General features: G+C 36.6%; 3 protein-coding genes across 43 annotated transcripts; 1 reads left to right on the top strand and 2 right to left on the bottom strand.

Moving 5' to 3' along the window:
* Nucleotides 1-11,221: 11,221 nt before the first annotated feature.
* On the top strand, nt 11,222-245,607 carry LOC146543612 (uncharacterized). Of its 33 annotated transcripts, none has more exons than XR_014885624.1 (10): nt 92,790-92,961; nt 147,280-147,340; nt 191,021-191,127; nt 193,097-193,191; nt 194,355-194,464; nt 198,994-199,055; nt 206,669-206,756; nt 212,910-214,537; nt 223,112-223,224; nt 227,098-230,522. XR_014885624.1 is itself a non-coding variant. In XM_085233263.1 (9 exons), the coding sequence occupies exons 3-9, from the start codon at nt 59,082-59,084 to the stop codon at nt 231,000-231,002; spliced, it is 855 nt and encodes a 284-aa protein (XP_085089389.1). In that variant the 5' UTR covers nt 11,222-16,618; nt 17,811-17,948; nt 59,018-59,081; the 3' UTR covers nt 231,003-235,702. The 33 variants fall into 33 exon arrangements, 3 of the variants coding, with proteins under 3 accessions (XP_085089389.1, XP_085089390.1, XP_085089392.1); XR_014885635.1 differs by adding an exon at nt 191,606-191,626 and having other exon boundaries at nt 147,280-147,350; nt 193,097-194,464; XR_014885629.1 differs by having other exon boundaries at nt 147,280-147,350; nt 191,606-193,191.
* On the bottom strand, nt 131,745-170,773 carry TRIM42 (tripartite motif containing 42). 8 transcript variants are annotated; one of them, XR_014885616.1, is made up of 7 exons: nt 170,380-170,772; nt 164,458-164,609; nt 147,404-148,104; nt 145,326-146,134; nt 144,442-144,669; nt 136,503-140,344; nt 131,745-132,634 (listed from the first exon to the last, which is right to left on the bottom strand). XR_014885616.1 is itself a non-coding variant. In XM_085233259.1 (6 exons), the coding sequence occupies exons 1-6, from the start codon at nt 170,389-170,391 to the stop codon at nt 140,081-140,083; spliced, it is 2,385 nt and encodes a 794-aa protein (XP_085089385.1). In that variant the 5' UTR covers nt 170,392-170,773; the 3' UTR covers nt 134,965-140,080. The 8 variants fall into 8 exon arrangements, 4 of the variants coding, with proteins under 4 accessions (XP_085089385.1, XP_085089388.1, XP_085089386.1 ...); XR_014885613.1 differs by lacking the exon at nt 164,458-164,609 and adding an exon at nt 148,910-149,280 and having other exon boundaries at nt 131,748-132,634; nt 170,380-170,773; XR_014885614.1 differs by lacking the exons at nt 131,745-132,634; nt 164,458-164,609 and adding exons at nt 142,488-142,705; nt 148,910-149,280 and having other exon boundaries at nt 140,203-141,875; nt 170,380-170,756.
* On the bottom strand, nt 179,585-493,582 carry CLSTN2 (calsyntenin 2). 2 transcript variants are annotated; one of them, XM_085233258.1, is made up of 19 exons: nt 493,321-493,582; nt 359,415-359,537; nt 267,706-267,901; nt 264,456-264,664; nt 258,086-258,235; nt 249,588-249,773; nt 246,651-246,899; nt 246,220-246,341; nt 214,465-214,627; nt 208,502-208,668; nt 205,036-205,184; nt 203,442-203,656; nt 200,642-200,812; nt 199,939-200,084; nt 198,609-198,732; nt 196,937-197,121; nt 182,712-196,311; nt 182,154-182,312; nt 179,585-179,662 (listed from the first exon to the last, which is right to left on the bottom strand). In XM_085233258.1, exons 1-17 carry the CDS (start codon nt 493,418-493,420, stop codon nt 196,108-196,110), a joined length of 2,859 nt encoding a protein of 952 aa, XP_085089384.1. In that variant the 5' UTR covers nt 493,421-493,582; the 3' UTR covers nt 179,585-179,662; nt 182,154-182,312; nt 182,712-196,107. The 2 variants fall into 2 exon arrangements, with proteins under 2 accessions (XP_085089384.1, XP_085089383.1); XM_085233257.1 differs by lacking the exon at nt 182,154-182,312.
* Between the last annotated feature and the right edge of the window lie 1,127 nt (nt 493,583-494,709).

Genomic DNA, 494,709 nt, shown 5'->3' with positions numbered 1-494,709 from the left:
CAATGTCAAAAAGGAAATAAAGATTTGCTTCTCTTGGGTTTAACTATGCAAGTTGATGACTATTTCAGCATTGATTTACATTTGGACTTGCATTCACTTAGGGTGAGAATACATGCTGTATCTCTTTCTTTAACTTTGCTAAGGGGAAGAAATTACAGTTGTGGTCTAGATTGCGTATTTTTCCCATTTGCTTTGCTTATAATTTGAACCTTTTGTCTTACTAGGTAAAAAGGAAGAAGGTAATGTAAATGTATAAGAACTCATCCAAAATGAAAGAGCAATGTCAGGTGATCTTTCATAAGTCAGGTAAGCAGCTGTTCAGGAATAGTGGAGTAGTCACTGTACACCTTGTTTTTCCACCACTAAAATCCATTTTAGGCAAGCATTTCCTAAAATTAACATTTAGTGTCTGTAACTGGGCTTCAGGTTCTTGTGAATAACTACAGTGATGCAATGGTGGAATTGTTCCTATCCTCTGTTCTTAAGCTTGGCCCAAGATAACAGACTTTTAATGGTACAGTAATGTGGGAACTGATACTGTGAGAAAATGAATGGTGCTTTTGTGTGTTAATTAACTGAGTTATTTTATGATAGGATTGAGATTCCAGATGGTACCTCTTTCTCTGTACCAAATATCCTTACCTGAACTTCCAGACACTTTTTTTCTAAACGTGCAACTCTCATCCAAGAGTACTAGCTTGATTCTTTTACTGCTGTTCTTTGTGATGCTGTGGATGGTAGATACACCCCCTCACACTGGGTTAGGGCCCTGTTCTGAGAGGTTCAAAATCTTCTGGGTTTAGTTTTCTTAGTCCACAGAAATGTTATAGAGGAGGATATGCCAGGGAGAACTGCCAGTATTCGTGCTAAACTTACCTTTCCAAATAGACTCTCTTCCAAGAAGGCTGTAGGGAAGCCAGAGCGTCTGTCAATATAGCTAAGATTGAGACAAGCAGTGAGGCTAAATCAGAATTCCTCCTCACAAGAAGTACCAGAACAGAGTCTGCTCTCTGATTTGCTGAATTCCTGCTCCTCACATCAGTTCTCAAGGCTCATGTTACTGGAATGTAAACATTGTCAATTGTCTGTTTCTGGAGTGACTTGAGCAATAATTTATGAGGTGCTGATGCATTGGCTTTCTCCCAAAACAGAGGTCAAATGCTAAATTACAATGCAGCTGAAAGTTTTCAGTCTTTCTATCCTTTAAGCTTGGGTATGGCAAGATACCATACCTACTAAAGAAGTCCACCCTCTGGCAAATCTAACAGAGGATGACTGCTTGTTATAATGCTGTACTATCACATTTGCTTTAAGAGCTCTCTTTCTGTATTTTTAATTTAAACCACTTCAGCTTTCATCACACAAAGAAACTTGGGCAGTAGGTGCAGTGACTTGCAGCTTTTATGTCCTTGCCTCTGTGCAAGAAGAGCATAGCTTTTCTAGTCATGATCTGGAAGTTTTCCTATGGCTGATACACCGAGAGTTGCTTTCAAGATCACGATTCACAGAAGCTGTAACCTCAGTGATCATTTGTAGGATTTAGCTTTTAGACTTAGTAAAGCTAGTAAAGCTGTAATTTCGTAACACCTAAATTTGGAGTCCAGTTTGACAAGCTGTTCACCTTTAGAATAGCAGCTGATGATGCATGTTCCTGCTGGTCTGACAAAGCCAGTACTATGAAGGCTTTATTTCTTCAGATTGAAGCAAGGAAAATATCCTAATATGTCTGCATTCTCATCCAGAGGTAATATAATACAATCTGTAGAGCAACTGCAACACTTAATAGTGTTCTGGTGTTCCATGTTTTTATCTCAACAAATTCACTGAAACTGTTTCTGTTGAAATAGATTCAGACTTCACAGTCGTTTCTCAGTGTTCACGTGAAGCTGGGTAAAACTCTTACAGAAGTAGATTTGCAAGAATCTTTTGAGTGTTTTCTGATAGTCATAAAAAAGCAGCAGGCCTGAGATGCCAAAAAATTTCCTCCTCATCTCCTTTACAGTTGGCATTATTAAATCACAACCTTATGTTCTCGTGTTACTCAGCAGCAATCGCTATGCAGCAAAATTTGTATCAGATCCAGCAGTGCTCGTTCAGGTATAGTTCCCACTGACACCAGTGAGAGATCTGCTTGAGTCAGCACTGCTGACTTTGGTTCCCATGTAAAAACCCCCAAACATTTCCAATACATTGTACTGAGTGATATTTTTTTTAATATGTAAGCACTGTCAAGCAGATGGTTTCTGCAGAAGTTTTTTTAATTTGGAAAAACATGCTGGCAAAGTGCAGTTAGGTGAATATTTTGAGGAAGTTAAACGAAAAAACAGTGTCTAATTGAGATTGGGAGTGATATTCAAAGGGGAAGCTAGACTTTGGCTCTGCAGTGGTGATTTTCAAAAACATGTTAATTTATAAACCTCACAGTGGTTTTAATTAAAAGAATTTAGGGTCTTTATTCATTTCTTTTTACCTCATGAGAGAATGCCTGGTGATCATGAAGTAGAAATCTTTTGTTTGCTTGTTTCAAAAAAAAGTTATTCCTTGGGAAATGTTCTTTGTTGATATAGAGCCATGTGAAATACACAACATGCAGTGGCCAAAATGAATGGCCTCACTCCCCTTTGCTTTATTTAGATTGCAGCGGTTCCTTCAGAGAAGAACTGCGGTGTTTTACAGGCAGTGTTTAAAATAAGTCTTTTGGAAGCATCTGGCACAAAGCAGAACACCACCCAACTGCAGGTAAATGAGAGCAAATAGGAGTGTACTACAGTGGGGGCAAAGCTCTTGAGAACAGCATTTCTATTGCAATTTAACAAATGCAACAGTAAGTAGTGCTATGTTTCCGTTTCTTCTTTAGACTCTCTATGGGGTAAAAGTAAAACTCGAGGAAGGCTGTTAATGCTTCTGTCACCACCAGATATTTACCACTGATGTTTAAAGTTTAAGTGTCCTTTTCCTCCCTGGATATTATTTGCACAGACGTAGCACCCTGAAACCCCTGCACTGACTGCATGTGCCTCAAGACTCTGAAGGATTCTGGATTTTCTGCTGTCATATGAAGTTACACCTTGTTCTACGTACTGGAACGTAAGGAATTAACTTCTAGGCACAGAGCACAGCTGCTCTGTCATTATTGCTAACTACAGAAACATATGTGGATACCCAAACTAGTTTAAATGCAAGGCAAATAAATGCACAGTTTATTCAGCTTCACCTGAAATTGCGGTCTTACAATGAGTACAGTTTTCATATTATATAGAAAAAAAAAATATTCACAGAGACACAAGTAACTGGTTTATGCATACCTGGGAAACTAATGTGTGCTTTTAATTGCAGAATGCTTCTACCTGTTTACTCTTCACAGAGAAAATCAGTTTGGCAAGTTTATTGCTTCTCCTTTAACAAAATGTGAGCAGTTCTAAGACATGTGGCCAGAATTTCGATGTACACTTTTGGAAGTGACTCCTCAATCACAGCAGAGGTACCTGTGACATTATTTTGAGGCATGGAGTTTTGCTTTATTTATACATAAATTTTAAATGCATCTAATTCATGGGAATTAAAAAATATGGATCCTGCTGAGTTAAGTATTCTATCAGGCCTTGTTTAGAGATGGAACAAAACAAACCCAAGCTACCTAAGTAAAGCAAAGCCTGGCATCAGCTGCTGCAGCTATTAAAATGTTTACCAAGTTCTATGATCTATTTGCATAAATAAGCCCTCCAAAAAAACCAGAGATAGTTTTGATTAAATTGGTTTCCAGTACACAGAAGTTGAAATCCAGGTTCTGCCAGAAACTGCCATGTTAATGATCTGCTGATTTTATTTTTCATTGTTTCTTTGTATGAACATCCAAAACAACTGAGAATTTTCTTCTATTTCTTATAGTTCATGTCATCATAGGTTCTTATATCCCTTTGTATTAAAGACCATTGTTTTATATGTAGTGCTCTAATTCCTTCTGAGATGCTGATGTGAAGCAGACATGCATTGTGGACGTCTCCAGTTACACACTCACTGGTACCAACTATGTTACGCTGTGAAATTGTTGATTTATTTGTGGCTGACATAGTAGAAGGAGGATTTCTTTTCATAACAGTTGTTCATAAGAGCAGGTCCATTTCTGATCTCGGCTAACTCACTTCTGACAGTACTGAATTGTGGACAGCGTTGTGTTTGGCTCTTTCAGTAAACACTTATCATAGTATAAGTGGAGTAAACACTTATCATAGTATAAGTGGCTTTGGCTGCAAAAAACATACACTGCCCTTAACACAGCTCAGTTTCCATAAGTCTAATGTGCTGAAACCAGCACATGCATTAACCTGTAGAAATGCTGTAGATAGGTGCTAGTTAATACAGTAGCTGCCTCCTAGTCTGTAATAAGGACTGATGTAAATCCTGAAGTATGACTTTTTTTTTTGTCCCTAGATTTTCATGAATCAATTTATTCTTTTTTTATAATATTATGGTTTTTGACTTTCACTGATATTTGCGAATCAGACTCTGATTTCATTGAATCACAGAATAGCTTAGGTTGGAACATCATGTAGTTGATGAAAAGAAATTGACAAGTCAAGCTTTTCCACATTCCCTGCAGTCTGATTACATCAAGGTTCCAGGTTGAGTTTGTATTTAATCTCTCAAAAGGAAATAGAAGGAGTGGCTCTACCACCAAATTCAGGATTTCCCTGGCTTGCATCAGTAACAGTGTTGGCAGCAGGAGCAGGGAAGTAATTATCCTATACTCAGCACTGGTGAGGCTGTACCTCCAGTACTGTGTCCAGTTTTGGGCCCTTCATTGCAAGAAAGACACTGAGGCACTGGAACGTGTTCAAAGGAGGGCAACAAAGCTGGTGACCACAAGTCTTACAAGGAGTGGCTGAAGGAGCTGGGATTGTTCAGTCTGTAGGAGAGAGGCTCAGGGGAGACCTTATTGCTTTCTATAACTACCTGAAGGGTGGTTGTATTGAGCTGGGGATCAGCTTCTTCTCTTATGGAAGTAGTGATAGAACTAGAGGGAATGGCTTAAAGCTGCACCAGGGGAGATTCAGGCTGGATATTAGGAAATTCTACTTTTCTAAAAGAGTGGTTGGGCACTGGAATGGGCTGCCCATGGAGGTGGTGGAGTCACCAACCCTGGTGGTGTTCAAGGAACGTTTGGACGTTGTGTTGAGGGATATGGTTTAGTGAGAGCTATTGGTAATGGTATTGGTGGATGGTTGGACTGGGTGATCCTGTGGATCTTTTCCAAGCTTGGTGATTCTATGATAATTTAGTGACACTTCCAAGTTTCCTCTCCCACACCTTCTCTTTGATGGGAGGAGCAGTCAGTCCCAGCTCTCTCCTTGTAGGAGAGATGCTTCTATTCTCCTGCTGGTGTTCGCTGGGATCTTTCTAGTGTGCCCAGGTGGGCTCTGTTGTACTGGGGAGCCCAGACCTGGATGCTGGGGCTGAGTGGAGCAGAATGGAGCGATGAGCTCGAGCTGCTTCTAATGCTTCTCCTGATGTGGTCCAGGGAAGCAATGTCCGTAGAACTGAGGTGAAGAACTGTGCTGCCCAGAGCCACATCCAGCCTGGCCTTGAATGCCTCCAGGGATGGGGCATCCACAACCTCCTTGGGCAACCTGTTCCAGTGCATCACCACCCTCTGATTGAAAATAATAATGATTCTGTAGTTGTATCTCAAAAAGCTCTTCCTGTATGTGAAAGCCATGATCTCCAGCTTCCTGCTGAATCTGAGCTGGAAAGCAGAGGTTTGAAGATCCAGGTTTCCTATGTTACTCCTACATTATTTGTTATTTGCTTTCTCCTTTTGGCATTTACTTACAGAAATGTAAAAACACTTATTTGTTGAGAGTTTCCATATTGTACCTGTATGTTGAATCTATAGGACAAAGTAACGTATCTTATGAAACCAACTTGAATTACAAAGGAATAGACAAATTTTCAGACTCAGAAATGCTTCTTACTACTGAAATACAATTGAGAATTTTCAAAGTTAAACGCAGATTAAGGGATGTTAAAACGTGATTAGTATAATCAATAGTTATAATGCAGGAGACAAGGAGATGAAAGAAATGATTCTACTACATTATAGTCTACTTATGGACTCAATAATATATGTACGATAGCTTTTGATCTTCCTGAATCTCCAGCAGTTCCTCTGTTTTCTAACAAAACCACCTTTCCTTTTTCTAGTAGGATCTAATGACTTAGCAAGTTTCTGCTTTTCAGGTTCTTCATCCTTTACAGTTGAGGCTACAAACTTCTTTGATGATGTAATTGATTAATTTGCATAAATTAAACTTGTATCACTAGTTTCAAGTTGTGTTTTGATTTGAGGATCAAAGCTTCAGCATACCTACCCTGAAAGTTTGTATATTTTTTAGGCTATTGCATTACTCTCATTGAAGATACTATCTCTTCTTATAAAGTCACTCCTGCTAGGAACGGTTGGTTTTTTTTTGTTTTTGTTTTTTTTTTTTTTCTTCCAGGTTAAGCTGGAGTGTTTGGGGTGTCTTGACATCTGCATCTTTTATTTCAAATTGTAGAATTTTATTCACTTTTAGTCAGCGTCTTAGCATTTAGTCAGAAACTGCATCTCCTGCCCTCTTAGTTTCTCTCACTTATGCTGCCAGTTCCTGGAATTTAAAAGTTATTTTTTCAATTACTTGTTTTCTTTTGTTCTTGAGAAACTCCCTTTTCCTCTAATCCTCTTCTAAACTAAAGGAGAACAAAACTGATGCCTCCAGGTTCATCTGGAGGTGCTTCTTCTTCCATCAGCAGAACAGTTGAGGAATGGCAGGAAGAAAGCCAGGAGAGTGCAAATAAGCCAGAATTTATAATTTACGTATATGAGTACTTAAAAACTACATGAGTTGGAAGGCTAAGTTGGATCAAATGTCCAATTTCACCCTAATAGGAATTGCTAAGCAATGCTGAGAAACACAGTTCCAGCACACATCTTGGAGTTCTTCTGTCAAAGCAGATTTTCAGCTGTCAGTGTTCCTAACTCAAGAGATTCTAGGCAAATGAATCTCCTCTTGGCCACCTGTGGCTCTCCCAAGGTCTCTGTGCCAAACGCTTGCTGTCTCTGCAACACAAGCAGAGCAAGGAGGTCCCAGAGCATTGTTATCTGCAATACACATTAAGTAATGCAAAGAAAAAATGTGGGTTCTTTTTTTGCAAGCTGTTAAATCTGTGCTGCCTGCAGCTGCTGATGAAGGGAAGGAAGATGGTGTTGGAAGATTTTCTTGAGAACAGGTTTTATTTCCATAGTGCTCACGTGGGACTTAAAAAAAAAACAAAAACAAAATCAGATGTTAAGTCTAGAAAAAAATTGTTTGTTCATCTAGTCTTACAGTTTTTATAGGAAAGGTCATAAAGTCTCACTTGAGCAAGTCAAAACCTTTCTGTTTGACTATGATAACTGGTTGGATGACAATAAATGTGTTTCTTATTCACCATTTTTAATTATATATCTATACCTAAAACTGCCTGCTTTGAGCTGCTATCCACTGCTGATTCTTGTCACTTTTTTCCATGAAACTAAAGAATAAAGCCTTTCCAGGTTGCTGCATGTACGCTGTAAGCAAGCCACAACTTGATTGTATTTTGCTGAGCTAGACGCATAATTAAATATTTTATTAGAAGGAAACAACTCTGACTTTTAATAGAATTGTATCTCCTCCACATGTGCCAGATTCTACCTTCTCTTAAAACTGGTTTTGCTAGTCAGTGGTCTGCAGGCAGGTAAAAATAGTTCTTTTTCTGGCCCTGTTCCACACTTCGTTATTTTTGTGAGGAACACATTATCCTTGCTATTTTCCCTTCTTTGTTTCATTTGCTAAGGCATTGCTTTGAAAATTCATATTTTAGCAGCATGTCTATTTTGACTCTTTATGTTTTTTTAGCTGCTATTTCCTGAAATAGCCTTTCTTCTCGTAATTAAAACTTGATGTCATCTTCTTTGATATGTAACTTTGGCTTTTACGTCAGCACTGTGTTTGAATATGTCTAATTCTTCAAGTGATGTCAATTTTTCTGTGCAACTGCCTGCTTCTCCCTTATTATCTGTCACCCCATCAGACCTTTCCTAATCTGCAAATTTGGTAAACCATGATGTGATAGTTGTAATCAAATCACCAAGGACACTTCAAACAGTACTGAAGTTGATGAAAATATTATTCAATAATGACTAACTGTGGATGTCCTCTTTGGGGACTGTCAGCCAGCCAGGACTTAGCCACTGAATGTGCACATTGCAGAGGATGGTGTCATTTGCTAAAATAAGGCATCACATACTAGATCAAATTTCTTATCAAGGAAAATGTATTGCCTTCATTTAGCAGCTTAAAATAAAGTGCAAAAGAGGAGAGTTATAGGAGAGGTGGGTAAACAAGGAGAGAAGGGAACCAAAAGAGAGAAGGTGATAGAGGGGAAAAAAGAAGATACTTGTTACTTAGCAAAAGTACAGATAACTCTCCTGCTGACTGTGACCCAGTGAGTTAATGGAGTCTTTGTGGTGATCTCTAGAAAATATTAAGCTGCAAACAGTTCTTTGTGCCTAAGTGGCAGGGTTAAATTTTGTGGTTTCCTAGCAGTTTTTCACAAATTTTATTTTAATGACAACCTTTCTGTCACTGTGCACTCTCCAGTGTTGTCTCTCCAGCGTTGCATTGATTTAATTATGTTGGTATTTTCTGTTGTGGTTTTTGTTTTTTTTTTTTTTTTACTAAACCAATGAGATATTATCAATTCACTTCCATTTGGTTATATTTCATGAGTATTTTTACCAGTGCTACACCAGAAAGCTAATGGTGGCACTTTGATTTTTACCATCTTTTTTATGCTGTTTCTCAAATCTGCAGAGGGTCTTGCAACTTGGAAGGATGTTTGTAAAAAGGTGACGTGACAAGTGGTTTCTTCAAAAGAGTCTGTGCTAAACTGAAAGGCAGTTACCACATGCATGTCATACAGAAAACATAATTGCTTGTTAAAAACATGAGTTGAGATCATTCCTTTGTTCTGCCACAGACTCCATGTGCCTGCCTCACTGTACCATTGTCACTTCTGCATTTAGAGATGTTTATAGGCAGTCACTAATTCACAGTAGTTGAAAACGGGCTGCTGGAATGATCTGGTGCCTATCATCTCTTAGTCCCTGCCAGGCCTTGTCTCAGGAAAGCTGTGCCTGGAAACTTGCTAACAAATAGCAAACAACCTTAGAGCTGCTAGCAGGAGGGAAACTCTGTGGTAGCGACCATATCACCGTTAACTTTAACACTGTGATCAGGTGAAAGTAGGTTGTATAGGTTCATGTGGAGATACTCAAATTTTAGGAAGGGAATTTGAAGAATTGTGGGACTTCTTTGTTCCGTTTTCACCAGCTACCTGCAGAAGAGACAACAAATGAGATCACCCACACTCAGATGATACCAAGTTATTTTCAAGTAGCTAAATTCCTCTGGCCCACAGTGACACAGCTAGGATGAAGGGCAGCATAGGAGATTCAGCACAGAGAATCATACAGAAGTGAGTCTGTGCTGAGCTCAGTAAGCTGGGAGGGCATGGGCTGACAGGGCCCTGCGCAGGCAGAGCACCGAGGTGGGCTGGGCTCTGTAGCCCTGTCTGTGCTTGGGGCCTCACCAGAGGAGTGAAAGCCATTCTTGCGCTGCAAGAAGGAAGAAGGTGGGATTTAGCTCAGGTGTGTTTGTGTCTGGAGATGGAGGGGGAGCCCAGAGGATTGGAAAAGAATTTGGGCCTGAATTTTGCAGCACAGATGGTGCTGAGGTGGAAGCTGGCTGGGCTCATCCTGAGTACCTAGGTGGGAGAGGCTGCCTCTCAGCCCAGAAGGCTGCGGTGGGCTATGTGGACATCCTTGTTATGCTGTTGGTGATGTCTTCTCTGCCAGGTTCTCCCTGAGCCACTAGGACTGAGGGAGCAGCTAGTCGAGCAGCATCAACCACCTTCAGGTTCTGGATATAATTTGTCCCCTCTGTGTGGTCATGCCTTTTCCAGGTGAAAATTAAAACCAGAGAAGAAATTCAAAAGCTGCCCTGTGCCCCCTCGCATAGACCAGGCAGATTTTTAAATCTGTTCTTTCTCACAGCTGTATTCAACTTCTCTAATTAGCTCCTCATGGGTTTAATTGCATTATTAATAAGTGAGAAACTGGGCAGTTGCTTTGGTACTTCATATAATTGCTGCATTTTTCTGTCATATCTATGGGATCTAACTCAGACTGTAGCTGGTGGCCTTCTTTGGCTTTTTTGTCCGGAATGAGATTGTGAGTTACTTTTTAACAACCCTAACCTTATTCAAATTGATCCATGTCAGTGTTTAAGACCCGAGGAGATGGGTACTCTGAGGTAGTATGGCAGGAGGCCACACGAGCTCATTGGGTGCTGAGGGCACACAGCGCCATTTTAGGAATGAGGAGCAGCTCCCTCAGGCTGATTGACAAACTTTTGGGTTTTTTTTTCTTATGGCATCCTCTTCTACTTTCCCAGAAGAGACTTTGTTGTGATAATTGTGTTATATTAATTTTTACCTGATTGCATCAATATTCTACTTTAGCTTCATGGCTTTATGATGCTATACATAAACTATTACATTGTGGTTCATTTCTATTATGGCTGTTGTTGCTTTATTAACTCCAAAGAGAAGACATGCAGCATATATTCGGCACTTTTTGCACAGAAAGTTTGTGAATGTACTGAACTGCTAGTCTTGGAAGACTGCCTTCTGGTACTCAGCAGCTTGTGGTGTATTTGATTGCAGCTCCTCTAACGGTGTTTCAGGTTTCTCATAATTCAGATTAATAGGAAAGATTAGAAAAATGTGGTTATTCTATGATCTTACTTTCTCAAGTTTACTATTATAAATCATCCAAAGAGCCTGCAGCTGCTGCTGGAAAGGGCAATCTCATCTTTTCCTCTCATCCCCAGGATTGACTGCGCACTACTCTCTTTATGTTGTTGCTAGCAGTAGTTGTGGACATGCAGGTGGCAGAAGGAAGAAAACAAATTAACTTTCAGCTGTATCAGCAACTTGATCTGACTTGCCATATACCAGCAATTGCTAGTGGTGACATGAAAAAAGGCAGGGCAGGCAGATTTGAGTGTGGGTTCAGATGGGTTTAAGTTTCACTTGAAACCACATCTTAAGAAGCAGCATAAAAGGAAGAAAAAAAATCATCTTTTGTGCAGAAATACTGAATCTTGAAAGAGGCTTCTGTTTTGCTTTAATCTTTCTAGCCTATGGACTTCTGCACTCAGCCATCTGTTGCCACCTTCCTGCAATGCAACCTCTCTTCCTTGCTTTCACATCTCACTTTTTTTTTTTTTTTTCAAATCAGTTGTTTGCAAATGAGAAGTATTTTTGTAGTTTGCATATCAATTTTTTTAAAAAAATTTCTTATTATGCTGCTTTATCTAGTATTCTTTTGTACAGTGGAGTGTACTTAGTGAGCAGAAGGAAGTTGCTGGCTGAAAAACTGAGGTTGTACTTGAAATCCTTTTGGTAATACTAATTTGTCATCCCATTGTATTTTTCTTTTCTTTGTAGCTTCTCTTGATCATAGAAGGTAGGTGAACAGCTGCTGCTAGATTATGAATGCTAGTCTGTAGTGTTTTTTTTTCAGTCTCTTAAGCCTTATTTAAATTGTTTATCTATTAGCTTGACTGAAGCTTTCTTTTCACTTAATACCTGAAGTCTGCTGTATGTTTAAAGTGTTTAATATAGCTAGTTAATAATTTTTAGACAATGATCTCTATTGTAGCTGTATTATTCATAATACATGTAGCTGTGTTCCTCAGTTCCAGAACTTTCCTCTGGAAAGTTTATTTTCTTTTTTATTGTTCTTTAATTTTTAATATTCACTTGATATTGAATGCTGTTTTATTTTTTGTTTTCACAATATCCACTTTACTGATGCATTTTGATTTATAGGCCTTCAGCTTTCAGGACAACGTCCTATATTGTCTAATGGACTGCCACAAACTTTCTCTGAATTTTCTTAAGCCTGCAGGTTTTCTTTTCTTAACCACACCATTTGAGACGCAGATGCAGAATCCTTACTTCATATATGAAATACTGTTATCAGCTAACATGATCAGGGCACAATATGGTACATCAGCGTGTATTCTCTGAGAAAACACACACTTCCTAATGGGGAAAGTCTGTGTAAATGATCAGGCAGTTTCTATGACAGTATGGATTTTCACTTTGGTTTTAGCATTTTTTTCCTTACACTGCCACTCAGCGGTCAGTAGTGGTGTGTCTGGAGATTCCAGCTTCAGGAGTCTGAAAACTTGCTATCCAGAATGTTCGGCAGTTTGTTTTAGGAGGTTTTATTTCACGATAGGATCACGCTAGAACTAAGTTTCAGTGTTCAGAGTAAGTCTTATTGCACTGCCAGATGAAAGCTTATTTGACCACAAAGATTTCAGGCAATGTGATTGAATCCTGTGCCAAGGACTTACTGTTCTGCAATAGGGAAACAAGATTGCATTTAGAGAACTGAGAGTCATGAAAGAGCAAAAAGTTTTGCTTCTTTTTTTAATTCTCTTCTTATGAATGTTACATAGGAATCTTGAGAGGTTGTCTAAATTAGATAATTAGATGATTCATCTGCTCTAAAGGCCAGTGAAGGAATGGGAACATCTAGAGGGCAACTCAACCTAGCCTGATGTCATTCCAGTGAAAGGACAATTCTTCATATCCAGAAATGTAACGCAGTATAGAGTTGTGATATTTTAAAATTCAAAAATATTCCAATTACACTTAGATAATCAAATGCATTTGAATGCAAAATCTTACTTACAGGTAATTGAATTATCTCAATTGTAGTGTTTAAGTGATTGGTTTTATTTTTTTTTTTTATTAAAGATGTTGCAAAATGGTGAAAAGTTTTGGTCAAGTAATCATACAGAATATTTTGGTCCTCTTTGTTTTCCAGAACCATTTTATGTTCCGTATGCTTTTTGATATGTAGTGGAGACTTTCCAAGATGTTGCACATCAGGAATAGCAATTCAGTTTTAAAGGAACAGTTGCAAGTGAGGCACTGTACATCACTTCTTTTGGATGAATGAAGAAATTAGCAAGACCTTCTTGGGGTCTGTTCTTGAGCTGCAGATAACTGTGTATACGCTAGTACTTCCTATGAACGTTCTTCAGGCTTTAAGCTCTTTGAGACAGTTGGTCTTGTTGGAATTGCTTACAGAACTGTCAGTAGAAAGGATGATAAAAAGAAGAAGAGAAGATGATACATTGAATTATACAGACAGAGATGCAGAATAGAGGATAGGGAAGGCAGTGCTTGGAGGTGGTGTGTGCCCATCAGTGCTGCTCTGGGCTGCTGCCCATCAGCAGTTAGAATGAAACCCAGTCCCAAGACATCAAGTTAAAGGAATTTTTAAAAGTGTTTTTTTTTTTTTTTTTTTTTTTTTTTTTTTTTAATCCTCTAATAGATAATAAACTGGAAATTTATGTTTTGGAAGAAGGAGATGAAGCAGGTGCAAGCAGATGGTTTGTGGTGATTACCAATAGAAATGTGAGAGAAGAAATGCAAGAGCCAGAAATAAATAAGAAGCTTGAACTACATACTTCTACACTGAAATAAATGAGCTGAATGAGGCTGCAGTTCAGCAAGAGCTTTTCAAAAGCATCTCCAAATCCTGCCATATTCAGCAACAGTGTAGTTTTTCAAAAATGCCAACCTGCAAGTGAACAACACTTACTAGTCTGCTAAATTATGAGTGCTCTTGAAAATCTTACACCATAATAAGGAAGTTCAGAAAGACATTTCAAGGGAGGATGATCTTTAAGGGTTTATGTCCACTTCTTAATCAAGACTGTAAGTGTTCCTTCCATGACAAATTGATTTTCGCAAAGCTTAGGGACAGAATTTAAAAACTTAATAACAATTAAATGTTCTCTTGAATTAGAGCCCCGTTTAGCAGGAGAAAACAGCTGAAGCAGATAAATTCATTGAGAACATCTAGAAATTGTTCTGGGAGCAACATGAGTGGAAATTGGGAAGACGAGCTTAAAGTGATTGACTTAAAATCTAGAAGAAGTGCACTGATTCAGGTTTTTTCTTTACCTTTTCTTGTGCATCATGAATGACTGTTTTAAACAGAGACAAATATATGTATATAGGAAATATACAGGTCCTGAGGACAGTGAACATTGTGCGTTTGTCCTTGGAAAATAAGTTTCTTGAGGCAGGAATAACTAACAGAGTAAGGGAGTAGTAGTACTCTCTATTTAAAACTTTCTTACTTATTAATCACCCAGATCAGTACAAGCTATCTTCTCTCAAAGTTTCACAGTTCATGAAAATGTGAAGTTAGTCATGCAAAATAATTCTGTCACCACTCTGTAACAAATCTTTAAGGTTTATTGAACATATTTGAAAGTATTCCAGGAGAACAGCTGCATAGGATTAATCATTCTCAGGGTAAAAGCTGAATTTTTCAGACGTTTGCATGCACTTCATAGTCTCTCAGAAAAATAGCCTGTTCCTATTTAAAAGCTGAAACGAATCAGCAGTTATTTTTAACATATTTGTTGTCTTGACTAAGCAATCAACTAACAGAAGCCTTTGGCAATCTTTGAGTTGCAACTGAGCCTTTTTGGATACGGGCTTTCATTGAATTCCAGCCCCAGAGCCGCGCCTGCTGATGGATGTCCAGTACCCATGTGCAGTTAGGTTGGGGTCAGATCCTGCTCTTCATTTGGCAGTTGGTGTCTCAAAGCATCCACAGCTGGCTGCTTTCATGGTGCTTATGACCCCCTCACCTGGGGTGGGTGAGGTCATCACAACTTACCTTACACTGATGGCATGAATTTAACAGATGCCTGCAGTCTCCTGGGTTACTGAGTATGTCCAAGTTCATACACATGCCAAAATTAACAGAAGCTGTAATTTATTTTGTATCTCATCTGGTTTTGTTTTCTTTAAGCAAAGGGAAGCAAATAAATAACTTATGATACAAAGAAATTATCTGTTTGGAGAAATTTCATGGTCCGAATCACCTGCTGGTTTACCACATCCAGCCCAGGATGAGAGTTTTGTTATCTTTTTCCATAGTGATAGTTGTATCAGCCTTAGTTGATAGGAATGCTGAAGTCTATGGGGCAAAAGCTTTGATGAAACAGCAGCCTTTGCTTTGTAGAAGCATTTTTCTGCAAATTAGTGATTCCTCCTGATGTTTTAACATCAGCTAGAATTTCCATTTTAAATCTAGAAAATTAATTACCTTTTTTCCTTATAAGAATGGACCTCCTGATTCTGATCTTGCATGTGTTGCTGTTTTTGTGGGAACAACTCCATGAAAAAAACAGATTGGAATGAGAACTTGGAGTGTTTTGGATAATGGGTCTGGACTCTTTTTGTGGACACTTTTTCAGATTTCTGAAGAAGCACAGAGGTCACCAGCCGTCAGGCTGCTCTACTGAATTTTGCAGCAGTAACAGTGAACAGTGAGTGACCCACCAAGGAGAAGACATGCTCATCAGCTGCTGGTGACATGGTCTGTTATTTTGTATTGTAACTAACTTCAAGGGTATTCAAAATAGAAATGTCTTTTTTTTTTTTTTTTTTTTTTTTTTTTTTTCAATACAGGCCAAAACCCTAGAATTTTGGTCTATATCCTTAATTGTTAATTATTGAATGTGATGTACTTTTCCAGCTTACTTCAAAGTTTAGGCAAAAGAAGAATGCATGAATAAGAAAACAGTGTGTGAGCATTGCTCACGTGAGCCTGCTGGACTTTTCTAAGCAGAAACAGCAAGAGAATGGATTCGAATAATTAAATGTCCTGCATGCCATCCCAGTGACTATGGGATTCAGAAACTGCAATGTACCTCGTGCCAGACAGCATCTGCATTTTCAGAGTATTTATCTGGATAAGAGTGATCCAGCTGTCAAATAATGGGTCTGTAGAACAAAAATTTTTCTGTTCTCAAAAATACCTCTGTAGTTAAGTGAGTAACAAGATAAAAATATGTTGCAGGGTAGTTCCAGTGAGTTTTTAGGTTTGGATCCCATGTTTAGATGTATGCTCTTCACTTACCCTTGAATCATGTATCTAAATATTTGAATGTTGTCTAAGATTGAGCCTTTACAATATTAAGGATTCCTGCTCTGTCATTCAAGTTAATAGGAATTCCTTGCCATCTTGTATGACACCTGTACATAAGTATTTTAGAACAAGAGCACTTAGAAATAAATATGTATGTATTTTGCTTATTGCTGTAAAGTCTTTTGTATGACAAAGCACATTTCTGATACAGATAGCACCAGCTGTATTTTCTTTACATAAGTTGTTGCATGTAGATTTTTTGTGAACAAAATTTGGTGCAAGGAGTTGAGGTAGAAATCTCGTGATCCCATGTTTTTTTTTTTTTTTTTTTTTTTTTTTTTTTTTTTTTTTGTACCTTGGGTTATTATTGGAATCTTTGCTTTGTGGCAGGTTTTATTTTCAGAGAGACGAGTGACTGCTGGAAGACAAAGCTGGTTTCACAACACCCAGCTTCTATTTCTCATTTCACCAAAGGCCTTTAATGTGACTTTGGATGAAATACATCATTTCATATGTCCAAAGGTACTTCTGAGCATGTGACCAAATCAGGATCTGTCGTATTTCTACTTCACTTCCTCATCTTTCTCATTTATTGCAAAGAAAGGTTCTGAAGTTGTACAAAATAAATGAATTAAAGGTTTTGCGGTACTCAGAAATTACTGTAAGGGGAATTACATTAGAAAGCCAACTTATCATTCCTTTCTGGACAGCCCTTGACACAGCCAACAATTCCCCTCACTGAGCCATTGTGTGTAGCTAATGAGTCCCCTGTAATGCAGAGCAGTTTGCTTCATTATTTAAAAAATTTAGGGACAACCTTCAGCTGTGGCAGTGTCTCAAGCTCTGCAAGCTGTTATCAACATTAGCAGAATGCCACATTCTTTGCATCCAAAAAAGACACCCCCAAAACCCAACTTTGCCTTTTGATCTGTCCAGCTCCAATGGATTTAGTAAGTGGGTCTCCCACTCACTGTTTTTCAACGTGATGATAAAACCACTGCAGGAGTGGCGATCCAAGAAAATCTTGTCCTTTGCCAAAGCTGTCAGAAGGAGGCTGGGTATTTGTTACTGAGTGAGAGGTGACGTGCTTGTTTTCATACCACATTCCTGATTAAATTCGATGAATGAATTTGAATGATGCCCCAAATATTACCTCAAGCAAGCGCTGTATTCTGTCTCAAAGAATGTTGTAAATCAAACCAAGTGTAAAAATTCAAGAGCCCTTGAGAACACTGTACAAATAATACGGTCATGGCAGGATAGAGTAGCAGTACAGCAGGCGCTTTTCAATATAATAAATATCTTCTGATACCAGTAATGAAGTGAATACTGAAGTGAACTGGGCAAAATTTTCTCTGTTGAACGTTTCAGTTAACATGTGAAACAGTTATCAGCACCATCCTTTGTAAAAATGTGCATGGAAACACTTATGCAACACAAGGTAAAGAACTGTTTCCTACAGACCTTTTAATTATTATGACAAGGAACAGAGTGTTACAATAAAAAAGGGGGAATCAACAAGAGCTGGAGAAGATAGAAAATACTGATAAACTCTTTTATTTCTGTTTCTTTATCTCTTCCAATTGCTTATCATTACTGTTTCCATCTAATGTGGTAACAATTATCCGAGGGTATCTGAGAGTCATGCTTATGACGGTTTGATAAATTGTTAATTTCCATAGTAATGTGCTTCATTTTTCTTCCTCTGTTACAGAGTTAGCTCTGACGGTCTCTGGAGGAATTTGAGAAGTGTGAAGGTTGGAAATGAATCAGTTATGCATCAGCTACATTTCATACTCTTGTCCTGAGAGTAAAGCGGTTATGGACTGGGCTCCCTGTTCCAGAATGACAGGTAATACATATAGCTAAATCACATCAGTGTAGTAAGCTTGCATGAGAATAAAAGTCAAGCATCATGCCTGAAATCTCTGATATATTTGCTGGAGATGCCAAAAACTTCAGCTGGGCTACGATTTTATTTTTTAACAAAAATAAAAGATTAGTTAAAAATTTATTTCTGTCCCTTTGCTGCATTATATTTTTTCATATTCATAAAAACAGGCAAGCAAAGACTATGAACATTGCTGTTTGACAGTGCTAGGAAGTCAAGTTCTAGCAGCAGTATTGTCTCTTTCCTCATGTCAAACTTTGCTGCTGTCAAAATAACAACCTGCACATTTAAATCATTCTGGATCATACTGATGTTCTGTAGGCTCAAGCCCTTGTGAAACAAAGTGAAGAGTTCTTGTTTGTAATGGGCTAAACTTTCTCTGCCGAGTTCATCTGTCAACTGCCACTTACTCTCACAGCTGTTGTTTGAGGAGACTGAATTGCTTGCTGTCTGATTTGTTTTTACCCTTTTGTGACGCAGATGAGTTCACGGCTGTGTGACTTACCTGTGATTTTCCAAATGGCAAGTGCAACACTTCAGTTTGCAATATGAGGTCTAGTGGGCAAGAAGCTTGGTGAAAATGAGCACAATAGCAGCTGCTATTCAGTAGTAGCATTTAGTTTCAAAAGAATACGCAGATTTTGTGTACACCATTTCTTTCTAGTGATGTGTTCCAAATATACAGTGGAGACATCCTGGGAATACTTTTGAAGAGCTCAGTGCAAACCTCACCCCTCCACACATACCCACAGTTGCACAAGGGAAAAGGTATTGTATTTCTTCACCGTTACAAGAAGAAGGGAGAATAAATATTCTGATGCCATTACATAAGCCAGCCTTATAAAGCTTATATAAGCTTTATTCTCTGTGATCCGATGAATGGTGTAAAGTACATTCATGGTGTAAAGTAAATATATAATTAATTAACAAGTATAATTAATCTTTTTTGAGCCTTGGGAATGAGATTTCCTTCTCTCTACCTCGCTGTTTACGCCTCCTTTTTAGGCATAATGCCGTATCACCCAGGCACTCCTGTGAAGGAGTGGGGCTGTGTGTGTCAAAGAGAGTGCTCAGCCTCAGCAAGAGCCAGAGAATCAGGTTGCTGTGAGTTCACTCCATTTGCAGCCATTTAGTCGCTGTTGAATAAATCTCGAATTATGGAGACAATGAGGAATTCTATGGGAGAAAAAAACTCTTTCAGCTGTGCCTCGATTCCTGCAGAGAGCAGGATTTAATGCTTTCAATGGGAAGGTCACCAACTATATTTCCCTAAGTGCATACATCAGCTGGTTTGGAAGATAGCACTTCACTAATTGTTAGTGATTGTCCTCCTTGCAGGACTAGCTATTACATAGAGCTCAGCTTGTTCTCCAGTTTGATCTAATTAGTTCATGTTCATTCTATGCCCTGCTCACCAGTGTGTTAACTTACAGCACTGATTCATTAAAGTCATAATTGGTCATCATATTTATTTAACTACTAAGTTATTTTCCATAATAAGTGAATATACTTAGCTAGTATTGGCAGAAAATTTGTTAATCTAATTAAAAGTAACACACATTTGAGGCTTACAGGCTTAGTAGGAATGTGTAATGAGTTAAGGAGTAAAGTCTTTTAAAGCATACTATTAACCCTGATCACACTCGTTACTACAGTGTAACCTCCTTTTTATCAAATGAAAATATCAAAAATAAACATACCCACAGTTCAGAATTACTAGTCTAGGCAAACTACAACTAACTTCTTTTAACATAGCTAAGAGAAACTTTTAATATTTTATGTCAGTATTGCCCATAGCCTGCTTATTTCTTTGCTTAGTATATAAGAACAGCATTTTCCCTCTTGTTTCTCATGGAGTGCTGGATTTTACTGTCACTTCCATGAAGAAAGGTTATTTTTATTTATTGATACTGAGTACTTTATATAGAAACAGGATATTTATACTTAGTTAAATAAAAACCTTAGATATCTATATCTGTAGAAATAAAATATGCATGCCATGTATGATTACAGTCACTATTTTGATGTGTGTAATATAAACACTGGAGCTTTATACAATGAAGAAAGAAGAATTAAGATATTTAATTTTATTTTGCAGCTTGCACTTTAATTTGTGTGATGAGTTGCTCTTCTCAGAAGGAAAACATTGGAAATCAGATGGCATGGTTCCTCAAGGCCTGCCATAATTGCAATACCCACTTTATTTTGTTACAGTGCTGCAGCAGGAGCATGTTTTAAAGAAAAATTGTCTTAGACTTTTCTCATCAAAAAGCACCATCTAGTGTTAGTTATTCAAAGTTTAGCTGAAAATACAAAGAAAAATGAAAGTAAAAATTAATAATCAGAATTTGATTTAAAAATAAATAAAAATAATGACAGTGACTGAACTAGTTGCAGTTGGTTCATGGGACTAATGTTGTATAAAGCTATAGATATAAAGTAACAGGTCAACTCCAGAGTTGTCCCAAACTGTTTTTAATGAGGTCTCATCATTTTGTGTTTCTGATGTCCAGACTTTCAATATGGGCAGAAATCTTTCTTTGTGGCCTAGGTTTAGGTAGATGAAAACGAGCACTGGGAATTTGCTATAGAAAGCAAATATATTTATATATAAATGATATATGAGCTATTTCTTATAGCTCATGTGGCTGTGGCTAGGACTGTGCAGGATGGGATATCTGGGATCTCTCCCCTGCTTCAGTGAGCATTTTATACACATCACTGTGAAGCATTTCATGCAGAGTGTAAGAGTTTCAGCAGAGACTACTGAGAAAGAGTTGTCATTGTGTTCCCTGTAACCCCTCTAGCCTGGGGGTTAGAATAGCCTTGGATGTGGGTGAAGGCTCTTTGTAAGGATTTAGCTAGTAGGGAGAACAGGTAACTTTCTGCTGACAGAATCAAAGTTGCAAAGAACCCAGTCCTCTCTTTTATCTCACTAGGAGCTCTGTATGCAATATCTCATGATGAATTGTTAATAAATGACAGGACTGTGTTTGAGTTTTAGCTGGAAGAAGGATGGAACAGTTTTTAACTTGCCTGATGTGTTTTGAATCTATAATGTTTAATATATAGCAGAATTTTGATTTTCAGGCTGTGGGGACCAAACACACATATAGCAATAATGAATAGAATCTAATCTAAGACTCATTGGGAGTCTAGGAAACATTTTCAGCAACTGATGGAGAATTTGGATCTGTCCAAAATTAATCTGTTTGATTAAGTAAACCATGTTCTGAAGAAATCAGAAATGCATAAAGTGCTGGCTAGTAGCCAGGGAAGCCTTAGCAGAATTCCTCAGAGAATTTATATCTTTTCAAGTTGAAATGAAGTCTAAAGTTTTAGAGAACCAGAGTGTTATTTTTCATACATGGCAAGATTTTGGTTCTAGAGAAAAAAGATGGAATAAACTGACAAATGTTCTATAGAATCCCAACAAAATAAAAGAACAAAACAAAAGAGAATTAAAAAGAAATGGCTTGAGAACCAGAGGCAGGAGAAGTGTAAAAAACGTCTGGATCGTGGAGGAAAGTGATTTAATGATAACAGTGAAATTCAAATTTATTGGAGACACCAGTGATGGCTTGCTCATTATTTTTAAGTTGACTGTGATAACTGTTGCTTTTGAATCAGATTAGAGGTGTAACACTTCAGATGCACTGAGCATGTAACAAAGTAGTTGAAAAAACACATGAAAGCATTTTTTATTGTTTTAGACCAAAACAAAATGGAACCATAGCATTAAAATGTGATGTTTCCATCTTGTTTGGTTTATTTGTTTTATAGTGAAATGTTTTCTTTTAGGGAAGAGAAGAAAACAGAGCAATGTTCTTATCCAGAAAAGTTTTGTTCTTTATCCAGATATGGGTATCTGCTGCTAATCCATACTTTATTAAGCTGGAAGATTCATTAACTGCTTCTATTTTTTGGAGCAGTTCCTGAAACATTACACTTGAACAGTACAACCAGACCATGTTTTCAAATTTGGTGAGTTAAGCCTAGATCTCCCAATTACAGAGCAGCTTCCTTAGTTCTCCTGCTTCATAAATCAAGAGGTTGCATCACAATCATAGATGTCTTTAACTTTTAGCTTGTTTCCAACATTGCAAAAAAGACCTTAAAACATATGAGCTTCAAACATGTGAATTCAGAAGATATATGGAATACCTGTCCCAAAACAGGTTTAAGACAATTTCATGATTTTTTTAACTGTATGTGTGTTCTTGGAATATTGAGATTGTTTAATGTGTGCAGGTGGAAGAAAAATTACAGCATGTTTTCTGCTTGCCTGGAAGCTCCATTCTTGTAGTTGAATTTTATATATATATATGCACACATATTACTGATTTACTACATATATACATGGAGTATATGCATATATCACTAGATAAATTCATTATTATCAGTGTTCCTTGATATCTTTATCTATAATTTTTTTCCAAGAAAAATTCAACACTGAATGTAAAATATAAAAATAATGACAGTGACTATAATTTATAGTTAAATTTTTCAGTTCTCATAGAAAGAGTCCATGGACCTGTGGATGCTTGATAGCCCAGGTTGAAAACCTCAGGTTTAAATGTAAATGTTTGTGGTTACATAACATGAACAGCAGGTGGCAGTAGGAGGACGTTGGAAACATTTCCATTCGTACGCTATTCTGCTTTTGGTTCTGTATGCTGGGAAAGTGGAGGCCGATAAAACCGCTTTGTCTCAGTTGTCTAAAAATGTTGATTAGCAGAAATAGATATTCCAGCCAGTGAAGCGTGATCTTCTATTGAGGAGGGCTCAGGATTTCATGGATAGAAGGTTTTAAGAAGTGTTGAATTAGAAATTGTCTCAGTTGTCTGTTCAAACTTGAAGATGCAAAAACAAAATTTGTAATGCATTAATAGCTGTGTTAATGTTAGTGAGAGACTGCAGACCTTGTTAGCCACAGTGTCAGGAAAAAGTGAAACAAATGAAACAACAGTAGTATGTCTGCCCTGTTCATGGGAGTACTGTGAAGAGATGTCTGATCTGGCACTGCCCGGGCTGCACAGAGTAAATGACACAGGCTGTATATGAGTCACTCTGAAAGTAATGCCTCTGATTTATTTCCACTGAAACTACAACAAATATAAAGAGCACAGTAACACTATTCAATAGAGCAAATTCTCAGCTACAAAACAGTATTTTTCAACAGTCACCACCATTAGGCAGTTTGTGTAGATGAGCTGATCAAGAGACACTGATCATTTTGTGGTACGACATCTGTGCATGGTCATCCAGAATGTGGTTTGTCTTTTGCATTGCTGTTGCTACTGCTGAAACGCACCACCCACCACCTCACTGTGCTTACATCCACTGTTTGGTCTCCAGAAATGTTCAGCGAGCATCCATGAATGTCAATGAATGCAATTTTTTTCCACATGAAGGAATTAAATTCCATTCTTTTGCTTCATCCACATTTCCACTCATTTTGTCAGACTGACCCTCTGTTGCCATCTGTTGCACAGTGATAAAATGTAATGGAATATTGGTGGGAGGATTCAACCTCTACTGCCATTTCACCAACATCCACCTGAGAAGTTGTGAGCCAAGATAATAAAATAGGAGGCATTATTTTCGGAGCAGCCCTCACACAATGGCATCTAATTAGTTGTGGAAGCAGCAGATGTTAACCTGCAAGGACTAATGTCACTAGAGCAATTCTGCAGGTTGGCTTCATCTCACAGGGTTCTGGTGCATAGCATGCATGAGATTTGTTGTGTGCTTGTGCCAGGGGTAACTCTAGCAGCTATCTGAAATAATTAGATTCATCTTCAGTCAACAAGATGCTTTCTGTCAGTGAAAGTTTGAAAAATACAAAGTGATACTTGCTTGAGTTATTCTCAACATCCAGTTGAAAAACATTTTCTCATTCACTGCTTTTCTTTCATTTCATCTTGCAAGCGATACTCCCTGCTTGTGTTAAAGAAACGCAGAAGAGGTTGACAACCTCATTTAATTTTTGCTACAGATGAAACAGTTCCACTCCCCAAGTTTTCAATTTTAAGCCAAAAGTGAAAAAATATGGTGTTTTTCTGTGCATCAGAATGCATTGTGGCTGTGGATTTTAATCTGCAGAGTAAACATTAGCCTAAAATTGTATTCAATATTGAAAAAGTAATCAGATAACTCCAAAGATCTAAGAGATTATTATGCTGAATTTTGACCATAAATTAATACAGTAGTTTTTGACAGATGTCATACACTGATATATGTCTGAATGCATAGAAATAAATGTACTAGTAGGCACCTTGATGTGGAGAGTACTGATGTATTAATAGCAAATGTGGAAAGGTCTGCAAGGTGTTCATATAAAACTAGTAGCAATGCATAATTGGCAACATCTTTTCAAAGGAGACATCTGGAGACAGTAGGAAGTTACCTTGACTCTAACACAGCATTTAAGAACAGAAGCAAGAGCAGACAGAAAGCTGTGTGTGTAAACCTGAATTGCAATGCCTAGTAACCCATTTTGTTACATTTGGAAGGCCTTGGTAGAGGTCTGAAAGCCCATTGATGGCAATGAGATGAAGTGAAATATTTGCTAAGGTTTAATAGAGAAGACAATTTTCAACAGCAAGTAACTAGGCCAATTCTGAATTTAGCCACTGGTGTATGGTTCATGTACAACGCTCTCTCCTTTCCAGGAAAATCTTTCTCTAGACTAACCTCAAACTGTAGGGACTTGCATCTCTCTCATAGTTGGTGTACTGCTTCATAACTGCATAGTGAGAAAGTGAAATTATTTTACTTTAATTCCATTGTATTAAATGCCGTATTTGACTAGAGAATGGAAACAGCTGACTTCTGATCTCCAATGAGCCATTCCTTTTTGATGATTTATTTTTCATGCTAAACAGTCACTTTTAGTGCGTAGGAGCCAGAGGAAGCAAGCCCCTTGTCGTCTTCTTCTTCTTTTTTTTTTTAATCAAGTGCTTCTTGACAGTTATGCACAGAAACTTATTACATTCACCATTCTTTATTTTTTCCACTTGGCTGTAATGGAATTGACATTGAGGCACTTAGGGACTGAATAAGGAGAAGAAGGAAAACCAGATTTGCTGCTCAACACTCTATTTCCATTTTGATTTATCGCACTGATTTTACTCTTTCTAGCATAAGCAAAGCTGGGTCTGCTGATTGATTATTGTCAAAAGTTTAATATTTTCTGAACCCACTGTTATTAGATGGGTCTATTATCCTTGTGGCAGAGAAATGCATGCTCTAAATTGTTGGTAATCTTTATTAAATGTGATCAACTGTCTTCAGTTTGAGGAACAGTAGCACTAGTCATGGAATGATCCCATAATAATGGAAAAAAGGAAAATATGGGATGATTCTATGGCTAGCGCTATTGCTTGAACAATTAGAAAAGTTGTATAGCTGTTTAGGAGACTTCATTTAACTTCAAAAATAAGGAGGTAAATCTTCCCTTTTGTACAAAAGTAAAATAAAATAAAGCTAATCTCTCCATGTTCTACTCAACAGCTTCCCAAATTCAAGACTCTCACCTCGGCCTTTTGATATCTTTCCTTATTGTCATTGTATATAGGTAGTCTGAACAGCAAGGGTTATTTTCTGCCTCTTCTTTATTTTTATTCTCTGTTTCTTTTTCTGAGTTCTGCATTAATGTGTCCACAGCTCTGGGCAACGTCATGGATCTGCTGGATGATAAGAAAGGGCATTGGAGTCATAGCAAATGAGACAATTCAGTACAAAACCTAATGAAAAGAAACAGAGATGGACAAATAATAACTTCATGAAACAGTTTTGCGTACAGTGTTTCTTCAGATCAGTGTTCTCTTTGGTCTGCTTTTGAGTTTCTTTGACCTCTGTTGGATCAATAGTCTGATAGAGACATGTACAAGCTAACACATCTACAAAAGCAAGCTAACCAAAATGCTCCAGATCACAACAGACTCAACAACAATATTCTTGCCCTTAACGTTTGAATTTGCAAGGTCCTCTTTTCATTTAAAAGACTGCATTGGCATTATTTTGGCAATGCGAAGATCTGAAAAACTTTTGTAAGCATTTGCTGCTCAAGTCATGGTCATCATCAATAATAGGTACTGCTTCCATTTTATAGATGGTGGTCCAAAAACGTGATTTAAGACATAAAACATTTCTTCAAGCAGCCACCTTGACCAGTGGTTTAGACAGCCTTAATTAGATCAAGGCAGAAGTGTTTGCCTGTGCAGAGGTATTGCCTCTGAATATCAATGGGGGGAAAAAAAAAAAAGGAGAAAAAAAAAAAAAAAAGCCTTTCTGTTGATGACAAGGAAGATGAATTTGGGTGAAAGTTATGAATTTAGGTTACAGTGCTAACATAGAAAATCTAAGTAGAGATGGGTGGGCAGGTGCTTTTCAGTGGAACGTAAGGTGTTCATTAACTCCATGGCGAGGTGGGTATGATAAAACCTGGAACAGAGCCTTATAAGGGATACCCCCTTAAAAAGTACAGGCCAGTGTCTCTCATGCAAGGAGGGAATGATGGAGATGCACTCTGATACTCAGCAGTGCCTGAAGTATCACTATGAAATACAGCTTGATGTTAGCTCTATGTTTCAGACACTCACTTTGAATTTTCTGCTAGAGGGAAAAAGTCATAGCAGATATTCCTTCTGGAACTGTGTGTTTCCCTCTTTATCCTATTTTCATGTCTTAGCACGGCAAGGAGTTCCAATAGTGCAGTTCTTTAAATATCTGCCATTTAATGCTCTTGTTTGTCACGCCCCCAGGGTGTTAGTCATAAGCATGCTGGTTTCCCAATACTAAGTCTGAGTTATGCATTTCTGTGAAACTCAGTTAAAAATGGATGATATTTAGAGCCCTGGACAGGTAAACAGCTATCATTATCAACTGGAATGAATAAAAAATACCTTGAGGGGATGATTTTGCATATGTTGGCATTAAAATCTGAAGACATTAGAATTATTTATGATCTCTGTCATGGAAATACAGGGAGTGTGCATGTTTATCTTTACTGTGTTAGAGTAACATACTTATGACTGAAGCTGAAAGGTCCACTCTAGGTATTGTGACTTGCATGTTTTGAGAACTCAGCCCTCCCAGGAGCTTAGTGTTCTGTTATCTAGCTTGGGAACTATATATATTTTGTAAGGAAATAACAAATTATTTCAGTTCTTAGTGAAACAATTTTTATGAAAAATGTTACATTTCTGATAACTGAATAACATTGCCAGCTGTTAGGTGTTATTAATTAGATGAACATTCTCATTTTCTTATGTATGATCAGCGACATCACACCATACATAACGGTGAAATACATTTGCAGTTTTCAATAATGAAATATTTACTAAGTTAGATGGTTGGTTTGGGGTTTTTTTTTGGGGGGGGAGGGTGGAGTTTTTTTGTTTTGTTTTAAAATAATTGTTTACTTGTTTTTGTTTTGACCAGGACTACTGTGGAGGAGAAAAAATATATATCCTGTAATAAATTCTATATTTTCTGACCAATGACTTTTGTGCGTAGCAGAAGATTAATTGTGCAGTCAGATGAAAAGAAATAGAAAGAAAGAATAAAAAATATATGTTAAGAATAGTCAGGTTAATGTATCCTGGAGCTAAATTTCCAATGTAAAAACAATACTGTACATTGATAGCACCTAAGAGTAATGCAGGTGCCAGAGAAAATTGTATTGCAATATGCTTTGATTGCCATCTGCTTGATTTTAATTAATTTTCTTAATTGGAGAACAACGCATTTTCTAATTACACATGAAAACACCAGTAGCTATTGCAGTCTTTATCTGCTGCACAAACTCTCTCAGTAGACCCACTGCCTGCCTAATTTATACAGACCTCGTTTCAGTGAGCACGGGCTGTTTGGCAGACTCTTGACAATTACTCAAACTAATCACATGTGAAGGAACATTCTAAACTTGTAATTTAGATGCAATAAAATTCTAACTGTGAATAACTCAGCTCATAGATACCAGGGTGAAATGTCCACTAGAAATGTAATTAGAAAGCAATACAATTGAAGCTAGAATCAAATTCCAAGTGAAACGTAACATCTGAATAAATGCTTTGGAGATAATAGCTGTGACCACAAGAATGGAAATTAGTTGCCTTACTTTAGACCAAAAAGGTAGTGTAATATAAAGTTAACACAACAGGTGAATAATCAAATATTTAAGCCTCACAATCAAAACATCAATCCCAGAGGACAAATTTATTCTGCCTGTAGCTCTATTGAGATCTAACTTAGTTACAGCCAAAATAAAATTGGCTCACTGATTTAAACTACACTTTCTTCACATTAATGTCCCTCTTTTCTTCAGCCTAATGGAATGAATCCATCATGGTATGTCTGTCTTGGAGCTTAATCTTTTCTTGGATATTGTCCATCACAGTTCAGTAAGGTACATGCTCATAGATTTCTATTTATCTGGCTGAGGCTTGAGAGTCCCAGATAAGAGCAAGAAGGCTTGGTCCTTATGTGAGTTATCACTTGCTTCCCTTTTGCAAGACTAATTCTCTGCCAGCTATTTGCCTTTTTATAAAATGAGATCCCATTTAGCTTTATTACTTGAACTTGTCTTCAAGGGCAGACTGTAAAAAATGGACAGTTCCCAGGCTGGGAAGAGAAGGCAGTGGTTCAAAGACAAAGAATGGCAAAGATTTTCTCTTTGCCTTGGAGGAAGATACTTTGCAACATTGCAGGAAAATACTCCCCTTATGAATACATGATATCTAGTTATTCTGATGCATTTTCTATATTGTCTTTGAGATCAAATTTGCTAAGAGACATGCTTCTAGAGTTCTGAATTCTATGCTATATTAATGTCTGATTTCAATAGCTGTACCTGATTTTGGCATTTTAAGGGAGATGCAAACGTTTTGCCACATATGTTAGCATTTCCCAATAGAGAAATTTCAGTCAACACAAATATCATACTTGAATATGCAAGCATGAAAATGAGCTACTGATAAACTTTATACTTCTGAAAAGACAGTTGTTTGTTAATTAACATGCAATAACTTTCATTAAGTGTATAATAGTACATCTACTAGCAGTGTTTATTGTACATCATTAAAAGCATATAGATCAGCAGTTATGCTTTTCAGTTTCTTAGCTGCGTAAGAAGATATGAACCTGAAATGGGGTATCCCTAAGGTGTTTTATCAATCATTAAGAATTTTTTTTTTTTAATTCTAATCATCTTGCAAACTTCAGCATAAATCTTTTTTAGAGGCATCAGACTGGCTTTGCTACATGTTTCTGTTGGTTTCTTCACTGAAAGCAATCAAGTTGCCTAGTATCACTTTGACTATTATGCTACAGCTGCACAGAAAAGTATGGTCAGGTTCATCTTTTTTGGCTGCTTGTAAAAAATATACTTTACTAGTGAATAATCACACCTTTTTATGTTTTGAGGTTTTTTGTTTTTTGTTTTTAATTTTTAATTAGTGGCTAGAAATTCCAGATTCCCTTGGCAGCTGTTGCCGATGCTCCTTATTCTCATTCCATGAATGTTCTATTTTAACTCTATTGTTCATATAAATACTGGTGATGTAATTTTCTAAAGAGAGAGACCTGTTTCCAAATCAGAAATATTTCTAACGATCAAACAGCAGAAACTGTTTTATGTAGTAGTTCTGTTTCTGAAGTACAGAAGCAACTCAGGAGGATTTATTGCTCTGGTTCTAATCATGTGCCTCGTGCAGCACCAAGAACTGGAAAGATACTCAAACTCTCTTGTCCTCTACTAACTAAAGATTTCAGTCCAAGTGTTTCACATGCAAGTTAAGGAAGGCTTTACTAGGACTCTGTTTGCTGATTTAAACGTTCGTTAGAAATTATCATGCCTCATTTGACTTCTATTGTTAATATAAATTTCAATTAGTTGATAACATTTAAACAAAAATTTTAAATATACAATTAGTCGACTTCCTTCATTCTTCCAGTATAATCTCAGTCAGTCCAACTCCTCTATATGGAACACAGTTCCACAGACATCTTCCCTGTAGCTCTTTTCTTGCCCTAAGCATGTGCTTTCAGATCCGTAGCTTCTGTACCATTATGCCTCAGCAACTGCTGGCCAAAAGTGGCAGTCCTGCCTCCTGTCTTGCCTGTGCTTTGCCACTTTCTTGGTAGGTAAAGAGTGAATGCAGAGATTTTGCCAGGTCTGTTGTGAGAGAATCTCGAAGCTCTGTTACTCTGACTCCCTTATGTGCTCTGCTGCATTGATGTAATAGACTGTACTTGTAGCAACAGAAGGAGAGTTTTAAACCTATTAAGCCTACTTAGACAACATTCTTAGCAAAATAATTTCTGCTTACTACTGAGGCAATTCTACACTATCAAGAAGTGCCAAGCCTGAATATCCATATCAGGAAAAGAACTTTATCTCAGAAGGTAGGTGAAACACAGGGCGATCAGATTTTTGTTCTGAGACGTTCTTGTTTATCAGTGGTTGCAAAGGCTTATTCATAAAACTTAAAACTTCAAAGCATTCTATACAAAACTATAAATAAAACTGGAGCAGGAGGCAATGCTCTTTGTCCACTTAGACTTTTTAACTACATTTTTTATAGCAATACTCTTCAGAAAGATTGAAATAGTTGAATGTAAGAGAATAGAAGTGTGTTTAAGATGGTCTCAGTTTGAATGCTAGATGTAAGCTGATGTTATCTCTGTTTCCAGTTTACTAATTTTCTTAATTTAGAAATACAGCCAATGATCACATTGTATCTGACAAACTGGTCAAGATCTTGCTATGTGTAAATACACAGACTGACTGGACACTCTTTTGATCTAAAGAACATGGACAACACAATCCATGCAATGTGTATTGTGCTTCAGTTTCTTCTTAGAAAAATGACACAGGTATGCTTGGGATATCAATGCAATGTAACATCAGGGAAATAATTTGTTTAACATCTGTACCAATGATTAAATCTCAGTGAGAACATTTGAGTACTGTTCTTTCCCATAAGATATTTTTGACAAAGTTTGATGGAATATATAATTTACTTACCGTCAGGTAGCTATTGCCCCAATTCATTTTTGACAGGATCCTTCTGCTCTTTTGCTTACAACCTGCAAGAAGACAGCAGTTAAGTGGTACTATGGAAGGAGTAAAATTATAGCTAAATCTCTCTCTCTCTCTCTTTTTTTTTTTTTTTTTTTTTTTTTTTTTTTGTATGTGTGTGTGCATACATTGCCTGCTGGTTATGAGGCAGTAATGCAGACATACCAGTGCATCTGGTATGGAGGACGGATCTCAGGATATTTAAACTGAAGATTATAATTACAGAGTGGCTATATTTGAAATAGAATAATTCTAAATCATTTTCTAGCAGGTTTTCAAGAGTGGTTTTGCAATGTTCAGAACACTGTCTATTCATTTTTTTTCTCTGATAGCGCCTTGGGTTTTGTTTCTAAGGTCAGTGTCTTTCAAAGATTTGCTGCCAAACTATTAAACTTTCTGACTCATTTCTCTCTGAAGGAATAAAAGATAAAATTCAAGGGTAGACTGTAGAAAGGCTAAATTTCCAGAGAGCAAAGAGTAATGATGAATTGCCTGTAAAATGACACTTGTACCTTTCCCTCAGCAATTTCACTCAGCTGTCTGGAGGTTACTTCAGTTCCCTGAGACTATCCAAATATCAAAAAAAAGCCTGGAGGTATATGATATTTCATGTCAACAGTGGAAGAAAGTGGATTGACATGATTAGCTGCATTTTATATCCAGCAAGAGTTTGCCAGGAAGATTCAGAATGTTATTGATGATCAATTAATCTTTTCTTTTTGAAAGCATGGGATGGGAATAATCTGTTTAGGGTTGATTTGCAGGAACATATAGGAAGTAAATCCTTTTTTAGCTACCAGTATTTAGATGTCACTAGCATTCACAAAAATCTCTATTCAGCTCTTGACTGACCATGGAGGCAGCTCTCAGCAGTGAGGCTTTTGCTTGAGAAGGACCTATAAATATTATTCTGCTGAATACGTGTGTAATGAATTGATGACACTGCCGTGGTCCGTACCTCCTGAGACCTGACAGAGTTCAGCAACAGTTACATATGTATCCAAAGGCTTTTCATATTGGTGCTACAATTTCCACATCATATACAGTAACTTCTCTCTCATCTGGAAGACAGATGAGAACAGTCCTGCCTGTGCTTTTGAAATGGTGATTTACATGCAGATCTTCCATTTCTCATGACAATTTCTAAGGTCTGATGCAGACAGCGTTCTAGAAATAATCCCATTTCTCTGCCCTTTCCCTTGTTCTGGTTTATGTAATAATTTAAACATTCTTTACAGCAAGTTTCCAGCTGAAGTAATTACTGTAGAGTTGCTCTCACTTTGCCATTAATCCAACACATGCTTAGGAAAAACAGATAAAATCTGTATAATCAGAGTGGGATAAACCAGTTGCCTCTTTGCTTCTGACAAAGAAATGTAGAAATGCAAATAATGATTTGTTGTCCAACTTCCATTGAAGTTTTGTTCGGACTCGGATTTAAGAGCTTATTTGGTTGATAAGGACAGATTACCTCCTCAAAGCAAAGCTTCATGAAAAAGAGAATAACATTGTAATTACATGGCAAGACTGATATTTCCAATTCATGAGCAAGCTCATTTTTAATAACATTTTCCATAATATTTTTATAGACTTCTATAGCCTTATGAAAATCATTTAATAACTAGTGTTTAGATACTAAACACTTCATAAATTCTTTACAGAAAGTTGTATAATATTGTGGAAAGCATATTAAAACTTTAAAATTTATTCTAGAATTTTAACTTGTGGGAAAAATTGGAATTTGATTTATCAAAACACTTAGCACAATTAGCTCTAAAGAAGTGATATTAACAAAACATGTACCCATGGATTATGAAGGGATATATTTGTGCTTTCAGATTATGGCAAAGATTCAATTGCCTAGGATCTGATTCTCATACCTATAATTCAGTAACTGATCCCTAAAACTTGTATCTGGTATAAGAACTGGGAGTCAAATATTAGAATAGATAGTGGTTTGTGTTGTTTTTTGTTTTTTTTTAATTGGTAATTCTTAGAGAATGTACTATTCGTTCACTGCCTTTGTTATACTTACTGCCTTTTTCTCAACTATAAACTCATTATATTTTTCCGTGTCCTGCACAGCCTCATCATGCTTAGCAAAAATTATACTGCTACTAACTAGTTATGATTGAGTTCCAGATGCAGTAGAAAGTGAAAATGTTTTTGAAACTCCCTTTTTCTATGTTTTTGTAAACAAAATTTCAAGAAAAATCATCTCTGATATATAAAGGATAGTAAAGGAAGAATTTGTATGCTAGCTGCTTTCTGTCTATGCAACTACTCCTAAAGACTTCTCCAAGAGTGTTTTTAACTTCTGGGTATGATTTAGAGTCAAGTAGTTTAATTGTTTAACATTGTCACTGCTTCTAAGGAAGATCCTTCCAAAGGCACTGAATGTGCAGAAGCTGCAATACTGGGAAGGAGAAGGTAAGAACTTGGAACCTGATAGTTAATGCTGTTGGTAAAATATTGTGCGTTAGCACTCCCTGATGTAAATTCAAGGCAAATATTAGGCTTAACATAAATGTCTAACTTTTCATGTTTTCTTATGAAAGAAATGCATTTCCTATATGAGAGGTGCAGATGGCAGTGTTGAATAGATTACTGAATGGTGTCTTTGCAGAAAAACTGTCAATTTAGCTTGCTTGAAGTATATTCTAAAGCTGTGTGACTGTCTCTCTCATTATTTAACCAGGTCATCGACCACCTCATTGTATTACCTTAAATAATTAAGAGGGTAAAGCTTCTGCTAATGCTACAGAACAGCAAGGATTTTGTACCTTGTATAAATTGAGTGTGAGTGGAGTGTTTGCCAGGCTGCATTTTGAATCTAGCTTTTTATTTAAGCTAAAATGGTGTAGTTCTGTGGAATGCATTGAAATTACGCAGATCTCCTCTGCTGGGAATCCATACTTTTAATTTCTTCCTAGAATGGACAATTTGTTTAAACAGAATTATTTCATAATTAGATGTTACTTGATCTTCAAACCCTTAAAGGTACTGGGGAGCTTCTCATGTACTTAAAATAATAGACTGCAGCCGCAGTCCTAGGTGCTATGGCCATGTGCAGTGCCATCGGCTCAGAGGGTGGACTAGACTATGTATTAAGTAATAGTCCATTTTTGTGATGGTCTCGGCTCACGTTTCAGTAGCTGCGGCCACCAAGGGTGCTGCAAAATTATAGGGCAATTCCTACTGCAGGTTATGCTTCAAGTATAAAAGCTGTTGTCAGTGCTGCAGAGGACTTTGATGATTTTTCTGAGGTATGAATAAAGGAGCCTAGTTTCATCTGGATTTGTACATTGTAGCTGATTGCCTGTCATATTAAAGAAACCCTGACTGATGTCTACACCAGATTATAGATATACATTAACAGTTTTATTTTTTGTGAGTGGTGTCTAGCATGGAATATTTATATTCTTCTATGAAGTTGTCGAATTTCAGGGAAGCTGGCCAATGAATTCATAAGCCACAGGCGGACAAGTTTGCATGCATACATTTGGAGGGAGGCTCATTTTTCAAAGAACAAAAAGGTGTATGTACATGAAGAGGAACGTCGTGATTATGAGAGAGATCAGAGCTGAAACATGTCTGGTGCAGTTGCATGGCTTTTGCTTTGGGGTAACTTTCAGAGCTATGTTTGGATAAAGGACAGATGATTTTTAAAACAAGCATCCACATCTTACCTTCAATTAGGTGAGGATTTACATCTCAATCATCACTAGGTACATATTATCATTCTGTTGAAGTTCTTCCTCAAGTATTTTGTCTCCAGGTCACAAACATGTTGATAAGAAGTAAACAGACAATAGGGAATGCCACGGTGTGATAACAACACATATTTTCTGATTTCTAGGTATCTTTTTCAATGTAACTGAAATACCTGCACTTCATTTAAGATTTACAGACCCTAACATTCTCCCTTCTTTACAAACAAAGAGAACTTCAAGCTTTCCTCTTAAGAATACCTGGTGACATGGTGTTCTTTGTCAGCATCTTATTACTTAGTGCAGGAGAGATTGCCAATTTCTGGGATGGCATATTGATTTCAAAGAGAAGTTAGCAAGCAAAGGCAAACATGAGTTTCCTAGGAAGAGGTTAACTAGGGTTTCAGTTAGTTCCAGTGCATTTTCTACATGGCCAACTGACTGGAAATTTTTAAAAAAATGGGATTTTTTTTTGCTTTTGTCCCAAATTGTGTCATAAATCTAGAGCTAATCTCTTCAAGCTTACATAGATTTTGCAACTGTGCAATTATTATACTTACCATCTTTTCAAGTTAAGAATGAAATGGATATTAAACCTATTTTGGAAGCAGATCTATGATAACAAGCCATAATTTCTATGAAAAAATCAGTGTTTGATTTTTCAAGAACCAAAAAGGCATTACCTAGGCCATATATAAAGTATTTTACACAGTATGGCTGCCAAAGGCTGATGTCCTTTTCTGTCTTCTAACCTAGACTGTTTAGGTTTTCTTTCTGGCCCTGTTTTGACTAAAGTAGTTCCCAAAGTCCAATAGAGCTGGAGGCACAAGACTAGTGCTGAGAGTATATGGAATCTATATTTTTTTTCCTATGGAATGTATCTTCAACATATCATCTTCATATTCCTTCAATGTAGGATGTTAAAGTCCAAATCAGTTCTTTTGTGGCATCCTAGAATCTGCACTTGACATAAATTCTGAAGAGTTTTCTTCCCTCCAAAAAAGACTGCATTAATACCCCAGTTATGCAAATGGCAAGTTGATGTCTGAAGACATTAAGATCAAAGGCATGCATTTTTAATGTTAATAAAAAGAACACAGAACTGAAAGTACCAGCTCCTTGACATTGTATGAAACAGATCCCCTTGTTTTCAGTTGCAGCGCTGAGCAGCCAGTTCTGCATCTGATGTTACATGTTCAGAATACTAGAACTGCATCCTTATAGTTATCAATCTAATCCTAGATGCTGTCTTTCTATGCTTCTTTGTCCTTCCCCTGCTGTCTCACCGTATGTCTCAGGGATGCATGGTTTCTGGGAATGGACTGTAGGTCTTTTCTATCACTTCATAAGAAAATAAAAAAGAATTAGTAATTTAGCCTCTTTCACTGTACAATCAGGTTCATTTATGGGCTCAGCCCATTCTTACTGAAATGGCTAAGAGTTTATTTACAGTTCTTCTGGGCATGTTTGAATTCAGACTTCTTTTTTAATTAAAATTTTTTTCTAGTAAAATGGAAGTCATTTTCTGAAAGAAAAATGAGAAACATTTACCTTATACAAAGGTATTACCTCTGTAGTGAGTTTGAATCCCTCTTCCAAAGTCTCATATTATTACAATATAAAACTGAAATAATTTAATAACTTTTCTAACATAAGCAGTACATTTCCTTCATTTTTGTCTTTGAAGTTGGCAGAGCCAATTATACTGAAGTATTCCCGAAGTACTAATTCTGAAATGAAGCCAAAATTTATCTGACAGGCTAATACAGGAAGGTACCATTCAACTTTTAGCATAAACAACATCATTTGCATGTTTGAGAAATGAGTCTAAGCAATTGCTAAGGAAAACTACATCAGTTAAGGGAAAATACGTGTACTTCAAAATCCTAAACTGCCATGGACCAGAAGTTTTTCCCTGTGAAATCCACAGCTAAACTGGAAGTATATTAATGCTAGCAGAGGTACAAAATTAGAGGTTTTGTTCTTCATTTTGCTTATCTCTCTGACTTCTTAGCCTATTATTCTTATCTGGAGCATCTCATGAGTTGTTCTAGAGTGTCTCACAGATGAAGTCAAAGAAGAACACATAATTCTATCTCTTTGTCAGGAGATTGTGCTAAGTTCAGCATAATTATTTTGCCCTTCCAAGTAAAGGACCAGGAAAATGAGAAAAGATAGTAGAGTCATGAAAATAAGTGTTTGGTATTTAGTTCTATTATATGAAAGGTGAGCAGGAAGGACAAAAAAGGGTGAATGTTTTCTGTTTACATGAGGCACTACTGGTAAAACGTAAGATTCCTTATTTGTGTTCTGTGGAGTACCTGATATCTGGGGAGATTTGCACTGCAGATCAAAGTGATGTGATTTCTGCATGCAGTATTTTTCTACATTAAGTTCTTGTTTTCCCTTATAATTGTATTTGTTGGATAACACAGTCATTAATGTGTTGAGACATTTGCAAACAAAATCACTTAATCAATCACAGTTACATAAAAAGCAGAGAGCTTTATTCAAATCTACAGAAAAGCTTCCTTACTCTGATGTTTTAAAGTTGCAGTAAATATTCAAGTTTCTTTACATTGATGGAGTGGAAAAAACAACCCGATTACATATGAGAATCTGACTTACAGAATCCCCTCAAACGGTCACAGCTAGGGAAGTCACCTTGTACAGAACAAGAAAATATAACCTAATAAGGACAATATTTTCTGTTTGTCTAGATACTTCTGATCTTTACTGTCACATATCTAGATGACAAATTTTTCTCTCAACTCCTCAGAGATTTATTTTTTTGGCTGCTTTTTTTTCCCCTAAGGCACAGTAACTGGAAGAAATCTGTAGATTGCCTGTGAAAAATCAGTTAGTTCATAGGTCATTCTCTGTATAAGTGGGAGCTTGGCTGAGGGGAGGATATGCATGTATGGTAAGCTGATAAATGGGCAGATGAAGCTGGCAGCTAAACCTTTAAAAGTATGCGAGAAAAGATGCATATGTTCAAGGAGATGCTCTGGAAACTGTGAGATTGTACTGCTTCATTTATTCTTGGAAATTAAAATGGAGAAGATGTGATGAGCAGCTTGATATGATTATGGTTTGTGGCATGCCAGAGGACAAATCACTTGTGACTGTGACCTTAACTGCTAATGAGTGAATGTTTCCCTTGGTTACACCTGTGCTTTTCCACTGACTCCATGGTTCTGTTGTAGCACAGTGGAGTGCAAGTGAAACAGAGTGTTTAAAATTCATTGCTGTAATTGAAATGCTGGTCACATAGTAGCTGTTTTTAGAGGAAAATTAGAAGAAACAAATACTTATGTTTTGTATTGTTGTTTTGTAGTCTACTTTTCTTCTTCTTTTTAATCTGAAAAGAGTTGATTTAGATTAGATACAGTGAATAAATTATTTACAATAAGGGTGGTGAGGTGCTGGCACAGGCTGCCCAGGGAAGCCCTGTCCCCAGAAATGCTCAGTGCCGGGCTGGTTGGGGCTTTGGGTAACCTGGTCTCTGCACTGGCATACATACAGTGGAACCCACTGAGATCATATTTTTGCTGAGAGTCAAGAGCCTTGGAAGCTCTTGTTACTGAACTTAAATATATGAAGCTGAGGCTATGACAGATTTCTCCATTAATATGGCTTCATGAATTCTAGCTGTACAATGTCCCATTTAATCTTCATTTCTTTCGAGAAGCCCTTATTAACATTCTCACCACTTATAAGAGTAGGAATGAAGAACTTCTATGATTGGCATCTTTTAAATAGAACGTTTCTCCTTGCATCTTTTATGCCTGACACTAGTTTTCCCATCCTCTGTATATCTTCTGTGTATTTTGATTTGTTGAGTCACTGTCCTCACGTGAGGTCAAAGATATTTGTGAGCCTTCTGTCTTAAACTGCTCCAGTGAATTCTCAAAAAATAACCATTGCACTAACTTAACTATGTGACCGATGAGCTATCAGCTGTTTGAGAGGAATAATACTTTGTTTCTGGAACAGCTAAATCAAGGCGTACAGGTAAGAAGTATCTGTTCTAATTGTGCAATAATTCACATAATTATTTTCAGGGAATTGTTACTATGTTCTGGGACTAGACATCCTGAGATACTGATAATGGGATACTAAATTCTTCCATACAGATTACACAGCTGAATTCATCCCATAGACATAGCTGAAGCTGTTTCACATTGCTGTTTCACATTGTTGCTCGGTTTCTGCAGTATGAATAAAATGGTTTCTGGTGCTAACTATCTAAAAATCTTGGTCTATGTTTGTTGTTAGCTGTAACCACTGTAGTAGAAGTAAGGTTATTCTAATAAGTTAGTATGTAACAAGGTAATAATGAGACCATCATATTTAATTAATTATTAATTAGTATTGTGAGTGAAAAGCTATTCCTGTCTCTGGAAGCAGCCGCTCTGGGGCTGAACTGAAGCACAGCAGTACACAGGAGTTGCTGTTCTTCTTTGCTGTTCTTCTAATAAAAGAGGAGCTTGGATCCTAATATTGCCAGTTTGGCACTTCTAACAAAACAAACTTGGCACAAAGAATGTGGCACTCCGAAAGGAGTTTGTTGTATAATGCATTTTACACTGTTGGTGTTGTGGCTGACAAGAGAGTCAATTGTTGAGTTAATGCACAGTGCACCTATCCTGAGTTACCACTCAGTCCATTTGATCTGATACATCCTCTTATCAGGTAATTCCTCACTGAATCAAGTTTATTTTCTGCTCACTTCTGGCTTTATTATAATTAATCAAAGTTACTTGCAGTTAAATTTATCATGATTGAATCAAATGGTTTGTTGGGCAGTGTAATTATATGTAAGATGTATAATTTATAAAGCAAAACACTCCTGTTTGTGACACCCTGGCTGATCCCATTCAGTCTGAATGCCAGCGAGACTCATTTTCCCCAGGCAGCACAAAACTGAGCTGCCCGAGGTTATGGACTCTCATCTACTCTGGGCATCATTATGTTAGTCTTTGATTAATGCTGCAGAATCTGAAGCCATTTATGAAGAAAAAAAGGTGTTAGGAAAGGGAAATTATGCTAGGACTACATTGCTGACAATTGTGTGTTCAAATTGTGATAAAGAAACAACAACATGTTTCCTCACCCTGGAAGCTTCACTACCTTTGCAGCTGTAGCCAAAGCAGTTTTAGTGTGTGTGAATTTAAACACAGATGTCTCTGAGAGGTAGACTACTATAAACAAAATGCCCAGAGATTTATTTCAGTATGGAGTCTGCAGCTGCAGTAGCCTCAAGTGCAGGTGCAGAGCATGTAGCAGCTGGATCCATGTGTGCTGGTGCACAGATGCAGCAAACACATTGTGTGAGTTAGAGTACAAATTGCTTCTCTGAATTTTGAAAGCAGCAGCTACAGTTTCCATTGCAAGATCTTGCTAACAAAGGGATTGTTCAAAAGCAGAAATCTTCCAAAGACATGACAAAAAGTAGGAATACACAAAGGGATAAGTAACTGCCATCTGAACCTCTGATTCTCAGGCACTGGCACAAAGGAGGCTAGACGCAAGTCAGAAGTGAGCTAGACTTTTTACAGGAAAGACAGAATATATCATACTTTTACACATCCCCAAACAGACACCTAAAGGAATTCAGGTAATTTCTCTGAGAAAAGCTCTTACAAATCGTGAAAAGCTAAATGAGTGCCACTCATGAAATCTTTATGGCAATTTGAGTGAGCCCCTTAACTTACTGGTGTGTTCTTCTTGGTAGGGATAGTGTTTCAGCAGTATCATTAGAAACTCTGTGCTCTAAAGGTTCCCAATTAAGCTTTTTATATTTCTGATCTGAACTTGTGCATTTAAAGAAAAAGTTGAAGTTTTTTTTTTCTTGTTACCTCAGAAAATCCTTAAACTATGTCACAGAAGTCAGTCTAGACATCTACATACAGAAAAGTGCCAGTCCCCCAGGTTTTGTCACTAGAACTACAAGGCAGCCGAGAGACTGACATAACTTTGAAAACCTGTGGGAATTCTGAGTCTTAAAATGGCTTGCAGTGGACCGTATGTGACGTACCCATGACCAAAGCTATCAAATTCCCTTTTACATGAGTAGTAACTACAGATTCCAACTTTTTAGTCCTCAATATTTCTAAAAGTTCTTGAAAAATATAGTTAGCATCTGGGATTCTGAAAGCTGCTCTAACAAGCGTGGTGCTCGGTTCTCTTTAGCGAAGACTAGGCTTCCATCTGCAGCCTGCTTTTTATAAGATTGTTTTTCACAACTAGATATTGAAAAAGAATTATTCAGAAAGTATGCTAGAAAGCCAAGAAGACACTCATGGGATTTTACAACACTTGATCAAAGAATAAGATTAGTGACCAGAAATGTTAAGCAGTAAGGTATTAGAACAATATGAACAAGACTGTTTGTGTTTTTGGTAGTAATATTTGTCCATTGACATAGTTAGGAAGGGTAAAATCCAGGACCACCTCATTTCCATGCTTGTGTTTGACATCTGTTTCCCTCTCACTTCGGGAGATGGTGCGCTCCGACTGATTTCATGTTGAATTCTGAAGCAGGAAGGCCTCATCCACAGGCTCCCCTTCCTCAGGCGGCATGTAGAACACCCCAGTCACCAGATGTCCTTTATTGGTCTGGTCCCTGACTTTCACCCAGAAGCACTCAACCTGTTTCTCAAAGGCGGCTCTTTGCATTCTATCCACCTTTTAACATAGAGGACAACTGCCCTGCCCCTCCTTCCCTGCCCATCTCTTCTTGTACCCCTTGATGGTCATCCTTCAGTCACATGAATCACCCCACCACGTTTCTGTAGCTGCAGTTAGGTCACAGCTTGCTAATTGTGTTGTGGCTTCTAACTCTTCCTGCTTATTTCCTAGGCTGCATTACTTTCTCTCTGCTACTGCTCCCTCACACAGTTCCCTCAGGGAATATTCTGCTTCACAGAGAGGTGCTCCCTGCTCATACTGCCGCTTCTCACTCTTTTCCTTACAGACAGGCAGCATTTTCCCTGTGCCAAATCCTTTGTCCAGCTGCGCTGATACCAGCCTCTGATTGGTTGAGCCGTGCCCTGCAGCAGAACCTTCTGGAACTGGTTGGGACCACCTGTTCCTCTCCTCACAGCCCCCGCAGCCAGCACCTGTGCATAGACACCCAGAACAAAAGCACAGAAATGGCTTCTCAGAGTCAGTTTACGCAGTTTAGGGACGGAGGACAACAGCGGGGTTCCTGCAGCACCTGACAGCCCTGCTCTGCCTGCCGGTGACTCGCAGGGGCTGCTCTGCATTGTGCTGTCGACCACTGGGATGTCAGACTGTAGTGCAGAGGTACAGTGCGTTGCACAACATCATCCTGTCAGGAGTTTTGGAAACCAAAATCTTTTACCTCCTATGGGATGCCTTCCTGCGCCTGTGGTTGTTGTCCAAAATGTCCCAGCCAAGCTGAAAATAGACCTTGTCCCCTCAGAAGACCACTGGAGGGGCCAGCCAGCTCCTTACAGCAGCTGCTGCCATAGCAAAGCCGAGGCGTTGCCCTATGGAACTTTCCTTCGCTTGCAGGAGGAGCCTTGGAAGTGTCGGCCCGTGCCTGGAGGGCAGGGGAAGGGCCGGGCTTGCTCAGTGTCTGCTCCGAGGTTTGAAGATCGGTTGAGTCCCGCTTTCTGGGAAGAATAATGCATTATAACTCATGGACGCGTAGCCTATCAATATGACGTGAGGGTGCAGCGCAACCCAAATCCTCTGACTCAGCATATAAAATTCTTTTTTGTCCTGAGTTTTCTGTTTCCTGGACTGCACGTTCACAGGACAGTACAAGGTAAGCAAATTTCTTTCTATAAGCCTCTCATAAAGCCTATGGGCAATCAAGCAGTTATCCATTATATCAGCCTTTACTAGACATTCGCTTTTGAGACTGTGACATTTGGAACATTGGTGCTTGTTTAGGTTATTGAATAGGGAGCTCAAATTCCTTCAAATTTCCTTCAATTTCCTTCAAATTCCATTTTAGCTTTTTATTTTAGGAACAATAATGTAGTGCAATGAGATTTCTTGTATACACTTTTATACTGTTTTAACATGCGATGACCCTCTTTGGATTTTAATTATCTTTGTCTTCAATACAATTAGTCGCAGTGGTGGTTTGTTACAAGAAATGTGGTGGGCCATTTGGTAGAATGTAGAATTCCATTATTGTCTAGGGAAAATACAGAGCAAACCTTTAAATATGTTCCAAAAATCCAGAACTGACAAAATCAAGTGGGAAAGACTGCATTGCAGGAAATACTTAGGAAGAAAGAGTGGAAATATAGTTGTTTTTTAAGCTTACCATGTAAAGATGAACAGAGTATTGCTGTGTTTAGAAACGTAAATACCTTCAGTGTGAGACCACAAGTGTTCCCTTACAGTTTCTAATGCTGTGCTTCCAGTACTTCCTGTTGCACACAAAATACTTGAGAACTGTCTGTACTCCCAGAAAACCTGTTGCATGTCATCAACTTTCCTACAGTGATGAAAATGGTTCTGCTAATAATTGATATGTATGCTTGTGTTTCTAATATGGACAATAAGGAATGATTTAGAGAATTTTAAACAACCTGGAGACTAGTTATCAGCTTTGTTGAGCTGTTAGTGTTGTATGGCCTGTTTATGCTTACATATCCCACTTTTAAAGGAGAGGAATATTGTTGTGTGAGGGTAGTGAACGTGTTTGTTTGAAGCCAGATACTTCATTTAATAAGATGATATATAAATACCAAGACTAGATGTGACATCTTCAGATCATCCTTGTCAGGCTTGTTCTTAAAGGCTGTTATTTGTGAAACCAATATTCCACAACACTTAGAAACACTGACATGCGTACATTCTTAATGAATGTTTAAAAACACCTATCAAAGCAATATTACAGTATGATATAGAGCATGGCACTTGTAACAATAAATTTACAATTTGCTGTGAAGCAAAAAGTCTCCATGAACTAGGCAATATCACTTTCGGTTGCTTGTTTGCATCCTCTTCCATCCAGAGAATTCTTATGTGCATGGGTCAGTTAGACCGCTGTCAAACTTTGTCCCATTGAAGTCAGTGGGGGATATGCATCTGCTCATCTGTGCAGTCTGGAGCTGTTTGGGAGCGAGAACGCTGTTAGTGCAACTCTTGTGGAGCTTTATGTTTCCTCCCCCGGTTTCTTTACATCTAGCAATATTTTTATATGGCATTCACTCCCTATAATGTAGAGAGTATGGTGGCAATACTGTTACTGTTTCAGCTATACGCTCTTCCATGTGATTTGAACAAAGTGATTGTGGGAGAGAACATTCATAGGGTGGAAGAGATGTAGCATGAGCTGGAACTTTTTTATTGGGATTTATTTTCAGAAGTATTTCTCTTTAATGACTGCAGTACTGTAAATGATTTCTGAAGGTGAGCTTAATGTTCTCGCTACTTTTTTCCTTACATTTTAGATGTAATGGTGCTAGTGGGAATGCTTTATCTTGAAGGAGACGAAGTAATACTCTGGCATGTTTCAGCTGAAGTCTTGTAAGAAACCAGTCTTGTAGTCTGAGCTTTGTCTAATAACTGTTGTGTGACAATTCCCTTATTTTGTAGCCTTTCCTTCTAATAAATGCCACAAAGACTTGTTTTCACATATTGCCCTCATCTTTTGCATTTGCACCTCACTGGAACCTCTTTTTAAGACCATGGTCTGGCATTAAAGTCAGCTTCACTGACTTTAAGCCCAGTCCTGAATGTTAATGTCTGTAGCACTTGTCTGCACACTTTGCAAGGAAGCTGGCACTGCAAAGACATAATGTCAAGTGTAAGTTTAATAGTATATCAAGTGTATCAAGTATATGACTTACTACTAAATCTGCTGGGAGAGGTTCTCACCACAGCTGAAAAAACTCCCTAACTTACAACAAGTTATCAGAAATTTATAAACTCTTTTAATGAAGTAAGTCTTTTTGCAGGGTATTAACTGGCTACAGCCCTGAGCTCGTGCTCATCCAGGCAGTAGTAGCTAATTACCTGGAGTTTTGGGACCTTCCCTCAAACTGAAAAAAGGGGATAGTAACATAGGCAGTTCATTTCCTAAGGTAGTTCTGGATGCTGAAAGTGCTTGACCTTAACTTCACGTTGCAGACTGCTGGTGTTATCTTTCCACGATTTTTACTTTGAATCTGTATTTACCCTTCCTTCTACCTATCATCGATTGTGATATCTGGTTCATTTTATATCTATTTTCATGATCTCAAAGAAATTTCAATCTAAACTGAAAACAGGCTAGTTTAAAAAACATAACCAAGTCCTTTGTGTTTCTGTTCATGTTTCAGCAATTTGGGGTGAATTCTGAAGACTGTGTCTGTCTTGGACTTTTAGGTATATGGCAACCTGCAAAGTTGTGGTAAAATTTACTGAGCACATATTGCCAAATTGGTCTCAGCCTTCTGATCAATCTGGTGCTTGCTAAAATTGTTGAGATTTTTATGTGTATAAAAAGCAACACTCCTCCAAGTGCCTGAACTCTCTGCTGATGAGCAGTATAAAGCATATTTCTGTCTGGGAAACTAGAATTATGCAGAACTATCTTTTTTGAGACTCCAGAAAATTCAGTGAGCTTCTGTAGGTAAGTGTGGTTTTGGACAAGTCTGCCTTTCTTTCTTAGAAACTAATCCTATGTCATCTATTTTGATTAAAATTTTTCCTCTGGACTCTGTCTGACCCTTCAAGCTGTTCCCTCGGGATAACTGGAGTTGTTGGATATTCTCAAAAGATAGATAGTAATTGGAGATGGGCAATATCTTACAGGAGGATTAATACTCTGAGAGATCACTGCAGTGGATTAGAGCCATTGCCCTGAGTACAGATGTGAGATAGGACAGCAGTGGTAGGGAATTGATGTCGTAAAGACCTCTTCAGAATGACCACTTCTCATGGTTTCATTTTTAAGTGAATACTGGAGTTCTCTAGGCCAGGCTGGTAGCTGAAGTGTACTAGAAAGAGTGACCTGGAAGAAAGGAAGGAAAGCAAAACCAGGTTGTTTTTAGTTGTCTTGTAAGGCCCCTTTAAAGAGAAGCTCTGAGACTTTCTTCTGCTACACCTTGCTAATTTTGTTGTTTTTGCATTGTAATTCACAGGCATCCCTCACACAGGCTCAGTGTTGCTGTGTTAATTGCAGTTGCAACCAGCCAGCAGATCAGCCATGTGTACATCTTGAAAATTATGTGTTGTGTCTTAACTTCTTATGTCTTCAACTGGAGTAAATTCTGGGCAGTTTGCTGCAGAAAGTTAATCATCTTGGCCTTCTCCAGATTTCTGGGAGCCATGAGGCAACTTAGACTCCTTTATCTGCTCTTGTGACCATCAGTTGCAATGTTGTTGTTGTAATGCGTAATTACTGCTGCTAATTACACATTACATTCTCATGGTATTACCTTTTTGCTTTTGATATTCTGTAACCATTGCAAAATATAGAGCATTAAAATCCATCAAGAACCAAAGCTCCCATATTTTGTAAGAGCCCTTTATCATATTAGCAAATCTTCCCAATTAACATTTCATGAACACAGTTTAATAAAACATTACACAGTTAAATATTTCATATTATCAATTGCAGTTGATTAGCAGGCTCATGGGTAGTGTGAAAAATTATGACTGGTTTAACAGTCTTCCATATTATGTATGATACTGGAAGGGCAAAACTGTTACTTTATTAAGTCATAGTTAATGTGATTTAAATCATATTTATTTTACAAGTTTATTCTTTTAACCAGGCTGATCATAAACAGTTGTGTAATGCTGCTACTTGTCAGTAAGGTTTTAATTAGTTTAGACTTTAACTGATGTGTAGAAAGTTTAATTTTTCAATAAGTTTATTCCTGCATTATTTATTTAGATAATTTGTATTAAATAATTTCCCAAATTGACCTGGTAAGGAATTGCTTTGCAGAAGGCAGCATTTACTACATGTGGAGAGATCTTCTGCGTATATTCTAGCTTCAAAGACCTGAATAGAATAAGGTATTAATTGGTATTCATTTATACCCTCATGCTCCAAAATAAGGCTGCTTTGTAAATGTGTAGCACCGGCTGGTGAGGAGCACTTTCCAGGAGTGGACACAGCGAAGACAGTCTGATGCTGCTAATCTCACTTCCACAACCTCTGGTTCCCTTAGTGCTGGTGATTTTTCTCCCTTAGTATTTTTCCCCCTTCTCTCTGTAAGGGCTGTATTTTGGCACTGAAAAACATCCTGTGGTAAGGAGTGTTACTCATTACAGCAGAAACTCCTCTCAGACACATTTTTCCTTCCATCTTTAACAATGAATAAATTAATCTAGCTCACAGTGTTCTGTTTGCTTTGAGGTTTTGCTACTCAAAAGGTAGGTGTTTTAATGGGTCATGTATCAAAACATATCTACACATATCTATAGATATAATGTATTTATGAATCTGAAAGATTTTGGTCTTCTCTGGCGTGTGCGCTGTAAGGAAGAAATTGTGGTCCTCTTAAAGCTTGGTTGACTTTGCTGTTCATCCACTTCCCTGGCTTTTCATATGGATCCACGTGTATTTGGTGCTCAGTCTTTAAATAGCAATAGATACTGCCTACTCTTTTTTTTTTTTTTTTTTTTCTGAAGCTAGGCTATTTGTCCTGAAATCCTGTTCTGTCCCCTTTGTTGTGGAGTTTTCAGCTTTTCTGAGAAGGGGCTATAAGAAAAGCTCTTCCCAGAAAAGTATTGTTTTGTTGACAGTCCTGCATCAGCACAGGGCACAGCACAGCTGGAATCAGTGTGAGCACTTAGGTGAGGGAAAGCATCTTCAGTGCAATTCCAGGTAACTCAAATTCTGCCATTCCTGCAATCTTCTTGTGTTTCAATAGTGGTGACCAATCCCAGTACAGTTTGTGCAGAGTGCCCTCAAAACAACTTGAGGAATTTTTAAAATAAGGCAAACGAGGGAAAGATGAAATGGAAAGATGTAATTTTTCTTTTTTCTTTTAAACCTTGATAGATACAGATTCTTTTAGAAGAAGTGTTAAGGTAAACAAGATCCATGAAGTAATTTGATTGTTTACAACATCTTTCAGACTGCCTGATGTGCTATTAAACTTTTATCACAATTAAAATCGCCATCCAAATGAGAAATGACACGCTAATGTTAATTTACCTTGTTTACTTAAGACTGTGAAAACTGCACTTAGTGGGTGCTTAAGAAGGAAAATACTGAAGGCATTTATTTCAAAAGCGGTCACTTGAGAATATCTAAATGGAAAGACCTGTTTGGAAGGGAGGATAAGCAATATTGGTATGCAAAGTAATCATAGTCACAAGCAACGGTTTATAAGGGATCTTCTGCATTTAGGAGATTGCAAGAAAGAGAATTTTTTTCAGAGTTGAACTATAGTAAATGTGATTAATGAAAGACAGAATTTAATGAACTCAGGTGACAGGTGGGAGGAAAAATCTAAGCATTTTGGGGTCATGTTATTACAGTCAGGACCCTGAGGTTTTTTTTAGGGAGGGAGGTGCTGACCAGGAAGTAAGAGTGAACTCTCGTAAAAGTACATTCACAGGGGATTTGGTCCATTCCAAAGGCTGAGAACCCTTTCTGAAATGAAAACAGAAAATTTGTTCTAAGAGATTAGGTTAAAGTTCTTGCTTCATGGAAATCGGTGACAAACTTGTTACCAAATTGAAAATGGTCAGAGCTTTCTTACTGCCACAAGTTGGAGTAAGCACTGAGACGTTCTGGATTCCAGACTCTTCAGTGTGTATAATAGGTATGTTGTTAAGATCCCAATCTCACTTTTAAACTGCACGGTTTTCTGACCTGTGGCAGAGAACGTGTAAATGTCTGTGTGTGTGGTAGTCATTAGAGCTGGTTAGAATTTCCTGGTTCTTAAATTCTCTACTACGCTTTTATATTCAAGCATACAGCTTCAACCTTTTTGGTTCCATTCTTATCGGAACTAGGGAAAGGCTTTCATCTAGCTATCAATCATTAATCATTTTTTACACTGGCAGTCTGGTTCATAGTACTGACCTACAGCTGAACAATACCATATCCAGTAAAGCTGGCTAGAGACCTACAAAAATATTAATCATATAAATGATAGATGAATTTTGCTGTTCTTCACTGAATAATTTATTTTCATGACTGGTATTCAATAAACTCAATACCTAGCCTTATATCTGCCTTAATAACTAGATACCATCGATCACCTGCCAATAAACCATGCAGCCCCCCTGCGATTTGGGCCCAATAGTTCTCCATTTGAAGAGGGAAAAACTGGAAAGTATGGCCACCTTTTCTTCTCCTTAAAACCTTTTCTGAATGATGCTTTTGGTAACCCTTCTGACAAATTTGTAGTCTTTGCAATAGAGGTTGTATAGTTCTGTTTCAGTGGAGACATGCAGTACAGAATAGTTTATCCTGAGCTGTCAGTAGATGGTGCTTCTCTGAGACATGGTGTAGCGAGAATGTTTTATTTCACTCCCTATGGAACGTGATCCTCAGCAGCAAGACTCAGTACACTAATATCTTCTTCAGAATGGTATGTCCCAATGTAGATTTTACCATTTACTTTTCTGCTATCTAATCTGCCAGATGCATCAGTGAAAATATTTCCATTAATGCAGAATGCTGCTGCTGCTGTTACTAGCTTGAAAAGCTGAAGTATGTTACAGCGGTTCTGAAATCTTTAGTAACAACATCTGGTTCAATCTTCCCACTTTCAGGAATTTTTCACTTGGCTTACAAGAGATACCTTGCTCGACCTCCAAGTAGCATGTTTACATGCTGTTTCTGTAGCTTTTCAGCCTTGGTCGTGTTTTATTCTCAGTTTTCTTTCCAGTTGTCCACTGGTATGTTGTACTGACTTGAAGTTGTTTCAGATCTGTGTTCAGCTTATTCTGCCAGTTTTATCTTTCATACGGATCAGGCTGGATTGTTATCTCAATTATAGTAGGGCCAATCCAGTGTAGTTTCAATAATTTTTATATTGCGTAGGAATGTTTTTCATTAGCTGTATATAAAATGGGCTATCTAGCAGGGCTTTATCATGTTTATTGGTATTGCATTTGTATATTGGTTTGTATACACAGAGTGATATGTTTGCAATGAAATGTGCAATATCACCCATACTGTGAGAAGTCATATACATTTGTTTTGTTTAGACCAAATATAGCTAACCTTGAGAGTATGTCATCTTCTTGATTAAAAAAAATACAATTTGATTTCCTTCTGTATGACTGAGCTTTGCAAAAGCTGTGAAGTATTAGCAGTACACAGCCTCTTCCTGTTCAATTGGTGAGCAGCTGACTTGCTATTATGGGGCTGCCTCTTTTCAGCAATAGCCTGCTGAAGGAACATGAAAGAACTAAGGGTGTGGGGAACATTTTCATCATGTTATTTTGCTGTGGAAATGTTTGCTTGACTTTGGTTCACAGGTGGGAAAGAAGAGGTAATTCTTGAGACTGCAGAAGCTCCGTAAGGGGTGGTTCTCTCATGATAGCAAAGAACTTGAAATAATATTGCTCAGACTGATGGTGATGCTCATTAAATGGAAAATTGATTTCACATCTCAGGTAAAAAAAAAATAATAAGAAAAAAAACTAACAATATCAGCATGTTCTGAAAAGTCAAATTATTTCTTTCTATAAAATAAAAATCCAGTCTTCATGTATGCATTTAAGTGGTTTTGTTTGATGGTTAGTTTTTCTCAGATATGGACATGAGAAATTTGACAGTCAAATATAAGGATTCTTTGTGGCATAGGCTCCTGAACTAACATGTACATATGGGAACCATTAATTTTTTTTCTACAAATACATTTCTTTCTTCATGTTTTGGACAAAAGTGAATGAAAACCAAATGCAATATTGACTGCTTTTCCATAGACTACTCAAATTTACTTTCCAGGATTGTTGGAAGCAACAAAGGATACTGACCACATTCATCTGCATGCTCTGAGAGCCAATAAGCAGTACTGTACAATTTCATGTTCCTCACAAACCTGATGCTTTGAATATTTATCTTCACTCATAGTCAGAATACCTTTCCTGCTTTCTACTGTTAACATATTACTTTTCTCAAGAATCATATGGTTCATCCCCTTCAAGATGTTTTCAACTCAATGGCCAGTTTCAGTTAGAAAAGGTAAAAGCCTCAAAACTAATTAAGTTTTACAGATGCCACAGGTGCAGTTGAATTGCCAGACATAATAAACAGTTCTGTAACTGCAAGAAAAGTAATAGCGTGGGTATAACCTTTCAAAAAAACCCTACAGAAACAATACTATGTTTTCAACATGTATTCATGCATCAGCTGTTGAGAATACTTCCGTGAGAGCTTACATTTTGTTAGGGAAAAAGAATTGCAACTGGGTATTGGATTGGTGATTGGATTTGCAAAAAGAAGTCTTGGATATTTCTGCCCTTACTTTGTCTTAACATTGGGCAAAATATTATTAGAATAATTTTAGATGGGAGGGATGTCTTAAGGCCATTTGGTCCAACCTCTGAGCAGGGTCAGCTTTGCAGTCTAGTTTGTGATAAAAAGCATAGAAGAGCAATTCTATTGCATGTGTGTATTAACAGGGTTTCTGTAGATTGGACAAGGTGCTTCTCTTTGTAAAATTTTTGTTGTGGATGTTCATGTTGTTTGCTTATCTGTGTGACTGAGGATTATTAGAATCATACAGATGATATTTTGTATTTGCTCATTATAGGAGTTCTGTAAAGCAGGTTAATAGGAAGAGTATTCACTGTTCCTAATTAATCCAGGCCTAGCGGGCAACTGATAAAAAAAGATAAAGGTGAGTTTATAGGCTGCTGGTTCTGTTAAGGTAATCAAAATGCGAGTAAAAAATTTGAAGGACAAAACTATTCTGAATGATTATATTAAGAGAAGGAAAGGCCCCAGTGCCAAATGGCAGTGATTACACAGGCGGTGTCACTTTGGGACATCAACGAAAAATTCCCCACTCAATTACATATACTTTTAACACCTCTTCTGATGATGCCCTAAGCTACAGTCCCAACAAGAGCTGAAGGAGTAGAAGTATCTTTGAAAGTAAACATATCCAAACAATTTCGTTTAAAAGAATCAGCCTATCCTTTGTTTGCTTGGCTGTATCTGCAGTCCTTAACTTCAGCTGGCATTGTACCTGTGTGTACATAGATCTACCAATTCAGTGTATTTTCTTGCAATAAACTTAGTTTGGTATCCACTAACTCCTTATACACCTTTTGTTTTAAATGATGTTTGTAGTTTCTAAATGAGAAGAATGTGTTTGGTAAACGTGCTGGCAATACCTTGTATTCAGGTATCAGATAAAGATCACAACAGATTGCACCAAACATCCTGTTTGGGTCCACAGGTTCTGATCGTCAGTATATACTTTTCCTTGATTTATCTGTTTTTAATGGCTTTATCTGATGGTTTCATACTGTCTAATCATACTACATTCCTAACATCATGTAATGCAATTCACTTTTTTCCCTCTAAGTTAACAAAGAAGAAGAGGTATGGAAAATGCTCTACAGAACAGCTGAGTCACTGTCACCTTCTCTTTTAAAAAACAGAACAAGTAAAAAAAAAAAAAAAAGAAAAAGAACAAGTAAACAGCAGCGGGAAAAAACCCCAACTTCTGCAAGATTACTTTTGGCTTTCCTTATAGCTGAACAGTTCGTTCCCTTGAGCCGTTTTCTCAGGGAGTGTTTTGTCTTTTTGCCATGCCATTTATCATTATTACTTTCTTCATTTGCACAGCTCCTTTTGCAATTTCTTTTTCTGTTCCATTTGTTCTTTATCTCTTTGGTTTAGGGTTTTACTTCTCATTTTCAATTTACTCTTATTTAGAGTTACACTTTGTAGGTTTAATTATCTTTTCCAGACATAGCAATATTTTATGATAATCAACTCTTTTTGTCTTCACGGAGATCATTTCATGTTAATTCCCATAGCTCCACTCTCAAGTGACTTAACTATTATTTTGATCACTTATTCATTAAAAACATTTAATTTTGTATTCATGGTATTATTCTGTTTTGATTTATTTCTCTGTACATCTTTGTTTTGTTTTCAATTACCTCCTCCTGTTTCTCTTAAAAATTCACAGCGTAAAATTACTGACCTGTGGCTTTTAAAAAATATATATTTCCCAGATGGTAACCAATTATAAAGTCTGGAGTTGGCAGCTGTTAACCTGTCTGCAGTGCCTTCTGCTGTTGTCTGCTGTTTGATACCTCTAAGTGCAGACATGTATTGCAAAGAGGTCACTCAGCCACAAAGGCAGGCAAATGCACACACTGAAAATACTGCTTAAAGATAAACACATAAGAACCTTGTGGAGATTTGAAGAGCAAGTATTGAAATGTTTAATAAAACAGTATCTTTTATAAATAACTTTCTAGATGCTAGTCTATTTATTAATAAATTCATATTAACAAGGACTTCGAAATACTTGAGAATCGGTCAATTATTTCTTGAGATTTAATGAGTGTTGTAACCTCTCGAACTGATGCTGCAGTAGCTGTAAGGGCATGAGCAGCTGCACTAAGTAGATTTCAGCTGCTCAGGTACTAACTAGAGTAGCTCTATTTATTTATTTATTTATTTAATTTTGTCATAAAGTGAATAAATTAGAACTGCTTGAGTTAAGTCACCCAATAAGTGATTCGGAAAGAATGGAGATTTTATTCACTTATGGCAGCATAGCTTACATTCCCTTGATTTTGTTGATGGATCTCACAGAAATTGTTCCCTTTTTTCTTTCTAGGTTCTTCACTTCCTCTTAGTTCTTCAAATTACACATAGTCAACTTCATAGTTTTACTTCTAGCCAGTAACACTACAGTCAACATAGTTTTGTCTTTTTTTCCCTTGTCTTTAGCAGAATTTCACTTTTTTTTTTTTTTTTTTCCCTTCAGGGCAAAAAAAGAAGAGTCTGATGAAATAGTCCAGTAGTTTAATTTTCTCTAAGTGAAGGCCAGGTGACAAATCATTTTTATGTGTAACAATATACTGTTACTTTATGTCTCTCAGTCTTGAGTTTTTAGAACTGCATGGCCAGTGATATCAGAAACACTAAAAAGTGAAAACTCTCGTGATTGACATACAGCTCATGTCTTCTGAAGGAGTTACTAACGGTAAAGCAAACTCATTATGCAGTGCCACGACTATTACATCAATGCTTTTAGTAAAAAAGTGTATTGTCAGCATTTTTTGGGGTCCAAACTTAGGTAGCTAAACAGATAGTGTGAAATAATTACAATCTTTTCCACTTGTTTCACTAAGGCAATTAGCATATTTAACATCAAGCATGCACATGCTGTTGAACTCAATTCTCTCCCAAGTCAGTAGGAACTGTTGATACACTTCAGTTTCTTTAACAAGGGCCATATCTTTAGATTCTCAAAAACAGATTTATGTACATATATGGGCGTCTAGACCTCGGACGCCTGACCTATGCCTATGTTTGCTTATCATCATGGATTTATTTCTGTTGATTATACACACTGGAAATAATCTTTTTCAGATTGTCATATAATTTTAAATTGTCCTTCTTAGATTATCTGTTCTGAAGCACAGGTGAGAATGGAGACAGTGATTCAGTCCACGTTACTGGACATACATGCAAGTGTTTGGTGGCACAAAGGCTCTGAAATTGGACAGATATAAAGGTGGACTGTTGATCAGTAGTCTTATTAAATGTGCAGCTTTTGTGATGATTTTTCTCAGTTCCTTAGTGTCTCAGTGTGGAGCTTAGTTACCTGAGCCAAGGAAAAATAATTAATCAATTTCCATTTTCTTTGCTGGTTTCAATTTCTTTTGTAGTGACCTTCCTGCTCTGTCTTGTTATTAAGAAGTAAAGAGATGATGGTTGCAGTACTTGACACCCACCTGCTCTAAATAATCCTGGTTTGTTCTGAGCTCTTTTGTTGTGAAAAAGAAGTCCATGAATCTCTTATATAAAGTAACTGAAAAAATGATTCCTCGCGTTTCCCTTTCTCTGATTGTTACATTTTGTGCAGTGAGGACAAAGTGGGTTCCTTACCCTGCCATCATACCTAAAAGTACCAAAGTAAAAGCACTTTCATAAAGCAACATTTCTGAAGCTTTAGGACATCAGTATGGCCACATGAGGCTAGGGACGGCTTTTTAAAAACTAGATGTCTTCTTTGATCAGAAGAATGTTATTAAAGTCACTTTGAAAAGTAATCTGTTGTTTATGACTCCTCATTTCTCTTCAGAAATTATGGATTATTGCCTACTTTGAATTACTTTAGAGTCATGCACTCTTTGAAATACAACTGCTGAAACGAGCACTTCTAGCTTTGATTTACTGCGGCCTCCAACCTTTGCAGAGAAATTGGTGGTCTTTAAACTTGTCCATGTTGCTCAGCCCTGGCACTGTTCCCGAATTGCAGGCTGCACTCTCATTGTACAGATAAGTTTTCAAGAGGTGTTAAAAGTTATTTGAGGCACTCTTCCTCCTTCTATTGAACTATGGTGGCCATGTTAGGTATCCTAAACATTTTTTAAAAATAAATTTATTCCAGTACTAATTTTTGTAACATTGTTTTCCATCCTTGAGGTTTATTAAGTACATTTCAGAACCTAGGGTTTAATTTTTAGTTCAGAGGCTGACTCTGAAACCGCTGCTCAGCAATAGCTTAAACACTGCTGTGTTATCAGCACTATTTTGGTCACAAGTCCAAAATATAGCACCATAAAACTGTGAATAAAATTAACTCTATTCCAGCCCAAACCACTGTGTTCTGTGAACAAAAATGCTTCTTTCTTCATTAATAATATACTCTTTTCCTTTTGGAACACACATCTATTTTCATGTCTTCTGTTTTAAAGTCTATATTTAAAAGCTGATTCTGCGTGTTGTGACTTTCAGGATTACTTTTTATTTCTTGTTTCAACATTTTTTCCTTTCAATTAAGTATTACTTCTTTAGTATTCTCATGAATATTTCAATGCCTTTCGGGACATTTGCTAATGTGAACATAGAAGTCTTCAAAAGGTGTCCAAGCACATAAATGTCTCACTTTTCCTGTCTTCTAGTAGTTCTGTGTGTGCAGCTGTCAACCTTCACACTGCTGACCTGTTCCACTTTGATCGTGACATGGATTCTGTCGGAGTGACAATATTTAGTCCTGCACATAATTAGTTTAAATTTTTCTGGGCAAACAATGAGTTCTTCAAGATGACAAAAAGATTTAGACCTTAAAAAGAGGAGCTTTAGGAACATAAAAACAAGGAAAAAAGGAATCATGACAGTGAAATTATAATATTATTGAGAAGCATTTAAAGTCATGTTTCTAACAAAATTACTTTTCTGAATTTGAGAACAGAAATAAATTCAGTATGATGGAAACATAAAGAAAAATTAAGTAACATAAACAATCTTTCCAATAATTATTTTCAGTTCAAAATTCAGTAGTGTGCATTGTTGAACCTCACTACCAGAAGCCGTTCATAAAAAGCTGTAGCAAAGCAAATTCTCTGCTTGTGGCAGTTCGGCAAAAGCTTCTCAAATTCAATGGCTCTGGACCTGTTTACATGGCTACATCTGTCCATTACAAAGTATTTGCAGTAAGACTGATGCAGTATGTCTATCCTGGATAGTGTGACACAAACTTTAGCTCTGGGATTTAACACGAGCACACAGCACCAACACTGATGACCAGTTTTTAGCACTGCTCCAGCAAGTGCTGTGTTATACTTATTTTCTTTTTGCTTTTCTTATTAAATACATTGATGAGCAGGCTTATCCTTCAGCTGTCTTCTTTAGAAGCAGAGGGACAAGTGCTTTGATTATTTTACTTATTGCAAAAACTTAAGAGATCATTGCAAATGTAGTTTGAGTAAGTGTTCATTGGTCTTTGTTGTGCAGCTTTTGCTTATCTCTGGCTGTTAAAAGCCTTATATCTGTTCCAACAAGCAGTTCTAGAAGCTTCTTACTTTGCATTTTTTTTAATTGTAGTTTTTAACTTGCTTAGTTACTGAAGTTTTGCTTTTTTTCTTCTTCTTCTTTTTTGAGATAAATGAAATAATCTCTTTTAATTATGCATCCAGATGTTTAACTTTGAACTGGAACAAAAATGCATTGCAATATTTCTTTATGCTCAGAGCTGAGGTCCCTGTGCAAGGTTTGCCCATCTCCAGGCAGGTCAGGGCACAGCAATTAGTGCTGCCCAATGAGGGTCACCTGTGGCATAAGGCACACCTGGCAGCAGAGAGCTGCACCCCCAGCAGAAGGTCAGAGGAAAGGCTCTTTAAAACAGGCAACTGCTTAGAAAGTGTAGGTGGGGAGAGATTCAACAAAGTATAACAAAATGTCTTTTTTGGGGGGTGTTATAGCTGTTTAGAATATTGATATAATTTTCTTAAAAAAAAAAAAAAAAAAAGTGATCATGATGAGTGTAAGAAGACTGATGCTAGCTTTAATGATCTAGAAGTGCCTGGGAGAGGAAGACTTGTGTTTTCTACATGGTAAGGTAGCTCTTATATATTTTTTAATAAGTACTTCATTTGTGTCTAGTATTGGTGAAGTGGTTGTGTTCATTTCCGTGTTTCACTGTTGCTATAGCACGTGAGAAATAAGAGCAGTTTTTCACTCTATTAGCTACAAGAAGTGGAAATAAAAGCAAGGTCCCTGAATAGGAACTGCCTGATTCTGACTCGCTTTCCAAAATGTTCTGTTACAGACTTGATTTTATACTTTATAAATCATGTAGTTGATTTATGAATCAATTGCATTGGTTAGAAAATTGCTGGATAATATATATTTTGTGCATGACTAGGAGTTAATTATCTGGCCAATAAATTACTGTCTTGATTTATATTCACTTGTATATCTTAAAAATAAAAAAATTACATGTTGTAGGTGCTAAAAATCTATGGTTTATAATTCAGCATATGATAAATGGGGGCACATAAAAAGATGAAAACATTGCATGTAAGTCAATCTCTGTCATCGTGTATTTGTTCAGTACTATGCAGAAATGAAAGGCAGTTACTAATTCAGTGAAAATGTTATGCTGAAGATAGAACAAAAAAGGTGGCTTTTGTAAGCAGATTAACGGTACGTTTTTCAATGTTCAGTGGACTGGCTGGGGCAGCCATAGTCTATTGTAACTAATTTGCCAGTCTTACTGGCTCTCGTTTGCCCAAACTTTTTCTGTAGTTATCCTGGATCTGCATTAACTTGTAGGATTTGTCTCCATTCTTTTTGTGATAATGTTCATACCTTGCAATGCCCTATTAACGCCATCATGCTTCTTTCTCTTTCTTCTCAACTTGTTCCAACTGCGTTCTTTTCCACTAAAGAACACTTTACAAGTCTCTCCCAAATAAGAGATTTTGTATTAAAATACTTAATGTTCTTGTGCCCAGGACTCTGGCAGCAGCACATGGCTTCCCAAGTCCCTGGTGCATGCTTAGCTCCATTACACTCAATAGATTCAAATGTCTACATGTAAACTGTAACTGTCACTAGGAAACTTGAGGACATATTGGTTAGTGCCACGGTGATGTAGCAGCAGCACAGTACTGATAAGAAGAAAAGAAATCCTTACGAAAAGGGTTGGAATATGAAACATCTCACCAGTCAGGACATGAATAGCCTATCATGGAGTTTCTGTAGAAGGCACCTGAACTTCATCTAGCCTTAGCCATGCAGTTTCAGGCACAGGTGAGGAAGCTGAGGGTAATTAGAATTACTTTCATCTGAAAAGTTGCCACACTTCTGAATTAGAGTAGTTGTTTGTGCTTGTAGCTTGTACTAAATTGGAAGAGTACATGTGAGTTTAAGGAGCTTTGACTGTGCAAACTTCATTTTGACTTTAAGTATTTCATTTGATAATTATATTCATAAGACAATAATTTATTGGAATTGATAGAAACTAATTTAAAGCATTTACTGATTGTTGTTACAGCTTGTAATTAATATTCAAAATTTTTGAGGGTTTTAAGCTAGTTATCTGTACTCAGTGGTGAAGGATGTTGGGTACCATATCCGCAGATGTTGATATAACCCAGTTTTACTTACAGACTGGTCATTCGCTAAAAGTGCTATTACATGCAGAGTTAGCCGAGGTGAATATCTTTGAATAGATCCTGAATTATAGGTAGCTGAAGTCAGTGAGAAGAGTCCAATACTGGAGAGACAAGCATTGAAGGCATGTCTGAATATGCCAACTGTAAGTAACATTTTTTTTCTTAAATGTCTTTTTTAGCTTATTCTCATGGTGGTACCCAACTAAAAATATCAATCTCCTGGATGAAGCCCACAATTCCTGTATGAACTCCGCAGAAAAAAAAAAACCTGCTCTTGAAGAACAGGTATGTAAAGACATCAAAATCAACTTTTTATAGAAGCTGTGACTGGCTAAATATTGGAAAAACTCAGAAAATGTTCTGAGTCAAGTATAAAACTTACAGAATTGGATTGGAAATGACATTATTTTTATGCTGAAATTGCATATCTGATGCTATATGCAGTATTCTGTAATGTTATCTTCAGCACACTTTCAGGGATATGATGAACTGCAGTAGTTTATTTCAAAATAGTGCTTCAGTGAAGAAGGTAGCATCAATATATCTCATTGGAAAAGCTAGTTAATTTTAGTGTTAATAGGAAGTACAATTGGTCTCTTAAGATTCTAATTGCATATGGAATCCCAGAAAAAAGTTTTATACGAGTTAGTGTTAGGAAATGTATGTTTTATTCTATTCCAGAGGGTCTTCACAATGATTTTGACAGATACAAATATACTTGTTCATGAGTATCAAGATGGATTTCACTTCAAACACGCTTCCAATTACCAATAGCCTTTTAAATAATACAGAATAGCCTCTATGCTAGGGCTTCTATATAATACTGACATCCAATGTATTTCTCCCTACTATGTTAATGAAATACTGTTTGTGAGGACTCTTATGAGGTGAGTGAATTCTGTAGACATAATTTGAAGCAGCTGTGTGTAACATCATACTGAGGCACATTTTAGGCTTTTTGGGTGATTTCTAAGTGGGCAAGTGTCCACAGTTCAGTATTTGCAGTAAATAAAAATGAGGAAAGTCTCATGGAAAGAAGAAGTAATTTCTCTTCCTCTGCAGTAACGTTCAATAACATTCCTCTGCAACATCATGTCCTTGCGTTGCATAACAAGGAAATGTGATCCATTCCTTCCAAAATACGGCTTGCAGGGAATTGCAGTTAACTTTTGTTTAAGTTAAACTTTGCTTGTAATGATAAACTATTACATGCTCTGTTGGTTTAGAAAATGGCATTTTACTTGGAGATGAGTTACTTTTAGAATTATTTTAAAAATTGTATACTTGTACATCCAAATCAATTTCTGATTAGAATAATCCCATGCTTTTGGAATGAAGCTGCCTTGTATAAACATGTTTAGTCCTGATTGAATTTTATTTTCCCATTTAACAAATACTGTTCAATCATGGTGTTCTATCACTTAATTAACATGTCTTTAACTTGGATTGTGTACATGTCAATCAAATTCAAAGGAAAAATACAGCAAAGAATCTGCCTGGCAAACAAAATACTTAAATGAAGTGAAAGTAAATTGAAAAATGAAGCATTTTTATCAACAGTAGACAGGAGCTCTTCTTATCGTTCTTTTTCCTGTGTGTTTCAGTTGAGCGTTTTAAGAAGTCGTGTTTGTCATTTCTTAAATATTATAGGAGCTTTTTAATACTTGATTGTTCCATCAGTCTTTCTGATATTATGTGCATAATTCAATGTCCTCTGCTCTCTCTGATTTCTGTAATAGTAGGCCTGTAGTACTCTGTGTATTGGAAAGTGAGGTAATTCTGAATATCCAGGGATGAGATTTCTTCTTTAATGTTATTATATGATATAATTGTATTAACTTGTTTATGCATCATGGATGGGAAGAGAATTGTCCCAGAAACCTTTTCCCATCAATCCTGATAAATTGCTTAGAGTTTTCAAGTTTTCATCAGACTCTTCTAAATCTTATTTTGCATTTTGCATCTCAGTTAAATTTACTATTTCATCTAATTAATTTTTTCTGCTCTTCTCCTGTCCATACATTAAGGGTGTATTGACAATACAAATATTGTATTGTCCCAGAGACAAAACCAGAATCAATCAAGAAATAAGTCCTTATATGGATGAATTTAAATCCTTTTTTAATACACTGATGTGAATTAATAAATAAGCAATTGGATCATGGCAATCTTTTTGTTTAGATACTTTTTTAGAAACAATTTTTAGAAACTTTTACTCCACAAATAGTTTAGTAGAAGTAAGCAAAACATATTGATGAGAAGGACTTACAAAGCAAGATAAATACAACTAGCTGCAAAATTAATTTTCACTTTAAATTATTTGAATGCCTTTGAAAATTGCTTCACTGCGTTATCATGTGGCTAAGTTAAAGGAAACATCTCAATATAGCAATACAAAACTGTCTCATTTTATTTTTCATAAATACAATGCTGTATTTTAATTTGAAAATTTTGCAGAGGAATCTGTTATTTATCTCTATCAGACTTGCTTACTGCCAGTGTATAGTATTTGTTCATTTATTTTAACTCTTGCATGTTTATTATGAATAACATGAACTGAAGAGACACCAGGAGATCTGAGGAAATGATTATAATACCTCAGAGTGTGAATGAAGTTGTTGAATGACTGACATTCTCAGTTGTGGTGACCTCTTTTCCTTCAATAACACTGTTATGTTTGCAAAACTGCAGTAGAGACATTACAGAGTAAATTAGAATATTTCATAAAATGCTGCACACAGCTTTTATAATGTCATTGGCAAAAACCTATTCCATTTATGCTGCATTCAGTTTAATATCCCATGTCGTCTTAGCAAAGCGTTATACCAGAAAATGCCCTAAAATAAATTAAGATTATGAACTAACTAGATAGAACTTCAAGAAGCAAATGTATGGAGAGCACTCACTATTCAAAAGTCTTTCACAGGGAGACTGCACAAACTTTGCCCTCTCCAGACGGGTGAAATGTATTACATGCCTAGAAAAATCAGAAGTTTGAACTGAACTGCAGTATGTGGTGAAGCTTGGCTAATTAAACTCTTGCTTGGGGCTGATGCTGCCCCATCCGTGAGCTAGACTATTGTCCTACTATTGCAGCTTTCCTGTTGAGTGGTAGCTCTCAGGCTCTCTCTGCATTGTGCATGGAAGGCGTAGACACTGCTGTAGTGTCACCATATGCACAAACTTGTTCTGTGTGGACTTTACATGTGTGTTATGTTTTAAGAAGAATTCAGGTTCAGGATTGTTCTTAACTATATCTCACCTTAACTGTACCTCTCTTAGGCTGGATTGCCTGCTACTCTGAACACTTCTGTTTTATTACTGCAATGTTAGGACCTTTGATTATTCTTTATACACAAAATGGTCAGAATAGGTCTGCAATGAAAATACAATAATCAGTGTTTCGAGTATTTGAATTACTGTACTGTTTGATTTTTGGTATTTAGAAATTCCAACCAGAACTTAGAACAGTTTATGTTATGGAGCCCAAGCTGGAGCCCAAACAATCACACACAAAAGAAGGGGAATATTGCTGTATGTTGGAAAGTCAATTTCTACAGTATTTGGTTTATAGGGGTGTCAAGCATAAGTGGTCTGTTGTAGACTGCCAAACTGGAGCAAATGAAATGGATTGTCTTCCTAAAGGAAGAGCCCATGAAATTTAAATAGGTGATTAGCTAAGGTCTGGATCAGTTGGGAATAGTGTTTGAGATGCTGCTGCTTCTATGAAGATGCCTTTTGTTCTTTATAACTGCATTGAAGCCATTTGGGTGTACAAAGTGTCAAAAATCAGGGGACTTCGTGCTTTCACCAGTTTCAGTCAACTCTGTTATTTCTTTCTTTGCAGTTTGTTAACTGGCAAAGCCTGCTAATTCTTAATATTACAAAAATTCACTTGTAGTTCTTTTGAGCGACTAAGTGTTCTAAAGAAGGGGAGAACTGGAAAGCTCACAAAGACTTTTTCTTGGAAAATAAAATTAGACATTGGGTGTTATGAGAGAAAAGGCTGAAGTTAGGTGTCTGAGAATACATGCAATTTAGTTCTAGGCTGAAGGTGCTTCAGTCACATAAAGAGCCAAGATTTAAACAGACTGCTGTGATGAGGGCTGGCATTTTATTAGAATGCTGTTTGACGTTGTGAATTTAAGCTGTGATATTGAAAATGAGCAGGGATACTTGACTGAAGTATCTCACTCTCAAATATGGTATTCTTGGATCTATGTTGTATCAAAATAATACTTCTGCAACAAAAGAGTATCGGTTGAGCATGAATATAGATTGAATCCAAATATCTTAAGATGAGGGATTTTTCTTTTGAATTGGTGAAGAAACATTTTGAGAAAAATAACTCATTACCACGTATCAATTCATGGCTTTTCCAATAACCAGAAATTAAAAATCATAATGACTTATGTAAGTGAATGAGAGCTAAAATGTTCCATCATCATAGAACAGCATGAGAGCACAACAGTAAGTGCTTTAGCCCTTCTGTTCTTACAGTAGCAGATAATATTAATGAAGTCATATTGAATTCAAGAAAATATCTTCAGTGTTTCTATAGTTCTTCATGTTAATATTCAGCAACTCTGCCTCTCAAGTAACGTAATGATTGGAACAGAAACCTAGGAAAATTATTTACTTCTCTGTGTTTCCCAATTTACTTGAAAATTCACTGGATTGTCACTTCAGAACTGCAAGAATGGGGATGCTTGATGATAATGGCATTTTACTCCCTATTTGTGTTTTTATTCTGTAGTATCTTTCATAACATTCAGGGGTTTAATATATTCTATCAGAGTCAATGCACTACTTTTCTCTGCTGCTGCACCTACCTTTGAGAATTACATTCTAAATAACACCTAATGCTAATTAGATAGATGACTGATATGAGCTTTCAGAGTCTTTCAGCAAAATAATTAAGTATATCACAGGCTTACTTCAGTGAAACTGGAAAAAGATAAAATTGAATGTGTACTTAGAACCTGATAAACAACAATCTAGCCATTATTAGGGAAAATGAAATTGCTGTTGGGATATGAGGAATTGTATTTGCCCTTCTGATGCAGCCTAGAACTGAAGTTCTGTTAGTGTAACAAATGCATTAGATCCTCAGTGTATACATTTTGGGAACATATTCATTTAAAAAGAATGTGATGTGAACGTGTACAGCAAATACACATGACGTACTTATAACACTAAGGATGAAGCAGTAAAAAACAAATCAGATTAATAATTTGCACATTATAAAGTTCTGGACCTGTTATATATTTTGAGCACTTCTACTTAGCACAACACCATTTTGGCAGAGCTAGTCACACTTGAAAACAAGATGGCCTCGGTCATAAAAGCAAAATTCCTGCATTGTCAGGGTATTCCACTGGGGCTGATATTACCTGCTTTTCTTACTGTGCTAAATAGACCTATATTGCATCTGGATTCATATTCAAAGATGAAACTATATTTAAGAAATGGTAGCTGAGATAAGATTTGTCCCACTCAATTACGTATAACAGAACAAATACGGATGTTGTTTGGCTTGAATTTAGGAAGTGTAATAGTACTTATGACTCTTGGTGGCAAGACAGATAATGCAGCAAAGAAGAGATGATGTTCTTCCCGTTTATGCACTTATGAGAGTAAAAGGTTTAGAAGGTTCTAGCAGGTCCAGAAGATAAAGCCATAAAAAGCTGTGCTAATGAACACATAAGAATCCCTTAAGTCTCTACCACCTGCTTTCAAACCTGCAATCTAAAATTGAAAAAGTCTAGGCAGTCCAGCACAGTTTGATCTTGTTGTGCTTGCCTGGTACATTGTGAGGCCACTATCAAGCAAGAATAACTTTTCATAATATTTTAATATTTTAACACTTCCAAATGCCAATATGAAGTAGATGCATTACTATTTTTGTAAAATGCAAAAAATAAAATAAAATAAAAAAATAAAAAAAAAATCATAGCTCTTATTTCATAGAATTGAAGAATAACCTGAGCTAGAAGGACCCTGTGAGGATGACCAGGTCCAACTCCTAGCTCCACACAGGACCTCTCACAAATCAGACCATATGTCTGAGAGCATTGCCCAGACACTGCTTGAACTCCAGAAGATCAGTGCTATGACTGTTGCCCTGAGAAGCCTGTTCCAGTGCTTGACCACCCTCTCAATGAAGAACCTTTTTCTGATATCCAGCCTGAATCTTCCCTGTTGTAGCTCCAAGCTGTTCCCTCGGGTTCTGTTGCTGTCACCAGAAAGAGGAGGTCAGTGCCTGCTTCTTTGTACCTCCCTCATGAGGAAGCTGTAGGCTGCTGTGAAGTATCCTCACAGTCTCCCCTTCTTTAGACTGAACAAACCAAGAGGCACTTTGGCTATTCCTTAGCCGTCTTCCCCTCTACACTCTTCACCATCTTTATAACCCTCCTTTTGACGCTCAGTAATAGTTTTATGTTCTTTTTGTACAGTGGCATTCATAACCGCACAGTTCTTGTGAAGACATTAGGGAGAACAGGCCCTAAAATGGAACCCTGGAGAACTCTGCTGTGATTGGCTGCCAGCCTGATGTAACTTCAGTTTGATAACCCTCTGGGCACAACCCACCAACCAATTGCTCACCCATCACATTATGACTTTGCCCAGAGCAGTATTCTGAGAAACAATAGTAAAAGATAACATCAACTGCCTTCTCTTGGTCAACTAGATGAGTGACTTTGTCTTAATAGGAAATTAATTTAGTTAAGCAGGAACTTCCACTCATGAACTCATGTTGGCTGTGTCCAATGGTCACATTGTTTCTCATGTGGTTTTTCAGTAACTCCCAGCATAATTTTCTCCATAATTTTACCAGGCACTGAAGTGAGAACTGGTGATCCTGAAATGAATAGGGTCTTCTTTCTTACCCTTCTTGAAAATTGGAACGTTTGCCAGTTCACTCAACTGTGACTTCTCCAGATTCTCAAAATCTGGGAAAAAAAAAACTGAAAAAAAAAATTAATAAAAAAATATTTAATATTATTCATGATAGTTGGTTATTACATCTATAACCAGCACTTCCAGATTATGAAGTATCAGAACTTAATATGATGACCTTATGACCACAACATGATAAGAACAAAAGATTGAATCTATGTGAAAGCTTTTTCATATTCTCATTGATATGTTTTTCTTGGCAATTAGCATTTATTCCAACATACTTTTGAAAAGAAATTATATTTACACATCATAGTTGTGTGAACACTGATGTTTTTATCTTCTTTCTTTGTCAGTCCTGCAAAAATAGTGTAATTGACTTGCTTCAGTTGTATCGAATGATTTAAGGTAGTAAACTGTGTTATTTCTTTGTTATATCAAAATTAATACAGGGTCCCTGATATTCCAGAATATGAATCAAGTCTCATTATGTATTGTAGGGATTTCGTCATTTCTCTTCAAAACCCGAAATCTTTATCCATAGTGCTGCTATCAGTTCTTGCCCTCTGAAAATGAGATGAAAATGGTAACAGAATAAAAGGGAATAGAATAAAGAATATTAGAGTGCAAAAGAAAAGTGATTCGATGAATAGAGGGTAAGAAAATATTCATTGTATGTCAGTAAATCTCACATTTATTGGCTTTTGTGCGAAGAAGTCACAAAATAACTTCTCAAGAATGTATAAATCCACTGCTGAAAAGTAACAGATTTCAATCAGCTTCTTTCTAACCTGGGTTACAATTATTTAAAGCACTTGTTGGTTTCTCTAGACAACCAAATAGTATGCGAAAGCCATCAGAAGTAGTTTGCTGATCTCAGTTACTGCAATGAGTGTCACTGAAGATCACTACTCCTTCCCTAAAGGGAACAGAAGGAAGGGTTCAGACACAACCCGGACCCAGGAACATGAATCATGAACCCATGGCAATGCAGAAGCAGTGTTTGTACAGTGCAGAACCTGGACTGAGTCTGTGTCATATGTTCTGCTTTGAGAGACAGGGCTTTTTCAGAGTCTGAGATGGAGAGAGCTGTCTGGAGAGCTAAAGAGATCCTGCACTGCAGTCATTTCATGTAACTGTTCCTGTTAGTATCTCTGTGGAATCAGAACTCTCCTGTTTTATGGAGGTGCTTTCTTCGGATGATGTAGTTAATGAATTTTTCACAGTATCGGGTTAGTCATATTGATCGGGAAGGAAAGGAGAAGGTTTGTTGGGAAGGAAAAATCTCTCCTTTAAAATAGCTGATTCTTAGTGCACTGTATAAAAACAGGGCCTCCTTCAGAGAGTCTTTCTAGAGATGCAGATTCCAAGTACAAAATCTGCGCTTTCAGAAAGCTGTACTTAATTCATTTGCAAATATATTTTTTGTATCCTAGATGGGTCCAAGCCTAACACTGTGTATAGACTTGAATTAATAATTGCTGTATTTTGGGGAATATCGCTTCATGAGTCTGTGGGAGATGACTTCATTAGCAGTGTTTATATTCTTATTTTCTGTGTGCTACTGCTCATCACATTAAACCTCAGCCAGCCAGCTCTGTAAAACCAGGAATAGCCATAAGAAGGATAAATGGAGCTGTATTAACAGTAGAGATAAAATGACACGATTGCATTTTCTTATTTTATGTAGAAAATAGTTTTGAGCTTTAGGCACTCACTTCTGGCTTTGTAATGGAAATGGGCATTGCATTATCCCTTCCTATTATTTTTGGATGACGTTTTGTAAACGTTTTACCCATTGGTAGTCCCTTTGTTCAAGAGGGGACAGGAATGGAGTACATAGGGTTTTAGGTCATGATATGCATATGAAAACCTGTGTGCTGAAACTGTAACAACTTTCATGTGTGACCTGCAATCCTACGAAATAAGAAATACTTTATTTTCCAGCTCTGTTTTACAGGCAAAATGAGAACAATTCTATTGGTAATAGTATTACATCAGCAACTGAATACAAGATGTAAAAGAAGATGATTTAGTTATAAGTTTGCAAAAAAAAAACTTGTTAATCCTGATGGATAGCAATCCTGTTCGAAAAAGGGGACATAAATCAAGCTTTTAAGACCCATTCTTAGCCAGTCTTCTGAAGAATGAGAAAGGGGTACAGAGTTGGAAGTTTATTAGCTGCACCTGTAAGCTTGGTATTTCAACACATAGAAAGTAGTTACTTTTTGTTGGTACAAAAATGTTTATTAGAAGGACACACCCTAGATGTTAGTGGTGGAAATAGTCATGGACTTTTTCTTTCATTTTAATTGTATTATTCATATTAACTGTATTATGGGCTCCCTTGGAGAAGGACTTTTTAAAAATATTTATTGATTTATTTTTCTTATTTGTTGCTATTTCAGTACTGTGCTGAGGAAAAATTCAGATTTAAATATCCATATCTAGTACCTGAATTGCCAGCTATTGTTTTCTTGCTTGTTTGAACACTTACATTCTGCTTCACTTGTTTAATAAGTTATCTTTTATTATCACAACCCATCAGCAACTTGACACTTTTCAGCAATTATAAGTACTTGTCATTCTCTCCAAGCGCGTTCCACTTTCCAGCACCAGTGTTTTTCTCTGATGGCTTTGATTTTCTCTTCATCTGCAGCCATTTGTGGTGTGTTGTCAGAAGTAAGTCCAGTCAAACAGGCAAATCCAAGTTTTACTGGCAGAGCCTCAGTAAGTCTGAACAGTGAACAATGTTGTGCAATAGCTATGTGCCTATTACTAATTTTTAGTTAAAATACTGGGTCCTGAATTCTATCTTCATGATCTTAGAGCATTATTATACCCACTCACATGTCATTATCTTCTAATGAACAAATGTCAAGTTAACAACTGCAGAGAGATTGTAAGAGGTAGAAGGAATAGTTATGTTCCTCTGTCACCTTGGGAACAGGGAACTGATAATTACAGTTAACCAAAGGCATTGTCCATTCCTCTGTAATGATGACCTATTATCAATAGTCCATGTCTTTATCAAACTGAGATTGGACTACTGTAATTTTCTTTCCCAGGTATAAGTGGTTAAAGGCACTCGGATCTAATGCACATTGCTGATGTCAAGGATAGTAGTAAAGAGCTTGCTCCTCATTTTTAGGTTTTTTTTTGTGTGTGTGTGTTTCTAATGTAAGTATTGCACAGATTTTTTTTTTTGCAATTATATCCCTGCAGATAACATTGTTAAATAAGTGTGCATTTAACAATATGAACAGTGTCACATGATTCTTCAAGGTGTTTCATTACCCACTGAAGTGTATACCTTCTGATACAGCAGGAGAGTGTTTCTTTGGATGTTTTGAAGATAAATTCACTCTCTCCATTTGGCTGTTTTGTTTTGTTCTGATGACCGCTAGCTCTCTGAAGCAACTTGTCGTGCTTACCTGCATCACCTGTTTACCGGTGGCAGTGGAAAATGGGCTGCTGTTTTGCTGAGTTCATACAGTTCAAAAATACATAATGTTGCTTTTCAGTTCATTTTTCATGCAGCGTGGTAAATACACTGCTTACCAACCAATGCTTCATTTTCTACTGAAGATTGCTTTAGATGAAAATGTGTCAAGTGTTTCTGAGATACTGCTCTTTGAAACTTGAATTGATAACGTAGGATCTAGAATTGGTGTGGAAAATAAAAATTCATTCTATTCTTTATTATACATTTTTTTCCCCACAGAAATTTCCTGTGTCCATGTTTCTTCGAAGAGAAATTCTGTAGGGCTTTGTCAAGATAATTGTAGTTCTTTGTAAAGAAGCTTCGCCCACAGTTTCCTCTACATCCTTTGAGAGAGGCTTTTCAGTCTTTTTGTTATTAATGTAGAAAGCAGTTCTTTTTTTTAAATCTGTTTTTCCAGTTCAGCAAATCAGTACACTGAACATGCTAACCTCTCACCAGTTTTACACATTAAGTCTTAATGTCTGTACCCAGCTGTTGTGCCACTCACAGTTATACCTGTGAGGGCAGGTGGGGTTGATAGCTTGATAGCCAGCACAATGCAATTAGGATTGTATCCTAGAAGGTAATTTTGTTTGTTATCTGCTTCTGATTTTACTGAGGACAGCAAAGCCTGTCTCTGACAGCTTAATACTGGATAAAGGAGTCTGTTACTCCTCAACTAATAAGAAGCTGAACCTGATTTTCAGAACAGCTGAGCTCTTGCAGTTCAGGTAATTTATGTCTGAGGCATTCAGTGTATCTGAGACGCTTAGTGCATTCTGAGGAATTAGTAGTCAGCTTTTTAACATTGCTTTGAGGAGATCTTTGAAAGTTAGACTAGTTAGATAGGAGCTGAACAGTCAGATCAGTGGTCTTGGTGCAAGCATCAGAACAGCTGGTGGAATGACTCCTGATTTTTGGGGCTGGCCCTCTCAAAGCAGCATCTGATTATTAGAAGAGAAATGAGATAATCTAAAATTATTTGGTCTGGGTGGTGTAACTGGGCAGCGAAGGTGCTTAAGTAGCACAGAGCACAGCAGGTATAAAATTGGATAACATTGTAATTTAAACATATTTTACTTTAGTCTCAGTATAACATTCCAACTGTTCTTCAAAAGATATATTGGTCTCACAGGAGCAACAGAATATTTACCAGAGAATAAACATTCTGAAATTCTAGGCAAAAGATTATTCTATTTTTCACTAGTTTGCATCTGGAGGGAAAAATCCTCAACTGTATGGTTATTTACCTGAGCATTATTCGGGTTAGTGGCTGTAACGTCAGAAAAGTGGTCAGCCATCCCATTGATTTAAAAGGCCTTGGTATCTCTATAGCAAATTAATAGTGGAAAAGTGTCCTTAGGGAAAATGTAAATCCTTATCAAGACCACTTGCAGTCATACTGTGCTGATTACTTGATGGTGAAGTCTAATTCTAGAAAACAAAGTCCTGTTGAAGCAAAAGATTTGCTGGCTCCTTGCAGTCTGGATCCCAACAGAGCCTCTGACCAGTTAACAGCATAAATCAGGAGAAGCTTACATTAGTCTTTTTGCCAATTAATACAGTGGAGTTGAGTGCCTACTGTTTGCAGTCTTTCTGTGGTTTGAGTAATGTGTTTTAATGTGTTACAAGGTGGTATAAAGAGGGTATATACAATCTCTCTTGTGCCAGTTCCCCACTCACCAGCTGAGCTGGCTCCAGTGTTTCATATCCCGAGGGGCAGTTGGAAGCCAGCTTTTAACTGTTCCTTCTCTAAGCTTATTTCTACTTTCATGGATCTTGCTTCCTATTGCTTACTTGTTCCTGCTGTCATTAAACTTTGCTAAGCAAATACATATTTTAAGTGATTCTGCCTTTGTGCTTTTTTCTTTGCCTTCCACAGTTTCAACCTTTGTGGGTTTTTTTTTTTCATTCTCTCCCTATTTTCATCTCACATATCCTGTGAAGTCTCTCATTTTCCTTTCCTCCTATCTCTCTTCCGCTCCACCCTCTCTCTCTCCTCATCCTCCTGTGTAATATAAAAGAAATTTTCATTTTCAATCATTCTTTTGATCTTTGTTGTTCATCTCATTTCTGTCAGACCTTTTCTTTGTTTTTTATCTCTCTTGTACTCCTGACCTCTCTCTCTCCCCCCCCTCTGCTGTGCAATGATGTACATTTATTTAAAATACAGATGAAAGTGTATTTAAAGTTATGTTTATTTGCATCCTTTTCACTTACCTCTTTCATACTGAAAGCATGACCCAACATCAGTTGTATTTATTGTGTCCTTAACAGTGAAACAGATTTTTAGTCTAGTAAAGAAGATTTCTTTGCTAGCAAGTTTGACATCTTTTTTCTTTCCACAAAACTCATATAAGGAGCTGGATCTCAAGGACTGTTAGATTGCTACATGGAAGTAAACATGAAGAGAATTCAACCACCATCACTTTTATTTGTGTTCAGGATAACTCTCAAAGTTGCGTTAGGTGAGGTATAATCTCTTAACAGAAAAGAAGTTTCAGTTAACATTAAATATTGTTTTGAATTATTCACAGAATCATAAAATGGTTTGGGTTGGAAGGATTCCTCAAGATCATCTAGTTCCAGCCCCCCTGCTATTGTCTGGGACACCTCTCACTGACCAGGTTGCTCAAGGTTGCTCACAGCCCCATCCAGCCTGCCCTTGAATGCTTCCAGTGAAGGGGCGTCCACAACTTTGTGGAGCAGTTTCAGTGTTTCACCACCCTCACAGTAACGAATTTCTTCCTAATATCTAGTCTGTCTACCCTCTTCCCTTACCCTCTTTAAAGCCATTTCCCCTCATCCTGTTGTTACATGCTCTTATAAAAAGTCCCTCCCCAGCTTTCCTGTAGACTCCTTCAGGTATTGGAAGACCGCTACAAGGTCCCCCTGGAGCCTTCTCTTCTGCCGCGGATAGTGTCCTAATTAGATTGTTCTCGAGTGGGGAAACACGACAGTACTCAAAATGAGTGATCAAGCTTCACTTTATTGTTGCACACATAGTGTTTATATATGTTTCCAATACACATGTATTCGCTTACTATTGGTGCACAACGTTGGCTGCTAGGTGGACTGCTCAGTCTTAATCAATGCTCAGTCAGCATTCATCCCTGTGCTGCTAAGCTAGTTTCTTTGTCAACCCCCCCACATCCACAGAGCACAGCTGCAGATGTGGGCCTGCTGTTCACATGCTGCCCCAAGGATGTTGTGACTCCTAACTCCTAGTATTTTCTCATGACTATGCACTCTGTGCTGCTGCACCAGCTATGCTCGTACACATTCTCATGCTCTTGCAGCCATTCCCCAACACTCTTCTCTAGGATAAATAGCCCTAGCTCTCTCAGCCTGTCCCAAGGGAGGTTCTCCAGCCCTCTAATCATCTTTGTGGTCCTCCTCTGGACCTGCTCCAACAGCCCAATGTTCTTTTTGTGTTGGGGGCCCCGGAACTGGATGGTACTCCAGTGGGGCCTCATGAGAGTAGACAGAGGGCCAGAATCACCTCCCTTGACCTGCTTGTCAAAATTCTCTTGATGCGCCCCAGGCTGTGATTGGCCTTCTGGGCTGCAAGCACACATTGCTGGCTTATGTTGAATCTTTCATTGATTGACACCCCCAAGTCCTTCTCCTCAGGGCTGCTCTCAAGCCATTTTCTGCCCAACCTGTATCTGTGCTTGGGATTGCCCTCATCCAGTTGCAGGACCTTGCACTTGGACTTGTTGAACTTGTTGAGGTTGGCATAAGCTCACCTCGCAAGTCTGTTCAGATCCTTTTGCATAGCATCCTTTCTTTCTAGCCAGTGAACTGTGCCACTCAGCTTGGTGTTAGTGGAACAAAGTTAAGAGAATCTTTCAAAGATCAATGATATAGTTAATAATATACTTCCAAAGGTAAAATAATTTATTCAATCAGAAAAAAAGGCAAAGCTGATACTAGGAATATTAAAAAAAAAATGCAGTTATAATTTTTTTTTTACATAATAAGGATTTTAATATATCTTTTTTTTCCTTAAGTCACAAAACATAGATCTATACTCTTCAATTTGTTTTATTTTCTCAAATAGATGTAATTAGACAATAGTTATGCCTCTTGTTTTTTCTCCTTTTGAATTACAACAAAGTATCTCTCCTATCCTATTAATGTAAATTCCACTGCTCTGAAAAATAATATCAGTTAATACTATGAACGGATTCAATTTTGAGTCATCTGAAATTAGGAAAGTACCTAAGTCTGAAAAGAGACAAAGTTACGACACTTGCTGATGTCATTTAGGTATTTCGAAGTAGATGATGGCACCATTGAACTATTGTAGCAAAAATGGGTTAGACATGTTTCACATACCATTGTTATTAGGAGTTTTGCCACATGTAGAGATTCACCTGGTCCAAATCTCTGCAGGGATTAAGGATCAGTATTTCAGCATGGGGTTCCTATTGTGAAAGAATAGTGATCACATACACGTATTGTATATAATAGTAATATATACACGTAGAAATCTAATTTAAAACTTTTGTTTGATTTAACAAGTTGGCCGTTGTTTTCTCTTGTACTTTCTGTTTAGATGGACTGAGGCAAAGGAACCTAAATAGGCATGGCAGCAAATGAAATTACAGCATACTGAAAAGGTCAAAGCAGTGCTGCTCACAGTGATAATTTACAAAATACATGAGGCATTCAATTTCAAATACATCACTTTTCTGACAGAAATTGCAAAGAGCACAGAAAATGACAAGTAATGAATCTGTAACTTTTGGAATGAAACTGAGTATAAGTTTAGACTTAGCAAGTCCAAAATTAAAAAAAAAATGCACATATTCAGCAGCTGCACTTGGGTTATAGGGAGGATTAGTTCCCTAGAGCAGATCCATGCATTTGTCCATCCTTCAGCACTAATAGATTTTCCCCCATGTCGTAGTGACATATTTGGGTAACCACAGAATGTGTGTGCAGCAAGGGTATTTCAAAATTGGTGGAAGTTGCTACAGAAACATAAATAGCATTCACACTGAAACTTGATAAGTCAAGGGGAAAAGTGCTAAATTATTTATTGTTATACAAAGAAGAAGCTGAGCTCTAGAGCCAGAGCTCATAGACAGAGGCAGATCTCCTAGACAACGCTGACTGATCCTTTCAGTGGGTCGCCTATCCCAAGTAATCTTTAGTATTCATGCTATTTCCCTTTGCAGCTCATCCTTCCATGACTGGTGAAAATGTATGAGGTGGAAAGTGTTGTTTCCTTTTGGGGATACTTAACTGCTACAAACAGGAAACGATAAGGTCAGGGAAATACCATGAGCCAAATCCTTATAGTGAGTGGAAGAGACAAGAAGCAGTGCTGAGTTATTCTGTCACAAGCCATTATGCTTTTATGGTACTTAGCACCTCCTGAGGCAGTGAACTAAAAGCTATTGGCCAGTAGGGATTGCTAACTTTTAAAATGTGTAGTGAGAGCTATGTGCAAGGAGAACTTTCCTTTCAGCATTGTCCAATGCAGAAGAACAGAGTGTTTCAAGCAGTAATAATTGCCAACCTCTTGTGAAATGGTACCATCAAAGAAAAACACTTTTCCAGGTCATTTCATTTCCTAACAAAAACTTCCTGTTTATCTGTTCTGTAATAAAACTTCAAGACTGGTAGGAAACCAGACACTTTCTGGGTTAATGATAGTCTCTAAACCAGATGTGTGCATTTATAGCTTTTATATCCTGGTGACTTGCGCCTGAATCTCTTTTGTGTTTTGCTGTTTGAGTTCTGCCTCCAAAAAATGTTTGAGTCACAGATAAATGGCATAACTTTCAAAAGTGCATCATGTATAGACTGTATAGTAATCCACCTTGGCTTTGTTCTGCTTTTTTTTTTTTTTTTTTTTTTACTGTTGAAAGTGGTCTGTAGAGATGTCATTTACATGAAGTCTACTTTTGTTTTTGTTGGAAAGCTTCCTGGTCCTTTCTCCAATTACTCAATCACAGAGCATGAATTAGTACTGTATCAAACTGAGCACAAAAGGATCACAACCTAGAATTGTAAAATTTATTTCCTGCATCTATTGTTACTAAAAGTAATGATAATATGTAGATAATGTTGTGTCATCCTCACTGTTTACTTTGAAATTATATATTACTGTCCTCACAGTTGAGGCATCGAAATTTGAAAAGGTTATTCAGATGGTTATTTTACATAAAAATAACTTCAGCTTATCATTTTAAAGAATAAAAGGAATAAAAGGTTGGAATCAATAACTGTAGGTTAACTGTGGTTATTAGCATTTAAAGTAACTTTTCCTAACAAAGGTTAAGACAGTACAGAATGCTGTTGCAGACTTTTCTAAAGAGGAAATGATAAGGAGCTGTGTTTTTATGGTGCTTGAAAACAGATGGAAGTCTCATGGCTGGATATTCTCATAAGTAGAAAAGTCAGTGGGGTTTTCTATTACTGCACCTAAAGAATTCTGGAACTGAAATATTGCACAGTGATTCTGGAAAAAGAATACACTTATCTCTGAGACATTACCTTTCTCATTGTCATGAAAAATGAATAGATCAGCATGTCTACTGTCTGCTTCATCTTACCATCACAGAATTGCATTGCCATGAGTATAAATACAACCTCTGAAACAGTTGAATTTACTGTATCAGAAGGAGCAGTGAATGACTTTAACGGCTTGTCTTAGCCTGTCTTTCTGCCCTGCTGGCAGGAAAACCTATACCCAAAACACCCTCCCAAATGGTGTTTGTCTAACCATTTTACAAAAATCTGTAGCAATGGAGATGTAGCAATCAAGTTCAGTGCTTAAACTAAAAGGCTTTTCTGGTATCTATCTCCATAAACTCATTACGTGTGGTCCCTTCACTATGGATAAAAGACAACCAGTTATTTCCTGTGTTCTTGCAACAGCTTTCACAAATACGAGAACTTTTACCTCCCTCTCTGGTAAACATGTATGTTATTAATACCTGTTCACACCCATTTTTCACAATACATTTTTGAGATTTACTATTGTTTTTTTTTTTCTTTTCTAAAATAAGAATACCTATTTAATGCCGTGAAGGTAATTTAATTTTACAGAGGTGAGGTTTTCCTATTTGATGCAGCATTGCATAATGGGCAGTGCGTGGAATAATTTTAAGAAGAGAATTCAGAAATTCTCTGAGGTAGATATATTTCTAGTGGAGGCTCATTTGTTCAGATAGGAAACAATATAATGTACAACACACTTATCCAGTGTGTCAGCAGGGACACTAAAGATAGAGTTCCAGTTTCACTCAGCGTAATAATCAGTTTTCCATCCATCATTCATGCTATCTAATGAGTTGATGCTAAAGGACTTGGCTTCTTTAGGCTAGCAAATGGAATTGAAAGAGAAAATTACTTCACTCTGTAAATTTGTCTGGAAATCAACACTAGTCAAGAAGATCTGTTGAAGCTAACGTATAAATATATATAAACATTCTGAGAATATACTGAGGCTGGAAAACAGAACTTCCTTTTATAATCATCAGACAAATGAAGTTCTGCAACAGCCTTTTACTTAGGAGCAAAAAATGTAACTAATTTTTAAGAGGAGTTTGACTAATTTATGAAAGAATTTACACAATAGAATTATTTGTGACAATAGAGAGATTTATGGTAAAGCAGTCCCTTTCATATCTTCTCTTCTAGTGTAAATACCTTGTTAAAAATTTCTTCAGCTCTCATGTGGCTGGGGAAGAAAATGATTTCTCTCATTTGCTCTTTTTGTTGTTCTTCATTTGTTTTCTCTGTGACATTTAAAATCTAATCAAGATTTTTAAAAATAATCCTTAAAAAAATAATCTTGATAGTTCTATAATTTTCTCAACTGGTCAAAGCTTTCACTTGCATCAGAGGAGATTGTGCTGAAAGTTTCTGGATGCACTTCTACTTCCTCTATAATAGAACTTCATGCCCTGCTGCGAATGAATTCTCACTGTAAGTGAACATTAGAAACTGGCTTTGAGTGGATGAAAAGAATGTCACATGGCTCAGTAATGTTAAGTAGGATCCACATTGTTAAAGCCTTTAAGTTGGGAAATTTACTCCAACAAAATGGATTTGCTGTTTTATTTTGAGGCCAAATTTTTCAATAGCCACTCAGAATTAAGATGAATATCAGTATGTTCTTTTTTCCATTATGGGAGCATATACGGCTCAGAAAACTTGGACTTCAGATTGTACTGTAGTCTTGGAAATGCAGAAAGTAGAGAAAGGAAGATAGGAAAGATATACTGAGTTTTGAAGAAAATAAAAAGTGGAAGCAAGTTTCTTCTCTGTTCACTTCATTTATGCCCATGCACGTTAACAGGCTCAGAGACTACAGTATTTGTTCATGATTGCCATGTGCATATAGAGTAGCTGAAATGGATATTCGAGTTATTCTTATGTCCAAGAGAGGATTTGTTTCTTGTTGTGTTTAGTACTAACTTTGTAATAACTGTCTGACCAGTTGTCTTTCTCCTCTTTTTAATCTTTGTCGTTTAGGGCACACTGAAATTGTTATAAACTTTTAGGTATCCTTTCAGCTGTGATCATTCAAGGTCTACAGCCAATAACGAGATGTTAACAATCATTAGAGCTGATTGTGTTTTTTACTGGTTGAATGATCCATAAGATCTTTAATCCATTTTCTAGATAAATGAAGCTGTCCATTTTTAGAAGAACACTTCCACATGTTTAGTAATACTTCTGTGTGTGCTTGATATATTATTTTAATATTAAAAAGAAAGCACAAAAATGGTGTCTTGTAAAGTTATATTACACAGGCAGTTACTCAGATGATAACTTCTATGTCTTATAAAAGAGTGATGCTTTTTTGTCACAGAAATCAGTAGATGGATCTTACGGATCAGTGGATGCCACATGTGATATAAGCTAATGCTGTGTTACACGGTGTAGATTATAGAAGGAGTTTATTTTAAGAGCAATCTGAAATATAGAAAGGGAAAATTTAGTTTAGAAGCTCAAGAAGATTGGTTATTTCATTTCTGTAGAGCCGCAGTTTTGATTTTTGTTACCTTTTTATTTTATTCTGGTTTTAATTTGAAGGAGGGAAGATTTAGGCTGTGTATCGGGTGGAAGTTCTTTACCTAGAGAGTGGTGAAGTACTGGAACAGGCTGCCCAAAGAAGTTGTAGATGCCCCATCCCTGGAGGTGTTCAAGGCCAGATTGGATGGGGCCCTGGGCTGCCTGGTCTAGAATTAGATATGGAGGTTGGCAGCCCTGCCTGTGCTGGGGGGGTTGGAGCTTGATGATCCTTGAGGTCCCTTCCAACCCAAGCCATTCTGTGATTCTCAGACAAACTGACTGAACTCAGTAGGAAGGAAGAACCATGTAGCATTTTTTTTTGTTTTGTTTTGTTTTTAATAAAAATGAATGAATTTTCCTGATTCTGATCTTAGTTTTCAATGCAGGAAATCAGAAATAGCCATCATGGAAAACAGCAAGTTTAGTGGTGATGTGCTTAGGAGCAGGGTCAGCCTGTGACCCTGTGTCATCCCTTTCAAAAGTGTAGTTTATTCAACGAATACATGATGGTTGCAAAGCCAGGAATAAGACATTAATTTAACCTCTGCTCAGGTTCTCAACCAGAAATACAGTGTATATTTTACATTCTCCTAAATGCATGAATATAATTGGTGTTTTAGAGGCAATTATTGCCAAGACCTTATTACCTTTATTGAAATATATCACCTTATTCTCTTTTATTAGGAAAAGCAAAATTTAAACAGATAGCTACTGTCTTGCACATTGTGCTTTAAATATTTTTTAAATCCTTGTTGGGAATCGCTTGAGCCTTGAAATAAAAGTGAATCATCCCGGGTTTATATCAGTATCAGAATAGTAAATGGTCGTTTAAAATAAGCCTACTCTAAAGGCTGGAAAGCTTTCTGCAGATAACTTGGGTGGAAGAGATGTTAAAACTGAAAACTGTAGTGACGAAATTTTCAGATCCAAGTCTCCCTCAAGCTCCTATCTCTGTGAGTAGATATTAAACACCGTGAAGTGAAGGGGGCAAATGCAAGCATTGCAGTTTGAGGCTATCTATGGAATAAAAGTAAGGTTGCTTGGTTTCTGAAAAGATTTAGGTTGTATTTACTGCTTCTTCTATATGCATTCATTTGTATGCACAATAGAATTTATTCTAGACTTACTTAGGGGACCTACATTTTGAAATTCATACCAAGCTGTCATATGAGGTAGCACACAATGAAGTTTTATAATACTTTGTATCGCAGTGAATGTAAAGATGAGCAGAGATCATTTCTACATTATGAAAGGTAGGAACATCATTATGGAGTAAAGTCAAACGCAAGTGCAGTAGAATATTGAAAAGTCTTTTATAAATTAAATTCAATGTTATCATTTGTGCAAGACACCTCCTTTTTAGGTGAGCAATCTTATCCCATCATGAAAGTTGTATTTCTGCCATTCTTTAAAAGTTCTCATGATTGAATTAAGACACATCCTCCTGCTCTATATTTACACGTATAATCTCTGCTCAAAAAACTACGGATGAGTTCTTGTAGATTGGGTGATTCTATAAGACCTAAGACTATTTTATTCTTTCAGTCTATAGCCTCATAGGATGCTGCAGGGAGCTGTCATACTTGCTGTTTAAAAGAAACTTCTTGCAAACTTCTGAATGTTTCACTCTTCTCCTTTAGCTCAGTGCTACCTTCAGACCTTGCAGACTTTCTCAATTCAGATATTTCTGAAAGATAAAAAAAGTCACAATGGTTATTTATTTGAATATTGTTAACATTACTACTTAACAATCCCACAATTCAGTGAGGATGTTTTATAGAGAACCTATATAAACCAATGCCATGGGAATTCCTATTCTCAGAAAAAATCACTCAAATGGTCAAGAATTTCTTTATTATACCCATGTCATTTATCTCGACTTGAACAAGGCCTTTGACATGGTCCCCCACCACATCCTTATCTCCAAATTGGAGGGATGTGTATTTGATGGGTGGACTACTTGATGGATAAGAAACTGGTTGAAAGGCCACAGACAGAGGGTGGTCATCAATGGCTCTATGTCCAGGTGGAGGCCGGTAACAAGCGGTGTCTCCCAGGGCTCTGTCTTGGGACTGGTGCTCTTTAACGTCTTTATCAATGACATCGATGATGGAATCAAGTGCACCCTCAGCAAATTTGCTGACGACACCAAGCTGATGTGGTTGACACGGTAAAAGGAAGGGATGCCATTCAGTGGGACCTTGAGAGGCTAAAAACGTGGGCCTGGGTGAACCTGATGAGGTTCAACATGGCAAAGTGCAGAGTTTTGCACTTGGGTCGGAGGAATCCCAGGCATCCATAACGACTGAAAGGAGCGGTCCTTGAGAGCAGCCCTGTGGAGAAGGACCTCGGGGACTTGATAGATGAAAAACTTAACATGAGCCAACAGTGTGCCCTTGTGGCTTGGAAGGCAAATGATATCCTGGGCTCCATCAAAAGAGGGGTGGCCAGCAGGGACAGGGAGGTGATTGTCCCCCTCTACTCTGCTCTTGTGAGGCCCCATCTGGAATACTGCGTGCAAGTGTGGAGCTCCCAGTACAAAAAAGACAGGGAGCTGTTGGAGAGGGTCCAGAGGAGGCCACGAGGATGATCGGATGATCAGGGGACTGGAGCACCTCCCCTATGAGAACAGGCTGAGGGAGCTGCGCTTGTTTAGCCTGGGGAAAAGGCTGTGGGAGCCTACGAAGAGGAGGGGAATCAACTCTTTGAAAGGGTTGATAACTGCAGGACAAGGGGAAATGGTTTTAAGTTGAGGGGAGGGGAGATTTAGGTTGGATATCAGGGGGGAATTCTTTACAGAGGGAGTGGTGAGGTGCTGGAACAGCTGCCCAAAGAGGTTGTGGATGCCCCATCCCTGGAGGTATTCAAGGCCAGGTTAGATGGGGCCCTGGGCAGCCTGGTCTGGTATTAAAGGGGGGTTGTATCCAAATGAGATTCTTTTGGTCTCTTCAGCTTGGCCAGTACAAATAGCACAGTCCTCATTCTGAAAATACCTTTGGAAAATATAGAGAACACCACGTTTCAGTTCAATGTAATCATGTTACATCTGACCTTGAGTAAGGCCTTCAAACACAATTTTTAGGTGTACATTTTAATTGAAGCATCTTTCACTGACATGTTTATTGGTGACTATTTTAGCCTGTCAGTTTTCACATTTTTCTACATAGATTAGTATGAATGTGAATAAAACAATTATTCTGTAACCAATAATATGCTTGCAGATTTTTTTTACTGATATGTTATTGATTCACATATTGCCATGTCTATTTTTAGCAAACAGTTTGTCTATATTTTAGGACTACTTAAATAGTATTAGTGTCAATTAAAGGTAGCATTGAAATGGAATGCACATTTATTGATATTTACGTACATCTAAAACTTTGTTTTGTTATTAACACATTTAGTATTCTTAACTCTGCCTTACATTAAGTTCATATGTGTATAATTCTAGAAATAGTACAATGGATAAGAATAGCAATCAACCTTTATTGATTTTCTCTTGTTTAATAAAAGGGAAAACAGACTCATCTAATGATTTCATTAGAGAGAGACTCAGTGTTAGTAATTCTGTTCTCTTCAGTTAGTACTGCCTGCTCTCCATAAAGGAGAGGACAATTTTCTTTGTAACTCTGCTTGCCAATATCTCATCTGCTAGGGAAAAATATAGTCTGAGCAGTTAATAAGCTGAGGTATATTACATTGCAGTATCAGAAGAAAATAAGGAGTGGAGAGAGTTCAGCTTCATCTGATAAAGTAAAGAAGGGTGAAATTCCCAGTATTTTTTAGCAATCAAGGGAAAGTCTGTGGTTTTCCACATTCCTCCTTAGTATCTCTAACACTAGATCAACTTTGATATTTTGTGTTTATGCTGTGCAGATCTGGGTCCTTTTCTATGAAGTCTTGGCAATCCAGAACTGACACACAAGGAATAGTGGAATTGTATTTCTCATTTGCTTTGCTACTCTTGTCTGAGTTTCAGAAGCTCAGGTTATATTAATTTCTAAGAGTTCAATGAAAATATTTTATCAGTGCTGGCTCAGGTTAATCTGACAAGGCTGCTGTTACTTCAGCTGAATCTTATCCTGCAGTTTTATGTGCAGCGGACAGTCTGAGCTAAAGATATTGCATTACCTTGGGAAGATTACAAAATATTTAATAACCCATGTATACACTATTCCAGGATATATTTCCCTTATGGGAATACTGAGCTTCTTTTTGTAACCATGGAGCGATAGCAGTGGTGATCCTTTGCTTAATTCGTTGATATGGACAAATGAGTGCAAATAGTTCAAGGATGAAGAGGTAACAGTGATATATTTTGTAGCAAGTGTGGCAGTTTAGGAAGCATGCACACCATCCATAGGTCTCTCTGGGGATACTTTGAAGGCAGAATACTCCAAACTCCATGAGGGCCATCGCAGAAATTATATCTATAATGCACATTTTAATAGCTACTTAATTACACATTTATTCAATTCACTGAGTATTTAATCGTCTATTGAGTAATTAACTATTTGCTTGAGAGATCATAATGTTTCCACTAATGGTGGTAAATAGGTGATATGGGAGCTTTTGCAAGTGCATGTTAGAGGTTATGTATATAAATACTTTCCTCACATACATGTATGTTGGGAATTAAGCAGGAAGGAGATGTAGCTGCAGAATGCTCTAGGAAATAGTGCTTGTTTATGATGCTAGGCTCTGACTTGTGACCTGATAAATTAATTTGAATGCAGAAGCGTTGCTAGCAGCCTGCAGGTGCTACGAGTTTGGAAGACTGAGCCCCTGGAGATGGCTGAGGGCCACTGACTTGTGGTCAGTATTCAGAGAAGCTGGGTTTTCTCTTGGCTGACCAATTTCCATGTCTGTCCTGCTCTTTGGACAACACAAATGGATTTGTATCTTGTGGGACTTTTGCCTCTGTTCTTTATCAGTGTTGCTTTGTAGCAACTTAAAAGTTGGAGGCAGGAATGACTGAGACTGAGGTGCTTCTGAGCTACTTTTCTTAGATGATAAATAGGACACACTTTTTTCCTAACATTTGGAATACAAAAACAAGTATTTACATTAAGAAAAAGATACTGGCCTTTGAAGTGGAAAACTATTCAAATGTGATTTGAATACAGTACTTCATTTTGCCTTAGAAAAGTTCCTTTTTCCTTTTTTTGCAGCTTGCTTTGCAGAAACGTCCTCTTTAATATTCAGCAAAAAATCAATTACTTCAGCAGGAAGTTAGTTCTATCTTCTTAACAAAAGCCTGCATCATCCTCCTAAAATTACTTGAATAGCACTGTTGTGACTAAATTACAGCCTAAGAAGCTTCAAAGAAAGAAACAAGCATACGTAAACCAGAGTGTGACCAAATTTATGTGACTGTAATAAAAGGTTTTGTTTAGAACTTATTTTTAATTCCCTATGGTGATCTTCCTAGTGTAGATATTATCACCTGGTGTCATGTTTTCAGTTGAATTTGCACCAATTGGGAGGAGAAAAACAATATTTCTTAATAAATGCTATTTGTTTATGCTTCAGTTGGCCAAACAACCAGCATGAAAGTTGAAGTTGAAAAGATTGTGTTTTTTTTTTTACTTCAGTCTCTGCACGAGTAATAGTTTATCGAAAATGGGAGATCATAAAAGGAAATGAACACAACAGTGTGAAGATCTAGCACAGGAAAAAAAAAATACTGTTAGTAATGTGAGATGTACAAAATTGTTTTCTTATTTTTCTCTGATTCATTAACACATATCTGAAGCAGTAATAGAACAGAACACTTGAGCTATATGACAGCAGTGTAGAACTTGTATTTTGAAGTTCTGACTGATCAAAACAGTGTTCCTTCCATCTTCTTTCCAGAGTGAGAGAGAGAGGTTTTACTGAAAGCACTTCTTGTTTCTGATAATTGTGGTGAGTCCCTATGCAGTGTGGTTTCTGTGATTTATATTCTGATTGTATGTTATTCCCTATTGCTGTGACCTGGTCGGGCAAGGCCTGATATGCTTTTAAACACAACTCATCTAGACTTTGCCAGGAAAGACTATGCTGTTGCCAGAATCATTTTGACACTTGTCGAAGTTGGTCCAGCACCATGGTTTCCTTGAATTTTGCATTTTCATATTAATAGTTAAATATGTTATCCTGTCTCCTAAATCAAAATAGTGAGTGTGTTGGAGAATAACTTCTGCAGAGTAATGGTCATCATTGTGCTGTCTGGAACAATGTTCATTGAGGACATAGCTTAAATGTCCCATTTTCCTCACCTCCATCACCTGTATAATTAGCAGTATCCACTTAAATAATGCCTTCATTTGCTAAAAATTCCCATACATCAAAGAATACAGGAATGTTTCTGTGCTCTATCTTGCTTAATAGCACAGTTGTGCTTGTAGCCTTCACACCAGTGTGGTGTTTTATTTCATTCTAAAAAGAATGTTCATTACTGAAATGCCAAAATTTTCACTGCAGTAACTCCAATGAAAGGCATTTCAAGCTGTTTTAGGGAGAGAAAATGGGAAATCAAGAAATATGATAGGATTGAGCATTATCTTTATTTCACTGACAAGGAAGCCTCTAATATTCAGCTACAGTCATAAAATGGGATGTGAAAGATGCTTCATGAATAAAAGATACAAAAGCATTCACTTGAATTTGAATGTTAAGCTTTTTTTAACATGGCTATGTTTTGCATTTGATGTAACAGCAACTACTACGCAATTATAATGCAGTTCTAGCATCACATAATAAACAAAGTTTATTAGTAAATGTGGAGTGAAAGAAAAATTTTTAATCGTAGGTTAAGGTTCAGGCAGTTGATATTTCTACTTTTTTAACAGGCATTCTTTACCATGAAAAATAGTATGTTTTCTTTGAAGCTGCTCACAGAAAATTCTAAGGTTCATTAAACAGGATGGGAAATTTTCTCAAACAGTAATTGTGAAATAATTAACAAAAATGTTACCAGGTTAATAGGACTGATTTCTGAGATGCATTTTCAAAGCACAGTACAGTGCACTGCATTGTATTTTCAGGGCACAATATAGTGCTATGTAGAGTGATTTACTGGATGCTAACAGTACTTTGTTATGATGCTGCCAAGAATGCTGAAAATTTCTGATGTTTTTTTGCTAATGATATAATTTTATTACTTCTGGTTGCACAACTATGTAGGGATCTTCCTTCCTGTGTTCCAGGAACAGGTATCAGGAAGAGATTACCATTTTGTCCAATAATTTTAAGGAATCCACTGACACAGCAAAGTTCCTGGTAGATTTTCAAAAGAGCTGATGCAATTTATGTAAGCAACAAGACCTTTCCTGCAAAAACTCAGCTTTCAGAAAGACTTACATGAAACAAAACCTCGTGCATCACGTAGAAGTGATAGCACAGAGAGGAACTGGCACATTATTAGAGCTTTTTGAAGGGTCTAGCTTATAGTTAAATGGAGAGACAAATGACCGTGTAGGATAAATACATGCAAATATGCTTCTTAAAGGTACTAATTTTTAATTCCTAGTGATACTAGTATAGAGCACTTTGAGATAGTTTGAGAATAATGGCAAAAAAAATTATAGAAGCTCTGCATGGAACCTGCTTTGGTATATGTAGGAGAAAAGAGACTCTCTCTGAGGAGAAACAGCCTCTGCAACCGAAGCCAGACAAATTTCTGCGGTGATGAAAGGCAGATAGTGTTGCTGAAGGAATATACCTTTTCGATTTGATGCTGAAAAAAATCTGTAATCTGCATTTATAGTGACACTCAACAGGCAGAGTGTTAAAAATCTGAATAAGCCAACTACTGGAAGAACATGGAAACAGAAATTATTAGACAATAAGAAAGTACATGGTTTGATTTATCTGCCAAATCTCATCACTTCTACCTGCACGTGAAAGTCATAGCAATTTCTGTTCTATTTCTCTTCACACTTCTGCTTGCTCTTTGCTTTTAGGTCAACAGTAACATCTTCTGTCAAATCTAAGGTTAAAGATGCACAGTATCATGCAAGTATATTCTATCTGTCTACCAGTATCATACCAGCATATATGTTACACAACATTATATGTATATTCTATTGCATATGTGCAGTATATTTTCCTACTAAAATCACTTACTGTCATCTGTAAGACTTTAGTCTTTTCCGTAGACCTTCTGACAGTGTGTTTTTGCCAAAGACAATTCCAAGAATAAAATTGGACATATGGTAATAATGAATGATCAAGTCATTATCCTTTTGATTTCAGTAAATGCTCAAAAATCTGAGTATTTATCCAAAACAAAATTAGGCAGAAAATACATGGGCTGAAAATTTTCCCCTTGTGAACTGTGTCAGGGGCTTTTAATCTTAACAGTGATCTTTTATTTTGAGCTCTTAAATAATAATCTGTGTGTTGGTTTTCACTTCTTCCTATTGAACCTTGAGCAAATTACTCTTTTCTACACCTCATCTATTTAAAAATAGGGATAATGTATGCTTTGCTTCATGGGATCATTGTTAAAGAGAAATATTCTAAAGCTGAAGAGCAGACGAATAGTACAGTTTTGTAGAAGAAACGGGCATTTAGTTCTGACTTGGTAAGAATTCCTATGGGAAGTTTTTAGTCAAGTGTTACCATGGGTTTTCAAATTCCAGTTTTTCAAAGACTCAGACCTTGTAGAGTGAACTCAGAAAAAAAGTAAGAGAAAATGAATAAAGCAGCTTCTGTTAAATCCTGTAAGAACATCTGGCTTATTCATGACTGACACTTACTTAGCCCAAAATAGCTACTCTATCAAAACTGTTGAGTGAATACCAATCTAGTAGTTGTAAAATGTTCTGCTACCTTCTTGTACCTTATCTGTACTCAATAAGGCTGTATACCCAGGTACTTGTGATATGCACCAGCATCTTTGCAAGTCAGAATTTAAGATCTGATCAAGGATTTTCCCTTTACAATATTCAAAATTACACATATATAGTATGCTACATCTGTGTATATATGATATATATATGTATGAACATATTTGCAAGCATAAGTAAAGAGAGAACACAAACATCAGGTCAATACTATTTTTCATTCTCTATGAAGGGAGTTAATAATAAAGAATAAAACCAAAACATGTTGAAGCAGTTTTATGTAAGCACATCAAAGGAATTGAGTTGAAAATAAAAAGTTATCAACAAACTGAATTTATCAGTTGATCTACTATGTATAGTAAAATGCAGATAAGGAGTGAGATGAAGAAGGCAGGTAAATTTGTATCCCAGTTCTCACTCTGATGTATCTCTAGAAAATAAAATGGTGATATCATTAATAACCACTGTTGCTTCTTTTTGGCTGTAAGGGGTTTAGTTGGTCTGATAGCATCAACAAACCTGCAGTTGGTCACATGGAAAAAATCCATTTGTACTTAGTTCATTGAAAATAGGTGACATTGACACTTTTTGTAGTATAGTTAATTCCCATTGTTTTTCTGTATTTCATATTAATTTGTGGCTCAGAACAGCCCAAATTATTTGAGGGAAAAATGCAAATACAGTTGATGTTCAAAGCAACTATATATGATTTTTATTATGAACTTAAGCTGGCATAAAAGTTAAAATACAAAAATAGCATCTTTCTGGGATAGATAGCATTTCTGGATGATTCATTTGCTGTTATAGGTCAATAAACATCTGATAATATTCTCAGTAGGGTTCTTTTAGCCTTCCTAGAGAAACATAACTGCGGACTTTTGTGCATTACATTAGTACTGAGTCTTCACCATTACAGGTTGTGTTTACCTTTTAACAGATGAGGTTTTGTGCTGTAGCAAGTCTGTCCCTAAACAAATATAATTTGGTTTTAAAATCAAAATTCAATGGTGTAATTCACAATTCTAAATCATAGTGCATAGTCTGTATTGTCAGGTGTATTGGAGGACCTGCTGGAAATTCACATAAATTGTTATGAATAAAGGCAAAAACAGGGAACTTCTCCTCTAGTAAATGATAATGGCATTCTGGATCAGAGATTAATAATTTTATGCAGAGCTATGCAATATCTTGTTATCTTTCTGGAGTAGCAAGTGCACATTTCACATGTGAGGAGAACCAATTTTCTTGCTGGGCAACTGAAGTGCCAGAAGGTTAGGGCTCCTGGGTGAACAGTAGTGTAGACAACCTTCTAGAAGATGGAGACAAAATCCAAGTTGTATGCTTATTATTGTCCATGCCAAACTGCTGGCCCTGACAAAAAAAAAAAAGAGTGTCAGGTAGATCAAACATTCTTACATCTACTAAACACTATTTCTTCTTATTTTCTTCTTCTTCTTTTGTGTGTGTGTGTGTGTCTCATCGTCAGTGAAAATGTGTTGTGGAAAAGTTCCAACAGCCATCAAGACTAACACTTTAGTCTGTGAGGGATAAGTGAAAAATATGATATTTTCAGGGCTGACACTTCGAAATGCTTCTTTCTAAGTAAGCTGCATTAAAACTGACCTTTAAAATCTTTCTTTATGTTAACTGCTGGGGAAAAAAAATGTCAGTTTACATGGGTCTGTTTTAATGAGATACATAGCAAAGACCATTTTGTGTATATGATTAACATATCAATGTTTTTGAAAAAATAATTATTATACTCAATTACTGTCAGCCTGAAAAGGGACAAACAAATGTTTCACATTTCTTTTTGTATCCTTTAATTTTTGCTTGAAATACCTGTTTTTGCTGTCTGACTTAGATCAGTAATTTCATTTTGAGAAATACATATAGAGTAAATATAAGATTTTTTATTTGGTGTGTGATTTTTCTTATGCATGCAGTTTCTATAAATGAAGGAGCACTTTGGTTTTCTTGGGGGGTAGGGTGGGAGTTGAGAGAAATGTTGCTTTTATTTGTCTATAACAAGACAGATGGCCTATTACCAATAAAACACCAAAAAGGTTTAAGAGAAGCTGGATTTTAAGACAACCATGTTAAAATGAAATGGGAAGGGGTTTGCAGGCATAGTTCAGTTACACACCATTAGAGTTACAATTACAAGAATTTCTTGTGTAGTGATAAGCAAGTTGGACAGTGATCAATGAATCATACAATCACAGGGTGACTTAGATTGGAAGGGACCTTTGAAATCATCTCGTTCCAACACCTGCTTTGTGCTGGTTGTCACCCACTTCATCAGACTGCCCAGGGCCCCATCCAACCTGATGCTGAATGCTTCCAGGGATGGGAGCATCCACAACTTCTCTGTGCAATCTCTTCCAGTGCTTCACCACCCTCTGAGTAAAGAGTTTTCCCTTTACATCTAATCTAAATTTCCACTCTTTCAATTGAAAGCTATTTTCCCTTGTCCTATCAATAGCAGACTGTGTAAAATTTGGTCCCCCATTTATATGCTCCCTTTAAGTACTGGAAGGCTGCAAGGAGGTCTCCTCAGAGCCTTCTCTTCCTCAGACCATCAGATTGGTGAGGCATAATCGGTTGTTGCTGGCTTTCTTCGGTTACCTCCTCATCCTGCACGTTTCTTTACACCTCATCAAGGAAGAACTGTTCTGTGATTGTCTCAGGCACAACCACGAGGCTCAGTGGCCTGTAGTTCCCTGATTTTTCCTTTCTCCTTTTCTTAAAAGTGAGAGTGATGTTTCCCTTTTTCCAGTCACCAGGAACTTTGCCTGACAGCCATTATGTTTCAAATATGACAAAGAGTGGCTTGGCACTTGTGAGATATACTATGTAAAGAGAAAATAATTGGAAATGTGTTCACCTCTCATTTCTGAGCTGAGCTAATGTTATTAGTTTATGTAACAACATAAACTCAGTACTCTTCTAAGTATCGATTTACTATTTAAAAATGGAGTTAATTGAATCTAATCAGAATGTAGGAGCCTGAGGTAGGTGAAATTTGGATGTCACTGCATTCAATGGATGCTTTACAATTTCCTTGTGTATGTCACAAATCTGTCTCTCTTCGTAGCTTGAGAATCCACTAGAAAGCACATCATGTACCCAAACAAGCCAGGGCCACTCTTTTGGTACTGAAATGGAAAGGAGCAGATACTTCACTCTTGAGTGTGGTGCAGTATACTTCCCCTGCAGGAGCAGTGTATTTTGACAAGCTATGTGGTTTGTACATGTGCATGACATGTAGAGGGTACTTCAGCATTTCTGGTACTTGTGATATTTGATTATTAAAAAAAAAAGAAAAAAAGAAAAGGAGTGAGAGTGGGATGCATTTGTAAATTTGAATGGAAAGCAATTTAATTAGAACAAGAAAATGCAAGCTTCTTAGGCTAGAAGTATTTTTCAAGCAGTGGAATTTGTATTCCAGCGACAGAATTGTGTTTATGTTCCTGTTCCATTCCAGCAGTTAAAGATTCAGCTTTCGTTTTTTCTTTTTTTTCAATCAGTAGCCATTAAACTAAGATTCCAGTGACTGCACAAGCGTTTTTATTGAGGAAATTACTTTTCTGAAGATTGAGATTCTGAATGATTTCTTTAACAGAGACAATTGAAGTCTCAGTTTCTGTGTGCGAGCAGATCTCTGGTATAAGCCTTTGGATAACAAAATTTGTCACTGTCTCTTTTTCATGATTACATAGATCGAAGTTTGGTTGGGAATAGGTTTGTAAAGAAAAACAAACGTTGTCTTTGTTATGAGCCAATAGGCAGTGCTGCAGCAGAACTCGCTGTTCAGGCTTGCTGGGTGTATACTGGAATGAATGCATGTACCCCTTGGGTCTTCTTTAGAAAAAAAAAAAAAAAAAGAAGTGAGGAGATATGAAGGAAAAGAGTAAGAACTTAAAAGTAAGAACTGGTTTATTATGATTATTTATGATTTAACTGGTTTTTATGATTGCTTTGTTTGCCTTTTTTGTTTGTTTTTTCATTTTCTACTCAGAAAAGCTACATTTTAGAACTCATGACTCGAGGATATGTAATCACAGGGAAGATTATGAATAATTTCTCAGGATGCATTTCAACACTTGTGACTGTCCGTAATTGTTTTCTTCATTTTGTGAAAATTAGTGTCCTATCATCCAACAAATGGCTGTTGTTCTCTTATTTGCAGTCCTGAACTCATGTTTCAAACAGAAGCTATGATAAATTTGTTAAATTAAAAAATATACCTGGTGAATTTAGATATTTTTCTATTGTTTTTTCCTGTTATTGGCTGAAGTGTCTCCTCTGTGGAGATGTTAAAAAACACAGAAGAGATTTCTGTTAAAATATTTCCTTGAATATGTGATAGAATTTCTACAGATAAGGAAGGAGGAGCAAGAGTGGTAAGGATCAATCAGGATGGCTGAGTAGTTCCAAAATTCATCTTCTGGAAATGAAATAATAGAATCATTAAGATTGGAAAAGGCCACTAAGATCACCTAGTCCAAATATCACTCCATCACCACCACACCACTAAACCATGTCACTCAGTGCCACACCTGCCCTTTTCTTGAAAACCTCCGTGATGGTGACTCCACCACCTCCCTGGGCAGGCTGTGCCAATAATTCACCACACTTGCTGAGAAGAAAAATTCCCAAATATCCAACCTGAACCACCCCTGATGCAACTTAAAGCCATTATCTCTTGTCCTGTCAGTAGCTACCTGCAAGAGGAGGCTTTGTCTATTTCAGACCATCTAATAGTTCTTTGGTACAGTTTCAACTCTCATTGGGTCTTTATAAAAAATTACTTTTTAATTGTAAAATTAAATTAGTTTTTAATTGTTGTTAACTGAAGACAGACAACTGTTACTGGTCAGTGGTCACGGCACGAAATTATTAACGGTCTCCTATACATCAGTTTGGGAACTTTTTACAGTCAGGTTTTGGTGGCTGTATCTCCAGTTTAGGAAGTTTTCATATCAATTAGCACTAAGAAAAATGTCAAGTTTTATTATTCCAAATGAAGCTAACACAAAAATCTTATTCCTTTTCATATCTCCCAAATTCCTTTACCAAACACATATTTATTTCTGTTACCCAAAGTATAAACAGCACATATATTGGGATAGAACACAAGATCAGTCACTGGAATAGCAAATACCCTGTGGGGCTTTATTCAGAATCCTGTGTAAGGGATCTTATCCAAATAAAGATTTGGACTCTAAATCAAAATGAGTATCTCTGTTCACAAATATTATGAAATTTGCAGAGGCTCTGGAATTTGGAATAACAGAAAGAATACTTAATTTCCATGTAATCTGTTAAGTAGGCCATAGTAGAACTTGCCAAATGGCGATTTTTGATTTTGTAAAATGTTTTCTAGCTCATGATTTGCAGATCTCTTCCATGTCACACCCTTGCCCCAGGCAGGCTTCACTTTTGCTTGTATTTAAATCAGGAAGTGCTGCTGGCTTTGCTGATGGGCTGAGCTTTGCAGCAGGACCTTCCAGAGCCAGGTGGAACCTTCCAGAGCCAGATGTAAACTTGTAGGCTGCCCTGCCCTCTCCTTACTGAGATTCTGCAGCCCTGCTGCAAAACCAAAACTGCAAATCATTGGGCAAGATCAACCATTTAGCTGTTTCAGTAATACTTGGGAGGCCCTGACATGCAGCCCTTTCACCGTACCGGGTGCCGTGCATGTCAGCCTCAGCTCACAGTCTTACTGCGACTCGGAGTTGTTTGTAAGCCTCTTTACTTTCTTCAGAATTTGTCCAAGGCCTGAGTAGCACATTCTGCTTCAGGATTTATAGCACTCATAGTTGGGAATGAAAGCTTAAGTCTACAAGGAGTATTTGACATACTGGTATGTAATGAAACTCGAGGCTTCTTTTGTCTGTTTTATCTGGTAATTCAGAGCATCATTCTAAGTAGCAGAGAAGAAGTGAGGACTGTGCACCAGAAGGATTGTGCAGCAGTTCAACATCTTTCTTACCACAGGGTGCCACCATTGCTCCAGCAGATCAAAGTTGCTACAGAAAATGGGTCACCTGAAGATTAATGTAAATATAAACTACTTTAATCTAGCTTTCAAGCTGATGTTTATGCATTTATATTATAAACACAATAATCAGAAAGTAATAATTTCCTACCTTTGAGCTCTATAAGATGTGTAATGTATTTAAATTAGTGGAAGCAGTCCTCAGAGAGTTTACCAGTTCTCAGAAGCACGTCTCCGTGCTTCCTAGCTTCTATCACGTTTTTGTGGCACATTGCCATTGAGCTGTGCCTATGTCAACTGTAAGAACTGCGATGATGTTCTCACAAACAAACAGGCAATTAAATGCATATATTCTGTTAAGTGCCTGCAGTGAAGAAATAGGTCTGTCTCTGTGCTTTATAACATCCCCCTTAGGCAGTAATAGGAGTGAGAGGAACTTGTCTGGATGTTGTGTTGCAACTCATCAATGTGGTAAGTTGCAAAGAGGAGAAGAAATATTGCTTTAACAAAAGCAGGTCTTCACTTTACATAGTGGTATTCTGAAATAATAAGTGTCAATTAAGATTTGGAAAAGGCTTGAAAATAGTGTAACGTAGGCATACAGTTGAAAGAGTAATGGAGTGGAGGAAGTTCTTCTGGACTGATGAAACACTTTTCACTTCAAATTCATTGGACTGCATGCTAAAACAGCACAGGGAACTGAAGCTGGAAATTGAAATAGTTCTAGGGAAGTCTCATTCTCACTTGAACGTAGAGTTTGATGTTCTTTACTGTATGGGTGGTGAGACGGTGGAACAGGTTTCCCAGAGAGGTTATGGATGCCCCTTGAGGATTGCCTGGAGGTGATCAAGGCTAGGCTGGTTGGGACTTTGAGCAACCTGGTCTAGTGGGAAGTGTCCCTGCCTATAGCAGGAGGTTGGAACTAGGTGATCTTAAAGCCCAAACCATTCTGCGATTATACAGTTCATTTGCTTTTTGGTCCTTCAGGTTTCCTATTTCCTGGTCTAGATTCACTTACAAAGAATTTACTGGTAAAGATATTTAACATTAATTAAATAAGCAGAAAAATGGGTACTTGTTTTTTGGATGATGTATCTGAGCACAGGGTGAAGAAGTAGAGGTAGTCTAGATGTTGAGATGGTAAAAATGGTGACGACAACCGGAGGTCTGTTGCTTCAGGTTTTACTGCATCTTAATAACAGAGAGGTTATTATACAGCATCACAGCAATTTCAGGTCTGAGTTTCTGGATTTTCTTTAGTTTGTAGTGGGAGATTAAGTGAATTTCGTAGGTGTAAGGCTGGCAAAATTAGCCAACAAAGCACAAAGATGTGGCAGAGTGCTGATAAATTATTACTGGTGAGAAAACCTAGGTGGCCTTTTAGCCAGGAATACTGTACTGCTCTCACCAAGAACCCTGTACTGCCTTTAAATATGCAGTTCAGTGCTTAGCAAAGCTCTGCAGTTGGGTAGATTTAACTCTTAAAATCTTTAACATTGCTGCTATCCTTCAGGAAGAATGTTTATTTTATTTTGCTTGATCTAAATTATTTCCTCTGTTAGTGGCAGGACTACCCTGCAGGCAGCCTGAAGAATGTTAAGTTTCATAGCACTCATTTCCCTCATACTCAGAAAAGACAGTACTGCTGTCAATTAATTTTTTTTTTTTTTTTTTTTTGAAAGAAGACTACCACAGCACTTTTTCTAACACACGTAAGGCCATCCAACATGTATTCTAGTGTGTCCTGGGACAAATTATGTGTAGAAAAAATTGTAGACAAATTATGTGTAGAAAAATTGTATTGAAGAATTACTGTATGTTTTGACTATTTTGTCCTGCAGTTTATCGTAAGAAACTGAATACTCTGTGTGTCTGAAGGAGAAAATGTTCAGTTGTCTCATTTGGTCCCACAAATGGAGAAAAGGTTTCTTTGTGGATGGTCTTGGTTTAAGCATTATGCGTTGAACATGGCTCTGGCTTTAGAATCCTCCAAAAAAGAGCAAACCCCACAACTGAACTGCAGAAAATGTCATCCCAATTTTCTGTTTAATCTGGGGTCCTTTCAGTCTTACTATAAAATTTCAGTTTATTTCAGAAGAAATGCTGAATGTCTGCAGCAGTGTGTTGCGGTCCATCCTGCTGATGTCTACGATTTGGAGGCAGGTCTGGGATCAAGAAAAGATTTATGCTTTTGAAAGTTTTAAAATTTAGTTATTTTTGATTGCAGCATTGCTATATGTGTTTTATAGACTGTAAAATTTGTAGTTTTCTTGAAAACTTTTTTTTTCAACTGTGTGGTTGTGAAAATCAGATAGAGTATCAGGTCTGTAGGCACTGTGTTTTCCCTTTCTGGAGTTATGTTTGCATAATTATATGTGTAAATTTCAGCTAATATGAGAATGATTCTGCAAAATGACACATTAGCAGTTTCATCAGTCCCCTGCCTGCACTAACTTAATCTGTTATTAAATTGCAGTTGAAAAATATTTTTTTCTCTTAAATTTCCAGTAATCTTCTTAATGTCTGAACTGGATATCAGACTTGCAGAGAGAACTTGAGTTTAAGCTAAGTCTCCATAGTAAAAATTCAGCCTGAAGGAGTATTTCATGGCCAAATTATAAAGCTCAGGAAAATAAATTTCATATTGAAAATGTGAACTTAGCCTTCAGTGCCACAGTACTTTGCTTTTCCCTTTAGTAACATAATGTGCAAAATTTCTTAAAGAGTTTCTTGAGGCAAGCTTTTTCTGCTCTGGGTATGATAGGATTTATTATTTTATATATTTGAGTTAGCTCCAGTAAACTTTATTTAAAGACTTTTGTAACAGTAGTTGATGTTCAGGAATAGAGTTGAATAAAACCAAATAGTTCTAAAATTTCATGAATTTAGGCACGTTTAATCAATTAATGTACCCACCTATAAAAACTTCACTCATAATTTGTTTTTGTAATTTTTTTAATGGCTCTAAAAAGAGAGCAAAGTTTTGTATTTTCTCTTGGAAAAAAACATCTAAAATGATGTAAAATGCAAACTCATTTCCTGAGACTTGCAGTGAAGGTGCAAATCACTCTATTATGGGATGCACCCTATGGGAATAGGCCAGGCCAAAACAACAACTGTTTTCACACAGGCCATCATATAAAAATAAAAATTAGTTATTGTCTTCCTAAAGTTGATATGGGCTGCAGGAAGATAAAATGCCCCCATGCTCCTGTGTGCATTCAGTTGCATATTACATAGCACCTTAAGTATGTAACTCTTTGACACGAATGAGAATTTCTTAACTGAATCAACCTATTTATTTCCTTTTAAGACAACTATGAAAGTGTAGAGTGCATTCTGTAAATAGCAGATGATAATGTGTAAGGAGTCCTTGCAGCTAGAGGTTTTTGTCTGCATAGTTAGCTCATCCTGAAAATGATAAATCATATCAAAGTGGAGAAGCCATTTCATTGCTTAAAATTGAAAAGAGAATCTGATTTTAAAATGTCAAGTTTAGAATTTATGAGCAGGATTCCCACAATCACTCATTCAGAATGCATTATTATTTAGGATCTATTTGCAGGCAGGCAAGCTGAAAATATTCTTGTGTACAGTGCCAAGTAAGTTTACACTATCTCTCACATCTAAATTGCTTTTTCACCTTACGCTGATAGAAACACACACAGATTGTTAGTGCTGAGTTCCCTTATGAATTAATTATAAACTATGCCAGAGGAGCAAACTACCAGAAGAGGAGGTAATTGTTTTTTTTTTTTTTTTCCCCCATGGTACCATCAGTGGTTGCAGCCCCACTAAAGATAATGAGACAATAAAAACTATTACAGGATTGCCCTAGATGATGTTTATTAGTGATAAATGCTGTTGGGAATAAGTGCTGACAAATTGTTGTGCGTCGAGTTTCATTATTCAATTATTTTGGAATCTGGGAATTTTTACATTGAATTCTTTGGGAGGGCAGGAAGAGAAGGAACTGGGAAAGACTGAATGGGAGGGTGTATTTATTCAGATACGCTGAAGAAACTTCTGTGGAAGGGATTTTTCTTAGTCCTGTCTGTTGCATGCAGCACTCAGTAGTGACTCACAACAGGGATTCCTATATCCTACTGTACAAGAGTATAACAACTGAAAAAAAAAGAAAGCATGCAATGAAGTAAATGTGTACATAACAACTACGAGTGTTGCAAACTGTGAACAAACATGGATTCACTGAATCTCAGGCTGCTAGAATGTCTAAATCTTTCTAAGCATTCTTATCATTTATTTTTCCCGATCTCTTTATTATTTCTTTTGTCCTGTTAGCATGAGAATTTTCCATGAAGAGTGTCTGCAGCTCTCCCCACTCAGAGATCCACAACGCTGAGGTTTCTGCACTTTAATAGAATAGGAATGAGGACAGGTCAGACAAAGGCGGAAAACGGAACGGCTCCATTGGCTCTTGTCAAAAGTCTGTTTCAGGTTACCTATCTCATAACTGATAATGTGGAGGTTTAGTGATGGACATCATTCTGTGCATGTTCTTTGTGCCAAAGAGTTTCATGTAGAGGTACAGGGCTGAAGGTGATGTGAGGCAGCAGGGTTGTGATGGTGTTGTGGTTTCCCAGAGAAACCTGTGTAGGGACACTTGCACAAATTACTGGCTTACGTACATGGACATTAAATAAATAAGTTCCACATCATGTTAAATATAAGCCCAGGGATGGGAGCATGTGAAACTGGACCTTGGTATAAGACAGGATATAAAAGAATAAGAAAGCAAGGAGGTTTTTTAGTTTTAATGACTCTTCTGTTTAAAGGATTTTACTCACTTCATGTGGAGGAAGTCTGCTATGGTTTGACAAAGTGGTCTATAGCCTCTTGTCTCATTTACAACAATGGTTCTTCTGTCATTCGATTATCCTCATTTCCAAGACTGTGCTTGATCCCTTCACTCTTTCACTGACTGATAGCTGTGATCCTGGAGTAAGGACCTTCTGAAGTCCTCCTTGTTTTTTTGTTTTTTTTTTTTCCTGATCTCAGGGAGACTAAGGATATCACTGTTGAAGTACCAAAAAAGTCTTTGAGTTCTCACTGTTTCCTTCTATGTGAGTGATGCATTGGATTACAGACATTAAGACCTAAGCAGAATGCCTAAAATGATTCTGCTTTAACCTTTACTATTCTGTAGGACTCTGCAGGCAGTGGGGTATCAGGAGGACTCGTTTAGACTTATAATCATTTGAATAACTTAATGAAGCAATAGTCATGCTGTTCCTTAGTAATAAACTGGGCTGATGCACGAGTCCATCTGAGAGCTAGTGAATGAAATGCAAAGGCTCAGATAAGCAAATACTTCAGTAACAGGAATCACTAATCTTGCTACTGATTTGAAGAACACTGTAAAAACAAAACCAAATAAAACTCACAACACAAAGAAAAGTGGGAGGTGGAATCCTAGGGTATCATGGCAAACCTTAAGGTACTATCATAGCCTCCTGTTCACAAGGGAGAGACTTGGAACAAAGAGAAATTTGTTTCCTCAGAAGTGAATGAAGCAGTGCCAAGGATACAGCTATTCTAAGCTCAAGTTATGATTAGATTCATGCAATATTCCCTGTCCTGATGTGGAAAAAAAATCTGGAGTAAATGTTGTCGCTTCCTTCCTGAATTGGGATTTGATAATAGGAAACCTATTTCATTTCACATCCATCAGTGCTGTTCTAGATTGCTCTGCCCATACTCTGTTTCTTCACTTGCAGTCAGTTTTGTTGTTTCAGTTGCTCCCTTTGTTCCTAGTGCATTTCTGTAAGTGGAAAGGCCAACTGAATCTCCTTGCAATAAACCTAGTGATTCTTTCTTTAAGAAATAGTAGGGCACCAGTGCTAAAGTTTTTGACACAGAAACATATCTTGTGGTTGTAAATAAGTGTATCATTTGCTTCAAAAATATACTGCTGATTAGAAAACAGTGATTTTGATTTTTATACAGTTAGGGTCTTGAATACGTGCATAAGCTGCTTTAGAGTAAGTATACTGAGCAGTCCTTAGAATAACTTCCTACTTCAAGTATAAGCTCTTTTAGATTCTCAAGCTTTCATATTAATTATATACTGTTATACCTTTTAAATTGGCCGGTATGTGATTGTATGGAACTTGTAATGGATTAGTAAAATGCTCACGTGCTTCACAGGAAAGCAAAACTGTTATACCAAAGTTTACTGTAAAAGCTGGGCTGTGTTTGAAGCTGACAACCTGGAACTGCAGTCTTGTTGGTTGCTTTCTTTGTGAAGTTCAACAATCAGCAGTCTCTGCATGAGTGATGCTGTCTCAGACAATGTGTGAAGCTGTAGGGTATCTTATGTTTGTTGCCAAGGCTCTGATGTGAGAGAATACAATTGACGAATCAGATGCAGTTTATTCAGGCTTCTGAAGTGTAAGCCCGTGACAGCAGCATGATGTAGAAGCTTAGTTTGGGTTCATTTGTACTAATGAACAAACAGAAGAATTGCAGCACCTTGACAAAACCTTCAGCTGTCTGCAGGAGAGAGGCAGCAATCAGGAATGGAGTGAGGAGAGGAAGAGAATTGCTGGATTTTGAAAGCCTTTTAACCTCTGACTTCAGAGAATAACGTGTGTCAAATCTAATGAAATAAAGAGACAGATCTGGGGGAACCTAATGGTGACACTTTTACAAGACAGTAGACACAGAAGCTGTCTTTGAATGAATGCTGTCAGCAATTTCTCTTTTCACAAAAATGGCAACTTGCTGCAGCAGAAAATAAAAATGGTAATGCATAGATGTGTATATATATGATGTATATACATCCTCCTGACTCCTGGAGCAGAACACTAGGAAATGGTAATACTTTCAGCATTCCATCATTTAGTAAGTCTATTCACACTCGTGGCTTTTTTCCTATTTCTTTTCCCCAGCTTAGTGACCCCTTTTATAGCAGAGTACTTCCCTGTCATAAGCCAATAGAGCTGCTCCTCAGGGCAGTGAAGGTACCATTACAGAATACATTACTTGTTTTAATCCAACAGAAAGTCAATCATTTTGCCTAAGAATGACTGGCATTTTTCTTACCCTTTATCAGTTAGGCATCGTTTTTTTCCTTTTCTTTAGAAACAGTTTTGAAACTATGAGCTTTAATATTCAGTGTAATTATTTTCTTGCCCAGTTGATGTTAAACAGTTGTTGGGTTTTTAATTTTCATTCTGGATTGAAAAAAAATTCTATTATTTAATCTATTAATTTTGGTATCTGAATAAAGGTGGGAGAAATATTTCCCATCTAGTGTGTGTGTGTTTGTTTGTGTTACTGTTCTGCTGATTACTATGTAAAAAGCTTGTTAGATTTTTAAAATTCTTCAAAAGTGTACTGACTGCTTTAAGGATTGTTGCCGTTGTTTTATGTGGAGTTGGAGAGAGATTGCAATGCAAACTCACAGATATGGAGAGTATGGACTCAACAGGCTCTTTCACGTTTTAGTTGTGTGGTTGAAAGGTAATATGTTCAAGGGAAGTATTTTTGGTTGGAATTGGTGAAAAAAAATCTCGAAAAATCAAGGAAGAACAGTTTTCTAAAACCTGAAACATTTTTGCTGAAACATTTCTCAGTGACTTGCTGTCCTCAAATCCAAGGTTGAGTTTTAAGAGAACTCTGCAGTGTAGCTTAGTGATTTCCCTTGGAATTCCCTGCAGGTATCAATAATATTGATTTATCTGAACAACTTCAGGCTCTCAATGGCTTTATGTTTACCTCAACTCTGTTTTTGTTAATAGGCTGTACTAAATTATAGACTAGTAACAACATCTTTAATGAACTCCTTTTTTTTTTTTTTTCCTTCCCTCTTATGGGAAGATGGGTAACACAGTCAAATTTGGAAATTAAGAGGAAATAGTATGTGAACAATTTTAATTCTGATCTCAAAATTCCCCCTCTTTTGTTGAATCCATCCATCATAAGTTACCAACTGTGGAGGTAATGAAAGGGAAAATCCTGTTTTGCCAAATGAGTGATTATCCACTGAGGCAGATAGAAGTGTGGATTTGTCTGTTACTGGATAATATGCCTTGCAGCTTCTAGCCCCAGTAAGAGACAGTTTGAAACCTCATCTCATATGATGTATTCAAATATCCCTTCCAATTTTTTTTTTTTTTTTTTTAACATGAAATAACCTTTCTGACATTCTGTACCAAAGTGTGCTACCAATTCCAGCTGTAAATGCCAGGAAATCCCCACAGTGATAAGTTATTCAATCTAACTATATGTTCTACTGAAAATGGTTTGATCAGATTCCTTTTTCTGTCTTTTATACATATTTATATACTGAATATTTACAAATATATAAACTGAATATTTATATACTCAGTTCTTGGTTTCTGAACAGCATTCTCCAGCATAGCACCTATGCTATGCTTTTCCTGTTTGCTTAAGCTGATGTTGTAGATGACTACTAGTGTTACCAGTGGAATGATTTAATGTTCAAGATGCAATGGGAGCAAGGATATTTTATTTTTCCGCAGCCATTCTATAATAACAGGAGAAAACAGTGAGAAAAGCTGAGCCTGTCTTTCTTGCCATCTAAAATATTAGTATAAATTATACTTTGATTAAAAAAAAATCATTTTTCTGCAAGTTAGTGAAGAACAGAAAACATTAATTGCTACTCTGAGACATTTCTTCATTGCCTTATTTCTAGTTACACAGGGGAGATTTGGCATGCTGACTGCTATTGGTCGTTGTTGCACTGGCACTACAACAGTGAAGGCTGCTATTTAAGAGAAACAAAAATGTTTGCGTGTGTGAACAATCATATCATCTATGAATACTTTATATAAATAACTTGTGAAAAGATAAATTATCTTAATACAGTTATTTTTTCTGTCATAGTAGGAACCCCAACATTCAATTTACCTCTGTTGTGTGTGTTCAGCACTGCAAGGAAGTCTCTTTTCAGCATTATTAGCAGACCTGCTTGTAGTGAAACTGAGCTGAGAAACCAACGTCAAGTTTGGAAACTGGAAAAAATGAGGTTGACTGTGGCCTTATTGTTATTCTCTTGAGTGATACACATCTTACTCCTTCAATCAAGCACTCTTCCAGTAATGAGCTCCATATTCTCTTACCTCAGAGGACCTCACTGGTGCTGTTCTATCTGTTTTATCACCCCATTCTTACTGCAGTTTGTATGTCTTCTTCTTATTTTATCTGTTAATCGAACATTTCCTGGGAGAAAGTAGTTTTGGCTGATAGTTGCAAAATTTCATGTACTTTTCAATTGATACTAGAACCCACTAAAAATACTTTCCCATGCATACTCTAACTTCCTCAGTTGTCCTCCCCATGCCCTTCATTCTCCTGCCCAGCGTTCTCTAGCACATGCTCTAAATCCTGTGCAATACCCTCTTCTTGTCTCCCATATTGTTCTCCAGGCAAGAGGCAGTTATTCTCTGTAAGGGTTATGCACGTGCTGACAGGCCAGCAAGCAGAAGAAACTGAACAGCAGATCTTACATTTCATATTCCTTCCTTTTATCCATCCTGAGCTTTTCATAAAAATCCATCTACCTCACCCTGCCACATAAAAGTACAGAATTCTTTCTGCCTTTGAGATCTCTTTCAGTGTTTGTAATTTGGCCAGTAAACTAAGAATGCATGAGAGTGTGGGAGATGAACAGATGATGTGATTGTGCAAGTCTGCTTTCATTAGAAAAACAGGGCAGAATACTTCTAGTGAAAATGTCTTTGTAGCTGACATGCTGCCTGGCTCCTTTCTTACACTGACTGCCTCAGTCTAACAGATTCTGAAGCTTTCAGCCCTCTGGCTGAAGCCTGTCATCCTTCTATGGAGAACCAGTAAAAGTATTGAATTTTTACTTTAAATAGGTGCAAAACAGTTTTCAAATTTATCTTTGAAACCTTGCTTGTATTCTATATCTTTCCTGTATCTTACCCTGTATCTTTTGTTTAGTGTAAATATTTGAGAGTTGCTCACAGAAAGCAAAGAGATGGAGTAAAATGCAAGTCCGCCAGAGCTTATAATTTTGAGTAAACTAGTTGGTTTCAAGGTACAGCAAGGTACTCAGAATAGCATGTCTGAAATCTGAAAAGAACAACAAAAGCCAACCATTTGGAGAAGCCAAGAACTAGTCAAAATTTTTTCAAGGAAAATCATGGTATGAAAATTGCATATATTTAGAAAGTTATACATGACTGAAATTCTGTTTTTAAAATCATAAATTTGTTTAACAGGTATATAGTTAAGGTTTTTGTTATTAATTTGCGTTTCGGTTCTCTGTTTGCTAGTAAGAACTGAAAGAAGAAAATATCCATTCCTAATCTGATGTAAATTACTTTTTTCATTTCAGTGGGGAATTTAAGAAATGCTTTTCTTCATTATTTTTTCCTTAATTTTTTGTAAGCCTTCTATGCTGGTGATAATTTAAGGTAATTAGAAGAAATCTGAAAGGAATATAATTAGTTCTACTTTCAGGCTTGCAGCAATATTACAGTATTTTAAGGCAGGTACATTGCTTCTAATACCAATGTCCTAAAAATAGTTCACAGAAATTCGGTCTCATCAAACTTGAGCATATCTCTTTTTTGTGAATTGTCTTGCAATGACATCTGGAGGCCTTCATTTAACTCCTTGACCAGATACATTTTTATGGCTCACCTCTTGTGGACCCTTCTCACTGTTGATATGTACGTATTTGATCTTCTGTGGTGTGATCAAATAGGATGCATTGTCTTTAGTCCTTTCCCTCTAATCCAAATTACCATTGAATTTCATTTTTGTACCTCTGAAAGGTCATAGCATGTAAAAGGTGATAAGTACAACCATTTACACTTACCTGATGTTTGTAATGGAAGAAAAGGTGATGATTTTTTTTTTTTATACACATAGACAATGCTACCTTGCCTGAAAATGCTTCATGTAAGTCATCTACCTATCTCACCATGCAGTAGTTAGCTAGCAAAAAAATAAATAAATAAAAAATTCTACTTCAGATGTCTGTGAGTCATATCTTGCATAATTTGTGATATGTATAGAGCATCTCCACAATTCCTCCTGCTGCAAAATATCTCAGCATCTTAAGATACCTTGCAAAGAGGAAAAAATCTTCACCACAGCTGAAAAGCCTTTCATCTCCCTGTAGTTTTTAATAGAATTTTATCTCTTCATTTATTTCTATGTATCAGCAGAAGATCTGAATAACATTAGGAAATAATGTAGACTGATACAGCATTCAATTAGGAATGTAGACCTAAACTGAACAGTAGTGTGTGTATTTGTGCAGGTGTGCATTTGGGTGTGTAGGAGGCAAGTTACTTTTTCCTAATTATTTACGGGCTACTTCCCCTGGCTATACAGGTCAGATTAATTACTTCTGATTCTTGGTGGATGGTTGGTAAAGACAGCTCTGCTGGTTGACCAAAAAAACCCAGGAAATTGAATTTTTGTGGTGTTGAAAATGGCTGGTTTTCTGTGTTAACTTAGATATATCTATCAGATTGCTGTGCTCCAGTAATAATTTTAAGTGTATCATGTCAATAGAAGTGGAGATGATTAAGTGAAAATTGCCATGTTAACTCTGTAAAAGATCCTTTTATTTTATTTTCTGGTATATTTTCTTTCCATTTAAAAGTCTTTGTAAATGGTACCTATGAATTGTCAATGGATGACCCCCATCGATAGATTTAACTTTTCTTATGAGAAAACTCTAAGTTCAGCACCTGAGGAAAACCAAGGAACTTTCAAGTTTTACCCCCCAGTGCTATTATTGCCATCATTTGTAGTCAGGGCATTTGTGTTAACTCTGCTTTTGCAAGGTAACAGTAGCCCATTCAGTGACCAACTCATGAAGCTAGGCTTAGTTGAGTAGATAATGGTAATGACTGTAATTAACCTTTGCAAATAAGAGAAGAATTTAGCCTAGTCTTTGCAAAGCACTTAAAAAGGCACAAAGAGATGGATGCATTATTTCAGTGGCCTCTGCAATTCCTTCTGGTAGTAGTAAGATTTGAGTAATTAAGCTGTGGGGAGGTTTTGGAGAAGAAAGTCAAGCATGTGTTGGTAGCATTTTAATTTCCCTCTTGAACTTCTGAATCTATTGATTAGGTTCTGATTAAATAGCACAGTTCCTTGGTGTGTGATTACATTTCATTATATCTTAACCCCCAATTCTTTGGCATAGACATAGAATCCTTAGATTGTGGAGAAAAAAATAATCATGAAAGCTGTTGGATGTAAGGGTATCTGATCTCAACATTAGACAGTAGTGAAATGCTAATGTTCTTTGGGAATAAAGCATCCCCAGACAGTAAGAAGAATTCCCAAACTATGTAGAAAATTATGGAAAATTTTGGTGTCCAGTATATGCAATGCTTCTTTTCACAAATTACTTGGTGTCAAAAACACTCACTAAGAAGGTAGAGGGGACAGTTGGCACGAACTGCTTACAGTACTAAGCATGCTGATTTATGCTAAAAACAACATGGAAAATTTTTCTATTTTGTTCTTTGATTTTTTTTTGTTTTTCATACTTGCTTTCTATGGGAATTAAACTAGTTGTGTTTCCTTAAGGAGTCTATGATGCTACTCTGGCCACTTGGTGAGTTGAGATGGAGGGGGGTTCTGCTTTTCCCATGAAGATTACTGGAGTGTTTACTATGGACAGTGGAGTTGCTATATCCAAATTGCTCATCAGCAAATCTTGTTTGATCCTCTGTGAAGGAAAGCTAACCTGTGCAGAAAGGACTCTCCAGGAAGGTTAACACAAGTCCAAACTGTGCTTGCTTGCTTTAGTTTTTGCAGTGCTAGGAAGAAGTTTATGTCTCTTTGATGCTCTGTGGCTTTCCCCCTCCTGGGCATGCTGGCCTTCTCATGCAGTAAATTATTGATTTCTTTGGGAAAAATGAGGTGCCAGTGTAGAACAAAGACAGTGTGTGACTAGGTCACTGTATGGATGAGGACATACAGAATAACTGTATTGATGCTCAGTCGCTATTTAGGTTTTTTAAAACTGAGCACATTTACAAATCTAATACTGTAAGTACTAAAACTTGGAGCTTTGGATGTGTGCAAGAAAGGTTTGCACATGGCCAGTGATGTCGCTGGAACTGTAAGGCTGGTGTAAAAAGCTCAAGTTTGGATGCATTACAAAACTCTTTGAAAAGCAGCTATGGATTTTTGTCTGGGTTAGAAAACACACCTGCTATGCTCCTGTTAAGAGATTGGGGAAAAGAAAAAGTCACGGTTCAGAAATATTCTCTAAAATTAATGCTATTATTACTGATCGCAATAGCAGCAGCAAACTGGAGCCAGCACTTTCAAACTCATTATCTAGTGATACTACAGATTAAATACAGGAAATTACCTATATATATACCTATATAATTATATAGCATGTATAGATATTTAGTGAAGGAATGATTTGATAAAAGGGCAAGAAGAAGAAGGTGAAGGGCTGTAGCTGTTTGAAATAAGAACTGTACATTTAAAAGTTCTCTTTGATCGTTTGTCCAGTCACCCTTTGGCTGGAAATCCAGGAGTTTAAAATTCATTATGCTCACTTTTGTTGATGCTTCCCTTTGAAACTTACATTAGGTCTGAGTAGTATACAAAATCTAGTCTTATTTTAAATCAAGATTCACGCAACTGAAGAGAATGCCCCCAGTTATTTCTCTTGATTTTTTTTTTTTCCAGTGGGTCGTCTGGTTTGCTCTCAAAGTACTCTATAAGATGCACTCAAAGAGCTCACCTAATATGTCTCAACCATTAATGCGTGTTCAGTACATGAACTCTGGTTAGAAATATTCCATGAAAATTTTCCTGAAACCCATGTAGTTTGGGTACCGTATTATCAAGAACTGCTTTACCTCTGCAGCCTTTCTGCAGACTAACTGATGTTGGAGAACTGGCAGTGAATTTTAAGTTTGTGAATGTGTTAGTCTGCAAGAGTGCAACATGAAGGAAATGAAGATTATAAAATCTAAATTGTGTGTTTCCTTGCAGAGGGTTTCAGTCTTCTTGGACATAGAATACATATCTATTCCCAACAAATAAAATACTGCTTTTATAGAAGTACTTGAAAATAGAAACAACTTTATTTCTGTTCTTTTGATCAGTTAATATTTGGCTGAATTATGCAGCATAGCTTCTGTGTAATAATCCATAATTGGAGTATGGAAGCTTTTATATTTCTGGGGAATTTATCTCTTTCTTCGCCTTCCTTGCAGGGGGAGTCCAAATGTTCGAGTATTTTTTCTATTTCCTGCCCCACTGAAGCTGCTCAAATATGCCACCTTTAAAAAAAAAAAAAATCCAGGATTTCTAATGTCAATTGTTATTCACCTTAATTACAAATGAAAGCCTTAGGGTCATGTTTTAATAAGGTTGGATTTGACTTTAAGACAAGTGTCAGAGAGTTCACACTTCCTAAAGCGCATAAAGTTTTGAAATAATCTTTAAGTATACCCACACATACTTAAACTTGCCACATATTAATAAAAAGAATGAAAAAACTCTCCATGTTACAGATTTGTTAAGAGGTTTTCTCAAAAGATTTGACAAGACAGGATTTTCATCGTAATGGTCAGAGAAATATTTCCACTAAATGAAGGATGTACCACGAGCAAACAGAAAAGTTTTTTTTTTCTTTTTTTTTTTTTCTTGTATCTCAAAGAAAAGGCCCAAATTTTGAATTCATGTAGGATGGAGGATGCTATCCAAACTGGGGGGAACATTGTGTTGCCACCTGTAGTGCTTCTGTGATTTATATATCCATTTTTGGCTTTTGGATGTTTTGTGAAGAGACTTGGTGATGCAATGGAAATTCTGTTTTCTACACGTATGGTTGACATCAGGCATGACTGTCCTGGTTTTCATGTTACTTTGTTGAGTTTTTACTTATTTTATTATTGAAAATGAAAATACCTAAGTCTTTTCTGAAAGACTGAAAACCGGTGTTCACATTCTGGGATGATGTGCTTGAACTCATTTCTTGGTCTGGAGAGACTTAGTCCAATTTATTAATCCCTGAAACTGTCTTGCCCAGTCTCTTTCTTTAGCTTAGATAATTAAAACAAATACAGAAAAAAGAGAAAGGTGCAGGTTGCTCCTAGAACCAGATGAAAACTCACATGAATGAATCCCAGAACTGTCAAAAAGACAGTCCCTGTGATAGCACGTAAGTAATAAAACTAGTACTAATCAAAAGGTTTTATATGTCTTAGTATGCCATCACCATTATCATCATGGTAATTCCTCTGAAAATATGAATTATGTTTCCAACTGTAATAAAATTTTGTTATTCTGAATGTTTGTTTTCTAAAAGGAGGCAGCATTTGCACAGTGTACCTTTGTTGACTATATTTTATGGTACGTGCAGCTATTACAAAAGCTGTTTTTGGTGTTTAACAACGTTTTCCAAATTAGAAGAAAAATATGCTTGTCAAACATTTTGAAATCCTTCAGAGATAGTAAGAGTGGAAGAAATTTATAAGCTCATAAACTAAAAATGTTTTTTTTTTTTTTTAAGAACAAAAAAGCAACACCTGCTTTGCTGCTTCCTCACAAATCTCTTCAGATTAAGCCTCTTTAGCAAAATGCCAATAGTAAGTTCTCAGAATTGCTGAGTGATTGCTAAGCAAACTATGGACACCAGCAGAAATCCAAATGGATTAAGAAATGAGTCACAGAATATTTGTCCTATTGTGCTTTCTTATTAGAAATTTAGCCTTGAGTTTTGCTGATCTATCTGTAACACTACTGAAAAGATAATGTGCTGCAGATAGAAGTATCGTATTTTCTCATGTCAGCTTGTTACTTTCCCTATGGTGAAGGAGTGTGAGAGGTTCTTCTTGCAGAGTCCATTGCTGGTATGTCCTGAAATGGAGATCACTGCACAGCACATTGAGTTATCTCTCTGTGATTACTGCCATTTAACAAACTAGAAGTCAACACCTGAAGGGTGAACTCTCTAGAGATTTGTCTTAATGGTGATTTCCATGTGCCCATGAAGCAAATATATGAACAAACTTAAGTAGATAGCTGCAAAGATAGGTCTAAAACAGTCTGAGACTTAGCACTCACACGTTGATAGTGACTGTTACTTTTCACATATCCTATCAACGGAGTATTTAAAGAAGTAGAATCTGAAGATAGAGAGCAGCCATATCCCAATAACCAGTTTAAACAGCTTTTTACCACTACTTACAAAATAATCACCTGATCATAATTCCAGTGAAATATTAGGCATCAAGAAATGCTCTTGTTCATCAATAAGAAAATCTCCTCTCTTTCCCTTAATAATTATTTTACATTACCATAACAGCAGACTAATTTTATGAATGATTGCAGAGAGACATCAATACTAATACTGCAAAGCAGATGGAAATGAATCACTGAGATAATTGTGAACTAAGAATTTTTGTGAAGGTCATAACAAAATCACTCAGCCTCTGCTTTTTATTTCCTATTCACTTCAACATGGAATCTGGTCTAGCAAGGAAATGTAAATGTGAAGGAAAACCAAATTTACCTTCTAGGTGCTTCTATTATAAACTAGACAAATCCAAAATATCTGTTCCACTCACTACTGAAAAGAAGGCAGGGTAGCTGAAAACACTCATAAATGATATGGAAAAAACCTGCATTTGGTAACAGAGATACTCTTGAGGCGCTTGAAAACTACTGTAATAAGAGGGGGGGGGGGGAAGAGATTATCAATTTATAGTGAGAACCAAGGTAAGCAGTCACATTTCCCATAAAGATTACAGCAAACAGTCCCAAGGAACAAAAAGTGCAATTCAAACCCTTACCCATATGGTATAGTGGTACCAGAGGTTCTCTTTTCTGTGTTTGTTTTCTGTTCAATGTCAGCAACTCTATTTCACTTTTCATAAAGAGCTATAATGCTTGCTGTCTGTGTTGGTCTAACCCCAGATACATGTGACAGGATGTACCTCCTAAAATTGAGTAAATCATAGAATGGCTTGGGTAGGAAGGGACCTCAAGGATTAAATACATATGCTTGTGCTGTTAAGTAGCACACACCATGGATGTCCAACCTTTTGTCTTGCCTGGGTCACACTGAATGAAGAGGAATTGTCTTGGCCCACATATAACATATAAAATGTGGTTAATGTATGTAACTAACAAAACTTTGTGTTTTAGGTTTTATAATTAAACATTTAACATTGTTACATTCATGTTGAAAAAGAAGTTACCACTAAATACACAATTCATCAAATTTACAAGTTCTGAGTTAAGGGAATAAAAGCAGGCATAACAATTGCCCTTTGTAAACCCATCTTCAGCATTCTGACATTGGCAACTTGGCGCAGGGTTTGATGGTTAGTACTTCTATAAAGCCCGTGGGCTACAGGTTGGACACACCTGGCTTAAATGGGCATTAATACATGAAAGGCTGCTAGATTCCAGGCACTTTTCAAATCATAAAGGTATGGTACAGTGAAAAGGAAGCTACTGCAAAGTTTCATGCCATAAAAATCTCCAGAGGCCAGAACCTTAAACTCCAAGTAAGAAAACAAAGAAGGCAATATAACCACCCTCTTCTTGTTCTCTCTTTTCTAATAGCTCTTGCCCTTTTGCTTTTTGTTGCAAATACTGAAATCCTTCCTTTCTATTGTTTATTTTATCTGTCACTAAGAGAAAAATTGTCCACACAAGGCTGAGACAAGGGAATAAATCCTTTCCAGGGTTGGAAGTCGGGATGCAGCTGTGCTTTTGGTATTTCTTAATGTGAGTTTGAAGCCTAGTGTGATATTAGAGAAATGTTTATTATTACTATGTCCATATGTTGAGTGGCTAAGACCTGAGCACTGTGAGTGGCTGATTCTCATTTTGTTGTCAAGTATTACTTTTAGTTGCTAGTACCTAGGCTAATCCAAAACCAAACATGAACAAAGACTCTGAAGCACTCTACTGTTCTTTAATGTGGATAAGTATGTTGAAGACTAACAGAAAATAGTCATCTACATGTGTAGAAAAGATCAAGTACCGAATCAATTTACTGTGCTTCTTAGCTCACATCAGCTTGCTGTAGTTGAGCAAATATCTCAGTAATTTGCATGAAAGTGCCAAACTGTGGTGACTTAGAATGGTATAAAAAGGATGAGTAATCAGCCACACCTCTATAAAGGAGACAGTATTCAGTGTCTCTCAGTGGGAGTTGAATTATCAACTTTAGAATTGCTTCCACTGTAGTCTAAATCAGATTATCTATTACCTGAAAAATGCTTCAAGGGTACAGTCTGCCAGGCACGCTAAAAATATGTGCTGCTTTTGTATATCATTTAAGGAAGAACCTTCAATCATTCATTGCCTAGAATTCTGCACTAGCATAATATTTTCATCAAGGAAATCTTAAAAGCTAAAGGATGTTATAACTGCAGCACACAAGGGAAAGAACTGAGTGGGATATTTCACCCAAGTGCTCCCTACCTGATCAGGTATTCAGACAATGTCCTGCTCCCAGCTCCTGCCTGAAATCACTTGCCTATTTTCTCACCCTGAGTATTTACTATGTATCCTACTTTCCCAATGTTATCCATTCAACAGGCTGACAAGAAAAATACTCCACCACAGCAGGCGTTAATGCCTTAGGAAATATCCTTTCAATTAATCCATGTCATGGTCTGATTGTGTTTATTCTTGATATAGGTAATCTACTGTTGAAAAAAGGCCTTTACACTATAATTCATGGTAACAAATGACTCGGTGTGGTGTTTGCCTCTATACCTGTATCAAATAAAAGGGACCATCTGTACTAAAAAAAAGAATTTTCTTTTTTCTGCGCTCATCTGTTGATGAGTTTGAGCAATCACACAATCAAAAAAGGAGAGCTTACACAATATGTAGTATAACTGCTCTCTACTACCAAGCACTAGACCTTTTATTTGTGGAATTTTTTTACTTGGAGTATGAAACCACTCTGAATTATAGTGCTTACTGAGAAGGATCTTCCTGTGGCCGTAAAGGCTGTGGGAGCTTAGAGAGTGGGAAGCTAAGGTCAGCTGCTTACAGTTGGTCTTCTGGAGATAGTATGAAATGAAGTTAAGATAAAAATAGCGTTGGATGAATGATTGGCCATATACAGAAAATGACAATAAAAGGAGAACAGTCCCTGGAAGAACTAGGATGCCAAGGGTCCTGATGAGCACTGTAGCTGCTTTGTTCTTCGGTTTTTCATAAATTTCTGGGACTGTTTGCATTTTTGGAGGGGAGGGAAGTAAGAATTGGGAAAATTTTGCCAACTGTTTTCTTGGTCATGGAGTTTTGGGGTCCTTAAATTTTAGTGAAGCTTTCAGAATTTTTAATGGGAAACAGCAGAGTGGTGTCAGTTTCTTTTGCTGTGTGTAGAATACAGTGTAGATTGTTCTTGCCTTAGATTTGCCTTACTAATAATAACCATGATAAACAATTCAGGCTATAAACTAATTAGAGGGACACTTGCTAGAAGTGCTCTCCTGTTCTCACTCCAATTCTTGCAGTGTCTGTAATAAAACACTTCATAGTAACACTGGATTGAAGCAGATATACCAGGTAACCTATGATGCACACTTTTTTTTGGTCTGTTTGTTTTTTTTTAAGTAGAGCTTTATTTCATGTAGTTTAAAGTAGCATATCTTTACTAAGTATGATTTTTTTTTTATGGAGTCCTTCACAACTTGCAGCTGTTCTGTATCTCTTTAGCTGCCCAACTTCTATAGACAGTGCTGCCTGTTATTTAATATAGTCTAGTTAACAAGGGATGTTAAAAAAAATCTAGGTCGTCTTCACTCTTCCTCGTGTAATTCTTGTGGTCTTATACGTTCTCCCTTGCTCAACTGGTCAGCATTTTTTGCCTATTTCTTGCCATAGTTCTTGAAAAATCATTGTATATTTTACAAATTCATTATTTCTATATTTCCTGTGTAAAAAGGATCATAGTGAAATTGAAAACTGTTCCCCATGAGATGTGTTACTTCAGATTGTGGAAATTATTTGAACATAATGAACTGTACATTTACAAAGTAGTTTCTTCTGTCTCTTGCCACACAAATGGTAGAACTGCTTTCACTGATTCACATGTGTAAACATCCTAAGAAAGGTAGTGAAGAGACATCTCTTTTTGAAGATGTAGGCCTGCTTGTGAAGAGGAAATCTTTCTCTCGGTGTTCTACAGTGTATCATGTCAGCAGTAGGCAGTGAGTGTCTTCTACTGTATGCTACTGGAACCCCCCCAAAATCAATGAGCTTTGTGCTTTTCTTTTAAGTAAAAAAATAATAGTTGTAAAAACATTCTATTTTCTTCTCTTTATGCAAAAGTCTTGCTTTTAGCTAACATTTAACAGTGAATTTTCTTTAAGTCATATGATTTTAGAGGTTGATGTCTTAATACTTTTTTGTCTCTAATTGCAAAATGTAACATTTCAGCATTTTGAATGTTCTAGTTGTCTAATATTTCATAACGAATGTAGTATCAACATCCTTCCAAAAAACTTCATAGTGATGTTGATGATTACTTATCTGTAATTCCAACCATAGCTCAGCGAGGATTGTATGGGAGTTTTCTAATAGGAAATGCATCTTTTAAGTCTTTTCTTAATATCCTTCTCCCACACACTACATTTTTATATAGAATCAATTTTAAGAGTTCTTAAGGACAGGAAGTTTTTTACAGAACATATTTATCTAATAGAGTTATGCTGGTGGTAAATTATGAATTCTGTGCCTGATTGATGTGTTCTTTTCACTTCTACAGTGAGTAACTGTGAAGGGTCTTTAATAGTTTTGCTTGATCCAGCCGGAGTGACATTTTATTTTCTGACGGAGGCTGTGTTGTACGTTAGTGGCATACTTAACAGTAGCACATTCAGAGCAGCTGCCTGGTATATTCTGATCACTTCATCATCTGGCAGCTTCTGCAGGAAGTGGAGGAAGCCTTTAAAATATATATGTGTGTATATATGTGTGTATATACAATATAACATATCATAATATTATAATAACTTCATATAATAATACATAATATATAGTATTATAATATTTTATATATATGTTTGCCTAAATATATTAAATGTTTGCCACAGCCCAATCTTAAATAAATATATATATAATAATATATATCCACAGCCCAATCTTAAATATAATATATATATTATTAAATATAAAATATATTTTTAAAAATATATATGTATATTTAAGATTGGGCTGTGAATATCTATATCTATCTGTATATATTCTAAAGATTGGGCTGTGGATTAATATTTAGGCAAACATACTGTGCTTGTTTGATGACCGTGAATATGCTGCACTCAATCTTTGAATTTCCAAAGCTCCAATCATCCTGATATTATCCAGGTGCTGTACAAGAATCAGTACAGCCTCTTCAGAAAAAGAAAGATGAGATTCAAATCTACCAGCATCAAGACAAAAGTAGAATTTTTTTTAAAAAAAGGGTACTTCACTCTTTCTCTGAAGAACCATATAGTGTCCAGAACCTCAGATTTGAAGTCTGTTTATATATTTAAGGAAAAGATGTTCATGTAAGTGCCTTACAGTCCACAAAAAATCTCCTTGATTTACAGGGCTAAATTATTTAAATGCAATTAAAAATAATGATCAATTAAGTAAATACTTATTTTAAATATTTAATAACAAATTTCCATGGAATACTCCATGTGCTATGGGAGACTTTTAGGACCTGGCTCCTCTGTATTATCGTTACGCTTGTGTGAGCTTACTAAAAATGCAGAATTACTTGCTGGCACTTTTAAGGTATCATTTTTCCAGCACATTATGGAAAATAAGTGTTCTTCTCTCTTTCACATGGACTTCATGGTCCTTAAAGGAAAAAAAAAAAACGGTTTTCTCTGTTACCAAACTAATACGACTTTACAAGGGCATTTTGAGTAAATGTTTCTGCCAACCAAGTGACATTTTTCAGCAGTCACTTTATAAGATACAGATGTGATCTAGTTCAGCTTTAACCTTGGAAAACCATCTGAGTGAAAAAAGAGAATTCCTTTGTCTAGAAAATTTGGTGCCATCTGACAATGTTTCTACCATGAATCCTGGAAGTGATAGGTAGCCTTTTTAATTTACCTCAAATTATTCTTGGACAACAGTCCAACCTTTCTGTCACTGAAGAGAGAAGGAAAGAGAAATTATCTTCTTAATGTTCTTTCAGATATGCCATTTCAATGTTCTCTGCTTGTTAGCTGCAGAGCTTCTTGGATGCGTGGATGGAAGACCTTTCCAGAATGAGTATAATACCCATAATAGAAACTGTCCTGTGTTCTCAACAATTGTTACCTCTTCAGTTTAAGGAAAAGCTGGTTTTTACATGTTATATGCTTTTTTTACAAAATTAGTCACGTGCACCAAAATTTATCCTGAGCTGTGATTCAAACAGCATCAACAGCTGGCTGAGTCAGACTGTGGTAGAAGCTCGCTATTGAATTCTAAACTGGTGTTTTAGGTTGAAATGGGCAAACCTCAGCCATGAGTCTTCACGGTACTTAGAACATAGCACAACAATGAGCTATGTACTTAGAATTATGCTTTTTGTAAGAAAAACACAAAATTGTTAGTATCTTCTTATTTGTAAGACTGATGATTTTAAAATCTCTTGTATACCAAGATGTATGTCCTTGGGTCACCTGAACCTTCTATGAAAAATACAAAATTCCTAGCTTTGATTTTTAAAGGACTTGGGAAATTTGAAATAAGAAAACTTTAAATTTAAATTCTGGAACAGAATATCTGTTATCCTTTTGCTTACGCAGATAAGAATAGCTATGATACTTAAATTAGATAAAGAAAAAAGAGTACCCAGTTTTTCTGTTTTTTTTTTTATGGTGGATTTTTCATTTTTCATTTTTTAAAAAAGTTGTTAACAGTTTTAGATTGCTGTTATGTCACTGGGCTTTGGCATGCGTATTTTGTGTGACAGAATCAGCATTCTAAGTATTTCTCTGGATAAAGAAAGCTGCTTTTACGAATAAAACCCACTGTTGTTGGTTGATGGACTTAAGCCTAAATGTGGTTCCTTCTATCCTCTCTCCCACAGTTATTAAATGAAAGATAGGATTTGCCCAATATCTGTTACTGATATCTCACTGAACTAATACTGCCTGTTTGTATACCCACTACTTAAATTATAATACATGAAGCTTAGTTTTAATGTTGTTGTAGGAAACAGACTCCTTATTTTAAAGGGCTCGGTAAATAAAACTGGTCTGTCTTCTAACTCTGCTTCCTTGTTTCTAGTCTACCCCTAGTGAAGCCGTGCTTGATTTTGTTTTCTTGTCTTGTCATTCCACCTCCACCTTCCCTCCCCTTCAAGTTTAATTGCAAAACAGAATCTTACCATCTGGTCCAGTGCAGCAAATCTTCTGTAGCACAGCATGCTGCCACTTGCAGGAACTTTGTATGAGCCAAATTTAGTGGTGTCATAAATAGTGTGAATTACATGCCAGTAAATTGGTGCCAGTCAGCATGAAGTGAATTTGGATTCTGGAGAATGGTATATAATATAATGGAATGTTGTGTAACTTGTAACATTTTAAAGATAAAACTACTGTTTGGAAGGCTGCATCCAAATTTTTCTGTGTAACGGAAAACTTTCCATAGAAAACCACATAAAGCTCCGTAGTAGTGAAAGAGATGATTTTTTAACAGTGACCACAATGACAAGTGCAAAAGAAGGGAATGCAAAGGGAGTGTGCAGTGTAAGAGAAAGTGGGAAAGTATTGCTACACATATTATTTTTAAAATTCAACAAATGATTTGGCAAAGGCAATTTGCTGCTGAATTCCACTTTTCATTTCCGTTTGGGAATGATGTCTCAGGATCTGCTTTGTGCTCTTACCTCACCTGATTAAACTCGTTGTTTTGGTGTATTATATAGAAACTGAAAAATAATAAAGTGTGAGCGTGTGTGTATATATTTGTATACATACACAAAGGTCGAAATGGGCACATAGTATTTTAGGATTTAGATTCTGCAAAAGGTGGATTTATTTCACCTCATCCTGGTCACCTACTCTTTCTCTAGACCCTGGTGGGAAATGCACGCTTCCTGAGGGTGATTTATCCCTTCATACTGTAGCTGCCTGAAGCAGCACTTCTGGTGACTGAACCCAGCATTCTCTCTCTTTCAGAAAAGAAGGTGCAGTTGCTCCTTAAACTATAAACCTGCCTTTTTCATGGTGTCATTTCCAACCTGGAACAGGCTATTCTAATATCATCTATGACAATCTATTTTATGTCAAGTCTTTAAGTACTGGTAGATAACTATGTGTTAGGAAGTTGTTGACTTTGGGTTTACTTCCTTCAGGTGGGGCTCAAAGGATGACAGGCTGTATTTACACTGGTGTGAGCGTGACACAGAGCAGATCTGTGGAAAGAAGCTGCTGGTCATGAGGACCCAGTGATCACAGTGTGTGCCTTTCCTAATCATTTCTCTGGCAGCTCTCATGAACCTCAAACAGAGATGGTGAGGGCAATGTAGATGATAAGGCCAGTGTCATAAGAGGAAAAGGTGCTGTGATTTGGCAGGTTATATTCAAGATCAAGCAGAAGCATCATCAGTGAGTATTGAGTAGGGCTAGAACTAAGACTGTTGCAAATATCTTCTAGTGCAATGAAGGGCTTGTATGCTCCTCTTCATGAAAAATGTTACTCAAATTTCCTTCTTTGGATGGTTCACACTTTGATAAGGTCAGTATTTTAAAGAACAGACCTCCTATTGTTGGTGTTGCCCTTCTAAGTCTGGGTAACAGTTACTACCTCCATTTTGTTCTGTCTCCCTGTTTCTAATGTTTGATTTTTAGAATATATTGACTTGACTTTGCATGTATATGATTTAGCACATAGAAGTAAATAAAAAATTCTGTCTTTTCAGGCAGCTGGCTGGTCAGGGGTTACCATAGACTGTACTTTGGGAACTATTGGCATACAGAAAATGGATTTTTTTTTCCATAGTAAAGTTTCATGTCATTGATTCCTATCACAACTTTATACTAGTGTAACAGCCTAGCTCCAAGATATTACCTTCAGGTTTTAAATATTCAACAAATTTTCAGATCTCTTCTAAGTGGGACCTTGAGCAAATTGCTAGGCAAGTACTCTTTTATGACAAGATGATGGAAAAGGAACATGATCATAGCTAAATGGTAACAGAGGTTCACCTCAGATGTCATTGTAATGTTTCCCAGTTGCCTAGTCAAGAATACCTATTCACGTCTTGGCATTTAGTGCTTCTCTGCGAAAGGTCTGTGTGAGAACTCATGACAAATGTGGCTGAGGTTTAGCAGATATTTATCACAAGGGAGAACACAGCCTTGGGAGTCAGAGCCAGGCAGCAGGTGAAGATGAAGGAGGAAATGTGCTTTATTCTGAGAGCTTTTTGTGAATTGACTCAAAAGCTGCATGGTCTGGGGTGCTTACACTTCATTATCTCTTATGTGTCTTTCCATACTCTGATAGAACTTATTTCTCTGATAGGAGAGAAAAGTGTGGTTATAATACAGTAGACAAAGCAAAACAAAAACGAAAAAAACAACCCCAAACATAAAGATATGGGGAGACAAACGTAGTTTCTGCTGACACCAACTCATTCCGTTGTAGCTGTTTCTTAGATTAAAACATGCTGGATATAGGCAAAAGATTGTTGAAGTATTCTGGACAGATGTAAGAGCAGCTGAGCAGCTGGGGCTAGTGCTACTTTCTTCCTAAGTTTTTGTGTAAAGCAATCTCAAATGATTTTGCCAAAATGGTTCTGTTTTCTTCTAACACACCAATGTTTCATCTGCTTTTGGTATTCTTTTATTACTCTGTTTTCCACATTTTTTTCTTTAACTTGGGATGAAGATCATCAGGAAAACTGTATTAAATTATACTGACAGCTTTATTCTGGGTTATTCAAAATGTATCTTATTGTTTTGTTAATATGAAAAATAAATTGAATTTGTAGTTATGAAAACAAAAAAGATTGAAAATCTAAAATATAAGCAGTGATGTTGAATGAATCAAAATAGACAAATATATTAAAGCAATGCTGCTTTGCTGTTTATACCAGTGAGTGCTGATTCTGATGTCCAGCCACAATTTAAAGTTGGTATAGATGTGACATTCATCATTTCAACAAAGAGTTTTGGGTAGAAAAGGATTATTTCTGCTAAGGAAAGATGTTTTCAGTACAGTCACGGGTAAACAGATGTTTTTATATTTTTGACAACAAAATTGTAACATCTCCTGAAATATGAAATAACAGAACAGAAACTTGGACCACGGTCTTCTTAGACCTGCTAGACTGCTGAATCTATTAAATCTTCTGTTTTGAATGTCTCTCTGTTCCAGTGAAAAGTCTATCAAAACTGATAATACCTCCTAGAAATATGTGAAGTCAAATAAAATAGCATATTTTAATCTTGACAAAAACTGTTCCTCAAAAATGCCACCCATTGATGCAGCAAAATCATGCAAAGATTGTTCACAGTAAATATATGCTTACGTTCACAATCTGCATTTTTTCACAGTTTTAGATGTTGTGTACAGAAAGTTAAGAGATTAGAGGGAGTTGAACTCAATTTCCTTCTATTTTATTTCTGATTTCACCAGTTAAGGATGTAACTGAATTTAAATAAATAGTATTAGCTGAAGGCATTGTGCTACTTTGTAAAACTTCTCTGAATTGCTTCTGATTGATTCCTGAAATCATTTTGAATAGACTGTATGGGCCTTTATCTACCTCACTGTACTGCATCTGTTGAAGAATTTCTACTAATAAAGAACCTATCTTGGTGTTTTCCAAAGGAAGTCATGACAGGAGTCTTTTAAGTGTCATTTTTAGATCTGCCAGTCAGTATTTCAATTGCTGATCAATACTTGCAGGTATGACCTGAACTGAAAAGTATTATAGCCTAATAGAAATTGACTATCTTTAGATGAAATTCTGTTTTTCAGCTGTGTATCAGTTCCTTCTAGTGAGGGTTTCTGAGTGTTACACTCTGTTTATGCAGGGCATAATATCTAAATCCTGTTGCCTGTCTTCTCCCCTTGCTGTAAGAACGTGGGTTACTACTTCTCAGAACTTTTGTGTTCAAATAACTTTATTCCTGCAGGCTACGTAAATGTTGTGAATAATTTGCATTGTTTAAAAGGTCATGGGCCAGAATTACTGTGCTGAATGCTGTGTATTTTGTCACTGTTTAATTTACATTGATTTAAATGGTTTATTATTTATGGTTTATTGAGCACTCTTCGGTCATTTAGCATTTTCTCTTTGGTTTATTATTAATTTTTTGCCACTGTGCTGAAAGTCACTATAATTGGTCAACTCAATTGCTGTCAGTAATAGAAATGAATTAATTACGCAGAAATGTCATGAGAAAACAAGCTTATTGTCTTTAAAACAGAATCAAAATAATGAATTTGCAATGAAAAGCCTTAAGACTTGCTGTTGGTTTTGGTTGGTTGGTTGTTTTGTTTGATTCTCTGATGAAGTCTGCTTAAAATGTAGCTAGAAAATGTGAGTTCTTCAAGCTCAAGTTAAACAGTAAGTTAGGAGTTACATGGACTTCTTAATCCTTTGATGAAAATTGTTAAATAGATGAGCACTGAGGTGATGAGGAATCTGCATACATTTGCTTTGTGTGTTTGCACATAGAGCATTACACCGACACTTTAATATCTCTGAAGGTAATAAGTATTTCCAGAGTCTGAAAAATAAGGCTTATGATCCAGTTCAATTAAGAAATATGGAACTCTTTAACACCCTTGGAAATGAATTTAAAATGAATCTGCTGAGGGAACTAATCTCTTGCTGTTCCTGCCACAAATTCTAAATATGTGTGCAGTGGACACTTTAGATTTTTTTTTTTTTCCTGCTGTTTAAGGAGATGTAGAGATCAACCCAGTGATACACAACATATCAGATGCTACTGCCTTATGTATTTCTAGTCTTATAAGTGGCTTTCTCATTTCTAGATAATTTATCAAAAAAGCAAACATACATCCCTAACAGCTTAAGAATGTATTAGAAAACAAAATTTCCATTAGATGATACTCCCAGACATGCAGAGCAACAAGACAGAGGAAAAAGGTCAGAGTTAGAGAAAAATGTAATCTCCGTTCTCAGATTTATTTCTGCAATTGCCACCCACTGAAGAGAAAATGAGGTTGCTCAGCTCTAACTGTTTGAAATGGGTTTAGCCAGAAATTCTGTACTCTTCAGTCAGTTCTTCCCTATGTATGAATAAGATTCAGCTATTTTTTTTTTTCAACAAGAAATAAAACTACATTATTTTAATCAACTTACTCCTTTAATATGGATACCACTCCCAAGGCTAGATATGTAAATATTTATTCATTAAGGGCTGAGTTGCTAGCTAACTGTATATGGTAATCTCAGAACTCTGAGGCAGTAACAGATGCTGCTTCTGATTTTATCAAGCTCTCCACAGATAGATGGTGGAAACAGTTTTCTACCACAAAAAAAGTCAGAATTTTTGTTGCCTAATTTAAGGGTATCTTTAAGTCAGATGATTTTTCAGTGTATGGGATACCCAGTAAATTCAAAAGTTAGAGCTTTAATTGACTTGATTATTGAATCTGCTGGCTTACATTTTGATATGGAGCTGTTTATTCAGATATAGACGTCATTTAGAAAACATAAAAGCATCATGGATTTCATGTTCTTTACTATGGGTGGTCATTTACCATAGTTTACCCTCTTGCTCTCAGGATGTGGGCAGTTTACCTCTGTTTGCAGTGTGGCATCAGTAACAACAGCTGTTACATTATAGTGCAGAATAACTTCATTAATTATTTTGCTTTTCCCAAGGTCCATTAGAATATAGCTAGGCTGTGTATTTGATATTTCAGTGATGAATACTTTCCCCTGGAAGGATTTTGCAGTAGAACCCATTCCTATGTAAGAAATGATTTAGCTCTGCAAAGATTTGTTGTGGACTATGTCACTGAGGTTAGATACTGAACTCTGGCATCATGGTGAGTGAGAGTAAACAAAAAATCTTGCTCTGTTTCTTAATAAATGAGAACAGTGTGCTATTAAGTGAAATTTTGAAGGTCTAAAATTATTTAAGCTCTGGTGTTGGTACTGGTAATGCATCACTGTGTAAGCATTCCAGAGATACTGGAAATGGTATTCCTGGAAACAACCGTAATATTATGTTAAAGTTCCCTTCTAATGTGGTATTTTGACTCTGTGGATGCCTTTGTATTAGGAGGTTTGGCTGGTTAAATAAAGAAGGAAGTAAAACGTGCTCTGCAGCTTTTTCTTGGAATGATTTTGTTTGAAAGACTTAGCAATGTTCAGATAGAGTTCCTGCATGCAACTGAAATGCACTGCTGTTTGGATACCCGAGTGGGAACACTTACAAGTAATTCTGCCATCTACCACTGGTTTCACAGGGAAGGAGCACCACTGTTGGCAATGGAATTTCTTCTTTTTTGTTCAGTGTGGGTGAGAGAAAAATTTAAAATTCTTGACTACCAGAGGTTGAAATAGCTTGCTAGAAAGTTCTTAGTGGCTTTTGTTTTGAAGGTGACTTCATTATCTAGAGTATAATTTTTAGAATTGGAGTTACAATTGCTATTTGGATAGGTCTTAGAGAAATCCAAAGAAGATCTGTGTTGAAAACCTCCTGTTTCTGCTGAAAGAGCTGCTATCTGCCTGAGCAGCAGAGTAGGAAATGTAATACTGTATTGATGAGGCCTAATGAAGGGGTATTTTGTTCAAGTTCCAGACGAATCAAAATGCAGCAAACAAACAAGTTGTACAGCTCAAATAAGCATATTCTCAAGTGCTGAAAGATTGCTGTTCCCACTGAGCACTGTATTACTTTAGTAAAGTTGTCCTTTTACATCACTCTTTGTAATGCTTCGCTGTCTGAATAGAGTTTACTCCTCACTGTTTTCTCAGCTGTGCCTAATCTTATCTAGATGAGATCTTTTTATGCAGTAGTTCTCACCTTTCTCAGGAAATACACCTCCTAGGTTTTAACTGTTAATTCACACGAAGTCCTGGAACCTGTCTGTGCTCTCACCTCAGTTGTGTGAATTTTTCTGCCAGTCAGTAGCACCAGCAGTGCAGTGTCTGAAGCTGCAGTATTTACTAAATTTACTGTAAGACTGTGTACCAAGCCACTCTAGCATCTCCTAGAAAAATCCTACAGATAAGAGGCTGTGTAACTCTCATCAGCTTTGATGCTACAGTACAGACAGCAGCTTCTTCCTAATGCTGCCAGCCTTAGATGTTTTTGGCAGACGAGTTTTGCATAACAGCCTGAAAATATATTTTTGCCTTATCCTTTTCCATATTAATCTGATATCAATCTTAAAATATACTTAATAAGGAAAGGTAATAAACTTGTGAGCAGACTAATTTATACTGCCAAGAATGAAGTGGAGAAAGGCCATGAATTACCTCTTGAGGACCATGCAAAAACAATTTATGGTTCAATGGACTGGGTCTTATAAATAGTTTCAGCTGTATTAGTTATGAATTTTACAAGATATTCCATGCAGATGTATTATACAGTATGCACAAATATCTTTCCTAAAAACCCAGAAAAGTTTAGCTGAATATATAGTTGGTGTGCACTAATGCACTGCTCTGCCATTGCAAATGAAGCCTCCTTCAAAACATTCAGTCAGTATCTCCTCAGCAAGTTTCATCTCCTGCAGCACTTGAAGAAAGAGTATATTTAGACAATGACAGAACAGCAGTTTCGGGTAGGCAGTTTCATCTAAGGCACCAGATTTGCCAATTTGTTAATAGCCTTTGCCTGTAGCAATTTCATACTTGGGTTGTCAAATGCATTTGTTATGTATGTTTAAGAAAAGACTATTAATGAAAAATACCTTATTCTGCAAGTTCTTCCATTTCTTCAGTTCCACACTCAGAACTGGAGCTTTTGTGTACCATCAGTAAATGATACTTAGCTTGTAGCATTTTTCATCTCTTACAACAGAGGAAAGCAATGTTAATAAAGGAAAGAAGGAGAAACTAAAATGTCTAAGGTTGTGTGTGACAAAGGTTATAGGAAAAGGGTGTTACAGAGAGAAATACAAAGCTAGAAAAGGTGAAAGATGAATATGTTAAGTTGGAGTAAAGGTCATGGAGGTTATGAGTGTCCCAGTATGTTCATAGGAATGCTATATAAAATTAAGTATATATATATGAAAAAATATATTCAGATTTCAATGATAATAGTTAAACTTTTGAAAAATTCTGGATTTGGGATTAAATAGGAAATCTTCATGTGTCTATATTTGTATTTGAAATGAATGGGGCAGACATCCAATGGAAAAGAAGCCATCTTTTGGGCAGTGTAATTAAACTAGATTTCCTATGAAATGATATCTTAAATTAACTGCTTTGAGTGCAATTATATTAAGCCTTTCTGAGCTAAGAAATGGTAAGAAAGAAATCTGTAGAATTGTTTGGATGCATAAACCTAGGAAAGAGTCAGCCCTATCCATTGATTTGGAAAATTTAAGAAATGCATTGAACTGAATTGCTTCAGCATAAAAAGATACCATATTTTCCTAAATCTGGAGTCCAGAAATAGTAACCCAGTACTCAAGACCATGTCTGTGGCACTCAGTTTGATGTTGCAACATATTGGGCTGCTGCTTGGACACAGCAGAGAAACAGCTTTTTCTTAGAAGGGAAGAGACCAATGCTTATTTCCAGGAGTCATTCCGAGAAGCTTGTTTCAGATTTTGTTTTTCATCATCTTTACATCTGGGTATGCTCAGTGTGCTGCCCTTGCAGGATGTGAGAGGCTACTGTGATCTCTGTGAGCTGCAGCTGTGCAAGGAACTCACCTCTATTCCTGTCTCAGTAGTAGACAGACATTCATAGCAACATGCCTTTTTTTTTGTTCCACGTTGGAAGAAAACTTTGTGGAATAGTTTGTTCGCAGTGATTGGATTTTTCTAAAGCTAGGACTATCCTGTCGGATCTGGTTAATACAAACTATGGATATTTTTGGAAGTATTTTGCAGTTCAGTGGGTAAATATGGACCTAGAAAAAAGCTGAAATGAACTAAAGCAAACCTGTTCTGCTTAGTTGTAATTATAGACAGTGAACAGGAAAAAGTTCCTCCAAGAATCTGTTTTGAGACTTTCGAGGTTCTTAGTGTTCCTGGAGGAGTACAAGCTGCACCCTTATTCAACACCTGTGTATTTTTATCTTCCAAAACTGAGTTTCCTGCACGTGAAACATGCTTTCAGCATGCTTTGACAGCAGCTGCTGTTACTGACTGATGCTAGTGGTTGTAAACCTGTAGTCCATGCTTTAAATGACACAGTACTTCTTCTGCAACTATGCAGAGTACAAACACCTTGGGAGTCAGTGAGATCCTACAGTAATTACTTTCTTAATACATTATATTTTGGAGAAGAGGAGCTATTTGAAAAACTGCTGGGCCCAATTCTTACCTGCTATACTTAAGCCCTATTCCATTGTTCTTAAAATTTCAAAAGCAATGGAAGCTTTGAGTTATCAACAATACAGATCATTGTGTGTAAAGAATACTTCAGATGTAACAGGTCTATAAAGGAGCTATATTAAATCTTATGTACAGTGGTTAATGATTTCACTCTCTCTTATGGACCTTCTCACAGTCACTTGATGTGTTCTTTGCTTCTTTTTCTCAAATCACCTAACATTAAAGATAAACTACTTATGATTGCAGTCACAAAGAATGAAGATAATTGCCTGGATCAGTGGTTATGGTCATCATACAAGTAAATAAGAAAGAAAGGTGAAAGCATCAGTCAAGTGATTTAATACTTCACCTTTTTAGAGCTTCCATTTTATAGCTGCTTCAAGTAGCTTTGTCTGCACTGCACCATTTTAGAGCAAACTCTCTGAGGAAGGGGATGGAATGTGCTGAAAATTCTCTCTTGGCCTTTAATCTGTGGGGGAATATTAAAGCATGCCAGAGAAGACAATTTTATAGGTGTCTTTTTTTTTTTATTTCAGTAGTCAGGAGATGAAGAAAAAATCCTTGTTCAGTGTCAGCATCTCTAGCACTGTTCCTGTTGCCACCTATATGCTGTCTTAGAGCACCAGAACAGCAGTAACTGTTGTGTTTTTTGTTTTTTTGTTTTTAATCTCCACCTACTTTGACAGTTAATATTATAAAACATAATCTGTAGTCTAAAAAATTAAGTGTAAAGATGTCTGATGTCTCAGCATGTATTTAACTGAGACCCAAATGCAGCTGCCTGTGCATTCATTGGCATAATCAGCTACCATGTTTCAAAGAAAGTTAGAGTTAGGAAAGTCATTCTTTCAGTATGACTATTCATGTAAATATTCTCATCTACAAATATAAGTGGTAGGAGCTTTAAAAATAACAGCCCAAGCAGTACAATTTCTTAATGGAATATGATATTACTGATATTTTAGAGTATGAGATGAATGTTATATGGATCAATCGATTTGCCAGTCTGCAGCCTCATCATTTTTTGGTGTGATGCTACATTTATTTCTTGGTATAAGACCTACAACGAATACGATTATCACTTAATCAATCTTGAGCGATGTAAAGTGTATAAAGGGCTACTGGATCAATTAGGAAGTTAGATCATTTTATCAATATAACAGTACAAGATTATTTTAAAAATGGATCTCTTTTAAATGGTCAACTTTTTGTGTCTGAGGCAAAGCTGAGATCAGGCTTAAATTATATATTAAACTATTTCATTATCAGAACAGCAGTCCTAAAATTCAACTTATTACTGAGTCATTCAAAAACATAATATAAACAAGTTTCAGTGCAATTCTTTATAGAACATTTACATCAAATGTTTCTTCTAATTCATAAATACATTCTCGACAATTGTCTGATTCCTCAAGTTCTTTTTTTTTTTTTTAGTCTAGAATTTCATCCTTTAATTTGGATAAATGCAGTTTATCAAAGAGGGCTAAGACTGTCCCTTATTGTGAAAATAAAATTTTGATTGTTGGTGATGTGATAAGTTATCTACAATTACAGAACATATTATGAAAATTTTCCAGTGATCCTAATGCTGGGTAGGACAAAAGTAAATCATTCTGGGAAGGGAGAGATTTTAAATTAACATTTTTATTGCCCTTTGAAATTGCTGTAAATAAGTCTTTGTATGGCTTCTGGAATTAATATTGGCAGTATACAGTATGTTTTTATGTGATGTATTAACTGTCATAATTAATCTTACTTAAAAGCCTCCTATAAGTTTTCTGATGGCTCTCACTTTGAAGTGATGCAGTGAAACTTTTGTAATGATAAAACATTTATATAAATGCAGTGAAATGCATAGCATATATAAATGATCACATGTGCAAATAGACCTGAGGTCAAATGTTGCAATGTTCATAGAGTCATAGAATGGTTTGGGTTGGAAGGGACCTTTAAGATCATTTATTTCCACCCCCTCTGCTGTAGGCAGGGTCACCTCTCACTGACCAGGATGCTCAAAGCCCCATCCAGCCTATCCTTGAATAAAATATTATTCTTACCTAAATATAATTACACTTGTAAGAAGCCTAACACATTTTTAGATAACACTGAAAAATCTCACATAACAAAAAATTAAGAAATAAGTATTATGATAATCATTTGAATTTACATTAAAATTTGTGTAAGTTGTAGCAGAAATTTTGCATAGAACTTCTGTAGTCCTTTTGCCATTTGAATGAACAAATAATTTCAAAGTAAAAACACAATCACAGAATGGCCAGAGTTGGAAGGGACCTCAAGAATCATGAATCTCCAACCCCCCTGAGTATGAAAGGACTTCTGTTAACTATACGCTTAAAATCAGAAAGGCTACGCATAAGTTTGCATGATTTATCTCTCATTTTTAATTTGCAGTAATGTTATCTTTCAGGGATGCTGAATCTCAAAGTCATCTCAAAAGCCATTCGCTTGGCTGCAATTCCATGGAAATTTTTTGGAAACAATTATCATTTACCTGCTCAAGCCTGATGACTTACTCCAAATTTCTACCTTTTGATTAGTTTTGAAATTAGATCATGATCTGATTCTTTGAAAACTATTTTCTTTTCCAAAAAGACCTGTCATGGATGAGTCTTTAGTATTCTTTCTTTTCTCCTGACTGCTAGGTAGCAACATAGCTGTTAAATTCTGCAGTAGGAGGGCAGGGAGTTACTCTGAATCTTGGGTTTGCCTGTTTATCTTAATAATATTATATCCCAGCTCTCTGCAGTAAAAACCAGATGTATCTCAGGAGGGCTAAGGAAAGTTGGTCTGGTATGCTATGTCAGTAATAGTGGAAAAGAGATGGCCATTGTGAAAAACTATATGAATATGAGCTGTTCTCAGGATAAGCAAGACAAAGGGAACATGAATTTTAAGGTATGTGCACTCACAGGAGAGTGCAGGGATATTTGATTGTTCCTGTATGTCCTGCGCAAGTAAATTTGAAGTGAACATAAAAGATTGTCTTTCTATATGCAGTTGTAGCATTTAAATGTATTTGTATTAAATATAGATATTTAACAATTTATAAAGAAGTGAAAATGACCAGAAGTTAGGGGATCATTTGAACGACCAGGGGAGTCCAGTCATTCCACCTGGCATAAGGCAGTGCAAAGGGATGTGTGCCTGAGGTACAATTGAAGAAGATAGGAATGAGCCCTGTTGCTGAATGTTAGAAGAGAATGATATTTTTTGTATTTTATAAAACAATCAATTCGCTTTTTCAATTTTATACCTCAAAGCCTAACTTTGAAGGTTGCTAAGAAAATCTTGTCTCTATTTTATGAAAAAAGCAACCCACTGTAGCAAATATGGCACTTAATGTGCCACGTGACCACAGACCGTAATGCAGTCAGTTGTATGTGCTTTTATGTGAATGGAATGATTGAGTGTTAGACACTTCATAAAGAAAAATGACATGACTGATAAGGAAACCTGAAGGAGTGTGTGTAAATACCAGCCACTAATTTTACATTCAAACATGATTTATTCTCATGTGTATGTTATAAAAATATATTTATCCAGCAACATCATGCTTTATAAAAATTGGTATTATTTCTAGGCTGCAGAACAAAGCCATTTGGATTCAAGGTTTAATTAATTTTATATACTGATCTATATAGAAATGATCTAAAAATATACTCACAAAAATGAAAACCCTTTTCTTTTCAGATTGCAGTGAAGTGAAAATGTGACCTGTCAGTTAATTTTTTAGAATTAATGTAGGAGTAGAATCCTGATAGTATTTCAGAATAAAATATTTTTCTGAAGGTTCAGAATGACAGTATCTTCAGTTTTGAGTTCTAATTTCTTCCTGCCAATATGCTCATTCATCTCAGGCTCTCATACAGGCTCAGTATTACAGGTACACTTCAAACAAAGATAAATACTTGGAAGAAAAAGTCTGCATCTCGAAATCAGAAACACTATGTGTAACATTTAGTTTATCAAGAAAATTATGACGGCTGCTCTGAAAGTAATGCTTCCTGTTTTATGATGTCAGCCCACAGTGACGGATGTTGGTGGGATTGCAGTACAGTATTCCCACCAATATTCCATTGCATTTTGTTGCTATGTGACAGATGGCAGCAGAGGGGCAGCCTGACAGAATGGTGTCTGACATGAAAGAGTGCATGAAGCAAAGGTGTGTCACTGAATTCCTCCATGCAGAAAGAATTGCACTTATTGGTATTCACTGATGCTTGCGGAATGTTTATGGAGACCCAACAGTAAATGCAAACACAGCGAGGCAGCGGGTGGTGCATTTCAGCAGTAATGACAGCAACACTGGATCACCTCCACCAAGGTGCAGATGTTTACAAGTGTGGCATGTAGGCTCTTATTCATTGCTGGAGAAAGTGATGCTAGTGATGGTAACTGTGTTGAAAAATAGTGTTTTGTAGCTGATAATTTTTTCTATCGAATAGTGTTATTGTGCTCTTTGTATCGGTTGTAGTTTCCAGGGAAATACATAGGAGATCTTACTTTCAGAGCATTCTACATATAATAAATCATTTTTAGCTTAAAATAGGGAAGGGTGATTAAGTGATCTGAAAAACTAGTGGCAGTATCTATCCTGATTACTTTCCTTTGATTGTGTAGTATCTTTTGAAAGAATAGCTTGGCTCATAGCAAAATGTAAGTGTGATAATCAACATTTTTCAACGCAGGGCTGTGAACGGTCTGTTTCTTAATGGATGCAATAGAGTTTTTTTTTGTGTGTATATATTCTTACAACATATGCTTAGGAAATGTAGGGCTTCTTTTTGTCCTTAGACGAGTTGACTTTGTCCCTAAAGATGTTTTTTGGAAGAGTGTCCTATAGTCACAGACAGGTTTTGAAAAGTGTTTACTTCCTCTTCCTCTCTAGCAGAGCAGTGGAAGAAAGGGAGCTGAACTGTAATGCAATTGTTAGTGTCATGTTTAAAACTGGCCTGTGCTTTGCCAAAAAATAGAGATAGAGAGTTGTTTTTTTTTTTTTTTCTGTAAGAGTTTCGGGGATAAATGCTGTGAAGGTGGAAGAGCTATTTAAGATGATGAACAATACTGGTGGCATACTGAAAAATGAGTATACAGTGTCCATGAATAAATTTATGGTGGAAATTAAGATCTACGTATAGAATGGGATTCTGAAGCATCCATTCCCAGGAGCAAAGGGGACATGAGCCCACTTGGTTTTAAAATGGATTTCATTATACTGTGAAGGAGTTATTTGATGTAGTTGTCTGTGATAAGTGATTGGATGAAAGCTGTGTCTGATGTGCCTTACTCTATCCTTTCAGAGTTTCATTCTACCCGGAGAAAGCAGGTGCCTTGGGGGATTTAAACCAGGAGATGTTGGCAATTTTTTAGCTAGATTGAACTTAATGATCAAAACTATGATGAAGTTTTGAGTTTAATCTAATACACGGTAGGTAAAGGATGACATGATTTAAGCATCAAAGTCATGAATGCCTTTTGTGACAAGTATTTGTTGACAGGTAAGTTAATATATCGGTCTTGGGAAAGATGATGACTTTCATCCTTGTAGATAAAATTCTCAAGATTTTGTAGCTAAGTGTTGGAACCTTATCAAGCTCACTGTCAGTAGTAAATGCAATTAAACCCTGAAAGTCCAGCTACTGAAGGATTCCACTGACATATTAAAAATAAAAACTGCTGCCTGTGATGAGAGAGGTACGTTTATATGAGACTGTATATGGTGAAGGTCAGATGAGACGTTGTAGTAATCATTAGCTCTAAGAAGTCTTTAATGTTGCAGTGTTCGTAAATATATTATTGGTACAATATAATACTAACACAGGTGTCTGATTTGCTTCCTGATTCTACAATTTTATCTGGTACTGAGGTAGTTATATCCCTCATATATAGTTATGAGAAGGTTTTAAGTTTGAAGATTTATTTTTCCTTGAGAATCTTGTTTCTTATTTTTTCACAAAATTCAATAAAAATTTTGTCAGATGCATAGGCATTTTAATATTTTGACCACCTACAGCTGTATTCATGATGTAATTCCATAACTTGTAAAATTATTGTAAAATATCTAAAGCTAATACATATCATTAAATGCAATGATAATCTGTTTTCCTTAAACTTTTACAGCACTGTGCTCTCCATTTGATTCAGAAGTACTGTAGACAGTTCTGGATAGCGTTAAACAGGGAAATAAAGCACCAGTTCAGAAAATAGGACAAATTTCAAAAAAACAATAACAGTGCAGTGCAAAAGCTTTGTCATTTGTGAAGCTGGGATAGTACTATTCTCTGTGATATTTTGATGTCTTTCTATAAACCCAACTTTGAAACAGTTATTCAGAGATCATGTGGATTCTTTATGCTCTTTGTTAGGAACAAGTCTTTCATTGAAGAGTGACCTATAACTATTTCTCTAGGCTTAGCAGATTAATCCAAACTACCTCCATACAACAGCAAATGTCATTTGAATTGTGTGGAAATATTAATCAGTATTTTATGTCAGGATATAATATACTGCTGTGTTTTTTCTAAAATTACTGAGTTTCTTTAACATATGAGTTTATAGTAAATTGAGTAGTTCACTTAAGCTAGAATTTGAGGTAACTTCATATTGTAATCCAGGGAGGTACTCACTGGCAGACCTTTTTCTGTGATTTTAAATGCATCCATTGATTTTCATTCAGTGCCCACACTCATTGTATAGTTAATGCAGCTACCATCTTTTATTATTTTTTCTTCATATTTTCATGGAAGAGTTCTTAAGTACAGATTTCAAACACATGATTAATGGGTCTTTGTTGCCTAGATTGTGTTACAGTTTTATCCATGGCTGGTTCTGAATATCTCATTTCAAGAGAAAATTGTGGATGTTGATTTTTCAGTGAAACTCCCATCTGATACTCTTTGTGGTATTTCACCGTGGTTTTCAATGTCCATTCATGAATTGTCACTAAAGTACTTTTGGCTTCCAGTTTGGTTATCTGGAAGCTGGTCTTAACAGAATTTAGGATCTTCTATGAGATTCTTCTGTGCTTCTGTGAGATCTAACGGGGGTGGTAAGGAAAGCAGGAATATCAGTTTAGAAACTGCCAAAGAACTCAAGCAATATAATTCATTTACAAACTGGAGATAATGGAGTTGGGCTGTGGGAACTTTTTTGGAATTTTTTTGTTACATTTTTATTTGCAGGAATTTGGATTTTTTCTATAATCTATTTAAAATGTGAGACAAGTAAAATAGAACTTAAAGTGGTCACTTTATAGTATGTAAATTGTGTATTTGTGTTGCAGTGCATGAATTTATGTAGATTTTGTCTATAATAAATAAACTTCATTTCAAGGAAGAAAATCTGTCTTAACAGGACTCCTGTTTGAGAAAAGTGTTAGCAGTGTTGTTCCTTTACATATCTGCTCTTTTTCAAAATACTGTTTGTAACATAGTGGCTGTTAAAGTGGACAACCGATATAAAAATAATGCAGCATGTGAGATAAAGTCAGGTGACTTGTAGGTGGTACTTCTGAAGGTTAAGTTACTAGTTGAATTGTGTAATTTTAGTTTAAGACAGAATAAAGGAAGAAGAAATATGAGGCTACATGGCTTTTTATCAAGATCCACCTTGGCAGGAAGTCACGCAGTTTTTTCCTTAAGTAACTTTGTAAGAACTCAGATACTAAGGCATGTGTAGCCTGTAAAATCTGTTCTATGAAATTTAGTGGAGAAAGGCATGAATTCACAGATTAATTTTTCTTTTTTTCTTGAACAATCTTAAAAAAATGAGAAGAGCTAGGCTTTTGTTTTGTTTTTGTTTTTTTGAAGTTAAGTGTTCTAGCTCTTGTTTGGCAGCTGCCCACTGGCAGAACTAAATTAGATATTGTTAGATCTTTATGAACAAGTGAAGTGTTGCTGAGGCATGCACAAGCCTGGAAAAGTCTCAGGGATCCCCTGCTGACAGAAATATTTGAGCGGTACAGCCTGCTCATGTTAATAATTTAACAAAGTACCAAATTACAAAAACATTTGGAGGTTGCATCTTGTTCTGCCTGTATAACAACAAGCCATTTCTCCAATGTATTTGCTACCAACTTGTCATGCAAGAAGACATGTCCTTGCTCAGGTCATGCAACGTATGTGATTCAATGGCTATACACTGACATTTTTGCTATGGATGGAGAGAATTAAACTTTAGTCTAAACAAGAACAGGAATTCAATCTCCAGCTAATCAAGAGGAGGAGGAGCAGGGTGATTGGTTAATCTGTTCATTGATAGTTGGAGTCCTATTACTTTAATGCAGTTATCTCATAAATCCAAGTCCTGGCCCCTTCTGCACTGCTGACTGCTAGGAATTTTTCCTACTCATCTCTGTCCATGTTGATCTTTGTGTCTGGTCCATCGCATCAATGCCATCTGGTAATTGACTGCATAGCAACTCGAATGTCTGTTTCAGTGGCTGCTGCTTCAGCCTTAATTGCTGTTGAGAATGGCTCATTGAGGTGCATGAGAGTGGCAGTAAGTGGAGCTCCAGCTGATTGGTTTCTATTGAACACTTTGAACAGTGCTAATCTGAACTCTGCTGTAAAGAGGACCAGAGCAATTGTAAGATTTATTTGGCAGTAGAACTATTGCCTTCTCCAGGCTGTAGCATTATTAGTCAAGGGGATAAGTTCAAAGTTTAGCTGAGATTTTTGTTTCTATTTTGTTCTTTAAGTTTGAAACACAGATTCTGTCACTGCAATTGGTGAGCCCTTCTCTGCCCTCTCAAAGAGCAGAATTAAAAGCTCTGAATATGATTCTAGGTTGTCTTTTTAAAGCAGTTGGAAAAAAAAAACAAAACAACAACAACCCTAAATGCACAGGATTGTTTTTTTAGACCATCATGAGAGCAGGAGATACCTAAGTATCAGGAGCAAATGGGAAGAAGGTGGATGATCCTACCAGCTGTGCTATGGTGCTGATTAAAAGATTGCAAGTTCGGTTCCTGCCTGATTTAAATAATTTGTGCCTAAGAGTAACTTGGCACCTCAACTCAGAGCTTTTGCAAAGGAAGTCTCATCAGATATGTATCTCTGACAAGTAATCCTTTTTTCCTAATAAACAATAAAATAAGTAATGCAGTTACATTAATTGCATCAGTTTCCAAATATTTTTCTGACTGATCTTAATTTAGAAGTCAATAGAACGATATTCTTGAACTAGAAGACAACCTGCCTTACTTTTGCAAAGTATCTGGTTATAACTGCATGTTTAACATCATACAACATAGGAAATATTTGTATGTGGTAATACAAAGTGTGACTGCCGTACTTTTTGTAGCAGTGTAGTTTCAGCATCTGTAAACTTCTTCACTTGGGATTTAAAACTCTTTTTCAGAAGAAAATGTTATATCAGATTAACACCTGTTATATTTTATCTGTTCTTAATAGGGTCTGTTTCCTGTCTCTGTGGGAAATGACTCATTCTTGAGAGCAAATAAGTAAGAGACATTACTTTTGGAGCAACCTATGTACTTTAATGGGCATCTTCATTCTTAGTAGCTGTGGGAGGAACTTGGGAAAACAGGAGCAGAAACAGTGAAATTCTGGTCCCTGGAAATAGTAAGATTTGTTAGGGAAGCTTTAAGTGCATATAAATTTAGTTTCTTCTGCTTCAGCTCCTTCCTCTGAGTGTCCCTGGTGATGCAAAGTTAATTTGTTTCTAATTTAAGGATAACACTGGGGTTGTAATGTGCCATGAGCTCTCAGAATGATTTTCTTCCTTGAAGTTATGGCCATTTGCTTTCTAGAAAGTTATGGTAGAATTTGATTTCCACTGCATGTCACTCTTAAGTAATGTTGCATAGTAGATTACTGCAGTATGCATTTAACAAAGTTGTCACATATCACACGTCCTGGGAAAGAGGCTACAATGGGAATGTTGTGGTTGGTAGACTAGTAAAACAGTCTTTAGCAAGCCTGGCTAGCCAATGAAACTGTGCCAAGCAGTTCTCTCAGATTTTTTTTTAGTTGAAGTTACTTGCCTTTGAAAGCAATGGGGGCAAGTTGTAGCTGCCTCTGGAAAATAAAACCAAGCAGTGTTTTTTTGTTTTTTTTTTTCCTGTTTTTTTATGTGTGTGATTTTTTGTTTTTTTGTTTTTTTTTTAAACTGGAACTTTCTGTTCCAGAGATAGCTGAATTTATAGTAAATGAACAGCATGTTTTATAGAAGTAATGTAGGAATTGCAACATCTTCTTTTAAAGTATCTTGTGCACAGCAGTGTGTATATTCTCTGGTATACCTATAGGTAGGAATTAGGATCCTGAGGATAAGACGACTGTAATATAGCCAGGAGGAATATGAACATGGAATATTTTATTCAGGTTTTATGATAAAGAAAATGAAGGTCTTTTGGCTTTTTTTTTTTTATTATGAAACATTCAACATGATGTAGTTAATCATCAATTACTGTAAAACTGAATCCATTTCCTTTCCAAATCTCTGCCACTTTCAATTCCTTCAATAAGTGTTGTGCTGACTAATCTCATGTTGGCAGCAGGTGAGAAAAAGGCCTTGGAATAAAATATAATAATGATACTTCTGATGGCCAGAAAGTGTTTTTACCAAGTGGTGAACTTCATGTTATACACATTATTTCCAGCTTCATTCTGCTCTTTGTGTGTTGCAGGTTTTGTATCAGATATGTTGTGCCTAAGGCTGCTCAAGATCTACTCTGAAAATGCTTTTTACTGAAATATTTAGACTTGGCAAGCTCTCCTTAGCTTTTCAGTTGCATTTATGTCTCCCCTGGGATGTAAACTGTAATAATGGAAATGTGACCATACCATGCATAAAAGATTTTTATTTCCTTAGTGTTATGATAGTTTACTAGTAGGTCTGGGTGAAACTTTGTGAATTATAATAGTTATATATACACTTACCTGAGATAATGTAGCTTTTCCATAATTTTACGGGTTTTCTCTGCTGTTTGTACAAATCCTGACAAGGAAGGATGCAGAAATCTTATTCGTCCTCATTAACTGTTTGCACTAAAAAGTCCAGCAACAGTTCTGTCCTTTTGTACTTACTGAAATCTTTAATTGTAAGACTTTCTGGTATGTGTCTCTTTCTGTTATGATGAGAAGTTCTTGGTAGCATTGTATATATTAAAGCACAGTGAAATCATCAGAAGAATTAGTACTGAAGTGCCAGCAATTATCTGACTTCTCTTCGATTTGTTTGTTTTTCTCAGTCCAAGTCTGAGCAATAAGAAATGAATTAACTTCTACGATTTTCCATTATGTATATGTTTGTTGTCTCTGTCCTCAAATATGTAAACAGCTTGAAAGAGCTCTGATCAGAGCAGACTCTTTTTTAATGTGTCAGTAAAATGTTGGATAATTGCTATACTATAATACGGAGCCTAGATGATCCAGTTCAATAGACTGATTTGCTAGACAGATCTCAGTGTTGTATTAACAGTGTGGCTGTGAGGATAGGGAGAATAATTGCACTTCTACCCCAGCTAAATACAGTTAACCAATTCAGTACCTCTACTTAAATAACTCTTGTGTTGTCTTGGAAATGTACTGAGTTTTGGGAAACCCCTAAAATGTGATAGTTGGGATGGTAAGTCTTGTACTATAGTCCTCAGCAGACTGTTTTCAGGTGCTGCCTTAAATATCATGGATGCCTCTGTCAAATACATTTGCCTGTAGAGAATAGAAAGTGATTTGAGTTTTAGAGGGCAAATGTTTCCAGCCTTTAGATATATATTGTATTACCTTGGAGTTTTTAAATCACAGTCTCTTTTACATGGGTAAGTTTCAGAAGAGGGTGAAGGAAAAAAAAGAAAAAAAGAAAAAAAAAAAAAAGCAAAATGAGTGTGTGAATTTTCTCTCTGATTGACTTATTAAAGAAACACCATGCAGAAATATAAAGCAATATGTTCTTCGAGCTGGGCAAAGTTCCTTGCAGATTTCTGAATGATATACAGTAATCTAATGCCTAAAAATGATGATGAATATCATTTACTAAAAGGAAACTTTTAAAGTTAGTGGATAGAGATAACTTGTATTGCAAAGTTCTGAAATACATCACTTGCCTAAAGCATTTTCTTTTCCAGTAATCTAGTTCTGAATAAACCTTGGAAAATGTGAGAAGGTATAATTGAACAAAAGAAACTGTGCACAGGCACATGCTTACATTTTAAAAGATCACTCATGCAGGTGTAAGTGGGCAACAACCTAAGCAAACAATGGAAAATCCTAACTCTTACAAAGAATATTGCTGCTTTTCCTTCAAGTTTCTAAATATTGCCCCTTGTAAGCTTTTAACATGAGCTCCGTGTAGATTTACTTAGCGCTTCCACTAGAAATTCCCTTTGTAAATGTCTTCAGTATTGTGAGACATACTTTACTGAAAATATGGTGGATTTTTCTGTTTAGTTTTTTTTTTTTTTTCTTATTTCCCTTAATTGTGAACTTTTGTAGGCAAGTTAGGCAGTAAAACATGATTTCCATGGTAGGAGGAAATTTTGAACATAGAGCCAAGTTGATGAAGTTTTAAAGTCAAGTTAGATTTTGCTGCTGAAGAAGGTGAAACTACTTACTATACAGGAATGTAATATAGTCAAAATGCTGGAAGAGTCTTAAGATGGGAATGACCAAATTCATAAGCGGAAATATTTGTGAGCTACTGGAGACTATTTTTGGTTGTGTAAATTCTTAAGTCATACCTTATGTCCTGAGAAACATCTTTGTTCTTGTACTTTTCTGGTCATTGCTGGTTAACATACTGCTGGATATCAGTGGATAACACACAAGGCAGAGCTTTTACCTAACCTGAGTATTCTTACATGGATTGTATTGTGAACTGTAATAGGAACAATGCATTCAGCACATCTGCTGTGAAAGGGGTCTCTTTCCAGCTGCTTCTTTAAGAGAAGTGCTTGAAGCATTAAGTACTGCATTTCTATGTATTGTATCACGAATTCAAAGGTTACATCATTTCTGCTCAAAAAGCTTACTGGAGAAAAAGAAAAATACCAGGGCAGTCACTGTGCCTAGATGTCTTTGTGATTGTTCAGCCTAGAGGAGGGAAGGCTTCGGGGAGACCTTACAGCAGCCTTCCAGTCGCTAGTGGAGGAGCTGAGACAAATTTGTATTTGTTAGCATCTACCCTATCTCTTTTTACAAAAATATTTTTGAGTTTTACTGATGTTTTCAAACTCTTATTTTCCAGATGATATCAATTTATGAAGCATTCGGGGTGAATCAAAGTTGTGCATTTGGGGTTATGAGATATGAAAGGGACTTGGTTGAAACCATTCTGATTTTTAGTTATTTTTCACTTTTGTTCCCTCACTTAATTTTGATTGTGCAACCTCCAACCTCTCACAATATACTACTCAAAAGCACTAAAATAAGCTTTACACTCAAAACAGAACTACTATGATACGCTATTTTTATTGACTTACTCTGTTATTTTCTATTTTTTAAAAATCCTGTAACTTAATAACTGTAATTGTGTACTTCAAAATTTTATTCAGCTATTAAGTCACTTCTATGCACTATAAAGAGGGGCAAGGTGAGTCTGCTTGTATGCAAAGAGTAGCTATGACAGAAAACCTTGGAATGTTTTCAGTCAGAAGTTTAAGTGTTGTAGTTAATTTTTAAGGCCTCCAAACGTCACTACACTTCCTGTGCAGCAGTCATATCTGACAGTGGGACCAGTGTTCTCCAGAGACCTGTAGCGATTGTGGAAATATTCTTGAAGACCTCGCAGATCAAAAATGGGATGATTTACATTAATAACTTTCTTATGGTTTACACAGCAAGTGGATGATAAAAGACTGAAGTATCTCGATTTACTAGCTGATATTCTCATATCTAAGGGTCCTATGCAGGATGCGTTGGTAAGTTGGTTTGTGGCAACAGAAGCTAGCCAGCTACATCTCCTCTATCATTCAGGAAGACAGAGATGCCACTGCCAGATCTTTTTATTTTGGACTGAAACTGTTCTTGATTTTGTCACTTCATAAAGTAATAGCCCTCATCCCATAATATTTCCTTTTGAAGTGTCATTATTTGCATCAGCTCCACTGTTTATTTTGGTAAATTTGTGGCACTAATGAAAATGATTTGACAGCCAACTTTTTTTTTTTTTGATGTTTTGTTCAGCAGAGTTACTTAGAAATACTGCAAGAGAGAAATGATTGTGAAATGTAATCATGGCTCATCTAATATTCAATTACATATATGTCTTTCATTTATTCACCTTGGCACCATGCCCAGCGCAAATAAATGCTTATTGTTCCTTAAATAAATTACACTGGCTCTAAACTGCTTTGCAATTTGATACTTACAAGAATTCTGTGTTTATTTGCTGGCACAGGCTGCTCTAAAGACACTCAACCTTCTGTGTTTTGGCTTCTGTTACTCTCATTACCTTGAAAAGTAATTATGCAAATCTCACATTGTATTACATTCAGGCAGGCTTTCATTTATTTATAAACATCTCAAAATTTCAGTTTCAGGATGTGCAACTGAAAAATGTCTGCACAGGATGAGAGATGGTGCTGCCTCACCACCAGTTGCTGCAATTGAGCAACAAGCGATAGATAAGCAGAATTGTCCTCTTCTTTGACTTCCCTGCTTATAGAGAGGAATGCAGTAAATTGGGCTGTAGACATCCAGTCCACATGGGATTTGGCTGTGCGCAGGCAGGCACTGGACTGTATATAAATAATTTTTTTTTTTTCCATGAAAATAAAAAGAGAGCCCTGGAGAGAAAAAAAATGAGCTGAGATAGAGATGTTTGAAAGGTAATTTGTTTGAAAAGAAACATAGATTTCCAGCATCTCCACAATAATTAATAAAAATCTTAAAGCTTGCAGTGTGGGAGTGACACTCATCTCTTAGTGATATTGATAAGGTGTTGCCCTATTCAAGGGATCCGAGTCACTGTTTACTTTAAATGAGAATTGGAACCTTGCTTGGCTTTTGCAGAAAAATGTGTACTGCAAATTGTATCTCATAAGAACTGCTGGGTACAGAAGGCTACTATTACCAGTAGGTAGCCAGAGGCTGCAAAGGAATTTTATATAGTTGAAACAAGCAGCAGTCTCATCCATCTACAGAGAAATATACCTAGAGAAATACCAGATGGGTGAGCTTCAGGGCAACTGTGGACCATCAGCAAAAATTCACATGTCCTTAAAATAGGTGTAAAATCTCACTGTCTGGGGAAGCGTTCTAAAAAGCCAAGAGTATTGAAGGAACAATCAGGCTGACCATCTGGAAACCTCATTTAGATTTCTGCAAAAATCTAGCAGAATTTTGTAGACTGTGCAAGCTATTCAATTTTGAAGATCAGGTTACTTTCAAAGCATTCAAAATTAGCTGCTTAGAATCTAATACTCCTGTAATTGATTAATATTTTTTGAAAATGCAAATCTTATTTGCCATTGATGGCTTTTATTCCTATCTAGTGACCACTGGGGCAGAATAGAGGGGGACAATCACCTCCTGCTCCCTGCTGGCCTCCCCTCTTTTAGTGCAGCCCAGGATACTGTTAGTCTTTTGCAAGAGCACACTGCTGACTTATGTCCAGCTTTTCATCCCTCAGGACCCCAAAGTCTTTCTCAGGAGGGCTGCTCTCAGTGTACTCATAGCTGGGATAACCTTGACCCAAGTGCAACACCTTGTACTTGGCCTTGTTAAACCTTATTATATTCTCATGTACCCATTTTTCAAGCATATCCAGGTCTGTCTGGATGGCATCCCTTCCTTCTGTTATGTCAGCAGCACCACTCAGCTGAGTGTCATCAGCAAACTTGCTGAAGGAACACTCAGTCCCACTGTCTGTGTTGTTGATAAAGATGTTGAAGTGTACTGGTTCCAAGATGGACCACTGGGCAGCACCACTTGTGACTGGCCTCCACCTGGACATAGGGTGATTGATAACAACACTTCAACCATTTCTTTATCCACCTAGTAGTCCAGCCTTCAAATAATCTCTCCCCAGTTTAGAGATAAGAATGTGGTCTGGTGTTAAAGGCTTTGCACATGTCCAGGTAGATGACATTGTTTGCCCTTTGTCCACTGATGCCATCACTCCATTGTAAAAAACCACCATATTGGTCAGGCCTGATCTGCCCTTGGTGGAGCCATCCTGGCTGTCCCAGATCATCTCCCCATCTTGCATGTGCCTTAGCATCTCTTCCAGGAGGTTCTGTTCTATGGTCTTCCCAGGCACAGAGATGAAGCTCACTGGCTTGTAGTTCCTGGGTAGATTCACTGTGGTTGGCATGGCTGAAGTTAAAGAAAGGGTACCCTGAAATATCATTCCTGAGCAGAAGGGAACATTACTTATTACTCTTGATCATTTAAACACAGGAACTTCCTGTGGATCCAGTAACTCCTGCTCTGACTTGTGATTTTATTTGTAGCTACTTTAAATAAATTGATACTCTGCATCTCACACAGGTGACCTTCGTAATAGTCAAGTAAAGCTGACTGTAATTAAGTGCATAAAGTTGTAAAGTTCTGTCTGCCTGCATTTTTGTGTTTGCTGTCCTACCTACTGCTAGCTTTGTTGGATGCAAGCATGCTGAGTGACAAGACAAAAAACATGTACCTACAAAGTAACATTCTGCAGTTTAAAGGTATGAAAAACTTGGTATGGCCTCCTGCAGCTTTCTGAACTGGTACTGAGTGGCCTCAGAGGTAATAACAATTGTAATGTTACCTTACTGTGCAACTATCTCATTATTTTCTTTGAAACTGTGCAATTCCCTCAAGTAGATTGATCGGTTTTATACTATTTTTATGTAAAGCATAGTTTGGTTTTTTTTAAGGCCTTATTGCTACATGTAGAAAAAGAAAACGTAATGAAAAGGGTGTATTTTTATTATTATTATTTACCAGGAAGCAGTAAGTCTGAAGACACCTAGGTTGCAGGTTGGTGACTTTGTTGGAAAAGGGGCATAAGAAGGCATACGTGTATTCTTTTTGTTGCTGTTGAACTAGAAACCCTGCCTTTGTTTGTTGTCTATCTTCTTCAGTGTTTGCTGAGTACCCTGCATACTATTCTCAGTCCTCCATCTGTCTTGGATTATCTTGTGTTCACCTGAAGTAATTATCTGCAAGTAAAATATAAGAATATATTAAATTTCAGAATTTGTGATTTTGGGAATCAGATTTAATTAGTGTCTGTTTTCAAAAGAACTTGCCATTTACAGATGCATTTTCAAAGCTGCCAAGAGCCCATTTAATCTGTGTTGATCTTTGGGAAGTCTAAGTACCTACATTTGAGAAGAAATGGAAATTGAACTCTTCTAAAAATCTTGCATTGAATATGAGCAGACAACGGCAAAAATTTGATAGTGTTTTGTACATTGATTAATTAAAGGGATGGGGTAGCCAGACTGCCAAATAGCTGATTTTGAGGAAGCTGTGATTCATCTGTAGGCCAATAGTCATGACACTGGGCTATGAGGAGAGAAGTACCTCCCACATTTTAGGACTTCCCTCACTCCTAAGATTACAGAGATTACGTTTTTCTGTTTTTGCTTGTGAAGCCTGCATGCCGACTTAGGAAATCTGGTCCTCAAGTTAAATATCAAAATATATTTGAATAACCTGTTTTGTGGAATTCAGTGTTTCAGGGTGCCAGTAGCATGGCATCAGTTTTGTCGGTTTGCTTTTTTTAAAGAAGAAACTAGGATATAAAGCAGACTATATACATGTTTCATTTCCTTTTGCTGAGGAACTCTTCTGTAAATTACAACAAATGTTATGTGACTTTGTGTTTCTCTGGGATATTAATATGATTGTTCTGCCTAAAGAAAGAACAATTTTCAAAAGAAAGAATCAATATAGCATTCCAAATTGTCAGATAAAAACAAAAAAATACTCTGTTTTAAGTGTAGGAATTGTAGCAGTCTAAAAAGGTATCATTTATCATTAGACCATGGCAAGTAAGTAGGATGTCTGAATGCTGTTTTGAAGTCCAAAACTCTTACTCTGTAAATGTGCAAAAAGAGTAAGAGTCTTGGAAGGGAACAACACTTGATGCAGTGGACACAGGGAAAACACTTTAAAATGTGGTTGGAATCCTAGACTGGCACCTACTCTTCTTATGCAACTGCTTTTTTAATGCACTGCAGCTCCTCAATACACCCTTTACTAAAATTTTATCAAGGAAAAGGCATGAAACAAGTAAAGTGGTTTTTTTTTGTTTGTTTGTTTGATTGATTGATTGTTTGTTTTTTTCCTCAGCAAGAAAAAGATGATATCAGCAAGAATTTGGGATGCAAAAAATGTTAAATTGAGTTCAGTGTCTCAAATTTTGATGCCTTTTTGAAAACCTTCTTACTCTTTTTAACTTCTACCTTTTTAACACTTTTCTTTCTCTTCTAAAACCATGGTAAAGGAATCTCATGACCAAAGGCGTCAAAGAATATTCTTAATTTTTGTTTGGTTCCTCTCTCCCTTAATTATTGCCTTCTCTTTCTAGCATGAAAGTTTTTCAAATCTAATTCTTCATACTTTTGTTCTATGTGTTCAGAGAGATCAGTGTAAAGGTTGTTTCAGACATGAAGTAATATTAATATTTATGACTGTGTGGCTGATGTAATCATAACACAATCTCTGTTAGAAAAAAAAACGAGAACATTCTTCATAGGACAAGCAATTATAGCTAGAATGAACGACATATGGAAAAATCTAGTGTAACTATCAGCATTGCTTGCCTAGATAAGTGTATAGATCTTTTATTCAAGTAGTATTCTTTGTAAATAGATGAAAAAACTCCACATGAGTATGGAGATTAGAATGCTACTATAACTCTACAAAATATTGGAAAAATATACAATACCTTACAGCTCTCACTCCATTCTCCTTGACCACTTTTATTGACAGCACGGACTTTGAAAAGATATTCTGTATTTGAATCCAGATTATGTATCTCAAGGTTCTGCTGTTGTATTTTGCTTAGCTTGCCATCCAGTTGTGTGTGGACAGTGTTATCAGGACCAATACCAACAACTTCATAAAATTCTACCTCAAAGAAATCCACATCTTCTATAGGACAAGTCCAGTAAATCTGTGAAGAGAAAAAAATCTGTAGAGCATCATTGTGTACTGTTTTTGCTAATTTTCATTTTTGCCTTTTTTGAAAGGCTCCAGATTAGCAGGTTTTAATTTTAAAATGCTGAAGCAGCTGAAATTCCCTGTTTGTAAGATACATGTTGGGAGATAAGCACCCTCTTGGGAATTTCATAGTACTGTCTTCTAACACACTAAAAGTACTGAAGGCTGGCAGCAGTTGGTTCTTTGCGACATGCTCTTTTGATTTTATGCAACTGGTATCCTGTTCTTGTTAACACCTAATATATCATGAGGAAAATTACATAGACATATGATGTCACATTTGAAGGCCAAGAACAAGGATCAAATGAGTTGGTCTGACATACAGATATTTAGATGCAAACATAGTAGTACATCTATTTCTTGCTGCAGTGGATCATTCCTTGTAAGATATTTATGACATATAAAATAATATAACAACCTTATTTAATATGGTAGGAAAGTGATGCAACTCAATTTATACTTCAGTTTATCTCTAAAGGCAAGTTTAAAATGCACACTCTCCTATGCAAATGAAATATTTGGTATTGTAGTTTTATTTATTCAAACTAAGAGCCTGAAAACATAGTGGTAATAGTATTTGCGTATATTTAGAATTTATTAGTGTCTTACTTTGGCAGACCTTGGATAAACAACAGTCTGGTATATAACAACAGGTCCTGGCACTGGGAATGATTCTTTTTCCATGGGTTCTGAACTTGGAAAGTTAACAAACTGATATTTCCTTTTTTTTCTTGAAGTTTCACAAGCTGCATCACATGTTTTATTACTCTGTGTAGAATGATGGAGAGGTGTAGAGTTCGGTCTCCCAAGAGTGCTTTCAATTGGCATGCCTAATTTAAGCAAGGAATTTAAGGATGCGCTTTGGAGCATTGCTGATTGCTTGGCTTCATGAATGCTTGAAACATGCCTTGGAACCATTATTTCTGGGTTAACAGAACCGGGATGCTTTTCTCTACCTTCTAACTGTTTTGTTTCACTAAGGGTTGGTGAAAATCCCTGTAAAATGGCAAACAATTCATCGAATTTGAATTGCAGTTTCCTTAAGGGATCTTCTCGGATAAGTGGGCTAGGCTGGAAAATGGAAGGAATTGCATCTTCTATTTCTTTCACCAAACAGTGTGCAGATTGCAGAAATACAACCTGACTTTCCTCCTTAAGAGCCTCTTCAGCATACTGGATAAGGCCATCCATATACGAGAGCTGGCTGAATGTATAGTTTACATATTCTGAAATGTCTTTCTGTTTTTTAAGCTCAGTGTTTTCAAGCAACTCCATCATCTCTTTTTCTTGTTCATGTAGCACCGTATGTAGTTTTAAGAATCCATTTCTGATCTCTTTCCTTTGGAGATCCTTGGAGGCCTGGAAATTATTTCTTAACAGGGTAACTTCCATTAGATCATTATCAATTCCTTGGCGTGCTGAAAAAAAACAACAAACAACAAACCTGCGGTTAGTAGTTTCAACTTCATATTAAAATATAGTGGTTACAAGAGACAGAGTGATAGGTTGTAGTTTAAAGAAATTTCAGGTTTGGTAGAACACGGGACAAGTGAGAATTTAGTATTTTTCTCTCATCTCTACTGCTAGGGAGCTCCAAGGGAAGTTGTTTGGGTTAAAATTTTCATATTTGGATGTATGAAAGTCAGGTAGCTGAATTGCTCCTTGATTATTATTCCTTCACTTATTTATCGTTCCCCAAGATGGGCTTGATGATTTTTAGTTAATTACACGGGAAATCCTGAAACTTGATTTATAGTAACTCTGTATTATTTTTGGAAATTCACTGTGTCAGTAGCAAGCTAAAATAATTGTAGCAAATGTGACTGCATAGACCTCATTATGTCTATGGCTGACAGTAGATTCCTCTGATAGCCATTATATGAAGGTATGATTTATTCTTTTGACACTAAAAACTGAGAAATGTGAGAAAACAGAATCAAAAACACCAGAGACTGACAGTAAATTTTGCTGGAGTGCAGCTAACATTTTGAAACAATGTCACATTACGGAATCCTGTACAAATATTTAGTATTTTACTTTTTGAACTTTAAGACTGTTATGAAAATGCAAATTGAATGCTTCCTGTTATTTCTCACTGCATGTGGTTCACTTTTAGCTTTCTAAATTTTATTTTCGATGCAACTTCATTTGTCCCCAGCATTTGTGATGTTATATGCAAAAATCGAAATATTTAGAAGAAATTCATAAAATCCCAGTCTCTGCACAGTCACTCAGTTGCTATGGATGAAGTCTTAGATAAAAGGAGGGACACTGCTGTGGTTCCTCAACGACGAGGCTGTCTTGCCTCTTATTCAGCATGGACATAATCATAATACTGACTCAAGAGAGACAATCCATAATTTGCCTGCAGGGAAAAAGGCGTGTATTTCTGATTAAAAAATGCAGATGTAATTGGTGGCTGTTTCACACTGGGTCTCACAGTACAAAATGGAGTTTCCACTTTTCTGTTCCCGTCTTGCATACAAATCCTTAGTTCTCTAGTGTTTGAGTCTAGTTCATGGTGCTGTGCAATTAAAGGCTTGTTTCCTTTATATTTCTACAGTGGGAACAGTTCACCTCTCCGTCTCTTGTGATGTGCAGAGAATTAACGCGGCTCATCAAGTGTATGTGCAGGTATCTTTCCTAAGAAGGCACAGGGAAGTGTAAGAAGCAGCAGAAATACAAACCTTGTTTAAATTTTACAATTGTATTGGAGAGAGAAGCAGCCTCTCTTGAACATGCAGCTGCCAAGGGAATGGTCTCATGATCATTGTGCAGCGAATTCTTGCAGAAACCACAGATCAGTTTGTGGTCATCCAGACAGTATTCAGAGAGGTGTGAGTTGCAGTGCAGTAAGCATGCCCACTGTTCGTTTTCTTCTTGACACGTGTTGGTGAAAATGTGGTCTTGAGCACCACTCTCAGTATGATATAAATGCAGACATTCACTGCACATGTTAATTCCACATGTTCTGCATCTTTTAGTTGCCACTCTTCTTCTCTCCCTGCAGGTTTCACAATAGACTGGTCTTTGAGTGTGATCAAATCTCCATTTCAGAATGCCGTGTCTGCGCATGTATTTCTTGGCTAGTTTTGCTTTAAGGTAGTTCTTCCTCAGCTGAATTTTGTTTGTGTTAGGGAGACAGTGAGCTTTGTTACACACTGGGCATATGATGATATAATAGTTTTCTGTTGCTTCAGCTTTGGTCTTGGTTTTTATTATACATTTCTCACAAATGCAGTGATTGCATGGCAGCATAAGTGGCTGGAGAAATAACTGTTTGCACAGTGGACAGGCAAGCTGATCACGAAAAGCTTGGTTGGAGCCCTTCCTTTCTGGTACACGTGCATTATTTCTAGTTCTTAATCTTGACGTGACATCTGTTGACCTAAAGAAAATAAAATTGAAAAAGAAAAAAGCAAACAAATGAAAATAAAAGACAGAATATTAGTGTACAATCTAAGAAACAGAATGATAAAATAAGCAGTTGCACCTTGCATGCCAACCATCCTTTTATTCTGACTGGGTATTTTAATAATATCCACATTTACATATGATCATCCTAAATTTTAGTCATTTAAAAAATCACCCATTCATGATTTCTGTTTTTTTAAAACGAATGAAGATTATTCTTAGCAGCAGTCTTATGTCATTAAAATTTAGGCAATTAATATGAAATAATCAAAATTTGGATTTTTTATTAAAATTAGAATAATTATTTTATTTTAGAAATAATTGATTTTGTGTTCTTTTCAAATCTCTATTATCCTAGCTTTCCTCTTAACCTGTGGACATTATTGTATAAAAAAGTGTTACTTTTATAATGATTCTGACTGTTTTATATATCCTTGGCAAAGAGCATCATTATTCAGTATGTACACCTGATTCTGGACACTACAATCTGGCCTTCTGCCATGCTTCAGTTTAGCATCCATGTTGGTATTGCTTTTCTTACCATCTACTCTGCCCAGATGTTCAGCCATGCTATTTTTCTTGTCACTCTAGAGAATGGTAGAGAGGAAAGAAAAAAAAAAGCCTTTTTTCTGCTTCTAAAAAAGAATGATATCCTGTGGTTTGAAATAGCTCCAATGAGCACTGGATTATATGCTCCTAAATGCAAGACATCCATTAAGATGTAATGAAAATTAGAAAAATAGAAACCTAAGAAATTAAAAGCCCTTGATCCCACTTACTGAACAGTCCCTGGTGCTCTTGACTGCTGCTGGTCATAGACAGATTTTCCACAGCATTTGCTTTCATAGTATTGGCACGCTGAGTTCTCACCACCGCAGCAGCAGCATTTGCAGTCTGGGTCATTTGAGCAAGAGCAGCAGCACCACCAGCAATTTGCGTGCTCTGAACATGAGCAGTGGCAGCACTGGTAAGGTTTGTCTTCTTCGTACGGGCATGGGAAACAGCTGCAGTTTTGCTCACTGGTAAATAGAAAGCGCCAACACAGGCAGCATTCTTTCTTTCTTCTGTGGCAAGTCAGATAACAGCAGTTTGAGAAGCATGGGCAGGCTGAAAAGGTACATCCATTTTCATCCATCTCTCCATTATACAGCTGAAAGGAAATTCATTTATCCTTTTAGCTTCTCTGTAAACTATTGCAGTTGGGCTCCTACAAGGCACGAGATCTGACTCGAGGGTCAAGGTCTGTGCTGTGGGCAATGCATGTTGTTCTAAATGGAATGTGATGTCACAGTGATGCATTCAAATAAGGACACAGGCAGAATTTTATCTGCACGTTTATACACGTTTTATACATGCTTAATATGCTGGTTACAACATCTGTATATCACGATACTTATAATTGTTCTTGAATTCCTAGACAGCATTTACCTCTCTCTCCATTAATAGCATGAATAGTTTATGCACTGGGATTAGCTATCCCAAGGCAACCATCTTGTTAGGGCCACATGCTTTACGGTCATTTTGTTAGCTTCAAATATAGCTACCACACAAAACAAACACTTGAAATGCGTCTTCAAGTATATACTTTTATCTGTAATTGTTTTTGTCTGCCAGTGTTGATGCACTTGAACAACGTATGGTATTTGATCCTCTGAGACTTGGGGAAAGGAACTGTGCTTGGAGCACAAGTTCAATGCTCAATCATGGTAGACCTGCATTTTTTCTCTCTGAGTCCAAGTGTGCTTCTTCACCTCTCTTAACCTGACCACTCTTCTATAAACGCAATATCAGGTCTCATTCTTTAGTTACTTCATATTAAGCACCTTTTTCTTCTTTTGTTTAGTTAATTTATTTGATGATTTAAATAGTATTTTTGTCTATTTGCAGAGATTATAATTTTAAATAAAAATGAAAGTGTTGTAAGAATACATGAACTTCTCAGAAGTGTGTACTAGTAGTTTACTGTAATGATTACATCTAATTAAAACAAAATCCCCCCACTAAGTTTTCTGCAGCTGACATCTGAAGGAGCATGTTCTCTTACTGGAAACTTTATAAAGACAGTGATATTTGTGTAATACATACTCAATAATGCTGCCTTTTAAAAGTGGCCACTGTACTTCATGTATCTGAGTTTTTCTGAAATTTAGTAATTCAGCTTGTGATAATGTGTTAATGTATAACTGGGAATTACTAAAATGAGTCTTGACATAGTTTATTGTAAAAGCTCCTTTGATCCTATTTGCTGAAAGTCTGTTCTACTTAAAGAAAATTTATTTCGCTGATCCAGAGCCTTACAGACTACAGTGGCTGTGTCATTATGTGCGGCCATCTACATGGATGGGCCATAATGGGTTCTTAGCAATGGCTATAGTCTATTATGTCAATCAGATTTTCATGCAGAAGTATTAGATGTGTGCTGAATGGTATAGCCTGGACATTCAGTGGATGTTGTTTATGCCACTTGTCTTTCTAGTTTTATCAGCAGCAAGACTTTTTTTGCTGTGCATGTTTAATTTTATCAGATCAAATGGCTTTTGCATTCAATTAGTAGGAATATACCTTGTGATGCTTGTCTGTTTTTCTTTTGCAAGTATGTTCATTATGAAATATGGTTTTCTTGTGTGTGAGAAAGAAAGCTGGCAGGGTAAGAAAAGAAAAAAAGAATATTAGTCATGTGTCCCATATGCTAATATTTAGTCAGTGTTTTCCATTTTGGCATAATACAGAGGCTAATAGCAACTTGTATCATTCTTAGGAACATATACCTATTGATTCATTGGTTCATTGATTCTCTGTGAGTTGTATTTTTCTACTTTGTCTTACATTTCTTTGGCTTCATTGTCTCATTAATTCCTCTAAACCATCTTCAGTGCTCCAGTTTTTTTGCTTACTTACACTACTTGCCTCAGCAACTTGGTTCCTGTGTTGCTCAGTGTACAGGTGACCATCTCTGTAACTCTGTGTAGACATACACCCAGTTCTAAGTTGGTCTCATTTCATTAGTATGTTTATTCTTCTCTAACAAATATTGAAGGATGAAATCAGACTGGCTGACTGCATTAGAGGCAGTAGTCTCAACCATACTGCCAGACTTCTAATAGTGTTTGGAGACATGTTTCTCCCTATTCATGCTTCTCTGTGATTAGTTCTTATGATAGCCAGGCTGTGATGTGTTTGACTTAAACCAGTGAGAGATTTATTTAAAAGCAGGGTACTTTTCCATTTGGCAATTTATCTTGTTCTGTTATGTTTTCCAAGATAAGCCTAACGTTGTTTTTTATGTGAAATAGCATGGACATGTTCTTCACCAGTCACAAATTGGAAATCAAGTGTTTAAATCAAGTTCTTAATTGTGTTTTGCCACTAAAGTGGAAAACTAGATTACCCTGCATTATCTTTATATCCTGAATATAATTTCTTTAGCAAATATTTGTTCCTCTTTTGAGTACAACGAGGCATCTCATTTCTGTGCTCTTACTAAGCACAGTAAGAAGCACTTACTAAGTTCATTGCCTTGCAGTTCTTTGTACTTTCATCAACAGAACGAGTAAGGGAGAAAGCAAAAGACATTTCTTTCCTGTGTGCTTGCTTCACACAAGAATGTAGAGGAAGTGAAGTACTGCCCTAACAAATCTGAAAATCTAACTTCTCCTGCCTTCACGTGCTCCTTTAAGCATAAAATGAGCTTGTAAGTCAGGTTCAGAAGGAAGAGAAACTAAACACCCTTAGGATGTGTAAGGGGTGACCTTTCCTGTAAAACCATATAGACCAGCAGGATTCACTCTAAAGATTATATAGCAATTCTTTCAATAAATTGCAGTGATTTAAGAGATTAATTGACTGCAGTACATGAAAATGACTGGTTAGGGGCTCTGCTGGTGGTGTGTTAGGTTTAAATGAAATGTGAGAAGCATGATGTGATACAATCCAAAACTGATCCGTTACAGTTCCCACAGTTTGCTTTCAGAAGCAACCCACAGTTGAGGGTTGCTTCTGAAAGTATTGTTTCTGGCTAGCTGTAGTTTGCCAACAGCAACCAATTTTTTCATAAGAAAAATCCCTGTTTCTATTTCACTCTTTTCACTATCACTGTAAAATATATTGCAGATCAATTTCTGCATGGGGGGGCTGCCTAGGAAATTGTGCAGTTTGTAGAATTGATGTTTTTACCTTATTTTTCCAGAGCTTCATTGTTCCCTTTCCACTCAACCCTTCATTTGTAGCCAACTGGCAACTCTTCACTGCTAGTGGTTCAACTAGCAGAAATATGCTCATGATTCTATTGAAAAAAGAGTTGAGGAATAGGAATCTCTCCACCCCTTTTATGTTGAAAGTTTGAGATGGTTTAGCTGCTACATAGGCACACTGGAACCAACAGACAGCAGAGTGGCATGGTCATTTGCAATTAAGATTAGCAGCTAATAAAACAAAATAGCAACAAATACACAGTAAACTTAAAGCTTTTTCATTCCTCTAAAGCTGTAGAGGAAATATATCACACTGAGCTCTCCATATACCTTTACTCACAGATGAAGAAATAAACAGTTGATACATCTTTTACTACTTTTCACTTGCATATACAAGAGAGATAATCTTATTTATACATCATCACTCCATAGACTTAGTATTACTAATGTCTGCTTAATAGACATTCAGATCCTCTTTGACCTCAAAAGCATTTCTAAAATGCTGCGCACAACAAAAGACTCACTGTATGGGGCTGCTGAATCATGGCCTGAACCTCTGATTGATCACCTGAGGCGAGCAATGAATCAGCCACGGGAGCACAGGTGAAGGCAATTCACCTGTGCTGCAGGAAGGGGTGGATCTCCTAGAGCCATTTAAGAGCTGACTGCCAGTGGGGAAGGATCTCTTCTGGAGGTCTGCTCCACCGGAGTCTATTTTGCAACCCCAGGATAGGGTGAATGTCTTTCTTTTCCTACTCTACTCCAATATAATAATTACATCAGCAAACTCCTGGATATACCATCTGTATATTCATTGATTGTATACTCACTAATGGCATTTTGTGCATTTCTTCATTGAAAAAGTTAACTGTGATCACATAGTCACACAATTAGTGCCAGCAACATATAGCTAAGAAATATACAGAATACTAAAGAAAAAAGGAAGTTATATTACACTTATAAATTAGGTATTTTCAAAGTATCAAAGCTTAATAAAGTTCACTGAAGGAACACCTGAAATAATCACTGGAGTTTTATAAGGTTTCCTTTGAGAGCTTGTGAAAGATAATGGAAAAGGTGCTGGACAAGGAGAAGTTTAATGCTAGTTAGAAGAAAATCTAAGAAATCTTATTTAGATGAGAAACCTTTCCCTTAAAATGAAGGCTTTCTAGTGACTGCATGCTTAAGAAATCATAGCATTTCGTGCCCTTTTGCACAGATCTCAAAAGGGCTAAGTGAAGGCTAAAAAATGCCTTAGATGATGTATTTGTCATAGATATTAAAAAACTTCAGTGGCATGCAGTTATTGCTGTCTGCATGCAGTCTTTCACAACTTAGTTCTCATTCCTGTTTTGTTCAGCCTTGTTGCTTTCATGTGTCACCGTCACAATGAAAATCTTTTCATTCAGAAGATTCGAAGAAAAGCTTGGGAAAGTTACATAATGACTGAAAACGCTAGATCTGTACTATATCTCTACCCTTTCTTAGCTGATTTGGCTCCAACATTCATGTACTTGTTCTGGTGACTGCTTGTGTCCCCTCAGCCTAATGTATTTGTTGCTGTTCTGAGTCACTTTCAGTTCCCCTCCCACTCCCTGCCTGGGGGCTCCTCCTCATGTTTTGACTTTGTGAGCTGGCTTTTTCCCAAGATACAGGTGTTCATCTCCTTAATGTGAGGGTTTATGTTGCTGTTGCGATGAGAAAGATGATTATCAAGTATTTTTGCTTGAGTACTTCACATGAGTCTTAGCACAAACACTAGTAGTTGCAAACAAATGTATTTAAAGGTTAAGGCATAAAAACTGCTGGACCACATAAAAGTGACTGTGGTTGCAAACCAAACTTATTTGTGTCTTTTCTTTTTACAAATATATAAAATGCTGAGATAACTAAATATAAATTTGTTAAACCATGCCTGGTTAAAAGGAAAAAAAAAAATCAACAAAAATTCACTCTATCACATTGTCTGGGAGAAGAGGGAAAATAACACTGAGGTGAGTGGAGTTGGGAAAAAGAGGCTTCATGGATGTAGGTAGTGGATTACATAGGGAGCTAAAGCTGTTCTAAGCCTAAGGTCCCTACTGTTGTGAGAGGATTCAAGGTTTTCCTTCATCCCTAAGAAACCAGCTGAGGAGGTTTATAATAAATGTTAAAAAAAAAAAAAAAAAAAGTGCTTTTTAAAGAACTCATGATGAGGAAAATAAAGCTCCTGGCATGATGCTTTGCAATTAAGATTAGCAGCTGATAAAACAAAAGAGCAAGTCTTCCATAACTATGAGTGTAAACATTTCATATTTGATTGAAACCTGAAGGAAGTGTTTGCTGCTTGTATGCCCCTGCAGAGAGAATGGGAAATAGGCCTGCCCACATGGACTGCAGAGGTGAAAATGCTTTTTGAGCAAAGCTGCTTGGTGTGTGTCTAGTCCTACACTTGAATTAATGCTTTCAGTCAAAACCGGAACTATTATGACACCGACTGTTAACTTCAATTGTATGTTCAGGTTTGCTGTTGCTTACCTTTTACATTTCTTGAGGACTCCACAGTTAAAACAGGTTTACCTCTTCTATGAGAATATAAAAAAACCATTTGTGCCATGGTATAAGTCTTATCTCTATGCGTTTTCTTAGGAAGACTCAGGATGTACAAGCCCAGTGGAAATCCTACTTCTTATAGGTGTAACAATGTTCCTTAAGTTCTTTATGTTTTGGATATTATTTTGTCTGGTATTTTGAAAATGCATAGCATTCTCTCTAAAAAAAAAAATGTCCTACCATATGTAACACAAAGGAGTTCTCTGTTTAAGGTTCTCACTGTGTCATCGGAAATGAGGGAGAGAGAATTCTGCCAAAATGCTTATGTTGCTATACAAATAATTTTTTTCCCTGAAGGATTTTTTATCATTCTATGAGGGTGTTAAGTGAAAAATGATGTGTCATTTAGTCATTGGGATTAGAGTTTGAGGTGATTATAATTGAATTAACTTAATTTGCTGTCTCATTGTTGGATAGAGAAGATACTGTATAATTGAAGCTGGTGTGCTCTGCATCTGCCACAATAGTTAATCTATAGATGGATTAACTTAACTGGACTTCTTAGTTCGGCGGCTGTTTCTTTTATCTTATATATGTAAGATTACAAAGAGAAAGATGATGTATGTCATGCTATAGCAGGATAGTTTAGAATCGAGAAATAAAAACTTCCATTTGCATCAAATCTGCTGCACATTATAGGGACTATTTTATCAAAGCAAAATGGTACACTAGGGCATAGTATTACTCACCAAGTTCATAAGTAGGGATCTAAAAGCTGAACTTCTATCACTTGGAAAATCATTTTGCTTGGAAGTATACATCAAAGAAGTGAGCATGTTTTTTGAAGTGATTTTTCCTATTTGATTTACATAAATGTAGTACTCTTTTAATTAAGAAAAGTCATAGAAATAATTGTCCTTTTTTTTTTTCCCAATTAATTTTTAAGAATTGACTAAGAGGCTTGTACAGTGAACTTTATATCTACAAGTGATTTACTTTTAGTAGGTGCTGCTTGTGGAAATACGTAATGAGTCATGTAAGCCTTAAGATGAGTTTAGTATTTTAGTTTTGATCATTTTTACAAATATATTTTTACACTTCCTATTCATTAAAATCATTTTGTCACCAGAACAGAATATCAAGTGGTGAGGAGAACTGAAGTTGAATCAAAGCATATCATTTCCTATTTATTTCATGTGAGAATGCTGATGTGCGTAAGAGCTGTGTGTCAGAAATATCAGTGAACTGTGATTTGATGAAAGTGGATCCACTCGACATTAACTGATCACACACAAAAAGGTTTTAATGAAATTACTCTGATCAGACCACAGCTCGGAAGAAAAATTTGGTAGGCAGCCTCTGTCTGCCTACAGACTATTCTACTTTGCCTGCTCCTTGTTTCTCTTAGTAGTAATTGTATAGCACAGTAAGGAGGAATTAGTAGGAGGACATTTTTTTTTAGTGTTTTTTTTTTTCCTTACCTTAGAACTAATAAATAATAGCAATAAATTCTAACAATGAAATGAATGAAAGAAAGTTGGTAACATTTTTTAACATTCTGTAATCTACATATAGCTGCAGCAAAGCCTGGAGGTGAAAATTAGTGTGTCTGCTTTTTAATCTGAACTTTGTCTTGCTTTTGACTTGCCTTTGGTTGCTGATCTTTCAGCAGGAGACTTACATACAGAAGAAAATATAACATTGACCTAACTGGGGCATATTCACAGTGAAAAGAAAGCACAGAGGTCAGCTTGTGGTGACAGCAAGGGGAAATGACAGGTTACGCAGAGATGTGCCTTTTATTCTTGAAAAAAATTGTGTCCCTTTAGCTCTTGCCTTGTATTCCTAACCCTCCTGCCCCATGATGCTCCCATCTTCCCTTACATGCAGCACAACAAGAAGGATTTTATTAACTGTAATGTATTTATGGAGTTGTGTGAACTGGAAAGCAAAACCGATCTTCTAATCTTTTTTCTTTTCTTGCAAATTGAAAACTTACAAGATTTAAATACAAGATTTATAAAAGAAGCTGAAAATGAAGATACCAAAAAATGTGTATGGTCAAATACAACCAAGAATCTCAGGCCATCAGAGTAGAAAATAAAAAATGTTTTGAATTTAGCAGTAACTTTCTAGTATTCTTGACACAGGAGTTCCATGAATTCTATAATTGCTTGGAGGAAGAGAGGAAAAAAAACCAACAGCAACAACAAAAAACAGAAATTAGAATGATTTGTGACAAATTATTTCATGGCTAGTTTGAAGTAAGATGCACAATCTTCACCTCAGAGATGCACTTCTAAAAAAGAATCGATCATACCTATTGATGGATTCTCCCATGCTTTCACTGTAACTTGACTTATAACAGCAAAGCATAGCTTGATTTCTTGCCTATGTTAAAAAGATCAATGTAAAGTCAGTATTACAAAGAGTTACTCATGGCTATACAATAGTTTCTGTCTGCTCAATTAAATATATTGTAGACAAACACAAATTTCAATTGTTGCAAAGTTTATGCACAAACTAGCTGGAAAGTGCTCTTATCTGTAGTACTGTTTAGTTACAGAATCTATCTGTGGCATTCTTAAATGATGAGATTTTGAAAATGCATTCCTGAGACTTCCTTAATATTGACAGTGTCATTTCAGATATCCTTAATAATGTTATTTTTTTTTACTAGTGTTGTTAGCTGATTTTCATCCTTCCCAGCCCTTCTGAAAATCCTTCTGAGGGTTTTCAAAATGATGCAAACCTGGGAAAAGGTCACAGTTTTTTTTCTTTCTCCTGGCTTTGTAGTCTAAAGACAAACTCTGTAAATGAAAAGGGTTTGCCTAAGGAAAATTAGAAGAGATACCAAGTTGCCTTTGTAAAGTTCTAGTTCAATGAAATGAAGATGAAAGCTTTCCGTTTCAAGGATTTATAATCATTTCTTTAAAGATAGTTACTGTGATTATGTGAGTATGCATCTATATAGTGAATCATTCTGTGGGGAAAAAAGATGGCTTAGAAACAGTAGTTGTAATAACTCACTAGAACAAAAATGAAAGAAAAATGTACAAAACATCTTTATTCTTTTTTATTCCTGTGGTATCTATGTTCAGTTGCAATTAAACAAGTTTATGGCTTTGTCGGGTTCAGTCATTTTGTTGAAGGAAGACAAACGTAGGGTAACAGCTGTTTAAAAAGGCATCTATCTAGTTATTTTGTATGACTAAGCTCCCATGGAAAACCCAACTAAGCTCCAACATAACTGAAAGCCAGAATGCACGCTCACTTAATCTTTCTGGATTTTGTTTGCCTCTTTTCTGTCCTTCTCTTTTTTTGTTGTCTATCCTGTCGCAGGTGAATCAGTGCTGGTTAGATGCCAGCCTGTCACCTCTCTGTGGGGAGGTAGTGGAGCTCTTTGTAGCCCCCATCATAGAGCTGGGTTTCTATGATTTCTATAGATTTTGATTTCTATTTATACTACACTAGCATGCCATTGCATTTAACCCTGAGTTTGACTAATTTTAAGTCCAGAATTTCCCAAAGTAGTGAGTCAGTGTGACATCTGTTTTCTTTGGTAATTTGGTTCAGAAGTGCGTTTTCCTCATACTCCCTATGTTAGTCCTAAGTGCTCATTACAGATGTGCATTGAGACCCTATAGTCTAAAGGCCCAGGTGCCAGGAAAGCTGGGGAGGTAGAGCCATATAGGCATTTCAGATTGTTAAGGGGATAATGTAAGGAGAATTTTCAGGTGAGAACAGAGGAGAGCCTGGATGAAAATAGGGCTGATTTTTTTTTTTTTTTTTTTTTGATCTGAAGAGAATATATAAGGAGGCTGAAAAGATGAAACTGATTTGGGAAGTAGGGTCTTGATAAAGTGATAAAAGATGCTTAGAAGAGAGAAATCCATTCAATATTTTTTTTTTTAATGTAAGAAAAATATGATTTAGAAGAGTAAGAAAAATATTTTTAAAAAATACTTAATTTGTTGATGGATACTAAATCACATACTAAAGATGTGCATAATTTGTGCTTCAGGGTAACTGAGACTTTGAGGCATGCAGAGTGAATATTTTTCAAAGCTGTATTTTTTGACTACTCTTGTCCAAAGCCTGAAGAATATTACTATAATTGCTATTCCTATTCTTCAACAGGATCAATATATATCTTCACTTGTTTAATCAATGATTGCGAGTTGAAAGTAAAGCATGATGCTGCAATTGAAGCAGGAGAAAGTTATTGCCATAGTATATGTTGTGTAGTTATATTTATGTATCAAAATCAATACGCTCTCCTGTAAGTGTGTGTTTTATGTATATAAATACATAATTTTTAGGAGTCTTGCAAAACTTGATACATTTCTATCACCTTCTGTATGGTAAAACAAAGCTAATACAAAAGTAACTTCTTTGTAATTCTATATTTTTTTTATAATTGCCTTTATTTCAATCATCTGAGTGAAACAACAAATTACTACAAAAGATGCATAATTTTGACTGATACAAACAGATGTCTAGGTATTTAGATATTGTAGAGGACCAACGGAAGGGCGAGATGTGACAGGTATCCTGCATGTCTATAGAAAATTGGAAGATCTCTGAAAGTAGACCCCACTTGTTTTATTTCATTTATATAATGATATATTAAAGATTCTTCCATTCATTCTCAAAATTGAGTAATTACACTTTCTGTTGCAAGTGTCAAAGGGAGTTCTTGGTTCTGCATTTTCAATTTAGTTGAAGTTAGGTGCTTTCCATGATTGTTGGCTCCCAAATCATGAGAGGAAGATACTTGTACAAAGAAGTTGTACAAACATGCAACTTGGGCCAGCTACAAGGAACTTTTAATTTGAGGAAGAAGTGAAGAAACGATTATTACTAAACAAAACTTAGAGGAAAGACTATGTTAAAGAGCTGTGTAACTTAGAACATTTTTTTAAGGGAGTACAGAATTTGCGGACTATCCTAAAAGTAGTTGTGCTGTTTTCATTCCTTATGTCAGAGGGAACTGGATCTGATCGCAATGTTTTATCTGTGCTACAAATATGTCTTTTGAAATAGTTGCGTTGGCTAAAATATAGACAACTTATCCTTTGCATTTTTATTCTTCAAAAAGGAAATTAAATCTTAATTTGATTTCCTTCCTAGAATGTAGAAAAAATAAAATCCTGATAAGACCATTCCTAGCTAAATATTTGCATAGGAATTCTAGCTATTAAACCTTCCAGACAAGATACTTGCAGGATTTTTTTTCTTCTAAATTCCATATTGTTTTGGACCATGTGCAGTGAACGTGAAGGACTGCACTGTTCCCTACCAGACTAAACTTCCTACAATGAAGACATTTTGGTCTAACTGCATTGAACTGTGGTGTAAAATCAACATTTTACTGTTGTGAAATATTGCTTAGCAATAAATGGTGATTACAGACAACAGCAGCATAGTAGAATATCATGTGTCACTCCTTTGTTTTTCAAGCTAAGCTACCTTGCATCGAGAGCTCAATTGCTCCCCAACTGTGTGTTTTTCTGCTTTATCCTTTGACCTCTACACTCTTTTCTTGCAGTTTAAAGCAAGGACATAATTTTAGAGGTGGACGAAGCACTGCTGTGCATGACAGAAGCTGAGCCTTTGGCAATCTAGAACAGTGATTGTGCAGAGACACAAGATAGTGATTTGTGTACTGTTATTACAGCAGGAGACAGGATAGGATTGCAGTAGCTAAAATGTTGCAGCAGCACTATAGAATCACCTATAGCAGCACTATAGCAGCACAGGTAGAATCACCTGCATGCACTGTAGTGAAACAGGAGCTTCCTACACAGAATCTGAAGTGAGACTGGGGAATGGAGGAGATAATGCATTTTCTTTGAGAGCCAGACAGAATTACTCTATTTTTCTCGCTTCATCTGCAACGTATTAACAGTAGTCTGGAATATAGTTACTGATACAGCAGAGATGTACATTTTAATTTCATTTTTACTTGTCTGTTCATCTCCCTTCTCAAACTGAAATACTTGTTAATTTAAGGAGTGGCACGCTGCTCTATTTTAAATCATCCATTGGAGCTTTGAGACATTAAATAAATTATTACTGTGTTCAGAAATATGCCAAGTTTCAATGCAGGTTGAGGAGAGGATGTATTTTTTAGCATTGAGTAGCTGGCAGTAGGATAAAAATTCATTTATATATGAGTAAAATCCTCTTAGTGACTGTAAGAACTCCTGGTCCTTTCTTAACTGTATCAATTGGGAGCATAGGAACTGCCGTATTGCGTCAAACCAGTCATTTGTCTACTGCAGCACCCTCTTGCCAGCAGTGACTAAATGATTTAAAAGGTGAGAGAAAACCTGTAAAGAGGCCAGAGTGAGAAATGGTGATTTTGAGAAAAGTATTTTTCTTCCTGATTTCTGTTTTGTTTTTGACACAATAGAAAAGGTTGAAAAAAGGCCCCAAAGCATTTGTTTGTGATGAGATTCTAAGTTCTCATTTGAAAATTCATAACATGTCAAAAAAAACCACCTTAAACTGCTTAAGTAAGAAAAAAAGAAAAAAAGTTGGTGTCCAGGTGCATTAAAATTAGTGTTCAATGCCATGTAAGAAGAAGCTATTCTTGTTTACCATAAGAGAATGTATGTATTGCTGCCTCTACCTCTTTCCATCTGGTGCACCCTTGCCAACCGACTTCTTCCACAGCTGGTAAATGTGGCTGCTTCGCTTTGAAGATACACTGAGATATTCTGCTTCTCACCCTTCAAAGGGGAATATCTCCAGGGACACTTGATAATTTGCCATTGTCTACAGCAAGTCTTGGGACTATATGTAGGCTTAAGAACTAAACGTTCAGTGCAGAGCTAGCTGAGTAGGTCAGAATTTTTCCATCAGCAGTGCTGAACTGCTGTCTCTTGGAAGTTGGTAGTAAGAAAATGTTTTTATGGTACCAAGCAAACTATTAATCGGAGATGATTAAAATCTCTTAATACAACCTCAATGACAAAAGTGGAACAGATAGCTCATTACTCATGGAAAAAGTCTCATCAGACTGATTTGTAGATGTGGAAGACAGGAACAAAAAGTGGCTATTAAATCCTTCCGGAAAGGAATAGGGTCTTTGTGGTACTGGTGACTATACTGGATATTGATTCAAATTGAACAGTAGTGCCTTATAGTGAATATCTTGCTTCACGTACTGACATTTATCTATCATTGTATTAAAATTGTTCTGCAGTTGGGGTGAGGTTAATACTCAACCAAGCCCCTTCCTTTCCAAGTTAATATTCTTGGAAGTTGGATTGAGAACTATTTCTGTTTTACAATCCACTACACCTTCACCAAGCTTTTTCTAGTGAATACAAAAGTGGAGCTCCAACAGCACTGAGGCAGACTGCCTCTGTCCAGTCTACTTTTTGGTCATCCCTCAAATGATGTTCTTTGGTCACCTGGAAAATTTTAAATGAAAGCTATTTTTTTAGAATGTTTTTTTCCCCTAGGCGCTAACTGTTTTTAGGTGGCATCTCAGTTTCCCATACATCTACTGTTGTGTTTTATTGTCCTTTGTAAACCAGTCTCTGTATTTCACATTTTCTTGTCTTCATTGTTGTCAGTGAAACACAGTGGACTTTTTATGTATGACTTGAGCAGTGGAGAGGCTGGTTGACTAGATTGCCGGGTAAACGCAAGAGAAGAGGGACATGACTAAAAGAAGAGATTACATGTTCAAAACAACAAGCACCTGCAAAAAAAAAAAAAAAAAAAAAAAGCCCAACCCCTCACAAAATAAACAAGCAAACAAAAAAACCAGAACAGAATATATTTTGGCTAAAGCACTATAATACAGAAAAATACAGTATCAGTAATGACTTGCATTCCAGCAGTATCTTTCATATCTTTCATCTGGAGTTGTTTAGAAACATTACAGAGATCTCATCATTCATCCCTCTAAAGCAGTCACCCTTCAGGTGAAGGTGAGGAAAAAACAGATTAGAAAGATATTGAGAAGAAGGATAGCTAAAATCTAGGAAAAGAGAGGCAGAACAGGCTAACCCAGTTTTCAAGAAAGTTTTACAAATCGTGCTACTCAAAATCAAGTCATGGCTCTGCACTGAAAATGTGGATATTACTTGATAATATATATTGTGCCCAGACATCACCTTGGGACAAACATACTGTAGTTGCAGCTGTGTTTATGCTGGAAGACCTAGTTTACTCTCAGCTGTATTTTGGGGCTGGTACTGTCACTTGCAGGCATCATATCCTGATCATACCCCAGTTTTCTCCAGGGAAAGGCTGTGAAGGAACTCTGATCTCTAGCCCCTTTTTTGGACTGAGAGTATAATACACCACAAAGGAAATTCATGGGTCACTTCAAATTAAAATATTTCAGATATAGTTGAGAATATAAAACGTTCTTTACTCTCTTTTAAAACAGGAAAAACTGTGAAGGCAGAACCATATTCTACCAATTGTATCCAACTTGACAAAAAAATCCGACAGACTTGTGAGTTGAGAGTTAAAGGTGGTTCTTCATATTGCAGGTTCAGGGTCTTTCAGGTTTACTCACAGACTGAAATTGCAGTTGTAATACTCAGTGAGGAAATTGCAGATATAGGCAGTCCTATTTTGAAAATAAAATGTGTTTATCTCATTGCAATTCCTAAACACGGGCAGTAGGACTCTTGTTTATATATTTCACATTCCTAAAGAATGTAAATTTATTTTGCAGTCAGAAAGTGAAAGCTGTCTTAGCCTGTATAAAGGAGAGACTGCTATAGGTCAAGGAATGGGATTTCATTGTGTGTCACTGAGTTCAATAATTTAATTAGGAGCACTGGCAATTTAATACACATTCAACTGGTTAATGTTGTATGCAGCTGTACTCTGCCACATGGTGGCATAAGATGGGACAAACATTTAAGCTTCAGCTGTACTGATTTTTGTATTCATCGCATGCTGGGTGTGTGTGGGTTGCTGGAGAAAATTCTATCCGAGCTGCTGCATAGCTGTGTCTGAATGCTGACTGATTACACCTGCCACATTTCATTTTTAGACAGGTTGATATTAACCTTCTCTACTATAAAGTGTCATTCTCTTTCATGGTGCCTTAGACAGAGTTCCTGAGAGGATTCCTCATGTTACTGCCTTAAAAAAAAAAAAAAAAAAAAAGTAGAAGGGCATACACTTTATAACAAAGTGATGCCAAAGGATTTGAATCTTCTCCACATCTCCTTGCACTTTTATCCTGCCATCATTCTTTCATCATCAAGATATTCTGTCTGGTGTGTAATTCAATTTTAAGTAGAAGCTACAAAGTTGTCATATGTCCCTATCTCTGCTAGTAGATGAAATAAAGATCCATGCACAGCCAGGAGATATGTGCTTGTATTCTGCATCTGAGAAAATCAAAGTAACCAATGCTATGGCAGGAGTCAGGTGAATGGGGCTGGAATCTTTTCAGCGGTGTGCAGCAATAGAATAAGGGGCAACAGACAAGAACTGACACAGGTGGGGGAAGTTCCATACAAACACGAGAAAGAGCTTCTTTACTGTGAGAGTGACAGAGCACTGCAACAGGCTGCCCAGACAGGTTGTGGTCTGCTTCTCTGGAGATATTTAAAACCCACCTGGATGTTTTCCTCTGTGACCTGCTGTAGGGAACCTGATTTTGTAGAGGAGTTGGACTAGCTGATCTCCAGAAGCCCCTTTCAACTGCTGTGAATCTGTGATTTGTAGTCTCCCTTCTTCTTTCTGTTTGTATAACTTGAAACTTGTCTTCCTGGCATATTATGGATGAGAAGAGAGGAAAAAACTTTCACTTTGCCTTCTGATTTTGAGAATTATGCTATTATGTCCGTGCTTTTATTTTGATAATTGATATTCTACATCATCTGAGCTGACACTGTTTCTTTGTAGTGTTATAGGTCTTTCTCACCTGTGTGGTTAAGTGCTTAACTTAGAATTTCTATGATAAGCCATAGCATTTTATTTATATTTAGTTGTTAAAAAAAGAAGAAACCTACCGAAGAAAAGCAACAAACAAAAGAAACCAACCTCAAATGTGAAACTCAATTCATAAGCACCTGAAAGAAGTAATATGTATGATAAGTCTGATGAAAGATGTGGGTTCCTAGGTAGGAACTACAGTAAGGGAAAGGAACTGAAGCTGTTATTCCTTAGTTGTGCTGCTCTTCTGATGCTTCTGTATAACAGCAAGAATCTTGTTTTTCCCATGACATGTGCCAAATCTCTCAGTCAGTTATTTATCTTCTGGTTATTTTTGTCAGTGACAAAATGCCAACCTATTCCAATTGAGAAACCAGTCTGCTATTTTTCTTTTACACAAATGTAAACGTTTTTTTCTATTATATGGGAGTTCTTAAAAGCGCCCATTACTTTAAATGTAAACCCTCTCTATGAAGCAGCAAATATAGCTTTAGCGTTTATGCAGCAGTTCTGCACGAAATGGTGAGTAATTCGTTACCATCATTAGTTCTCCAATCATTGTAACCTTGATTCTTTCTCCTCTTTAAGTATATGTGTTCTCAGGTATATATCTGTGTGTTCCTTTCAACAGTAAAGCTTGATCTTTGTTCTTTTCTTACAAACAATTCAGTTCATTGAAATGCGCATGGAAGACATTTGTAATGAGGTCAAGAATGTGAAGTTCCCAGATGTCAGTGCTGCTATGGTGGGAAAAGAAATAATCTCTCTCTCTCTGTCTACTACTTTTGCTGTGAACAAACAAAAAGTTATGTTTCTATAGGAAGCAAGTTTTTATTATTTGAAAGCAGACCAACTGTATCTAAAAGAGCTCTGTTACTTTTAAGCAAATCTGCTTACTGTGACAGACAACAAACACCTGTAGTAAATATTTAGGGGATGTGGTTTATAACAAACTCAGGGTAGGCGATCTAGCTGTGGCATCAGTCTCCTATATCTTAGCTTGGAAATGAATAAGGTTAATTTATCTGTTAGATATTTAAAACCAGCAGCCTGCTGGACTTCTGTATAGCTTGTGACCTTGGAATGGTATTGGTATGTTTCAAGACAGATATCAAAATTAGTTATTTAATGATAAAGGATGGATCAGAGGTAGTAATTGGCATCAAGTTATCAGCCTTGTCAATGGGTGTAATTTGTTAAAGGCAAATACTTAATCTTTACCAGGGTGGAATGAAAGAGCATAATAAGGAAAATCTAAAAGGATTTTTTCTTGTGTACTTCAGCATGTCAGTGGCATAATGTTGTCTTAAAGTGCTGCAAAAAACTTGGTTTAAAAAAAGAAAATTAGAGGGGAAAGGGTTGTTAGTTTGTTTATTTTGACGTTATAGTCCTCAGTCCACTTACTCTGGGAATAAGAGTTGAGAAGAACCTGATAATGTCATTTATGGAGAGCACCTCCTAAGTGACATTCAAATCTGCCTGACACACAAGAATCAACAAATTGCTCTGGGTCAATACATCAAATCACACGTGAAGAGTAATTTCTTTCAATTCCTGAAAATTAAGCTGCTTTGTTACAGAATTTTTAGAAAACTGCAAAATGATTTCCACCAAGGATTTGCTTCTCTAGCACATGAAGTCTTAGTTATGCCTTTGCTGGCATGATGTCAGTTGTATGTCCCAGCAGAGATCAGTTAACTCCTCATGGAAAGCTGATGTAATGATTTCTTTAAAAACTTGATATGGGACAGAGATGGAAAGCTCGTATTTGGAAAAGACCTTAAAGATCATCAAGTCCAACCACAAGTTGACTGCTTATCTGCAGAACTATATGGGGGATCAGTATTTTGGAACACAAGTAATTCAATTTGAAGTTGCACCACGTTTTACAAGACCTGATGCTTATCATAGGGGAAAATTATTCATGTGGTTTTAATCAAATCAGGATCAAAACATTGGATTTATAAATGAAAATAATCAGCCATCAGTGAACCATATATGCAGGATCAGCAATAAAGCAGCACAGTACTAGATCCTTACATAATGTCCGTAAACACAGATTCCTCAACATCATTCTATATCTAATCTAAGCAATTTGCAGAGGTGGAGTGCCAGCAGAGCAACTTGTGATGGTGCTAGACCAAGATTTGATGGTGCTATCTTCCTCTTTCTCTCTTCCTACTGCTAAAGATTTTTTTTTGTAGTTTTTTACAAGCTGACTCCTCGTTTGTTTCAAAAGTGTCTCCGTTGCTGTTTAATGTGGCTGACAGCTGTCTTTCTCAATATTGTCAGTTTTAGGGTAGATGACCTCAGACTGCTTGGCTCTGTATGCTCACACTCTTGTTTTACCAGGTGTTTTGCCAAAAAGGAGATTCGGTTTTTTTTTTTTTTTTTTCTTCAGTATATTGTCAGGCTGAATGATATCAGCCCTAGATTCAGAATTTGTATCTACTTTCTGGCTCCAGTATAGAAAAGATCCCTAGAGCAGGGCAAACTTATTTATTCTTATCTAGTTATGTGTTTATCAGAAGCCTTGTTGTTTTTTTTTTTTTTAACATAAATACATTTTCACTACCTCATCTAGTTTATTCAGTGTCGAAGTGAAGTATTACATGTTTTACTCTCTTTTTGATATGAGCCTTAAAAATTATAAATGATTCTATTTCCTGGATCTATATTATTGAGGAGTAACAAAACTCAGACTCATCGCTCTCCTGTAAATGTTCTCAGGGATGTGGACATGAATGATGAATTTTGGTTGATGAACTATAAAATTTCCGAAAACTAGGGACTGGAGATTTATAATCTTGTCTTCTGCATATTTTCTAATTCACTTTTGCCAGTAATTCCCCACTACAGTAGTCTTACTTCTTTCCTTGTTTTTAAAAGCATTTTAATTTAATCCTTTTCCTCATGTGATCAGATTAGGAGAAGCGTGTGTGTTCGCAGTGTAGAAAATGTAATGTTCAAGTTCAAGATCTAATTAATTGTTAAATACCTGCAATATATGTCCTTTTCTTTAAATCCGTACTCTCTCTGAAGTTTACCTGTGTTTGTAATAAATTCTGATCAGTTATTGTGTATTTAGTAAAAGAGAATATTTGGAGATTTTTCTGACTCAGATATTATATGTTCCTTGAGATCAGAGGAAAGTGGGATGTTTTTAGCCTAAACACACAAGCCCAAATTTTCATATTTGATTGTCGATTTCACCTACTTAACTATCCAATAAAAATGTGATTTGCTAGGAGTAACGGGCAGTTACACTGTAAAAATCAGTAAAATCAAACTGTCACCATACTCAGTTTCTGAAGTTGGGTATAAACAAAATGAAACAGAAATTAAATATTAAGAATTCTCTCTGGCCTAACTTTTTCAAAAGTGGCATGTAGTGCCACTCATGATGTTTTTCCTGTCTAAGCTGCAGCCTGTGTTTTGAAATGCCAATATGGTAAAGAGATTTTCCATTTCTCTTAAATATGATAGGCAGTTATGGATCTGGATTTTCGATATTGTGCACAATTAAAGATTGCAAATATGCCTCTGCAGTTGTGGGCAATTTGTAGCTGCAGTTAACACAACTATGCATAACATGAAAATCATGCTTTGATTCCCATGCACGTATAAATCACCATCTGTACCCCAAATCACTAAAAATTTGTGCAGTTCTTTTTTTCAATTAGGCAAATGCAAGTTTTGTTTCCTGTGTAACAGCCAACCAGACAGATTGTAACTCGAACTCCACTGCTGTCTCCATCTTCTTTAGCTAGAACGCAGATTTTACAGAAACTTGTATGAAAACGTTTGCAATGTTTCCCTGGCTATTCTATGTATGCTATACCATCATGTTGATGTAATACTTTCTAAACATTTTTTCCTAGTATATAAGTAAAACACAACTCCTTTGATTCTGAAAACTACCAGACTGAAGTGAAGTTCTAGTGATTTATTCACTTGATTTGTTTTTCTTCTGTTCTCTTTTTTTTCCCTCCCCTCTGTTTCTCTTGTCTTCTTTTTATAATTCGAGCACTTGGATGAAAACTGTTCGAAATACTTAATTTTTTTTTCGGTTTGCAAATAGCTTTTTATTTTTCTCCTACTTTGGTAGGAGAGGGCCATGTACAGATCTAAAATCCCCAGGACAGCAGATTCAGAGGAAGTTAGACTTTAAAAGCTATAGCTATACTTGCAAGAATTGTTCATAGAATCCTGGAATACCTGAGTTGCATGGGACTCACAAAGATCCCTGAGTCCAACTCCTGGCTCCACCCAGGACCACCCAAATCCTATTTATGAGAGTGGTGTCCAAACACTCCTTGAACTCCAGCAGCTTGGAGCTGTGCCATGCCCACTACCCTCTGGTACAGAACCTTTTCCTGGCACACAGTGTGACAGGTGAAACTAAGTTTGGATGTATACTGAGTGAGAGAGTTTTAAATCATACAGTTTCTTTCTGTCTGACTCTGGGGTGACTCTGTGGCAGGAAAGCATGATCACTGAACTGAACATATAATTAAGAGTATAATAAATGACTACATTCCTTGAGTCTCCTGGTTGCAAAGAAAGTAGCTGTTGAATGATAGAATCATAGAGTTGCTCAGGTTGGAAAAGGCCTTAAAGATCATTATTGTTAAGCAGTTATGGGAAATCTATCTGCAAAAGGTCACAAAGTGAGAGATGCTCTGATTTCATTTATAGTAGGGAGTGATGTCTTATGCAGTTTACAGTTTTAGCAGGTTATGTAGAAACCTCTTCAAAGATTTGGGTTCTGACTGCACAAGCTGCTGTGCATGCTTGCAACAGAAATGGTTCGTTACCTCTTGGACTACACAATATAAACAAATGAGATTGCAGTCTAGCAGGATGAACTGGGACTTTTTGCATCCTACAGTGTTAGTGATAGTGTAGCACAGAGATTTTGGTTGCTGGTTCTGTTCCCATCTTCTTAGATCAATAGTGTCACCATCACCAGTTGTTTCTGCCTTAGTAGCTGGCTGGCTTTCTGATAGTATAACTGAAATGGAATGCTTGCTGATTTTGCAGTAACTATTGTTTATCTAGATAAGGTAGTTGCTTTTAGCTTAAATCCTTCTAATAATAGATGAGCAATGATATATAAATTTCCTGCTAGAGCATTTGAGAGATACAGTGCTGAAACCTGACCTCAATCCTATTTGTGTAAACCTGTAGAAGTTTACCACTGATATAAGACAGTAATTATGAATTATGGAAAGTCAAAAGGGGAAATATTTTTTCCAAGTTCTGAGAGATGTTTGACTTTTTATTCTTGCACAGAAGTGCACCTTGAAGGAGTTACTGTCTGTTTCTTACTGCTAGAAGTGAAAATGCAGGCAGAAATATGGTTCATAAGGACACCAATTATTAAAGTAAAAACTTAAAAGACTCAAAGCTATTGATGGTTCTTCTTCACGAGTATAAACAAATTTCTGTAAAATGAATGCCTTTCGTTTAAATTGCTGTTTATCATTGTCTAGAAAAACCATTTTCATTATCAAATTCCAGCAGACTGTAGTGTTGGCTCATCATTATGTCTCCTGGGTATCTTTTGGCCGTGTGATCAAACAAGATATTTTCCAACTTACCTCCTTTTTCATCCCATGAGGTTTCAGTTATCAAAGTTGTATTCTAGGTTGAGGTTGAGGGCAGAAGGGTTTCAGCAGATGCAGAGTAAAACAGCTCACCTTCACTTTGCCTTCAAGGATAAGGTATTAACTTGGACCTAATCGCTAAAGAAGCAGTGTTCTCACTGTCTCCTATCACTCTGTTTTGTGTACTGTTTTTGAACAGCATATCTCTCAGCTGAGCAGATAGAAAGTTTGAAAAAAATGTGAGACTGAGTTCACTATCTGCATAGACCCTGATGAAAATTTACCTTATAGTAATCTTACTCATCATATGTTCTTTTTCAATTATATTTGCTTTCTAAGATTTTATACAGATGCCATTGCTGTCCTCATTCATTAAGAAGCGTACACACAAAAAAAAAAACACTGGAAAAGTTTCATAGGGAATAAAAATGTCACAAAAATGTTGACCTGCTTTTGCATTGTATCTATATGCATTCCAATTTGCAACACAAGCAGAAAAGTGGAAATGAAAGAAAGTTGAATTCAACTAAGTTTTCAGATCAGCAAAATCACATGTGCTCAAGGAAATCTATGCTTGATAGTAATGTCAAAATTTGTGTGCTGATGAGGCTGCAGTAGGAAGTTCTTATCCATGCTGCTGTGAACAATTTGTAGTTTAAACCACACTATATGCTCTTGAAATATGGATTGAACTAATTGGGTATTTAGTTTCTGTATAATGACTTATTGTGACTATCTGGAAGAGATTTTCTTGTCCTTTTCATAAAATACAGTCATAAGAATAACGTATGATAAATTATGTGGAACATTTTGACAATAAACCTCTTCATAGAGCACTCAGTCAGCGCACAACGCAAGTAGCAGAGGACCACCTATGTAATATTTGCTAGACATAATAGATTTGTAAGGCTTAAATTCAAAGAAAAGAGGAGATAACTTTCTTCATAGTGCGGTTAGATATACTTCGTCTTAGAAGACCTTTTTATCAGACATATCCTATTCTTGTTTTCTGTGAAGATAGTTTGCTTTTGTCTATGGTGTAATTGGTTTGTTGCTTTGTTGTAGGGGATAACTTGTACATTGTTGAAAGAAGAAAAAAAATCTGTCAAGATTGCTCTTTGGCTTTAATTACAAAATGGCATCTTCAGGAGAGAAGTGTCGAAGAGCTCAAATTGTTGCTCAATTTTATTGCATTTTGTACAAGCAATTACTATTTGAACATGTTCTTTAGCAAACTACTTTGGAAAGCAGGGGAAGAAAGTATACTTTACTTCATAGTATCCTGCTGATATTATTTTAGAATCCAGCAAATAAATGAATTAAAGCTGTTTCTTTATTTGGAGTATTTCTGTCAGAGTTTTGATGAATACAAGCTCTCCAACTGAATTAAAGTAATTCATTTGCTGGTGTACCTACATGATGAATCCTGAGGAGTCACTAGTCTATCATGAGGCCTTCAAGGGCTAACTCTTTTTTTTGTATCTCTAAAGTAGCAGGAAGACCTGACGCCAGAGATGGCTGAGCTCTGTGTTCACTTTCAGAATTACTGTGTATTTTGTTTGCCTAAATGAATGTAGGAAATAGTCTGTTTGCCTGAGTGGAACTACTCATTATGCTACTTTCAAATGTGTCTCTATGAGTGACTTTGAGAGAAACCAACTGGGTTACATTCAGAATATTATTCATTTCAGGATTTCTTAGATGAGATACGGTAAAACAGAAATGCTGTAACTGAACAAATGGAAAAACAGATGTTCAGTTTAGTAAATGTTTTTATATTCATATCCTCGTGAATCTTGCATGTGTGCATAGCTTCCTGCTAACTTTCATGAAAACATGCATGTGTGGAGCTGGGTAACGTGCTTGCTATGATTGTGTTGCTTTTCTTGTTGAAGTATCCTACCTCTGATACTGTCTCTTCCTTGTTGTCATCTGCTCCTCAGATTCTCAGTAAAATGAAACTTGTTTCATGGAGCCTTGATGTTATTGCATAGGCATTTTCTACAAAAGCCCAGAAAGTTTAGCTTGATTGCCATCAACTATCCCTGGTGTGAAATATATCCTGTAGTTAGAAGGCAGCCCTCAGAGATGTGAGGAATTTTATTACAGTTATGAAGGTACTAGGATGGTGTGCTCTTACTATTCAAACAAAACTAAAATATATCTATAAATCTTATTAACTGTAATAAATGTTATATGATGTAAATTGCAGAAGACACCTGCAGATATCCTGGAAATACAGCAGATCCTTAATTGTGTGAGAACTTGCCTCAATCAATACCAAACAAAATATTTGCACGCGCCCTTGGGAATCAGAACTGCCAGATTTTATGCAGACCCAATTAAAATACTATCACACAACAGATGCTCAAGCTCGAAAAAACAAAGTTTCTTTCAGTACTGGTTTAATAGAGTCTTCATCCTTTGGTGCTGACTTACTCATGAATAATGAATATTTTATTTTATTTAGATAATGTGGTGCAGAAGAAACATTGTTTATCCTACTGTTGATGCAGATTGCAAGGTGCTACTTTACATACTGTACAAAGTTAAATGATAATCTGAATTCCCAAGGCCTTTTGGCATCTACAAGAATGAATGGGAAAGCTAATGGAAGGAGAGCTTTTTAGATATGTCTGCTTCCAATCTTTGGGGTTAGCAGCAGATTTGCTATCACATAAGTGTACTCAACACTTTCTCATCTAGAATACAAATATAATTGTAGAGAGAATATTTCCCTCTATTTTCTCCTTGGCTGTGAAGAAAATAGTGCCTACTACCTTCTGTCTTTCTTAAGGTATATGCATATGGTCTTTGTCTACATGCTTTGCAGCTAGAAGTAGCTTGTCAAAATGGATCTTAGAAGTAAGCTTTTCTCATTTCCTCATCAGCTTTTCCATAAAAATATTAGTGAAGTTATGTATGTTGTTATCAAACAACGTATGAACTTGGGAAAACAAAGCAAGGTGACTCTGAAACTTCTTCAACTTTACCAAATTAGAACTATTGCATATGTAGTGTAAGTCTTTACTGCAGCAGCACAGATAAGCCATTTGTTTCTCTACAGTTTAGCAGTGTCTTTATCAACATTTTTAACTGTACAGATGTGAGGACAAGAATTCTTGTGTGTGACAGCAGTTATGTTTAAAGCCCTGCAGTATACAGACTGTGTTTGCCAATACTTGCTGAAATTCTGCTCTGTATCTCCATTGACAGCATCGTGCATTCAGAGTATGGATATGTATTGCTGTGTAGACATGTTTCTGACTGAAAATTTAGGGCTCCTAAGAAGCTGAACTACTTTTTGAATGGAGGATTCTTAGAATTTTGGTCATACAATCCTTTGGGCCTTAGTTCTACGAAACAGGATTAATCATAGCATTTTTTTAACGTAGATTTATTTATTATTTAATCTCTATGGCAAGGACTATCTTTAATAGGGTTGTAGTGTCAGATGCAATGTTTACATAACAGTGAGGTGGCTATAATAAGTAATGATAATACACATAGTGCAAACATGTCTTAAAAAATTTCTCTTGTAATTTTCTTTTCAGTTTAGCAGAGAAGGCATTCTCTCCCACGGGTTTTTTATTTGTTTATTTGTTGTTCGTGGTTGTTTTTTATATATTATTGTTGCTTGCCTGGGCAAAAGTATTTTGTGCTATATGGGCACATAATACTTTTATTTATGTGAATTAGGGATATAATAGCTTCACCACCAGGTTTTTCTGTTACTTTTTTTTTGTTCACACTATTGCTCTGGTACATTCCAAACTTCTTACATGTGTTTTCCTTCATGGAGAAACAATTGACTGGAAAACATCAGTTGCTACAGTAGTTACAAGCAATACTATGTTGTTGCAGCAGCAAAAGGTAAAAAATTATTCACAGTAACTGAAAATTATGTTCCATTATGAACTGCATGAAGTTATGCTTACATATGGCATTCCAAAAATGAGCCAATTATCTTTCTTCAAATGTACACCTGATTTTCAACACATATTTTTGCTAAGATGATAGTAAGTAATGCTTTACATGCTCCTTAAATATGATTTGTTTTCATAAGAAGCTTGAAATTAATTTTAAAGGACATTATTGTTGTTTTTGGTCTGGTGTAAACAGGGTTATTCTAGCTTTATGCTTTTGTTATGCGGAGCAGAATGTGACTGTAACAAACATCCTGTGTTCTAGTGGAATTAAATGGATGTATACAAGAAACTATTATTATTATTTCTTTTTCTCATAGTTGTTATATACAGACATCATTTTTATTTGCTATTCTCTCTGAACATTTTAGCTCTCTGGGGAAATAAGAAATACAGTAAAACAGTACTTTCACTTTTTAGAAGCTTGGGTCTGGGAGAAAAAGGGAAATAGTTGATTCTGCTGGCTTAATCAGCAAATCTATTTTTTCTATAATATTTTCTGACTTTCTGTAGACCTCTGGCCTAATGTACCTTCAGCTTTTTGATACGGAACATGCACAAAACATAGCACTGCAGTACAGAGGGGCCCTTTCTGTATCTATTCCGTCAGTGCAAAAGTAAGAGGATGATGAAAGTTTCAGGGGGCAGGCATCATGCATCCAGTTCCAGACGTCTGGTCCCTTTCAGTGAGAAGGATTAGCTTTCTTGTTCCAAGGGCAAATAAGCAGGTAAGCCAGTGGAAGGATGGCTGTGGTTTACCTTGCTGAACGCAGTGCTGTCAAAGGGTACCTTCAGTCTTGCTTGTTTGGATGAATACATATAGATTTCTAGGGCAAATCTGTGCATGTACAAGTTTTAACTTAGGATTCTCTACATAGTGGAATTCTACACTTTTGCACTAATGAATGGCTAACTGGCAATTCTGTTTATAACAAACACATTTTAAATACTAAATTTCCACTTGCTAGCCATCACATTGCAGTCATAGGAGACCACTTGTAGCTATTTTTTTTTTTTCTCACACGGGGAAAAAAGAATAGAAATATTCCAAGAAACAGAATGCAGGCCAGAGCACGGACTTTTTCCATTTCTGCAATAGGTGAAGGGAAGATAAAAAATAGCTGAATGCCATCCATCTTCCCCTTTTACAGTCCAGAATTAGCACCTTGCAGAATGGTTAGAAACCTTAAAAGCTGCTACTATCTCAACTGAGACATTCCCCTAGTTATGGTTCTCTGGATCCCTTGAGCCAAGAGAAACTCCCATGTGCCTCCTCAATCCAGCTGTCTGAAAGGCTGTTCTGCAGGACAGAAATGACACACAGCAAAGCTGGTCATCAGTGATTTCACTGATAAAACTGTTTGGAATAGCTTATGGTGATTGTAAATAGAAGACTCCTATAGAATGACTATGTAGAACTACTACCTAAAGACCTAGAGGAGGGACAACGGAAAAGATTTTCATTGAAAGCAATTTAAATTCTAAATTTCTTTCTAATATATTGCTTTCTAAAATATAATAAGGCAGCTTGACTTAGTGCATAATATGTAAATAGTGCTAGCGACAAAAGATCTTACAGTTTGCCTGTGATATAATCAGACTCCAAAGTTCCTGATTTTACACTACTTAAATAGCTGGAAGTCAAGGAGGTGCAATATTGTTTGGGAGTTTTCCTCCACCCAGGATGAAATTAAGTAGGTTACTTTGAGAGCTGTTTGAAAATATAACTTTAATTAATTAATAGGTAAGGGCACAAGACTTCTGATTAAGTCAAGTCTGTGAAAAGGGAAAAAAGATTAAAATGATATTTTCTTTTGCAAAGAAAATTAATCAAGTACTGGTTGCTTTTAATTGGTTTTACCCCTGCTGTCTTGCTCACTCTTACCTGATTTGCTAATTAGACTACATGCCATCAAGACACTATCAAGTCTGCTTGCCTGCAGAGAGTGCCTGATGCTTTAGGCTGGAAGTTTCCAAAAACAGTCAGGAAGAGTGAAGCAAAATAAAAAGAATGAAACAGAGGAGAAATCAATGAGCACAAAAAGGACGTAGATCTTCAAGCAGTTCAGGTGCTGAGATGGGGCTATAGATGTAATGTCTTATGAGCCTTCTTTACAACATAATGAATTTTCTTTTTCCTTGCCTTTAAAGATACCACTATGTTCATTAATATTACTTAGTTTTTATTGACCTAATTTGTGAAGGTGTTTTTACAAATTGATCCCCATGGTTATTAAGCTCCTTAATGCTTTTGAGAATGTCATTAGATGCTAATCTACATCCCTAAGCAGTTTGGAAAGTCACCATATACTCGTTTTCTTTAGGTTTGTGATCAGGTTTTGATCATTGAGTCTGAGAGAAGGAAAATTTGCGGTAGTTTGGATAAAGAACAGAACCTGTGCCTTTAGTGTGAGAGTGAAATGGAGAAAGCAAAAGTCCATGAAATGATACAAAAATCCTTGAGCTCCCAAATCCCAAAGGTGTCCTCATTCATGACATCAGCTGTGGTGTTAAGTTGGATATGTACACAGATTCTTTGGAACATCAAAATAATTTCATTTCTAACATAAAAGTTTGTTTATGTGTACTAATGGAGAACTGGTTTAAAATTAACCTTATCTTAGAAATCCTGCAGCAGTCTGTGGGCAGAGCAGCGAGTGAGAGTAAAGAAGGCTGAGTACTCTTTGTGCTGTGCTCCATGTTTGAGGGAGATGATTCAGCCAGCTTCTTTTCTTCTGGAGCTGAATTGTTTAAGCCATTACTGAAGTCAGTAAGAACTAAGCATTCATAACAGGTGCTCCTGTAAGGTGATAAAGAATTATGTGGGATCAACATATTGTCCTGTTGTGTGTATTCTGTCTCAGAAAGTAGCTGACACCAGAGCTGTAGGGGAGAATACAGGAAGAATGAAAATGAATGGTTTCTTTTGAGAAATGTTCCAGCCTTCTGAAATTTGCTAACCAAAGAATTTCTAAGCTGGAGACAGTATCTTTCTGCTGAATGGCTTTTGATGGATGTTTTTCCAACTATTGTGGGTTTGTTTTTTTTTTTTGAGTTCAGAATCCTTCTGTCTTTGATGCCATGGAATCACCACTGGCACTAGCATTCCTTCTAGAAAGGAAGGAAGAAGCAATATAATGCTACACCTATCACAGGTGTGACCAGAGAACAGGAAGGTTTTGCCATGATTGCTTCACACAGGCCATTTGTGTTCTGTTACAACATTGCAGCACTAAGCTTGCCGCGGGTTTCTCCTGCCTACAGTTTTTTCTTAGACGGGTTCACTCTGCACATCCCTCTATCCCTCAGTATAGCTGGTTATGAATCAGGATATAATCTCCAGCAGCCTGATCTCCATGACAGCTACAGGGGAAAAAAAGGTTCTGTGGAAGAAATCCTGGGCTTGATCACCTCCTAGACAAATGAAATTAAAACTTTATTGAAACTCCCTGCAAGGCAAGATTAAACTTCTTCTATTAAATTAAACTCTCTGGTCAAAGAAGTGGAAGACTCAAAGCAGGCACTGTATCAGTGGTCAGAGAAGATAATTATCCTTGCAGCAGTGAGAGAAAAATCATAGCAATAGAAAATTCTTACCCAAGAGGACAAAACTTTTCCTATTAGAAAATCTTTCAGTAGAGCCTTAGAGATTAGAAAAATCAAGTACAAATACAGAATAAAGATGGTCATCTATTCCTATGCACTGTTTTATTGAAACTGTACTGCGTGATACTTCACTACTTTAGCTCTCCCTTTTTCTTGTGGGTGAGAGAAGAATTGTGTATGTTCCTCTGTGACTATTTATTGGAAGGGCCAAAGTAAATACAAGGCATACAGTTTTAGTGTTCTATCTGCAGAAAAATATTCTTCCCATCTTTCATGTAATCTAGTTTCATGCTAGTGTTACTATTGTGGACAGTGCACACATACACTGGTGCTGAAGGACATACACAAAAGGAATATCAGAGGAATACTGTCAGTTTTTTCTGTGCATCAGTGCCTGCTACCTTTACTTTGGTCAAGCCGTCTTTCCCACTGGAGGCAATCCCTTTCAGATATGGTTTGAATGTACTGATCCTTTGCCTTTTTGTACTAGTTTTGTACTGACAGCTACAGAGTGGTACTACCACACTGCTGGTGGCCTTTCAGTTCAACATTCTTCAACCTGTATTAACCTTTCTTATTGACGAGGAACGTTTCTATTACTTAAGTTTCTTCGCTCTGCTGCTGACATCATCATGTCAGTTAGTGTCATTTGAACTGAAAGTATTTCTAGTCAAGCCAGATTGTCAGTTGCTCTCGGGTGTTTCATACTGCATTTCCATTATTGATCAGTCTGCAGACAGAATGATTGTCAGCTCTCCATAAGAATCCCTGTCTAGGGGTGTTCTTTTTTTGTTTTTGTCCATTTTGCCTTCTCCCTACAATCTGTAACAAATAATTATCTCAGCACTAAGGTCTGGATAGGCAATTCAATTACTGTGGTTTAAAAAGTTATCATCTGTTAGCTAAGGCACATTAACTTTTCTGTGTGCGGGTTTTTAATACTTAGCACTCTAGTTATTTTACCATGCAGCTGATGGCTGGCAATTTGCTGGTTGTTCTGTCATTCTGGGTCATGTAGCTTAAAGCCGAGAAAGTACTTCTACAGCTGATTATTAAGAACTAAATTTATGAAGGCTTTAGAACCCCAAGGAAAGAAGAATCAGATATCTTGAAAATTAGTTTCTGCAGATCTTCCCCAACAAGCTGCTTTCTTATCCTATGAAATGTAAACTTGGCATACCGGAAAGGGTATAACTCCCTGCAAAGACTTAGAAGGAAATAATATAACTGACATATGGATTGCCTAAATGTTTTCTTTGAATCTAGAATTCCAGGGTTCTTTCAGGCACGTCCATTTAGACTGAAATGCTACAAATGGAAGTACAATTCAGATCAAGCCTCAGGGATCTGCTAACTGTGATGTTGTCTGCCATGTGGATTAAACAGTGTGAAGTAGTTGCTGTTTCTTTGGGTAGCCACTGGCCAAAGCTAATGGTTGATTATCATGAGAAAATGAGATAAAGGATTATGTGATTTCCAGACCAGACTGAGGTATGTAAAAAGGAAAAAAGGTGATCTTGGTACTTAGTAATAAAGCAGAGGTGTCTGCAAGATGCAGTTTTCCCTCTCAGAATAAGTATTTCCAAGCAAACCTAATAAAAATGAGCGAGAGCTGTGAAAGTGATGAGAGCACAGTAGAAATAACAAGCAGACTCTTGGCCTGTAAATGTTTTTCTTGCATTTTCATTCTTTCACTTGAAAATCATAGGTGCTTGTGGTCTTCTCTGCATCTGGGTTTTACATAACTGTCAAAAGAAAAAAATGCTTTATGTTAGGCTTAGTGCTAGAAGTACAACAGGCTTTCAGTAATGATGGCTGATCAGACTCATGCAAACATGATAAAAAGATCTCAGAGGAATTTTTGTTTATTTTTTTCCCATATGGGAATATCCTCTGAAACCAATTAAAAACAAACCAAGAGGATTCCGTTCAATTTGTTCCAAACAATTACTATATGTAATAAAGAGCAATTGCTCTTTTTTTGCAGATTTTTTTTTTTTAAATCATCCATCATAAGACGCATAATTAGCTCTGCTAGCAAATCTCAAAGGCTGTTTTTAAAAATCTGTATAAAATTTTCCCAGAAGGAATTAACTTATCTGTATTTGTTCGATATGACTTCGTAGTTTAGGGCTGTTATTCCTATCTTTAAGAATAGAATATCTTCACATGGACTAGCCAACCCTTCATGTAACAAAGCCACATGCTTTCAAACTTTTGGTTCCTTCATGTCTGTAACTGAAATATCCCCCTTCCATATCATTTGTAAAAAGAAAAAGCAAAAAACAAAAACAAAAAAAAAAAAAAAAAACAAAAAAACCTGCCTCAGTAATAGCTAAGATGATAATGGGCTGATTTTTTTTTACTTGAGATTTTTTTTTCCACTAAGAATGTATAGTATATCATAAAAATTGTTTTTACTTGTCCTCTTAGATGTCTGGTGTAACTCTTATGCGTTTTGCCAGTTTTCTTACTGGAATTTTGCACAGTACATCTGAAATCTGTGCACAACAGATCTGTTATTTGCCCGTGCTGGAGGCTTTGTGTAGGCAATCCAGCTCATTCAGCTTGGTTCAAGTAGCTCACCACAGCACGATGGTGTGTCACGTAAATTAAGCTAGAGAGATGAATCCTAGACTGATTGTGTGAGCTGTCATGTGGGTAGCAAAGGGGTTTTGGCTGGCACAGCAGAACTTGAATGGTCATTGATGGCGGCAGCTTGTTCAAAAATAATAGTGTGTAGAGTGGAGCCCAGGCTCTGTATGATGCATACCCATCTTTTACAGAATACGGAAAGCTGTCACTGTGGACAGTTGGTTCAAGCAGACTCATTCATATGAAAGCTGCATCTGGAAGGTGCACTTAGGAAGACTTTGTCTTTTAACTAACAGCTTATATGCTATGGACTTGCAAAAAAAAAAAAAAAAGTGAGCTTGAGAGTAAGTGTGTATTTCAGGGCAGTATTCATTGTCCTTCTGTCTGAGCCTGTAACACAGTAAGTTTATTTAAAGAAAAAAATCAATCTGTGAGGATATTATCACTGTGAAGGATCTGTGTGGTTCTGAGGTGAGTGTACAGTGAAGGAAATACTCTTTTCTATCCTGCTGACATTTCTAGGAATAAAAATAGTTGTTCTGTTTGTCCTTCACCACTTTATCGAGCCAAGGCTCCAGAGCCTCGTTCACTTCGAATTCATGCTTAATGAAGCATAAGTTGTATTAATAGCAGCCATTAAATCTAGATAGCGTAATAGAAATTTCAGCTCAATGCAGTGTCCAGCAGTGGCTCAGGTAGCAACAACTGGCAAAGCCGAGTTTGAGATGCAGTCTGGGGATTTCAATTCAGTTCCTAATGACACCGCCCATGAATCACTGCCCACATAAGCAGAAACTAGCTTCTGTGTAAGAAAACTTGTTTACAAGAGACAAAGGAGTTTTCAACAACACTATCAGTGAAGTATAATGCTTTCAGAGTAGCACACTGTAGAACGTGGAAGGAAAAATTCCTCTAAATGTTAGAGGCCAGTTTACTAGCTTCGAACATCTAGGAGTATATTTTTACTAGTCCAAGAATCTCAGTACTCCAGGATCTTGTGTTGCTGGAGAAAGCAATGTGGAGGCCTACAGAGATTTGATAATGAAAAAGTATCTGAGAAGATCTGAGCTGGTCTTTCATGGCAGCAGACAGCACCATAAGCAAGCTGTGCAAAATATAGGCTAGTGTGGGAAACATTGCATGGAGATACCCCACCTGGCTTTCTTCCTAAATCAGCTAAGGCACAGCAACCGTGACCGGTGTAAATTCTGTGCTCTGCAAGCATATCTGCTCTACTTCTCAGCAGAGCGGGGAGTTAGTATAGTTGCATTTTTTTAGGAGCACGTCTGTATTTTTAAGTCCAACTGCCTTTGCATCAAGTTGTCATGGGAGCTCCTTCACCTATGGCACCACTTATATAGGCAAAATGCTAATAGGTAATCAGAGTTGGAGGTACTTGCCTAGGCAGGCTAATGAGTGCTTTACGTTCTCATTCATCCTCTGTACCAAAAGATCCAAAATATTTTACGCAGTTAACTAATTGATATATAAAGTACATTACACAAGCAACACGTTGTTTCATTTGTTTGGTTTCTTAGGTTTTATAAGTCCAGGAGTCCAGTATCTTGTGTTTAAAAAAAAAATAATAAAATAATAATAAAAATAATAAATATATATAATGAATGTAATGACCTTCTGTACCTGTATGTAAATATATAAATGTAAAGCGATCCAAAATATCACAGTTCTTCAACGTTGCAGTCACCTGTACTATTTGTATTAGCTCTCTTGCTCTGAATATAGATTAATGTACTCCAAGTGCAGATAATCCCACGTTGAACATACAGTTGCTTCCCATGACTATGCATATGAGAAAAACCTAGTTACTTGAACATTGCAAGTGACTACTGTATGCTAAATAACTGCATTTTTAATTGTAGAAAACTTCTAATATAACTTCATGTAGACCAAAATTAGTACAAAACAAGACAGCATTTTTTTATTTTTAATACTGTGGTATTTCTTGTTTCCACAGTGCCTGTGAAAGTATATTTCCCCATACAGAATCTATTTTTTTAACTATTATTCTTATTAAAACTTGCTTTAATAGTCATGCTCAGCATCAAAAGCAAGTCCAGCTCTTTTTCCTCAGCTTTCCAGTCAGTTATTCCTTCTTCCTCTTTAATACTTCATTTTCATTTTTTGTTTCTTCCTTTAATTGCTCCCTCATCAATCTCCATAGTACAGTCATATACTCACCGGTGTTCCCTGTTGATGAAGAGGTTTGGATGAAGAGTTTGTTAGATTTGATTGCTGATCTTGAACGTTCTTCCATAGTTTGTGCTGCTTCAAGTGGTGAGATGACAGTCCTGAGGCCGCCTCAGTGTTTATTCTGTATGCTTTCCTCTAATATTAGTAGCTTTTTCAAGAAAGAACAAGTAGTCTGTGTGTGCGTGTCTGGTGTTATCTGTCTGGTAGATACTGGTTTTCTGAAGCAGCTGTTGAAGGAAGGCTCGCATTTTTATTTTTGGATGAGACAAGTGCATGAACCTGTTTTATAGAGGGTGATTATTAAGAGTCTTGTGAAACCCAAACCATATAGATGTGCAACAAAATGCAATCCTCTTCAGCACGGCTAAGTAGATATGTTTCAAAATCCTAGCCAACTTCTTTCTGTCACCCTTAAATGAGCACGGTATTTAGGATGAATTTTCCCCATGGTAGTTATATCATTCAGAGAGAGAGATTTACAGAACAGTACAATAAAAGTCTTGATTTGACAAAAGTCAGCAAACAAAATAACTTCTATGTAGTCCAGACTTTCAGTAGCATAAATAATATTAATGCTTCTTTTAATAGGCTTTTATTGTGGCTAAATGCCCCATCTTTGCCTCGGCATTTACCTGAGCAGCGGAGAACTAATATTCTGCATCAATGCTCTGTTCTATGAATTAGATCTCTCACTATTATCTTAAAAGGAATTGAAACCAGCTATTCATGACAAATAGCATTTATTTATTGTGAAAAGAAATCTAAAAATGGCAGTGCTGCCATTAAACTGGAGAAGCAGGTAGAACAGAGCCTTTGAACTCAACTCATGGTAATTTCAGGAATTTCCATGCTGCTTTCTCACCCTCTAGTCCCTCACCAACTATATGCTTATTGCCATCTCATAAACACATGTATAATGGGCATGCAGTGATGATAGCTGACAGTTTTATTCTTCGATGGAAGCTCTTGTTCTTATGTTTTAATGTCTCTGGGAGTATTGTAGGTCTTAAAAAAATTGTCACATTCAACAATTCACTGTAATAATGAGACCTTGTCTGCAAGGAGAATCACCTTGTCAGAGTAAATGCTTGTGTGTTAGGATTTGGACTTTACTTTCATAATGTGCTACAAGAAGAGGCTATGAGAAATGTGCATTTCAGAACCCTTGTTTTCTGCCTGAATCTCACAGCTTGTTACCATGCTTGATTTTTGTCATACCACGAGATATATTCCCCATGCAGATATATTCTTTTCTAAGTCTTACTTTTGTAAAACCAGAACCTCTAGTATCTGTTGCAGAATTTTAGGACCCTAAGGTGAATTAAGATACATAATATAGTAGAAAATATTTCTAGTTTGTTATGTTATTGGAGTAGTTTGTTGTGCTTCTTTATATAATACATATAGCACTTGCTGCTATCTTTAAGTTGCACTTGACTGTTGGACTACGGCCAGTTTCCAGTTTCATGTTCTTAGAGCATGGTAGAGGACTAATGTCCTAATCTCTCAATGACAGATAGTCATTCAGCAATGTCATGGTTTGTCAGGAGACAATGTCTTTCTAATATTTATTTTGGAATAATGGAGTGGGGGTCTAAAGGGTCTTTATCTGGACCACCCAAAACTTGTTTTGTTTTTTTTTTTGAATTGCTGCAATTTTATTGTGATTGATTAGATCTAAACTCAGAACTTTGGGAAAGCCTATCTTGAATTATTGATAAGAGTTACAGCTAGAAAGAAAACATCAACATCAGCAGTGATTCGTGTATTTTTTTTTAGGTGATTGCATAGTAGACCTGTATTTTGCATTAAGACTTGATTTACTCTGATTGAAACTAATGTGTAACACATCTTTTTCTTTCCTTCCCCTCTTTTTTTAGTCTGATGATAGAAAAAAATGTATAAAAATATTGCTTTTAAGATGAGAGTAAGGGAAAGACAGGTGATAATTGCTCTCTAGGGAAGGAAGGAAAATTAGTTTTTAAAAGCTATTATTTTTTTCTATTAAGAAAACAAGCCTTGGAGCTTAGCAAGTTGATGATGGGCCCAGCCTTTCTTAGGTAGTGCAGTCAGAACAGCAACTCCTAAGTAATATCTCAGACCCTCAGGAAGCTTTATTATTAAAAAGTAAAAATGACATATATTTAATTGTGTGTTGTGCTAAAGGGAATAATCTTTCAGGAGAGTAGGAAAGATTATGGAAATGTATCTTCTTGACTCTCCTTAGATTAAGAAGAAATGGAACTTTATACCAAAGCTAAGTTAGGAATTAGCGTATGAGGGATTTACGAAGCCTTGGCTACTGTAAAGCTTGCAGGCTGGTAGCTGTGAAGATTAAATTCAGGACTGGTAGACCTTAAAAAGTAGATGGAAATACTGCTTAAATTAAGGAGTGAGACAATAAGTATATTCCTTGTAAACAATTACCAGCCCAGAATTAGAGCAAATTAGGTTGGGAGCGGCCTCTGTAGGTTGTGTGGCCCAACCTGTGCTGCATCCCCACCTCCAAGCAGGGCCAGCTCTGGGGGTAGGCCCAATTTAGTTACGTTGGGCTGCTTGCCGGCCTTTTGTGTTGCATTCTGAATATCTCCATAAACGGAGATTCCCCAGCCCCTCTGTGCCCATTCCAATGTTGACCAGCCTCATTGTGAATTTCTCTCATTCAATTTCCCTGGCTACAGCTTTCACCTGTTGCCTGTTGTCCATGACAAAAGAGGATTAGGCTCACTGTCTCTTGTGTGTAGGATATAGGCAACATTTTTCCTGAGAGATTTTTTCCAAAGCTGCAGCCAGCTAATGGATGCTGTTGCACTCTGATCAGGGGTGCAATTTCTGGTGTTACTGTCAGCACTTGTTCTGGTCAGTATGACCCAGCTAAGAGTGGAAGTGCTGACTTAGTGGCCCAGGTTATGCTTTTGACTTTTGCTGAGAGCTCAAAGGTGGGTCTCTTCTGAAAATTCAGCAGAACTGAATTACATCTTAGATTTCTGACACTGAGTACTTAATTGTGAGCTGATAATTAAATATATGTGTTGACATACATATCTCATGTTAATAACTAGATTCAGCCTGAGGGGCTAACAGAGGAGCTGTAGGCAGAGCACAGACAAAAAGAAATCAAGTTAATTCCTATGTGTGGTCAGCTCACTTATTACCTATGTGAATGCAATTCATAGACAGATGACTCAAAGTGAAATGATATTTGAATGTTTTAAAACTGTATCGAGTCTTCTGATGCATGTCATGTTACCCTTCAGGAACACACAAAATTGCTGACAGAGACCAGATATTTAACCTCTGCTGCCAGAGGTGTGAGTGTTCAAGGGTTATTGTTCAGGAAATGAGAAAATACCAATCATTGGTGAAATGAAGATTACAGAACATTATTTTTTATGTGAAATTCTAAAATTATATTTATTGGCCAATTCACAGAAAGTGCCGTAGTGACCACAAAACTGAATCTAGTTTTATACATGTACAGACGTACAGGCCAAGTTTTAAAATAACAGATCTATTTCCATTATGCATTTAGTAAATCATATGGAAAACATCAGGATATCAAAAAATCTCAAATGCATAAAAAAACTGCAAAGTGATGTGTTTTTTAATTAAATATACCACACTGCCATGGGTGGAGTAGAGAAAGGAGGGTTGTACGCAACTTATTCTCACTATATTTAAAGTTAACTTTCATGTACTTTATGTCAAAATTTACTGTACATTTTCATAAAGACAAGGGTTTTCTTTAAAAAAAGCAGATTTTTTGTCCAAAAATCATTTTCAGTTCATATTAATATTTTTCATTGCATATAATAATGAAAATCATCATCCTGCATAAATTGTATATATTCACACCTTCATAAATGCATTTAGTATCTGCAACAAGACATTTCAAGACGTTGTTTATGATTGTTTCACATATACAGTAGGATATTTTATATAATGAATCTCTCTCCTGGATGAAGAGAATGCAGTTCTGAGACATACTTAAGAGGTCACAACCATAGAGTATGTGTTTATTTGAATCCCATCGGGCATATATATATTTTTTATTATTAATAGAGGTGGCCACAATTACACAGAAATCGGACCGTTCACTAGGAAACAATCTCAAGGTACAAAAGCCATACTGCCAACTGTGGTTACTGCTCCTCAACAAGAAATAATATACTGGTATCGAAGCAAATCTGGGAAATGATGAACTGCATTGGAAAAGTTCTATGTTTTTGCAGTCAGATGAAGTATAATTTTTACTGTCAAATACAAGATTGAATTGTTCCAGCCAATTAGAGCCCAGCGCTGTCACACTGAATGTGATGAGATTATTCCTCAGCTCTTCAGAATCCTACACTCTGAATAACATTTAAGCTATAACTGTACGGCTAACTCTAACTAGAAACAATCCAAAAATATTTGAGGTGATCCCTGCTCTGCTGCTCTCACATGTTAAGTCATGTTTTAGAGTTCCTTGCTCAGGAAGTCCTGTTCTTTTTAGTCTCTGTTTGTGTTGTAACCTCACCTTACAAGACTTATCTCCCCACCTCATCTATTAGACTTGACTTAATCATTTATTAAATTAATTATTCTTCATTCTATGACTTGTTTTGGAAAGGTGATCATAGAAGAGATGGGCAGCTACAGTAATACATTTTGTTTCAGAAAACGGAAAGCTATTACTGCTAACTTCTCTCATCCACTGTATTAGGCAGTGTGAAGGAAGTAACCTTTGTTTGAGTATGTGATGTCATTCCCTATAGTATCAGCTGTGCAATGCTTCACGGCATTTCTAGAGGTACAAAGATGCTCTAGTGGAAGTCAGTATTAGAAGGCTTTGTGTGCCTGCTCCCCCTTTTATGCTAATTCCTTCAGACAGAGCAAACAAGGGAGGTATTCAGGTCTTAGTGAAATCCTTGATGCAGGAATCTCCACAGCCTTTAAGTACAAGGACTTCAGTTGTTTCATCTTTCAGATACAGCAGGAGGGATAGAAGAAGGAAATATATTAAGTAGAACTGCCGAGCTATTTACATCCTTTACTGGCTTGCTGGGTAAACAGGCTTCTGAGACAGAGAAAAGAATTTTGCTTGGAGCATGCATGAAATCTAACCATTTAGTCATTGTGCTAGAGTCTATATATACATTGAAAATCTAAAACATAACATTATGCACAGCAGCACTCAGTGAGATTGGCACAATTCTATTCCACTGCAACAGTTAGCATGTGTCTAGAAATCTTGTAGAAAGTAGGTGGTGCATTCTACCAATAAGAGCTGATGAGAAATAACTTGTATTAATCTGCCTTAAGGAAATATATTGGTAATGGTTACCAAGGGTATAACTGAGACTAATGAGATAAAAATGGCAAAAACAGTTGCCTAAATTTATTATCAGGAAAAGCGTTTTTCTAGTGGTGAATTCTAATGGACTCCCATAATTCTAATGGACTCCCATGGGAAGGAGTGGAAGCCCCAGGCTTAGACAAATTTAAGTAGGCTGAAACATCCCACTCCTCTCCCCTAATACTAGAAAATACATGCTTGGGAACAATTCTGTACTGTTAGCCTGATAAACTACCTCTACTACTTTTTCTTTACATCTAATTTCTACATTTTTATTTCTAAGATTTAATTAGCCCAGCAACAATTCCTACACATACTGAAATTTAGATGAGATAATTATCATCAGGAACATGAACCCTAGTGTCTTACTCTGCAAGCAATGACCCAGTGCCACAGTTATGCTTGTTGTGATGACTGTGTGTACAGAACTGCTGCTGACCATGGTCAAGCATTTATTTGAGATTCTAGTGGTGTGGTATTTACAACATTTCAAAATATATATATATATATTCTGTTGTTTATAGAGGATCTAACAATAAATATGTCTGTGTTTGATTCTGAGAATTGAGATAATAGCTTCAGTTCTCAAGAGTTGGCTGGGGATTATTGTTATCTGTAAAACTTTTTTTGTGTGTGTTGTTTTTTTTTGTCTTTTCAAAGACAAGGTTCCTAACTATGTGTACATTCAGGGAATTGGATTGTGAAAGTAAGTTTAAAGACCTCTGCAACATGGACTACAGTCTTTGTTGGATGTTCCTAGTTCGTTCTTCAATCTATGGAGTATGTTGGTTGCACAAACTAACACTTACTAACACACTTTATGTGCAAAAAGTTCTTTTTTCTTCCTTCCAACTTAATTGTGTGGTTACTGTAATTGAATCACAATGACAAAATGTTTTCCCCCAAATTACCATGCCCTTTTCTTAAGCATAGAGCATTTCCTACATAATGTGGCACATGGTGGTAAGACTTGACTTTACTTGTCACAGTCATGCTCCCTTCCCAGCTCTGCTGGAGCTACAGGGGCTAATGAGCCAGCTACAGGCAGTGGCTACCATGCGATGTGACGTAAGCTTTAGTTCATTATTGCACAACTACATCCAAGCTAAGAATGATGAAGTATTAGGCAACTGACATACACACTAACAAACAAACACACTCTCCCTCACTCAAACTTTTAGTTCCTCCCCAGTTTCTAGAAGATTACATTCCAGCTTTTCTTCACATCGACTGGAAACCTTGACTCTTTCTGTCCATTTTTCATGGGTTATTCTCTCTTGCCTTTTTTCACTCTTCCCTAATCAGTAATGCAGTTTTCTATAAAAACTGACTGTAATTTATCCAATTCACATTCTAAAGAACGTACCCAGTTAAAACAACTGTTTACCTTCTCATGTGTATATATATGCTGACTAGCAGACTGTAAGCAAGGGTGTGTTGCAAATTTCAGTACTGGTTTGAAATATCATAATGGTAACAGACTTGGTCAGGGTTACCTGGTCATGTCACTTGTATCCATTTATATCTTTAGAGGAAAAATACAAGAAAGGGAAAAAAAAAGGTGGTTTTAACAATTTGTATTTTTTTTCTTTGAACTTTATATTTAAATAATCCTACAGGAAGTGAAGGAACTTTATATCCAGCAAAGAAGTTAAACTCTGAAAATGCAGAAGTGTATGCAGAATTATAGAAAAGAAATTGGTAGAGCAGCAGAAAGGCGCTTACTCTCATGATATTTCTGGGTTTCTATAGTAAAAGATCGTAATACTATTATAAAACTTTCGTTCATCACTTGGAGACTGTTTTTCTTTGCCTTATGCATCGTGTGTGGTGGATGTTTTATCAAACAATGTACTTAGCTATGAAAAAGACTCTTTTGATTCCTTGCGCTCAGCACAGGCACAAATAGTGACAATATGGCCCTGTAGCCTCTAGAGCTGATGAATGCAGAATTTCCACTTGAGTTACTGAACTGAAAATAGGAATGAAGGCTTTTTCTGAATGCATTTTTAAATGTTGGTAATGATGTTTCAAACTATTGTGACTGTTTCCTCCTTCCTTTCCTTTCTTTCCTTAGTTATTGCTAAGGAAATTAGTCTCAAGTTCTTGACTGTAACCACTGACATTCATCTTGCCTATCTAGGGTGCTCCACAATGGTGATCTGTAAGTAGTGCTGGAACAGAATTATCGAATTGTAAGATCAGCAAGCCCTTTGACAGTGCTTTTTGTAGGGCTCACAGTACTTAGCAGAGAATGTCAACATCATTATTCCTATTTAAAAAGAGTGAAATAACAATTGAACCACTGTCAATACCCACTCAAAAGACAGCAAAATTCCTCTTGGGAAACAGGGCACCTAATCTGGTGACATTATTTTCATTTCTGGGAATGAAGTTATGAACATGTAGAACCTCCCCTAGCTTCATTTTCTTGTGCTAACTTTCCATCATGTTGGTGTTGCAATTTATTTGCTATTAGACACAAGTATATGAAATAGAAGTCTATGTTCCTCTCCCCCCCCTTTTTCTTTTGCTCAGTTCCAGCTTTGCACCTTTGTTTTATGAACATCTCTTCTTTAGGAAAAAAAAATAATAATCCCAAACTCATTTACCAAAAAAAAAAAAAAAAGGAAAAAAGAAGAGAAACAAGAACATCAAAACCCCTGATGCTAAAACAAAGAGACTGATCACAGAATACACTTTAATTAATCTGCTGCGTTATCTGAGATTTGTGTCATCTCCTTTGCTGTAAAGCTGACCACATTCAGCATTAAGGGATTTCTTAGTTTAGTTTAGCCTAAGGAGGCAGAAATGTGGTGCTATTATAGAGTTGTTGATACTAGTTGAAACGTAGAATATCATATTTATATAGCAGATTGTTATATACCGTTAGTATTGTTAAAGGTGCATTTATTTTTGTTGCATTTTTAATATATTTGTATAAATTCTCTCTTCTCAGATTTGCTTGACTGGTGTCTCTGAACAACCTGAGGCAGATATTAAGGAAAGATCAGCAGTTACAGTGAACGTCCAGGGATGCAGTAATCACAAGGCTTGCTGTAAGAAGTGAGTGACACAACAAGCTGTGGCTGCTACACAACCCTTTCTGCCTTTCCCTCAATAATTTTACTTTCTCGTTCAGTAATTTTTATCAGACTTTATTGTTGTTTTTTTTTCCTGTAATTTCTAACATGCCAGCAGTTGAATAGCACCTGACAGATATCCTAAAAACCTCAGAATTAATTAGCCTGATGTAAGGGCTCTGACTCTACAGACTCTATATTCCAGCAGTTCCAAATATTCTCTGAGCAGCTGCAGATATGCTGCTTGAATCTATACAGCATCACAGAAAACTCTAGATACAACAGGAGTTGTATTTCCTGTGTAGATATTGCATATTTATATTCATACATTAAATATGTTAAAATACATATGAGAAATACCAGTTTGTGTGTGCTGCTTGGTTGTCAAACTGTCAATACCTGTCAGAACTTCTACTTCATGAAAGAAATTTGTTTTTTTCTAATGCTGGGATTTCATCAAGAACCAGAAGACAGACATCTAAGTAAGTATATTTAAAATACCTTTCTGCAAGCTTTGTCACCTTCATTTTCTGCCAAATGAGCTGTTCTCTTTCTTACTGTTGCTGTAAACCCCTTGGGACCTTTTTAACAGTGGTGTAGAAATACTACACAGTATCCAGGAAGCAACTACACTGCAGCAAGGTAAAATATTTGCTGAAATAAATATAGAAATAAGAATTAAGTTAACTTGTTATTCATGGTTGAGATGTTAATTGCCATAGCATTATTTGGCTTCTCTGCCTCCAAAGAGATTCTTGGATATTGTTTATATGAAAACTGTATCATGCTAAGAGAATTTCGTCATTTTCAGCAAGCATACAAAAACTTGCAGTGCTATACTGTTATAGCTATACTTAATTCACAATGCTGATTATGTTAAGGGAAGAAGAGACTTTTCCCAAGTCCTAGAGATGTTCTATCAGTTTATTTCTTTTCCCTCCCTAAATAATTAAGTATTCTCATCCTTTTCCATACATCCTTAATTTGGTATAATAATTTATATTCCAAAGTACCAGAAGCAGCTTCTTCAGGACATCCCCTCAGACTTTTTTCTGTAGCCTGAGTAATACCTTTCCTTTCTTCATCTGCCAAGGATGGATGATGGCAGAATTATCAGCGTGTAGCATATGCCAATACCAAAACTTCCATCAGAGGCAGTATCATCTCCCAGCGTGCTTGAGTCCTCACCAGGTAAATGCATTACTTGTCTCAGGGAATGAGACAGCTGAGTGAGGCACAATTATATGCAGGGTTCAGAATAGCTGCCAAAGTAATGTGAGGGCTGCTTCTGACCAGGCCTTCACCTGGGGTTGCTACTCTCCTGTAGCAGTTTTCCAGCTTAGTGTCAAGCAGGAGCAGCTTCTGCAAATGGAGACTGATGGATGGTGCATGTTCACAGCAAGTCCAGCACCAGAAAGGAAAACACTGCACTTTCACAGTAGCCCTTGGTGAAGGAGGTCCTTGATAGTTAAAAAGCAGTAGAGCCACTACTTCCTTTTTCAGTGAGCAAATAGTCCAGCAGAAACATATTTTATTATTTTAATTACAAGATGTCATGAACCCTGTATGTCTATTTCTAATTTGAAATGGTAGTAGATTTTAAGATTGATCTTGAAAATTGAGCCTGTTTAGTTCTCTTTGCAGAGATAGATAAAATGACCATAGAGCAGGTGGAAGTGAAAACAAAATGTGAGCTAGTGATCACAAAACTGAACTTAGGCAGTATATTAATGTATATAACAGTATATCACTGTCTTAAATTTGCATTTGCAGCTTTTCTTTTTTAGATTAGAATTTCAACGCTTCAAAAGCATTCATTGGTATGGTATCATTTTATATCTATGTAGTCACAGATTCTGGGTGTTGTATTACAAGTACAGCTTCAGAGTTGGTTTTTGGATGCACTTGCTTATTATTACTATAAAAAAGCCACTTTTTTTGTGCCTTGATAGCTCTTCAAAACTTGCAACTGGACTTAGGATAAAGAGTACGTCGCAGTTGTCATTCCAGAGTTTGCAGTGTAAACACATCTTTTTGGAGACAAAAGGTGAGATTTATTTGGCTTTTGATGGGGCAGGGGAGAGGACAGAAGGGGTGCCTGTGTATGTATGCATGTATATGTTCTGGTTTAGTTTTAAGCAAGTAGTTTACATAAAAAAAAATCATGGCAGGGAAGTAATAATATTTAAAGTAATTCAAACTTATATTTGTGTTATTCTAGTACTAGGTTATTGCTTATAAAGTCACTGCTGTGAAATCAATACAAATATTTTAACTGTAAGGTCAAACTTGTGAAGTAGCTCATTCTTACTAATGTTTTCTGTTCCTCTGAATGAAAAATGCTGCATAACTCACCGCCATGGTTACTCTAAAATGTGTATGGGGATACACTTGAGTTTTCTGAGTATTTTGTTGCAAACCAAATTTATGTGATAATACCCATTCCTGTGTTAGTTTGCTTAAGTCTAAAAAGCTAAGTTTATTTAGAGTAGAGAAAATACTTCCTATTGGCTTTTTGTATAATGTTCCAGCATGACCTGAAAAGATTTGCTTCCAGTGACAAAAGGATAAAAATCCATTAGCTGGACAGACACAAGCACATAAATCAACGAAAGGCTATTGATAATATTGTAAATTGCTGTTTTCAACTTGCTTTAACATTTGCATTGATAACAATAACAATCAGGAAAAACAGACATTAAAAACAATCTAAATAAAGTCCAGTTTTAAATATGAAATTGATATTTAAACATCTATTTTTAATTTTAAATCTCCTTTCTTTTTCTGAGCAGAAAGCTTTGCTGAGAAATGTGCTGATAACAAGTATCATGAAGGGCCTGCTTCATGTCACTAATAAAAGTAACAAACACTACGGAATGATGTAGGGCATTAGGATGTAGTAATGTAATTTTTTTTGTGCAGGTTTCGCTCTCTATAAATAGATACTGTAGCCCATTTTATATGATCTTTATTCCTGCAGATATATTTTATGTATCTAGGCTCAATTCTTCACATACTCTTTTAATTCCTATGAGAATCTAGAACAAGAATGAAATGGGACTGCATGTGTAAGAAAACTTCTATACTGCCAGTCTTAAACAACAAAAATGAGCACTAAAATCTCTAATTTTAAAATATATCAAAGTTTTTTTCATTTACTTTCTCATGATTAAACTGCACTATCCTGTTGTGGTCAATCTTTTCCTACAGCTATTAGATGAATGCAGAAATTGATTTAAAAAGTCCATCACCAACTAGAAACCCCAGAATACATTCTCTAAATTCCAAGACCTGCAGGAGCTGCTGCTAATAATGTTGATGTATGTGAGTACCTTCAAGATCTCTCAGGTTACTCTTTGCAGGATGAGTTATCATACATAGGTGCTCAGGAACATCCTATTAAGTCAAGACCAACTGCTTGTTTTTTTGGGAGAGAGAAGAGGACATAGCTCATTTTAAATAGCAAATTACAAAACTCAGTAATGAAAGAGTACAAAAAAAAAAAAAAAAGGGGAACTATTTTAGGAGAAAAGCAGAAAAGCCACTAGGCAGCATTCACTTTCATGCCATTTTGGTTTTTATGCAGTAGAACAGTTATCCTAGCAAGTGCTGCATTACTTGGTATGCAGAACATTTGAAGATAGATTATTAAGGAAAGGGGACAGAAAACACACCACAAAGACTTACCAACACATTGTACGTAGCTTTTGTTTTTCTCTTCTAACAGTGTATAAGAAAAATATGCTGTGTCACCATAACTAAAATACTCTCTCAATCTCTTACGAGTTTTTTTCAACTTCTTTTGGTTCCAGGTAGGTTTTAGTTATCCTAGTTCTATTTTATAAAACCTTTTCTTAACAATAATGGCTTCAGGAAGAAGAAATAAGGGAGAATTATGAGCCCAACAGTGGGCTGACAGGTGTGTTGTCACTTTCTGATGTGTCACTCAGGGTGGGGTAACGGCATACTTTTCTATAGAATAAAGCCAGACAGGAATTGCTGCTGGCACTCAACAAAGCAGAAGGGAACATTTTCCTCATTAAAAAATCACTGTTTAAATCCCAATTGTACATATCCATGGTATAATGAAATCGCTTATTTTCCACTATTTCAGTAAGGTACTGCAGCAAGCTAATGATTTTACAAGATGGTTAAAGCATCGATTTGCTGCAGATTGTTCAATCCATAACTAATGAGTAGCTGTACAGGTTTTCAGTATATCAATTCAATTAGAATTTTCTGTTTAAGATCATTTTATTTGTGGACATAGAAAGATTTATTTTTTTTTCCCCTGGTAACCTTCAGCATTCACCTTCTTCAGCTTCTATGCATGGGTTGGATAAAATCCCTCTCTTCATGGTTCAGACAGCATTCTTGAAAAATACACCGTCCATTTCTACACAGGCATACATGCATCTCAAATATATTCCCTTGTAGAAGATAATATCCAAGAAGGCAGGAAGAGACAATGAATGGAATTTAGTCTCTGTCACCTGTAGCACTAAAACTCTGCTAATTTGAAGTGGGATTATATTATGTTACACCTGTAAATGTGTGAAGCCAAAGGGCAGCAGCTACATTATTTTGGAGCCACACAGGTAATTCTTCATAACAAGCTGAAATCTCTCCTGTATGGAAAAAATAGCAAAGACAAAAAAACTGTGGACTGAGTGACAACACTTTTGTCACAGACTTGAGGTACAAAAAGAGGAAATTGAACCCTATGCTTGCTATCAGATTAAGTTCTAGATTACTTTAGAACTGGCAATGCCAGTATGATTGTACCATGTGTTCTCCAGCCTTTATAGGAAAAGGGTCAGTTCTATCATTATCAATTACTACAACAAGATTATTTTAGGCAAAACAGTTACAGGCAAGCAGTTCAAAACCTGTCAATGAATTCATAGACTGAAAAAAACATTGTATTGGTGGTTACAAAAGGAGCAATGTGGCTCGAGGGCTGTTAGTATGGCAGTGTTGAATCATCCCACTCCAACTGCTCTTGCCTAGTGAGATTCTGCTTGCCTCTCTTTTGGACAGTCGCTTCCTCCTCATCCTCCTCATCCTCCTCCTCTTCACTTTCATCCGATTCAGCACTGGTCGTATCTTCCTCTTCATCATCTTCCTCTTCACTCTCCTCTTCTGCCCGGTGAGGCTTTTCATATTTCTACAGTACATTCAAAGAAATGAGAGGCTGACAATAGAAGATAAGTCCCTTCTGGCTAGCCAGGGGCTACGAAAGTATGAACCCTTATTGCACATCATTTGAAAATGCTAATGTGCTGGAAAACATTTGCTTTTTGTCATTATGTGATTATTAGATATACTACAGATCAGTAGCAAATATAACAAGAATGGAATATTAATAAGTGATACTTTTGGTTTTTTTTTAGTCAAGCTGACAAAATTTAACCCCTCAATGTCAGTTTTCCTGAATTGCTGATCATTTCCCCTCCTTTAATTGTATTAATATTTACAAAGTAACTACTTCATCTTGGGTGCCTGGAGTGCAAAGACGAATAGAAGAAGTTATGTTGCACCCAAGAGTGCTGCACCATATATTTAGCAGTTATTTCTGACAATAAAAAAATATTAAGTGCTCAATTATATATTATCATGGTATGCAGATCTCAAAATTGAGTGGGGGTCCTGACTGTCCGTACAGACAACTGTTCTGCCAAGCCTTATTAAATGTACACAAAAAGAGGCTTTAAACTTGCAGCTAAGAACTTACAGCCCCAACAGTAACTCCTGGTATTAACACAATACACTACTATGTTTCAGTAACTTACCTCCATGGGGTTGACAGTAATAGTCAGAGCAGAATCGTCCCAATCCATTTCATTTTCCTTACTGCTTTCACTGTCTGTAGAGCTGTGCTGCTGGGCTGCCCGAATTCTGTGGACTCCCACAGCTGTGATGAAAATGAGCACACTCACACAGATCACAATTACGACAGTAGCCACACTTGGAACAACTGAAACAAAAAGTGGAAAAGGCAACACGTTTATAGCAACAGACCAAACTGCCCACAAAACACTGAATACATTGTCTATTTTTTACTCCTTGGTACCTATTCCTCTGCCATCTGTCTGGGACTGCAGAGGTGGTGAAGTGCCCACTTTCCAGGGCAGAGCATATACAATAATAAGTATTGCAAATCTTAACTGAAAAGTTACTATGCCTAATTTTCGTTCTTTAATTCACTTCATTACAGAAGACAAGCAGTCAGTTCAGAATCAATTAGTTTTAAAACAAACGTTTCTGCAGTTTCATTTTACCTGCATGTTGTCTCCTTCTGACTACAGGTAAATGAACCTTTAACATGAGCTGTGAAAAAAATATATCTATCTCCACAGTTGTATTTTGGAAGGTTTCAAACACTCGTACTGGGATTTCCATTGCCAAAAAATAATACAAAGCATTGCTGCACTGTTGCCTGTGTCACAGTCTTTCTAGAAGACTCTTGAGGATTCAAGACATTTTTCCTTGCTGTTCTATTGCACTCTGAGAAGCCTCCATCTCCAGCTAGTCACTGAAAGACATCTCTCCACACTACTCTTATGTTATCAGCTCCATAGTGGTACAGGTTAGTGGAGATGTAATTTTGCTACCTAGGTACTGAAGTTCCAGGAGCTACAGTAGTTCTGCACCCCATTTTGCTGCCTTGCCTGTAAGACTGGAACTCTGAAATCAGAACAAGATGAAAGAAGAAAAAGAAAGAAGTACTTTGCAATAGTTGGTTTCGCAATAGCAATTAACAAAAAAAAACCCCTAACATTAACATAACACTCTAGAACTACCTATGCTTATTCAGCTTTATTCTTTACATACTTGCTTACTGTTCAGTAAAAGAATTCAGAATCCAGCTTTCAGACAGATAGATAGCTTTGTCCTGAGTTTAGCTTTACTCAGAAGGCTTCTTGAATATGTATTTTAACTTATACAGCTCAAATGTTTAGTTCAAATTCTGGATTTAATAAATACTAATGCACTCTGTGCATCACTGGGAACAATTCTCTGCAGAGAGCTCCAGACTGAGGCCTGGACAGCAGCCAGCAGCACTGCCGGATTATTTCTTTAAAAATATTACAAAAATCATTTCGTTTTGCCTAGGAAAGGATAGGCAGAAACAGAGATGCCATAGTAATACAGATGTAAAACAACAATATCCTTCACACCATTCAATACTATAAACAAGACACCCTGTTGAATAGATTGAACCAGAGTACTTAGCCTTTAATGTAGACTTCAAAAAGAATACCAGTTTTAGTACTAAGTACATCATCAGAAAGAGAAAACAGCGTAACAGCTTTCTGTCATAAAGGTGCCATGATCAATGTCAGGTTTCACAAGATATAACTGAAGAATTTCAAGACTTCATTTGTTGATTAGGCTGAATCATAAAGGACATACCAACATAACAGAATCATTATGGAAAGTCACTGTAGAGGCATCACATACCTGAGCTGTGAACAGTACTTATGCTTTCCTCTGGATGGTGGACTGACTGAAGAAAGTGTGGCTGTACTATCACATGGTTTACATGGTCCATATAGTTGGAGTTGGTGCTGTGTAGAATATTAACCTGGCACAAGAGAAGAGATCAGATATTCTATCAGATATTCTTCTACACACACACAATATATACTATATTGTATTAAGAAGTTCATCAGAAGATAGGAATATTAGTATATAAACCTTGTAGACTTAATTCCTAAGCATTAGTGGTCCATCAGCTACAGGTGAAGTGGCACAGAATGTAAACTCTTTTTATTGATTTACCTGTATGGATAACTAGTGTACTTTTTTTTCTTCTTCCTTTCTCGCTCTGCTGCTGAACTTATAGATGCTCCCATAAAGTTATTAGCAAAAACTCTGAAGTCAGTGTCATGGCTGCAGAATGCTAAGGTAAGAAGCATTTTCAACAAAACTTAAACACATACTTTTGTTCAAAACAAATTACAAAATTTTGAGCCTGTTGCTAAGGTCTTGCACTTCAGTAGTTACTTGTTACCTGGATTCTAAGTTGGATAAGCAATTTCTTCAGCATCAGTACAGGTCTCCTGTTGAGATGCATCAGCAGCCATTTTCTGTCCCTGAGCCAATGTGAGGCACTGGACTTACTTAGTACCAGCAGAAATAACCTCAAAAGAGGTATCCAAATTTTCTTGTAGTGACTGACCATATATGGGTAGTATGAAAGATTAAGTCCATCCTATGCATTCAATATCTATCTACTAACTTTCCTTCTCAAAGAAATCTGAAATCATACAAGTTACCAGCAATAATTTCCATCTGATGGAGAAGATTTTATAAAAATTATTATAACTAGGCATTGCTTGGCAAAACTGGAAAGCTGAACATAGCAGGAAAGAAAAGTGTGACAGGTTAAAAAGCAACTAAGGAAAATAATGAAGCTGCGGTGATTTAATTCGAATATATAGATCTTAAAAACAAATAAACAAAACAAACAAAAAAAAACCCAACAACTGTAGGCCATTTTACATGATAATTAGGGTTATGAAAAAACAATGATGACAACCTTATCCTGCAGAAGTCTCTCTGTTACAGGAGTTCAAGACAAGCATTGTCACAATGCATCTGACTAGGCGAACCCACAGAGGAATGAGAAGTAACATTAATCTCCTCTCTGTATAAAACTTTAGAATGCTTCCTGAACTTGATGTGTCAATCATTCTACTGATTTTAAACAAATTAATTGTTGTGAAAGACGGGGCAACTACTCAGCTTCAGTGTTAGAAAAGAAAGGCTTAACTAAAAGACTGCTTACCTCCAGGTTAAACTCATTGCTGGTGTAATGCCCATTCAGCTCAGAGCACTTGATTCTGAACTTTCTTTCAAAGGTGGCAGAAGTGTTCCAGTTACGGTATCGAATCTGCTGAAGAACCTGTTCATAGTTGTGCATGGTGTCCACACCTGAAATGGTGGCAGTGCATTATCAATTGGGGTGCTGTGCAACAAACAGCCTGTGCACAGGAGAAAGCAAACAGCCACAGAAAATACAGGACTTGGCAACACATCAGATATTCTCTAACAGAGAAAATAGCTTTCTGAATCAAATGTAAGTCTATAATGGAAAAGAATAAATATACCACAAAGATTCAGAATAAACTATTAGGTATGCAGAGGGAAGAAAAACAAAACAAAACAAAAGGCTAGTACTGTGCAGAAGAACTGAGGACCCCCCTCATTCACACATTCCAGCATGATGGTCCTCAATATCTTTGTTAAAGCAAGCAGTGTTGCTTTTTTTCCTTGTTTGGGGAGTAGAGATGAGACAAATTGTGCTTATTCATGGAGGATAATGGATAAACACAACATGCCCAGAAAACAAGAACTAATTACTGCTTTTTGAGACAGTCTCTCCTGAAATACTTCACAGGTAGCACACTCTCAAATTTTGTTGTGCTTTCATTCCAAGAATGTAACTGTTGGTGGGAAGAAATAAGGGAATGCATTGTCTATGAACATACCATAGATTGAATATCCTGCTGTGGAATTGGTGGCATCTAGATGTTTTCCTTGAAGTTCAGTACGATCTAACTCTAAACACTCCTGTTCAGGATCTAGTTCCGCACCACTGACCAAAACATCACAGAAATCCAAGTTGTGGAGCATTTCTTCCAAGACCACTGACTTATTGGCTATGAACACATGGCATACACCACAAAGAGAAAAGAAAAAACAGAATTTTACAATGATGTCTGAATTGTTTTTTGCTCATATTAAGCACAGTACACTTGAAGTAAATCAAGAGAAGCATTTTGCCTGTTCTGATGCTGCAACAATGAAGGTCTAGAAACACATAGTGAGATAGAAGATAAATTTTTCTGTAATTATTTTTCTATAGTAAACTCACGTGGCAACAGGGAAGGCAGAAAACTAAAATTTGATTCTGGAAACAAATTCATGTTAAGAATTCTGCTTTTCAGTATTGATACCAGATTGGTACTACAGATTACAAATATCAAATATATCAATGCATAGATGATTTTCTTAGTTATTCTGTGACCCATAAAGAGACTGCATTATAGAGAACACTATGCCATCTATCTGAAAACATCATGGGATTATCATAAATGGCAAGAGTCTGTATGATATGACATAGAAAAATTAAGTCCTAAAGTGACTAGCCTTCAATAAGTATGATTAAAACAAAAATCTGGAATCACTGTAATAAAAGTAAAATATCAGTGTAATATTTTTATTCTGTGGTAAACATAGCACAAAGGGTCTTAAAAGCTTGCTTAGTCATCACCCTGAAGATACCATAGACAGAGACAGCTGTCTTGGAACTCAATACCCATTTATATAGGTTCATTTTGGAGGGTATGTGGGTAAGTAAAGCATAAGCAGAAAAATCTTACACCCTAGATTCCCAACTCCTTGTACAGTGAATTTGGGGATCTAAACTATACAGCTGGAAACAGTTATAATTTGTACTAAAAACTTCAGAGCCATCTCAAATTTGCAAGGTAGGCAAATCTGAATATTATGAAGCCTGATGAGTTGGACTGTTACTTGGGAAGTTAGAAGATAGCTGAGAGCTGGGTTGCAAAGAAAGAGAAAAGCCTGAACTGCTCAGCTTTGCTGCTCTTGCCACCACCACTGGGTGAACACGAAAGGGAGAGACAGCACTGTCAGTCACACTGGGTCACACTGATTTCTCCACTGAGACAGGACAAGCAGCAACACTTCAGCATTCCAGGGGACCCCTGCAGGTGAAAAAGGCCTCAGAGCCACAGTCATGCTGCTGCCTATGGCAACTGCCTGCTCTGCTTTTGAAGAGAGACCTGACTGGTCCTGTGACTGTGGAATACACGGGGACTACATTTGTCTCTTCAGCCTTGCCTTGCCGTGTGCATCCCTGCTACACTTATGATGATCAAAGTATGTAGCTTCCTAGTAAGAGCAAAAATTGGAATAGCTAGATATGGGTGAAAATTTATGGTTATCTTTGTTATGTTAGGAACTGAGAGGTAGAATTCAGTAATCATTTGCAAAACTGTTATTCCCCAACCCAATTATTATCTATTCATTTTAATTATTATTGGATATAAATAACAGATGGCACATTAGGAAGTACCTGACTTCCCAGCAATTAAACAATAGTATTACTATGTAGAATAGTAATGCTGCTATGTTCCATCTGAAGGTGAGACCTCAGGCTTTTTAAGTTCAGAAGAGGTGCTACAGCCATAATTATGGCAACAATTGTATTTATAAAAATTGGGATATGCAAAACATACAAACTAAACTGGAGGGCACTAGTTCCTAATTCACTGAACAGCTCTGAATATGTTGTAATATTTAGGGACATGGAGTATCATATATGCACTGTCTCTTAAATGAAGGATAATGATCTCTTTTCCACACAGGAATTAATTTGACATACCTTAATTGTATGCAGTTGGTACTGTGATATAATGCACTTCCCAGCCTTCAGAGAATAAATGCAATTTAAGGCATACAAGTAGCATTATTATAGGGAATAGCTTCAGGGAATCCATGCTCCCACACTTGCACATCATTAATGATTTTATTTTTTCAAGAAATGTACGTCCAATGACTGCTTATTCTAGCCCACAAAATATTTACAAAGATGTATCATGTTGTTAGGATTTTCACTTACTCAGCAAAGAATCATCCAAAAGGATGATTCCTTTAGGCAAAGTTTTTAAACCATATTTTTATTTGTAAATATTCACCTAGTGTCAAACAGTAGCACACGTTTTTCAGCATTAGAAAAAACTATCATCGCTGAAAATCACGTTTGTAAATGATTACATTTCTGTTATGTATTGGAAACTGAGTCATAAGAGGACTATGTTACTTACTCAAGTATCATCCAAAAGCCAGTAGCAGAGCTGGAAATGTAAGAACAGACTAAAACTCCAACTAGAGTAAATAAGTACTTTCCACTGTCACAATTAATAAAATCTGGTTACAAAATTTAATGGAAATACTTAGTCAACAGGGTATGTAGAGAAGAGTAGAAAGGAATTACTCTGAAGTAGGCAAGACATGAAATAGAAAGCTGCCTTTTCAGAAGCACATTCTGCATCAATCAGATGAATAAGGATTTGTTCACTTTTTGATCTGTTTAAGTGAATGTCTTCACTACAGTGTGGCTGTTGACTAACGTGGCTTAAAATAATTTGGGCAAAGTGACTTTGTGCTACCTTTTTGCATTACCCTTTCAAAAATGTGACTCATATATAACATTACTCATATTACTGAATAAGCAATAATATTTAAAAGAAACCAACAAACCTCCATCATTTTTTTTTGAATGCTCCATTTTTGTGACGGTGCTGACAATCCTGATGTCAGGCAGCAGAATGACACCTCTTTCACTTTCAAATTGTGCAGCTGGTCTAGAAAAGTGGTCCATCCCACTTATTGTAATCTTGGGCTCATTGGCCTGAAGCACCATTACATATGCATCGATATCTGGGATATTAATGCAGACATCTTCACCAAAACATCTGAAAAATATGTTATTAACTGGATGTAACACACTGCACATCGAAGGTGTGTGGCACTTGCATCGCCTAAACCCACCTGATGCCTCTTATTTTTTTTTTAATTTTATTATTTCAATTAATTCCTTACTTTGACTTTACTGCTGTGTAAGGGCGTGCATCAGTACCACATGTGTCTGTAGACCAGCTAGCAGTAACAGTTCCTTCTATCCCTGCCCAGATTCACAACTACTGAAATTATAAAGAGAGAGTTAAACAAGGATTTTTGTGACAAGCTTTATCTTTAGTAAGGTCTCTGTAAGAATAATATTTTGATATTTAACTGACATTTAACAAAACATAGATAAAAAAATAAAATTAACTGGATGATGACAACTATGTATAGGAAACCTAACTTGAAATTCTCAAAGCGGTATATAGTGAACACAATGGAGTTTCTTGTCATTGTGAATAACAGGGCCTCTAATGACCCGTTTATATTGGATCCATCATGGACATGTTCTGGCATTCCCTAGTTTTTAGTGGGACCTATAATAGCATTTTTGTTTGAATCAGCAGTGTGCTTTTAAGTTAATCTCCGAACACTCTACCTTACAGCATGTTTGCACAGATCATGGACAGCTCTGGGGTGTGCAAGCTGAACTCCATCTCAGTGACACGAAATCAGAAGCTGCTCTCCATAGTGTGGTCAGCCCATAGCACCAGAGTAAACCAAGTAAAGAACTGTACCAAGGGGTTATCTGTCACTAGCTGGGTCTCTCTCAAAACCTGCTCTTAGTACTCTGCCCAACTTCTACTAACGTAGGGGTACGCCTGGGAGCTCAAGAGTGGCAGATGGTTATTACACAGAACTGTAAACATTATTGTGTAGGTTCTGTCACAATTCTGGCATGAAAATGGAAGGACAAAGATTTTTGTTTAACACCAAACACCAGTGCTTCTGCGATGACAGCCACAGAACGATATAGACAGACAAAGACTACTTCAAGCGTAGTTACAAATGCTCTTGCAGCTATATAGTCTGTAAGAACTAATAGGCCTCCTTTAAAAAAATCACAGCTCTGTGTATACTAGAAGAAACTGTAACTATTTTTTAATGATCATTAAAATAGTTATGCAGTAAATGCACACACTCTCCAGTCCAGATTGTATGCTCCAGACTATAAACAGAATGCAAGTCAATTACAATCAAAAGAAAAGTTTCTTATAAGGAAAATATCGAAAGAAAACCACAAAGTAAATCAACACAAAAGTAATTGAAATTCATACTTTTTGCTTAATAACATCAAAATATGATTTTATAAATCCCCTTTTTACTTGTCTGAAGAAAGAAATAATTCATTGAAAATACTTCTAATCAGGTTAGCTGAATTAAAACTTACTGGACTTTAGATGAGACTTTGAGACGTCGTACGCCTGCAGTAGGAAATTGTCTAGAGTTGATGTAAGAGACCTTTCGGAGAGCTCGATTTATATTCTCAATGTCATCTCCTTCCATGACAAGGACTGACTGGGAAGGGTTGAAGTGATACTGGGGGAAATGCATATGATTAGTATTGAAGGTACCAGGTACAGAGTACAAAATAAGACGTTTTTAATGAGTGTTGCTTAGATGTAAGTTTAAAATCTAGTGATTTAAAAAAAAACAACAACCCTTAGTTGCTGTTGTTGGCTGAATATATATATTGTTACCTAAAAAATGCTTCAGGTCTATCATCTACATAATATCTTAGTATTTACTGTACTAATTAATTTTACAGTAAATTTATCCAGATTTGCTGTATTTTGCCCAGTATTATCTACTTTGATGATACTAATTCTGCAGCTGTAGATCTGGAAACATAACCTTACTGTTGTTACTATTACTACTATATAATTTTTTTTAGGTCATAGGCATTCCTCATATAAAAATATTGACTTCCACAAGAGCAGTATGCAGAAATATATTTTTCCTGCTTTCTATTTAATTTTACTCTGGACAGTCTTTCTGACATATATTTCAACATGATTGAACAACAACAAAAAAAAATTACAGTGTTTCCCTCCTACATCTTCATTAATGTCAGACAAAATAAAGGGGATTCTCCTGTCTCTGTCTCATGATCAATAAGGGTGTCATGATTTAAGATGAAACTGCTGCTTGCAGAAAGCCAGCTGCTAACCTGAGCCAACAAACCTTGCAAAGACAGTGGCTATTCTTGTAGCCCTGACTATTCTCTATTCCATTGCACTGAACTCAAAGCAGTTCTGCTGACCAAGATATTTTGCTATTGTATCTGCATAGCAAGCAATTGATTTTTATCTTCAGCATGATTCATCCTGATTTTTTTTTTTTTTGGTCTTTTAATTGGTTCAGCAAACCATCTGCATTGCAGAAAAAGCAGATTAGCTCCCCTAACTTTGTACCCTCCAACTAACAGCGCAGAACACAAAGAAATGCACAGAACACAAGGAGATGCACCTTCCTCTCACATTGCAAGGCTGGATATTGATTATATATATATGAGCATATTCTATTATGTACAGACAATGACTGTCTACACTTCCTTAAAAAGACAGAGGTTAAAAAGTGAGTAAATAGACTATGAGGAACAAAACAAAGTGTAGGTTCTCTGTTGAACAGAACACAGAGGACTGGGTTCAATGCTTGCACAGGGAAGTCATAACGCTCTGAAGGGTATTTTTTTTAACAAAGAGTAGTCATGACATGAGTCACAGCCCACATACACTTCTCTTTTCTATCTGTAAAAGAATAAAATGAGCAGAAGGAGACTCTATCTAGCTAGTTAACTTAATAGCTCAGCTGCCAGAACAGCTGGAATGCTGCCAAAGGGATTGGAGAAAGCCCTAGTCTGAGCCATTTTTGTCTTTCTCATTAAAAAAGGCTAAAAATAGCAACAGTTTAGACAGTGTCTCTGAGAGCTGTTACAGATATGTGAAAATGAGGCTGCAGACAGAAAAAGTCCAATGCTGCTGTGTCAGGAGCTGAATTACAGCTACATTGCTCTTTCCTAGGTGGGTGCAAGGGTGAAGTGTGTCCGAAGTGCCCAGCAGAAATTCCTCACAACATCAGTTTGCCAACACTGAATCTGCTAAGTACCATGTAAACAGCTATTATCTTTACAACTGTGAAATATATTTATGTGAGATCATGTATGTTTATGTTTGAACAAGAAAGTATTAATTTTCTGTTGAAGTTCAGGTGCCAACTGTTCCACTTTTATTCCAGCTTCTTTTTGTCTGCACCAGTAAGAAATCCTACCACGATTTATCTCTGACTGCTCCTTTTGTTTTTGCCTCCTGCTGTTACACTGACTGTTGATCTGGCTGAGAAAGTAAAAATGAAAGCAGTAACTTTAAAGAAATACCATGCTTCATCTGTCCTTTGGAAAATGAAAATGTTTTGAAGATTATTGCAAAAAAGAAAAAGGAGGGCAACAATCCTTTCGTTTTCATTACCCTGCTGCTAGAACAGTAAGAAAACCAATCACCTGCACTGGCCAGCAGTGGGAGGCATCCTGGAGTTTTCCAAGTCCATGGAAAAACAGACAATTCAAACACTTAAATTTCAAAATGTGAAAAAAGGGGAGGAATTACTATAGTTTTAAACATCATGCACCAAGTATAAACTTATTTAATTCATGTAAAACCCCAGCAAAAGAACTTACTGACATCCATATCTCAAATTCCAAAAACCCGTAACTGCTCGCTGCATGCATTGCCTATTTAAAATAATTCCTCCTTAACTTTGTACCTTCAATTTATATTTTTACCCTTGTTTTTAGAAACATATTGGTTATAGTATACCACTGTATCTTATCACCCGGACAGATATTGAATTTTATTTTAGGTCAGTCTCCTTTCTGGTAAAACAAAATGTTTAGCTAATGAAATGTAATAAAAGGCACTTCCAGTGCATAATGAAGATCAAGTGTTACAGCCTGCCCTGAAAAACAGATTGCCAAATAACCTGTGCTGTTTCGCTGACTACACCGTCTGCAGCCAAAATATCTTCCCAGATACTTGAATCTGAACCTTCCGAAGATGCTCCTTCAGAAGATGGTATTGTGATTTGTGTACTAGGAAATAGCTTACCTGTGTTACTTTAGGCAGAAGAACACCTATCATCTAACAGGGTCAGTATGGGACATCTTAAAATGAATTTTTATGTAAGCACTGTGGCAATAATAATCAAGATCCTACATGTGTACCCAAAAGAAGAGAAGTTGTCTTAATGAATGCAAAGCTGTCAGGCCACTACATCAATTGATACAGAATTTCTTACTCTGTTCTCCAATCTTAGAAAAAGTGCTAAAGAATCAAGGAAGACAGTATAATATAGTATAATATGGATGATAACAATGCGTATGAAAATGTTTAATTTGAATCTCTTGATTTTTTGTTATCCAGTCTTCCTCTTGGAGTACACTCAGAATTTCTCAGACCACCTACACTGGAACTTCTTTTTGCCCCTAGATGAAAGATATTCCAATTAGATTTTGCATTGCTTTAAAGCTGTTTGAGTTCCAAAGAATTACTAAATTTTGATTTATGTCTACTCCCGTAAGACTGTGAAAATAAGCATGAATGAGAACATGACTTGGCAATTCTTACAGGCTGTGAAATTTCAGCACCTTACTTTCTGAACATCTGCCTTGGTAATAATGGAAGCATTTTGTTCTGTAGCATCATAGCTCTTCTACTGTTCCACTTTTTCTTTTCATGACTTTATGGGAAATTACATTGGTTTTAGGAGCACGCTTGTACTGTGTGTACTCTGCCTTGGTCCCTCCACTTCATAAATCATCTCTAGATTTTTATCAAAGACGATGTCAGTTCATTCCTTACCTTCACTCCTTGGCCAAGACTCTCAAGTGAATTAATATCCAGACCTTCCTTGCAGGCCTGCAAACAGGAAATCACTTTCTGACTCTCAATTTTTCCAGGACGGATAGTAAGACTGGCTAGGCTGCCGTGGAAATACTGAGCAAACCTGGGCTTGGTGACTTCACCTCCTACAAGAAAGAAAATATAAAATGATTATTGTTATCTATACAGAAAACATAAATAATTCACGTTTTTTTAACGTGCACTTAAAGAGCTGAAATCAAGTTTAGCTAATTATTTTTGAAGTTTATTTTATTGTGCTAAGTAGAATTGCTTTGCGGGTTGTTGGATGGTACTAGCAACCTGTCTTTAAGATTCTTATCAGTGCTTACAAAGCTGTGATAACATACTTTGAGACAAAAAATGACTTCCCAAATCTGTGCCCAATGAAGCAGAGCATTTTCAAAAATGAATTAATGAGATTATTAGAGCGATCAAACATGAATTTCAAAACATTATTGAGGCCTTATTTATTTATGCAGAAACTGTATCTGCAAGTTCTCTACAACAAGTTCTCTTACACAGCCTTTATCTTTTCCTTCAAAACCAGCTCTGACAGACCAAGATGTGCTCTGTGTAAACAATGTCTAGGTCTCTAGGAATACGGTATAAATTCAGAGCACTGACTGCACACTAATGTACAGCACTATGCTAAAAGGATTATAGTATCTTACCCAAGCCAGCTCGTTTGGTGCTAGATGAGGTCCCATCACAGTACATTGCATTAGGCCCTCTAGCTATGCTCTATTCATCTTCACTCTATGCAGCTTCAAAGAAAGACTGATCTTTAGGAGTTGTCAATAAAATGTGATTATATAGTGCCTGCAACAGTGATGATACCATCTAAATTACTCTTGGGATATTTAATGATTTACTCACTCTCCTCTAAGATAGTTTTTCCTGCAAGCGTTAGCTGAATTGGTGCTTGTGAATTGCTGCCTACCTTGAGCCTGAGAGGACCAAGAAAGCCACGCAATAGTGAAGCCGTGCAGACTTAATTGCATTAGCAGTGGATAAGCTGCTGTAATTGTTAGATAACTCATCTTCACAGTGTTTAGTGTGTAGCTTTAGTTCCCAGTAACCTATTTCTGCCTGGCAAAGTACCTCAGGCTTGAACTTTAACTTGAAGATTTGTGTGTGGAATAGTATTAGGAATAGGGGATAAAGTGGCAACTTTAGTTAAGGCTGATGTTACTGCCTGAAAGCCATCTCTTTTGATCTGTGCAGTAAAAGCACAACATTTTCCTTATGTAGTAAGGAAAACATAGTGTTGGCTGAGAGTAAAGAATGTGTCTAGGCACGCTTTTTCTTCACAGAAGCAGACATTTCTGTTCTTTTATGTTAAGCCTACAGTACAAACTGCCGCTCTTTCTACTTCAAAGAAAGATCCTCAAAGAGAAATTATGTTTTTTCCCTCTTTCATTTGTCTTTCAGTTACACAGAAAACTTCTTCTGGGCCAAATTTTTTAGAAGTTTCATAGAACCTTTCACATCAGTTTGTTCTGTAATTTAGGCCTTATCAAGACAATTGGTAAATAGTTAGTACCCTACATGGATGTTAGCTCTTCCAAAAATGTCATTACATTTATGTATTTGAGTTGTCTTTAAAAGCATATATTTTCACTAATTATATAACAACAACGTACCCGATGATAAGATGACAAAAACAATTGAAACCTTACAGAAGAAAGGAATTGTTGTGTTTTGAAGCTTCTCATATCCTTAACATAGTTCTGAAGACAACAAGCTCTAAGGTTAAAACCTTAGGTTTTGAAATTTAGAAACATACAGTAAGTGTACTTAACAGTTCTGATGAGATGCAAAATGAGAAGCAGTCTCAGATAAGCTAATGTATTTAAATATGAAACTAGTTCCTTAAATTATATGAAGGAATAGACAAGCAGCTAAATCAAAGAATTAGGTGCTATGGCTATCTCTGGCAGTGCAAGCAATATAAACCAGCTGAAGTGATCCTACAGAGCTGCATGACTGCTGCTTACATCCAGGCATAGAAATTTCAGGTTTGAATTTATTATTTTTTCTCAGTTGTTATTTCATTTCAGACTAATTCTTCTCAGATGCCATCAACAAAAAACATTTATTTTTGGTTCATATGTAATGGGTACATGGCTGGTGTGTACAGCCAGTTAGTTTCCTCCAGCAGGAATCCAGTTCACGTGCTCAGACACTGGTCCACGTGGACAACAGCAGAGAATTGGGGATGATCAGGGATTGTTAAAAGTGTGCTCCTGATCCGAAATGACACACTAATGTGGGTGTGCAAACACAGCAGCTCTGTAAGTAGTTATCTTCAGTCTGTGAGTGAAAAATAGCTGGGAATAGCTACTGTCTTGTTGTATCATTAGAGAAAATATACAAAACTATGCCCACAGCTACAGCAAGATGGTTCATACTAGGACAGTTGCAGCGTAACAGCTGATAGCAGGATCTGAAGGGACACTGGGAGATGACCTAATCTGTCCACTAGCCCCAAGACAAGATCAGCTATATCCCACCATTCTAGAGAATTGCCAAAGATGTTCTAAACTCTTCTGAAGACGAAGGTTCCTGAAGCAGTCTATTCCATTGATTACTGATCTTTATAGTGTTGAAAGCTTATTCATAAAGAGAATGTTAGCTGTCAAAATATTACCATACTTTTTCCTTTGACAGGCTAACCGAGATCTTTCCTTTAACTCTTTCCACCTAGAACTGTAGACTCTGATCATCCCTCTTGCTTTCCCCGGAAGTGCTGCTATTATCTACTGATCACAGCTTAGAGGTGTTCTGAATGTTACGTGTGTCTTACATAGGACATCCCTGATAATTCAGAATAGCATGAAAAACTAGCTTTTTGCACAGGAATAAACACGAGCAATTGTATATGCACACTTACAGAACAAATACTCTTACACATAATTAGAAAGAATAGGCTGCCAGATAAGCACCTTTTGCCAGAGCCAAAGACAAATGATATACCAGCTAATTTTATCCACTAAGGTGAATAGATGTCATTACATCTGACTCTTATCACATCACTTGTAATTGCACCGTGTTGACATTTTCATAGTCTGTTACATCAGCATTTCAGAATCTTCTCAGCTCAACAGGGTACGTTAGCTTGATGTGTTTCGGTAGTCAGCAAATTATCAGTTGCATACAGCTCAAACAAATAGAACTCAACTCCGCAAAGGCAGTACAGTAGCATTAAGACCTTCCTAATAAATAAATAAACCGTAACTCCTCAATTGCCTAGCATCATGTGTTTCACTCAGCTATTTACTGATTATTATTAATATGCTGCAAACATTATTTCTTGTATTACTTGTATTTCTGAAGTATTATTCTATACTTCAGAAGTGAACAATAAGGGAAATGCTGACTGTCCTTACTGTCAGTCAGGGGGTTAAGGTTGATGTCAGCAACACACAAAAGGCTAAAAAAACCTTTTAGAACAATGCCACTTACTTATCCTCATTACAGACCCTGTATTACAAATCTCACCTCTGCTTTTATCACACACTCTTGACACCAAAATGTTCAGAAGAAGAGTCCTGCTATGATTTGCTGATCACCCCATTGGTTAAAATCATTGTAACAGACAATTGTTCCAAGAAAGAAATAGCTAAGACATAATACAGACACAGGGTTTACAACAGACTGCCAGAAGAAAGCAAGAGCTGCTTCTGGAATTATCTAGACAACTATAACTGCCTGGGGCAGTTCCTATCTTAATGTAACAATAATATCCCCAAAATCCTCACACAATTCTATTTACTATCAAAAAGAAAGGAAAAATAGAAATCTCACTTGTAGTTTGCAATACCTTTTCATACAGCACTACATAAGAATTGGTGTATTACTGTTGCAACTGCAAAATGGTTTTATTTTTTTCTTTCCCAGTTATCTGCCTCGAGATACCACAACGTATACTGCCTATACAATCAGTACAGGAAGGAGTTTCAAATGCATCAAGTTCAGTTTGGTTGTGTAATTTTTAATCTTAGGTCACATGTACTGTATATTAAATGAAGTAATATAAATAGTTTAGCCTAAAGATGGCTTAACTCCTACTCCTAAATAAACTCCCTCACAGAGGCATAGTAGTATTAAATGTGAACTACATTAAAAACCGAAAGATATTTACTAGAATATTATGATAGGACTCTAAATTAAGGCAGGAGCTCTGCCTAGGCCTTCCCCTGTAATGAACTCCCTGAAAAAAGAACAAAGGCTTTTAAAGTATATTAAAAAGAAAGATTATACTTTAACAAAATCCAGGATACATAATTTTAGGTAGAGGAAAATTAATACTGATTATGTCAAAACAAAAAGTAAAACAATATTTCTACAACTTTTCTCATGCCAGATGTGTTGTTAAAGCTGGAAACTAGCCACCAGGCTTGCTTTTAGGTAAGTCACTGACTTCCTTGGGCTACATTAAGCTTTACTCAGTCTCTGACAAAATTAAGTTAGAGTTGGTGAACAGTTTGATAGGTATTTCACAACATACTTTTAGCTAAAAAAAAAAAAAAAAAAGGAATAAGATTGCCTTAGATTTTTAGTACATTAGAATAATATTGAAGGTATTCTGTTATATATTCAACATTAATGGAATACTGCAATTAACTTAAGTTCATTCTGTGGAGATGAAAGGGTGCAAATATCAGGTAAGGACGGATCAGTGTATATCTGTACATATGTATAGGTGTAATATCACGGTGATTAACTAGCTATCATAATACTCATCTGAGTTCAAAATGTATCAAATCTTGTTTTTACTAAATGTGTGGCTTTATTCTCTGTGTTACCACCAAAATAAAGATTGGATCTTTACCCCCAAGGTAATCATAATCTAACAATTGGATTTGCTTCTGATGTTACTTATGATGAATAGCTCTGGCATACATAAGATGCCCAAATTCTTCAAACAAACTACTGTGCAGAAATCAAACTGGCAGACAAGTTAACAAGAAGAGAAAAACTGAACCATCAGTAAAGAGTGGTGAGCAAATAAAATCTATGTGAAAGCATGTTTTCCTAATTGTACAGTTCACACCACGCTTCATGACTGCAGTAAGTGAAAACAAGCCACAGCATAAACAAAACTTTAATACAGAACAGTAAAGAAGAGAACTTCACAAGAGCAGATAAGCAGAAAAGGACAGTTTCAAGTGAAAGCAGAGAACAGAAAAGGAAACAGATGCTGTTGGTATAAAAAGTATGAAAAAATAAATATAAAAGGTAGAAAACAGGAAAAACTAATATTTAAGCGAAGGCTCATACAAGTACGGCTTTGGAATGAGACTCTACTTTATCCTCACTTTTATATCTGGTCTGTAACAGAGTAAATTGTTTAAATCAGTGGAATTACTGGTAATATACCATGATGTGGTGGAATCACTGTCCCGCGTTTGGATGTTGTACTATGAACATGGTTTAGTGGGAAATATTGGCGATAGGTGGACGGTTGGACTGGATGATTTTAGAGATCTTTTCCAACTTTGGTGATTCTGTGATTCTACATGAAGAGTGCAGAATTTGTCCAGAAGTAGTGAAAACAACGACAAAAATATCATGAAGAAATTGAAAGAGGGAGATAAGCAGAGTTGCACTTTAGACTACTATTTAGACAGTTTGCTTAAAGTTGGACATTAAGGGAAGTATTTAAAAATAGTGAAGTCAAAAGATAAAGATGATAATATTTCATATTAAATATATTAACTGGATTCAACAGTTCTTTAGATGGTGGAATTGCAAAGCTTGCTAATGTCCTACCTGTTTTCATCCTTGAACTTTGATCAATTATTAATCTGGATCTCTTTTTATACCAAAACCTTTTAGTAACTATTTCATTATTCAAGTAGCAAGACAAATGAAATTCCATCTTGAATTCAGAATACCACTTTCTACTGCCATATTACCTTGCCAGCAAGCACCGACTGTCAGCTGCATGGCTATGTGCGAAGGGTGAATAGGCCAATCATTGGTCACAAGGTAAGGTTCATATGTTGTTCCATCCATGTATAAGGTAACAACAGGAAACTCAACATTGACAACATAGTAATGCCATTCTTTATCACAGATCTGAAACACAGAATGTAAGAGAAAGATTAATTAGCATTTACTGACTGGTGACTACTTTTCACACCCAATACACTTTTGTAATTGTACAGTTTCTAAATTGCAGTCAGAAAAAAAACAGTTATTGCAATTTATACATTGTTAAAATTAATGAAAGTATAAAACTATTGTGATAAATGCATATATTATACACAAAATATATTTAGTAAAAAAGGCATTTTAAAGCACACTCTTTGAGAACAAAGCTGAAAGCATAGCTGAAACAAACAAAAATACTATTTATTTGTGTTGTATTTTTGCTTTTGTTAATACATAAAATTAATTTCCTAATATCTATATCAACTCTTCAAAATGCAAAATTGAGTGTAAGAAGTACGTTTTAGCACTTACTGGAGGTCCTTTTTAGCTTTAATTTAAGAAAATACATAGCACTTAGATTAATTATTATCAACTTCATAATTCACTGTCATTAACTATTGCACTGGTATTTAGAAAGTCCTGTTCAATGCCAGGATATTTTTGTGCTCTGTACACGCACATATGAACAGAGTTCAAGCAGCGTCAGGCAGGCAACCCAAATCTTCTCCATGCTTCTCGTTTTAGTCTGTTTTTTTCCCCACTGATATTCTGCAAAATGAAGATCATATGGTTTCATTGATATGCATCAGTTTTGAAAAGCAGTAGCCACAGTTACACTGTACTTTCAAGGTGAGGATATCAGTGTCAAATCTCACAAGAATTTCTGAACAGGACAACCGGAGATTACTGCAAGACTGCCACATTTTGTTTGCTAGCTGAATCAGTGCCTCTGAAGACAGAAGCCTAGTGTGCAAATACCAACACACATCCAACTCTTTTTTTTCCTTTATCTTTCAGATTTAAAAGTTCAAATAAACAGGTCACAGCAAATTGAAAGGACAGGGCTATGTTTTTAGAAATAAAGCAATAGTTACAGTCATGCTGCTTTCAGTTCTGCAGATACTAGTTCTGATGTATTAAGAAACTGAAGTGCTTGAATGCAGATATCCTTGCTGTTTTCACAGATGCAAGCAGAAAAGTGACATTTAAGCATAAAGCTGCCCTTGGTCAGGTTACATGCTATTTCCTGCAATATCTGCCCTTTGGAAGCAAAAGCTAATGTTTTGTTCCAGAAGACACTTAAACAAGAACTTAATAACTTCTATTTCAAATGGATACATTTATTACTGCAGACATCACAGATCCACAGCAAGAGATAAATGCAGCAAAGTGGCTGCTGGAGTCTTCCTGGTGTAAGCAACAGACAGCACAAATATTTTCTGAAGGTTAAATGAGCTGAAACCAAAATTGAAAGTAAATAAATTGGAAGACTGAAAACTTTATCGAAGAAACAGCAATTGTGAATATGATATGCAGTTCTGTCTTTCAAGTTAAAACAGCTCACCAAGTGTCCTGACCTGATCATTAGACTGTGATTCATCATAGCCCCACTTCCCAGCCTTTTTATATAAAACAAAATAAATGATGTGCCTGAGTTAAGAGACCTTGTGTGATAAAAATGACAGGGGTTAATATTTCACATTTTTCAGAGAACCACCTCAGAGCATTTCTTTCTTGTAACCTTAAGCTGCATCAGTTGGAACATGCCAACTACTGTTAAATGAGAGCAAGCAATCCTTGTATTTAAGGATAGAGCATTTTAACATGGCGACAACAAACATTTGTGGCCATCATATACATAAAAAGCATTGCATTGTGTAGCTGGTCTGATTATTCTAGTGACTGACCAATAAGGCAGTGACATTTTTCTAGAGAAACACTGTCTGGAAACACAAGATTGCACAGTCGCCACAACTTAAGAATCCAACAGTGGATCTCCAGTGCTTCCAAGAAAAATGCATACCTCCTGCTGCAGATAGTCCACAGTCAACAAATTACTCAATTTTTTCTGATACATTTTGGAACATAAGATACAGCAATTACAGACAGCTTGATAAACTCTTCAAACCATTACTTGTGTGTTTGTGAGTTGTTCCTTAAACTTCAACACTTAAATACAAGGTGTTTTTTTTTTTTTTAATGAGAATTTAGGCATTTAAAATCTCAGCTTCCTTACTGATTTGAAAAGCACAGAAGCTCCTAGGTTATTAATTCTCATATGATTGCAATACAGCTTGGGTACTCAGATACAAAATATAATCCCCTGACATGTCTTCAAGAACCTGTACTGACTCCCAGCATTAAAACAAACTTTCTACAAGAGGGCAACAGAATTATTTAAGAAACTCTGGAATAAATCACAGCCACTCAACAGCAGGTACTATTTGCATAACCAACAAAATTAGAAATAAATAATTGTGGAGCGTAATTTGTTATGCTATTATTTCAGACACCTTCTTCACCTTGTTAACATAGAATGCCAATATTTTCCGAGCGCATTCCACAGCAGCAACAGAATGTAATGATGGCAGTGAAGCAATGGAAGTAAAATAATAAAATACACTAGCTTGGCAAATAAAGAAATTGTAGACATCTCAAGTAAGAACTTTATTTAAAAAAAACAGTCTAATTTGCAAAGCTATCCTAATGAGATAAAATTACAGATAAATAAGCTTGGCTTTTGAAGACTGCTGGATTGCTAAACTGGTCTAATCTCTTCATCGTTTCAGTCTGTCTCTAAACATATTAATCATATTATGGTCAATTAACCATCTTAATGTCTCAGTGATGACTATAAACCATTACACTGGAATATGGTTTTATGAAATAGAGAAAAACAGATATAACAGTGTGTGAAGAAAGTTTCTTAAGACATGAAAGCTCTCAGTTTTTTTCTCCTTTATATTGGAATGCTTAGGAATGGACTGAAATCAAGCTACTCTGGTCTGAGAAGCACATGGCAGTCAGAAAGAGTTCCTTAGTCTGGAAAGCATTTCTTTTATGACTTTATACATAAGGACCAGATATGCACACATGAGAACATGCCCTTTACAGCTCAGAGACGTTTTTTAGCCTTGGTTAGCTTACCTGGGGCATCTGTTTGACTAGATACACAGAGAACCTGTACTTCAAGAAGTGCCCCAGCACCTTGGATCAACAGCAAACATTCACAATCCTCTGAGTAGCTTCCGAAAAGCCCCTTTTGTTTTTATATTTTTGCCAGTTATATTCAGCAGACAAGAAGTTCAGCCACATGAAGAGCTGCACATATCCTGCCAGTGCTACTTAGTGCCTGTTTTGGGTCTATTCCTTTAGAGTTGAGAAAGTAGTTATTATTTCCATTCCATTTATCAAGTGTATGAAGCTTTATTTTAAGTTTATATTCCTTTCATAGAAAGATTAGATAATCTGTATTTATATCATTTTTGATAAGAAGTAGAAGTCTGGATAGTCTCAAGAAGACAACAATCTGTGCATTTATTTCAGATCTGCTTCAGATTTTGTATTAGAATCCCAAATTATTCGTTTAATTCAATCATGGCATTCTGTTGTGAACATACTTTAGAGATAAATGAGAAAATTAAACAAGCAAACAAAAAAACCCACAAAGTGAACAGAATGGAAAATTTAAAAATGCTATAATGCTTTCAACCTCACTGGCATGCTTTCCCATTTTTTTCCTCTCACTGTCATTAGGGTAGTATCAGCATAGCAATACATGCTCTGAGTTAACTAAGCTGCATTCTCTGACTGAATTTTCCATGTCAGGTATTTGCAAGCAGCAACAGAGGAATTTATTTGCTAGGTTACAACCTCATTCTTACATTTCTGATACGCTGCCATCTCATCTGATGTATTCTATTTTTTCACCTACAGCATTTAATTTATTATAATACCTTAAATACTGACTGATACAAAATCAAAGATATTACTACCACTGGAGTCTTTGGAGTTTTTGTCCTGTCCCCCTTCTCAGTTTTGTCTTGCTAACACATTGCTCACAACCTGGTCAGCTGACTGCCTCAGGACCTTTCACTCACACATGGATTATGGTTAATTCCAGTCTTAACAACAGATTCAAGTTTGAATAGTTTCAAAAGAATCTATTTGCCAAAGCAAATCCTAAGCTAGGTGAGAACATTGGTAGTGTTGTGGTGATGCTCACGTTCAAAAGTCAAATGCCACTGGAAACATTAATGGTGCTAGAGAACCTCCTCCAGGGGCCCTAAGTTGTACACCTGGACTGAAGAAGAGATGAGCTGCTGACAGTGACTTCTGTGCAAAAAAATTGAAAACAAGGTGGTTGGTTAAAGAGAGTGTTGCAGTCATTGATAACAGCTGGGCTGGTGAAACTAATCTGAGATCTGCTTTCATTTCTCTCAGCCTGGAGGTGTTTTAAGTCTGCTAACACAGAGCTTAACATATTGAAAGTGAATAAAAGACAGAAATTGCAAAAGTATTTAATTTTCCTTCTCCCATTTTCTTCTCATGGAGAAATTCTATGCGTTATTTCCATTAAACTTTTGGATTAATTAATTCATAATTGAATTCTTATCAACAGAGATGACATAAATTGGAAAAAAAAATTGCAGTGTTGTTTCTTCACCCTAGCCTTCCATAACATGAACCATCCTGCTTGAACTGATGAATGCGTGCTGGAATGTCACTCAAGGACATACTGACCACTGAGAATTGCAACTGTCTCTAAGATCATGGAGCACTTGACTAGCTGTCTTTTCTTCATTGCAGATGAATTCTGTGTCCCTTCGTTAGATTCATTTTCTGCTTTAGTGTTTCAACGAGTAAAAAATTTTACTTAGATCACTCTATACTGGATGAAGCTACTATAAGCATTGAAAGCAAAAATCTTACCACTGCTTTATGGATTTTTTTAAGGATTTTTTTTAAGGATGTCACTATAGAGTTGATGGGGTTATCATAATGAAAACTTTGTAAACACGTAGAGCTCACTGAGGATCTGTATTTTAAACTCATTCCATGAAAGAAGACAACAAATTCAGGGAATCTCCTTTTGATCATATGCTTTAGCATTGTCCATTTTGTTGTAGCATCCAGTTCTGAAAGCAGCTCCCCTGCTTCAAAGCATGGCATCTCTTACCCTTCTTCAGAGTACAGAACACAGATCATATTTGAATAGAGACAGAGATATTATTTTGAGTTTAAAAAGGAATACCACATCTTTCTTCCTATCTCCAAAATAATCCTTTCTGAAAAAGCCATGTAAAATTTTACAAATTTTGTCACTTGCCTTTTTTTTGGTGACATCGAATAAACATGAAATGGCTTCAGTGTTTCTGGATAGAAACAAGACAATATTTCTAAGCAATGTGCAGAAAGCACTGAACTGAATAAACAGAGAGCTCAAAGGTAGCAGATTTAAAGATTCTTCAGGACAGTTTCATTGCAGCTCTGACAAGGACTTAAGGAATCACATTAATGTAAGAACAAAAGAGTTGAAAAAGAAAACCAAGCTATTAATTTGGAAATGTGGCAGTGAATTTCCAGTCAAAGCTAAAACATCATGCTCATTTCCATAAGTTGATTTTTTTTTTCTCCAGAAAAATGTTGTACATTTACATATGTCAAATGAAAAGAAAACTTCCTAAGAGCTTTATGTAGTCTACTTATTATGCAGAAGGTTACTGAGTTTTGCATGAAGGTGTCCAAAGCTGAGCATAGACAAGGCTTTCTCCTGTCCCATTCTGGGGTCTGTAGCTTCTGTCTCTGAAAAACGAGAACTTGAAAAACATTGTTCAGTTAGTTTTCTACTGTTATATTAGAAATTCATTTAGAATTTTAACTGCTTTCCTGTTGTCAATTCTCATTCACAAACCAACACTATTACGGCACATTAGTCCGAGAAAAAAAAATAAGAAATTACCTTAGGGCATTGCTTTTGCTATAATTCCACTGCTCTCTTGACCTTTTTTAGTATGTATTTGCTTCAAAAAGCACAGCTATCTGCAAATACTGATTAATTGATATAGGGAAATATATTGCATAACTGACTTTTTCTCTCTTTTCTCATTGCTTATGAGAACCTTATGATTTGCCTTTTTTCTTTCTTTTTTTTTTTTTCCTTCCCATCACCGCAAGATACACTGCTATAAATATCCCAGTGTAGCCTGCAAGTATGTAATTCAGTATTCAGGATGTGCTTACTTCACTGGATACCTGGGATACATGTTTTGTAATACAATGAACACAAATATATTTCTGTTGTGAACATGCAGGCTTTACAGTCAAAATTTGCTTTCAAGTTGCCTTCTTCCTACAGTATAATCAGCAAACTTACTCATTTTGGGGAAAAGCTCTTGGAAATAAAAGCAAAGTGCAAACACAGACTAATCAAATTCATCTAGCAATATAATTGCTATGTCTTGTGGCATTATTTATTCTGCCCCAGTAATAGGCTGTTGCATTAGGCTTTATCTGCCTGTTCTCCCTCTGCCATTAAATTTTAACATCCAGGTATGTTGGTTTTATTTAATTTAGCACTGCAGAACTCAAAAGGATTTAAACATTTGAGGAAAAGGGTCAGTGTAATCGTGACCACTAAGTGGAGCTGTTCAGACTGCAAATAGCTCACAATTCCACAATACCCTAACAACTCCACAACCTCTTCAGAAAATTTTAAATAAAGCTCTACAATATTCACGTTACATACTGGGTTTTTAAAAAATCATCTCTTTGGGTTTCCACTTCTACATTTATTCTTTAGCAGCTGTTTCACATTACACTTTTTTCACTCTCTAAAATCAATATGCCCTGCTTTTGAACTGGCAATAACTAAAAGCATGTATGCACTTGTTAAGGCAGGATGGAAGAAAAATATACTCTGTGTATGAAAAAAAAAAAAGGAATCAATATATTCTCACAGTTTAAATTAATAGGCGATAGATTGTGAAGTGGAATCTCAACATTTACAAGTTCACTGCTTTTGTTTATAAGAATACTGTTGCAGACTCATCCTCCATATAAAAAATTGCAGTTTGGATCTTGAATAATCCTACTCAAATTTGATCACACAGCATCTCTGAAAAAGTTCTGACATTCTGACAGCTGGTGGCAGGCAGTGAAGGGAGAAAAATCCAACAGATTGCTTTGCTCTGGACTAGTGCTTTTATGCTATGAGACTTGAGCATCACCCCTCTTACAGCTGCTAGTGGTAATTTGTACTCCTATGTGAAGAAGCATTTCATAACTACTATCTGTACTGGCATTTGGGTTTCTCTAATACATTTGATGATGTTATGTCAGCTTCATATATGGGAGTAAATTTTGAAAATGAAATAAACATTTTTCTATATTTGTTTAAAATTTATTACTTAGAATCAGCTCTTAGAGACCTTAACACAGCATTTCTTCCAATATTTGCATTTTACTGCCATGTAATTCTGAAATTGTAAAGACATGCATAGACTGGTTGTAGAATAAAGGAGATTGAACTCTGTACAAATGAATCCTTTATTCCTTGAACCTCAGCTAAGTGTCAGAGGCACATTTACCAAAGAGGAGGTAAAAGAAAGACTGCTTTGCTCCTTATGCCAGTGTTAAGCAAGCTATTGCTTTTTCATAGGAATTTCAGTCAGGAAATTAGAATGCAGCTTGTATTCCATATCTTTGGTTGCATGTAATCTCCTAGGGGTTTATTAAGTTGGACAAGAGCCACAGAATTCTCAAGACTCCATGGTCAGCAGAGCAAGTCCAAACTTCTACATGAGGCACCAAATTTACATGCCACAGACAGACAACACGAAATCCAATCCAACCAACACCACCTCTAAAAGTTCTCTCCAAATGTCACTATGCTGGCACCTTATTTAGGAAGCTAAGCAAAGGAGAAGATATCATCCATGACTTTCTATTTTGAAAAAGAACAAAAAGTCAAGGGGAAGCTCCTCTTTGCCCTTTTCATCTTACTAATTTTAAAGCTAATGTAATTTACCACTGATTTTACAAAATGATATTTATGCATAACTTATGAAACAAGTTATTTCAATACAAACTATTCAGTACAAAGCACTGAGTATAAAACTAAGGGGTTTTCCGAAGCAGCCTGCTCAAATAAATGCTATATGCAAATAAGCACCTACCTGATTACTGTCCTTCCAAAGTCAGTTTTTCAAATCTTTGTTCACTTTCTGGCCCATGCTTTTTCTCCTGCTTAATATTTATACAATTTAGATACTTACTTTCTCTTAAAAATATATATATATCACAAAGTGTAGAAAACAACCATAAGATTTATTTGCTGCCCTTAAGAAGATATTGGTAGAGTATGTTAAAATACCTTCAACTCTCGTATTTATTATGCAGTATTGTTTACTGGACATGTCAAAGAGTAAAACCTGGATGTCCATTATATCATTTAGAACACTTGGTGAGGGAAGCACCATCCTTTAACAAATTTTAGCTACAGAGAAATACCTCAGGACAACTAATTGCTCACAAAACAATTCCTGAAAATACAGTTACATAACATGATTAAGTATTCTTTAGAGCTATTGATGTTCACATAACAAATGTACTGTTGCATTTTACCAGAAATGCCAATTTACCCTGCAGTGACAAATATAAGGAAGCCCTTTCCATCTCTCCTCAGCCTTTTTCCCTCTGCGTACATGCAAGAAGAATGGAAAAGCAAGCACTTAAAAGAGGTGAGTCTGCATTTCGTACCAGAGTTACAGAGGCAAGACGAATTTTAATCTTTGATTTTCCTGAGGTAAATGATGGAATGCAGCAGAAGTCTGTAGTGTATTTTATGTTGAGGTTTAAGAGAACAGCAAATGTCTTTCATCTAAAGAAGGGATGAACAAAAACACCGCAGTACGGTGGCAAATGGGGCAAGTACTTTATTACTGTGACTACGTTCCAATCTGAACTATGTATCAATTTAAAAGAGCCAAGTATACATCTGACTCTGAATTTTCCAATATTTATTATCTGGATTTGTCTAAACTACCTGCCCCATATGCTACAGGGGAGATGCTAATTGTAGCACTGACCTCTTTGCTAGATAGATTTCAGTCTCCTCTGTGCTACTGGCATACTGCCAGGCCAAGCAAATCCCTGTCTTTCACCACAGTATTCTTTGGTAATCAAAGTATCCACTCTATTACTGCTCTATTTAATGAAGTCAACTTTATTTCAACTGCATATGACATTGGAGTCATCTGGAACCAAACCATCAGAACATAAAAGCTGAAAGGAACTGTAAATTTCTATTCAATTGCTGAAGAAAAAGGTAAAAAAAAAAATGCAACAAAGCCAACAAAAAAGTACACAAATTAAAAGACATCTCATAGCTTCTCCTGATAAGATTTTTTTTTTTTTAATATTATTGCTAGTCCTTTTCCAGAACAATACTTTCAATTTTGAAATAAAACTGATTATTCACCTAGATTAAGCTGCCTCCTGTCTTATTCCAACAAGAGACTGGAGTACTGACTATATCTAAATAATTAACATTAAGACTGAGAGGGAAAAGATAAGACTGTGATGGAGGGGAAAGAATAAGTTAAAAACAATTCAGTAGTTCCATACTTCCTAATTTTCAGTTATAAACACGTATGCATGTATAGTTCATATAAACACACCTAGGCATACATACACAGAAGGCTTTGTTTCTTCTTGTTACAACCTACAGTCAAATAAATTTGAAAACAAGTTTGCAGAATAGTTATGGATTTCCAAGTATGTACAAATAAGAGAACATTATTGTTATGATGTCAACACGGTATAATCGGGAAAATGAATAAACCCCAGCTTGTAAAATCAATAAGAATATTTCCTTATACCAATCTGCAGTATCCTACCAGCAGTGAGACTCTTATTCTAATAGTAAAGACTTCACAGTGCTTTCACAGCTTGTATGAAAATAGATCAATTTAAAAACTACTTAAAAAAAAAAAGGAAACAATCCAAAGATAAACAAAAAGTGAACAAAGAGCATTCAAAAATACACACAAAAATTCTAAAAGCAAGTATTAAATAACTGAGACAAAAATGGAAAATAAATTATTGAAGTGAAACATAAATAAGAAAACTCTTTACTGTTAATTATAATATTAAATAAAATTGTTGATATTCCCTCAATTATAATAGAAAAGTCTTGCAAGTTAAGATAATGTGAAGCAATTTGTATAAGCTGTTAAAAAGACCACATAAGAAATAATTTTGATATCATGAAGTAACTCCTTGATTATTTCCCACTGGTAACTACATTTTTCCTGGTCATTATAGTTTATCTCCCTGTCCCTCTTGCCCTCAAGTTAACAAGTGCTGTGAATTTTGCTGAAGCTGATGTTCTGGATTGAGCCACCCCTCTCTGCAGTTGGACCGGGCTGTGGAAAGGGGGCAGTTGCAGCAGCAGCTGTTTCAGAAGCAATACTCCCTGCTCGTTAGGCTGTCAGAAATGACTGCCTAGTGAAGGAAACAACACTGATTTCAGCAGAAGTTAGCAAGCCAGGATAAGTAGGTCACTTAAATAAGGATTTATCAGCTTTCTATGGTATTATTTACAAATCTTTTTTTAAGGTTTCCATTTTGTTTGTACTTTTCTTCTAAGGTTCATTACTTTTATAGAGAGTTTCACTGAATAGTAACTCGGACCAGTAGTATCGTATTTTTTTCTTTTTTCTTTTCCTTCCCCTTTTTTCTAACATCACTTAAATCAATGAACTAAGTGCAGAAGAGTACCCAAATTTAAGTGGGCTCTAAGGTCAAAACCATACCCAGTATTCCAAGTGCCTGTCCAAATTAGTGATCTGAAAGGAGCATTCAAAACTGTTTTCATCATTCTGAAGGAAGAAGAGTCTACGAGATACCAAAATGTTAATTATACAAAAATGTCATTAGGCATCAGACTTTCTTCCTAGCATTTTATAAGGTGTTCCTTCAGCTGTGGCTAAAGAAGTTTGAAATCTTTAGACAAATAAAGTTCTTCCAAACATTCATTCATTGCTTTGTGCATTTTACACGGAAAAAGTTCCCAGAACAACATAAAACATGACATGGTAGAAAATTAAAACAAAAGAGCCACAGTAAATATTCAATATTCACTCAGCAAATCAGCATCCCAACAAGCTATGAGTACAAAGTTGGTTTTGTAGCTTAATTATGCATAGTTTTTTCCCTCAAACTAGTTTTTGAAACTATATACAGTAAATATTTGATACTCACAGGGTATCCATTTGAAGGCTTTTTGGATGCTCCTAACATTGCAGAACTTATGTAAATCTCAAAAGAACTACTCAAAATTTGTCAGTAGATCCCTAGCTGAATGATTCCACATCTCTTAAAATCCTGTATCCTTAATAGACAAACGAAAAAAATTGTAGGAGTACTCAGATGAATATATTTTTAATTACGTATTGCATCAACGTAGCAGGAAACTAAAAAGTGAGTATGTTATACATCTCTCAGTGTATATCAGAAGTAGGTATCGTCTGTCCACAGCTGAAGTAGGCAGTACCTGTCCAGCTTCTCATACCCTTCTATACCAAGACTCATCATGATCAGTTATATGCTTTTTGATCTGACTGGTGATATTTTTGACCATATGCTTTACAGATTTTTCTCTTCTGTCTTCATGGATAGTAAAAGTAGATATACAGGCTACAAGCTACTTGGGACAAGAGGAAGGAGCAATGGTTTTATTTACCCAATTTAGCTGTTAAATTTGAATGTTCATATTAAGTTAAGAGACTTTCAATTTCCTCAACTTTTACAGAGAATCTTCTTGTTAGGTGTTAAATCAACGTAAGTGTCTTGATCTTGGCTACAGTGATCTTAGCCTGATCTCACTACATCGGATGACAGCAACAAGTGTATTTACCATCTGCTTACATTAATTGTATAGTTAAAAAATTCAATTTCAGAAATAACATAGCTATGCACAGCTTTAAACAACTACACGATTTTACAATCACTTCAACAAAAAGGAAAAAAACATACCTGCATTAACTAAATGTCTATTAACTAAATAGACTATGTGCAGTCCTAACAATAACAACAAGCTTCTGCAGCTTCTCACTCTAATATAATGCTTATCTCAATTCTTCAAACTTATATGCATCTTAGTCAAATGCCAATAGGCAGCTTCAATGTGGCATTCTTCTGTTTGTAGCATTACTTCTGGGAAAATTCACAATCATACCTTCAGGTTACAGACAGCTAAGAGGTCTGTTCATTAGTAAACAACCTCTGTACACACTGCACATGCAGACTTAAATGTAGACTAATAGGAGGCCACTAACATTTCCGCTGCAATCCCTCCTCAGAAGTACACCAAAAATTTAGAGAAGCAGTTGTGGCAAATATGTTGCAAGAACAAACACTTTCTACATCTCTGGAGAAAACATACTAACGGATGTCACTAAAGTTAGGAAATCCAGGATCCATTTAAAATACTGTATACTGTGAAGACTATTACTAAGGCTCATAAATCTGTAAACAAACAAACATGAAGTGCCACATATAAAATGAATATATACTAAATTTTAAATCTTATTCATATTCTTCACTTTTAGCTAATTTGTGATGCTAGGTCAAGTGAAAAAATGGAAAAAGATACAGGAATCGCCAAACTCATTGCTACCCTATGTGTCCAGCTACCAACAGAAGTGAGTAAATGCTAGCTATAATTTAAACTTTATTTTAACAAGTACTTAAATCATGCTAGTCCACAAATCAGGAACATTTTATCTCCATTTCCATATTTGGAGAAGACTTAAATACATTTGAAAAATTCATGTTGAAAAGATGACTTCACTCTTTGTAAACAGTACTTTGGCAGTGGAAGCTTCTCCTATTACTAGAACCAGAAGAGAATCTAGAAAAGCAATATGAGGGCTGCTCTGAAAGTAATGCCTCCTATTTTATGATGCTGGCCCACATCATCCAGAGTTGGATATTGGTGGTACGGCAACAGAGGAGCAGAGGTTGAATCTTCTCACCAATATTCCATTACATTTTGCTGCTGTGACAGAGGTGCAGTCTAACAGAACGGTGTCTGACATGGAAGTGTGCATGAAGCAAAGGTATGTCACTGAATTCCTCCATGCAGAAAAAAATTGCATCTATTGGCATTCACTGATGCTTGCTGAACATTTATGAAGACCCAACAGTAGATGCGAGCACAGTGAGGCAGTGGGTGGTGCGTTTCAGCAGTGGTGACAGCAGTATGAAAGACAAGCTGTGTTCCAGACAGCCATGCAGATTTTTACAAGCATGGCATGAAGACTCTTGTTCATCATTGGTGAAAATGCTCAGCTAATGGTGGTGACCACACTGAAGAAAATGTCTTGTAGTTGAGAATTTGCTCTATCAGATAGAATTCAGAATGCTCTTCAGGCTTTACTTTTGGAGTAACCTACTTCTTTTAAAACCAAAGGTTAGCATTTTCATCGGGTCCTGTACATGTAGTATTTATGGACGAAAATAATTGTAATATTCCACCTCTATTAATTTGGGAATTTGAATTACACCTATTAATAAATTTATTCAAAAGATCATGCTACACATGTACTTTTTCAACAAATAGACTAAAAGCAGCAGAGGACACATACACACTGCTTCCAAAACATTTCCCATTTTAAAGGGGGGCTGTTACACTGATAATCTCTGTAAGGTGCTCTGAGATACAGCAGTGAGTATGACGTTTACTAATATTTACTCACAGACCACACATTCCACACAAGTTACTTATATGTACAAAACAATAAATGAAACTTTCAGGGATGAAGCACAGAACTTTGCCACTGAAATACAGCACATTCACTATCAGCATGGGTTTGTCCTTTGAAATCTATTGCTGCAGACACTGGGAAAGAATGAGGCATTATACCACCCGCCATGAATTGTTACAGATTGTCAGGCTCAATAAAATACTTCGTGGTCCTATCAGGGTTGGAAACTGTTTCTTTCTAAATGGAAAGAGCAATCAATAGTCTGAGGTGAATGCACTTCCTGATAATGAAAATGGTAACAAACTTCTTCAAAAAATGAAGTCGAATCAAGACTGAGTCAGAAGACAACAACAATAAGACTAAAACAATAACAACAAAAACCAACAGCCTAGCCAGAATATATATTGCAAGTTTAATTTTCCTCTGACAACTTTAAAGGTTTATATAACATTTCTGTTTGTTTATATTGCAGATATTGCATTATGATACGTCAGTATGACTTTCTTGTTGAACGCCTCTTAAATTCAAATAACAGAAAACAATATAAGTGTTACATAGCCTACATATGTATTTTTAAGCATCTAATATATATATAACCAGAGACTTAACAAATGCAAAAACTTAGGGAGATAATGCCTTTGAGAATTGATCATTAATTGATCTAAGCTTTTATGTTCAATTTTGAATTTTGACTAATTCCTTTACAAAGCATGAAGCTGTTTTGTTTCCAAAAGATCGTAGAACCACTTGAGCTGGAAGGGATTCTTAAAGGCCATCTGTTCCAACTGCCCTGCAGTGAACAGGGACACCTAGAGCTGCAACAGGCACTCAGAGTCTGGTCCAGCCTGACCTTGAACGTCTCCAAGGATGTGGCGTCCACCACCTCTCTGTGCCCTGTGCCAGTGCCTCAGCACCATTATTGTAAAAAAACTTCTTAGAACCACAGAATCATACAATCAAATCTGCTCTCTTTTAGTTTGAAACCATCTCCCCTTGCCCAATCACAACAGACCCTGCTGAAGTCTATTATCTTCTTTCTTATAGTCTCCCTTTGGACACACACATTGATCACGTATGCATCAATTAGAAGTGACCAAATATATGTGGAGTAGCTCATTCATTTACATGGAAGCCCAAATTGTACTAGTCTACATTATTACTATGTTCTTCATAAACATGATGTATAAGCAAAATTGAACATGTTTGTTTCAGCAAACTGCCTTTGAAAACTGTTAAAACAAGCCTTTGGTCTGTGAGCTTATTCCCACCTTGGGACAGAATATATCAGTAACTACGCTGTTTCACTTCTGAGACCCCATATTTCAGTCTACCCGGAATTTAAGCCACCTTCTGAGATCCCTGGAATCTGCCTTCTGCTGAGCTGATACATACAGGGATGCTATCTGTTCTGTATTTCTGTAAAGAGAACTTATTTTTAAATCCTTGGAGCATTTAGTAATAAGTATGACCCATAAAAGTGTCATAAACTACATACTGAAATAGTAAACTTGTCACTGAAATACACGTCCAACTAGCCTCTTGAAACATGTATTATGTGCTAGAAAACCAAGGAAACACTTTTCAGTATTACCAACATAATATTTTTTAGCTAATAATCTTAGAAGAAAGAGTAAGTGACCCTAAAACAAACAAAATCTTTATTATTTGCAATTACTATTCAAATATTAATACGCTGTTATTTAAAAAAAAAAAAAAAAAAAGTGACTGAAATACCAAAATTCATGTTAAAGGGTAAGTTTAAGTCAGGTATCAACTGCCTGCTGCTCCAAGGCCTGAGATTTCAAGTGGCTGAGAATTCTGGCCCTACTCCTGAAGGATATTCAATAACTCAGGATTTTTTTTCTCACTGAGAAAAGAGGCTGCACTAAGAAAAAAAGGAGGTAGGCTGTTACAGTTCAAAACAGGATGACATATTCTTCCCTTACTGTTGGTGTGTGAAGAAACACAATGCTTGTAATGCTCAGTTATGCAGTGATGTTTTAAAGGTGCAGAGCATGGTTAATGCAAACTGCAATCTGGAGACAAAGCAAACAGGTTGGTCATGGCTTGTTTGTTTTTGAGGTAAAACACCATGGTTCAGCTGCAAAAACGATTCTGAGAAGACCTCTTCTCTCCTCCTCCTCACACATTCCTACTTACATGCATCACTTGCTCTTTCAGACCAGAGCAGTGGACTGCTTGTACCTATTCCAACTCCACAGAAAGTACTATGTATAATTTTTCATTCATATGATGAATGTCTTAATATCTCAGTTCTCAGCCACCAAGCACAACGTCCTAAAACTCCTGGGTTGGGTTGTCTGCACACAGAAGTAAGTGCATCAAAATTCCTTGGAGCTCGGGACCTCTCTGTTGCTGGAAATGGAATCATTGGCTCTGAACATTTTTCACCACCTGGCAAATCTCTCTTCAAAGTCTTTCCATCTCTGAAGGAAGCACTGACACTGCTTGCAGCTCACAAGGATTGCTCTAAAGGTCCTCACCAAAGGAAGACAGAGTTGACACAGTCATTGAGCATCATTTTACACATTCCACATTTGGGGAAAGATTCTTCACGTTTGAAAGATTCTTACTCTGTTGAAGGCGTGCAGTGCAAATCAGGGATAAAGGAACTTCTGCTCCAATGCAACTCTCACGCTGATAGAATTTCTATCTCCAGAGAATCACTTAGTACGCATATGGGAGCCAACTATTATAATAATTTTGAATATTGCTGTAGTCTGTGACTGAGGTAGCTAGAACTGCAGAAAGACACGTAATACAGACTCCTTCCCCATACAGATTAGTGCTGTATTTTCTTTAGTTCCAGTAGATAATTAGGACATAATACAGAGAAAAGCAGATGTTATTTTGTTTTTATTGCAGATGAAAGGTAGCAATGAGATATAATTTGCTACCTTCATTATTTCTACGAAGTGAAGAATGGTTGTTTCTGTATTTATACTCAAAGATGAGTGAGAAAATTATACAACCCAAATATTATGTGCACTCTCTTTACTTAAATGGTAACTGCTGGGCTTTTAATTACATAGCTGGCATTTTTTAGAAAGATTGATTATATGTTGTATATCATGAATAGGTTATTAGGTATCAGCTATATTTGTGACTTTGCTAGGGAATGCTATTCATTCAGCAGATAGCTTTCTTTTAGTACTAATTACAATTGTGTTCTTAGTGCTTTTATGTGAAGAAGCAAGATAGCACCGAGGGCAGTATCCCAGAATACTTTGGGTTGATGTTTAGGGACATGAAACAAATAGACTGTGGGAACGAATTTTCAGTGTTGCACAAACCTTAAAAGTTTTATGGATATCGTTAAAGTAATTATCTAAAAGATCAAACATTTATTCACAGTTGAGCTGGTTGAAATTTTCCCTTTGAAGCACTGCTTTGCTGATGGAAAAGTGGCTGTTGGATTAAAGACATCTTCCTAAGATAAAATGACTGTTGCTAGAAATGGGAGGATTGGATCTTCCAGAACTACTTCCCAGAATTTCTGTCCTTATTTTTAAGTTTTCACAGCAAGAACTAAAGCTCTGTCTCTATTTATCTCTTATATGAGATCTTCATATTTAACGTATCATGTTGTTTTCTGCTACTTTGCTCCCCTCTAACACTCTCAGTCAGATCCAGGAACCAGCTTCAGGCTTTTTGAAAGATACTGCTCCTCAAGGAGAGGATTAGATTGAATTTGCAGTGCTCTCTTTTGTGAAGTACTCATCAATTCAGGATCAACAACGCTATTTTAGTGTTTGTGGCTACATTTCACTCAGGGACTGTAATTCACTCACGTTCTATACAAATACAATATGCTGAATGTAAAAACAAATTCATAAAACTGATTAAATATACACAGGGATAAGGCAAAAAATAAAAATACTGTGAAAAGACTATAAAATGATCATACAGCAGTACATATTCTTCAGGTGAGATACCAGAAAGTAATATGTCCGTACACAGTTGAATAAAATTAACTCTAGTCAGCAATTTTTCTGTGTAGCAGAAAGTGAATGTACATTCTGATTTAGCCTATCCATTGCTATCAAGGCCATAAGCCCCATAGAATAGTACAAGTGTAGATATCTCTAAAAGTTAAGTGGAAACATGCAAAGTCCATACCATGTACACTGCAGAAACTGTGCGCATAACGACAGACAATTCTGGTTGTATGACCTTTTGTCTTTTTATCCTCCTCCTGAACAACGAAACTGAGATCAGAATTGTGTCTGTGTGTAGAGCAATTGAAGAATGTTTGATAAAGTAATGATTTATATCTGTATATTATAGTAATTTCTCAGAATTTGCTTTACTTCCCAGAGGCTTGTGATTGTTTTGTATCGTTTGCTATTAATGTTTGTTGTAGAACCACCAAACATAAGATACTTTATATTACTGCACAGGAAAGAAATCGACTTGTGTTCTTTGCTCAATCCTCTCTTTTATGCTATGAACAAAAATAACATGGGATAGCTGAGTTTTTGATAACTTTATCAATATACATAAAGAAAACTTTATGTAAATGAAGTTCATGTAAATGCTTTCCTTCTACCTTGGATAATACGTAACAGACATGGATGTTAATGGGGGAGAGGATGGAAGTATAACTACAACATAAAAGTTGCTCTTATTTTTGGAAAAATTATTGGGTGTGCCTTTTACTTAAATTAAAAAAAAAAAAATTGCAAGAATATATGCCAAAATTAGATATGCAACTCTTTATCTCTTCTGTACCTACAGATAATATATAGGAAATTTCTATCTGCTGCTGTGATTTCATTTTTCTCCTATATTTACTCTTACTCTTTAAGTATGATAAAGCCTCTTCTGAATCATAACCTTTAAGTATTAGTTTTTCATTTACTACTTTTCATTCCCTCATATTTTAGCTTTAGATTCTGAAGCCCCTGTAAAGGTTTTTATACCTATGTTTCCCAGTGATGATTAAACATGCCTGAAGGATGCAAAGATGATGCACATCTTCACATGCAAATGTGAGAAATCACATTTACACTCTAACTCTTGTAGCAAAATCACAGTTGGATTTATTATAACAGAAAAGGCAATTCTCTGGGGCAAGCAGACTATCAAACAGCATGAGGCTGTGTGCTCCCCTCAGGTGCACAGCAGCATCCACCTGTCTCTTGTTATTTAGATAGCAATCCCATTGCTGCTTAGGTTAAGAGAACAGCATTACTGGCAGTACAAATTAATAATTACCTTCCTTAAACTAGTATATTCATTGTGCATTCCCAGAGCAGAATGAAAAATTTGGAAATACAAATGGACAGAACTTCTAAAGGCATGACATTCAAGGAAGAGTTTTTCCATACAAACATTATCAGTAGCAGTTACAGATATATGCTCTTTTTTATACTGAAGCTTAAAAGCAGCACTTCCCCAGCTTGGAACTCAGACATTTGTAACAGAATATGACATATATAGTGTGAAAATTTAAGGAAACACTTTTTATCCTTCCATTATTTCTCCTTTCAAATGTTTATCCTTCCCTTCAAATTTTCAAGCAAAATATAGTACTGCATCTGAAGCCAGCAAAATTTAAGAATTAAAGAAGGAATGAGGTACTGAATTCTACATCATCATAAAAGATAAAGATTTTTGGATTGGTAATTCTAAGACATTATTGTACATGTATACACCAAGAACTGATTTGTGGTCTTCAAAGACTGAAGAAGGCCTTCAAATGCTAAAAAGGTGGCTAAATCTCCCAATCTATAAAATCATGAGGGAGGAGTTACTACTCAAAGTTGTGGGGCCTAAATGATTTTCAACATTTTCAGAGAACAAGTTCAGGAGCATATAAAAAAGCAAAAAATTACTTCATTTTATGAGTCTTTATAAAAATGTATGGTAATTCTTTATTCTTTTCCTGAAAAGTTCCAAGTAAAACTACCTAAATATGGTCCCATAAATCCAAATGATTACTTTGTATAATCCAGAAGGTGGCTAAGCACTGTTATGCCTCAATTAGTCAGTGATTAATGTAGATGCAGATTTATATTTGTAGGTTGACACTGGATGCCTAAATTCCTAAACAAAACAAGGTGCTCAACATGGATGAAAACTACAACTGAAACTTTGAATTACAGAATAGCTGAAATATCAAAGTATATGGACAGATAATGAAAACCACTGTAACTGCTTAAGTATTTTCAGATAAGTCCATAGGTAAATGGTATGACAGCTTAGAGCCATGTATTTCTGAAATCAAAACACAATTGGTCCTGTTGAGATAGAAAGTGACAGTCATGGAGAAGATGAACAGTAATGCAAAGAATCCATGTGTGAAATGCAGAAAGATCTCCTATAGAAGTTATCTGAAAGAAACTAGACGTTTCCTGTTATCTGTACATATCAAGTTGTATCGTATTCTATTGTATGAACACTAGAGTTAAATTAGTGAAATCATTTTCTGTTTTAGAATATGTTTCTGAATTAGAATATACTTCTAACTGTGATCCCAACTACTCTATTTACTTTAGCTGAGCACTGGAAGATAATACGAGAACATTCACTAATTCAACCACATTCAGTTAAATATTCAGAACACTAAGAAAAAGGAAACTGGGGTCTCTGTAATGGCTATGGGGCACTACAACATACCCTTAACTCAAGAGTGAATCCAAATCCAATGATTTAAGCAGTGAAAAACAATGAAAAACAATCTGAGGTCACTTATACAAAGAAAAAAAATGCCACGCAGGCTACCATTTATAACAAGAACAATAGCTCTGGAAAAAATCTGAGTCCACAGGTGTAAAAAAAAATTGAAATTGAAAAGGATCTATTTGCAATAATATAATCACTATGATTGGGAAACAACTAAGCAAGACTCTGGACTCTCACTAAATGCTTCAAAAAATGCAGTAAAATTCTTCAGTGTCTTGAATACTATTAATTCTCAATTGTGACTGATACTGGCTTGAAAGAACTGTGCACTATCATCATCCAACTTTTTGTGTATTTTTAATAATGAGTGAATAAACTGGAGTTGATAGGATCTTATACTGGCTGCTGTAAGGATACTTAAAAAATCAGAAGGTATGCTATAATACAATAATGAGACATATTGCATCAGATATGTCATAGCAATGACATTTTTGGAACTTGATGTAGGAATTTTATGACTTAAGTAGAAAAAAATCATGGCCAACAAACCACCAATAAAAATATTACAGCTATCAATAGTAATACTAAAGCATGTTAATATATTTCCAGAAATTATGATCCAATAAAGTTGAAATCTTCAATATTAAAGTTGCTGTAGCAACAATGAAATTTCTGCTCTACTCTAAGCCTCCAACCTGCAGTGCTGTGTTCAGCTCTGGGGCACCCAGCACAAAAAGGGCATGGAGCTGTGGGAGTGGGTCTAGGGGAGGCTACAAGGATGCTCAGAGGGTTGGAGCACCTCTCCTATGGAGACAGACTGAAAGCTGGGGGTTGGTCAGCTTGGAGAAGTGAGGGGTCTGAGGAGGCCTTACAGAGGCCTTTCAGTGCTTAAAGAGGGTTACAGGAAAGCTGAGGAGGGACTCTTTGCCAGAAGTGTAGTGACAGAACAAGAGGCTTTAAAGAGGGTAGGTTTATATCAGGCATAAAAAATAAATTCTTTGCTTGGAGGGCATTAAAGAACTCTAACAGGCTGTCCAGAGAAGCTGCAGATGTCCCATCCCTGCAAATGTTCAAGGCCAGGATGAATGGGGCCATGGGCAGCCTGAACTAGTGGGAGGTGTCCTTGCCCACGGCAGACGCTTTAGGGTCCCTTCCAATCAAAACCATTCTACTGCTCCATGATCCCAAAATCCAAATGAGGTTCCTGCTACTACCTACCAAGAAAGATTTTGTAGGTTTCATTTTCTATGCACAAAGAATATGTGTCTCCAAACTAAAATATGCTTTTAAGACATGAAATTATTCATACAAAAGGATTCCCATTTTCTACTTCCATACTTCTGAAATACAAATGGATTTACAATTATTTTTAACATAAGATTCTGGTAGATGTTAAATTTTGCAGCTTTGTTTCCTAGCTCTGTTGTGCTCTGGCAGCGGTCAACAGATCCAGGCACATTTTGAAGACTTCATTTCTAATTGGTAGCATTGAATTCACAAACTGCCCTGTTATCCAGACCCTATTTAAAAGCTGCTGGCATCCTCTTTACTCTTAAAGAGCTTATGTGGATTCTGCAGAATGGCCAAGATTTATATTCCCAGCAGTAGCTGAAATTGAAAAGAACAGGGCAGATTTACACCAGCAGAGGCATTGGCTTGCATGCCTTGCAGATGTTTAATGCAGCTCTCAGGAACATTTTACTTTCTTCAGCAAATAAGCCCACCATTATAGTAATAGCTCAATATGGCCGACAGACATCAATTCCCCTGAAATCTGAAAGAATTGTTTCTTAAATCTATTTCATAAGACAGTCAATATGCTAAAAAAAAGCCGAGCTCTTTGTGAAAAGTGAAATTGATCTTTTTTCAAAATCATGTAAATCGTACACATTTGTCTTAACTGTCAATAGTCATTCCAAAATACACCCCCAGAGTTGTGTAAATAGAAGAACAGTTTTTGATTATATAGAGAAGAGGTATAGTGAGGACTGATAAATCCACAGTAAAATCTCCTGCAGTCTTAGGTGTGGAGTTGTTTCCATAACAAATTACCAACATAAATTTCATTAATTATCAGCCATAATAATATATATATTTAAAATATTAGACATTAAGTGAGGAGTTGGATGAAAAAAAATTTAGGACAACATTTAAAGTTCATCTCTCTATGCAAAGGTTGTACTATGTATATCTAATACAATATAAATAATAAATAGAAGAAGAAAATAGAATTTAATGAGTGAAGCATAAAGAGATTACTAGAGCAAGTTCTTCCATTTTAATGCACATTTCAGTAGCAAAAACTTTAGTTTTTGTAAGCTTTGGTATCCTAGTCCAAAACCAAGTTGGATTTATGAAAAAAAAAAAATAAAATACAATAGAGTGATTTCCATTCTGCTTGCTAACTGTGATTGAGTTAATTTTAATTTGTATCTGACCATAATGTGCTCTTCTCCTATTTCATGCCCATTTGCCAAAACTCCACATTATTAATATTATCCTCTCCTTAAAACGAGCACCTCTTGGGCTGTACTTCTGCCCCACTGCCATTTGTTCTGCTTCGTGTATTGGCCAGGAAAGGTTTCACTGTAAGACCACACTTTTTCTTACTGCTTACTAAGCACCGCTCCACAAGAAGAAAATCCATTAGCCTTACAGAAATGCATGACCTGAGGTCTCTCTTTGAACACAGTCATCAACGTGGCAGAATAAACAGATGTGCATCCCACGGCCTAGTGTATTTCAGTAATTAATTATGAACTTCCTGAAGCTCATGTATTATATCTAGCATTCTCAGAGCAAAATGAAAAATTCTTTTGCTTTTTTTCCACCCCATCACTGTGTGATAGAAAACTGCCATAGAAGACAAGGTATTTTGCTTTTGAATAAGAGCATTGCTATACAATGTACAGTGTACAGTTGTGACAACACTGCAGTCAAGTAGGTGTTTGCAAACTGTAGTTTGTACACAAAGTGTGAGCTGCTTTTCCAGCCTTAAAACCTGTAATGTGTAATACTTATATTCACAATAGGTTTAAAAATATGGATGGCTTAATTACAGCTTTAAATAGTGAGACTGTTTTATCATACTGACAGAAACAGCACACGAAAGCCCTGATTATTCCTGCAAATGCAGTATGTCTTTATGCTGTCATGTTGTAATTTCAATGTGTCTTAATAAATTAGATCCATAGTTTGTTCACAATTAAATAATTCTATTATAATCAAGTTTGTTGCTAAATTGCATCAAGCAAGCACGTCAGTTCAGTAACACTTTATGGCTACAGTTAGTGCACTGTGTTTATTTTTTAACTATGAAAAACTGCTTTAACTGTTCAGTTGCAGTTTTTTATGTAATGGTTCATTAAAAGCAGGCATTTCTAGGCTTTTCTACTGCAAGAAACTATCAAAAATGTGGAAAGTAAAGCAATCGAAAACCAATACTTCCAGAACTGCAGACATCCAGAAACCATGGAACCAAAGTAGGAATAAACAGCTGATGCACACAGATAAATCACTTCATATTTCTCTCCTAATGTGCATTGTGAAGGGTAAAGGTGTTGGTACCAACTTTGTGAAGTTCTTCAAGCACCCTTCTGAATGTTCCTAAGTCATCCTGCTTTACTTGAAAGATAAGCCACTCAGCAGTCCTAGTAAAATCATCCAAGTAACAACAGATTTCGCTCATGGGCAACTTCTTCTAAACAGTTATGCACGTTTTGTAAAAACTCTGGTGGCATAATTGATAAACCAGAGTGTACAATATAAATATTAATAACTCATAAGTAAGAAAACAAATGTGCCCGTTCACTTTCAAGGTAATTCAATTCAGATCTTAATTGGGAATTTTTGTTTTAGGTTTCCTTTCGGTTTCAGAGTTCTCAGAGTATTGCAGAAAACTAGGCAATTTAACAGTCCTTAATCCAGGCTTCTAGGTGTATTAAAAACTCTCCATGGGCATTTTCACTCTGTGAGAAATTCAGTTGATATGGGGACATTCCCATGGTAAGCTTTAAGTCAGTAATACTTATTATTTCATGGTGCTACAACAGCCTGGCTCATCTTAAGTCTTCCGAAAAGAGCAAGCTAGTATGAACAACTTTCAAAACAATATTCCATGATAATAAAACTATCACGGTGCATTAAAATGAAAAACTGCATAATATGGAATACATAGAAACATATATCAATAATTTCAAGACAATGCAATTAGTTAAATTATAAAATACTTTCTGTGGGCAGTTCAGTTTCTCCTTAAGGGATATAGAAGGTTTACAGAGGCACAGAGCAGTCACTGCATTTCACACTGGACCACAGAAATCGGAAGTGCACAAATCTAGGTTAATTTATAGAAAATACTTCAGAGCCAGGCTAAAGGAATATTTGCACGTCATAAAGCAAGTTCTTGCCAGCTACTATGTTTTGTTTTTTCAATATTTTGTTATTAGCAATGATATCACAGTTGCATTAAAAACATATCTCTAAAATGCTCCAATGAGCTGGAATCTCAAAGAGTTTTTCAGCATTTGTCAGCACTGCAGACTCAGCCTTATGCTAACAAAGGCTGTTTTGAAAAACAGCCTGATGCTGAAAAGAAAATTATCAAAATAGCACTTAAAGATGGAAAACGGTAAATAAACCATATCAGATATGACAGAGCTAAAATGTAAAAGACTCGAGGTGCTACAGAAGTTTTTTGAGTCCTGGGATGATTTCATCCTAGTTGCTAAATTAACATGATTCATTTACAATTTCTCTCTTACTGGCTCCGATGTAAGTTTGGAGCTTTGTTTCTTTAGTCTTATCAAAGCTGTATGTATGCATAGATCAGTGCAGGTTTGCATACCAGTTTTAAAAAAGTGGTTAAGAGCATGAGGAACTCTTCTGGACTTCTAACAAAGATGGACAATAAAACTCGGCAATAAAATAAGTTAACTTTCAGCAAGGCATAATGTTAAAAAGTATGGGACTAACAAGCCTTGGGTTCTTTACATTTAAGTGAAGTACACAGCACACAGTGACGGCAAAAGCTTGCATCTTCCTCTCCCACTTCACTCTCCAGGACAGAGACAACTATGTACTTCCCATAAATTTTCTTTCTTTCTGAGTCTGTCCAGAAGGAGGACACTTAGGACTCTCATAATGTAAATGATTGTCTTCTCAGTAGTTCTGATGTACACAGGTAAACAATTTTGAAAAATCAGCACATGAGGAGTTTTCACTCATAACGGCTGTAACTCAGCAGAAACAGCTAATTTAACTAAGACAAGGTGCAGATTTCAAATCCCTTTCACTTTGCCTTCTTACCACAAAATTTTTTTCAAAAATCAGCTCCTGTTCTATCATGGCCTTTCATGGTGTTTTAAAAAGTAAATGGCAATGAAGTGCTTCACTGAACAGTACTGCTTTCTACAGGTAGAAGACCCCACTATATGTGGTCAGTGAATTAAATGCAAGTGCAGCCCTGCCTCGCACCTTCAGTGTGTCTCTGTATGTGCTGAGACAGAATGCATCATATTCGTATTTATCTAAATAACCTGCTTTCTCTATTTCCTACTATGGAAGTAATTGTACGAAGGTTTTCCACAATGAAAAACACTGCAGGCTTATTTTGGATTATTCAAAGCAATTTTTCTCATCTTAAAAGAGAAACAGTGACTGTCTGTCTCTTTTGCTGATTTAGAATGACTCTGGACCATGTAGTGCAATCTCTGTTTTTTAAGGGGATCAATAGCGATTTTGCTTGTGGGCTGAAAGACAATCTTCAGGATGATAACATGAAAAAACAACAATATAATTCTCATTGCAAACAAAAACATTAAAAATGTGGATACTTGGCTAAGATCCTTTCCCCCGCTCAAAGAAGTATTCCCATTCTGACTCAAAAGAAGGCAAAAAACCTCTTGGCTTGACTGTCCCTCAGCATCAGTTCAAGTAATGTAACATCCATAGTACACACAGTGTGAAAGACTGAATTGGCCTGCATAATGTTATGTTTTCCACTCTAACCAATGGCTTGTATGCCTTGTTCATTATTCAAAGAATTATTTGGATTTAGTCCCATGAAGGCTAGAGAGAACAGAGAACAGTTACACGGAACATGAGGGACAGAGTTCTCAGTCTACTGACCTGAAATAAAGAGGGCAGTTACTGCAGAAATTTGATGATCAAGACTTTTTCCTGAAGATGACAATGAGGAAAGGGGCACTAATTCAAACCTTCTCAATAGAGTTGTTAGCAAAGCTCAGGAATATTTTTGCATTGATAAGAAAAGAAGACTTGATCTTTTGTTTGCTTGGTTTTAATATCTGTAAGGAGAAATTCTGCCAGTGTTAAAATCATTCTCCCACTAATTTCAACAGTGCTCAATTTCTGAAATATATGATCTCATTACACATTGATCTCTTTTGCAGTTCTGATATGCATGCATCAAGGAAATTGACAAAAGCTAGACACAGCACTAGTGGCTGAAAGGAAACATGATCAAGAGTGAAGTTAAGAATCTCACCAGCTCTCCATTTTCCTAGCCTGCTGTATTGCTGCAGAGATCAGAAAGCTCAGAGCTGAACCAGAACCATACCACATGTGGTTATCTCCGGTGTGCCTGAGGAGGCTGTACAATACAGCCATTTTCTGAAAACCTGTCATCTGTCCATAAGATGAGGATACGTACATAAAGAACCCTAAAGATCAATCACCACAGACTTGAAGAAGATTTAAAAAAATCAAAGTATATTTCATGTGTTATTCTTTGATGGCCCAAATTTATATTTGGCTACCTAAATTGTCCACTTTTAGCACACCTGTTCCTACTCATTTGAGAAAATTAGATACCGGTTTAGGTGCCCTTTACTGACTTTGTTGACAAAGCCTCTTGTAATAGGTACTATGGCGTGAAGGGAGTCATATAATTAAGTATGAGAAATTGGGGGGAGGGAAGGGGAATCAATTTCTTCCACATTTCCTCCCATTTCTTATAAATAACAATTTCAGTTCAAAGTCTGTTAGCTCTCATTAATACTTTCTTAATAGTTTAATAGTAAAGGGACATATACATAGGCCATGCACACTCTGTATAATAAGCAAAAAATTTCCTTACTGAAGTCCATCCAGTTTAATGTAACAATTAGGGCTGGACACCCTTAAAGCCACACTGAAAATAAATTCTGCAGAACTACCTTGGCCACCACAGCTATGTGGAAGATTCAGACGCTTGCTGTGCATTACAGTTATGGTTGCATTGCATCTCAGAATTTCAGCGGCACTGCTCACGTGTAGGTATATAAAATGGGACACGACCTCTTGTATTTGGCCAAGAACAGAGACTGCAACTTAGGTTTGTGCCACACTTCTGCACCACAAAGATGTGATCTAAAGAATTAAATTAAATTTGGAATGGTAATAAAGTCACATTCCTGGCCAGTGCCAGGAAAGAATGAGTAGTTCTGTGGGATAGGTAAAGCCCAAAGCAGCTGGTATAATAAATTTTACTACTCTGCTGTAACAATGATAAATGATTTCACTGGTTTATGCTTCACCCTCTTCCAAGGTCACAGGATTCCTCTCGGAAAAACAAGCCATGAATTGTTGTTGCAATCATAAAGCAAACTCAGCAATGAAGTATGCTGCCACATTTTACTCTGCTCTAGCTGTGCTTGGTACCAACCATTGAGCTGTCTTCCACAGTTATGTATGCAACCTGATCTGTAGCACTGCATATCACAGTGCATTGCAGACTGTAAGAAAATGTCCAACAGTTACCTACAGCCTAATTCCCACACTTTAAAAAAAAAAAAAAAAAAGCCAAACCCAAAACCCTGAGGAATCTGAAAGACTTGTCTCTACACAATGAATAGTTCTGAAGATGAGATTTCCAAAGGTCTTTCAGTCAGAATCTAAATATGAAAAAAAAATAAAAATAAAAATCAACTGGTGGTATTTTCAGAAGAGTCCAGAGCAGTTAATTTACTTTTGAAAATCTAGCCCTTACTTCTTTCCCTTTTGAGATCAAGGAGATTTTATTGGAATGCTGTCCAAATGGGTTTTGAATATCTCCAAGAAGGTGACACCACAACTGCTCTGGGCGACCTGTTCCAGTGCTCCATCACCCTTACCATAAGTAAGTTCATATGCATATTTGTAACTTCCCATGTTCAAGTTTTAGACCACTGCTCCTTATCCTATCACTACACACTACTCAAAAGAGCCTGGTCTCATCCATCTGCCTCTCACCTCCCTTTAGATATTTGCAAACGTTAAAGAATAAAAATGAACCGTATATATAGCTCATCAGTAACATCAATGCTACTCTATTTCCAGTGCAAGGCTAATCACACATAATAATCGACTTGATAACGAATCACAGAATCACAAAGCATCCTCAGTTAGAAGGGACCCAGAATGATCATCAGGTCCAACCCCTGGCTCTGCACAGGACTATCCAAAGCCAAACCCTACGTCTGAAGTGGTATCCAAACTCTTCAGCAGCTCAGGGCCATGCCCACCACCCTCTGAAGAACCTTTCCCTAACCCCCACCTGACACAGCTCCATCCAGTTCCATGCTGGCTCAGATTCAACTTGCTGACAAGCAGAACACCCAGATTCCTTTATGTTGGGCTGCTCTCCTGCCTCTTGTCCCCCAGTCTGTACATATATTTTGGATTGTCCCATCCCAGGTGCCGATTTGGCACTTGCTCTTGTTCAACTTCATGTAGCTGGTGATTGCCCACATTTGTCAAGGTCTTTCTGCAAGGACTCAATCCTTGGGGAGACAACAGCTCTTGCAGTTTAGTGTTGTCCTCAAACTTAGCACATACTCAAGTCCTGCATTCAGACAGATCAAGCCTTTCCTTTACAGATTTAGCACTTAGTCCTGTAGAGGGGAGAGTAATCTACAAGGTTTAAAGACTTTTTCATCTTGCTTTCTAAATTTCTAAAATACCAAATAAAACCATAGGAACCAAAGAGGGGTTATACATCTCCTGTTTATCCCATCAACAAAATGTACTTAAGTGTCTTTTTCTGGTTAGACCTGGGAGCTGACTGACATTGCAGAACATCATGTGGGTACACAGCTACTTCCCTGCAGAAACCATGCTATTGAAATCATGGAGCATTTGCAAGAAATTGCAAAAAACTGGGAAGATACTGCTATGAGTTGTACTATAGCAGTGTTGTTCCTGCCCTATGAGAATCTTTTCCATTTTTTAGGAAGTCAGAAGATCATATTAGAGATGCAATTAATTGCCAAAACATGAGCTTTATCTTATTGACACACAAATGCACATGGCAGCTTGTTTAGTATATATATTTTAGTTCAATTTTATTTTTGCTTTGGAGTTCGCATAAGAGAATGTTTTGTGAATAGGCTCATGAAAAAGTTACTCTCAGAAAATTTTCCTACCAAAAGAATCAATTATTTATAAAATGCCATACTTAAAGCATGGTATACTTCCACCTCATGTAGTTCAGGAGATACTGCCTATTTTGTGATATAAGAAGGAAAATAGAACTCGAAAGATACTAGCATTTCAGTACTTTCTGATTTATGTCTTTTTTTAAAAAAAAAACAACAAACCAACTCTGGAAATGATATAGAGAAACTAAAGTGCGAATAAAGTAACATTAGATGAAAAAGTTCTTTCACATGATCAGATACATCCCCTGAAAAAGGAAAATTGCTCTTGACAGTCCATTTTCCAATGCTTCATCATGGCTAAGTTACAAGAGTTACACACAAATTTCTTTTACTGAGTGGAAACAGTTACTCTCCCATTCTAAAGATACAGAAGAGAAGCTGACTGCATTCAGCTTTCCAAGTCAAAATGCAGTCATTTCGAAATTAATGCCTCCTATTTATCTCCATGAAAACTACAACAAATAGTACAATAACATTATTTGATAGAGAAAATTCTCAACTACAAAACACTTCTCTTCAACACAGCCACCACCATTAGCTATGCATTTTCATCAGTGATAAACAAGCCTGCATGGCTGTAGTCTGACTTTCACATTGCTGTCATCACTGCTCACATCCACTCTTTATTCTCCATAAACCTTCAGCAAGCATTGACATATGCCAATAGGTGCAATTTCTTCCGCATTCAGTGTCACCCCTTTGCTTCATACACACTTCCATGTCAGACACCATTTTGTCAGACTGCCTCTCTGCTGCCATCTGTCACATGGCAGCAAAATGCAACAATATTGTTGGGAAGGTCCAACCTCTACTGCCATACTGTCAACATCTGCCTCTGACATCATGGGCCAACATCATCAAACAGCAAGCATTACTTCTGAAGCCGACCTCACGTTTTACATGAACTTTATAGTACCATTGATGATTTTAGATCTTTACTACACAGCCATTTGAAATTCATCTTAGCATTCAGAACAGTATTTTCTGAGCTGACATTGGTTAATGAGAATGGTAATCTTAAATATGATATAATGCAAATGTATCCCTTTCTAGGCACCAAGACTTCATATCGCATACAGTAGAAACTGTTTCCAAACTGGTTAATGGATATGAAAAGCAAGTGCTATGATCATCCCATGGTTTATCACCACATTCTTTTGATAATCAAGACACAAATGGTCTTTTAATAGGTATTTTTAAGGTAAATTAGCAAAGTTACCACTCCTATATCTACGTCTTTGATACTACAGTGTGGGCCAAAATACATGAATAAACTTGCTTACGTAAAATACCAACTTGATGAGATGTGTCTTCTTTTATCCAAATGATCCTTATCTTGTTTAAAATTGATAAATATTTCAAAAACAACTCTTATCTCTTTAATAATAATTTCCTTGCAATATACTCTTCATAAAAATGAGAAATTACACACAGCATAGCAGATGAAAGTGAAAATCCACAGATTAGACTTAAAATATTTTAAAAATTGCTTCCCACATATCAGCATACTCTGTAGTGAAAAGACTTCTATCACTTCCATTATGCTGATACAGTAGATTGTTTTTTTTTTTTAAATGATAAATGGAAAACTTCTATGGAACTACATGTAATGTCATGACTCTAAGATTCTCCATTGACAATGGATATAAACCTCTACTTAGTGTTTAATATGACTCCGCTAAGGAACTAACTGAAACAAATGATTCAGCCAAGCTAACTAATTTAACTCTTTCTCTGTGGAGCCCAGTAAAGTCTCACAACAGTTGGAATTTCAAACGTAACTGAAGTAGTCTTCTGATTTCCCCAAGCAATTGCGTTAGTATTTGAGTTGTTCTCTATGATTTCTAAAGCAGATGGATATAAGAGTGGGTTACAGATAAGAAAAAGCCACAAGTACCTGATCCAGTTTCCAGTGGAACTCTGCAGGGCGGAAGGTGTCAGCCTGATCAAAGTCTTTACGCAGCAGAAACACTAATCGGCAGTTGTGCACGTACAAGGCATAGTGATGTCGGTTCATTTCTGAAAGAGGGTGCAGGAAGATTAGTGAGCTGAACTATCGTCAACGCTTTTCTTTAGGCTAAAGTGTTTCAAAGCAATACACATCTAAAAGACAAAAAACCCAACAAATCAAAATTGTGTTTTTTCCAATATTGTGCATCATTATGTTTCTAGTGAAAGCTATATAATATCTTCCAGAACTATGCCATATTCGTTTTATGGAAGCATTATGTGCAAGTTAATAAATAAGACCCAAATCAATATTCAACCTAACTACTTATAGAGCTTCACCAAATATGTTATGCCTTTCTCCTCAATAGAAAGACTCACCTGTCTTGTCAGAATTGCAGAGAATAGTCTCCTTCTCAGCTCTTAGTCCTGGGCTAGGTCCGTGTTTCATCCACAGAGAGATGGTGAATTGATCAGTTAAATTCTTTGGGACTATTCCATCTGGGATTTTGGCTCCTTGTTTTCCATCAAATTTAAAAATCATGTCATTATTATCCATGACAAGCCCAGCCGTCCAGTTAGTTGTTGCACTGGGAGATGGTAAGAGATCAATGGCACCTGAAAATGCTCCTGCAAAAGGCATATAATTAATAGCAGAATGAGAGACTAATGAAAAAGCTGTACAGATCAATTTACCATGGGTGTGGGGCCTGATTCACACGCCTATATTATTTTCATATCCCAAGCTTCACTGTCAAATTACATACACATTATTTAGTAGCAAGCACGCTCAACCAGTAAAAGCAGTAGATGAAACACATACTGCACAGTGACTACAGAAAACATTACGTTACTTCTCTTAGCAGTTTCTCATTATTTCCTAAAATTCATTAGTGATATTTCTTCAGTTATTTCAAGAAGTGTTAAGACTAAAACAAAGTTTTATACTTAAACAGGAAGACTTCACATCCTCTTTCCCATCTGCACAGAGATATGCAGTATATGGAGGTGATATGTATCCAAATTGAGTACAGTGGATATGAATGTAGAACAAGTGCCCCAATGTCCAACAGAAAGCAATGGATTCTCATATTGTTGGTATGAATATCATTGCATACATTGAATATTCACTGTATAAGAGGTAGAATCACTTTAATGCTGGATTGTGTCAGGGTGTAGTAGCTCCATGTATTGTTGCTTAATGATAGATACAGGACTTCAGTGGTACTCAGAACTCAAATTAGCCCCTCTCCAGAATGTAAATCATTAGTAAATGGTTTCTAGTTAAATGCATTTATTAGTTAGAATTAACGGGGGGGGCAGGGGGAGCAACCCTTGAGTCTTTCACATATTGTTTTTTACTATTGTTGGATGACAAGGTAAAAAAAACACTTCCTAAAATGCTCTGAGGCACAATACTAATAGGTCCTTGACTTTAAATGATTTGGCTGCAATTTAATCAGTAAAACTGCCCACCTTTACTGTGAAAAGTAAGTACGCATTACTGAATTACTGAAAGGCAGAGCTGAACTATCAGTCACATAAAAAAAAAAGTGAATTTTAATGCATGGTTCTCTGCACCTGAATCCTCTGCATTTCTAACTGACAAATTAAGAACTGAGCACAGGATTTATAAACTGGATCCTCAGTTACAGAGAGACAATCTTGCTTTTTATATGGCGCAAATGAATACTTGTCTCTGATCATTCAATTCTGCACTTTCTGCAATCACACAATACTTCACTGATGGAAAAAAATGCAGGGATTTCTTCCTTCACTAAGAATTTATTTATCCAACCATAAGATAAAGTAAGATCATTGCTAGAAGAAAACTGTTTTCCATAAATAATTTATTTAACCTGCTTTCATAAGATTACCTGTTCTCTCTACAGTAAGGATGGCAACAAAAGCCAAGTATCAAAATGTAAATCTTTCTTAATGCAATTCTGATGTAAAGTTCACTTTCATTTTAACCTTTTTATCAAAGTCCTATTATCAGTTTCTATCCTGCCTATACTTCTCTATGAACAAATGGAAACCTTGGTCAAAAAAAATGCTCTTTCAATCAGTAAGACTTTCCCCACTTCCTTTACATACACTTTTTACGTTCTATTTTTTCAACTGCTTTACATCCCATTCCTCCACAGATATGCTAAGCTAAAACTGGAAGTTCATCAGTATAGTTAGATTCTGTCCACTCGCTCATACACTGCCTGCAGATACTACAATGCCATTGTTAAACCTGTGGCAATGTACTGACCATTCTGTTTTTAACCTGTTTAGGTCTACACATGGTACAGCCAGCCACTGAATTAAAGTTTGACATTGGGGAAAAATCCAGTTTATTCAGTAGAAAAAGAGAAAAACTTGAAATTCAATGTGCTAGTCCTTAAGATTTAGCAGGTAAAGTAATGTTAATAAGGAGCTGCTCATAGTGTTCGTGCCATTTGCAGTACAGGTCTGCAACAGGCATAAAACAATGTGCTTTTTGCTACCAACATTAAGTTCTTAGAGTCAGCGAAAGTATTTGACTTAAGCTATAATGTATTTATTTTTATTTTAAACAGTAACATTTTATGAAATCAGTTTCAGGGTCTGGTCTCATAGCTTTGTTCAATCTCTCAATTCTAACATCATGAATATGATGATGCATACAAATGGTAATGGGCTCTCTCTCTTTTTTTTTTTTTTTTAGGACCTTAGTTGGACAGAGATAGAGAATTAAACTAAACAATTTTCAGGTTGAAAATATTTTGACGTTATGTGAATTCTGTTTCTCTCCTTCATGTTTACCTCTTTTCTCAGACCCCACAAGTGTTTCTTAAATATTTTTCCTCAAATTATTGCCCGGAATTTCCTTTATTTTTGTTTGCTTTTGCTCTGGCATAGTACTTAGCAGCAGAGCAGAAAGCTGAGTGAAGAAGACTTAAAACAGAAGATAGATTCAATTATGAAATCCTATGGTTTTCGTTTGATGGCCAGTTTATATGTGAATTCTCAATATACTGTCACAAAAACAGAATTAGTACCAAAGGGAAAAAAAAATGTGAAAGATGTAGGATAAGAAAATAGGAAAAAATAAAGAAAGGAAGAGCGGGAAATGAAGAAAGAAAAGTAGTAAAGCAGGACAAAGGCATGAAAAAAAAAAAAGTGAAAATAAATGGAAGAGAATAGGGCGCTAGTTAATCATCAGTTCCTTGATTTTCGTTGCTACAATAAAAGATGAACCAGCTGAGCTAAATGCATATATTGCATGCTTACAAGCCACAAGGATTTGGCACAACAGATTGTTACATTAACTGACAGCCATGTTCATACCACATAGTTTCTGCAGAGATTTTTCTGAGTAGGTTTCACGATCACAGCCCTTTCCAATGTAGTTGGTCTGCAGTTCAATTGTTGTATGTATTGATGAAACTGGGCCATCACATGTTTCTAGATGAATACTGGGAAACAACGGTATGCTGCCAGAACCAGGTTTGTATTCAATACGTTTGTTCCAATCTGGAAAAGTACAACAACAAAAAATTCAAGAGAGATTAAAAATGGGAAAGGAATTATGTAATTTTAGATGTCATACTGCTATCAAATGCCCCTGGCTAAGACAAAAATCATTTCTTTTATTAATATCCTATAAATTTGATTTTGCTTCACCATCAGACTCTACTAAGTAATACCACTAAATCACACAAACATGAGTTACATATTCTGACATAACTGCTAATCAGTCTGGGTCTCCAATGTCCATGCTGATATGACATCCTGCAAGCTAGCTCTACTGAGATGGGGCTGTTGGCTCCACTGAATTTGGTTAGATTTCGTAGTTTAAGATAAGAAGAAATATCTCCAAGGACCTGCAATAGGCATCAGTCTTACTGGACTGTGTCCAAAAGCTAATATAACATGTTTATAGTGTACTTCTTGTCTTTTAATTTTGTTAAGTATCCATGAGTGAAAGTTGCAGCTCAAAAGACTACTCATGCATTTAGCTAGGTCTGGCTAAGCTGTACTTGTGCAGATGTCTCACAGCCAATAACACGTTGAACAATCACCTGCCATAGGCCACCTGGACATGGTATACATACCACTGTTTCTCAACTGAAGCATTTAATTTTTTAAATCCAATTAACTACAACTTGCTTCAGAGAAATCCTAAACAAGCATCATTAGTTAAAAACATGAATTTTTGGCTAATTCCTGTTCATATTTCAGCCAACTGTAGCCAGCCTACTAAAGAACATAAATGACAATGCCACACCAATACAGAGATGTAAATAGTTAATTATTTTGAAGTCACAAAACTATTCAGCTCTGCTACCAGAGCGTACCATCTGTGTACCTGTAAAATTTCCCACCAGAAATACTCTTGCATACATAGTTAAAGTTCCTCTATTTTTAGTCCTAGGTAAAAGAAGAGTCTATAAATGGAAAAAAAAACTAGGTCCTGGCAGTCAATGAAATTTCTTAAAGCAAATGTACAGAGACAAATCTCTATGAATTCAGTAAGTGAAAAAGTTTGGTGTTTTTCAAGGGACTTAGTTTTCAGAAAGTTTGAAGAGTGCTCTATAAATACCATAACAAAATCTGGCAGTTCAGGCAAAAACTTTGAAATGCAGAGCAATCGCTAGTCCAGAGTACAGACAAAAAAGATGAGATGGTGACAATCTGCATCTGCATTGGGACTCTCAGATTTTCTTTGTGACTTTTAATACGAATGGTGATGACAAAGCATTTTGCTTCTATGAGGAAGCTGAGACTTCAAAGAAAATTCTGTAGATATTCAAACTATTTTTAGTAGAATTTTTAGGACATTCCCGACTGAAAAACAGCTATGACTGCTTTACTGCCTGTGCACATATCAGCTGAGCTACTACTGTAGTACTAATTTTCAGGTAGTAACATTCCATATAAAGTTAGATTTGATCTGCAATATTGCATATATTTCTCTTTACTGACAATGTAAACAGTTCCCATTGAATTACAAGAATCATAAGGGATATCATTACAACAACAGATTTATCTTTCCAATCTATTTTTGAAAGTTGAAATTAACATTTTCCAATCAAATGTGAGCAGGAGATTATTTCAAATACTTAAGGTAAAAATAAAACAACTTGTTTTGAACATAAGCTAATAATGTAAGAATTAACAAGTATTATTGCTTTTTCTAATCTCTTAATCACAAAGTAGTAAAGCATATTCCTCACCAACAAGAAAAATAATAGTCAAATCTGTATCCCAGAAGCTTTCAGATTTCAGACACTTTCTTGTTTCTCCGTTATAACTAATTAACTGGCTCTCATGCAAAATATTCATAATTGGGAAATGTAACTGAATTACTCACTGTAACTTATCTACATGCAAATGCACATGCAACTGCAGATACATGAAGAATGCTTTATATAAAACACAATAAATAAAATGTCTCAACTCATATGGAAGAATAATGGTACTCTATTACTGCTATATGGGCGTCCCTTGAATTGGAAGAGTTGTTTCATTTCCCGATATTACCTTTTTACTTGTTAAAAATGATGACTTGTGACCAGGAATCATAAGCCCTGAATGTTCTAAATTACCTGCATTTTTCTCAGCTCTAAATTGTAAAACATCAGCTACACTTGAACTAATGTCTTTGTACCTTGGTCTCCTGCAGCATCACAGATTGATCCAAAATCCTAAGTCTCACCTGAACTTCTTTCACTGATGGAAAGAGGCTTCAGCATATATTTAAGAAGTCAGCCAAGGACTACCCCAAACCACACACAACGCCTTCCCAGGCAGGCACGGGGCGGTAACTGGGATACCTTAAAGTTATTAACACCTTTGCTACTGTCTTATTTATATAGTAACTGTCCCCGTGGCATTTCAGTGTCTCAGATGCCTTGAGGTTGAGGCCAGCATCTTCTGTATCTGACTACTAGTGAAGTTAGAAATGTTGAAAAAGGCATAGAATCAGAACAAGCAAAAAGAACTGGTGGTAGTGTGGTGTTTTTTTTTGTTTGTTTGTTATGAGAAAGAACCAAATCTTTCATTTAACACTGAATGTGGCAAAGTTGGTTATTTTACTTTCTCCCAGAATTGCATCCTCTATTGGACACATTCAAAAGACCAGCACCTTCCCCTTAGGAATGTTGTGGCAATTTTTCAGTTCCTCTAGAATTGATTCAGAGGAAGAACCTTATGTAACTTAAGTTTGCGAAGACTGAATTTCAGAACTGGTATTTTGAACTGGATCTTAAAATGTGACTCATGTCCATGCTTTTCAAACAGTCAGAAGACACAGTCCCATCTGAAACAGCAGGCTGTGCTTGATTAACTAAACTCAAACAGTATCGTTTGTCCTTTGGCACAAGCTAATGTACAGCATTACCACATTATAGTGCAAATTTAGGAAGGTAAACACTGACTCCCCAGTGTGGGGGGAAGTGGGAAGCCAATGGCAAAAACTTGATTAAAATCAGCCCTCTTTAGCCTGGCAAAAGACAGTCTTCACTTGGATTTTTTTATTCAACAAGCCTTACAGAATTCTCTATAGAGAAGGCAAAAATGGGTTACTCTGAAAAAGTAAAGCTTGTGGAACACAGGGATCCATCTAGTAAGGATCCTTATGAATCTACCTTGGGATTACTTGACTTCTCTATCCCTGATCTTGACGCAAAACTGTATTAACTACTGTTGCTGATGAAAAAACTGAAAGGTAATCCTACACTGAAAGTTAATGTGGAAACAGAATATACTGAGCACAGGACAAGATGATCTTGGTAACTGGTGTTAAAGAAACATTGCTTTGTGGTTATGATACAAAGTACCAGTTCATGCTCAGGAACTTCTTCAGTAAACTTGTGCATCAGTACTAAAAGAAGGAAACGTGGAAAAAGAGCTGATTCCATTAGGTTAATAGTACACCCATGAACCACCAGTCTGATATGACCAGGCAAAAAAAAAGAGTAAAAGACATAAAAAAAAAACAACACTTATATGGAACATTCACGTGTATTTAGCCATAAGACATAAGCAGAATTAGCTGAGTAAATGCAATTCTAGCTTAAAAATGAGATTGAAACAGATCTGTCTGCTTTGTCTGGTAGGTAAACGGAAGAACAATGCCAGAACAAGTACTGAAAATGAGTATAAACTCATGTAACCTGTGAGCCCCACAACTAGAGGTACTCAGCAATTCAATTAATTTTCAAATGTCTGAAAAAGATAAGACTAGGTATTCTGCTAAAGAGTGTGATTCAATTTAACAGCTCAATGTGAGCATTTCATTATAATTACCCTGATTTAATGACACATACACAGCAGCTCCAAGATTACAGTGGCATAAAGTCATAAAGCAATAACTTTCATTTCAAAAAATGAGCAAATATCTTGTACAGCTAAGACAACACAAGCATTACATTTTAAACTGCCAGGTGCATGCATGGAATGAGATTGGAAGTCAATTTATATTTACTGAAGATATTTATTTGTGGCGGCTTTTTTTTTTTTTTTTTTTTTTTTTTTTTTTTTTTTTAAGTTTTTAAGTTTTTAAAGTTGTTCCTCAGGAGTAGGAATAGTTTTCTGATTTTGTTCTGTGAAGTTTCTGTACCTGACCAACCTCTTTCATGCAAAGCCTACTATAAATAGCATGTATGAAGTATGCGTACTCACAAATGTTCTAACATCCCTCTGCTACAAAAAGAGAAGGCCCTGCCCTTCTCTGAACAAAAGATTATATTTCATCAAGAGAAGCAAGCTGATGTGACCTTCATATGGTCTCTGAATGACTAGCTCACCTGAAAGAGATTATAGGAACGTGCTTTTTGGTGGCAGAAAAGCCATAGGTCACCACCTTAATAAGCCATAGATGCCTTACAAATGGAACACACAATATCTTTATAAAAATCTTTGACAAGAAAAGTATGAATCTATTAGGTAATTCAATAGAAGTTTCTACTTCCAAAGTACTTTTAAGTAAACACCAAACACAAAGTGAAATTGAGGATTTTTAAGGAATGTATTACTCTGCTAAAATATATTGTGCACAAAACTCAGGTAATTGGGTACATCTTTTGTTCTGCTGTCTTTGCTATATATTGACCTCCCCAAGATAGCCACTGGGGCCTGACTGGGCTGGGCACTGGTTGGTGCAATGTAAGAAATGTCATGGATATAACAAAAACTGGGAAAACCAAAAACCAACCTAAAGCCATCATTCAGTGGTGATAATCAGCAATGGATAAGTTCCATAAAACAGAATTGTGAACAAATAAACTCTGAGAGTAAATAAATCAACATTGTGATCAACAACAATTAAACATATAATATTTATAACCAATTATAAACTAATTTGCTAACACGCTCTGGTCAGATCTGCTGTTACCTCAACCCTTTGTGCCTCATGCTGTGACAAAAAAGTCAGCTGTGGTTTCATCTGGCAGGCAGCTCAGCACCACGCAGCCATTCACCCACTCTCCCTCCCCAGAGGAATGGGGGAGAGAATTGGAAGAAAAAAAAAGTAGAACTTGAGAGTTCAGATTATGACAGCTGTTACAGGAAAAGAAACAGGAGGAGAAATGAAAACACTATACAAAATTACACAATGCAATTGCTCTCCACTAGCTAATAAATGTCCAGCTGAATCCTGAGCAGCCTCCAACCTCCTCCCGCCAACTCCTATGATCTGGGATGTCCCTTTGGCCACCTTTGGACAACTGTCCTGGCTATGTCCCATCACAACTTTTTCTACACTACCAACTCCTCTCTGGTAGAAAGCACAAGAAACTGGGAAGTTCTTGGTGTAACAACTACTGCTGAGCAACAGCTAAAACACTAGTGTGCTATCAACATTATTCTCATCCTAAATCCAAAGCACAGCACCATATTTGCTACAGAGATTCCATCCTTGCCACAACCAGGACACTTATTCAACCTTCCCTTTTTGTTTTGGAAAAGCCAGAATCCTCCAACACTTTCTTCAGGTATCCTGTTGTTTGTTTTTGTTTTAGGGGAGGTTTTTGGTTTTTTTGTTGTGCCTCTTTTTGTTTGTGCATTTTATGCCATTAAAACTACATTTCATCTGAAATCGGTAGTTTTTAGGAACAACATGACCTCAATTCTGGCTTTATTTCCAGTAATTGAGCAAAAATTCAAAAATCTCAAAGTATAGATTAGGTTCTTATATTACTCTGCTATTTGTTTATTTATTGTGGCTAAACTCTTGCTTTTCTAGTACGTTATTTAGCAAATTGTCTTATTTCATTTATTTCTGCTAACCCAACTGTGGGAGAATGATTCCTTCCGTTTCATGGAACTGGTCCTGCAGGTAATGAAAACATAATACACTATTATGGTATTATTAACAGGTTAAATGAACATGATCTAAGTTACAAATTTTTGATTCTTATTTCGCCTATGACCTGATACTTTTCATAAAGATGCTATACACATATTTAGTTCTCTGTTGCTCTCTCCTGAACTGACTTAGACAGCTATAGCTTTATAGCAGTCAATATTAATATGACAGTAAAAGTACTGCAACAAAAACAATCGTTCTGGAAGTGAATCAAAAAACGCACACTGAAGCAAAAAGCATATGGTGTCTGCTCTGTGTCAACAGAACAAGAAAACAAAAGTAGAGCCTAAGAGGAACAGCTAGAAACACCTAGAATTTGCAGATGATAGTACAGAAATCTGTTGCTTAAAAAAACCTGCAAATGTATAGATGTGGAGCTGAAATTATTTATCACTGTCACATAACCTTTCCTCAACTGTAGTCTCCATTGTTATCTGGTAGTAAGTGCTCACCTGGGCAATCAGCAACTATTTGAAGTTTAACAAGAGCAAGTGCCGTATTCTGTGCCTGGGATAGGGTATCAGGGAAGTAAAAACACTGTAAATATCTTCCATTCTTCCTCCCTCCCTTCTCCCTAAGTGATGGAAATACTATCAGTAAGCTTTTCTCACTTGATTTCTTTCTATCAGCACTTACTTAGTCCTTACAGATATTGGTTCAAAATGAAAAACACCATCAAATATGTGACTATCTTCACATTTAGAAATAATAGGATTTTAAAAACTGTATCTCTAAAACAAATGAAGAAATTTCTGAAAGAATTATGCTGCATCTTTCTTTCAAATAATAATTATTGACTTGATAGTTAAGAACTAATGTCTCACACTCAGTTTTTATTTAAGTATCTTATACCCTGAGAATACCATCATTTGCAAATACCATCCACTTGCACCATGTGTCAATCAACCCAGAGACATGCCAGCAAAATGAAGCAGTCACCTTGCTGACAGACAGAAAGATACAATTCCACAAGCAAGGAATAAGCTAACGTAGAAAATACCTGAACTATCTGATATTTCTGCCCTGCCTGTAATAAAGATCTATCATCAAACTTAATCAGACAGAATGAAGAGAGAGTGCATTTGTGCTAATTTACCACAGAACTACCAAGTCCAAATTCAAGCAAAATGAATATTAGAAAAACACATCCTTCCTTACTAGAGACACTTTAGTCAAGCTGCTTTAAACTATCACATAGTGCTTTTTTGTTGTTGTTGTTTTTAAGAGGTTGCTTCCAGCTAACAACTTGGCTGCCTGTCATAGTGGTTAATTTAACATACAGTCTTACTTCTAGGGGGAAAAAAAAAAAAAAAATGTTGTATGCCTAAAATAGAAGTTTAATTCCAGATTTTCATTAGAATCACAAACCTCACATAATTAAAGATAAACCAAAGCATCAATAAATGAAAATAAAATGAAAATAAAATGAAAATAAAACCAACTTTATTTGAGGTTGTTTGTAGTGTATTTACTTGATATGAACACGAATGATCACCCGAAGTATATTTGATACTTGATCTCTTATATAGCTATGACAATAGTTGGCAATATAAACATATCATTACTGATATCTCTTTGCAAAAATTATTCAGTCACTAAAATTCCCTAGTGCAAATGAAAAGTCAGCAACTTTCCAATAGAAATTCTAAGACAAAACGCGTACTAGTGATTAGCAATGACTCCACAAAACTGAACAGAACATTTTCAAAGTGTAGAGACAGTATTAGTAATATGGCATAAATCAAGAGCTTTTGTTATAAAATGTGGAAATACTTAGTAGTGTTATATTTTTATAAAAATGCTTTTTGAAATATTTGATGAGGGTGGAGGCATCCATGAAAAAATAAAATGTGGTTCTGTTTTAAATGAAGACTGTGAAAATGGAAGTCTTCTTGTGAAGTCTTCTAGACAAGAGGCCTCAATTTACAAGTTAAACACTTTTTTCCTTAAGCGTCAGTTCTACAAATTCACCTGCAAGTGTAATAGTGAAAATGATTCTTTCCTCCTGGATTATTCTCTTTAAAAATTACAGTTTTGAACATCAGATTAGTCCTGAACGAAATCTCCATAATGTGGTTGTACGAAGTTGATTTTTCCTTAATTCAGCCTTCCCTTTCATCTTAATTCCTTCTACTCTGCATCTTCCCACTTCATCATTAGCTAGGTTTTTCCTCATTTTAGATGGCAGACTGCAGCTTCTTACAACTGTTTTTCAAAAATAAATTCCCACTGAACTCTCTCAATATGATGACAGTAATCAAGATAAACTTTGCCTTTTGTACGCAATGCAGGTTAAACAAGCCCTCACTTTTGCATTTGTGCATAAATATAAAAACAAATTCCAAGGAGAAAGACGAGTCAGAATAATTTTTTAACCTTTCAGTATATTTAGACAGAAAATATCATGTGTGCGTTTGCTTGCTTGCCCAGGGATAGAAGGGGGGTTGGGTGAGATATACAAGCTATTAAACCTTACCTTGCCAGCCCGGTTTGCATACAGGTTTGACGTTAACTTGCACTAAGACATCTTCTCTTGCATGTTTTTGTCCACAGTCAAAAGCTGTCACCATTATCTCATACTGATGCTGTTTATCATAGTTTAGCTTCTCAGTGTTTCTGATGTTACCTATAGATTCAATAAAAGATAATATTCAGGAATTTTTGACCAAGCATATGTGGATTATTGCATTCAAGGTAGAGTTAATCAAATCCTAAGCTCTTTGGAAGACACAGGACATCCACAGGCAGGACAGTTACAAGGAATGGGCAGTACTTTATTTCTTTACTGGATGAAGAGAAGTTATTCGACAACTTTACTAAACAACTTACAACTTTACTAGTCTTTACTAATGTAAGGACACATATGGGCACGTCTGTATTAGCAAACACCTGCTCAATATTTTCTGAACTAAGACTATTTGAAGATTAATATTCAAATGCAAAGTATGAGCAGATGCAACCTTATTTTCCACATCTTCCCAGAACATGCTGCCTTAATGTGGCAGCTGCACCTTGCACTCGAGATCTAATGCTGAATGTAACTCCAGCCTAAGTATTTTTTCCCCGTAAAGTTACTATCCTTTAAGTGAGAGATATTTAACCCCTTTCCCTGGATTTTAAAAATAAGGTGCAGAATCACCTTCTACATAAGAAAGCTCAGCAGTATTTGACACGACAGAATTGAGCTACCACATGGAAAATAAAACTCAGCAATAACAGAAATTACCTGCTGAACCTGACACACACCTGACAAATCACCTGTTTCAGGATCAAAGAAATAACTTTCACAAAGAAATGTCTTTCTCAGAGTACTTCCTGCAAGACTAGGAGATTACTATGTAACTGCATGTAATTAAAGAGCTTAGCATTTTAATTCTGCCCATTTCCACTGAAACGCCTTCATTGCTTAAGCCAAAATTTGAGATGGTATAGTGTATTTGACATGTCTGCACTTGGTTGTTATACCATCTCTTTGAATGAGAATGCTTACTCTGGATCAACACTCCACCTAAATGTGTAAGTACAGACGTGCCAAATTGTTCGGGCTAGATTTGAAATGAGGAGCACCCAAATCCTCAATTTCAGTCAAATATCATGGTCTGATTTCCATAAGTGCCAATCAAAGTACGTCACTGACACTGCTTTTGTTTTCTTTTAAATGAATTTAGAGACTAGAGAGAGAGCAGACAAATGAACCTTCCTAAGGAAGTCTTAAACTAAACATCCAATAGTAAAGACTTCTAATAAGTGTCTCTCTGATGCACATTTATCATCTTCTCAGAGCCTAAAACTTTTCAGACTACTATTATAAATCCTTTTAAAAGCTTTTCAGGTCAGGATGGAAGAATACTTTTGTTGCAATTATCACTGACTTACAATTCAAAATTTGTAGTTTAAAACTGCTCTTACTTCTACAGTCATAAATTAGGCTCATCCCATATTTTGTGATGATTCTCAGTCTTTACTTTTCCCTTACTGAGCACGGTACAGAGGGGGGAACAAGTCCTCTCACCATTTTCTGTATCTCAAATGGAGAAGGAAGACAAGCTAGAGGACAGAATGGAAATTGTTCTATGTACTACAGCTTCCTCCATTCTCTTTCACAGGCATCTTGCTAGGCATTCTTACATCTGCCATTCCCCTCATCATCACAAATGCAACTGCAGGAATGATATCAACTTCATTATTTTTGAGTCAGTAATTAACAAAACAACAGAACTCGAATCTACCCATTTTACTCTCTTGAGTTTCTTGATCAATACCTGTCTAAGAGGATTTGGTGAAAAACTGCCACTGTGTACACAATTATTCATTTAGTATCTGCTAAGTTGTTCTTTATGCATTATACTCTTAAGAAATTTTTAAGCTTCCCTATTTGCTTCTCTTTGGTATTATTTTAGTCCTTAATCATCAGAGATAATTCAAAAAATCAAAATTGGCTAAATCAAAAGCTAGATTTTGCTTAGCAGGTTAACTGTCCGCTAAGATTGTAAAACATACACCATATTGACATTTCATTAAATCCCTCTTCCAGATTTATACTTCATTATTGTCTTTTAAGATTTGGACTAAAAAGATACTGACTATTAGCTGTTATAGAGGGTCATTTGGATGCCCTGTAGATATTACTGCAATTCATTGATACCCTAAATATGCAATTTTTCTGTTATCTCTGATGCTTTATACTACTTTGTTAATTTACAATTTATGATTAAAAGTAGACACAGATGGTAAGCACAATAAACACTAAGCACTACAGCACTGTAAACAAAGACTAATGTTTTAGCGATAGACTGAGAATTTCTATTTGCATCTTATCCATGAACAGAAAGGTAATCAATAAAAAAGGAAATTTCAATGGGAAAAGTTAAGTACTTCTCTACACAATACACAATTAATTTTCTTCAAGCTTTCTAAACATTGGCCTTTTTTCCTGGAAATACCAAGAGCTATAACAGATTTAAAAACAAAACAGAAAGCTGGTAACTGACAACAGAAATATGAATATTCTTGTGTGAGGACTTACACATTTGCTCTCCTGTTTCTTCAGGGTCAGTTCTGGGAATAGTTTGATACAGATTTCCTGTTTTATGGGTATCTTTCATCCTATTCTAAAGATCTTATTCACAAGAACGGGAGAAAGACTCAACTACTCTACTACTGCAGTTCCCATCTGAATGTCATGCTTACTTCCTGTATATACTGGGAGTATGAACTTGAATCTCCTAACCCTCGCATGATACCAGAGCTAGCAATGCTGCACAAATGGCTTCAACATCTCAACATCCCTGGCAGCAAAGAGCCACCAGAAGCTGTATTTGACAATATGTCAATAGGAAGACTAGTATGACTTCCTTTCAGAAAGCCAATGGAAAGAAAGCATGATTTAATAAATAAATAAATACATACATAAATAAAAACTGCATGCAAATAGTTAACTATAAAGTTTCATTTTTTCTGACAATAGCAGGATTTTAGAGGTCCTAACAGAGATCTCAGTGCTGTAAAGGTGACCTTGCAAGGTTCTGCTCAGGTCTCTTTTCTAAGATAAGTGACCTGACAAAACCTGTACTGATTTCATCTTCACACTGAGCTATCTGAACATTTATTTCTAAGCACTTCCCAGGAATTGGGCAAGTAGCTTCCTCCTCTGTAAAATGGGTATAATGATAAGTAATAGTTACCAAACATCTTATCCAAAGTCAGAGTGCAGTTCAGAGTCATAACAGAATTAGTGTCTAAACCTGAATTCTTGAACCATCTGACTGTGTTTCTTGTCCAGGCAAAAAAAAAAAGCACAAAAATATTGTTGTGCTGACATCACACATAGAACCAGTCATTATGGTTTAACTACTCTGTTACGTGAAGAAAGAAAAAAAAAAAAGCTTGGGCAATACTGACATGATGATAATTGAATTGATGATTGGGATTCTCTGCTAAGACAACTAGACTGAGCTGCACATGCAAGTCTCTTAAAATATATTTTATACCTTTTGTCCTAGTTCTTTGTACAGCAAAGCACAGACTTTTCCTTTGCCACTATATGGTTGCATTTAACTGTATTTTTCAGATAAGAGTTCATTACCTTCTAAATTAGGCTCCATATACAAAAAGATCAATCTTAGGACTTTCTTCACATGAGATAATTTAGATCAGAAAGAAATTAAAAGCACTGAGTCAAAGTTGCCAAATGTAAATTAGGAAGCTTTACTTTACTTTTCTTTAGGTGCATGACCTACTAAGGTCTTTACTGAATGCTGCTTCCCGTGTCAGTGTTTATCAGTTTGTACCTCACACAATTTGGTGATGTTAAGTACACTGTGCATGGCTGCAGTCTGGAGCGTTCTCTCTTCCATTCTGTAAATGTTTTGCAATGTGTAATATAATTTTTCAATACAACAAAACGTTCTCTGGACTGATATAGATACAAGAAATAAATTCTGCCCAAAAAGGAAATGATCTATCAAAATGCAAAAGCTGATGACAAAGCATGTTCATCTACCTCAAAATCTGTTAATAGCTATTTTCACAGGTTTGTGGTCAAAAGAAACATCTCAACATATGAACCGATAGTTGCATTTTTTTTTTTTTTTTTTAATTACAAACCCTTTACTTTTGGAGAATTTCTGGGAATTGAAATACCACACCCGTATTTCTGAAAAGTGGGGAAAAAAAAAGATCACTTCCACAAGACACAATGACATGACTTTCACTAGAATGGAAACCCTAGATTGGTTTCTCATAAAGAGCAGAAAACTATAAACAAAATCCTAATTAGCACAGCATTAACAGACACAGTCCCAAGCATCTCATACATCTATTTTAATATATCCCACAGGTAACAAAAATGGGAACAATGCCAAAGAATTTGCATCAGAGAAAGCTTATATCTGCTGGCAAAGAGACACATTCTGAGCAGTGAAATGTGTTGGAACTAAGCAACATATTTCTGTCACAAAATAAAAGTGCAACCATCTATTCTCTGTCTCTAATCCCAGTGGGCTTAAGCAATCACCATTATCTTAAAAAATTGCAAATTAGACTGCAATTACTGTTGATTATGGCAGCAGTGTTCTTTTAGTGAACAAATAGATCAAAGAGTTATTAACTGAATTCATGACCAAGAAACTGCACGTATTATAACCTAACACCAATTATTCTTGGTCTTTAAAGTCATTTTTAAGTCAATTTCTTGTTGCCTTTGCTGGAAAGCAGGTCACAAGCACATGGGGACAAATATGTAACCAAAGACACCGGACATTTAATGTGCTTTTGATCATGCCTCTGACATAAAAAAAAAGCTGTAATTGCTCAAGAGCCAGCTGCACTGTGAGATAAGACCTGAAAAGGCATAAGCAATTGGAATGTCTGCTCCATACAATGCTCATTTTTGTCTATTATTTAGCCATTATAAGTCACAAGTCTGTTCATGAAGCTGCCTAAACAGCTCAACATTTACCTAAACACAGACATACTCATGATTACATCTTTTATATTGTATATAGAATACTTGCCTCCAAAATGATGGTATTAAAAGAAGTGGTCTTTTTCCACCAACACCATTTACACTGCACTGATGCTAACAGATTATTATCTTTTGATGCTCAGCTGTACATTACGCAAGAGCTGTGCAAATAAACATGCATCATTTTTGAACTGGAGAAAGGTGGTTTTTTTTCTCTTTCTCTAATAAAATATCCCAATATGAAAACGACTGCTTAGAGAAAATGTAGCACCATGCATGTTTTCAATCTCCAAATTGGCAAAAAATCAGATAAATCAGAACACTGCTGGCTAGACAAACAGGTTGTTTGTTTGGGGAAACATGTTCTGTAAGCACAGGAATTTATATTTTCTATTTTTTCACAAGGGTGCACATGTGAATACTGATAACTAAAAACAGTAACATGAAGGATATTTCCTTCAGTACCACAGTACGGTGCACATATAGAAGAACTTCCCATGGGTCCATCATGGGTCTCTGCCCCAAGTACAGAGAAAATAGCACTCCTATTTAGAAAACGATGCCAATATGGCACTGCTGATGCAGTTGAAATACAGAATCACAATTTTGTATTGTCTAAAGCAAGCAAAGAATGGGGAGGGAGAATCCTTAGCTCATTTTAAATGCAGCCCAGCCACTTCTCCCAAACTCAGTGACTTTCCCCGGTAAGAACTTGACTAGGAGAAGCAAGAAGATGACAGGTAGAGAAGCCAATGTCAGAAAGTGCACCATATGGAAAACTTACTATGGTTCATTATTTTTTGAGATGTTCATTTAATATTATGAAAACCAAGTAAAAAATGAACCCTTGAAAAATGTTACTACTTTCCCAAAACATATTTTATTCTATACTGCAGAATAGGAGACCAACTTCAGGAAGCACCACAAATGATTAGAGCTGCGAACTACTAAACACAGTCAGTATAGTGTCCGTTCTGCATTTAGAACCTGTTCCAAAGAGTTCAGAAGACTGGGACGAGTCATAAACCTGCAAATAAATTAAGTAGGTCTACACGTTGCATTACGAAATACAATCTCCTGCACAGGAAACTAGATTTTAGACAACTAAGAGAACAGACTGACTGTCAGAGAAAGGTACTGCACATCTAAAAACCCATTTTTTCATATCCATGATGCATATTATTGTGGCACTTTCTGACCACATCAAACGTAAATAATGTTACAGTTTCTTCTTTCTCAGAGATGAGAACACTATTAATTTCTTGAATTAAAACTCAAAGGGCTGGATTATCATCTGATATCAATTATTAATTATACACTATCTGCAAAAAATAACACTGTCTGTCCCAGAAATTACAGTCAGATCCTTCTCCATACTCACCATTTCTATCGATAGCAAAAGGAACATCTGTTGTGACAATTTCATAATTGCAGATCTGGCTATACTGCGGGGAACAGTCCTCATCTATGGCTTCTACCTGCAGTATGCTGTCATAGATCTTTCCCTCTGTCACAGTGGCCTTATACATACTCTCCTTGAAAGCTGGTGAAAACTCATTAACATCCTTTACTTGGATATGGACAACTGCCCTAAAACAGGTAAGAAAAGAAATCAAAGAGAAAATAGTTTAGAATGACTTCAAGTAAGATCATATTATTAGCAGTTTGTTTTCCTAATGTAAAAGGACTGACAAAAAATATATAGAAGAACATGTCAACATTTGCTAAAATTATATTATTGAATTTCTGTATTTAATTTGCCCAACTTAATACCTTAAGTTTCTGTAGGTAAAAGCAGTGTGCCAAAGGCATCAGGGAGAGGAACTCAAAGGGCTCCCTGCTAAAACTGTGCTGCCTTTTAACATGGAGCCCAGCAGAAAGTTGGTGACATTACACCAGTGCAAAATGGGTCAGTAAATGGAAAAAAACACACACACAAAAAAATATTAAATACTTATTACATAAAAATTGTCAATTTATGGAACTCTTCAATATGAAGTATTTCATCCTCTGCTGATTATAACTACCTAATTACTTAATTAGCTACAATATTTGTAACTTGCCTTCTAAAGGAAATAGTTGCGTCAATATTAAAAAGTGAAATGCTTGGTAGCATTTTAAGAGAAAAATGATGCAACACAAGCTGCATACGGATGTAGGTCTGAGATTCCCCATTAATCCCAAGACACTAATTTACTTGCAAATCTAAGAACTGGATCCTTGCTGTTAGCACCTCTTGTCAGGATAATGACTGCACCACATTTTCAATATGCACATTATGGTAAGCCTCTGAGAGCCAAAAATAAGAGATTTTCTGTACTTAACGTGCTAACTCTCAGAGTACTCAATTGAAACAACTTTGTATCTGGTTGGATAAGCTGGGTAAGGGAAAAAGGAAAGGGATGTTCCAGATCAATGGCAGAACCAGGAATAGGTGTTTGGACTCCAAAAGCCTAGCTTAGTCTGTTTATTATACAAATGAAAGAAAGCATAGCAAAGGCTGGTCTGAGTGAGCCAGATATAATGGCCATGATTAGACCAAATTTTCCAAGTCTAACACTCAGTAGCTTGTTACTAATGTGAGTGAAAAATGCTATAAAAATTAATAGTATTGAGAAAAAATTGTTTCTGTAACTTGATGATTATCTGATATTACAGACTCTTTTCTAGATATACATTCTTTTTAAACATCCTAAAAGAGTTTGGAATGCATTACAGAGCTAATGAAAATTTTAATTGTCTGGATGAATAAAAGGAAGACCTATTAATCATTTAAGCGGTTCTTAGCAAAATGAATAGTTGTACAGGAGTTATACATCTATATCTGAGTTAATGACAAACGGTCTGGAGCTTGGTTTCATGACTTGCAGGATGAAAAGGGTACTGCCTTTATTTAAAAGTTATACAGGAAACTAGCTCCACAGTAAAAAGTACCACTTATTCACCTTGAATACCCCTTTACAACTAGAGGATGTGAATTCCTCTGGGACTTACTATCCAAAAGCTGAGGTCAGAAATCCACTGTGCAAAGGCAACACTGCAATAGCTTATATATATGCACATACTAAAAAAAAGTCAATTTCCCTTTCCTACCATTTCTAATCAGATGAACTGAGAGAATACTTACTTAGAACTTCTAAATACCAATTAAAAGCTAGGTTCTATTTCCTGGATGATCTGTTTAGTCAATGTATTTAATATAAAAGCAAGAATGGAAAAGTTAACCAAAACTGAGATACACTTCTCCACTTAAACTGTGATTCTGTTAAAAGCTTCAGCTGGAACCAGTGCAGAGTAGTCAAACTGTCAGAGGCAAAAAAGAAAAAATCTCTAAAAGAAAATAGGAATTAAAAGCAGACAGACCATTGTGACAACTAATTATCTTGGTTTAACTGCTTTCGACATGACTACAGTATAAATTAAACATATATATGATATCCTGATCACCAAATTGGAGAAAAAGGGATTTGATGGATGGACCACTCACTGGATACGGAATTGGCTTTCTGGCTGCACTCAGAAAGTTGCGGTCAACTGCTCAATGTCCAAGGGCAGACTAATGACAAGTGATATTCCTCAGGGTTCAGTGTTGGAACTGGTTTTATTTAACATCTTTGTATGCTACATGGATAGTGGGATCGAGTTCACCCTCAGCAACTTTGCAGATGACACCAAGCTGAGTGGTACAGTTGACATTCTAGAGGGAAGGGATGCTATCCAGAGAGACCTGGACAGACTTGAGAGGTGGGCCCATGCCAATCTCATCAAGTTCAACAAGTTCAAGTGCAAAGTTCTGCACTCGGGTTGGGCAATCCCAAGCACAGACAAGCTGGGTGGAGAACGGCTTGAGAACAGCCCAGAGGAGAAGGATTTGGGAGTGCTGGTTGATGAAAGGTTCAACTTGAGCCAGCACTGTGCATTTGCAGCTCCGAAGGCCAACCATATCCTGCGTTGCATCAAGAGAAGTATGACCAGCAGGTCAAGGGAGGTGATTCTGCCCCTTTACCCTGCTCTCGTGAGACCCCATCTGGAGTATTGTGTCCAGTTCTAGAGCCCCCAACACAAGAAGGACATTGAGCTGTTGGAGTAAGTGCAGAGGAGGGCCCTGAAGGTGATCAGAGGCCTAGAGCACCTCCCCTGTGAGGACAGGCTAAGGGAGCTGGGGCCCTTCAGTCTGGAAACGAGAAGGCTCCAGGGGGACGTTATAGCAGCCTTCCAGCACCTGAAGGGGCCTACAGGAAAGCTGGGGAGGAACTTTTCATAAGGGCAGATAGTGACAGGACAAGGGAAAATGGCTTTAAAGTGGAAGAGGGTAGACTTAGACTAGATATTAGGAAGAAATTTTTTACTGTGAGGGTGGTGACACACTGGAACAGATTGCCCAGCAAGTTGCGAATGCCCCCTCCTTGGAAGCACTCAAGGCCAGGCTGGATATGGCTTTGAGCAACCTGGTCTAGAGGGAGGTATCCTTGCCTACAGCGAGGGTTTGGAATTAGATGATCTTAAAGGTTCATTCTATCCCAAACCATTCTATGATTCTATAAAAAGGATTCCTTCAATCTGATTTGTACCGTAGAGTAAATGTACAACAAAGCAAATAAACAAAGCAAATAAATGTCATTTTCACCTACTTGTGAGATTTCTTCCAGTTTACTCCACTTGGTCCTGATCCACAATCATAGGCTTGAATGATGAATGTGTATTCTTTCTGCAGCTCACAATCAATAGGACTTTTTGCTCGAAGACGACCTTCTCCAGATGTCTTGTTAAGCACAACAGCTTCAAATGGCATTTCTTGTCCATGAATTTTAAAAGCACATATCTCTCCTGTGAGAAATAAGGTAAATATAACACAAATATTAAAATACTTTAATACAAGTACAATACAAAACAATCATAATCTAATGCATCATAGTACCACTGGAGATGTTAGCACTGATCTGTATTTCACATGCTGTTATGGATGGAGTAATATTGACTCAAGTATAAGATTAACATGTATCTACGAGGGATGGTGGCCATGCATCTGTGGAGAGTGATGGAGTGAGAGCAGCTCTGTTCATGTCCTTTTTGTTCTTCTGTCACTACAGAATGGTTTCTTAACACTCTAGAAACCATTCCTTAGATATGGCACCAGGTTAAATTTTGAGCTAAGACGACAGTGCTTAGTTAAAAGAGAATAGCAGAAAGAAAAGAGAGAATATTTTAGAGGTGATCTTTTCTAACTGCTGTCACTGCTTCCTGCAGACACTTGAGCTAGCAGGTGGTAGCAGATGGTAGCTAAACTGCAAGAATCTGAACAGTAAAAAAACTAATGATGCAGAACATAAGCACATTCAAAATATATCTTACTTTATTTACAGACATATATCATCTTTATCATCTTTGGAACAGAAGTAGTCAGAGGAACACAGGCAAGCATCCCTTTTGGACACTGCAGTCACCCATGCACACTCACAAACCCATACATGAATGCCTTCTTGTCAGCAACTCACAGCCTCCCAACTGTCTCCTAACAGAAAAGATCCACAGCTTCTCTTAGAGGAATACTATGTAACAAAATGGATGGCAGAGCAGGGACTAAAAAATAGATTTGGACACAGAAGCTAAAAACAACAAAGAAGGTAATACAGATCTCAAAGGGGAATGAAACAGCTTCCAGTGATTTTTCTTCATATATATGTGCATGTATGTATGTATGCATGCATGTATGTATGTATGTATTACCCTTTATACTGATGGCAAGGATATGCATGCTGAACTCATTTTTAGCCACCCCAGAATTCAACTTTAAAAATGGAACATTTATACAAAGACCAACGTGGCTTAAATATTTTTATGACACATTAAACACATGCTCTTTTATGAGCAAGTCAGTCTCAAGACATGCATTATGGATTCAGAGCTGTATCCCAGTCACATAATCTATTTCCATTTATTTCCAATTTACACTTGCAGACTTTTTGCTATCTCCTTGCCAATCATATCTGAATCAACTGCCAAATTCTAAATTAACTCTGAATCTGTGACCTCTAATACAAGCGTTTACTGACCTCTCTCTTTTTGTTCTAGAATATATTGTTTGTTTTTAGAGAAGGTGCTAGCCAGTGACTTTACAGAAATGACAGTTCATAATTCCAATTACAAAGGGAATGAAAAAATGAGAAGGATTTAGGTGTTTGTGTTTCTAGAGGGATAGGTGTGGAGGGTATGCTGAGGGTATATCAACAAAGGTCTTCAGGATATTCCCTCAACTACCATACTTCCCTTGATTACAATGGGAGCTGGAGCTGAGCTCAGCTACCCGCACTGACATTTAGGCAGATGAATCCCACTCTTAACTCTTGCTATCAGTCCTGTAACTGCTTTTACAGTGCCTACATGCAGTTATTTTACTAATTATGAGGCATAGAGAGAACACACTATCTACTTGGACATTTGCTCACTCCCTCATCAAATGGCATGGAAGGGCTGTGTGGTATTTCAGGATGGATAAAGGATGTGCTGTATTCCAGTCTCTCTTCAGTTTGTGCTCAGTGAGCCTGAATACGGGGGCTGTTGAAGAAGGAACGGATTTTGTCTTGAAAGTCAGTCTCTGGAAAAGACTAAGTGCTTGCATCACCATATAAGCAAGCTTCACAGTACTTACGATCTGTTCTATAGGAAACAAAGCATAAGAGAAGGCTGAAGTGAAGCAGTTTGTTTACCCTTGATCACAGGCACCAATCACTGAGTTTGTACCTCAATGTTGTTACAATTTTTCTCTCTGAAAACAAAAACTATTCTAATGTCCATGCAACTTCAAACTGAAGTGTTCATCTAAAATGATACTGTGCATTTCAGTTTTATAAGTGTGGGACATTTAATGGAAGAATACCACTTCTTGTATTCTGTAACAGAGGCCTCTCAATAAAAATAAGCTATCCTCAGATGCACAATCTGTCAACAGAAATCCTAACTTCAAGTGCTTTGCATTTATTATTTTATTGATCCACTGTTTAAATGTAAACAATGCAGCATTTGCAGACATCAAGCCTACATTCTTGAAGAACAGAAATAGTTTCAGACAGGAAAAAAGCAACATCTGCCTTTGTCTGAATGTTTATCATTTTTTCCTTTCCAAATCAGAGGACTGATGCAAAGCAATTATAGAAGCAGGACAAGTTTAATTAGTTCTCAATGAGTATTTTGGAAGGTTCCAAATCCTGCTTGTATGCTAGATACTCCAGCCTTATTTACAGCTCTAATTTTGTCTTCTATGTTCACATTTGCCTAAGATAAAATAATGACAGCTGCACAAATACAGGGAGATATTTGTAAATACGGTGCAAAAAAAAAAAAAAAAAAAAAAAAAAAAAACAACCACCATGCATATACTTCTGGATTTAGGTTACAGCAACCTATTATTTTCATATAAATAGCAAATGTTTTTAAGAAGTGGTAAGAACTTTCAGAGAAGCAGTTGTGCTATTTCTGAAGGAATAAGTTAATTCTAAAAGCATATAGTAATTGTAATGAGTAATATTTTTAATAGAATTGATCAGCTTTAAAAAAATTAAATAATATCCGTCTCCACAGTGTAAGGCACGCACAGATATATGGAACTACTGTTAGACATCACAAATACTTTCTTTAAAATATAACAAATATTATTTTTAACTGCAAAATGGAACCACTGGGCTTTATTTTTTAATCCCAGACAGGCTAACCCCAGACCCAGCTGATGCCTGTAATAACTCTGCCAAACTTATGTTATTTACCAGGCTCATAGATTGCAGTTATGTCATTCAACGAGGAGATGGGTCTCTGTCTTATTCAAACTCCCTGTTTAAGTTGCAGAACAACCACCTTTGGGACACTGACACCACTCACTTTTTGTTTCCTTTGTAGTGGTGCTTTAGAGTGCAAACTGAGATACTGTTTTCCCCAAATGCAGACAATGCAGAAAAATAATACTAAGTTTTATTCTTCATTTCATTTGAATGGGTTTGGGAATAGAAGTGTATAGGGTTTATTGATCCAAATGGTGGTGGCAGTGAATTCATGAAATAGGTACAAGATGATGAAACCACATAAAGGCAGATCAACATTCATGATATTTTATAGCAATTGAATCCAGAATAAAAGGAAAGTACCTCTTCTCCCAGTGCCAAGAGGTACAAGCTCCTGGGTTTCTGCTGGATTACTAAAGTATCTCCTCACTTTGTTAAGAGTTGCTTCATGTAAATACACTTTCTAACTAAATTCTGACATTATGTTTTCTCTTCATATCATTCAGACGATTATTAGCCATTAGCACCATACATTTTTGCATTATTTTGAGAAATTTGGTAGAAACCAATAGGTTACTAGCAAAGAAATATTAAGTTCCTTTGTAAGAATTATACTAGCCTGAAAATGCTATTGACAGTTTCTTGTTACAGAAATATAACCAACAAATCTTTCCATCATTTAGAAATTCCTATTCAGCTACATTTACACAAGTCTTAATCAACAAAATTGTATTACAAATCACATAAATAAACAAAATGCCATTTGATTTCAAAGAAATAAAAAACAATGTTACAATTTTAATTGCAAAACAAAATTATTGAAATTATTGCCTTGAACTCAATTTCAAAAGTTTCTAAAAATTATATATTTGCACTCTTACTTTGCCTTTCCCATCAATGTTTGCTTTTAATTCACGTTCTATTACATCAAGAATACTGAAGAATGCAGGGATCCCTAACATTTGATCATTTTGATCAGTAATTAATAAAACAGAACAGTTGCATATGAATCAGTAATTACAAAAGTTTTGTTTAACCAAAGTTCCTGGCACTTTCTTTCTGGCAGCCTTATGATTGCTGATGAGTACTGAGTATGTGTGTGAGTGTACACACACGTATTTGTTTCTCCCGTTAACTCCAAAACCACTTGCTGATTTCAGCTAAACATTATGAAGATTAGTTGCTTCCCACAGTCACTAAGTAATTATGCAGCTGCACAATACCGAGAAACTACAGGAATAGTGAAAGGGTGTCAAAGAGGTCATAGATGGCAACCATTCACATCAAGACCTTGTAAAAGCCCAACAACAAGAAAAGCTGCAGTTCTATTTTTCACTATTTTGATAGCAGTAAATCAAAAATGAGGCACAAATCTGAAGGAAACCAGGCTTCATTAGTTCACTGCTAGCAAAATGACTGATTAATATTCATATCCTTTTTTCTGATATTATTACTCTCTAGACCTTTACTACATTTCTCTGCACATTTCCTTGAGATGCACAAATCAGTATAGCTGATCATATATTTAGAATTAAGGATGTGTCTTTATTGGTTTTATACATCCTGAATAGCATAAAATTCAAGAAAAACATTGGGTGCTGCACTTGGGACAAAGCATTGCTGGACAAGGCACTGCCGTGGAGATGAATAACTGGAGAGCAGCTCAGCAGGAAGGGGCCCAGGCTGCTGGTGACAGCAGGCTTGGCACAAGCCAGCAAGTGTGTCTTTACAGCAGAGGGGCAAAATGCTTTGGGGTGCACTAAACACAGCATAGGCAGTCAAAAGAAGTGATTGTCATGCTATATTTTGTACTGATGCAGCCTGACCTTGAATATTGTGTGTAGTTCTGGGCTCCACAGTGTAAAAAGGATGGTAAGGCACTTGGAAAGCACCCAGAGGAGAACCACAAAGCTTATAACAGGGTTGCAAGGCATGCTCTGTGGCAGCAACTTGATGTCTGTTTTCTCCAACATGCAGCATGGACCCAGTACATGCACATGATGTTGGTTTTTCAGTACGTTTAGTTAGGGGATTGGTTTTTATTTTTTATTTTTAATGCAACTGCCCAGGATAACAACTCTACACAAATTTCTCTGTTTGAATCCTGCAAATACGTCCTGCAGTGCACAGCTGCCAACCTTTAGCGTGTCTCAGTGCCACTGGCAAGGCTTACTGCTTTGACAAGTTTTTTTATGATAAGCTGTAACTACTGTTTAAAGAATTATGGAACACTGAAGGTTGGGATTTGAGAGAAAAAAGAGTAGTTGTTTGGAAAAAGGAGGCAAAGTGATAGAGGTGTAAAATATCTTTAAGGATAAAAATTATTAAGAAAGGTGGTAAGTACTGTGTATGCCTTTCCAGATCACTGAAGCCAGTGCTATTGAACTCCTCGTGGAATACTAAAATCCAGGAAGCTATACTGAAATGACAAGCAAAGGGAGGTGCTAATATCCCAATAAACTACAAAAAAATATTATTTCCTCATATCTAATTTCACAGGCAGCAAGCTCTGCAAAGCAAGAACATAAATCCACTGTTACCCTTCCTATTCCATTCCTACAATTTGAAATTGGAAAATGGAAGAAGCTGTGCTGTACTTCCAGTGATTCATTGTTATCATAAGCCCACACCTAACTAACCAGTCTCATTCTGCTGATGCAGGGAGCAATTGCTCAGGATAAAAAGATAGTTCTGCGGGTAGCCTACAAGAGCAGCCCTATCTGGCTTTCATCCTGGCTTCATGATAAGCTTCCCAAGGAATTCACTTAGGTCATGAAGGCACTCAGCAACGCAGAAGCTGGAAAAGGTACTTTTTTTTTTTAATATAGAAGGTTGTTTAAAAAAATATTGCTCTGGTTAATAGTGAAACATATGACTGAAATGCTCTGTTGAAGATCAGACCACCACTGCTTAGAGGCATAACGTGTCACACTGTGCACACAAATCTGCACAAAAGATCCTTATGCTCTAGCTTAAATGACAAAGAATTGATATGTGCCTATTCGAAGCTTGCAGTAAACAGTCAGCTGGATCAGAAAAAAAACACATAAAAATGAGATAAATGTTTTCCCGAATGAAAGTATGCTTAATATTTGTGCTTACCCAAATAAAGGTAGTTCTTCCAACATTCTCTGAAGCATAGAAACAGAAAATGTTGCCTTTCATTCCTCCCATCAATCAATACCCACTAAATCAGCATTCTATTACAAATAACCACAAACATTTTGTAATCTTTTCTTTCTGAAATCTGCAGGAATAAATAGAGGAAGAAAGCAAGAAGGCATGGCTTTTTTTTTTTTTTTCTTTACATAAATGCCAAAAAACTGCACTACTGCAATGAATATATGGAGCTCTGTGCCCATCTGTCAATGAAAGGCTTTTGTTTACTAAATGGTTAATGCTCACAAGTATCCTATAGATTCAGTAGTGCATCTCATATCACCCAAACACACTCCACACATACAAACAGCTGTCCAGTTTAGCAAGAATGCTGTAAAGCATAGCACGGTAGCTTTAAGAGCTACACAATCACTACAGAAAAATAGCTTTTTAAGGATGTCTGATTTACTTTTCCACTATATGTCAATAACAATCACCACTACACATACCGGTCATTTGTATCTTCACACAAACTATCTACATTATTTGATTAGTGTTCACTTTCAGCTTAACATTTGCAACTGTGGCTGCAAATCTTCTGTTCCCATACTCGATGTCTGCCATAGCAAAAACATCTTCCAGTAAACACAGAAGCTCTGATGCTACCACAGCTCAAAATTCCATGTCTCTGTCTAAAAGATGTATCATGAGACTAACCTCCAGATTAATGAATTCTATACTGAGAAAAAAATCGACATAAGTGATCCAGTGAGGCCACACATTTTACCACGTGTATCCTTTGAAAAAGGTGAATCTATTTTTATAAGAGACTTAGAGGACTTTACATACAAGATTTTAAAAGTTATTATTTGCAATGCTTGTAATAATTTGTATCTGCTAAATATTGCTGAGCTGTTAAAGGACAAATGCTAATAGAATATGTAAAAGTAACTAATGATTTATAATGTGACTAGAATTTAAAATTAAGTAAAGATCTAGGATTAGGAATGTTGCCTATTAAATTTGTAATGCTTACAGAACTTCTAGTGATAGACAAACCTAACAAAAAAGATCTTCTGTGGCAGGATACTCGCACCAACGTGAACTGGTAGATGCAGCTCCCTTGTGAAATATACAGAGACAAAAAAAAAAGGCAACTAACAACAACATGTCACACTCGGATTAGAAAATCAGATATTTAGTCTACTGTGGACTCAGAGGACTGACAGAAAAATTATTTTTTAATTAAAGCACTTTCCCTGAGGCCTGTATCAAGGCAGACAATTTCTGAGATAAAGAAGCTCAGAAAATGTATCTATTATAATTATTCCTGTGATTAATTTATTTTGTGGTATAGCTGGCTAATTCAAAGCACATACAGGGCGGCCAGTTTGCTCTTCTGCTTATTTTTACTCAGAGCCAAAGGCATCACTCAGCTCTAACTTGGGATTTTATACCAGGAGCTTTGTATTGACTGAGACACAAACATAAAAAGCAATGGACTTGACCATGAACGTCAGTGGAGAGGAAGATGCTCTCTTCGAAGAGAGCAAATAGAGATATCAGGTTTGCAAAAATAAGCATCACAAAGGTGAGGTGTAAAATATCTTTGGATAATTGTGGAATTTTCAGGACATTGTCAGCCAATAAAGTGAAATATATGAATAATGAAATGGTGCAGTTTTGGTCTTATCACAGGCTCCTACGCTCTTATTAGCATGTATAATAAAATATGTCAGGTGTTAGGTAAAAAGCACACAAGACAGAAACAGAAAGAGGTTAGGAAATGGGTAAAGTGCTCTCACTGTCCTAAGCTTTTCACTCAACTATTTACTCTCTTTCCTATGAAAGAAGATTAAATGAAAAGCTTCAAAACATTAATTCAATCTTGGCGTTGAGCCTAGGCACAAGGTCTAATCTGTGGATCCTGCAGACATGCAGCAAAGTAGCACTGTGTTCAATTGTTACAAGCGTACCATATGGTTCCTCCTTATTGTGGCTTTTTTTCATTTGTTTTTACTTCCACTTGTCTGTCTTTAAAGAACCTGAAATACTCAGCTCCAAGCATGAAGTCATGATTTGTGTCTCTAGACATGAATTACTTTGGACACATGCTTTTATTACAATACATCACCTCAAATGAAAAACAACAGCTAAAATTATAGCATCTGGCCTTTTTATCAGAATGGAAATAGCACAATTAAGACAGTAAATTCATCCACAGAAAAGGTAAATGCAAATTTGCCATTAGAAGACCAGTTGCATTCTAATTTGTGTGCACATTTAGAATTGATGCCTTTCTCTAAAAATATATATAGTCTGCTTACCATACTCAGAGCCCTACAATTTCCTCCTTTCTCTGTACAGTTTATTTCCTGTTATGCCTATACAGAGCTGAGTATCAGTGCCATTTTATACTGTACTGTTCTTAGGTGTACGGTTGGTCCCCCAAGACCACCAGTAAGACATCAATGGCTCCAGCCACTGTTCAGTTTAGTCAGTAAAAGGCTGCTTTCTTATGTAGAAAAGGTTTGTGGTGAGTCATTAGAAAATCTGTTTTTTTTTAAACACAGAAACCTGAGACTCCACATCCCAGATCAGTGTAGGGCTGCCTTATTCTTGCTTAATATTTTACACCTTAGAGGTGTGAGTCAGCTGAATGAGCTGACAATCTCAGTGGTTCCAAGGCTGCCTTTGAGCAACTGTGACACAGTATTTTGTTCCTATTTACAGCTTTTGATTATACTAACAGCACAGAAAAACGGGCAACTCAACATCTCAGATTTTAAGGCAGTAATTCACATCTATTCAGAACTTATTAAGATTCTTGCCTTTTAATGCAGGAATATCAGCCACAAAAGTTCCTCATATATTCAGTGATTCAGATGGGACTGCAGCCATGAAAACAATCTTAGTAACCTGGACCTTTGGAATATTATTTGTAACACCAGGGATATTATGCACCAAGAAACCACAGGCTGACTGCAAACATCACTCTTTAATTTAACAGAATGGAGTAGTATAAAATTACCTTTTCTGAATAGAAACTTAGATTTAGTTTTTCTTTTCTCACTGATATGAAAATAACTATACAGAGTACACAAACTGCATCTAAACAGAACCTTAAGACAGAACCATTCAGAACACCACAAACAACAAAATGGTTGCTCTGTTCCTTCTGAGACTTTAAAATGGGATATCTTATCTGCGTTAATTATTCAGTAATGCAAGAAGGTTTCTTTTTAAACAGTAAAACAGTTAAGCTTTATGCTTCTTGAACATCTCCCATAGCAAGTATGCAATTTTTTAAATATATCTTAGATGTTACTCTTTTTATTGTTGCTATCTTTTCTCATGAGCAAGAGTTACACAGAAGACATAAATCCTGTTGTTCAGCAGCTCTGAAGATAATCTTTGCTTTTTTCCTAATGTGAAATTAAGATGTACTCAAGACTTTTCATGAAAATGAGCTGTATCAGAAAGCTGTCTTCAATACAACCCTGTCAAAAACCCTATCAGCACTGCCACACCAATCTAAACATCCACTCAATACTCCTGCTTCAATAAAACGGTACTTTTGATAAATGATACTTTTTCTAGCTCCATTATAAACATTTAATGTCTTTGCTATTTCTATCTGATTCTGCTTCCTCTCTGTTGGTCTAAGAGCCGTTCATGTCAAGATACTCAGCTACATTTTATGCCCATCTTATTTACCTTTTAGAAAAAGTTTCCTTCTCTCTTTAAGCATACAATAATGGGTATGCCAGCCCTACTGACAAATATGCAGCATTTGCCATAAGTTACAATGGGTGTTGGATGTTATCCTTGGCTTTACTTTCTACTTTCTAGAAATTTAGACTTGCTAGGAATTTCTAATTGCTAGATTTCTTGTCTTCAAAATGCATATAACCTGGTAAATATTTTAGTACCTGGGAACATAGCAGGAATTAGCAATCACCCTCTGATTCAAATAAGCATAACAAGCCACTTGTTGTTCCAAGCAAACTGAAGTTCAAAAGCCTTCTGCATACACTCAATAATTATTAAAAACTGACTGAATTCTAAAGAAGTACTCTAATGGATCAATCCATGCTGCAGACATGCATTCCAGTTTCATCCCTACATCTAAATGTTCCTGGACTCATTTTCTGCTCCTTTAAATAATGATCAGTGTTTCTTTGGCATATTTTCATCTCTAAGAGATACGACTTCTGTGAGTTTTCAGAGGTATGAATTATAGGTCTAACTCTTTGCAGAGCAAACCCTTTAAATGTTTTACGGTATGAACTCCAAAGAACATTTCCGTATTAGCTTTTCAAGCAAATGAGACATCATATGGGGAAAAAAAAAAAAAAAAGGAAACCTGAAAATGAAGAATTTAAGTGAAAAATGGAGCTATCTTAGCAATTAAGCACAAACTGTACGTTGATATCAATGGAAACAGGCAATCCCTTGCTGAGTACTGGTAAAACCCATAATTGTTAAAGGCTAAAACATTCTTAGTTAACTAGGGCAGAATAAATTTTGTAGCACTGGAAATGAACGCAGATCCCACAGTTACAGATGCTGTTATGTATAGCACCACAAATCATGCTGAGAGATTATGTTTCTATTTAGTCTGTATTCCATCCCCACTTTCATTTTAGAAAGTAAAGCTTATTTTTTATGCTTTAGGAGCCATAGCTGAACTTTCATTGCAATTTAATGTTTAATTTCAAATTAATGGAATGAAAGATGCAACTATTAAAACCGAACATGCCCAATATAAAGCAATAAAAATGTAATGCCATGGAAATTGCACAGTAATAAATCATTTCAGCAATTTAGAAAGTAGAAATAAATATCTATATAGTTTCTATTTAACTGTTCCTCAACAATGTAAAGAAACAAATTGTATTTGCAGTTTCTGAAGTAAACTATAATTTTGAGTATTTCTGGTAGGAAACAAACAAAATAGTTTATCACAATGTAAAGTTAATTCAAAGCCACTGCTGTTGTTGACACAAGACACCAGTGGTATCTGCATTAACACCACCATGACCAGACAATCCACTTGCTCAAGCCCTGGATTGCATATGCTGAGTTGACACAGCTTTTGGAATAGGCATTTATAGATTTGGATTTCTGGGTGACAAAAAGTTTTCCGAAAGGAGGAGTTTACTAACTGCTTGTCAGAGCATCTGCTGGAAACAGCTTTCTTTTACCTCTGATATTTACCAAACAGCTGGAGAAGAAGCTGTACTCGAAAGTATTTTGGAGTAGAGGATTGTTCCCACATGCTGTGAAGAGGACAAGAGCGGCTGCACTGGTATTCCTTCAGCTGAGAGCAAGCAAATGACCCTGAATCAGCTCATTCCCTTGTCCTTAAGGACCATTGGGCCTCACTATGTCTTCAGCTTCTCAAAGTTCAAAAAAGGGACAGCCATCACAACCAGCTTCTAAATAAGATGATGTTGGAGATTATTTCTTAAATTTCCTGTGAGGGAAAATGTAGACAGCATAACCATGGCTTTTGAGATTTCTCAGTATGCTCAATGCTCATTAACAGATATCTTTTAATTGAGAGAAAAGAAACATTAAGAACAGGAAGAGAAGGTAAGATGAATATGGGGAACAAAAAGTCAGATAAATGAAGTTCGCTGTTGCTTCAGTGTTATTCCTTCCTGCCCTGTCACTCCCAAAGACTGCATGCAAGATAATTAAGTGCCACTAAGCAATAACTATACCAATTAAAACCATATTTTGAATAAAGATATGCATCTTTAATTTGTGCAGTCTGCAGAGTCCTGAGTAATTTTGAAGAGTTCTATACAATAACTTTAAATACTCTTAAATACTATTGCCTTAGGAAAGCTTGAATTTATTAAAACAGTATCAAGTTTTGTGAATCCTTATTCAAATGTATAAGAATATCCAGTAATTTTCTTTCTAACGTAACTTGTCTGATCTGACAACTGGATACTTTCTCTATGCCATGAAAATAACTATGTATTTGAAATATCTAATTTCACTTAAAGTCAGGCACTTCTTTCAGTCAATACTGTGCAAAAGTTGTGTTTTAGAAATAACTAATAGTGGCAATGCTGCCTGTACTTGTTTGCTTTGTTCACTCAAAAGCCTTAGCTGTTTGCTCTCATGACACAAGTGGATGTTTACAGTTCCTTTCCTATTAGTCCCGCAGCACAGAACTAAAATTGAGTGACCTGGATCATACTCCTGCTTGCACATAATTAACAGAACTGTTTACTAGAAGCCCAAGTTCCAGATACACTGAGGAAATGCTTATCCTCTGAACTTCCCAAGAAACTGCAGGTGGTTGCGAAGTCTAAAGATCAAGCAATCTGTCAAAGTCGTATCTGTGTAAAATAACATGATTGTACAGGTATTTTTAAGGGCATACAATGAAGACAGCGGGATCAAACAGCTGTCAGCGAAGAACCTTTATTTCCAATAAATACAGGAACAAAAGCATTCTGAGGCATTCTGTCTCAGAAAGACTGTGCTGAGTTTATAGACGTAACAGAAAAATAATATGATTTGTTTGCAAACTAAACACATCAGAAAGTACTGAAACAGAAATATGCACTTTTAGAACGATTTGAAGTTGTTGTTCCCCTAGGGCAAAGCTGTTTGCAACCTGAGCATATTTAGCAACACTGGGATTTGAGGCAGTTTTCTCACAGCAAAACTTATGTACCTGTAGGATATCTGTTCCTGGTCTCACTCACCCAGTGACCACTATTCCCAAAGACCTAGGTCCTCAAAATTTCCAAGGTCCTTCTACCAACATATTTACTACAGCAAAGGAAGAGGTCACCAGGAAATTAAAAGTACCAGGAAGCAGTCATGCTAGTGCCAAGTCTGTAAGACTGAGCTGCACACAATCAGGAGACAGGGGCTACCTCCACAAAGCCTAACAAATACCCAGGATCAATTTGGATGCAGGACCAAAAACTGCCCAACACACTCGTGTTAGCTGTGTGGTAGGGCTCGGGGCACAGCACAGTCATGGACATGAGGCAAGGAGTCCAGAAAAAAGGTGATTTTATTGAGCAGGTAAGTTTCAACCCAATGAAGTTTTTCAAATATTCTCAAATGCAGAAACAGCAACCTTATGGTTAATGAAAAACAACCAGCTTCAACTGGCTAGAGAACCAGCTACAACCCTCGTCATCCTCCCAGCGCTGTTAGATAATTAGTACTTCATGACTGTCCAAATTACTTATCCAGATACTATGATAGCTCACTTAGCAGATTATAACTACTTAAACAGTTATAATTATAAGAAGGTATGTAGCCAAGTAACCCTTGCAGAAATTGGAACACTGCAGGACTAACAAATGAGATGATAATTAAAGGAAAGTTGCTGAAGCACTCATCTCTTTTGACAAGCTGTGATTTTTGAATTATCAAGCATGCCAACTTTTCCATCAATAACACACGTTGTTTTTAATGGTGTAAAAAGCTTTCCAGCTGTGGCAATGGTACAAGATTTTGTGAAGATATCTGAAAGCAATGTGTTTCATACATTTCAGATAACTAGCATCTCCATCTCTTCGTTTGATTTCTGGAAAACTCTACAAAGTGTGTGTATGTATATACAAAGGCCAAGGGGAAAACTACTGCTAATTGAAAAACCACCAAAACAAAACAAAAAAAATCCTAGCTCAAAAGCAGACAACCCTCTGTATCATCAGCATCAGGCATGTCACTGACACTTAGGAATAAATAAAAGTCATTAGATATGTGCCAAGCTTAGCACATCTTTTGAAATGGTTTCTTTATGGCTTACTTCTTACAATGAAAGAAATGTGTAATTGCCTCCCATGATCCCCTTCATACTTTCAGAGGGCAGATGGTGAAGGGGTGAGAAGAGTTTTTTCCTTGACAACTCGACTTAAGATGTTTTTTTTTTTTAAATCAAAATATATTGCTGTTTGAGTCTCTCAGCTTCACATCCAGGTACAGGGCAATCTGGCAACAGAACTAATAATTTTTTGCTTTAGATGATGAAGTAGATCTCTTCATATCTATTAATTCATAGTACTGCTTCACTGACCACATAAGGCTGTTCACTCACTATTTTCATAGCTGCAAAATAAAACAATATGCACAATAATCCTCAATAGGAGGGGCAAGTGATACATTTTGAGCCAAAATCTAATAGTATTAATAACTTCCTTTTCTGATGAGAGCAAAATCTCAAATTGTTTTAAAGGACATACACACTGTAAGCTTAAAAAGTTGTTGTGTAAATTCACTGGATTAAAGTGAATAAAGTTATTTTTTATTACTAACCAATCACAAGTACTTTGATCTATAAGTCAGAGACACTTTAATACAGTCATTCTCACAAAGTCATTCAGTTGGCCATGACATAAGAATATACAGCTATTTTTATATTGTATTCACAGTTTTTCCCTTGGAATCTTCCTCTCAGCTTGAAAATAAATGTAAAATACCTTCATAGAAAACATAATATCCAAACAGAACCCCAGCACTACTTTGATTGTGAAAAGATCTTTGATAGACTGTGCTGTCTACAAAGGAAAGAGAAATTACATGCTTGGTTGTGTTTTTTTTTTTCTTGGTTGATAAGGCAAAAACACCAACTTGCACTACATTACAGGTGGAGCGAGGAAAACCATTATTCTATATTACATGAATTTGCTATTTTTCAGACATGATGGTAAAGTTCATGAGCTGCTTGAAGTCAATTGCTATGATAACCTATGTTTTGGTACAAGATTGAAAACATTTAGCCATAATCATCACCACATACTTTGTTTCTGCTACTGAGCAGCAGTGTTAGTAAAACAACAAACAAGGCTTATGGTAGACACAACATGTATTTATCACAGCAGTCCTACCTCATGTAGGATAAGGTAATGTTGCTAAAGGGACTTAAGCAGCATCTTTAATGGAGGAATTTAGGAAGAAATCACATGTGCAACTTACCCAAGCATCATGCCACTCTGAAGAGAAAACACACTAAGAACTGATTTCCTGGTTTTCTATCCACAGGACTTAAACAGAAACAGCTAGATTTTCAAGAGCCAGAGCCAACACAGCGGTTTCTTATCAATGCATCAGCAATATAACAAGATAGCAATTGTATAATTTATTCCGTGCCATGTCATGATTTTCTGAATTCACAAACATTTTTGGAACTAAAAGTTCCATGACTCAGTATATACATATATTCACTTTATTGGCATTAGCAAACTCCAGGGGTGTGGAGGGAAGTTGTATTCATTTTGAATACAATATGTCCACACTCCATTAATAGGTTTACCTGAGGTAAACACTGCAAGATCTAGTCCCAGAAGGAATATAGGTACGCTGCAGCACCTGCTCAGGCTCAGGAATCTACACCACCTAAAACTCTGAGGCACTGCATTCTTTTACCTCTTGGGCATGACAGAATCTCTTGCTACTAGATGCTCAGAACACCCTGCTAAAATACTGAAGGGAGAACTATTGTGCAAGCATTAGAGACATCAGTAACTAGTTCACAAAATCTTTAAGGACAACAACTCTTCTCAAAGATTTGAATTTCACATTTTAAATTTCAGAACAGGAAACTTTTATTTTTACATGCTAAATAAAGCATATTTAAAACAGAAATTGCTGATCCACAATAAACAGTAGAGCTACATCTCCTGTTTTACAACATCATTATTTATGCAATAAATTTCCTTCAAAACACTTTTAGAGAAGTACTTAGGCTGATAATAAAAATCCATATATTACAGCCATAGTATTTCTCTAACAGTAATTTTGTTTAATGTTTAACCTTGTAGTGTCAGCAGGATGACTGAAAGTTGCTCATGTTAAGTTAGAAAAAAGATCATATTATCTACAAAGATATTATCTATTTCTAGAAGATGGTTCCTAGACTCTCTTTTTAGTTTGTAACATTATTAGGTCTCTGACCTAATAATATCCTAATATCTTTTTTATACTTAATATCTTTTTTTCATGATATAATGTGCTCTCTTCTTCAAAAACAGAATCACAACTGCATCAAAACAACACAGACAAACCTCTGTTAACAGCAAAACTATACTCCTCACTCTTCTTTTACTTTTTTTTTCTGCTCTACTTACTTTTGATAGAGATTTTAGAATGGGATGATAGACTTATCTCAATCTGAGGAATTAGTTAGGATTGTACAAGACCTAAGGAGTCAGGAAACAGGTTCTCAGTGTTTCCCTGCAAGACATTCTCTAACTCAGACGTGTTCAAAATTCTTCTAATAATTTCCCTGAGAGTACTGCAAAAATATATAAGCTAATCACACACAGAATCACCAAGGTTGGAAAAGACTTTCAAGATCATCCAGTCCAACCATCCACCTATCACCAATAGCACTCACTAAAACTAATGCTGTCCCCTAGATATATTCACTCCCATGGTTACTGCAATACATAGCATGTTACACTATTTTATTTCATTTTTAGGTAAAATAGCTGCAGTCAGAGCATTATCTAAAATCGGAAAGTAAGAAGCCAGAACGAATTCCCAGATCTTTACACAATGCTACCTATCTTAAGGCTCTCATAAAAGGATATGTTCTCATATGGGAAGTCTGGGAGTACATAAAAGACCATCCTTTCTTCCAATGGAGAAGAAAGCTAACAACCATTCTCACATCTGGCTGATAGGACAATTTCAGTGACCTATTAATCTCACTTCCCTTAAGCAAGTGAAGTGTTAATATTCCCTTAAGCAAGTGTTAATAATTTCCATTATTTCTTAAAAGCTCCTAAAATGTAAGAAGAGATTAGAAAAACAGTGTAGAAACACAAGGGGAGCAAGAAACCAACCAATCCTACTAGACCTATCAGTCGCAGATTTTTCCTATGATAGATGACCAGTCACAACTCAATTTTGTTTTTGTTTTTGTTTTTTTTAATATGGTGTTCTTTTGATACAGTTGATTTGTCAGCTCATTCCATCCTGTTCCAGCTACTTAGCTTTCTGTATCTGTCAATGCATTGTCTGATGTGAGGCAAAAGATCAGAAGACTGACAACAGGAGAATGGAGGAGCCAATCACACACAGTGCAATGCATCCAATTATTTCATGCAGCATGCATAAATTATTCAAGATCCTCTTCAGTTTATAGCCTTGTGACGCTTTTTTCTCACAACAGCTTTTGTGATAACTAATTTGAAAACAGCAAATATAAATAATGAGATGATGTAGTTCAATTTGAGGGTTTACTTGCCACTTCAAAAGGAGAACTTCGTACAGTATTTCCTATTCAAAGCAATGTTTGTATTACAAAGCCTAGACTGTAATAGAAACGTTTATCCTATCAAAAGTAGTGAAATTCACTTGCCTACCCCAAAGTGGTTTATTCTATGTCAGCATTAAGTTAATAGGTGCACCTCATCATTAGTTTTCAATCTTCTCTAGCTGACAAAAGTGAAATGTGTTAATAAAGAAGCAAAAATGGGAAAAAAAAACTACATGGGATATAAAGCAGTCACAGCTGAAAGACTCAGATTACTAATTTTCTTCTTCAACAAGTCTGTCCTGCTCAGAATAGGAACGCAAGTGCTTTATGGCTGAAAATGAAAGTTATGTTCTCTAACTCCTCAGCAAAAACAAAACCTAAAGAAACAAAAGGAGAAGGAAAAAGGAATTGAAAGCATGCAAAATCTTCACAAGCAAAACATACCAAGGGAACAAGAAGTTGCCAATCACAATAAATTACATGCTGCTTTCTTTCAGAGAGTACTTTTTACTGCTTTCGTTCTCCCCCTCCAAACTTTTATTTTTTCAAAATTATTTAAACTCTTTCTTTGAATTTGTTATGAAAAAGAAACTGTCCTCTGCTGGATTTCACAGAACGCATGAACATGAATTCATCTGCTTTGAGCTACCTTCCAATCTCCAACCATTACAAAAGCAGAGCTTTTGACCAGATAAATATTTCCTCTTAGACTTTCAAATGATTACTACTATTTTACAGACACAGGAAGATTGTTTCCTAGGTGCCTCTGCCTAGCTTTCTATCTCAAAACACCAAAGAAATAAGTCCTGAATTTGAAATGGCACTAAAAAACTTTTTTTTTGCATACTACACGTAGCAAGTTTGACTTTATGTGTATATGTAGACTTTCCAAGAGAAATTAGTGTAGCTAGGATTCCTTTTTAACCAACTCTTAGCACCTGACAGGGGTGGATTAATGAACTCTTCAATATCATGCAAGGAAGAATGAAATACTTTGAGAGCTTTTTTTTTTCCATACAGAATAGAATCATAGTTCCTGAAAAATGTTTCAATATACTGCTCTTAACATGGTACCAACATTAGCACATCATATCACCCAACTACACTGGACTCACTTTTCAGAATATATTTCTGTTTATAATATTATTTCCTAGTTCTCTATAAACTCTGCTACTGAAGATTTATCAGTTTTGAATTCATTTTGCAGGTGAGGAACTGAAATACAGCAATAGTAACAAAATTAAATGCAGCCAACGGTCAAACAGTGAATTTTATACAAATTTCTTCCATCATAACTCCATTGTAAAACTGCTGGTTATTCATTTTTCAAAACATATGGCTAAATTTTTTGTGCTTCTCAAAGACCTTGATCTCACCTGCTGTGCTATCAAAATCTCTGAAGTGAGAGAGCATTCCAGGAAGATGAAATCTTGCTAACCACCAGGATTCTTTAGACTTCTTACAAAATGTTATTGAAAGAAACAACGTGTTTATGATAAAGAGATGCTTGACCCAGGAATTCTGCAGCAATTAATTTGGCTCATGTAGTTCTGCAACCGTGCAATAGACAGTTTCATATGAAAAGGAGACCAAAAGCAGTTTTTGTTTTAAATTAAGATGAAAGAAAATTCCCATGTGCCACTCCAAACCAGTAACAAAATCCAACAGCAAGTAAAAGCAATTAGAGAAAAAGTACAATATAAAAACATGAAAACTGTAACTTGGGAATGAATTATATTAGAAACTGTTTCATCTCATTGGGTCCGTTTGTATATACAGATTAGGAACAATTAAGCTTGGAGCAAGCATAAGATGAACAGTATTCACAGACTATGATCCTTGAAAAACTGAAAAGTTGATCATTTTGATAATTCACAGAACTTGTGTGGTGATGGTCACACAACACACAAAATATCTTTCTGTGCTAGGATTTTGTTCATGTGGATGAATTCAATGTCACAGTCACAGTCTTCCAAATCATTACGACAGAAACAGCCGAACAAGGAGGAACAAAATAAGCAAGATGCTGACATGCTGCCTCCATGCTAACCATCCAAGATTGCTGAAAGTTAAGAGAAATGAAGCTGTAGACAGATTATAAAAATTGCAACTTCACAGAGTATGACAGAGTTGGAAACAGATGGACTTGCCAGGATGAGGGCCTAGACTGCATCTTCAACCCCTTAAAAAAGGGAATAGCAATGAAAATTAGGCCCAACCTTTAGCAGAGGGCTGCTAAACCCAGCCCAGCCTTCAGGTGTGGTGAATATTTTTCACCCTCAGTCTAAAAAGAATTTAAACTGGAAGAGGTTTATGTCTCATGAAGAAGGAACAGAAATACAATAGATTCTGCTATACCAAAATATACATGGTTCAATTAGCACACATGGCTGAAATTTGAAGTGAAATTAATGAATCGCATAGTCCAATATGCTTTTAAAACAAGATTTAAACTAAGTAATGATTAATGGAATAATTAATGTTCCTAGTAATTGACAGGCTCTGCTTTACTTGCCATTAATTTGTTCATTTACATGACAGATTGCTCATTGGTATGTGGAGACTGGTTTTGATATGTGATTTTTCATTAGCTAGGCAAAGGCTAAGTAGCAGTTTGGTGTATATGGATATCTGAAACCAAATTATGTTCCTGATAGTATTTGCCAGCTATTGATTTTGTTAAGAACTCTACTACATAGTTCCACCATCATTCTGACTTCCTGCACTTGGCCTGGGAATTACCCACGGAATACTGCAGCTGGCAGAATGGCAACTTCTTATCTTCTGAAAACCTGATTTGTGGAGTTTAATAATTTAAAAGAAATAATGAAAGGAATATTTATATAGAAGATGAGTAGATAGAGGATCACAGCTAAACGTTTGCCCAACTAAGACACAGGTAGGTCCACAAGCATTTCACCAAATCTCAGCAGGCATGAAAAAACATGGGACCCAAGCTATGTTCCTATTTTACATATTTTTTTCCAACTGTTACCAAAAACAAATCAGTCATTGATGGCAGTGGGAACTGAGCTTAGAATTCAGCTGTATATTTTAATGCAATAGAAGTGCCAATGCGTATGTTAACTTTATTGGGACAATGACTACATCCCTACATAACAACACACAGAAAACATCTATCTGCTATAGTAATGGAAAAGCAGTCTTCTTTCTAACAGATACACATAATGAACCATATTTGAATGTAATTTGGTTTTAAGCCACAACAAATCTGACATTTGCACTCCATGATGAAACACAGCATTAAGCGGCAATGTGTCTTGAATAAAACTATGTGGGAAATGAAGACAATTTTTAATAATGCTTGGATTTCTTAAAAAAAAAATCAACAGAAAAACACAGAGTATCCAGTGTCCAGAAATATAAAGTGTATGATTCTTGTAAAATAAATGTCAAGATACAATCCCACATGATGGGGAAAAATGTTTAAACTGAAATTCATACATATGTATCTCCAGGAAGGAAACTTAACAGAAATAAGCCAAGAATATTTCTGCTGGTTTTTGTGTTGCTAACTGAAATTGAGCATGCACAGTAAATGGGACAAATATTTAATGCCAAGAAGTTGATCATTTAGGTGTATAAGGCTTAAAATGACATTTTAGAAGCTGAAATAGAACCTGAAATAACTCTTTGAAATTCAAGATGTATGGATTTCACAATAATGTCCTGAAATATCCATTTACTAGTCAGAAGTACTAATATTTACTAATAATTAGTTTATATTTTGCTTTTATTTAGAAACAAGCTAATTACAAATTTCGGAGATGGGGTTCATATTTTAGTTCAATTTCCTCATCTACAAAAAGAACAAATAGGACTTTTTTGGGAAAAAGAAATAAGCATTCCCTTCTCTTCTTTGATTTTATAGTGTCAGCTAAATCTGTAAGCAAAATGCTATATTAATTGCAATCTTCACTTGCCCCTAAAGATTTTCCATGGTTTTATTACATCAGGGAACAAAAACAGATTTTATTCTACTTGAAAGAGGAGAGAAATCTTTTGAACTGATAAAAAAGCCTACAAAATGATCCCACAAAACAGCAATTTACCATGTGAATAAAAACAGACAAATGCAAAATTTATCAGTAAAATGATTTATCTACCACTGTTATCTTCTCTATTTCAGGTGTAACCGTTGAATCACTTTTGTGGATTTTTTTTTTTCCCCTCAAACCCCTCAAATTTATTTTCCTCCTCCTGCAATTAAACCAGTATGCAAACACTGGTATTTCTTTAACACGACTCTATTTTAACTCTCACTTCATTATGTTATTTGCCACAAATAAACTTTTAACCATAATTTATCTCCCAAATGACTTCGTGATGTAGAAGGGCCTTGCTTAGATGACATCCATCTACAGAGTTTTCCAAATAATACCAACACATAGCTCGTATTTTCACCATTCATTCTCACCCTATGCTACAACATGTCTCTCCCCGAATTGTTCACAGAATAATACTAAAGGGAATGTGTTGTGAAACAGATTGTGAACTGAGCCAAGTTAAAAATAACCCTTAAAAAAAAAACAAAAACTACAACACCTAAGTCTTCACATTTTCATGTAACCCTCAGGGACTTAGAAGAGCCTTTCTAATGCTGTTTTCACTTCCATACCAACTCACCCATGCAAAAGCAAATACTAGTTGGGCTTCAACTTTAATTCTCATGCTCAGCTAAGCTTCATTTACACAGACAAAGAACTATAGCTTGGGTTTGTAATCTCATTGAAGACAGATTATATCCAAGTCAAGGCAGAAAATCATGAGTGGCAAGTTTCAAGAGCTAATTTAGTTTGGCTTTCAGTTAATGGGCTTACAACAAAAAAGTTTTATTGCATTTTAGACTTTTCCTTTTTTTTGGAGTTTGCTTTATTTTTTGTTGATGTTGTTGTTGCTGAATCGAGAAAACTTGCTGTCAATACCAAAGAGATTATGGCTCCTTTTACAGCAGAAATTACGCTGGGTACTGCTTCCCACATGAGAAAAACTGTCTACTTTAGCTGATGGGTTGCCTCATTTTACAAGGCAGAAAATGTAACTTGTTCCTTTTTCCATCACATTAAGGAGGTGATGAGATTTTTTTTTTTTTTCCCCACTTATACAATCATTGTCAAAAGAAGAGTATCACAGAGACATGCAGCCTTTTTTCTTTAGGGAATGGAGGTGGGAGCAAGAGGCTGTCTAACCAGTTACAGCAGAAAAGGCTACACTGAAATACAATCCACAGAGAAGGAAAAGCACTTCTTACAGCAGGTAGCTAGAAGAGTTCCAGTTTGGGCCACAGTAAATGCATGTGGAACATAACTCAGAAAATTCTCTATTACATAAGGCTATTCTCCTAAATCTCATTTGTTTTTCCTTGCTATATTTAAAAAAATAAAACGGCTGCTCAGAAAGCTTTGAGTGGGACATGGGGTAATCAAAGCTCTACCTATGATGGAAAATCCCCATAAATCAATTCCAAAGGCACAGAATAAAACAATTGTGGAAGCAATGCAGAAATCCACTCAACTACACCTTCTGAAAGCTTTTAACAAGATTGTTTGCAAATAAAGAAAACAGAACACCGAGAGCTCAGGTATTATGCAAACTGAGGGCAAGTACCTAAGGTGGCACATGCGTGTTAAGAACACAAACACCACAATCACATGTCTTATGAGTCCTGGCTTGTTCGCAAGAGCAAAATGAAATACTCATAAAATGCTTATGGAATTTAAAAGCACTTAAGAATGAACACTCATTAATGGACCTTTACTGAAAACACAGCTCTCCTAAGTTTGTTCTGTTGGCCACATGCAGGATGTTAAAAATATACAAAGAAATACAAAGATTCAGAAAAATTAAACAAAGTAACAGCCCAGACAAATGTTCTGCACTCTGAGTCATTTGTTGTCATTTCCACATTCCTAACCATCCCGAGATTTAAAACATCCATACATTCTTATTCAAGAACTGCTTTAGCATTAGGAACAGTTACAAAGGCGTAAGGAGCAAAAGGAGAATTCTGCAGGGCAACCTGTGCACAGTGTAAAAAAGACTTAATTCCAATAGGTATTCGCTCATCCTCAGCTGCATGGCTGAAGTCCTGTGTAATTTAGCATTACCTGCATCAGTGGTGCAGTGTTCCAGTACTTCCCTCCAGCTCTGCATGCATGTAGATCTGTCTCCCACAAGTAAAACTAACATTCATAATGATTCTGTGATGAAACTAGCATTTATGTAAGGGCCTGTATTCATCTGATTTACAAAGAAACCAAGGATAACTTCTTGGAAGTACTGAAGAACCTAAAAACTTGATTGGCGATGATGGTATAAAAAGCTGCTTTAATAACTTTTGTAACAGCTGCTCCCAGTTATTATGACCAGACATGGTCACACTCCGCGATAAAGCTTGTAACATCCAAGCAGGAAATTACAAAATTATGGACAATTCACTTCCTTGGTATAAATAGCCCTGTTTTAATCCACAGAATCATGGGATGCTAACTTGGTCAATCATGGGTAATTTGGGGATTAAATAAGTAACAAGACCCCTAAAAGCAGGCACAATTAACAGTTAACAGCTTTAATTTTAGTTGTTGAGTGATCAGTTAGAAATATAGCTTCAATAGTATTCTGAAGCAGAGGTATCTATATAAAAATAATTTTCTAATGACAGTCACATCAGAATTATTTGATATCGTATTGCCTTTTTTTAAGATAGTAAGAATCTTAAATTCTTACAATGTAACATTAACATATTTATTGCCTAATGTAATAGAGGGAATGATGGAACTCTGTGACACAACTGACTTTCAACGTCTTGCAAATTCTCCATGTCTACGCATTTGTGTTTCTTCCATGTAGATTACTGCCACTGTAATTCCAAATTTAAATAGCATTTTTGGGAAAGGAAGACAGTACAATTCTCAGGCTACTTTGGACTCAGCCTGTGAACAGATAAGGCTTTATAAGTCTATAAATTCACCACTTCTGTAAAGATGAAGTACTGTGTTAATCACAAACCTGCTGCTGCCACTGTACCTGCTGCTTTCATGACTGCTGTCTCCAAAACCGCCAGTGGCACGGTGGTATCAGCAGGAAAGCTGCTGATAGTGTGCACGTTTGGTATTTAAAACAGTCTTTGTTTTAGGCAGCTTTTTCCAACAGACAAATGTGCAGTTTTTACAACTGAAAACACAGTAAAGGTAACCCCAACAAGACAGCAAAGACTAGGATATATTGTAACTATAGAGTAGAAAACTTGTTCTGAACATGTAGCGTGCAAACCTTACAGGTTAAATGAAACAAAAAGTGCTAGTCATATTGTCCAACAGGCAAAACAAACTAAAATACATAGATGTGGGAAAAAAAAGCAGAAGTGGACAAGTGCAGATATGATTATGGTACATAGGTGTGCTTTCACACTATAGAAGGCAGCCATTTCCATTTTATCTCGTCTTTCAAGTTCATTTAGTACATATGATTACTACTGAATTGTGAAGACCTGCATGCAGTAATTTTCAGTCCATTTTCAATTTAAAAAAAAAATGCCTCCAGTTTGCACACTGACTTATACACAGTTTCATTACGCTGTTAAAATGATGAAGGTGGGGTCCTCAAAGCATCCGTTCTTGTGGGAAGATAAAGAGATAAGCAAAACATCACCAACCTTTCAGCAAGTTGTTCAAGGGAGAAAAGAACTATTTGATGAAAAATTCCAATCAGATACTTAAGATATGAGATAGCTATTTTCTAGGTCATGGAAGGCTTCTCTCAGAAGGCTTCAGAAGGTTTATCTGCAATAGGCTATTACACAGCCTATTTCATAAGCACAGACAAAGGGAAAACAGTAGACATTGCAGATCTTGATTTCAGGAACCTTCTTGATGCTCTCCCATAACAACTCTCACTGACAAACTGATGAGGTATGAGACAGACAAATAATGAGGTATAGTGAATCTGGCTGAACTGCTGAGCTTGTGATAAGTGGCATAGCCTTCAGCTGGAGGCCATTCACTACTTAAGCACTCCAGAGGTAGATACTGGTCTGATATTTTTCAGCATCTTCATTAATGACCTAAATCACAAAATCGCTTAGATTGGAAGGGACTTAAAATAAATAAATAAATAAATCATTGAATTCCAATCTCACTGCTGTGGACATTGTTGCCAAAAACTAGATCAGGTTGCCCAGGACCCCATTCTGAAACTGAGCAAAAATGCGTGACCATGAGTGGTTCAGTTTATAGGCAAATATCACAGTGTTTCCCTAAAGAAGCAAATATAAATAAATATTTGCTAGTTTAAAGGAAGTCTGAGAAGACAGACTTAAGAAATTAAGAAATACTGTTCCTAATATGCAAGTCTTTCCAGTGAAATAAGACCATCATCCGTTCATTCCAAACCAAGATAAACAAATCGATTTTGTCATTTTTGTATTCTGATGTAAAACTAAGACGATAATTTTGTCAGATTTTACAGTAAAGCGGATCTGAGGGAAGGCAAAATTGCACAAAATAGCAAACAGTTTTGTTTATAAAAACTTCAAGGAAAAACTGAGCAGTTTCACACAGCTCTGATGAATGCCATAATGAAAGAAAATGAAGTCAGGTGCTATAGAATCGAGTTATCAAAAATCCAGATGAAAGTTTATATTGTCTTTTTGTTACTGCTCTCTGAGGAAGTAGAACATTCATTTACTGGAAGGAAGGGTACTACAGATCCTGCTTTTGGGAGTCGGAAGCGTCATTCAGAATGACACTGAAAAAGCATGTGTGTAACAGACAGAATATCAGACTGAAAAGCAATAAAAGCACCAACATAATGACGTATTTCAAAGTGCTTGGTTCAGTACTAACGAACAATTGTGTATGCGGAACAAGATATTGTCCATATCAATTTTGCAATTGTTTCTTCTGGATCTCTACAGGAAAACTAAGACATGGGTTGTGTGTTTTTTTCAGACATGCTTTGTTAAAAAAAAAAAAGGTACTGCATTGTATGGTAGAGAGTCATCAACAATCTGTATCTTTAATTCTGTTCACGAGCGTGTAAACATGGGCTTTTCTCCTGTATTTTATGATCAGGCAAGGAGTACTGGTACTTCAGTTTTCAGAAACAGTTCACTTGGCAAACAAGGTGAGTATATATAAGTGATTGATTTACTGTTGTCTATTTCTCTTTAACAATTCTAAACATTCCTCCAATATCCCACCCATAAAATTATCTCTATTTTAGTACTTATGTGGCAAAAAAAGACCAGAAGTCCTGTGAGGTTATGGACCTTAGAAAATATCAGAATTGAGACAGTAACTTTTCTTAGCACAAATTTCTTCAGGTCTTAATTACAGAGCAGTACTAAAAACTTGTTTCCACATAGATAGCTAATTAAACCTCCTTGTTTCCATCTATTCTTATTTGTGATTATGTTTATTAGGCCATAAGTTTTAATGCTTTGTTACTGTTTGCTGTGGTCAGCTAGTCTATAGAGGGTATTAAACACTTCTGCACTGTAATCCAACAGTTTACTGTATTTGAAAATATCAATATCTCATAAAGAGATGCAACTGTTGCATGTATTGAAATCTCAGTAAATTTTTCAGCTTGATATTCTGTCTCCTATGATAGTGAAGGCTTTTATTACAATAATGTTATATCATTCCTCATCTTCAGGAGGATGATCAACAACCTCAAGATGAGAAGTATAGATGGATAGAGAAATAGATTCGCAGATAAATCACTGGGATCAAGGGCTCACAGGAGAAACCGTCTGAAGCTCTCCTTGGATATACATTATTTGAACAAGAAATCCAGCCTCTGAGCTTACTTTACAGATATTGCCAACTGTTTTTTCTGTACAACAGCGCTTGTACTAGCTATGTTTCACAAACTCATTCTCAAGATCTTGATATCATTTCTGCTTACATTGCTTTGCTGATAACGATAATAAAATCAGTGTCTGAGGGCAAAGCACAGCACACGTAAACTGCTCCCTGTACCTGAGGACCACTACTGGCCATAGACCTTCATGCATTGGTTAAATGCTCCTGGAGAATCAAAGGTCCAACTGAGTTACTCGGTATTACATAAAGATGAAAAATTCTGAAAAAAATATATTCCAATATTAAAGCCTAATCAATTTTTTCTAGTTACAACGACACTGTGAAGACACTCTGCTCATCAGTAAGAGGAGCATAACAAAGAATAAAGGTGAAAACTCCTCTCTTCTCTGTCAAACATTCTATGATTCTATGTACATACTGTCTCGCCTCGCATTTGTACATAGGGATCTCTGGATAAGCACAATTATTGGGCAAGAGTCAAAAGCTTTTCCCTTCGTTACTCCACTTGACACCTGCCTATTTTGTCTCTTCTAGTGAAGGACCTAATTTTGGTGGCTGCAGCACAGTACTGGTTGTGATTGTCTTTTTGCAAACTGAGATGCGTATGAGAAAACCTCTACATTTGGGAAATGCCAGGTTGGGCTTTCTTTAAATCTACACACTTATGAGCCACAAGTCCTATATTCCTTCAAAAAATAACACTGGCAAATGGTGAGGCAACAGCAAAAAAGGCAGCTTTCCTCTACGTTCATGAATAGCTTGGTAAAAGTTCATCAGTCTCTTTCAGAAAGTTTTGCTATAAATCATTGTTTTTGAGAAGGGAACATCAACTACAGAAACAAAAATGAATTGTTTTGATGAGAGCCGCGCTGCTTTCCAGATTTGAAATCCTGCAGTGTGGAAGGCTGAACTACGTCTTGGCTAATCTAATCTCCTTTTCAGTATATCATGAACATAAGGCTTATCTGCATGAGTCTCTAGCTTGAAATGAACACCAGCCCACTGACTTGTCAGGAACATGGGTCAAGTGCTTTTACAGACTATGTTGGGAAGAGTTGCCTTCTAATATCTGCCGCCTGCAAAACATTCTGTGCTGTGTATTCCACCATCCTGTTACTCAAGTGCCATTTTATAAGATGAGACAGTTTTCAAGCAAGTAAGGCTTATTCAACAAGAATTAACTTGAGCAAATGCTCCAGGGAAGAGAATTGCATAGTGAATGATCATACCAAGGAAAATGCTCTCTAGTCAACAGGATTGAACTTAGAAATAACTGCTCATTACAGGCTGTAACTCAGGGTCTCCCACTCTCTTCTCTGTTCCAATACATTCCTACAAAACAACATAGCATTTTGGATTCTTATCTATCATGTTAATGTTCTACAATTCATCTCCGCTAACAAACACCTGCAGTCAACCCACTGCAACCCACTGTTCCGCAGGTGCATCAATGATTTAATTTCTATTGCATTCTATTCTTAATAGTCTTTCTGTGCAGGAGGAGAGAATGACGCTATACCAAAAGGAAAATAAAAGCTGCTTGAACATATCTAATTATTTAATGAAAAAAGAAAAAAAAAAACAAAACCAAAATGCAAAACCAGCAATAACAAAAGAAGGCACAGATAGGCTTGCTTTGTAGATGCAGAAGAAAAATCAGATTTTGGGAAGACTTATGCTTCCACTTCATTTACTACAGGAGAACAATCCACAACAGATGACAGCAATAAAAACATTGGAGGGAGTAAGCCAGTTTACCACTGAGTAAATAAAGCAAACAACTCCCTGATTTAATTTACTAAAAATCACAGAGAACTATAAATTCTATATATGAAACACTGAATTGAAGCAAGATATAATCCCCTGCTCCTGGGATTCCTATCAGCAGTACAAAGTTTCAAGTTAAGTACCTTTTCCATAACAGTTTAATGTAGTGACATTCCACTTCCTTATCCAACTCCCAGTAGCGTGGGGAAAAAAGCACTGTTAGCTTTATAGGTCCTATGCAGTATTAAAATGAGAGCAGTAACTTTTTCCCATCTCTGCCCAAGACCTGTATCTCGCCTTTCCCAGGTCTGGGAACCAGTTTCTCTTTTCTGGTAAAATGCCACTTTCAAATTTTTGGGTCCATCTTACTACAAATGCTCATTCTCCAAAAACACTCAAAAAACTCAAGAAAACATCAGTTTTCTTGAGTTAAGAGATACACAATATTTTCATTTTACATAAGAACTATCTAAGTGTATCCAAAAAAGCAATGTTCAAAATACTTTTTTGAAAGGAACATCAAATGGACAGGCTATGCAGTGCAGTCTTGACACTTCTGAAGAAATCCTACACAAAACCAAAGTAGGATGGTAACACTATCATACTCAGTAGGACAGAAGGATGATACAGGATACAAGAGCATGAGTACTGGGATGAGTGAACGAAAAGCATCTAAGGATATCTGAGCTCAGACGCCATAATCTCAATAGGGAATTGTGTAAAAATCTTGTCAGCAAAAGAGTGCAGATTGAAGGGATAAGACAAACTGAATCCAGCTGTGCTACTGCCAACATGCAACAGTTATTTTCTGAACAACTCAAATAAAGTGCTTCCCCTGGTCTCAGAGCTCAGAGATAAGAAGAGGTATTAGTTTAATGTGTGTGTGTGTGTGTGTGTGTGTGTGTGTGCGCGTCTCTGTCAGCAGGGGCAAAAAAGTTAGAGAACGAGCTCTTTGTAAACACAACTTCTTTCAAACGTACCATAGCTTTGGGTAATATTTCAGAACTTCCCCTTTGAGCAGTACTTCCCTACAAATGTAGCAGACTGCCTTCAATGGGCATGGGCCCTTCTGCTCCTTAATTGCTACTGATGGTACAGGTATAACCTGATCACCGTTTAAGCCCTGCTGTACTCATCCAGCCATGCCATTTTCTCATGCTCACTTTATCCCAGGTGTCTTTCACAGACAGAGATGGTTCTTCTACAACAGAGTCCTCCTGCCATCTCAGCAAATGGGAGTGACATCAGGACAGTACAAAAAGTGAAGGGTAGAAATAAGCTCATGCTTTACCCCAGAGCAGTGCATTCTTCATCATCATCACTCAAATTCTTGAAGATGAATCAACAGACAGGCCAACATACCTTTACAGTAAATGACATGATCAGTAGAGTAGGCAAGAACGCACTTCCAGCTCTTGGTTAATAAAAGTGTGCAGAGCTTTTAGATTAGCATTTCAAATGATGAAACTCATCATACATAAAGCACAGACTAAACAGGACAAATTATACAGACCAAAAATACATCTAAAGCTGGCCAAATAATAAATAAATGTTTTCTATTCCAAGACTTTCAAAGACATTGAAAGTGAAGCAAAGTAAAGATGCAGCCTCCTGTACAGAACCGCAGCATAGCATTTATTTCTAAATCTGAGGATGTAAGCTGTGTTCAGTGCTACTCTGTTAGTGACAAATTCAGGTTGGAAAGATAATAAAAGTATTCTTTCCATGTTGAAAAGCCAGTACCAGCTATATTTAAGGCCAGAAAGACTGAAATGAATTCATTATCTGGAAAGCAGTTTTGTTGTGAACACTGACTGCTGAGGACACAGGCTCAATAGCTATCATTTTTTCCTGCAAGTGTATAGATTCTTATCTAGACACTATCTTCCTTTGACTCTGGTCAAGAAAAGCAGTTCATACATGTTTAAGCTCATACATGTAACCTATCTCATAATTGCCACTTATTTGTAAAGAGAATGCAAATAATAATTTGTCTTTCTATGAAAATATGCTCTTTTGGACTCTTAAATGAAACAAAATCTCAGTCTATCACTCTATGCACAACTTTCTGACAATTTTCTAATATTCATAAATATATAATAAATATGATTTCCAGCTACTTCTAATGTGCTACTTCAAGTCAAACCATTAAATCCACCTACCACAACAGATAATCCTTCTAAAAAGCTAAGGCGTGAAATCTGAACTCTTATACATTTTAGTGCTACACCTACAACTGAAAAACAGGTGCATTTCCAAGCTATATAAAAGAATCGAAGAGACTTAAAGAGAAGCCCATCAGATATATATATCAGTGATTTTTACCCCCTTAAATAAGCAGAAAACAGAAAAGAAGAGGAAGTGAATACGTTGATTAAGGCACTCTGCTAGTCACTAAAATATTCTATTGCATTTTGTACATTTCTAGTACCATACTTCAATAACCAGTACACCTACGAGCAAAATTTTAAAATGATCTTTAATTATTCATACATATACAGAATTCCTTATCTACAGGACTTATCCTACAATCACTTCTGAATTTTGCTTCCTTCGAAATGTCTAACGAAGTAATTCTACAAGAGTGACACATTCCTACTGTGTATTTTATCCAAGAAGATGAAAACGTATCTGAGTGATCACAGAATCTTCCAAGCTGGATGGGACCCACAGGAATCACTGAGTCCAACCCCTGGTTCCACCACAGATCACTCAAGACAAAACCCTACATCTGAGAGTCATGTTTGATTGTCCCTTGAACTCCGGCAACTTGGGGCCATGCCAAGTGCACCCTAGGGTAGAACCTTACCCTGACCCCCACCTGTCTCCCCCCAGCACAGCTCCATGCCATTCCCTCTGGCCCTGTCACTGTCACCAGGGAGCAAAGCTCCATGCTCCCCCTCCACTCCCTGCACAAGCTGCAGCCATCATGAGGTCTCCCCTCAGCTCCTCTGCTGTGGGTCTAACTACCCAAGGGACTTCAGCTTCTCCTCACAAACCTACAGAACTACAGTTTTGTAGCCCTCCTTTGGGACACTCTCTAATATTTTCATGTCCATTTATATTATGGAGCCCAAATCTGCACGCTTGAGCTGTGGCAGCACCAGCACAGAGAGGAGTAACTCATACAGTAACTCATTAATGCATGCTGCTATCGTTCAATAAAGCTACTCAAGAGTGGTTTCTTTCTTATTAGATGTTTATATGTACAGAGAAAACAAAAGCGTAATGTATTTTTCAATCTCTGCTGCCTTCGTATTACTTTTACGCATCTCCACTATAACTACTTTCACAGAACAATGAATTTTTACAGACCAATTCACAGACAGTCCAGAACTTCTAAATTATTTATACTATCAAAGAAATGACCTCAAACTGTATTCCCATAGTGCAACACTTAGGTAATATTCTAAAGCTCTTACTGGGCTTTAGAAAGCAAAAGTCAAATGCATATCCATGAAAGTCTCCAGTAAAAAAGAAAAAGAAAATCCATAAAAGAAACATAGGAAAGAAATGTATTTGATTTTAGTAATATTTAGATTAAAATCCTCAGTGTAATCCATGAATGAGATTTACACTGCTGCTTCAGTATTATAGCAAAGAATAACCTCTCTGCCTCTTTTGTCGATTTTATTTTTTTGTGCAGACTACATAAAACATCTCAGATTCTTCTTCTTTTATGGTATTCTAAGTCACTGTTACAGTTATGAAACTTTTGAGGTATTAAGGCAAAGGAATTACCACCATTTTATTTAGTTATTTACAAGAGGCAATTAAAAAAGCTTCATAAATGGAAATGTAAGTTATAAACTTTCTGGAGCCTTGTAACTGTCACTCCACCTTCCTCCTTTACAACTGGGTATCAGAAAAGTAGAAGAATTTGACTATTTAGGACTATGAAATAACCTGTCTGAACATGAGCAAATAAAAACCACACATTTAATTTGACAGAAAGTAAATAAAAAAAAAAACACCTATTTTAATATTAAGAAAAAAAAAAGAATCTGGAAAAAATAATATAATCAGTCTGCAAAGCAAAGGACAAATATGTATACTAATACTTCTTTTGCTATGAGGCAGAGAGAATTATTTCTCTGGACAGAGGAAGTTAAGAAGGAAGAAAAAAAAAAGTGAAAGAGAGAAAGCACAGACAGCAGGGGTCTGAACTGACAAGGCTCTAAGATACAGCGTACAAAGACGTTAAAACAAAGCTCTAACCAGTAAAGGAAAAACATCCAGGGTGCTATCTGTAACAGGAATAAATAAATAAATAGCGAAACATATTACCAGTTTCAAAATAGCCTTCAAAGTACCCCTCCGTACTCCCTTTAAGATAAACCCTTGGGGTTAAACATTCATCCCTATCAAAGAGAAGAACCTCCAACATTTTATGTCAGCAGTTGCTGATTTTTTCTTTAAATTAAAATCACAGATGCTGGCTTTGGAAGAAAGCTGTCACACTGCAATGACTTAATTCAGAACATACTGCAGAAAGAACAACTGCATGCAACATTTGAAATTTCCATATATTTTAATATTCTTCCAGTCTAACCCGATCAAACTGGATGAAGGGAATTCAATTACAGAAATTAAGGTCATGCTTGGGCAAGCATTCATTCAGATTTTCTTTTCCTGTAACATACGTGAATAGTGATGGATTTACTGACTTTAAACAATGGTAAAAAAAAAAAAAAAAAAAAAAAAAAAATCACCCACCTTCATCATCTCCAAAATAAAAATACTTGAAGAGGAACTGTTCTCAGAATCAAAAACTTACATCTATAGAAAGGATTGCAGAGCCACTCTCAGCTAGAACTTTATAGTGAGATCATTTGACCACTTGGAAATTCTGGTAGCGGCACAAATGAAACAGATGACCTTTTATTCTAGAGGAGGTATTCCTTTACTCACTCACAGCTTATATGTACTACTCTTCTTAAAAACTTTCCATTACATCTTCACATGACTAGAGCCTTTTATTAATCTGGATATTAAACCCGGATATTAATCCAGGGCCATTTTTGAAAGGACAGAAGAATAGGAACAAAGATCCTGATGAACATCATTGAGAAAAACACAGTGACAAAAATAATGAAAAATGTAAGTTTATATGCATGTAGAGAAGTAACAGAATTGTAATTTTGCATAAAGAAAAAGCATCAGCAATAGCAAGAATGGAAAGGCTTCTCTTACAGCCTGAATGCTTACTATAAATGACCTCAAATATGACAGTACCTATTTCTTTAAGCTCCTGAACAAAATGGGAGTTCCTTGGTGAAAAAGGAGGCTAATTGCCTCAGCTAAAAGAGGCTGATGTTCTAAGCAGGGTCCTCTGGGAGTTTTACTCTTCCTATAGCCTTCTTGCTCCTTCTTGCTCTGCATGCATTCTGCCAGTACGTGTTGTACAACTGGACATTCATTCTGCATATTAGTCCTGTCATCCTATCTCTCATCATTCTCTTTTTATAGTCAAGAGAAATGCCATTGAATTCTGAAATATTTAAAGATTTCATATATATATATAAAGATTTTTCTGTTAAAAAAAGAAGAAGAAATGAATCCAGAAGCACTGAGACGTTAAGCAATAAATGCATCAAAATTCCAATCTTAAGAAAGCAAGCAGTAAGCCTCAGCTAGCTTGGCTCAGTCACTTGAGGTCCTTTCACAAGAAACAATTAGCCCGCTGCCCTTCAATTCTGCAACCTACGTAAGTTATTTAAAATCCATCTATTCTGTCACATTTTTGAGAATTGATACAGACAACCTATCACAATGTTGTTACAGAATACTGTTTCTTGTGGGTGTGATCTTCTCATTCTGAAAACATACCTACTCACTAAGCAGCGTGACTATACAGCCTCACAAACAGAACCAGAACTAGGCTAGCACTATATGAAATGTTTTGGTAAAAATTATACTTTCCTGTTTTTCCTCAGCCCCTCTATTTGCCTGTTAACAAAGACAGAATTTAGATAAACAGCAGAAAATTTGCTAAATCTTGATGTATTATTTTCTTATCTGATAAACAACTACCTGCATTTGAAGAGGACAAAATAGCCAAGGTCCATTTGAGAAAATAATGCATAGTTCTTAAAGTTACTTTTAGAGCATATCTTTTATGGCAGGGCAAAATTAAGATTTCCTCACTGTACCTCTGACGAGTTGATGGTTTACACTTCAGTGTTAAACTTTAAAAAGGTCCAGCTGATGGGTACAATTTCTTCTCAGATATGTGCCTAAAAAATTTACTAGTACCAACGAATCAAAATCTTACAAAAATAGTTAAAGAATGCATGGTGTGAAAAAAGGAGTGTCTGTTCAGTAAATCACTGTTAATATAAAATAGGGAACACTTGTGTGTGAGGGCACTCCTCATTCTCCCCAGATGGAAGCTGATGAAGAGACATTTTTCACCATGTTTCCATCTTCCAGCTCTAGATAGAAATGCTGCTTGCAGACAACTAATTTGCCAGCAAGGCTGATTTAGGAAGTGTATAAAATAAAACATTTGAGATTAGTAAATACAAGCTATTTTATTCTCAGGTACCTTAATATACAGCCTGGGTTCATCACTCTTAACCAAATGGAAATATAATTGATTCACTGATGCATACCTCAGCCTAGAAGAGTAACATATACTTGAAGATTTTTCTCATGTAATATCTTATTTACTGCAGCTCGCTCATTTCTGTTGCACACAGCAGTACGAAGAATATTTGGCTCATCAAAAATGCATTTTATTTATTTTTCAAGTATTATATCAACAATGAAATAACAGCTTTAAAATCTGGAGCTAGAAATTAAGCTTAAATCATACCCTTCAGCCAAATTAAAAGGTGAACAGCTTAAATAACCAGGTGCCATAGATTTGCAGAGGTACAAAGCATGTTTAATATGTCATCTTTATTTGTCCTAACAGACCTCAAACACTGAAGGCTCTGTGGTATTCATAGTACCCACTTACTACTCGCCACATCCTATTTTGTTCTAATCAAAGTCAGTCAGCATTTTTCCAGCTATTGTCAGTGTATCAAGGGCAGATTTTCCATCATTTGCCTTAATAAAATCTATTCTATATAATTATACATACATGCTGTTAAAGCTTAGATGTCATACCTCACGTGTTACAAACATGCATAGTTGTACGGGCACTAACAGTAGGCTGCACCATAAACAAGTTACGTGGGAATTAAATTATAACCACGAACCAGCAAGGTCACTAATGAGTTGAAGAGAGAAAACAGAACTGCTGGCTGCCATTCAAGTTTATATTCTAAATATTCAAATGGACACATCACAATTGATACCAGAGAACCAGATTAGTGTAATAATGAACTCACTGTTTATTTCAAAGTTCTAAGAAATTTCACAGATAATATCCTTCCTGAAAGCAGGAAATCAGAAGCTGTGTCTGGTCTGTGATCCAGTTTTTATCACAGCAAGAGTCCCAAAGGCTGTCATTAGGTCACAATTAGACATACAAATTTGAAGAGACAACCATCTCAACACAAAAAAACCCCACACATTAAAATCTATTGCTAGTGCATCTGAAACACAATGTCATGTTAATCCATGTGTAAGAAAATGACTTTGATGCCCAAAACTTGTCTTTGTCACCAAAGGGAATTTCAAATAGTGTCCTTATGACATTTGTTTCTATGAAAAAGAAAAATCAGAGGGGACTGAGGAACATGTTATCTACTGGAAGAAGTTCAGAAGGGAAAGATGAAAAAAAAAAAAAAAAAAAAAGGAAAAAAGCAATTATATAATCAGAAGTGTTTTGGTGGATTAGTACAATCTCTTGCTATCCTGATGCAGTAACCTTTAGGAAAAAAGCCTCCATATTATTTTTGCCACATCTAATGGCTATCTAATGGAAGGCTATGCAAACACGAACAAATAATCTTCAGCTTCACAATTTCAGGTCGACAGGAGACTATGGGTAGACGGACATGCTGCAGAGCAGGCAGCTGTTTCCCAGCCCATCACTCAGTAAATTAAGTGAAAATAAATACTGATTCGTTTTTACTATTTAACGTGAGCTTGCTCAAAACAAAAAAGAAAGATCGAAGATTTATACTCAGAATGAGATCATTCCTTTATGAAATAGCTTGTCAAACCAGCTGTCTGTAAGAGAGAAATAAAGGCAGTGTCCTCCATGAATATTGGTAGGGTTCTCAAAGCAAGTAGAAAATTAGAGATATTCTTTCACAATTACCTTCCTCTGCTATGGACAAATAATGTATTACAGCTTTTGACTTCCTCTGTGAATTGAAAGATTGAGCCAGCTGGTTGATCAAGCACACCACAACCACTTGATATTTAATGTGGTGCTCTTTTTACACACCACGCAGATCTGCCATCTCATTCTTTGCACCCTGTATGAACACAAATACTGTTACTAATAAAGTTCCCTAACACTAAAGATAAGTATGAGGCCTATGCTCTCAATAACATATTTTTTAACAGTGTGTATATATATCTACATACACACAAACAATATATTACGTATAATAGAACTTCAGAAGTATATTTGTACTGTTATGTACATGCATACTGTTATATATATATATAACAGTATAAATAAACTTTTGAAGTATATTCATATATATAAGCATAATATAAATTAACATACTTATAACTTAAGTATGTTTAAGCATTTAAAGAAAAAGCACTGAAAAAGTCATTTCTCTAATTACAGTGTTATTGAATAAATACTTCCATAAATAGGTAATCGACAGGCAAAGTAAGGCTAACTGGAGCAACAGCATAAATATACTCTCTAAACTTGGCTTTAATTCTCTTGCTTACTTATTTTTTTAGACCACTGATTTGTGGTCTAACTACTACAAATGCAAAAAAATGAGACTCACAATAGGTTAGCATCAGATCTATTCTCCATGTAAGGAATTTAAACTGACGATACTATTGTGATCCTAACATTGTTTCATTACTATGGAGCCATGTATTTCATTAGACAGACAGATCCCAATGTTGCTCACTTTCAGATATGTGTAATGAGTCCAAAATTTCACTTACGTGATTTAGACATCTCTGTGATTTGGAGCTCAAATTTAAATTTCTGTTTGTGTTTTTTTGATTGTGTTTTGTCTTTTTTTTTTTTTTTTTTTTTTTACTTATTTAAGATACTTTTGTTAGCCCTATTTTGAAATCATTTATCTGAAGATCTATCAAGAAACAATAAGAAAACTAACATTCAGTACTTACAAATCAACATCAGTATTACTGCTTTACCAAAAATTTAAACAGAATTATGTTACAAGGAGAGGACTTGAAAACTTTTTTTCTACTGTCCTGTTAATATATTCCAACACATACAGCACTGCCTGTTCACAGCATTCACAGCACAAGAATTTACTCGGCAGTAGCACTAATCGGTTTGAATACTTAGATCTCAGAGGTGGTCTGTATCCCAGGACCACTCTATAACTTTGACTGAAAAACAGGGGGCATACTGTGGGCTTGACTTCTAGAGCAAAAATGTACGGTGCTGTATATAAGCCCTGGTTAAAAAGACAATGATCCAAGTTGGGGAACTTGATCTCACACTAATGGCAGTACTGCTGACAATCTACTGTAGCCCATGAGGGAAGGGGGAGCACCTAGGCATAGAGAAAGAACGAGAAACATATACAGGGAAAAATCTGAATTTCATTCAAGTAAAATCTAAACGCTTTAATTTTTGCTTTCTGTAAAGTTTGCATTTCCATGCAAGATGTAACATGTTATCCATCTCTAGAAATATCTAGCACGCAAGCCCTCTTATGATCATAAGGCCTAAAAACTTGAAATTTTAAGTTTGGTAGTAAATTATGTAAAATTATTTGTTACTTAACTAAATTCAAAATTAAGCATTTCCATTCAGGCAAAGTTAAGTTAGTACAAAGTTGTACAGTATAAATCATTTGCAACATCTCATCCTGAGAATCACCTCTTTCATAAATTATTACTGCAGATGTACTTATTTGACTTACATTCTGTATTAAATCAAAGGTAGAGGTAATTAGAGTGCTTGAAAGAAGATGAAACTTCAACAATAATACATTTCCCTGATTGTCCCAAATATGGTATGTTATCCCTGTTCAAGTTTCAAGATTGATGTTACTCTGAGTTTTAAATTCCTGAAAACAGTCATTTACAAAAAACTTGGGCAGACTTCGAATAATGGAAGTTCTTAATACTGTCATCATGCTATCAGATCACTACTGATTTGAAGCTGCTATGTATATTTAGCTCTGCCTCTTTATTTCAGTTTCTTGTATTATCTCCAATAATTAAGCAGAGGTTTTTTTTGTTTGGGTTTTATTGGTGTTTTTTTTTTTTTCCCTGAACACAGTGACTGCTGATCAGTACCTTTTGAACACTCAACTTCCATGTTCTCTTCACTCATTTGTTTCCATGACTGCTAATGATCAAGTCCTGCAGCCGTGGATACTTCTGCCTCACTACAAGGCAATTCATACTGCTTCCACTGCTCTCACATAATGCCTTCTGCTATCATGGTGCAATACACTAAGGTATTCATATGAATTTGATCCTCAACAGAGTTCAGTTTACAAAGACATTTACATTATTTTGACATCGGAAAACAATGTAAATGTTTGTAATGAACTCTTTTTACCAGTCATACAATAGACCAAGACTGTTTACAATTCCAAGGCACAATAATAGGAGACACATTACTGTCTGCTGGGTCCACTGATAAGATACATAATCTTTCCGTAGCAGAGAACAAACAACGAAAAAAGTAAATGCCTGGGGTTTATCCAAGTGCTACTTATTCCTCTGCTCTACTGATTCTGTTTCACCTGCCTGAATTGTACAAACTTGCGCAGTTTGAGCCCTTGCACCTTGCAATAAAAGCTTGGAATTAGCTGATATTAACAATGCTTGAACGTGGCTTAGGCAATTGCTAATTTCGAGCCAGTCCTCAACTCAAGAGTTTTACTTATTAGTCTAGGTTACAGTCCAGCTCAAGCTAAATGATAGTAAAACAACTAGTTCTAACGTGGGTTCAGTTGCAGTGACTTAAGCAATTACATTTTGGGTTGCCAGCTGAGAAGTTCCCAGTAAGTGCTTGCTACCAAGCCTGAAGGAAAAGCGTGTAGGTGTTTTACTAGGGAGAAGTTACATACTAGAACCGGTTTGATTTGAATTCAGACTTCTGCCCAGCACTACAATGCTTAGTTGTCTGGCATTATTTCAGAACCCCTCTCTCAGAATGCTGTATTGTGTTTGCACTAACATATGCTCAAAGGCTTACTACAGCACACTAGATTCTCCATAAAGATGAAGAAGAGCATTACTTCCAGGCCAGGAAGGAAAGTGGACAATATAGTATCTCCCACAATATTCAGAAGAAGGAAGAATATCTTCCATCTCCGCTAGTCTGCATTCCCAGCTGATCATAGCAGTAGTAATCACCAAGTCCTCTGTGGAGTCAGCACTCTGCTTCTAATGCATCTTAGGTTGAGATGTGACAAAATACTACAAAAGCCTGCATCGCAGAACAGCCAGTTGGATGCCACAGTGTGTTCAGACAGCTCCTTGTCTCAGCTTCCAGGTGTTTTCGGACCATCATTACTCGATGAATGTTCATAGTACATAGCTTAGCTTATAGCTAATTCTTCATTCCCAATTGTAAGTCTTACAAGCAACAAACATCAAGGGTATTCATGCTTGAATTTCACACCTAAAATCTTTCTATTGTACTTTAAAATCCATCCACGTATGATGCAATGGAAATTGTACAATCTCATTGTAACTGCTGCACAAGAATTTATATATTTTTTTATATACAGCACATACATTAAGCATATTGTATCTAATAAATGGGTCCCAGGAGTCTGCCAGTATTGCATCAGTTAAGGTAACCATGTCACAACTGCTCCTAATGCTGCTTATATCCATCCTATTTTAACAACATTAGAGGCTATATTTTCTCAACAGGAGAGATAAGCAGGGATTTGCAAAAATTACAAGATGGAGTTTCAGAAGCTTCATTTCTGGTTTTCATTGCAGCTGACCTTTAGAGATATCTCCCTGTCAAGACTTGCTACACTTGAAAGATACATAACTTTAAGTCCTACTGATTAGTACACAAAGTGGTTTCAACACCATTTTATTAATAGGAATAGAATTAGTTTCATGTTTAGTTTTACCGCCATGAAACTGGCTTTGCTGCAATACGATGATAACATTTCAAGTTCTGTAAATTTACTCTCGCACAGCAACATGGAAGAATAAGGGAGAGAAAAAGAGGGACAGCAAAAGACTATCAACAATAAACATTCTTCACTCATTGATCCAATAACATAACAGATTCTAAAACATGCAACTTGCACAATATTTTATCCTTTCCTTCTTTAACACAATGAACATTCCTGTTTTAGCATTTTTAAAATATTTAGTTCTCCCTCCATATAATGCTGCTGGCATCAAAGTGAGATTTTTTTTTTTTCTGCAAGGCTTTTGACTGAAGTTAATTCATTCTTTTGGAAGTCTTACATATACATACACACACACACACGTATGTATACATACACACACACACGTATGTATACATACACACACACACGTATGTATACATACACACACACACGTATGTATACATACACACACACACGTATGTATACATACACACACACACGTATGTATACATACACACACACACGTATGTATGTATACATACACACACACATGTATGTATGTATACATACACACACACATGTATGTATGTATACATACACACACACATGTATGTATGTATACATACACACACACATGTATGTATGTATACATACACACACACACGTATGTATGTATACATACACACACACACGTATGTATGTATACATACACACACACACGTATGTATGTATACATACACACACACACGTATGTATGTATACATACACACACACACGTATGTATGTATACATACACACACACACACCAATCACTCTGTATGAAGAGTCTCCAGGATATCAGAACATTCAAATAATTTAGATTTATTATGTCATTTTCACTAAATACTAGAGAAATGAGGACTTCTGTGATATTTAGCTACTTATCTTCCTGGCTGTATTCTCTGACAATTAGCAGAAAATGCAGATAAATCTTCACTTTTTGCAGAATCTAGTACAAACTAGGCTATTCTATTAAAAGTTTAGTAAGTGGAATTGTAAGTTACAAAAAACCCCAAGTGCTCAAAACAAAATTCCTTAAATTTGTCCTGTCCTTCAGGAAGTGAAGTAAGTAAAACTTTTATGGATGTTTCTTGTATTAACTTACTATATTGGTTTCATTAACATTAACATTCATTAACATTTCAGCTTAGATCAGGAGTCTATTTTAGAATGATTTCTCAGTGGCCACCATCTGACTATCCTCTGATCCACATCACAGAGGAGTTTCAGAATCTGTGAATTGAATTCGTTACAGATTATATGAAACTAGAGACGAAGCAGAATGAAAAGCACATAATGCATTTCAACCTTTAATAGGCCACAGGCTATGGGAGCACCTTATTTTGCTATAAATCCTCAACTTGCTCTAAAGAAGTTAGTGCAACATCTACTGCTATTGAAAATGAACATTTCTTTTGAGTTTGAGTACTGAGTTTTGTTCCATTGTTTGTACTGCCACTTACAACTCCTCAAAATCACCCTGCGGTTTCTTCTGTATCACATGATTTCTTCCATAGTTTGTGTCCTTTACAGACAAAACAAGAACTGCAGTGATCACGACTCAGGACTGCCCTACAAATATTCACAGCAGGCGATCCAGAACAACTTCTATTTGTGGAAAGCTGTGTATCAGTAATAGTTCAGGTGACCCATTTTTCACCAGTAGTCTCAAAGGATACAAGAATAAGCTGTCATTTCAGGAAGAATGATCTTCACTGTAAAGCCATTTCTCTTTTTGTTACAATCTGCTTTCAATTTTGTAATTTATTAATTTATCTTTCACGAAGATGACTAGGGGTAACAGCAAAGAATCTTCAGATCTACAGCAGGAAGCTCCAGAAAAGCTGCCTCTTTGCATGTGAAAAGGTGGCACTAAAGGATTATTCCCCATCTCCACTGCAAGTTAGTCTCCAAGCAGGTAGATTGCACTTAGAAGATCAAATTCCTCTAACCCATGGACACAGGAATTTACTGCCAATCCAATTCAAACATCTCTGAATGGGATTAAAACTCATCAAATCTTTAAATTAGTGTTATGACCTGCTCTGGTACTTCTAACATGTGAGGTTACAAGATTTGCTCTGTCAGAAGGAAAACTTTGCTATAATGCACAGAAGTGCACTCCCCAGGTGAGAAGGCAGAACTCTCACTTGTCCACAGCTCACCCACTGAGAAGCACAGCCTGTGTCCTATGTTATTTCTGCACAGAAAATGTACATGCCCTGACCTGGATTAAATAATCAGATAAACTGCCAACTTGTAAGTACTGTTCCCTTAAATCACTTGCATATTGAACAAAACAAATCAGGACGAAAATCTACACTTAAATCCATCAGACGACATCATGCCATTTGGTCCTTCATGCTTCAGATTTGTTTGATGTTTTTGATTTATAAAATTTATCTTTAAGTATTGTAATAGATTTGCCACAGCGAAGGATGCTAGACTTACTAGCAAAGAAACTCTGTCCAAAATATGCTCATGTCAAAGAACAAACCAAATGGCTTAATAAAATAAACTGTCACTCAGCACAAGGGTTTCCCACAATATTATATTGACTCATTTTACTATTGGAATTATTAGTTTCCTGGGATGCTAGTGCTCAAATCAGTTTCATAGAATCATAGTTTGAAGAACTGCCTAGGGTAAGCACTTGATTCCAGTAAATAAAAAAGAGGTACCTTTTACTCAACTAATTCAAAGCCTAAGCAATATTTCTCAAGAGGACTCTTCTAATTCAGCATGATAGTTTCAATATCATGACAGAAAGCAAGGCAACTGCATTCACCAGTAACAGATGGAGAATACAGTTCTACAGTAAATGACTTGTGGGTGATCTAAAAAATTCCTCTAGGATAGAAAAAATGATAATTTTTAGAAGCTGGGCGTTGTAGTTCAATAAGCCTCAGTCCTAAATAATCATAATATTTAGTTCAACAGCTGAGGGCAGGAAGTCCTCAGTTTAAATGTTTAACAATTTCAGATCTTTATTATCACTATCACATTAGCACTAAAGTAGCACTTCCTGGAACGTAAGAACTCAAAATGAAATTTCCCTCATTTTCCAGAGTGACCAGGGAAAAGCTGGAACATGGCACACTGTTTGTCCCAGAGTGGAATCCTATGAAATACAGAGGTGAAAAGAATTCACTAGGAAACTATCTGCTTTTAACTGCTAACTTCCTTTCTTTCTACCTTTTATTTCATTCATTAAATTCGGACAACAAAAAGAAGTCTGAATAAAGATTCTAGCAACTTGACTCACTTGATTTAAAATAATAACATGAGAATATACTTTTCTTGTGAATAGGAACAATGACAACATGTATATATTCATACCTGAATCTGCCTAGATGTCTAAGGAAATCTCAAGGCAGATTTCATCTGAGTTATGTGGGAGCTCCTCCTTACTGCATGGACCTAGCAGGATCATTTCCCAAAGGCCTCCATCAAAACCTTTGGCTTTAAGATAGTAAATCCTATGCCTCTGTTTCATTCTTCAATCAACAAGGTCCTCTAAGGAAGTAGACTGATATAAAAAACAAAAGAAGTAGGCTATCTCCCTTCTCATAAAACTCTGCATACCCAGTGTCATACAGTATTAGCCATACTCCAGTTTTCACATTCTGAACTATGGAAGTTTCCTCATTAATGAAAGGATCCCACAAAAATAAAAACAATATTTTTTACAGATAAAACAAAAAACGATCATGCATGCAGTTACACAGACTCTAGCAGATGCTGTAAACTACTTGATAACACTTACCTTTTCATATGGAAAATCTGTATATGCCTACAACTCTGTTGCACCACTGTCCTGTCTCTATTAAAGTACGAATTAATCAGAGAGAGAGCCCTGCAGGAATATATATATATATATTTTTAAATATATTGCAAGCTTTTTCCTCATTAATAAGAGGACAGTAAGACTAAAAGAGTGCCTTGGTTAAAAAAACAATACAATACAAATACAAACACATAAAACAGTTAACATTTTCTTCCTTTTCCCTACCCCTTTTCTTTCCATTTTATAGACAGATTTATTACAAAATGCTAAACCTCAAATTCATTGCTCTCACCAGACAATGTATATATTGTCATCCAATCTGTATTTAAGACACAGCCCTGGGAAACAGCAAGATCATGAAAAAGGATGAGCCATTAATAACTTTTTTCTTATAAGATACCGCACAAAAATAGGAAAAAAAAATCATAGAAGGATCTGAGGTCAAAGTACAACAGTGTGGTTCAATGAAAGTAATTTTACAGACTGAGCATAAAGAAGCTGTACTAGTAGCTACAACACCAACCTGAAGAGTAGGCAACTTTTCCAGCTGATAGCGTTGCACAGGAGTTAGATGGATTATATCCCAACAAAAGTAAAAGCTATAAATATTCATTAAGAAGACCACAGTTGCAGAGAATACAATTGAACTATCAAATAACCATCACCCTAATTACATGAATGCAATAAGGTCCAGTTTTATTAGAATGTTACTACAACTGTTAAAAATCTTGTATTATGTAACAAAATATCAGCTACAGACTGACTGTCATATTGCAAAAATCAGAAATTTCTGACTGAAATTTCTCTGACAACAGGCACCCAAAGCTGTGCCTTAAAAATTAAGGCTGTGCCTTAAAATTTGGTGGTGAATAATGTTAAACCCAGATGGTAGCCAGTCACAGTGATGTTCCCCAGGGATCAGTATTGGGGTCCATCCTGCTTAATATCTTCATTAATGACCTGAATGAGGGCATTGAGTGCATCCTCAGTAAGTTTGCAGATAACATCAATCTGCCTGAGGGTAGGAAGACCCAGAAGAGGGATTTGTACAGACTGGATTGCTGGTTTAGGCCAATGGAATGAAATTCAACAAGTCCAAGTGCCAGGTCTTGCACTTCAGCCACAACTCCAGGCAATGCTATCAGGAGAGTGGCTGGAAGACTGTGTGGAAAAAATGGGCTGGAGGTGTTTGTTGATGCCTGCCTAAATATGAGCTAGGACTGTGCCCAGATAGCCAAGGAGGCCAATTGCATCTTGACTTGTATCAGAAATAGCACTGCCAGCAAGAGCAGGGAAGTTAATTACTACCTCATACTCAGCTCTGGTGAGGCCACACACCTCGAGTACTGTGTTCAATTTTAGGCCCCTCATACAAGTAATACATCAAGGCCCTGGAGTATGTTCAGAAAAAGGCAACAAAGCAAAGGGGTCTGGAGCACAAGACTTATGAGGAGCAGTGGACAGAGCAGAGAGAGTTCATTCTGGGGAAGAGAAGGTTCAGGAAAGACCTAATTGCTCTCCACAACTACCTGAAAGCAGGTTGGGACAAGGTGAGGGTCTGACTCTTTTCTCGTGTATGTAGTGATAGGACTGGAGGGAATGGCCTCAAGATGCACCAGGGGAAGTTCAGGTTAGATATTAGGAAAGATTTATCCTCAGAAAGAGTGGTCAAGTGCTGGAACTGGCTGCCCAAGGAGGTGGTTGTGTCCACGCCCCTGGAGATGCTCAGGAACCACGAAGATGTTGCACTAAGGGACATGGTTTAGTGAAGAAAATATTGGTGGTAGATGGACAGTTGGACTGGATGATCTTGGCGGTCCTTTCCAACCTAGTGATTCTATGATTCTATGAATATTGTTCCCTATGAACATATGCTTTTTCATGGATTATATGTAGAAAGGTAACAAGTTCCATGTTCCTTACAATTCTACTGTTTTCTAACTTACTCTGCTCTAGGTTCCATTTAACATACAGTATGTTTTTCCACAAAAATTTCAGTTAATATAACAACTCAGCAGCACTCACATTTATTGAAGATAAAGTGTGGAAATTAAATTCAATATAGTGGATCACAGTAAATGCATTAATTCCACATCGCAGTATCTGTGAGATTTATAAGTAAATGTTGTCATTAGTAAAGATAGATACTCATCTAAATATTGACATGAAAATCAGTTAATTAAATCTGCATTTCTCTTGGTAACCACAGCCATTACAATTCCTTAACTACATTTGGTAACAGTTTGTTGATTCAGTCTTGAAATAGAGTCAAACATTCCTGAACATATATATGACCATTTTAAAAATATCCATCCACCATTGGTTTACACCACCCAGCTCTGGTAATCTCCTCTGGGTTCCGAAATCAGTGGAAACATAAGTATTCATCTGTGAACACTCTGAAGCAACTTTTCTTTGACCCTAGCCAAGAAAAACAAAAGCCATTACACAATTATGATAAGTCTGGCAGTCTGCTTATGGTTAAACAAAGTGTTGCTTTTGGACAAACATGGTAAAAAAAACCAGCTAACTGTATCAGCATGGCCCTTTAGAATACTATCTAGCTCACAGCACCCTGTTATCAGAAATATTCCATAGTAGTTCCCTGCTCTTAACAGGGAGCTCAGGCTCTTCTAGAAATGTCAAACTCTATCACTGATTCTCAGATGCTCCAAGGGAAGTGAAAATGAAACTCCTACAATTACACCAATGCAGCAAATGTAGCAGGCAAAGAAGACTTCTTGTTAAATGAAATCAATTATCCTATAAATACCATCAGCCAGAAACAAAAAGAATAGAAGCAAAAAGATGACACTCTGAAGCTCTTATTACCGAAAGCACATTAAAAGGAAACAGAGTGGAAGCTAAAGAGAAGCAATACAGGATACTTCCATTCAAGACTTCAATAGTTAAATGAAGATAGAATCTGGATTATGTTCTTACCTAATCTCCTAGAAAATCATTTTCACTACAAATTGTTAATTAGCCATACCAGAATGCATAAAGCAGAATTATAATTGTAGCAAATTAGAGTGTAAAAGACCATAAAGCTTATATGTCCATATTGATGACACTTAAATAAAAAATAAAAATGAACAGAGCTGTTAGTAACAGTGAAACAGGATCCTATTATGCACCGTAATTAGATGTCAGTATATATTTTGTCAGTTTATATGCCAATTTTAACTTCTAGGGCAAACCGTATTATATGTTTGACATTTAAATTGATGCTATGCAGTATAACACTGCACTGTCATAAGTATCAGATCTGAAAATTAACCTCCTTTGACATGCTATTGCTTAGGAGTTTGAATTTCCACCACAAGTGAGCAAGGTTTAGATGCGGCTGCAGTTTGGATGAAGAACACATCCAGCAATTTGTCTGGCACGTGAACAGAAGCTGCACAGGACAGGACAAGTGATCAAATACACCAGGATAGTTTCACTTATTTCAGTGATATCCTCGATTTTAACTCATGGGCTCTAAGTGGGTGAAGTTCAGAAAAATCACATAACTGAAGTGCGTGCTTGAAGGATCAAATGCCAGAAACGCAACAGCCTGAAGTTAGAATAATTTCATGTTGCTGCTAATTAAAGAAACCCCCATCCAGATATCCCAAAATACTACAGTGACCTCTGTTAATTATAATAACAATTGACATAATACCACTGACATCCAATATTTTGCAAACCTCTGTGTCACACTGAATGTTTTATCTCGAGAGCTAAGAGAATTCATCGTTATTGGAAGCGAACAGATCTATTGATAAAAAAAATTACAGATGTCAACATATTTTTTTTTCCACAAACTTTCTTCAAATCTTAGTCAACTGTAGAGTTCAAGTAGATGTTTACACTTTCAAATTGTCATGTCAAACAAATCGAAGACAGCAAGTAAACGACTTGATAGTAGATGCACTTGATATATATATCTTGATAAGTATTTCTTAAAAAAAAAAAAAAAAAAAGTCAACCTATACATTGCCACTGCAGTCCATTTGTAACAACTACTGTGGGTTGATCTCCAGATCAGAAAATTCGAAATCACAAATGTCAGGTTTTCTAAGGAGCTTTTGCTGAGCTCATATATGTAAAAATCTGCTTCTACAATTGACCACCCTGTCCTTACAAGGTAAGGTTCAGCCATACCGTCAGACGGACGTGGAAAATTCTGAAAATTCTACCACTGCTTGTAGATCAACAAAACAGTAAGTAAATCAAGTAGTTGATATGTATATTTACATATACATATACAAATATTAATCCAGTTGTTTTCTTTCATTCAGTCTTAAAAAAATAAGCTTTCTTCTGAGGCTAATTGAGAAACATCTTGGCTAATAGAAAGACACTTCTCAATGTTCTTCATCTGCATTGAAGACAAAGGAACTTAACACAACTCAGAACAAGTTAAATTCACAGATATTGGAGTTTGATGAAAATATGATTTATGTCAAGTTCTAGCAGTGTCACTAAGCCTGATGTGTAGTAAACCCAACTCAGTTTGTGTACGGAACAAAGAAGCAGTCATGGCACATAGAAGAGCCTCACATGCATCATGCAAAATTTTATACATGCACACAAACACTCAAGTCATTTTGATTTTCATGCACTTTGAGGATCAGAATGTGGGAAAAAGCTGCAGGAAGTTGAATATTATTATTAGTCAAGGTTTCAATTATTCTAAACTTTACTTGTGAGAAGAATCTCACAAGAAGTTAGCTTCTTTGTTTTTAATCTGAGCATTTCAGTACAGCGTCTATATATTATCTAGAAGTAGCTCTCTACAAGTGACTATGGATCAGTTTTCCTCGTGTTACAAAACACTGATGTTGTTGATTTGTAGCGCTACGCAGTGAACAGACAGTCTGAGAGGACTGCTGAGTAGCATTTAAATTTCACACAAAGAAAACTCTAGAGCAGCACTGGAGGGAAATCAAATACAAGGAAATGATTACCAGATGCTCAAAAATGCTACAGTACCACATTCATTCACACTACAAAGACCAGAAAATTTTTTTGATGTTATGGAAGCATTTATGATATACTGATCTAAAAGTACAATTTCGATTTCCAAAACCAACAAAAAGTATATATCTATGGGAATTTCAAATAGAAGACATCAAAAGGCTGTTTAATACATAGGCCCTACAGATTATATTCACTCAAACTTTATAAAGGCATTAAAATAGAAAAAATATAACATGCCTAATGAAAAATGTATTTGATAAGCTATAAATAAAATCCATTAGCTACTTTATTAAAAAAACAATTGCCGAAACAAGATAAATTCCATGAAAATGCATGGTCTCACCCAGTGTTAGTTAACACTGATTTTAAGTCATAAGCCTTAAGGAGATATCCAAAGATTCCTGTCATAAACCTCTCATAACAAAGATATTACTGAAGTAATTTCCAACACAGATCTAAACGCAGATCCTCACGCAGCAGTAGTACCAGACTGCAGACGGATACCAATGAAGCACATTTAGGAGGCCTCTTCCTTCTCCAGAAGCAACGTCCCAGATGACGCAAACACTTCCACTGCGGCACAACGCCCTGAGCAGTCGCAGGCCCCATCTCTTTGGCCAGTCGTACTGCACACTCAGACCGTACTGCAACAACTACCACACTCCTGCAGTATGCACCAGCAGTTATTTAATACCAAAAAGCAAAAATAGCCATACAAGACACTCCATGCTCAACTTCCTCTCAGATGGATGTAGTATCAAAATAACACCAGCTCTGGTCAGCAGGTGATGCAGAGCTCTGGGAGATGTGCCAGCAGCAGCAGAAGGGGCGAATGCAGCCTCCACAGCAACCACAGGCATTGGGATGACAGTGAGGAGTGACTGTCCTCCCAGCACTAGGGTTTTCAAGCTCTTCTTGCACAAGAAGCAAAAATTCATTTTTCATATTTATTGTAACATCTCCGGAAAATCAGGACCATTACGGAAATGCAAGCTGGATTCCACCTCTTAAGTGCTTTACTTGTAAATTAAAAAAGGGTATCCCAGAAGCACTTGCCTGCAACAAGTGTTGCATGTGATAATGCTTCACACACAGTTTCAAGTTATTTTATCTCTAGTCTCAAGAAACAGTATTTCTTCCACAGGAGAAACATATTTTGCTTCTGGAACATACAGAACTCAAAAGCAGACAACTGTTCTACACTTACAGCATTTGTCTGCTACTTCTCCCTATGTACAAAAGCAGCTCAAGTCAAGTAAAAAGAGTTAATGATGATATAAAATATATGTAATATAAAAATATTAATATAATCTAATATAAAAAGAATCTCCATCATATTTACTGGATACCACATCTCAAAAAAGATTAATTTTTAATAGATGATAAAAATTGAAAATGACACATGCCCCATGATGTTGTTTTATTTCTGAACTTAACTGGAAAAGTAGTAAAACAAATTCAAAAAGTGTACTTTTAAGAATTTAAGAAAGAGACAGAAGACGTAAAGCAGATCAACTTTTCAGTTCACATAAAAACATCCAGATCAGTTTCTGGCTTAGTGTATAACACAAATTGTTCAAGCTTGGATTTTTAAGAACTGATGCATATACAGAAATTGTATTGCATTTTTTACTGGCCACCATCACTGCAGTATATGTTAGACCATGCTCTTTAGCAGACAGCTACCCTTTTAAGAGAAAGTCTCAAAACAAAAACAAACAAAACAAAACAAAAGAGAACCAGTCCATGCAGGAACTTAATAAGAGTTTCCAAACAAACTATTTCATCAATCCAGCTGATGAGGGAGTAACAGTAGTCTAAAGAGCAGTAAAGAACATCTCAGCAGCAATAATATTTTACAATGATTGTGCATCCTGATGAAGAAACTGAATTGATATTACAGCTAAATTCTCTAACATCCAGGGATTCAGTCTGATTTAGGATAAGTGAGTTTTCCTCTTTCCCTTCTGAGCAATCACAATGAGAATTCTTCCTTTTGTCACTGTAGAGGGAAACAGTATTTCATGTATCTCAGTTCTCCAAGGCACAGCTCTATTGCTCTGGTATTGCAATCTTAGCTGTTTAGTAGGGCTCCAAGCTACAAGAGAAATTTCCCATCTCTAGCAGATCCATCTAATGACATCGCTGCAGTTTTTAAAGATTGATTCTGTATTGTGGGTAACACACTATGTTTTTAAAAAGCTATAACACAAATTGTCTCTGCATATAACATCGGGGAAAACTACTTTCATCACTTTCAACACTTTCTTCTGTACCATTTCAAGACTTATTACATGAATGTTTTGCACTGAAGCTCTAATCCATCAAGGTGCTCTGGAGTGCTGTTGAAAGTAATAAATTAACTACCGGCCAGACACATGAAGGTAGGAGGCAAAAATGAGAAGTTTACGGAATGTGTTCTCAAAATAATAAATACATTTCTCCATGTGAAATAGAAGTGAGAAATCCAGAAAATACAACTTTCCTCACATAGAAATATACAATTAGAAGGAGGAAAAACAACACTCCAAACTTCAGAGGGCTAAATATTAGTTTTCCTCTTTTGTATTATTATATCATATCTTAGCAGTTTTTATATCATCTTCACAATTCAGTACTGATTAGAGAGTAAAGAAAACAACAACATAATACAAGCCTCTGAATGGAAAGGTAGCACAGTTAGTTAGAAATTAAGGGTGTAGGAGATTGCTCCTTAAATACAAACAAACAAGCAGAATAAGAAATCATGACTTTGTGTGTGATTTTGCATTTTTCTCCAAATTCCCTACAGGCACTAACATTTAGGTTATTTCTCAACAACTTATGTTACAACTGGAATAAAGTTCAATACAGCACAGAAAGAATGCTCTGAAGATTGCACCATAGCATTTTGACAAATTGCTCGGGAGAAAAATTTTGCATAATTACTGGCAGGTTGTTGGTTTAAGCTGGAAAAAAAATGAACAGGAACACTTGTCATGATTAGGATAATAGACAGTTTGAAACTACTGTATACAGTGTATACAGAAATTCCTTACTTCTGACATCAGCTGATTTAACTTCACTGAAATACTGGGTGCATGCTTATAAGTTAATTGAATAAAGACTTGTTTATAGTAGTAAAAGAAATGGCAAATAATTATGTTCATTTAATTCATCCGGGATTCTGCTTGTTTTCTGCTTCCTTGATATTAATGAAAAGAAATCCAATTTGTTCTACATGGTAAGACAAGTAATTTAGACGCTTATTAATGCACAGTTCTGGGAGCAGTTCTCTGAGAAATGTTGTCTAAAAATGTTTGTTTTGAAAGTCAAGGAAGCTGTGAGTGTAACAAAACAACATGTTTTGCAAAGTTTAGCAAAACTAGAATAAAGCACTGTTTCTCACTGAATGGGCAGATTGTAAACTTCACCATAACTTGAAAAAAGTTATTTGGTAAGGGCACAACTTTTAAAATATATACATCAGTAGAATTTTTTTTTTTTTTTTTTTTTTAGATTTATTGGAATTATGCTGAATCTAAGAAACATATGATAAGGGACCTATAATAATCTCTAACATTACATTACACACAGAATACACTTTGAAAAACGGTTGCTATTTTAATTTGTTGTTCCTATCCATTTACTTATCTGACCTGCTCTAATGAGGACACTCCATTATGACACCGCCTGTAGTCTTGACACACAAGTGCTTCCATCCCAATTATTTTTTATTTTTTGGCACATCTTTGAAAGTAGTGCTACAAGTGCTATAAATGTTATGGCTGTGCTACAGTTTAAATACGGAGAAAGAAAGTAAGCAAGTGGCAAATGTCTATCACTTCAAAACCAGCCTGGGATCTAATCAGTGCAAGGCAAAGAAAAGAACGGCATGGTAGAGAGCTCCTGTGATCACACACTGCTTATGGCCTGAACATAACCAAGTTTAAGGAATCAAAAGACATAGAACTCTTAGGCAAAACTTAGTTCACATGTTCATTTTTTGATGCCAGTAATAAGAGGAATATAAGGTTATACTGTGAATAAGGGAGGAAAAGAAACAAAGCATTCCTCTAGATACAATTAGCTGTCATTATCAAATAAACAGATGTGAGAAAAATGAGAGTGATATGAATCAATTAGTCCTTTTTGCTACAAAGAGGTGTATTTGACAATAAACTTCATTTCTCACTAATATTTGACTTGCACAATCACTTACATCTGCACATAGTAAATGTATGATGCAACTGCTATGCTGTGCTGAAACGTGAGTGGAAAGAGAATTGTCCAGATGCAAACATGAAGTGAAAGTTAGTGAATGAACTAAGTAATATCACTGCAATTCAGCAAGCCTCCAGTTTAGCTAAGCCTAGTAAAAAAAATTAAAAAGTAAAAAAAATTCACAATTCTATTTGGTAAAACGCCACAGGCACCCTAGCAAGACTGCATCTCTGAGGAAAGATGCCAGTCTGTCCCTGTGGCTCCACTACCAACACTCCCAGAGTACACAGTCCAGGAACCAGAATGCAGCAGGCACAGCAATGCAAGTGCTATCTTGAGACAGAGATTACCACCGCCTTCATTCATTCACACAGACCATGCAGTTTTAGAGTAACTCGAAGCAAACACATTAAAAAAATACTACCAGTTAACTCTGCTGCTCTGTGGGATGAAAAGAAATGACAAAATAGTGGAACATCCTGCAGGGTAAAATGCTAGCTTTCCATCAATTCTTTTCATGAAAGAATTGGTTTCCCGTACTCTTCTCAATTAAACTCTATAGATTTCAGTGCACATATAGCTTGAGATCCAGGAAGGATAGAGTCTTGGAGCCTAGCACAGTGCCACTGAGAAGAAAAGTCACAGTATTTCTGCAGCCATTTGTTTGGTGTTTTTTGCAACAAACCTTCCTCTCAACAAGTCAGTCACACACAAAGCTCTGATCATAACAGTCTCTAGCCAGGACAGTCAGTAGTTTCTTTCTAGTCGCATTTTAATGTACTCGCAAATTACACAATCACCACAAAATTACCCGATGCTGGTGGTGTGTTTTTAACCTTGGGTTAAAAAAAACAAAAACAAAACAAAACAAAGAAACACAAAACAAAACAGCAACAAAAAAAAAAAACAAACCAAAAGCGGGGGTGGATACAATGATGTATCTTTGGGGGGTTACATTTGAATAAAATAGCTTTCATTTTCAAAGCTGATAGGTAAGAATAAAGGAAACATTTTCCTTTTACATTTTTTGGAGGCTGGGCTTGACTGCTCTTTCATTTTTCTGATTGGGCCAAAAATTTCTCATTTTTCATATTACAGCAGAGACATTAAAAGAAGCATTATCTCCTTGTATATGCTGCTCCTTACTGACATCATCACTAACACTTCAAGAAACCACTGGCAAATATAAGAACTGTGATATCACCATAAACAGTATTGATAACATTTTGTAACAGATCTGAACTTGATTCATTTCCCTAGTCCTCCCATAAGATTTGGAAACCATTTATCTTCTGTTGTGACTACACACTGAATAACGAAAGTGTTAAATAACCACAAATTGCTTTTCTTGGAAGACAGTACAACTACTGTAATTCTCCACCATTTTTTGAGTTTGATTGCTAACATCACTTTTGTCTTTTGACATATCATAGTCTGTATCCTTCTCCATGCTTACTGAGTGCTTATAATTTCTTCCTTTAAAAAATAAATACTCACACAATGAAATAAGAGATCCACAAGACCGAGGTAGTGATTTGATAGCACAGGCCCCTCTTAACAGTAACTGGTAAGCCCTACCATTCCTTACAAAAGAGAAGGAAAAAGACAACTGATTGTTATGCATTTGCACAGCAAATACAAATATCCACTCAGGACATCCCCAGTTGGGAAATCATGCCAGACCTTTAATTCTGATCTCACTGGATTTTTTGACCAGAAAGGATAAATTTACATTGCCAGTAGACATCTCCACAAATAAAGAGGTTTTCTAAATATACAATAAATCAGACTTGAATTCATCTATGTGATCCAAGGGTTCTTCTCTTTAATTTAGCGCACACCCATGGGATCAAAATTATGAGAAGTTTGTTCAGTCCAAAAAACTCCAAATTAGTATGGGTCCATCTGTTGCAAGAGAAAATTTAAGCTCTCTTGTCTACATTAATCAGTAAAGCCAGATCTATACTTCCCTTAACTTCCTAGACAATAGAAAACTTTTAAGCTTTGACGAGGGCATCCTTGAAGAAGATGATCACCTACCCCAGACCCCTTCGTACTTTGGGACAGCCTCCCATGCCCTGCACATGCTACTTGCCATCAAATCTCCCTGGAATAGGCTGAGAAAAACCTCTATCTATTGCTCTGGAGTATTGTCTACTTTTACTTAAGTAAAAGCTTCTGTTTTTCAGTAGACGCTGTAGACACTGGGAGAGGGAAGGAGAAGAAATAAACTAAAAGAAAAGGACATTCTTCCCAACAATCTCATTTAAAGTCTCTGTTTATATATATGTATGTATAAATATGTATGTATTTCTATATACATAAGTGAAAAATACTGAAGACTAAATAAATGCATGGAACACCCATGTTGGGCTGATAAGCAAATATAGTACTTGAAATGGTTGGTTAAACACAGCATGCTTGTTTTCACTGAGCTACAGATGTCATTTAAATTTTGCTTCTGGAATTCCATTCCTTAACTATTTGCTATTCTGCTAGCTGCAAATTAGCAGCAACTTGATATTGTTTCTGGCAACAGTATTTTGATGTCAACTGTAACGTGATGAGAGTTCTTTTTCACTAGCAAACAGTACAAATTCTCCCAATTAGACGCCTTTTGCCTTATTTATCCCTGACGAATGGATACTTACAGTTCTGAACTTTATTTGTTACTTTATATGTAACTAGGATTATTTTCCAAAATCCTATTTATGTTTTCTTTTAAAAATCACACTTAATCTATTTCAATTAAGATGGTATCTTCACAGTGTTAAGTGATTACTATCTTGAATATAGCTTAGTAAAGGCACTTTATTTAGACAGTAAAACAATAAAGGTTGCTATAGAAGTCTTTTCTTTAAACGTAAAGATCCAACATGCAGTCTCAGAAATAAACATCACATATTTTACAACTTAAATATCATTTAACTTCAACTCACACTCCAAAACAGTGCAAACACTGTGCAGTTTCACTTTAACATTTTCAATACTTTTTTAGAAAGTCTCTACAGAGAAAAGCAATGCTAAAAATTCTCAAAAATCCGCAACTTGAAAGGAAAACATTCACAAGTTGGTAACAGAAAAAATGGTTTTTCCTTTTCAGATTTAACCTTCTTCCTTCATAATCCAAAAACTAAAGGAAATAATTTTAAAATATTTTATTAAATACAAACTTACTGGACATTTATTTCTAGCACTTCTTATAGCTTTATGCATCGACTTATCATTCAGTACAGGTCCTTCTGAAGAGGTGAGAGTTTTTTATTGAATGATACTCTAGATATCTTAAGTTTGACTGCTGTGTACTCCTAGAAACAGAAGTACAAAAAAATATCATCATCTACTCTTTTTTTTTTTTAGCACATCTCACTATAGGACTTCACCAAGTTTCGCTGAATGAAATACTTGCATTTCTTGATGTGCATGTATGATAGGAAATGAAGGCTGCATTTTAACAACATCTGAAACAATCAGCTCTAGAATGCTTCTGATCCCTCAGAAAATAAGGACTGGAAAAGAGAAAGGAAGATTTCTCTAGCTGAATGCAGATGAAACTGAAGCTGCAGACCAGTAAACAGTGCCTCGTGAAAAATGTACTCTAACAACCAAAGATGCTCAGAATTTATGTCTTACCCAGCAGATACTTCTTTGTCTTTAGAACACTTCCTAACGCCATTATGGATTACTGGATCAGTAAACATTTGACTTTTGGAGATATTTGCTCTTTCCTTAGAGATCTGTCTAGCCATGAAACAAAACTGCACAGAGTGAAAGTTCAAAGGAGTAAACAAGCCTCTGATTTTTTTTTTCACTCCAAGTTCCACGTATTTCCTGGTGTTCAACTAAAGTATATGAAAAGAGAGGTAGGAGTCAGAGATGCAGCAATTCATAGTAGAGGAAAGGCTGGCAAAGGGAGTGAATTGTGATACTGGAAGTACTAACTCTCTATGCTTTATTAGCTACTCAAAAACATCCAAACATTGACACAGACTAAGTAAATCAATTTTCCACCAGTATTTTTGTCAATGAAGAACTCATATTGCTGCTGTAACTCAGGAAAGGGATATTTCCATCTATACCTTAATCTTCCTCAAAGCTATTCCACCCTGTCAGAAAGGAAACCAAAATATTCTCGTAGCTATCCTCAAATTCCAGACTTGTCAATGAGTCCCAGAAGATGGTGCTTCTTCATAATGAGGAGCAGCCAGGCAGGCTGGGTCACGGACTACAGGTACACTGAGCTGTTCCCATAACATCAGCCTTCCAAATTTTACAACTAGATTTGAAACAGAACATTGTAAAGGCTGTACTTTCCATCTGTTCATTACACTTTTCCCCAAGATCAAACTTCTGTTACTATGGCAGCTAATTTCCCACGTAGGATGGCATAGAGAATGTCTCAAGGTATAGAGAAGTGAGATTTGGGGAAGATAAACAGACAAAACAATAGGTTCAGGTCAACATAAAATCTTAAACCAGTCTTCATATATGATCTCCATTTATCAACATTAGCTTTAGCACTTTTATAATCATTCTTCTACCACTGAGCCATGAGTTGTTATAGCAACCCACCGTCCAGATTCAATGGACTGTGCATCTAAAATAGGAAACTTATTAAGTGTTTGAGGTAGAAGAAAAAAAAAGAACAATTATTTCACATTCCTCTGCTTTAAAATGATTTGTTTTGAGGTTCCATCCAACCTGCATCCAATATGCAGCACAAAATAAATCCCTGAATTGCAAATGTCCCCGAACAAATTTTTGTTACTCAGCCATCCACAGTGAGGACCCTTCGAAGTGTAAACCATGCCACAACCATTACTTTCTCTACAGTAAAGGTTTTCTCTCTCCTCCCACCCCCCCAGTATAGTATCTCTCACAGTTCAGGAATGTTTAATTGATCTCAGTGATCTTTTCAAGTTAAATTAAAAATTTGTAAAATGTGCTTTCTGTTCAGTACCTTTGATTACTCATATTATCAGAGCAGAGGAGACAAGATTCTAGGCATTTAAGATATGACCTGTTTAGGAAATTGATATTGGCATTTTCTGCACCATTTGCTTCTTCTCCAGACGAGAATTACTTTCTCGTCTTTGACCATCCCAAAGAATTTTCAACTTATAGGAGAATAAAACTGATTTAAAAAAAAAAAAAAAAAAAAAACAACAAATCAGGCAAATTTAGCTTCAGACAGAGAGTCTGGGCCTCCTCCTAGAACTAATGTACCTATTTATCTGTTAAAATAATCAACTGGAAGTTGCAGTCTATCCCAGAAAACAGTACGTTGGAGGTAAACACCAATTTATCCTTTAAGGATGACTATAATGCTTATGACTGTAGTTTAACCTGACAATTTTCTAAGACAGGAAGGCTAAGAGTAGAGATAAATTACGTTGTAAGAAACAAACGAAAAGGTAATATGGAAACTAATTTTTCTTTCTTTGTACAGATGGAGTCTATTAAATATTACAGAGATGACAGAAAGCGTTCATTTTGTTTAGAGATATAGCTTGAACTATCTAGCAACGGACTTTTTTGTTGTTTTGGACCACATCAGTCACCCACTGACATACATTGATGCTTCCTGAATGTTTATGAGGACTAAATTGTGGATGTGAGCACAGTGAGGCAGTGGGTGGTGTGTTTTAGTGTTGACAACAGCAGGTTACATCCACTGGTGCAGATCTTTAAGAGTGTACCATGCAGGCTCTTGTTCATCACCAGCAAAAATGCAAAGCTAACATAGTGACTATGCTGACAGACAGCATTTTGTAGCTGAGAATTTGCTTCATCAGTGTTACTGTGCTCCTTGTAGCTGTTGTTTTCACATAAATAAATAGAGGAATCACTTTTGGAGGGAACTGAGTGTTTTATGTAGGTGGCCCAAGACAATTTCTCTTCACTTAGTGTGGCCCAGGAGAGACAAAAGGTTGCACATTCATGGTTTATCACATATTACTGAATACATCCAACTACTTCAGTAATGCCAGTTCTTGAATGATATAGGAATCTAAGATGAAAATGACATATTAAACTAAATTTTAAGTCAGAAAGACTTCAAGAATATCAGTTTTGCTTCCCTCTTCTTCTCTGTCCTCTTACTTCCTCTACATATTCTCCTTACTTTTATCTTTATTTGCATTTTGTTGAGTATATATCAAGCTGATCCAGACAAAACCATCCCTCACAACATCACTCTGAGCCTAGAACCAATGTTGCAGTCAAGAGCATTGATCTAAACTTTTCAACATTAATTCAAGTTTGTCAGGTCAATAAATGACTGATAAGACCATAACTGAGCCCACGGTAATTTATCAAGACAGTACAGGCCACTGCACTTTGATTCTGGCCATATCCACTATGAGCCTCGTTCATCCACGCAGACTGCAAACCACTAAATTAGAGTATTGTAAGAAATAGCACTGAACCTCTTGCTAAATGCAACATGAACGACAGCCATGACTCTCTCCTTGTCAACAAACTGAGTTAAGAAAGAAGCTAGTCAGGTTGGCGAGACGTGATTTATTCTTGATAAATACTTCCTGACTGTTCCCAATCACCTCTTGTACTTGAGCTACTCACAAATGCTATTCCAAGATGTCCTATGATTTTCCTTGGGATGGAAGTCACATTGAATTACCTTCTGTTACCTACAGAAATCAGTGACATGAACACCCAGGCCACCACTTTACTGGGAGGTCATTTACTGTTATACAGAAAAACACAGCATATCCAGCTCTGGAATCAGTTTCAGAACTCACACAGCCTGACATGCAGTCCCAGCTTTGCTAGTGTTCAGTGTGAAATACTGAAAACCACTACAATATTAAGTGACAGGACTTCTCTATTACATGCTACCACCACCATATTAAATATTTGTCAGACATTACATGACAGAACTTTGATACTTCTAAGTAAACTTAACCAGTGTAACAAATGCATACAATATATATTTACTGTATTATGATGGATAAAGTAATTTTGAGTGGCAAAAAGCAAAAGGTCTTAGTTAAGACAATTAAAATAAGGAAAATATTGTTTCTTAAGTACACGTGTATTTTGCACAGGAGTCACACAGGCATATCAACTGTTACTCTACAACATCAATATCCAGCAAATCAAATGACAGAACCCTCTATCTCAAACAATTTAGTACAGTGGAAACAGAGTCACTGGAATACAATGCTTTTGCAAGATGAGCTGCCCTCATTTTGGAAAATAAATGTTTAAACTTTATCTCAACATTTATTTCCTATGAATGCCAGGAGCACACTAAGACATTCGTCTAGCGATGGGAGGGCAGGGCACTGTCCCATTGCACATTCTTTTTGGACATTCTCTCTTGAATCATTCAAAGCATATTACCACTGTACCTGATCTACTTTCCAGAGTCCTCACATCCTCAGCTTACAGACATCCTTCCATGAAAATAACATTTTAACTTCTAAGCAGTACATGGGAAGTCCCCATAATCACAATAAAAATGTTACATTTTCTGCAATGCTTTAAAAACCGAGACATGCCAAAATGCAAAACTTTGTCTTCTGAAATGTGTGCCCAGTATGCTGAGAGGAATCCTAGAAGTCACTCCGAAAGCAGACTTTTAGAGAATATATTACCTTAGAAGGGAATACTTACAAATTTCAAGGCTTTCTGTCCTTATCCAGAGTTAAATACAAGAAGAAAAAACTGTTTGTGTTTCTAGGTTTCATAATCAGTATCAAGTAAAAGCCAATACCCGTTTTTTAATGTGTTTGGTAAATTTGTTTTCAAAGGCTGATAACTGTTCTTACCATAAGTTCATGAACCTAAAAAAAACAAGATATTTTAGTGCTAGCACATTATCTCATCTCAGAAAGCCATTCCATGAACTCATGATAGCGCTCCCATTTGCAGAGATACAAGAAGTTTTTGTAGCAGCAAGCATTTAGTTGAATGCTTTCCTCTAATATAAAATGCAACTAAGCAGCAGAATGTTGAAAATATCCTCAGTGTATATAATAACATTATCCATTTCATCTGAAAAAAAAAAAACAACCCAAAAAACAGCCTTTTCTTTCTTAATTGTGACTTTCAGATTCTGAAAAAAAAAAAAAAAAGCCTAAACTTTCTCTTACTCCCCACTTATTCAGAGTTTCTCCAGGTTCAGCTCAAAGCGATAAAAAGAAAGGAAAAAAAATCTTTACTCCACCAGACATTGCAAGATACATCTCTCTAATTTCAGGAGATGTGAAAATTCTGCTACAGTGTTTATTATCAAATAATACCAGAAATAGTTAAAAATGAAGGGTTCTCACTGCCCAATAATGGGACAGCAATATATATCAGAGCAGAAACCAATTTAAGCGTTCGCTACTGCTTTTCTTTCTCATCACATAAGACAGAAATTGATTCATTCATATAGAACTTGAAAATAGTAAATAAAAATAAGGATCACAACCGAGATACTACTAAAATGAAGCCATAACAGTCTACATCCATTTGGGGGCATAAAATCAAATACTGACAGCATAAGATGAAGAAAAACATTTCACCTCCGAATGTTTTGATTCTCAAAGCATTTTGAAATCATCTTTTAGATTGCCAGTATAATGGAAACTTGAATAGGTATTTGTCTTCTCTCTTAGGCTTAGCTGAGACAACTACGGGGCAAAAAGACCTCAAACTCTCTTAAAGGCTTTTTCTTTGATTGATCCTGCTTTGTGGCTGGAACTTTCTCATTAGAAAAGTATGAGATTGCTTTCTATGATAGAACTACATCCTAGCAATACTGTAATTAAGGTTTAAATAATGTTCAGAAAAAAGAATTATAGCCTGGCATCTGGGTCTGGTTAGGATGGATTTAACACTGCCCCCAGCAGCCCACACAGCACTGTGGTTTTGCACATGAAGCTGGTATGGTGTTGACAGCAGACTGGTGCTTTGGCTGTGGTTGAGCAGTGCTGGCACAGCACCAGGGCTGTCTCTGCTGCTCCTCACACAGGCCAATAGGCTTGGGGTAGGCAAGAGATGGAAAAGGTACACAGCCAGGAAGTTGAGCTGAATTGGCCACAGAGGTATTGCATACCACATAGTGTCATGCTCAGCAACAACACCTCAGTATAGGGCAAAGAAGCGTGTGGGGGAAGGTACAGAGCAAGAGATATACATATTGAGGTCCTGCTTCCTATGAGGTGGCTGAATATCATTTGCTGACGAGAAGCAGAGAAAGTGTTTTTTACTCCTCTTGCTTCCATGCAGCCTTTCCATTTTTTTTTTTTTTTTTTTTTTTTTTTTTTTTTTTTTTTTTTGCCTCCATCTCACTTTTCCACCCCCCACACCAACAGCCCTTCCACTGAGGAAGAAAAGCGAGAGAGCCGCTGTGCGGTCCTTAGCTGCCTGCCAGTGGTAAACCACAGCACTTGTCAGAAATAAGAACACTCCACTCAAAGTTATGACATTGACAAACATGGTGGGAAAATAATCCTAAAAGCAATGAGATGTACTGGACCATAAAATGTCAACATCCAACTGATTTTCCATGAAGTGCATAACAAGAAAAGTGATTGGAAGGGGCCGTATAATTTGCTCCATGGCCTGAAATACGCAGCACTTATGCCACTGGAAAATCATTAAAGATACTGACAGTTTAAAAAGCATTCTTCTGCACAGACGTACTTCTACAAGCTTTTAACAACAGTCAAATTAATTATTTTTTCCACTCAGCTTTCCATTTTTTCATAAATTCAACGCTTCCAGTGCTAGTATTCCTTTGTAACACTGTTTACCAATAGTTGATGCACAAATAAGCCTACTATACTGATATTAAAAAAAAAAAATGCTATAAATGCCTTTTTTTTTTTTTTTTAATCCTGATATGTTTGCAGGCGTCTCTCCATCCAGAAGGATGGACAAAACTTAGTTAACTTGTACTGTAGAAGCCACTACTTCTCTCTTATTTTATTTATCCCACATGTTAACAGCATATACTTTACTAGCCACTTTGGCAAAATTGTTTTGGATTTGTATCAGACAACATGCAGCCACAACTAAAGTATTACCCACAGCATCAACTCCACATAGTAAAGTGTATCTCAAGGAACAGCTAACACATCTTAACCTTCAGTTTTAACTCCGATCTCTAAGAAAATTTTATAATTTAAAGCCATATAACCAAGATACAAGAAGCAGCAATAAATAAACGCTATTTGGGACAACAGGATGCTTTAAGCCTTGGTATCTTCCAAACCATCTTAAAAAAGTTAGACTACATAGAAAGAATTTCTAAGAAACCACTAAGGACAGTGTCAGCATCACACCAAATCCCACTGGAAAAAACAGCCACCTCCATAATAAAAGCAAATATTTATTTAACTCTGCTAAGAAGTTAAAACAAGTCTCCAAAATTCCAATAACATGATGGGCAAACCAAGTTTAACTGGTGTACCATCTATATTCTTACAAAATTCAGCACTGATTAGGTGAAAGTCAAAATTTAAATTACATTCATGTGATAGATTGATTTGCACGTTTGACAGCAAAAACTAACGAAGTTATGAGGCTGTACTGCAGTTTCATCGTAAAACATGCAGATACAAAAACTTCTGAAACTGGGAAGGAAACCCTGAAGTTATTATATCTGAGCTAGTATGCTCAGATTCAGTTATATCCAGAAAGGGAGCGATATTATAAGAAATTTAAGTCCAGGATTTCAAAGCAGAATTCATCTATCCAAGGCATATACTTCAGATACTTTAAGCCTGAAGAGGGTACACAGAAATGTAGAGGTTTATATAAAACCACTAGGGTTGAAATAGGTGCTTCATGACTCACCATATTATTTACCTCTTACCCTAAAAGCCAGCAAAAACCCCAATGCAGGCATGCATAACAACATTTCCCTCTGTAAAACTGGAAACCAGCAAGCGCCCAACTTACAGCACTATCAAGTTATGTTAATGTCTAAGTATGATATTAGTAAATCAAGGAATGTACATTATTTTAAAGATTTTTTTGTAAACGTTCATCCTAATTTCAAAACACTGTATAGCACTACAATGAATTATATTGCTGATTCTGTACTGTATCTGAAGGAGAGCAGACAACGTTTTTAATTCTGTTCAGATAGTGATAAGGTTTGAATAACAAAAATCATAAAGACTAAGAGCCTTCAGGGAACCTCCTTTTACTACTAAGGAACTGTTTTTGTACCTAATTAAAAATTACAATAGACAAATCATCATGTTTCTGGGATTCTTATTAAATGTTTCTTTTTTAAATGTATTTTACATTTGTAACCACTATCACAACTACAAAATTAATCCATTCTTTGGAAATTACCTAAGAATGTTAGAGTAAGATATACAATTTGCCTATATACATTTATTTCATTTCTAAGGAGGTATATTCTGAAGTACTGTAGAAGCACCTTTATTTTCACATCCATTATTTAGTGACTTAGATGAATAATAAAGAATTAAAATCAATGAGAAAAAAATCTAGATAAATAATAGCTCTTACACTGTCTCCTGATATTACCACTGCACTTCTGCAGCAGAGAATTGTACTAAGAGGAGTAGGCTGCAACAAAAATAATTGAAGTTAATCATGTAAATCATTCAGTTATGTATTCCATCAGGACTCCATAAAACTCTCTTATGAGGAACAGAACTAGATCTAGCTCTCTATTCCATATTAACCTTCTTATTTTTCAAGGTGAATATTTTCTTAAAGTAGTGCCAGGATCAACATACAAAACCAGCATTTATTGTGAGATCCGTTGTACTCAAATCCTCTACAACTTCAGACTAGAATCATGACTACACTTTATTGTATAGAATAGAAGTAACAATTATAAGAGAACAAAACAAAAACTTGACAAATTTCTGCATTTTGCTGCTTTTACTCTTACTTCTCCCTCTTCATAGTTTCCACTTTTTTTCTCTCCTCCATCCCAAATTGCATATTAAGATATACTGCTTTTTTTCATCTACATCTCAAGTTCTACCTCAAAGTTCACTCAGTCACTTCTCCAATACAGACAACATGCTGTTCTTTTTGCTTCTTCTGAATAGCTCCTCCCATTCTTTTCCAATTCAAATATTCTGCTCCCACTGACTCCCAGCTAACTAACTAGAAGTAGTAAAGCTGTTATCTTCCAGCCCAAGGAAAGTATCTCTCTTCTTTGGGTTATTATTCATTTAATAAGCTTGATACCATGCTGCTTTCATATACTAAGGCTTTTTAGAGGAAGCCTCTGGGCTTCATCTTTAATATGCATTCCATGTTCTGGTAAAGCTTGATAAATCTTTCTAATTGCTAACTGAGAAAACACAAACATTTCCGTTTTCCTTCACCAAACTTATTGTTACAGTGACTGGGCACGAAGGCAACCTGCTTTTCATGTCTGGGTTCTTTCCTGAGTCTTCTTCCAGCTCATCGCATGAAATCCTCCACAGATGGGATTTTTCCAGCTATTAACAAAGTGATGCCAGTGTGATTTCTGCTAGGTTCACTCATGCCAACTGAAGTTTCTGTAGCACACTTGATTGATTTTAACCATTCACAATTTACGCCATTGGCAAATCGAAGCATTAATTAAGGGAGTTGCTTAACCCATACGTGTCAGGTCCTTCTTTCTAAAACAGGGGATGGGTAAATGTTCAGGGACATAGCACCTCTCAGAAAACATGCACTGACTGTCCTTTCCTCTACAGTAGAGCAACAACACATCCACTTTTCCAGTGTTCTGACAAACAGCTCTCTCCCTTTTCTCAGAAGAGTCTCACTCCTCTCACTCAAGAAGGCTGGCTCTGACTTCAGCCACACCTCCTCTTGAAAAATCCATGAGCTACTGTAGCACTGTACACCTGTTGACTCTAAATGGAAACACTGTACTGATAACAATTCACTTTCCATGCAAATTGTTCTGTTCAATAGCACAGACTACAAAATTTAAACAAAAGTATAAGCTCTGTCAGATTATTCAGAGTATGTCTTTTGGAGACATTTACTCTGTGTAAGTTGGAACACAAATCAAGGTTATCAAGTTTCAGGTAAAATATTTCAGCAAAAATAATACTGAAACAGTCAAAAGAAATGTCCAAGTGCAGAGTAGCAAGAACTTCCATTACTGAAGTACACTATTTAGAAATGCAGAAATAAAACGTCAGATGTAGTCATGTAATTGAAGAACAGAACAGTAAGCCTGGGAGCATAATGTGGCCACATACAGCAACAAACATCACAGTTTGTGATGGGAGAAGTCTTACACTGCTATCTTTGATACTAAATTTCTGTCTACTTCCTTTTTTAATATAAAGGAAAGGCTGGTATTTACTTATCAGAGCAGGTTAGAAGTATTGAGAAAAAACATTAAGGTGTTTCATACTGCGAAACGTATTTGAACTTTTGAAAACCACAAAAACTTTATTGTCTTCCACACATGCATCTGCTAGCTTTGAATTCATTTGGTGAGAGGGGAAGGAAAATATAAACCAGGTCAAAGTCTTGCAGATAAAATTCTTCACAAATAAACATCTACCATAACCCCATGAAGCCAACGATGAGTGCAAGAATTATCACTCTAGTGTATCTTCTCCTTTACTGGAAGGTAATTATTTCAACACTCGTATTGCTCCATGTTATTTGTATTAAAAAGGAACCAAAATTTAGGCCATACAAAACTACAACGAGTTTGCGTGGGTAGCTGCAACAGCCAAATATGCCAGCATTAACAACAGACTTCTCGTTTGCCTTCCCAGTGTGGAGACTTCAGTTACTTTGCACCCTACAAGGATAAATCTATGCTTCCATTGTTGCCTAAATCAATGTAATAAATTGACTGCAAATTACATTAGAAATTTTATGACCATTTTAAACAGTTAAACAAATTAAACACAAAAACATTTAAAATCTACCACACAGCTTTTCTCCTTAAAGTAAGTTCATCCATAACCTATGGGCTCGCAAGATGAACAAAAGCTTACAGAAACTGCAAATTAACAACATATTTTCACTTGAAGCAATTCAAAAGTTTAGATGAAGCACATCCACTTTAATAACAGTTTTAGGAAACTGAAGTAAAAGTAAAAACAAAAACAAACAAACAAACAAAAAAACCCACCAACTATGAGACATTAAAGATCAAACTCTCTTATAGCCAATGAAACATTACTGTTACAGCTGTGTTTGTTTCCCTTCTGTCTCACCAACCTTAACACAAGGTTTATTTAAACAACAACAAAATAATCAAACAACTTAACAGACATTAAAGTACTGAGAAAAGTCCACCAGAAAGGAAAAACAAACAAAAACTTCCACACTCCTACTACTTGACTGTCTTTGTATACAGCGCATTACTACTCATTAGCTTCTCATTTTTTATTGAGAGTGGTTTTCTCTTGTCTTTAAAATAGCAATTAATAATTATATTTAAAGCTCTCTAAAATGCAATGGTAGTTTTCCCTCACACTTTCTTAATGCTACTGAGATAAGGTAGTAGACCTATTTTTCTTCTTCACTTTAATGCAGAAACAATCTAGAAAGACAGCACAGTAGAAATGTTGAGGTCCAACATCTATCCCAATTTTCAATTTCACACTCAGCTACCACAGCTCTTCATTTAATGGCTCCCTGCAGGTAGGCACAGGCAGCCCTCCTACTTGTCTTCCCAGCACACTCCCAGCCCAATCCAGCAGAAGAGCCATGAGCAGCATACAGAAAGCCAAGTACAAGATACTCTAGAGCTCAGAAAATGAAAACATTGAGGTCCCATCTCAGGTACTGTGAGGCAACACGTACCTTGCACTCAAAGCTCTGAGGCTGTGCTCCCCACTTCCCAACTCTCCTCCTACACACATACATATCTTATGAGAAAGAAAACTAAAAAAAACACACAAGGACTCACCCGATCTGAACATGGCACACTGAAGGCTCAAGCACCACTGAGAGCAGCTAAGCACTGTGAGGACAATGCGACCCCTAGCAAGCACAGCTGGACTTGTTAGGGCTAGCTACAAACATCCACCTGACACTCACTGGCATCTGATTCTGCTGCATCTAGAAATTTCTCCAGAACGAACAGGCTTAGTGGTAACTGTTTATTTCTACCCCCCCAAAAATATGAACACCGGCAAACACAGAAGCAGTCATATTCCAGGCAGCATATAGGATGAAATACTAAGAAAAGTCCATTTAGCATAAATGACCTGTTTGTTCATTTGCAAACGCTTAAGAGCAAACCCACCAGTAATGGTTCTTCAGAGAACAGAGATCCTACCCTGCCATTTTTTGTGTCATCATCCCTCCCACCCCCAAAGTAACAGAAATTCAGCACTGATACTTTGCAAAATCCTGCCTTCAGAGGCACACCAGCCCCCAGCTACATACTGCAAATTGACTCTTCACTTCAGCTGGCAACAGGCTGCAGCTGGAGACTGGCCCCATAGTAACCCCACCATGGGCATGCTGGGGTGCACCAGCTGCAGAGAACTTCTCAGGCATGGATGGGAACTTAAATTAAAGCTTCTATGAATGGCTCGTTATTATCGGGGAGAAGCAATGGTGCCGTAAGCTAGGTGAATAAATTGGAACTGAGAAAACATGACTCCTCAGCATTAAGTCCTCTGGAAACAACGGCATGAATTTCAACCCATTTTGCTAAACAGAAGGCAATATAATTCATGAATGTGGATATTTGCAGCCAAATAAGAAAGAATTTACAGTTTGCCATAATTATCTAACAGCTATCATAAAGGACTAAATCCATTTCGTACTTCTCAAATGATGGTGCCTAGCATATCGCTGCTTTACTTTGGAAAGAGTCAAGTATATTTAACTGCTTCCACCCAGAACACAAACTGTTTTTTGGGGTATTTTTAGTGGTGCTTTTTTTTTTTTTTTTTTTCATTCAGAACTGCAGCATACATAGAAATACTAATGACTTTCTTCAGGCTTTTTGAAAAATACTTCTAAGCAGATTCATAAATACTTTTTTACTTATCACTCAGTTAAATTCACTAGGTGAGAAGGAAAATGCAAGGTGATCACAGCTGCGATGCATTTTGTCATCAAAGCAACACAACTAAACACAGCTGAAACTAGTGTACAATCGGGCATTTCTAAGCAGGACTGTGGGTTGCCTGGCCAAGGCAGGGTTATTTCTAAGTGATCAGTGTAATTTGGATGGAGTTTTGTTGTTGTTGTTGTTGTTGTTTGTTTGTTTTTCCATTTGCAGGGTGCTTGCTCTTTTACACACAGCCTGTGATTTATTTGGTTACTTGGTATTGCTTGGGATGTGATGCATTCTGCCACACTTCCACAACAGATTCCTCAGAACATTCACAGATTTTAATACAGCTATAATGTCTACCTCTCACCACAGAACTCTATATTAAATTACATTTTAAAGAAAGCTGGGTAAATTCCTGCCTTTGCCTTCATTGTACACAGGGCCTAAATGAATCTAACAAAGTGAAATAAAGACCTCTAAAATACATATAATGTCCTTCAGGGAACAAGTAAAACAGCAGAGAAAGGCAGTTGTTTTCTAGCAAGGTGCCCATAGAGCAGCCAGTTCTCGGCAGGTATGAACATAGCTCTGCCTTTAATGGAGCTAAGCATACTTTTGTCTACTGCTCGTTACAGATAGTTTCTTCCTCACAAATCTGATATAAGGACCAGATATCTTTTCCTTTTTCTCCTTAGTAACTGCCTGAATTAATATATGGAATAGTTAATAAGACAATGTTAGCAACCCTTCAAAAATGTTATTTACTACATCAGAGAAATCAGTGCTCAGAGTTCTGTGAAAGATGAAAAAATTTCCTACTAAAATGGTTCAGTGTCTTAATTTTTTATATCTGAAAAACAAAACAAAGCAAAAAATACCTCAGTGTTAGAAGTCAGCAAAACAGTTTCTTAAAAGCAGCACCAAAAATTCTGCAGGTACATCAGTTACTAATTCACCAACACACACTTTCAAATACAAGAGATCTCAGATAGAAACTGAATACAATCACGCAAACTGTTGGAATTTAACCTTGTGTCCAAAACCTTTGCTGTGTAACAGTAGAAGTTATGCAGTTCTTTGTCAATGGTCATCATTTCCACGTGTTCTACAAGAGTGTTCCAATTCTTAATCGGAATACTACAGCACTACAGGAACATAGCATCATGAGACTCCCCTATCTCCTTCAGGTAGCAAGTCTTCAATATATCTATGAGCTTCCATTCTCTGGTACACATTTAAATTCAGAGAGGTGATAAGGTAGAAAGTGACTGTGGCAGGGCTTATGATCTGACAGGCACCATCAGCCGAGGAAACTGCAGAGAAATTAATCAATCTTGAGCTGTTACCAGTACTTTGTGATTGCTCTCTTTCAGTCCAACACTGAATCAGATTTATATCCCTCTCCTGGTCTAACAAGTATGGGCTAACATACGCTTCCAATTAAAATGAAAAAGTTAACAGAAGAAAATATTGATTTTATTTTAACCTTTGCTCTAAATCATTTGGAGAGGAATAACACCATGCTGAACACATGCCCCAAACTTGGCCTTTCCAGATTCTACCCATCTAAATTAATGCACTCGGGATTGTGGCAGCTGCACAGTAGGGATCAGACCACACAAACATTTCACTTGCTTTGGATTTTTCTCCTATTTTGAAGAAAAAAAAAAAAAAACCACCACAAAACAAACAAACAAACAAAAAAACCACCAACACACAAAGATATCAAAGGGTATGTGTATCAGAATTCTGCAGTACCTAGCTATAGATTCATGCCCTTCCCTGCACTCACTACTCAAGGTAGACATTGTCATTATTTGTTTGTTTAAAGCAACAAGACTCATAAACTGATAATATAGTTATTTCCTTCCAATATAAACTTCCAATAAACTTAACTGATAAAGAAATGGAGAAAAAAAGTAAGATACAGTAGAGTCCCTATAACATCACTTCAAAAGGTCTAGCTAACCTTTTGTAGCATTAGTTAAACTTGGATTTGCTCTTATGGTTTGATATGGGAACTTTTCAGTTTGATGCTTTTCCAATACTCCATTGGTAGAAATAAACTGTTATAAAGACAAAGGCTGAGATTTTTGAAGTTATGCAGGAATCTGGACCTAATTTTTTAAAAGATGTTCAGGAGCAAAACTCCTCCTGAAAGTCAACAGAAGCTGTAAGTCATTCAGACACCTGGCTATCTTACAAAATCATTCAATTTAAAAAATAGGTGAAGTTTCATTTAAATTTGTAAAACTTTGTCATGGCTAAGATCACTTATTTTCTTTGAAAATATGAAGTTTACTGATATTGATGTGGTGATGTGGGCAGTTTATAGATTTTGTCGATAAATATAACCTAATATGACTCAAATACTTAGAATCTTCAGTACTCTCATTTACCTTGAGTAGGCTACCTTTTTTGTTGTTATTAAGTTATTTTATTTTGTTATTAAGTGCAATATATATTTCATAATACTGTTCTGTTAAAAAATTTAGGAAATGAAAATTACAGATATCTGTAATTATTTTATGATGTTAATGCTCATTTCAGCTCTGTTAATTCTTCTCTGGAGATATTCAAGACCTGCCTGGATGCCTTCCTGTGTGATCTGCTGCAGGGAACCTGCTTTAGCACGGGGTTAGACTCAATGATCTCTAGAGGTCCCTTCCAATCCCTACAATTCTGTGATTCAAAGACATCTACTAGGAGAATAAAACAAAAAAACAAACAAACAAATAACAGTAGTGGAGATAAAGTGGTACCTCAGATTTAGGGTGGAGACAAACTATAATTTGACTGGGTAGTGAACCAGTTGCTTCCCAGGCCTATATCTTGATTTTGCTTTACTGCAGAGTAAGAAAATCTAGTGGTTTTTGCAACTCTACTTATAATAGCATCAATTTTTATTTATCTTTTCCCTCAATAATTTTCACCTAATCATTTTTTTCCTTTTTTTTTTTTGCTTGATACTTCCCTCCTATTTAAGTTTCTTTCCTACTTTATCTTTCTGTAACATCTACCATTTACAAATCTTTCATTCCAAAAGCACAAATTCTTTGTTTTTGTCTCCTCTTCTGTGAGAAGAGGTGCAAAATACACACATCTGCACAAATAGGGCACAGCTCAAATTGGACACCAAGCAGTTTCCCCAGCTAAAGATTAAAATGAAGACATTTTGAAATTCTGACACTTCAAAAATCATCCCAGCGAAGCTGATATGCTTTGTTACACAGGACAGTAAGAGCACATCATACCAATGTTTTGTTTTGCCAGAGGTTTCCCTCTGAATATTGATAATCTTGAAAGCTTTCTCCTCACAGATTAAGCTGGATGTACCTGAGAAGAATCCAAACTGCCAGACATAACCATGCTACAGTCAACAGAAAGGAAAGGAATCAGAATATTTTTGTATCAGTAAAACATCAAGTGCGTTAAAGTCAATACTACAGCTATTATGTCTTAAAAGAAGGCACAGCTGTCTTCATTTCGTACTGACAGGCACTTACTACTGACAAACTAGATATATGGAGCTTATTACATTTTCACATACCACATTCATTTACTTATATACAAATACTGTGATATTGATTACTTAATTAAAACATGCGGATGTTCAGAACTGTCCTAAGTCAAGATCTGCAAATATACATCATTTGACATGAATGTGTGTTTATTTGTAAATCTACCTACATATGCTTAGCATATTCGATTAGTAAAGCTAAAATTATGAACCAATAATACCAACAAAACTGCTGTGTCAAATTTGTAAAAAGAGTGAAAAATGCATATTTAAAAAAAAAAATACTTTCTGTGAACATTTTAAGCAAATAGGTATATGAAGAGCTAATGCTGAGAACTTCTACAGGTTCAAGTTCAATTTAAATAGAACTCATTTAATTCTAAGTTATGTTAATTATGACTGCTTAAGAAGTCCCAAAACTTAGCCATGAATAGAAACATTTGATTTAAAAAAAAAAAAATGAAAAAATAAAAAGTGGGCATCATAGACATCATAGTAGAATGAATTACTGTATTACTTAATACAGGAAAATATGTTTTAAAAATACACATAACAGTAAGTTTTGTTTTCTCCTAACACCAAAAGCTGGGAAAACAAAACAAACAAACAAAAACACTCCAAAATACTTCAGGTTAAAAACCATGCATAATTCAGCACTTAAATTGATTTTTAATCTTTTCACAATGCTTGGGGAAATATTTTATGATTCTGAATACCAAGGGTGATAAAGAATATTCCAAACAAAATCACAGCTTTTATATGCAGTCAAAAATAATACAATGGCTAACAGAAATCAGTTCTTTGAACTGGTGACAGGAATAGAAACTACCTCAAATACTATCAATTTGCATCTAAGTTTACAAGGTTTATCAAGGAAATGAAAAAAAAGTCACAAATTCTAGAAACTTTTAGTCATTAAAGGGACACAGAACACCTTTAAGACTTCAGGAGCTGGAACAAGGATCTGTACATCAGTAGATGTTGCTGTTGCTATGTTTTCCTATGTTCTTCCACTACCTTACAACCACATACATATTCCTTCCTACAAGCAGTTGTACATGTCGCTTAGACTGTGACTTTTTTTTTCAGAAATCACTGAGCCCTGGTAGAATCCCTTTTCTCTGATACCCACCAGAGACAAAGGGGATTTGTGATCTGTGTTACTATCTTTTGCAGTCTAGTCTGCAGATGAGTGCACTAAGATCGGCACTTAACTCTGCTGGTTTATAGTGATGTTTAACAACAAACTACAAAACAAGGGTATCTAGTTGAATTAAAAGCATCCAAGATATCCATGCCGCGTGGTACCATGTGTCTTTGTGCAAACCCCAAACCAGACTTTCTTCAGGCTTAAGCACAAAAAAAGAATCAGTCATAGCATTAAATGAGAATGACTAAATTTGCAAAAAACGTTTATGTCTCTTTTACTACTACTTAACTCATTCTCAGCTGCACCAGAGATACTATGCTCGTATCAGTGATAAAGATTAGCTGTTTTGCTGCAGCAATAGATTTATTTTGCTTTATAAGGTCATTTGATTTTATTTGATATTCCATTTTTCAAGTGCTAGCAATTAGGAAGATGAAGTCCATGATGAAAGTCAGTCCTGCATTTGCAGGAAGGTGTTTATGCATTAGAAATACATCATTTTTACAGAAGAGGATGGAAAAAAACAAGGTACCACTGCCTGCACTTTACTAGAAGAAACGACAACTCGATTTCAGGCTTCAGTCATCATTACCAGAGTAGTGGGTTCAAACAGTACTTTAATATTCAATTTTATATGAATAATCTTAATACTATTACACTTTCCATATTTGCAGATCTAACATTTATTTCCTACACAGCCACGAGCATAAAACAGATGATGTTCTCCTCCAGCAAAACTGGAGAGGCAGAGGACGTGTTGAGATTTTTATTCAAAATAAAGATTTAGTTGCTTGTAATTCTCAGTAGTAGTTTGGACGATCACATTTCCCCAGCAGCACTATTTTGTGCTACGTTTCTTAGACCAAAAGGTTGCAATGACGTCTATTTTTGTATCCAAAACACTACAACGGCCTTAGCTACCAGTGTAGCAATTACTTCTCCTTGGAAACCAGACATTTTATTTAAATCAGCCGTAAAAACTGAGTTTTATGCAGCTGTCCACACTTCCAAACACTCAGATACAGTAATAAGAAAATCCATGAACATTTCCCAGCTTTCTCTCTTAAACAAGCATTCCATGCAGCCACAGTGGTTACATTATTAATCTAGATAATTATATAGCAAACATGATTTCATTCAATAATTCAATTTTCTGATTAGAAATTCTTATCAAAGGAGATTTTGAAGCAAAGCTGTCTTCCTGATTAGAAGAGAGAATGAACTATAAAAAAACCATAGTGCTTCGTTGTTGTTTGTTTGTTTTTTAGTAGTGGTACATGCCAACTGAAGATCTGATCAGCTTCTTAGCATTTTCTTAAAATACCAAATTTAATCTTAGCTACATAAATGGGTTCTAGATTGTGGAAAACAGAATGTCAGGAATGAATGAAGAGGGTGGTGGTGTTTTTTCTTTTTTCCTCCACCTAAAGAGGAATAATTGTTGATCTGTCTTCATGAAATTCTACATTTTCCTGAAAAACTTCCTGAAGCAAGCAATAGAAAGCATTATTGGCAGAAAATGCCAATAGTCACAACACTGATATGAGTAAGTCTCTTTACAGAGAGTTAAATGGTCCTGGTTGCATTGGCATGACATCCTAATGCCAGTGATAAGGTTGTTATTTGATCCCATGCCTGTTGCATTACTGTGCAGAAACAGAAGAGAATGATGGGAAAAGAAGCCATAAAATGTTTGCGTACATATGTATACATACACACACATCTATTTCAAATTCAGACTAAGATGAAGAAAATGCAAGGTAGAAAATTCAAATGAACGTTATCATATGAAGCAGGAAGTATTGCATACATTACTGTCAACAGATTTATACCAGGAACATGAAAGGCAGTTTTATTTATATTATTATATTAATAATAGCCATTTGTTCAAACAGATTCTTCAGTATGTGTTGATGGTCACTAAATAATGAAATAAAAACTGGTGACTTCAGTGACTGTGTAGAATCTGTGACAGAAGGAAGAAATACAATTTGATTTCCCAGGTTCTCTGTGCTCTATTTCCTCTAAAGGAAGCTGATACATGCGTACCTGAGGTCAAAGAGGAAATTATGAGAATAATAATTCTTAGATGAGAGCAAGATAAAGTGAACATGACAGAAAACTGGCTGACAGGTGAGATGTGAGGTGGATAAATAAGCTGGCAGACCTTTCCTCAGTCAATTCAAGTTTTTGTTGACAACTAACAGAGGAGGGAAAATCTTGTCTCACTCCATTTCTAAGTTGTTTCCATTGTCAGCAAAAAAAGCATCTAATGCCTTAAGTGCAGAATACTAAAATATTAATTTCTATGCCCTAGTTTCATGCTCTATGCACCCTCCTGAAGTGTGATAAGTTACTTATTTTGTTTCCTTGATAAAAAATTGATTGATTCTGATCACTGCAAACCTCTTAAAAAGCCTATTTTTACTCAAGTATAAACTTAGAAGCCAGCACAACAAGGTGCACTGAAAAAGCAGAAAAGCAGTGGTCTGTATCACTAAAGAAATAGTTTTCAATGTTATACAGCATGATAGTAGTTTGTTCTATCAAACAAAAATTTGTCTGAAAATTGCACACAAGATGAAGACAAACTCAGAATAAATATTATGAAGACAGCATTCACAGAACTACTTGAAACATGCAACATCTATTTTCTTTTGTTTATTCAAGCTCCTGCTTCATAAAATTTACCTATTGAGTTATCAACCTCAAAAATTAATTAGAAATTAAGATCAGTACATCTTACTTCAGTACCTAAAAATCATTTCCTTTACAAGTAACTCAATTTTCACTTCTTTATTCAAAAGTTAGACCTTCATTTATAAAGCTGCTTTCATCTCTTTTTCGATTTTTACATATTTACCAAAAGAATAAATTTCCTATCTTCAAATTCTCACATTTTCATAATAAACCTAAATGATTTAATTTAAAAAGTTATGATTTATGTATGCTTTAGGCTTATCATGCAAAAAAGAGTCAATAACCAAGATAACTTAGGTCTGTACATCAGACCACAGTGAATAACCAGATTACATACAGACTTATGTGGATCTCCAGTTACAGTTTTTCTGCTGTGCTGTCACATATAATAAAAAAAAAAAAAAAAAAACCTCCAAAAAAATGCTCTTTCCAGTTACCAGTAAAGAGCATCTTGCAACATGTATCTTGTAAACTGAGGAACAAGACTATTTAATTTCCTATTCTCAACACTTACATCAACTGAGTGTTCACTTCTCCACTAACAAAGTTGAATTGCTCTGTGCATATTTTATAGCAGCTCTTCTCTAGAGTGAATGGATCAATATCACCAATGGATTTTGTAAAGGGCACTGTAAAGCTAACAGATGGTAACAGATGGGCCCAGTTCATCTGTTCAATTCAACAGTTCAATTCAAAGAGGTACTTTTAAATAAAAAAATACATACAATGCTTAAGGGGATACTCCTTTTCCACCATGTGATTTCTGTTGCCTTTCATGGTGCTGCTCCCAGTAAGGAGTTCCAAGCATCGGTTTTTACAAATAAGGCCAGCACTGCACTACCACAAATGAGCAAGTATCCACGGAACCCAACAGAGCTGCAGAATTTACCCCTTTGGTCTACGTATGCTTCACTGAGATACCACAGGAGCGAAGCACCACATGAAGAGCCCATCTGAAGAACAGTCCACAGCTCCAGTTAGATGCCCAATAGAATATAGAGGCCTTTCTGTCCTAAATAAAGAGTTCCTGTCCAGAACTACCTTGAAGTTGATGCTAATTTATTGCCACCATTTCAACTCTAGCATGTTCATTAATTACAGTATTTCATATAATTTCAGTACTCCAGACTCCTTACCAAATACATTTCTGTCTTTATTCATAGCTTTTCTCATTAATGTACCTGGAACCTCTGCAAAGCAAGCATCACAATAAGGAGCTGAAGACCTGTCAGATACAACTAAAATTTGTTAAATTTGTCACCTACACTAACAAATAAATCATGTACTAATAAACCTTTCAAAAATTATTTCAGCAGCTGGCTATATACACCCTGATGCTATATCAAAAAACCTGCAAAGGCCTGAACTGCTGTTGTTTTTAGTTATATTTACTGCTTCAGAATAACAGACACTTAAATGTCTTCACAGTACACATAAATGTTAATTTTAAATGCTTGAATAACATTTAGTTGAATAAATTAAATGAATTAAAATTTATTTAGAATAATGAATTAAATTTCAAGTTAAATATAACTCCTATGGAGATTACTTTCTACAGCGGGCTGGTCAATATTCTCATTCATTTATCCAAAGTAATTTCCTGTTGCTTTAAAACTAATAGAAAAAGGCAAATACATTATAATGCATTAGGATTTTTTTTAAATCAAGGAGTTAAATTCAGAAATTGAAAATTCAATCTTCTCACATTTTCAAATAAAAGTAATATAAATTTGTTTTGCAGTAGCCATGTCATCATGCTAGTTCCATGTCAATAAACCAGAGTCACATTCAATCACGTAACTAATCACCCCACAGAACGATTTTTTTCTTTCAATCTTTGTATCGTTTTATAATATTAACGTATAAGAAAATGTTAAGCGAAAGAAACAGACATATAATATGAATTACTTCATTACAAAAAATAGAGCAGCATGTGTGATTATGCAAGTTGATTTGTTGATTATGCAAGTTGATTTGGTCCAAAATGTGTTATACAAGTGTCAAAAACTATGCATTGTAAATACGTGTAACACATCTACCTATGTTTTATCTATACACGCCTTCATGAGTTTCCAGTAAGAGCAGAATACCTTCCAAGCTCAGTGCCATAAAACTGCATAAATAAAAGGGGAATTGCATTAAAAGAAAAGGCAAATCCATTTACAATCCATTAGACTCAAACATGCAGACATTGAGAAATAGACCAACAACTCAAAGAAAAGGAACTTGGCATCAAAAAAGTGACTGAAAGCTGCAGACATGGTTACTGGTTGGAGATTTCGTGTCATTGCAATACACTAGCATCTCCTCACAAATTATATCAGCTGAGTCCCAATTAGTTGGGCAGCTTTTGTGTTTGACATCACAACAGGAGCAGAAGGCAACAAGGACTCTGCAGCACCAGTGAGGAGGCTGAGTATAAAAATACTGTAGAAAACTAATACAAATAATGCATTCAGCAAGTTTTTGTTTGAACCTTCCTTATGATGAAAGTGTCCATAAAAAAGAAAAGCTAGAATTTTCATAATCAGTAACAAAATTCAGACAACAATTAATACTTGAAAAGCCCTCCTGACTAGTACTCCATAGGCACCTTTCCTCGCCAAATGATGTCTGCAATGTGATTGAAAGGTATCATTTCTGAATCAACCTACCACCTTGTTTTACTGATTGATAACTCCTGGTTGAACAGAGCCTAGGTTATACAATTGCTTGTGCAGAGAAAAAAAATATTTTTCAAGTGTTTTTCTTTTGTTTGTTTTTGGTGGTGGTGTCTTGGTTTATTTTCTAAAATGTTTGCTCTTTTGTCACTTAATACACAATCACCGGAGATCAAAGGAATAGAAAGAAAAATGGAATAGAGAGAATGTGCAGTAAAAAATCCATTATATCGGGTAAAAAAATCTTTCTTACATCTATTTAAAAGTAAATGAATATATTCAATTAACTTGAAACAAACAGATGTCCACCAGCATGACATCTTTGAATCCCTACCAATTTCTTTCATAACCTCTCCTCTAAAAGTTTGTAAGAACAATTAACAAGGAAAATCAAATCCCACTGAGAAATTAAGCCCCAAAATGAATCAAAGGTAAGCAATACAGCTTCCTTTTAAAATTGTATCCAACTTGTGAAAGAACCTAATTAAAATACTTTAGCATGTCTAACTGTATTAATTGAATTTATCAAACCTGTTTACATTAGCAGGAGAGGACTAATAATAGTATCTAGTTATTTTTGATACACTAAAAGTAACCCACACTGAGTTAATGACAAAAAAAAATACTTAGCGGATATTCATTATCAAGGTTCACACAGGACATCTGGCATTTCAAGACTACTATGTGATTACAGTCAACACACAACTGCTATGCAAGGTAATACAATCTGGATGTGAACCATTGCCAAGGTAATCACTCAACACATTCCAGACATTTTGCCATAAGATGAACTGAAAGAGCCAATTTATTGTCAACTGTCCTCATTGTACTTTCTTCTGAATTGTACATAAATACATAAAGAGCATTTATGGCTAAGCAGTCATATAAAAGTTTAATAATGGGCATTAGGGATTTTTTATTTATAACATAGCTTTTAGGCCTTCATTTTTGTGCACATTCAATGTAGTCATACTAGTTAAGAGTAAAAAAGAACAGTTCACACAGAAAGGCATAGCTTCTTTTTAAAATATGTTATTTTGATATATCAGTCTGAAACTTAAAGGAACACACAACACAGTGAAGCCGTCCTACTCATTTAAGAATAAATTGTAAGACACAGAACTTTGCTAGCTGACTTCAGCCAGGTCAGTGCTACAAGAGATACTTGTTCCCTTTCCCTTATCAAATGGCCTTGTCACTGCCAATGGAGGCATCTTCCCCAGTTCCAGGAAGCACACTGTTTCTGATAAAGCATTAGCACAAGCTCAAATAACTTCCCACAGCCTGTCTAGCAATTTAATTTCTGAGAAAAAAAAAAAAAAAAGAAAAAGAAAAAAAAGAAAAAAAAAAAGAAAAAAAATCCAAGTCATAGAACCACAGGCTTACAGGGTTTGTCAGGCAGAAAAGGACTCAGGATGTCTCTGGGACAACACCCTGCTCAAAGCAGGGACAACTGTGAGGTCATGCCAGGTTACTCAAGTTTCTATGAAGTTAGGTCTTGAAATCCTCTTAAGATGTTAGTGCTTCAGAACCTGACTGTCCAGTCTGAAACTTTCCTGTTTCAATCTGTCGTCTTTCCTCCTTCGACCACAATGACCCCCAGCTTATTCCTCTCAATTTCCTCCTAAATAGGTACCAAGGGAGATTTCTCCAAAATCTGATTATTCTTCAGGCTAAACAAGCCCAGTTCCCTCAATTTCTCCTCATTGGTAAGTGTTCCAGCTCCATAACCAGCATCACTATGAAGACTTTTGTATAATAGCAGGCCCAATCACTTCTGAGCATTAATATTTATCTATTTTCCAAATTAGGGTCAAATTGTGATTATGATGGACATGAGCTGACTTATGCCTCTGTTCCCTGAGTTTCATGTTTTACTAAATTTGCACAGTGTAGCTGTACTATTGACTTCATATAGGAAAGGTAGAATAAAAAGAATAGTCTACAAATAAAAAAAACTTTGAAATTCTTTTTTTTAACCAACTCGAATAATCTTTTATATGTACAGTAAACGTAAGATGCACCCCAATAAATAGAAATAAAAGCTAATAATCTAAGAGAAAAAGGCAGCTTACACCCACTTTCTGCCAGGCTCCTTCTCACATCCACTGTATAAAGCAGTAGAGATGACTGTGCAACAGCTGAAATAAGGACCTTGACAAGTGAGCAGATCAGATATATTTCACAGTTAGTATTTCCACACACCATGGCTACATAAATTCCAACCAATCTCTCCAGATTAGCAGATATTTGCAAGCATATGTGATTATTATTATTTTTTTAAATCCTTTGAATCCTTCTATAACAAAATTCCAGAATGAAAACCTAGAAAAACCTAGCTGTTGTAAGTAGCAATTCTGTTGTTCTCAACACATCTCCTTAAAATAACAGCAAATTCTTGCACAAGAACTCAACTTCTTACTGTCTTCCTTTATTTCAGTGGGATAAGTATCATTCACAACATCCCAGTGACATTTCCCTATGCATTTAACACCAGAAAAAAAAAAAGAAAAAAAAAAAAAACCTGGAAAGCAATTCTTTACATCTTTACATCATGAGTTGCGTATTCACAGTAAATAACAGGATATTTTTTCTCTTGATATTAATAGCCAAGTGTAGACAGAGAACTACTTGGGGATAAGATTAGCTATGTTATCCCATACTTTTAGTTAAAAAAATAAAAAAAAAAAAAAAATTAAGTCTTCCTCTCCTCTCCCTCCTCCCAAACCCCAAAGAAAAGGACAGTTACTTCTTCCTTGACATAACAGAACCCCAAGACTAAGTACTCACATTATTAATGTTATTATTTTTAACACTTGAGAAGTAACAGCCAAAACATGCCTACACAATGCTTGTTTTTAACCTTCTGTAACAGCACATCACTTCCTTACCCATTCCACTATTGCTAATACTTTCTCTCTTTAGGTTTCAACCCTAGCTCTGCACTGTGTTGTTAATTTGTCTGCCTTGTTGCCTCAGAGCTGATGGTGCCAGTGACAGCCACACAGACAGAGCTGTGCAACTATGATGATACACATCTCTAACAGGATTGTTAGCTCAGGTTCAATATCCACACTAATCCAATTGCACAGGTTGGATCTACATCATACATACTACACATGTAAATAATAAAAGGTTATGGGTGAGAAAACAGTGGCATCTGGGGATAGCAAGTCCTCTTGTCCTTGGTGTTGCAGAAGACTACATTCAGTGCTGCATAGTTATTGAGACACAAGGATATAGATCATTTAAATAAATCACTTTATATTTAAACTGAAAATTCAGATATAGTGTTCAAACATACATAAATATAAAAGTAAAACTGCATTGCTTAGAGTCACTGTACGTTGTTGTCTCCTTACAGATGGACACTGTCAGCACAAAAGACAGACTACTACAATATCAGTGAGTTTGGTTTTACCAGTTCAAGATGTTTCACCCCTAGAAACATTTCTAAAAAGGTGTTTATCATCAGTAATTTACATGCCTGTACTATCTTCACCAGTTTATTGAGATGCAGTGCAAATATTTTTATCAATTAATAATTGTTGATAAATTAAAAACATTCTTTGATTATTTCATTTTATTTTCCAATTTTCACGAGAGAACTTTTGTGTAAAATGTAAAACTTAAATGAACTTTGAAATTTTGCAACAAACACTTCAGCAAAAACATTTAGAAAATAACATGAATGTGGATGGATACCTAGAATTGCAAATAAAATTCAACTTCACTGATCACCTTCAATGGTCACTTAAGAAAATCTACATAAAATTCAAGGCAAATTTCTACAAAATGTAAAATACTGTGAAGTCAAGAATATAAGCATATTACAGCTAGCAATATAAGTTCATATAATAAAGTGGGAAAGTATGAAATGTGGTTTTCTGGAGTGTTCTACAAAATTTGCCAATTACAAAAACTTGTATGTTGTTGTGGTTTCATTTGATTTTGTTTTCATGTCTAGATGCAGTTCAAATAAAATAACTGCTTTTCAGAGTTGTCCATGACTTTACATTGCATTTTCATCTTTCAAGATGAATCTTACAGGCAGAGCTGAAGTTCGTGGTTTTTTTGGTTTTTTTTTGTTTGTTTGTTTTTGTTGTTGTTTTTTGTTTTTTGTTTTTTTTAAAGCAAACTTTTTTAGCAGAAGGGTCTGATAAGACTGCATCTCCCACTTTCAGGGACACAGGAATTACAATTCCCACAATTCAATTCATTTGAATTTGGAAAGAGAACTTCTGTAATAAACTTATACATAGTAAATAATTCTAAACATTGACAACATTAACAAGTTTTTAAATTTGGGATTTTTTTTTTTTTTTAATTAAATGAAATGGTATTCATATGGAATGGATTAACGGGCTTCAGGGCTTCATAAGGCTCAAAGAAGGTGTGAGATGCAGAAACTACATCTGTAGTGTAGCAGCAGTTACCAACAGTGAGACCTACAGGTCTAGCAATGCCAGGACATTCCATTTTGGTTCGTCTCTCTAGAGATGAGTGTCTAGAGCAGCCCTGAAGTTTAATGATAGACATTATTTTTCTTGCAACTTCAGTAATGACTTCCTTTAATCAAACACTTGTTTAATTAATTAGTTAGCATGATGCCGCAGCTCCATAAAATTTCAAATTCTTTCTCTGTCTTCACTTGCAGGTCCGTACATCCACTGCAATATCCTACCACAATTTTCCCAAACATTATAAAGAAAACTATTCAAAGCAGCTTCAAATTCATTTTTAAAGCAATAAGCCTAAAATTTTCCATTCCTTTCCATGAGCCTAAAAGCCCAATAGAATATAATCAGACCATAATTATTCAGTTACTTTACTTGCTTCTCTCTAGCTACACATAATTTATCATTTTTAGTTGTAACAAAGTTTATTTCAATGTTCTCTTTCATTACTGTTTTCATCTGCCAGAAGCACCTTACCCTCACTTGTTCATGCATTAAATTCTGAATTTCTTCCTAACTTTACTTATTCTTATAATGACAGACCACTCAGGAACTTCTAAAAGAGCTATCAGAACAGTGAGTTCTTGAAACATCAGTCTTTATTTGAGACAGGAACGTGGCCTACTTCTTTCAATACTATCAAAAAAGTAATAAAGGCTGTCAAATCTAATTGGAAAAAAATTCAATTAAAAAAAAAAAAACACCTGCAAAATCTTTCTCTATGACTTTCACGCAGGGACTGACCAATAGAGGTCACCACATCTATCACTGTAACCTTATACTGGATGGCAACTGCCCTCTGGTTGAAGCTGAACTGACTGAGCTGCTGCCCATCTCTTAATCTGCCTTTGATTTTTATCACAATGAAGAGGTTCTTTTATATTATTTTTAAAGACTACATTTGTTATGAACAACAATAATATTCCATGGATTAATTTATAGTTCAGATTTTTTTGATCGTGCATCATTTCCAAAGGGAAAAAAAAATATTTATCATCAATATATTCATAAAAGTGACAGCATGTTTTCTATCGTTGTAGATTAATGACAGTGGGAGTTAAAAAAGATGGTATTCAAAGTCACAATTTGAAGAGTAATTTTCCATATTTGTAACATTGTAAAAAAAAAAATGTTTCTGTTACCAAGCCACTGCTTATCGATAAAAGCAAGCAAGTAAACAAGAAGGATAGACAGCTTCACAATTTTGAGCAGAGAAATGGGATTTTATATTCAAGCCCTTGGATATAAGCAGACTCACTGGGTTTTGCTGTGATGCTACTGAGCATACACACTTATACAAACTGCTAAAATAACAATGATTACTTGGGAGAGTTTGTGGACGCAGTCAGAAGTTAATGAATATTCAGAAATTCTTACATGTTTGTACTGTCTACTCATTCTTTACTGTGGTTTTAGCACAGCCAAAATATTAGTGAGAGGCTGGAACTCCACCTGCAAACAAGGCCTGACTTGCAATTGCCTGAGACAGAGTACTTGTGTACTTAGAGCCATGAAGGGATAGACTTGACCTTTTTTTGAAAAGGCTATCTGTAAGTCTACCTGGAATGTAAGAGAAGCTTAAGACTTAACGGGGACAACTTACTGAGATAAAATTATCCAGCTTATCCTTGGTACAACACACTGGACTCACACAATTGTATCAGCCTAATAAGGGTGATACAGTGAAGTGTTAGGAGCTTCACCTCCAAGGTGAAAAGGCATTAATCATCACCTCATGCTCTGAAAGTCACCTCCTATTTCTCTGCTTCACTTCTCTATCAGTTACACAATGAACAGCCAAAGTTCTGTGCTATTTAAAATGTTTATAGTGCTCTTAAGGAGTGACATGAAGGGCTATTGCTGAAAAAAAAAAAAAAAAAAAAAAAAAAAAAAAAAAAAGAAGAAGAAGAAGAAGAATGGGAATAATGTCTTCTGCCTATCTCCAGCAAATAGGACAAAATCTAATAGGCTAAAATTGCAGCATGGAAAGCTCAAGCTAAGCATCATGAAAAACAGTGAGTATGGTAAAGACTGGAAGAGATTGCCTAGGGATTCTGTTGTATCTGTGTTGGTAGAGATCTTTAAGATTAGGACAGAAAACTATTTGTCAGGAATAACATAAGTATAATAAGGCCCTGCCTTGGGTTTTTTTCTGACCCATTTTTGCACATTACTGATAAAACAGAGTTGCTGTTAATGAAATATATACAGTTGTCCTTTCAAAATAGCATTCCAAAGTTGTACAGCATTTTGTGACAGTTTCTTGCCATCACAGAAACATACCATTGTCAAATTGATTCAGCTGATCTCACCTTGTTTGTAGCTGAACCACTCTTAAGTGCAAAACCATTCAAGTCAAAGCCCTGAAGTGGTTTCCAACTGACCCCAAAGGTCTGTTTTATGTTTCATCTTTGTAAGAGATTCCACTGGATTGGTGTTTATATTTATGATTCCCCAAATGGATTTTCCTAAATTAGATAATAAGTCAGCCCATTCTACAACCAAGACTATGTTTCTTAAAAGGAGAACAGAAGGTCTATTCTACATTTCTACAGAACTTGCTGTTTCTTCATCATTGGGTTTTTTGTTGTTGTTGTTGTTTTTTGTGATACCTTGCATATTCAGGATGTTAACACTTAAGCATTTAACAATTCATGATAGTATTTTCAAACTGTCCTTCAAAACTATGTGTATAGAAAGAAGAAACTTGGATAACCAAAAAAAAAAAAAAGACACAGGTATGCTGATATCATGATAGTTCTAAGAACCATGGTTTTATATATACTCTATCACACAATTCAGAATGAATTAAAGAGCCTAAAAGACAGTTCACTGTAATATTGTGAAATTCTTCACGCTCCAGTTATGAAACAGGCTGATCATATTTGTCAGCCAGCATTTTCAGAGACCAAATTAAGAGTTTTCTATATTTCCTGTCAATCCTCCCTAGAAACACAGACCTATTGAGGGGGCAACTGCACAGATTTATTTATCCTGTCATCATTTTTACTTCAGATGTAAGAGAGCAGAGAAAAGCAGCGCTGAATGCATTTTCTTTTGTGACCACTCCGTCAAAAGGGGATTGACATGCACCATAACGTCTGTATAATGCTAGAAGGATTTGACAAGACAGTAAAAGAGGCACAAGTATTCAGAGCAATGTTAAAGTTTCCAGAAGAGAAAACAGAAAAACTAAGAGCAGGTATAAGCCACAACTAATGAAAACAAAACAAAACAAAAACAACCAACAGAAAAATTAGTATAGAAAACAAAACCACTGGGAGCAAATAAAAATCATGGACAAATACCAAATGTCTTAATAACTTAGTGCTGCTAAGAGCAGATTAAAGATTCTTCGCTGAGAAGCAATGCATGAAATGCATATGCTGTATGCGCACCACGATAGTTGAAAGGAGGAAGGTACTTTGCTCAAAGGATCTCTAATAATACACAACTAAGACCAGTTCCAGGGTACTCTTGCTGACCTCTGAGATCTTACACTGAATGGTATGAACAGCCCTTTCTTGGTTCTTTTAAGTCAAGGCTGAATTTGTTGTGTAAGGAAAAAAAAAAAAACAAACAAAACCAAAGAATCTCATTCTCTGCTAGCATCTGCTATTAGCAACATACATCTTGTTATCACTATAATCCCAGAGACCACAGTGCTACACTATCTGCAGATATCTCGGTCCTCAAAACTAACTTTGATTTGTAAAGCATAATGCAGATTTAATTTGGAGATAAAACCTCTGACACATGGTTCCAGGGCACTGAATTTGAGATTGAAAGAATTGAAAATTGAAATTTCAAAGAAGACGTCCCATCCACTGCAGGGGGTTGGAACTGGGTGGGCCCTATCTAAACCAGGATTCTGACCAAACTTCCTTTTTACTAAGGACCTGATTGACACAACAGCTTTGTTGCGCCCAAATTTTGTTCCTTCTGAAAGGGCAGCATCTTCATGTTAAGTTTTAAATGCATTAAAGAAAGCTGAGAAAATAGAAAATGGCAAGAGTTACTGCTTCTTCCTACATTGTAAGGCAAGCTGAGCGATGCAACGAAGGCTGGAACCTCATTTGAACTATTACAGCAACTATAACTCCAGAGGAAGAAACTACATACTTTTAAGCTTAATACATCTTGTTCAGGGAGATCCAAGCAGATATTCAAGTGTAAGCCAGAAACTCTGCCCTGACACATTATTGATAGAGTCCATTTTTAGGAAAAACAGTTAATGGAAAACTGTTTCAAAAGGCTGAAGTTTTTTCAAACAACTAAATAATAAAAATATTAATAGGGCAAAAGTGAAGGAACAGTCAGAGCTCTGATTCTCTGGAACAATTCTGGTACAATTTGAGGCCCTATCTCAAGTACTGTGGTCGGTTTTGAGCCCCTCATTACAAGTAACACATTGAGGCCCTGGAGTGTGTCCATAGAAGGGCAATGAAGATGGTGAGGGGTAGGATGTAATGTAGGACTTCTCCATCCTACATTAAAATACTACTAAATGTCAGGCTAGTGAGTATCGCTAATCTCAGCTGTGTACATTTTCAGTTTGCTCCTACAATATATAATCATACAAACTGAATTTTTCACAGAGACCTATAATAACACTAAGGATGTTATGAAGCCAAATGAAATGGCATGACAGTAAAGTCTAAACTTAAGATAGAAATAAGAATAAATGTTACTTCAACAAATTAAAGAGCCTTTTATAAAAGAATGTACAGGGGTATTTCAAAACAGATAGGGAATCCAGGCCCTTTGAGGGAACAATGGGTTCAGTCAGAATTATAATGTTACGTCTAGACTGTAGACCATAAGGCCAAAAGCAAATGAGTAAGTGGAAATGACCTGAAATATTAATGCCAGGGAATATACACCATGTATTTTCCTTCCTAGACCCCATAATGCTTCTGAAATATAAATAAAAATCAATAAATGAAGAAGCTAGATTAAAACTATTAACTAAGCTAACCTTTTAAATCACACAAGTCTGTGTGTGCAAGTTCAGTATTTCAAAGGATGATATTCTACAGGAAAGGTAAATCATTAACTCAAGAAAAATATGTTGATTATCCCAACACAAGGAACAAATTAAGTTATCAAACAATTAGCACACATTTTGAGTAAGTATCAGTAGAAATAGCACATAAGTAACATTCATATAAGATTCCCAAGGGAATACAAGTGAAAGAGGCAATAAGATAAGTATTCATACCAATAGAAGACTCTCCCCTAAATGAAAAGGAGATTTTTAATTGTGAAAAGATCTAATTCCTAAATAGCTGTAGCTAAAGATTCCATAAATTAATCCTTGAAAAAATAAAATTTACTACTGTTTTTCACAAACATTTGAAAGAATGAATTGCATATACATGTGAAAGACAGAACTAAAAAAAAAAACCAACAAACTACACAAATATATTATAGACAACTGCTTATCAAATGAAATCTTATTCCACAGTTTTTATTTTAAAATAGAGTAGCATCTTAATGAACGCATAAACAAATAACTTGGAAACTAGTTTTTTTCTTTCGTTTCTTCGCTTAAAAAATAGTTTGTGAAACCCTGAGAGCATCTATGTATGAAATACTCCTGCTCTAACTATAATTAGCATGTCCCACTTAGAGGTAGCTTCCTTATCTTTGAATGCATATTGATTACTTCTCCAATAGCACGTAAATCAATGTCACTGAAACTGATATACAGTATTGGGTACTCAGATTGTTATGGCCATACTAGATGCTCTTCGAGGTTTTTACCTCTGACTAAATTCACCTGAGTGTCCTCCACTGAATTTCCCCCAATGAATATGTATTTGAGGAAGAAACATATTCTGTGAGGCCAAGAACCAGGGAGCACCATGAGTCAAAAATCAATCTTGATCTTAAAATGGAGTTAAGCATATAAAAACATTAGTAAATCTCTGTCTTGCATGAAATTAGTTTATCCCATTATATGCTTTTGGAGAAAATAGCTAATAATTCTTACATGATATTATAAAATACTTTTTGGGCCAAGTACTTACTGCTTCCTGAACCTGATTGTATTTCACAAGAACATTCTGAGGCTATTCATAGAATATTTCACTAGCTCCTTTGCTTATGCAAGATAAATATTCTTAAACAATAAAATATTTTTAAGAAATAGATGTTTTTAGGATCTTTATAACAGCTGTAAAACCTTAACGTATTCCCATATCTTCACAGCAAATACCCTTAATAAGGCAGAGAATTTAAGAGCAAACTTAGCTGGATATGCAAAAGTACTCTTTTCTGTTAAAGTACACAGTATGACAGAATAAGTGTCGGGTTAATACAGGTTAAAACTTCTATAGAGCATACATCTATCATACAGTAATCTTAGCAAAAATCTTCAAAACCTCTATTACATTTTCTGTCCAAATCTTGACAGTTATGAAGTACTAACATTGTAATATAAAATTTGAGCTCCTTTTAAATATCTTTCATGGAATTTGCCCACAGCCAGGTTTGGACCAGGGTGTGACACAGAAAGATAATAAGTTATTATTTATAAACAGAATTAACTACGTATGATTACTTTAGGCAACTGTAATGACAAGTTTCTGTAAAATGTATTCAAATTTCATTATATGATTCCCATGTTTTCATTAAAAAAAGGTTAATGGTGTAAGCCTACTGTTTTATAATCACTTCTGCTTCACAACAAAAAAAACAGACACACATCTTATTTCAAGGTCTATGAGCCAATGGTCAAGTCCTGAGTATTCAAACCGTACTCAAGTTGAAACTAGATGATCATTGTGGTCCTTTTCAACCCAGGCCATTCTGATTCTATCATTCTATGAAACACAGTCTCTAAACATGTACTTCAGATTACATTCTCTCTGTTCAACAAATTAATTTCTTATAAATGTTAATAACTTTATAATGCAAGTCCATACTCTCAAATACTGCTGCTAATGCATTTTCCTACCTGCAAAGGGAACAGGTGCATCCTTATCCAAAGCAACAAGAGGAGGATCCAAAATTACAGTATCATTATTTTCGGTTATGATTCCATGGTACGATGTCTCAATCCAGGGCTTATGCTTGTTCACTAAAGAAGAAAAATGATCAATTAATTTATAGTTCATACACCACTAGTTTATCTTATCTTCTTTGAAGAGAAAACATTTAACACATATCCAATATTACTATTCAAAAGTCACTTCCAAGGCCCAAGTTTCTTTATAAACATTCAAATGACAGTACAGGCATCCCTCCAATAAAGACACCAAAATAAAGAGCCAATTTTCAAAATGTTTTTAATGTGTTCCCAACTGTCCAACATAATTATGGTCAGATACTTTTAAAGGAATTGCTTTTGGTTGCAAAACTCTGATCCAATTAAAAAAATGTCCAAAGACATACAGCTTTTGCCAAGATTCAGAAGAAAGTAAAAAGGCAGGCAAGAATACTGTACTCCAGGCAACTACTCATTTTACATCTTTAGAAAAATACCTAAAAGTACTTCTGTATTCTGTACCTTGCAGAGAATAAACCATGCATCATCAGATTGTCTTACTCCTGAATGTTTTGAATGTGACCCTCTCTTAAAAACCATCCTCTATTTATTGACATGGTAACATGACTTGGTCTTCCTTTCTATTTTGTAAGCATCATAGCTTCGCTACACTTATAAAACACAACTTAGATCACACAGTCATCATCTGACTTTTACATTTTCGTAACTCCTATAGAAGTAATACAAATTGCAATTTGAAGCATGTTCTACCACAGGCATCAGTAAATACTGTGCTAAGCATGTCTCTCACACTACCACCAAGTCCAGATGCAAGATAATTTTCATACATATTGTTTAGTTGTGTGTATGAAACACTGAGAAAAACACCTGGTGAAGTAACAGAAATCATCCATCTCAAGACAAGACAGAAGATTGACACTTAAACAAAAATCAAATTTAACTAGCTAGGATTATTTAGAACCATCACAGAATTGCAGGAGTTGGAAGGGACTTCAAGAGATCACTAAGTCCAATCCTTCTGCTAAAGCAGATTCTCTACAATGGGTCACACAGGTCAGTGTCCAGACAACTCGAGTATCTTCATAGGAGACTCCATAACTTCTCTGAGCCACCTGTTCCAGCATTCCGTCACCCTTACTGTAAAGGAGTTTTGCATGTTTGTAGGGAACTTTCTATGTTCAAGTTTTAGACCATTGCTCTTCGTTCTATCGCTGCACACCACCAAGAAGAGCCTGGCTTCTGCCTTCCATCTTCCTTTAGATATTTACTAACATTAATTGGATTGCCCTTCAGTCTTCATTTCCCCACTCTAAACAGACCCAGGTCACTCAGCCTTTCCTCTTATGGGAGATGCTCCAGGCCCTCAATCATCTTTGTGACCTTCCTCTGGACTCCTTTTAGAAGAATCGCAGTATGACAGAATGGCTTGGGCTGGAAGGGACCTTTTAGATCACCTAGTTCCAGCCTCCCTACTGTAAGCAGTAACACCTCCCCCTAGTCCAGGTTGCTCACAGCCCCACAACAAACCTGGCGTTGAATGCATCCAGGAAGGAGGCATTCACAACCTCACTGGGCAACCTGGTCCAGCGTCTCATCACCCTCACAGTAAAGAACTTCTTCCCAATATCTAGTCTAAATCTTCCCTCTTTCAGTTTAAAACCATTTCCCCTCTTGCCCTGTTGCTAAATGCCCTTATTAAAAAAAAAAAAAAAAAAAAAAAAAAAAAAACCCTGCCGTTTTTGAACTCGGGGGCTGAGAATTAGACACAGTAGTGACATCAAAAAAAAACACAACTAGCAAACGCTCACTCAGACATACACACCACCAAACTCTTAGTTGCCTTGTCTTCAAAAACCCTCACACAAGAGCAGGTTTAATATTTCACTCAGAGAGCTTCTTTAAAGTGGAAAAAGTAGTTCTAGACATCAAAGACAACTGAGAAAGTTTGCTCGACAATTAAGAACTCTTTTGTTCCCTAGTCATTTGGAAAAAATAAATATATTTATGGCTAGCTGACGTTACATCTTTTTCCTGCTTGCTCCTTTCTATACTAGGTATTATCCACTAGTACTAGTATTTTCCACTAGGAAACTGTGGTCTCAGGAAGAATGATCTGAGGCTCTTTTAAAGCTGAATTATTCAATACTACTAGTAAAATGACAACTTTGAGTTAACTTATATGTTGGAGTATATATTGTTTCAGGAAAAGTTATACTAACTTTCCCCAGTTTTTTGCCCGTTTGCCAATAACTAAGCAAAGGAAAGATTAAACTGGGGATATATCAAGGAAATGTGGAAGGAAAGTAGGAAATTCAAATCTCTTTATTATGTAATGACTGGACACCCAGAAGGAGAAACTGGTGAGTTTATATAATGAAATCCTAGTTTGCAGGGCAGTTGAAGTGTTTTATATGTATTATTTGAATAGATGAATTGCCTCAGCAGAAATAGTTGTACACATAAATATGCTCCACTTGTAGTCCGATACCACTCCAAGAGTTTGATTGACAGAATAACAATCCATCTCTTGATTAAATGCAGATACAATTTAACAGTAATTGAATCAGTTTGAATGAAAAAGACAGTCCTTAAGCAACTAAAAATACCAAAGGCAGATTTTCCTCCTTCCTGCTTCTGTTAATTGCCTGAGCTTTTACAAACAAAGCAAACCAATAAAACAAACAAACAAAAAAAATTAACAACAAAAAGCATACTAAAATAATCAAAATAAATCTAAAAAAAAAAAAACAAATTCCTACAATCTATTCCTACAATAGATTCTGCATAATCATTTTGATGATGCTGTTGCTTAAGAAATCTGTCTCAGCATTCAGTGATTGCAACTCTACAAGCACTATCTTTTTTCCATTAGTGCCCCATGAGCTACAACAACAGGCAAATCAATGACAGCAACATAATTCTTTATATTACATTAGAGTACAAAGAGAAGAAAGTAGATTAAGAACAATTGCTACAATTTAGTCCTAGGCCTTGGAGACTGGCATAGCAGGAAGAAAGGAACAATAAAACAAAAGCAAAACACAATGGAAGTTCTAATTATTTACAAGTTCTAACAATGTGCTTCTCCAAAAGAACAGTTATGACTATGTGAGATTAATGTAACCTGTGGTAACTGGTTTTTAAAAAAAAGATTTCAAAAGTGTTTCATTCGTTCCTCCTCTAGCTACTGAGTCACATTTGAAGATATTTGAGAATTAAATTCATTTGAATATAAATCAGATATTTTTCTAGTGATGCCTGCTTTAAAAACATGTCATTTCTCCCCCTTATCTACTTTCTTTACTTTTTAATTAGTGTACTGAAATAAAGGCAGCACATGCAATGCATCCACTTATCAACTCTTCTTCCTTAGAGCAGGATATGTTCAAAACAAGATTTCCAGTAATTTGAGCAGTACCTCCTTTGACTCTCTTGTTTTCTAGCTCTGACATTCAATACAAGGGCTGCTCTGAAAGTAATGTAGAAAACTACACAAATCCTATGAGATGAATTTTTATATTTTTACCCTTCTGACAGATTTCCAAAACAATATTTGAATAGCAGATTATTAGTTTATTAATGTCCATGTGTATATAGATACATAATTATGCATACATAATTTTCATTTTGATCCTCATTTGGCTCTAAATGGCTCTAATCAGTGTTAAAAGTTGGTTTCTTTTATCAGTTACATCAGAAAATGAAATTAAGTTTCTAAAGTTAGAGCAATGTCACTCTGCATTTATTATTATAAAAAAAAAGAAGCAAAAATGGTTTATTCTGTTGTCTTCTTTATACTATCTGAAATAGAACACTTAAGCAGAAAAATAAATTGAAAATTGAAATTCACACTGTGTAAGAAATAACATCAGTCCTATTATACAAAATGTTTATCGTGGGCAAAGTCTAACATCATCATTTTCATCATTTCTGAAATTGTTATAAACTTAAAGATAAGGAGGGAATGCAGTATTTATCTTAATAATGGAAGAAGTAGAAATTGCTACCAAAAAATACCCCAAAACATTTCAATTTTTTAATGTTAATTTAACAGTGCTTGCAGTTAATTACTGTCTATAAAAAAGCAATAGTACAAGTGCACTTTGCATTTGTTGAAGGTGATGGAACAAATTTATATAGAGGCGTGTACACGAAAGTTTCAGCAACTAAGAGAGTAGTGTACTATACAGAAAGAGAAACTCAGTAGAGCAAAAAAGCATGAAATTCAGCTGATAAGAGGTAAAGAGTAAATTACTTTTCCTGTTGGATTTTGTTACGTTGCAGTACACTGCTATGGTTTAACCTGGCAGGTGGCAAAGCACCGCAGTCATTCGCTACCTCCCTGGCAGAATGGGGAGGGAGTCAGGGAAAAAAGAAAGTAAAATTCATGGGTTGAGATAAAACTATTTACTAAAACAGAGAAAAGGAAAATAATGATATTTATTACTATTTAAATATATACGTATGAATGATGCACAAACAATGGCTCACCATTCCCCCAACCCATGCCCAGCTAAAATAGCATGGAAGAGAGCAAGTTGAACTTGCACTCCCTTCAGAACTCCTTCCACATGATGATGGCAAGGAATACCCTTGTGGCCAGTTTAAGTCAGCTGTCCTAATCCTGTTCCTTCCCAGCTCCTGTAGACCTTTGCTGAGAATGGCCTTAGCTCTGTAAAACACTGCTTAGCAGCAACATCAGTGTATTATCAACACAGGTTTTCTCCAAGGACTAAAAACACAGCATCACAGCAGACACTCTGAATACAATTCCATCCCAGCTGAAACTAAGACACATTCCTCGTGTAACTCCAAAAATAATAAAAAAAAATAGAAATAAAAAAATAAAAAAAAAATCTGTGTCCAAGGAATGAAAGCATTTGATTGATACATGTAGTACAAAGCAAGTGTTGCTCTTGATTCACCATATACCTTTTACTTGCATTTTTCTGTCTAGGTAAAAGTCGAAATCAGTATCATGTGTTCACAAATTCAAACATATTTAAGACATACAGTTGACCCATACCAGGACTATGAGGGTTTCTTGTTTTGTAAACTTCTTGTAACTAACGTACTTTGTTAGTCATTCATATAAAATGTTAATGTAAATAATTTCTAGGATCTAAGACATAACAATTCTCTTTTTCATTAATTACATTTAGAGATCAATTCATTAAAATTTGTACACATCATTTATGCTGCATTCTCATAGTTTTTCTTACCAAAGGTTCTGATTACAAACTTTAGGGTTTAATCAAACGACCTTGGTAGAAAACTACTACTCTGTGTTGCATCTACAAATGCATCTGGCTTGAAAAAGAACAAAGAAAAAAATAAAGCTAAGGAGAAACAAACGCTTTTCATAGAGTCCACAGGAACCCCCGTGCTCCCAGGCATGTCTTGAAAGTCAGGTCAAGGACAAAAGCCAAAACAGAGCAGGAGGAATAGCTGCTGAAAAAAAAATAAAATATGGCGAGCCCCTACTTTCTACCTTGGTGTCTTTCTGCCATTCTCTGCACTACGCCTTGTGCATCACCCTTTCCTGACCTTTTCTCAATATCCCACTCTGCAGTTCGCTACCTGATACGTGGTTAGAGAAACCATCTCATGCCAAACTCACTTACAAAGGAAGATTCCATCTGAGCACTTTACACCTTCCCAGGGAGGCCCCAAGAAGCAGAAACCAAGAGAAAATCACGGTAAGACATCAATCCATTAACAGAATAAGAAAAGCAAGTATCAAATGCATTCCCTGAGCCCTTTGCCAATCCGCCCAAAGCTTTTTCCTACATGTACGACTGCAGGTACACAGTCTACTTGCTAACATCTACAGAGCTAAAAGGTGACTACCTGCTTTATCACACTGCAAGATGTGTACAGAGCTTTCTGAAGACAATCACAGTCTCCGTAAATAAGATTTTCCAAGTCACACTGTCCACAAACAGAACTTCAATTTGTCAGTGCAGAAGCAATACCATAACTGTACCACAATATGGGCTATATGTCTATCTCACAAGGAGCAACAACTATAACCCAAGATAGGCACTACTAGGGAGCTGAGGGTGAAGAACAGGAGTACAGGGAATGTACAGTGGCTTTTCTAAATTTTAGATGTTTTCTGACTTAAAATACATAGAACATTGTACTGATTAAAAAAAAAAAAGCACTTTATAGAAGAAATAAGAAAGGAGAAAAAAGTAAAGCTTAGTAGTTGTAGCTACTGATGCTAAGGTAGAGTCAATGTTGCCTAGCTGCTTTAACTGATTTTGAAGCTAAAGCTTGCAGTAGCAAATTCTATGACTTAAGAACTGCTTTATGAATGCAAATGTTTTCCTTTCTTCTTTTCCAAAACAGTAGAACAGGTCTATTTTCCAATTAAACACACTGATATGTTCTCTCACCTCTAGCTTAAAGAGTTTGTTGATAACAGTAAAAACAGCAGAAAACTTAGGCCTTCTTAACACTCAGATGAGCTCTTTACATTCTTTTATGTGTTGACTTCAATAGGCTTCAACTCAGCCTATTGGAATCCTGTCCATATGACAAAGGTCCTCTTCTAAAATCAGTTAAAAGTGCAGATACTTTTGAAGCCTTTAAAATATATGCTTAAGATTTCACTCACTTCTGTAGAAGATAAACAGCTGAACTTCATAGCTTATGCAGTCTGCACTACAAATCCTTATTCTGTAGAACAACGATAAAGAAAAGAGCACTTCCAATGCCCTGTTAGGAGAATATTGAATTAAAAACAAACTCCTAAGGATGCAGACAGCATACTCACATGTGCAATGTATAATCATTATGGCCAAAAAACCCTCATCCTTCTCCAATCTGAAAGCTATCAGTTTGGCAGTCCACTCCTCCTTTTGGGTGATACTTCACTAGGCAAACACCTCATAGTCAGCAAGGGCCGGAGTTCTAGCTCACTGGCTCTGCTTCAGACAGTTTATACACCCGACTGGCAGACCTTATTCCTCCAGGATAAATCCAGAGTTGCAGACCTGGATTTCCTGCACTGCCCGCTTCAGAATAAGCTAAAGCTGGAAATAAAAGAATGAGATCTAAAATCTAAGAGCAGTGGAAAAGGAAAAACAAATTAGAAAAGATGAAGGTTTTGAGACTTAGGTCACTGAAGAAGTGGGGATTAGTAGTTTGACGGAGAATTTAAGCCTTTCTCTTCAAGGCAGAGAAGGCAAGAGGACGCGGAAGTTGAATGCATTTTGAAGAAAAAGAAACCAAGTTATAAGTAGATACTAAAAATTGCTGGAAAGTAAGCAAATGCTTGCATTTCATAGGGTTAAATCTTCCTCAGAATTAGGAATAAAATACTAACTAACTATTTTAACAGAAAACCAGAAAGCTGTGATTCCCCTACATACAAAAGAGGCTCAACACTGGTACAGATTTTGTATATTGCACCAGTGACAAACTGTTAAGACAAAATTTATTCTTCTGTCTCACGATATGCTTAGTTCTCTATGTGATGCCACTGCCTAAATCACTGAAACATCAACAGTTACATTCAGGACTTCCTTTTTTGATAGACGGTTTTAAATTGGAACACTCTATGTGCTTTTGCATAAAAAAATAATGTGAAATTCCAAGCCCAATTAAGGCAATGTGAGTTTTGACACTAAGTCCAGATAAAGCAGGACTTATACAGTCTATGAGACATGATTCTCCCAGAACTCTTTGGAGAACATTTTAAGTAAAGAATACTTTATAAACAGTGCATCTCAGCAAATTCCTAGTGGACATCCAATATATAAATTGGCAATGGTTTGATCATACTGCACAGCAAAACCTATTTTGTATGAAATAGATTGAACAAGAAAATCTTCTACAGTTAGCACATTTTCTGGCCCCCCAGTTGAAATCCTTTCAATAATAAACTCCCATTAGCAAAATCTGTTCTTACCTTGAAAAAAAAATAAAATAAAATAAAAAAAATCTGATATAGTGCATTCATTTGTTGACCAAAAGCTGCCTGATATCAGGCAAGCAGTCTATTAGTTAGTCCGGAAGTGAAATAATGTACTCTGCATTTATCCTGACATGATTAGAAGCTTTTGTAGCTACATATTTATTTTTTTAATTATATTTTCTTCTCATATAAACATATTTTTGGAGTAGAGAAGAAGAGATATTCATTTTAACACTGACCAAATCAATCTAAATATTTAATAGGAATAAAATGCTTTGTCAACCCATTCTTGTACCTTTCCGGAAAAAGCAAACAAACAATGGTCTAAGCTAAAAATTTTATAAAACTCTACTAAAAATTGTGACATACAAAGCTATTAGAAGCATTTCTTCTTTTGATCTCCCTATTTCTGTAAAGCACGTTTCCTATCTACATACATATGTGAATATGCAAGAAAAGCTTTGCAGTGTGAATTTCTGTTGTCTTTTAGATAACAGATCACAAATCTATGCTCTCTGTGCCCTAAATTTGTAATAGCTTTTTTATTAATGCAAAGAAAACTTCATCTCTTCGATTTAGATGTTCAGATGTGTACTATATGTCCCACAGCTAGCTATGGCAACTTGCAAAGCACACCACAGATTAAGTCCTTATCCACAAAAGCCTATACGGTTAAAAATCTTGGAGAAAGTATCTATTGGCATAGCAAAATATTTTAATTGTTGTTACAAGGGCAGAAAAAGGTCATAAATAAATTAGCTTGTGTCTTTCTGTGTGTTTCATTCTAGTCAATTTGAGACTCATAATATAGTAAATATCTCTATTTAATTCTTCTTTAATTTCACTTATCTTTCTCCAGTATTTAATAGCTCCATCTTCATTGTATGAAGCTGCCTTACTCCTACAAGTTTTACCTTTCTCTTATTTAGACTGAAAGCTCTGCAGAACATGAATTTAATTTTCAATTTGAGGTTAAAGCAAGCGTTCTGAATACACCTGATGCCAGTGCTTATAAGTGTCTTCTGACAAGTCTTGCCAGGTGATACTACCTGAACAAAGATTCACTGTTGTGCCATTAACTGGATATCCACATCTCGTACACAATACAGGACTGCTAAGAACATATGGATCACTCAAACATTCGTTTTTAAATCTAGACAGTGTGTTGCCATAGGAAACAAAGAAAATTATGCAAAATAGCAAAAGTAACCTCCAAACAACACCAAGGACAGATCTCACTGAGGACTAACAAATCTGCAGGGTGCACTGCTTAACCAAAAACCTTATTTCAATGTTTAGTCTCTTTCAGTGCCTGTAGTATTAAAAACAAGGAGCTATGCTGGCATTTTTTCTTATGAATAGTCTCAATGATGACATCCCTAAACAAACAAGTACTTCAGCTTGACGTTATAATAAAGCACTAGACATTTTAGCATTTGGTGAGATTTTCAATGATACTAGTTTCTTCTGCACCTTATTCACTAAAGGAACAGCTTTTCTTAGTAAACAGTGACTTAGAATTGGAAGTCTTAAGAATAAGGGCTAAAATAATTTTGGTTTTATGCAGTTATGTTTGCACAAACTTCAGAACTGCACCAAAGATGCAAACAGTGTTTTGAAAAATTCAAAATTAAAACCATTATTCATGAGGCTAAACAAAAGATAAGTTGATTAAGAAATTGTAACCTTTACAAAATACATCAATTTTGTGCCATGCTATTTTTATAGAACAGTCTCCTGAGTGTTATGTAATTTCAGCTCACTGACATCACACACTCCAATCATGTAATCCTACACATCTGAAATCTTGGAAAATTCAAGATGGATATTCAAGCTAAATCCTACAATAAAAGGTCTTAAGGAAGTAAGCATTTTATTTTTAAAACATGGAAGAATTAATGTTCATACTTCCATCATTCATTCAACACTACAGAATTTCATACAGCAGAAGCCTAGAGATATTACAGTAAAGGGATCTGATTATGTTCAAGATACGTATTGTTTCTAAGCAGCCATACTTTATTTAATCTCGAGAGATGGTAGCCCAGGCTATGTCAAAAGGGCCTAGAGAGCTTTTTACTTATGATGACCACCATTTTTTCCCCAAAATAGTCATGGTGTTTTTTAAGTAACAACTGTATTTTTGAAAGGAGAGCCTATGTTCCATTATGAAAACCAATAAATTGAAATATCTCAGGAAAATAGGCAAAAACAGAAGGAGGGCAAGAACACAGGAGATGCTAACAAATTCAACTTATGTTTACATGAGCAAAGGTTTGTGAAGCAAGAAATCATATAACCATGCCCAGAAATAGAGGCTGGGAGCATAAGAAACCTTTACAGTGTGTTTCTCCTGGGCTGCTTTGCACCATTTTCAGATTAGGCTAAGTCACGAATGGCATACACTTAATTCAGAATCACTGTTACACTGCAGTAGTGAACACACGTATGGTGGTACATGTCTGTGTGTTCCAGAAATTCTAAATTACCATTTCTCATTAGAAGCTGCTCTGTCAATATAACGCCGTATTTGGTACAATTCAGTCTTTTATACTACTCCTCATTTCCAATACAACCTTTATTTTTTCCCAACAAAAATCTTGTTTCCTCAGTGCATTTCCTACAGATGTAAGCCTCAAATTATCATTCATCCTACCTTAATATTTTATTCCTTCCTCAAAACTCTCTCCTACATTTCAGCTTGGAAACAGCTTCTCATTTTTCTTTCTCTTATTCCTCCCAACTTCCTTAGAGTGTCTCCTAATTTCTAAGTGATTTGAAACATATCACTCTATTTATAGAAATTATCTTGCAACAGCCTAATTTTAAAATATAGTGTATACATTAGCAACTACTTCCTCCTGATTTCTGGATTTAAGTATTAAAAAATAAAAATAAGAATTGAGTACATTTAGTGCTCAGGGTGAAAACCTGGAAAAAATTGCCTGTCTTAGGAATCAGGATTTCCAATCACCAAGCCCTGTTCTGGCCAGAGATTGCAACAATGAGTAACACATTCCTGTCCCTAGATGGCTCCAACCACAGAATCAAGAAGCTTTTTAGTTCTTAAGCTCTTTAGAATGCAATCTGTCAACTTCCACAGTGATTTAAGACAGCTTTCCTCCCTGAACAACTGTCTCTCACTTCAGCCTCATTATACAAATGAGCGAGGAAGGAGATACCCAAATGATGGAAGAAATCTGTAGATCACTTGAAAGCACTTATTTTTTTCCTCTGTTATTAAACAGCTGAAGCTGGTACTCTCAGCTTTGCAGAGCCTTTCAGATGCAAGCATAAATGTTATTTAAAGGTTTTGGTTTTTTCCTCTTTCAAAAACCATTAACTCCTGTCTGTTTCTGTCCTACACAGACAAAGACAAGATGCTTTTAGACTGAGGCACACTGCACAAGGAACCTCATGACAAAGAAAAAAACATAGCAAGCCTGACCAGTCTTTCTAACTGTACAACCCACCTGCTAAAACCTTCTCTTTATTCCTAACTACACAGGTCTGGGACTGGGTGACAGACAGGGGAGGTGACAACACCAGCACTTCCCTCCGTTCTGCTGTAGAATTGGTTCCACACACTTGCATGGATATCAAGTGACATCTGCCACAGTGATTCCTACTCTGTACTTCTTCCAAACAACATAAAAGGTTAGCTAACCACCACTTCCTTTCCTAGCTAGCCTTCTGCTTATCAAATTATTTATGTGCTCTAATAACAGTGGAAGTCCCACACGGCTCATGAGCTATGGACCAACCACTGGACGGTCTGCTAACAGGACTAAAGCAAAAAAAGGAAATAAAATTTTGCAAAACCTGCTCTTTTCAATGCAAAACACCACACTGGGTCATGGAGCCTAACAGAGGACCACCAAGCAGTCAAACAAGAATAATCAATGGTTAGAGAATGGCATCCAGATGTCATGCACTCTTCAGCTACATAATATTTATAAGTTGACAACTCAACTATGTTTCTCCACCAAAACATGTTTCTCAGAGAAAAAACACATAATTTTGAGAAATTTGGAAAGACTGGATGCAATCACTATTTTCTTCCCTCCAGATAGGTAACATCAGAACAATAAATTGCTCAGAACAACATCACATGAAGATTTTCATAGGATATTCTGTTTATGTCTATAAATTCATTCAATATTCATTTTTGTCTGCCTAATCTTAAAAACAGATGATCTTAATTAATTAGCGTTCCTTGATAAAGACATGGATTACCTCAATTACTGCTACGTGCTGTAAAATGAGTTAATGAGCCAAGCTTCAGCCAGCATAGAAAAACTTGTTCTTCTTGAGGTTTTGTTTTTTTTTTTTTTTTTACATTGCAGTGGAAGACAAAATGGAAGAAAAATGAAACTGCATCTTCCGCACATATATATGCATATACATGTATTTTTTTTTAAGATAATTTATGAAGTCTCATATCTAAGTATGAAGCGCTATTTTTTCAATCTTTATTACTTTGTTCTTAATTGTCAACTACTTGTATAAATTGCTAATAAAGGAGATTGATTTTGAGCCATGGCATAGCAAACTTTGTCCTACAATGTTGCAGATGGAACAGATTTTATTGCAAATTTCATTCTGTACTTCTCACTGCAAAAGATATGGAACAATGAATGATAATTATATATTTTACAGTTCATTCACTTCAAACTATCATTTTATATTCATTACTCCAGTGACAGACACGTCCTGTCAGTTTTACTGCTCATTATGCACATAATATCTGCATTTGAGCAGGCAACAGAATCTTGGAATGAGACTTAAAGTAAGTTTCCACATGGAAGAAAGAAAGAAGAGCCAGCTTACATTGTTGCATTAACTGTACTAGCTGCTGTCAAAAGAACAGGTGATTAAAAGCACAATTCTGACATTTCTTCAACCTGTTTGAAAACTAGGCTTGAGCATAAAAGAACTATATAAATCATTGCTATGAAAACTGAAGAAAAGTTTAAAAGCACCTGGAAATGTTTTCAAACAATAAGTGATTACTCCAATTTTTAGTAATATTTCAGATTTTACAAACTCTACAACATAGAAATTATTATTTTTCAAGAGTTTACCATATTAATAGTTAACGACTACTCAAAAAGGTAGGTATAAAATAGTACTTTTTTTTCTGGTCTTCCTGAAGCAACAACTATAGGCAGTCTCTACCTATTGGCTTCAAGTAAGAGTTCTTCAGACACTCTTTGACTGAGGATCCTTCTGTCAGATAGAATTGCTGATAATCAGAATCTTTTATCCACTGCTTGCACATTCAGCAACAAATTCAAATAACATCACCTGCAGTAAATCTGAGTTGCTAATAGTAAAGCAGTCTGATCTTGTCTTTAATATCCCTTGGAACAGATTCTGACTCCACAATAGGACATAATAAAAAAAGTAAGAAATATGGCAAGTTAAATATAAAACACCTGGAACCAGCAAGTTCAAAGGCATGCACACATAAAAAGCCACGAGAAAATAAACTTCAATGGGTACAAATGAATGGAGAATTAAATGAAACTCTTTGATAAGCATAGATGAATCATATCTATAAATGAACTTATATGCTAGATAACAATAGGAGAAAAATGATAAAGACAATCTATCAACTTGCCAGCCTTATAAGAACCTCCTCCAGCAGTTTATGCAGAACATGTCTGGTATAACTATCATGGGTAGGCACCTATCAGATCAGGAAGGCCTTCCTAATAGGAGTCAAGACTGCTATGGAATAAATTGGCAGGAATATGCTGGAGACTGCTAGCATAAATACAGAAATCATATTGCATCATAAATGGTAAGACTCTGAAAAACGCATTTTTTAAAAGTCAACTCTGATAGCTGTGATCATTCATTAAGTCCTAATGACTTCACTCTACGCATTCTCTTCCCTACGCAAAAGCAGTTAAGGTCTAAACCATGCCTTCACATCAAGTGTACAACATTTACAGGTTCTCTCTCAACCAGAAACGGATTTGTAATCATCCACAGTCATGGCCAAAACCATTGAATTCCAGGTTTTGTGATGATTGAAACTTTACTCGCTTAACATCTATGCACTGTAACTTAGAAGCAAAACTTCAAAATATAAATTTTTTCTATGTAAAGTATACATAAAAACAGTATAACAAGAACAGCAGAGTTAATTGAATGTTTGTATCAAGCTTGGAAATCTATGAAACTGCCTACAGTTACATAAACGTGGAAATGAGACCACATCATCACATAAACATGTACTGAAGAAGGTTGATGCAGTCATCTGGCAATTGACTGCTTATATCAGCACATGTTCAGCACTGCTCATCAACCTTCACTGCTATGAAAAAATAAAAAATGCAATTTAAGGTAGGGCATATTTTGTAAAGCAAATGTAAAGTAAAAATGTCACGTCTGCTTTTGCCTTAGTATATTAGGCCAAGCGAGAAGAAAGGAAAAAGCAGCAACAACAAACAACAGAACTTAACTTGGCTCTAGAAAGATACTTACAGTATTGGTATCAGTAATAATATCTGCAAGCTCAATTCACTTGATGTTTAAAGCAGCTGAAAGCAGTTGCCTGAGAAAGGCATGAGTCCAACTATGTTTAAATCAGAACAGGCAGAAGATGACCCCTTATACCTGACCAGTCTCATATATCGTTAGTCTCAAAATGCAGAGGAGAAAAAACCTGCTGTCACAAGTGACGTGCAATCTAGAGGAAGGCTTGGCAATCTTTCAAAAGTATCTTCTTTTTTAAAGCAAAACTGAGTGCCGTTACATCAAGTATGCCAGATTGCATCTACCAAGCCAGCAGTCCTCTGCTCCTAGTCCCGCCTGGGTTCAATAGTGCTTGGAAAACAGCTCTTGTGGATCATGAAGGGCAAAGAGCAAGGCTCCCATGTGACATCTTAAAGGTGCCCTGCAGAACAGGGCTTTGGGAGGCACTGCTTCTCATAGATACACATCAAACAAGATTATTCAAATGTATAAAGTGTATACATGCATTCATACATTTTAACAAGATGCAGATGACAGAGGGAAACGATGAGAAGCAAGCTGCCCTAACAAATGCTGCACATATTTTCATCAGTCTTACCACTTATATTTGAGAGCACATTTGCATAACAAAGTGGTAAAGACACATGGGTCTCATGCTTATATCATTATGGAGGAATACTAAAAAAAGCATCTCATTTACTAGGTATATCTCTTGTTAGTTAAATGCTACTCTAAATAAGAGATGTTAACAAAACTCAGCAGCACTCTGCTATTTCACACCAGCAATAGTAGTTCTCCCCGCCATTGTTCTGTGCTAAAGAAAAAGGAAAATGCTAAGAAGACTGTGCAGGTCTGGAGTAAAGATTAAGTAAATTCCAAGAGTTTAAGGAAGTAATTTAAAGGTGACAAAGTCATGGGCATTACTACTAAACTTACAGAGCTAGATTGCAACTGAGGTTTTATGCAGTTTGTCCTCTACATACCTTTCCTCCCCCTAAGGCAAAAGCTCCATTTCCATTTGTGGACAAGTCCTGAACTACTTCAGCTCTGAGCTCAGTGTACCAAGAGAAACAAAATCTGCTGAGGAAGTGAGCATCTCAACTGCTCTCCCCGTCTCCTCTTTGAGACTATCAATATTTTTCTATCTGCTTTTTGTAAAAATATTTAATTATTTGTTTATTTAATTATTTACTCAGAGAGCTCCTTAGAAAAAGGTCTGCTTTTTTTCCTAACTTCTTGTTGTTTGTTTTTGTCTACTAACACTGCTCACAGTCACAGAGCCCATCTAGAAGCCTTAGTGGGGTATTTTGCAAGCAGAAGACCATTCATCCACCTCCACTCTTTCACAAAATCCTTAAGGAGTACACTCAACAGGTAAAGCATAACATCAGCTGCTAAGATTAGGGCTGGCACAATTGTGGAAGAGGCACTGCAAGAGGAAAGTTATCCTCCTTCATAACGTTATGCTTAAGAATATCATCACGTAAGTGCCATGATGCAGAGGTAGTGCCTCTCTGGTGATGAGATTCACCAGGAACCTGGAAATCTAAGAACAGAGGATGGGAAAAGAAGTAGATCATTTTTTTCTCTGCACTGGCGGCTTTTAGTTTTCAACAGCCCTGAGTGAAGGACACTGTCAAAAAAAAAAAAAAGAGGCTTAAAGGGAAAAAATGAATGTCGCATCAAATCAGTTCTAACCCCCGAACAAAAAGGGGAAGGGAAGAGAGATCTGCCTGTAAAACTGATATATGAGGTCTTCTAAAAGAAAAAAATCAGTTACATTCTACACAGATCTGTTTTGTCTGTTTTGCTGGGGGGGGGGCGGGGTCCTATTCGAACATGCTTATTGCACTGACCCCCTCCCACAAAAAATGTTAAGCAAAAAGAAAAAAAATGTGAGTCACAGGGGAAAGACTTTTAGCGACTGAGATATATGCAGATATTTGTCATTATTTTGTAGAAATACGACTGCTATTTTAGTTAATTGCTGATGTTTAATCTAATGTATTTTAGGAGCTGTCATCATGGGCTAATACCGCAACCCAGCTCTTCTCTCATTCATGACATTTTTTCTTTTTTAATACAGAAGAGATGCACACCAACCATGAATTTTAACACAACTCCTGAAGAGTTTTGCTGTCTTTTCAGTTGAAGCCACTGTTTTAGGGCAAACTTCTCAAAAGTGCTTCAGCCATTAAGTAACATTATTGCTCTGTCCAGTATCAACCACTTGTTTTCTCTTCTAATTTTATGCTGTACTTTAGAGTTTTTTAGGACTCATTAGAGTACTCCTTAGAGTTTGCTATTCAGATGATAGTGTACAGATTTAGCCCCAGTTGCCAGATTATTTTTAGTTGCATTATTTTATCTGTTTTTAGTTTTGTTTTGGTTTTTAAGGTGACAAATTCTGACCTTTCTTTTTCTAACAAAAACAAATTCATCTCAAAGTGACCGATGAAACTAGAATTCTGAATATTCAAAGAAAAAATAATGAAACATCAACTGATGCAGCATAACTGAGCAATGTGCAGTTGTTCTCATGCAAAAACATTATATTAACGTTAACTATTTAAAAATACATAACCAGAAAATAATCTCAGTAATTTTAACATAAATAAATTTCTATATTTATTTTAAGCCTTTTCTAAAACATTTTTGGATGGCTTTTATTTTTCCCCTCACCAAGAGCAGGATGACCAATACCATGCAAGTCATAATTTCACAAATAATTGAAGTCAGTACCACTGCCAAAAGGAATTGTTTCATGCTCCCTGTGTAACTCATTCCAATCCTTTCTCCTACACAAGTATGGCTTCATAAGGCTTCTCAGCAGCAACACGCTATGTTCAACAGGATACAATTTCCTTTGTAAACACAGGGACAGGCTGCTTGGCAGGAGCAAGCAGCTGCAGGCAGAGGGGCAGCATTTCTCTAGTTCCAGGCCAGTATACCAGCGTTGGTCACATTGTCTCACAGCCCCAAGGTTATGTCTAAATGAATTTGCATACTCCAATCTGTTTTTCCAGCTTCTGTCAATGATACCACCTTTACTTTCATTCCTATGAACAGCTTGCATTATTTCCAACAGAAACATTGATAAGAACCACAGAATCGTAGGGGTTGGAAGGGACCTCCAGAGATCATCGAGTCCAACCCTCCTGCCAAAGCAGGTTCCCTACACCAGGTCGCACAAGTAGGTGTGCAGGCAGGTCTGGAATATCTCCAAAGAAGGAGACTCCACAACCCCCCTGGGCAGCCTGTTCCAGTGCTCCGTCACCCTCACCGTAAAGAAGTTCTTACGCACATTTGTGCAGAACTTCCTATGCTGCAGTTTATGTCCGTTTCCCCTCGTCCTGTCTCCACAAACTGCTGAAAAGAGTGTGGCCTCACCACTCTGCCCCCCACACCTTAGATATTCATAGACCAGGATCAGGCCCCCTCTCAGTCTTCTTTTCTCAAGGCTAAACAGACCCAGTTCACTTAGCCTTTCTTCATAGGGGAGATGCTCCAGGCCCTTCACCATCTTTGTGGCCCTCTGCTGGGCTCTTTCCAAGAGATCCCTGTCTTTTTTGTACTGGGGAGCCCAGAACTGGACACAGTACTCCAGATGAGGCCTTACCAGGGCAGAGTAGAGGGCGAGGATCACCTCCCTCGACCTGCTGGACACGCTCTTTTTAATGCACCCCAGAATGTCATTGGCCTTTTTGGCCACGAGGGCACACTGCTCATGGCCAACCTGTCGTCCACCAGGACACCCAGGTCCCTCTCTGCAGAGCTCCTCTCCAGCAGCTCATCCCCCAACCTGTACCAATTGCATGCAATTATTCCTCCCTAGAAGCAAGACTCTACACTTGCTTTTGTTAAACCTTAACTGTTTTCTTAAAGATGCAGTCCATATGAACCCCCAAGTACCCCCTATTTCTGTAGCACACCTTCAAAACACATTGTCCTTTTGTTCCACACATGTGCTCCACACTGAACAGGAGTATTTGTTCAGCCACTTCAGCAGAATCAGAAATTAGTTGTTTTGTTTTGTTTTCCAGAAGGAAATGTCTTTGTAATTCTTAAAACTAGCCACTAAATATATTGTGGTAATTCTTGTAACCCTTGAACACAAAATCACTAGGCATGGACTATTACTTGCATGATCACTATATTACTAGATCATTATGAAAAATAAAAGTTTTAATCAGCATGCATATTTACGAAGTGCAGTGGTTTGAAACTGCTCCCTATAACAGCACTAATCAGAAAAGTAACTTTTCCAGAGCTAAACAAGGTTAAAATAAAGTTCCTTTTTAGACATGAGGTTATGAGTGATGGCATGTAGCTAAGGCAGCGTTCAGAAGCAGAGGACACCAAAAGGATACACAATGTCATTCAGTAGAACATTTTGCTGGCACAGAGAACAGCACATAGAAAAAAATTACTACTACAATGAGTCTCACAGGACTGGTTGCATGGTGCACAGCTACGCTGAGCTTTGTCATTAATCAGCATTTATACAAAGCTATTAGACAAGTTAAACACCCAGTGAGATATTCAGGATGTTCCCCCCCCCAACCTCTCACTACATTTCTTTCTTTTAAACCTTTGTCAGTTAAACATTTTAGTGGTAAAGGCAGCAAACTTATTCTCTCAAGAACATATCAGCATTTATTTTTATTTATCCTACTCTGGTTCTGATATTGATCATAGTATGCTTTTCATCTCTATTACTTTTTAGATCAATATTTTCCTTTATTTCCTTTTCCTGACAGTTTTAGCATAGTTTTATATAATGGTCACAATATATCAATACGGACTTGCTCCTCCACAAGGGATGGCATACATTCAGGCAGTGCAGACTGAGGCATGCTTATGGGCTACATCCACAGAAGAAAATGAATAAGCAACAGTTAGGAGCAAATGTCATGCTTTTAATGCGGCTTCTACTGTTAATTTGTTTCTGAAACAGCAGTTGCTAATGGTGACCATATGAAGGCAGACCAGATCATATTTAAGGTCTTTCCCTCATAATTTCCTTGCTGGTCATTTCTAAACATTTCTGAGCACAGGTATTTAAGCGTACTGTATCAAGCTTGCACTAAGCTAACACCCTAACATTCTTACAGCAAATACTGAAGTGAACAATGTGATCCCACTTTAATGAATAAATATGCTTTTAAATATGACTACAATTAAGAGTACATTGTAGTTCTCACAATATATTGTACAATTCATGGCATTCAGGCAGAAATGACCCCAGCAGTAACTTCAGTTGTGAATGGCCCCGTCCACTCCAGTACAAACTGAAAGCTTTCCCACTAGTATGACTGAGCAATGAAACCACAAGTGCTCAGGGGGTCACTTACATCTCAGCAGGGACGCAGTAACTATAAGTGAAAGGCAGAAGTCTCTAAGGTACCCTCCCTTGCTTTAACACTACCAATTGTTGCAGATAACAGTGCAGCAATAGACTCAAAATCTGCAGAATGAGAAGTTCTAAGCTCTCCAGAAACCACTGTGCAACTGAACAGACCAAATCAAATGCATTTACCTCACACCAACCTGTCAACAGCACAACTGGCAAACCTACCCTAAATTTGAAACAGGAGACAACTGCTTATGCGGCTTCAGACTTCAGGCCCTTCTGTGTTTCCAAATAGGTAGCAACAAATAAAAAACGCATCTGCAAGAAAAAAACAGGTGCAGCCAGCCTCAGTAGAGGGCACAGTCAGGTGCCCATGGCAGCTGGAAGAGGTAACACTGAGGGGTTTGTTTTTAAACAGATCTTTAATTACTTTGAGGTGCTCTCAAAGCCCCTAACTACATTTTCACAAATTGCAAAGTAATATGAAAATCTTGATGGTTTCTACTTAAGCATCATAATGTAAGTATTTAGGATGGAAAGTGATTGGAGCCTAAACCTTGGAAACACCACTTCCAAAGCAAAGATCCCACATGAATCCTCCTTCAGCCCCTAAGAAATGCATTCCAAAGCTGTGTTTTACTGCAGAAGAAAGTAAAATTAACCCCCATTGCTACATTATTTCCTTCCTAATCTGAATTGCAGCAAACTCTTCCCTGAGGACACGCAGCGGGTGCTGCTGGAAGCTGGGTGCACCCACAGGCACCACAAGGCAGCTGCTCACCAAAAATGCTCCAGGCCTCCTTCTGCAAAGTGTCTGTAGCCTCTCCCTCACTCACTCAAATCAGACTTCTGTTTTGCAAACACGAGTTTCAGGTCCATCCCTGAAGAAGCAGAAAATTTCTTTCCTAAAAATTATCAGTATTCTACACACAATAGCTAACTGCATAGGGTGCAAGAGGCAGCTGCCAGCAGGGGACGCTCCAGCCTCTCTGAGGAGAGAATAGCACCGATACCGCGGCTCCAGAAGGTTCCATAGGGTTCAGCCAATCAGAGGCCGCGGCATCTCAGGGGAACGGATATAGGGCTGTAGAGAGGAGCCCCGACGTGCTCCCGGTATCCCCAGTTATCCCCAACGGCCTTTGCTTTTGTGAGGACTTAGACAGTTACTGTGTGATAGACAGCTATCTCCTAAAATACACTCAACTCACAGATTCAGATGTCATGCTCAGTGTCGTAACTGACTGATGCTGGAGAGGTTTCAGTGCAAAATTTCTATTAATGCTAGTGCCCATAGAGTAAGCATTTGAAAACGTCGACACTCCCAGCTTGTAGCACTGCCTGCACTCACACTGTGGCACATTCATGTAAAGATGGGGTTTTGAAAATTGGAAGCATAGTGCTGAACAGGTTACTAAAATCCTCAATATTCTGTGTTATGAAAATATATTGTGTATGTATATATCTTTTTCTTACTGAATTTAGTATGCTGAGCAGGTGGAAAAACTGATTCTCTTATTTGCAATAACACTAGCGTATTGATGAAAAAAACAAAAACAAAAACAACCATCCACTCATAAGATTAAAAATGGCAGAGAACAGAGTTGTCCACTGAATTCATTGTTATCAACATGAAAAGATTTAGAGCTATTTCACTACTGAGATGAAGGCTATTAATATTTAAGTTATGGTACCATTTATGTTAATGATGTGTAGCCACTGGAAACAAAGATGTCAAAAAATGACAGCACAAAGACTTGTCACGCATTACCAACAGTTAACATAGTGTAAAAGCACACGGAGTTAGAAATGAGAGAAACCAAATCCCTCATATATATATATATATATATGTGTATATATATATATATATATATATATATATTATATATATATATATGTTTTATATATGTATATATTTACACATGCATACATACTATCTATGTGTAACAGACAACACTAGAAAGCATCATAGATGATTCTGCAACCATTGCTTTACTAGATGAAGAACCTGCCCATTCATACCACAGAAAGACAAAGACTAGCCTTCAGGCTTCTCAGGCCAATTCCTACTGAATATGGTGTTATTTTCATCCCCGGGCAGCAAAGAAACACAGAGGCACTAGACAGATGATTACAGTCTGCAGTTTGCTCCAGGAGAAGTCCAGTCACACTCTCCCAACGAAAGAAAAGGTTTCTAGATATCATAATATACTGAAATCTAAGTATAATCAATTTTTGGCTGGGAGTGAGTCCTTTATTTTCACGTGCAGAGCATCACTCATAAAAATATATTCACGGTAGGAGCTTTTGCTTTTAAATCTAATGTTATGATTACACAACACACAAGTATACAAATATGATTATCTCTATTAACCTCATTGTAATAACATCTTTGAAACGTGTGAATGACAGAAAAAGAAAGAAGCAACTTGCCTTTGCAGGGATTTTTTAAGCAAAGTTAAGAGGTAAGAATAATGGTATGTCAGTGTTAGGTTCCAGCAGCCTCTAAAGCTAGGCCTTTCTTTAGAAAATGTTGTTGAAATAGAATGAAACGTTGACCTGACAAGGAAATGTGACATTCCTTTTTAAGAAAGGAGACAACTCTGCTTCAGGAACAGATGACCACAGCATTTATCCTGTACTGAAACTAATAAAACAGTTTCACTCATTTTGAGCTCATTGATAAAAATATTCAATATTACATATACAGTGTAATACAAAATATTGAGAGTTTTAAAATTTAGTTCTAAACTAAAAGTTTGAAAATTAGCACTCTGCAAGTTGAAGAGCAGTGAGAGAACAGAACAATTCCCATCTCTGCTAAACGTTCCTAATGGAATTGACAAAACAGTAATGTTTGGGGACAGTAAAGAGAACACCAAAGCTTACCTATGATCTATGCAACACACATTAATTATAGTTAAGTAAAATGGATGCATGTTTAAAAGTGTTGGCCAAAGGGCGTAGAATAGACTCATCTCTGAATGTTACAATCTTAAGTTTTTAATATGAACTAATTGACTTATGGGCAAATGTGTTTCTTCTTCCTGTAAGTTTTCCACACATTGAGTCAGATGAAATTGCTCGATCGCTATCTGTGTAGATTATTTGCCATGTAAAGTGTCTGTCTGCCAACCACATAAGATAAACCTGTCAGATGCAGCTCTACTAGCTTCAAGGGCAGATACAGAAGTGTCATTTGCAATCCTTCATACTGGTTGTCCTTTTTGACAGACTTTGTCATCTTCTTTCTCTTATTAAATTCCAAAAAAGATTCAAGGATTGTACAGAAGTAACTTTTCTCATGGAGAAGAGAGGGGTATACCAAACAAAGCATGAGTATGTGTTTCAAAATGCAGGTAACATCCTGTACATTCACAATTGTATCATAACTTCTCTTTACTACCTTGCAGTGGATCACAATACACACCTGCAACTTGGCAAACAGCAAATAAAACAGAAACATATAGTTGCCTTGAATGAGTACTTATGACGTCTTACATCAGCCTGTGCATGGGTTACTTCAATACTCTTTGTGTATTAGTCTAGCTGTGTTGATCTCATCATACTATTTATCATATCAGTGATGTATCAGTATAAAAGATGACCACAATCACAGCAGAACCTACTTCTGTGTACTAGGGACAGTAATGAGATTACCTGGAAAAGTTAACAAAAGAGTCTGAATCTTAAAAAGGAAGCAGTTTTGTCCCTAGAAATGAGCAAACATTATTGTTGGAGACAGCTTTAGTAATGGGTTGAATTGCCCATTCAATTATTCAGTTAGTTTCAATCACATTTAATTGTTATATTTCCTCAAGCAGGGTGTTGTTAAGCTTTGGCTCAACCCTGCCTTCACATATATATTTTCTTCAGTGCGGAACCAGGTATGTATCACATTCATTGCTTGTTCACTCCAACAGTGAACTATCCCTGTATTGTGGTACTATTCGCAAAGTCACATTGTAATATCCTTACTGGAAGGGGGAAAAAAAAGAAAAAAAAAAGGGGAAGCGTTGTGGAGAAAAAGCATCATTATCCACAGCATTTTAGAATCACATGGAAAGCACACTTTTGTGCTGGATTTGTAAAACATAGGCCAGATAATTAATTAAAGAGAAGTTTACCTAATTCTAGTGTTTGCCAGTTAAAAAAAAAAATCAGTTCAGCTTCAAGTGTTTTAACAACCCCACAGTACAGTGAGAACAGCAACACGATGAAATGCAGAGGCAGGAAGTACCTGCCTAAGACAGGAGTGTTTTACCAGTAAAAAACACGATTGAATTATTTTTGAGTGCATCTTGTGTCCTCAAGTCCCATTTATATTCAGTCTGAGAAAAATGATTACCACATTGTGCTGCCAAGATTTTATGCCTCAGAGTCTTTAGCTCCAAGGTGATCCTCTCAGACATCAGCCTTAGTCATGGCTACACACACACACCTGCAGAGAAATCTTCATATTCACTCATCTAGAGTGAATTTCAGCAAGCTCATGAGACCTTCTGTGTAACCATCCTCTGAATTTCCTTCTTTATTCAAAAACAAAGAATGCAAATATGTACATATATATATATATATATATATATCACCTCTATCTCCTTAACGTAAGATTCAGGATGGAAAATCAAAATATGTTATAGTAATAAATAATTGTAACATATACTCCATGAATTAGTTTGAGATATTTCAAAACATGATCAGTTACAATTTTATAATTGGCTTAATGCTAGCTGTCTGTTCATTCAACAGAGCCAGAGAGATAACTAGACATGAAATACGTGACTCCCACAATCACCTCAGTTCCTCGCAGAGTCCTTGTAGATAGCTGCATGTACAAGGAATACATTTAATGAAAACTCTAGTTAAGCAGTCATGAAAGACCTACCCATCAAATTCCCACTGCTTTATTCTAGTGAATGGCATTTTGAAAAATACAAACTATGACACTTCCTCTTGCTGAGGGCAGTCCTTTTGGCTGCTCAGGTACCTTTACAGTACAAGCAAATATGTTCTTGTGTTCATATTACTATGACCTAAATGCCTAATGTACACAAACCTCAAAACATACAGTGCTCGGGGATTACCTGCATCTAAGAGCAGTGCTTCAAAATAACAGATGCCATACGTCATCCTAACAAAAGATCTATAAGGAACTGTCATTCAGACAAGCACTTAATCGGAGGGAATAAAGATTTACTCTCCTTATGTTTGAGGAGCTTCTTATGTGCCAAACATGAAGACTAGCTTGCCTCCAGATTTTACTGTTTCCTGAATAGAGATGGGAGTGTCAGATAGACAAATCCCTTCCCTTCAGTGCAAGAAGGACAATTCAAATAACTGGCCAGGGAAAGAGAAGCCTTCGTACTCCTCTACAGCCATTAGAGGACAAAAAGCTGGCAGTGCATAAGTGGCATGTGAAATAACAGCCACATAAAGAAGGCAAAGAAATAGTTGTCTGGCTTCAGAAAACATGTAGAAGTGTTTTCCATTTCATATTTTGATAAAACTAAGGCATTGCGAGATTTTTTTAATATATATATATATTTTAATAAATGGTTTGCAAGAATAGCAGATGACATCAGGAAGATAGTTTTGGTGTGAATGCAGCTCCAGAATAACCACTTGGGATATGAACAGTTCAGATGAGCCTTATATGATCTTGAGTCTCAAGTATTAACCTCTGAGCTATGGGTTTGATGAAGATCTCTTTCAAATTACCACTTTCAGAAACCTGAGAAAACACTCTTGGTAAAAGACTCATCAAGACTGGAACACCAGTGAATTTTCAGAGTCAAGAAGTCAGTGTTTATGGTAAAACATGCCTTGCTGAAGAATCATGACTTACTCTCATGCAAAAATTTCTGTGCTTCCTTCTAAAATAAGAATTATTTGTCTCTATAGAAAAGTATTTCCCCGTAGGTGTTTTCATAGGAGCTGGAAGATGCAATAAGGTTATAAACTACTAAACTCCAGGCGCTGGCATAGCACACAGTGCTGAGTTTGAGGACTCAAAACAAAACATTCAAAATACCGGATATTCAGATTCAAAAAATATATTGAATGATCATAACATGAAGAAGAAGCATAGATAGTATGGTTTTCCAGACCACAACTCAAAATATAAATGAACTCAATCACTCCCCCGCTGAACTCCTGCACTCAAGTAGATGTACATTATGATGGCTAGGCTCCAGATCAACATCATACTCACCTTTCCTAAAGTCTGCAATGTAGGGCAGCCGCTGCAAGCATGCTACTTGCTAAAGATCTCAAAGTAGAAAGTCCTACTGCTGACAAAGTCAAAGTTAACCTGCCTGCACTCCTGATTAATAGTTCAACCACAGCAGTTAAAAACTGACAATGGAAAGAGTTGCATGAAAATTGAAAGTGATATTAAAAATGTTTCTTGAGAAAGGAGGCTGTGTATGCAGACAGGTAATTTAATTTCCTTGCACTGCCTTGTAAATTTAAGTTTCTTAAATTAATGTGAGATTTGTTTTCATACTAGAATCCACTGGGAGACTGATTATGCTGAAACACACTTCACTAAGTGTTGGAGGAGCAAAGAGGAATGCAGACAATATTTCAATACATGAATACTGCATATTAAGTAACTCTTTGATTTTCCTAAATGAATATACTGAAATGAAAAATATTTCTTATGGTGTCAAATGAAGATTTACCACAGAGTAATGAGTAACTGCAGGCAAAATTATACCTCTTTAGGCAACTCACTTTATGTTAATTTCATTGCTAAATACTTCAAGGAGCATTTCTTATATAAAAATTGTACCGTTCTCCTTCAGTAATGTAGAAGCAGGTAGATTCATGATGCAGGCCACGCGTGAGTCCCAGATAAATTATTATTTTCATTTCCAGAGTGACTTGCTATTATCTTTCATCAGTTCTCAGCCCAGTCATTCATTTTCACTAGCTTTATCCAGAGATATAAGCTATTAACAACCAGGAGCACCACGAAACACGAGAGTTCATCTGACTCAATGACTGCACACATTGTTACATGAGATATGAACTGCCCTGCTTGTAGGTATCAACCATCTGGGATCAAAATAACAACAGAGACACCTGAATCTAGATAAGAAGTGATATATCAATATGTAAATGACCAAGTTTCGAAGATTTCTTCCTACTTCATAGATAAAAACAGCTATGGGAGACAGAAAAAGCAGCATCTACGTGGCACTGTTGAGCCCGCACAAGGTCTTCTCTCCAAAAGGTTCTTCCATTAAAGGCTATTTTTCCAATATACCCTTAACATTCAGCCTCAAAGAGTTCTACGTGGAAATCTATGCTAAATCTGGTGCCCTGAAAAATCTGAATGAAGTTGCTGGCCAATACCAGTATGTCCACTAACTGTGAAAAGATGCTTATGGGCACAGAAAGGTTCCTTGCAGTTTTGATTCCCTGATGTCTCTTCATGAGCTAACATTCCAGTTCATTGCAGGTTTCAGGCCCCTGCTGAAGAACAGGACATATCACAACACTGAAGGGAGCCAGCTGAGTATCAACTCCAGACCTTCACTGCCGGAGGTCAGGCTATATTACAGCAGTGCACTTTGACATAAAGCTGCAAAGTTAAAAAAAAAAAAAAAAAAAAAAAAAACAAAAAACAACACACAACTGCACATTCCCATTCTTAGCTCAAGTCAGAAAATACTGCCCAGCTGCCTCTAGCAGCTGGGAGCCTTGATAGCAAAAGACCCTCCATCCCCTGATGACAGCTACACAGCACATGAGGAAATCAAAACAGCTCTGAAATCACCATCACACCACATCGCTGTGTGCTGGGGAATTTGCTAGGAAACATCAAACAAATCCTAGAACTTAAATGCTGCAGGAGCAAAAATCCCCAGGATTCTGTGCTAATCAGACTCTGAACAATTTCACTGTGACCTCAGATAGTTAGCATTGTACTCTGAGTGAGGAAAATACATCAGTTGGGCATCTAGAGCCCATTACAACACAACAGTAGTTTATCCTCATCTCTATCCTGTGTGGAGCTATAGGCAATTCTCACAACATAACCAAATGCACTCTGACAGAAGTACCTTTTCCCCATCCCTCTCTTCTATTACAAAGAAAAAAAAAAAAAAAAAAAGAAAAAAACCCTCCAAAACAAAACAACTTTCTGATCCTTTTACTAAAATCCCATCTACATTGAAGTGCATATCAATCTCAATCACTCATGAAAGAAAATTTCTTCAAATCTGTTAAATTTCTATAAATGAAACATTTGGTTTTCATTTTAACTACAGTATGTTTTGAAATAATTTCCCAAGAAAACTGGAAAAAAGTCATCTCAGTAAATGTTTCTGGGCAGTTTAAGTAACAAAATTGCAGGGCTGTCTCATCTTCACTGAGCTGCAAGAACTTCAGCTGAGGGTATCTGCTCTCAGAAATCATAACAAATCTTAAATGAATTAAAAGGAAAAGAATGCCAATATAAACCTGCTGCAATTCTGCACTGCTCGAGTGCTCCCAACAAGTCTGCAAAGACTGCCGTTAGGAATCTTGTCAGAGCAGATGGATTTCACTCAAATGGCCCCATATGTCATTTTTCATTTGTATGGCAATAGCCTGAACTCCAAGAACACCTAGGGCCCGTTTTCATCAAAATGCCTTGCTAAGCAATCCAAGAGATGAAAGAGATAAAGAAGATAATGCTCCAAATCTTGCACTGGGCAGAGAACGTGACCCAAACAAAATGAAAATCTGGCAGATTCTTTCAAGTTAAGAGATGGGAGTAAAATGCTGCCCACTACCACTAAACAAGCTGCAGAGGTATTTGGCAGAGGGAGCATTTCTCTTCCCATCATTTTTTTTTTTTAATCTTACAAGATTTGGCCATCTGTCCACTTTTACACCCTTCTGAATGAGAACCAGTTTTGAAGAATAGAGCCATCTTCACAACTGTTCTCTTGCAGGGCAGATAAGGACAGGAAGGGATGATTAAAGCTTTTGCTGGTTAGCAGTAACAAAAAGCAAGAGGGGAAAAAAAAAAAAGCTGTTCTAAGTCGTGTGAGAGAAGCCAGTTTCAGACTACTGCTGTCCATAATTAGTATAATTGTCAGAACAGAAGCTATCACACACTTGGCAGCACAGCAGCTCAATCCTATATAATACCCGAAGCTATTAAAATACTGCCATTTAAAGCACATCCAGTCAGACAGAGAAGTTCAATTTCCAGTAAGAGCAGGTGAATAATACAGATGGCGCACTCAGCTGCAGAAAAGCTCTGCCTTTTCATAACAGGGCACTTGGTACTCACACCTCCTGCAGCATTCTCCTCTTTGAGGTGCAATTCAATCTGCTTGCATCCAGCATACAGTTTTTTTTTTTTCCTCCTTTTTTTCTTTTTTCTCCTGAGACTTTCATCAATATCAGTGGAGACATTTATCAAACACAGATGTAAGGAAGGACAATACAAGCTTTTTGATAAGGTGGCAGTCACGTTGCCTGTGTCAGGATGGCCTCTGGAACAGAACTCTATTGCACTAGTGTAATGAAATTTCATTTGAATTAAATAAAAAGCTGCACTTTTAAAAAAAATATAAATACATAACAAAAACTGTTCAAAATCGCATCATTCAGAGCTCACCTAACAACAAGATTTGTGACTTGCTGTGTTGCCTGACCAAACTGCATATATCTACAAATTGAAAATAAACACCCATTGCCCTGTATGCGTCACAGTAATCTGCAAAATATGGAAACACATCAACAAGTAGCACCTTCAGAAAGTTTGATTTGAACAAGCCCTCTGGGGCCCTGATCTCTTTCCTACACAATGCAGAATGGCCTGCAAGGTATAAGACAAGGAGCATTTCAGACTTGTGTTCCAATCACCCCCTCAGATTTGCATCTGCACATTGGAAAAATCACACATCTTTGTATCAGTGGGATGGTGCAGAAGTAAGTTCAGCATCTGTAAAGTACTTAAACTTATATGTCATGAAAAAGTCGTACCCTAAGCACATGCAATTAAAGGAAACGTACAAGCTATCTCAGTGGAAAAATACAATAAAACCAATTCAAAAGCAACTATATTAACAGGGAAAACTGCTTCCAATAATGCTGTTTCTGTTGGCACTTCAAATATATTTCTAATGTATACAATTTTATACAGCCAGGTATTAGACTACAGTCAAGTCAATGCAAGTAATGCTTTAGCATTAGCAGCTTGAGTAATTGCTCTGCTGATTTCCAAGAACTGAAGAATTTGGTGCTGCACTTCTGTACAGCTTTGCATTGCTATGCTACAACTAAATGTGAAGCATCTTTTAATGCATGGTAGAAATCACTTACTTATGAGACCAACTGGCACAAGAGCAGGTAGAGCAGTAAGTTAGGGAGATGAGATCACAGGACACTGCTTGAACTATGCAGAAAAGCTTGCATAGCATTTGTCTGTACTAGGCCTAATGCCAGCTAGTAGTAGCTCAGTTTTATGCATAGTAAATTCCTTCACACAAGGGAGAAAAAATTATACAAGTCAATTTAAAATGTCACTCTATATTTTGTCTGTATATACGTGTACTGCATATGTATGTGTGTGTATATATATATATATATATAAATAAAGATATCACTGGTGATGGCGAGAGGCATGAAAGATTGAGAACACGGAATAAGGTGAATCACTTTACAAGACAGACTTATGAGAGCTCAACAGGGAATACAGGGGTAGGTAATTGCTTGTTCCTTCAGTAGTGCTGAATTTAGAAATGAACAGTAGTAATAACATTCATAATGAAAATCCCTTAACTGTTTAGAGACCACAAATCTAGGCACGCTGTGCGCTGACAACAGTATTAGGGATTTTTTGTAAGATAGGGAATACCACAAACATTTGTTAGCAATTTGGTAGAAATGCTGTGGTATTTAACCACTCAAAGTCTGTTTTCATGCTCTCTCAACAGATAAATCAATTTGGAAAAAGGTCCTATGGAAAAGTTACGATAGACACAGATGCACTCACCATCATTTTTTGTCATAATATTTTCACATCCAGATTACCCCTTCAAGACCTCAATAAGAAAAGACAAATTGAAAAACTGAGAACTCTGGACTGCTACTAAAGTCACTGGACAGATTCAAAGTAAACACTGAGACAGGGACAGATTGCAAACAAATTTTGCAGACTTTTCTTCAAATTCTTATTTTTGTTTTGGGGAAATCAACAGGTAAAAATCTGTCGTGCTTTTATGGTTGATGTTTTTTAAATTCAGCCTGACAATTACAAACCCCAGACAATTTATTTCTTCCTGTTTTATATGCCTACAAAGGAATGCCATCTCAACTTTCCTTCTGTAGAAAGCAGATCTTGGTGAATAAAGTTCAAGATTATCAACATTTGAAAACAAATAACACATTTTCATTTATTTTGTATTGATTTAAAGCTGACTGCAGTCAAAATTAGCTTGCCTATTGGCATCAACTGACTATAAGCTAAGGCCTTCTTCTTTGCTCTGCTCTGGTTAAAACAAATATTTTAACCGAGTCCTTAAAGGTATTTCAAAACATACCACAGAATAATGCCTTGAAGAGAAAGATGGGAGGGGAAGAAGAAAGCAAAGCTCACTTAAGTCAAGCCATCAGCCATACCTTACCTCCTTGTATACAGAAGGTAGATATGGTAAGGGAAATGAAAACAAAAACCACCTAGTTATTTGGTAAGGGAGAAAAACAACACCACACCCTAAGTATGCAATTGATTGCCATTAGGAACCAGGTGTTTAAGTGCCCATTTAATTTCAAACACTTCTATGGACTGTTTATCAGCAGTGATCAGAGCTCTGCACAAGCCCATCTCCACAACAGCAGCACAGCTTTCTGCCATCCTGCTTGAAAAACCCATGTCTTTCCCTCACCAAAGCTGTATCTTGTCAGGTTCTGAAGCAAAGCTCCAACTATGAGGGTCGCACCACTCCATTCTAGTACAAATAATATATATTTTGATGCTTCAGGACCTTGCCTCACAATATGAGAGAGATTTGCACAAAGATGGACATGTATTTGTTTACAATTTTGCAAGTATTTAAAAAAAAAAAAACACTGAAAAATTGAAAGACCAGTGTCCTATAACGACAAGCTTTAGTATGACAGAGCTCCAAAGTGCTGCAGCTGCTGCACAAGGAAATACCGTACTTGGTCACTTTTGATCCAGATGTAGTAAAGATGACAAAAACTGAATTCTATCTTCACAATTCTACTACCACGCACTGAAAAAGCCATTTTTGCTCAGAATCACAGCAAGAACAGTAGCAGCCTGCTTAATCTTCAAATTATATTTAACCAACTATAGAAGTACAGTTAGATACAGAATCTAGAATGTAAGAACAAGTGAATTAGGATCGGACACTCTCATGAGGCAAATTTCTTCTGCTACAACTGTTTGAGCAAGGGCGCAAAGACTGTGCTGGGCACGAAGCTTATGCCTTTCTGATTCTCCGTACAGAACACCATGTCCAAGGCAACACGTGAAGTCAAATAATTCTGGGCGATCAGCATATTGGTATGGTAAGGTTTGAGACGCTACCTCAGAGATACCACGACTTTGTGATTCAACCTTATTTTGAATTTTCCTTTCCTACTTTGTATGTACTTTTAAGCCTACGTAAAAAAGCCAAGGCTCTATGTAGCTCTATGTATGCACACTGTGAAAAAGTCTGCAGCCTAACCCAACAGGAGACCAAATCTATCATTCAGGACTAGCTGTACACAGTGATATATAGCTATTTCCTTTATCATCCTTTAATGTTGAAAAGCACCATTTCAATCCCTCATGTAAATGTATTTTGATTCTCATTTATCAAACAGCAGCAACGTCCTCATCTGCTAAATTAAATCACCTAACATACAGTGAATATTAGCTCTCCTCACAGCATACTGAACTAAGGGAACATACTCTGAAGGACTTGATCATAAGAAGGATAAACTGTTTACCTCTGACGTTATTCTCAGATATGACTGTTTTACATTATACTCTGAGCTGCAGTAAACAGATAATTTTGTTTATACTGTTTATTTTCTCCTTATTTTTTTTCTATGGACAATGTTAATATTAATTGCAACAGAAATGATGGAATACCAAACAATATAATAAAATTTATCTAATTTTAAAGCACATGTAATTTCAAAGACTTCACAACATGGGTCTAAGTTTGATGTCAGTCTTGCTGTGTAAATAAAGGTAATATTGCATTGCTAAATGTCGATATAAAACCTCTTCAAATCATTTTCTCTAGCACAATTCTAAACTGCTATCAACACATTTTTTTCCAATAAACATCTCTTTCATATTCATTCTCTCCGTCTTAGAGGCATTTAGATGATTCCCTTCAATAAAACATTTTCATTTAAAGGATTTCATCAGCATTTCACAGTCTGCTCATGACCTATTTCTTTGTATTTGAACTAAAACTAATCATATTTCCCATGCACTTTACAGAATAATAAGATCAAGAATAGCATTTTGGAGAGAATGCAAAAATACTACAGAAAAGATTTTCACACTACTTCAAAGAACCATGGAATAACACCCACCAGTCTGAAACTCTGAGTCTCTGCTTCAGTGCCACTCATACCTACTCTGAAGACATCAAGAAAGAGCTTTAGCTGGCAACAAGTGAAGCCTTTTCAATAACTATCAAAGATGTACCTGTTTATTTCTAAGGAAGAGATGCTCCAGTTAATGTATCAATGTAATTCACCAAACTGCACTGCAAAGAAACAAACTTGGGTTTTCAAAAACTGCATAGCTAAATTAACATAGAGCCACACCTGAGCAAGTAAGTCTGGCAGCTACAGGAGAGCAGAAAACACTTGGTAAATTTCAAAAATTGTAATCAAAAGGAATGGAAGAAGCAGATCCTCATCTGCCTCTTGCCATCCTGCACCACATTCCGAGCCCCTCCCATGCTTGGCTTTGTGCTTCAGGCTGCATCAGTGGCAGCAGCACCTGCCTGAACTCTTGAATTTGTTCTGAAATTTATGCAAGGAGGGAGGACTACGCATCCTTACCAGATGCAACTGCATTCATTCTATCTTGATATTTATCATCCAACCACTTGTAATTCCTTTTCCTCATTTACCCAGTCAGGCCTAAAACAAAGTACTGAACTCTCTCGTTTTCCAAAGGGTTCAGTAGTCAGAGAAATTAATCCTGGGAGTGCAGTCTCTTACAGAGGAACATTATTGGAGACTAAAGCCTGCTGAGGAGTAAAGCAGCTTTTCCCAGTGGGATACACTGCAGCAGCAGCTCCTGCGTTAAATATTTAAGAAAATAAATTATGGAATTATGCTAGAAAAAATAGAGAAGATACAAGAAATATAGTTTACAATACAAGCTTTCTCAAAAATAATTTCAATGTGAAAGTGCCCTGCTGAGCATCTTAGTTCCACCAATAAGAACATAAGCACAAAGGTAACAATGCCACTAAACATCTGTCACTTCTAACATTTTCTGGGATCTTCCTATTTATTTATAAAGCATCCTTTTGTTTCTTTCAAATGTACACAATAGCAGGCATCAAATTTTAGATACAGCCTTTGCCAAGTTGGTAAAAACAAGGTTTAGTGCTTAGTACCATACCTGGTGTTCACTGATGATGCGAAAGGGCACTGTGTGTGCTGCACGCTCTCTGAAAGGTTCATCAAGCTTCAGACCTTTAAAAAGAACCATCAGACATCTAATCTTCATTGCATATAAGATCAAAATGCAAGGACTGTAGTTTCTTTAAAACTCTCTGCTCATAGAAACTCATACTCCTAGCCTTTCAGTGCTATCGTGTAACAAACTACTGTGTGTAACCACAGTGGACGGAATGATTTATTAATATCCCAGGCTCTCCTTTTTGTTCTGTGTCTAGCCACAACCCAATCTATACTGGATTGCAAATCATAATGACCTATGACCAAAACTCAAGGGCAATCCTGTCACTTTTAAAGAAACATAAATGATTAATAACTAAAAAGGAAAGATAGGAATCCATTATTTGCTATATTAAGTAATCTTTCTAAAGAACATTCTATTTCAGGTTGGGACACATAAAATCACTGAAGAATACGCAAGAATACACAAATCAGTCTGGTATTCTGCATCAGCAGCACAGAATGACAGCCCGCAGAGCAGCAAATGCATCCCCACCCACAGTGTTCCCATTTTCACTAGGCCAAAAGAGCAAGTCACTCACTCTCCTTTGTAAAGAGTTTCTCCTGCAAAACGAGAACCTAAATAAGAAAAAAATAACCATTTGTTTAACTAGAAATTAAACACTTAATCAGGTAAGAAATTATTATCTTAAATTAGATAAGTCAGCCAAAAAAAAAATAATCTCTATTTCAGTTTTAGTATTATGAGCCTGATTTTGTCTGGAAAAGTAAACTGATGTGCTGTATCTGTGACTGAAGGAGCACATCCTGCCTTTTTGTATCAGCACAGACCTAACAACTATGCTGCTAGAAGAAGTTATACCATTTGAGTTCCCTATTTTGAACAAGTGTTCTTTATCTCACTGCCTTACTAATATAAAAATTACATCATGTTCACAATAACTCACTTCTTCCAGTTTTGTCTAAATGTATAAAGTTCAGAGTAACACAGAGCAATACTAATAGATTGTTATACTGCAGTATGCTCCTTGGATGCATCCAGTACAGTTGCACTACTTCCATGCTTCAAGCATAAAGGTATGAGTTGTTACAAAGCTCTACCTCTTGAAACTATCCATATTAAATGTTATTAAGCTGTAGCAAAACACTGCTCTGAAACAAAGCAGGTATTCTATTCTGCACTTAGCAGACACAGTTTATTCAGTGTCAGCAAGCCATTAAACAAATATCCTAATAAAAATCAGTGTCTAACAACATCAAATGGTTCTAACTACCAAGTCCAAACTTCTCAAAACCACAGTTTCCAGGAAAACATGATAGGTACCAAAACAGAAAAAAAACTTCCATTTTTAATCACTTCTGAATGGGTGATAACTGACTACAGTCTTTACCACTGCTGCTACAGATAACTTGGCACTTGCTGGGCTACCTCATTACAGTTTTCTCCAGACTCAGCACAGGTTACCTTTGGCAATAAATTGCAGAGCTTGCGTCCTGCCGTTTGCAGGGGGGGCTCTGGGCAGCCACACTTGCACAGAACACAAGATGCATGAGCTGTCGCTCCACTAATCAGTGCAGGAACATCATATTAATCAAAAGATCAGCAAGAAGGCACACATCAGACAAGTATCCAGATGGTAACTTTGCAGAATTTCCATCATGCACTGCCAGTTTAAAGGCTATACTGCGATATTAAACTCAGACTCACAACTCAGTGAATACAGGTATAGAATTCTATGTCATGAGACAAGTTGTAATTATTTTGTTTGTTTATATACACATATATATTAAAATCAGGGCAAATTCTTCTTTTCTCTGAAAGCAGAAAGACATGCAGAATAGTGGATTTGTACTTGGCAGTCCCCCTATTTCTTCTGTACTACTTCCAGCTCTTCTGCCATGGGGAACAAAAAAAAAAAAAAAAAAAAAAAAAATCAATTTGATCCTATTGCATGTCTGCACCAAACAGGCACTAAAAGATGAAGGCTAATATCTTTCTTTTCTAAAAAAGCATCACCAACTCTCAATATCAATTTTCTCCCCTCCAAGTTTAATCCCAAAACAGTAAATACTGGTAAGAAATGAAAGAGAAAAAAAAAAAAAAACCAACATGGGAGAAGACAGAGCACACGTAAACAGAAAGCACTCTCTACCTCTTATTACCTCTTCTTAATCTTCTCTATCTTTACAGAAGGTCAGTGAAAGGAAGAGGATAAAAAGCAAAAGACAAAGTGAACAGAAGAGGGAAATCCCTACCTAGACACGACTGTCGGTGCGTCTTTCAACAAGACAGCCAGGTGGGTGGAATGTATCCCACTCTTCATCACATAAAGGACACTGGCCTTTGCAGACCCTTGCAACCACTCAGGGAAAATTTAGTCACTGTTAGGTTCTTCCTCCTCTAAGATTTTATTTGGTAGTGCCAGTCCGCTCAGAAACCATCTCTGCAAAGCCTTTGTGACTCCTTCAGCAACTGCCAGGAGAACCCCCACGAGCACATCAGACCTCTCATCAGCTCCTCCTGGTGCTGCATCTTTGAGTACAGTACTCTTTCAAGAGCTTTTTCCTGTTTCTCAAGAGTGTTTCCTCATTGAATCCTACCCACTTCAGAGAGGCAATGTCACTCTCACCTTTTGCAGCCATAGCTTTCCAGAGCAGCAATATCTCACTAAAAAGAAGCAATTCTGATTTCAAAGGACTGAAGTTTGAAAGCGCTTGCTTAAGACGACAAAGTTGTCTCAGATGGGATACAACCAAAGCTAAGCCAAATTCTGAAGCTAAAATGGAAATTCACCACCCTTCCCCAAAAAAGGAAAAAATAAAGTGCGCAGGAAAACATAATTATATGAAATAGTACTTCAACTGAAATCTGTTTTCTGCTGTTTCCTGTACTTACCTCTCCAAAGTAGCATAGGAGAATCATTCCAACCTGTATGTTTGTGACTGGCAATTTAAAGATCATCACAAAGATGGCAGGAGGTCCTGCTGGAGACCTCGGGCTCAGCTACTGTTTCTTAGTAGGTACTGAGACACCTACTGCAATTATCATACCTTGTACTGCTTTAAGGAAAAATAAAAAGTGACACTTTACGCAAAATGTGCATAAAAGACAAACACTTTTCAAAATGACCACTGTCATATTGATGATTAGGCAATAACAACACTCAGAACATGTCTCAGATGGGACCTACAGAAGAAGCAGAATTTTCAGAAGAAAATAAAATTCTGTTTCCATTTAGCAGAAATGAAGTTTCAAAGTACTGAGAAACAAAGCCCTCACCATCAAATAAATGAATGAAATTTCTCCTTGAACAAGAGTGTCAGAAGTTTATTTATCTCTCTGAAAACCTGATCCCTTATTTGTAAGCTTCTTTATGTTACAACTCTCCTTAGGTTAGTAAAAACTTGCATACTACAGTTAAATTGCTTAAAAGATAACTTTACTTTCTCTTAAATTTAAGCAGAATTAGAATATGTAACTAATTCACACGCTCTCTTCTGACATTTAGAATGACAACCCTTTCTATTAGAGATATTTTGTTAGTATGTGAGATTCCTCTAATTCTTTTCTAAAATTTTAAAATAAAAAAAAATGGCACTAAAAACTTATCTTAGTACTTATGTGACTTCCCATCACAATATTAATAAAATTTCAAAAATAAATCGGAAGAAAAATGAGACACACCGACATTCCACCTTTCAACTCACAAAACATTAAGTATGCACTTTCTTCACCAGATAAAGCTAAAGTAATTTCTGGTTCATGCGGAACTATTAAAAAACAACATTTTTTTTGTGTTTTTCAGACATCTATTACATGAGACATCTTGCTACCTGACAAAGACATCTTTATTTTCACAGGCACAGAGTTCCCCCAAAAGTGGAAAGACAGAGCTGGACACAATTTGCACCTAAAGATCAGGTTCCCAAACGCCTCCAAGCTAAGCAGCTAGCACAAATAAACAGTAGCAAACATTTCAGAAAAAGAAACAGATTTCTCCTCCTAAACAGTAGTCACAATTTGTGTATGCATCCATATGGTACTATTCCAATGAAAGCATTGTTTGTATATCAAACCAAGTTTATCCTATACTAAAGGACTGAAAATGGAAACTGGAACCTTTACATACGCCAAATTTACTCACATGCATATTTCTTAGTGAAGTATAGAGAATGATTTTATTAGATGAATCTATGGACTGTAGTAATTCTCTTTTGGTTATAACACAGTTAAGTTTCTGACATGCTTTTTAAACTTCAGAGTGCAAAGTGCACTGAAGTAGAATTTATTATTGTTCAAACAAATAGAATGCAACTTCTCCAGTCATCGTGCAGTGCTTTTTTTTTTTTTTTTTTTTTTTTTTTTTTTACACAAATTACACATGATGCAGAGTTTTAAGCACCTGTGGGGTTTTGATGTTTTCTTTTTTTGTTTTTAAAAGGCACATGATTCAAGTAGGATTTCTTATGTAGTTAAAGTGACATATACATCCTGACAGGATCAAGATATAAAATGCTATAAGGAATGAAGCATCCCTTTTATTGTCTTCACATTTGCCAAGTTTAAACAAATGAATGCACACTTCAGACAACCTACAATATATGGCTATCCTGGAGGAACTCAAAACAAGACAAAATGCTGACAGCTGGTGTGCCTGCAATGAAACTGCCCTTTGCACTCTTCTGTGTATCCTCCCTTCTTGTATCAGCCAGCATACTCTGAACGCAGAGAGAACACAGCACTGCAGGCCAAGGAGTTTCAGCTCCATGCTCAGCTGGGAAAGATGACCTATAAGCAGGTCCTATTAAACATGAAATTGTTTTGTATTTCAGACACTGGCATAGAATGTCATAGAAAGTCTTGGGTTGGAACTAGTTCCAGCCCTTCTCCTGATATACGGGAGTTAGTCCAGTGCCAAGCTGCCAAAACAGCCAGGGAATGGAAGAACATACCTATAAAAGGAGACCAGAGAGCTGGGTTTGGTCAGACTTCAGAAGGATGAGAGGAAAGAAAGCAGATAATACATTTAAGTTGTTCACAGTTGTTATCCTCACTGATAATATAAACATAGCATATGCATTTCACATGAACTACATTAATAACTTTCATTGTAGGAGCAAAATTGACTATTCTGTTTATAATTCCTGCATAATCTAAGATCTGCATAGAACTTCCAGAAGTGCTGCCCTATTTTAAAAGTTTAGAAGTCATCACTGGAAGTGACTGTGAGACATAAAGAAAATTTGGGATTGTCATAAGTCATCAATTTTTGATTGTTTCCTTAAAAACCCACAAATCTTAGGTTTTCAAGGTTGCACCTTTTCCCTCACTCCTCTTGCTTGTAACACGCAAAAAGTCCAAATGAATGCTTCCAAACTTCTGATTACTCATAAGTCAAATGACACAGAGTGTGCAGTAATAGAATTAAGTTCCATGATTTGTGTAGACAGCTTAGAACAAAAGTACAGAAATGCACCATTTGTAATGATTACTTCCTTAACGCAGAAGAACATTACATGTTAAGAGGAGGACAACTGGAAAGCGCCGTAAGATGAGAGAGCCTTTCCTATCAATTTGAACTTAATAGAAAAAAAAAAGGAATCTTATAAACAGTTATGAGTACAGGTTGATCACTGCTAATGAATAATCACTAGAGGACGCATTTTGACATCTTAAAGAGATCTCAAGAACATAAGCCCATGAACAAAAGGAAGGAGGTAGGAATGGAATATTTATAAGCATGGGAAAGTTCATCTACCTCAATAACAGAGACCTTTGTATAAAAATAATCATCATTTCCCTTTCTTTAGTTTTTAATTGTATGTTTCTGAAATGGTCTTACAACAGCTAGTAGACTGGAGAAAATACAGTAAACAGAAAACGCATGTCTTTGTAAGCTTCATCATTAACTAGCTTTTACATATATATTACAACTTCAGCACACTAGGCAATTCCAGCTAGCATTCATACAAAGCAGATCAATGTTGCCTCAGGATAAAAATATCTGATCAACTCCAAAATCTGCATTGACTTGCAATATAGTTCAAGCATATGCAGTGTCCTTATATTGTCTGATGCCCTAGGAGGTTTGTATGTCAAAAGAAACTCAGTTTAATTAAAACCAAGGTCAAATGAACAGCACTGCTTGAACATTTAAAAGCAGGCATTACACCAAATTTCCTAATATTAGCAAATAGTATTTTTTGAAATTTGAGCTGCAAAATTAAATTAACCTGAAATTTACAACTACTAAGTACCACAAAGAGATTAATATCTATTTAAAAGAATGAGAAAGTAATAGATGGTTATAAATGAGGGCTGCTCTGAAAGAAATGCCACCAATTTCCCTAGGTTAGCTCATGATGCCAGACATGGATGTTGGTGGGATGGCAGCAGAGGTTGAACCTTCCCACCAGCATTCCATTACGTTTTGTTGCTGTGTACAGATGGCAGCAGAGGGGCAGCCTGACAGAATGGCATCTGACATGGAAGAGTGTATGAAGCAAAGGTGTATCACTGAACTTCTCCACGTGGAAAAAACTGCGCCCACTGAAATTCACTGATGCTTGCTGAACATTTACAGAGACAAAACAATGGAAGTGAACACAGTGAGGCGGTGAGTGGTGCATTTCAGCAGTGATGACAGTGGACCACCTTTGCTCCCTCTTCCCAGTGTACCGAGCATAACGTGTGACTTTAGGGCTCAAGATCTACATAACATCCAGTAAACTTAATATCAGAGATCCATTTCTCACAGCACTTCCCAGTTCTGGTTGGAATTCTTCAGGAGACAGATGAGAAACTGAGACCAGTAATAAACTCTACAGCAGCATTCTGTCTAACAGTACCTACTAATGACTCTTCTTTTTCCCTTGGTTATTCATCTTAAGGGTAACTCTTCAGTCTCATATTCATTGATGAACAGAAATAAGCAGTATATATACATACATACACACACACACACACACACACACCCCTAATTCTTCTCTTTTTATTTATTTATTTTTTTTTAACACGTCCTTGCTGCGAATCCAGAATTTAGTAGGGCATTCTCTGTGTGGAATCAGATCTACCTAAAATCTCAGCTCCAAACTGAACTTACAGTATGAGTTTCAATTCTTAGAAATCCCCAACTTTTCTTCTGTATTTATTTAAAATGTATCATTTCTATTCTCCAAGTTGTTCTTCTCCAATAAATCAAAAATACTCCCAAACTTCCCATAAATTTAATTGATACTATCATTTTTCCAGGTAACAAGTCAATTTTGATTGCTACTTCTGCAACACAGAATAGCTTCTGGTTTTCATTCTTTAAAAGATTTTATACTGTGATATATTTTCTCTCTTCCACACTATTAATAGACACAATGTCATTTAGCATCTCACCAGTCACTACATGAAGCCATACTGAACCACTTCAATGCAAATGTGTGCATGTGTGAGCACGTCTGTAGGTTTAAGAGACTTTAAGAGACACCAAAAGTAGCAGAAACTTTAAGACTAGGAGTAGAGAGCCAAACACTGACAAGTTCAAGGTGAATTTGCATCAAGAATACATTCATATCTTGTGTGTGTGTATATATACACACACACACACACTAGCTTTTTCACAGCAATAATTACATTTTGTAACTCTTTAATCCTGAAAATGAAGGAAGAATAAACTTCCTGCACTTTAGAGCTTAACATTGCTACTACTTCTTTAAAGAATTTACCCTAAATGTTTACAGAATTACTGGAAAATCATGCTTTTCTCTAGCAGAAACAGAAAGAAACACTTGCCAGCTTATATTGACCTTCTCTTCCTACAAGTCTTTTCCTTACCCTCATGCAATTTCTTGATTATTTACCATTCAAGTTGCTAATCATCCACACTTAGAGCTGAGGCTTTCACTAAAGGAGGAATCTCAGCCTCAACTATTCCAGCAATTAGAGTAATTATAAACAACTGTCACTTCTTCAGAGTAAGTGATCACAGTAAAAGCTGCCACAGTAAGTCATGACCTATTACATCCACTCTGTCTGGGGAAGAACTGTGGATGTGACTTTGATAGGCAGGCAGTCTCCTGACTGACAACGTTTACCTTTGCTCTAGAAAAATTAAATAGCAAGCATAGGCACTCGCTTGTGGCTGTTCTTGCACACCTACTTAAAACAAGAGCATGAAAAGTAGTTGTCACACCAAGGAAACTGCGTTCAATTTCCATTTGCTAAACTCAGTTCTTTGGTTGCAACTTGCTACTGTGTTTAGCAAGTGTTTGTGCTTCGTAAGCCAGGAAACAGACAAGATACAAGTGGTTTAATACTAATTAATAAAAACATGAAGTAGCATTCAGAAGATCAACAAAAGCATACAGTCATAAATTAAACTGATGGAAGTCAGCAAATTAAAGCTATGAGCATTCTCAGTACTACAGCAACTGATTATTAAGCCACGTACATATGTGAACACCAAGCAACTGGGCATAAGTGCATCCATGGTAGCCAGTAATGCCATCATGTACTAATGCTCCTAGCCCATAACAAACACAAGGTGGCCAGCATCAAAGAACCAAACTCAAGTCGCTTCATGTCATATTGCTGAAGGCATCACAACAGCAGCCACTAACAACTACGTGGTTATTTGTGTGCATATTTGCAACCCCTGTCATCAATATCACAATTATGTGGAGTTCCATATTGGGATATTCTGCAGCTGAGCTAAACAGAGCTACAAAATCTGCTTTTATTTTCTACTGGCAGACAAAGAACCCTACAAACAGTGGATGTGTAGCACATGTATCATGTTATATTGTGTAATAGAGGTTCAAACAACAGCTGTGAAATTTTGTTATTCAGTATATCGGAATTCAAAACTGTAGAACTAAAGAAGCAAATTCCACTTCAAAAAAATGAAAATAAGTTTTTTTTGCCAAATTGACCTATTCTTACTTTCAGAGTCTCCAGTATATAATTTGTCAAAGCATACACATTTCCTGTATAAGTGAATAGTCCCATCAACTTTGATTTATAAAGCTAATAATGCAATTAATCCTTTACAGAATCAGAAAGTCAATTCCAAATTTAGATTTTCAATTTAAACACTCTGGTACTCTGCCACACAGCAGAGATGCAGAGCATATAACCAGACACAGCATTTATATTAATGTCGAAGTGGAACGTGCCTTCAAACCTTTGCTTTTAGTTTCCCTAGTATGATCTTGTATTTCTGCAGTTATATAATTGGATTTATTGAACTGAATTACTGAAGAGTAAACTAAAAAATTGTCTGCAATTGTAACATTCTTCAAAGAAAAAAAGCAAGTGTTATAAATTAATTGGTAATAAAATGTGTTTGTACCATGAAAATTTTAATAAAAACTATTCCAAAATAATAAAAATCTATTTTCTCAGCAGTTAAGAGCCAATCAGAATGATAAAGGAGCAACTGGAACACACATTCTTAGTGGCACTAAGCTAGTTTTACCAAAAGACAAAACATAAATTTAGAGAATGCTAAACAGGTAAGCTTCCTGTTATTGTTACATACTCAAACTGTAACACACTCACCCCTACACGCACCTCCCTCCCAGTAGGCACAGAATACCATCTCTTCCCAAGCTCTCCTTCATCAAAACTTAAATGTAGATACAACAAAGAAAGGAATTATTTTTTGTCCCCTACACAAACCATCACTTTGAATTTTACAGCTGTCAGGGAAATACTGCTCATTTTCATACTCACTTTGTCCATAAAAAAAAAAAAAAAGATAGTCAGTTATTATTTACTCATGCAGGCAACCTTTGAAGTAACATTCCATCAATTATTTACATACAATCCCAAATAGCAGGTAATACGAACAGGCCTCTAACAGCACTGACAGTATGAAGCATGTTCATTGCAGCCAAGCAAGCACTACCTTTGTTTTTTTTGTTTTTTTTTTTTACCTGCAGAGGAAGACAAGGTTTGTGAGCCAGAAAGAATTTAATACATAAGCATTACCTGAGACATTTTCTGAAAAGGGAAGTCTGCTTTTGTATGAGAATGAACATTCAGATTTACCCCAAAATCTGTGTTACTTTTGAATGATTTTTCCAACTTCTCAAAAAACCAAACAGCCTTCTAGACTCACAGGCTGCTCTGCTTATACTGGCTATATTTCTAACAAAACTGGTGTATGTGACCTAACCCAGTTCTGGTTTTGAACATCACCTTTTGGAATGATACGTCTTCGAGGTTTAGAGGTCAACAAAGTACATATTGTAGGCATCTGTCCTTTCCTGTTGTCAGCAATTTGAAATAACATAAGTGACAAAGGCAGAGAGGAAGGCTGCAGCGGATGCCTGAGCTAAGTAAAGGAGAGACTTGAGAAAGCTTTGTTTCCTTTAAGGAATAAGATGTAACATACCTTCAGGATATCAAGATGAAAGCTGTTTTACTGACAGACTGGTGTATTGTAGCTCTCCCAGAATCTCAAGGAGATTAAGAGGTTGTCAGGAAGATACCATGGACTTGTTTTCTTTGATAAAGATTTTACAGCTAGGATAAGTTGAAAGAAATATCAACCATAAAAAAGTCGATTTTGTTCAATATCAATTTTCACTCTGTTTAGCAGTCTGTTTAGTCTCTAAGTGCCAAGGTAAACAGCTGAATTCGTCTTTACAAAGTGCCAAGCAAATAGTCTTTGATAATATATTATTAAATTTTCATTGCTATTAAGAACGCGTATTAGAAGACATACAGACCTAAAATATAAGCTATTTTCACATACTAAGTAGATAAGTCACATTCATGATGAGTTTGACCAAAAATACAATTGGTTAAAAAACATGCAAGTTAATTTCCATCAAATAACTGATTAATACCTATAAAACTTTCAAGCATTTATCATCATTTTTTCAGTACACACTCATATTGCCTATAATAAATGTATTGTCTGAAAAGAAGAAAGTTGTTATAATTCATCTCTAAAATTGGATCTATCCAAGGACACAGATGTTTGAGCAACAGATGTATTTAGTACCAGAATGCAATGCTTTTACTATGCCATCTTCTCTCAAAAGCGAAATTTACAATACCAACTCGAGTAGTCACTGTAAGATATTATTCTGTTAACATCAGTGTCTCAAAGCTTGCTGGGGACACAGATGGACTTGTCCGAGTCCAGGCAAGTCCTGGGCAAAGGTGGTGAAATCCTTTGTCCGGAGAACTTTGATGGACAAGGCCAGGGGCAAGGAGAGGAAGATAAGCTGCAGCTAAATAGCTGTGAAGCGGTCTTTTGTGTGGACTTATCTCAGGATGATGGCCATCTCGTGGGATACTCACATGACTCTTGCTCAAGCGCCCAGGGATGTCACGTAGGCAGGAGAAAAAGGAGGATAAAAGGAGGAACCGAAAACCATGAGGGAAGGTCTGCCATCAGATTCCCTCACCACGGAATTCCTGCGTGCTGGCGGACTCCCCTGGGCCTGCTACCTGAGTCCTGCTCCTTCCTCCTGGATCGGCTCCGCGACTTCCTTCTGCCACCTGCTTGCTGCCCAAGGCCGGCCGCGCTGCTTCTCTCTCCTCCCCTGCTGCTTCTACCTCGGACCATCGAAACGTCGTGCAACGGGACCGCTGCTGGATCCTGGTGGTGACTACCCCCGCTTTACGCAATTCTTGCTTCTTTCCTCTCTTTTCTATCGCCCTCCTTCCCTTCCCCGTCTCCCTGATTAGGATTGTAATAAACTGGTCGGACCAACATTTGAACCGTTGTTTCTTAATCTCACGCCGGCTATATAATATTAAAAGAACCTCATCTCCCTCCTATAAATCGGAGCAAGACAGTCACCTCTCAGTAATTTTGTTTTTTCTAGTATTTAGAGATGGGTTTTTCATGCTCATTAGGTTGTGCTCACTTTTTACTGATGTATCATAGAAGTTCACAATTCTCAAGACGGTAGAAGTTTGGAAGAATAGAGAAGGAAGCAGAGAAAGTGATCCGTCTACTGCCATTAATTGTTTCTCTTGAAGTTTTCCCCAAAGCACACCTGACCTGGACTGCACGTGAGACAGGAGAGGCCTGTGGAGAGACTCAGTAGATTCTCATCTTAGAGGAGAGCAAGAAATATCCTCTAAGGAATAAGATGAAGCTTGAGTATCTTATGAATAGGTAAGCATAGGCTGTCATCCTTCATACAGATTCCTGAGGTACGTGCTCAAAGTGCTAGCAAACTTCAAGAAAGAACAAAGGAAAACCATTTAGCCTAAAGCTATGATAGTGAAAATCAGCTCTAACAAATGCACAGGAGAATTGTGTTCTTCTTAAGATTAACTGTTTGAGAACAAAGTCAGAAGCGGGTGAGGCTTTGTTACAAGCACAGTCACTGCTCAAACACATAAAAATTGCACAAGGGGCAGGCTTCACTTTTGTTAAAGCCGTGCTCGACATTCGCTATTTTTGACTTTCAGTTCTTTATATGCAACTTGTTATAAATAAAGAATGCACACTTTATTCAAGCCCCTCTGAATAGGTATGTATTAGATATAAAAACGGCCACATTCAGTACTAATTTGAGACTTTCACTGCTGCTAAACCATACAACTTTAATTCTCTAGACTAAACTGGCTCTGCTTATGTTTCTTTGGAAAGGAGAGGATCATATAAGCCTGATCTGTTGAAGTCAGAAGACTTGTGAGATTACCTGAACATCACCTGAAGAGAGGAGCCCCATCACCTCAGCTGGCACAAACTTGTTACCATCATCCCTTTCTCCCCTCCCTGGGTAGGCTTCAAAGACTGTAGACTCCCTGATTATCCCCTTCCCTCTCACACAAGCTCCCCACGTCTTTTGGCAGAAAAAAAAAAAAAAAAAAAAAAAAAAAAAAAAGTGCTGATTAAAATCAGCTTAGCAGCTCTGAAAGGAAAGATCCTGAGAAGTCATTGCCTCTGAATCACATTACAGTAAATGGCAAGAGCTGCACAGACCTTTCAGCCTAGAATCTAGGACAGAACAGTCCTGCATACATGATCATTAACGTGTTCACAAGTTCTAGCTGACAGGAATAAGACGTCAGCAGTGTAAATTACTTGTCTTCCCCCCACCCCCGCTGCTGAGACATGTGGGAAACTCAAAGGGAGCAGAGACACTCTCAGAGGGAACTGGAATGTTTTCTAACACTGAAGATGATTTACAAAATGGCTAATCATAAAAAACACAAATGTTTTGCTTTAATATCTTACAGACCAAGAGTCTTTAGACTAATTACACCCTATGCTAATTACAAATCAGCATTATGCGTTTACAATCTTGACATTCAAAGCTAGTTGCTTGTTGCATGGATTTACATGATTATATAAAAGTGCATTTATGCCTCACAAGGCAAGTATGTTTGGGAAAATGTCTGTGGTTAAAAGCACATTCAAGTTTATGCACACAAAATGGATCAATACTCATATACTAACTACCCCACACAGGCCAGAAAGCTTCACTTTGAAACATAATTTAAGAAAAATCTCACATCAGATGCACACAATAGCACTGCTGCATGTTAGTGAACAGCAAAATATGATTCCAAATGCAGTTATCTTAGTATTTACCATTGACAGCTTTATGCTGAAATCCTATAATTTAGCTAGTCACCTAGAAACCAATCCCCTATACAGTGAGGAGGAAGCATACTTTCTGAAACAAAAGACTCTCCAAAATTTTGTAAGAAATGAGCATTTGAATTGTGACTTTATGCAACATTTTCTTGGTCAACTGTAGAATTACCATTCCCTTTTGTCTTCCCTAATATACCCCTTTATATTAGAACTTATGAGAAATTTGACAAATAAAGATAGAAAAAAGGAATTAACTATTTCCACTAAATATCATTATTCTTTTCACCATTGCTTTCACAATTAACACACTGGAACAATTGCAGACCCACCTAAAATATTGAGAGTTTTTTTTGTTTGCTTTTAACATAGAGCAAGGAATTCAAAAAGCCATGGATTCTATAGAACTCAAGTTCAGCTTTTTCAAATTGAAAAAGTCCGTAAAACCTGTTAAATATTTTTAAACATTTCATTTTTAGGGTTTAGAAACTTAAAACAAGGAGGAACCTAAGGTCCTTGGTTTCCCAGGTCTGCACCACTGCCAGCAAGGGAAATGCATTAGGCTTCCAGAAGCTTTTAAGAATAAACACTAACAAAATGCTGTGCTAGCATCTCTCAAGGAAAAACATCATATTATGAAAACCATACTTTGTCCTATTAACTCATTTAAATTTCTGTAACTTTTAAGTTCTAAGAACTGAATCTCATTAGTTTTCTTTTCGTTAGTAGATTAAAAAGCTGCCTATCGTGAATCTCCACATCCCTTCCCCCCTGCAGGGATTGATATAATCAAGTCACCTCCAGCACAAAAATGCCTGAACAATGAGATTATTCCACATCTCAGTTTGAAGGATTGTCCTCATGTTTTCCTTATAACTGAAAGGATTCACACCCCTGCTCTCCTTTACCAGGCCCTGAACATACTCAATCCAGGGCCAAGTGCCTCCAGACAGTTGCTGGCTAGTTGTGCTCTGGGCTGGAAAAGCAAAATGTAGCGCTCTACTAGGGTGCTTGAATCTGACTAAGTGAAACTATTCATTTGGCCTCACTCTAGGAGGCTTTTGGAGAGGGGTTGAACAGTTTGGGCATTGTCCCCACGGATGGTGATGACTGTGTCAAATTGAAGCACGACTTCCCAGGAAGCCCCATGTCGGAGTTCATCTCTTACTTTAAGAACAAGAAGAAAATAAATCCTAACATTCAATTTGTGATTAATAAATGTCAGGATCAGCTGGCAATATCAGGTGACTGATAAAATAATGCTTTACAAGAAAAAGAAAAAAAAACTTCCTTTAGTAATGCTTTTTCTGCTTTTGCACAGCTGTCTTGAGATAACAATAGTCAATTGAGACCAAATGTGAGGGTCACTGTCAGATGGAGCACTGACAGCTTTGCAACAGAGCTCCAGTGCTGTCAATGTCTGATCCATGGGCTAGCAAAGTGCTTCTGAGTGACACGGAGGCAGCCTGCACAGGTGGCAGATGTCCAGGTACGAGGCTGAGGACCAAAATTTGGAACAAGCTGCAATGCCCCATCCTTGGATTTGTTCAATGCGAAGTTGGATAGGCCTTGGGCAACCTGATCTAGTACTTGATCTAGTAACCCTGCCTGCAGCAGAGGGGCTGGAATTTAATAATCCTTGAAGTCCCTTCCAACCCAAGCCATTCTTTGATGTTATGATTCCACGATGCTAGACCTGTGGTTTGCTTTACATGAGAACTATTTGTCTAGATGGTTTATAGGATCTAGACCCAAAAAAAATGTAAGGTCAAGGACTCATAACAGAAGTCTCTTACAAACTTCCAAAAAGCTCATACTATTGGAAAGCTTTCTGTGACAACACAAGTTCAAATCTGCATCCTGCTAGTCCAGCAGTCTTTACCCTGGTAAGTGAATTAGCTGTTAACTCCCAGGAAACTGATCCTGACACATTTTTCTACCTTTATTTAATATGTGCTGCAGTTTTAAAAAAATAAAACTAGAGGCTTAAATAGCACCTCTCCCTCTGAAGTATCTTAGGGCTAGTCATGCATCAAGAATATATTAGTTCAGCAGATGCCCAAAATGGGATTATTTCAGAATACAGCTCATATGTGCATAAAGAATCCCACAGGCTCTTAGCCTGAACATTTTTTGCTGTTCAGTTCTATGATCACTTTACTGCCATCCAGCAGAACAAAACATGGATGCAAGTCAGGAACAGTATTTATTATTTTCCTATAGAGTTGTATTAAGATTAATTCTTTTTCCTTCCAAGAAATGTGTTTGGTGAGGGGAACAATCCTTTTTAACTTCATTAAAACTCCTGCAGGCAGCTCAGTGCACTAAGTCAGGTGTGGATATTGTAGGCCATATCCAAAATAGATTTATGTTCACATTGCTAAATGCCAATTTATAGCATGTTAAATGAGCAACTTAAAGTACATGCACTTAGATGTAAAAAAACAAAACAAAAAAAAAAACAAAAAAAAACAACCACAACAACAACAAAACAAAACAAACCTATAAGTTGCTTTACACAGGGCTGCAACTTCTAATACATTTCTTAAAAACTAAAGAAATTAGAAAAGCAGAAAAGTTAAGAAATTAAGTCTCTGCACAGAACCTTAGTGGCTGGCTGAACCAGGCCTCCTGGCAGGGAACCGTCTGCACTTCTGCAAAGATCAACAAGTGTTATTGAGAGAGGACTTTCATACTTTTCTGTTCATTAGCATTTTTCTCTCTAGAGCAGCTAAGCAAATGCTTGATTGTAAGAAAAGGTTAATTTACAAACAGAAATGCACATTTCATGAAAGCTCTGTTAAAGTGTTTCTAATTTTGGAAATTATATTGTCTCCAATAAATACTGTAAATTCTTTGGGGGGAGGAGAGAAGGGTATAGATTTCTCTGGATGCTGAATGCCCAACTCTGTTGAACTAATTGGCTGGTCATGCATGAAATTAAACTCCACCTGTCAGGGTGACCTTGTAAAGGTCTTGTACAAGCTAATATTTAGCATACATTTCAAGATACTTCATCAGAAAGGACAAAGAATTAGAGAGCTAAAAAGCACTTGGTAAAGGAACGTACAGATATCTATTTTTGTAGTTATGTGTTATACCAGCAAAACATATTTTGAACAACCTTCTGTTGAATCTTTAATTTTCACTGATTCCAGAGATAGAAAAGCTATTTAAAAATAGAAGTGTTCTTAAAAAGTTCTCTTAATTAATTTGCTCAGGTTACCATGCAATATTCCATACCCAGATTCCTACATACAAGGAAAAACATGCCTTACTTGAAAGTAATCAAATAATGGAACAGGCTTCCTAGAGTAACATAGGTGATGTCTATGACTCATAACTATGATAGCCACTGATCTAGCAAGAAAACTAAAACATTTCATAAGACAAAGTAACCCAGCTTTATGCGTTATTATGTGCCTGAGAACTAAGGACCAGAAAACCAAGAGAAAAGGCACCTTCCTCAGCTATATTTCAGGAAAGATTTCTGCAAACTGTGCAGGTAGCCATATCCAGGGCCAAGTCAGAAGGGATCTGCAGTGACATACTTTCAGAATGGGCTCTCATCATTTAACTTCTAGTAAAGCAGGATTTTAAGAGAAAACTGAAGAACTGGGTGTGAGAATTGGAGCTGGCTGGATTTCAGGTAAGCAGACAAATATTGACAAAATTGAAAGAGTTTTTCTTATGCAATGGGAAAGATCAGAGAATATTCTCATTAACATCTTACTGGCTTCAACCAGCTCATTACATGGTAAAACATTCTGATAAGTAACAATGTTGCTGATGCTCTGTCTTCTGCATAAAACTCATTCTCATGCAATGTATTGTTTATGAAAAAATAACAAAATAGATACTAAAGGCAGCAGCTCGGGTGGGAGGCAAAATCTGTCATGCCACCTCACAAAGAATAATTCATTGCATTTCAATAAATTATGGCCTTGAGACTAATAAAGTACTCATTACATTGCTTAGCCTATATTTATTCTATTTACTTACGAAACTTAGGAAATGCTGAAGGACTGAAAGGCTCCTTTTCTATGTTGTTAACAAACATTGATTTTGTATTTTTAATTTTATAACAATTACATGGTAATTTTATAGGTTTCTAGTGACAAATTAAAGAGAACTTGCTAGCAGAGAACTAATCTGGCATTTGGCTTACAAAGCCTTGGGCTTGAACTAGGGAGCACATTAATTCTAACATCCTAGGCCTATAAAGTTTGTACTATTATTCCTGAATTACCCACAAGCTTTGAATTAGTGCTCAGGGGACCTTCCAGAGGCTCCCAGATCATCAACTGTGCCTAGACTATTCCCAAATGTGCTGATCAATAGAAGCCATAATTGGAAGGTCTTGAATAATTGGAAATTTCAAAGGAGTGCTGCAATTTCTACAGCACACAAGTGGTATAGTAGCACATACATATATTGGGGTCAGGAGGGAGTTTAAAACAATGCTCTAGCTTCAGCTTTCAAAGACTTTTTCTATTCAGAAACATCTTTCTTCACCATCAGTAGCTGGCAATTCCATCCAGAATTAAATGAATAAAGTTACTTGAGAATATGAACATTCAACTTTTGAAAATTCATCTGTGAAGAGTTCTATTTCAGGTATAGAAAACATATACAGGCATAGAAAGAGCAAATATACTATATTACTAAAATACAGTAAGAATAAACATGTAGAGATTACATGTTTCATAAAAGGCTTAGAGCACAGCTGTTAAAAAAAAAGCATTCTGATAAGCATCGCCTATCCCTGCTTTCCCAACATTAGGAGATAACTAAGCCTTGAGCTCTGTTCAGATGGCACACGAGATATGCTGTTAGTGTCAAAGAAAGCAAGAGAGATGAATCCCTACTCCCACACTAGTCTGCACCAGTAGCAGAATTGCTATAATGTTTAAAAAAAGAAGTGTTTTTGTGGAAAGCCAAGTCGCTGCTGAGTTGCTGCCTAACTATCAGGACTAACTGTAAAGGTCCCACCACACTGTAATGATGTGCCAATTCACTCTTCTTACATCTCTGCACTACTTCTACCAAAGGGGAAAAAAAAAAAAAAAAAAGTTGACAGTTGCTTTTCTGGATTTACTGCCTGCTGTAGTTCTGACAGGAATATAATCTCCTGTCCGTCTCACTTTCAAAATGCTTTATTCAGCATCTTTTTGTTGTTGTTGTTAAAGCCTCAATTCTTTCCTGAGTGGATCAGACTGCTGTTTGTCACTTACTTGAGCACAGACCTTCATTTGAAGTGGGGATTAATTGCCAGTGAAAAGACTGCACACTAAGCTGGCTCATTATGTGCTGAAACAACCTGACAGAAGAAAGAAAAATCTTCCTATGGAGTGCTAAGCAGAGGCTGGATCAGGTTTTATGATTTGTCACAGTGATGAATTAATATTTTATTCTGCCCAAAAGGTGCCATCCAAAGCCAGAGTGCTAAAAATTACACAATATACTTGCTGTCCCAAACATGTCCTGTACAAGATGATGTTCCTTTTGCTCTTTCAATTGAAAATCTGTATTAGCAAAAAGAGGAAATTCAGCACACTGACCACTGACCTCTGCCTTGGCTGCACTTGGAACCAAGGCTGGGACAACAGCCCACTGTCAAAAGCACTCTGCAGCATGGGGAGGCACAGCGCTGGGGTGGGAAGGACACTGCAGGGAGCTGTGTCAGGTCACAGATCTTGAATACATACCTTCATGAACACAGGAAAACGGCTGCAAGCATAGTGCAGCACTCTGATTAGTGAGGAAAGTGCTGCAGAACAGTGTGGTGTGAAAGCTCTGCTATGGCTCACACCACAAGAGGCCATAAGGCTCTGATTTATGTTTTGGAACACAGTTTTTACATGAGAATAAATATAAAAAAAAAAAAGAATATTCACCTCCTACATACAAACAAGAACGCTGTATTGAAATGCTATGCACTAAAGAGCACTAGATTAAAGCTGTTGATAAATAAAGCTTTCCTCAGGAGTCAATGTAGTGAGCAAACTGTGTTGTGACCTACAATACACAGAGGCTATGTGCTAACTGCAGATCTACCACAAATAAATTTGGACTTCATTCTACTGTGATGACAAATGAGTTGTACTCACAATCTCCTCTGAAATATAAGAAAATACTACTCCAGGGTATTAACCTATTTTGCAGTAAGTATATTTCTTTTTTGATCAAGTAAGAGATTACACCATTTATTATACGCAGAAAAGGTATGCCTTGTGAAGCATGTAGTGTCGTTCTAAAACAGAAGGTCCAAGTGTAGTTTGCATTGGGTAGGAAGCACTGATAAAAAACACGCACACCTCAACCAATCACCCTTTACCAACACCAGCCCTGGTGGCTTAAGCATACATAAGCATCTGACTGACAGGGTTTCTTTTGTAACAAAAGGAATGAAAAGGCTCTGTAGTACCAAAGGAAAATGTTGAACTCAGGCAGAAAGGTACATGGAGCATTCACAGAAAGTTCTGTTTGAAGAGATTGTTTCTTCTAGCTTTCAACATGCTCTGTCCTCTCTTCCACACTTGATTCATCCACACTGTGCATGCCTTGCACTTCTGAAATGCAAGTTCATTTAAGCTAGGACATTTTGCATATGACCATAGAAGAAAAACAAACAAACAACAACAACAAAAAAAAAAGCAGTCACCAGTCATGATGCATTCCTCACCACAAAAACAGTTGAATTCTCACAAACCTGGCAAATAACTAGAGAGAGGAAACACAGGAAATAATGGGAGCCCACAGCAAAGAATGACACCCACCTGCCCATATAGACAATCCACTCTCAGGTGCATTATCCTATATCATGTCCTCAGAACACTGAGTCTTTGTCCCTCTGAAACTGCACTTTCAAGTAATGGTTATGACAAGTTTTTTGTTTTTGTTTGTTTTTTAAAAAAAACTCCATTTCTCCAAAGAAGTTTGCAGACAGTCAGTTTTGAAGTCTGCCTTCAAAAGGAAAAATACTCCACAACACTAGCCACCAGCTAAAGGCTTCTTACTTTTTAGAAGTATTTTTAAGAGTCTGAAAATTTATCCTATTAGGACAACTTACCTTTGACAATTATGTGCATAAGAGAGACAAACAGTTTATCAGAAATAAAACTTCTTCGAAAACTCCTTCAGAAATTTAACTATTACTTAAAACAACAACAACAACAACAAACACTCTTGAGCATGTTTATTCACATCAGTCCACCACTCCAACTTTTCTGCCCAATAAACCAGAGTATTAAAAACAGAGGGGAAGAGACCAGGCCTTCTAGAGAGTCAAGTACCCTCAATAAGAGGGAAAAAACAATCTATCATCTTCGAAATTGTTACATGTTATACTCAGTTGCATTTTTTGTTGAACTAGCCTTCTGGAAATGGCATTTCTGTGAGCAGAGAGTGTATCCACAATGAGCAGCTCAAAACACAAAATACTGAACACTCAGCATTTTTGAACATTTAACTGTCCCAAAACACGAAACAATCAATAATGCCAAGTCAGTGTTGTAGCAAGAAGAGAAACAGGAGCAGGTACAAAAAAAAAAAAAAAAAAAAAAAAAAAAAATCGGAGAAAATACCACCTTTTTAATGTGATTGTGATGACTATGTTAAAATACTTAAGGGTAAAAAAAAATTATTAGTCCAGTTGTGATTGCCTTTGAAACTGTGATCACACAACACCTACTTATTTCCCAACAAATTATTTCTTTAGCCACTGATGCCATTTTACAGCTTTTTAATAGCTTTTGATGCCAAGCTATTGAACTGCAACAGCTGTTGAGAAATCAGCTTTCATTTTTCCTCATTACAAGCAGTGCTGCATTAGCAACCAAATATTTGAAAATTTGAAATGTTAAAATTTAATGATAGGGAAAAGACTTGTTCCAACTTTACAAAAAAGGTCAAAACACATGAAGTTGTTAGAAATCATAGTTTGTTACTACTTAGGAATGAAGAAATGGTAGGTTTTAAAAGGTTAACTGTGACTTTGAAAACTGCCAAGAAGTTGAGGGTAGAAGGTTTAAAAGGACAGAGGAGCAATCATACAGTCACTCTTTTCTGAGCAGCTCTGACGTTAGGAAACAGTTAGTAACCACCATCTTAAAATATTTTCCTCTGTCCAATGTCTTTTTTTCTCCTAGCCTCAGTGTAATACCTCATATTTTCATCTGCTGAAAACCAGCAGATTTCAGCAGATTCCAGAATTCAGCTTAATTTTATAGAAATATTTTCCTGAATCAAGCAAGGAAATTATTTTAACTATATACAAATTTTATATACACTTATAAAATATATATTTATTTGCATGTATATATAATGTTTCAAAGCACACATTTGCAATGAACTTTTTTTCAATTCCTATCATGATATTATAGTAATTCTTTTAATTTCGTAAGTGACATGGATTTGCACTTAACCTCCTGTGTGTCACTCAGGACATAGGATAAGATTGAGGGCAACGGAAATGGAAGAAGGTTAAACAAACATATAATGTTACACATGGAAATATTATGAGAAATTCTACAAAAGTTTTAAGTGACTGAATATTTTGTTGGCTTTGTTTTTTAAAAGGCCAAACAATTGTCATTACAGCCAACCCCACAGCTACGAGGACTGCCTGTGCAAGGAGCAGCTCAGATCACCATTACAGCAACTGCAGTGCGACATTACCTAAATATGGAAATTGCTCTGAAAATAATGCCTCCAATTTATTTCCATGGAAACTAGAACATACAAGGAACGCACACTGTTTGACAGAGCAAATTCTCAGCTACAATACACTTTCTCAGTATAGTCACCACCATCAGCTATGCATTTTCAACAGTGATGAGCAATGGCCTGCACCGCCACTCTCTTCCAAACCTGCATGGCCATTCAGAACATAGCTTGTCTTTTGCATCGCTGTAGCTGCTGCTGGAACACACCATCTTCCACTTCACTGTATTCACATGCACTGTTAGGTCCTCATAAACATTCAGCAAGCATCAGTGAATGTCAATGGGTACAATTTCTTCAACATGGAAGAATTGAATTCCATGCCTTTGCTTCATACACTTCCATGTCAGATGCCATTTTGTCATTTTGCTGCCATCTGTCACACAGCAACAAAATATAACAAAATATTGCTGGAAGGTTTGACTGCTACTGCCACACCACCAACATCTGCCTCTGACACTGCAGGCCAAGATAATAAAATTGGAAGAAATTACTTTCAGAGCAGCCCTCATGCACTGTAGCTTAAATCTACGAGTTCAGTTGTTCAGAGCATCTAGACTAACAGTTGGCAATCATGCTTTTTAATTTTCAATAAATGAAATTATTCCATGAATGAAATAATTCCTCTGTACCCTGGACAATCGTTGAGGCTATAACTCAAATAAGCAAAGTAATGAGAGGAGAAAGATGGATCACGTTGGCTTCAACAGGCAAAATTTCTAACATAATCTAATTGCTTGAACAAGGAAAAGAATAGTTTTAAAAAGTCTAGATATCAATTCTCCATCAGATACAAATTCAAACAAGTAGGCATCTTGAACGCAGAGAAGAAACTTTTGTGAAAACAAATAAGTGAGACTGATACTAAAAAAAAAGAAAACAAAACAACACTACATCCTTGTTAGCCAGTATCTCCTGCATTTTCAAGGATCATCCATAAAAAAAACAACGAAGAAAGAAGTAGCATTTCTGATTCTGCTATTTATTTGTCAAAATAAGCTGCCATTTGGGAAGTTTCAGAGTCTGATCAAAATCCCTCTAGACCATTTTATAGGATAAACAGACAGAGGCACGAGTTCATCTAGATTCATGATTAGAAAAGCAAGTTTCTGACAAAACAAGTCACAAGAGACATGCTGGAGTTTGTACACTTATCAAAAAACAATCTTCAAGTACTTACTCCACTAAAGACTTTTGAGTGTAAATGTGCCTGGAACTCTCTGCCCATCTATCATCAGAAGAAAACCCATTTTAATGCACACTTGCTAAATCTTTCACTCTTAATGGGAAATGCTGCCTGTACAGGAGGTACAATTATGACAACGCTAGCTCTTCAGAGATAAAAGACATCTCATTACTACTTTAAGAAAGCAACTTGTGTCTTGCTTTTCTTCAGGGAAAAGAAATTAAGGGCTGTGAATAAGGCTACTAAAATACCCAAATCACTAGGAACAACTCTGTGCAGTTAGTGCTAATGAGAAAAACATCAATCCATGCAACATTTCTTATCTACTCAACACATCCTATATTAACTACACCTCCTGAATACAATATTAATAAAGCACCAGGGGAAAGCAAGACACATCCCAGGTGATCTCAATTCAGGTGACAGAATCAATAGGCACTACTTACTGGTCAGCACAGTATCAGCCTTAGCTTTAGGACCAAAAACAAAGTTATTGACAGTGGCAATCAAACAGATTCTATCCTCCCAAGCATTACTGGAACTATTTCTACATTTGCATTAATTGCTTTAAAAGGAGCTTTGGGAGTTCTCAAATGTAGCTTACTTACGTATTTAATCTCAGGCACCTGAACTTGCTGCAATGCAGGTTTTAAGAGATTGACACGTTTTTTCCCCATTCTCTGAACCTACCTGGAGTAACAAGAAAAATACTTTCCACCATATGTTTACAGTGACGCTTGGCACAGCATATTCTATTTTTGAAAGCTGAAGTCACACGCCTAATTGCCTCAGTACAAGCCCAGAAGATGATCTTCATTGTATAAACTCAGAATTATAATGTGTAAGTGAAAGACAACTGTTAGAAGGTTCTCACTGTCCCACCTATGATTTTTCTCAGTTCCAGGTTTAACCTCTGTCCTAGTGCAGTTTTACTAATGATAAGCTGTCACAGAACACCACCAAGCATCACTCTCTCATTAAGTTAGCAGTGCACATGATTTCAGCAAATCCACCACTGATGCAAGGTCACCTTTAGTTTTCCAGTGATCCTCAGTATTTGCCTATATGACTGAAATAGCAGATGACTACTGCTTGTGCTGCTCAGTGCTCATCTATTCTCATACACCTCCTGCTTTGAAGAGCGTATTACTGTTACATACTCCAGATAACAAAGCACAAAAGGATTTTACGTCTACATGCAGCCACAACTTTTAAAACTGAAAAGTAGATTTATCATTTTTAGTTGGAGGAGAATAAAATTGTCTTAATATTTCTTTACAGGGTAAACGTTTATTCCACAGTTACATTTCTCAACAGAAATTAATTATGCTAGTCTTTGCAATCCAGTGCTAGTAAACAGATTGCACAACTTTTAAACGTGCAACAAATGCGATCGCTCTCACTAAGAAATGACATTGTTCTTGCTGTGGAGGAGTTCCAATCTCTTGAAAAAAGGAAATTGTGATTTTGAATACTTCATCTCATTCCTCAAATACTCTTCATTCCTCTTCCCCCCTTATGATACATCCCTCTTCCAAGCGTTTTCTGTTGTCTATGACCTCCCCATATTTCTCAGCGAGTCAGAAATTGTGTAAATATGCTTAGCTACCTTCCTTTATTTACTCCTCCAAATTGCATATGGTTTGCTATTTTCTTTTTTTATTGTTGTTGTTTTAAACCACTGTAAGATTTTCATCTGGTTCACGTCACACACAAATAATTAAATTACAGAATTTACAAAGAACTGTCCTCCCTACCAGGGAATCCTCCTTGGTAGTATCAAGATGACCATATTTCCTTAGCTTCATAATTATCCGCGTCCAAAAGCTCACAAAGCATAACAGTTTCTACAGGAAAATATAACAGTGTATAAAACCCAAGTTACATTACATTTTACAGCAGCCTATTATTTAGACCAACAAAACCTATTATATACTATATAATTATATATTATATTATATAACAAAATATATTATGCTATATAAGTAATTCCTTCTCCACTGTTGGGTAACTGTGGAGCCCCGTAAGACTAAAGTCACCAGCATGGGTAACTGTCCAGGATCACGCCCTTTAGGAGACATTCCATTTCATGTGCAAAGACACATCGATAGTCCCATAGTCAAATGTCTTTCCTGGAACCAGCACTGGGTGAATATTTTGAATTTTTAAAACCACCACTAAGCACAAAGACCTACATGGCTGGTTGGGTACTGCTAAGGACTACTGCCATATTTTGACATACTCCATGCACAGAGCTTACCACTCATCACAGCTATATAAACTACACGGGATGGGAAGATGCAATTCAAAGGCAGATAGGAGATGTTCAGTGCTTCACAGACCTTTTCTTGCTACACAGTTACGGATCCTCTCAAACTGCTCACAGCAATAAACTTAGTTTTGTGAACTAGGGTATTATTTGTTACTGTTGCTTAAGAAAAATCTAGCCAATATGAAAAACAGTGGAAGACTCGCAAAGCTGAAGTTTGTGCTGACTACCATATTTCAGTTGCAAGTGAACTCTCAGAAAGCAGTTCCTGAACCCTGCTAATTCCCCCAAAATTCACCAGACCACTCCTTGTACATGAAAGAAAGCAAGATACAAGAGAAACAACTAAGTTTGTCAGAAAAATTTAAAATAGTGAAATTTCTTTGTCTCTGGGAGATGTATAACCTCACTGAAACCTTTCCTTAGACACTTAAGAATGCTGTGCTACTTGTGTAGAGATTTCACACGGGCACTAAAGATTGCACACTGAGGTGCAATCATGTATGGTAAAAAACAACAAGCATGATCATAGCTGTTCTTCCAATGAGGACTCATAAGTAAGTGGGTTCCAATTACTGTCTGTAATCTTAATTAACCAGTCATCAGATAAATGCAGGAATAACCGATGTAATTTAAAAAAAGGGATCAGGAAGAACTAAGGTAATTTTAAAAAAGGGAATCAAAGTAACAGAGCAGAATTCTAAAGTGCTCAACACTTCCATCAAGAGTTTAGTCTTTAAAATTCCCACCACAAGTCTAGGATGCTCAGCAAGCTTGGGGAAAAAAAGCTCATCAGCTGGTTTAATGCAGGACATGCACTTGGTGCTGGAGGAAGTAACATGGTCTGTAGTTCCAACCATAAGATGTAGCCATGAGAAAATGATTAGTCCTTCGTACACAGTGCTACTTTTGCTGCTACTTCTACTCATGATTTGCAAGCATTGTCTTATCATTAAATTAAAACTACGTGCAGCATGCCAAATGTGCACACATGGCAATACAGAATTTACAACAGCTTTGAGCAGTCTGAACAATTACGAGATGAAGTGCTGATTATGTTTTACTGTAATTGCTCTTTCTAGCAAATGTTTCAGCAAACTGCAGTGGTGTGACTACAATGTGTTGATGATCAAGTATTTTGCACTAGTACCACATTTTAAGAAGTTTAATCAACTTATCATAATTTGTTCTATATGGAAAAAAATTGATAATGATTACTTTCTTTCCTTTTTTCACTTCTATATCAAATCACCCAGTAACCCCTTCAAGAGTCCCAAACTGAGATAAAAAAAAAACAAAAAACAAAACACCTAACAAATTAGGCCTGCACATCTTTTCCTCCTTTTTCCCCTGCACCCCAACTCTTCAGCTCTCTGCAGGCCCTAATTGAAGCTTCATTGCAAAACAACAGTGAGAAAAATCAAAGTAACTCCACTGAATACACTTTCATTCCTACTGCAATTTAGACAGACCCTAAACATCTAACAATCCTTTATTTCTGCAGTATCCTGAACCTTCTTTGGTTGATGAGGTGGTTGGTGCTCTATGCCTCTCAGCGTTCATGATGCATTTGGACAATGCCATTAATTATGTGCTAAAGCACTAAGGTTAGCTGTGAAGTGGCCAGGCAGTTGGACACTATGGTCTTCATAGGCCCCTTCCAAACAAACTCTTCTATGTTATATGCTTTCTCTTTTTGCATCCTTTCATTGCCTCAGTCTGAATCACACAGATGAGTTCAGTTTATGCTGCAACCACAGTTCAATTTATAGATCCCCTCACTGATTCTGAAGTGAAAACCTTGATAATTGCGTCAGATCTGGTTGGACTAGGAAAGGTTGGATCTAATTTTACGTTTATTAGTTTGTCAACAAATAGTAAAATTTGATGCCAATTTGAATGCGCATTTTTAAGGAACAGATGGCAAACCAACCAGAATGCCTCATATTTTTAATTCTGTGCTGAACACTGTCACTTATTGCTTTTCAAGATCTTCAGACAAGATCAGCTTACACAAAATTTATATGCATCAGTTTACCATATGGATTGATCACAGCTGCAGTTCTATGTTAAACCATAAACACTCAAAATCTATTTTCTTTTCCTCCCTCAAGCATAAAATTCCATGATCTACACCATAGCTTCACTGTGATGCAATGTTTAATTACATAGAAAGGAAGAAGGCTCATTCATTACGCATTCATTACATTGCAGTACATTCAAGCAAGTTTCATAAATATTTCTCAGGAAAACAGCAGCAAAGAATATCTAGAAGTAACATATAATGAAATCATATTTCTATTCAAATGCATGAAAGAAGAAATTACTTGAATTCTTCACGTGCATCACTTTAGTTTTAAAAGAGAATAGTCCACTTCCTTGCACCTCATCACCACCAAAACCAGGATGAATGTTTTCAGAGAGATGGTAATTGAGTTTTACATTAGAAAGGCTATTTTCTTTTTCTAATAAGAATTATTTTTAAAAGCCTAGGTAATAGTGGAAAAAAAAAAATCTTAAAACCTTCTTCAAATACATAACTGTAGATTGGTATTATAATAAATACTAAAAAAAAAAAAACCTCAGCTGAAGTCTTAGTTTCATAAAATCTTGAGACATAAGCAAATCACCTTCATTATGCAGCTGCACATGAATTTTATACATATAGAGCTCAGCTGCTAAAAAAAAAAATTAGGCTTTTCAAAGTCAGTCTTCCAGCACACATCAGTTCTATACATTATATGCTCAGACATGTCAGAAATAGCTATGTCATATTTGTCTGAATTACTTGGACTTATCATCAGAAGAATTCCTGCTACACCTGTTTAGCAATACTTTTTCAGGCCATATATTGTCAATACAGTTTAGTCTATGTCAAGAAGTCTGTAGCATGATTCAGGAGAAAGGTGAATCAATATACGCTTGAAATTTATTGTGTACATATTCTCAAGCCATAAGGATTTCTCTATATTTGGAAGTACTGATTTGTATGTTTGTTTTTTTATATGACACAACAGTGGCCAAAAGACGAGTCTCTTGTCTGAAATGAAATATATCAACATTCAATAGAAATCAGACTACTGAAAGTTTTCTACTATGTAATTTCATACATCAAGTTTACAATATTCCTCTTCCTATGACAAGAGCAGACAAAGTTAGTCTCTTCATTCGTGACTTCCAAGTCCCAAATACTGCTGCTGCTTTTGTTAAGGAAGTATCACAAAGAATTTCTGGCAAACATTTGATTTGGGCAGCCCATGAAGATGCAGGAAAAATATTCCAAAAACCAACAGAATGAAAATTAACAAGTATGAAAGAGTGGTTGACAACATAAGTTTTCCTCTTGCTTGTTTAAATGTGTGAAATTACTTAGCGTTGGAAATAAGTAATTAACATAGCTGCAGTCCTGTCTCAAAACTCCTAAAATTCAGAGAAGAGTCCATCATTGGTTTGTCTTTTTTTTCCATTGCTACAGCAGTCTTATTTGGTAAAAGCCAAGATTCAGAAGAAAAAATACTTATCAACTTGCTCAGTTGCTCCTCATGATGAGAAACACTGGAATAAAATTTACTGGGTCCATTTTTTTTTTTTTTACCTCTACTTCTTATTTTAGTAGGAAAATCAAAGAACATTGATTGCTACTTTTTAAAATTCATTTCAGCTGTGAAATACAGTGGTTGAAAACTGAAATACAGTAGTTTACTTGCCCTTGCAAACTTCACATTATCTAATGGAGGGCTTTTTGAGCCACGATGATAGACATACACATAAGAAGCTGCAATATTTATGTTACCTTTGTCTGGCTCAGCACAAAGCAGATGTGCAACAGCAGAAGCTTCAGATAGTTCACACTGTTATAGCAAACACGAACTCAAGAGCATTCCTGGTATAGTTAGCAGGTAAGCATTTTCATGGCTGTCTGCACCTCTGTCTCACAATAACATGAATATCCCATATCTGCTTTTGGGCTGGCATACTGATCTGTCAGAGCTGAGAAACAAGTTTTTCCACTCCTAGGCCATGCCCTAGATTACAGTTTCTCATATCTTCTATTATCATATTTAAGTTACCACAGAAGTAGCTGCCATTAATTCTTTACACTAAGGGAGAGTTTCTCCTCCCCTCTATCCATTTTAGTCTTCTTATGGCCAAAAATTATCTTAGCAATTGAAAGAAAAAGGAATAGATAGAGGCAAAAGAAGCATAGGCTGTTTCAATCCATACCTACTGATCTACTATCCCCCAGTAAGTCTTGGTCAAGTGCACAGTCCAGTAGATGCCAACAACAAGCAAACAATAAAATTAAATACTTGGTCTTGATTTATCCCTTAGACTCTTTTAAAGTATATTTTGTAAACTAAGAGCAGCAAAACTAGCCACTTAAAAGGACATATTATGATCTTCTAAGCTTTCATTTGAATTTTACTGTTTTTAATGGATAATCACACAGATCTTTCTGAAGGCATATGTAACAGCCTCCTCCTATTCAACTTTGGTTATTTAAGCTAGCAGTGCAGTGTTACTGAAACACTTGCATGTTTTTCTAATAAAAAAAAAAAGAATCAATAAAGCAAGCTTTACCCCTGACATTACTATTTTACGCAATGTTCACAGATGTATGGAGACTTTGCTACTTACACATTAGAAATATTTGAAAAAAAAAAAAGATCACTGGTAGTTGACAGTTGCAAGTCATATTTGCAGAATCTGTCTCATTTAGCTGTATTTTGTGCATCCCTGCCCTGCACAAGACAAAAAGACCCCCTGAAAAATCGTCTCTGGATTCCAATGAATGCAACCTCATCAAGGCTGTGTTATACCTGCAGGTAAGCATGTTTGGATGAAGCTTGAATGAGTTACATGTTCACACACAAAAAAAACACACACTAGGTTCTTAAAAACTGAGTTTCAAAGGATGAGCAGTTTCAGAGCAGATGCCTGTTAAGCAACAATGATGCTATTACCACAATAGTAACAACAAGCATGAAAGGAAGAAAAAAAAAAAAAAAAAAAAAAAGGACATTTCAAGTCTAATGCAGCTATTCTTGACACTGGTAGAGCATCACTTTCCAGAAAGATTAAAAAAAAAAAAAAAAAAAGAGAGAAGGAAGACTCAGAAGACAGCACGTTCTTCCACCACCCAGCACTTTATCTTCTTAAAGAAGAACAGGAAGAACAATTTTTTCCTCAGCATCCCACAGATACATTGTCTTTTTCCCTTACCCCTGGTACAAGTGAAGAGCTTATTCCCAGCAGTCGTCATGAAAAGCAAAAATTGAAATTAATAACTGAACTTATCACGTCACTCTTCCCCTAGACCAAAAAAAGCAGTAATCCACTCCTGAGACAGATGCTACTGTCTAGTAAATCAAAAAGTCAGAACTCTGCAAACCAAGGACCCAAACTGCTTTTAACTTTACACTACCAAAAGTACTTCATATTTTGCTTGTATTGAATGAAAATTATTATATCTTCAGAATACAATAGTAAATTCTGTAAAGATGTGGTAGTATTATTCTACTGGAGGATGACATCTCCAATCACCAATCATTTGCATTAACTCTCCTACCATGACAAAACTTTTAACTCGAAGTCATAACAGTAGATTTACATTTATATCTGAGAAACTCCTCTTCATATTGATGGAGAGCTTTACTAACTTAGAATATTCTATGAATATGCAATATTGAGAGGATAACTACTTGCAAATTTCAAAAGACATAGCAGAGATTTAAAAAATTATTTTATTATTTCGCATATCCCTATGTATAGAACTTGTACAGAAGTATGATCTCCAAGGATGAAACATCAGTCTGAAGTATAGGAAGAACTAAAGAAAGAAAAAAAAACATTAAGAGTGTAATTCTGAATCTGCTAAGTACTTCAAACACTTTTATTACCACTGGGGCATTCGTAGTACATTTTTTTTAATTATCCATCTTAAAGAAATAATGAAATATTTGTTTTAGAAAGTGCAATGCAGTGAAGTTTAATTTACATTCACTAATTTTGCCTTCCCAGCAGATTTCTAGCGTCTAATACTCTCACTTTTTGTCTCCTAAGATACGGTGCAGATTACTAAATAGAACTCTCTGAAATAGGAGCCTTTTACACATATTATTACCTACAAACTGTACTAGCTTGATTTGTCTATATGCCTTTTCCCCACCTTTTCAGCTTTACAGTCATTAAACTATACCTGCACTACCAAACACCTGATTGTCTAAAACCTCACACTCCAATATTCTGGAAGAACCTCGTCAATGCAAGCCACAGGAAGTCTCTTTCCCTGCAGACAGCATCTGTACTCTCAAATACAGCAGTGTGATGAGCTCCCAAAGAAATGAAAAAGATCTTGAAGAAATTGCATTGAATGTACTGCAAGATTTGACTTTCATTATGGCAAGATGTCTGGATGAAGTTCTTAATGCAGCTTTTGACAGAGGATATTAAGTTAAGCCCAGAGTTGAGCGTTTGAATAGTAAACTTTAAGTAGGCATGCTGAGATTTCTTCTATATCAAATTTTAATAGAGAATATTAACTATCAACTAGGTATATATGTATCAAGTATAAATATGAGCTAAGACTGATAGTTTAAAATTGAGTGTAAACGCAATCAAAATAAGTGGCCCATCCAACTTAGTGACAAAGCACATAAATGACTGCCTGGTTGATATGCTTGAACCTGCCATGCACATAGAAACAAATGTATGATACCTTGTGATCCAAGATGAATAAATTCTAGATGACATTACATGTAGTCAAAAAGATAGGATGAACTTCCTCACCCTGTCTCTGGTAATGTGTCTACATCAGAGGATTTAAAAACCTGACAGCAATCTGAAGCAACACACTGTAGTCATAGAACACATACAGTGAATATGTACTGGCTAACAAACATTTTGAAAGATACAATTTTGCATGCTTGTAACTATACATGTGGTTTTCCTTCACCTATTATCCAAATGCCTGATGAACACCTACAACCAGCAGTGTCACTTTGATAAATCTTAGCCAGGGAAAGGCAGATTCCAAAGGCCTCCAAAGAAACTGGCAGAATGCCATTGGAGATTAGAGCAGGAGAATATTTCTTAAACTGAAGGCATTTCAGACAGGCATTTTCTGTCTTCACTTCAAAGAAAGATGAGCGACCTGACATACAGGATCCTTTCAAAAGGGTATATGAATTCATAAGGCATCACTGACAGACAGAAATCTATCAAGAAAAGGTTAAAATACAGTCTGTGATGGATTGAAAGCCAAGGTCCCAAGCAAGTTCCCCTTACAGAAGTAAGAAGTGCAAGAAAGAGCCTCAATGAGGGCTCCCCAGACAGCTCTGCACCAGACTGGAGCTCTCTTCCTTCACTAGGGAGAAGTGTTTGTAGGCCCAAGCAGTCTTGCTTATCCCTACTGGAGTGCTGTGCCCTGCTGACCCGTACCCTGACCCACACACATACTTGGGACTTGCCTAGCGATGTGTTTAGCAGCTGGGCCTCAGCCTGCACCTGGTTCTGCCCCTCACTGAGACCACTGCAGTGCCCCACCTGCCGCCACTCAGCTCCCACTCTCCCAGAAGCAGCTGATGACTCCTGCTGCCACCAGACAAAAAGACCTCACAACCAGGAGGCCGTTTCTTCTTTTGCGTGAGATTCAGCCTAGAGACATAAGAGAAACAGCCCAGCAAGACATCTTGCAGTGTACTTCTACAAACACCCAGCTCTGGAAGCCCGCATGGCTCCTTTGAGGCTTTCTCACTCTCATAATGCTAAAGCCTGAGGACCAATTCACTGTAAGAGGAGAAAAAAAAAGAAATGGCAGGCAAGGGGAGGAGTCAAAACACACCTTAATGAGGAGAACGAATGGAACATTAATATGGGTGCAGGATAATCTTAAAACATCTGCAGGGATACGGAAGCTATTATTTTGACTTCTGATATTATTTACTCCCTGACCTAAACCACCACTGCAGCAGAAATTACACTCACAAAAAGTAAATAATGAATATAAAACTCTTGGCTCAACAAACATCAAGACAAACTGAAGCAAGACCTATTATGTAACTAGAAAAAGGGATAAACAAAATTGGCAAAAATGAGAAAGGTGTGTCTGATGTCCGTACTTGTAAATCCAAAATGAATCACTAAAATCTTGAACAACCACTGTCATTACCTATCAAATCAAAGCACGTAGCTATTACTATCTACCTAGCTCATTCTAGAGGATTCTAAATATATTATTTCAGTGAAAAGGTCTTTACATTTTTCTCAGTTTTTCCCTATAGGACAAGCTTAAGTTGTAAGCCCATACAAGTTCATTACCAAATTAGGGTGATTTTCAGGTTAGACTAAAATTCACAGGCTGTACCTAAACAGGGCTCCCAATACACAATAAAAAAAAAAAAAACAACAAAAAACAAAAAAAAAAAACCACATACCACACCACACCTAAAATTGCATGTTGTCTTCTGTAGTGCTGAAATAAAGGTTACTTTAGAAGGCATTCCAGTATAAAGGGACTAATGATTTAAAAATACAGTTTGATCTCAATTATATGTGAGGTATACTTTGCATTTGATAATTAGTCTGTAACTGCAATGATAATTAGGCCCTTCATTATCCCAGTAGAGCTTATGTTGAGAAAGGCTGGGTACCTTTCAGCACGCTCTCTGATCGAGACTGTGCCTGTTAGCAAATGTTGAAAGCAAGAACTGTAACACCAGAGATGTACCAAATGAATTTTCCTCCAAAGATCCAATTGAAAAAGGAAATGTAAATAGGACTAATGCAGTCAATAACATTTGTGAAAATGCAGATAACATACCAGTCAAATGTGCAGCTTTAACACGGGGATCTCTTTCCTATGAAATCAGATGTGCAAGGCAGCAGTATCATTTACTGACATCTTCTGAAACATCAACTGAAACAGGAGACATATGGCCCTTTCCAGTAAGTGAAAGCATCGCATCCTCATTCATCTGCTTTCTAAGTATACATCCCATTACCCTCAAAAAGAAGGTTTACATTATTTGGTTAGTATCATATTGTGGAATTTTCCATAAATTGCAAATCAGTTCACAAAAATGCAGATAACAAATAGCTGTCTGACAAGCGTAGGCAAGACATGTATCAATTCATCAATCTATAATTTTATCTTTCTTTCTGAATATAAGTATTAAAATTGAAGGGGGGGGGGGGGAAAAATGCATTCTGCTTCCCTTATCCTCTTACTTTATTTATATGTGGTGCCAAATTTTTCAACGTGTTGTTAGATTTCCTGATAATTGACACAGGAAAAGGAAGATGACAGCAGCAGTAACTTCCCGACTAAACAGAATACACCATGGCCTCCACAAACAAGTAGCTGTAACACACAGAAAACAGAGGACTGCTAAATTAGTTTTTAAACAACATGAACAACAGATTTGAGGATTACAGTAATTTTAAAAGATGATTCTTTTACTATCATAATAAAATCCTAGACTTTGACATTAATGCAGATTGCACTTGGCACAAAAATTATGGGCAACTCAGAAAAGTTATAAGCAACTCAGAAGGCAAAGCTTGTCAGCTCTTTATAGTTGAATAAAAATACACTAATACACTGAATATGGTCATTCCAGCAATTCCTACATCACCACTGACCTACATAGTAACTTCTTAACCAATAACATCCACAGACTTCGGAGAAAATCATTACAAATTATATTGGTAGAGTAAAATAAGAACTGCAGGGGTGGCTACCTAACATGCTCAACATCTGGCAAATTTATTACTGCTTTAATTACCAAAATATTTCTGTGTTCTGCTGTTTTTGTTCCCCCCACCTTGCTACTGTATAAAGTTGGTCAATACTTTGGAGCAGACTTCCTGTGGCCTATGGTTTGAAGTAAAAATTTTTGCATTGAATTTATTCAAGTCATGACATTTCCTAATACATTTGGCCATAGAAAATGCAATTATATTTAAAACAGTTTAATTCTAAAGTATAAGAGTAATAAAGCCAAACCAAAAAACTCCTTGAAGTTAGTTCCAGGATGACTGTAGAAAATTTGCAGCATTATTGTGCTATGTAACTTATTACCCAGAAGTCCCAAGACTGTCTTAAGTCCAAGATAGTAAAGAAAGAAGCAATACAATAGAGGACACAGAACAAGTAGTGACTGGATGTGAGAAAGAAAAGACAAGATTAATACATCCAGAAAGAAACTTGGAAAGAAGACTAAGTAAAAGAAATATAATGGATTAGGATCTTTGAGATCCATGAAGAGAACAAAGGACTGACATAGTGAGAAAAGAAATAATGAAAAACTTAGGGCAAAGGCAAGGTGCTAAGCCGAACTTGTACATTTTTCAAAGGCAGTGATAAGATACACTGAGACCTCAACCAAAAAAGTGTGCAGGTACAGAAATCCCCAGTACATTTTTTCTTCTCCTGAAAAAGGAACTCACCTTTAATAGTGACTCCTAGGGCTTTAAAATCAAAACAGCTGCACTGGCAGCCATAAATCAGTATTCTCTTGCACAATTTGTTATTTTTAAGTTAGTAAATTTTGATTCTTAATTTTGGGGGATTAAAAAAATAAAGATGTTCTTAATTTCTGTCTTTTCTTGGTAATTTTTTCCGCACGAGAATGCAGCTTCCTTAAAGAGGGAATATCAATACCTGTTTTTGCATTCACAATCCAAATGTGAATTTTGTTACAAATCCTCAAGTTCTTAAAACATTTTTTATTAAAGCTCTACTAAAACCAGAACAGGTTTACAGAATATTTCACAACTAATTTATTTATTATTTAAATAGATTTACACTGAAATAGGTTCTGACACAAAACAAAAAGGAAAAGAGAATGTAATCTGAACAGTATTTCTGGCAAAACATTTATTTACTGTTCACCCTGTTTTTGCAGGTGTGTATTGATATTATGAATTATTTTAACTGCTTTTGGATTTAAATAGTTGGATGAAGGGTGAAGATGTGAAATGTGCTACCTGAATAAATTTAAATAAGACACATAAAAGATCAGTTCTGATTCCAGCTGTGAAAACAAAGATATTCAACATCACTGCTGAGAGGCAAAGCCATAAAACAACGTAGCGCATATCCTCATGACAGGCAAGGAGAAGCTGTAGGGAAGAGGAGACAATGCAAACAACTTTGGTCTTACTATAAGCATGAAATCAAGTCTGTTATTGTGTATTTATTCTCTTTAAAAAAAAAAAAAATACATTTTTTGCTTCTCTTGGAAATTAGGTTTATCTACAGTACAGAAAATCATTCTAAATTTCTTCTTGCACTTGAGCAGACCTGGCATATTTTCAAGCAAAAGAATCGTTCTGCGGAACAAAATATACAAAAGCAATAGAGCACACACATCTTCCCATAGTGAAGAAAGCTGCAAGCTGCACTCTGCAAAATAAACTGTAAGTTCAACAAAGATGACCGCTTGATAATTATTCAGAGAAAAAAAAAAAAAATTACCTCTTAGCCAGTAATTTAACTACTTCTCTAAATATTCCTGGAACTTTCTCCACCTCAAACACTAGTCACAAGTGCAGAAGTTCATTTGCCCGATAAAGACCCTGAAGAGCAGACTGCTGAAGGCAAGTCTGCCAAGATTCAGCACTGAAAAAGCGTCAGCGTGTATTACATTTATTACAGGAAAACAAGGACCGATTAGAGCACAGTATCAGCTCTAATATATGTCAATAATACTAGAGGAGCCCAAACATGAAGGTGACAAAATCTAAACCTCCTTTATGTATGTGAGGCCGCACACAGATTTTCCAGGAGGACAGAAAAGAAGCTAGAGCAGCCCAAACCACCCTCTGTCAGTGCCCTGCGGAGGCTGCCAGCTTGGGCTCTGCTTCATCGGCCCACATCACAACTCGCCTGCCTGCATGCTCCCCTATACTCTCACAATGAAACACTCGTGGTCAAATGCCACATAACACTTTTTTCCCCAGATTGTTCTTACACTAACTTAAGCAAACAAACGAATTCTATAAACAAAGCCATCTAATCAAAACATCCTGCAGCATTTTATCATCTGTTTTGATACCTTCAACTGTCACCATAGCTTTTGCTATGTAAAAGCCTCCCAGTGGGGAAAACATTCATCAAAACAGGAAGTTATAATACTACGAAATATTGCTAAGCAGAATCCGTCACAGACTTTGACTTGACAAAGACGTGCCCTGTGCAGAGTTATTCACTGGCTCCCCTAAGCAAGGTATTTTATCAAAATTTTGTAACACATGCTCCAGCACTTTTGGTAGGGAAGGATGAGGTTAACCGTGTTAAGCAAATAGAGGTGATAAAATGAAATCTAGTAGATCACAATGGACTTACAACTACAAAGCCTAATCTTAACTGGCACCTATTTTCTTGAAACAGTTATGAAACACTTTAGAAAACCAAGAACTCATGCAAATTGAGATTCTAATAAAAATAAGTGATGAAAACAACAAACTAGATAATTAAGAACATGAGTAGACTTCAGTTTCAAGTCATATCAAAAGTAAACTTCTGGTCTTGAGCTTGTTATACTAGCCTACTTTCTTTTGTTCACACGTGAGCTGCAGAGCTGCTCACTACATTCATCTCCACCACCTAGCACAGAACTACAAGCAGTCTGAGCCCTCCTGTTTCTCCTGATATGTAAGAAGGCAAGCTTCTCAGGATGCTCACTGTGCTTTTGCCAAGGACCACCTGAGCTGAATGACATGGCAGCTGTTATCACTGAAAAAAATACCTTAACAGCAAAGGACAAAGTAGCTCTTATGAGAACACTGAAAATTTCATGATTTGAGTGCAAATCAGATCACCAGTACAATATATTTTCCCAGACACGGCACATGAGAAAGTCTGCTAGCATCCTACCCAACACCTGTTTGGGATCCTTCCACCTCCAAGATGAAGCACGTCTCTGCAACTGCACTGAACAGTCACATATGCATCAAATACTAGCACTTATCCCCTATTTTCTAACAAAATCTTAATCAAGAATAAACTTGCCTTAGTTAAATGATAGTTTGTGTAATCCCATAATACTTATAAGATAAGAGAAACAAATAAAGCTAATACTGACATACATAGTTATAAGCTGTTTAAGGCTGTAGTACTTTTGCCTTTTTTTAAAGAGAGAGACTAGGTAATAAAAGCAAGCAGATATTCTCCTTACCTGGTATCCATATATTATTCTTAAGTATTTTATGTTGTTTTTTTTTTTCTGTTAAATATATTTAAGCATTAAAGTTATTTAATGACAGCTATATATTATCTACTTTCCATCTAACTGTTGTGATTTGACTGGGAAAAGGTTGCTTTAAGAGCGCTGTTCATACTACAGAAGAGGTAGAAACACTATTTGATAACTGTCTACAAGAAACTGGAATGAGAAAGAGGTAATAGGTTTGCACCATATTCAGTATCTTACACGCTTTAGTGAACTAAGTCAATACAACTAATTGCATAGTGTTTGAAAGCTAGTATCTTTGAAGTGTGTGAGTTACTCTGATGATAAAGGGGATAGGCACAGTGAAGAATTCTCCATCAAACTCAATATCCAGAGTCTGAGCCAAAGCCCAGCATAATTAGCCACATGCCTTCCTATCTGCTTTAATAGATGATCAATTAAATCTGACCTATAGTTTTCAACAAGAATCACATTCTTTGAAGGATTAGTCAATCCACAAAGTACTGCAAACAGTTTAGTCTCAGCTTCACAAACACTCCATGCCACACATTGAGTTAACTCTGCTTATAAAATCATTCTTAACCGAGACAAGTAAAAAAAAAAAAAACAAAAAAAAACACAACAAACCCTTAAGTACTCAATGTTAATTTCACATTACAGCAACTATATGATGAGGCTGTACACATTAAGATTCCCCCTTATTTTTTAATACAGAAGATAAATGAAGTTTATTTAAAAAAAAAAAAATAAAGTCACAACTTACATCTCAAATTGACCATCCACTTAACACCTCTCACTCTCATTATTCTTGTATTATGCAATGACTGCATGACTAGCATACTAACATCAAAGACCAGTATATAAAAGCAGATTTCTGAAAGCAAAAACCAAGCAGACTTATTTTGGCTTTGGACATTAATTCTCTGCAGCTTCTAGAGATATCTGTCAAGATTTCTCACTTTCATTTCATCTTCCAAATAATAAGCAAAAAATGAGAACTGGCAAGTTATTTTGATACCAATCTTTTCATGCTGAAAGGAAAATGAATTTTTTTGAAATGCATATTTCAGCTGCAAAGGAGCTGCTGATGCATGCTTTATCTACCAGACATCCCATCACTTCAATATTTTACTTACTGCTTATTTTATAGCCACTAAATACCAGCAATATTTATGTTTAATTGCTGTAACAAGTATTCTTATGAAGACCATATTTTGTTCTAACTAATACAACAATGGCAGTAAAAAAGATGGATAGAGACAAAAAGCCCTCCTTTCACTTCACATTCATTTAGAATTTAAAAGTATGCTATGCCACCAAACACCAGTTCTTAGTTAGGGCAGGAATTTTTAACAGGCAAAGAAACAATCAGAAGGACTTGTTATGTGCCATAATGTAGAAGATAAAGCATTTTTTGTAGAAAATAAAAACTGTAGCTTGAGATTAGAACATGCAAAGAAAAGCCTGAAACTCAAATCTACTAACATTGACACTGGAAAATAAGCTTTTACAAAATGGTGTTTGTTATAGCAAACCTATTGCTAGTACTCCCACAAATTACTGTGTTTTATCATAGATAAATTAGTTGCAATGATTTTTTGAGAGAAAAGCTAAATAACAGTAGTATTCATTCTAAAGCTGGTTTTCAGAACTGAAAAATTTACTATTTCGTACTTGTATTTCAGGGTTACACTATGCATTTACATTACCAAGTGTCACTGGTATCACAACATTCCCTTTATTTCTAACAGCGTATTTAAAACAATGCGCCTTAATTTGAGGAATAAAAATGACATTTCCTTTGCATTAAGGGAAAGGATATGTCCTTCATTCAGGACATACACTCCACCACAAAACTTCAGCCACAGCAGGGGCTAACTCAAATACTCTTCAGCCATGTTCTCTCCTGCTGCTGTGCAGCAGAGCCTACCTGGGAAGATAAGAAACAGAAGCAACCCTTACTTTAAAAACAAAGGTTGAGAGGGCTGTTGAGGATTCAGACTTACATCTTTTTGTCATACTTGCTATCTACAAGAGAAACAACCTGAAAGACAAAAACTTGCCTGGTAGCTTTATTTTTAAGGTAATTTTGCTGTTAAGCTTTGCTTTACAGGTTGTCACAGTTGTAAAGACAACTTTTGAGAAAATTTGAGTAAAATCAAATACACATTTGGTAGACAATTTTAATTAAATCTGATAAAAACATGGAAGAAATACTTGAACTACATCTCTCACTGCAATGTATTTGAGTTAATTATATGAATTCAAGAAGAGTTTGACAATGTTCTGTTCCATTTCTACTTGAAAAACAACATCAAAAAAATAAACAACACCATTAACACCACAAACAATGTATCATGGAACAGTAGGGAATGATTGTAAAACAAAAAAAGTTTTGATTTAAAAAAATAATGTATTTTAGTGGTCAACCTGCAAGAGTAGGACAATGTTAAACAGAACTGAAGACATGCCTGGAAATATTCACATGAAAATAGTTTGATAAGAAAATGCATGCGTAACAGAAACCATAAGATTTTCTTCAGCTACTTCCTGTCTGACTGGACTAGGTACTTGCCTCAAATTAATCTAATGGTGAATGGTGTTTAACATTTCCCTTTTCTTCCATTTATCTTGCTTTCCTGCCTGAGTTTTGCTAGCTGTTTTCCTGTACAACATTTTACAGAGCTTCCCAGACTGAAAATGCCTCTTTCTTTCACAGATCCTTTCGTAGATAACATGGAATAACAACATAAGAAAATCTGAGTCCCTCTGCACAACAGTTTAAAAATCAAGCAAGTTATGCTATACTTTGAACTACATGGTCTGTTTCATTTCCATTTGGTTAAGTACATGACATACTATGATCAAATATGCTGGAATTGTTTTAACAATGTCTCCGCAGGTTTCTATAGAAGGAAATATAACTCCATGCATTTGTGAAAACTATAGTTTGTCCAGAAACGCACCAGTCATTTGTCACCTCTACAAAATTTGATTGCTTGGCTCTAGATGAATATTATGCAGCTGCAATTACTCTTGTTGAACTAGTTACAGTTGCAGGCACCAAAAAAAAAAAAAAAAAAAAAAAAATTCTGAGAATAAGGCTACACATTTCATAGGGGAAAAATATTTTAAATTGAATATTTCTTTCAGGCTTGCATATCTAGACCCAAATTAAAATACACTACATTTGGGTTCTGTGTTCCATTCACACACACACACTCACACATACTCTGTCTCTCTCCAGAAAAGAGCTACAAACGACCACACCATGCTCATGCTTCGTCTTATAAGAAATAAATAAAATTTTTAAAAGCATAAACCCTTTGTTTAAGGTCAGTGCAGCACTGTGGTGATAGACCAGAAGACTTCCTCTACCACAACTCCTACATCCATGCAGTTAGTACCAGGGATATGCAGTTTAAAGTAATAACACTCAGCCCTCAGGGGCTTTCAGTGTTTGTATAGCCTACAGGCAACTACATTTTTTGTTGACTTAAATAAAAAGCAAGCAGAAGAATTTGAAGTGCTGCTTGACACACAGGCTCATACACGTAAATTTTCGTATTTGTCTGGCTGCTGCAGGGCAGATGTGTTTTACAGATACCTAGCTTCACCACACTACCATGTTATATTACTTTTGCTCCAAGTACAGTGGCACAACAGGTTTTTCATTTTCCACCAGCTCCACCTCAACTTGAAAAATAAATGATACACTATCAGTTCTTGGCAGATCAGAAAGTAGCTCCACATTGGAAATTTCTTTCGTATAAGCAGTGTTATTCTTCCATGATTTTAACATCTTACTCACTCTACTGATTTTAGTAGGATAGTTTAGTAACTATTCAAACAAAGTAAAAGCATCTCTTCTTTACATCTAGCTTCGTGCATTATTGGCAGATCCCCTTACAGGCATTTAACTTCCATTTTTAGAAGAGCTTATGGACTCATTCAAACTAACACAAAAAGAAGTCTATGTCAAGTGAGGTAAATCAGTCAAGGAATTTCTCAAAGCTATAGTTAGAGATGCCAAATCACTTAGGCAGTGTTTTATGTAAAGATAAAACAAAACACTTTAATTTCCTGAAAACATGAAAGACTGATAACTGTAATTTAAAAATTCACCCTCACTAGAAGGCACTGATTATCACTCATCTTCCTCAGAGTAAAAAATTATGTGGATTTATGTAACAATTTTTCAATGTCATTGGCATGATTTAAAAGCAGAGTGTTCAAAAACATAACCAATCAGTTGTCATGGCTTGTTTAAGTTGAGTGCTGTGATACCAATTGCTAGATACATGACCTGCTAGAAAGATATAGGACCCAAAGCAATGTTTTATGTGAATTTCCAGAACCACTATGGTCAGATAAGCGTGGGTATAACACTGAATGAATTACCTCTTGGTACGAGCTTAGTAAAATCAAAATATAGCAGTCATGTAAAGGGACAAAATAAAAATGGTTAGGAGTAAGTCAGAGCAAGTTTGTCTAAAATTTCGAATAGACAGAAAGAAAAAAGAAAAGAGAAAAAGATCTTAAAGTCAGAGCTGGGATAAAATTGTTTCATCTATGGGGGAAAAGAAAAAGTGACAAGGCAGAGAAAAAACTCTGAAAACAACAGTGTCTGATCTACAAAAACAAGCTGATAGAGTTTTTTAAAGAAAAAAAAAAAAAAAAGAAAAAGAGCCCTACAGGGAAACTACAGGGAAAACACTTCTAGAGAGGATTTTTATTTATTAGCTACACATTTCATTTAGGCTACACATGACTGAAGTGACAGCAGACAAATTTCATACAGTAAATCTGAAGATAGTCAAGGAAGGCATAATAGATAGCATGTTCCAGAGATTGACCAAGTAGCAAGATAACAGCAGAAAATAGTTTTGTCTTCTTAAAAGTGAATGGCATCCCAGATATGCTTCTTGGCTGAATTTATTTAAGTAGATGTTTCTTTCTTTGCCAAAGAACAGCAGGGCTACACTTCTGGTCAGCCATAACAAAACAAACAAATAAACAAAAAAAAAAAAACAACCCACAACAACCACACATCTATTCAATATCATCCTTCTGCAACCATAGAACATTTGTAAAGATAAGGAATTAAATATGTAAATTAAAATCAACTGAATAGTCATCACCATCTTCTTATATATCACTTTGGCCAACTGCTATGAATATTAAGATGAGAGCTTTTCTTCCTTTCTCAGAGAAAATTCTTTGACCATTTCTGAGTTATTTGGAACTCCTACTGAAGCACTTAATACCACTTTAGAGATTCAGTAGTATTAGATTTGAGAATAAGGAATTAATCAAGAGTTGACATCTAAAGTTCTTGTACCTTAAAATTCTTTAATCTGTTATTTCCTCTTCTGAAAGCCTAACTCACAAGCACATAGTCCTAGAAAACTGATTTTGGTTTTCATGTTCTTTAACATTTTCAATAATCATTTGTAATAGTGCTAAGAACCATATGTTACATCATACAAACTTCCCTTTCTCTTTCTTATGATGCACCAAGACAGAATCAACCAACTGAAAAGCAAACTGTGTGGTTGAATAGACAAGAGTATCTCCCTTCAGATCATTTTATTCACTATTTGTCCTGTGAAACAACAAAACTGCTTCTGACAAGTTCTTTGTCATAGCAGGCAAAGAACTTTTGGGAATACTAATAGTCACATACAGGAAAAAAGTTGACTCACTCAGCTGGCAATGAGGGTCACTGGCTGTAGAACACTCCTTCTAAAGAAAGCAGCCTTCATCCAGGAGATATTCTCCCGTCACAGGCTAGTCCTTACATAAGCCTGGGGGGGGGGGGAGGAGGAAGGGAGTGACCCAGAGTCCACCTGTTCTGGTCAGGTGGAAGCACATTAATTATTTGCACCTGTGCCTCCTGGGCCAGCCATATCCCTTGAGCAGGTGCTTAATCATCAGTTCAGGCAATGATCTAATAGTTCCCCAACAGTCAGTCACTTTTTCAGTCCTCATTCTGGATAATGAAACAGTTGAAAACAGTCTGTTCTACAGGGCAACATAGCCTGGATGTGTCAAAGTATTTTCACATTTTCCTAAGTATAATCAAGTTAAGAGACTGAGAAAATACTGGAGAGGATAGCAGAAAATGCAGCCTGTAAACAAAAGCAAGGAAATGGAAAATGTACATGTACATACCTTAAAATAAATCTCAATTTGCTTACTGCTAGTGTCAATTACATGTACATAACACAAAAGAGGCAGAAAAGAATCTTTATTTTGGTTCCAGTCATCAAATCTTTGTATCTGATCAAATCCAAAGCAACTTGTGGAAAGGTATTCCAATTACATTTCTCACTAAGGTAAAGCTTCAGAACCCATCAACGTAACAAGAAACCAATTCTCTTTAGCTCATGTGTGGAAAGTTTGCTAAGATGTGCTTTCCTCTGCATGTATACAGTCCAACAAGCTTATGTGAATTTTCTGGATGAATACCTAGTATCACCTGTTTTCATGATGTAACATAACTTACAGCAGGCAAATAACATGAAGAATCACGCTTTTAAATAAAGAGCTTTCTTTGATGTTCTTTGCACACTGCATTTTAAGCAGCAGTGAGACAAGATGGTAAGAACAATAAGAGACTCAACACACTATAAGGTAGAGCAGCCTCAAGGGTTTGATCATTAAGATTTATGTTGTGAGTAGTGGACAGAATATAAAATTCCAATCTGGTGAAGAAAATAAAAAAAATACCATGCATGGCATCAAAATAAGGAAGATTTTGGGTCTTTCATGATATTTCAGTGATAGAATTTTCTTACAGATGTAACAGATTTTATTTTGACAAGAAAAAATGAATACTTTTAAGGTATGCTAGATAACACAACCAAATTCTCCCCTGCTTCTAAGACAGTTTGGTACCAAGCTATGCCAGCAATTCTTACGTGAAATACATCATCAATCCGCCCACCCACCAGCTTAGGGGCATCAGTGTATGCTTTTAAGCACTAACCATCATCACAACACTAACAACACTACAAAATATATATATATTTTAATTTATGATCTCCACATGTGCTTTTCTGACTTCAGCTGGGCAAAAAATATTTCTGAAAAATAGTGGATTTGCTATAAAAAAAGTTCTGAATTACTTGGAGCTATACACATTTTACAAGATGAATTTTCTAGATAGTTGGACAAGAAGAAATGTGATAGTAGAATGTCAGAAAAGTGAAATTACAGTGTTTGACATTCCTGACATGCTACAAAAACTCACAATAAAACAGAGCAGACAAAGTATGAAGTCTACACAACTGAAAGTCAATTTTGATCAACAGACCTGCATTTAGGTTAGTTGAGTTTCTCACTGAGCTTTCTCTCACAAATATTCCACCTGTTCCAGAAGGTTAAATCTACACATCGGTGAAGTATCCTAAGGTACGCCCTTCATTCCTCCAGTATATCTGCTCCTTCTGTAAGCAGCTCATCTAACGAAGCAGTAAGAAATCCTGCTATTGTAGAATGTTATAAGACAATATCATAGTCTATATTGAACATAAATGAAACCTTCTAAGAAGGCACAAGCACTATTAAAATATTTTTTCTACCTTCTAATGACAGGAAGGAAATATGCAATAGTATTTTACTTCCAGAAAAGATTCTTACATGAACTTTCATATAAATGAAAACACCTGACATAATGAATATCAAAAAACAAGATAGTATATGACCACTGACTTCTGAAATCTAGACTTCAAGGCTGAGTATAATATTAAAAACTTATTAATGTTTTTGCTGAATTTAAGATACTAAAAAAATTGAAATTTAGCTTGAAAATATTAGATCAAGATATTTTAGAAATTTATGACCTGAAAACAGCAATGTGAGAACCACTCTATATTGTAGCCACAACACACAGTCACGCATTGTATTACCAACACTTCTCCTAATGTGTACTTACCAGAGCAATTCGGTCACGGGTTACCTAGACAAATTCTGGTTTAGAGAATAACTCAACAAAGGTACATGTAATTATCAGAAAGAATAATGGGTTTTACTCAGACCTGAGCAATGGCTGTCCCTGGAGTTCTGTAATCCCATCCCTGGACAAGCACCAGGCTTAGTTAACAATTCCAGTGGTGCCGTCCAACGTGACAGGGTTACGGTCCAGCAATGCTCCAGGGCACAGTGTATAATGAGCACCAGAAGGCAAAAAGTATTTTTTGAAAATCTGTGTCTCACCACAGGGAGCTTATGTTATGAAGAAGGCTTGCATGCCCCTATGTGAAAAAATAGTTTTTCACAGGAATAACCTCTGAACAAAGCCCTACATCAAGCACACAATACACTCTATAGACTGCTTTATTTTGGGCACTGCAACACATCTATTTTCCAATAGAACATTCTGTTTTAAACAGATTTTTTTAAAGCCTCAACTATTTAAATGTACTCGCAGTGCTATGTAAATATCCATGGCCTACAATTTGTAGGACAATTCACAGGATTTTTTTCTTACAACATTTTGCTCAAGATTTTTGCCCCCTCTTTTTTTGTACAATTAGTCATGACAGCTTTGTTGCTTCTTCTAACTGTAAAATACAGTAGAGAAATTAGAAAAGTGAGCTCCACTTACATCAAAGAAATACGGCGTGTAGTTACTGAGCACTTACTGGGCTCTGGGAAAGTGCTGCACAAACAGCTGTCCCTCACATTCACAGAACAGATATACCGTACAAGCATAGTTATACAAGGCTCTGCACACCTCATTCTTTCCTGCAGTTATCACATCTATCCCCTGATGCCATGATCCAGGGATTGTGCATGACAGAGCTGTTTATTTATCACATTCCTTGTAACAAAAACAGGCTTAGAATTATAGCTATCTTATTCTGTTCTGCCAAACCCTAAGACAAGTTTGGTATGCCTACCAAGTTACACAAGTCCTCGAAGACCACTGTGTGCTGACTTACGAAACTGCATCTCTAAATTCAATCCTTCCAACTTATTCCTAGCAGTGCATTTCAGACTTCAAAATTCACGTGTTCACTGTCTGGTAACTTCTTGTATTGATACCCATTACTTTTAAGCCTTGGCAACAGTTTTCTGTCATGACTCTCAAGCTGATTATTTGAATTATGCACCAACACAATGGTCCTGTTTCAACATTCTGGGTGGATATGGAATGGAAGTCTGGCACTTCAGCTATATAAATCAATGGGGCATTACAAAAGGCAGCATGAAAGAGTTATTATCTATTTTGCAGAGTTTACATATTTACTTCCTAACAATTGTTGAAAAGCAGCATTTCCAAAAACTGAATTTTATGTATTTCATCCTGTTCTGAAAGTGTTCTGCTTTGCATTCCAGAGTAACTCAAATCACAAGCTCGAAACTCTGAACATCCTCCCCTCTGTTCTACAATCCTATAAAGTTTTCTCATTTTGGAACTCCCTCACGCACCAACTCCTTGCAGCACTGGAAGCACTTCAGCAAGTGGCTCGAAGATGTCACCAGAATCATGACTGACAAATCACTGTGCTCAGCAGCGACTTAACATCCCCAAGCCTACTTGTGCTAATAGCTGTTGATGTCTCTCAACAAGGGTTTCTTAATGACCAACATAATTTGCTTCTATTCAGGCAGGCTCCACATCCAAATAAGCAGCTCACTGTGATCTTTCACATTAAAAGGGCAACAACTATTATTTTCCCATGACTGTTGAAACTGAAAGCAATACAACATGCTAACACAGAATTGCTAGCATTCAATATATGACCCAGAGCATTCTAATGATCTAATGATCAATCCAAGAGATGCGCCTGCTTTTAAATGAGGTGCAAAAGCTACATATATGAGCTGTATACAACTTAAAGTTGTAAGTAAATAGCTAAAAGCACGGAGTTCTACAAAGTTATTTTTGTTTAGGTTTACCCTTTCTTCCCCCAGTACCTTTTATGAACTTAACCCCAATTACAAACACTTCACTTTTAAAAATCACAACCTATTGAACAGACCTTAGTTTAAAACTCAGGCATAAAATATCATCTCTGTGAAAAAACTTTAGAGGCATTCCATGTATTACTGAACTTCTCACTAGCCCACTATGCTGGGAATGATAGGTATTATTCCCTTTCTATCACAAGAAAAACGGAATTGGGAAAGTAAGAATCTACCCAGGTCAAAGCACTGCAGCATGGTATAAATAGAGAAATTCAGAGATTTCTACTCTGAAGTAACTGGAGACAGAACATACAAAGAATAAGTCTGAATCACTGTACATACTCAGCACTCTTTCCTGTAAGTGTGAATGCTGACCAAGGATTACAATCTAAGCAGTGCTGAACAGAGCACGTTAAGACTGACTGTAATGGGTTTCGGAGGAAGAACTATTAGATGTTCACTCAGGCTCAACCACATCAGGCCGAAGTATGACTACTAGCTCATGTAAAACCAGCACAATTATTCTGACTTGCAAACCAATCTTTCACTACCCTTTTAAAAGATATTAGCACTTAATTCCTCTGGCAATACAATATTCCTATTATTCTTTTTAAAAGATGCTACAGTTAAGATCACTTTTCCTTGTTTTTCAGGAACGGATAAAACTCAACATGTAATGCTGGCCAACACTCAAATGGCCTAACAATTCATTATTGCACTTTTCTGTCTGGTGGTATTCTTAGTCAGCAACACATCATTTATGCCTGGAAAAGATACTGAGTATGGTGTGTTCAGCACTCCTGTCCAACAAAATTCTTCTCTATAAATCTGTGTTCCAGACTGTGACTAGGGAAAACACTTATTTACAATACTTCATAATACCAGTATTTTTCAGCAATATATTCTCATGACAGAAATACTGAAGATGTGCAAGTTGAACTCATCAAACAGGCTCCATCAGTAAAGCATCTTTATTTCACACATCAGCTGAATGCTGATGGAAAAACAGTTCACCTGTCTGAATAAGCCATTTATTTCATTGTACATAAGAAAATAGATTGATACTTAAATTCTAAACAAAAACTATGTATTTGTTTACTTAGATACTGAATTGTCCACTGATGAGAACTGAAGATTCCCACTAATTCTGCTTCTTCTGTGAGTCTATGAATAAATATGCCATCATGACTAAGTAACTAAGCAGCAAGATACAGACTAGTTGTTTAAGTACGTTCTGTAGTTCTGCATGTTTTATAGATCTTATTCTGGTGAGAATTGCTCTGTTTTCTGCACAATATGGCACTCTGTATTATGAAAACAGGTTTTAGTAAAACTTACAAGTTATTAAGTAGGATCCAATTTCTATCAAGTTCATGCTGTTGCTAATGTGAACATATCAAAGAATTTATCTTTAATTCAAAACTTATTAGGAAAGACTTATCACATCGGAGTCAAGTTTTCTCCTAATCAACGAGACCATAGCAGAGGTGGGGGCACAGGGCACTCACATCTGCTAGGGCCTTGGTGGGAAGAGATCACTCTCCTGACCTAGCACTTCAGTGTCTTATCCTGGACTCATTCAAACACTTTTAGAAATCTGTACTTCCTGTTGGTGTAAATGGGAAACTGAGTTTCCACGGAGTCACTGTTTAATTCTGCTGAAATGGTTTTAACTGCAATGTTTAAGTACTACAGAATCCATGTTCCCCTCCACTGGATGACTGAAGTTGAAAGCAGCTCCTCAACTCCTCTAACACTTGAGCCCTGACCAAAGCATTTCAGTGACAGCATTACAGAAATAAAAACTGCAAGCTACCCACTACTTTCAGGAAAACCTATGATGAGCAGATTCCAATGAAGCTAAATCTTGACAGTGGTTAGTATGACTGTGAAATATACATCTGAATTAAGATGTAAATAAATACCAAGGATTTTGCTCCCAAGAAGTTATTTTGACTAAGTCAGCTTCACTTAACAGATATGATTTTACCATATCAAAAAGCTGCAAAGCTTTTCAGTAACTCCCTAAATGAACATTTTGATACTGTTTGTCTCATTTGTAAATTTAATTTATTTTTCCAGTAATATTTGTATATTTATTAAGCCTTAAAAACTCTGAATTAATATCAAAGACTCTGGAAAAGTGTTCTCTTCGGGGAAGTTCTGTATCACACACTAGCTATGTGTCCTCTTGTCTCTGCATGTGCTATGTTTCACCTGATTACAGGAAATCATTGTAATCTCTCTTCCTTTTTAACTGTCAAATCACTGTATGAGAAAATTCCGTAATTTTAATCATCCTTCGTGACCAACTCACCATTGCTTTATAATGCATTAGCATATAAATGCACCTATCATGCAAGACCACGGGCCTCGGGACCAACAAAATGAAATAACAGATTGAAACTACAAAGTGAAATTTTATGTTAGGATCAATATGGCCCTCACTATGTGGGATTGTTAGGAAAGATACACATCCACACACACATAAATAAGTGTACATCCTAATGAGGCCATCCTAATGAGGCAAGTTCACCAAAGCACCATCTGTTAAAGATGGTAGGCAGTTACATACACTGCTACCTGCAGCTCCTTGGTTCCTCTTACTGTGCAAGCTGCTGTTCATGCATTCCTTCTTTTTGCTAGCTAACATGCATCCAGTCTTTATGATATCCCTATTAATGAAGGATAGATACATACAAACACACACAAAAACTACATTACTTTTCTTGATGGCACAGTAAAACCAGGGTAATTAATATAGATTCTTCATCTTTCCCAAACTAGATTTTCCCCTTCCAAGTAAAAGAAAAGTTGCTAATTGCTTCATATTTAAGAAAGTTTTCTCTTCGTCACTGAAGAAACCATGCAAAAAGTATACTGTAGCTACAATCTTTGTCACAAACATATTCATTTTACACCTTGATTCCATGATGTTTCAAGTAGATCAGCAACTTGATAACTCTTTGGTTCTTCACTAAAATAACTGGTAGCAACAAAACAGATAATCTCTGAAGACATAACAGCAGTGAATCTGCATACCAGTTAACATACATGGTTACATCTGCAGGCATATATGTTTCATTTTCTCAATTCAAATAGCATTGCTCTTGACCTGATGATTCCTACCTCCTCAAACTCAGATACAATAGAAGAGCTTCCCCAGTTAATTTTCTTCCTACAGTAGTTCCACTAGGATGAAAAGATCATCTCTCCTAAACAGAACCCAAGTGATGAGATCTGTATAAAGGACTTCAGGATTCTCACCTCTCTTACCCTTCATTCAAGTAATGAGAATGCTGGGCACCAGGATGGATAAATTTAGAAGAGGTTTATAATGAATATAAGAAAAAAAGTGTTTTTTTCCTTGTTGTTTTTGTTTGCTTGTTTTGTTTTTGTTTTTGTTTTTTTTACAGTAAGTGTAGTAAAGCATTGGAACAGGTTGCCCAGAGAAGTGGTGGAAGCCCCATCCCTGGAGACATTCCAGGTTGGGCTGGGCAGGAGACTGTGCAACCTGATCAACCTGCAGCTATCCATGGTCGTTGCTGGGGAGTTGGACAGGATGAACATTAAGGGTCCCTTCCAACTCAAAACAATTCTATGTAAACGCTCCAGCAGCAGCTGACAGCACTGAAACCATGGTTACCAATAAATGTTTTAATGGACCTTCTATCATTACGAATTTATGTTTTTCCCTTTTTCAAGGGGCAACTATCCATGCATAGAGAGCAACTTCCTTTGAAGTTCTCATGCCAAGAAATGTACAAAAAAGTACTTTTATTCTGAAAATGCTTTCTTGCTTGTTTTTAAAGACTTTTATTCCAAATATTAATTATTTTATTTCAAACCATTTCTTTTTCTTAGACTAAATTCCCAATCTTCTTTGGAACACACTTTTCTAAATTCACAGGGCTCGCCTGTAGGCTACAAATCAGCGAGAGACAAAAATTTCTTTTGCCTTACTCTCTGAAATTTACTGCTTCTTCTCCAGGAAATCTCGAAACGTTACATGATAAATGGTTCATGACTTAATGGCATTTTAACATACCACAGGAGTTCAAGCTGAGGGGTTGAAGCATTGCTGAGCCAGCCCATGGTTGCATTAAAGATTAAGCAATTCAAAGTTGTAAACCATACTTTTTTCATTTCTCAGTCATAAGTTAAGTATTGATGCCTGAGCTCTGGAGCTAACCACTAAAGCTAATAATTTTCATTTTATGGTCTGAGCTGTTTATCTGTTGCTTATATGTAAAATTGCAATCAAACCCATTTCAGAAAGTTCAAAGAAATGGAATAAAATAGTGCTGAGTATTCTGTGTTTCAAGATGAGTTCCAAAAATCAGCTTATTTTCTGGTGAAGCTGAAATCCTTTCTGCCTCTCACAGGGAGTGTGTTTTGCTTTGCTTCAAGACCAATCTCTCATTCTCCATTTGAGCAAACCACAAATATAGACACATTTAATAAGGATGAATACTCGTGGCACTGTGATCCTGCTACCAAGCTACAAAATAGGCAGATCATAACAGAAAATATACAAATGGTCTGGGAGCAACGCACACATCTTGCAATCCTCCTCTTGCCTTGTTGTGAGTAGTTTTAAACAAAATAGAACAAAAAACTATGTGCTTATGTTAATCTATCTCCTGTACCACTTAGTTGTCTCCTTCACATTAATGCAGCCACTATTCCCAAATTAGTAGTAAGGTCAAACCTACCGATGCTCCAAAAAGGAAAGGTAAAGGTATTTTTTTTTTTTTTCCCAGGGACTAAAACTAAAGAACTTGTCTGTTAAGGCAGTAGAATACAAATTCTAAGCTTTATAAACAAACCAGTGTCTGTTTAGCACTATCACTGTCCTCCTAAATTGCCTATAGGAAATAAAACTAATTTTGAAAGTCCTCCTAGTTTGCTGCCTTTTTAGATACTTTAGCAAAACATTCATATATATTACACCTTTTCACTTATTTCACTGTTACAGTTAAAACAACAATAACAACAAAACATGTACAGTTAACTTCCTCTATTCAGAAAGGTTATTAGCAGAGAGATAGAAAGGAAGTAGCCCGATCCTCTGATACTCCTCCACAAAGCAGAGTAACAGCTTTTTACTCAGCATCAGCAGCCACCTGGACAGCAGGAGCAGGGCAGTGCTGCACAGGGCTGCACAGGCTGTGCCTGCAAGGAGCAACGAGCAGCTGGGGCAGCTGTGTGGGGCAGAGTTGTATTGTGACCCTGAGAACATCTTGCAGTGAAAAATTCAGGCCTGAAACAGCAGGATAAAAGGGTACTTACAAACTTGGTTCTGCCCAGAGGCAAGAACGATGGGACAGAAATAAGAGAGAAAGCAGGCCTGAATACTGATGCAACTATGGTAATGGAATATGCCCAGATAGGAGTGCTGCTAAAAATAGCTGTTATCTTCTGAAGATGAGTTTGGATTTGACCATGAAAATCACTGAACAGAAATCCAGCTGTGTTTTTGAAGAAAGCATTCTGACAAGAAAAGACTCACTGGTGTCATAACAAAAATACTATAAACTCTGAAGAGCCAAGAATCAAAAAGATCAACATGCACCTCGGCTTGTTTTTTATTCTCACCACCACTGGTCTCTAATTCTTTCATTTATGGTGCAACTGAAAAGAAAAAAGAAGAAAAAAAAAAAAAAAAAGACCAATAATAAAACACTATGAAAGTCAAGGGACTCTTAGTAGCTGCTCATTTTGCGTTATCTTTATCATAACATGCTGGGAAAGCAGACCATTAATACCCTGCAAACAGGACGGGGTGCTGTTTTATTACAGGATGCTGTTCTAATTGTCCTTGCTGCCAGAGTGATCATTCATACTGAAGAGCACTTAGCCCAAGACTAAATAAGAGGCAATTGCTCTACCAAGAGCTGTGAAAGGTTTCCTTAATGTGTTTCTTTTAAACAAAGTACTTTGAGGAGCTAATGTGAAGCAGATGTTCCGAATTACCTCAGAGAACAGAAGACGACCTATTTCATCATCACGTGGAGTAAGATATTACCCAAGGCAAATGCTGGTAATAAAATTTTCCCACAGGATTCCTGTTGCTATTAGGGATATTATCTTACCCTAAGTGTAAACGAAGTACACAAATTTGCTAGAAGGCAACAGCAAAGGCAGAAAAGCGCTCTGTTAAAACCAACAGCCTTCCTACATTTTTGCAAGTCACAATGGCTTCCATCGCCTCTTGAACAATACCCTTCAGTCTAACAATTACCAAACTGAAAAATAATTTTATTCTTTTATTTCCCAAGAGACATGGTCTGCTGTGATGTTAGTCATTCCAAGGTCATGCAAACACCACATCTTATTCCACATATTTTTCCAAGTCTCTTAACTTTCCTGTACTACGATTAAGTCCAGTACATTATTTAGCCCAAGTAACTAGCTATTTTTGAAATTGAATTCTGTGCAAAAATCCAGTAAGTATTTCAGGTCTGGACAGGTTGATGAGAAGGACAAGACCATAGGAATTCTAAGGCAGCATCTCCGTGTGAACATTTCTAAGGACTCAACTTCTCTGTCATAAGATGGCAGCTCCAGATGTGGGCACTGCCAAAACAACCAGTTTCTCCATAACAGCTTCAAGAAATCCATTTGAAAAATTCTCTGTAGGAGAAACTGATCCTCCCTTTCTAGCTGTAATGCAGACAGAATTCAAACCCAGATGGAGCTGCTTGTGCACTTCAGAGGTGGGCAGCCAGCACGCCTCTGTTCACAGCAAGGTGACATCACAGCCATCACATCACATGCTGCTCAGGCACCAAGGGGGGCAGCCCAGGACAAGTCCAAGCCAAGCTGGGGAGATGATTACCTCATGCTTCTTTCCATTTATGTTGAGCACGTCTGATGCGGCAGGCAACCAGACCAAGTAATTATCCTTTAAAAAGGGACAAGACATAGCAATGAATGAATATATGTTCTATATAAATCATCCTTTATCGTTTTTATTTCATACTCAATAATCTCTAAACAGTCAACAGTAACTTTTGCAATGTCACAGAGGATCTGTGAAACTTTTCCTCAAGGGCATGAGGCTGGGGCTGTATTCTTCTCGTGAGCCCAATAACGGGATGTAGATTTCCATTGGACAGCTCTAGTATATGCTCATTTGAAGCAGAAACTGCAATTCACTTCGAAAATCATTGTTTAGGAAAGCATACATTCAGCAGCAAGGCTATAAGTGAACCACAGAGTATAATATCCACCAAAATAAAACCGCATGTAAAGGAGACATATACCTAGTACCAATGTCTCCTGGACATCAGAAATACACCTGCTTGGGCACTTAGCTCATTATTTGCTGTTCCAGTTACTTGCAAATATAATTTGAGTGGATTCTGATCCTTAAAGCCAAAGTCAGCAGAAGCATTCAAGTCTGTAAAAGATTTCCTGAGGGATTTAAAACATACAGAAATACAAAAAACTAGATCAGAAAATCATTTCTCCCTTTTCTAAATTACTTCAGAAATATTTATTATTAATACAGCTTAAATACTTCAATATTCTACGTCCGTAAAACATGAAAAACTATCAGTCATTCATAGGGTAAAGAGAGCATCCAAGAAAAATACACTACTCTCAAGTAACTTCAGGCAATGTTCTATTCCACAATTTCTTGGATATTAATGCAACACAGAAGAGTGATTGCTGCTGTATCACTACAGGAAAGTTTGTATGAAGATCACAGATCTGTTTTTATGCTCCTTGGCTTGTTTAAAACCAACAAATCCTATTTTTTCTTTTAGACACTTTTCCAGGTGAAACTATGAAAAACAAAGTGACATTTCCATTCTGAGATTCATGGCTACATATTTTTGACCAAGCACTTCCGAGTTTTAATCTGAATATCTCAAAGCATTATTTATAAGTACCCAGTCATTTGACATTCTCTCCCACTCCTGTCCTAAAGCAAAGGAAAAACATAACGTCAGGAATTTTCTGCACTTCTAATGAAGAAGCTATATTAAAGATCCATGATAAAAATCCAGGGAACATCAGCATTTACTACAATTGGAATAGAACACGTGGTTTCAAGGGAATTTTTAAGTTATAGCAGGAAACTAACAAGCAAGTTTGCATTAGGAGATAAAAGCTTTCAATGAACAATGACAGGTGTTTATTACGACAATCTGCAGCTATGTTTGCTATTGCAAACATGGATGTAGCTGAAGATCCAGCAGGATTTTATGAGGAGCATTAATTAATGGGAAAAAATTGTTTAAACCTTACAAACATCTACTTATTGCCCAGCTTATGAAATATCTGCATTTACTGTGTTCTGCCAGGCCTCTTTTGAAACTGTATAAGCCTTTGAAATAGAAGTAATACAAACAGTGATTTTGAGGTCCTAACAAAAACCATTTTCTCCATGGAATCAAGGAATCAAACATCTTTTACTCCAAAGTCGCTCACTTGATGATTTTAGAACTGATTAATAAGTGATGTAAGTTTTTATGTCTTTACTTTGCCTGAATAAAGCTGAATATGTAGCTTCCACAGTGAAGTGAAACAGTAGATTATTTCATAGATAAGGTCGAACAAAACTTACTTTAGAACGTGATTCTTCAAAATACACCAAAAAAAACCCCATATGCATCGACATTGCCTTTGGAACTGCTGTTCTACCTCAGAAACAAATGCTTAAGTAAGAGAACACTTATTACACAATATGGGCTGTCTAATTTGGAATTGATGCTATGGCACCATCATTACTGACACTGCTATTTATTTGAGAAAGATAAATTCCTACTAGAAAAATCATAGTTTTTACAAGACTTTCTGGCCCAGTGTGGTTGAAATTACACAACCTTGCAACACTCACTCAAAAAAAACCACTGCTCCCACTGCCATCCATGTGAGCTCCCTCCCACAACATCTCCCAAGCTTATTCTGTCTTACAGTACACTGAACATTAGGAGACATTTCTTCTCAGAAAGAGTGATGATGCACTGCATTAGGCTTTTCAGTGAGGTGGTGGAGTGACTATCCCTGGAGGTGGTTCAAGAGCCATGGATATGTGGCACTGAGGGACATGGTCAGTGGACATGGTGGGATGGGCTGGGGTTGAACTAGATCTTAGAGGTCTGTTCCAACCTTAACGATGCTATGGTTCTGTGTTTCTATTCTACGCTGAAAATTGTCATAACTACCAGGTCAATATCAACCCATTTAATTCTGAGCAGTAAAAAAGGAAGTTTTTTCTTCATAATATTAGCATTAAATCTACAGTGTTTCTCCAGAAAGTCCGCCATTTGGAAAAACCTTTAGAGACTTTCATGAGGTGTATCAGAAAACGACAGAAATATAATATGAGCTTAATACTTAGGGAGCCACACCACTCTCCTCCTGAAAACAAAATAATACCAGTTTTTAAAGCTGGTCTATTTTTTTCCACAAAACTTAGGGGTGGAAGTTAACAGAAGGGAGAGCTGCTATTAAGTCCAAAATATAAAAAACCTATTTCCAAATCAGAAGTTTGCAACCAAAACGTGAATCTTACAAAAAGATATTTTCAGACAAACCGAACAGTCCAATTGAATAACAACGGATTTTCTATCCTGAAATTTATGAAGTGTTTTGAGGCTTTAAAATCTGCTAAACTTTCCTACCTTTGCCTCATACTTCTGCTCATGAAATGATTTAAATCTGTTTCCAGGGAGCTGCTATGTATTTTTACCTCTCTTCATATCTTCTGCGTTCATTATAGCCACTCTTGGCAAAACTAGCTTACATCATTATTCTGTACCTATTAAACAAGATATTAAGGAATATTACAGTACCATTATCTATTCTGCAGCTCATAGCACATTTTAAACAACCTCCATGAAAACCAATCAGTATCAATACAAAGACATTTCAAATCATTAAGTAATATCCCTGCTTTTCCACAGTTAATCAGCTGCAAGGAATTTGTTCTTCTTACAGTTATACACACCCTGCTTTGTGTCAATACTACATATTAAATCTTTAAAAATGGATACTATATTTAAAGCCAATTCAAGTCAGTCTGTTGCTCCTATTGATCTTAGCATCTTCCAAATGATTGGTCGTACGCCTACATTTCTAACACATCTATTTGAGCAGATGAATATTCTTTGTATAGAACATTAATTGTGACTTCCCATTATAGAGCTGAAAGACTTGAAGGAATTTTATTGCCTCCTTTTAAAAAGAAATTAGATGCCTCATTCTTCACTCCTCCTTCTCTACATGGCAGATGCCTCTCATAAATAATCCTTCCTTCCACTTCCCTCCCTTCTGCGTTAGCTTGCCAGTACTGCTTCTCCTCCTGCCTTTCCAGCTATGCACCTAACCACCTCCTCTCTCCCAGGACCTCACAAACTCTTCCTCCTGCCATGTTTTAAAATTCTTCTTATTCCCAAACACCCTACTCTTCTTCCTCCAAAAAGCTGGCATCCTTGAATGAGGTTCTGTCCTCACTTTCTACAGATACTGGTGCTTTGGTTTTTAAGCTATCTGAAGGACCTGACAATTGCCTGAGTCAGAACTCAGGGGAGCAAATCTACTTCCATTTTGTATCAGCTCTGTTATCCTCTCCCCGATAAAGCCTGGAAGTGGACAATAACGTTGTCCAATTCAGAGCAATTCCAAATGATAACCCACAAAAACATTCAGGGAAAGAGGTTACCACTCCACTAACCACCTGCAGCCACACTCGATCTCTTCCACATCACGGAAGAGCAGGAACTGCACAGCGTCAATGAAGAACTAAAGGAATCCCTATGGCAACATGCAACTTTCACATTCAGACTAGGAAATAAGACAAGATAAGGGCTTGAAAGAGAAAAGTTTGAAAGAGAAAAGCACTTCCCTCCCTGCCAACAGTACTCCAGCACATTTCACAAGCATTCACATGCAGCCACGTGAGCCAGTTCCCTCCCACACTTCCCTGCTCTGTCCATATCACAGATGGAATCTGCCCTCAAACACACTCCCCCAGGAGAGATCCCAATTTCTGAACTGCAATCCCCACTGAAGGTGGTATTTGAGAAATGTTACACATGTCGTACTTGATGCACAAAGAACAGAATCTCCTCCACTATGGCCCATCTGAGCTTCCCCTTGCCAGCCCTAGTTAGGCTAAAAAAATAAACCATTCACTAAGACACAGTAATATTTACCAGAATAGCATCATGTCATGAACAAAAAGGAAGAGGAAAATACACAGAACTCCTCATCCAACAGATTTTTTTTTAATAGAACAGAAATTCTCCTATCTTCAAGGAATTAAAATAAATACATTTTTTATATGGAATATATACTCAGACTTTGCATGCCAGATATCTTTTCAACTGAACGTTAAACTCCTGATTGGCTTAAGACTGAGTTATGAAGAAAAAATCCTTAATCTTTAAAGAGTATTACTGTTTCTAACATCCTAGATTGAGCTAATAAATCCTTTTATCATTTAAAATATAATTTCTTCTAATACTTGGTAAAATTATATTTGAATATATTAGTAAATGTTTTCTATAGTTATGCAGAACAACTCAGTATCTACTTATTTATGTAATCTTGTTAACTTAATAGTTAAGAAGGAAATGCTTAACCACAAAGGCTGCATGGAAGGTTCTTTGGTGGTTTTTGTTAAGAGTGCAAAAAAAAAAAATGGCATCTACTTATTCATCTGCCTGTTGATAGAAAAAAGTAGAGTCAAAAAATGCTATGTTTACAAAAAAAAAATATTCAGAAAAAGTTCTGTCACTAAAATTTCCCAGAAATCAGTAGAAATTTAGAATCGCTCTTTACTGGAAAAATAGGAATCCACGTGTCTGTATGTCATTTGTTATCAGTACAATACTAATATCAAATTGTAGAGCAGAAACATACTTCTTGTGCTGTGTTCATGTTGCGCCAGTGAAGCGGTCTAGTTCTTCACCACTTACCATCAAAATTGCTCAGTTTGAACACTTGTGCCCATCACCATAAGTACACACACAGAATCTGCCACACACTGGCAAATACATCTTAATGTTTCAGCCATTGTTACTTCTAAGGAAGGCATACAAGTATGTATAAGCAAGCACTGTGTTTGCTGATGCTTCAGTCTACACATTAAAGAACATGGATGATCTTTGGTTTCTTGATATTTATTTTCTTAATAATCATATGGAGATTATTCCTATGCTAAGTGCAGAGAAAAAATATTATATCAGGAAAAAAAATCTAAATTTGTTGAGTCAGTATTGTATATAAGATAAAGTATGTACATATATCTGATATAGGGCATAGGAACATAAATGTGCAGCTCTTTCTGGCTTCTTAGTCTATTTCAGCTTTTTGAAGAAAATGGCTTGTTGAATGTGATCACTTAAGAAATCTGCTCTACAAGACCAACCAGCAAATGTACTACTTCCATAGTTTCAAAACTCAGCTTTCCTTTTAAGACGATCCTCAACTGTGAGAAATTGCAGGAGAAGAGGGGTCAGGAGTCTCCTGACTGACACAGGAATGTAATAGTTCCCTCAAGAGCAAGCGGTGAGCTACAGGAGAAATTTTAAAAATCCAGAGTCTATACAAGCGCTCATTCTTCCCAAGAGCCAAGCTGTGAGGCTTTTCTTGGTGCAGGACTCTTTTTTTTCCCCATGAATTGTATAATTTGTCGTTCCACATGAACTCTATTACCTATTCTGACTGTGGATGCTCAAAAGTTTCACTTTTCTTCACCTGCTCCATCGGAGGGCAAAAAATAAAAAAAGTGATTAAAGTGTTTTTTAGTGAAAAGGTATGTAGATTCTTTTTTTTTTTTTTTTTTTTTTTTTTTTTTAATGAAATGCCCTGATTTTTTCAGTGCATTTTGGATACCCAATCTCCAAATTTTTGAATAAAGGAGCAAGGAACATCTTGAAGCCCATCTCTTCGAGAGTGGAGCAGCCGTAAGCTGAAATTGAATTTAGGAAGAGAGAAATTTATACCACATCTTTGTTAATAGAATGAGCTCCTTTGACTGCATGGAGAAGTTTAATATCTGAGTGGGAAGCTACAAAATCCACCACTTTTCAAGCCAAATGTTCCCAATGGAATTGAAGCATTCAGACATTCCAGGGCATATTCACAAAAAATCATCTTAGCTCCTTCAAGTGTACTAGATGGCATTCAAATGCTTGAAAAGCAAATTATATTCTTTCCTCCTCTAAAATTAATGTGAAAAAAAATTCAAAAGGCTCCCAAAATGGGTACTTGCTCCAAACTTCAGACTATAGCAACTGAACACAGAAGCACAGGCGCAGAAGCAAAGTGAAGAGAAGCAAAATGTGAGTACTTCATTTTTATGCTATACACACAGGTCAAACACAAGCAACTGAAGAAACAGAACCACGATGCTCCTCTGTAGTCCATGGTACAGGGAAATGTGAAAATAGAAGCAGATATAATATAACTAAGACTTAGAAAAATGCATAGAAAATAATCAGACTGCTAAAAAAAATGACAGTTAAAAAAAAATAATTACTGAGCAGAGTTGATGAAACAACAGCAATCCTGAAGCCATACTTCCAACACAAGCCTCTGCATACATAGCACGCAAGTTCTCACTCACAGGTAGACTGCACAGACAAATACTCCAGGAATATTATTCTTACTATATTGTCCCCAAATTACTGCTAAGACAGGAAGGAAGAATTTGGGACAGATTGAAGTTGCCTTGGTAAACCCAATCAAGATGATAGAAAGATAACAGATAGCCTTTAACAAGTGTATGTTGAATGTTCCTATTACTGTTTAAAAGCAGTCATGATCCTTAGAACCAAGTCACTATAGGAAGCATTTGTGATGAGCTTAGTGAAATGCGATATGTTGGCTTTTGTTTGGTTGGTTTTTCAACCCATGCTTTCAGATAAAGGTGAATAAAAATTGAAAATGCATTTGCAAATTCAGTAACACATCAGAAATGAAGTTATAGAGAGAAATAATAATGCAGAAGACTAGTCACTAATAGAAGTAGCAATAACCTGTATCTGGAATCAGTACTGATGATGAAGTTTAGGTTCTCTAACACAGAGCCATGTAGGAAACGGTCCTTGCACAGTAAATCAGAGCCCTTAGTTTATAAAATTGTAAATGAAGAGGATAATATGCTTAATGAAATAGTTAATGCATTTGCACTTAAGTAATTAAAGTGTAAAGCAAACAATAAAATATTACGATCTTAATTGCAACTTGAAAAGTGTTGGTCCAGAAAGTGGGGTAAGAGTTCTCTCCAGCATTCTTGCATTTTCCCCTTGTGCATAAGAAAAAACATACAGGATGCTTACCCCTTCTCCATCATTTGCTTTCCCCACATAAGATTTTGAATGAAAGAGAGGCACATATGTTTTTCTTCTAAAGAAAAAACAATAACAGAAGTACTTCTCCAGCATACTCATAAACAAGGAGTTCTTTAACAGCTTCTTCGAGATCAGATAAATGGGTCAGAACTCTTAATTTGGAACCAAAATTTCTCTGGTTTCACTTAAAAAACCCTCAGGACATGGAATATGCATTGATTTATTTAGAGGTCGTGCATAGCATAGACACTGACAAGTGACTCCCCTGTTCTCACTTTGCCCAACAAAATGACGCCAAAAAACAGCAGTCTTTCTTGAAAGCATGTTTTGTGATTGGAAGAAAAACGCCTGTGGGGAAAAAAAAAGAAAAAGAAACAACAAATAATGGATAAAAGAAGATATGAGCCTTAGTTATTTTCAATTTAATAAAGCTAACACTAAAAATCAGGAGCTGTAGTTGCATATAGGCTGCAGTAAGGGATTGTTTACTTAGGAGAATTTTCCAATATAAAGAGAAAAGGCATGTAAGAAAAATGAAGAGGACCTATCTTGAGATGACTTTACACAAGCAATTACAATAATAAAATCACCCAGAGGAAAAATTTCCACTACTTAAACAGAAGACAGTAGTTAAATGTCTTATAATTTTCCAGATGGATCAGTTAAAATATCTGCAGCACATTATGAGATGATATAAAATGGACAAATGGGAACCAGTGTTTTCTGGGAGATGAAATCATGCCCCATAAGTTGTATGAAACAGCCATGTAAATAAGGAAACAAGCACTGCAGAGCCCTAATACTGCTATGATTTGTTCACATTCAGCTATGCAACAGTTCAGAGGCTCAAAGAAGCAGAGTGAAGTCTTCCAGTAGATTCCAGTATTACCTCTTTTCCTACTGAATTAGCAACTACTCATTTGAGTAGGAAAAGTAATAAGCAGCAATGTTCTAATTCTGAAAATTGTAGATTTGATCAGGGAGAAAGCAAAGAGTAATCTTTAGTAAAGTGCTTATTTCTCTCCTCAAGTTGAAACTCAAACTCCATCCCATGCATACCATACTGCATGTATTTAGGTGTCAGAAGGAGATCTATCTGCAACAGATCAACAGGTAACAGCCTTCTCTCCAGTGTATGTCCTGAAAAAACATTTCAGGCATGTAGCCCTGAAGGGATTTTTTTTAAGTTTTATTGATAAGGGTTATAAAACCAGCTGCAAGGTGACTCCTCCTCTTATCAAATCACTATCCTCATTAAGCCACAAAGAAAATATTGGCAAAGGCTTCATCTATAATTGAAATGACTGAAATATCAATTAAAATAATTGATATCACAGAGAATTAAATAGGTTTACTCTGTGAAGAACAAAGTACAAAATGGTATCCATCCAGTTTAATCAAAGGAAGCCTTATCTATGCTATTATTGCTAACTAATCTGGAGTATTTTCATGGCAGACTTTGAATAATACAGAAGCGGTCACAAGTGTCTTGGATAACATCACCTCCATGCAGGGAATAAGACATTCCTACTACTTCTTTAGGGAGCAGCATACACACACAGCTGCACATAGTGGCTGTTTCTTACTTCGGATACTAAATGAATCGAAAGATGTTACTCTATTTATACTGCTGAAAAATGACTGTTTTGAACACCCACAACAAAGAGGTGCTTGAGGTGTTAGGTTTGAACTTCGTAATTTAAATAACTAGCTCATTTTGGAATTAGAATAGGAAATATATTTAATCGAGCCGCAACTGACTGAAGTAGCCAGTACAATTCTGGTAAATTAACAAACAACCAACTAACAATAAGCATATACAGTTGTATTTCGTGGGTAGATTAGTTGCACTGAAGACAGAGATACACACACCAAAGTGTAAGAGCAGTTATGTATAAGATCTTTATCTCATTACAGAAACAAGTATTAAATAATACAGGGAAAAAAAAACACCATTTCAGAACAAAAGGAGCGTGCTAGCTTACTGATGTCTGACACACCCAGGAAGGCAGTTATATGCTAAAGATATTCTTGAAGTCTAGTTGAAACTTTTTTTTTTTTTTTTTCAATAAAAGCGAGTATTTTACTCTCATATGAGATGTGTTGTAAATTATAGGAAGAAATGGAAGAGTGTCATTTTTTCCAATGCACACCTGATCACTGAGAATATGAACGATGTCTTTTAGAGAACTGGAAGATGCTAGAGGAGATGTAGACCATAGCCCAGGAAAAAAAGATGATACTGAAGATTGTCAGCTTAACTTGAAGACATTAGTGGCTAGCAGTGTGCTGCCTGTCAGAGAAAACACAACCTTACAAGTCGTACAGAAGCCCTGAGATTTCTGGGAATTAATACAGGAAAGCAAACACATCACATTCACCTTTGTGTCTTTTCTATGAACCACGGGAAAAGATCCAAGCTTTCTGTCCTCATGCTCTATCAATGCCATTCTGAATGAGAAGATGACAGAAGAGACTTCAGAATACCAGAAAATGTGAGAATGGGCTCTAGAAAGGACACATGTTCTCCTTTTTCAGGTCAAGAAGACAAGAGTAGCACTCTATCCTTAGCAATTTTACCTCCAAGGTATGACAGAATAGTTGTGCAACTCACTGGACATGGGATGCTTAATTTAAATCATAGAAAGGATGGGCTTCCAATAACATAACTTTTCATCTCTCTTTTCTCAAAGCTGAATAAAACAAAATGAGCAGCCCTCCCCTTCTTCAAAGGAAGAAAATTTCAATTAAAAGCTGTAAACAAAACACTAATCTTCACAAGTATTTGTAAAGTGCTGCACAGTTACGTTCTATAGAAACCAATTACTTGAATTTTTAATCTTTTTTTTTTGTTTTAGAAATAAATTTTAAAAACCTAATTACTAAGTGACATCTCTGAAGATATTCTTTCATATGAATCCTTCATAGGCTATGCATTAATATTTAAATAGACATTACAGGAAGGATATAAATATAGGCATGCCTTTACACTGCATGTGAATAATAATTAGAATAAGGCAGGGGGGCATTTAAACCATGCTGTGCTGCGTAACCAACATGACCAACAGGTTATCTCAGTGCATGTGTACAATTAGTATCACTATACTGATTTCAGCTCCAGTTGAAATTCCCAACCTTACTTTTGAACCTGTGGCTTGATGGACCAATCTGACAGCAGGCAGGCCGTGCTGCATGACATGCCCTATAGCATCCATGGTGTCTGCACAGTGCTGGCAAACAGGATGAAGGCTCCAAGGAACAATGGCAGTAGGAGGCCAGGGGAGATTCACAACAGCACTGTACATGTCAGACAATCAAATCCTGCCACTAGAAACACCTAAATCAGCTTCAATATACTAAACACACAAGTCTCATGAGAAGCAGCAAAGAGAACTGAGATTATTTAGTCTGGAGAAGAGGAAGCTCAGAGGAGAGCTTATCACTGCCTATAGCTTCCTGGAAGGAGGTTGTGGCAAGGTGGGGGTTGGCCTCTTCACCGAGGTAAAAGCAATAGGACAAGAGGGAATGGCCTCAAGTTGCATCAGGGGAAGTTCAGATTGGATATTACGAAGAATTTCCTCTCCAAAAGAGCAGTAAGGTACTGGCACAGGCTGCCCAGGGAGGGAGGTGGTGGAGTCACCGTATGTGAAGATGCTTAAGGAAAGGGTAGATGTAGTACTTGGAGACGTGGATTAGTGGGCGATACTGGTGGATAGTTGAACTAGATGATCTTAGATGCCTTTTCCAATCTTACTGATTCTGTGATAATACAATTCAAAAACAGAGGCCATCTTAGCTGAAAAATCTATTAAAAAGCTCAAATACATGCTGAAGCATGCATCCACACTAAGTTCAGCACTATGAGAGCCACATCCCTACCAGTTTATATATAGATACCGTAGACCCACCTGCACAGGCTGCGGTAACACCCATGACAGTAACAAAAGCACACAGACCCCTAGATACAGCAGAGATGTAGGCACACTATGCTGGATGCTGCTGCAAAAAAGAGCATCTTGCCCTGCCCACGAGCTGCTCCCATGCCTCTCATGTGAGATGGGAGAGAAGTGGAGCTTCTGTAGTCTGCTCAGAAGAAATGGCAGAGCTAGAAGAACAGCAAGGTAGTTGCTGTTATTTTACTTGCAGTTATTTTTCCCCCTCATCTGCATAAATAGATTTCATTTCAGATGTTTCCTTCATGTCTGGCTTACGACTTGGATAAACCTGTTTCAAAAGCATTACAGAGTGAGGTAAGCACAATGCATCAGTTTCCTTACTATACGTTGGCAGACCTTTCTTTAAAACATACATTAATACTTATTATGCGATCCAGAAGAAAAGTTCTTCCCAATTAATAAAGTGCTAGTTTTTGGTCTTGGTATTAATAAATTTAATTAGGCAGATAAGAGAACACATTAAAAAGAAAAAAAACATTCTGACCTGTATATTTTCTCTGAAAATCCAAGCTCACATTTCTCATTCTGTATGAAATGTTTCTTTTCACACATACATTCAGCAAAGTAGTGTAGATGTGGAAAAAGATGGTGATAAATTTGCAGAGACAAATCAAAAGCAGTCTAATTGCGTTGTTTCAACTGAAGCTAGCTCAATGACTAAGCTCTCTAAGGATGTGGAATATAAAGCTTAGTTCTTTCAATGAACACAATTCAATTTCTGCCACTGTTGGTCACCTAAGGAAATCCCAGATGATGAAAGCTTTCCAGCTATGGAGATAATGGATAAAAGAATACAAGTCTTATTATCTCAGTCGAGCATAAGTTACAACAGTAATGAATTCAGCTTTTTCAAAGTTCAGTTAAAGAAATAAAAGATTTTGTCATTTCCACTCTGTTGGTTTCAAATTTTTTCTTGGTTGAATTATAGCCATTGTAGCCACAACTGTGTGTCCAAACATTGCAGGTGATAAGAAATTACCAGTGGAGTTACCAGCTGATCATTGCTTAATTCAGAAAACATCATTTGTGTCTGACCGTTCATTCAAGAAGTCAGTTTCATTTCACACATTCTTCCCATAGCAACCAACATCACTGTAGATCTAGGATGACTGTATTCTGAAACCTGACACTGACATGAACTCCTGTCAGAGAAGCAAAATCATAATTATGGCGAAAGTTGTCCTTCATCTGAAGGATACTTCACCGTTAGAGCAGACTAAATATATCATTTGGACAAGTTTCCATTAAAAAGTTAAAATTCAAAAAAAGATTTCAAGCTTTATTCTTCACCTTACTGCAGTTCAGATACAGGAACAATAGTGATGATTCTATTTTTTTCTTTTTTCTTCCAGGAACACAAGGACATGTTACTTTTATCTGTTTGGACTATCTACATTAACAGCCTTACGTATATCCAAAAACTACTGTGAAGTACTCCTCTTTCCATAATTTCCCCATCAGTAGCTGGTTCTTCTTCTGTATTTGGCAGAGAAGGGTCAATAGCTTTGCTTTTAGATTGATTTCTGAAGAAATACCAAGCCAGACCATGTTTCAAACAAACAAACAAGCCACATATACCAAAAGCATGCAATTATTAGTCCCTCTTTACTTACACTGGAATAAAAAATTAGCCCAAGTTATTTAAGTAAGTCTTAATGTTTAGCATTTGTAGCAGGAAGAAATATATTTTAAGAAAGGAAGTACTTCTGTGTTTGTGATACAGTTTCCTTTCAATTTTAAGATTTGCAGGTGAGCAATACAAAAAATCCAGCTACGCACAGCACTAGCTTCCATTAACATAGGAGGCTGCTATAGTGCAAGAGTGACTCAATTGCATTAGAATAAAAGATCCATGTTAGAGGTTTCAGTAAGAGGCTCCTCTCTCTCTCTCTCTCTCTCTCTCTCTCTCTCTCTGCACAACACTAGATAAAAATACATTGAAAACTTTAAGTTCTATAAGAGTCAGCACCTCTTTAGCTGAGCTTGTGAATGGTGGGGAAACAAATAAGGAGCTTCCAAGCACCATGTATTAAAGTAACTGCAATGTGCCTACACACATAAAAAGATAACCATTATGTCTGTAAGTAGTGTTGCTCAACAGAGGACATTTGATGAGTGAAATAGCCGGGCCTGAGGACCAGAGGACCAGAATTCAGTTCTGCAAGTATCCCAGAGGACTTGAATTCAGCGTAACAGCAGACAGATGCACCCGCAGCTGGAACAGACAGCATTTAGGTCAGTTGCTTGGTCCTCAGCATTTTCTGATTCAGAAACATGTGTGAGTAATGGAGCACATTTTCAGGGACCCTTCAAAATACAAATGGAACTCTCAACATATTGCTTACTGAGCCACCATATCTGAAGATACAAATCCCTTAATACAATCCACAGACAAGCCAGAGTAGCTCCCTCCTCATTCAAGTATAGAAGCTGTAAGAGCATAAGCAGTCAGCTAGATCCAAACCAGACATAAAGCAAACAAGAGAGACAACATTCACATAAAGGAGAAACTTCTGCTACACCTATTTCTCCTGAAGCTGTTTTACAAAAGCCAGTGAACCTCTCAGGTGCATAAAGGCAATCAAAGACACTCATTTGCCAAACATCCCATCCTCCAAAGTACCCCAGAAAGCTGTTTAGAATTTTAAGGATCTACACAAAGTTTGACTGACTTCAGTCACACCTCTTGAAAAACTGAACTGGGGACATTTTTACAGATAAGAAAGTATCATTTGAAGTGTACATACACAGAATTATTTTCTTAAGAATGAAAGTCGAAAGACTAAATGTTTGACAAGTTCCCTAAAAAAAGAGTAACTACTAAGGAGGCCAGATTACTAGAAGCACCTGTAATCACACCTACATGAAACTATTACATTTCAAGTCTACACAAACACTGAGATGAACTGTGGGACAAACCATCCAACTGTGTAAGAGCACAGAACTGGCAAAGCTGAATACACACAAAGAACAGCTGTACTAAAAATCTCCCCATGAAAAGGAACTCACAGCCTATTGCATAACTAAGTAAATATAATCGCTCTGTCTGGACAAATAAATATTTTGAGCTCTGCTTGGTATCCTAGGCCTCTACTCTATGACTTGTTTTAGGAAAGTAATTCTTTTCAACTACCTTTGATCTCCACAGTACAGCTAGAGCCCATGCTGAGAAGGGCTCCCTAAAAGGATTCCTTGTACGGCCTTCTGTGGCAGGATGAAGCAATGCGTGCAGTGCTTCCTTTGCCAACTCTTGTTGCAAGAAATTAAAACAAGTCTGACTGCAGTCATATAAATGGATTACAGAATAATATAACAATAAATAATAATAAAGCTCAGCTAATTGTGCAATCAAACTATCACAGAGAAATGCCTGCCCATTAAGGCTTCACCAACTTCACATCCTTGCATCCCAGTCAGACTTCTCCACCTTGACTGGTAAAGCAAACGTTCAGTTTGGATATAAGTCTTTTTTCATAACTTTTAGTCATCCAATGGTAATTGAGTAGATTACAATCTAAAGGAAAATTTAAAATATTTAAATATTATACAAGACAACATCATAAAAACTCTTCATTGTTTAGATCTGCTTACCTAGCTTGACAACAGCCTAACTTGATTATGAACAGAAACTTTATAAAACACAGCCAGATCTGATCTCTTACCAGTGTGAAAGACTCAAAGATGAACTTTGAAAAAAATCAGGATTTTTTTTTTCAATAGTTATTAAAACTGATTGGGCAAATGCAAGAACACCTTTTCAAAGTGAACCACCTCTGTTCCTTTTACTTAGTCTTCAAAGCCCTCTAGCCACTTAATTCTAATTAGATAAGAAAATTGAACTGCAATAGTCATTGACATTTCATTAATGTCTAGTGTTCCCTAAGAAGCAGAAGAAAGCCAGAGTAAGAAAGGTTAAGACTACCTTTCCAGAACACACACACACAAAAAAAATGGAGCTAAAAAATGTACAAATGTTTCAAATGATGGCATATCTTTGAGTAAAACCTGTTCTATGCATAGATCTAACCTCACAATTTTCTAGACTTTACAGACTCTGGCCATTCAAGTAGCTGTGGGATGCTATATAATAATTTCCTTCTCTTGGTATGGGGTCCCCACAGTCTGCTCCTGCTTTAGAAGGGCAAGTAGGCTTAGGGGCACTAATTCAATGTCTCAGTTGGAGGTGGCAGCACACACACTACTAACACTGCCAGATTCCCATGCTCGTTGATGGGGAAGCACCTGGTCTATAGACCAGCAGTCATTTCAGTGGGATGCCCTGCACAGGAGTTGGCATAACTTAACTACAACATCCTGCATTGGAACAGTGTAACAATTGAAACTCTGCTTCTGGAAGAACACTTAGAGACACACTATTAGATTCCATTAGTATCTTAGAATCTGTTATTGCATCTAGGATTATACAAATGGAAGCAAACCTCAGTAAATCCAAATCCAAACCATTTGCCATTTTCCAGGCTCTTTTCACTTACTGGGAAGGGAAAAGTTATTCTCCAAACCAGACTACCTTCAAAAAAATCTAATTTCCTCTGCTTGTTAGTTGTCACTTTTTCCTACAGGCCACATTATTTATTAACTAGTCAGGTTGGAGACATATACTTCATGCATTGGAGTTGTAATTGGTCAACATAAAACAATATGAACTGGTCCTAGCAAGTCTCAGTTGGACTGTTGGTATGCAGCACTACTGAGTAAACAATTCCTTCCACTACTTACTCTCTAATCCCTGGGACCGCAAAGCAGGCAGGGCAGAGCTCCATTTGCAGCATGGGATATGGAAGGTGACAAGTCCCCTGATTTTCACCAACGTAGCAGTTCTCCTTTTCATTCTCACATACCAGCAGCATACTGCCCCTCCTTGTCAATAACTTTTTCAAAGAAGGGGCGACATTCCTATGCAGATGCAAGTTTTAGGATTTATTATTTTAAAAATCAGTAAGATGATCTTTGATAAAGAATACACGGAACCATTTTCATGAGCAGGGTTTCAGTGTCTATTAACTAATGCATCTATAATGGTGAATTGTAATGGAGCTGTTAGACTTTTTCCACAGCATACTCACAGGAATAGTGAATAATTATACTTAATACAGCTTTATGACAGATTTCAAAAGAATTCCTAATGAGTGGACACTTGATCTTAGCTAAGCTCCTTAGTCAGAGATAACATTATGAAAAGACAATTTTTTTCCACTATATAATAAATAATTTAAACAAAACCTTACCGAGAACATTTATTTTTCACCTCTATTGAATCTTTCATTATGGAAGAAGTAATAAGACCTTGAAGTTAAAGGCTGGGTACTGCTGCAGAACACAAAAAAAAACTTAAAGGAAAAATCATTTCATGAAATCAGGTTAGACTCATTTGGTTCAAAAATCTCTTAAATTGAAGAAAGCCTCTTTTAATTTTAAAGGTAAATGAGGGTCTTTGAACACTACCAATTTAAAAAAGCATTTCCCCCCCTCTGAAATGCAGATCTTGTATCTGGAATTCCCAAAGCTATAAGCCACAGGCTGGCTTTTGTAGACCAATCCCAGATAAATCATTTGCTGTCACAACTCTACTGAATACAAATCCCAAATATTCAACTCAATTATACATACAGAAGTTTTATTCACTAACTGCTTTCTTGTCCTCTTTCTTCTTCTCCCCTGTGCTCCATCCACATCCTCCTGACATACACGCTATAAGATGTAATACCACATCTTGCAGAAATACACCAGTGGCTCTGGTTGGACTGAAGTAAGTCTCATTACTAGTTTTAAATCTGCTGTATGAAGGAGGCAAAGCAAAGGCTTCACAACCTTTACTCAATCCACAGAGGGGAATAATTCAATCTAACTCAAGCCTGACTTAATCTTCTACCCAGCACCATTCTTGAGTTGACAAAACTGAAATAAAGACACAAACATGTCCAGATTAGGACAGTAAGTTAGGAGAGGGTTACTTCTTCCTCATCTGAGCAAGATCTCTATGCATCTCATTGTCTATCACAACAGGCCTGACTTTCTAATGTACCAAAACTGCGGAGCTCCCATTACACTCTCACCTAGGCCTTGCCTGCTCTAAGTTTTAAAAGATGACATCATATTGTGTCTAATAGTTGTAAAAGATCAGTACAATAACCATGTACACTTTTAAGCTGGAACAATTATATCCTATCATCTAACCAAACAACTGTCTAACACAGCGTAACATGATGACTTAATTTCATGCTAGTTATGGAGATATAATGCAGAATGCTGAATATTTCTGTAAAGAAGGCCATATCTGTAACATATGTCCTAATTTCTGAAGCTGTAGAAGACAATGCATTTTTCAAAACTCTACATCACTATTGCTTCAAGTGAGTTCTGGGCATCTCAAAGGTCAGTTATTACTGAAATCAAACATTGGAGAACTCAAATAAGGCTTCTGTCGTCATTTCAGATTCAGATTATACATATTTATCTGAATATATATATTGTGCAAGTTCCAAACCCCCTCAATGGTACAAGTGCTGCTTCATACTGTATTTAGTGATCACCCAATTACATCAAGACTATTCTACTTAACTGAAAGAAATTTAGAATCAGTCTCTTAATGCACTGTAACATAGCGTCTTATACTCAAACACACTTTCATGACTCTCCTGTCTCTATTAACTCACCAAAGCCATACACACGACCTGAAGAGGATACATAATCTAAAATCATTTAAAACAACCAATGCCAGCAATGGGAAAAAAATCCATGCTTGATCCCTTATCCAATGATTCAAATATCCAGTCTTTCCAAGATGCAGAAGAAGTTAATGTTTTCCCCAATATCAGTGCAACATTAACCACAAACGTATTTCCTTGGAAATATAAAATCTTGGAAAAGATTTTGAAAATAATTAATTAAAAATCTGGGTAAATGCTCTTAACTTCTTGGTTGTTTCCAGGAAAGTACTAAAGAAATACCTTTAAGAGCCGTAGGACATGTAACAGAATGGAAGACTTCACATCTTGATGTTCTGTTTTCAAATCTGGCAGAATGTCATTATCTGCTGATGGCTCACAAGTAGCTGTGTGATGTAAATTTATAATGCTGCTCAGTGGAACAGGTCACCATATCATAATAATTTGTTTGGTCGTTCCCTTGTCAGTGATGTTAACAGAGGTTAAGGACTGACCAGAGTATGCACAAGCGGTCTCTTCCAAACACAATGAAATAAAATGACAGCACATTGCTGCCAACTTATTTGTTATATGTCTAAATCAGCCACATTCTAAGAACACAATTAGCACCAGTCATAAATGCTTCAGATTCTATTGGTTTTCAGGTCAGTACACACAGTGAACTGGTTAAGTGCTTCCACTAATTTATGCCAGAGGAACAGCATTCTCAAAAAAAAAAAAAAAGTTCAACTTAGTTCTTAGGGACTACACTAAGCATTAAAATTTAACTCCAACAGCTTAGCAAGAACAATTCTAATGGTAAGAAAGCTTCTTGAGAACATATTCAGTAAATGACAGACTAGAATGGCCTTCCCTGCTTGGCTGTGCAACCACTCACAAAAGCCAGGAAGACTCAGTGCAAAATTTTCTAGCAAGCTCTTCAATAAATTATCATCTTACCAAGAACTAACTGGAGTTGGTTAGTCTTGCTAATACTACTTCCACCTTAGTGATTATTATAAGAAACACATTTTAAATTAAAAGGCTAAGATCAGTTTTATATGCCTTACTAGTTACACTAAGTTACTAAATATCTGTGCTTGTTTCCTAGGAGTCAAGAAGCTGCTGGAGTTTTTCTACTTCATCAGCCTGTAAAAACAGTGGGATTTATTGTATAAAACTGTACTTATAGCATAATTATCAATAATACAATAATGAGTATTGGAACTAAAAATTTTGTCTTACCATGGATTTCTAATGGTGACATAGTAACTACAAGGACTAATCTCGCCATCACCTACAAAGTTAATTTTCTCTCGTCTAACATAAAGAAGATCCTTCTTTAAAGGCCACAAAAATCAACAAGGAAACCTACAGGACACCAGATCATCTTCACAAAGATGAACTGCATCCACTCTGAAATGAGAGCTTTCAGGGACTCATTTCCTTGCCATTATCTGGTTAGAGCCCTTCCTAACTTGTCGTGGTTGGACAGATATTCCCAATTAACAACAGTGTTAATCTAGTGTTCAGTCTATTACAGAAAATATATTCACAGAACTTTTTTTTTTTTTTTTTTTTTTTTTTAAGTTCTTCTTTTAAGTTTAAAAAGTTAATCAGAATTACAGAGATAATTTCAGTTTGCATCTTTTCAGCAAGACTGACTCCACACTAAGGTTTGAATTTTGGCACAGCAGTCTGCTGGCTTATTTCAGTCATATATTGTGCTAATCACTGCAGTCAAGGCTTTTCTACATTATGTTGCTGTAAGCACTAAGCATTTAAAACTACCAACAGACCATAGAAAGCAATATGAGCTTCAGCTCATGTACACAGACTGCACAGTATTCCAGAGGGTCAGAACGGGTACCTCAGCCCTCAAGCTCTTGCTATGCCAGAGCCACCTCAAACAGGCACTCCAGTGTTGGGATGGGTTCTTTTTGTGCCTTTCTTGCAGGAAACACTTTAGTCTCTCATATCTGAAGTTAGATTCATTCAACTCAGCTACCAAAGCTCCAGTTACAGATTTCTTCAGGTGGTTCTAAAAGTTAAGCAGAAAAGGCATCGTCTTTTGTCACCCTTGCTACTCACATACTGTAAATAAAGGTTAAAAAACTTCATTTCCCCTCATGAAAGAACGGAAACCAGTTCATTTCTCAACTGACATATATCATATAAAGCACAAATTGCAAAAGGTGACAGTTAGCAACTCTGTCATTCACTTCCCTTCCCACATATCCCTTCCAGCGGTAAAAGGAAATGTTCTATATTACATTACCTTCTTATGCCACATAACAATGGCCAACATGCACTGAAATTAAACCAAGCTATTCTTGTGGAAAGAAAATACTTCTCAACATTTTAAGAATGTACTTTCACCTGAGAAAACACAAGAAAGTGGCCTTTTACCTACAGAAATTAAATTTGTCCCTTACTAGAAATAAACAAGTGATGCATGCAAACTGAGTTTTCACTCTCTCTAAAATAAGATCAATCTGAATAGTTACCAAAAACCTACCCAGCTGTTTGTGCAGCAGTAACATTCTGACCAACTTCAAGATTTTTTGAGCTCACTGTTTTAAAATCTAAACTTAAGGCAGGATCCAACTCCATTTACTTTAGCTGTCAAAAAGCTAATTTTGTTCCATCTTCTTTAGATGAGCCTTCCTCCCTGAATAAATATTGATTAGAGAGGAGAAACAGCTTAGAGACAACTTCTAGACAGCCGGAGTTGTAAAATAGGCTCTTGCTTCAAACTTGCCTAGGACTACATACTTCATGCACTTTAGGCTGGGGAAAAAAAAAAAAAACAACTCAGTAGAAAAGGCAGTAAGCTTACAGAGTCAGGATCTGCAGGGAAAGCCAGTCACCTAACAGAAACAATACACGCAGTGCTGAATTTTTCACCTGGACAGACCTGCTCACTCCACAAATTGCACATTTTGTGGGTAAACCAAATAACCATCCAGCACCAGCAACGCATGCAGACATGCGGTAATTACTCCAGTGTACCCAGAGAGAGGACCAGAGACCAGTTAGGCATCGGGCATCTCATTCACTGCTGCACTGCCATACCTGCACAGTTCAGGCCCGAACTCCAAGAATCTTTCCAATCAGATTACACAATAGTAACTTAAATGAACCTAGATTTACTGAAACCCAGATAACTTTATTGTATTGCCCTACCCAGTTGGGTCAACTGTGATAAACAGCTAAAAATATCTAAGAATAAACACTAAAGACTTGTTAGACTTACGCTGAAGGCATTGAAAAGCCATGAGACCTCCAACCCATTCAGAATTCCACCACCAAGCTCTAAAGAGGTACAGAGATCACTCCACAATGATCAGCCTGAGATCCTGCACAAAGCAACCTGATTTTAAATATTCAGCTCTACCCTCTGAGAAGCTGAATTTAAATTAACATTATTGACCTCTTTCCAGGACACTGTTTTATCATGGAGAAGAAGAAAGTTAATTGCTGACAAGACTACTCATTTGATCCTGTACAATAATTTATAGCAAAATACATTAAATTTAGTGAAGGAAAGTAATACATTTTACATTCAATTTCGTAGCTGAAGAATACTGTTACGCTTTTCCATTATAGCTATTTTTGGTGCAAGAGCTTATTTCAAGCTCTTATAGAATTAGTTCCTTCCACTGATGAATTGGTTAAAAAGCTTTCTGGTCTATTTGAACTTACTCATAATACATTAGATCAGTTGAGTAAGGAAAGTAAGGAAAACACTCTCTTGAAATACCTATGTGATACTTTCCGTATACGCTGCTATGTGTGACCATATATACACAAGATCCACAAAAAAATGCTAATAATTTGTGTTTAAAGCAGAAAATTCATCTTTGCTACTTTGTCTATCAGTACTACATAAGCTATACATGCAACTGTACCATGTGTGCTAATGAAACAAGGTCTCTTAGAGCTTCCATTATACACTGAAGGAAAAGAAAAGGAATTTGTGCCCTTGCTCAAGCAATAGAAACCATTTCAAAGCAAACATGATTTGGTCTTGCCACAAGGGAGACAACTCAGTGCAAATCTACTAGTAAGATATGGGACACCCAGTCTAACCCCAAAAATAACAACATCCTCTCCCCAGACTAATATAAACTGCTCTATCACACTCCAGATCACTAGGTCCCACATCAGGCCAACCAATCACAAGTGCAACACTGAGTACAAAAACAAGAAATGATAAACCATGGTCCTTACATAGCATGCAGTCCACCTAGAGTGATGGGGAAGCACAAAGAAGATTTACATGAATAACCCCTATACACAGAAGCAATGCTCCTCAATTCCAGACTTTTCATATTTTTGTGCTTTAACATCAATTTCTACTGATATTCTATGTTATGTTATTTCCAGTCACGAACCACATGACACCTGATTGTTTTAAAGCCTCACTGAAAATCAGCAGGGTTTAGACTCCTCAACCACCACTGCCATAACAGGACAGGATGGAGTACTTCTTCCATCATTTCAGTTTCAGAGGTTGTACCAGCTGCAAGGACACTGCATTTTATGAAAAGTAAGGTGAACACAAACTGGATGCCAGCCACTCCAAAAGACTGTATTCTGATTTCCATCAACTCAGTTCAAGTGCTAGTGCACACACATCTATAAATACACTATAAAGTGTAATTTATTACCAGTCTAGTTTTGTGTCATTTCGAAGTGGACACATAGGTATGTAATAAAACCAGACTAAACTACTTCCATTTCTCCTCCACTCCACTACATGACACAACATAAAAATACGTTCCATGTGCAAGAATTTCTAAAATGTTGAACTAATTAGAAAAAGAAAACTAATTTTGACTACAAAAACCTACCTCGGCATTTTCCAAAACATTTTTTGCTTTGTTTAGAAATACTACAATTACTTTGGAGCGATTAATTCCTTTGCTCTAATGTTCCTCTATTTCTTTCGATCATGTCAAAGGAAAGTAAATTCAGACCAAAACAATACCCAAGAGTTCGAAAGAACTCAAAGCAAGCAGTTATTTAGACACATTATGTACTCCTTCTTAATTGTCCAGAAGAACTACTGTTCTACTCAATGCAGAGATCATACAGAAATGAGTACTTCGATCAAAATTGAAAGAAATCACTTAGTCATTAAAGTTAATTGCTTTTCTGTGCTTTTTTCCCTCTTATTACAGCTGACCACTGATGACCTCGATTATTTCACATGATTAGAAATAGTACTTAATTTTATGAACATTTTATTTGGTAGTGATTAAATTTTAAGTCTTTCGTGGTTGCATTTGACTTTTCTAAAAGAAAGTTCTGAGAAGACAACAAATATTCACCCTCACAAATAACTAACTGGGGAAGGGAATCATTCATGCCAGTTCATGAATGAGAAAGATGAGACAGAAGAAATGCTGAAAAACCCAAACTGGAATCTTAAACCCTTATAAACTTTAGCTTATAAACTTTATAAACAATGTCATATATGGCTGCAGTCACTCAAGTTTCTAGAAAGTCTCTTAATACCATATAAATTTTGACACTCTCAAAGTACTGATTCACAGCTGCAGACAAGGAGTAATAGGAGTAACTATGCAACTGCCAGAAAAATGTCTTTTAGAAGAATGTAGCCCCAGCTCTGCCAGGTACTGCATGTGCCCCAGCCAACACACCCAGAAGGCCTGAGCCCTAAGAGTGCTTCAGATGAATAGAAGATGCAGACAAACTCCCACGGATGCCAAAGGTTTGTAGAGAGTGTATTTCAGACAGAAATTCTTCAAGAGAAACACCGCATCAACCAGTGCCACAATACAAAGCAAAACACAGAGCACTTCAGGTGAGCTCTCTGTTTTGTTTCTTTCCTCAGGTTTGTCACACCTTACAGCATTATCCAAGAGCATCAGACTTCACATCTGTGGAAGGAGGAAGAGAGGAACCAACAAAAAGCAGCAGACTACAGTCTATGATGGCATGGAAACCATTCGTAGAAATGTGCATTAAGAACACAGGAGCCTCACCCGTCAGACCTTTGCTTTGGAATAGCTCAAACGTCACCTATTCCAGCACACTCTGTTCTATTAAACCATTCACATTCAATTGGCAGGTACTTGCACTTAATAAATGCGTAAATACATACTGCACAGACAGCAAATTTGTCTGTCTCTCTTTTGAAATCACATTTCCATTGCCACAAAGCATCCCCAAGAAACTACCAATTTCCTTTCTCTATTACCTGCAGTACCTTCCCACCCCTGCACACCTGGTATTTACATCCTACTGCCCCTAACACACTGAGGACACTGAGATTCTGCTCCCAGATTTACAGCAGAAGTGAAATCATGCAGGAAATTCAGGATTTTGTTTCCAACAGAAGCTCTCTCTTTCAATCCATGACACACAACTTCACTGAAATTAAACTCTGCTTTCAGTAACTGCAAATTCTGCCTGAATAGGACTACAAGTAATCCCCTGTCATATTTAGATAGTAGAGAACCTCCAGATAATTGAAGGGCAGAATGCAAATGAAGATTACTCTTTTTCATATTGACATGAGGCAAACAACAGCTGAGAGTTTACATTATATCATCAGATTCACCAAGATCAACAGTACTAATGCTGACTTTTATTTTTTTAAGTGAAAGAGTACGTATTCAGTATGGTGCCAGCAGATGGTTCATGATCTAGACACAGATGATGTTAGTACCTTGTGCAGTGTATTGCTCTCACTGCCAACGTTTCCATTCCTCAGAACCCAATTCCAAGCGTCCCTCCTTACACCCCCAGTCTCCACAGAACTGTTACATTGCATGGAGCAGTTCGCTGTCTGTAGTTTTCTGAGCAAAAGAACACCTAATATACAGAGATTCATATAGGAACAGTAGCTTAACAGTTGCACAGGGATTTTGATTACCATAAATGTTTACTTTTATTAAAAGCATCGTTCAGATTTCAACATGGACTGAACATTTCACACTGCATTCAATCAGCAGCAATGATTTCAAGGCTTGGGGGCTACATGCTAAGCTGTAACTTCATAGCACAATGTGTGGTAGAAGAATCTAACCACAGAATTATCCCACTCATCATTCTAATTACGCCTCCAAAGCTGCTGCATTAACATCAGTACCTGGATCCAATTCCCGGTATCACTACAAATTCTCAGGCAATGAGTTGGAAGGACAGAACTGCCTAGGCAGAAATCAATGGAATTTTGCCTTCTCCCTCGCTCATTTAAAGATCTTCATCAGATGAAGAAACACCTGTGTTTGATCCTTACAGAAATCTAAGAGCAACCCAGACTGACAATTCAGACTTTCTCATGAAAATTCAAAAAACATTTGTGCAATATTTTAAGAGACATGTGAAAGGAGCAAAGTAAGATCCTTTACTACGTATGGATCATAGCAAGAATACTTTATACAGCTAAAGAATAAAAAGAAAACAAGTTATTCTAGAAAATGTGTTATGGAGCCAATAATACCACTGAAATACGCTAAGATGTGGCTGATAGTGCCCAAGGCACCAAAGGAGATTGATCCCAAATACGTCATGGAGCTGCTCAACTGTCCCCAGGGCTGGTAATCACCTGCTGCCGTCCTAAAAGAAGGACAGTGGTAAGAAAAGGCTCATAGAAGAGCTTGCTTTTAGGAAAGCCACCCCATAAAATCTATTTGAAAGCACCTCAACTCTAAATGAAAGTGTATGTTTTCATAGCATTTTGCTTTAATATGGGAATATAGGCACTGGCATAGAAAATCCATAATTTAAAATAAACTCATCGGGCATCTTATCAACAAACAGCTATGAGTGATTGTGAAGAAAATAAGCATCAACACATATTCTTCAATAGCATAAGAAATGTTTATTCATCTACTCTGAATTAGACCACTGTAAAACATCCTTGTTCCTTGCTGTGCAGCTACAAATGTCTGTAACAGCAAAAACAAAAATGGTGCATTGGAATCATTAAGAAAAATATATTGATTTTTGTAAATAAAAAAATGTCTTTCTCCCATAGATTAAATAAACTCTTTGATTCAGATCTCTAAGAGTCTCTTTACATTTAAGGACAACAGACTTTTCACTGAATTTATACAGAAGCCCCCAGAAGGAACGCTCTGTTGATTAAACATTCAATTGCCAATGAATATCACTACTGCCTTATTATCTGGTGGCGCTGCTTGAGAATGAATCAATTCTAGTCTGCTACTGAAGCCTGTAAATCTTTTCTCAAGTGAATTTGCTATTCCATAGTTGTTACCATTGAGTCAATTAGTCATTTGCACACTTCCTTGCCCACTGTAATACAACACACCATAACCAATTTAATGCCTTTCAGGTCCTGAAGTGAATGGGGAAGCTGCAGGCTTCAGGAACAACAGCTCTTTATATGCTTTCTTTGCTTTTGTTTACTTTTGAAAGTTTTACTACAATTTAAAACTTAATTTGAAAAGCAATTTGAACTGTGACTGATCTTACTTGATAGAGATAAGCAGAAAATACCAGAACCCATCAAATCACTTGTAAATGCTTATACAGTCAAACACAGGACAGACCTTGTAAACATGGTATCGTCTCACTGGTAAAACATCCACAAATCTTAACTGCATTTGTAGTTCCACAAATTACTTCAAAGCTGAGTTGCTGGGCGTTTTTTTGTTTAGTTCTATTCATTCTGATTTTAAAAAGGCAAAATTCAAGAGCATTCTGTTTGAAAAATAATTGTCTACATGGAGCTAGAAATATTACATTGATATTAAATTGTGCAGAACAGAGTTCCCATAAAAACAAAACAGAACTATGGCCTTATCTCTTATGTAATGTCATGCTACCAAAACGCTACATGTTAAATAGCAAAGAACAGTTTATGAAGAGGGCCATCAATGATGTTAATTAAGGCAAAAACTAGTCTGATCATAGTCTTAAACCAGAAGGCAAAGCAAACTAGCAGGAGTACAGAACTCCCTGCATCACAAGAAAATATATCACTTTTAAAAAAAGATTTACTTTCAAAATAAAGTGTATAAATACATTTTGAAAAGAAGAAAAAGCTAGGGTGGAAGAAGCACTAAGTTATTAAAAATATGAATTTTTTTATTCTTATGAAAATTAAAATAAAGCTTTGTCTTAATTTTTGTTCTGAAGCCTCTTCTCAAACACAGAGGAACTTCTCCTTCAATACATAACTGTATTACTCCCCCTTGTATTTTATGAAGAAATGATTTAAACCATTTATAAAGCAGCTTGGATGTCATCTTAGATCCCTCTTTTATTCATGTGCAATATTATCTACTGTACCCGATTTGACAAAAGGACACAAAGAATGATAGAAAGGATGGTGATCTTATCTTGGCCTGTACTTTCATATATCAATGCAATCAATTAAATGATATGTAATGTTTTATCTGTCAGCTACTCTTGCTAAAGCAGCATGGTACTTCCATCTGAGCAATAGTTTCTGCCAATCATGCCAATATTTGAAAAAAATACTTTTTTGTTTTTTTTTTTTTAAGAACAAGGTCAGCAATATTTATTTATTTATTTTTAAGAACAAAGTCAGCAGTAAAACAAAATGAGGCTTGAAATGACTTTGGTCTCTCTCATTTCCTATTCATGGTATGTACTTTAACAAATAATGTGTCTGTGTTTGATTTTATTATGTTACCGTGTGACCTATACAATCTCAGGAGACCAGCTAAGAGAAGAGATGAACATTGTTCCATTAGTGAGAAAAATCAATAATAGTTACAAGCTTTATGCAATCTTTTGCATAGCTTCTATTTTTATAAAATATGAATTAATACTGAATCTTAGAAAACACATTCTTAACTTTCCCCAGTCCAAAAAGTGAAAGAAATCTGCGTTCCATTCAGAATCAAGGCCACAAGTCCCATTGTAATGCAGAAATATTCAAATGCAAATGTATCATAGAATGGCCTGGCTTGGAAAGGACCTTAAGGATCATCATCAAGCTCCAACCCCCTGCCACATGCAGGGTCACCAACCCCCCATTTAATACCAGCCCAGGCTGCCCAGGGCCCCATCCAACCTGGCCTGGAACACCTCCAGGGATGGATGGGGCATCCACAGCCTCTCTGGGCAGCTGTTCCAGCACCTCACCACTCTCTCTGTAAAGAATTACACACTGACATCTAACCTAAATATTTCCTCCCTCAACTTCAAACCATTTCCGCTTGTCCTGCAGTTATCAACCCTTTCAAAGAGTTGATTCCCCTCCTGTTTGTAGGCTCCCTTTAGGTATTGAAAGGCTGCAATGAGGTCATCCCACAGCCTTCTTTTCTCCCAGTCTGTATAAATGCCTGGGATTCCTCCGGCCCAAGTGCAAATCCTTGCACTTTGCTGTGTTGAACCTCATTAGATTCACACAGGCGCACCTTTCAAGTCTGTTGAGGTCCTTCTGAATGGCATCCCTTCCTTCCATTGTGTCAACATATCAATGTAAATAGTATCTGTATTACAACATTGGGCTGTTTTCAAAGCTGGTGGGTAGGTTTGATTTATTCATCCTTAAAACAATTATTCTCTAAAAACTTATATCCATTAGAGTAAAATATGGATGTTATTCTTATCTGGAAATGCTAAATGCAGAAAACCTACACAAATTGAAATTAGAGAGCAAGAACCAAGCATTCTGTCTGGAAAAGTAGAAGACAATCTACAGCTTTTTTGCCATTCCTGTTGCCTTAGGCTCCTTTACCTCTTTAGCAAGATGAAAAACTTCATCATAAATTGGAGCAACAGGAAAACTAGCAAAACTGTAAGAATAAAAACATTCTTAAAGCTCTGAACACCAGTTTCCAATCACTGAATAACTACCACGTGGCAAAATGCACACCTGTACCACAGGAACAACTGTATGCTCCCATCATCAACTGGGGCTGCTGTGCAGCATGAAGGCTAGCATGTTCTGATTACTTTATATGGGTTAAGTATTAAAAAATGAAAGTGTTAGCTAGATGTGTACTGCACGAGTAACTCACAAATGACTGATAGCAGTTTGCACTGTATTTAAGTTATTTTTGAAATTGCACTAATATTGCAGTTTGGCTAAGGAAGAAATTGTAAGTGTTACTCTGGAGCAAAACTAACAAAAGAATGTATTTCTTGGATGGTGCTTGTAATAATCAAAAATCATTACCTCCTTATGAAACAAACTGCAAAGCACAAAGACATATAAGTATGGAGAAAAAACCACTGTGCCAAGCATGCCCCTGTCGGGCTGTGAAGTCACTCACACATAGGCCTGCTCTGCTTATTTCCCTAATTACTCTTCCATACTGTTATGCTCACAAACCGCGTACACGCTACCTGCTTTGTTATTCATCAGTTGCTATGGCAGTTTGTAACAAAGCTGACAGAAGCCTTTTTCTTGGTTAAACACGGAATCAGAACATTCCCAGTCCTGCAGTAGGGAAGCTGCAAAAGCACAAACTCCAGGTGCACCTTTCATCCTCTGGATCCATCTGGCAAACCAGCCAGGATGCTGCTCAAATCCTTTTACTAAGACAGCAAACACACCTTTCAACCCAGGCATGGAGGATGCTCTGTCAGTCTCCGAAGAGCAGGCTCTGAACACATTGCAGGAGGGCTGCAAGTGGTACCATTAGCCACCTGAACACCGTGTGCAGAGCTGGCACACTCACTAGTCCAGAAGCGGGATGCATATGCTCTCTTCTTTTCATGATCAACATAAGTTTACCTCTACCAGCTTCAAAAAATATAATGCAAAAGTATTGCTTAACAGTCACCTAAAACAAAGATGAGTCACCAAAATAAAAACAGACCAGAACCAAAACACTGAAAAAAAATTCAGTTGGTCTCTCTGTAGTAGTACAAACTCTAAGGGTTAGGGTGCAAAAAACTGGAGTCTGGCAACAGAAAACCCACAGTTCCCGTGGTGTTGGTACAGGGCCCACATCCGTGTTTAGAAGTGCTATTTGATTTATGTCACTTGATAGGGAAAGTCTCCAAAGTATATTAATAAAGGCTGACTGGAAGACAGCAGAAGAAAAAAATGGAAAAGAGCATAGAACCTTCTAGTCAGATCACCTCCAAACTAACTAAACCTTTAGGGATAAGCACTTGTGCTGTGAAAGCTGTTCTCTTTATAAGTTTTAGCAGAAAATACACTATTTTGCCTCACACTGCTCTATGAAGAAAGGCACTTGTACACGTTCACTTCAACAGCAGAACTGAGAATGAACCTATTCATTCTACTACTGCTAGCTTATTGGTTTAATACAGAATTTAGGCATCATTTTGCCTGTCTGCAAGAATTAAAGGAGTCAGATAAAGACACGCTCTGGCACCAAAGCAGGCGTTCCTTCATTCCACTGCATACTCCACTGGCTGCAAAAAAAAAAAACAAGAACACCCAAAGAAACAGCCTGGCATCACAGTACAGGTGGTAGGCAGACATTCAGAGAATATGGCTCATCTCTTACAACTGAGTAGAGTTTAAAACACAAATTGCATCACATCTCTCACAAAGAACAAGCAGCAAAATGAAGTAAATTTAAAGCAAAATCCTGTCCATGGAACCTTCTAGAAGGAGCAAGGGCAAGTAAATAGCACAAAGAGCAAGCACACTACGGTCTCACCTGAGTGATGTCTTAGCCCTTCAGCCTGAGCCTTCTTCCTTTCCAGTGCCATATTGTGAGACAACTTCTGATTCCAAGTTATTAAGATGGGTTTTTACCACCACTTGAAAAAAGCAGGGCAAAATGTTTTGTATTGTTGTGGAGCCTATTCTCAATCTACAGAAGATCTTTATGACGGAAGGCAGTTTGGATCCCATTACTCTCAACTTAATTCACAAGATATCCCACAGATTTCAATGAAAAAAAAATTATAGGAAAACTCATTTGGCACCATAATTAAAGGGATTAGTGTCTGCAGCATATTAATCCCAAGAGCCATCTGATTAAAGACCAAACCAGAAATACTGTGTAAGCAATTAAGAAGGAAGGTCTTTTTATCAACTCATTAAGAAATGCATTAGACATATCTGAATTGTCTACACTTCAAAATATTTACATCTTGCCTGCAAAATTTAAAATTAAATATTAACAAGCCACCAAATTCATCATTCTCTTTTACAAAAACAGTTTTCAAAAGCTAATCAATGCATTTCTCTCTGAATCTGGCAGATCTACTTCAAAATGAAAATGGAACAGCACAGTTGAACTCCATATATAATAATTTCCTTATACTCAGAACATGCTAAGTATGTATATAGATACAAATAATACAGAGTATGTACTTATGATATGCAGTGTTTTCAAAGTAAATTTCTACTTGCTTGTTCAAAGCATACTGCATTTTGCTTCAAGTCAACTTAAAGTGGCAAACATTATCATGAGTCACTCGCATGTATTTAAAAGTGCTAACAGCATTAAAATCCTTTTTAGAGCGGAAGACTTAGTAAACACATTTTAATTCTGATCAGCAGTATATGCACCTTAAGTAAACTTAAACCTTGGACTCGGTAACTTCCCTCAGTTGCTGGCACAATATTTTGTATAAAAGATCTTTTGAGTTAACACAAAAATGCATAAAACACATGGAGTGAGTTTTGTCCTGGTGTCAGCTGCATTCTGATATATTGCTTATGATCTTTCTCTCACTCCATCATCTCTTCAGAAGGGAACATCATGCTGAGAAACAACCTTGTCCATCAGATAAACAGCAAGCATCATAAGCTCACCGTGTTGCTCAAGCCATGAGCTGCCTTTTTAGGCTTAATAAGTCAATAACAGAAAGCTCTTTGCATAAATCTAATTCTTAATTTTAATGTCCTTGCCAACAGCTGCACAATATTAATTAGCTTTCTTGAGATGCAATCAGAAGTTCACTGAGATGAGTTACAAGTAACAACTCATGCTTTCTTATTTTCACTCAGCTCTGAGAAAAAAACAAAACAAAACAAAACAAAAAAACAACAGAGAGAGAAAGAGAGAGAGATTCTCTCACAAACTGAAAACATCTGGCATTAAGTGGATAACCTGAACAGGCTGTGGGTATCTTGAGTACAACAGTGTAAGGTCTAGGTATATTGTCTTTGGCAGCGGTCTTTTCCAGAATGGTAAGAAACATTAATCCTTTCTCATACACTTTCCCACTCACCAACAATCTCTGTCTCACTATTTTTCTCTGCTTTTCCTGCACAATACGTTATGTTTACTAAATCAACCTCATAACTCATTGTCCTCTCAAGGTAGGTCCAACTGCTGCTCTGAGATATGTAGCACCTGAAGGACTGAAACCACCCTTTGGATTTCCTGTGTTTCCTGCACAGCAAATGATGCTCTACATGCTCTGGGAGCCTTACATCTATGTAAGGGACTTTTTGTGCAGAAATCAGTGCCACACAGCAACTATACAAAATAATTCACAAGTGGCAACCCACTGGTGCTATTCCACGAAACATTTCTAATATGCATTTACTTGCTTGTCTTCCCTTCCCATCATCTGATTTCTCTTCCTACGCATACAACAACAGCCAAGAAAGCTAACGGTACATTATACACATAAAGACAGATAGCAAACAGCTCCTTTCACACAGGTTATAGACAGTTTTCTCCAGGGCCCAGATGATTCAGTTCCCCTGTGTAATACTTGGCCTTCAGTTTCCCCTTTTCTTCAACATAGGCATCATACTCATTGCAGCAGAAAAGTTAAAAGGTCAGAAGTGTGTTCTAGGATAATTATATTTTAAATCGATGTAATGGAATACTAGTTAAATCTCTAATGTAGAGCCAACCTAAGAGAACTAGGTCAGACGAGATCTGTAAGAAGATATCCAATAAACATTTTGCAAGGATATTCTCAAAAATGACAAAAATCCTTTCCAATACTGCTTCAGTCAGCAGTTTGTAGAAGGCATTTTAGGATAGGTCATGTAAGCAAAGATATTAAAACATGAATTTTGCTTCTACACTGCAGTTTATCCCTGAGCCCCCAGTCAATAAAAGCACTGATTTGCAAAATCTTGCAAAAATATATTGCTTATTGGCTTAAAAAAGAAGAGCAAGTCTGTAAGTTTCCATAACTCACCTTCTTAGTGCCTCGGCACCACTCCTTAAAACACAGTCGAGGCAAAACATCTGAAAGCTTCCGGAATGCCAGCATTTCCCAGCACTCTGAAGTCTCCGAAGACTGAGCTCCTGGTCCCAGCACCTCTCTGTCTGTAATTTTTGGCTGGAAAAGCCAAAGTCTTGGAACCACATGTGACTCAGAAGTCTCACAACCTGAACCACCAGTGGCTGCTAACCTCAGGGCCAACCTTTTCTTCCTGTGCGGTACTTATCAGTCTAATCAAACTTTCTCTACTGTTCAAAATCAGATGTATCTGAAATAGCTACTGTGAAAGAGTTTTTCCATACACAGCCTTATTCTGTTCTGAAAGCATTCACATTGTCCAGGTTCAAGTATTTCGCGGGTAGGCTAAGACAAGCTAAGCAGGAGTTTAGCTCTAATTGCATGTTTGAGTAGAAAGTTTAAGAATATATTATTGTATTTTAAGATTTACCCACTGGTAAATTCTACTACATCTTTAGAAATATATGCCAATGACACTAGGAAACAGGAGAATCAAGTCTAGAGCCAAGCTATTGTCTAGAATTTAATTCTGATGCTGGAATGAAGTAAATATTCAGCTTTTCAAAGATCATTCCAAAAAACAGTACTTCTGAAATAAAGGCAGTTCTAAGCTGCATGATCAGCTCACTTCATACTGCATAATTTCATCTTCTGTCCCAGATATTTTGTTGATGTTTATCTTCGTCACCCCACTTCTCCCTCATTAAATACTTGTGTGCATATTCTACATGTCCTATCTGCCCCAGTAGCCACTGCAGACACTAACACAGACTGAAGGCATGCAAATACCATATTTTTCTGCTTGGTCCTACAGCCAGGGGGCATTTCACAAGCCAAGAGATGCTTTCTTCCAGAAAGGAAACGTACAATGAGACTGCTACTGCAGCGTACCTGCATTTGAGGGAAAGCATTCTTTCAGGGCAAAGAAAACCAAAAGGTATTTGTAACATGAAATAAATTGATCATAAAAGCACATTTCATTGCCTGTGTCTTAGTGCAACTGGCATGGTACTACCTGTCTAGAAAACAAAACCAGCAAGGAGATACAATGGAGTGTTAAGTGCAGAATCCGCAACCTGCAAAGTGCAACCAACAGCAGCAGCTCCCCACGTTCTGTTTCTATTGCCTAATAAAATATGCTGCCACCATTTTACATCCAACTGCTCAAATAAAGTGAGATTTTATATCTTTTGAAGCAAGCTTCATAAGAAGACATCATTAGAATTGCAACGCTTACCTCCTATACACATACAGCTAAAACATTCCAGATCTCTCTGATGAGCATAATTCTGCACTGAGCGTTTGCCAAAACAGAGAAATGACAACGTATTTTCAGAAGATTCTGATAAATTTTAAAAATTTACATCTGTATCCATTCATATCCTTAATGCAGTACCACAGCCTCAGCTGGCTTCACAATGCATTTCTGACTTACACAGACAGAAATTTGATCCCTTCATTCTAAAGTTATACTTCTCCAGGTAGTGAAAACATCAGAACTCTTACCCATGGATTTCAGAGGCTTCAAGGATTGGAACTTAACAGAGTTTTTAAATGCTTGGGACTATACAGAGAATAAATAAAGATTACAACTTAAAGATTAGTTTTAAGTGACCATTATTTACTTATTAAGTCTGAGATGTAACATCTTAAAATATATATCTAATTATATTCTAATCTAAGTTCAAGTTCTAAAAGAAGGGATTCATTTTGGCAAAAAAATGTTTTATTATTAGAAAGTCATGTTGACACTTTTTGAGGTCATGCTGTTTCCACCAAAAATATGCCTTTACTGACATTTCAATTGATTTAGTTTATTTATAATATTCAGAAGTAGCTCCAATACTTCTGAATTGTCAGTCACTACGAATTTAGAGATGGACAGCTGAATGGTAATATAAGCTCACTAAGAATAGGCTTGTTTTTCCTGATTATTTTTTGCAGCAAATGGAAGTAGTCCACAGACTCTGCTACGAAGGCTAGAGGTAAGGAATGGGTGCCGAGGGGGCATATGCAAAAAGAGAAGAAAAAAAAAAAAAAAAAGACCTTTAACTATTATCCTTCAAATTGGTCTCATTTTGCATTTAGCTTCACCAATACCTCGAAAGAATTGTAGTTTCTTTTCACTGGATACCTCTGTACTGCTTACACTGTTTTAGAGGAGGAAACAAAAAGATGGCAGCCAACCACAGTATCTAGAGTGCCCCTTCCACACGTGCCACCAAACCCACAGTGTATGAATTAGGATCGCTATCATAACGCAGACTTTTTGAAACAGCTTCACATAAATCACACTGGTTTTAATGTCTCTAGGTTTTATTTCTCAACATGAATTTAAAGTTCTGTTAACCAAGATCTTAAAACCGCACTTTTTCTTCCAAAGACTGACAACAATGGCAAATGCCATCTGTTCAGCTCTGGATGAGGAATATTTAAAGCAGCCCTCAAAAATTAAAAGCAGGGGAAAAGCTCATCCAATATGACTGCCAAGGAGTTACACCAGAATTGCCTCAAATATTATTACTAATGCATTTTCCTATGTTTACCTCTGCTGCTAGCCTTTGTGAGTAACTCCAGAAATAACCAGTACCCATCATAAAGAAAACTATGACAGACCTAATAGGCTACTCTGACTTTGTTCTACCAACTCGTGTTTTGGAAGTTCTACTTTTAACCACAAGATTCAGCCCAAGTACTGCATGTTTACAACCCAGTATAAGACCAGGCAGAGTGATGCTTCCAGCTACAGCCAGATTTTTAGTGTACCTAATACAAATAGGTTAACAAAAAAAAAAAAAAAGTTGAAAAGGAAATGTTCATTACTACATTGGAATTTGTTAACTTTTGTGATACCCCTATATCACCTTTTCACTTCTCCTTCAGCTATAACAAGTAGAGCTATTAATCTTTTAAGGAACAAAAGCTAACATTTCTCAGTCTTTGTTTAAGAAGTCAGGGATTTAAATGAAAAATAAAAGAAAAACAGTGTATTTATTACAAGTATTTTGAAGATCAGTATATGTACTTAAGAACTACCATAAGTAGATCTTACTTGCCATCTTGGTCAACACTTCATAGTTTTAAGCTGGTTGAAAAGCACTTTGACTTAAAAAAAAAAAAAAAAAAAAAAGCAAACAAACAAAAAAAAACAAACCCACCACACACAAGAATTGTTCTATTGATCCAATGAATGGGAATATACCATAAGTCATAAGGTGAAAGATTAAATCCAAAATTCCCTCCTTAGGATAAAGACAGCTATTAGTGGAAGAACAATAATAACTTTGAAAGAATTGTTTACATTTACACTATAACACACAAAAGATGAAACTGATTCACTGCAAATCTTTCACTGATTCAATCAGAGTCAAAATTTCACATGTAAAGACAAAACATCTAAACAATACTCTTAACTGCTATGAAAATTCTATTTCATGTATGGCCATCTTCACAAACAGTACAGAGAGAAGTCACACTAAAATGAATTGTAATTTAGTAGATATCTCTTTGTATTCCATTCAAAAAATGCTTTAAAATAATTGACTAAATCCTTTTTCATAGGCCAATAGTGCTTAAATGACACATCGGTCAATCTGCACTCCAGCTGAATGAAAGACTCTCAGTACCGCACAGAGCAAGAAGTCCTCAGCCTTTCCTGTTCTACTGCTGACAAGCTGTATATATTACACCAAAATGCCAAAAGCAGGGCTGTTTCTCCATCAAATAGAACACAAAGATTGGTGTACACACCACAGTGACTTCTTAAAAGCCTTTAGGTATCACACATCTCCCACCTTAAGAAGAATTTCAAGAGTTGGGGATGAGGACAAATCCCAAATAGGTTCAAAATTTTTTTATTTTAAAGACATTCAGTGTTTAAAAACAAGTCAGTAAACAAGAATTACAGCTGTTATACTGCCTGAGGAGAGCATTTATGTTGTATGTTTGATGACGTTTCATAGTGCCTAGTATTCTAACTTACTCTTAATAACTTACTCCCTGACTCAACAGCTGCAAGCAGCTATCCTATTCATTTTTACTAGAATACATGCAGCAACAAAATAGTTGTTTAGAGTGAACTCCGCACTCTAGAAATCTATAATTAAATCTTCAAAATACTTAAATTCCCCTCATTAATTTAGTCTATTCAGTAAATGAATTAGAAGAAAACAAAACATTCAAGCACTGCAGGCACCTACAGTCATCAGCTCAAAGTCCCACAGGAGATGTGCACCCCCCTCCCATTGGGTATTGCTGCAAGCATGCTTAACAACAAAGCAGAAGTTCTCATCCTCTGCAGGTTCATGGTCACTCAGAAAAAGCAAGACTACATCAACAGAGCTCACCAAGATGTAAACAATAGCAAGCCTTGGTCTCCATGCTTCTTACCTTCAACAGCAGGGTTTAATAAGGAAATAACTGCATTTGAGCATCCTATTCAAGGATTTTGGCACATTCCTGTCTCATGCAGTACGCTTACAAGAGATGTAGAGTGCAAAATGAATTATGAACTCTTCTTTCCGATTTGTGTAATTTCTTATATGCCAACAATTGAGTGTGTGGGAACATTATGTAGGCAACGTTCGCTCTATTTAAAATAAACACATAGCAGACACATGCTTTATACACACCTATTTTCTGAACACTATGTAAATCATACATTGCAGATCCTGTTTTGCAGTTCTCCAGTAAGTAATATGGAGTGCAGGGAGGTGCACGTTGCTGAAGAAGGAGCTTTATATACAGTGCTGTGAAGTGACAGACAAGTAACCCTGCCTCTACATACAGTGACAGATTTAACAACAGCTCTTCAAACCACAACACAAGTGTCTCTTGCAAAATTCATTCTATTTTAGTTTTAAAAGCACCCCTTCTGAATCATGACAGCTTTCCTATTTTTAACATAATCACAACATACTTAAACTTATAGATAAAAGTCTAAGGAGATCAAACCACAAACTTTAGTCAGAGAATACCTTCTTTTGATATAACAAATGGCTTTCTCAAGTTCGACGTTAAGCTTCCTTTTCCCACCTCCAGTTCTTTTCAAAGTGCCTTCTCTTTTTACCCGTACTACTTTGACTCACTCTTTTCAAACTCTGCAAGATTTGCCTGCTCTCTGATTATGAAGTCTAACAGACCCAGGAACAGCAAGCACATATGAAAGAGAAAAAACGCATACAGTGCCGCTCCTGGACATCTTCCCAACAGTAGGTTGCATAAGATTGCTTTCAGTAAGCACTTGTGCCTTTCTCTTACACACACCTTAGCTTTTTTCTTTTTCTTTTTTTTTTTCCTTTCATGAAGCTGTACAATCATTTGCTGAATGCATCTGAAGGTTCAGCATCCACCGCATCCTGCAGCTTCTCCCATAAGTAAGGGTTTGGGGATTAGCCGAGTTGCTTGCTTATCTGGCATCAAAAATATGGACAGCCCATGTGATTGATTCCAGCACTTACTGCTAAGCTGTGATTCAGTAGACTACGCAGAGAACACCAAGAGAGACACAGTTTCACACAGTTGTCAAAAACTATTCCTTTTGAAGACAGAAGTGGCCTATCTAGAAAAATACATAAATGAAATGAGAATGTAAATATCTCCATGAGGGATGGCTGCAGCAGCTGCCACTCAAGAAAGGCTGTTAGCCTGCGGATAGCATCTATAGGGATACCAAGGAATGATACAAGGTGCCTGGAGAAGCAATACTTCATGTGGTAAAATGGCTTATTAAGTGGCCTTATTGCCTCCATCTCCACTACCAAAACTTATTGCATGGTGGTTTTCTGGGTAGCCTGAAAGCTGCAGTTTTGTTTGAAGCATGACAAAGTATGGAAAATCCTCGGAGGCTTTAGCATCCATCTTCCTCCCCACCAAGAGGTTTGATCAACTTTATTTGCTAATATTGTTCCAAACAGTTCTTACTCCTCTCCAATTAAAGGCTCTGTGACATCCTACCCATTTTTCCGAAGTCTACTCTGAGGCTTTGTTGATGCCCTTTACTTTCTGCCTTATCAAAAAAACAAACAAACAAACAAAAAAAAAAACCCAACCCCCCCCCCGCAAAAAAAAAAAAAAAAGTTTTACATACCTGTAGCCTGTTCCCATATTCTCTTTCATTCAACTAAACAAATTGAGCTGACATGCTGAAGGAACTGTTTGTGAACCTTTCCTGTCTGAATATCCTCCAGCTGGTCCAGATTCTACTCAAAGTACAAAATTCAGAATCAAATATTTCTCCAAATATTCAATAAGGAACTAATCTTCCAACTCTTACTATCCTCTACACAATCTTGTTAAAACCAATTGCAACTTTCAGTTGTGCTTGAAGATTTTTTTTCTGTTAATTTTTGTTGGCTAACACAAAAATAAGACATCTGAGAGACTGAGAAGTCACCATTCAAGTGCAATCATTAAAAAAATCCAAAGCTCACTTTGTACGTGCCCCTACCTGACATAACTCAGCAGCCTCCATTTTCAGACTGCTCTTTACAGAAAGCACACTGGAGAAGGAAAGTCACTGAGAACAGCTACATTTGATTTGTGGTCTCTACAAACACCCTATAAGTTTGAGTCAGACCACACATCAAGCTATTAGGTTATAAAAATCATCTTAAAGTTATACTAAAGCAATATTTAGTAACATTAAACATGATTTGAATGTTAATGCTTGATTATTTGTCTTACTTGATAAAAAAAACAAACTAGCTATGGACAACAGAACTACTTGATATTAGTAATTAGCTTGCTGTAGAAACAATGCATTTTATCTTTCATTTTCCCATTACTTATTTCACAGTAGGGAAGCTCTCTCTACTAAATGAAGTGTTAGCTCCACCACTCACACACTCTACAGGAGCCAGGCAGGCTATCTAGCGCCTTCTAATGCAACCCTCTAGGAAACTAAAGAAACAAATACATCACTTTTAGGCAACTAAGTCAACATGAAGACAAAGAGAAGGCCAAAGAAATACATATGAAGGCAGGACAAGAAATGGGTTTGAAGCTGGATTGAGAGCTATAAAGTTACCTTCCCAAAACCTCCCATCAACATGACAGAGGAAATCTGATACACAAAAAGCTTAGGAGAAATTCTAGAATAACATTTTTATCAGGCATTAACACCTTCATGAATCTTTTTTTTTTTTCCACCAAGGAGTAACAAGTTTTATAACAAAAAAGAAAAAGCTATAGCTACATAAATCCAGTAATTTGCACTATGCTTTTTTAATGCCGATCATCAATACATTTTCCCAGTTAAATGTTAAACAGTCAAAACAAGGCAACAATGCGTCTGACAACCTCTAATCAGCTTTCATGCGCCTCTTCAAATCTTTAAAAGAGAAAAAGAAAACCGAGGCCAGTTCCAAACATGCAGTTTGGCCATTGCAGGTGTGTCCAGGTGCACATGTTGCCTCTGAACTCTGAGTGCTGTCACATCAAGAAAGAAAGTGACCGATCTGCGACTGTGAAGCCATTTAATGGTTAGTTATAAAAGACATGCTTCATAAGACGTACTTTAACATACACATGCTTTGCTTACAATTGAAACATGCTTCAAAAACTCCAAAGCTTCCAGTTCCCTATCTTTGGAAGCATTCCAAACAATACAATTAAGGTTGGAAACAATATGTTTATTGATGGCAAATATTCTCTAGTTTGGTAATGACAACTTAAATATAGTTATCAGTCACCTATGATGAAATACCTCAATACTTAAACAGTTATCAAATACTCTGTGTTATCTTTTTTTTTTTTTTTTTTGTGAGATCTCTGAATCATTTCATTATCTTGACAGCTAAGCTTCAAAATCAGATGGATATTTTATCCTAGGAGACAAAAGTCTGCTTTCATGAATTCCATTTCCATCAAAACACTTAAAAAATATTAATAAAGTATTTCCATCTCAATGTATTGATTTGAGAATGGAAACACGAAACTATTAGTATCTCTTTGCCAGAGTTTCCTGGTGAGCTACAGAAGTCTCTATTTCTTCATCCCCCATCTTTTGATCTACAGCTGGCCAAACATTACTATCTAAGTATCTTCAATGAGGACAAAAATTTCTTATTTTTCTATCTCTTTCTTTTGAATTGTATGGCAAAGTATTTTATTATTATTCACTGTGAGAAAAGGATTTAAGTAACCACAGTATTAAGCTGAAAAAATTCAAACACCTAGCACGTTTTCAAAGATTTTCTCTTTAATTTCTTCCTCAACAGGCTTCAAGCTTTCTTTTAAGCAGAATATGCTGTCTCTGTCTCCCTAGGTTAGTTGCTCTTTTATTGCTGATAGTCATATCAGCTGTATTCACATAATAGACTTGCCAAGTGGGACTGAATGTTCCATTGATTTGGAAATGTCCTGAATGACTAAGGCTTCAAGTCTTGCTCATGTAATTAATTTAATTGCTATCAAATATTCTTAGTTATTCAGATCATTGAGATACTTACAGCCATACTTAAAAATTAAGATTAAAGTGATGTTTGTGTTAATTACAGTGTTCAAATAAAGTCAATCTTGAAAGGCTGATTAATTGGGTCTCACATGCAATACAGATGCATCAACCTTTTCAGAACTTTGCTGAGTTGTTTGATAGGTAAATACTAGAAAGAGATAAGTAATTTTACAGATCAGTTTTATGCACAGATTTGTGGAGCAGCAGAAAGAGGAAGGGAAATGCAGCAGGTATTCCTGCCTGTCTGCAAGGAGAAGTACAAATTATGAACATGCTGAAAAGATAGGTAAGTCTGGCCTTTCAAAATGTTCTGTTTTACATAACTGCAGATCACATAAGAGTCTGCCCACATGATTTCCAAACAGCGTTAATGCAATTGCAGTAATCCAGAAAGCATGCCTCTTTGTGTTACTGAAGAAAAGGGCCTGAAAATATTTTAAATACTTTTTTCCTGTTTAAAACAGTGATTTTACTGAACTTAGGGTGCAAATCCTATAGTCAACAAGCTGCTAGAAAGCTGACAACAAACTGCATAGGCGAGATCTCTAACTGACCACTTATTAACCATTCCGGCATTACCTCTTACATTTAATTTTCCAACAGAAAGGGCCAGGGAGTTGTTTTTCCTCAGTTTCATAAGGGGTAGAAAGAAAGAAAAAAAAAAAATACAGGCAGGAATTATTTTTGTGAAAGAAATTGTTATTTTTCACTGAGCCAGAGTGGTGGTGAACGATGAGAACCAGTGCTGTTTCAGCGATCTTTCTTCCCAGCCTCAAAAACAGCAGAGGAGGGGCAGGGGGCAGCAGGGACAGCTGCCGGCTTCGGGGTTGTGTTGAAGAGCGGCGGAGCGCAGCAGGGCGAGCCCGCGCCCAGGGAGATGCGGCGCTGTCCGGCAGCGCGGTGCTGAAGGAGCACTCACTGCGTCCCTCCGCACCTCCACGCCAAAAGTCAACTTCGTGCCTACAGCATTAAGTTTCTCAGTTGTGCGTAATGCCACCCAGAATGCCCCTGGAATTAGGACTGCCTTCCTATAGAGAAAGATAACTCAAAGCACGGAGAAAGCGGCGCCACGTAATGTTTAAATAATGCCCTTTTCCTACACGCCGCTAATTGAGGGCGGAGGAAAGAGTCCACAGAGACAAGGTTCATCGGGCATCAACCGCATACGGTGCCAAGATCTGTTAACGCATTCATTGATCCTGTATTGCAGCCTCGGGGAATACCTGACTTTAGAAATGAAATATAAATAAAACGGATGTAAAATAATAAGGGAAAGCTAGAAATACTCACACGCCGATATAAACGCCCTTAAAATGACGATTTTTAAGCGCTCAATATTTTTAAGTTACCGCTGTCGGAAAGCGCTCTTTGCAGCCCTCCAGCGGTGAAACACAAAGCACAGAGCCGGCCCGGCTGCGGCTGCCGCGCGGAGCTCCCTGCAGCTTCGAGGGACACCGCCGAGAGCCGGGAACCGGCACGGTCGGCGAAAGAGAAGATCCACATAAGAGAGAGCACCGCTTTAAAATACCGAAGGAAATAAAGGGGAGTGCGGTGTCCCCGCACAGAGCCGCCCCGCGTTATTTGTTCGCCGCCAGCGACGCCGCGGTTCCCCGGAGCGCCCCGCTCCCCTGGGACACACGGGGCTGCAGCACCGCAAGCACCGACCCGCTTCTTGCGGTTACTCTGCTATTCGTAACTTGGAGAAAGTTAAGGCAACAAGGAATCGCTGCCCTCCCAAAGTTGGTCAACGCGCGATCATTCGCGGTAAACAAACCAACCCAACAGAAGACAGCGGTAACTGAAGTTTTTCCTTCATACGCGGAGAGGAAAAAGGTGAACGCCCGCGGACAGCAAAAACAAAGCGGAGGAGTTGGTAAGGGCGTGCTGCGAGCCGGGCGGAGCGCTCGGGACCAAGTTCCGCCGAGGAGCAGCGCGGGGCGGCAGCGGAGCCGGGAGCCCCTCGGCGGAACGCAGCTCAGGTGCGAGCCGCCGCGCTCCGCCCCGCATCGCTCCACGCCTCCGTCCGTAAAAGTTGCGGACAGGGAGCCGTAGCCGGGCCGTCCCCGGCACCGCCCGCCCCGCCCGGCCCGGTACCTGCCTTTGGCGGCGAGCGGACAGCCCGGCGGTCCGAGCAGCGGCCCCAGCAGCAGCAGCAGCAGCAGCAGCAGCGCCGCCGGCCCCCCGCAGCGCCGCCGCATCCCCGCCGCGGCGCCGGCCCTCCACGCGCGACGCGGCGCCCTGCGCGGCTCCGGCTGGCTGCGGCGCGAGGCGGCGGGCGGGGAGGCGGGAAGGAGCCTGCCGCCGCTCCCTCATTCGCCCTCGCGGCCGGCACCGGGGCGGCTCCGGCTCCCGCCCCGGGACCGCGGCGACGTCACGGGGAGGGGAAGCATCAATATTCATGAGCGGGGCGGGGGGCGCCCGGCTCGGCCGCCGAGGGACGGCGCCGCCGCCGCGTCCGACCCTGAGGAGAGCGGGGCGGGGCCGCGCGCGGGCTTGGGGGGCTCGCGCACCTGCGCGCGGACGAGGAGGGCTCGCGAACCTGCGCGCGCTCCCCGGGGGCGGCGGGGCCGCGGCTGACGGCGGTGAGGGTGGCAGGCAACGGGAAAGTCCGGGCACGCGTGGAGCTACGCGGGTCGCCCCGGCTGTAAGGGGCCGGCTATACGCAAGGCACGGGGAAGGCCGCTCCCTGCTCGGCTGTCGCCTTGTCGGTGCCCCAGCCCGTGCGTTGTGCATCACCGCTGTAGGAAGCGAGCGCGGCAGGAGGCACAGCTGATGTACTGCTGCTCATCGCGGGGCTGCCTGCTGCCGCGCCTCACGGATGGCAGCAGGCCCACGATGCTCTGCCAGCGGCGGGAGCCTTACTGAACACCGGGTGCCAAAGAGTGAGGGTCCATCCAACGTGTGCCACAGCTGTCTAAGTGGCATCACAGCGATTGCACGAGATTGGATGGGCGTGGGACTTTCATTTAATCCTTTCCATTAGTTTTCCCTCCGTATATGGCTCAAATCCCTTTGCGTAGTCTGAAGTACGATTTCCTCCTCCCCCCAGCAACTCTACAGAAGTGGGAGGAGGAACGGCCAGAGGCCCAAAGCCCTTCCCCAGTCCAACAGGCAGTATTTATCAGCTAGAGAAGGAAGGAACACACGTTTTCTGCTCCACTTCACCCAGACAAATACTTTCCAAATTACATTAGTTGGGATAAACTTTTGACATCCTTTCTGTTTGCTCATCTAATTAGAGCTACGGAAGTTGCTTTCTTGTAGTCCCCATTGCAAGGCGGAACAAAACAGGACAAAGGAAAGCCAGGAAAAGAAGCAATAAGATAATTTGGCATACCAGACAAGTGCTCAGGGAACGCTTTTTGACAGCACTCCATTTCTCATCTTTTTGCAGAGGATGATTTTTTCCATGAGGAGTTTTGCCATTATAAAACAGCATCTATTAGTGAAGAGGCCATCTCTCCATCCCAAAGCACTAGCTTAAAAA

Source organism: Meleagris gallopavo, chromosome 11 (assembly GCF_905368555.1).
Source record: "Meleagris gallopavo chromosome 11, MGAL_WU_HG_1.1, whole genome shotgun sequence".
Taxonomy (NCBI): domain Eukaryota; kingdom Metazoa; phylum Chordata; class Aves; order Galliformes; family Phasianidae; genus Meleagris; species Meleagris gallopavo.
This window is presented reverse-complemented; position numbering and strand designations above follow the sequence as displayed.

Bases quoted from the DNA above. Each gene is read 5' to 3' on its own strand.
- LOC146543612 (XM_085233263.1), top strand. From the start codon at position 59,082: ATGAACTCCGCAGAAAAAAAAAAACCTGCTCTTGAAGAACAG. The intron at 59,124-191,020 runs GTATGTAAAGAC...CTCTCTTCTCAG, and splicing joins AACCTGCTCTTGAAGAACAG to ATTTGCTTGACTGGTGTCTC. The intron at 199,056-223,169 runs GTAAGAAGCATT...ATCTCTCCTCAG, and splicing joins CATGGCTGCAGAATGCTAAG to CCTTTTTCCCTCTGCGTACA.
- CLSTN2 (XM_085233258.1), bottom strand. From the start codon at position 493,420: ATGCGGCGGCGCTGCGGGGGGCCGGCGGCGCTGCTGCTGCTGCTGCTG. The intron at 267,902-359,414 runs GTAGGAAAATGC...TATTTCTCACAG, and splicing joins TGCACCTGTTCCCTTTGCAG to GAGAGATATGTGCTTTTAAA. The intron at 214,628-246,219 runs GTACTTGTGGCT...TCTGTGTTTCAG, and splicing joins TCCACTGGAAACTGGATCAG to ATCTGTGATAAAGAATGGCA.
- TRIM42 (XM_085233259.1), bottom strand. The intron at 146,135-147,403 runs GTTTGTATTTCT...GTTTTTTTTCAG, and splicing joins AATTGTAAAATTTAAACAAG to CACGCCAAGGAATTGATAAT. The intron at 140,345-144,441 runs GTATTGTATATT...TTTTCTCTCCAG, and splicing joins AATGGAGTGAGAGCTGTAAG to GGCTCTCTTTTTATTTTCAT.